The 576,716-nt window shown below is 43.5% G+C and overlaps 4 protein-coding genes and 2 long non-coding RNA genes across 7 annotated transcripts; 3 read left to right on the top strand and 3 right to left on the bottom strand.

Moving 5' to 3' along the window:
* The first annotated feature begins 30,345 nt into the window (after positions 1-30,345).
* On the top strand, positions 30,346-322,217 carry Adamtsl3 (ADAMTS like 3). Its single transcript, XM_036188825.1, has 30 exons — positions 30,346-30,567; positions 31,866-31,967; positions 73,037-73,156; positions 133,050-133,177; positions 147,574-147,619; positions 154,544-154,780; positions 170,029-170,155; positions 192,951-193,025; positions 198,190-198,347; positions 210,708-210,819; positions 216,166-216,304; positions 217,450-217,500; positions 218,498-218,702; positions 227,239-227,386; positions 229,537-229,621; positions 239,548-239,837; positions 245,516-245,645; positions 256,020-256,212; positions 256,320-256,499; positions 267,319-267,472; positions 273,680-274,754; positions 275,832-275,959; positions 279,010-279,138; positions 302,255-302,437; positions 303,019-303,135; positions 307,482-307,665; positions 308,894-309,098; positions 312,596-312,693; positions 319,456-319,667; positions 320,158-322,217. Exons 1-30 carry the CDS (start codon positions 30,565-30,567, stop codon positions 320,262-320,264), a joined length of 5,121 nt encoding a protein of 1,706 aa, XP_036044718.1. The 5' UTR covers positions 30,346-30,564; the 3' UTR covers positions 320,265-322,217.
* LOC118584538 lies at positions 159,615-180,103 on the bottom strand. The gene is made up of 3 exons (XR_004945043.1): positions 179,800-180,103; positions 168,585-168,760; positions 159,615-161,928 (listed from the first exon to the last, which is right to left on the bottom strand). It is a non-coding gene; the product is annotated as an uncharacterized LOC118584538 (long non-coding RNA).
* Positions 314,337-322,346, bottom strand: LOC118584545. The gene is made up of 3 exons (XR_004945044.1): positions 322,204-322,346; positions 321,657-321,818; positions 314,337-314,443 (listed from the first exon to the last, which is right to left on the bottom strand). It is a non-coding gene; the product is annotated as an uncharacterized LOC118584545 (long non-coding RNA).
* An 8,636-nt stretch (positions 322,347-330,982) lies between these two features.
* On the bottom strand, positions 330,983-348,824 carry Saxo2 (stabilizer of axonemal microtubules 2). Its single transcript, XM_036188840.1, has 4 exons — positions 348,694-348,824; positions 345,874-346,053; positions 343,808-344,010; positions 330,983-333,441 (listed from the first exon to the last, which is right to left on the bottom strand). The coding sequence occupies exons 1-4, from the start codon at positions 348,729-348,731 to the stop codon at positions 332,498-332,500; spliced, it is 1,365 nt and encodes a 454-aa protein (XP_036044733.1). The 5' UTR covers positions 348,732-348,824; the 3' UTR covers positions 330,983-332,497.
* A 78-nt stretch (positions 348,825-348,902) lies between these two features.
* Efl1 (elongation factor like GTPase 1) lies at positions 348,903-467,715 on the top strand. Of its 2 annotated transcripts, none has more exons than XM_036167572.1 (20): positions 348,903-348,965; positions 349,707-349,816; positions 352,169-352,236; positions 357,470-357,554; positions 365,646-365,779; positions 366,989-367,126; positions 368,594-368,808; positions 377,083-377,206; positions 378,444-378,520; positions 379,160-379,296; positions 379,760-379,882; positions 382,106-382,205; positions 387,725-387,882; positions 388,103-388,269; positions 390,912-391,050; positions 435,596-435,727; positions 440,402-440,549; positions 450,193-451,172; positions 462,192-462,376; positions 467,363-467,715. In XM_036167572.1, the coding sequence occupies exons 2-20, from the start codon at positions 349,726-349,728 to the stop codon at positions 467,549-467,551; spliced, it is 3,390 nt and encodes a 1,129-aa protein (XP_036023465.1). In that variant the 5' UTR covers positions 348,903-348,965; positions 349,707-349,725; the 3' UTR covers positions 467,552-467,715. The 2 variants fall into 2 exon arrangements, with proteins under 2 accessions (XP_036023465.1, XP_036023457.1); XM_036167564.1 differs by having other exon boundaries at positions 348,907-348,981.
* Positions 467,716-558,678: 90,963 nt separating this feature from the next.
* On the top strand, positions 558,679-563,006 carry Mex3b (mex-3 RNA binding family member B). Its single transcript, XM_036189492.1, has 2 exons — positions 558,679-559,307; positions 560,165-563,006. Exons 1-2 carry the CDS (start codon positions 559,031-559,033, stop codon positions 561,622-561,624), a joined length of 1,737 nt encoding a protein of 578 aa, XP_036045385.1. The 5' UTR covers positions 558,679-559,030; the 3' UTR covers positions 561,625-563,006.
* The last annotated feature ends 13,710 nt before the right edge of the window (positions 563,007-576,716 follow it).

The following is a 576,716-nucleotide window of genomic DNA, read 5'->3' on the forward strand; positions in this document are numbered from 1 at the left end:
CGGGTGCTTCTCAAAGCAGCGTCTGTGAAATCCTCAGACACCATCCTGTGAGGTCCATCTGATGCCCATTCTTCAGATACTAGGACTGTGCCACAGAAATGCCAAGTCACCTTTCCAGTCGCACAGTTAAGTGTCAGAGCTGAAATCTTAATTCACAGTTATCTCCCATGTCCACGGTCTTCACCCTTCTAGAATAGTTCTCATTACATCTTTTCACGATGTAAATTCACAAACAAGCCTGTTTTTATCCCCGGCTTTTACTCTTCATTTGCTACATTAGAAATGTACCAATGAGAAAACCAGGGACACTCTTGATGCTTAGTATTTGCTTTGATAACTTGTTAAGGGAAATAAGCAGTAACTGGAGTTAGTTGGGAGCTACAGATTAATTTCTAATAATAACTGAAAAATTCCAGCAATTTACATCAGATCACTTTAAAGCAATTGAAAATAGGACTCGGTTAACCGCCAGATAGCTGCCGAGGAGGGGGCGCGGGAGTCACGCCCGGGCAGTGACTGTGCTGTACACTCTGTGTCGTCATGAGCTTGTGGCCTCAGCTGTTTGGCAGGGTCCCATGGCTACATGATGCTTGTGGAGAAGGCTGGCAGATAACACCTGGCTCCTGGCACACACTTGACACCAACTTCTTCTCACCAGCTGTGTGTGTGTGGGGGGGGGGGGGACGGGGACATTTCATTGTGAGCTCCTGCCTCCAGGCACTCACAGCTTCATGGGCACTTATGGCCTTCTCGATTTGCTTTCTGCGGCTGCAGTGAACACTGAGCAAAAGCAACTCGGGGACAGGTTTGTCTTGCAGACTGTGGCCGTCCATCCTGGAGGGAAGTCAGGCAGGAACTAAGCAGAGGCCCGGGGGAGTGCTGCCTCCTGGCTCGTTCTGTCTTCTCTGTTGTATAAACGGGAGCATCAGCCCAGTGGTGGCATTGCGTACAGGATAACTTGATGGGCATTTTCTCAACTGAGGCTCCCTCTTTCCAGGTGACCCTAGCTTGCGTCAAGGTGACAAAATAACCACAGAGCACACCGCCCAGCTTGTGTCGTGTTTTCTAGCCTCATCGTGAAGAAAGTCATGTAAATTTCCTTTTCTTGGAAAAAGTGTCCATGACCTTTCAGATGCCAAAACAATTCTGAACATTCAAGTAGCTTTATTTTTCTAATTGTAAAAGGCAATGCAGATAAATTACAGGAAAATTCAGGCTGTCTGCAAAGTTATAAAGGAAAGTGGAAATCACCTTTTTAGTCCACAACCTCAGAAGAATTGCTGTTGGGACGACTTGCATTATGTCCTTCCCATATTGCACCTGCACACTTCTGGAGTCACATGTGTACATGACTGGGAGCGTGTATTGTGATTTCAACTTCACATGTAAGTCTTTGAACTAGCTATATAGTATTTTATTGTGTGGGTACATAAATAACAACTAGGTTTCTGCTCTTACACATTCCCAGTTTTCTGGTCAATTATAGTGTTATGCATCTTAAAGTTATTTTATATGGAAATGGGTCAAAAGGACAAGCAAACTGAACTTGGATTTATGTTATTTGTTGTATTAATTGACCTCCTTCTTAAAGTGCCTATATTTCCTAAAGGTTGTATATTTGTTGCTTTTCCATAATGTGTTCTATGATATCTATATTACCACCAACAATGTTGTGGTATCCCCCATTCTCCAGTCCTTCACCACTTGTTATCACTTGTCTCTGATGTGAGGTGACACAGTCATTTACCCTTTCTGCTGGGGATGTGCTAAATATCTTAAACCTAGAGTAGATGCTTGAAACTAAGTACTCAGTGATTTACACACACACACACACACACACACACACACACACAGAGAGAGAGAGAGAGAGAGAGAGAGAGAGAGAGAGAGAGAGAGACAGAAAGAAACAGAGACAGACAGACAGACACAGAGAAAGAGAGAGATACAGACACAAACAGGAGAGAGACAGAGATACATGCATGTATACACACACACACACACACACGAGAGAGAGAGAGAGAGAGAGAGAGAGAGAGAGAGAGAGAGAGAGAGAGAGAGAGAGAGGAGACAGACAGACACAGAGACAGAGAGACAGATACAGGCACATAAGATAGAGACAGAGGTACATGCATGTATACACACACATACACCACAGATTCTGCCCATGTGTATGTACACAGACTTAATGCCCTTCCATCTTAACTAAGCATGGGATGGTAAAATAACACAAGTTTTTTTTTTTTTTTTTTTTAACTTCATAATTTCATAGATTTTATCACAGATTTTTTTCAACTTTATCACATGATTATTTTACCTTTTAAGAAGTTCATAATTTTTGCTTAAATGAAAAACTCCTTACAGCCTTTCCCTGGCACATCCAAGATGCTACCATCTCCACCCTTGTACTGATGATGTACTAATAAGGTCATGCTCAATACAATAAGTATTGCTTAAACACAAGCACTGTTATACCACAGCAGTAGATGTGAAAGCAGAATCTTACTAAGTGACTGCTGAGCAGGTAGTGTATACTGTGTGGACACACTGGACATCTAGACAACCCATGTCCTGGGCGTGATGGAACAAGACAGTATCTAACATGATACTCAGAGTGGTCTGTAAGCTATAACAAGGAATTGCTCATTTCTGGAATTTTCCCATTTAATATTTCCAGATTGCAGTTACCCACTAGAAACTGTGGAGACCAAAACCAAAGATAAGCAAACCCACCACACCCCGCTGTGGTTTCGATTTGCTCTTTCCTGATTGGTGATACTGAGTACTTTTCTTTGTATCTGCTGAACATTATTTGGGCTCCTTGCTCATCTCAAAATTAGGTTATTTTATTTTACTTTTTGTCATTGACTTGTATAAATTCCATATATACTTTAGATGCTAACCCCTTGCCAAAAATATGATTTGCAGATCTATAATTGCAGGGTTGACTGTTTACTTTGTTAAGTAGAGTTTCCTTTTATGCTGTTCTGTGTGGAAGAGCCTGATCTATGATGGCTATACTTTGAGTTTTGATTGGGTGCATTAAATCTATAGCAAGTAGCAGATAGGTAGAAACATCAGGTAGCAAAATATCATCCAATCAGGAGTCTACGACCCCCAGCTGAGTTGACAGGAGTTGCCTGATTGAAAGAGCAAAGACCGATATCATGGTCAGGTCAGAGGCTTACAAACACCGGATGGATGTGGGCTGGAGAAGCTGACGTGGCTAGCTGGAGTTTCTGACTGAGCTTTCTCTCCATGGATGAGTTTCTAGGTTCTCATTCCCTCCCTTGGCGTGTCTACACCTGGAGATAAACAGTAGTGAGGACTGCTGGGAAATGGCTGACTTAGCTGTTCTCAAGGACACAGTGTTCCTGATGCTCTTAGGTTCTTGCTGGTATTTTTTCCTCCTCCCTGATACAGAGCAGGGGGACCAGCCTGATCTAGAGCAGGGGGGTTAGAAGAAACAGGGTCTCTTTACTCCCAGAGCCTACTTTCAATAAGCTTAAACAGCACGTGACAGTTTACGGATATTTACCTTATGGAGATAATCCTACTTACCCAGCTTCTGTAACACGTGCTTTTGTGTCCCATCAAGAATGCATTGTGTCTTCTTTTAAGAGTTTTATTATTCCTAGTGGGCGGTGATGGCGCACGCCTTTAATCCCAGCACTCGGGAGGTGTGTTGGTATTGTGTTCCCCAAAATATTGTGCACCCTAATAAACTTATCTGGGGCCAGAGAACAGAACGGCCACAATATTAAACATAGAGGATAGGCAGTAGTAGCACACACCTTTAATCCTAGCATTCCAGAGGCGGAGATTTACCTGGATCTCTGTGTGTTCAAGGATACAGCCAAGCATGGTGACACACGCCTTTAATCCCAGGGAGTGATGGCACAAAGCAGAAAGATATATAAGTCGTGGAGACCAGAAACTAGCAGCATTTGGCTGGTTAAGCTTTTAGGCTTAGAGCAGCACTGTTCAGCTGAGACCCATTGGAATGAGGACACAGAAGTTTCCAGTCTGAGGAAACAAGACCAACTGAGGAACTGTCGAGGTGAGGTAGCTGTGGCTTGTTCTGCTTCTCTGATCTTCCAGCATTCACCCTAATACCTGGCTCTCAGGTTTGTTTTTATTAGTAAGACCTGTTAAGATTCATGCTACAGGGAGGCAGAGGCAGGCAGATCTCTGTGAGTTCAAGGCCAGACTGGTCTACCAAGTGAGTTCCAGGAAAGGCGCAAAAGCTACACAGAGAAACCCTGTCTCGAAAAACCAAAAAAAAAAAAACAAATAAAACAAAACAAAACCAAAAAACAAAACAAAACAAAACTTTTATTTCTAATCTTATATTTTGATGTTTGTCTATGTAAAAGTAAGATGCTACTGTGGGTAGGCCTTGAATGTGCGCAGGCAGATGGGGTGTATCTAGAGATGTTTGTGTACAAAGCTGCAAAGCTAGAGTTGAAGCATGCTGTAGCCCACCCATCTGCAGGGATCAGCCTTGAGTGCAGGAGGAGGATGGGGGTGGTGGGTCTGCTATAGTCACATGTATAGAAGCCATGATTCCTGGGTCAAACATTGTAGAGGCAGCAGCTAGATAGTTCTTGGGGGCTGGGGGTAAATGGGAATGGTGGTTTAATTACCTAGAGAATGCCAAGGCTACTAGGATGTGACTGTGGGCTGGGAAGACTGGCAGGATCAGCTTAGTTCTAGGGAGGGAGCAGAGAAGGCCAATGACAACACACTCAGAGACTTTCAAGGCTGTTGTACTGTGTTGCAAGATTGACATAACTCTCTGCAACAGTCTGTGGCTCTCTGTATCAAGACCAGCTCTGGCCACTTCCTGTAGTCGGACTTTGGGCCACAAGCTCACAAAAAAATGACACAGAGACTTATTAATTATGAAAGCTTGGCCTGTAGCTTTCTCACTAGCTCTTATAACTTAAATTAATCCATTTTTATTTATCTGTGTACTGCCATGTGACTCATGGCCTCTACCCCACCTCCTGCATGTCCTGCTCCCTCTGCATCCAGCTTGGGACCCTGCCTTCTTCCCAGAGCTCTCTCTGTCCAGAAGTCCCTGCTGTATCTTCCTACCTAGCTACTGGGCATTTAGCTTTTTGTTAAACCAATCACAGTGACACATCTTCACACAGTATAAAAGAGTATTTCAGAATACTTCCCTTTTTTGTCTAAATAAAAAAGAAAGGTTTTAATTTTAACACTAAAACTACATACAATAAGAATTATCAGGTAAGAATTACATTTACAATGTCCAGTCCATTTTCATTTGTCAAATTTAGAGAAAATACTCTATTATCTATCCTGTCTTAGTCCAAAGTTTTATACCTAAACCATTTTTTTTTTGCATAACTTGTAACCTAAAACTATCTTTTTAGATCTTAAAACATTTTTTAGATAAACAACTTAAGCTTTTATGTTTCTCAACCTTGTAAACTTTACATCTTTTATATAAGCTTTTTTTTTTAAACTTGGTAACAAGGAAAACTGTAAAACTATATCTATCTAGTCTTTAATCCCCATCAGAGACCCAAGAAGGATAAAATATTACTTGAGTAAACAGGAAATGCAGAGAAAGTAACTTCCAAAATTATAGAAATGACAGAGACATCTGGCTGCCTGGACAGTCACTCCAAGGTTCCTCTGCAATGTTGGGGCATCCATCTTTGGCCTACAGGCCTAGAATATCTGACAGACATTCCTGTAATGCAAAAATTTTGAAGGACTGTCCTATCTTGGCAAATTGTGGCAGTTTGTGTGTGTGTGTGTGTGTGTGTGTGTGTGTGTGTGTGTGTGTATGTGTGTGTACTGACAGTATACCGTCAGTAGTTGAGGCAAGGCCAGCCCCTTGCCCAAGTGGCTAGCTTTTGCCACAAAGAAAGCAAACTTCATGGAGGTTCTTTGATGCTCATCATTCTTTTTAAAAGTAGATTGGTGCTGCTAATCGGTGCTGTCAAATTGAGCAGACCTGTCTCACTGTCATGAAAAGCCTTATATTACTATAACATTTTAAATGTCATATTTTGTAGGTCGTTGAAGTGTTTGAAGATCACTTATCTACTTAAAATATATCTCTGTATGACCTTGAAAACATACCTAACATGAGTATAAGTTTTTTGTTTTGTTTTTTTGGTTTGGTTTTTCAAGACAGGCTTTCCCTATGTAGCTTTGTGCCTTTCCTGGAACTCACTTGGTAGACCAGGCTGGCCTGGAACTCACAGAGATCCGCCTGACTCTGTCTCCCGAGTGCTGGGATTAAAGGCGTGCGTCACCACTACCCGGCAAGTATAAGTTTGATTGTTATAGATGACTAAATATTAACCTGTATTTTTTTATTATCCTAACTAGCTTTCAAAGGACTAAAACTTTGTTACATTTAAAAATGAGCTGCATAGGTATAATGCCTTAAAGAGAGTAAAAACATATATAGTAGATCTAAAATAACCTTAAATTTGTATCAGTATACAAAAATCCACACCAATGTAAAATATTTGAGATTAGTGGTTGTTCAAAAGTAGACTCAACAATCCACCCTTTTATCCCATTATTTCTATAATATATCTCCCTTTTTATTCTTCAGAAAGAGATCCCTGAATCTAATCTCCTTTGTTCAGGTATTTCTCCTGACCATAACTAATAAAAATTTGTAACCAACCCCCTTAAATGATGACAAACATCTATAACCCATCAAATGACCAAAACCCACCCATCACACCTCATGGGAATGTGGACATCCTGTTCTCTAGATTGCTTCCTATTGTCTAAGGCATCTTTGGAAGACCCTGAGAAAATTAGGATAATGGTCAAGTCCTGGGAGAGCTAGCCATAACATTTATTTCCAGTCTTTGTGCAATGAGAGAGCAAAGCTTATCTGGAATCCAACTGGAGTAGTCTATGTGACTTGATCATTTTAGCCAATTACCTTGAAGCTATTCTGGATGCAGAACTCTGAGGAAACTGCAACAGAGACACTCTGAGAGGCTGGATCACCTCAGCTACCTGTTTTCATTGGTGTCTGGTCCACTTGCTCTGAAAACACAAATTTTCAAAGGTAACATAAATATCTGCATTAACACAAGTATGGACTGTGTGTTGTATACAAGCCAGCCAAAGATGATTTTTTTTTTAATGTTTGAACAGGTAAAATATACATCTCCTGTCTTGTATTTTTTCTTGTAGTTTATTTCTTTATGTCTGTAGCCAGGATTTTCAGGGAGTTCTCTCCTATCAAACCTGATCTCTATCAACCTTGAAATAATCCACAGCCTTTCATTTTCTGTATAAACAATGGCATAATCTCTTCCCTAAAGCAATACATTTTCTGAGTTCCATTTTAAAGTAAAGGAATTACTAAAGTATCTAGGTTGGTTTAATTCAGCCATCCATTTTACAATCCCAGGTCTCTCAGCATCTGTCATTCCTCATCAGCAATTAAAAAGTTTAAAGTTAACAAGACACCATATAGCATCCAGACTCCCTGTATATTTCCCATCTTTATGTGACTTACCTTTTTTATATTATTTTATTTTCTCTTTAAAGACTTTATTTTATTATTTATGAACTTATTTTTTCTATGACTGTCTATATGCATTTTCTTTAGCATCTAAGCACATTTTTAAACATATCTGTTTGGGGTTTTCTTGGTCTGGACCACTTTACTAAGTATCTGCAGCCACGCAGTTGCAGCGTTCTCTGACACACATGAGCCAAACCTTAAACTGTTAAGTGGTAGCTAGGCCCTCTGCCACTAGCACATGGCCTGGCAACTGGCTCCGCCCTCTTTGGGTCTGAGAGTGGAGCCTCCTGGCTGCTGGCCCAGCCTGGAGCTGGTCTATCTGCCCCAGCTCTGGTAGGCACTTCTACCCAGTCTCCCGCCACTGAGTAATGTGCTTCCCACTGCTCATAAACCCCATTTAAGTGCTCAGTAGGAGGGCCTCATGAGAGCCATGCTTCTGTAAACTGAGCCTACCCAAGAGACTGCTTTCTCAGGCCCTATGTGGAAATATGTGCCCCACGTTGGGTGCTATTTGTAGTCAGACTTTCCTTCGGGCCACCAGCTCACAAAGAATGACACAGAGACTTATTAATTATGAAAGCTCGACCTATAGCTTAGGCTTGTCCCACTAGCTCTTATAACTTAAATTAATTCATTTCTATTCATCTTGCTCCCTCTATGTCCTGCTTGTGACCTCACCTTCTTCACAGAGCTCTCTCTGTCCAGAAGTCCTGCCCATACCTCCTGCCTAGCTATTGGCCATTTAGCTTTTTATTAACTCAATCATAGTGACACATCTTCACACAGTGTAAGAGAATATTCCACAACAACTTCCAGGAGAGGAGACAGGGAGGCAGGGTGGGTTGTGTTCTATTAAGGCTGATTGGCTGGATCTTTTGTTTAGAACAACAGCAGCAATGCATGATTTATCACATTTTTTTGCGTATACTGAACTGTCCTTACAGTCTAGTTATAAAATCCTTTCATTGCAGTGTATAGTCCTTTTCATGTGCTATTCAGTTCAGTTAGCCAGCATTTTATTGGTGATTTCTACATTAATGTACATTAAGAATACTGGCCCACACCTTTAATCCCAGCACTCAGGAGGCAGAGGCAGGTGGATCTCTGTGAGTTCGAGGTCAGCCTGGTCTACAAATCAAGTTCCAGGACAGCCAGGGCTGTTACACAGAGAAACCCTGTCCTGAGGGGGGGGGGGGGGGGAGAATACTGGTTGGTAATTTTCTTTTCATTTAGTGCCTTCATCTGGCTTTAGTATCAAGGTAATGCAAGCCTTGTTAAAGTGAATTTCTAAATATACCCTGGCCTTCAATTTTGGGGGAAGGAATTGAGGAATGTTGTCAGTAATTCTTTTAAATGTGTTATGACCATGAAGTGATTTGGCTCTAGGTTTTTCTTTTTCAGGTTTTTCTTTTTCCTGATTGAATTTAATTATTCATTACTAATCAGTTTAGATTATCTCTTCGTGGTTTCAGTCTTGGTTGGCATATACAGGAGTATTTCCAGAACTTGAATCCATTTTCTATGCAGTTAATTGTTCACAATAGTCTCATGACGTTCTGCATTTCCTTGGTACCAATTGTTTATGTCCCTGTTTACAACCATATTTATCTGTATCCTTTTCATTTTTGATCTAGCTAAAGTTTGTCAGTTTTTTAATATTAAAACAAAACATAAAACCCCAAATCTTAGTTTTTCTTACATTTACGTAAGAATATTATTGTAGCACATTAAAACTGATGATTTAGCCGGGCGGTGGTGGCGCACGCCTTTAATCCCAGCACTTGGGAGGCAGAGGCTGGAGGATCTCTATGAGTTCGAGGCCAGCCTGGGCTACCAAGTGACTTCCAGGACCTTGTCTCAAAAAACAAAAAACAAAAAAACAAACAAACAAAAAAAAAAACAAACAAAAAACCCCCAAAACAAAATAACCCTGATGATTTAATTTTGAGTACATGCAAAGTCTGCATTTCTTTCCTATTTTGTTATTAGGTTCACAATGTGCTTATTCTTAAATTGTATAGCCACCAATAAATAATGCTCTTAATAATTATTTTTTAATTCTTTTGTATTTAATTTTCGTACTAGAATTCAAGACGGTTTACACAGTGTTTTGAATTTGACTAAATAGTATCCATGTTGTAAGTAATACCTTTAGCATTTCTTGTAGGGCGCATCTATTAACAGCAAGCCCCCTCAGCTTTAGTTTGGGAAAGTGTCTGTAAGTCTGAAGAACTGCTTTTGCAGTCTGGGTAGTTTTATCTTTCATCACTTTGAAAATATCATCACATTCTCTCCCAGCTTGCCAGATATCTGCCAATAATCTTGGTATATGAGAGGCTTTTGAAATTCTTGTTTATGACTTTTGAATGATGATGGATTTTGTCACACCAACACACGGAACACCTCTGTATGAATCCTCTCAGGAGTTTTCCTGGCATTATTTCCCTAGCTTGAGCAAGTGTTTTGTCTCATTCTTGCTTTCTGTTTCTTCTGGGACTCTGACAGTGCATATATTGGTTTGTCTTACAGTGACCCACATGTCCCACCATAGTCTCCTTATTCTCTTCACTTCTGGTGGGATAATTGCAAACATGTTTCTGTTTGCTGACTTTCAATTGACTAGGTCACCTATAGAAGCTGTCTATTGAAATGCTCACTTTAAACATTTTATCCTTCAGTTGCAGAATTTTGTTCTGTTTTCCACTTTTTTATTGGACTTGGCATATTTTCCCATGCTGGTTTCCAGATTTTGTTTAGTTGTCTACCTGTGTACTCGTGTAACTTTCTGATTAAAGTCATTGTTTTAAATAATTTGTAAGGAAAATAATAGATCCACTTCTGTGGATTCTATCCACTGGTGTCATATTTTCTTTGAGTTCTTTTTAGCTTCTGTGGCTGCCTGGACATTTAAAGAAGAGACCAACTATTCTTTACTGACTAACTTTGAAAAGAGAAGAGCCTTTACCAGTGAGCCCATTTTGAAATTTTGAGATCTCTCAGGCCTTTTCTACATAGTTCTCAATTGTTCCTTCATATGTGATAAAGACTAGAATTACATTTTTTTCTCTTGATCCTTCAGTGCCAGACCTGGTACTGGTAGACTCCTGTTTGTTTTCCCTAGACAGTGGGCTGAAATTGCACACCTCCTTTCAGCAAGCACTTAACGTCTGTGGTTCTGTTGGGATCTCTGTGCGGTGTGGGAGTGCATTCCAGGCCATGCCTGGGGATGCATGTGGGGCTGTGCACAGGGAGACACACGGAGCTACAGCATGTGTTGGATGATTGGAAGTTCTTGCAAGTTTGTCCTGTATGTCCCTAGGAGAGACTTCTGGTGGAGTCTTTATGCTGTTTAACAAGAGCTGTGGCTTTTAGTGGACAATCCTATGTGTGGTTGTTCTTTCCATCCTGACTGTCATGTTGCTTGTGTGTGTCCTATACTGCCGTGACAAGTACATAAGAAAAGCAAAAGAAGGAAATGTTTATTTTGGGTCACACCTTAGAGGTTTCTTTCTGTGGTTGCTTGTCCCCTCTGCTGTGGGCCTGTGGTTGGGCAGAGTGTCTTAGAAGAGAAAGAATGTGTAGATAACATATTTGCTCCATGTCTTCTAGAAAACAGGGAGAGACAGTGGATCTGGGGACATGATAAGACCTCAAAGGAATGTCTCCATCAGACTATTTCCTCTAGTTTAGTCCCTAAAAGTCCCTAAACCTCCTAAAGTTTTCACTGTTACCCCAGATAGCACCATCATCTGGAGACCAAGCCTTCAGCACATGTGTGTGTGTGTGAATTATGCCCATTGTCCCCCCAAACTCATAACAAACTCATAACACAGTGTGCATCTAGTCCATCTCTAGGAACCATCAATTTTAGCAGTCCCAAGAAAGAATATAATTAAAGTATAATGTATGAAAATGTAAATTAAAAAAAAGTCCAAAGTCTCAAGGCCAAGACTTGGTTATGAGTCTCTTAAAAATTCATAGCTTGTCCACTTCCTATGAACAAAGGCAAACTACCTTGTTTCAGAAGGAAGTCATGGCTTGGGAAGAGCTCAGTGGCAAAGTGCTTGCCTAGTATGTTTGAAGCCCTAGGTTTAGTCCTCAGCACCAAAATTAGCTACTGATGGATTGTGGGAGAGGAACAGCCATTGTCTTCAGTAAGGTACCCACTGATGAGCCACCTGGCTCCAAAGGTTAGCTCCAAATCCACGATCACGTGGAAGGCTTTGGTTAAACTCAGAGTAAGAAAACAAAACAAAAAGACGTGAGTTGGAGAAAGGGATTTGTAGGGAGGAGGTGAGTAAAAGCAATTCGGGAGGGTTCGGGAAGGTGGGTTTGAGTGAGTTGGAGTGCCCTATATACATTTCTGAAATTAATAAAGAATGGACTTAATGAAGTTACTTTTTAAAAAGGAAGAATTGGGGCAGAAAAAGGAGGGATGGAACCGTAGCAAAACCAAATCCAGGAGAGGAAGCGTTAAGTTCCGTAGCTACATGCTCAGTAGCACCAAGGGCACGTGGTGCTGGTGTGAGCTACAGGGGGTTTGAGTGGCCCTGCTTTGATGGTTTTGCTGGCAGTCCATGTGTCATTTTCTTGGGGTGACTCTCTGCTTTCTATGGCCTTCCTCAGCAGACACCCCATGTCTCTGGCATCTTCTGCATCCTGGGGTCTTTATTGCATCTCTGCCTTTACTTTCTCAGTCTCACCCTCTCAGGGGTGGATCCCAGGGAGTCCAATCCTACTATACACTGCTTGGCTATAGGCTCTCCTTTAAAATCTGGGGCAAAGTTTCCATGACTCCATAATTCTTTCATTTTGCATGCCTGGAAAACAAAAATAACATGGATGATACCATGGTCAGTCAGTCACAAGTGTGAATGGTAGCAAGCCCTCTTAGACCACGGATGCAGTGGCCTCTGAACACCTGGGTGACTGCACATGGTGAAATTAATCATGGAGAAACAACTTTATCAGTGGCCTTGTGAGGGCAGGATTCCCCGGTGGCATGTTTTTCCACAAGGTAAAAATCTTTTAAATGAGCTTACTTTTATGTTCTTGGTCCTGCAATGGGCAGGGGCTCCGTGAATCCTGAGATCATCTCTTCTGTTGTTCCCATGTGAAGTGTGTGTGTGTGTGTGTGTGTGTGTGTGTGTGTGTGTGTCAACAAATCTGCTATCCTGCTGTATCACTGACATCACTCTAAGTCCTTTGAAGACCCCCATTTCGTTCCCCAGGACCTTACCAGAGTAACCGTTCACTGAATCTCTTGATCCCTCAAACTTGATAAACTGCTCCCAGTTGTCAAGGTGCTTTTGTCTTTTCTATCCCTCCAAATCATTTCTTCTCTATGTAGCTTCATACAATTTTTAGTTATGCATTTAATTTTGAAATTTTAGTAAGAAATTATTATTCAGTCTTTGCTCAAGAGATGAACCACAGTAGAGTGAGCATGCACCATCAGTTTGAGTGAACACTGTAGGGCATCTATGCTGACAGAGGCTGACAGAGCCCCCAGTGAGTCTTGCATCCTGGTAGTTATGCCGTGTGTGTGTGTGTGTGTGTGTGTGTGTGTGTGTGTGTGTGTGTGATAATATGGTGTCCACCTAGTTGCCCTGATGGACTTGCTTCTTGGATCCTCCCAGATGGTGGCAGTTCTCAGCTTTTTTGCACTTGGGCAAAGTCATGATGCTTATTCTGGCCAGTGATAGAAGGGTGAAAATGACATGTGTCACTTCCTGGTAGTGATGATGCTGATGATGATGTGTGTCACTTCCTGGTGGTGGTGGTGGTGATGATGATGATGATGTGTCACTTTCTGGTGGTGGTGATGATGACATGTGTTAATTCCTGGTAGTGGTGGTGATGATGATGTGTGTCACTTCCTGGTGGTGGTAGTGGTGATGATGATGTGTGTCACTTCCTGGTGGTGGTAGTGGTGGTGATGATGTGTGTCACTTCCTGGTGGTGGTGAAAGGCTCCTGAGGCCTCCCCGGTCCCCCTCCACACTTGCACAGTAATACGATGCTGGCTGTTGACTGGCGGATCCACCAAAGTCACTCTCGGAATCTCCATTGATGAAAGTTAGTTTCCCCTGGGGAATCTATGCCCGGTTCGCCATGAGCAAGAAAGAGCTTCAGCTGTTAGACATCCAAGTCTTCAGTGCTGCTGTGTCAAGCTTCTCTACTCTGACTTTAACTTTGTACCAGAGTGAAATGGAATCGGCCAGAGGTAAGTGCACAGACATAGGTGAGGAACTAAGACACACAAGTCATGTGATGGGGTTTCCAATTTTACCTTGAAAGCAACGAGTTGCTTGATGTCTGGCAGAGTAATGGCATGCTGAGATTGGCTCTCAGATGCAATTACTGTGGTTATATCTTCAGTAATACAAGCAAGAGCTCATGGTGGCCTAGCTGAGCACAGCTGGTAGTGGGGATAGAAGGAACTGGATGGGGATGGTGAGAGGTAGAGTTGATGTAGTGAGTGATTTAAAGGCAGCTTATTGAACCGTGGGTTAGAGAGCCCAATGGTGGTCAACTGGTAATGGAATGTAGAAAGTTTGGCACCAGTAAAAGTTTCCTGTAGCATGAATCTTAAAGAGAGAATCTTATTAATAAAAACAAACCTGGAGCCAGTTATTGGGGTGAGTGCTGGAAGATCAGAGAAGCAGAACAAGCCAAAGCTACCTCACCTTGCCAGTTCCTCAGCTGATCCTGTTTCCTCAGACTGGAAGCCTCTGAGTCTTCATCCAGAATCAATCTCAGCTGAACTGCTGCTCAAAGTCTAAAAGCTTAACCAGCTCTAGTTCCTCATCCTCACTCCTTAAATACCTTTCTGCTTCCTGACATCACTTCCTGGGATTAAAGGCATGAGTCACCATGCCTGGCTGTTTCCAGTATGGCCTTGAACTCACAGAGATCCAGGTGGGTCTCTGCCTCTGGAATGCTAAGATTAAAGGCGTGTGTGCTACCATTTTCTGGCCTCTGTATCTAGTGGCTGTTCTGTTCTATGACCCCAGATAAGTTTATTAGGGTGCACAATATTTTGGGAAACACAGTATCACCACAGTTTCCTGGATATGAAAGAGCTAAATGTTAATTCAAAGTCAACTGCATAATGAACCGAGGTGTTTCTCTTTGGTGCCTACCCATGTTGCATCACACAACTCCACTGCAGCCTTGGATCTTAACACATGGTATGCACACTTTCTACTGTAGATTGCATCCTTGTGCATGTGGGAACTCTGCCTGGAGCACCCTGGCTCAGACTGGAGATTGTTTTGCTGTGAAATTGAAGTGTTTCTACTGTATGTACAAAGATTCTTGCTTTCCTAGAAACAGTGGTTTAATTACAGAAAGCAAACACTTCTAATGTTTTCAACCGTCATTCCTCGGCATGTAAATACCAAACTAATATGTCTCCAGGTTGTATTATGTTACAATGCTTGATTCTTAAAATTGCTGTTTGAGTTCCTGAGTTTCTTGAGTTTCATTAAAATAAAGTTTCAATGGATTTTGGCTTGAGATTAGGACAAAATTTCCAATAATTTTTGAAATGTCCCTAAATACTTTTGCTATTTCATATTAAATATCTGTGCAAAATTTCTCAGCATTGATGATTATAAAATCAAAGTGTCAACCAACTCTGCAGGATGTTGAAGATGTTCCTTGTCTGGCCATATTAGACTTAACCATGTTAACATAATGAAACACATTCATCCCATTAGTGTGCAAATTTATTTTAACTTCTAGCAAATAGTATAGTTACAGCTATGCCAAATAACTGATAAGATATATTTATAGTTATTATCAATAAGCTTTTGATTTGTGTACCTATTTTATATGCCTATATACCCAAAGTTACCTAAACATTTCTCAGTCAAAAGGGGTCTCAGTAGAAAAAGTTTGAGAAGCCCTGGTTTAGTATGTGAGGGATAACTCTGTGACAAGGGTGTGGTGTGTCATTCATTGATGTAGGACGCAGAGGAGAAAAGGAGTATGCCGAGTGAGAAAGGCTGACAGAGACGAAAACTTTGTCTGGGGCTGCTTGCAAATGACACCATAGAATAAGGCGGACAGCCTACCTTGGAGATTTCTGTTGGTAACATCAATATATGGCAGGTAGCTAAAGTTGTGGAATTTGATGGAGTGGATATGGTCCAGTCACTATCTACCTATATCTGTTTATCAGGAAAAATATTCCTATATGTTCTACAATATACTTATTACTAGCTTCATGTAACACATATAATTAACCTCAAGACGTGCAAAGGTAAAAAAGCAAAGTTTTATTTTTTAAGATTGATTGTATTTTTAATTCTGTGTGCATGTGTATGTCTGTGTGAGAATATGTTCATGGGTGAATGCACGTGCTCTCACAAAATGGAAGAGGGACCTGGACCTTCAAGCTAGCAGGTGTGAACTCAGGTCCTCTGCAAGAGCAGGATTTTGCTATTTTAAAAAAAAATTATTTTTTATCTTAAACTCAACTGCTGAGACATCTATCCAGCACCAAAAATTTATTTCTTTTAAGAAATACAGTTGTTTCAGTCTATATAATATTACTTGCATGATATGTTTTCAGGGCTGACCACTTGGTATTAGATAACCAATTTAGGATTCTTCCCCAGGGAAGACTACTTCTCCCAATCTTCCACTCACAGCATTCCTTAGTTGCCTATGGTTCCTTGTCCAGGGTTGAGGGCCCACGAGGATCCCCTGTTCCATGTTAGCTCATCTATTGGTATTGTCCATGTTTGAGTATTGCTTAGGCAGCCATGTTGATGAGACTTCATGGGTATAGCTTCTCTGGCATTTCTAGGAAACAAAAACCTCACAGCAAACTTCCTATTTCCCTGGCTCTTAAAGACCTCTCCCTGCTTTCTTCTGCTGTGATCCTTGAGTTTAGGTGTAGGAGTTGTGCTGTGGAAGTGTTCATTGGGGCTGGGCTGCACGTGCTCACTTGTTCTCTTGGTTTCGATTGGTTGTGGTTTTCTGTCATGGTTTCCGTTTGTTACAAGGATGTGTTTCTTTAATGAAGATTGAGACCTAGCTGTGGATATAAGGGTAATTACTTACATACAGTTAGGAATTCTGCTGGTTTAGTAAAGTGGTGGTTGTAGACTCTCCTCCAAGATGCATGCCTTCCCTAGGACTGGAGAGTTGGCTAGGTTTCCAAGTATCAGGCACAATTTCCCTCTTGCTGAGCCGCCCTTAAGTCCAATTAGAGACTTAATTACTGCCAAGGTAACCAACTTGAGCTACAGTAGTGCCACTACTACACCCTTGGGAGTATTGTGCCATGTTGGTCACATTTCAGTTCATAGACATCATAGCCATAGCTGGGTAGGACTATTGGTAGCTACCCTCACTTGGATGCTTACATGGCACCTCCTGGGACCATGAAAGCTAGTTCTCAGGGAGGAGGCTTTTAGATGAGTGTGAATCCTGCAGGTCCTGTGTCTGAGGTACATGGTGTCTTCAGCAAGAGGAACTTACCTTCAACCTCTGGAAGGCAACTAACATCAATAGCTGATGTTTGGGAGTCTCTTGGACATCTCTGACCAACAATCCAGAAGAAGGGTTCTCATGCCCGATGTCGAAGTTTTTGTTAGTCCATGGCTGTTGTGGGGAGCATTGTCAGCCCAGATGGTACATTTTTATTTGAACTATGTATTGTGTATATGTTTTAGACAGACAGACAATACTGAGGACTTTCTAAGGGACCCTCACCGTTTTACCCTCCTCCCTTCTCTGTGTTAGTTTTTCTCCCCTCTAATCCAACCCTCCCCGATTTATCCATTTCCCCTTCAAGCCTCTTGTACCTGCCATCCCCCCTTCACTTGCTCCTTCTCCATGGTCCCTTTTTACTTCTGGTTTGTAGTTACTCCAGGATATGCACTCACACTTGAAGACTTGGAACTGGGAATCTCGGATGAAAAAGAACACATGACATTTGTCTGTCTGCGTCTATGTTACTTTACTCCCTTTGATCGTCTGGTTCCATCATTTACTTGGAAAGTTCATGGTTTCATTTTTCTTTACAGCTGAGTAGTATTTCATAGTGTATATGTACCACATTTCCTTACCTGTCCAGGTGTCGAAGGGCATTTAGGTTGTTTCCAGTTTCTAGCTATTGCAAATAGAGCAGCGGTGAATGTGGCTGAGCTCGTGGACACGTGTCAAGGAATGGTTTAGCTGAGTCATACGGTGGATCTGTTTTTAGCCTTTTGGGGTTCTCCATACTGATTTCCAGAGTGCTAGAGAGTTTGCGATCCCTACAGTTGAGAGTCCCCTTTTCCCACACCTTTCCAGTTGATGTGTTTGTTGGTTGTTGATCTTTGCCATTGTTTGGATTTGCATTTCCCTAACTGCTAGGGCAATGAACTTTTTTTTTTTTTTTTTTTTTTTTTTTGAGATATTTCTTAGCTAATTTTATTTCTTTTGAGAACTTTCTCTTCAGATTCCAGGACCATTTTTCTTTTTGTTTTTTTGCCCCTGAGCCAGAATTTCTCTGTGTTGTTTTTTGGTGTCTGTCCTAGATCTTGCTCTGTAGACCAGGCTGGCCTCAAACTCACAGAAATCCACCTGGCTCTGCCTCCTGAGTTCTGGGACTAAAGACATGCACCACCACCACCTGGCCCAGGCCCATTTTCCTAATGGATCCTTTGAGGTTGTTTGTTTGTTTGTTGACTGTTTTCTGAGTTTCTTTTATTTTTAATTTTTTTAAAGACATTATGTGTACAAAAGTTTTGCCTTCATGTTTATATGTGCACCATGTGCATACATGCCTGTTACCTTTGTAAGTCAAAAAAGGGCTTTGGATCCCCTGAAACTGGAGTTGCAGATGATTGTGACACCACGTGAGTGCTGGGAATCAAATGCAAGTGTCTTCTGAAAGAGCGACAAGTGACTTAACCGCTGAGCCAGCGCTACAGCTCCTAAACCCTCTTTGTTCTGGATCTCAACCCTCTGCTCAGCTGTAGAGCTGGAACTACTCTCCCACTCTGTGGGCTCCTCCTCACTTGGTGGCTTCATTAGCTGTGCCAAAGCTTCTTAGTTTAATGAGGTCCTACTTGTCAACTGTTGGCCTCCGTTCCTGGCCAATGGGTCCTGTTTAGAAAGTTTACACCTGTGTCATGCAGGGGTACTGCCTGTGTTTGCTTCTAGCAGTTTTAATAGTTCTGGTTTCACATTTAGGTCTTTGATCCATCTGGAGTTCGTTTTCGTGCAAGGTGATAGATGTGGGTCTAATTTTGTTTTTCTGCATGTGGACAGCTAGTTTTCTCTGCACTTTATGTTGATAAATTTTTAATTAAAATATAATTACATAATTTTCCTCCTTCCCTTTGCTCCCCTTTCTTATTGCTATTATTATTGTTGTTGTTTTACACACATGTACGTAAATATATAAATATAGCCTGCTGAGTCCAAGTCCATTTGGCATTGCTTGTATGTATGTGATTTCAAGGCTGACCTTGGTACTGTATAACCAGTTAGGAAGCTCGTCCCTTGGGAAGACTCCTGTTATGCTCTCAGCAGTCTTAGTTGCCAGTAGTTCCTTTGTCTAGGGCAGAGCTCTCCCACAGGAGCATGTCCATTGGTTTCACCCTGTTCCGGCAGCCCCGTGGTTGAGGTATAGTGCAGGAAGCTTCCCTGCCATTTCTGGGAGACACAGTGTCACAGCAGATTTCCTGGTCCTTTGGCAGTTCCAATCTCTCTGATGAGTCTTCCACCATGTTCCCCGAGCCTTTGGTACAGGAGTGATGTTGTAGCTGGACACCTGTTATCAGTTATTCTCTGCATTTTGGCCAACCAAGGTTTCCTTTGGTGTGCTCCATCTTTTGAAAACAAAGTTTAAGAAGCAATCATAGTGATCCACCTCAGACTTCTACCTAATTTTTCACTATTGGATCATGTGATCCAGTGGGCGTGCCTGGGAAGATGCTTTCTTAGCTCTGTTCTTTCATTTTTTCATCATGAACTCCAACTTAAAAGACACACTCAGAAGCCTTGGAGTCTTCCAAGGCAAGTTTCATATTTAATTGTAGCCTGGTCTCTGGTTAGTCATCAAAGTAATACTGAGACTCACCCTGCCATTCACACAAAAATCGCTAAGTGCCATTCTATTAAGCGTGTACCAGCATGGTGTATTACTGTTGTTGTTTTAATAACCAAGAGAGGGATAAAAAGACTGCATGAAATGAGCATCCTCTGAGTCACACATGGGCCAAGAAAATCGAGAGCGGAGTGTCCAGTGCTCTGTGACACGTAAAACAGAAAATGGAGAAGGTAACTGATGGCCACAGGAAATCCAGGTCTGGTTAAAACTTCTTCTGATCTCAGAAAATGGTTCAAGTTCAGGTGTTTTACTCATGCTGTCCATTCTCCCATGGAACTTATTAAATGGACACAGTAGGAAATTCTGTGTTAGCGCTGAAGAGTGGGAACAGGAGCAACACACAGCAGAGGTTCAGGGTCAAGGAGACACAGCAGCAGCCTCGGATTCGGTGTCTGATCTGGTCCTTACGATGAGGAAAGAGAGTTGTGGGCTAGGCACATCCTCCCACTCTGCTGGGGAGGTAAGTAGAGACTCTGGAGAGAGAGAGAGAGAGAGAGGGAGGGAGGGAGGGAGAGAGGGAGGGAGGGAGGGAGGGAGGGAGGGAGGGGGAGAGAGAGAGAGGGAGGGGGAGAGAGAGAGAGGGGGAGGGAGAGAGAGGGAGAGAGAGAGAGAGAGAGATGCAAGCTTGCAACATTGTTTCCTTCTTCGCTGCCAAAAATAAGATTTGTTCTAGAATACGTGAGGAAGTTCTTCCTTCCTGGATCTACCTCACAGCCATTTGGATTATTTATTTTGTAAATTGTATCCAAGAGATAGAATATAAGAGATGAAGTTTACTATATTGCTCACGCTCCCTTCGACCTTCTGATGCTCCATCCCCAGTTTTTAGTAGCCAGGGCCACAGTCCCTTGCTAACCTGTCCACCTTATACCCTCCTAAAACACACAATTGAGATTATAGGTTGTCTGTGCTGGAGAATACATGGAGAGTAAAACATTGAGTGATTTTTTTTTTTTTTTTTTGGTAGCAAGATCTGGTCCCCATGCTTACACTTTTAACTCAAATTATTACTCACCCTACAACAAAACAAAACATCCTTCTGATAGTTCCAAGACTGAATTAGTTACTACCTTATGTGTTCACAGTTTCCTGTTCTTTCATGGCTGGGTGTATTTATCTCATTTGCTTCTGCACAACACTAGTGGCCACCATGTTTCTAAGTCCTTGTGGGGGTCTGACAGGAGGTGGATTGTCAGGGAATGTGTACTGCATCACACAGACTGGATCCTCACTTCCAAAGCTGACCAGATGCAGAATCTGGGGTCTGAAGGGAGCTGGCTGGCTCTTTGCTCTTATCCACACAACATTTCTGCGTAAAAAAGGGAAATGCTTACTTGGCTGACAAAGTCCTCCCAAAGTTAATGTGCTTGGCAAAACTCAATACATAGAAATGTTTTTATTGAACTTATTTTGGAACAAAAAGGAGACCTTTCAACTCTTCCTTTGCAGTGTTTCCAATGCAAATATTGCCTCACTGAGCAAGTGAGGGGCACGTGAGGGTAAGCATATGGACTGGCGTTGTGGTGCACACCAGTCGAGGCGACACAGCATCAGGGAAGATGCCTTTGATTATGACACTTCATGATGTGTAAGGAAATAACCAGCAAGTATTCAGTAGTGTAGGGTGTTGGAGCAAGTTAATGTTTTACACTCTGCTCTTTTTCCTTCAAATTAATCATGCACAGAGTAAAACGGAAATGTTCCCAAGTTGTCAGGGATAGAATTCCAGACAGATTTTTTTTTTTTTTGAAAGTGAAGGATAAAGAATGAAACAATAAAATTAATAAGTAACTCCTTTTCTTAGGGAAAGCAATATTTTAAGTGAGAATGTTTAAGCAAAGTACATCATCTTACTGAAAAAAAAATGTTTTTGGACTCTGTATATTCTCCAGCATAAAGCAATGAGCATTTTAGAGCAGTATGAGCTAGGCGTGATGGTGCAAGCCTGTGTCCCCTGGAGACCTGAAGCAACATGGCAGACACTTATGTTGTGTCTCTTTCTGTATATGACTTGGGCTTTGTTGTCCTTTCCTTAAATTTAACCCTTTGTGAGCAAATACTTTTGTAAAATGTAGCATTTACTTCCACATCTTTGTAGATAGAACTGAACACTCAAATATGCTCCTGGGTAACCTGAATTCATGAACATGAACACAGACAGCATTATGCAACACTTTAGTGTTTCTTATTGAATCCAGTGAGGTGACCAAGTGTTTTCAATTTCTTTTCAGCCTTACCTTTATGTGGTCAATATACCTCTTCTTGGACATCTTGTCCCTTCTTAATTCATAGCCTCAAACTTATTCTGGAAAAATCTAGACTTAACCCCTAGATTAGAGGTTAGAAAAAAAATTCTGGAAAAATCTAGACTTAAGCTCTAGATTAGAGCTGCAGAAGTCTGTTTCATCACTATGAGGAACTCCTGAGGATGGTAGCTCTGTAAAGAAAGGTGATTTATTTAGACCATAGTTCTAGAGGCTCACGGGCTTGCCCCTGACATCAGCCCGGCTCAGCTCCAGGTCTCATGGTGAGTCCTGCCACTACAAAAGGGACTTGTATGGGAACAAGAAATCTCTACTGCCAGACAGGAAGCTAAAGAGAATGATTAGGCTTGCTCTTTTTTTTAATGAAACTTTTTTCATATATTTTGATCATGTTTCTCTTCTCTGACTCCTCCCGGATCCAGAGCCCTCCACCTCTCTACTTACCCAACTTTATGTTCTCTCTCTTCTTTTACTTTCTTTTTTTTGGCTTTTAGAGACAGGGTTTCTCTGTGTTAAGCCCTGGCTGTCCTGGGACTCCCTCAGTAGGTTAGGCTGGCCTTGAACTAAGAGATCCTCTTGCCTCTGCCTGCTGTGTGCTGGTCTGTTTTTTGTTTGTTTGGTTTGGTTTGGTTTGGTTTTGTTCTCTCTCTTTAAAAAGAGAACAACTCAAACAAATAAAAAATCAGTAAGGAAAAAAGTAAAAACAAAACAAAAGGTCCACACGTTTTTTTGTTCATTTGTTTGTATTTTTTGTTTGTTGTTTTTTTCCCCAACTATTTCTGGGCATGGGACCTGCCCTGGAGTGTTATTGATATACTCAGAGGAATTCCATTGGAGGAAACTCATTTTTCCCTTTGCTAGTGAATATCAATTATAAATAGCTTCTTGGTTAGGGGTGGGACCCCATGTCCACTTCACCCTCTCAGCGCTGAGACCCTGTCTGGCTTGAACTTGTGCAGGTCCTGTGCATGCTGCCACAGTCTCTGCGGGTTCATGTATGTATCAGTCCTGTTGTGTCTGGAGGACACTCTTTTCTTGGAGTCCTCCATCATCTCTGTCTCTTATGATCTTGGTGCCTCCTCCGCTGCATAGATTGCTGAGATTTAAGGGGAGGACTTTGATGAAGACATCCCATCTAGGGCTGAGTGCCCCAAAGTCTCTCACTCTCTACACTTTGTTCCATTGTGGATCTCTGTGTTCATTCCCGTCTCCTATAAGAAGAAGCAAGGATAAGTGAGGCACTGGATTCTGGGTATAGCTCATTCTGGCAAAGCAGCAGCCTACAGAATGGGAAAATATTTTTTACCAATTATATATTTCATAGAGGGTTAGTATCTAGAATATATAAAGAACTAAGAAAAAACAACACCAAGCAAACAAGTAACCCAATTAGAAATGGGGCACAGAACTAAACACAGTTCTCAAAAGATCAAACACAAATAGCCGAGAAACACTTGGAAGTGTTCAATGTTCTTAGCCATTGGGGAAATGCAAATTAAAACTACTTTGAGATTTTGTCTTACACCAGTCAGAATGGCCAAGATTAATAAAACGAATGACAGCTTATGCTGGTGAGGGTGTGGGGAAAGGGGAACAATCATTCATGGCTGGTAGGAGTGCAGATTGGTCAGCCACTATGGAAATTAGTGTGCCAGTTCCTCAGAAAGCTGGAACTAGATCTTCCTCTAAGGTCCAGCTGTACACTCTTGAGCATATACCCGAAAGACTGTAATCCTACCACAGAGATTCTTGTTCATCCCTGTTCACTGATGCTCTTTCATGATAGCCAGAAACTGGAAACAGCCTAGATATCTATCGACAAATAGATAATGAAAATGTAGTAACCTTGCACAACATTATTCAGCTGTTAAGCAAATCTAAACTGTGAAATTCGCTGGTAAATGGATGGAGCTAGAAAAAAAATTATCCTGAGTGAGGTAACTCATACCTAAAAAGAAAAAAAAAATTGTATGTGTGTGTGTGTGTGTGTGTTTTTAATATGTGGATGTTAGTTTAAAAGCTGTTGATGTGTGAGGTACAAACCAAATAACCACAGTGGTTAGGTACCTAGTAAGGGAAGGGAGGATACAGTGGTATGGATAGACTTGCTTGCATAACAAATTTCTTTTAAGAACTAAATCAGGTCCTATGAGAAATACCTTAGCCCCTTCTCAGGGTTGTGCTCATTGACATAAGAACCTTCCATTCACACTACCATACTGAGCACCAAGCTACCAACATCTGAACCCTTGAGCAACAACCCTCACCCGAATCATCCCACTGAGTATTGCTATAGTCCACAAGAAAAGCGAGAAAACAAGCCACAGTGTGCATAGGTAAGAACTACTGCAACTTTCTGGCTTATGGACTTGGAAGGTTCATCTGCAGATAGTGAAATGACTTGTCTTGAGTCCCCCAGTTTGTGGCCCGGGCTGGGCCAGCACTAGATCTCCTGACCAGTACTTCATGGGGGCGGAGAAGGGATAGGATCCTCAGGGCAGGGTGGGACTTCTAAGGTGCTGCAAGGCATCTGTGCTTGTCCACAGTCCACAGCGGAGTTTCTGAAGCCCTGTGTTGTATACATGCATAGGTGTGAGATGCAAACAACCCTGAGCCAGGCCAGCACTTTCCTAGCCCCAGAAGCCAGCAGTAGTCAGCCTTTGGGGGTGTGGCTTTCAGAACCTGCTGACCTTGGACGAGTTACCAAACAGAAGACACTGTGGGGCTCTAGCATTACTTGTCCTGCTTTGAAGACTTGGAACTCTCTCCATCATCTCCCTCGATTTCTTGACAAAGGTTCTGATGATCTAAGTCCAGAGTCCTAAACTTTTGAAATTGTGGAAATCGGTGCCTTTAAGACCTCTGGGGAATTCCACGGTGTTGGAGTGCAGGCAGAGGGTAAAACCAAGAGTAAGGGTGTGCTGAAGCCTGCAGACCCGCCCATCAAGTCAAACTCTGCTGCTGTGATGAACCATTACCAAAAGCAACTTACAGGAGAAAGGGTTTATTTCAGCCTACTGTTCCAGAGGGAGAGTCCATAATGGTGGGGAAGGCTTGGCCTGGCTGTAGGAACAGGAATCTGGATGATCACATTTTTGCATATACACAGGAAGTGTGTGTGCGCGCGCACACACACACACACACACACACACACACACACAGAGAGACACAGAGACAAAGAGAAAGACATGCATAGAGACAGACAGACACATATACACACAGACACAGACACACACACACACACACACACAGAGACACAGAGACAGAGACAGAGAAAGACATGCATAGAGACAGACAGACACACATACACACAGACACAGACACACACACACACACACACACACACACACACACACACACGCAGAGGTGGGGCGTTATAAATCATCACCAGTGATGTGCTTCATCTAGCAAGGATGTACCTCCTAAAAGTTCCATAATCTCTCCAAACAGTGCCACCAACTGGTGACCACATGTCCAAATATATGAGCCTCTGGGGGACATTTATCATCTAAACCACCACATCCAGCCCCTTGACTCCCATAGGCCCAGGACCATTTCATGATGCAAAATGAATTTAGTATAACACCAAAAGTCTTTAATAATCTCAACACAGTTCCAAAGTCCAAACTCTCTTAACTGTGATCCCCCCTGTGAAATTAAAGCCGTCACAGACTTCCAACACCAAGTGGCATAGAATCTAAATTTCTATTCTAAACAAGCCCCAAACCCAGCAGGTAAATAACCAAATCCTACAGCTTCATATCCAGTATCTGGGGCTTCAGTTTTAAATGACTTAGATGCTTCCACCCCTCCAGCTTTGCTGTTTGTAATCCACATCCCCTTCTATCCGGTTTCACTTCCTGTTTGTAGCTTGCCTTGGCAAATGTCTTAAGATTTTGGTGTGTTCAGAATCCTGGAATTTCCACATCACTCCAGGTTCCACAGTTGCTTGACCTAATGGCCTCCTCATAGGGACTCTATTAGTTAACTTTCTGTTACTGTGGTAAAACACCATGCCCCCAAATCAACTGTTTTACAGTTCCAGGGAAAGAGACCCTACAGTGTCTGGGAAGACATGGCATGGTGGCAGGAAAAGATGCTGCCTGCTCACCTTTTATCAAAAGACAGGAAGCAAAGCAAGATGGAGGAGGATGCTAATGCTGCAAACCCACCCAGCTCCAGTGACATACCTCATATCTGCAGCACCTAAAGATTTCATACCCTCCCCAAACAGGAGTAGGGATGTATGATGCTCCTGTAGGCAGAAACAGACCCTGGGAAACTCCTGTAGACAGAAACCTGGGACAGGTGCCAGAGACCAGGAAGGTAAGAGGGCGCATCTTAGCAGGAAACAGAACTTGATTTCCCAGATCTCTCGGGAAGTCAGCATGTGTCCCCTTGTCCCCAGGTAGCTTCTCAGGGGGAAGGTAAGCCCAGAGCTAGAGGAAGAAGCCTGACCTGGACTCCAGTGATGGATCGTGTGAGAAGCACACTCAATGGTCATCCAGAAGCTCTCTGGGTTCCCTAATCTCTGTCCATCCCACTCTCCAATCTACCTCATCCCATGCCTTTGACATGTCCTCCTCAAACACTTGGGTCAGGCATCGAGGGAGGATGTGAAGGCTGAGGGCAGAGTAGGGACTGAGGGCCAGCACCATCTGCACTTGCGCAGAGAAAGCAGGGACCAGTGAATGGCCAGGGCTGGGAATCAGACACACTAGTTCTTTCTATGGGCTGTGACCAGATAATAGCGATGAGTCTCAGAGGTGTCACTCTGTCATGGTGGGAAGAGCATGAAGAAACAGAGCAGTCCACACCACAGCAGCCAGGGGAAGCCAGAGCCTCCACAGACCGCCTCTCCAGTAGCCTATTTCCTCTAAGTAGGTTCACCCTCTACCTTTCAACACCTCTCAGTTAGGCATTTGTATTAGTAATCCGTCAAGGGACTAATGTATTCACTAGGTCAGACCCATCAGGATGGAGCTAAACATCTCGAAACATGACACCAGACATGTGCTTTATAATGTCCTCCGTGGTTCTGAATCCAGTCAGGTTGACCATTAAGGTTAACTGTCGCATTGGGACATCTCTGAGGTGCAGACAGGCCATGGGTGGAGTCTGTCTGTCCTCTATAACACTTTGTCATCCTAATCCTCAGCACCTCAGCCACCCCTATATTATGGCTCAGCGTGTCAGAGTTAGCAGGGTGGCAAACCTTCCATAAGAGTATGGGTGGCATTTCCTGTTCTGATTTTCTCCCTCAGCTCCCTCTTTGTAGGGACAGCCTGACTCTAGATGGAAGCTGAAGAATAAAGACTGTTCTGGCCCCAGTTTACAGTGTCAGGCATTCCTTGGAGGCTGGCTCAGGAATCAAAAGCGCCCAAGGGAAAATGAGACAGGAAGTTCTGGGGAGACATTGATACCTAAGAGCAGAGCCACTTAAACATTCCCAGCAATGTCCCCAACTCCAGAGGCATCCTCAAGGCCTTCCTCTGCTGCACACACAGGGGGTTGAGCTTGATGCAGCTGCCAAGGCATAAACACAATAGTTCTTTGAATTCTCCATTTCTTCTTGAATATTCATGCACGTTTTCCAGTTGATTCCATGGTACTTTCAGGCCAGTTTTAGAATGTGAATGATCTGAGAAACCGGTCCACTTGCTAAGAACATATGGTGGTTAAATCTTTCTACTCTGGTGTCTCATTTGTAAAACAGGAATAAAAACATTTACGTGTATGGCTTGAATGGTGAAATGCTCCCCACAGGCTCGTGTACCAGGTACTTGTGGCCCAGCCCATGGTGCTATTTTGGTAGGTGGTAGAAACTTGGGAAAGCGGAGTCTACCTGGAGGAGGTAGGTTACTGAGGCTGTAACTTTGAAGACCATTTAGCAGGTCTCAGGTTCCTTTCCTTTTCTTTGCTTTCTGGCCACAAAGATGTGAACTGCTCACTGTTCTACCGTGTCTGACACAATAAGCTGACACCTTTGAAATTGTGAGCCAAAAGAAATCTCTTAAGTGTTTTATGTCAATTCAAACCAATATGCCACCCCGTAAGCTGTCCTGGTGGCTGAATTAGTAATGCCTGTTGAATGCCTAGAACAGATCCTGGTGTGTCCCAGGTACTGTTTAACTGTGAAGAGACATCATGAACAAGGTAACTTTTAGAAAAGAAAGCATTTAATTGGGGCCTGGCTTACAGTTTTAGATGGTTAGTGTGTTACCATCATGGTGGGGAGTGTGGCAGTGGCAGGCAAGGGTGGTACTGGAGCAGTAGCTGAGAGCTTTACGTCCTCATCTGCAAGCGGCAGGACTGGGCATAGTGTGTCTTTTGAAACCTCAAAGCCCACTCCCAGTGACACACTTCCTCCAACATGGCCACACCTCCTCATCCTTCCCAAACCATTTCTCAACTGGGCATGAAGGGCTCAGATATATGATCCTGTGGTGGCCATTCTCATTCATGCTACCACATGGTGTGTCATGGATGTTGTGAAATGTTAACAGGGCGATTCCTCTATTGATCCACTGACACAGATGTGCATACCATGGAGCCTTCTCATCTGCAATGTCACCTGTCACCCTATAACCAACACACATAGTACTTTCAAAGTCTTCTGAAGACCAGTGAAAATTTTGAGTCCACTGGCCTGCATATTCACTGTGAAGGTCCTACAAGCCAATGCTCTCTCTTCTTGTGTCTTGTTTCAGCTCTATTGTGTAGACAGTCACCCTGAAAGTCCTCTTTGCACTTTGCAACATTTTGTTGTTTGTGGTTTCATTGTTTTAAGCTGCCCTTGAGCACAGTGCTGTTTATGTGTCCCCTGACAGGGCTGCTCTCTAGCTGTTCACACCCACATCATAGGGGAGTTACAGGTGCTGGTACCCTGAGGTCAACGTAAATGAATGAGCATGTCTTACACAAGGTGTCTTTACACGGAAATGTATACAAAATAAGGCAGCATTCCAACTGGCTGACAAAATGTGACCAGAGGCTCATGGGAACCTAGTCCTGTATTACCCACAAGAGTAATAGCCCAGTATTTAGAAATGGATTGTTTGCCTCACTTTCCACAGCTAAACTGGAGTGAACGGAGAGACTCCATTGTCTGTAGGTGAGTTAGTCATGGTTTAGCTCTGCCCTCCTTTCGTGGTTCCCCCTGAATCTCTTCCCACTCGCCACCTGCTCATCTTCCCTAGGACTCCAGCCATTTTCCTCCTCGGAGTGGAGGGAGAGTCCTGAGGCTCTTCTGGTCAGAGGAGGCCATCTGACTGGGGAAGGGAGGAAAAGGTGAGGAAGGCAGGTAATGCTCTAACAGTCTGGAAGAACCAGCAGTCCGGCAGGCAAGAGAGCACCTTTTGATGCAAATGTTTGACTCCTCCTGAAGGAAGTAGTTACCAGTTCTAGACCTGACCTCTCTGATCGCCGTGGGCAAGTTATTCCCTGAGGATTGGGATAACGCTAGGAACAACTGCTCTTGGGATGGCTGGCTACACACATCGCTTGGCAAAGTAGCATCACTCCAGGGAACTAAGGTGGCGGCACAGCGCTGCAGACCTTAAAAGGAACACCTGGCACTTGGCTCCCTTTGCTGGGATGAAGCCAAGACCCTTGTATCTTTCCCCTGACTTTTCTTCCCTTCAGAAGTGCCGAAGGCACCCTCACCCCTGCCTCTCTTCTCGACTGGGACACCCCCATCACAAGCCCTAGGCTCTGGTGCTGAATTTATCTTCTGACAGGTCTGGAGTTCGGGATTACCCAAACCGGTTTCATTCCCGGGGCTTCAGGTATCAGGTTTAGGTGCCTCTGCTGGGTCACCCAAGGTCCCCTGTAGCCCCAAATCCCCGCACAGGGGTGGTGGTACTGCTGATGGGTCTTGGTCAAGCTCCTAAGGCTCCCAGCACGAGCCAGCGACTCAGTGCAGCCTGTTCTCGGGGTGCGTCTTAGCAGTCGCGGCGCCCGGGCCAGTCGGTGGAGGTGGGAGGGGATGGCATCCTTGCACTGGCCGGGCTGGCCCGGCTGGCCCGGTTGGCCCGCGGCGCAGCCGCTGCTTCTCCCCAGCGTGCTGCCGCCGGCGGCGGCGGCGGCGGCAGCCGGGACTCCTGGCACCAGGCCTGGCTGCAGGCCCAGGGCGAGGAGTGGCTTCCAGGAAGCGGGCGGAGAAGCGTTCCAGCCGAGTCTCGCCGTGGCCGCCACGGCTCCGCGCGCTCCGAGTCGCCCGGCTGCGGCCCGCTTTCCTGCTTGCCCTCGCGTTCCCCCGGAGGCCCGGGGTGCCAGCAGAGGACGGACAGGCGGCACGGACGGACCGGCCCCGGGGAGCGGCGCGCACTTGCGGGACAGACGGCGCAGGTGGCGGCGCGCGCCCTCCGCTTCTGGGCCGGGGCCAGCCCTGCGCTCCGCGCGCCCGGAGGGGCGGGACAGGCGGGGCGGCCGCGTCCCAGCCCCATTTAACTTTGGCGGCGGCGCGGGCTGGAGGCCGGCGTCGGGGACCGTCGGGATTCCGCGCTCCGCACGAGGTGTCGCCGAGTTGGCGCGGCTGATCTCCGTCTCCGCAGAGCGCATCCCTGCGGCACCCACAGACGCTCCTGCGGCGCCGGGTTGGGAGCGGGGACACCCGCGGAGAGCCGGGGACAGGTCTCACCCAGGATGGTAAGGCTGGGCAAGTTGATGGGAACGCCACTGGCAAGTAGGGTTCTACGCTGGTCGCGGGGCTTCACAACCTGAGCACTACCCTATGGGACTTAAGAGAGCTCTGGGTAGGCGCGCGCCACCGGGTCCGGGGACACTGGGCAGAACCTTCCCGGGTCCTCTGCGAGGGAAGGGCGCCATCGATGATGGGGACACCCTACAGGGTGAGCGGACTGCCGGTTGATCGCAGCCCGGAGAGTCCGAAGGTCCGGAGGGTTGGCTACTGAGGCTCGCACGCCTGGAGCGTAGAGGATCCAGGCGAGACGCACGCCAGGGAAAGGAGGCGTGAGGGCAGCGGGCGTTGGAGTGTGGGAGCCAGCGGAGAGGGGCGCGTGGTCCCGGGCCCGGCCCTGGCCGCCTCCCTTCGTCCCAGAGTTGCCGCCTCAGGTCGGAAACAGCAGCACATTTGCGGATCGCATTAAGCCAGGCCTTAATGCTTTCTCCAGATGGAGAGAAGCCACCGACCCGCCCCCGGACACCGACTCCGCCAAGGCGCCCGCGAGGCGAAGCGGGAGTCGAGTGTGACCTCGGCTTTTCCAGTCTCCTCTCAAACTCAGTTCCCTGTAAATTGACAGGAGAACACACTGGGGGGAAAAAAAGTCCCGGTCGCCCTCTTGAGCGACATTCTTCCTCACCTTTAAGAGACTACACTCTGCAGGACTGTGTCCCCTAGAGCTCTCTTAGCCGCAGGTCTGGAAGCAGAGGGCACTCTGTGTGCCTAGTGAGAAATGCCTCCAACTATCAGCGTTCCAATCCTAGAGTTACTGTTTTGCTGTGTGACCTTAGGTGGATTCCTACCCTCTCTGGTCTAGTTTAGTTGGTTTTAGACTCATTTTTGCCTCGAGGAGACTAAGCTGGCAGGTGCCCTAACCCTTGGCTGTAGGCTGGTTGTCCCCAGACAATGCCAAAAGCCACACCCTGGTGCTGACAACCAGGCTGGGAGGTGACTGATGCAGGGGTGTCTCGACTTCTGGAGAGCTGGAAGTATGAGTTGCTGACGGGGGGGGGGGGGGGGGGAGGAGGGGGGAGAGTGGCTAGTCCCTGCCCCCTCCCCAGTCTTGGTGGACTCATCTTAAAGGGAGCCCCATGTCGCCTCCGTTCTGCAGCAGGCAATCCCATCCTGGGCCAACACAAACCTTTCTGAGACACTGCCTGGCTTCAGGGTCCCTGCCCTCCGATTGGTTTCTTAGTTCACAGACTCGGTCTCTGGAGCCAAGAGCTAGTTGGAAACTAGACCTTTTCTTTTTTCTTTTTTGTAGGCTGTGAGGGAGGCTCCTAGGATATTGGACCCTGTGGCTTCCTGGACAGGACCCTGGAGGCTCCTGACATGGATGGTCTTTATGTTCCCCGGTCTTCGGCAGGTAATAGAAAGGGGGACACTGAGAACTTGGGGCACGCCTGTCTTTGCATAGCAATATTATTCTAGACCATGTCAGATGCTAATAGGACCAGTGTTAATGCTAACACAGAGAATCTCCCTGCAGATGGTGTCATGGTTGGTTTCTCTGTAAGGATGATTCAAAGGTCAGGAACCTGATACCACCGTGGACCCGTACACCACTTGTGACTTGGGCTTGGGTGGACCCTGTCTTTTCTGACTGTAGTGGCTGTCTGCATGAGCCCAGGAGAGGCTGCGTGTTAGAGGTCAGGAGGAGCCTGATTTCTATACTAGCTCAGCCACTAAGTGGGTGTTCTGAATTTACACACCTCACTCTTGAGCAGGCCTCTCTAGACCACCGGTTCTCAACCTTCCTAATGCTGCGACCCTTTAATACAGTTCCTCATGTGGTGACCCATGCTACTTCATAACTGTAATTTTGCTGCTGTTATGAATCGTAATGTAAATATCTGTGTTTCCTGATGGTCTTAGCCGACCCCTGTGAAAAGGTCATTCGACCCCGAAGGGTCGAGACCCACAGGTTGAGAAACACTGGTCTAGACTCTTGTCTTTTTGACCCAACTGGAGAAGCTGAGCTCGTAGCCTTATCTGTCTACTGGGCAAACTCAAAGGCGAGCTACTGGCATTGCTGAAGAGACAGCAGGGAGTGGTGGAGATGGCCAGAGGTGGAACCTCATTTCCCCTCACTAAGAACAGTCCTCGCTTGACTCTGGTTTGTCATTGTTAAGTAGGAATGCAAGCCCGGGATTGCTGGGCCTTCTTACATTTCAAGATAGCTGGAACATCCAGATTTCCTCTACAACCCTTTGGATTATAACAAAGCGAAATCCAGACAAATATGTTTGCCGCTGCATTCAGCCAAGAAGTGTGTGGGCCCTGACCTAAAAATGTAGGGAACATTTCTGTTAATACCGTGGCCTGAGGGTGGCTGCTAATCCCCTGAAACGTCTTATGTGACTTAGAACAAGACAACACTTCCCCAAGGAGTTCACTTCTGGCTGTGGTCTGTGCGCCTTCATGGTCTTAGCAGGCAGCCTAGTACTTAAGGGCTTAAGTCTGTTAAACAAGCATGCAGACATGGATGGAAATCTATACTTGGGATAACTGAAGCGAAGGCCCCTGCCTCTTGCTCTGTTCTCTTGGATTTACTGTCTTTAAGCCCTTTTCAGTACCCGATCAATCCTGTGGCTCACACACAACTGATTAGTGAGGAACATCATTCCCTTTGTCCCGTTTTACAGTGCTCAACCATATTTTAAATGGATATATTTTGTTAGAACAAAGGCTAAGAGGATGGAGAGAAGTTTAGAGGTCAAGATTTCTGCTCTCCTTGCAGGGAATTGAGCTCAGTTCCCAGAATCTGGGGTAACTCAAAGCCCCTGAGGATATGATACCCTCTTCTGGTTTCTATGGGCAACTGCAGTCATGTGCACACACATAGACACACACAGACAGACACACACGCACACCACAGACATAGGAATACATATAATATAAAATAAAATAAATCTTAAAAAAACAAAAGTTATGGTTTTGAGGGGCATGGTTTAGGGTTCCTCTGGGCAGCATGGTGCAGTGTTGTTGGAAAAGCAAGATGGTTTATTCTTCCATCTCACCAAAGATCTAAAATGAAATACAAGGGCTTCGGAGATATTCCTTCCTGGTCAGGTGGGGCTGAGCCTCTAAGACAGAGTGTTTCCTTTTGCCTTTCCCCCTCTCTACCGTCTCTGTGTGTTTGGGTCTGTCTGCTGCCTTCTGTTCCAAGGGAGCATTTGCCCAGCTTGAATCGCGAGTAACCTCTGGATTTTCCCGTATCGGTGTGCCTATGGCAGTGCTGCGTCCGTGCATCAGTGTAGTGCGCATGGAATGGCATAACATCCAGTGCCTGGGCAGCGGTTTCGGTCATCTGTGCCACCCACTGCCGGAATCCCAGCACCACCCCTGGATGTATGGCTGGGTCCCTCATCTGTGCATCACCCCTGTCTCCTCACTTGAAGAGAGGGACACACGACAGTGCCCACCTCACAGAGTTGTTTTCAGGAGGCAGTGCACCGTGAAGTGGAAAATGTGGAACAAAGCAAGGATGTGGGTGGGCAATGAAGGTCAACTCTGTAATTAGCATTGTGCCTGCATATTCTGCTGTGGAGCTGTAGGGGGCGCTCAAGAGACACGAGCGGAGGAGCCCAGATGCAAACTATTCTAGGTACAGGCTGATCTTCTCAAGGGAGGTTCTTGTAGAAGTGGACGGAGCTGTCTCTGGTGTTTCCCCCAGGCTCACTGGAGCTTTGTAAGAAGTTGTCCATCTGTATTACGATTTTAATGTTGGGATGGGACTTAAGGTGTCCCTCAGTGTCGCTCCCCTTGCCTCATGAGTAGGCTACAAAGTGCTTGGTGGAAGACTAACAGATGCATGAGGCTGAGCTTAAGGATGTTTCCGCTATCTAGTGTATTTCAGCTAATTAATAAAAATGAGATTCTCCTTATTAAATCATGGAAAATGTGAACTGTTATAATTACTGGTTACAAGTTACTGTGATAGGCACAGGGCTTGACTGCATGAAGCTGAAGGCTCCTCCCTCTCAGCAGTAGAAAGGCCCCTGCTCCTGCCTATTAGGCCCTGGGAGCTTGCTGTGCTTTGGATCTTCCCTGAGGACCTGATTTGCCTACTGAAGACAACAGTTGCTCCCAAACCCTGCCAAGCTTCTACTGTTTTGATCACTATAATATTGAAGGAAACACTGGGTCAAAGGTATAAGTGTGGTAGGCTGAGTAATGTCTCCCAAATATGTCCATGGCCTAGTTCCTAGAACCCATCAATGTTCCGTGTATGACTAAAGAGACTTGGCCATGCAGGTAAAGACGTTGAGGTTGGGGAGGTTGTCCCAGCACTTGTCGTAAGTGGGACCCAGGATGAAGCAAAGCAGAGGAGGGGGAAGAGGCCACCAAGGAAGCTGAAGAGTGATGGAGCTAAGGGCTGCTGGAAACCTCTAGAAGGTGGGAGAGACAGCGAAGGCCTTCTCCCGTGGGGTTTTCAGAAGTGTAACTGGCCCTGGGGAAACCTGGATTTTAGTTCACAAAAACTTATTTCAGGTTATGATAGAACTATAAACACACAAATGTATATGTTTTGTTTTTGTTCTCTCTCTCAGTAAGTGCTGTGTGTGTGTGTGTGTGTGTGTGTGTGTGTGTGTGTATGCTCGCGTGCACACGTGTCCAGAGCTTGACATCAGGTGTCTTCTTCAATTACTCTACATCTTCTTTTCCAAGACAGGGCTTCCCACTGTATCTGGAGTTTTGCTGGTTGACTAGCCTGGCCAGGGATCCTCCTGTCCCCACACCTCCAGGATTGGGATTATAAACTGCTGTACTGCCACAGCCATCCTTTCTCATGGGTGCTGAGGCTCTGAAGGCAGGTCCTCATGCTGGCACAGAAAGTGGTTTATTCACCAAACCATCTATTCATAGTCATGCACTCTCTCTCTCTCTCCCTACCCCCCTCTCTCTCCCCACTCCCCTCTTTCTCCTTCGTTCATTGTCAGCCAGCCATTGACCCCAGGGATACTCCAAATGCCTTTTCCGTTGTCCTTGCTCTGTGCCCACTTGGTCATGAAATACCTCTCAAAATACCTCTCTGTCTCCTCCTCTGATGGACACCATGCATGTGAAGAGCAGAAACATGGCAGGAAAGGCCAAGAGGTAAAAATGAGCAGGGGCAGTTTGTGGCTGCTTGAAGAAGGCCCGAAGAGCACTCTAGGAACTAGGCAGCACATAATCTTTGGAATGTCGACCAGGTGTTGGGAGGCACCATCAGGACTCTGAGGGGTGCTGGGACTCACTGGAGCAGATGATGCTTGGGAGGTTCCTGGCACTATGGTAGTGATGTGTCCTAGCCTGGGTTGCAGGGGTGGGAAGCTAATCGTCAACAAGATGAGATGAAGGCAGGAACCTGTAAGAACCCACTGAGAAGGGGACAAACCATGGTAAAGGATTAAGTGGAACTGAGAAAAATAGAAAATTCCTTCAGGTTTTGAATGAGGCTTAGGGCAAAATCTTGAAAGTTTACCTTGACCCTGGGAAATGTCTGGTTCACTTCCAAGGACAAGGTTTGAGGGGCTGATGGGGATTGGAGAAGGCTGAGCTGCTGAAAACAGGGTATGTGTAGTCTTTGGCAGGAAATGGAATGACAAGAAAGTTTTCAGTATATCTGAACTCCACGCGGGATGCCTCTAAAAGAAAGCAAGACAGTAGAGATACAAGGGGATGAAGAAAACCACAATTCTCTGTAATTGTTTCACAACAGGAGCAAATTAAGCAGTCAGTATTGCTCCAGTGTCACTAATGGGCTGAAAGCGCACGCCTAGCAGCATGGAGGCTACAGTTCAGGGTTTACGATCGTGATCATTCTTGGTTTATTTTTACAAAGATGCTAATTTCCATAAATAGCATGGAAGCATAAAGCAATTTCCTCTCCAAGTATTTTATGCAATTACTTCCTGGAATTTGTCAGTGCCGAACAGCTCCAGCCAATGTATGCTATAAATTATTGTGGCCAAATTCACAGAAACCCATCTGTTCTCCAAGCATTCATTTAGACGCTTAATAGAATTTTCCTTTGAAAGTACTTTTAAAATCAGGAAGACTAGCTATTATATTAATAAAAGTAATTTACAATTTAGTAAAGTCCTCTCTTTTGAACTTACCTCTGTGTGTGTGAGTGTGTTTGTGTGAGTGTGTGTGTGTGTGGTGTGTAAGAGAGAGTGCGCATGTGTGTTTCTGAGTTAAAAGCAACAGCAGCACAACTCAGTATGGAATATTAGTGTGTATGTTTATTTAAAGAAGTGATAATGGACTGGAGAGATAGCTTAGTTGGCAAATGTTTTGCAATACACCAAGCATGAGGGACCTGAGCTTCACCCCCAGAACCCACATAAAAATGTCAGGTGTGATGGTGTATGTCTGCAATCCCAGCCCCACGGATGGGGAGACAGGCAGATCTCTGGGGCTTACTGGCCAGCTTAGACTATTTGGTCAGTCCTAGACCAGTGAGAGACCCTGTTTCAAAATAAAAAGTGGGGGTGTGAACAATGACTGAATAACAATACTCTAAGCTAACCTCTGGCTTCCCCATGCACGAACACATATGTGCACATACACACACTCTCAAACACAGGAAAAGAAGACATAATACGCGCTTTGATAATTAAAAAGTTTGAACAATGTGAGGAGTATTTTATTCTAATAACATTTCCTACATTTATAACATCACATCATTTGAATATGTCAGACTTCATTAACTATTCTTGGATGTTGAGCATTAGATGCCCCTCCAGGTTTTCCTTCCTGTATCAAAGTCTACTGCTGCCGTGCCTGTGGACCCATCTTGGTGCATGTCTGTGATGAGTTGATTGAAATAGAGTTATAGAAACAGTTTTTGGTTAGAGATTATTTTGGGGTCAAATTGATATGAAAATTTAAAGTTTTTGATTTCTATTATCAAATTATCTTCCTAAAAGTGTCCAGGCTGGCCTTGAATTTATTGTAGGGTGCAGACTCGAACATGTGCCCATCCTCTTCAGCTTCCCAAGAGCTGGGACTCCAGGCAGGAGTAATCATGTTTGGCTTAGTGAGATAGTCTTACAAATACATTTGGACCATTTGTATTATTGCTTTTCTGTATTTTATCCTTAATCCACTAGACATCTGGGGCCAGGGGATGGCTCAATGGACGGGTGCTAGCTGTGCAAACCTGAGAACTGAGTTCAGGCCGGGCAGTGGTGGCACATGCCTTTAATCCCAGCACTCAGGAGGCAGAGCCAGGTGGATCTCTGTGAGTTTGAGGCCAGCCTGGTCTACAGAGTGAGATCCAGGACAGGCACCAAAACTACACAGAGAAACCTTGTCTCAAAAAACAAAACAAACAAACAAACAAACAAACAAACAAACAAACAGAACTGAGTTCAGGCTTCTAGTTCCCACATAGAAAGATTAATACAGAGTTGTGCATTTGTAATCCCAGCACTGAGGAGGGTGAGTGGAGACACAGGATCCCTGAGTTCAGTCACTGGCTAGTCTTGTGGATTTGGTGGGTCCCACGTTTAGAGAGAGACCTTGTCTCAAAAATTAAGGTGAAGAATGATTGAGGAAGACATTGAGGTTGATCTCTGGCCTCCATCTATGTGTACACATGTGCACAAACACAGATTTATATATAGCACACACACAAAAGACATTTGAAATGGAAAAATAAAATTTAATCTCCATGTTCTCTTTTTATGTTATGAATTCTGTATCAATTTGTATATATTCTTCATAAACAAAGAAGATTAAATCTGTATCACTTACATATTACAAATAATTTCCCAATTTTGTCATTTGTGGTGGCCTGAAAGAAAATGGCCCCCAAAGGGAGTAGCACTATTAGGAGGTGTGGCTTTTGAGTGGGTGTGGCCTTGTTGGAGGAAGTATGTCACTGAGAGGTGGGTTTGGGGTCTCATATGTGCTCAAGCCACATCTAATGTCTCAGTCCACTTCCTGTTGCTTTCTGATCAAGATGTAGCCAGTACCTTGTCTGTCTGCATGCCACTATGATAATGGACTAAACCTCTGAAAATTTAAGCCATCCCAATTAAGTGTTTTTCCTTTATAAGAGTTGCCATGGTCATGGTGTCTCTTCACAGAAATAGCAACCCTAACTAAGGCATCATTGTATTATATTTTTACACATGGTTTTGATGTACCAACATTGAAACTTTTCAAGTTGTCTGCTCCAAGAATCTCCTTTAAACTCTCTGCCTTTGCATCATATTTAGAAATAATATCACATTGAGAGGAAACACGTGCACACCTAGGCTTTCTTCTGGCCTAATTTTCTTTTTAAATGTTGAAATGTTTCAGAATCTGTTCAAGTATTTGATCTCTCGCCTCCTCCCATGCTAATGCATTCCTGGAAAGTTGTGGCTGCTTTGTTGCATGCTTAGTCTCCTGTGGCGGGACCTCACCTCCTTCTTGGAGGTTTGATAAATCCAGGTTTGTTAATTGTTTGGTGTATTGGGAACCCAGAGTGGTTCTTAGAAGAAGTGGTTACTGCCTCCAGAGAGGCTCCAGATTGAAGCCAAAAATGACAAAGTTCATGGACTGGGATGGGAGACCTCGAAACAGTTTCTTTTGGCTAGGTGTATAATATGGCCTGACACTGAGAGACACTGCTAGAGGCTGGAATGGGTGAAAGGAACAGGGTGGGGAGGGAGCATTGTCTTTCCATAGTGTGTTAGATTAGGGATTCCTTTTATGTCTTTATTGCTGAGAATGAAGAAAAAAATGTGTATGTGGAGAAAAGAAAATCAACTTAAAGGAGGAGAGGCATGCACTGGCTCAGGGTTTCAGAGGCTTTTAGCTCAAGGTCAGATGCTCTATAGCACTGGACCTGAGGTGGAGCAGGATATCCATGGTGGTGGTGGGAACATGTGGCAGAAGAAGCTGCTCACCTCATGGTTAGTGACCAGGAAGCTGGGTTGGGTGGGATGAACAAGCTATATGCTTCCGGGACATGTCCCCAATGACCTACTTTCTTCAGTTTGGACCCACTTCCTAAAGATTCATTAACTCCCAGTAATGGCACCAAAGTACAAATCTATTGATATATTAACCCATGAATGTACTCAGAGGCCCCAGGATCCGATAACTTTCAGGAAGCTCCACCTCTGAAATGCTGTCTGGTGACCAACACATGAGCCTTAAGCGGATATTTCCTATCTAAATCATGACACTATTCTTTAGCCACAGTCTTTTTTTTTTTTTCTATTTTAAACATCTGTGCATATTGCTTTTGTCAGGGTTCTGTTCGATGGGCATTCTTTTTTTTTTAATGATTTATTTAAATTTATTTTACGAGTATTGGTGTGATCCCCTGGCACCGGGGTTACAGACAGTTGTGAGCTGCTCTGTGGGTGCTGAGAATTGAACCCGGGTCCTCTGGAAAAGTAGCCAGTGCTCTTAACCACTGAGCCATCTCTCCAGCCCTTCTTCTTCTTCTTCTTCTTCTTCTTCTTCTTCTTCTTCTTCTTCTTCTTCTTCTTCTTCTTCTTTTGGTTTTTCGAGACAGGGTTTCTCTGTGTAGCTTTGTGCCTTTCCTGGAACTCACTCTGTAGTCCAGGCTGGCCTCGAACTCACAGAGATCTACCTGGCTCTGCCTCCCAAGTGCTGGGATTCATGTATTGCTTCTCTTTGGATCGGGAGGCTAACTGGAGAATGTTCATTTCTTGATGGTGACAGAAATGCACACTGGTCTGTCAGGCTTCTTCTGCATGTGCCTTTTCTATGGATGTCACATAACTGGAGGGAAAGGGGGACCAGGGAGTGTCCTCACCGAATGTCCTGGTTTGCTGTCTGTTGCTGGGATGAAAGATTGACAAAAGGCAGCTTGGGTACGAAAGTGTTTATTTCATCTTACACTTCCAGGTAACAACTGAGGAGGATCAGGGCAGGAAGCTGGAGGCCAGACTGAAGCAGGGACCATAGAGAAACACTGTTGACTGACTGGCTTAGTTACCTTTCTTATACAGCCCAGGCCCACCTGACCAGGGATGGTACCTCCCAGCAATAGGTTGGGTCCTTCCACATCAATTAATAATCAAGAAACTGGCTCACAGACATGACCACAGACCAGTCGGATACAGACAATTCCTCAGTGGAGTTCCCTCTTCCCAGATGCATCAAGCTGCAATTGAATCCACACCTTCCTTGAGCTCAAAACTAGCTCAAGCTCAATTCAGTGTGCTCCTCTCTGAGAGACTGTGTGTAGGGGCAAAGGGAAGAAGTATATATTAGATTATTGCTGAAAATAGTCTAATACTGTTATTGTGGCAGAGCTGGGATTTTTCACTGAGCTCCAGGGACCATCATTTAATTACTACACTTCCAAGACTTTCAGAAATTAATACCACCAGGTTTGGAAAGAGTAGACAGTGGTTGTAGTTAAGGCTCCCTTTGGGATCTGCCTTACTTTACTTCACGAGATAGAGTTCCATACAAGATAGGTGGAAGCTTTGAGTCTTCTTCCTGCCTCACATGTGACCCTGATGTTGACCTTAAACAAATTCTGTAGCAGTAAAAACATGGAAAGCAATTTACCTACGTCCTCTGGGTCAAACGTGCTGCTTGCTTAGACTTTTCACTATCACCCCTGGGAGGCAATGCCTTTGACCTCATGACTAACTAAATACTTCTTCGTATTACTTAAAGGATTTCCGAAAACACTACCATTTGCATGAGTAATTTACCCTGATATTTTTCTCATCTTTTTTTTTTTTTTTTTTTTTGCCAGAGCTGAGGACCGAACCCAGGGCCTTGCGCTTGCTAGGCAAGCGCTCTACCACTGAGATAAATCCCCAACCCCTTTTTTTCTCATCTTTTCCATTCTAATTTACTCCAGTCCAAATGCTTCCATGAAAAAGCAGGTGATTAAGACGTAACCAGTTAATCTCAAGGCTTACCTGTAGGCTCTATTCATACTGTTCTTCTTTAATCGACACTGTTCTCTGTTTACATGTGTGTGTTGCAATCCACAGCTGGTTTTGAGATTCTAGGACCAGTCCTGATTTCGACAGGCCACTATTTAGTTGTAAGGGAACTACCTGCTGCCAATGGTGGATGTGAAAACCTGGAATTCCCAGCATGCTCGCTCATTGGAGTTCTTCAGTGCTGTTTAGATCATCACACCTTTTCTTTTAAACTCTACTGTAACATACATAATCATATTAATAGGTTTTCTAATATCGAATCTTTCTTGTGTTCCTGGCAATAGCTGTGGTTGGCCATGGGGTATTGTGGGTTTAGTGTTCAGCTGGATTTGGTTTGAAAATATTTTATTGAAAATTGCTGCATCTGAATCCATAAGAAATGTTAGTTCACCCTGCGTTTTCCAGGTTTTTATATCAAGGATTTACTAACCTCATAAAATGAACAGGGGCACACTTTTCATCACTTTCCCCTTTTTTCAGTCATCTTAAGAAGCAGAGAAACAACCAGTTCCTTGAAAGTCTGAAAGAACTTGCCAATGACAGAATGTTTTGGGGGAAATGTATTTCTTTGGCAATTACTTAATCTCTCTCTCTCTCTCTCTCTCTCTCTCTCTCTCTCTCTCTGTGTGTGTGTGTGTGTGTGTGTGTGCAGGTGCTCACAGAGGCCAGATGACAGTGTCAGATCCCCCGGAACTGGGGTTAGAGGAGGTTGTGAGACTCTCACTGTGGGTTCTGGGAACTGATTTCCTGAGAGGGCAGCAAGCGCTCTTAACCACTGAGCCATCCCTCTAGCCTCACAACCACTTTTTCTGTAGTTATTAATTTACACAAGTAATTTATTTCGTGTGCTTCACAGGTCACATTGGGCAATTTTTGTGTCCTACAGACTTTCATATAACCAGAAATCAAACAGCTGACGGGGTAGGTCAAAGGAGAATATTTTCTAATTTTTCAAACAATCAAGTTTTCTTATGGGTTTCTGATTTATTTCCTCTTTTGAGGATGTGATCTTGATGTTTTAATTTTTGGATTGTATGAAAAGGCTTAATGTCACTTGTATCCTGAAGGTATTGGCAATTTAACATTTTTATAAGTTATTGTATTTGACGTTTAGTTACATTCCTCTGAAATGGAGCAGGTGGTTCTCTCCCCATTTCTTCCTGGTGCTCTTCCTTACTCCCTCCCTCCCTCCCTCCCTTCTTTCCCTCCCTCCTTCTCTCCCTTCTCCCTCCCTTCCTTCCCTTCCTCATTCTCTCCCTCCCTCTTCCCTCCCCCCTCCTTCCCTCCTCCCTTCCACTGTGTAGTCTCATACTGGAGTAATCTGTCTCCTGCTTCCGTATGTCCTATGCTTAGGAGCTCCGCTCCCCCATTGCTGGCCTGGCTGTGTTTGTAAGCAAAGGCAATGCTCTGTTTAAGAGGAACAACAGGCCTAGACGTGAGGTAAGACTGAGTTCCTGATCCCTTGCCGTTCATCTTGTCTCTGGCTCACTCGGTAGTTGTTCCAGCATTCCTAGTAATGAGGCATCTTTGTTCCTGAGACCTTCCTCACTACCAGGCTGTTCACTAGTAGCCCTGGAGATTCCTGTTAGCATGCTCTTAAAGCTTTTAGTGTGGACATTTTCATCTCTGTCACCCTCAAATGCAAATAGAATCGGCTGCTGCTATCATCAGGGTGAGGAGGGTTTTGTTGTTGTTCTGTGTGTTTATGATGTTTATGTATGTATGTATGCTGTGTATGTGTGTGTGTGTGTGTGTGCACACGTGTGTGTGTGTGTGTGTGTGTGTGTGTGTGTGTGTGTGTGTTGTGCATGTATTTGTGGGGATCATGTGTTACAATGCCTGTGTGGATGTTAGAGGTCAACTCCGCATACAGTTTTCACTTTCTGCCTTGTTTGAGGCAGGGTCTCTTGGTTGTTTTCTTCAGGCTAGCTGGCCTGAGAGCTCCTGTTAAATTTCTTTTCTCCACCTCCTATCTTGCTGTAGGAGCTCTGGAATTAGACATGTGATGATGCACCTGGCTTTGCCTGAGTTCCAGGGATTCACACTTAGGCTGTCACCCTTGGGCGGCAATCCCCCTTAGCCACCTTCTCTGCTTCCAGTGTGTGGAGCTCTCAGGGCCAGTGTGAATCATGGAGGAGTAGATTTTAAACCGTGCTATAAAATGGATCTTCTGAATCTGTAATTTATGAAAGAGAGACCAGTACATGCTAGAGTTCAAAAATACTATACCAGTGAAGGGTGAGGTGGTATAGTTAAAAGCAAAACTCGCTGGTACTCGGGATGGGTTGGAAGATAGGACTCTGGGTGACTTGGAAAATAACATCATGAGGATTTTTTGCTGGTGTGAAGGCATGGCCTGCAAATTCCTTCTTTCCTCTTGCAAGTTTGTTTTTCTTTGTGAGGTCAACAGATGACCCACTCATTTGCTGGGCCTGAAAACTGAATGGTGGGTAACAAGAGCCAGCCTGAGTGGGATTGGCATGGGCTTTCCTGCAGGAAAGATTGCCTATTTGTTGGCCACTCTTTGCTCATATTGAGGGATATTGGGATGAATGGGGAGGGCAGAGCAAAGTAAATTCAAGACCCTGTGGACACTCAAACCAAATTCCTTCCAGAACAAACTCTTCACATGGAGAAAGAAGGCAGAACATCCACAAGGCCCTGGTTGAGGTCATATTTGCAAGTCACCCTCCCACCAGCCACTACTCCATCATGGAATCAGACCCTCCCAGACCCCATTGTGTATGTGGGGGTCTGCACAGTGGCCTCACTCTCAGGCTAGGTTCTGTGGCCTTTGCCTTTGAAGGTAGCCTGATGGCTTTGGCCTGACCCTGCAACCCTCCTTCCCACTCTTGGGAGGCCCAGCATGTGGCAGGCATCACCGTTCACAAGTCTGGAGGTGGAGCACTGTGCTGAATGTTCTATAAACACATTCTGGGATGCATTAACAGCTTCTAGCAGCAGAGCCAGGAAAGCATTTCCATGCCTTGAGCAGGGAAGGGAGGCATGGGATGACTGCTACGTTCTAGCAAGCTCTGTTCAGTCCTATTTGTGAAAGGCCTATTTTCCTCAGTGTTTTCCACTGTGCAACTGGCCTAAGATCGCTGATGTCTGATGGATTTTCATTAATATATGTAGAGGCTGGCACTTCAAAGATTACTGAACACTTTGACAAAGAGGACAAGCCAAGCTACAATGTGGGATGAATTCACCACTATTCATTACGTTGTTCTACTGATAAACATAATGAATAGACACTCAGGCATATCTGTGCACATGCTGAGGAATACTCATTATGTACTCAGCCAACCATGGGTTCTTCCTCAGTCCAGCACTGTGAGACCCTTGAATGGAACGGGACAGGGAGGTGGCCCTGTTGGCCTCATCATTGGGTTTTCTCTATGTTGTCAGATGATACTCTGTGATGTCCATCCCAGGACTCAGCAAGTGTATTGAGTAACCCTTGGCTCCTAAGAAACTTCCCTTGCCAGCGACCAGAGTGATGTCCTAGATAGCTTTAACAGGGTTTTTCCACTCTAGGAATAACCAAGGGAGGCTTGTCCTTCAAAAGACTAATAGCACACAGGGCGTAGGCTTTTTTTTTTTAGTGTCATATGGAAGTACTCACTATGCTCAGAACTCTGTTTTGCTGTATGTGACCAGGATTAGCACGTAATTTTGAAGTTCAATTAGCAAATGCATTGATTGACAATCTCTGATTTAAAACTTGTGCCTCTCAGAGGAGCTAAAGAGAAAATAATGTCCAAGCTGCAGACCATGAGCACATGCTTAGCACATTCTGTAAAGGGAATTCTAGCACACCAAGAATGCTGAAACTCCTTGCAATCCCACCTTGTGATCAAGGAGAACGCAGAGAAGAATCCATGACTTCTAAAGCTGAGTACACAGGAGGACTCCAAGGCGCTGCCCCTACCAGTTCCAGTCTCCAATTCATGTCCTTTAAAATTGCTTGCTTTCTTGACCACCTCAGACAGAGATCACCAGCCAGTTTCTGAGAGAGCCTAGGAACTCCCCCAGCATACATTACAGCATAAGTCCATACTTCCTTTCAATTGAAAAAAAAAAATTAGCTCTAGCTTCAAATGTTTTGAGTTCTGCTGTTTGGCCCATACACATCACGAATTCCTTCCTGTTCTTGGTGGAATTATTCTCCACAACCCTCATAATTTTTTTTGATCTGAAGTTCACTTTGTCTTATGTTAATGAAGTCATACCTTTAGAAACAGCTGTCAAATATACTATTAGCTTAGTAGATGTATTTTTTATCATGTTGCTTCCATTCTGTCATTATTATTATATACAAAGTGAGTTTCTTATAGATAATATATAGTTGGGTCATTAAAAATAAAACCTCCATCCTGCCAGATTCTTAGCAGCTTACAGGTGCATTTGTTGGATTTTGACTATTTATGTTAAGAGTGGTTATTGGCATCTTAGGGCTGTACATGATTTTCATTTCTGCTCTTTCTTATTCCATGTCTCTTCTTCCTTCCTGCGAGTCAACAGAATATTGTCCAGCCTTCCATGCTGATTTATCTATAGGTCTTTAATTTCTGTCCCTTTCTATCTGTGCCTTCCTGTCCTGATTGTTATTTTATCATCATCTACTGATGCCAGAATGTTACCCCTCATAGTGACACCTACAAACCATAACTCCATTTAGATTTTCTAACCCTCTTCCTTTCTTAAATATTCCAAACACCATATCATATGATGCAGTTTTCATTTCAACCATAGAACATTTATAAAGAACTTTATTTTAATTGTAGAACATTGATAAAGAACTTCATTAGCAGGCTGTTCTGGTACCCTCACCCCTGTCTGGCCACTGTGTTATTTTTCCTTCCCTTCTGGAGTTTGAAGCCATCTTCGGTTACAGTGTTCTGTTTCCCTCCCTCCCTCCTTCCCTCCCTCCCTCCCTCCTTCTCTCCCTCCTCTCCCCTCCCTTCCTTTTTAAATTATACTTCTTTTGTCTTTCCTTGATGGTAGGTTCTTTGGACAAATTTTTTGTCTTGCTTCACATAGAACGGCCTGATTTGGGAAGGGTGCTGTGCTGAAGAGAGAAGACTGTGTGCCGGGTTAGTGGCCCTTTTCTTCAAGCATTAGAAGCATCCTGTCCCATTTCCTTCTCTGGCCTCTGTGGCTTCAGACAAGAACTCTACTGGTCACTGTCTTCCAGGTTGTTTTCCAAGTAGGTGGAACATGATTTCTCTCTGGCTCATCTTTGGATCTTTCTTTGTCTTTAGATTTCATGTACCTGTCATGTGTTCCCAACTGGGAACATTCCAGAATTCTATCTTGCTGGGCTAGCTCCATGGGCTCTTCATCTCGAGAGAAAGCAGCCTTACCTATTCCTCCTCTCCTGTCCTCTGTTGTGTTTGGTGACGTTTCTGAGTGGCTGAATAGCACTCAGCTCAGAATACATGGAGCGCAAAAGCCTTTAATGCCAGACTTTGGGAGGCAGGGTAGGTGGATCTCTCTGAGTTCCAGGCCAACCAGAACTATGTAACGAGACCCTGTCTCACAAAACAACCCAACCCAACACAAAACAAGACCAGAAACAAAGAACAAAACCAAAAACAATGGTAAAAAGGGAAAACCCAGAGAACCCAACCAAAAACAATGGTAAAAAGGGAAAACCCAGAGAACCCACCGAAAGATTTTCCGTCAAGTCTTGAGGATTCTGTTCCCCCCTTCTCTCTACCTGTCAGGAAGCCTTCCTGTAACTGCTAGCTGTGCTCCACTGCACTGTGCTGGACTATGCCCAGAGGTACACTTAGCAGTAGTTCTCAACCTGTGGGTCGTGACCCCTTGGGGAGTTGCATGTCAGAATCCTGCATATCAGGTATTTACATTTGATTCATAACAGTAGCAAAATAATGATTATGAAGTAGCAATGAAATAATTGTATGGCTGGGGGGGTCACCATAACATGAGGAACTGTAATAAAGGGTTGCAGCATTAGGAAGGTTCAGAACCACTGACTTAAAGGGACACGATTGTTTGTTCACCCACCATGCCCAAAATCCAACATTCTTCTTCTCTCTGAGGTGTTCAGTACCTTCACTAGAGCATGACTAGACTCTGGTTTTGATCTTTGAACAGAAGTTACAGACTTTGCTCTGGACAACATGTGCTACGAGAGCCCATGTTTAGCAGCTGAGTTACTCTCCTTGCCTCTTCCTTCCACACATCTTCCTTTATTTTTGTCTTTCTCACTCACCATCCCATCCTGCTTTCTTCTCCCTTTTTGCTTTCCTTCACTGACAAATGTCAACCCTGTCAAAAGGAGCCTACCAATATCGGCACTAAATAATCGGCACAGAGTTCCCTTCCCCGCCCATGGAGAATGCATTTCAACATCTGGTGGATTCCTAAATCTGAAGGCAATGTCACACTCAATACACACTAAGTACCACCCTCCCCCACCACGTACGCATGACCATGATAAAAGTTCAGCACATAGAGTGCATGCACATTTGCAAAGTGATGATCAGCAATAAAGTAGACCAATTATAGCAAGATATGCATGTAAAAGTTATATGAATTTTGTCTCTTTATCTCTCAAAATATTGGTTCTTGGGATGACCTAGTTGATACAAAGCCTACACAAATGCAGTGAGGTTAATGCCGTAGGCATGGACCCAGCACTGGGCTCCTCCCAAAGGGTCACTTGAAACACAGCACTGTGATTCCACATCACCCATGTGATACCTGAGAGGGATGCTGAATGACTAGTGGGCAGGTGGTGCGCACAGCGTGTGTGCTCTGGGCAGAGGGGCAAGTGAGTGAGAGAGTGTTCAGGACTGTGTGAGCAGCTATCATACTTCTCAGAATAACACAGCATTTCAACTTCAATATTAATTTCTTCTGGCACTTGCTTTTAACGTTTTCAGACTGAATTTGACCCATTTGAAACTGAAGCCTCAGACGTGCAGTCGCTGATCCAGGGCACTGGCTCCTGAACTGACCCATACACTGGGATTGAAAAAGAACTTGGTGTGTTTTTATTGAGCAGCAGTGTTAAACGGGAGAAGGATTTGGTGTTTGTGTACTGTACAGGGGAGTATGGCAGTGTGGTAGTCTAAATAATACTAATTGGTGTTTCCCTTGGCTTGGCCCGGATCATGCTGTTTACCTCAAATTTTCCGTAAGTGAACAGATGTCATCTAATGACTTCTGTACAAATGCTGGCTTTCTTAGAAGTGAGCTATTTTTACTTCTTCCCTTACAAAAACATTGTTTCTAACTCATAAAGAGACATGAATTGCTTCTCATTCCCTTTCTCTCCAGGTCTCTACAGCAGCCGTTCTCAACCTGTGCATTGTGACCCCTTTGGGGCTTGAAAGACCCTTCCACAGCGGTCACATATCAGATATTTACATTACGATTCATAACAGCAGCAAAACTACAGTTATGAAGTAGCAACGAATTCTATGGTGGGGGGTCACCACAACGTGAGGAACTGTAGTAAAGGGTCAAGGTATTAGGAAGGCTGAGTGCCATTGCTCTACAATCTAGTGTCAGGTGGGCCAATTGTCTCATGGTGGAGGAAAAAATGCCTTCAAAACATACCTGATTTTTTCTGGAAGTTGATGTGGACCAGGATACTGACTTGGAAATATTTGGAATTTGACCACACATTCAGTTTCAGGCATTAGTGGGATGAGTGAGAGGATCCATTTTCTCAGACCTGCCTTTGTAACGGTCTGAAGGCATGTCCCCAAGTTCCTGTCTGCCCTTGAGCAGGAATTACTGTTTCCTGTGAACAGTGTGGTGGATGGAGAGCCTTCTGTCCCACTCTTTTGATCCTTGATATTTTTCAAAATTTAAGCCATCTACAATGTCTTTCCTGATCTTCCCACTACCAGAAATTTCCCCTTTTGTTCAGTTTAGTTCTTCCTGTTACTGTGACTGAACACCCAGATGGGGAAAGGGTTTATTCTGACTCCCAGTTCAAGGGTGCCATCTCCCATGGTGAAGAGGTTAAGAGGTAGGAGCTTCACACAGCTGGTTACTTTGCATCCACAGTCAAGATGGAGAAAGCAATGGACACTCAGCTCACCCCTCCCATCTTACAGTCCAGGATCCTTGCCCACAGTGAAGGCAAAGATGAAGGTCCTGTGGTAGTCTGAATGTAATTGGCCCCCATAAAAACTCATAGGTAGTAGTGCTGTTGGGAGGTGTGGCCTTGTTGAAGTAGGTGTGGCCTTGTTGAAGGAAGTGTGTCACTGTGGGGGCAGGCTTTGAGGTTTCCTTTGCTCCAGCTTCACTCAGTGTCACAGTCCATTTCCTGTTGCCTTCTGATCAAGAAGTCTGCCTGCACGCCACCAGGCTCCCCACCATGATGGTAATGGACTGAACCTCTGAACTCTAAGTGAGCTACCCCTATTGAATGTTTTCAATTATAAGAGTTGCTGTGGTCATGGTATCTCTTCAAAGAAAGCCTAACTAAGACAGTCCACATCAATTAACCTAGTCAAGACAATGCCTCACAGATGTGTCCAGGGACTAAATAACCCCTTGGAGGAATGCTTGGAGGTTTGTCTCCCAGGTGATTCCAGATCCTGTCAAGTTAACAGCACTAACATCACAGTAGTCTACCTTGCAGATGAGTTTTTTTCTGTGCACAGAAATTCCTTCTCTTCCTCATTGGACTTTAGCTGATGTTCCTTCTCCACTCCTTGGTCTTGGACCTCAGTTCAGCACAGGTCCTGAGACCCAGTAGGAGTCATTTGTGATTCACTGATTCCTGGAAGAAGTTCAGGTTGAGTTGATAGTTTGTTCTGTGCCTCTGTGCCCATCAGCACTTGCTCAGCCAACCACCTCTCGGCCCTTCCACATCCATGCCATGTGTTCAAAACCCAGACTTTCCCTGAACGGACATCTCCATGCAGCTATGGAACCAGGTCTGGGTTTTGCGGCAAGATAGTTTAAAGGCCTGGATTACCCTTTGGCTGCCAGAACAGTTTACTATGATTTCAGTGGGTTTCTTATTCTGCTTTTAGGAAAACTACATAAAATTCCTCTGTCATACAGTAGTATCTCAGGTAATATAAGTTCTGGGCTATAAACTTCATATTGGTGGTCTATCTCAGAACTTCATAGTACATTTGAAATCCAAAGCAATAATTGCAATCACTAAGTCACAAGTGATCAAGGATGGCATTACTTTATTTTTTGAGCATCCTTGCTTATGTCTTATAGCTGTTCTATGTTTCTAAAACATTGTCTTAGTCTACTAACTTAGCTTACTATGAAAATGATGTAAACTTTTTATTGTGAACATAATAATTATGTACTTCTTTTAAGAATTAGAGCAGGCACTGGAGAGATTTCTGAGCCATTCCCTGGATTCTTAATATTACATGATGAGTCACAACCATCCAGTTCCAGGATTCTGACACACTTGTCTGGCCTCTGTGGGCACTACACACATGTGATATATATATATATATATATATATATATATATATATATATATATAGAGAGAGAGAGAGAGAGAGGCAAAATGCTCATACATATAAAAATAATTAAAGCAGATCCAATAACAGTACACTACACCTCCATGCTCCATTTCTCAGCTTAAGAAATAAAACACTGTCCACACAAAGCTCTTCATCGACTCTTTTTCCTCTGCCCCAGGTCCCAGAGGGTATGATTATTTTAAATTTTGTGTTTTTAATTCTTTTCTAATTTTAAATATTTGCTATATGCTCAAACAAAACCTGTATAGTTGTTTTGTACTTTCCAAACCTTATATAAATAGAATACATGGAATTATATGACAGTATTCTGCAACTTGATTTTTTTTTTTTGCTCAGCAATAGTGAGGACCATCCATATTATTAAATTATTAAATATTGCTCTAAGTGATCTCTTTCTACTGTAACATAGTATTTTGCAGCACAAGGACATCTAAACTGATTTTTATTTTCCTTTTGGCCTACTCAGCTAAATTCTTTTTAATTTACTTTTGCAAACAATTCTGAACATCTTTGTGTGCGTAATCTCTCTAAGATCTAAACTAAGGAGTAGAATTGGCAGGCAAAATCATTAAACTTTACTAGTTATCACAAATATAAATGTGCAAAGTTGTGATACCAATTTGTGGTCTATCTACTAAATAAAGGGTCCCATTTGCCATGGCCACATGGTCTCTGATGTAGTACCATTGGGTCTTGTGTTCCTCTGTCATGGTTCTAAGGTGGCATCCTTCCTGTGTTATTATGTGTATGTCCCATGGCCATTGACTGTGTCATTCTGTATTGCTACTTTGTGGTTTTGACTTCTCTCTTCTAAGAATGCTCTTTGTGCCCCTTTATCAGTAGTCAGCATTAAAAAACTAACATTTTCCTGGTTTTATATATTTTCTCATATTACAGCCTATATTTCAACATTTTATGGTGTACAAAAACATCCATTTGAATTTTAGTGTAGTTTCTTTCTACAGGGTCATCAGGGATTTCAAATCCCTGTTGTTCACTGATTTATCCAAGTACCTAACATGTGGTATGTGGCAGATATTCAAAAATGTTTGCTGAATGAGTGCATGAGCGATTACCCATCTTGTCTTTCATGGTTTGCCTTTTTGTGTGTCAGTAAAAAATCCCTTCTTCACATGATGCCACACTGATTCCTCAGTATTTCATTCTAAATGTTTAGTCTTTCCTTTTCCCAGCAAACTCATCCTGCACCCTGTGTGGCTCTGTGGAAAGGAAATGAATGGGCTTCCCGGCGACCTCTGTTTCTCATTAGATAGCACTCAGGCATCTTTACCTCTGGGGCCTCGGGTTTTCTGCCTTCATTTAAAAAAGTGCTAGAGATGATTTTCAATACCTCTCCGAGCTGCTGGAGCTGTTCAGATAAGCTGAGGTGCTTGTCTGGTTATGAGCCAGGATGCGATGGACTCTGATGGTGTGCGCGCTGCCTCCCCCACTTTCCTCACAGTGAGCCCCAGGACGAGGACGCCTCTTTTCTCTGTGACTTCTCCGATACACACGGACACCCTACGGTGGGCTCCCTCCAGCCTCTTCCCCCACTTCCCTCCCAGTCTTGTCTTTTCCTCTCAGTCTGGGGTTCTGGCTAAGCCAGGCAGCGGATGCCTCTGTTTTACAACCTGTCACGGAACTCTGAGTGGATGCAGGCGAGCCTTTGAGCAGCGACACTGTTTCTCCTTATGAACAATTAGATACTTTCCTTTAGACCAGATCTGCCTTAAAGTAGGACCAGGGACTGGCTTTCTCCAAAGGAGGTCTGTGACTCACCCACACTGCCTTCTGTCTACAGCCAATAGTTCTGGTGGTTCTCAGTTGTGACCAGTGGCTTGCTAGGCACCGGGCAGGCTCGCCGTCACTGTCAGACATTCTCTAGGTATAAGATGTAACTGTAATCACACGGAATTACATGCCACCAGCAGCTTCCAAAAGGAAAGCTGTTGCCTGTTGTAGGCTGTATTCAGCATTTGGGTCCAACTGTGTGCGCTGCCTTCTGGAGTCCTGTTCGGAGAATGGGATAACACAGTTGTTCAGGTCCACTGTGGGCCTGGGATGCTATTTTGCGGTGACATGTCCTACAGCAGGTCTTTCACACTGGTGTGAGACTGGTTGTCTTTTTCAGTCTGACCTGATAGTGAGGTGTTGTAGTGGCATTGGCGCTTGGGCAGGGCGTCTCAGCCAGGAGTGCCTACTCATTTCTCCTGGAGCCTCTTTCCTACCACGTGTTCAGTCTCTGCATTGGCTACTGTTAAAGTGTTTTTATTGTTTGAAAATTTCATATATGCGTATAATGTGTTTTTGATCACTTCCTCTCCTCTGATTCTTCCCCTACCCCCTCACCATGATTCCTTCCCAGTTATTTTTAAATCCACTGAGTTTTCCCATTACTACAATTAAATACATGACATGAAACAGCTTGAGGGAGAAGAGGTTTATTTTGGCTTGTGGTTGGAGGAGAAAGTCCATCATGGTGGGGAGACACGGTGGCAGGAAGCTAATGCTGCCAGCTCACATCTGGGTGCAGCAAGAAGCCGAGAGAGGAGAGCCCGCCGTTTGGTCCCGGACCTCCATCTACAGCATGAAGCTTCTCACATTCAGGGCAGGTCTTCTCAGTGAATTCTCTTTGGAAACACCCTCACTAACTAACATACTCAAAGGTGCTCCACTAGCGTTCTAATGTTCCTTTGAATGTGTGTGTGTGTGTGTGTGTGTGTGTGTGTGTGTGTGTGTGTGTGTGATCATGCATGTTCCAATATGTGGAGGCCAGAGGTGTTTTCCTCATCCACTCGGAATTTCATTTTTATTTTTGAGACAACATCTCTCAGTGAACCTGGAGCTCACTAATTTTCCTGACTGGCTGGACCATAAGCCCCAGGGATCCTCCAGCTTCTGCCTCCTCAGGGCTAGAATTATAGGTGCATCTCACCATGCCCAGCTTTTACATGAGTACTGGGATCCAACTTGAGTCTCCATGTTTGTGTGGCAAGTACTTTATAGACAAAGCCGCCTTCCCACCCTCACACTAGAGTGTATAGATGTAATTCTAAATGGTTTTATTAAATAAGAAACAGAGAGCCAAATGCAGAGTTAAAAGCCCAGAGATCAGAGAGCAGTAGCCAAAAGCTGAGACCACCTTCTTACCACTCGCTGCCGTCCTTCCCCTCAGAAAGAGAGCTACTTCCTGTGTGTCTGTCTTTTTATTGACTTTCTGTTCTGCCTTCTCATTGGTTGTAAACCCAACCGCATGACCTCCTAGTCACTGCCTGTTTCTACAGACCTCCAGGTCTTCTATGGTTGGTACTTGGATTAAAGGTGTGCATCACCATGCTGGCTGTGCCCTTGAACACACAGATTCTGCCTGCCATGTGATTGGATTAAGGGCGTGTGCTACCACTGCCAGACTTCTGCTATGGCTTACTGTTAGCTCTGACCCCCAGGCAACTTTATTTATTAACATACAAATGAAATTACATTTCAGCACAAATAAAATATCACCATAAGAGTGTCTCAATTCAATAAAACTGACAATTCAGATTAATGATCAGTCTTGAACCCTAAACCTCAATTTGGTAAGTGGAGTGTTACAGACCCCCTCCGTCTTAGATTGGTGGGATTATTTTCTTCCATAACTTTTAGAGAAGTAGCAGCCACCCCTGGGCCCCATAGAACAGTGCTATTCAATACAAGATAGCCCACAGCCTACATGTATAATCAGAAATGTTCCAGGAGCTGCGTTAAACAAGTCCAGGGAGACAGACAGACAGACATCAATGTCAGTTTTGATTTTTATTGTCCCCTCTACATCCAAATGTTATTTTGACATCTAACCAACATGACAGCTCCAAATGATTTATATTTCTTTGCTCTTTTTTTCCTACATATTGTTTGAAAATCAAGTTTTCATTTTATGCCCTGAGTTCATCTTAATGAAGATTGGTTACATTCTGAATGCTTGATTGCCAAGTGTGACTAGTGGATGCTGTGTGGGCTGCTTGGCAAGAGAGGGTGTGTCCATTTCCTAACCTGTTCTCCCCCATCACTTAGACCACAACCAGCTGTTCCCCATGTCTCCTCTTAGTAGAAGATGATCTCTGTATAGCGTTTAATCTTTACCACAGTGCTTTGACTGTGCAGCAGTCCCTCACAGTCTCGTACATTTGAACACTTGTTTCTCAGTTGGAAATTCTGTTTGGGGCGGGGGCTGTAGAACTTCTCACAAGGACGAGTGAGTCTCAGTGGTTTGGTTTTGAGGTCCTGCTTCCTGTCATCTCTCTCTGATTCCGGTTTTGTTGGTCATTGAGAGATCTTAGCTGTGCCCTTTGCCCACCATGGGACTGCCCTACCATGCATTCTCATCCACTGTGATGGGCCTTGCCCTTTAAACTGTGAGCCACAGTGAGCACTGGCTTCCTTAGGTTGCTCCTGGTGAGGTGGGTAGTTACAGCAATAAGCAAAGAAGCCGGTGTGTTTATATCCCAGGGATCCTAGGCGCTAGGAAGTTGCACATCTGGGTCAGATGTTTCTTACAGGTATGGTACTGGCAGAGGAAACAGAACAACCAAAAATAAGCAGCACTTATGGAGATTCCACTACATCCCCCTTACCTCTGACACTAAAAATAAAGTGAGGTTTTGCAATGCAAATTCAGGGAGGAGGAAGTGGGAGGGAAAAGCTGAGGGGCCTAGAAGACAGAGTAGGAGCCCTAAGAAGGAGAAAGAGAAATGGAGGGAGATGAGGCAACTGACAGAAACAGAGGGGTCAGAAGAAAGTTGACTGGAGTGTGGAGAAAGACTCCAAAGGGCCACTAGGTTGCGGGCAGGAATGAGGAGATGTGGACTGAGACCTACATTTAGGCTGGAGGAAGAGGAAGAAGTTGTGAAGATGAAGAAGAGGTGTCTCACCCTATCACTTCAAATTCTGGGTTTAACAAAGCCTTATGGGACACAGGAGCAAACATCATGCCCGCACATATGAAAAGAAGCCACTCAACAGGACCTCTCATGAGGTTGTCTGGTGTTGGATGTGTCAGGTAAATACTTTAAATTGGTGATTAGAAATACGTTTAAAAATTCCAGAAAGAAAAATAACTTTCAGTAGAAAAACAATTCAGATTGATGGTGGGCTCTTCTTTCACAGTTCTTGTTTCTAGAAAATGGTGAAATTACTACATGTCTCTCTCTCTCTACATGGAATTGATTTTGGTGCACAGATACAGGAAAGATCTGTGTTCACCATTTCCTCATTATTTTTACCTATTGTGCGAAAGAATTTACTGACTAATCTGCCATTCCCCCAAAAGGGCTTTGTTTATCTAATATTAAATATGCATGCACATACATATAATTCTAGGCAAAACTGATTTTACTACACATATGTATATTCACAAAATAATTCATGTGCTATGATGTTTAAAGGAAGGCAGCAGTCATTGCTCCTCTGTTGCTATGGTAAATACACTAGCAAAAGTGGCCTAGGGGGAAAGGGTTGTTTTGGCTCACAGGTCCAGAGCAGATAAAACTCATGGTGAGGAGGCTTGGCAGCAGGATACTGAGGCCAGGCCAGCCTGTCACACTGCATCCACAGTCTGGAAAGTGAACAGTGAGCAGGAAAGGAGACCAGGTTCTCAAACCTCAAATCCCGCCTCCAGTGACATACTTCCTCCGGCAAGGCTCCACCTCTAAAGACTCCACAAATCCCCAAACAGCACCATCACCTGGGGACCAAGTGTTCAAACCCAGGAGCATATTCAAACCACAGCATGACCGTCATTTGTGGAGTGCCCGACTTGTACAGCCATACATACATGTGGCAGCCCGGGAGCCATGATCTAATGCTTGCTCATGTACCCACCATGGGTCATTAAGAGGGGTGTTGTCAGCCCTGGAGTCTGTGCCCTTCTCTTACTGCGTCCTTCTCTGTTTTGAAGTAACCATAGCGAAAGGTAAAGGCTGAGTCGTAATTCCCTTGCTTGTCGTTAGAGTTTAGCCACGTGTGTGTGTTTATAATAATGTGTTATTTGGTGTTATCCTGTTTTGGATTCTGTGCACATGAAATCATATCGTTTCAGCCCTGCTCAGTGTTGTGGTGTTAAGTTTTATCTCTAGTGACATGTGAAGCTGAGCTCATTCACTTCACTGTTCTGTTGTCCTCTGGGTTATGAATACACTGCAGCGCACTGATCCGTCCTGCCCTCGGTGGCTTCTTTCTAAAGTGTTTGATTGACTCTTGTATTCCGGAGTTCTTCCTCCTAAGAGGATGACTGATATGTGATTGCCATTCTTATGTCACTTGTGTCTGGTTTTTTAGCAAAATTGTGATAATGTCACAAAATGAATAACTGGGTGTTCCTTTTACTCAGCTCTGAAAGGATTTTTTTTTTTTTTTAATGGGAATTATTTCGGTTTTGAAGGCTTTGTGGTACTTACTCTAAAATCCATGTGACTCTGTTGTTTTCTTCATGGGAAGAATGTTAAATATGCCTTTCTTCCTTCCTTCCTGGTCAGTTTTTATTTACAGTTTTCTCCACATGTCGTATGGAGTCGGGTAATTTTTTTTCATACCCCATGTTCTGAGATATTATTTCATTATGGCTCATTTTCCTCTCTCAGTCCTGGTGCCATGAATTCACCTCTGAGTATTACTGGTCCCTGAGCTGATTTCCTTGCCTTCGTCACTCGTCCCTCCTTCCCTTCATAATCATTTCACTTCTTCATGCCTACCCCTTAGACTTCTGAAGGAGAATGTGGATTTCATGGCCTGCTGCCCACTCCACTTCAGGATCCTGATGGTTCAAGATGCCCTCTTCTTTCCACTCCTTTTATATCCTGTGCTCCAGCTATGCAGGACTGTGCTCCACCTATGCAGGGCTGTGCTCCAGCTATGCAGGGCTGTGCTCCAGCTATGCAGGACTGTGCTCCAGCTATGCAGGACTGTGCTCCACCTATGCAGGGCTGTGCTCCAGCTATGCAGGACTGTGCTCCAGCTATGCAGGACTGTGCTCCACCTATGCAGGACTGTGCTCCACCTATGCAGGGCTGTGCTCCACCTATGCAGGGCTGTGCTCCACCTATGCAGGATTGTGCTCCAGCTATGCAGGGCTGTGCTCCAGCTATGCAGGACTGTGCTCCAGCTATGCAGGGCTGTGCTCCAGCTATGCAGGACTGTGCTCCAGCTATGCAGGACTGTGCTCCAGCTATGCAGGACTGTGCTCCAGCTATGCAGGACTGTGCTCCACCTATGCAGGACTGTACTTTAGTTATGCAGGACTGTGCTCCAGCTATGCAGGACTGTGCTCCAGCTATGCAGGACTGTGCTCCAGCTATGCAGGACTGTGCTCCAGCTCTGCAGGACTGTGCTCCAGCTATGCAGGACTGTGCTCCAGCTCTGCAGGACTGTGCTCCAGCTCTGCAGGACTGTGCTCCAGCTATGCAGGACTGTGCTCCACCTATGCAGGGCTGTGCTCCACCTATGCAGGGCTGTGCTCAATTCATCCAGCTTACCCTTTCATCTCCAGCCTCCTACCTTTGCTCATGCTTTTGAGAAGGTTCTGTTTCTTTACTTTTCTGGGTGATTTCTACTTGTCTTTTCATCTCTCCTTGGTGGCCACTGCCTCTGTAACACCCTCACACGCTGCTGAATTGTCCTGCTCTTTCCTCTATGGTATGTCTTGCATTATGTGACTTCATAATCTACTGTTTGCTTGGCTCTCAGTCCACACTCAGACCCAGATGGCGAGCAGTCTGAGAGCATGGCGTGTGGTGTTTGCTCTCACGGATAGCACAGCATCTGCAATGGAAAGTACTTGGTGCATGCTTGCATTAACTCGCAAATTAAAAACTTACTTTTGGAACTCCAGGATCTCAATAAGCATAGCATTGATCATCTGCATGGCCCCACTTGGCTTAAGGAGCCCTCCCCTGGGAATTATAGAGCAACTGTGGGAAGTGAAATGGCTGTCAGTCCGTCTTACCAATGAGAAGCCGGAGATCTTAAGAGGACATATGATTTTTCAAAATGTGCAAGCTGCTGGGCGGTGGTGGCGCACGCCTGTAATCCCAGCACTCGGGAGGCAGAGCCAGGCGGATCTCTGTGAGTTCAAGGCCAGCCTGGTCTACCAAATGAGTTCCAGGAAAGGTGCAAAGCTACACAGAGAAACCCTGTCTCAAAAAACAAAAACAAAATGTGTAAGCTGCCTCCTTGGGAACACACAACCATCCTGGAGGCAGCAAGGGCAAGCTACCCAGGAGCTCTATAACCTCACCTCCTTATCTAGAAGTTAACTTTATACTTGTCACTGACCCTAGTGTGGCTGCATCTCAGAGACCTTTGACACAGGCAGGATCTTTATGTATTTCTCTCCTGGGCCTGAGTTTGGTTGAAGAAAATTCAGTGACTCATGTCAAAAGGTACCATTAGTTTTCTTTTTATTTTGCTTGGGTTTTCTTCAGTGGATTAAAAAAAATTGGCAACAATATTACTCTAATAATTAAAAAGCACAGTGAAGAAACATTACTCCACCTCCGTCTTCTTACCTGCCTGTCTGCCTGGGGTGCTGCTGAGTCAGCCTGGCTTTGTTTTCCTTGTTTGGTGATGCTGGAAAAAGTCCCAGGGACATGAACTGATAAGTGGCAACCCATAGGATCACTTTCTTGCAGAGGTGGCTTGGGCTTGCAGGCTACCCTGGCCCTTTGTGAACCTGAGTTTCCATCACTAATTGCAACAGATGTCTAGTATCTCCACCTGGGTCTAGTTTATGAATGTAGCTTTCCATGTATCTGGACCATAGACTTAAATGAATGCCATATTTATTTGGGCTTTAAAACGAAGTGACAATTTCACATCAAAACAAAGTAGACCTCGAAGTGACTTTCTGGCCATTGAGCTACAAAGGTGGATGTTTGTATCTTATTATGAAGGTATCACATTTTATTTTCAGGAAGTCTTTCAATTTTTTATGCTAAACTTCAAGATTTTGAGGTTCACGGGACTTAGAATGTTGCTGTTTATTCCTGGAGCACAGACACCCTGAGTCTAAAGTATTGTCTCCCTACTGTCTTGTTTGCTTAAGAATGCTCTGGAAGGCTTGAGCATCCAGTTTTGGCGGTTCCTCTGCATACTTCCTGTCTTGAAAACTTAGAAAAACAAACCAGCTTATAGTGAATATAAGCGATTTTTAGAGTAGGTACAAACAGCCGGTTTCTGTCTCTCCCTTTTGGGAGACTTGCTTCACTTTGAAAGCTTGCATGGCTTCAGCCACACAGACGTGTTGTTTCCTGAAAGCAATAAAGCTGTAGGACTGAGGAAGGCCCAGAATAAACATGAATATGTCCCCAGTGGGTTTCTGGATGTTGTCAGGTTGGGAGGTGTCTCATTGCCAAACAGAATAGCTATGATGCTTTTTTTTTTTTTTTTCTACCGAATTAACACAGATTCATGCATGAGGGTTATATGAGGGTTATGTGCAGTTTGCATGACACTCAGTAATGGTCACCCATGTTGGCAAGAAAGAGCACCATGTGTGCGTGATTACTCAGTTTTCAAGGAACTGGTTGGCATGCCTTACATGCATGTGCTGCCATGAAGGTGTGACCAGCACCAGGCTATGTTTCACCAGGCAGAGGTAGAGCAGGTGTGGCAGACTGTTGAGGGTCTGAGGAGCAGGAAGTTAAACCTGGTCAGGCTGTCTGATGCTGTGGAGCTATGTGGGCCATGGATCGAAGGGCCTCTGGTGCTGTAGATAGAGCCGACTGCAAAGCTTATTGCTTTGTGGGAACCTAACCAGGTTCCCACAGAGCCTAGGCACACTGGGATCTCCAAGGAAAAAGGCAAGATACACCTATCAGTTTAGAGACTCAGACAAGATGGTGATTTCCAGGCTGGAGAGATGGTTCAGAGGTTAAGAGTACCCACTGCTCTTCCAGAGGTCCTGAGTTCAGTTCCCAGCAACCACATGGTGGCTCACAACCATCTGTAATGAGATGTGGTGCCCTCTTCTGTATACATAATAAATAAATCTTAAAAAAAAAAATGGAGATTCCCTAGGGACTTCCAACCTACCTTGGCCTTGACCACCCTATGCACAGCTGCCATTGGGTGTCAATGTCTATCCCCTAACACTTCCTTTCCTATGTGACTTGATATGCATTTGGCCTCTGACTCTAGATTCCGAAGGACTGTGACTCTTGTCTGCTTTGTTCATTGTGTGAATGCCTAAACCTCAGCGTTAGAGACACCATTGGACACATGCAAGACACCCGATGAACGTTTATTTACTTATGTCTCCTTGAGAGGCAAAGTCTCATTCTGTAGCTCATGTTGGCCTCAGGCTCATGCTTATCCCCTGTCTCAGCGTCTCAAGTGCTGGAATCACAGGTGTGAGCCACCACAACTACTGACTGAGTGATGTAACAGGCCTTATAAACCCCAAGACTTCCTTGAATACTCCTTCCATTTGGGACCCGTCCTCTCGTTACTTTAATAAGATAAAATGGGCATTTGTACTTCACTTGAAAGGCAGACATGCCTTGCCTCTGCCAGAGAGATAGTAAGGAGCGTCTGTGGTAAAGGAGTTGTGGGAAAATACAAGTTTCACTTTAGGGTTAAAGTGCAGATTCCAGGACCAAGAGCGAGTGTTTTCCTTCAGCATGGAATTCATGTCGGGACATATATATGGTTTCTCCTCAGTTTGCCATTCTGTCTGTAGAATGGTTTCCCTTCACATATCATTCCTTCAGGGCCTGTAGCACGGTCTCTCTTCACACAGCATTCCTTCAGGGCCTGGAGAGTGGTCTCCTTCATACAGCATTCCTGCCAGGGCTGGAGAGTGGTCTCCTTCACACAGCTGCTCTTCAGGGCCTGGAGAGTGGTCTCCTTCACACAGCATTTCTTCAGGGCCTGGAGAGTGGTCTCCTTCACACAGCTGTCCTGCCAGGGCCTGGAGAGTGGTCTCCTTCACATAGTATTCCTTCAGGGCCTGGAGTGTGGTCTCCTTCATACAGCATTCCTGCCAGGGCTGGAGAGTGGTCTCCTTCATACAGCATTCCTGCCAGGGCTGGAGAGTGGTCTCCTTCACACAGCTGTTCTTCAAGGCCTGGAGAGTGGTCTCCTTCACACAGCATTCCTCCAGGGCCTGGAGTGTGGTCTCCTTCACAGGTGCAGAATTCCTGCCCAGACCCATACAGAGTTTCACCTCAGCACAGAACTCTTGTCTCTTGTCAGGGTATTGCAGTGATTCTAGGGCTGGGACGAAGGGAAACTCTGGTTCCCTCACTCCTGCACAGCACTCTCCCCAAGTAGTTCCTGCCCCGCCCCCCAGCCCACATTCCCTTCTCCACTGACTTCCTTGGCAGCTTGGCTTGTTGTCTCTCTCACTCGGGCAATGGGACCAGGAAGGGTGAGAATAGAGAAAGGAAGAATGGAACGAGGGTTTAGATCTCCACCTGACGTATTTCTTCAGTAAAGGAGCCCTGCTCACTGGATGCCATGTTCAGTTTCCTGAGGTATTTTAAGGGACACCCATTTCTTTGTGGCATTTTGCAAATGGCAGCTGTTTCCAAAGGGGTCAGCTTACTTCAAGGGCTTGAGAAATGGACTCTTCAGTAAGATTGTGGAGGGCAGACTCCAGGAAAAGAAGATCGAGTTGTGTGTTGGCAGGCAGGCTTTCCTTTTGGAATAACAGGTGAGTGTTAAAATAACCTTCACGCTGTGCCAGGAACCTCCTAGAGCAGAGGGAGCATGGAGACAGTGGCCGCAGGGCCTCTGTGCTGGGGTGGCAGCGGCTGGGGTTGGCTTCTGGGAAAGAACTACATTATTAGAGAAGCGTGTATGAAGCCTGGTGCTGAGCACTGGAGACCAAAGTGGTTGAGGAGTAAGGAGACCCTGTTTTCAACTCTTCTCCTTTCAGGAAACTGAAAGGCATGTGTTGACTGCTCAGAGCCCTGATCAGGGCTGATGAAGGATGTGTGTGTGTGTGTGTGTGTGTGTGTGTGTGTGTGTGTGTGTGAGAGAGAGAGAGAGAGAGAGAGAGAGAGAGAGAGAGAGAGAGAGAGAGGAGGGAGATGTGGGCATGGTGAATGGCATTTAGGTTTTGGCTGAGGTGGTACCTGGATGTTGTTTAAGACATTAGGCCTTATAGTGCAGCTTCCTCTCTATCAGGAGATAAGATTCCTTGATGGTAAATAGAGATGTGGAAAACTAAATTCCCAATTAATTTTTGTATTTGAGACAGGGTTTTGCTATGTGATCCAGGCTGGCCTCAAACTCAGACCCTCCTGCCTCCGCTTCTCAAGGGCTAGGGTACAGGCATGTGTCACCATGCCTGGTCTAGAGTTAATTTATGAAAAATCAGGGGAAAAATGTAAAAACTCCCCTTTGTCAGCCTCTACCTCCCAACTTTGCCAAAGCAAATGTGTTTTATATTTCATCAGGAAGTTTCAGACACCAAATACTTAAAAATGTCTCAGCATGATGAAATCCTGCTTAAAAACCAAAATTATCTGGAAGGTTTCTTTTTTAACCTTCATTTCAGGTTCAAGAAACAAGATGCACATTGTGGTTTCTGGAAGAAAGATGTGGTGATACTGAGTCTGAGTACTGTTAGTCACTTTAATTTTCCTTTCTGGGCCTCAAAAGGTACAAACCATAAAGTCCCATGTGTCATCCTGGCCAGGAGGCTCAATGGCCAAAGGTCCCCAGAGTTGTTCTTGCTGAGTTGGTGCTGGCTGTGAGCCTGGGATTCTCTCTGCTGTCCCTGCACATTTCTGAATTTGTGGCATGCCATCCTTTAGGGGGACTCCACCTGCAGGACTGTCCCCTCCATCCAGAAGAAGAGGTCTCCCTTGCAGAGGAAACTGGCCCATGGACGCGTACTGTTCCCGACAGTAACTTTGAAAGACCTCCTCAGATCCCTGGCATCACAGGCAGAGCTCCCTAGTCGTGACTTAGGCTCTGTCTTCTTGGTGTTCAGCCTTGCTCCAGTCAGACTCGGGAATGATGGAATCTCAGTTCTTCCACCTAGCATCATAACCCTCCCCTGCTCCATACGCGCGCACACACATACACCTTTATCTGCAGATGTGAGCACTGGATAATATATTTCTTGATTCACTGATGCCCATCATGGAGATGTCTGAAGTGAGGAGACTATACCAGGGTAGATCCTTTGTGGGCCGGGAGACGGGCAAAGGTCCAGGCTTCAGCCTGTGCCGTCTCAGGGCGTGTGTTGGTGACAAGGATACTGATGGAGAGCATGCCTCACATTTGGGTGGAAGTGAAACCAGGAGGAAGCGATGCATACACACAGATGGAGCTGGGATTCAAAACAGTCCTGACAGGCCGGGGTGATGAGCCAGATGGAAAGAGGATGTGAACAACAGGAAGTCGGACAGTCCAGTCTCAGCCCAGAGTGCAGGGACGTGGTTTAACATGGTTCAACAGCAGCCCATGGGAAAAAGACTTGGGGGCCTTCACCGACCATGGTTCTGTAAGTTTGTGATGTGGTGCTTGGCTGAGCTCACACTCTGGAGAGAGATGAGTATCCCACCTACAGGACCCAGGCCGAGCCAGCAATGTTCAACTTGGCTTGCTGAGTTTCAGTGGCAATCACACTGTGTTCTCATTAACTGCAGACTGCTTGATTTTGGAGGTACCCTAGGTCCTGTTTTCTGTGATAGGACTACCCTCTTCTCTTCCACAGCTCTCGTCTGAGGATATCATCCTGAAAGGCAGGAAACAAAAATCCACCCAAAGTGATTTTTCCTACTCTGCTCTTCAGTCAACACAATATTGCTGGCATAAAAGGCATGAGGGTATAAATCCTACACACCAGGTCTCCAGGAGGCACCAGCTGGCTGTCCTCCATTTAATTCTGGAATTGTCTTTCTGAAGGTATCATCAGACCCACTAGGTCAAAGTTTCAGTCCTACAAAACTGCTCTCCAACTTCAGATCTGATACTAGTGACAAGTGTCACATGTCCACGTGGGCAGTGAACCAGGCTCCCTCTAACAGAATTCTCTTTGGGTTTCCTAATTGGATAGCGTGGCTCATGGAACTTTGGGAAATACTTTCGTCGTGTTTGCCAATCTTTTTTTTAAATCAAGAATTCAATTCAGAGTCAAGCTTGGTGACACATGAATGTAATCCTAACACTGGGATCTAGGGGTACAGGCAGGAGGATTACCACAAGTTTGAGGCCAGCCTGATCTAAAAAGCAAGTTCTGGGCCAGCTGGAGCTACAACATGAGGTCCTGTCTCAAACAAACAAGTCAAGTAAGCAAATACACAAAAAAGAATACAATGAAGGATACAAGTGAACAGTTAGAGGAGGAGGAACAGGGGAGAACTCAGAGATGGTCCTAAGGGCAAGGATAAATGAACTCCAACCCAGAAGCCCCTCTGAGCCCTGTCCTGAGTTTTTACGGAGATTTCGTTATGTGGACATAGTTAATGGTGTCTCCGAAGTCAACTGTACCTTCAGTTTCTCCCGATTCCTCAGTGGCTGGAATGAGATGGAAGGTTCAAGCATCCTACCTCGTGGCTGGTCCCAACCAGCTGTCTTTGGGTTTTCATTGCTGTGATGAACACCATGACCAAAAGCAAGTTGGGGAGGAGAGGGTTTATTTGGCCTGTACTTCAGCATTGGTGTTCATCACTGAAGGAAGTCAGGCAGGAACTCCAACAGGACAGGATCTCAGAGGCAGGAGCTGATGCAAAGGCCATGGAGGGGTGCTGCTTACTGGCTTGCTTTCCATGGCTTGCTCAGTCCACCTCCTTATAGAACCCAGGACCAGCAGCCCAAGGATGGCACCACTCAACATGGGCTGGGCCCTCCACCATTGATCACTAAATGAGAAAATGCTTTACAGCTGGATCTCAGGGAGGAATTTCTTCAGCTGAGGCTCCTTTCTCTGATGACTCTAGCTTGTGTCAAGTTGACACTCAAAACCAGCCAGTAGAAGCTCCTACTTGAGGTTTTCCAAGAGTCTATCTAGAGTTGGGGCATCAGAAGATGTGTTTTCTATAACCACAGAATTCATAACAGTCTTAGGAGTCTTGTATAGAAACTGTAGTCAAAGACCAAATGTATATTCTTTCACAATTTTACAGTGTTCAAAACCTATCTTGGTCCTTTATAGGGTACAGGTGGAGGCTACAGCAGCATCTATTTCTTGTTGGGCTGTTTGTGTTTCTTCCTGTTAAGAGTTACAGCCTTCAGCTGGGGTGGGGGTGGGGACCCAGCTGTATCCCCAGGTCTCACATTCATAGTCCCCAGAGCTCATCTGGATTCCTCCTGCCTCTGTCCCTGGTGACTCAGCAGCTGTGGACAGTGGCTGGTGCGGATGATGCATTTTGGCAGCTTCTTTCTCTGGCCCTGGCTCTGGGCCCTGGGAAGCTCTCACACTTCCTCTCTGGCCTCTCTCCCTGGCCTTGCCTCCAACTCTTGCTACTTGGATGCCCTGACCTTTTTGGTCTCCTCATCCCACAAGAAGCCACATGCTTAGAGTTTCTCTGACACTTAAGTGGTCACCTCCCTTCTGGGTGGAAATGTCAGAGTGTGAGCCTTCTGAAGTCATGAGTGGATCAGAACATCTTTCCTGAAAGATGGCCCAGCTTTCCAGAGAACCCTGTCGTACACAGGCAGAGATGCAGCTCCACTGGTGCAGGATGCTGAGAAGCCACTCTTGGATCTTGGAGGCGGAAACAGAGGAGCTGTTCCTAAATGGACAAAAAGCATCTTTCTTGCTGTCATCAGGATGTGAATGACAGTATGTCCTTATCTCTTTTGGAACAACCCTAGAGAATGTGTTGCAATCTTTTCTTAGTTTAAAAAGCAAGATGTTGTCTCTATCTGATACTTCAGTAGCTCAGTCCTTGTTTATGAAATCAATCTAAGCTCAAGCAACAATGGCCAGGGAGGAAGCAAGATAGGATAGAGGTGGTGTTTCCTTGGGTACTGGGGTCTTTTGTCCTTTGTTAAATGACATTGCTTCCTATGAGACACAAGGCTAATGACACCCACTCACAGGGAAGCTGTGAGGACAAAACCAAGACTTTCTTTTTTTTTTTTGGAGCTGAGGATTGAACCCAGGGCCTTGTGCTTGCTAGGCGAGTGCTCTACTACTAAGCTAAATCTCCAACCCAACTTTCTTTTTTAAAGTTTGAGATGGTATCACTATGTAGTTCTGGCCAGCCTAGAACTTACTGTGTAGCCCAGGCTGGCATCGAACTCACAGATCTTCCTGCCTCTGCCTCCTGAGTGCTGGGATTAAAGGTATGTACCACCATGCCTAGTAAGGCTTAAAAACAACAACAACAACAAAAAACAAATCCTAGTTCATAGTAGATTATCAGAAAAATGAGTGTCCTTTCTGCCTTCTCTTCTTTAAAAAGACATATTTGTGTCTCCTCTTCTGATTAGCTCTTGAGCCCTGAGGGGAGGGGTTTGTAAGAACTAGGGAGGATGGATGACTCCAGGGAAACAGTGTTCTTCAGATACAACAGAACTGATGCACAAATGAACTCACAGAGACTGTGGCAGCAAGAACAGGCCTGCACAGGTCAAAGCCAGTGTCAATCCCACCAGTCAAGAATAAGACCACTACCACAGTTTAAAGCCAATTTTGAAGCAAGCTTTAATTAATTACTGGCCAGGTTCATAGATTCTTTGGCCAGGTCCATCTCTGACTTCTGAAGAAATGGCCATGAGTCATGTTTGCGAAGGCTTAAAGAGGCAAATCCCATAATTCATGGCATTTCTCATCAAGTCCAATCATGAGCAAACATACATCTTGATGTATTTCCTGCCCATGTACTTCCTGCCTTCATCCAATCAGGGGTAACTGTGCATCCTGACAGATTTCTACCCCCATACTTCCCTCCCACATGTGATCAAGCACATCTGGTGCAGATGGGTCAAACAAACAGGACAAACAGGAACTTATTTTTAACTGCAAACAAAACTCTTAACCTGCAAGGTAGATTTTTCCTGTTTTGGTCTCACACCAGAAGTGGTCCCAGCACTGAGAGAGGGTAGTGGACACCAGCTCCTATCCCTAATCAAAAAATCTACCCACAATTGGCACATGCCTGCAAAGGAAAAACTAGTTTTCTCCAACCAAGTCTCACTCTATGTGTTAACACACCCCAGGGCAGGCCCCATGCCCAGCAGTATGTGGCTAACACAAAACCAACTCAAAGGTATGTGTGTACTTTTGTCTCATGTTGTTTTGTTTGAGATAATTTTGTTTGTTATTGTGATTGCTATTTTGCTTGTATATTATGGTTTTTGATTTTGTGTTTTTGTGGGCTTGTGTATGTGTGTGTTTACTTTGTTTTTTAAAGAGAAAGAGTGAGAAAGACAGGGTGTAAAGTTGGGTAGGTGGAGAGGTGTGGAGAATCTGGGAAGAGTTGGAGAGGGAAAAAGCCTGTTGAGAATATATTGTATAAATTTTTACTTCAATTAAAAATAGTAAATAAATGAATACATGAACACTCAATGATAGGCATTCATCTTTATAATAAAGTAGTGATATTTGTATATAAGTTAAGTTTCTCAAATGAGAGGCAAATCACCTGCAAGACAACGGAATCATCCTGTGTTATCATTGACCATTTCAATCCTCTGTTCAACTTAGGGAGAAATAAGCAAGGAATTCAGTGTTACATTTAACATGGATGTACAACTGACTACTAACTACTATTAATTTGGCACAATAGAGATGATTTTCTGCCACAAACTAGAAAATAATGCATTCGAAAGGTTAAAAAGAATGTTCTCTGCAAAGGGTGCTGCTGAGTTGACTAGCATCGCTGATTGGAGACTTTACTAAAGCTCTGACAATTAGCCTGATATTTATGCAATGTAACTTGCTGCATATTAAAAGTTCATTCTTTGTAATTAAGAAAATGTGTGTATGCATGCATGCATGTATGCATTTATTTATGCACACATGCACATATGAATGTATGATGCACATGTTTTTAAGTATGTCTACATGTGTCATATATGTATGGAGAACAGCCTTGAGTGTCATCTTCATGAATTCAGTTCATCTCCTTTGAGACCTGGTCTGTCATTGACCTTTAGCTCACCAATTAGGCTAGACTGCTGGCTGTGTAGAGTGCAGACTCCATGGAGTTACTGTCCTCATACTTTAAAACAGGAGCTCTAGTGTACAGCATCAAGATGGGCCTTGGAAGGGAGAGGATGCTTCAGGAGTCCCCAGTTGGAGTTAAAGAAGAGACAAAAACAGTTTGTTAGAGCTTAGAAGGGTTTGTGGTGGGTTTCTGACACTATAGGGACACAATGGGCAGATAAATACTCTGGCTGCAGAGGGTTGTGCTAATAGAGACTGGAGGAGAGTTTATCCAGGTTGAGAACAGTCTTTCTTTCTCTCTCTCTTTCTCTCTCTTTCTTTCTTTCTTTCTTTCTTTCTTTCTTTCTTTCTTTCTTTCTTTCTTTCTTTCTTTCTTATCTATCTATCTATCTATCTATCTATCTATCTATCTATCTATTTATACAGGGTTTCTCTGTGTAGCTTTGTGCCTTTCCTGCAACTCACTCTATAGCCCAGGGTGGCCTCGAACTCACAGAGATCCGCCTGCCTCTCTCTGCCTCCTGAGTGCTGGGATTAAAGGTGTGCACCACCACTGCCCGGTGAAGACAGTCCTTTTCATCATATGGGCGGGCTGCCTAGGAGCCCAGGAGAGACATGTACTCAGTGGTAAAAAAGATGCACAGGAGGCGGGGAGTGATGGGGACAGATGAATGACTCTGGAGGCAGGCATCTCCTCATGCAGAAGCAGGTATCTGAGGAACTAGTGGAGGTCCAGAGTCGAAACTCTGACACTATTCAGATCCCATCCTGCTTCCTACTGTGAACTAAAGTTCCTAGACAAAAGCTAAAGATTCTGCAAGGCTGACTGACTGATGAGCATTTCCTGATTGTGGAGAGTTAGAATGTTGCAGATCTAGAGCCAAATTACCTTGTGATGTTGTTAGTCTCTTAACAGTCCTTTCGTTACCCACCTGTGTCAGACCTGACATATCTTTAACTATCAAGCAAACCTTCTACCAACCCCAAAGCTAAGACTGGATGGCATCAGATAGTAGAGCAGACATTTCTCCATTTTAGGGTATTCCATCTGCCTGGTATTATCACCAACAAATTTGGAACATGTCTTGATTTGTGTATTCTTGGGCTTTGGTTATTCAAACTTGGCCCACAATAATAAAATTATCTTGTTACTTTCTTTGGGTCAACACATGTCCTTTAAGTGTGTGTGTGTGTGTGTGTGTGTGTGTGTGTGTGTGTGTGTGTGTGTGTAAATTTAGGCAATGACTTCCAAATCTCTTTTCTGAGTTCCAGTCTTGCATCTGCCTTGGGCTTTCCACATGCGTGGGCATTCCAGACTTACCATGAGTCAAGCAGCATATTTAGGTGCCATTCTTTCCTGCAGATGTTCTTGTCTCAGCACCACCCACCACTGAGTTCCTTTACAGTAGCTGGACAAGCCAAACCCCAGAGCAGTGATGAGGGGGAGGGAGAGGGAAAGAGTGGAGATCCTGGGATGCTTATGCTCTGATCCCTTCTTCTTCAGCATGTGTGGTTGGCTCCTTCTCATTGAAAGGATGATTCCAGCCCCAGGAGACACAATTTCTTGCTTGGGTTTGTATCCACAGCTTCCAGCTAGTCTTGATGAGTCTATTTTGCCTCCTCTATCCCGTTATCCACAGACCAGCCAGTGTCCAAACGTTCACCTGTGCTTCTCCACCCTTTCGCTGGTGGACTGCAAGGCTTTGACAGCCTGCATCTCCCTTCCTCCAGAGCTTCATCACATGCCCCTTTCTTCCTGGTCCACACTACATCCTCTCTGTACCTCAAGTCCATTGACTTCTTTTCCAAGTGAGGACTTTGAGTATTGTTCTTTATCTGGTCAAATTATATAATCTTGCTTTCTTTCTTTGCATGCTACCTCTCTCTCTGCTTTGGGAAGTAGACAAATTTCTTTTCAGGCATGTTTTGCTGGCCTCCATCTTTAAAATCCAGCATCCTTTTATCTATTGCCATCTCACCCTGGGTATTCATTTTATAATACAACTTTAATTTTTTGTTTGCTTACTTATTTGTTAATGTATCTTCTCCACTAAAAAGCTAACTTCCATGATAATAGGGACCTTAACTACCATGTTTCTCATGGTTTTCACATCACTAAGAACTGTGCCAGACATTGAGAAGTCCTGAATATACTGACTGAATGGTCAGCTGAATGGATCTCTCCATACTTTGCTCAAGGCTGAAGGTGTTCCAGCTCTGGCTTAGGCCTGGCTTCATGATGATGTACATGCAAAGGCTTTTCTTATCCATTTGTAAAGTAAGAGTTTGGACCTAGATGACTTCTAAGGGCTCTTCTGACTTTCAGAATCCTGCCTTTGTGAATTCTGAAGCTAGTAGAAACAAATGAGAATATGGTGTTGGAGGGAGGGCTCAGTGGGCAACAATGCTTATTATCAAGGCTGACAACCTGAGTTATATCTCCAAGACCCAAGAGAGTACTGACTCCAAAATGCTGTCCTCTGACCTCCACATTCATGTTGTGGCATATGTATGCTCATTTGTATACACATACAACAATTAAAATTTAATAAAATATAGTTATTATGTTAGTTGACCTTTTGGTTCTTGTTTTCCAACTTGACACAAGCTAGAGTCATTTGGGACAGGAAGCCTCAGCTGAGGATTTGCCTCCATCAGATTGACTCCTGGGTGGGTCTGTGGGAAACTTTATTGATATATCATATAATATCATATCATATATATCAATCAATAAAATATATAAAAAAATATATATATATAATCAACCCAACAGCTGGACCTGAATCTACTGCTCTTTCAGCCAATAATTTCAGCTCCACAGGTAATGACCTGCTTCTCAGCTTTTATTTATCAATAAGACTTGGGAGTCAGAGGCTGGGGTGAAAACCTGCTAGCTTAGAGGTGTTGAGGAGCATTTGGCATACCTTCCTCTTCGCCAGTGTCTCAAACCTTAAACCTGTGAACAAACAAACCTGTGGAATGGGTTTATTTACGCATGGATCCTTATGCAAACATACAAAGTACTGTGAGAAATGAAAAAGAAGCCTCACAGGAAATATGGTAAAATAATTAAAAGTTGTTATTATGGGTTTCACGGACTGTGGGTGACTTTTCCTTGTCTTTTAGAGCAGCCTGTATTTTCTAAAGTTCCTGTAATGAACACACAGCTTGTTTTGCAGTGTGGGAAAAAACTTCCCCAATCTTTCACATAAAAAAGAAAAAGATGGAATAAAGAAAGAAGGAAGGAGCAAAAGAACGAGAGAAAATTAATGCGGGGGTTGGAGAGATGGAGTGGCAGTTATGAATGCTGTTCTCCTAGGGGCGGGGCCCAGTGTCCATCTTCATGTCAGTAACAGGGCGACAAGTGCCTGTTACTCCCTCCCCAGGGGATCTGATGCCCCTTTCTGGCCTCTGAGGCTCCTCCATACACATGACATAACTGATAGACAGGCTCTGGAGTATCTGCATGGGTGTAGCACACATTCACCACAGATAGGCATTGGGCACCTATGTACGAGTGGCATACATTCATACATACAGACAGGAGGCATGCACCTAAAAATGAGACAAATTTGTTTTCAAAGGAAAAGAAAATCCTAAGAGCAATGGATTTGCAATCATAAAACTTGAGCAAGTAATTGTTATGTGCCTCTAGTGCTGGAAGGCGGAGCACAGAGGGAGGTGGTGGGGGGGAGGGCGCGGGAGAGAAAGGGCCATGTGTGCCAGTTCGGAATATCCTGGTCTGAAGCATCCCAGCACCGACGTCTGATGTGCCTCCCCTTGCTCCTTGCTCAGAGGCCACTTCTCTCTTCTTGGTAGGAGAGTGTTTATAGTGGGCTCTTTTTGGACTCTTAGAGAATCCTCGGTGTCTCATTTGTGACCAAATGACCTTGCCTTTCAGGCCACAGCAGAGAAGTCTCCTGGAGCCTACTTCCTTCCCGAGTTTGCACTCTCTCCTCAGGGAAGCTTCCTTGAAGACACCACTGGGGAACAGTTCCTCACATATCGCTATGATGACCAGGTAAGGATACTGTAAAAAGACCCATCACAGGCTCTGCCTTTCCTGCCCCAGACATGCTGGCAAAGGGCTGGGGAGAGGCTCGGTGTGGAAGAGTGCTTGCTGGGCAAGCGTGACAACTTGAGTTCAGGTCAGCAGCGTCCACACAGAAAGCTGTGTGTAGCTATGGGTGCCCGGAAGCCCAGTGCAGGACAGTCGATCAATGAGGCTTGTTGGCTGTCAGCCGAGAAGGTACAACCTGAGCTCACGATTCAGTGGGAGACTGTCTCAAGGGAGTAAGATAGAAAGTGATGGCGGAGGAGGGTAGCCAGTCTCCCCTGGCCTTCACAGGGGCACAGGTGCACATACAGATGCACATTGCACACACAGTGTCTGCACAATACTACATTGTGTTCCTCTGGGCAGTGCAAATGTAACAGACCCTTGACACTCTGGTGGGGCCAGAGGCTGCTGGCTACAGTGACTTCCTGCCCTGTGTGCATGTCGGCTCTGCTCGGAACATTGGCTCAAGAATGACTTGTGTTTCTCTCAGAAAAGGTGTTACAGCTACATTAAATTTATTCTCCCAGAGAGAATTATCTGAGGATTCTGACATGCTCCTGGGTCCTCTTAGCTTTCACTTCGTTTCTCATGGGGGTCTCTGCCAGTGTTACAGCCAGCAGAGCAATGATCCACGTAAGGCAAGACTCAAACTTATGTTGGTTCAAGCTCCCGGAGTCAACACCAGACAGTTTGTTTTAGGCATATTTAAGCTAGTACAATTTGGAAAAAAGTTTCCTGGTGTAACACAATCCTCTGTGCACAAGTAGGCATAATTACATTGAAATGCTTCTCAAAGTACAAGTTACTTCTTCCATGAAGATGGGTTCTAGAAACAGATATAGGGTACATTTGTTATCTAAGGGCCTAGTGGAAGATCAGGTGTTATGTAGGTCACACAGATAGTATAGAGGTCATCTGGTCTATTAGCCACCTCCAGTCCTGGTTGTGGGAGTTTGGGGAGCTCCTGGCCATATGGATAACAAATGTCACCTAGACTATTAGCCACCTTTAGTCCTGCTTGTGGAAGCATGGCATGGCCTGGCCCTACGGATAGAGCAGATCACAAGGCTGTTAACCACCTCCATTCCCAGCCTTCTGGATGGAAAACAGGTATGCATCTCTCCTGTGAAGAGACAATCCTGTGTGTTTAACATTCCTGGTTTCCCTAGTGCTTCTCTGTGAGCTCGTGGACCTCTGTGCTCCCCACAACTTCTTTCAGGAGCACCAACACCTTAATTTTCTAAGCCTATTTCTTAGACTTTAAAAGATAATGTGTGTGTGCACATGTCTGTATGTGAAATCACTTCACAAAGGCTAACCAGAGAATTGAGCCATGCTTGGCTATGATGTGGAAACTGGATACTCAGAGCTTTGATTCTCTTTCAATCTCAATTGACAGTGTTAACAGTCCACATTAGACATGTCTTTGGGATCATCTCCAAATTGTGACCTAGAATGCCAACTCTACAAATGGCAGAGCTTTATAGATGACTACCAGAATTCTGGGAGCAGGGGCAGAAAACAGGGGTGGGGGGTGGAGATTTAAACCCACATGGCACCTGGTAGCTTCTGGCACCTCAAGACCCAAGTAGAGATGAAGAGCTGACCACAATTACCTTGTTTATCATGGCACACAATGGCATGGAGGGGAATGGCTAATGTTTTGGGACCAGTTGTCTTGTGTTTAGTGTGGTCAAAGGCCAGCACCCTGTGGTTGGTTTAGGTGGACCTAGGATGACATCCCTCAGGAGGAGAAACTCTTGAAAGACTTAATCTATTGACATACATGTGAGATGGGACTATAGGAAGCAGAATCAGCTCTAGGGATGGCTGGACCTGGACTGGGCTGTTGGTAGAATGGGGACTAGAGTCTCACCTAGTGTGACAGGCTGGTACAAACCAGAGCCTGGAGCAGAGGGGGCAGATAGGGAAGCCTATTGTTCAGGAGTCTATATCCCCAATCCTTGGGGCTGTTACTAAATTACCTACCCTTGGTGAACTTAGTTCTTCGTTTGGGGTGGGGAATGAGAGGCAAGACTGTGACACAGCAGACTGCCTGTTGATACAGAGATGCACAGTTCACTGGGGTGTGGTGAGACAAGACAGAAGTTTTTAACTCAAAAGTTCAACATTCAATCACTTCTCCAAGGTCCCCAAAACAATATGTTTGTGGGAGCCAGGCTGAGCCAGGTTAATTGTGGATTCATATTGCTAGTCTATTTGGGGCTGTTCCCAGTAAGACTCACTTAGCATTAACCTGTATTCTACCTTTCTGTGCTATGGGTCTTTAAAAGGTCTGTAGCTTCTAGCTCCCTCTAAGCCAGAAATCAATGCTCCAACCCTTTCCAAATGAGAGTGTCAGAGAAAGCAAGCGAGAAACACTAAGAATAAAGCAGGTGTCTGGAGTAAGTAGCTATGTATTTTATAATTAAGGAGTCTCTAATGCCTTCTCCAGATTCCACAGATACATTATACATAATAAAACAACAATATAAAAGCTAGAAAAGAGGAAGAAGTAAACTAGCCCCTGTTCATTTTTTCAAATGTTCTGAAGCAGATCCTAGAATTATACGCACTGTGGAGATTTTACTGCAGACACGTTGTTCCAGAGGGCCCAGTGAAAAGCATGTAAAAACCACTTTGTGTTACCTCCACATTATGCTTCTTTGAAGGGAAAAGGATGAGATCAAACACAACAAGCCAATGACACACCCACCCTCCTCCACTAAAGGCAAGGAAAGCAAGCTCTTCCTTAGCTGTATCTTCCGAATGGATGTCAAGGTTTAATCCTGGGCCCATCCCCAGCACTCCTCTCCCCAATTCCTGCTCAATATTCAGGTTACACTGTGATGCCCAAGACCTTCTCTGGGGCTGTGGGAAAGATGGTACCATCTACCATGGTCAACCTCCCAGTAAACAGACCCAAGCTTTTGTCTTGTGGCTGTAAGAACATTGAAACCAACCAAGAAGGAAAGCCCCAGGGATGGACTGGTTTAGGTTTGAGGTTGAACATCAGTTTGGCCATTTTACTTACGTGACTTTGGACATGTTACTTCTCTGCCTATTCGTTTGTCTTCATTGGAGTGGAAACATTGATGATAGCATTTTTCTGGAGATTTTCTAAGTACTTCAAGGTAATCAATGCACATGTGAGCATTCGGTTTTAACAATGGTTACTGCTGGCCATATTATTGACAAACATGCAATTCATAGACTCTCCGATAAGCTCATGCTAATGGAAAAGACAGAAGCATATGTTCTCTTATCGGATGATTCCTGTGTAACATTTTAAATTTAATCTTACTGGGCTGGAGTGATAGCTCATTGGTTAAGAGCATGCACTGCACTTGCAGAGGACCTGAGTTGGGTTTTCAGCATCCACAGAGAATGGTGCATGATCACCTGCTACATCAGCTCCAGGAGGTCCAGTGCTCTCTTCTGGCCTCCACAGGCACCTGCGCCTGCTTTTAATCCCAGCACTCAGGAGGCAGAGGCAGGTGGATCTCTCTGAGTTCGAGGCCAGCCTGGTCTACAGAGTGAGATCCAGGACAGGCTCCAAAGCTACACAGAGAAACTCTGTCTTGAAAAAAAAAAAAAAACAACAACAACAACAAAAAAAGAAGATAAATCTTAAATTAACTTTTTTTTAAAAGGCATAACCTCACATGGTAAAATGAAGACATATCTGAGTTCTAGAACTTGATGGAGTTTTCAGCATTTTTTTTTCCACCTGTAAAACAACTACCAAGATGAAGAAACAGAATGTTGAGCTCCATGAGGGGTCCCTGCCTTCTTTTCTAATCAGGATCCACCATCCAAGAACATCAAATGCTTTTGACTTCTGTCCCTGCTGTAGGTTGGCTTTGCTTGCGGTTCAGTTTGTTTTTACATGGGTAGAATGTATGGCACGTACTTGTTGGCGTCTAGCTCCTTCCATGCATCCTGTTTCTGAGAGCTCTGATCAAGTCTTTGGATCCAGTCTCACACAAGGTTTAGTGTCTGGCCGACAGTGGGAGCCCTCAGGGGAGACAGTCTGTAGCGCTCTGGGTGGCACACTATCATTGTTCCTTTGTAGGAATCCCCAGATTGTCCCGAAGTGTTTTGCAGGCGATGCAATGATCCCGTACCTGGGGGAGGGGTGGGGCAGCACTTGTTATGTAACAGTCCAAAGGAGGGGTGGGGTCAGTGGCTGTTACCGGGGTGGTTCCATACTGCCAGGTGCTTACCTGCCAAGTGTGAGTGTTTGTGCAGAGGTGGTTTGCCCTCACCTCCTGACAAAGTGCTTGTGCAAATGAGGCTGCAACATGGACTGTAAAGGGGTTGGGGCAGAGATGGGTTCACTAGGCTCTTCCTTGTGGTGGGTATTGTGTTCCCTGAAATATTGCGTGTTCCCCGAAATAAACATATCTGGGGTCAGAGAACAGACAGCCACTAGAACAGAGCCAGAAATGGTGGCTAGAAAATGGGAAGAGTAAGCCATAACAGAAGTTGGGCGGTGGTGGTGCACACCTTTAATCCCAGCACTTGGGAGGCAGAGCTAGCTGGATCTCTGAGTTCAAGGCCACTTTAGAAACAGCTAAGCATGGTGACCCAAGCCTTTAATCCCAGAAACATAACCTTTAACCCCAGGGAGTGGGGGCAGAAAGAGAAAGGTATATAAGGCGTGAGGGCCAGGAACTAAGGAAAAAAAAAGCATGTAGTGAGTAAAGCATTCGGCTGGGTAAGCATTCAGGCTTTCGAGCACAGTTCAGCTGAGAGCCATTGGGATGAGGATTCAGAAGCTTGCAGTCTGAGGAAACAAGACCAGCTGAGGAACTGGTGAGGTGAGAAAACTGTGGCTTGTTCTGCTTCTCTGATCTTCCAGCGTTCACCCCAATAATCTGCCTCAGGTTTGATTTCATTAATAAGAACTTTTAAGATTCCTACTACACTTCCTCATTACAAAATATGCATTTGATAAAATAGGAAGGAGGTGGTCGGTGTGTAGACATTGGCTCTCTTGAACAACTCCCACAGGACTCTTGAAAGTATTTTATCCTGGGCACATTTTCATGAAGACCTTCAGGTCACTTTCCAAATGTCTTCTGGATTAGGTGCCTGGAAAACTAATAACCCTTAGGCCCATAAAGCACAGCTGTGATGTAGGCTGTGTTTAATGAGACGCATGAAAGCCACATCGTGGTTTATTTGGGAGTGGAAGCAGGCTTCTAGGGGGAGAAGAGCCTGAAGCTAGCCGGCTGCCCCTGGGGCTGCAGGCAGGATTAGCCAGGCGGCCTTCATGTCGCTTCCATCTAAAGAGCTTGTAATTTAACAGTGATTTGACATCTGCGGACCTCAGATCCTTCAACTATTTTCCAGAGCAGAGTGAGTGGGGTTCGCTCTCCTCCCTCCTTCCACTGTAAGGAAGTCTAGTTTTGAAACCACAAATAGAGTATGCCAGCTGCCCTGTTAATTGGTTCATCCTGGTTACCAAGGCGGTCTAGCCAGCAAAGCCATGGACTGTTACTTTGAGAATTAGAGAGTTGTACAGCTGGTGGACACTTCAGTCCCAACACCTCATTCCACAAGTCAGGGAAGCAGAGACTCTGAGTGTGCAAATGACTTAGTCAAGGACATCCAGATGGCTATTTGAACACTGAAGAGTACTGCCCTCCAACTGCAGGCCCTGCCATCCCAGACTATCTCAGCTGCTTTGCTCAGATTGCCTGGAAAGCTTGCTTCTTTCTAAAGACCGTGATCCCACCGTGATGGTCAAGGAGAGCTTTGGGGGCCATAGGAAATCACAAGAATGCTTCGATATTCATGGATTGCTTTATGGATTCAGACTCAGCAACTTCAGGAATTTGGGATTAGCCAGGAGCATCTTATAAACTTTATCATCCCTCGCAGGTTTTAATAGGAACCACAACGTTTTCAGAGTCAAATGCAAACAACCTTGCCTCCCCATTGTGTGGGGAACTTTGGAGTGAAAACTCTTGGGTGCTTGGATGTGGTCCATTTACAAAGTACTTGTCTGGGACACTGGCTGTGATGTTGTGGCCAAAATAGACTTACCAGCCAGTCTCTAGGAGAATGCTTTTGCCATTCCTCATGGTGGTTTTGGAGTTTCATCCACCGAAGACCTGCTGGGCATCAACAGCTGCATTTGAGTTCTGTGCATTGCTCTTTGGTCCTTTGCCCAGTGGTGGCTGTTTATGGAATAGCTTCAGGTCTCCTGGAAAAAGAGGATGACAAGGTCTTGTTCCGTGTGTACTTCACCTTCATTCACTGAAGACTGGAATGCGGGGCATCATTGTGGACTCTGGTTTGCAAGTCTGTAACAGGCTTTGTGCTTCTCCATGAAAGACTATTTATTTATATGGTTATGAAGTATTTTTGTGCATATATAATTTCTGCTTTCTTTAGTCTTTTAGCACTTTTTAGGGGTGAAGAACTGAGGAAGGCATGTCCCCCAGGCCTGGTGGGTTCTTGAAGTGCACTTCCTTCTTGGTGGTAGCCATGGTTACTGATGAGGAAGCAAAGAACAGCCAAAGGTGACTTAGAAATTCTGTCTCTTCTATGGGGTGTAAATTGCCTCTATATGCTATGTTGGAGTCCATGTTGATGTAATTGCTAACCCTGCCAATTTTAGGCTTTAAATAAGCAAAGGGCAGAAAAGGGTTAATATCATAGTTTTTGAGCATGGAGATGCAGCTGAGCATCCAGTTAATGGTGAGGCAGATCTCACTAAAGTAAGCTTGAAATTACTCTTAATTACACTCTGTGCTACCCTTGCTTTCTGTGACCACTGGATTTCCAAGTTCATATGTCCCTCTTCTTCCCCTCCCCTTCCTTCCATCTCTCCTCTTCTCCCCTGCACTAGAGATTCAACCTGGAGCCTTGCACATGCTGAGCAAGTGTCCGATTGCTGAGTTGTGTTTTCTCAGCCCTCTTTTGTAATTTGAATGTTGAGAGAGAGAGAGAGAGAGAGAGAGAGAGAGAGAGAGAGAGAGAGAGAGAGAGACAGAGACAGAGAGACAGAGACAGAGAGACAGAGAGACCCTCACTGAGTGGCCCAGGTAGGCTTTGAAATTTCAATCCTACGATTACAGACCTGTGCCACTAGGCACATCATCTGCTTCTTTCTTCTACTCACGTGTAAACCTGAGATCCAACTTCTGGCATCTTCTCCAGTCTTCTTGTGCTCCACCTTGAACAGCTGTCTTTAACGTTTTAAGTTTCAATGGCTTCTCTGAAGTCACATCCCAGTTCAACTGCATGTAATTCTACATTTGAAAAAAAAATCTGTTTGTGACATCTGTGATGGCTAATCTTGGTTGGCAACCTGACATACCTAGGGAGAGGGATGCTCAATCGAGGAATTCATCAGACTGGCCTGTGGGCATATCTGGAGGACATTTCCTTGATTGATAATTGGTATAGAAGGGCCGAGTCATGGTAGGACATACAACACTCTACAGATGGTGAGCCTGGGCTCTAGAAAGGAGTTAGCTGAGCAAACCAGAGTGAGCGAGCCACTGTGGAATGTTCTCTGTGGTTTCTGCTTCAGGCTCCTGCCTTGTGTTCCTGCCTTGACTTCTTTAGATGGTGGACTATACAAGCAACATGTAAGATGAAATAAACTGCTGACTCTCCAAGTTGCTTTTGGTAATGATGTTTATCACAGTAACAGAAAACAAACCAGGACAGCACCCCCCTCCATAATGGCATCTTTGACTCTGCCCTAGATAATTCTTCTCTCTTTTCCTGAATGCCACTGCCTGCCTACTTATGTGATGTCTTCATTCAAGATGTGTGACCAGTTTGTAATTCTTACATTTCCATCCCTGGGGACCCAGAGGGCTGGATGTGTGGCTCTGACAGGCCCCTGGAAAATGCTTATCAGAGTTGAAAGAGAGCCCAGTGACCTGGCTCTTCAGGTGAGGAATCTGAAGTTCAGGAAGAAATGTCCTGTCCAGGATCCCACAGCCAGACATAGCAAAGCCAAGTGCCTGTTCTCTGCCCTTAAGCACAGTTGGGACTTTTTTTTCTTACATCTAATCTGTGGGCAGGAAAAGTATGAGAGAAATGTTTGAATGAATTTTTAAAACTAGTAATAGCAACAGAATATTAATAATGAAGTCTTTGTGTAGTCTTACCCCAAACTTCTCTTAAATGTCATCTTCTGATGCTATTATGACAGACCTAATTTTCCTTTTCCTTATATAACTATTGATTTATGCATTCTTTCTAAGGAGAAGTCTGTTTGCTACAAGTACATCTTTCTCAGAGTAACTCCTTCCCAACATTTCATGGACATCTTGGCCAGGAGCTGCATTGTGGTTAAGCTGCTGGCAGTCCCTGGAACTATCACTTGGGATTTTCAAGTTATTTCTGTAATAGTTTTTAGCTTGGAAAGCTTATAGCAACTTCTGAAATTTCTGGCAAAGGAAGATGAACCCAGCTCTTGGGTTTGTGGGATGCTGTCATCTTTTTCACTGACCAGAGTGAGCCACCTACATGTTCTCCACACAGGAGCCGTCCATGTCCTTCCTGGCCTCTGTGTGTTACGTTTTTAAGTGACAAGCCATTAGAGTTTGAATGGCTCATTCTTTTGTTAGTGAGTAATCTTAGTTGAATGTAGCCATGCTCCTTAAATATTCCAAAGATTTAGCCATTGAATGAGAAAGCAAGCTGATGTTCTGCTAGGGGATAAGGAGGATGTACTAATAGGAATGCTGTCTATTCTGTCCCAACTCAAGCACACTGCAAACACATGAACCTTGCATGCTGTTGTGATTAACTTGGCTTATGTGAAACTTCAAATTTCATTATCTCTGAGATTTTCACAAGTTAGTTATTTCCCAAGGATCGATGGGTTTGTTTGTTCCTTGAAGTTCAATATCCAACTCTTGAATGACACAGACATTCTTCTCTTTTTATACTCTTCTTCCTAGACTCATTTGGGGGCACTGTGCTGTTGTTGTTGTTTTTTGTTTGTTTGTAGAGAGCCGCGTGTAGCCGCACCCTAAAGATGGCTCTGGCTTCTACCCTCTGCCTTCCCGATGGCAAACACTCTTTATGGTAAACAGCTCCTTATTTGGCTGTGGCTGGATTCGTGTGTTGCTGGCATATGCGTGAACCTGTGGACAGTGCCCACGTGGCTGCTTGGGGTTGGCAGCCCAGCCCTACTTAGGTGCTGGGAGAGGCTTGCCCCAGGCGAGAGAGACACAATGCAATTGATCAAAGGTCTGAATAAACTGTGATGAGAAGGATCCTGGTGTCGCGTCTTCCTTGCTGGTCAAGGCAGGCGCGACAAGTGGTGGCCTCCTACGGGGACAATTACCACGGCTCTCTCCGGATCCAGAACTCATTACAGTCAGGCGGTATACCGGTAAGTCCTCAGAAAAAACTGGGGATCCGCGACAAAAGCGGGTAACGCTCACCTGTAGAAGGGAGAGCGGGATAGCAGAGCTGCGATAAAAGCAGACGGGTAATTCTAGAGCCGCGATAAAAGCGGACGGGTAATTAGACAAAACAAACAGGGAAACCGGAGGGCTGGAGCAATTCTGCAAAGGCTCTGAGAAACCTCTGAGAAACTTCTCAAATTGAGGAAAGAAAAAAAGTATACTAACATGGGCGCTTCCTCCTTGCACCCAATTTTTTTGGCTCTTAACGAGCTGCTTCTCTCTAAGAAATTGAAAATAAAAAAACACACCCTAGAGCGATTTTTGCAACAGTGTGATGTAATTGTTCCTTGGTTTGCAAATTCAGGAAGTCTCACAGTGCCTTCCTGGGAGAAATTGGGAAGAGACCTAGATTTGGATACTGGAGCAGATTGCAGGTGCAGATCGCAGTATCATAGCTAGCAAAGATTGGCCTTGAGGTTGGCCTATACAGGCTTCCTCACAAACATTGCAGGGACTGGGTTATGCCAGTGTTCCAAATGTTAGTGCAAATTTGTTAAATTGGCAAGATTCCGAAGGTCACTCTGGCGTTATGCAACCCTACGTCCTTGAGCTTCCAGTGTCCCTCTGGGGGAAGGATCTTATGAAATCCATGGGCTTTCAGTTAAGTAATGAATACTCCAAAGAATCTAAAAATATTATGAAAAACATGGGGTGTCATCCTGATTTTGGCCTGGGAAAATTTTTACAAGGCAAAAAGGAGCCAATACAAACAGTACCTAGGAAACCCAAACAAGGGTTGGGTTTTTCCTAGGGGCCGCTGAGGAGGGCATTCCCATATCCTGGGTAACGGAGGAGCCAGTTTGGGTTCCTCAGTGGCCACTCTCCTCTGAGAAATTACATGCTGCATATCAATTAGTGAAAGAGCAATTGGAGGAAGGGCACATTAAACCCTCTCTTTCTCCCTGGAATACACCCATATTTGTCATCAAGAAGAAATCAGGAAAATGGAGATTGTTACATGATCTTAGAGCTATAAATGAACAAATGAGAATTATGGGACCTGTACAGCATGGTCTTCCATTGCTGTCAGCCTTGCCTGAAAATTGGCCTATTATTGTGGTAGATATTAAGGACTGCTTCTTTTCCATTCCACTGAATAGCAAAGACAGTGAGAGATTCGCTTTCACTTTACCGTCCACTAATCATGAGGAACCTGATAAAAGATATCAGTGGGTTGTATTGCCACAAGGCATGGCCAACAGTCCTACAATGTGTCAATTATTTGTAACAACTGCTTTAAAACCTTTAAGAGCACGTTTTCCAGGCTTAAAATGCCTCCATTATATGGATGATATACTGTTAGCAACTAAAGAAGAGAACATTCTTCAAGAAGCATATAGCTCACTTGTAGAACTGCTAAAGCAAAAGGGACTCTGTATTGCCCCTGAGAAGGTGCAACAGAGCAAAGTTGTCAATTATCTTGGCTCTAAAATAACTAATCATTATATCATGCCACAAAAGGTAGAGTTAAGGAAGGATCATCTTTGCACACTGAATGATTTTCAAAAATTATTAGGAGATATAAATTGGATAAGAGGAAGTTTAGGAATGGCCAATTATGAGTTAAAACCATTGTATGATATTTTAATTGGAGATGCAGCCTTGGATTCACCGAGGCAATTAACCAATGCAGCCCGAGAAGCCTTAACAAAATTAGAAGATAGACTACAAAGAGCTTTTCTTCAAAGAGTGCAAAATAATGAGGATATTACCCTGTGCATTCTGCCTACCCAGTTACAACCTACGGGAATTTTATGGCAAAAAGGACCCTTGTTATGGATTTATACTAAAATCTCACCTGCAAAATCAATTGAGTATTATCCTATTGCTGTAGCATTACTTGCACAACAGGGTATTCAACAATGTTTACAATATTTTGGAACATCACCACAAACGCTAGTTGTTCCTTATGATTCTACTCAAGTCAAGGTATTATGTGCTGCCATAGATGATTGGGCAATTCTGCGTTGTACCTATCCAGGACACATAGATTGCCATTATCCTAAACATCCACTATTCACTTTCTTTAAAGAACATCCTGTAGTTTCCCTAAAGTAACTGCTTCAAAGCCCATTCCAGGAGCAAGTGTTGTATTTACAGATGGGTCTAAGACAGGCTGTGGTGCTTATATGGTGGATTCTAATGAACCTGTAAAGCATCAATTCTTGCCAGGTGCACCTCAACAGGTGGAGCTTTCAATAGTTCTTGAAGTTTTCAAGGCTTGTCCATTTGCATTTAATTTAGTGTCAGATTCTAGTTATGTTGTTAATGCTTTAAAAAGCCTTGAATGTGCAGGGCCCATCAAATCTTCTAGCCCGGTTAGCTCATTGTTTGGCCAATTACAGAAACTGATCTGGCAACATAAAAATCCCTTTTTTGTACAGCACATCCGTGCACATACTAGTCTGCCAGGTCCATTGGCTAAAGGCAATGATATAGTAGACCAGTGTACTAGACAGGAATGGATGTTTGTGGCTTCTGCCATACAACGAGCACATGCTTTCCACAAAGAATTTCATGTTAATGCAAGGACATTACAACAAAAATTTTCTATCTCACGTGCAGAGGCACGAAAGGTGGTACTAGACTGTCCCCAATGTGTCATTTTTCATCATCCTTCTAGATTAGGAGTTAACCCCCGTGGTTTGCTCCCCCTAAAAATATGGCAAATGGATGTTACACACATCTCTGAATTTGGACGTGTCAAATATGTACATGTATCTGTTGATACCTGTTCTGGAATCATTCATGCCACCCCAATGGCAGGAGAAAAAGCCTCTCATGTCATTGCTCATTGCTTAGAAGCTTGGGCAGCATGGGGTAAGCCTCAACAGTTAAAGACAGACAATGGTCCTGCATATACCGGACAGAAGTTTGCTTCCTTCTGTCAACAGATGAATGTGCAACTTGTACATGGCCTACCATATAATCCACAAGGTCAAGGCATAATGGAGCGTGCTCATGGCTCCTTGAAGGAGTTGCTTCAAAAACAAAAAGGGGGAATAGGCTATGGCCGTACCCCTAAGGACAGACTTTCTCTTGCATTATTTACTCTGAATTTTTTGAATTTGGATGCTTCCAATTATTCTGCTACAGATTTATCTAAAAAGTTGTCTAGTTATCTTTTAGGCAATTGGACCGGAGAGTTTGATAACCTGATGGACCAGCTGAGAATGGCTGTTGTCACGGTGAATTCGACTCGAGTGGATACCGGACTGGTGGAGGGATTGTCTTCCTGGATTGCTACAGCCATGGATCACATGAAGGAGTGGGCGGGAATAGGAGCCCTATAGGTTTACTGGTGCTCACCTCCCTAGTATGCTTGTGGTGCATTTGTCGCATTAGGATCTCACAGCATCGCCATGCAGCCATGATTGTCCAAGCCTTTATGGCCATTGATGCAGGACAGTCTCCCCAAGCCTAGTTGGCTACTTTAAAAGATATTTAGGCACAGGATGCGAGGCCTGCGCACTGCACTTGAGGTTATGATACGCTGACCTCAAGAAGAGCAAGTCTGATTGCATGTGGGTTGGTACCCTAACTCCCACCTCTGTGAAAAGGGTATCGGACGGGTCTAGTGTTCTCTGGGTGGACGACGCCTGGACAAACATTAGTACATGTTCCATTTTAGCAGAGACCAGACCTCTACTCTTGCCTGTTGCTTTGTAAAACAAAAAGGGGGAAACTGTAGAGATCCGCGTGTAGCCGCACCCTAAAGATGGCTCTGGCTTCTACCCTCTGCCTTCCCGATGGCAAACACTCTTTATGGTAAACAGCTCCTTATTTGGCTGTGGCTGGATTCGTGTGTTGCTGGCATATGCGTGAACCTGTGGACAGTGCCCACGTGGCTGCTTGGGGTTGGCAGCCCAGCCCTACTTAGGTGCTGGGAGAGGTTTGCCCCAGGCGAGAGAGACACAATGCAACTAATCAAAGGTCTGAATAAACTGTAATGAGAAGGATCCCGGTGTCGCGTCTTCCTTGCTGGTCGAGGCGGGCGCGACATTTGTTTGTTTGTTTTACACTTTTGCCATGCAGATTAAATGGTGGCTATAGGGTAGGGAGAATCACGGTAAATTCCAATGTAGCTTGCCATGCTTCCCCCATCAGCTGCAGATGCTGGGAAAAAGCAATGTTCCCCATCATCCCTCCTCTCTGAGATTGGGCCAGTCCTTCCTGGAAGATTCTCAGAATTTTCAAGCACTTTCAGACTAGGTCATTTGAGCCACTTAGCTCCATCTTCCATGGTCCTTGATGAAGACATCCCCTCTTCTCCACCCCCTCTCCTCAACCCTCTTCATGCCTTGCTGTCCTGTTTTGCCCTTGGACGCTCGCTGACCTTGCACACCAGCACCTCCCACTGTCCTCTCCTGACCAATCAATCCATGTCCCAACTTCCTACTTTCTTCTCCAGGTGCTGAGGCATCTCACCTCCTGTGACTTCTCATGCCTCAGTCCTCAGACATCATGAAGCTGAGGTGGGAGGTTGCCCTTCTCGAGTCCCTGCCACTGCTTCCTGGCCAGACTTCCCTCCTCTCAATGCTTTCCCCCCTTGGAGACCAATGTCATCCATCTAGATGACTGGCCTGAGTACTCACCAAAGTGTTTACAAAGCATCATTTCTCATCTCTTTCCTCTGAAGTCCTGTCATGTTGCTAAGACTGTTCAGGGGTTGTAGACACCCCAAGCTTCCCCTGAAACCCATCACTTCTGGTCTTCTCTAGCTCACCTTCTGCACTCACCTTCTGCTGTAGTCACCCTTGCCAAGTGTCCAGCCTGGACCTTGTCATGCTTCAGACAACACTGCCCACTCTCTATTCTCAGTTACCTGACTTTAATAGCCTCCAGTGGGCACTCATTACCCACCTACCTTCTTTTCTTTTTTTCTTTTTTTTAGTTATTTACATCAAGAGAGGTCCAATTTTCTTTGCCCTCAGTTTCTCCCAGATGATCATGGGTTTCCTGCTCATCAGTGCCATCCCTATCCTTATATGCATAGATTTCCGGGGGTGACAGCTGAGTGGGTCTTTATTGTACAGATCCACATGTTAGACATCTTCTTGTCTTGTATTCAGGTAGCCTTCTGAGCTCTGCTGTAGAAAGCCAGCAAACCATGAAGAAAGGCCAGCCTCTAGGAGGGGTGAATGCCTTACTGTGACCTCTGATTGTCTCTGGGTCTTTATATTGGCCACTTTTTTTTTTTTGCCAGAGCTGAGGACTGAACCCAGGGCTTTGCGCTTGCTAGGCAAGTGCGCTACCACTGAGCTAAATCCCCAACCCAATGTTGGCCACTTTTATCATCTAGTAAGCAACATTCCTGCTACTGAGTCTATTAGTATTTCAAATGAGTGCCAGACTTATAGACCGCCATGCTTTGTTTGGAGGCATAGCCAAGTGAGTGGATTTTAGAGATCAGCAGAGACACAAGACAAAGATAAGTTACTTTGCTGCCCAGGCCAGAGGGAGCCATGCCAGGCAAGAAAGGACATCTTTGATTCTTTCCAAGCTGAACTTGGAAGGACTATGTGTAGAAGCCATAATGGAATTTTCCCCATCGCAAGGGATTTGAGGAATTGTTTTGATTGGCTCATTTGGAGTTTAGAAACATTTCCTTTGCTGTGGCCAATTTTGGCCTGCATCACAAAAATACAAGCAGAGTTTGCAAAGAGGCTCCTGGTAGCTAAGGCTCTGGAGAGCGGAACATCCAGGGGGCGCTTCGCTCTCCTCATTCTTGGAGTTTTAACACTCTGGATTGTGTTTCCTCAGCTCTGAATTTTAGGGAGCTCAGGAATATCCTGAGGGCTCTTCTGGAGGTGGGGAAGCTGTCTCTGCCTTTAGGATGCTGAGGTCAGGTGAAGAAGTATACTGGCAGTCAATTGCTCTCTTCTCTGCTTTAGTTACTTTTTGGAATGCTCCTAATCTCAGCCCCATTTGAATTTCTAGACAGTAGCCGCATGCCCTGTTTTCCTAGACCAAGACAGTCTCAGTTTCTATGCCACTTTCTGGCCTGGACTTCATGGTCCATTCCTGAGCTGGGCTCCTCTAGTGAGATTCTGAGGTCTGGCCAGGGTGCTTGATAGACATCCCAAGGACACTCAAGGCACAGGCATTGACATTCTCTGCAATGTCAATCAGTACATTTCTAGGTCATGTTTTCTTCCTTCTAGGTCATGTGGCTCTTCCTTGACTGCAGTCCCAGCACAACTTGTTTCAGACACCTTTCTCTGGTCTTTTCCCCCTGCTGTTGTCCCTTGAGTTACAGGCTGATGCTTGCTGATCAATCTGCTCAGTTATTTCTTCTTCAGGAAACTCTTCCTTGATACCATCCTCAACTTCATTTCCTACCTCTGGCTGTGACTCCTACGTCCAGGTGAGAAGGGACTCACCTTCTCTTTTGTCTCCCTCCTTAGCCCCCTCCCCTCTCTTATCTTTCTTTCCTTAACTCCCTCTTTCCTTCTTCTATCTACCCACCTCATTCTGGGATTTCCTTTCCTTACAGCATATTCCACCTCCTAGCCTTGTAGCCTTTATGGAGAGTGGATGCAGGGAGTGGGAAGACAGAAGGCAGGGGCTTTTTCAGGTCTGGAGTGAGTCTGGATACTTCTTCTCCCAAGCCATACACTCTGTGGGGATCTACATTGTGAACTGTTCCTAGCAAACACAGCCAGGATTTGAGTTTAGATGGCTTTCTGTTGAGCTTCATACCCCAGGGTCAGCAGTGACAGCCCAGGACAGTGACTGATGTCTCTTCATACTCCCTGTTCCCAGAAACCACTTCCCTCATGTCCCTTATTCTGCATAGGCACACTTACATGCACAGCTGTTCTGTTCAGGTTTCCATTTCTAGTTAATAACAGGCAGCAGCTTGCATGATCACATTTGAGATGTGTGATAATGAGCATCCATAGTAGATGCCTCTCTCCCTAAGCTGCATTTAGTTGACCAGCATTTTCTCCATCAAGTTTTCCACTACCACTGTTGATCTCATGCCTTTCCTTCTCTGTTTCCAGCACACTGGCCATTCCCTTCTTCCTCCTCCATTAGGTTCCAAGCCTCTTAGTGACAGGGACTGCATTTTCCATGAATATTTGTTTATTGATGATTATACCCTTTGTCAAAGGGTAAAAAATATGATCCTTAGATGGGCCCCATTTCTTCCTCTCACAGACTGCATCCAGGCCTCACATGACTTAGCATTGGGTTGCCTTTCTTCATGTCTTCTTCTTTTTATTTTTTTAATATCCCCTGTCCAGTGTTGTGTCCAAACTGAACTTCACATCTTATGCCTTCCCACCTTGACCCATGCCAGGCCATTGGCTTCCAAGGCTCTTTTTTGAAAGTCTCTATCTCCTACAGTACTTGGCTGAGGTTCCCTCCTCTCCAAGAACTGTCAGGGATGGTGTCTGCTCTTTGGAAAACAGAACCCTGGTTTTGCATTTATTTATGGAGATCTTGTTGCTAGCTACTACTAGGGTAAGGACAAGTCTTGAGCTGGCCCATGTGACTACTCTGCTTGCTCCTCAGACTCAGAATAGCTAGTTATTAGACCAGAAAACCTACTAACTAAAATTATTTCTGAGTTCTCTTTAAGGAGTAAATAAAAATGTCAAGACTTTTATTCATGTTTTGTCATAATAAAGAAATTTTGGTTGAGGGGCAACTAGGTTGATTCCAGGTTCTGGCTATTATGAATAATGTTACTTTGAACATAATTGAGCAAGTGTCCTTGTGGTATGATTGAATATCAATTGGGTATATGCCCAAGAGTGGTATCCTTGGGTCTTGAGGTAGTTTAAATCCTAATTTTCTGAGAAGTCACCATACTGATTTCCAAAGTGGCTGTACAAGTTTGCACTCCCACCAATAGTGAAGGAGTGTTCCCCTTGCTCCACATCTTCTCCAACATAAGCTGTCATCAGTGTTTTTGATCTTAGCCATTTGACAGGTGTAAGATGGTATCTCAGAGTCATTTTGATTTGCATTTCCCTGATGACTAAATATGTTGAGCAATTCCTTAAATGTCTTTCAGGCATTTGAGATTCTTATGTTGAGAATTCTCTGTTTAGATCTGTAGCCCATTTTTTAAAATGGATTGTTTGGTATTTTGCTGTCGGTTTCTTGAGTTCTTTATATGTTTTGGAGATCAGCTTTCTGTCAGATGTGGGGTTGGTGAAGATCTTTTCCCATTCTGTAGGCTTTGAGTTTCTCAGCATTTAATTTGATGTTGGCTGTTGGCTTGCTGTAAATTGTCTTTATTGTGTTTAGGTGTGTCCCTTGTATTCCTGATCTCTCCAAGACCTTTATCATGAAGGGGTGTTAGATTTTGTCAAAGGCTTTTTCAGCATCTAATGAGACAATCATGTGTTTTTTTTTTCTTTCAGTTTGTTTGTATGATGAATTACATTGAGAGATTTTTGTGTGTTGAACCATTCCTGCATCTCTGGAATGAAGCCTATTTGATCATGGTGGATGATTTTTTAAATGTGTTTTTGGATTCAGTTTGCCAGTATTTATTAAGTATTTTTGCATCAATGTTCATGAAGGAGATTAGTCTATAATTTTTTTGTTGCATCTTTGTGTGGTTTTGGCATCAGGGTAACTGTAGCCTCATAGAAAGAGTTTGGCAATGTTCCTTCTGTTTCTATTGTGTGGAACAATTTGAGGAGTATTGGTATTAGCTCTTCTTTGAAATTCTGGTAGATTTCTGCACTGAAACCATCTTGCCTTGGGCTTTTTTTGGTTGGGAGAATTTAATGAGTGCTTCTATTTCCATAGGAGTTATAGGTCTGCTTAAATTGTTTATCTGGTCTTTATTTAATTTAGGTGTGTGGTACCTATCCAGAAAAATTTCCATTTCTATTAGATTTTCCAATTTTGTGGAGTACAGGTTTTGAAGTATGATCCGTGATTCTCTGGATTTCCTCATTGTCAGTTTTTATGTCTCTCTTTTCATTTCTGATTTTGTTTATTTAGATATTCTCTCTCTGCCTTTTAGTTAGTTTGGATAAGGGTTTGTCTAGCTTGTTGATTTTCTTAAAGAACCAACTCTTTGTTTCATTGATTCTTTGTACTGTTCTCTTTGTTCCTATTTTATTGATTTCAGCTCTCAGTTTGATTATTTCCTGTTGTCCATTCCTCCTAGGTGAATTTGCTTCTTTTTGTTCTAGAGTTTTCAGGTGTGCTGGTAAGTTGCTAGTGTGAGATTTCTCCAACTTCTTTATGTAGGCACTAAGAACTATGAACTTTCCTCTTAGTACTGCTTTCATGGTGTCCCGTAAACTTTTGGTATGTTGTACATCCATTTTCATTGAATTCTAGGAAGTCTTTATTTATTTTTTTTATTTCTTCCTTGACTCAGTGGTGAATCAGTTGAGCATTATTTAGTTTCCATGAGTTTGTAGGCTGTCTGTAATTTGTGTTGTTGAACTCTAACTTTAAGCCATGGTGGTCCAATAAAATACAAATTATTCCATTTTTTTTGGTATCTGTTGTGATTTACTTTGTGACCGAGCATGTGGTCAGTTTTAGAGAAGGTTCCATGGAGTGTTGAGAAGAAGGCATATTCTTTTGTGTTTGGGTGGAATGTTCTGTAGTTGTCTAAGTCCATTTGAGTTGTAATGTATGTTAGTTCCCTTATTTCTCTGTTAAGTTTCTGTCTGGCAGACATGTCCATTGGTGAGAGTAGGGTGTTGAAGTCTCCCAGTATTAGTGTGTGGGGTTTGATGTGTGATTTAAGCTTTACAAATGTGGATGCCCTTGTATTTGGGGGCATAAATGTTCCAAATTGAGACTTCATCTTGATGGATTTTTCCTGTGATGAATATGTAATGTTCTTCCTGATCTCTTTTGATTGATTTTAGTTTGAAGTCTATTTTGTTAGATATTAGGGTAGCTACACCAGCTTGCTTCTTAAGTCAATTTGATTGGAAAGACTTTTCCCAGCCCTTTACTCTGAGGTAGTGTCTGTCTTTGAAGTTGAGGTGCATTTCTTGTATGCAGCAGAAGGATGGATCCTGTTTTCATATCCATTCTGTTAGTCTTTTTCTTTTTGTGGGTGAATTGAGTCAATTGATATGAAGGGATATTAATGACCAGTGATTGTTAATTCCTCTTATCTTTGGGATTTGTTGGTGTGGGATTATATATTGCCTGTGTTTCCATGGGTGCATGTAACTTCCTTAGGTTGGATTTTTTCTTTTAGGGCTTTCTGTAGGGCTTGATTTGTAGATAGGTATTGTTTAAATCTGGTTTTATCATGGAATATCTTGTTTACTCTGACTATGGTGATTGAGAACTTTGCTGGGTATAATAGTCTAAGATGGCATCTGTGATCTCTTAGTGTCTGCAAAATGTCTGTCCAGGACCTTCTGGCTTTCAGAGTCTCCACTGAGAAGTTGGGTGTTATTCTGATGGGTCTGATTTTATATGTTACTTGACCTTTTTCCTTTGCATCTCTTAATAGTTTTTCTTTATTCTGTATGTTTAGTGGTTTGATTATTATGTGGTGAGGGGACTTTTTTTGTCCAGTCTATTTGGTGTTCTGTAAGCTTCTTGTATCTTCATAGGCATGTCCTTCTTTAGGTTGGGAAAGTGTTCTTATATAATTTTGATGAATATATTCTCTGTGCCTTTGAGCTGGTATTCTTCTCCTCCTTCTATCCCTATTATTCTTAGGTTTGGTTTTTCATGGTGTCCCAGATTTCTTGGATGTTTTGTATTATGACTTTGTTGGCTTTAATGTTTTCTTTGACTGATGAATCTGTTTCCTCTATTGTATCTTCAATGCCAGAGATTCTCTCTTCCATCTCTTGCATTCTATTGGTTATGCTTGTATCTGTATTTCCTGCTCATTTACTCAGATTTTCCATTTCCTGCATTCTCACAGTTTGTGTCTTCTTTATTGCCTCTATTTTAGTTTTCAAGTCTTGAACTGTTTTCTTTACCTATTTGATTGATTTTTCTTGGTTTTCTTGACTTTCTTAAGGTATTAATTGATTTCTTCCAATTTTTTTGTTTGTCTTCTTCTTGGTTTCTTTAAGAGAATTTTTCATTTCCTCTTTAAAGGCCTCTCTCATCTTCATAAAGTCATTTTTAAGGTCATTTTGTACTGCTTATTCTATGTTGGGATGTTCAGGTCTTGCTGTAGTAGAACCACTCGGTTCTGGTTATTGCTCTTTACATTGTTGAATGTATTCTTATACTGCCATTTACTCGTTTGGGTTTATGATAATTATAGCAGCACAAATACTAAAATTATCATTATGAACAGGTATTAGTATGGCCCTGGTATGAGGGTGGCATACAATGTGAAGTGAATGGAAGCCAACAGGAAAGGCTGATGTAAATGGAGCAAGAAAAGAAGGCGTTGTGGAAGCAAGTAATAGAAGCTGGGATTTTATGCATGTTTTCTTTCTTTCTTTTTTGTGTTATACATTTAATTTTGGGATCCTGAAAATTGTTACATATTTGTAAAACAAGGTTAGATTTGAAAACCAAAAGAACAGAAATGAGAGGTCTGTTTGTGTTTTAGTCTGGTGGTGTTAACTGCGCACCAGAGAAGCATGGGTCCAGCTGGCTTTAATGCATGTTCATTTGACTGAAGACGGTCATGTTGAAGGAAAAAGTGTCAAATAAAAGGCTAGACTTCCTACAGGAATCTCCTTAGTGGTGGTGGCACTGGCAGGCTGCTTTGAAACTTGTGTGTGCATAATATCTGATAAAACAAATGAACAGCACAGGAGATTTGCTACTTCTTTGAATTCCTGATGTTTCAGAGGGCCCATATTCTTGGTGATGCTTACATAAATCCATGGAATTTCAGTAAAATTTGATATTACTCAAGTTGAATTATAAATACCAGTGAACACCTTGCAATGTTCTGGCTTAAGTACACAATCGGATGTAGTGTGAATTCTAATTGGTCTTAATAATAAAAACCCAGATATCAGAGTGAAAGCTGAAAGATCAGAGAAGCAGAGCAGTCAGCCACTAGAAAGACTGCTTACCTCTAGGAATCCTCAGACTGAAAGGGGCTGAGCTGTCTCCTCCTGCCTTATCACTTCCTCTCTCTGACCATCCATATCACTTCTTGTTTCCTCCTCCCAAATGCTGGGATTAAAGGTGTGTGCCAACACTGCCTGGCTTCTAGTGACTACCTCTGAATTCTGATCTCGAGGCAAGCTTTATTTGTTAGAGCACAAATAAAATATCACCACAGCAGGACATATTTTCTTGTTCCTGGAAAGGCCTTAAAATGTGAGTTAAAAGGCATCTGAATTCTAGCAAGGACCCTCCTGCATAGATCCTGATCTCTGGCTACCATTTCCCTTGCCTGCTTTGGAAGCACCAGGATTCTGCAAAAATAGTTTAGTCCAGGTTTGAGGTGGAAGCATGCAAAGCTTGCCTGGAGCATCATGTAATTACCAAGTAACAAAGAAACTGATAAACGATTTGATAATCTTCAGTAGGGTTCAGGAGCCAAAGTGTTAAGAAGTTAAGAACATACGTTAGACAGTTTGAGCATCAATACAGTAAACAGCCTGCAAAGGGTTGAAGCATGTATAGTGTGTTAAAATCACTACATTAATAATGGTCCTAAAACAGTGTAATCAATGTTGGTGGCTGCTTAAGAATCAACTCATCATTTTGAAACCAAACAGAAAGCTCACAAATGTTTGTACATCATGGTGGCTAATCTTGCTTTTCAACTTGACATACTGGGACGAAGGAACATCAAGTCATGAACTGCCTCTATCAGATTAGCCTCTCCTCACATCTGTGGGTGCTTTTTCTTGTTTGCTAAATGAAGGCAGGTAGAGGGGATGTGTGAGAAAGGTAGCTGAATGTGAGCCAGGGAGCAAGCCAAGGAGCGTCACTTCCTTCAGTAATGGACCTTGACCTGGATGTGTGAGAAGTCAACCTTTCCTCCCCAAGTTGTTCTTGTAGTCATGGTGTTTATCACAACAACAGAAAAAGTATCTAGGGGACACCCCCCCCCCCCACACACACACTTATATCCACAGTCCAGTTAATAAAGAATGATAGGAGAGTGTCTTCATTTTGCAACTCCTATGGACTGATGGACCTAGTCTTTGAATCTCAGCATACGCTCATATCACGACCAAATGCTGAATCTCTTGATGGAAGAGAACAATGTTACCTTTCAGCATCTCTCTGTCTGTGTTTCTTGGCTCCTCCAAAAATCAACACACTAGATGCAACTTCTCATTTTCAAGAGAAGAAGATTAAGCCAAGCCACACATGGACATCAACAACATTCACAAAGGGCGGGACTTTACAGGCCAATCACAGCTTATTAAACTCAGGGCTGCAACTCCTTAAGGGATTCTGTAACTAAACATGAGGGTTGGAAAAAAAAATTGGCAACAGGTTTCTGAATGCATAGTGATCAAAAAATAATACAGAATCAGTCCCCTAATGACTGAGGTGTTTCCAGCAGGGCTCGCCATGTTGCATCACACGTCTACTGCCGCCTTGCATCTGAACACCCAGAGTGCACACTTGTCGTTGCACATGCCATTATCCCACCCAACACCAGCCATGTTGCCTCAGACACCTTGGTGCAGAAATGAGACTGTTGTATAATGAACTGCTGTGTTTACACACAAAGTTGTTTTCTCTTACAGAAACATTCTATTTTAGTTACAGAAAACAACCTTGAGTGTTTCTAACCATTATTTCTCAGCATGTATCAGATTCAAACAAGTATATCTTGGGATTCTATTGTGTCATAATCATTGATTTTAGAAACATCTATTGGAGTTGTTGACTTGTGTTTCATAAAAAACTATTTAATGAATTTTGGCTTGGGATTAGGATAATTTCCAACAATAGCTAAAAAGGCTTTAAACATACTTTTGTACTATGGCTGTGTGAAGTGACATTCTAAGCATTCATAACAGAAGAATGAAAATATCAATCAGCTCTGACAAATGTTGAAGATGATCCATGTTTTGCAGTACCACACATTCAGCCAAGATTTTATTCTTTATGTTGAATGAATAAGCATGACCAACACATTGGTATGCATTTCAGCATGCAAAGTTTGCTCTTATCTGTCTGTACTAAGTGGTAAAATTATGTGTTTATCAAGCAATTATTTTAAAATAAATTTCCTCACAATCAATAATAATAAATGTTTGATTTATATAGCTATTTTGTATGCATGAACTCCTGGATTGTGTAAATTTTCTTTGAGTGAGGATTCATGAGTGAAAAAGGTTTGAAAAGCTCTGGGCTAAATAAATGCAGTTTCCTTATCAAATACATTGGAAAAGAAAAGCAAAGATAACAAGGTGTAACTGCAAAATGATTTAACAAGATTTGAAGATGTATTAATCAATTGCCGTGTAGGCACCTTGTTTAAATATTGGTTTAAGCAAGCTGACAGACAGAAAATCAACTGCCAACACATTAGGACAAAGAAGACAGAAGAAATGTCTGTCAGTTGCCTTTAAGGTGTGAAGGAATGAATCGTGAAGGGTTTTCAGGAAATACCTCTTTATACACATACACATAAATATTTCCCGGTGAGATTGTCAGATATTTTTCATTCACTTCAAAATAGTGTGGGAAGGTGGGCATGGACAGTACAGGACTGACCCTTGATGGCTGGTGGTGGGACTGGGTCCTGAGACTAGAGGTTCAATAAGAAATTCTTATCTCATCTGAAGTAATAACTATGAAACAGCAACAACAGGAAAACAAAACAGAAACCAAACCAAGCATTCCTCTGAAGAGAGTCCTCTTCCAGAGGATTAATGGGGAAGCTGCTCTTGGGGGAGCTGGTGAGCTCTCCTAGGAGACAGAAGTAGCCAATGACTAGTGTTCTGTGAGGCTCTGCAGAGGCATCAGGGACATTTCCTGTGTTCTGACAGTAGAACACATTTGAGGAACATGGATTCAGAGGTTGGTCACAAACGGTCTTTGCGCTTTCAGCGACACAACATTAGAATATGTCCACGGACATTACAATATGAATCGCCATGCCAAACACCAAAATATTTTTATGACAGAAATATGCCCTAATGTTGGCAGTGGGAATGTTACCACTAGCATATTTGACAAGTTGAGTCTATTTTGTGCTCTAGCTTGAAGCAGTTTCATTTCCTGTCCTATTACAGGGCACGGGCTCCTAGAATCTAACACATGTGTCCCCGATTCAACTCACTTTAACTCAGGTTTATAATGTCATGAGTTTGGTACAAACCTTTTATAAACATACTTGAAATATCATTTAAATTTTTTTTAACACACAAACCATTCCACTGACAGTTTTGTTAAAAAAATATCACACACACACCAGATTTCCTCATAAAATATTAGAACAAGAAATTCCAAACAACGACTCTGGCTTCCTATGATGGTGTAGGAAGACTCTTTTGGTGCCTGTGCAGGTTTAGTTAGCCATTTTTATGGTTTTCTGTTTCCTTGTACTTTGTTTAGAAGCAGCAACTATGTTTCCTAAGTGAGCCGGGCTGCCTTTACCTGGGATCAGGACCCTTGGGCAGAGCTGTAGGAAGTGCCCCAAGTTTCCATGGAGTCTGCCAGGTGTGAGCCTGTCACGGCTGTGTTCCACAGCTCTCCATTACCTCCAGTCCTTACCACACAGCACAGGAAACCTTGCTGGAAACAGGCGCCAGTCATCAGCAGGATCCTTCAGCACCAGGACTGAGCCGTTAATGTCTCTGGAGCATGCCGTCCTGTTGTTTTCTCTCCACTGGGACAAATTCCGACAGTTCAGACTTAGAAAAGACTTAGGTGCAGGGGGTTATTTTCCCCAAGACTCCTGCTCAGCCCTTGCTCAATTATAATCCCATCCTAGGCATTTTAACCTTATGGAAATGCAATAATGGGATATCATGGAGCCTACAACATGTTATCTATTTTGAAAGAGGGACTTCTAACTCCCTACACACTCTTAGATGTTGCCCCCTCCCAACATAAAATTAAAACCAGCAACAAAAGACACATGGGGTATCAATTGATTGATGCTTTATGAGGACACTGGCTTAGACTCAGGGAAAATGCAGGGCGGGTGACCAGAGGCTAAATGAGATGACAGTGTAGCTCCCAAAGTAAATCAAGACACAGAAGGTGCTGGAGCATTCTAGATTCATCAGGGAATGGAATTAGGCAGAACAGACCCCAGATGGCTTGGTCGTAGAAGAAAATGAGATAGAAATAAAAAGGATGAGCAGATGACCGGAGCTGTCTATGCTGGGCAGGCCTCGGATCTGACCTGTGCAGGAGAGAGCAATGAGCAGATGGGAGAGGAGAGAAATTAAATGAACACTGTGCGATGCCTTCAGCTTGCTAAAGGCTTTTATGAAATAAACACCATCATTAAGAATACATATCAATTACAAGATTTCTTATAACCTCCTGATTTCAAAATAACTAGAAAGTAGAAGTGAGGAAAAAAACCAAGATGTATACAGATTAATACCAGCCACATTCTGCATCCAAATAACCCAAATAAGTACTAAGATATTTTAAGCAAAATCTTATAAACACTTGGGAAATTCAGAATATTTTGCTGAGGCAATTATTGATGAAAGAGGAAGTGAAGGCACAATTGCATCTGTGTAGAAAAGAAGAAAAATGAGAATATCTACATTTATGTAGCTAACTAAAAATTTTGCTGAGGCATGAAACTGTAATTCGGGGGCAGGAGTGATGTCTCAGCTATGGAGAACACTGGCTGCTTTTGATAGGACCTCTGCTGGGTTTCCAGCACGCATAGGGCAGCTCACATCTGTTTGTGGTTCTGATGCCCTCTTTTGGCCTCCTCAGGCACATCATGCACAAGGTGCACATATACAGGCAAAAAAAATCATACGTATTAAAAAGCAACCCTATAGCTTCAAATGCTTTCAAGAAATACCTAAAATGCATAATAAATTTTCGCTTATTATTATTATTCTAAGAAGTTATTGACTAGTTAGAGAAAGTTAATTTAAATCTCTATCAGGTTCCAGAATACATTCCAGATGACTTGGATTTAAATAAAAGAATAAAACTATTCTTTAAAAAGATTGTAAAAGTCAATATGTCTCAAATTTCTAATGGAGTTTCAGAAATGTGGGAAGTATCGATGGCTGTTTCTGCTTATGGCGCTTATGATGCGAATTCGTCAAAGAAGCATTAAAATGAAAGGTTGAAATAACATACAGTCCAATTCAAATCTGCACACAGCAAGAAGTACCCATACTTAAGAGAAGGCGAAAGGAAGCAGTGTACCGTTCCTGGAGGGACCCAACAGTTGAACATCCAATCAAACTGTCACATAGGACACTCAGCTTTGTTTACAATCAGTTAAGTCTAAACCCAAGCAACGATCAATTAGTACTCTCCATCATAGCATTACTCCACAAAAATGAAAGAAATTGCTCACCTAGTGCCAGTGATTGTGGTGGGAAAGACCAGGCTTATAGGGTACTGTTGGGTACTAGGTCTCACTGGGTAGCCTTGGCTGCCTTGGAACTGGCTATGTAGATCAGGTTGGCCTTAAACTCACAGAGACCTGCCTGCTTGCCTCTCTGAACTGGGACTAAAGGCGTGTACCACCATGCCCCTGACTAGCATGGTCCTTTGGATCAACTATCTTTATATTTGGCCTAGAAAACATTTTCTGAGACTTCATAAAAGTAATTGCTTTAAGTAAAAAATGCTTGTAATAGCTGAGATAATTATTTATATTACTCAAAACCCAGGAACAATCTTAAATATTAAATAAAGAACTATTTAAAAATGAGAAATGGCTAATTATGGGATTTCTGGGATGGGATATTACAAACTTTAATGATGTTTATATATTCAAAATTACAGAAAATACTAGTATTAAATCTTTAAGGTTAAGGATCAGTTTCAGTTCACAAAAATCATATAACAAATATCCAGTTCATTCATCTGAGGCTAGAAAAAAAGACCATAGTGTTAGCAATGGATAACTTCAAGTTGTGGAATTATGGGTGTTTAAAGATTTCAAAGACATTTTCATGTATTGCTTGAATTTTTCCTTTATTGATTATAAGTGAGATAGATTCTTTCTGTATAATTATTAACCAAGAACTTAGTTTTCATTTTAGAACAAACAACTATAAACTACCATAATAATTAAAGCTTGGTTAATATTCCTCTTAAATAGCAGTGAAGAGCATTCATGAGAAGTGATCAATAATACTGGGGTACTTCGAAAGTTAGAGGTCACTGTAACAAATAGAAAGAATTGGGGGCATGAATACCAAGCTGTACTTACCACTTATGTTTACCTCTGTTTTTAATTTTTCTTTTTGGTTTCTATGAAATAATTTCACTAAGAAGTGGAAGAGCTTGGGTTTCCATTTTTATTCTATAGAGACACTTTACATTCCTGTGGTATCTCTCCCTGCCTGCACTGAACTGCTCTGAACTGTACTTCAGAGCAGAAAAATCTCCAGGGTTCAGCCTTGGGAGAAGGCTGTGTGTTCGGTTTCACCTACAGAGACCCACATATACCCATTCCTTTTCTATCTTTGGTTGAAACTGCACTGTAAGATAAAGGTGAATATCTTTCTATAATAAAAGCTGGAAGCCATAATAATTGGTTTGAGATAACATCCACTTTCCTATTTAGGATTGCTGATATTAAATCATTTAATAGAATATTTTCACAATTAAAGATTGTGTAAAGTTTTTAAGTTGGATACAACTTAAATCAAATAACCTGGAAATGTTCCTTTGCCACGCTGCTCATGCATGAGAGCTTGTACCCCAGTTCCAGAATGATGGCACTGAAAACAAAATCCAGTCATGTACTGAGCCCTCGACACAAATTCAAAGAGAACAAGGGACATTGTAGTCTATAAGGGGCTGGTGATGGTTAATAGTGATTGCCAACCTAACTGGATTGGAGACACCCAGGAGATGAGAAACACACACCCGGTCTGTGCAGGCATTGCTAGAGACCATTGGGTCCTGAGGGCTCATACCTAATGGACAGATTAAACATTCAGATAGACTATTGGCAGGTGGTAGGACGTGGAAGACAGGTCCTAGACGAGGGAGTGCATCACTGGGGATGTGCCTGTGAAGGATATCTTAGCCCTGGCTACTGTCTGTGGCTCCTCTTTGTTTTCTGGTCACCACGAGGTGAGTGGCTCTCTTCTGCCACATTCTGCTGCCCTGATGTTTCTGCCGACCATAACCTAAAGGCAAAGGAGCCAGCTGTCCACAGATGGGCTCTCTTCAATAACAAAGTAAATACTTCTGCCTTTTAATTGTTTCTTTCAGGAACTTGTCATGGAAGTGAGAGGGTAGTAAGTTAGCTAGTAAGAAACGAGTGTCACCATTCAGATAAGTCACAGTAAACTCACAGTAAAAACTTAGCACTGGAAATTCCACTGGAAAGCTAGACATAGTGCTGCCTTTTTTAAATTTATTTTTTATTTTTTTGGTTTTTCAAGACAGGGTTTCTCTGTGTAGCTTTGCAGCTTTTCCTGGGACTCACTTGGTAGCCCAGGCTGGCCTCGAACTCACAGAAATCCGCCTGCCTCTGCCTCCGGAGTGCTAGGATTACAGGCGTGCGCCACCACCGCCTGGCTCATAGTGGTGCCTTTAATTCCAGCACTTGAGGGCAGAGATAGGCAGATCTCCGTGAGCTCAAGGTCAGCCTGGTTGGTCTATGTAGTGAGTTTCAGAACAGTTAGGGCTATCCTGTAGAAAAACCCTATTTGAGGCAAACAAAATAAAACCAACCAATCAAACAAACAAAAATCCACTGGGGAATAAATTCTGTGTGTTTATAGACCTCAACTTAAAAAGATTATCAGGGGTTGTGTTTTTCTGCCCTGAGAACAGAATGGTCCCTAAATAGACAGTTAAGTGAATTGGCATCTAACACGCAGGCCCTGAGATTTCCTTTCAGAGATGAGTAATGTCTACAAGTGATTTCATAAGTCAGATGCCTTTGAAAGTCCACAGAACAATATGAAGGATCAGCCGCCTGTATCGATTACCCAATGAAAGTACACGTGGATGAGGGTTTTTAGTATTTTTTTCAAAGATTTTTTTCTTTTTATTTATGTGTTTGTGTATGTCTGTATAAGTGTCTACATGTGCAGGTGCCCAGGGATAGAAGGCATCAGACCTCCTGATCTGGAGTCGTCTGCTGTTTATGAGCTGCCCACTATGGGTGCTGGGAAGAGAACTTGGGCCCTTTGGAAGGGCAGTAAGGGCATTAACTGTTCCATCTCTGTTGGTGAACAAGACTGGGGACACTGGCCACTAGGGTGGACTGAACCAGTGGATTCTGTAAGCAGGGGATAATAGAAAAATGGGTAAAGGAATGAATCTGAAACCAAGTCCAAGGCCTGGGATAATGAACCAAGAAAGGCTGAGTTTGGAGGACTCTCCTCAGAGTCTGTCCAGTCCCCTCTGTGTGCGAAGGGGGAGAGAACAGGGACAAGGGAGAGAGGTGGTGGGATGAGACCTAGGTCCAAGCAGACACAGCACATTTCACAGCAAGGGACAGCTGTCCCCAGGGACACAAAAGCGTAGCAGTTTGAGAGTATTTGTCACAGCAGACTGGTTTTCTGCTAGCAACCCGTGTCAGCTCCTTACTCATTTTGGCCATCCCTCCTTACCCTCTATGTGGCTTACAAATGCTCTCTTGCATCTATCTGCCTTTTCAGCCCATTGACTGGTTCTGTTCTGCGCAGAGGCTTTCAGGTTCGATGTAACCCACTTGCTTTACATGGTATTTGGAATCGTATTGGAAACATGTCCATCAGTGACTTCTTTCTTTCTTTCTTTCTTTCTTCTTTTTTTTTTTTTTTTTGGTTTTTTGAGACAGGGTTTCTTGGTAGCTTTGGAGCCTGTCCTGGACTAGCTCTGTAGACCAGGATGGCCTCGAACTCACAGAGATCCACCTGCCTCTGCCTCCCAAGTACTGGGACTACAGGCATGTGCCACCACTGCCCAGCTGACTTCTTTCTTACATTCTCTTCTGAGTGTTTTTGGTGGTCTAAGGTCCCATATTTAAGTCTTCGCAGTTTTTCAGTTGACTTTGGTGTATGGCCTAAGATTTCCATTTCATCTCTTTGTGTTTGGCTGTCCAGTTTCCCCAGCCACCCCTTTGTCATTACATATTCCTGGTGCCCTTGTCGAGAATTAGTTGACTTTATCTTTGGATTTATGTTTGGGCTGTCTGTTCTGTTCCATGGTTTTACGTATCTGTTTTCATGTCAGGGTCAATCCTGTTTTGATTAGTGTAGGTTTGCCAAAATAGTAGGAATTCAGAAAGCAGGACATTTTTAAGTAACCAGATTTTAAAAACTGGAGAAAAGGACATATATCAGAGGAAGACATGCAAATGGTGTGGAGGCCCACAAAGGTTCCTGGTAGGATCTGAGCTTACTTTACCCAGCAGGGCTGCATTAGAGAACTGCTTGACCATGTGTGTGGTTACCAGGTGATTGGAAGGGTCTGCACTTGGCTGTGCTAGGGGGAGGTCTTTTGCTCCACCCTTTGGCATTCCTATAAAAGGCCCTTTAGAAGAGACCAAAGGGGCTGGTGGATAATGATCCAGGTCCTCCCGAGGCTATCCTGTGTTTCTGTCTGTTTCTCTCCCCTCTATCCTTCTATCTACTAAATATTTCTCATTCCTCCCTCACGAGTACCCTGGGGAAAAAGTGGGAACAGGCCTCCCACAGAAAAATGGGTAGGACTCCCACAAAATGGTCAACAGATATATGAAAATAATGAAATTATCAGCCAATGGCAAAATATTAATAAAACCATGGCGAGCCTTGCCTTACCTGTTAGGGTATATATCATAGAGAGGTCATGAGCTAATAAGGACAAAGAGAAAAGAGCATCTCAGTACAATATTGATGGGAGTGTAAACTCATATGGTCACCATGGTAATGGTGTTGAGAATAATATAATCAGAGCCACCATATAATCCAGCAAATCTTCTGTGTCCCTTGTTCATTGAAGCACTGCTTGGAATAGCCAAGATATAAAGATAACCTGTGTCCACTGAGGGAGGAACAGACCAAGAAAGCAATATGATCACACACAGTATCATTCCATTCAGCCTTAAAAAAAGGAAGTTCAGTCATTTGTAAAAATATGGGTCTAACTTCAGGGCTCTGTCCCAACTGAAGTAAGCTGGAGGCAAAAGCAAAACCAGTGAATTCACAGCATGAATTCACTTACCTGTGGGATCTAAAGAGTGCATGGTGATATAGGAGAATGGCCACCAGGCCAAGATGCTGATCAAAGCATACACAGTTGCAGTGGCATAGGATGAAAAGGCCGGAGGTCCATTGATGAGCATACCTGTTAGTGTGTAATACTGGGGCGGGGGCGGTTGTTGCAAATTTTCTGCGAGAGTGGCTTTCAGCTGTCATTGCTGACCAGCAAGTGACCATGTGTGGAGATGGGAGTATTCATGAGCATGATTGTAGTCATCATTTCATGATGCACATGCATGTCAAAGCCTTATGTTGTACATCTTAAATATATGTAACTTTTGTGAGGAAAAAAAAAAAAAAGAACCACAAACTGACCGGTTGCTTTTATAGCAGTGATGTTCCCAGTCCTGAGCACTGAGGGCGTCTGGGATGCTTGTCAGGTTTTCTTCTCTAGAGGCTGATATACAGGGTTCCTATATTAAAGGAGTTAAACTAAAAATGCTGTTCTGAACAGCATCCTTCATCACCTGGAAAATATGTCCTTCCCTAATAATGTCAGATGGGTGAGTCATCTCTGCTTTCTGTCTAACAGAGCCTTTCCTCTGTCAGATCAACAGGCATTTGTAAAGCTGACAGTTGAAACAACAAATTGGGGTGGCTATTTATGACTCTTTAGGATTTTAATTTTCCTAGAAAAATTATGTTCTGTTTGAATAACGAGGGGCCATAATTTATGCCAGGACTTCACTGTCACATTTATTAATGAATTGGGATTATAAGAAGTCGTCTATAGCTACGCCAGAAGCTGCATGGATCATGTATGCCTGTATTAGCCATCCCACTCTATCCCACAAAACCATTAATTGTGTTTCTTTGACATTTCATGGAAATAATTGATGGAATTTCCCTCATTTTTGTTAGATTAGTCCTTTCCTTCTTAGATGGTATTGGTTTTCATCAGAACACCTCACGTGTATGTCTCTCTTTCTTTGCCTTAGAGGGAAGCTTCTTCAAACTGTCCACTTAGGAGAGTATCACACTGATTCCTGCCGAGGTCATGGGTATAGTCTTAATGACATATGGTTCACAGACTGGCAAAATGGAGTGGGTGAATTGTGGCCCCTGGAAAGAGCACAGTTCTGCACTGTATTGGGGAGACACACTTTTGAGGAATTCCTGAGACTCATTTATTACAATCTGCCACATCATTTCCATGTTCTGTGTTTCATTAAATTTACCGTCTGGGTGTAATCACAAGAATGAGATGGGAAATGTAATGTAAAATATCTTCTCCGGCTTCCTAAGCAAAATTAAACAGAATCATTCATTCAGTCAAGACAAGTCAAGAGCCTACCACATACCAACCCTCAGGGGTAAAGTGAGTAACCAGACAGTTTCAGTTTTCAAACTATTCACAGCTCAGCCAAGAGACAATGGACACAAGGAACCGCAATATGGTGCCATTTGCCGACATGGAGGCGCTGATGGAGTCGGCAGACAGAGAGAGCAAGGCTCTCTCCGTGGGGTGAGATTTAGTCATGGGTGTCTACAATTTAGGTACTGAGCCTGCCGAGGGGAGACGGTGAGTCATAGTCTTCAAGAGTGACTGGAATTCTGGGACTAATTGTTCTTGGGTATTTTTGTGGCTGTGCACATTACATGGATGGAATTTAACATCATTTAAATTCACCAGAGAAAGTTTGCGGGTCTCGAGGTTTGGAAAGCAGTTCCCTCTGTAATGCACTACACGGGAGGGCAGCGTTTTCAAGCGATTGCGCCAGGCTAGCTAAGCCTTGTCGGATGGAAGTGGTCTTGCTGTCTGCAGGAACCAGTGTTTGTTAAATTCACAGGGGAAATGACTTTATTTTAGAGCCCCTATAGTTTCTTAACAGCACTTGAACTTCATAAGACAAGGCACATGATCCTGAACTTCATACAAATAAAATTATTAATTTTGATGTCTGTTTTGAATGCTTGAGTCCATTTGCTTGGCTTAGTCCCCAGTAAAGCAGAAAGTAACATGGATGTCAACCACAAAAGTGGGCCTGGAGTCCCTTCCCTACTGGATAGACATCTGAAATGGTATGTGAGAAACAGACATCACTGGCGGACATTTAATTAAAGGTTGGTGCTCTTACTGGAGGCAAGGGTGGTGAGCCTCTGACATAGGGGATGAGAGAGGCTCTGCCCCAAGGCTGTCATTGGTGTATGCATGTTTTATGCTTGACAGCTTCAGATATTTTAACTGTAAAATATAGACTATGAACTCAGAACAGCCCTAAATCCAGACAGTCATTTCTATGACAATAGTTTAAGATGCACCTCTGTGGGTTCTTTCAAAAGAAAAAGACATCAGCACTAATTTTTTTTTCAAATTGCAAAAAAATTTAATAGTTGTCTCTCGAGTGAATATAGCAACTGTAAGGATTTTATTGATTTGCCTATTATACTAATTGAGATTTGTAGACATTATTCCATAGTTAATGACACTGGCAAGAATTTGTGACCTAAAATAATATTGGGATAATTAAAAAGAAATCATCCTTTTCTGTCCCAAAGTTGCTATTGGCAGAACCAGGGAGAGTCAGGCTCCCAGCCAGGGCTACATGTCTAGGTTTCTGGTGCCTGGAACTATGCATGCAGGAGTTCCCTCACCAAGTAGTGATCAGTCTTCTATACTACACCACACCTGCGCCTGGTGAGACCCTCTGCTCACTTACACCTGCCAGCTCAGGAGGGTGCAGCCACTTCTGAGAGGAGTGATCCTCTAGGCTTCTGCCTGGCAGATGTGGACAAGGAACTGTAGCCTCCAGCCTTTTAGATGTGGACAGGGAACTGTAGCCTCTGACCTGGTAGATGTGGACAGGGAACTCTAGCCTCCTGCCTGGTAGATGTGGACAGGGAACTGTAGCCTCCGGCCTGGTAGATGTGGTCAGGGAACTCTAGCCTCTGGCCTGGTAGATGTGGACAGGGAACTATGGCCTCCTGCCTGGTGGATGTGGACAGGGAACTGTAGCCTCCTGCCTGGTAGATGTGGACAGGGAACTGTAGCCTCCGGCCTGGTAGATGTGGTCAGGGAACTCTAGCCTCTGGCCTGGTAGATGTGGACAGGGAACTATGGCCTCCTGCCTGGTGGATGTGGACAGGGAACTGTAGCCTCCTGCCTGGTGGATGTGGACAGGGAACTGTAGCCTCTGGCCTGGTGGATGTGGACAGGGAACTGTAGCCTCTGGCCTGGTGGATGTGGACATGGTCAACATGGGCTTTAGAAGACACTCTGGTATCCAAGCAGAAGTCATCACTGGAACTGGAGTGAATAAGTCACCTTTTCAGATCCCAGAGGACCTTGTGTCCAGACTGACCCCAGGGGTCACTCTTAGCTTGGGAATGGTGGAGAATCTTTACTGTTTCCTCCTCTGCCTGTGGAAAGGGCAAGAGTTCCAGTGTCTGGCGTGGCATCTGGATCTCTCTTCTTTTGGCTCACCACCACAGGGAACTTCAGAATGTGTAATCTGGTTCCCTTTCAGAAAATAATGGCATCGGATTCAAGTTCCTAATTCCTACTTGGGTTTGCTTACCAGAACTAAACAATATCAAGAGTTTCTATGATCAAAGACAAAGATTACAAGTCACAGATTTAGAGGAAGACTGCTCTGTATGCTGAAGTAGACTGAAGGAAAGAAATAGAACCACTCCTCAGGCATTTCAAGGGACTGTCTTTGTCTTCCCAGGAAGGTTCTCATTACTTCTAGAGAAACCCTGGTGTCCTGGGAAAATTATCTGACTTCTTGATAGAGCTGGAGGTATACAAGGAGAATAAAATGTACTTTCAGAATCCATTTGAGCTTTTCCCATGCTCCCACTCCTGGCACATGTCAACAACTCTAGGCCTGATACCAGTTTGTTCAAGAGGGGCTCTTGAGAAAACACACTGCTATCCTTACATTTAAGAGTGAGAAATCCTTGGAACAGGTCCGGGGAGACACTCAAGGCAGGCAGTGATTGTACTGCTGAATGGTAGAACCTCTTCTGGAAGAGGCTCCATCTACTTTCCCAGTGAGAATGGTGTTGTATAAATCCATTATTTCAGAGTCCTGTTTGAGACCAGTAGTGTATAAAACTATTATTTCAGGGTCCTGTCTGAGTAAGAAGCCAACCCTTCTGTGTGGCAGCAGTCATTTTCATGAAAAATTTGACAACAAATTTATAACATTTTGAGGATAGCTCAGGTATAACATAATTAAGGCTGAGTGGAGCTCGACCTACTTTAGATTTCAAGAGACCGACTCTGAAGGCTGCACAAATTGAGGAGCTGGGCTGTGAACGCCAAGATTCATTGAGTTCAGTGATAGTGTTAAGCAGAGGTCAAGCCCCTGTTCCCCTCTTTCTACTGGCTCCACAAACACTACAAATACTTTTCTTGACCTCCAGAAAACAAAGCAACACTATTTTGTTCCTGAGATGATGGTCTGTATTTTATAACTTACCATGCTCTGCTACTATGTTTGGATATATTGAGCTTGACCTTCGAATGAATGCTCTATGAAAGGTTTCTGTTATCAATTGCATCTTGTAGAAATACAACAACTCTCCACAGCATGTTCAGGAAAATTGTGTGGTGGGAGCCATGATGAGGAAGGGAGGTCTATCTCTCAGGCTCTTTGGAAGAACAGAACCAAGGGAATGGACTTATATAATAAAGGAGACTCATGGTCTGGGAGGTTCAACAACAGTTATCTTCATGCTGGAGAGCCTCCGGACACAGTAGCTGCTCAGCCCACGAGGCTGGGTACCCCAGTAAATAGTTCCTCTCTGGTGCTGAAAGCCTGTAGGATCCCAGGAGGGTTGCTGTTCTTCAGGCCCCGGTAGAAGCCTAAAGGAGCTGGGTTCTAGCATGAGCGAAGGAACGGAGCAGCAAGGGCAGTGGTCGTGGCCGGTGGTGAATCTGCAGATAGGGCAGATGAACTCCACGGCAAAATGAAAAGCAACAGGCAAAAGCCAAGTGTCTCCCCTGGACCTCCTTTGATCTGGCAGCTGCCAAAGGTACCACCCACATTTAGGGCAGGCCTTCCCCGGGTCAAGTAACCTGATTGAGAGACTCCCTTACTGTGTGCACAGCAACTTACCTTTCAGCTGGTTCCAGATCCAGCGAAGTTAACAACTAAGATTAAGCAGTATGACCTTGGCGGGTTTGGCTGTGTACCTTCTCCTCCATAGCAACAGCAAGCAGGGGTGTGGCACTGGGACCAAAGAGTTGGGTTGGTGCTCCACATAGTTAAGCGCCTTTAGAAAGACAAACAACCTCCAACCCAGGAGATAAACCACCCACCTTCCATTTGACCACACACCCCACACCCCTTCTGGACAGCCACCAGAGGCAGGTGTTGCAAATATTAGTGGAGACCATTGGGGTGAAGGTAGCCCTGATAGTGAATAATCATCTTAGTGATCCCCTGAAATATGCTGGTGCCTACACAGTTTTAAGAAGTGGTTCTAATCTTGTGTGGTACTCCTTAGTCATCCAGCTTGCCATTCAACTATAAATTTCTCTAGTGGCTGTCTTATGTAAAACTTAATGTATGTAGTTCCTATGAAATGTTAAAGAAAATGCTTTGAAATACAGAACTAAGTTAAATATATAATGAGCTAAATGTATTTCTAAATATGTACATTTATATTTAAAAATAGTAATTACATGTTTTTTTAAATAAGAGAATACACAAAATCATATAGCAGGATTGAAAAGAAATGCTTAGTGTAACATTTCATCACTCAAGTATACATTTGAAGGGAAATTTCATAGCAATATATAAATGAGATTTGATAAAGAAATGTTAAAACAGAAACAAATACTCGCATTGATAATACTATTTAAACAATCACCACATATGCACTGAACTGTAGCTAGAGAATATACTGATACAAACAGAAATACAGGGGTTTCGAAGATGGCTGGGTGGTTACACATTTGCTTCTCTGGGGTCAAGATCTGAGTGAGAAGCCCCAGCACCTGTATAAAAAGCTGGCTTTGGTGGTGCCCATCTGCAGTCTCAGCTTTGAGAGGCAGAGATATGCCAATCCCCAGTGCTTAACAGTCAATCAGTCTGGCCAATCAGAGGGTTCTAGGTTCAGTGAGAGACTCTGTTACAAAAAACAAGGGGTAGAGTAATAGAGAAAGACACTTTAGAGTGACCTTTAGCCTCTACACATGCATGCACTTGCACATACATGTGCACACACATGGATACATCACACATATACGTGGAGAGAGAGAGAGAGAGAGAGAGAGAGAGAGAGAGAGAGAGAGAGAGAGAGAGAGAGAGAAAAGGAAAGATAGGTACATCTATACTCATAGTAAAACTGTGTAACCAATCTACCTTTTCCTGTAGATTAAATTGATAAAATACATGTGAAGGTATGGAAGGTTTGATTAATGTAACTGAAACCTTGATGCACACAGTTCTTGGTACCAGACAGATGTAGTTTTTGGTCATGTGAAAAATTCAGATGCCCATGGGACACTTACAAAATCTGATTAAGCATTAAGACATGAAAGAAATCATCAATGAGTAATTACAAATAATAAAATTACAATCAGTTCCACGTAGTCAAGGGCATGTTTTGTTGCCAGGTCTTTGGTCACAGCAATAAGAAAAGTGACTAATACATTATCAGTCTATCTGTTGGTCTGTCTGTCTGTTGGTCTGTCTGTCTGTTGGTCTGTCTTTACCTCACACAGACTGACCATAAACTTGATATCCTCCTGCTTTAGCTTCTTAAATGCAGGATGATAGTGTATGCCACTATGCCTAAATTCCTAAAAATGCTTTTGCTTAGATTTTCATGCCTGAGAGTCCATACTTCCCCCATTGTGGAGGCTCACAAAGGTCTCCTAGTGAAATCTGAACTTGCTTTACCCAGCAGGGCTGCATAAGGGGAGGATGGACTGACCATGTGCGTGGTTACCAGGTGTTTGGAAGGGTCTACACCTGGCTGTGCTGGGGGAAGATCTTTTGCTCCACACCTTGGCATTTTTATAAATAGCCCTTTAGAAGAGACAGAAGGGGCCCAGTGGATAAGGATCCAGGTCCTCCCAAGGCTGTCCTATGTTTCTGTCTTTCCTCTTATCATCTAGGTATCTCTTTCTATCTAAATATTTCTCACTTCTCCCTACTAAAGGGTTCCCTGGGCATAAATGTGGGAGCTGATCCCCCATTCCCCATTGTCACCAGATGGAATAGAATTCTTTCTACCTTCGTTAGTTTTTATGATTAAGAATTTCTGTATGTTCATCTCACAGACCTACAAGTGCTATTTCTGCACAGTAGTTTTCTTTTAAAAGTTAATCTTAATGACAATTATTGTCAGTTAAAATGTTTTTAGAATATGTATATGATATAGAAGGGTCAAATTGATTTTATTTGTATATGTATTACATTATTATTATTATTATTATTATTATTATTATTATTATTATTAAGAACCATTAACACTTCTCAGTGATTTTCAAAACACATTATGATGTTATTAACTGGAGGCACTATGTTGGGTACTAGCCTCTTGAATGTACTCCTAAGTGGAATCTGGCTCACCTTGACCTCCCTCTCATCTTTTCCCCCACCACACGGCAAGCTTTAATATTCAATCACTGGTTTGTTAGCAGGACGATGCTGTTGGGAATTCCCCCCCTTCTACTATAATGTCAAAGCAGCGTGTTTATGCTATGAGGCTATCTACATTAACAAAATGAAACCAATTGTGCTTAAAGCAATGCTCGGATTATGTAGTGCACTGGGAAAAATGATCTCATCAGTAAATACAATGGTCACTGTCAAGGAAAGAGTGGCAGGCTTACGAGCCAGACAAAGCTAAGATGTGTGAGGTACAACTGACTTCCATAAAGGATGTCCTTCAGTCTTCACAGCAATCCTACATTAGGTATGAGTGTTTCAGATGCAAGGGGACAGCACAGCAGTTGTTGCATTAGTAAGTCGGGCTGGTGGCACTATTCAACATCCTGACTCCTTTTTTTTTTTTTGGACCCTGTGTGTTGGCTGTTCCTCTTGTGGTTGCAAAATGGCTATTGCAGCTTCTAGCACCACAATGAGGTCCAAGGAGGGAGAGAAGAGGGATGTAATTACATACATTCGGTTCATCAAGAATTTGGTACTCAGGCCTGGGGACATAGTTCAGTTGGTAAAGTACTTAGCATGCAAGCACAAGGACCCGAGTTGAGCCCCTGGAACCCCTGTGAAAAGCTGGATGTCATGGTACATGTCTGTTACCTCAGCATTGGAGGTAGATGGGTTAGAGACAAGAGGAATCCTGGTTCTTGCTGGGCAGCCAATCTAGCTAACTTGGTGAACTCCAGGCCAGTGAGAGATCCTGCCTCAGAAAACAAGGTGGTTGGTTCCTGAGGGCCAGCACCCAAGATTGATCTGTGGCTTTTGTACATATGCTTGCATATGCCTGTGTGGACAAGCAAGCCCAAGTTGGGGTTGGGGGATGTACTGTATGCCCAGAAGCAGCCAGTGAAGATGCTCCATTCTGTGTCACTGAGCACCCCTAAATCATAGGCCACCTGGATTGCAAGGAAGGTTGAGAAAGCAGGAACCCCATTGCAAAGTGAATTTCAATTGACTTTCTAGAGGATTCTGTTATTAAAACAAGGATGGTCAGTCATTGTGTCTACCACAAATTCAGTGCTATGCTTGCCTTACTCAGGATGAATTTCAGATGGAGATGCATCAGCTAAAAGGCCCAAGTTATCTGCTCTCGTGGAGTCAGTAGAGGAGCCAAGACCTATTGCTCATGCTTCTGACTCCTAAGCTGCAAACCCTGGTCATTTTTATAAGGACTTTGGACCATGTGGATGATATTGATGATGACAGTGTCATGTGAAAATAGTACATTTCAGGTTTGAAGGAAGTTCTCATTATTTTTAAAGTACAGTAAAATACAAGGTTTCTCTCCTTGTGGACTAAGCTTTGATAATGTAAGACAAAGGTTTGCTGTAGATTGTTCTGGGAGGAAATCAATGGATTAACCATCTTCCGGTTTCCTTTATGTGAACACTGATCAAATGGTGATGGTAGCAGAAAGGAGAGTGGGTTAGGTGGAAGAGGGAGCTGCCCATAAGATGTGGTGTGGGTGCGTTGGTGGGAAGCTCTGTCAGGAAGCATCTGGCTGCCCTCCGGCTGCAACTCTCTGAAACCCCTCAGCTGAGAGCCACTTTGGGCCATTCCCGACTTTCCTTGCTTCCTGGGTCCTCTGAGCCCTCGCCTTTCCCATTTCCCCCGAGATGCTCATCTTGTGGTTCCTCCTTCCTTGCTCCACAGGAGTGCTGAGATAGCGTCTTGTTGTTTGGCACCACCAGGTAGCCATAGTGTCCCTGCTCTTCCTGGTGGAGAAACGGCTTCAGTAAGTTTTTCCATTTCCCATTCATTAGATTTCCTGCCAGGTACCCGGCTGGGTCCATGAATGCAGGAGGTGGCAGGATGCTGTACTTCAGAAATGACCCCGGCTGAGGGACATTCCCTAAGGTTAACTTTGAAGCTCATTCCCTGAGGCTGAGGAGAGTTCTCCTCCTCGTTCATAGCATGTTCACATGGTATGAAATTTAAAACTTGGTTCTCATGGCTCATGGTGTATTCTTGTTTACTGCTTATTGTAAAAGTTAATGTGACCCAGTTTTTTGTTTTAATTAAGGGAAACTGAGATGGCCCAAACATTGACTGCTCTCTGTGAGGAAGAAATGGAAGAGGTTGTGTTCTTGTTTATGTGAGGATGGTGAAGGGACTCTTATTTCAGAACACGGGTCATCCCAGATGGATGAAGGCAGCTCGGGTGGAGCCATCACCAGATCTGGCAGGTCTGGATTCCTTGGCACTGCTGTGGCTCTCAGCAAGTGTCTACTTGGCTCCTTCTGGAGTCTTTTTGGCATGGAAGAAAGACCTTGTACGACACTCCTCATATGTCATTCCCCTTAAACAAAACCTTTCTTCTGTTTCCCTTGCTCTCCTCATTTCCTCTTCTGTGTCTGAGAATACAAAAGCCAACATGTTCTCCTTCATTCTGACGGCGATAGCATATCAAAGGTGTACTGATCACAATCTAATGTCTGCTGTATGGAACCTTTGAGAGTAGAATGCTCTGTGCTTAGGGAACAACCACTTAGCTAGTTGGGGAAAGAGTGTGAGTTGATACAGATAATTGAGTCATGGTTTGTCCCACATTTATTAATTGCTGTCAATATTATCACAGGTATTAGACACATTAGGTGATGGTAGTTTCATGTAATTGATATGACAAGGTGGTTCATGCTAATAGAATGTAAAAACAGTGACCTATGTGTGATACAGTCCTTCTAAAGAAGAGTGGCCTGGAGAAAAGACTCTGGAAGAGGGTGAAAACAGTTCTCTTGGGTAGAGAGTATTGCATGTTGGGTTTCTCAAGAAGGATGCTAATGGAATTTGATGCAAATGCCAGTGCTCCCCTGAAATGGATGTTAGCAGAGAAATGGAGATCAGACAGAGTGGACAGAGTGAGAAGTTGAGCCTGTGAAGACAAACTTGTCCTGTCTACACGGATCTTTAAGCAAGTGGCCAGTAGCATTGTCCTTAGACTAATATAGGGGGGTCCCTATAGATCCACATTGAATTGTTACTGAATGCAACCTCAGTATAGGAGACGAGTCAGTCACTATGTATTTCACTGTTTCTTGGCAGTAGCTGAAATGGCTTTCTGGAGAGGTTTTCTATTAGGCAAGACTGTGACCCTAAGAGAAATGCCTCTAGCAGCTGACTTGATCCCAGCAAGTGGCAGACAGCTGAAGGCTATTTGATAATGCACGTTTGCAGCCAAGTCAACAAGCATGCTCTTGAAGGGGCTTCCGGGCTGTGCCGTAGGGAGAATGGGATGAGCAAATGCATGCACAGCCATCACGGTAGGGCATCAAGGGACAGGGTAGCTGAGATGCAGTGGCTCTGATGTCTACAGGTAAGCAAGGGTAATGGAGGCAGGGGTAGGAAGCAGAAGGTAGAGGGCCTTGACCGCCAAGTAAAGATCTTCGAACTTCGTGCTGTGGACATTAGAACATACTAAGTAGTTTGAGCATCTTGCAGGTGTGATGGGTTTGAATTGTGTTCTAAAGGGAAGCACCTGGCTAGACATGTAGGCGAACAGGAAGTGCAAGAAGTTTAAGGGAAGGAGACTCATACAGACGAATGAAAGTGAGTATTGAAGCCAGACCTGGCAAGCAGGCCTGTTAACTCAGCTGCTCAGGAGGTTGAAGCAGAGAGATCACAGGTCTAAGACCTGCTTTGGCTACAGGTGAGTTCAAGGCCAGCCTAGTCAACTCTGCTTGAAAATTAAAGGTGGACTAGAGGTGTAGTCCAGTGATGAAGTCTTGCCCTTGGTTCTGCCCCCAGTACTAGAGTAAAAAAGAAGGATGAGAGAGAGAAAGAGAGATAGATAGATAGATAGAGAGAGAGAGAGAGAGAGAGAGAGAGAGAGAGAGAGAGAGAGACTGGTTGATAGAAAGAACCCTTGACTGCAAGTTGAAATAAGCAAGGTCTCATCCAAGTTCTTCCTCTTGGACCTGGTTTACCATCTGTAAAAATGATTAACTGAAAGCCCCTCTCCAGTTCTAACAGTTTGTGATTTTAGGTTAAAGTCATCTTCTCATTTGCATTCCTCAAATTGCATCCTCAGAAAAGATGCTGAAGGCTGATTTAGTGTAAAACCAGACTTCTGGAAACTTTGGTTTGGATGTTTGCATGTTAATTGATTCCTCCACTCTCATGGCCTTCCAAATCCCCATATTTCCACATAAAGTTTGTAGCCAATGGATTATAGATTCAAGCTCAAGCAGAATCATGTATCAGCTATTACAAGCCTGAGAGTTTTGTTTCTTAATCAATTACAACATATCCGGTAACTCAACCCAACTACAAGGAAGACAGAATTAGCTTTCCTTATTGCTCAGAGATGGAATGTCTTCACCTAAGCTTCTGCTTCAATCCTCGTGAAAAGAGGATTAATGCTGGCAATGAAGAAATGAGCCTGTGGGAGGCCAGCTGCGTTAAAGACCGAAGCAGGGTGCACGTTTTCTCTTACATGAATTCTGTGCCATAGGATGGTGTCAAGCCCGCAACCAAAAGCCAACATGGGACCAAAACACAATGGGGAGGGAAATAAAGTGAGTAAACTGACTGCTCAGAATGCTGGTCATTTTCTGTTTGACCATGATTTGTATGTGATTTTAGGGCTGATGGCTCGGCATTGGACAACGAATAAAGGGGCCCATCCCAGAGAGAAGCTGAAACCCTCTCTCAGCAGTCATTAGTTGCCTGTAGTTCTTTGTCTAGGGTTGGCATCAGAAGAAAATTTCCTTCAACATTATGTCTATTAATATTGCCATTGGTCCACATGTAGCTGTTTCTAGGAGAGCCTGTTTTACGGCAGACTTCCTGTACCCTGATTCTTACCTTACAGTCTTTCTACCTCCTCTTCCTCGATGTTCCCCGAGTCTTAGATGCAAGAGCTGTGATGTAGATGTACTTGTTGGGATACACACTCAAAAAACAGAAACAGACTCAGCAAGTTGTATTTGTATATTTGTGCATACACGTGCCACATGCATTACATGTATGTGAGTAACAATGATAATCAAATAAAATGAGGCTATCAGCTTGAGAGAGGGGCCTGAGAGTCATTCCAGGGTGAATAGTTAGGAGCAGCTGTAGGGATGGAAGGGAGGAAGGAGAGGGATGTGATTCTATTTCAACTAAAGACATAGTAACAAAGTAAAAATGATTTGTAGAGAAAATTTTCTGTATCAGAGAAGTTTTAAATCCTTGTCTCATTGACCAGAAGATGACTTTCTGCACATCTGCTTATTATCGAAAGTACAAACTCTATACTTGTATTTGTTCATTAAACTTTACTTCATGTCTTCATTTTATAAGTATTTCCACCAGATGCTTCTTATGTCCAACACTACATTAATTGCTGGAAATATCTTAGCAATTAAAGCCAGACAAAAGGCCAAACTTCGTGAATCTTGCAGGGAGTCAGGGAGAAAGATGTGAGCTGGATGGTCACATGCTTTTCCCTCTAATTGAGACAAGCTTTCTCTGGAGAATTTCAGGACTGAGACTTAGTGTTAACTAGGTGACCTTGGATTGTTGCGTCAGTGAATGAATGACATTTCGAGGCTTCTAAAAATTTGGTAATTATTTTATGATGGATGAAAAGAAGCACAAAGATATTGACTTAACCATGTGTTGGAGTCCTATACAGATTAGAGACAAGGTTAAGCACATGGTGGTCTTGATGGACACACTTTTGTTTGGAGTATTGCTGGCCAATGTGAATTAGAAGAATCGGAAGCCCGTGGTCTAGATGAATCAGGAGCATGGGGGAAGGCATCCCACATACACTTGTGGGTGTTTATGCTTGCCTCTGTGGTAGTTTTCTGCCAGTGTACTTGGGTCTTTTCCAAGAAGGTGGGTAGCAGCGAGGGGAACTGACCATGCAGGTCATGGTGATGGCTGTCCACAGAATTCGGTTCAGAAACTTCATGCATTAGGACAGCATTGCTAGTCAAAACAAAGGAAAAATTGCAGAGGCAATCCTATCTTTGAAAGATGACTTTCCATTTTGATTCAATATGTATTCCTAGTTAATCACTAATCCCAGGTATAAAGAAATTGCTAAGGGTGCCAGGTGAAGAATAGGAATCCAGCCTTTCAGTAAGAATCTTCAACATCTGGGGGACAAATAAAAGCCTAGAATAGATTTCTCCTTCTTTAGGGAGTAAAATTCATTAATAATAACAATGGAAACATGAAGATATTCTGCATCCTTTTAGAAAAAAAAAAAACCATAGCCAAGGAGATGAAGTTTTGAAGGAGCTGGAAGCATGTACATTCTAATTAGCATTTGTTTTGGCTATCAGTGACACCAAAGAAATCACTGAGTGTCTGAAACAACAAGTGAGATGATATATTTCAGGATGACCAGAAGAGTGCAGAATTCCTAACCCAGAAAAATGATTGATTATTGGAGGGATGGCGATGTTTGTAGCCTTGATTTGTTTATTGTACCTTGTCCATAATACCATGCATGTATTACGCATGGATTACCATAATGGACCCCATAAAGATGGACAAATACTATGTCCCAGTAAATGAACAAAATAAAGGAGAAGATGTAAACAAATGATGCAATAAACAGGTTTAGACTAGACCAGAAGCAAGGCAGAGCAAAGTCACATTGTAGGAAATGGGGCCAACGGCACAGAACACAATCCTATAAACATTCTGGAAAGAGCCCACGTCCTGTTGCATTTATGTTTCTTCTGACTTCCTTAATTTCTGATCCTTTGTCTATTATGTTCATGTTTTTAATCTGGCCTCCTCCTTTTCTTTCTTCTTCATACTTTGCTATATAGAACACATTTTGAATTTGTTCTCTACTGGCTTTGAAATGTTTAATGTTCCTTTAAAGAAATCCATACTGGGGATTTTCAAAGTTTACTAAAAGTGTGACTGAAAATTATTAATTTACTCTACAGGTATAGTACACATCCCCATGTTTTGTGCTTATCTAGACACATGGACCTATGTGCAAACTCTCTTTTCTTGACTTGACTTGTAACTTTGTTATCATGTTGCAGCAATGACTTGTGCTGTGGCTCCATCAGAACTTCCTTTAATTGTAGACATTTCTAGATTTGCATTATCTAGTACAGCAGGCATTGCCCATAAAGCTTAACAAGTCCTTCACATGTGGCTACTGTAAGTTCAAGGCCAAATGATGAAGAGCGATAAAAATCGAACTACCCAGACACCACTGTCTAGTCACCACACTCTTTGATGACTATATCCAGTACGTGGATGCTGACACGAACAGTTTCTCTTTGTCCTCCCACACTGCACACTGCGTGGTCCTCTGCCCTCTGATTAGGTCTGCCGTAGTCTGATTCCTCTATCAAGACTCATGTATCTGCCACCCCTCCCGCCCAGTGCCCAGGCTAAGGACCCTTTCCTTCCCCCTTTTCTTTGGCACTCAGTTTCCCCTGCCTTCCAGTTACTTAACCAGATTTTTGAGGGCAGTGACTGAATGGGATCTGGGGAATGTTATTGAAGGGGAAATGGAACTTTAACTTTGGTTAACTCAAAAGACCCTGGCAGAAGGCTCGATGGTTCTGAACCCTCTCCACCTGGCGGTCTACACTGACTCTTGCTATCTAACCCAGGAGACTCAGGGAACGTTTTCGTTAAGGTGCTGGGGTCTTGTTGTTGGCTTTTCCTGTCTTTGTACTCTGGTCTCAGCTATGCAGAATTCCCTGTGCCAGCTTTCTCTCTTCACCTGGGCTAACACTCCACCCAGCAGTGGCCCAGCATGTGCAAAGAGAGGCCAGGGATGGAAACAGCATGCTGGCTTCTTTCATGACTCACTTTCCTAACTGTCAAATAGTATTTCTTGAGGGAATTTGTTTAAAGCCGATGCCCCTTGCATGTGGTCTGGGTAATATTCTTGATGAGTTGTTGGCATGAATCCTGTGTTTTTCTATGTGAAAATGGCTAACCATGAATGAAAATAAATCACGAAGAAAAGAAGCTTTTTCTAAAATCTTGGTATCATGAAACTTGAAAGACTATGCCTGTATTTCCCCTGCTCCTTAGAAAGAAAAGCCCACTGTGGACTGTCAAATATGAGTGGCTTAAATGTGGTTTGAGGTATGTTGGGATTCAGAGCTTCGCAAGGCTATTCTGTGGCTGTTAATGGGCAAGAGTGCACAAAGAGCATTCGGAGGAGTCTGCTTGAGGATGGCAGAAGGTGTCAGGTTTCTGCAGGGATCCTCTTTTCATCCATGGTGATGAGGAGAGTGAAGGCAAAATCATCTGAGTGCTGAAAATACTCGTGACGTGTTGTTGTTTTATCGGGTTCAAAAGTAACTGCTTTCACATTAATTGTTATAAATCACTATGAGAGTAAAGGGGATTAGTCCTATGACCAGCATCCTTCTAGAATGGCTTCCTGACCAGGCCACTCCTTAGCTGTCCAGGCTGCCCGGAAACTGGAACAGGTTAACATGTTAGTAGGGAACAGGTTAACATGTTAGTAGGGAACAGGTTAACATGTTAGTAGGGAACAGGTTAACATGTTGGTAGGGAACAGGTTAACATGTTGGTAGCTGTCTCCCTCGCCCCAGCTGCAAAACTCCAAAATGTCCCCAAACATTCCTAAGTGCTCCGCAGGGCCTGAAACATCCAGCTGAGAAGCAACATTCTAGAACCTCGTGGATTCGTGTGGGGCTGGAAGTTAACAATCTGCAACATCTGGCTGAAGACCTTGTACAACCAGGCTTGGGATGTCCTAAGGCAGTTTCCATAAATGCTGTTGAGGGCGCCAGCCACCAGGGCCAAATTCTTGACCAGGATTTGCCAGAGAGACCTTGCATTGCCCAGGGTTTTGGAAGGTACCATGGGGCAATTTCTGGGACCCAAACTGAAGTGATTTATATATTAGAATCATAAGTTTGAAAGTGTCACACTTGTTAGTTAATAAATCCAGCAGTTCAGAAGGGCTACAGTGAAAACCACAAGCCCATCCATCATCCAGTTCTAGAAATAACCAGAATTTATATGGCAACATTCTGAACATTCTCACACATGTTCATGGATAGCATTTTTGAACAGTATAAGTATACAGACATGGTGCCATAAAAATGCTGTCACACTATGAGTGCCATTTTAAGTGAAGAGTATTTAATTTTATGTGAATTATAAAATAATGATGTTCATATTGTGTGTGTCTGTGTGTGGATATGTGCAGCCGAGCACAGGTACCCTCAGAGGCTAAAAGAGGGCTCTGGATTTCCCCACATCTGGTCTAGAGTTATAGATGGTTTTGAGCCACCTGATGTAGATGCTGGGAACCAAACCTGGGTCATCTGGAAGAGCAGCAAGTGCTTTTAACCACTGAGCTATCTCGCCAGCCTGATTTTATGGGAATTTAATAAGGCAATGAAGAGAAAGTGAGGGGCCTACAGAATTGTACCCACAGCAGAAAAACTCCCTCAACAGTATCTCTACATATATTACAAAAGGTCATGCAGCACTAGGAGTCTGGAGTTAGTATGGTTTAAAAAAGTTTTGAATCATCTTCTGGTTGATTGGATTTTGTCACCCAACTTTTAAATGACAGTTTCCATTTCCTGAGGCTTTTTCTGTCTACATTTGAAAATGTTGGTCTGTCTGTAGCTGTCTGTCTTTCCATCTCCGTCCCAGTCTCTGACTCTGTGTGTGTTAACACCCACATGACAGCACCTAGCACTTAAAGCACTTTTAAATGTTCGGGTTAGCTGGGCAGTGGTGGCACACGCCTGTAATCCCAGCACTCAGGAGGCAGAGCCAGGCGGATCTCTGTGAGTTCAAGGCCAGCCTGGACTACAAAGTGAGTTCCAGGAAAGGCGCAAAGCTATACAGAGAAACCCTGTCTCGGAAAAAAAAAAAAAAAGTGTTCATTTTAGTAGTGTCAATTATACACTGTTGTGGAAGAACCATCCGCATCTAGAGCTGGCTTTCACATCACAGAGCTAAAACTGTGCTCATTAGACAGCGTCTCCCTGTTCTCTCCTCTCTTCAGCTCCTGGCAGTCTCCCCTCAACTGTGTGCCTGTGGGTGGGGTGACTTGGGGTGCTTCATATGTAGTCAGACACATTTCTTTTATACCTGACTTCTTTTGTATAATGACTTCAGTTTCATCTATGTTGTGGAATGTGTCAGAATTCCTTTCTCTATAGTGAATCATATATGTGCACATATACATGCACATCTTATTTATTCTCTAGTTGGTAGACATTTGGTTTTGGTTGTTCCTCCTTCTGACTACTGTAAATCATTTGCCAACAGAGATGAGCGTGTGGCTATCTGAGTCCGTGTGTAGAAGTTTGGGAGATATGTCCTCAAAAGGAGAATTGCTGAGTCATATGGTGAACACACTCTTGAGGAACTGCCATATTGTTCTCCACAATGACTGTACCACTCTACATTCCCACCAGCAATGACATGGGGTTCTAATCTCTCCACACTTTGCTGTTTCCACTCTTGGTTGTCTGTCCTTGTTAATTTCTTCCTCACAGTGTGTTGTTTCTCAGTAGTCATCCTGAGTGGGTGAAAAATAGTAGCCTGTGGCTGTTACTGCAAATTGGGTGGCTGGAGAGATTCTGCATTGCCCATTATAATTGAGTGGCCACAACTGTTTCATTCAGTGATATTGTCTTAGTTAGGGTTTCTATTGCTTCAGTGAAACACTGTGACTGAAGACCCAGTTGGGGAGGAAAGGGTTTATTTGGCCTGTACTTCAGCATTGGTGTTCATCACTGAAGGAAGTCAGAACAGGAACTCAAACAGGGCAGGAACCTGAAGGCAGGAGCTGATGCAGAGGCCATGGAGGGGAGCTGTTTACTGGCCTGCTTCCCATGGCTTGTTCAGTTTACTTTCTTATAGAATCCAGGACCAGCAGCCCAGGGATGGCACCACCCACAATGGGCTGGGCCCTCCACCATTGATCACTAAATGAGAAATGCCTTACAGCTGGATCTCAAGGCAGCATTTCTTCAGCTGAGGCTCCTTCCTCTGATGACTCTAGCTTGTGTCAAGTTGAGATACAGAACCACCCAATACAGATATCATTATCATGTGGTAATGTGAATGTTATTTTCATTTTTTCTTTCATTTTCATCAGAAGTCATAAATTTTGATTTTTATATGAATTGTTTATATGTTTAATTTTTGACCAAGTAATTCTTTTGTTAAAATTCTTTTGGGGCTGGGGAGATGGCTCACTCAGTACAGTGCTTGCTTTGCAAACAACTTAGTCTGTGGTGACTTTCAGGTCAGTGAGAGACTACATCTAAAGAACAGGGTAGACTGTACCTCAAAGAATGATATCTGAGGTTGGCCTATGACCTCCACAGACATTCATCCACACACGCACCTGCACACACATGAGTGCCATCCCAACACAAGTGCACACACACAATCATCTTTGGCAGATGCACCATTATAATTAACTCAGGTAGAGCTGCAGGGTGCTGCCCATTTGTGCTCTTCTCTCCGCCCATTATTGACATAGTCACCTTCATTTTATAGAGAAGGGCACTAGAATCCCACCGCAAGGGCGGGCTTGAGAATGGTTATGAAGCTTGAATGATATTGGCATATGCAACTTAACACAGACACTGGGGAGCTGGCCTGGCACCTCCTGTCCCTTGGATATGATCAGTTGCCATTGTTAACTCCAGTGACTTCAGGTGTCACATCTGTGCGCTCCTCTTTGAGATCTGATGTGATCATGTGGGCTCTGGACTTTCGCATGCAGTATTTCAATGGAGGTTCTACTTCTCGGATCTGTTCTCATGCTCCTGCCTGCCAGCAGAACTTCTCCAGAGCACAGTCTGCTGATGTCATGCTCTGAAAATTTCCAGGGAGCTGATTAATGAGCGTGCTAGCATGCTCGAAGCTTTCCTTTGCCCCATAGACCCACTCACTGCGCTCCCCACCTGTGGGATGTGATCTGTATGAACTGCATCAGTTCCCTTGCGCCAGTGGGGAACACTACAAGGCATTATATAGACCCTTCTCTCTGTCTGTGTCTCTCTGTGTCTCTGTGTCTGTCTGTCTCTGGCTTCATTTTCTCACCAAAGCCTTTGCTCCCCTCATAGCTCTTTACACAGAAAGATGGAGATGAAAATCCTGGATTTATAGAGTCTAGCTCACACCAGTCCACGTTGCTGCCCAAGTCTCATGGCTTCCCTGTACCCTGTCCATTCAAAGACATGTTTGAAAAAATGTTCCTCAGGGGCTATGGGTGTTATTCAGTGGCAAAGCGCTTGCCTTGCCTCTCATGCCCGAGAACCGTGAGCTTGATCTCTAGTACTGCAAAAGTGAATGCTAACACTTCAAAAATAAATTAATACATAAATGCGTAGAATAAAATACCCCTCAAGGGTCAAGGGGCTCAAAAGATGCCTCGGTAAATAAAGTGCTGCCACTCAAGCATGGAGACATCTGTTGGGTTCCTTAGGCGAGCACATACTCATGTGAACAAGTACACACATACCACACATTGTACACACACACACACACACACACACATCACACACCACATATCACACACACCACTCATATCACATACACTACACATACCACATGCATATCACACATACACACTATACACACATACCACACACACACCACACACACATGCACACCACACACACATGCACACTACACACACCATACACAACATACACACACCCTACACCACACATACCACATATACCACACACACCATACACAACATACACACACCACACACAGGATTTGGCCAGCATGATTCTATTGAGGAAAGGATGAGCACCATGTCTGGATTATAAGATGCAACTTGAACAGGAACCGTGAGATATGGAGCTGCAGAGAGAGAGATGTCTGACAAGCAGATGCTTATTAGTGTGAAATGTGTTCTAGTGAATTAGTGAGAGTTAAGTTCTCTTAGGTGGTAAAAATGACCAGGGACAAAGATTGGCTAGGAAAGGGCTGACCAGACTCCACAGGCAGTCAGCTCTCCAGCCGGTGAATTTTAGCAGAGTAGTAGGGACTGGAGGGGTGAGCGTCAGAGTCCTGGAAATTTATCACTGGTATCTATCACATGGCTTTAGATATATTATTAGTGTTTAAGACAACCTGGTTGAATTGAATTGTTGATCTGTGTGACAACTTGACATTTTTATGACATCCGCTCCATTCATAATTTTAAGGTTTTGTTGCTCAAGACCTTGAGGTGGTATTAACCTGAAAGAATGTATCTACTGTTAGCAAAATCTGAGCAGTTTGAGATCTCCTCAAATGACCTTTGTGGGAACATTGGAATGAACCTTTATTTGATGCCTGGGAAGTAATATCCCACTGGAACTCATTTCAGTTGGAGTTGTTTTTAATATGGAGCTGTTAATATGGCATTTCCAATAAGTGACCTTAGATGTGAAATCTGTGTTTAATGACTAATGTTTTAGCTAGACCAGCAGAACGGCACTACTCAGCATAAGTCACAGATTTAAGAACTTGTCAGGGAAATAGTTTATGATTTGATTTATGCCTGGGGATCTAAGAAGAGCAAGCAAACACAAGCCTTTATGGGACTGTGAACACGTTCCCTCCTACCAGAGTCTGGGCTTCTGCCAAGCCCGATTATATAACGAGTAAACAGTATCTTTGGGGATTTTTTTCATCCAGCATATTCCCGAGCTAGGATTTGACTTGGGAAAATATGATTTCCTAAGCAATCATTAGGCCGGATGGCTTAAAGCGAAGGACAGAAAGTGCATTGTTTCTTAAGATGAGTTTTCATAGGTTTTCCTTTGGTGCTTTTCTTTGTTCTTTAAAACAAAAGAACTTATGTTGAATGTTTTATTGCACACACACACACACACACACACACACACATTGTATGATACCAGAAAACAGTCACCAGCAAAAATCAGCAAATTGAAAAGTTGTTCCAGGAAATAGAGACAAGCAAAAACAAGGGCTCATGTGCAACACAAACTATCTTGTGGGCGATGATGACCGGGCATAGGGTTCCCACAGAACTGTCTCATTCTATGGAAAGAGCTGACCTTGCTCTACACTCTGCTAACAAAGGTTGTGGAAATAGCTTATGCATCTGCTTTTCTTGACAATTAAGGATTAATGCCTCCCAATTGAGTCCCCTGACCTCTCCTCCTTCCTGCTCCTTTAGAAAAGCTTAAGGGCCTCAATCCATATCCCTCCCAGGGCACCTGGTGCAGAACTTCCACGGTGGGTATCTCTTTGGATAAGGGAACCAGCAGATGCCTGGGAGCCCACAAATGCCAGCCAGGAATGTGCATTCCTCACAGAGTATCGGAGATAAAATGGCAGACTGTTGAAAACCGGAAGTGGGGCTCCACTTGCATTAAAGGTGGGTGGGGGTGGTGGGTAAGGTAAAAGGCTTCATTGAGGTATCAAGAGAATGTTGTGGTCAAGTGGCTCACGGCAGCAGAGGGAGATCCAACACAGGGAATGCTAACCGTGAGTGATGATAGCTCGGTGCCTGCATTGGACTGGATTCCCGGTCACAAAGGAAGCGGAGCATCAGTGGAGAAATCATTCAGGGGAAAACAGGACTAGCCTAGGGGGATGACAAAGGAGTTCTGCCATGGCCCTGTCATTCCTTGGGCACATACGGTTCTGAAAACGTGGCTCACCTGAAGAGGATGCAAGGGATAGTCACCTGGGAGGCTGTGGGGATTAGAGAGGACACAAGCCAAGCCAAGGTCTGGCCTGCAGCACTGTCTGCATCAACAGCAGCTGCCTTGGCTAGGACATGGTTCCCGGGTCTTTGTCTAGGTCTTACCTCAGGGGCACAGACTTGAGGCTGGATGAATCAAACTTTGACTGGGTTCATTTAACAGCTTGCCTTATAAAGCGCTGTTCACACAGAGTGGTGTTCAAACAACCACTTAAGACAGTTTAGAGAGATGTGTGAAAGGGGAATTGGAAAAAGCAGTACCCACTGGTAAACAAAAGTTGCCTGGTCTGGGTTTATCATGAAGCCAGCTCTGTCTCTGTGGCCACTGGGTTTTAGGGACTGGGCTGGTTAAAGTGAGGCTACCACAAACCTCTTCTCTCAGGAGGCTCGTGGCCATCACTGTGGGAACCCACAGAGGTTTCCTAGTGAGATCTGAGCCTGCTTTGCCCAGCAGGGCTTTCTAGGGGGATAGATTGACTATGTGCGTGGTTACCAGGTGTTTGGAAGGGTCTGCACTTGCTCCTTCTTTTGGCATTCCTATAAAAAACCCTTTAGAAGAGTCAAAAGGAGTGGTGGATAATGATCCAGGTCCTTCCGAGGCTGTCCTGTGTTTCTGTCTCTCTCTCTCCCTCTACATTTCTATCTAAATTTCTTATCCCTCACTCCTTAAGAGTACCCTGGGGAAAAAAGGTGGGGCCAGGCCCCCCCCAACACACAGCTCAGTGAGGCTCTGCCCAGTTCCCATGAATGGCTGTCCCTCCATCCTGCACAACCCTCTTCGGCATCCTGATATTTGACAATGGCAATTGGTTTTATTTCATATTTTTGTGGTAACATTAAGCTATATCTATAGGTCTTCTCTCTGATCGGTGGCCTACCCACTTGGTATCATGGTCTGCTCACTACTGTAAAAAAAAAAAAAAAACAAAAAAAACCAACCAAACAAAAAAAACTGATATAGGCATTAACGGAATTCTGTCCGATTGGGAAGCTATGTCTAGCATGCTTATCCGTGACTTGGGGGACACAGGGAAGCTGCAAAATCAAGGAGATGGCTTACAGATGGGTGCTGGGATCAGGGTCCAAACAGACCTCCACTGGCTGATCTCCCAACCAATAGCAACGAGAGGAGATTAATTGGAGATGAGTGTTAAGTCTTGCATAAGCATTGACTGGAGAGCTGACTCTGCCATCATTGTTTTGAAGGTGACATTTTTCACAACAATCACTGGCATTGTGACATATTCACTAGCTATATGGAGATGCTGTATGATTTACTTTCTATGTGTGTTTTAAGTAGTATGTGAATGAGCAATGGTGACCATCACTGTTTAACATGAGTTTTTTTTTTTAAGTTAAAGGCTTATCATAACAGCTTTAATCATTATGTACTCCTGCCTCCAAAGGAAGTTCTAATAAATGGTGTGCCTGAAATAAGAAGACAGAGAGGGAGGAGGGAAGGGAGGGGAAAAAGAGAGGGGAGGATGAAGGGGGAGGGAGGGAAAAAAGGAGGGAAACTTTATCAAAAGAAATTTGGCATGGGTTACAGAAATAGCTTAGTTCACTTCCCAGAAGCCATATAGAAAAATCAAGCATGATAGCATATGTTTATAATCCCAGCACTTGGGAGGCTGAGACAGACAGATCTCTTGGGCTGGTGAGCCAGCTCCATTGAAGAAGTGAGCTCCAAGCCTAAAGGAGACCCTGTTTCAGAATCAAAATCAAAATGGGCTGCTCCTGAGAAATGACACCCAAGGTTATTCTCTGGTTTCCACATCTATGTACACACACACACACACACACACACACACACACACACACACACACACGAGCATGGGTCATGGGGCAATACATGGCCTATGCTCTCTTTAGATGTAATGCCACAGTCTAGACACTACTTTTTGAGATTTAAAATTTGCATCCTTAATTGTGTGCAGAGATTGAACACAGTCACGAAAGAGCAGAGAGAGCAGAAAGCATTTGGGGTGTTAGCCAGGTACTGGAGGCTTTGGGAAAAGTCTAGAAGGATTCTTCCAGAGAAAAGGATTGGGGATCATTGTTGACTTCTTTAGAGGGGTGGAAATTCCAGGAGAGAAAGATCAAAAGAGAGCAGTGGGTAAAATCAGAGACATTGCTGCTACTTGGTACTAGGAAGAACGCACAACAGGATCGGCCGGCAGGAACTGCCGCTGGGGTCTAGGGAACCCAACCATCCTAATGGGGAAGGGAAACACTGTGGGACCCTGTGAGATGCCATTTGCTTTTTGTTTCCTTAAGAGGAAAAAAAATCTGACAGATCCAATCAGAGAAACCAGATGTTTTCATTTTATAATGTGCCCGTTTTAATTATTTTAGAATCAAGATGTTTTCTGTAAGTGAAGGTGGAGGAGTTATGGAAAGAAACCCGATTCTAACTATAAATGGAACAGATGGGGTGGTGGGAATAAAAACAAATTAAAACAGTATTGCAGGGAGCTCTCAATTTTCGTTTAAAAAATATATGATGATATTTTTCAACTTTTCACATTCGACCAATTCATATATCGAGTGACAGAATGCAAAACCAATTTCAGCTGTGTATAGTTTAAACATTTGCCTAAATGATCTGGACTTACCCCATCTAAAAGTCCAGATGAATGTATTAAACTGCTAATTGTATTTTTCTATCTATTAGAATTTTATATTTTATACTGTATTATAGGCAGGGTACAGTTATGTTTGATGACTTTCTGGGCAGAAACTTGAACTAAACAGTGGTCTTAATTAGAACAGTAAATAGTATGGGTTTAATTAGCTCCCATTCCTGATGACAGACTTGGTCAGCTGCCAAATATTTATTGTTTCTGTCTCTCCACTGAGGCTGAAGTACTGCTCTATAGGGCTGTTCACTGGGTTATTAACAGATGCTGTCAGACCTGATGACCTATGGGACTTGCGTGAAAAGTATTGGAAATTTTTTTTTCTTCCCAGCATTACTTTTTGGTTTCAGTTTTGAAGGTCTTTCCTACCAATTCCCCCTCTTAATTTAATTTTTAGGGGGAGGGGATGATGATGTAACTTGCCTGAAGGCTTAGGGAAACCTGAGCAATATCTAATTCAGGCACTTGTATTCCTTACTATGGTATGCTGTGGTTTCTTTATATATATATTCTTTATATATGCCTCTATACCTTTACATTCTCTGTCTTATGACTTACCTATTAAATTCTGTCCTGAACAGATATTTCTATAGTCCAAGAAGATAGGGTTTTGTTTGCTTGCTTGCTTGCTTGCTTAGTTTTAAGTAAGACATTGTGTGTTTTATCTTTTAAAATATGGTACAAGGGGCTGGGGAGATGCGTCAGTGGTTAAGGGCACTTCTGCTTTTTCAGAGGACTGGAGTTCAGTTCTCAGCACCCATTCTAGAGGACCACCACCTTAACTGGAGGTTTTCGTGTGTCCCACCCAGTCCCACAGCTACTCAGACTCAAATAAATACACAGAGGCTTATATTATGGCTCAAGCTTCTTTCTTATAACTAAACTCAGCCCATTTCTATTAATCTGTATGTCGCCATGTGTTCTGTGGCTTTATTTGTGTGCCATTACATGCTGGTCCTTGGATGGCGGGATGGTGTCTCCTGCCTCTCCTTTCTCCTTTCATTATCTCCCTTGGATGTTCCCACCTTGTTCCATCCTGCCCTGCCATAGGCCAATACAGATTTATTTATCAACCAATCAGAGCAACACATATTCACAGCATACAGAAAGACATCCCACAACAGCCACGCCCTGTGACATCCCCTCCAAGGAATCTGATGCCTTCTTCTGACCTCCAAAGTAGTGTGCACTCAATCATGTGCACATACTATGCCACCCCAGACACACAAATACACATAACTAAACATAAAATTAAACCCTTTAAAAATGTTACAAAATATGGGGACACAACATGAAAATGTTGCTAAAGACATTCAAAGCCCTCTCACTCTCTCACTGTAACTATTTATTTATTTGGGCATCTCTTTGTCGACTCACAGGCAGACTTACCCATGTTAAACATGATACAGCCTTGTATCTAGGTAAGGTGTTGTCATCTAATGATTGTATTTTGGCCAAAAATACTTTAAAAAAAAAAGAAATTTCAAAAACCACCAAAGTTCAGAGAGTAACAAAACCATTACCCATGAAAGCCCACCTGGCTTAATGTTGATTTTTGAAGTTTAGGCTTATTTGCTGTAGACATTTTTTTTTGGGTGATAAAGGAAATAAAGTAATGCCATTCCTCTGTGACTTTCCTCAGGTACAGTGAGCAGACCTGCCTCTTCTCTTCTTAGAGGCAGTTTGATGGGTGTTCTTCCAGCCCATGCTCCTCAACTTTCACGGCCATGTTTTTGTGTGTGTTCACTAAGTTGTCTTTATATGAAGATAGAGAAAAAGTGCCTGGGTTTTTATTTTAAAGAAATTAAACCATACCAGCCTTTTCTATTTTTTAATCTCTGTTAAAATAAATATAAGACAGTCTTTCCTATGTTAACCATATGACTGTCAACGTTTATATGGCATATGATTTTTCCTGGTGTTTTATGGTTTCAGAGCCTTAATATAAATTTTCAAGAGATCTGGAATTCATTTGGACATATTTTAAGAATTTATAGATTTTTTTAAAAAAGTTTTTATTAGATTTATTGATTTTATTTTATGTGTGGGTGTTTGACCTGCGTGTATGTTTGTGATCATATGTGTGCTTGGTGCCTGCTGAGGTCAGAAAGGGCATTGGATCCCCTGGGACTGGAGCTACCAACAGTTATAAATTCCTACGTGGGGGCTAGAGATCAAACTTGGGTTCTCTGTGAGAGCAACAAGTGCTCTTAACTGCTGAGCACTTTCTCCAGAGCAAGAATTTATCTATTTGTATATAAAAAACTTCAATACTAGTACTTACGAGACCAAGGCAACACTAGGTGGAGAGCATCCTGGGGTGTACAGAAAGTTCAGGGTCCGCAGGAGCTACATCGTATCTCAAACATTAAAATAGCTTATAGCTACTTTTAGTAGATATGATGAAAGTGCTTTTGATGTGTGTATGAAATGTCATAATGAAACACATTTTGTGCAATTAATACGCACTAATAAAGCATTATGAGAAAAATTAATCCCTACGATTACTATGAGAAAAATTAATCCCTACGATTACTAGTTATGTCAATGGTATAACTTTTTTTTTGAGACAGAGTATCTCTGTGTAGCCCTGGCTGTCCTGTAGACCAGGCTGGCTTCTAACTCAGAGATCCACCTGCCTCTGCCTCCCAGGTGCTGGGATTAAAGGTGTGAGCCACCTCTGCCCTGCTCTTATAACTCTCAATTGAGACAATTTTCCTCATTCCCTCAGTTTTACTTTTTAATAGATTTTTCATTAGATTTTATTTTTTAATTTACTTTTACTTTATGAATGTTTATTTTTATTTTGTGGTTGTTTTACCTGCATGTATGTCTATGCACCACATGTATTCCATACTGGATCTCCTGTTAGAGAGTTGTGAGCTGCCAGACAGGTGCTGGGATTTGAACCCAGGTCCTCTGGAAGAGCAACCACTACTCTTAACTGGTGAGCCATCTCTGCAGCTGCACTTGTACTCTTTGTCAGGGGAAGTCCAGAAGATGGTGTCTAACTTCCTGACCAGCTGAAGTCGCTGTAAGCTCAGTATTGTACTGCACAAGCCAGGAACTTTCTTGTTGTACATGGCTGGAACAGCCTCCGCCCCTGTATGCCCCAGGAGTCTACGGCAGCACTATTATCCCATTCACCAAACTGGACTGCTGTGGGTATCTCCTGTGAGTAGAATCAGGTGACTCTATAACTGGCTGCATTTTCCCCCACATCCAGACCTCGAGAAACACTCCTTCAGACGAAGACAAAGATGGCAACTGGGATGCTTGGGGAGACTGGAGCGACTGTTCCCGGACCTGTGGGGGAGGAGCTTCCTATTCTCTGCGAAGGTGTCTGACAGGAAGGTCAGTGGTGGCTTGGCTGCTCTGGGGTGGGGTTGAGGGTGGGGTTGTGTCAGTGACTCTGGGTGAGTGAGGAGGGGAGAAGGTGTGGTTCTGAAATGCTCTATTTGGTGACTCACTCTCCATGATGGACCTCAGCCAGTCTCAAGGTAACCTATTTAAATGGGAATGGCCCTGCTTCCTGGTTTTTCACTGTATCTATTTACATAAGGGTCACAGGGTTGGGGAAAACCAGTCACTTCAGCCCTATGAAAGTGAAGGCCTGTTAAGTTCAGATGCCGGCTCGATATTGTCAGGATTTGGAGGCAAAAGGTTATGTCATCCTGGTGACAGTCTTTGAGAGGCTGCCGCTGAAATTGCTTTCTCATTCACTTACTGTGAACCTACCAATGGGTCAAGAAGGTGATGCAGGAACTGGGGAGCTGACACGGGGGTAAAGTGCTTGTTGCACAAGCACAAGGACCCGAGTTCAGATCCCAAGAGCCCGGATAAGTGATGGTGCAAACTTGTAACCCAGTGTAGGGTGGGCAGACCTGTGGATCACAGGGACACGCTGGTCAGCAAGTCTAGCCAAAGTGGTGAACCTATGTTCAGTGAGAGATCCTGCCTCAAAGCATAAGATAGAGAATTATGGGGAAGATGCCGGACATTGACATCTAGTCTTCACATATGCACACGGAGGTGAGCATACCTGCGTGTTCAAATAAATACATCACACACACACACACACACACACACACACACACACACACAAAGATGATGATACATGCTCTGCTTTCACCTCTTAGGTACATTTATACTAAAATGTGAGATCAGTTTAATTTTAAAAGCCCACAAGTCTCTGGGAAGCTTGTGCTTGCTGTTCTTGAGGTCATGACTCATGGGAGAGTTTAAACCTGGTTCTTAGGTGAGACACAGCCTCAGGTCCATGGATTCTCATCTTCTGGTCCCAGACAAAAACCTCCTCGATTACGGCAGCCATCTTTACGTGTGGGATGCTGCTGGGTGAAGAGTGAACTGGCTGTTACTGCTTATCTCCAGCCACGGAGAAGAAACCCAAGGGAGCATGTTTTATTCTGCTCAGTTTATGTTCCATGCAGATCTTATGCAGGCATATTAGACAGGGACCAAGAATGTCCTTCAGTTTCCCTGAGATGGTGCAGGGCATGGTGGATGACGAGAACAGAGTCCCTTGAGAAGGAAGACACATTAGTCCACCCAGGGAAGCATGGCAAGGCTGTTGGAGCATGGCAGTAGTTTCATCTAGAGAAAAATTTGACAGAACATCCGCTTCTGTAAATGGCTGTAGAACTGAAGCCAGGCTTAGTCTAGTGAAGATAAGGGCTATGCCTGATCCCCTTTCCCTTTTCTTTCATTTTTCCTGGGAACTCAAGGCTTCACTACTCTAAATACATTGTGATATGCGGAAGAATGATGGTGTATCTCATAATATCATTACATATATATATATTTATATTTATATATCTCCCACCTGTTGTCAGAGGACCCCATACATGTGGACAAGGGGAGGGCAGTGACTTTTGTAGTGATGGGTAAGTTCTTCTCCAGTGCAGGTCAGTTACTGAGGGGCGAGTGGTCAACCTGAAAACTAAAGGAGCAGCTTGTCTGTCTGTGTGTAACCTCCAAATATGAGGAATCATTTGAAATCAATGGTAGCTAGAATAACAAAGAAATGGTCTTTGTTCCATTGTCTTTGAGTTTGCTCCGTGCCTGTGGGTTTGTGACCCCTTCATCCTAAGGGGGCTGTGTGGGTAACTAAAACACTGCTCATCTTCTGTCTTTCCTGCTGAAGGTTTGGACAGGAGAGGAAAGGGAGCACACTGTTGTGACAGAAAACTGTGTTCTGCGGCATGGGAGCTGTTTAGAGCTGGCTCCCTGGAAGATTTTGGTGGATTTTTCTGAGCCTAGTCCAATGACTTGTCTCTTCTTCTCTTGATATGTTCTATTCAGTACACCTTGTCTTATAATACGGCTTTCCCTCAATCCCTGGATCCATAGGCACATGCCTAGCTTTCAGTACTGCCCTGGTAGGCTCATGGGACCGCCTCATGCCGGCTCTTTCTTCATGTGTCCCACAGGAAACCCTCAGATGAGTACACATGAACCAACTCTCAAAGTTCACTCTGACAGGCTGCTGCAGCTGGCCTCAACACCCTTTGGTTTCTTGGGTGTGACTTGCACATTAACCAATGGGAAGGGACACATGATGGTCCCTTAAGGTGGTGTCCCAAAGTTCTTTCCCTTGGCTCTAACCCCCTTCCCTCCTTAGCAAGCCCCTGTCCTCCCTGCAACTCCCTTTCTCAGACTGAAAGCTTTTGTGTTTGTTCTGTGACCCATTCAGTTTAGGCAGGACCATCTGTGTGAGCAATGGATTGGAACTTTCATTGGAGCCTGGTGGGGTCACCAGTGAGCATCTAACTGAAGAGGATGACTCTAAGAAGATGACTACCTCAGGCCTGAATCTCTCAGTAACAAATACTTCAGCCATCAGGGTACAGCTGCTTAAAGTGTCTCCTCTGTGCCCACTCTTGTGCTGGCCCAGTGCCAGTATCCATCCCTCTCATTTTTATGGAGTATTTCCTCTGTCAAGAGAGTCCCAGGCATCTAAAACTGTCTTTATTTTATTTTGAACTGGAATGGTAAAATTTCCCCAGGTATATGATGGTATGGATGTAATTTCCCCCAAGAAATTATAAGTAATAACCACACCATTTCATGATGTCAAATGGCAGACTGAAAAATCTGAAGACTGAATTCCATCCCCCTCCTCTGTAAACACATAGAAATGCCGCTGTGCCTCGGTGAGACTTGTTCTAGAAAATGCAGTCCCTTCACGTCCCTTCTTTCATGGCTAATTCTTTGTTTTCATTTACTTATTGACTTATTATGGCCCCAAATCCTATTCACATGTGTTTTTCTCTTTTGTCCATACTTGCTCTGCTTCTTTGCTTCTTGGGAAATTTGCCCCCCCCACCTCTCCTTTTATTCCTTGAATTTTAAAAGAAAGGTGTTCTGTCTCAGATTCTGTTTTATCTCCGGGGTAAGGATAGATGTCTTCAGGGTGCTCCCTTCTTCCAAGGTCTCAATTCTTTCTCTGAATCGTTCCAATTTTAGTATATATGCTGCCAAAGCGTGCATTCTCAGTTCTTTCTCAAGTGTTGTTTTCTGGTGTGTTTGTTTGTTTGATTATCACATTTCACACTAGAGACCTTTCTAAGGGTTGTGGAGATCTAGGATGTTTTATTTTGGATTGCTCTGTCTTTTCAATGAAGGCTCATCTGATTCCATTATCTAGGAAACAAGTGGGGCAGAAAGCTAGAGTCATCAGGACTCTGTTTTCAGTAGAGTGTGGGTCTTCGTGTTTAGTTATCTCTCAGTCCAGACACTTTAGTTTAAACTCTGGAGATAAAAACATGGTCTTTTTTAAAAGATTTATTTTATTATTTATTTGTAGGACGTGTGTGTGTGTGTGTGTGTGTGTGTGTGTGTGTGTGTGTGTGTTTGTGCATAGTGATGCCCCCAGATGACAGAAGACAGACAGGGTCAGTTCCCCTGGAGCTGGAGCTATGAATGTTAGTGAGCTGGGTGCTAGAATTTGAACTCTGACCCTCTGAAAAAATAGCAGGTGCTCTTAACCACTGAACCAACTCTTCAGCCCCCAAAATCTTTTTTTCATTGTTTAAGAATTTCATGCATGAATATAGTGTGTTTTAATCACTTCCCCCTCCAAACCTTCCTATCAGTTACCACTTTTCCCTCCAAACCTAATGTGATCCTACTGGAAAGTTCCAGAAGGTAGCCAACATCAATGAGCATGATCTATATTGTTTTGGAGTTTAGGGGACTCCAGTGACCAACAACACATAGGGAGGGGACCTATATCTGGCATTAGGCTTTTTGTTTGATAGCCATGACACCCGGGAGAGGCATTGACCCCATAAGGGTAACTCCATTAAAACATGTATATTTATGAATGTAAACACATATAAACATTTATATTTTAGGAAGATTCTGCAATAGTAGATTCCCATATGGCTTTTTCAGAGGACTTAAGCGTTGGTCATCACCCCTCAAAGAACAGAGCTTTTTGCTGCACTGAGGGGTGGAAGCTAGAGGCAAACTACTCCAGGCTGTGATGTCCCTGCTCTTTGTTTTAATATTTATTTTTGCAGATATTAGTTATACATAATGATGGGCTTAATTATGACATTTTGTACAAGCATATGCGTGTCATCAGCGTTCTTACAGGAGTGTGGTACCTCACCAGTGGCTGCACCACTGAAGATGTCTTTCCCTCTCATCACCCATTGACTGGTTATAGATCCTCGGGGTGGATGGGGCCTTGTAAGCCCCTCCCCCAGCATGTTGATGGGCTCAATCTATTTTTTTTTTTTTTTTTTTTTTTTTGGTTTTTCGAGACAGAGTTTCTCCATGTAGTTTTGGTGCTTGTCCTGGATCTCCTTCTGTAGACCAGACTGGCCTTGAACTCACAGAGATCCACCTGCCTCTGCCTCTCGAGTGCTGGGATTAAAGGCAGGCGCCACCACCACCTGGCAATGGCCTCAATCTTGTGCAGGTCTTTGTTCAAACAATCACAGTGGTTGTGAGTTCTGGTGTAATGTCTATGCTGCTCCTGGAAGATAGCATTCCACAGCACTCTGCCCCTTGCTCTGGCTCTTGTATTCTTCCTGCTCTGCCTTCTATAATGTCCCCTTTATGAATGAGTTTTCAAATGTCATTTGTTCTTATCACGTGACCAGTTGTGCGTCTCCACACTCACTGCTGCCCACTGAAAACAGAAGCTCTCTGACTACAGACAGCCTTTTGTGAGTTCTGCCGAGAAAACTGAGTCATTTCTGGTGATTCCTCTGTGGTTACACCAGAACTTGACTCTCTGGTCTACAAAGCCAAAGATATTCTTAGTATAAAATAGACAATTGAAATACCTCCCTATTACAGAATTTGAATTTGTAATGTACATATTTTTCCCATCCAGGAGAAGTCTACAGGACATTGAGAGAAGAATTTACAACATTTTTGTAGAAAGTTTTCCAAAAGAAAAATTAAGAAAAGAGAATATATTAAAATTCTCTTTGTGACTCAAGTATAACACTAATACCAAAACCAGAGAAAGACTATACAAAAAGAAAACTATTGACCAGTTTAGGCCATAAACATGACTGTAAAAGTTATAAATTAAATATGATCATCAATTACTGTTCGCAAATCTATAAATGAATTGTGCATCAAGATAGGTTTAGTCCAGGGTTCTAAGGCTGGCTCAGTATTCAAAAGTCAGTCAATGTCATTTGAACAGGCTAAAGAAAACATACCCAGGGGCCTATCAGCTGATGCAGAGAAAGCATTTGACGAAAGCCAACACCCACGTATTACGGAGAACTCTTAGGAGAAAAAGGGTCTTCCTCAGTTTGATAAAGAACGTAAGCCACCTGCAGCTTGTGGAGAGTTAGCAGCAAAACCCTGTGCTTTCCAACCAGCATCAGGAGTGAGGGAGGCTGCTCTTCTCTCCATCTCTCTGCAGAAGGGTGCACTTCTTGTAGCCAACAAAGCCAGGAAAGGGAGAAGGACTTTTGCTTGCAGAGGACATTGCTGTCTACATAGGGAATCTCAAGGGATTTGTAATCACTCATGCAACTAAGAAGTGACTTCAGCAAGGCCTGGGGTGCAGAAGAAACATTCAAAAACCTGCGGTATTTCTCTTACTAGTAGTAAATGGACAGTCACCAAAATTTAAAATGCAATCTCATGTATAATCACCCCAGGCCTAAGCATAAATCTGTCTGAACATGTAGAGGACTTCAAAGCACGAGTGACAGGCATGAAAGACAGCGGTGAAGGGATGGCTCAGTGGTTAAGAGCACCTGCTGCTTTTGCAGAGGCCCCAAGCTCACCTCCTGGCCCCCATATCAAATGGCTCACAGTTGCCTGTGACTCGGACTCCAGGCCATCCAGTGACCTCTCTGGCTCCTGCAGACATCCCCCCTCCCACATACATGAGTAAATAAAATAAAACACACCATGAAAAATATTGAAAGATCTAAATACACGGAGAGATAATTTGTTCACAAGTTGTCAAACTCAATATGGCAAATATATCACTTTTTTCCTAAGTTGATATATAAGTTTAACTGTGTTTCTCCTAAAATATGAACAATATTTTTTGTAGATGCAGATGAGATTAGTCTAAAATGTCGATGAAAAAGCACAAGACCTGGAGTAGGTAAAATAAGTGGGGAATAAGAACAGAGTAAGGTGTATCGGCTTATGTCATATCAAGACATACGGCTGTGTAATCAAGAGCGTGGCTTTGGCAGAGGAACAAGTGAAATAATTGACAGGGGCGATTTGCCAGCCACCTGACAACAGGCTGTGAGCTTTAAAAACTGACAGAAAATCTAGTCAGAAAATGGGTGAGGGATGAGCAAGTAGGGTAAAGAAACAGCAAATAAATACCTGGGAAGGTGCTCAGTCTGTCTGACTATTGTAAACTAAACTATAATGAGATACCATCACATACTGACAGAACCTCCACAGAAGGAAAATGTTGACATACAGAGACCTGCCAAGGATGCAGGGGAACTGGATTGCTCTGAAACTGGTGGGGGAGGGGGGCGTGCACTGGTCTAGCCAATCTAAAAACCAAATACTTTCCTTTTTATTTTTGGTATTTTCAAGACAGGATTTCTCTGCATAGTCTGGCTGCCCTAGAACTCACTCTGTAGACAGACTAGCCTTGAACTCAGAGAGATTCCCCTGCCTCTGCCTCCCAAGTGCTGGGATTAAAGGCGATGAAGGATTAAAATGAATCACTGATACACAGAACAAGCTGAGTGAATCTCTGGCAATTCAGATGACCTTTCAAAAAACAAGTCCAAAGTACTGCTTCATCCTGCTCATGAGGTACTTTTGAAATGTTTAAACTTTTAGAAATGGAGGACAGATTGCCAAGGGTAGAATAAGAGGGGAGAGGAGACATAGTCACCAAAGGAAGCTGGTGGGATTCCTGGGGTGATAGACGTGTCCTATACTTTAATTGTCCAAATGGTAACTCCCTGGGTGTTTCCCTGTGCCAGACTTTCTTAAGATGTCACCCTTAAGAGAAATTGAGTGAACAGTAGACAAAACCTCTTAAATATTTCTTACAAAAGTATGTAATTCACAGCCATTTTCCTCAAAGTTTCATTTGGCCACTCCTCAGAAACTCCAGGTAAACTAGACATGCATGCTTTTAAAATCCAAACCATAGGAAACTAAGGGGGACCCCCAGGGAAAACTGAAGGCCAGAACAGTGAGCATGTGGCCAATCCTCTGCCTGTTCTGGTGGTGGAGGTGTGGACCTAGCTTACAGAGGGTTAATTCCACCATAAATCCAGGAGCCCATGCCTTGAGAGCGTGTGAGGCACAGCTTAGGACCTGCAACCCTAGCTTAAAGGAAGGACCTTTGTGGTTCATGTACTTCCCAAACAGGTTTTGTATACCAGCCTAAGGAATTTAAATATGTTGGTCTTAATTATGAATGGAAAAAGTATTTCCACTGTAGAACATGGGAACTACTGTGCTTCCAAGAGTTTCAGGTGTACATATATTGGCCCACTTACGTTGTGTACAGTAAGGAGGCTGAATACTAATAGCCCACAGACTGTGGGGGCTTGCAATGGAAAGCTAGCATAATAGTGGCCTTGTTACTCACCGGGGCTAAGCTATGGAATCTACTTGTTAATAGAAGAGTGGAGAATATGAAGTGTGTGTGTGTGTGTGTGTGTGTGTGTGTGTGTGTGTGTGTGTGTGTATGATGGAATTTTATTCAGCCATAAAGAACAAAATTAGGTCATTTTCAGGAAATGTGAATGCAACTGGAGTTTATCATATTAATCGAGTTAAGTCAGACTCAAAAGACAAATATCATATGTTTTCTCTCATGTGTGTATTCTAGATTTTACAGATACATAAATGATGTATGCATACATGGCATGAAAAAATCTGTCTAGGGAAATGAAGGAGACAAATGGGAGGGTGATGGGTGAGAAAGGGAGAATAGGAAGTACAGGGGATGGACATGTTCAAAGTACATTATGTAGTTGTATAAAAACGTCCTTTTGGAACCCAGTACCATGTACAATGAGTACATGCCAGTTGTAAAAAGTGACCCTGATGTGCCTGGCAGTAGTGAGGGATTTGGAGAGATTCTTACGAATAGAACACTTGTAGCTTAAGTCTGCAGTCCTGAAGTGCAGAACCCAGGAGGAAGCATTAACAACATCAAGATATCAATAGCAATTCCAAGTTGGAAAGGAGGAAAACCACACAGTGATTTATTTGATAAAAGACTGACCCCCTCCCCCAAATCCTAGCAACTTGGAAGTAGAGATTCACACCTAACGAACCCAGACTTGTGTCATCATGAGGTGAAGCCACATGGTTTTTTGCAACAGGTGTGAAAGTAAGACTTCTTGCTATCACTGTTTATGTTCAGTGTTGTGCTTGGGGTCCTAGTCAGTGTAGGCAAAGTAGTAAGACAAGAAAACACACACTTTTCGGACTAGAAATAAAGAAGTAACTCTCATGACTCACAGCTCGAATAGATGGTAAACCCAGGAGCATCTATACACAAATCATGGGACTAGTTGGAGAAGTCACTGGAGAATTCTAGAAAAGACTAATGCACAAATAACTGGGCTCTTACTCTGTAGAAGAAGCTAGAAACCAACATTCCAAAAGACAGCATTTGAACTGTTAAGAAATCACAAAATATTTTGCAATGACTTCTATGAAGGATAGGTAAGCTCTTCATAAAACATGATCATAAATAGGAAATCTCAGCATCATAAAAATGCCAGGGTGTCCTTAATTTGCAAACAGGAAATGAACAGGTACTAAACTTCACTTTAAAGTTCGTGTGTGTGTGTGTGTGTGTGTGTGTGTGTGTGTGTGTGTGTGTGTCAGTGTAACACTATACCACATGTGTGTGGTGCCCATGAAGGCCAGAAGATGACAGTAACATCCCCTGGACCTGAAGTTATAGTTGTATGCTACCTGATGTGGAGGCCGAGAACCAAATTCAGGTCCTCTGGGAAAACAGCATTGTAGTTCACTTCTCTGTTCCTGTGATAAAACCCTAGGATTTATTTCATCTTACATTTCTACATCATGGTATATCACCAAGGAAAATCAGGGCAGCACTTCAAACCAGAAAGCACACGTGAACTCTGCTCACTGGCTCGTTTCCAGGCCCACACTCAGCTTCCTGTCTTATGGCTCCCAGGACTGCCTGCCCATGGGTGGCCGTGTGCACGGTGGGCTGGGTCCTCCCGCATCAACGCGCAATGAAGAAAATGCCACGCAGGCATGCCCACAGGTCAGCTTGATGGAATCAGTTCCTCAGTTGGGATTATTTCCTCTCAGGTGTCTCTAGTTTGTGTCAAAGTGACAAAAACCAACCAGCAAGCACTCTGAACCTCTGAGCCTTCTCTCCTGCTACCAGAGCCTGAACTTTACCTTTTAGTAGGAGTGGAATGGGAACACAGGTCAGAGTGGTAAAAGGGCCTGAGGTATGCACACGTGGGGGCTTGGTATGTGCAGGCTGTGCTGTTGTGAACCAGAAGAGAAAGCACGGACATCCAATCACAGGACTCAACTAAGTTGTTAATACCCAGTGGAAATATATTAGAGCTGTTGGTCCACATAAAGAATAAATAAGTATCTACCTATCAAATATAAACCTTGACAAAATATAAATGAATACTGTCATGATCTCTGGGCATGTATAAATGTTGTGCCACCTTAGAGAGCATTCTGCAGTGCCTGTCACAAGATGTGTGTCCCACAGTGCATGCTGATGTGATGTGTGTCCCACAGTGCATGCTGATGATGTGTGTCCCTCAGGAGATGCTGATGTGATGTGCATCCCACAGTCCATGCTTATGTGTGTCCCAAGACACTGCAGGTTACCTTGTGGTGACAGGACATTTCTCCCTGCAGAATGACAGATGCCCTTTAAAATCCAAAATCACCTGAGATCATCAATGTTATGGAAAATCAATTTATTCATATCAATAAATCAAATGTAGTAAAACATTTTAAAATTGGAAGGATAATATTCAATGGGAAAGTATTAGAGTGTATCAATCCATGTGAAGAATAAATTTCAAGTGGTTTAAAGTCCATCTATGAATGTAAAATTAGAAATAATGTAGATGAATACCATTATGTTTTCTGGGTAGTGAAAATTTCTTTAGCAAAGTTATAAGAGCCCAAGTTATAAAGAAAACATTGACATTTATTAGTAGTTACAAGTTAGATTAGTATAGTGATGATGAGTTGCATTACATTTGTGAACATGAAGACTCTCTAAAATAATGCCCTGGGACTCTAAAATAGCTTAGTGGTTAAGTGCTTGCCAGGCAAGTTTGAGGACTGGAGTTCGAATCCCCAAAGCATCTGCAGATTCTGGGGGAGGTGGCATTGCACCTGTAATTCCAACTTCTTCAGGCAAAGACAGAGGATTCTCCAGAGCAAATTGGCTAGTGAGACTGGCCAGACCAGGGGGCTCTGCTTTGAGAAGCCCTGCCTCAGTGAATAAGGTGGAAGAGCAAAGGATGACCAGCTTCCATGTGCACCCATGTTTATGCACAGAGGCACACGTACATGTACATACACGCATGGACACTCATCCACATACAAACATTTTAAGACCATTTAGTATACCTGAGTCTATACATTAATTTCATCCTACTTCTGAAATGTGCTGTGAAGCCGATGAACCTCCAAATTCATTGTCTCCCTGAATTAATCTGATTTAAACAAGTATATGGGCCTACAAAATATCCTAAACTTTGTGTGCGTATATGTGTATAAAATATGCCTATATATGTACAGAATTATATATTTCATATATGCAGTGTCTATAAAGTCAGCTAAGATAACGGATTGCTTTCTGGTGTCTCCAGTAGGTAAATGGATGGCAGTTACACTCTAACTAGGCCCCAGTAATGAGGCCAAACCTGAGACACATTTGCCTGCTCCATGCCCCATAAAGGGACAGTCATGTTATTTTCTTGCACACAAACTGGATCGGATTCATATGAGAGATGGGTAGTGGATGTTTGAAGAACTCAAGCAATCTTGTTTCTCATCATTTGGTCCCTCACAGGCCTTATTCATTCTTGACTCAGCCCTGTGTTAAGATCTCCCACTGCAACTCTGGAGTACTCTGAGATTTTTAAGGAGGAAGCCCACTTCCCTTGGAAGGCTTATCAGCTTTCCTTGAAGAGCCACGGAGACGGATTAAGACTTCATAAATCTGGAGCACTTGTGGTCAGTTTTTCTTGTAAGAGGAGGATGGAGGCGATTATATATGATGCTGAACAGACAGCCATCCCCAAGTCTTTGGAGACCCTCCCAGTGCCTTTTCTGACCAGTGTGCTCCTTCAAATGAAGGCTTTGGGGAGAGAGGAGTGTAGCCATTTTACTTCTTTATTTCTCCATGGGTAGAGTTATTTTATAACTTAACTCCATTTAAATATTCCAGTCAGTCATTTTGAGCTACAAACCACTCACCAACCAGAACATCTTTTTTTTTTCTGCAGAAACCCGTGACTTGATCCTCTGGCGAAGTGCCAGCCACAGGGACCACAGGTTCAGCTTCACTACTATTTTAAAATTAATGTATTTTTATTCTTCAAAACATATGCTTCTGAGCCTTTATGACACTAGTGTTTGAGTCAATATATCACCAAGTGAATATTAAATTATAGTACTGTAAACTCCAGGGAAATTTTATTAATGTTTTTAATGTATTCTCATGTGACGTCAACATGTTTTTCAGATATTCATAAATTTGGACTTTAAAAATCTTCAGTTTTAGGGTGCTATGGATATTGTAATGTGTAAAATGTGTAGAGAATCCGTAATTGTGAAACAGTGCTCTTGAATTTTCATATACTCCTGATAACCATCAGCTCTTTCATATGCTAATTATAGTGGTATTAAAAACACACAAGTAATATTTTTTGCAGCTCAATTGCTTTGGGCCAAAGGAATTATTTCCAGAATAAGCTGGCAGGTTCCTGCTTGGGGAATTAGGACTCTCATGTCCTTAACTTTAAAATAACTTGCATTTCATTTTATGCTTGCTTCATAAAGTAGTCATTCATTTTCCGACTAGATTGCAACCAAGGCAGACCACATCAATAGAGGCCGGCCCGTGGGTTGAGTGTGTGTTAGGCTGGAGGACATGAAGTAGAATGCTAAAAATGGCGGCCTGGTGCTGATTTATAAAGCAAACTGAGCACTAATGCCCTGGTATCTTTATATCTACATCCTGGTCCACAGTGAGTTCACCACAGAATTTGTGGATGAAGGAGAAAGTTCAACATAGTGATTTATGTTTTGAGAATTCTTGGAATGAAATTCTTGTTTTCTGTTGTAACTTTGAAGCACTTGAAGCGGGATTTGTGGGAGGGGTGCACTTGGTTTTTAGGTTTAGAATTTTGGGCTGTGTTCACACAAGTGAGTGCTGGACATAATGGGTGACAGCTGGGTGTGGACCTTGGCTATGTAGCCTACAGAGCTGGCTTGAGACGCAGCCATGAGACAACTTGATGCTTTTCTCTTCTTTTAGTTTAAATTTCTATTTGAAAAATGTTTTTATTTCAATTGGTAAAATTAAATAATTATCAAAATTCATGTGGGAAATATTTCTGAATTTCCAAATCAGTTTTTTTTAAGTTTCTGTTCCTTGTGTGCTCCAAGAGTTTTTATTTCTTGGTACTTTTATTAATTCAGATTTTCTACTGAGCCATTTCCTTTTATTGTTCTTTCTCCTTAAAATTAGGAAAATTGATAGAGCAAAATAAAAACAAACTATAGGAAAAATGTTTTTGAAAACAAATAGCCAATGGGAAGTAGCAGAGGGTGTCTGTCCATGTAAAGAATAAATTCTAAGTGGATTAAAGCTTTTTAGGGTTGTCAATTGACATGACTCGGAAAGCATTTGGATGTTACTTCCTCAACTTAGCAGTCATCTCCCTAAAATTACCAGAGTAATTGAGATCATCGCCTTTTCACCCTGTTATTTGTTTTCCTGTCCTCCACATGAAAAGGACAGTGATGGAAGCTTGGCAAAGGAATGGCCTTCTACACCAAGCAGCTGTGGTTCCCCAGAAGAGTGCGGTCTTCCAGCCCAGCATAGCTTTTCTGCCAGCCTCCCAGCTCGGTGCTTCTTGAATCCTTAAAATGTGGTATCCTCTCATGAAGACTGTAGCAAACCTCAATGGTAGACTCATGACAAGTGAAACGATGAGGAGGTGTAGTCACAGAGTATGAAGATTTAGCCAACCCATGACCATAATGTGGGAAGTCAGTCTAAACCACAAGTTCAGAAGGAGCAACTAATGAGTACATGATCTGTCTTCAGATTCAAGCATTTAGAAGCATTAGGGGCCATGCTTTGGGAGGCAGCCATGACCCTGTACTTTTTACTCCAAAACTTGGTTTTCCCAAAGCCTTCTAAATCCAGCTAAAGATGGCACCTCCCAGGGAGGGGTACATGCTGTAAGGGAACAGAAAGTTTAAGGCTAGCTGGACATGGTGACATGCCTGCAATCCCAGCACTTGGGAGGCAGAGATAGGAGCATCATCACAGGTTAAAGGCCAACCAGGGACACATAGCCCTGTCTACAAACAAACAAATAAAGTGAAAGTGGTGCAGAGTATAAATGAAGACGTGTGAGTTTAGGATGGCAAAGAAAGAAAATCGAGGATCAGTGATAAAAGCAGCCCCATGAACTGGGCAAGACAGCACAAGCCTTCATTCTAATACTTGATGAGTTAGAGGATGGACTGGGCCACATAGCCAGTTCCAGGCCAGCCTGGGGCTAAATGGCAAGACCTTGTCTCAAAAGACACAGCAAGCAAACCAACACACACACACACACACACACACACACACACACACACACACGTGCACACACACACACGAAGTGTATCAGATCCAATAATAGACAGAATAATCATTACAGAAGAAACAATATAGAGAAACATTTGTAGATTTCTTTGGAACACACACACACACACACACACACACACACACACACCATAATTTCAGAGATTATGTAGACCCTAGGGTAAGATAAAAGCTAGTTGATCATTATGTCATTCACTAAAGAATTCACCGTCTGTTTTATGGACACCTCCTTGAGATGTTTCTGGTTCCCTGATCCTTGGAAATTTGTTTCTTCACAGTTTAAACTTGACTCTCTGCAGCAGTTCACACTACCAAAATTTTAGAGGAAACTAGTCTTTGCAGCACTTTAATGTGTGCCACCTCTATAAAAGCCATTGTTTCCTTCCTCCTCTAGAAACTGCGAAGGCCAGAACATCAGATACAAGACGTGCAGCAATCATGTAAGTCTGAAAATATGTAATCCAGTTAAACCCTGCCTTAGGGAGTTTAGCACTGTAAGACTGATAGTGTCTTGAGAACCCTTCTGATCATTTTAAATACTTGCTTGGCTTATGGCAGTCTTTGTGTATAAGTATCTTCTTCCATTCACAGTGTTCTTTTAGGGCCATTTCACATTTATGATGGAACCTGGTAAGTATGTAATTATGACTCCATTCGTACAAGTGGTATATGCAGTAACTTCAAGGTCCTTCAGGGCTCCAAGTGTTTTGTGTCAGTATCTCACCCAGCCTCTTCCACAATGTCTGCACATACAGACACATGGAGAGGGATGAGATTGAGGGATGGATACACAGATACATGGAGAGGGACTGAGGGATGGACACACAGACAGATGAAGAGGGACTGAAGCTGAGGGATGGACACATAGACAGATGAAGAGGGACTGAGGCTGAGGGATGGACACACAGACACATAGAGAGGGACTCAGGCTGAGGGGACAAAATTACTTTTGAGAGCTTCAAAAGAAGACTCCAGAGGGGAACTGGTTTGGTGGTGTTTCTAACACTGCAGACTGCCTGTTGTACCCACTGCGACAGGGCTAGGTGACTCAGGCCACACAGAAGGAAGGATTTTATACAAGCCTGCTGTTTGTTCCTTACATTAGTCAACACTGAAAAGAATCAGAATATTTTGCTTTACAATCATAAAAAGCAAAATTAGGAACTGACGTGGTAGTTCAGATGGTAAAGAGTTTGCCTTGTAAACACAAGGACCTGAGTTCAAGCCCCAGAACCCACGTGAAAATTCCAGGCTCTGGGGGTGGGCTTGTAATCCCAGCACTGCAGAGGCAGAAAGAGGAGGAGCCCGGGCTCACTGACCAGTCATCTTAGCCTAATTGGTGAACTCCAGGCTAATGAGGGACCCTGTCTCAAAGGAAGCCCGTGGAATTTTTGACAATAATAGTCAAGGCTGTCCTCTGGCTTCCATTCGCACACATGCATGTGCCTTGTTCTTTGCTGTGCACATGTGCATGCTACACATATCAGGGATGAAAAATTAATAAAAGCAATCACTTTTTTTCATTCCAACCATTTTCCCTCTTTAGCAAAATATCCTCAAATTGGAACAATAGGGCTCAAGATGAAGTGCAGGGGCTCTGGGGACTCTTCTGAGAGAGACGCACGTGCTCTCTTAGAAAGAAGTTTAGCAGTGTCTCCAGCTTTGTTAGGAGTTGACATGATGCTTGAGACAGCAGCAACAAAAAGCACAGTAGCTTGCAACACTATGAGCCCAAGAGTCTCGATAGGACAAGCCCTGGGTGAGTGGCACAGACCTGAATATTCAGTTAACCAAGCTCAGGCAAAAACAGGGAAGGAAGGATATGGATGAGAAGCATCTGAAGCCAAGTCAGAGACATGAAGTCCTTTGTGCCCATCTGTGTTCTGCTCCTTGTTCAGGTGGGTCCTCCATGTAAAGGGTGACCCTGCTTGAGGAGGACATCCCCGAAGCTGTGCTCCATAAATCTGCCCACCATGGAAAAGCTTACCAGACATCACTGGCTAAGGAAACACCAGATGGTCTTTTGTCCAGAAGCACAGGGCAATAGGAAATACATTCAGAACTCACAGATGAAGAATTCTGTCATGGGCAAGGGACCAACCATGGTTCAGATGGCAGGAGAGGCAGATTCCCAGAGTCGGACTTTCCTCTGGACTGCCATATCACAAATAATGACATGGAGACTAGACTTATTATTAATTGTGAAAGCTTGGCTTTAGCTTAGGCTTTTCCCCTAACTAGTTCTTATAAGTCAAATTAATCTACTTCTGTTAATCTACATTCTACTGTGTGACTTGATTACCTCTACTCTGTACCATATGTCCAACTTCTTCACTGTTTCCTGGTATCTCTGCCTCTTCCCAGAGTCCTCTCTCTTCCCATTGTCCTTTCTTCCCAGAAGTCCCATCTACCCTCTTCCTGCCTAGCTATTGACCATTAATTTCTTTATTAAAACAATCAGAAGGTGCCTTGGCAAAGACACATCTTCCCACTATAAACAAATATTCTGCAACAGACTCCATTAGGGTATGGGGTCACAGTGTCCTCTCCAAGAAATGAGGCTGTGATTTCAGAAGCTCCTGGCTTCCCTGGCAAAAAAAGTGGGGCCTTGGGCTGAAAAATTAGGGAGCATAACATGTCTGTGCACCATAGAGACTCTTGAGTGACTTCAGTCTTTAGACATAAGCTTTGATTGGCATTCAGAATAGATTCTCACAGCCTGGACTCCAGACCTTGGGAGATAATTATCAGGAGTCTATCAGAGCAAATGTGAGTTTTCAAAAGAAGCCACACCTGCCAGCCAGGAGTTCTAATACCTGAATCCATTGACTCCTTGTGTTTTCTTAGTCCAGGGTTTATGGGATTAGCGCGATGTTAGGAGAAGCAGAGGAGAACGTCTTCAAAACTGCAGAGCACATCACAACTTGGCAGAAACATTTTTTGCAACATGGGCAAACTTTTTAGGAGCAGTTAGCTCTGCACAGTGGGCTTTCTGATGGCTTCCAAGAAAGGTGACATTTGACATGGCTTTTGCAGGATCCTTTTTTCATGCCATAGAACCCACAAGTGGCTAATTTCTACCAGTGTTTCGTTAAGTGTTTCTCTTGGAAGTGTTCTTTTCTTCCTATTGCTGTTGCTTCTGCTCAGCCATGTCCTGGGGCTGGATGGTCCAGTGGGTGAGAATACTTGCTGCCCTTTCAGAGGACTGGAGTTTGGTTCTCAGAACATATATTGAAAAGCTTACAACTTTCTATAACTCTAGCTCCAGGGGCTGCAACAGCCCACTCTGACCTCTGTGAACACACATGCTATACACACTCCTAAATAAATATTAGTCTTTTAAGAAGGAACTGTGTTCTCTCATATCTGTCTTCAACTATGAGACTAAACTAGGCTATTTTAATATACAAAAATCCCTACAATGTCTTGAGCTGTGCCTAGCTAAGACAGGCCGGGCAGACTTAGTGTTGATGCTATATTAATGTAAAGTAAATGAAAGCAAGTAACTCCGTCCCCTCCATTTCTTAGAAAGTGGTATCCATGAAACTGTTCAGTCACCCTTAGAAAGCTTGAATGCCCAGAGTGCTTCTAAGTTCCTTTCTCTGAGATCTATTTCTTCTGGACAGTTAAGTTCAAGGTGACACACGTCTACTGAACGTACTTTATGGACTTCGTCCTAGGTCATATGCTTTCAGAGAACCCAAAGAAATACAATGCAACACTGCTGCTCAGTATAAATACATGATATTTAATGTTATTTAAGCAGAAGCTGATGTTGAGAGCCTGAACCCTGAAAGTAAGGAACACAGGCTGCTTTCTCCTTCTACTGAAATGTTTAGCTTGCCAGCTCTCCTTCTCCCTCCACAACTCATCCATTCTCCTCTGTAATGGGAGCTGTCTGGCCTTGCTTGAGCACACATGTCATACAAGAAAGGACCAGCCCAGCCCCAGATTCATGTGACTTCTCATCTCCGCCCCCTCTTTTCTTGTGTGTAATTTAAATTCCTGGGACAGTTTGACCTGGTGTAGACCAGATGTGCCTCTAGACAGTCAGTCAGTCCTGGCCAAGGATGACAAACTTGGCCACCCACTGGGCAAAGACCAAGCTTAGGCAGACATCCTAAACCTATGTTAACTAGCACTCACTACTTTTTTTTGAAACTTTATTGGCTTATAGCATTCAGCCAGGCAGACTCTTCAGCCAGGCAGACTCTTCAGCCCCTAAGGAGCATTTGCCACACCCATGAGCTCAATGCAAGGGGAGGTGTCTGTTCCCAGCTTTCATCCACACTTTCCTTTGGTTTCAAAGAACTTGAAAGAGAGTTCTGACCACGGCTGGTGGCAAAGCGGATGATGTCACTTTGTCATCGATCTTTCTTGCGGTCACACGGAAGACAGAGTCCGCACCTCTAATGAGAAAAGTTCTCATCTTCTGTCTACCTTGGTTTGAGTTGTTTCATTTGTCATGACCTGAGATAAGATTTCATCTAGTTAAGACAAAAGTGAATACAGTGTGGGAGTCTGGAATGGTTTACACCAATATAGCACAAGTGAGCCCCCAGGAAAGTTTGGTAAGCATGCTCTACTCATTCCCTACCTATTTCCAAAGGATGTGAGGGTGTTTACAAAGACCAAAAGCACATGCACAGTTATTGCATAGTAGTTTGTGGGGAAATGCAAAGTGAACAACCATCCCTAAACTGGGACACATTAACAGCCCAAAGAATAACTCGTTGAAGTTCAGATTTTTTTTTTTTTCAAGACAGGGTTTCACTGTGTAGCTTTTGGAGCCTGTCCTAGATCTCACTCTGTAGACCAGGCTGGCATTGAACTCACCGAGATCCGCCTGCTTCTGCCTCCTGAGTGCTGGGATTAAAGGCGTGCGCCACCACTGCCCAGCTCAAGTTCAGCTTTATGGGTTAAGTGCATTTATTAGGGGTTACTTATGGATCATTCTGGACAGTTCCATTTTCCTAGAAGTCTCCATGCACACGCACCCCATTTTATGTGGCTGTAAGTTTACAGCAGAATTGATGATACAGACCTGGCATCAGAGTAATACCTAGTGGGGCAGTGGATGTGACTGCAGACCCACAGAGCAAGCTAGACTCTGGGAAATTTAAGTTGATATATACTCTCATTAAAGATTGCAATGGTGTAGGCAAACACAACCCAAATCTAATAAGGATGGCTTATTTTTCTGCCATCTGGAATGCAGAACAGCTAAATGGTGGATTACTGTAAGACAGAGTCACTCTACTTAGGATTAGGAAGACTGGTCTCATTGTAACAGCAAAACACAGGTTTGAGATGGGAAAAAAGATGAGGCTTGAAATAAACTGTATTTTAGAAGCATGTTGAAATGTATTTATTATTTTGTTTGTGAGGAAATAGGGTGAGATTTTTACCTCCCGGTATTCATCTGAATAATTCCAGCTATAACCAAGAGTTAAACTGGTCATAGTTTCACATGGCTGAGGCAGAACAAGGCAGATCAGCTGTAAGTTCAAAATGTAAGGGGAGCCAGTCTGGGCCACGGAGACTTTCCCTCAAAAATAAAATGGAAAAAAAAAAACAAACAAAACCAGAACAACATGAAGCCCCAAACCCAAAACCCCGAAGAGTTAAATGCCATTGCCAACCTATAAAGGAGCTAGACAAATACATTTAATACTTACTTGTCCTCAGGGCAGGGTAAGGAAAGAATCTGTAGCCCATTAGAAAGAAAGGAATCTTGCAGGGTAAGAAATGTTAACAGAGCAGGCTGCCCAAACATCTAAGCCTTCTTGACTTCACAAGGCTCCCAGAGCAAAATTAAATAGTGAAAAGATTTCCAACACAAATGACCAAATTTGATGCCTTCACTATACAAAGTAGTAGCTTTAGCTGCTAAAAATAACACAAAGACAGAACAGAGCACATAAAACAAGAAATTTTCAAAGATTTGGTAAAAAAAGCAAACTTACAAGACTACCTAGGAAAGAAGAAAATGTAAGTTAAAGCAATGAAATTCCATTATGTATGTCTTATTTGAAAATTATAGTAACCAAATAGGGAAATGGACCCAGGCAGGTAACCTGCATAGGTCATGGCTAATGGTAATGTCTTTCTGAGGACTATTTCATGACATTAGAGCAGTCCATAAAAGATGCATACACTTGGACTCAGAAAATTTTATTTCCAGAAACAAACCCTTGGAAAAGAATCAAGATTTGTATAAATATTTAAGTGTAGGAATCTTTGTAACTTTGTAACTGATTTATTTTAATAGAAATTTTGCCCCAAAGTTCTTAGAATGAACATTAATTATCTTCCTAATGAGGAGAGTATAAAATAATAGGAGCAGCGTTCCAGTGAGTGTACATTTGTCTCATCCAGCATCAAGCAGGAGGAATGCATAATTTAATAAAAAGGCCTCCCCCACGTCATCAACACTTGTACTTTTTACTGTTAATAGGTGGGTGCCCCAGGGTGTTGGCTTGTATTTGCTTTGGTCCTAGACAGAGTTTTGCACTAGCTTGTTGAAGACAGATGTTGGGTACCAGGGAAGAGCATTGGGAGAGGAGAGAGAGGAAGGGGAGATGTACTAAACAGCAGTGGAGGCACAGGCAGCAATGCTCACCAGACACAGAAGTTTGGACAAGACTACACTCCTTCCTGGAGATTCGTAGGCAGTTAACAGTTGCTGGGGTTGGGCGTGGGGCTGTCTGGGGGAACACAAAATAAGACATGAAGGTAGAATGACAGCTAATTGGACAGGGGAAGGTGGTCAGTGGGAGAGGGGCAAGGGAGGGTAATGCAGGCAAATATAATCAAAATACATCATATACATGTATGAAAATATCTCAATAAAGCTCATTATTACATGTAATTAAAATACTTTAATAAAAAAAACACAGCAGTTTGGGGCTAAAATGGGGGCAAATGGTCCCACTGAAATGGCTCCTGAGGGGAAGGACTGTTCCTACGAAGACCTTGAATCACCTGGGAAATGTAAAGGCCTTTGGTTCCCCTTGATTCAAAAAGGAGACTGCAATCCACTTGGAAGTTTATACACGAGATAGCTAAACCATGGTAAAATTAGCACCTACACACCATACGTCTTCATTAGCTGGGAAACATACCTGGATGGGAGATTGATAAGATTAATAAAATGACCCCCTGAGTAGGTCAGCACTGCAGAGACCCCTGTGGAATGCCATGATGTAGAAATGCAGATTCAGGCTGTAATCTCAGGGTGTTGGGGTGGGCAATGAGGGAATCAGGTGAGTCTTAGTGGAGGCAGGTGGGGCCTGGTTCAGCCTTCACTGACACTGTGGCTGGTTAATGTGCACATGCACATGGTTCCCTCTTTTTACCTGCAGGACTGCCCAGCAGATTCGGAAGACTTCAGAGCCCAGCAGTGCTCAGCCTACAATGACGTGCAGTACCAGGGCCATTATTATGAATGGATTCCACTATACAATGACCCCGCTGCCCCATGTGCACTCAAGTGCCATGCTCAGGGACAGAGTTTGGTAGTGGAGCTGGCACCAAAAGTGTTGGATGGAACCCGTTGCAATGCTGACTCATTGGATATGTGCATAAGTGGCATCTGCCAGGTAAGCTGCACCCGCCACATGTCCTTGGTGTGGAGACATGCCGTGTCTGTTCTCAGTAATGAGGTTTTGACCATTTCAGTGTAAGTGTACTCCCCAGTAGAGAATGAGAGGGCTTTAGGGAAATGATGGAACTCTCCCCGTGTTCTTCCAATTGCTGAGAAAGGTTTCCAAACCCCTGGATATCCAGCATTCCAATCATGTTTTCCTTATTGAATGTAGTTTGGCTTTTGCCTGTGCAGAATCAAAATGTATGGCTCCTTATAATCCTCTGGGATCAGGAACTCTCCAACTAGGACATGCAAACAGACACCCCTGAGTGTTTGAGATAGTGTAACCTGCTACTCCCTCCCAGAATTTCAGGCTCTGTAGGTGGGAAAGAGGTCCAAATCTGCATTTCTCTTGAGTTCTCAGAGTTACTGGAACTTTGCTGTGGACTCCAGGCTCACACTCTGAGAACACTGCTTTGTGAGGGCAGTGCTGATCTCTGGGATCAAGGTCAGTCCAGCAGGTGGGTTAGGCGATTTTGGAGATGAAGGGCATCAACTCCAGTGGATGGCAATAAGTAAGAATTTAGATAGGTTCTAGAGACTGCATGAGGTCTACAAGGACATCATAGAATTCTTTCCCCTTCCTTTGATCTCTGAAAGATGGTGTGTGTGTGTGTGTGTGTGTGTGTGTGTGTGTGTGTGTGTGTGTGTGTGTTTGCATGCATACATGTATGTGAACACATGTGTGTGAACTAGTTCACATGAGAATTGGTAGTGGCTTAGAGGTTGACATCAGGCTTCTTCCTCAATTTTTCTTCACATTTTTTTGAGACAAAGTCTCTCATTGAACCTAGAGTTTGGCTGACACAGTGAGCCCTAGTGATCAGCCTATCTATACTTGTCCCCACCTCACCAGGTCTGGGATTATAGGCATCTACCACAGCATACTAGGGATATGAACTCATGTATATACAGTGAACACTTTACCAAGTGAGCCATCTCCCCAGCCCCTGAAGAATGCTTTTTAAAAAAGGAAAATAATAGAGTTAATACAAGAAAGTATGAGGAAGGTGTAGTGGATAGCTGGTTGAGCCATGCCCTGAAGCACCTCCCCTAGAGAGGCAGCTGTAGCTGTTATACCTGCCTGTGACCTTGAGGGGCAGGGCCACTGAAGACCCTTAAGACCAGGGATGCACATAAGCCCTCTCTTCTTGGCTACCTCATGGTTCTGGATGCTGAGGTCTTGGACCAAGCCATTCAGTGTGGAACATAGCTTAGCTTTCCTGGACCCTATGATAAATGTCCCGTGGTTGTGAGTTTACCCCCAAATAAATTCCTTTGATCATTAAATAGACTCCATGGATTAATCCCAATATCTGTTACCCAGGCTTGGAAAAGGGGGAGGGGTGGGAAGGGGCTGGATATGGTAATAGGGGATTGAAGATGATCAAAGTGTGTGTGTATGTGTATGTGTGTGTGTGTGTGTGTGTGTGTGTGTGTGTGTGTGTGTGTGTGTGAAATGTCATAATGAAACCCATTTAACAAATGCTAATACAAAAACAATGAATCTCTGGTATTCCATCTCTTCTAGAAGGCTCAGGGCAGTAATAGTTAACTGCAGCAATCAGCCTAGCTTCATGTGAGAGAAAACATATTTATCTTTCTTTCCCTCATTACCTTTCATATCTCTCTGTGGTGATACTGTGTCCCCCAATATATTGTGCACCCTAATAAACTTATCTGGGGTCAGAGAACAGAACAGCCACTAGACAGACATAGAGGCCAGAAAATGGTGGCACACACGCCTTTAATCCTAGCATTCCAGAGGCAGAGATCTCTGTGAGTTCAAAGCCACACTGGAAACAGTCAGGTATGGTGACATACAGCTTTTAATCCCAGAAAGTGATGATAGGAAGCAAAAAGGTATATATGGTGTGAAGACCAGGAACTAGAGCCTTTTTAAGGTTTTGGCTTTTAGCAGCAGTTCAGCTGAGATCTTTGTGGATGAGGACTCAGAGGCTTTCAGTCTGAGGAAACAGGATCATCTGGGGAACTGGCAAGGTGAGGTGGCTGTGGCTTGTTCTGTTTCTCTGATCTTTCCATGTTCACACCAATATCTGGCTCCAGGTTTGTTTTTATTAATAAGACCTTTTAACAATTCTTGCTACATCTCTCCTTCCACTTTCCTTTCAGCCTTCTTTTTTTAAGTACTCCCTTCTACTTTCAGGTCCCTTCCTTCCTTCCTTCCTTCCTTCCTTCCTCCCTTCCTTCCTTCCTCCCTTCCTCCCTCCCTCCCTCCTCCCTCCCTCCCTCCCTCCCTCCCTTCCTTCCTTCATTTCTTGCTTCCTTTCTCCCTCCTTCCCTCACTCCCTCCCTCCTGCCTTCCCTCCCTCTATCCCTCCTTTCTTCTATTCCTCTTTTTCCTCTTCCTCTCCTCATCCTCCTCCTTCCTTATAAATACCATCCTGTGCTCACTGCATCCCTCTGTGCTGTGTGATAGGCTGTCATAAAATCCAAGAGTACTGACAAGTTTTCCAGGACCTTTCTACACAATTTTCTGCTTCCTGACTCCTCAACTCCATTTAACATAATTTTTAAGAGAGTGCCTAGAAAAATTTAGTGTAAGACAGATATTTTCCATACCCCTTATTGCTCCCATATATGCCCATCCTCCCAATTCCCCAAATTTCCTATCCAAACTAAACAGATGTTGCAACTGATAAGCCTGCATTTAGACAACCTATCATTGCCCACATCAGAGTCACCATTCCCTCCCCTTGTTTTTATTTCCTCTTTAGGCAGAGTCTTGCTATATGCTCTATACTGTTTTCAAAATAACTATGTAGCCCAAGCTAGCACCAAGCCTATCTCAGCCTCTTGAGTCCTGGGAATCCAGGCCTATGATATACTCACCAGTGTTATCCCATGTCATTCTACCAACATAAAATTCTCCGTGCTTTGTCTTTTCATTTCTCTGTCCACCCAACCTCTGGTAACCACTGGAAAATTTCAAAATATTTAGAGACAACATATTTTTAAATAACACACAGGCAAAAACCTCACAATAAAGGAAACACTATTTTGAATTCAGTGAACATAAAAATGCAACTTGATACAATGGGAGGGATACAATGAAAGCCACACTGAAGAAGGCTCCAAGATAAAGCATCTATGCCTTAGGAAATACAGCACAATTCAATTGGAGTCAAGCAGAAAAAAATAACTAATAAAAGTGAGAGAAAAGTCCCAATAAAAAAGAATTGGAAATGAAGAGGCAATGGTGCCAAAGGTTAGATTTTTAGAGATATCAATGGCATTGGTATTTCATAGCTATAAGACAGACTAAGAAAATAATGAAACAGAAACAAAATGGTGCCAGGAATCAGAGTGAAGACTTTACTCAGATCAGACCCAGTGGACATTAAAGGACAGTGAATGAGTAACAGCAACCCTGTACTCAGAGATCTCACAGATGGAATGACCCACTCCTGGAAAGGCAAGATCTGCCACACTTCATAAAATTAAAAATAGACAATCAGAATATGCCTATAGAAGTTAAGTAACTCAAATCAGTGACCACAGACTTTCCAAAATAGTAAAACCTCTGCCTCAGGGATTCACTTTCTGTTCAAATATTTCAAGTAGAAATTATACTAATTCTTCTTCTTCTTCTTCTTCTTCTTCTTCTTCTTCTTCTTCTTCTTCTTCTTCTTCTTCTTCTCCTTCTCCTCCTCCTCCTCCTCCTCCTCCTCCTCCTCCTCCTCCTCCTCCTCCTCTTATTCTTCATTCATAGTTTTCTTTTTAATTTCTTTTATTTTTTGAGATTATAATGTAATTACATCATTTCCTTCTTCCCCTTCCTCTCTTTAAACCTCCCCATATACCACTCCTTGCTCTCTTTCAAATTCATGGCCTCTTTTGTCATTAATTGCTGTCACACACACACACACACACACACATATACACACACATACACATACATATACATTCCTAAATACATAAATATGACCTCAATCTGTATAATGTAACTCATGTGTATGTTTTCAGGGCTAACGGTCTGGTACTGGATAAGCAATTAGTATCTCTTCCCTGGGGAAGACTGTTTCTCCTGCTCTAGATAGAACTTCTTAGTTGCTTGTAGTTCTTTGTGTACAGGCGAGGCTTTGTGGGCTTTCCCCTGTCCATATTAGTATCTCTATTGTTACTGTCCTTGCTCATATTTAGGCATGTTGGTGAGACTTCATGGGTGTAGCTTACAACATTGCTAAGAGACACAATCTCACAGCAAATGCCCTGTTTTATACCAATTCTATGTGATTTCTTTCAGAAAATAGAAATAGAGGGAGATCTTCTAAACTCATTCTCCCATAAGCCCATATACAAAGATCTCAACAAATATTAGTAAATCAAACCCAACAATGTGTAGAAATAAACCAAGTGACATTTATTCTGGCTATGTAAAGTTCATTCAAAATTTAAAAAATCAATATAATCAACCATAACCACATGCTAAAGAAGAGCCATAATCCTAGGAACAGATGCAGAAAAAAATTAACAAAATCTAACACCCATTCATGTTAAACCATAGAAATTATTAAACTAATAACCTCCAGAAAACTTTGAGAAGCATTTCTACCATTTGATAATGTATATTATGAGTGTGCATGCATATGTGTGTGTGTGCATACATGTGTGTGTGTGTGTGTGTGTGTGTGTGTGTATGTGTGTGTGTTTGTGTGTGCATGTGTAGTGTATGTTTTTGAGACAAGGTCTCACTGTGTAGCCCTGATTGGTCCTGAATTCACTGTATAGACCAGGCTGGCCTTGAATTCAGAAATATCCACCTGCTTCTGCTCCTGAATACTGAGATTAAAGGTGTGTACCACCACAATTGTCTTAATGTCATTCTTAACAGTAAGAAATTAGACAGTTTCTTGCTGAGATCAGGAACAAGGCAAAGATGTCCTCCAGTCCCTGCTACTGCTTTTCAACATACTGGGAATAAAAGACAAGAGAAAGTATGCTGTTTGAGGAAAACCAAAATTATCTTTGTTTATCCATGATTTGATTATATATGTTGAATAAAAAATAAAGCCTCCTAGAACTAATACTTGATTACAAGTAATACAGTGTATAGAAAGATGTTTGCTATACAAAAGTAAGCAACTTTGATGATATACAGCTACAGAATGGACTTTGACATTGAAAATACAATCCCATTTACATTAGCAACCCCCCGAGGATGTACCATGATATTTCAGGAGCCAAGCAAAGTTGGAGGACTGACATTATACAGCCTCAAGACTCAGTAGAAAGTGACAGCAATCAAAGGAGTAAGACACTAGTGCAAGAGGAGACAAATGGGCCAGTGGACCTTAGTTGGAAACCTAGAGCTAAGTCCACAGCAGGCCACGTGATCTCTGAGAAAGGATCAATGGCGAGAAGACAGTCAGCGACTGTGCGAGGAGAACTGGACATTTATGTAGAATATAAACACAGACTGGCATCCTTCACAAAACATAACTCAAATATATCTCAAATGTAAACGTAAGATGAAGTCTTCTTAAGGTGGCACTGTAGTATCCAGCCTCCCATCCCTGCCTGCCAACCTCTTTGTCCATTGCCTGCCCTGCTCCACCTTATCTAAAGTGTTCTGTTGACAAGTCTTCCCATGGTCAAGGCTTACTGTTCCATTCTTCTGCACTATATGCTGTCCATAGTTTCCCTCTGCTGCAACCAGTCCAGCCTGGGGCCTGTCTACAACATAACCATACTTTGTGGGATTATACTTGTCTTCTCCCAACTTTTTGCCAATGCCAGGCATTACTTTTATACTCAAAATAAACTTGTTATTATTAAAGGTGACTTAGAGGGCTGTGGTTAAGCTCAGTGGTAAAGCACTTTTCTCGTATGCAAGGCCCTGGGTTTGAGTATCAACAAAGGAATGAGGGATTAGTCTGAGCTTCTTCGCTCTGAATAAAGTGATGTTAGAAACCGAGGTTTTGAAAAGTTGAGAACAAGTTAAACAAATAAAAGGAATGGGCTTTTGACATATGGAGCAAGGATACAGCATCATGTGTGTGTAAGTATATCTGATTTTCTATAGGACTGAGGTAAGGTATCCTTGTGCAATAGTGCTAGAATGGGCCTGTGAGTGTGAGTGGAAAGAAACAAGTTGTTAACTTTTCCCGAGAGTTGTTAGAAGAGCCACTGGGGACTTTTCCAAGAAATAACTCAGATGGGCTTGTCTGTGGAAAGGTCACTTCAGTGGTGGTGTGCCAGAATATTTGGAGGGGGCCGGATCTGGGAAAACAATGGAAGGTCAAATTTGGACTCATAAGGGGTGCAAAGCCAACCAGTGGGCAGGATGAATGAAGAATGGAAGGAAACTTTAGAAATGAATAAGCAGATCTTTTAGGACTAAATGTTTGAATGAATTTGGGGAGTGGAAGGGGGTCACTTGGTAGACTAGTGAGGTCACTGGGAAGACAGAAACATTAGGCGAGAATGAATGTGTGGGCAAAAGATAGATGAGCTTGGGATGCCTGTGAAGAGATAAGTTGGCACAAATTTTAGACCTTAGGGGGTGATTCTGAGGTCCTGACGTCTGACCTAATGTCCCTGGGTACTGAGTAAGAAGAGCAGAGTACTGACCTTGTCAATGAAGGGGAAAACATAGGAAAGTGACCCTGAAGCTGTGGATGGACTAGACTTCTGGGTTGCGTAAAGACAATGAACACGAGAAGAAAGTGTGGGCAAATATTGTTCACACTGCCAGTTATTTCTGTGGATTCATGAGGATCAGGAGATGGATTTGTGAAAGCTACTTGGTGACCTCAGTTTGAGGAAAGCCTGTGACCTGGTTAGAAAAGGCACTGGTGGATAGCAGACTTTATTATCTTCCCATGGGTACTATAACAAATTGCCACAGACTTGATAGCTTAAAGCAATAGAAATGCATTTTCTCACAGCCCAGAAGCCAGAAGTCCACAACCAAAGCTTCCACAGGGTTTGTTTCTTCTAGAGAGAAAATTCACCCCATGCCTCTCTCTTCTGGCTTCTTGTGGTTGATAGTCAACCTCCATGTTCCTTCCTGTGGATCCATCATGGCCGGCTTGGCCTCTGTCTTCACCTTATCTTTTCATCTATCTCCGTGTTTTCCTTTAAAATAAAAGCAAAACAAAGTCAGGACACCTACTATTATTCCCAGGATGACTTAATCCCAAAATTCTTAATTGTAGTTGCATGGACTTGTAGGTCACTTCCTGAGATGCAGGATGCCATCTGCACTGAGCTGGCTGATGACCGAGTGGCTTCTCCCTTTATGTCACTGAGCATTGACCTTTTCAGTGGGCAAAAGTGAGATACCACCTTCCTTGTCAGCCCTTTTCAAAACATTCAATTCCCAAACCATTCTAGATGCCCAACAGGATAGATGTCACCAAGGGAGCCTTCAGTCAACCCAACTTCATGTTCCCTAGCCTCTTCTGGTCCTCACTGTCCAAAGCTCTCCTCTTTACAATGTAACTCCCTTTCCTTGTTTGCTCCTGTAATTCCCAGTGTTTGTAGAGGTCTACAGGGTTATAGCAATCTCTGGTTCTGAATCAGCCCATTTTCAATGAGTGGCCCCTGGTGTGCTTTTGTGAATCCAAGTAATCCAGTCCTTTGCTGCAGTAAGGGGGAATGTCTGTTTTTATTTTTCAAGGTGAGTGCAGGCCATCAGAGTAAAAAGATGCAGACTTTTCCCGGTTGAATTCAGTATCTTTCCTTCCACAGGATAGCACTCTCCCTTTTTGTACAATGTGGCAGATATCAGCAGTTGTCAGGGAGAGAGAGTGAACTGTGTGACTCACTCTGCTGGCCTCAGGATCACTGAAGGGAGCCCTGATGAGTATTTGGCACAGACAATAAATTTTGCAAGTGTGTTTACAATTTTCTCATTAAAGGAACATGTCACAATGCTCCTGAGAACAACTTTCCATTAGCCTGAGAAAGCAGACAACGCGAGACAGTCACAGGTCTCACTGTGGGTCTCCCCAAGTGAAATTTGCTTCTGCTTCTGATGTTTGCCAGGCCAGCTCTGCAGATTGACTGCTTCTCCTTCTTCCTCCTTCTCCTCCTCTTCCTCCTTCTTCTCCTCCTCTCCTTCTTGTTTGTGTGTGTGTGTGTGTGTGTGTGTGTGTGTGTGTGTGTGTGTGTGTGAGAGAGAGAGAGAGAGAGAGAGAGAGAGAGAGAGAGACAGAGAGAGAGAGAGAGAGAGAGAGAGAGAGAGAGAGAGAGAGAGAGAGAGAGAGAGAGAGAGAGAGAGAGAGAGGGAGGGAGGGAGGGAGGGAGAGAGAGACCTGATAAGTGTGCTGGTAACCAAATTTGGGTCCTCTGCTAAAACAGTGCATGCTCTTAACTGTTAATGTACCTCTTCAACACCATATTTGATTTCTTATTTATGTTTATCAGATTTCCTGGCAGCTAATTCGATGAAATCACTTAGAATTTGTGATAATGTAATTTTTGAGGGGCGGGAGAGATGGCTCAGCAGTTAAAAACACTGGCTGCTCTTCCACTTGATCTGGGTTTGAGTCCCAGCTCCCACATGGTGGCTCATAACTGTCTGTAATTCCAGTTCCAGGGGATCTGACACCCTCTTCTGACCTCTTCAGGAACTGTACACATATGCTACACAGACATACATGCAAACAAAACATCCACTCAAAATAACTTTTTTAAATAAAAAATAATTTGTTATAAGAATTTACAATAAAATTTATGATAAAAATGACGAGTGACACTGGGTGTCTTCTGGGGATCCGGCATTATCTAAACACCCTACTCACTAGCTCAGCATCATCTGAAGAAGCAGGTACAGTAACCTTCCTACCTGCATGGAGACTACACACTGTGTTTATAAGGAAAATAGACATTCAGGGGAGGTCATTTCCCAAAGTGTCTCCCTCTGTGTGAGCTATAAGAAAATGCTCCAGAGTGGATTTAATAAACAACAGAAACGTGCTTCTCCAGTTCCAAAGGCTGGAAGTCCAGATCTAAGCACTGGAAACGATATTGTTTAATGGGAGCCTACTTCCTAGTTTTCAGACAGCTGTGACCTCACTTGTAAGAGAGAAGAAAGCTCTCCCATTCTGTTTTCCAAGGGCACTAGCTGCTCCATTCCAGTGGGTTCTACCCTTGTGATCCAACCACCTCCTGGGGTGCCACTGCAAATACTGTGGGGATCTCAAGACTTCAAAACGTTTTGAATGTTAAGGGTACACAAACACTCAGATGCGTGTACATAGCTAGGAAATGACAGGGTGTGCCCAGTTTAAGCTGTGCATGTTGAGCATGCTCAGTGTAAGGTTATATTTCGAGAAAGAAAGATGATAGACACATTTCTGGTCCTGCTAAGTTCATGGTCATAGCACATATGTCCAGAAAAGAAAAATGGCGGTCAAGAATGTTTGGAGGCATGCTCAGTCCAGTATTAGAGCAAGTCAAGTTCTCTCTATGTTGTGTAGAAGAATAAGTTGGAGTGCTTTGCTGATCTTGCCTCAGTCTCTGTATGGTTTTCTGTACTCTGAGATGAAACAAAAAGAAAAGACAGCTGAGGGGTGCTTAATGCAGACATTTTTCTCCCAAAGGTGCCCGCCTGCCTTGCTCAGCAGTTAATGGTATTTGGCTGGCTATTTGTAATGCTACAGTCTCATTGAAAATGGGATGTTCAGATGAGGCTGGTCAGTACAGCAGGTGTAAATAAATAGCTCAGGAGCATGGATCCAAACTCAAAGACATGCATGTACTCACACACACCACAGCCCTGCAGAGAGACTGCTCAGGCCTGGTCAGAGTGTGAACTGGAAAATACACACTCGGGGTGAAAGTTCACAGAAGTCATTTGATTCTGCTACTCCTGCAAAAATTTCATACTGTCTATAGTTTTCCCACCGTGAAGTCACTGACTTTTCCAATTTTCTCCAAATTATGCTTAGCTTTGTAGCTTCCATCATCTTTTTTAAAAAAAATTTCACTGAAAAGGCAATGGAAATACAAGCATTTTAGAAGTTTTGTTTGTTTGTTTTCCTTGGGAAGAAAATTTAGAGATCTGGATTTTAACATGAAACTTCCAGTTCTTAAAAATATCTCCCCAACTTTGTGAATGGCTGGATTGCACCCCAATGTGATATGGGCTAGTTTTTTTTTTTTTTCTGCAGAAACCAACAACCCTCTGAGGTCAGTGGCTTAAAGCAATCAAATACTGCTCCTTGCCAATACCACTGGTATTGTGTAAGTCATCAAGATTTCTGCTCTTGGCATGAGGGGACCCAGGCTGAGGGAGGCTTTATCTTAACATCACACTTTTAGTACAGCTACAGTAGCCAGAGAGACCATGAGATTCTCATATTGACACTTAAGCCTTGTTAGCAGAACTGACACAAGCCAGCTGGGTTCATATTTTACTGGTCAACCACAGTACCAACAGGTCACTTTTCATCAAACTGTGGAGCTATAGTCCTTGCATGGATAGAGAGGAGAATTGAAATACTCAAGAGTGTCTCCCATGACCACCACGACTTGCTTGTTTTGTTTTTCCTTCAATTTTTCATAATCTTAATTTTTTTCATACAGTTTATTTTGATAATATATTATCATCCATAACTCTTTTCAGATCCTTCCCACTCCCCACCACCCCAGCTTTAGGTCTGAGCAGCTTTATGCGTTTGCGCGCTCTCTCTCGCTTGCTCTCTCTCTCTCTCTCTCTCTCTCTGTCTCTCTCTCTCTCTCTCTCTCTCTCTCTCTCTCTCTCTCTCTGTCTCTCTCTTCCAAATGAAAACAAAACGAAGACAAGAAAAAAATTAGCTGCGGTAGAGAGAATGAAACAAAATGAAACAAAAGGCCCATGAAAAGCATAGAGTCCATTTTATGTTGGCCAACAGCTTCCGAGGATGAGGCCTGCCCTGGAGTGTGGTGGATATACCCGGTGATACTCCAGTGGAGAAAACTGATTTCCCTTTCCCAGCAGGCATCAATTGCACATAGCTTCTTGGACAGGGGTGGGACAGTGTCCACTTCCCCTTCTCCATGCTGGGACTTTTTCTGGTTTGACCCTAGATAGGACTTTCCTGTGCTGCTACAGTCTCTGTGAGCTCCTGTGTGCATCAGTCCTGTTTGAATCTCGGTGACACTATTTCCTTGGAGTCATCCAGCATCCCTGGTGTTTACAGTCTTTCTACCTCCTGTTCTGCATAGATCAATCCCAGAGCCCTGAGAAGAGGGGTTTGGTGAAGACATTCTTTGCACATTGTCCAGTTATGGATCTCTGTTAATTTCATGCAAGAGGAACTTCTCCGATGAAAGCTGAGTGAGACACTGATGTCTTTAGGAGTCATTTCATGTCCTTTAGCAGAATAATAGTCATAGGTTTTCTCCCAGGGCCCATGACCTATCCAGTCTTAGGTTCTTGGCCACTTTAGCACTTTCAGATATGGGTTCCAGCTCATGGAGCAGGCTTTAAATTCACTCTAAAAACCTGGTTGATGACTCCCATAACCTTTGTACTACAGTTGCACCAGTGTATCTGGCAGACAGGTTGCTATTGTGTGTCACAGGGGTTGTAGCTGTGTGCTATTGATGATTACTTCTTTTTTCCAGTAGTGTACAGAATACCTTCCAGGACCATGAACACTATCTGTAGTGTTCATAAAGCTTCTAGTTAGGCACCAGCTCAGTTTCGGATTTTCTCTCAAGTAAGATCCAGTTTTCAGAGGTATCAAGCAAGAAGTTCATTCAAAAAATTGTTTGGTTCTTGAAGGAATGAATTTGATTTATCTGGAAAAATTTATATTTTGCTTAATTTGGATTAATGGCTCTTATTTAAACTCCAATCGCCTGAACTTTGCAATAGTCTTTGCTGAAGTTCTGTTTATAAATGAATATGTCTTCCAAAAACCACTGCTCATACATTTAAATCTGTGTTTATGTTATCCTGTGTCTTGCAACTTTTAACTTGTCCCATTAACTGTGCTATAAGATAAGAATCTTGTCTTACTGATTTATACTTTTATACTTGGCATTAGAGAAAGGGGTGATTTAATTGATGTTAATATGCTTGATGGGCTTATCAGTTAGTAGCTTATGAATCACTGTAATTAGGGATCTTGACATTAGGAGATGTCACAGAAGTTGAAAACACTTCAGATAACGTTTTAGGAGTTGCTTATTGTTCTCTGTGGAGGATCTAGCAAGCCTGCGTTCAGTCTGCTTCAATTTCAAGGTCAGCTCTGGCTCGCACTGGATGAATCACAGGGCAATCAGACCTTTTCAAATATCATTTTTCTGTGATGTTTTCACATGCTTTGTTTGGCTGTAAGATTTGGATGAATTTTAACTTTAAAAAAAAATTTAGGAAGCAAACACAGTGCTGGGGAGGGATTTGATTGCCCAGGATTTTGCAAGGCCCCAAACACTCTTCAAAATAAGCCCATCCTCGCTTTTCAGCACACGCCCTTCCTGGTTGAGCAGAGAGAGGGTGACTCTCATCCTCATGAAATGCAAAGCGCTCAGGGACAGTGACATGTGAGGACAGAGCTTGGCCCAGGAAGATGGTGTCTATAATTTCATGGCGGAATTATTTCCCATGGGGAAAGTTTCAAGAACACTGTTACTCACTGGTCCAGTCCCAACCAAGCAAGTATGTTTCCAGAATCAATCACCCTTAAGCGGTTCCACGTGTGCTTGTAAATATTCGCATAAAGTCCTCTGTAACAGGGATCCTCGTTGTCTTTCTGCTGAGGGCATAGGTGCATGAAGGTGTGGCACACCGGTGGGAGTCGGCTTCGAGCAGTGGTTCTCAACTTGTGGGTCTCGACCCCTTGGGGAGGCTCGCATCTCAAATATCCTGCATATCAGATTTTTACATCACCATTTGTAACAGCAGCAAAATTACAGTTATGAAGTAGCAACGAAATAATTATATGGTTGGAGGTCACCACACCATGAGGAGCTGTATTAAAGGGCTGCAGCATTAGGAAGGTTGAGAACTGGCTTAGAGGGTCAGGGGTTTAGAACTATTACTGGTGCTGCGTGCTCTCTGTGCCATGGGGACAAGTCATTCAGCTCCAGCCATGTGCCCACAGGCTCCTGATTTGTAAGTCACAAGATTGTTGCAGAGACGACCTGAGAGAGCAGGGGCAGCACTTGTGGCTCAGTGCCATACATATGGTAGGCCTCCAGTCAGACTCAGCACCCTGTTACAGGGCTGTGGTGAAGGGCTTGCTGAGTAAGCACACCGGCCTGAGTGTGGATCCTTAGAACTTACATAAAGCTGGATGATACGGCAGCTTGGATCTATAACCTCAGCTCTGGGGAGGCAGGATTAGGAGGATTCCTGGGAGTTCATGGGCCAGCTAAGGAAGGCAAGAGCCAACAACCAATGTTGTCCTCTGGCTGTCACATCTGTCCCCTGGTATGTGTGCTCCTGGACTCATATAGTGACATACATGCACACACACAAATTAAAAAAAAGCAAAAACAAAAACAAACCAAAAAACTGGCTATCGCCAATTTTACCTTTAAAGTCATCTTATCAGGATGGAAAAGATACAAAGGTTATTGAATCCAGCTGCTCACCCAATAATTTAATACCCACTGCAGCTTTCCCACCAGGGAGTCCGGCATTGAGACTTTCTCCCACGGATATAAATAATGCCAAAGGCTGTAGCTTTCACCATTTGTGATTACACAGAGCCAGTGTAGACCCTTCCCTCCCAACATCCTGGGGTGAGACTGAAAACATCTCAAAGCCCGGCTAGTCCCTCATTGCCCCGGACCTTTTCCTGTCTTGCTCTGAAGCTTTCATTCCGTCTTTCTCCTTTCCCTTCAACACCAACGTTTGGGAAAGCCTCGCCTATAGATGTGGCTTGAATTCCCTCCAGTTCTGCTTTTCTCTTCAGCACCTGGAGTTCAGCGTGATTTGACAGCTCTGCCAACTGCGGCATACCGGCTCCTGGAGTCCAAGATGAACAACACAGAGAAACAGTCAGATTGACCCCTCCTCAGAACTCTCTAGAATCACCCCATCACTCCTAGCAAAACATTTATCATTTAACCCTTGCTAGACCATCTGTGAAACGCACATTGGCATCCTTATCTCTGCTTCACTGTTGAGGAAAATGAGACTCTGAGAGCCTAAATTGCCCAGCATCCTGTATTTGGAAAGATGTGGTGGGTGAGTCAGGGTTTGTCGTGGCTGTCTGTCTCCAAAGTCCCCGCACTTCGACACCGGGCTTATGTAGAAAGTTGAGTGACTGTGGGAAGTAGAGATAAACTACTAGACTGGTTAATATCACTGGTCACACTTCATGCAAAAGTCCTATTTGTAAAAATGAAAAGAAATGCGAAACATAGCCCTTCTCCTTTAAGGAGGATTTCAATCTAACACACCCCACAGGTGTAGTAATACAACAAACCGAAAGATAACAGTAAAGCAAGGTTCATATGGGACATAACTCCTAGCTTTTCTCTTTAAGATCATTTGTGGACATGTGGATATAGTTATATGGAGGTGGCAACATAGGTGTAAAGAGCAGCTAGTGAGAAAGAGATGTAGACACAACTGTACAGATGTAGGATTTTTCTGGATTTATTTCTCCGTGTTGAAGCAGATGTACAGAGATACTGTGGGCCTGAGGCATAGACATCAGGTGCAAGAAAGGAGAGTCTGGGAAAAGGTGGGTTGGAGAGAAAGAAGGGGTAGGAAGGGGCACTGGGGATGTAGCCCAGTTGATACAGTGCTTGCCCAGCATCAGAGCTTGGGCCTCAGCACTGCATGAACCAGATGTGCTGAAGCAGGCCTGCACTGTCAGTATTGCATGAACCAGATGTGCTGATGCAGGCCTGCCCTGTCAGTCCTTGGGTGGTGGAAGATGAAGGACCAGATACTCAGTGTCATCCTCAGCTACACAGCAAGCTCAAGGCCACTTGGGCTACAAGAGACCCTATCTCAAGGGAAGGCAAGGGGTCAGAGAGAAAAAGTGGAAAGAAATATCTCTTATAGGCATACAGGTATCTGAAATATAACTAAGGGAGAGTAAGGTTGCAGGGAGCAATCTGCAACCATGTGTGGGCCTTGCATAAGAGTCACATAAATGATCTTAGACTCTAAGATATCCCATCAGTGACCTTTACAAAACAGTGTCCTCATAAAGACACCCAGCCTAGAAGCTGAAGCAAGATAACACCCTAAGTGATGCCTTACCCCTCTTTCCCACACAGGTCGTGGGCTGTGACAGGCAGCTGGGAAGTAACGCCAAGGAAGACAACTGTGGAGTCTGTGCAGGGGACGGCTCCACCTGCAGGCTGGTGCGGGGCCAGGCCAAGGTGCACCTGGCTCCAGAGAAAAGTAAGTTTGGAAAGCCAGTTCTGTATTACCAGAGAACAGGCTGGGTTGTCTGTTCTTACCAGAACAGCACATTCCTACTGCTGAACTTGTCTGGATGGAATTAACTTTGGCCACTTTTCACAAAGTCAAATTTCTTTCTTTTTAAAAATTATTATTTTTTTTTCAGTTTTCTATTTTAAAAGGACACATAAAATCCATTTCTGCCAACTCTTTAAAGGTTCCTCAGTTTTTTGAGCTATTGTCATTACAGAAATCTTGATGTCTTTAAAATATTTGGTAGTCAATTACTAAATAGCCTAAAATATTATTTCAAGTCAACTGGGGTCAAAATTTCATTTCATTTGCCTTATTTTGGTTGTTAACAAGACAGAAAATGATATAAATATTTATTTTATTTTCCACTTTTGGTCATCTATTGAAGCCATCTATCTGCCTTACCATTCCTTCACTTTCAATGTCGTGAACTTTGTGTGTCAGGAATGCTAAGCTTTTGTGTGTCACACCTATTTCAAATGTTGTCGTCTGTCACGTGGCTTTTATTTTTGCATGTGCTGTGGAAGCAGTGCTTTTGAAGCTGTGTTTATTCAGATGCTCTGTCCTCTCATTTCAGTAGGAAATGAGAAATTTCTCTTTAATTTTGGGGGTCAAGTGTTTGTATTAATGGCCAGCCAGTCAATATTTGCAGCACGTAACATCTCTGTCCTGGCCACTCAAAACCATTGTCCTATGAAAGCACCCACAAACCAACCAATGTAGCTATGTGCCAATGGACCTTCATTTAAAGTAAATCGGCTGCAGGTTGACACTGGCCCTCAGGCAGGACTTGGGACAGTGAAGAAGAGAGGACATCCGTGCAAGTTTTCACTCACTGCTTCTGTGGTTTTGCTTTCTACCTTTCTATTTCTGAAATGCTTATCTTTTGTGCATATATGGGCCTGAATGTATGTACATGTAACACGTGTGCCAGAGCCATAGAAGTCAGAGGGAGCATGAGATCCTTTGGAAGTAGGGTTACAAACATTTGTGAGCTGCCACGTGGACACCAGGAGTGGAACACAGGTCTGCTGCAAGGGCAGTGAGTGATCCTAACCACTGAGCCCTTTCTCTAGCCCTGTTTGTATTGTTTAGTGTTGTCTATCTTTAAATCTTCTATTTACTTTTGGTCTGGCTTTGTATAAAGTTGGGATCTTACTTATTCCTTGGCTAAGGAGGCCATTATAGGAATGGAGGAGGGATGGAAGAGAAAGAGGAAGAGGGGGTACAAGAAGCAGAGGGGACAGGAAGTGGGGGGAGGAAGCAGGGAGGAAAGGAAGCAGAGGGGACAGGAAGTGGGGGGACGAAGCAGGGGGGAAAGGAAGCAGAGGGGACTGGAAGCAGAAGGGACAGGAAGTGGGAGGATGAGAAGCAAGGGGGACAGGAAGTGGGGGGAGGAAGCAGGGAGGAAAGGAAGCAGAGGGGACAGGAAGTGGGGGGATGGGAAGCAAGGGGGACAGGAAGCAGGGAGCATGGGGGAGGGGAAGCAGGGGGACAGGAAGTGGGGGGGAGGAAGCAGGGAGGAAAGGAAGCAGAGGGGACAGAAAGTGGGGGAGGAAGCAGGAGGGAAAGGAAGCAGGGGGACAGGAAGCAGGGAGGACAGGAATTAGGGAGGACAGGGGGACAAAATCTTCCAAGAGGAAATATGAATTCCATGTGTGATATAACACTGGAGAAAAACTTGCCATTTTATTTGTCGGTTTTTTCGTGTGTGTGTGTGTGTGTGTGTGTGTGTGTGTGTGTGTGTGTGTGTGTTGTTTTTGTTTTTGTTTGTTTGTTTGTTTTGTTTTTTTGAAACAGGGTCTGGCCATGCAGCTCAGGCTGACCCTTTGGAGAACTCCTGAGTGCTAGAATTCTAGGCATGCTCCATGACCCCAAACAAGCAGGGTTTCATTGTGGTTCTGCTCATCTGCTACTCCAGGCTGAGTGTCCATTGAGAAGTAGATTAGACAGAGTGGTGTTCATCAGCGTCATTTATATCCTGCATCAGATGGAGTCATCAAAACAATTTAGACAGAGGAGTGACTCAGGAGAACTCATAGATCACCTTCAAAGACAACCTGGAAGCAGGTAGTTCGAATAGGAAAGTCCTTTAAACACCCAAGAACCTTGGTCTGACGGAGTATGGCAGGAGATGGTGAGGATGTGATACTTGGAAAGATATTGAGGAGGAGGAGGAGTTCTGGGATCAGAGTTTGAAATTCTTTGAGTAAATACTACAGTAAGAGACACAGGACAACGCAACATTTTCATCTCAGGCAGCTTGTTATGTTCATCTGCTCTTCTTCTAAGATTAGGCATCCTTGGAAAGGAGGCATCTATTGAGGGGAAGAGCCCATCTCCCTGGATTTTCCTTCTCTCAAGAATCTTGGCTCTCTGGATATTCAACCCCTTTGCACTCTTCCAGTGTTTTCCAACAGCTGTTGAGCATATTTTGTTTGTGGCTGGAGGGTGGTTAGAAACACATCAGCCCATCATGGCTGATGGGAAGATGCCCTTACTAGTGGGACTCAGTCGTGAATGTAGATGGGTCCACCCAAAGAGAGCACACGGAACATGAAAAAGACATGGATTGTACCTGAGGAACTCTAACATTTAATCAGAGAAGAGGAACAGGTGGTGAACACAGAACTTAGCAAGAGTCAAGAAGCCAAAGGAATGGGTCATCTCATGGAAGTCAAATGCTTTTGTGAAGATGGCTGGAATCGAGGATTGCCACCTCTCCCTCCATTCTGGCAGTTTGAAGACGATCTGTAGTATTCGCAAGAGTGGCATCAGTGAACTTCAGATACACAAGCTAGTGAGCTGATGAGGGAAGAGAAGATGAGAATGGGTAGAGGGGTATTCCAAAGGGAAGGAAGGAATAAATTCAAGGCACAACTGAGAAAATGACATGTGTTCCATCCTCTTGGCTCTGATTGGCTCTTTACTAGGTGAAAGAGTTGGTTACTGAGAATAAGGACAGTGAGATGTGTTCACTAGGGGAAAGGAGATGGAACTCACTAATAATAGTAAAAATATAGAGGGGTCATGATGAGAGCCCAGTAAGGTTGGAAAGTGTGAATTGATGGAGGTTCCATTCTATGGACTTGATGAAGTAGGTGACTGACAGCCAGTGTGCCAATAGAAATGCACATATTCCAAACTTCACGAAACCCAGGTAGGAAACTGCAGAGTTATATGTGTCCTCTGAGAAGTCTGGACTGGTGGCCAAGGCTGGGGAAGCTGCTCTCTCCTGCTCTGTGATATCTTCTAGGGCTCCAGCTCTTCTCTCTCCACATCCTGTGATTGTGAATTTGTCTTCATGGCTACAGAATTGAACAGTTAGACATCACATCCACCTCTCAGATAAAGAGGGCTGGTAGTAGAGACTTTCTTTCAATTCTGTGTCCTTTATCCAGAAAGAGAAATCATCCCTTAGGACTTCTTTGCCACTGACCAGAACTGTAGCATGTGACACTCTTGCTTTTGAAAGGATAGAAACCAGGCACCAAGCATCCTGGCCATCGTTATCACTGGTACCAAGACAACATAATGCTTTAGGATTATCCAAGTTCTCTTCAGATGTATGATGTCATTTCACTAGGTCTCTTACATTCTAGCTTTGAGGTTTTCAAACCCATTAAAGACCAGGGATGTTAAGAAATGTCCCACAAAATGAATTCTAGAAAACAGGTGAAGGGAGCTTTATAAGAGAGCTGCTGACAGGTGTTTGATCACACAAGAATGGACTGGAGGAGAAAGCAGAAGGGGAGGAAGAACCCAGATCATGCAGTTTGAAGGGATGGGCTGTGCCGTGAAGGGCTGACACAGTGGCTCCTGGGTGAGGGCGCTAACACAAGCGGTTCAGCTCAGTGTGCTGGGCAGCACCCTTGAAGGTTTGGAAATCCACCAGAAGAGACTCCATTTCTAGCACAGTCCAAAAGAAATTAGACACCAAGGACATTTGAATGGAACCTGAAACCATTTGTCTTTTTTTTTTTTTAAGAAAGTGTGAACAAGAGGTACTGAAATGGGAAGGGACCTGGAGGGAGTGTTGTGTTAGCTGTAGATGCCTGCTACCTGTGCATCATTCTTTGTATGTGTGTGCAGTATGTGTACATATTCCTGTGAGTGTGTACCTCCAACTGTGTGAACATGTGTGTGGAAGCCAGAAGTTGTCATCACGTGTCTTCCTTGACTGCTTTTAGTGTTTGAGATGGGGTCTCTCACTGAACCTGGGTCTCACCAATTCATCTAGGCTGGCTGGCCAATGAACCCCAGGATGTGCCTATCTTCATCTCTGAAGTGCTGAAAATACTGGCGTGGGCCACTATGCCCGGTTTGGGTGCTGGGGATCTGAACTAGGGTTCTCATACTTGTGTGGCAAAAATTTCACTGACCGAGCCAGCTCCACAGTCCCCATTTTCTCACTGTTGATGAGGTCCTTCCTCTCCTCTCTCCTTCTCTCCCTCCAGGTCTAGATCTCCCTGCCTCTCCCTCCATCCTTTCTTTCCTCTCTCCCTCTTGTCCTCCTGCCCTCCTTGCTTTCTTCTTTCTCTCCCCTCACTTCTTACCCACTATCACTTTCAGGGTATATGTCCTTACAAGAATCTATTGAAATCATTTACAGATTAAGGAAAAACGAAGATACAAAGTTGGGTGGGTATGAGGAGATGGACCTGGGAGGAGTTGGCAGAGGGGTGAATATGATCAAAATATAATGTATGAAATTCCCAAAGAACTAAGGAAACATTCTCTTCAAGTTAAGTGTTTTCTCTCCAGGAAAATCTGTGTGGATGTATAAGCAAGCCCCAAATTTGTCGTTCTGGTTTTTCTTTTCTTCTCTTTTTCCTTTTGTTTGTGTATGTGATGTGCATGTACTTGTACATGTGTGTGCAGGTCCAAACACCCACCTGGGTCCGTGCATGCTTCAGCAGAGGTGGAATTTAGAAGCCCTGTTTTCATCCTTCTCTTCCTTGTTCCCTTGTGACAGGGTCTCTCACTGAGCCTGGAGCTTGCCGTTTTGCCATTACACTGGCTGGCCAGCAAGCCCTGGAGATCTTCCTGCCCACCAGGGATGCTGCTAGTTAAGAATTCCAAAAGGGTCAAATGTTTTTGTTCAATTTCTGTGCAAAAAGGAGAGCTGGAGTGCTCAGGCAGACCCTTTACACCAAGGAATGAGTGAGGTGGGGAATGCTGGCATTTCATGCACTTGGAAACCCATGTGCCGAAGCTAAGGCTAAAGGTAGCATGCTTATGTGAAAGCATGGTGCTTCCTGTTCTTGACTCTTTCCCTTGGTGGCCCCGTCCTGTCTGCTGTGGCTCTGAAACTGGCCAGCTGAAGCCAGTTTGGCTGGGAGTTTCCTAGGCCATATGGAAGCACTTCCCTTAATCACACTTTGTGTGAAAGAAATGAGGAAAATGAAGCCATGGCTCCCCTGAGCATGCATCACCAAGGCCTACAGGGTCCACGGGGCTTCTAAGCCCATGTCTTGCCAAGCAATCATTCCTGCCTTCTTCCCGGGGACTCTTCTTGAGTCAAGACATGGCCAGGAAGAGGCTGTTGGCACAGGCTCGCACTGGATAAAGTGCAGAAGGCTGCATACAGGATATCAGTTCCATCATGCAGCGAGGTAGACACAAGGTGTAAGAGCCTGGAGCCAAAGCCTTCGCTATGAGAAAAATCAAAAACGAATCCAGATACAACACACCAATTTCCTGTTCAGAGTCAGGCAGGGACTGAACTAACAACCGTCATAAATAGATTTACTTGTTGGAAAAGAAGCTGGAAGCCACTCAAGTTCCAAGGGAGAAAACTCTGGTGGTCTTTAGTATAAAACAATAATTAAGTAAAATGTTTTAAATGATGAGGTTGGAGAGATGGCTCAGTGGTTAAGAACACTTGCTGCTCTTGCAGAAGACCTGAGTTTGGTTCCCAGCACTCCCATCTGGAAGCTCACAACTGTTTGTACCTCCAGATCCAGGGGATCCAAAGCCCTTGTCTGGCCTCTGAGGTGGACACACACACACACACACACACACACACACACACACACACTAATATAAAATCAACCTTAAAAATCAAAATGAGTAATATTTTAATTGACTAACTTCTATATGTGTGGGGTACAATATAATTCTTGGCTTTTGCTTGTTTATTTTTAAATAATGGGTTATTTTTAAATTTTAAAAAAGTATTTTATGTATATGGGGTGTTTTGACTGCATGTATATCTAGGCACCACAGACATGCAGTTTACACAGAGGTCAGAAAAGTGTGTCAGATCCCCTGGAACTGAAGTTAGAGGCAGTTGTGAGCTGCCACGTGGGTGCTGGAAATGGGACCCAGATCCTCAGGAAAAGCAGATGACTCTTAACCACTGAGTCATCTCTCCAGTTCCTAGTTCAGCGTTTTGAGGTATGTATATATTGTGGAATAAGTGAGGGTAGTTCACATAAGAACAGCAACTGAGAGGCTAACACAGAGATCTGAGTCTTGACACACACTTGGGGACTTCTGTGTTTGTCCCCTATTTCAGTCTTGTCCCCATGAGGACACAATGCAGAAGGGAGGAGCCCACCTTGTCTGTTCCAGGCTCTTCATCCATTTTGACAAACGATATCTGAGTTTATTGATACTGTGGTACCCAAGGCCAGACGGGAATGCCAGTTCGTCATCCTGATGCTCACATTCCAGGCTGGGTGGGCCACTAGGCTGTCTCACAGTGTAATGCACCACACACTGCTCATTGCTACTTTGATGGGCACTTCTGAAGGTAACCTACAAATTCAACGTGATCCATGGGATGGAAGACTGACCCTGAGAAAAAGGATTTGCTAGCAGATAAACAGATTGGTTTTCATCCTTCCCATTCTTATCACCGTTCTGCCTCCTCATTCATCTTTCTGTGGCAAGATTCTGTCAATAATACTCTGACACTGGATGTTTGGCTTGTGAAGGAAGAGTCAAACAAAAGCTGTTACTACTTTTAAAAAATTATTTTATTTATTTGTGTGTGTGTGTGTGTGTGTGTGTGTGTGTGTGTGTGTGTGTGTATTGCCTGCTTGCGTGTATGTGTGCACCATGTGTGTGCCTAGTGCCTGGGGAGGTGGTGGTCTGAAGAGGGCATTGGATCTCCTGGAACTAGAATTATGGGTGGTTGTGAGCCAACATGTGGGTGCAGGGAACTGAATCCAAGCTCTGTGCAAGAGCAACAGTATTCTTTAGGATTGAACTGTCTCTCCAGCCCCCCGACCCTGTCCCGCTCCCCAACACTGCTATTTTTAATGGGATGGCTCCTTCCATTCATAGAGCCTACATGAGACAGGAAACTGCTTGGACCTAGCAATTCAAAGTCAGTTCTTGCCTGGCTCACTTGCGTGTTTCTGTGTATCCTCTGGCTTCCCATGGAAAGAAAGAAAAGTGGCATGTGGATCTTGTTGAGAAGGATTATCACAGGTTATGTTTCTACAGCAAAGCAGGTAGACCATGAACTTGCCACTTCTGGTAAAATGCACAGCCCTTTGCAAAGCCCATGTCATCTGACCTCCATAAGGTCCTGCGCTGCCATTTGCCTCTCATATATTAAGGTACCATCACACTGCTCTGGAAGATTCTAGAATGCCAAGGGCCATTTCTACCTTGGTGCATTCTCTCTTGCACCAACCCACTCATGTCCTGGACTAGGCTTCTTTAGTTTCATAGCATGGCTTTCTGGTTCTCACTCTTTGGGTTGAGCTGCATCCCAGACAGGCATTCAGACAATCTGCCTGCCTGAAGCCAGCCCTTCTCTTTTGTTTAATTCCTGCTTAGCCTTTGTTGCAGGAAGTGCTTACTTTCTTTTGTGTTTAACTTGCATCTCACACTAGTAAGACTGCAAGAGTCAGCATCACATGTGTGACGATATCCATTTTATTCCTAATGCTGGGCCAGTATCAAGCACCTCTTGGAGCTCAATTAACATGGAACTAATGAGTGTGCACACTGAGCCAGGCGTGGTTCTGCTTCCTGCTATGATTTCAGTGGTGCTGGATGGCATTGTGCAATAGGCTTTGCCTAGATGCCAAAGAGCGTTGTAATAACCTCAGCTTGGCTGCCAACAGGCAAGATGCTTCACTGGCTGGGGCTTGGTTCTTTTCATCTGTTAGCACAGGGGAGTTCTGAGAGCTCTTCTAGGGCTGGAATTCTTAAAAATATAACTGTAGGTTATTCCTTGTTTTTAAGAATGGACTTTGGGGTTGGAGAAATGAGACTTAAAATCTTATGTGAAATAGTTTTCCAAAATTTTAATGAAAAGATTTCATACAGATGGCTTAAGGAGCCTGGGGATGTTTCTATGCCCCACCAAAGTGAATTGGTGTGAAGTTGCTCCTTTATCCAGAAATCTCCTCGGCTCCTTTTGCACTCATACAGTCCACTGTCTATACCCGTGAGCTAGGCTTTTTATTCGTATACTAACTCCCTTCTTGGTGTGTGAGCTCCTTCAGTCCCCTTCACACTTAGTCCAACCCCTGACACCTGGTGTGTTCTCAGAGAGAGGATGCTGTCTTGACCTGAAGAGATGTGAAGAGCCCACTTGGACCAGCAATCCCGTAGCAACAATTCTCCAAGGCACCGAAGGAAATGAAAACCCCTCAGCTCCCAGTGTCATCCACGAGGCATGACATCTGCCATGTGCTGGGTCTACTTAGTACTAATAATTGTCAGGCGGCTACTGCTGCTGCTGCTGCTGTCTCCCTCCGCTGGTTGCATGTTTATTTTGTGCTGGGCACAATTTTTTTTTTCCCTGAATGTTCTGACTTACTGCTCTCGGTATAGACCATCATGCCTCTCCAGTTGACAAATGGAGCGGTTATCTCAAGGGAATGGAGTACCTTGTTTTAGGTCTCACAAATCCTGAGTAGCTAGAACGGTTTGGCTTCAGGTCTGTGTGCTCAGACACTCTCCCAAACTATCCTGAAAAGACAGCTGAGTGAGCACGAGGTAAAACATACCCGAGACTTAGAGCGATGGGGCTGGGACGGAAGTGGAAGCAGAGATGGGTATGGTCGCCTCAACCATCCCGCCCCTATTTCTCCTGGGGGGAGCCCAGCTTCATGGGTCCTTACCCAGCATGCAAATCAAGATCTCCTCTGGCCCAGTTTGTCCCATCTTAGACTCCTCAGCTCTGCCCTACAGTCTTACAGTTTCATGGGGGTGAGTCAGGGGATCAGGTGTACCAGACTTCCCAGGTGGTCGTTAAGCACCGCTGGCTAACACTTCTGCTTTTCAGCCCCGCCTTGTCTTCACCACTTAAGACAACTGACAAATTTATTCTCACCAGATTCATTTCTTTGATGCCACATTCGGGCAGAAAAGAAGAGGCACAGTAGGATTTTGTGGAACATCTGAGTTTTTTAGTAGACTTCACCTATCACAGCTCCCGCCACCGCTCCCCCACGCCCTGACCCCGCCCCCACCCCTGGCTTACTGCCTGCTGTTCAGGTTGCCATGGAGGGAAGCATCAACTCACATGTGACTAGCCAGACACACTGCTGGTTGCCTCACTCTTGTGAGGTAAAGGCATTTTAAGCCAGTAAATAAATTGTGTTCAGGTTCAGAGCCCACTGGCACAGAGGCTAGATACTCACGGGTGGCAGAGGGTGTGCAGCTCCAGGCAGGGTAGGGAGGAAGCCATTTCCGGTTTGCCGCTGGTTGCTCTCACGGAATCAAATCCTTGCTGTGTTCCTCTCCCCTTTGATGCTCTCTGCTTCTTACTATATTCCTTTTCCTGCGTTAGCTCCTTGGCTCACTTCCTCTCTCCTATCTCCATTCATGGAAAGGAGCCTGGAAATCGCCGGAAGGCAGCTTTAAAATACCGGCGCCCACATACTGACTCTCGGGTACAGCACAGGCAGCCACAGCACCACACAGAGTGAGGGCCAAACTCGACACAGATTTCATCACAGGAGTTCTGAAAAGCTGTCTGCCTCTGCTCTTCACGGTGTGACAGAGAGTGCTACCTTTAGTTTAAGCCATGCCAGATGGCGTGGTCACGTGGGGTCAGCACCAAGCACCATGTTCTTTCAGATGACAAACACTTTCATACCTGTTAGTGCCTTGTGAAGGCAAGCATATTGTTTTATGGGGTCTAACTATTATGAACACGAGTATCTATTCAGATATCATTCTTCCTGAAAAAAAAAAAAAAAACCCACAAAACTTGTGTATTCCTTTGAATGGTATGTATGCTGTGTTTGTGTGTGAGAGCCCTGTGCATGTATGTGTGCATGTGTGTATTTAGGTAATAGAAAGAAAATATAGATGAGGGGTGTCTCAGGGTTTCTATTGCTGTGATAAAGCACCATGACCAAAAGCAAGTTATGGAGGACAGAGTGTATTTCGTCTTATACTTACCAAGTCACACTCCATCACTGAGGGAAGTCAGGGCAGGGACTCAGGGCAGGAACCGGGAGCAGGAGCTGATACAGAGGCTGTGGAGGAATGCTCCTCACCTGCTTTCTGGATCTGCTTTCGAAAATGACTCAGGACCACCTGCTCTAGGATGGCACCTCCCCACACCAATCATTAATAAAGAAGATGCGCTAGAGACTTGCCTACAGGCAATCGTGCAGAGACATTTTCTCCACTGAGACTCCCTCTTGCCAGATGTCTAGGTCCATGTCAAGTTGACAAGACCAACCAGCACAAGGTTAAAGCGAAGTAACATGAAGATACTTGAATAAAAGAGCATTGTGCAAAAAACAAGTCCAACCAACAGAAAAGATCCCCCTCTCTCACACACTCAGATACAGTTACACACACACACACACACACACACACACACACACACACACACACACACACCAGGTATAGGAAAGTGGAGATGTTGCTAACATGAGGGTCCTTGGAATTCCTTTTCCTTGTGTTATCTTGGAATATTTATTAAAACATGAAATAGGGGTTGGGGATTTAGCTCAGTGGTAGAGTGCTTGCCTTTCAGTCCTCAGCTCCAGAAAATAAAAACTAAAAAAAAAAAAAAAAGCCTCAGAGCCCGGCGGTGGTGGCATACGCCTTTAATCCCAGCACTTGGGAGGCACAGCCAGGCAGATCTCTGTGAGTTCGAGGCCAGTCTGGGCTACCAAGTGAGTTCCAGGAAAGGCGCAAAGCTACACAGAGAAACCCTGTCTAAAAAACAAACAAACAAACAAACCCATGAAATAATAAAGATATATATATTGACATAGTTCTAGTGAGACTTACAAGTGAAAATAAGTGATTTGATATAGATTACAGTGGGGTGGGGCCGCAGTTGATGCTTATTGAATCATTAATATTATGAGGACAATATTTTTCCCATGTTTCTTTCTTTCTTTTTTTTTTTTTTTTTGCAACAAAGTCTCATGTATGTCAGAATGATTTACACTCCTGACCCTCTGCCTCCAAGCGCTGGGGTTATAAGTGTGCACCACCACACCCAGGTCTGTTTCCTGTGTCTCTTGTGACTTAGTAAAGCCATGATCCACAACAGGAAACTAGAGATTTAAAAAAAAAATAAGAGGAAGGAGTTGGGTTTGAGAATGGTGTGTGTGTGTGTGTGTGTGTGTGTGTGTGTGTGTGTGTGTGTGTGTGTGTGTGTGTGTAAACCAGTGGCTGCAAACTCAATCTTAAGTCTGTGTAGTGACTGTGAAATCAAAGAGTGATGCCATAAAGAACATGGGTAGTGAACCCACTGGTGCACATCATAAGCTGGGCTCTCAGAAGAAGAGTTAAGGGTGCAGTTCATGGTTCAAATCCTGGATCTCCAGTTTAGGAGCGCCATGATGTTGGGCAAAACATTGAAACATGTACAAATTCAGTGTTCTTCGTTGTGGAGTTAGATTTCCATTAATGCAAATGTGGCGGCTTGTCTGAGTTACTTAGTGTGGTCCCTGGGGGCACAATGCATGCTCAGCCTCCTCCTACCTTCCAGTGCCACCAGGTTCTTTGATGAACCTTTTGCAAATATTGCTTGTTGAGCACCGACAGCAACCTCTCAGAGCAAATATTCTTACCATTTCACAGGTGGACTTGAGGCAGTGAGGGTAAGCAACTTGCCCTGGGCCACATGCCAAGTTTAGGCCGAGCTGCTGCTGTTCCAGCCCATGTTGCTGGGCTCCAGAGTCTGGGTTTATAACCTCCCTACATTGCCTCTCTATAGTTTGCAGAGTAAAAAATGATGCAAATCCCACCTAAAGAATGAGAAGAAAAGCCCTGGAAGATGGAGCAGCCATTGGCAGGATCAAGGATATCACAGGACAAATTTCAATGAGAAGGTTTGGGAAGAATTCCAAAATAATCAGTGTCCTGCAGGAACCATTGGCCTCCATCACCACCTCCAAATCTGAGTGTTCCCAGATGTGGGCTTCTTGCCATCGATATGATGATTTGGAACACAGAAGAGGCCTCTGGTTGGTGGGACCCACTTCAGCCACTGGATGGTGCCACAATGGGATGGGTAGGATTTGATGGTGCCTCAGCCTTGGTTGGCATCTCCGTCTGTGCACCATGGTGGGAGATTTCCAGAGGCCTCTTGGAGACTGGTTTTGCTTTTCCAATACTAGCCCTTGCTTCATCCCAATCCCAAGCTCCAGGCTAGCACCAGACCCAGGGGCAGTTTGCCAGGAAGCCTAGAAGTTGCCCATCCTGACAGGCAGAACAGGTAAACCCTGGGAAACAATGCTTTTACCAGAATGAACAGCTTGTAGGTAAAAAGCAGCAAAAGCGAATGCTTTATATCCATGAATTATCTAACATTTGTGAATCAAGTGCCACCACATCCAACTAACAGTGTATAAACTTCAGTAGTATGGTTTGAATCTCAACTGCTCCCCACCCCCACCCCTTCCAGAGTACACCAGGCTTGGTCACCAGCCTCTTGCTATAGCTACTGTGAGATAGTGGCATCTTTAGGAGGTGGGGCCTAGTGGAGGTTAGGAATTATGTTAACAACTCTGCTTTTTTCTTTTTTTCCTCCTTTCTTGAGACAGAATCTCACTGTGTAGGTCTAGGCTGGCCTCATACTTGTGGCCATCATGCTGGTTCAGCTCTGCCATTGCTGAGCTTACAGGCACATACCACATGCCTCGTGCTGGGCCCTGCTATTGAAAAGGGGCCCTGGGATCATCTCGCTCCCTGCTTCCCAGCTGCCGGGAGTTGAACAGTTTCATTCCAATGTGTACTTAGCACCATGATGTACCTCACCACAGGTCCAAACAACAGGGCTGTGAGCTGGAACCTCCAAATCCAGTAGCCAAAATACAGCTCTTCTAACTACAGGTATTTCCTACAGAGACAGAAAGCTAACATGCGCAGGCCTATATGAAGAAATGTACTTTATGTATGGTCTATGTATAAAAACTCCTGATTGTGAAGCTAGATCTGATGGCATGGTCCAATAATCCCTGCTACTCGGGAGGCTGAGGCAGGAAGATTGCAAGTTCTAAGCTGGTCTTGGGTACAGTGTGAGTTCAAAGCCAGCCCTGGTAACTTAGGGAGAACTTGTCTCAGAATCAAAAGGGGAAGACTGGGGAATCTAGCTGAGTAGTAGACAAGAACGCTTTCCCCAAATGTGAAGACCCTCAGTTCAATTTCCAGTACTGAAAAAGATGTAAATAAATCAAAGAAATGAAAAGCAATCATATTCTAGGTTCCAAAGAGTATTGAACAACAAAAAAATCGCAATGAAATCCAGAAACCATCAGAAGAGGCCTCGCCCTGCAGCTGCTCCAGTTCCCCACCCCCTCCTGCTGTAGAGGCACTGGCTGCCTGCCTTTCCAAGGCTAATTAATCCCTCCATCTGGGCTCTGGACTCTAGCCCCTCCATTTCCTCAGAGACCTCACTCCACCCCTCGGGCCCTCTTTTATCTCCCCTCCCTTTCTCACCAGGGCTTCATGGGACCAGGTCTCTCCCATCAAGTGTAATTTTTAAGATGTGTGTATGCATATAGGTACACGTGTACATATCAAAATATATGAATGTATCATTTTATGTTTACATGAAATGTGTTTTCATCATTTATTTCTCTTATGACTCTATCAAGAAAATTCTTTTAAACACACCGGTCTCTATTCCTGCCCAGACCCTTTACCTACCTCTGCTGCCAAGTGTTTGAGAGATTGTTTACATAGGCTGTCTGTGCTTTTTCATCATTGTTCATTCCACAGATCAGAGCCTCTGAGACAGCCTCCTCCCCAGCATGGAAAGGCTTTTCTGAAACTCATCAACCATCCCCTTACAGCCCCACCTGAAGGCACTTTAGGTCTTCTGGGCAATACCTGAAGCCTTTGCCTTCCGACCCCCAAGGCTTCTGTCTCACAGGGTTCATTCATACTTGGTCACCCCTCAGAGCTAGACTGTGGCACTCGATACAAGTCACTGAAGACACAGTGCTCAGCATATGTGGTCACATCAAGCCTCCCCTTCTGCCCTATGTAACCTTGAGTTTGCTCTTGCTGTGGGTCCTATGGGGTGTTATGGTACAGTATCCTCAGCAGCACTTGGGGCTGCCCGACAAGCAGGCCCTCTGGTTCTAACCGGGGACCAGATCCCTGAAGGTGAACAGGAACCTGCAGCAGGTTTCCTAGTGATTCATATGTAGGATGAAATGGTGTGTGTGTGTGTGTGTGTGTGTGTGTGTGTGTGTGTGTGTGAGAGAGAGAGAGAGAGAGAGAGAGAGAGAGAGAGAGAGAGAGAGGAGAGAGAGAGAGAGAGAGAGAGAGAGAGAAGTAGAAAGGGAACAGAGAGGGGAGGGTAAGGTCTTAAGGGAGGAGAGGGGATGAAAAGGTACATGAGAGCATCCAGTTTTCCCAGAACCATTTCTTGAATGGTTTTTACCAATGTGTATTTTTGTCAAATAAACAACAAAACCAGGCAGCTGTGGCTGTGGGAGTTTAATTCTGGGTTTTCTTTTCTGTTCCCTTAATCCATGTGTCTGTGTGCTAACTTTTTTTCTCTTTTTTTTATTTTATAATTAATTTAATTTTACATATCAGCCACAGATTCCCCTGTCCTCCCTCCCCCGACCCCCAGCCTTTCCTCCCCCAACTCTCCCCCCATTCCCACCTCCTCCAAGGCAAGGTCTCCCCTGGGGATTCAGCTTGGCCTGGTAGAATCAGTTGAGGCAGGTCCAGTCTCCTCCTCCCTACCCCAGGGCTGAGCAAAAGGTCTCAGCATAGGCCCTAGGTTCCAGAAAGCCAGCTCATGCACTAAGGACAGGTCCCGGTCCCCACTGCCTGGGGGCCTCCTAAATAGTTCAAGCTAATCAACTGTCTCACTTGTCCAGAGGGCCTGGTCCAGTTCCATTGGGGCTCCTCAGCTATTGGTTCATAGTTCATGTGTTTCCACTAGTTTGGCTATTTGTCCCTGTGCTTTTTCCAATCATGGTCACAATATCTCTTGCTCATATAATCCCTCCTCTCTCTTGACAACTAGACTCCGGGAGCTCTGCCTGGGGCTTGGCTGTGGATCTCTGCATCTACTTCCACCAGTCACTGGATGAGTGAGCAACCTGGACGTGGTGGGGTTGGTAATGGAGGGCAAGGGTCAGGGGAAAGAGAGCTTTGGGGAGCAGGAGGTCCCAGCTGGATCAGGAACAGAATGGGAGAACAAGGAAAGAGATACCATGATAAATGAAAACCCCGTGGGAACAGGAAGAAGCAGAGTGCTAGAGAGGTACCCAGAAATCCACAAAGATACCTCCACAATAGACTACTGGCAATGGTCGAGAGAAAGCCCAAACTGACGTAGTCTGGTGATCTGATGGTGTGCTAACTTTTAATGTGCCCAGGACTGAGACAGACAGATTGGTCTCTAAAGCAAAGGATTCTGGTTTAGAAGAAGCACTTGAATTTCAGGGTGTAATTACTTTCCCCAGAATCTGAAGATATTAAGCTCTGCAGAAGGGTCCCCTTATAGGATGCCCGCCCCCCACATCCTCTTCCAAACCTCTCCTGCTGCCTTTGCAGTCCTCTGTGAGAGCACAGTGGGAGACCCAGGGGCCACCCCTCCTCCACCCCCTGCCCGGAGTAAACGGGCAGGGCCTCTGGCCTGCATGGCTTCACATGGAAGTGTGGCAGTGGGGTGACACACACTTCTCAAAGATACTACAGCCTGCATTTGTAGTGACACTATTCACTCTGACTGATCTGCTACAGTAGTGCTTTTTCTTTTTATTCAAAGGAAGTTTTTGTTTTGTGTGCTCAAAAATACGTTTTAAAACTGTTTTCATTATATATTATTTGCTACATGTTTGTTCATAAAGTCAAGACTGCCCTGGCCAAGAAAACAAAAATAGTCAACAGGCAATGTGATCAATCATAGTCTAAGAAACTACAGGGTGATCACATTGGTGGGTCCTTTTGGCAGGAGTTGGAAGGGGGGTTGACTCCTCCCACCAGCCCCCCTGGAGTCAGTACAGGGCACACCCAGACACCAGCTTCTCAGCACAAAAGAGAACTATTACCCCAGAGGGGCAAGGTGCTGGGGAGGCTGCAAAGGCAGACAGCAAGCAGGTGTTGGTTTTTAATAATTGATATGTTTATTTCATGTGCATTGGTGTTTTGCCTGCATGTATGTCTATATGAGGGTGTCAGGTTCTCTGGAACTGGAGTCACAGACAGTTGTGAGCCACCAAGTGAGTGAAGGGAATTGAACCCCAGGTTCTCTGGAAGAGCAGTCAGTGCTCTTGACCCCTGAGCCATCTCGCCAGTCCCCAACAGATGTTTCTGCAGGAGTGGGTTTTTAAGGAGAAAAAGGGGGACTCTGCACTCGGGTGAGTTGATAAATCCTGATTGAATGTGGTAGACAAAGAATTTTGATTGTTGGACCTTGGTGTTTTATCTCCAGAATGAGTCTGTAGCCAAATAAGGGGAAGAACTTTGGGGGACAGCTTAGAATGCAATCTAATTGTTTTTAGAAAAGGAGAGGGAAAGGTGAAGGACAAAGCCTATCAGACATGCCAGGTTTGCCGAGCTCGGGCCTGCTACAGCCCTTGAAAGGTGAAGTGTTTGAGTACATACAATACAGATTAACAATTTATATTATAAGCTGGCATGCTTTCATCCACCAATCCTAACCAAGTCTGCCCTTTATCAGTTGCCTGTATCACAGCTGTTTGCTGCGTGTGCGTGTCCAACACCTGTGTGTCCAACACCTGCATGGTGCATTGTGAGCCTTCCATACAAACAAGTGCTTTTGAGAGACATGTCCAATCAGGCCACTTAAAGTTTTTTTTTTTTTTTTTTTGAGGGGGGGGGGCTGGAGAGATGGTTCAGCACTTACGTGTTTGCCCAGCAAGCAAAAAGACCAGATTTTGGATCCCCAAACACCATGTAAGTGCCAGGTTGGTATGGTCACACACCTGTAATTTCATCATCACAAGGCCAGAAAGGGAATCTCCAGAGCAAGCTGGCTAGCAAGCTCTAGGCTTGATTGAGAGCCCCTGCCTCAAAGAATAAAGAGCCACCTAGGAAGACTCCAGATATCAACCTTGAGTTTCCATGTGTGCATGCACACATGGGTGTGTCGCCACACTTGCAGAGATGGTTATACACATTCACATCACACACATATACATATGGGTGGAAAAAAAAATGTTCCCACTTTCTTTTATTTACTGAGTTTTAATCTGTTGATTCTTTTAATTTTTCAATGTAAGTGGAACTTGCTAACTAATATACTAATAATATAGTAACTAGTATAGCAACTGTAGATCTTGTACCTGAGCTCAATATTGATGCTGCATTTGTACCTTGAGCCCCATTTATCCATCGCTCACCACTTTAGTTGTATGTATAGAACGTAAGCTGCAGACATCACATTTTGACTCATGGACCAGTCCTTTCTTTCAGTGTATTTAGTTTTTAAAATCTCTTTACTCTTTTTTTATGCCAAAAATATTTTCTATGGTATTGCCTTTTTAAAGTGTTTTTAGTTTTAGTTGTCCCACAGAATGTTCAATGTTCTAGGTGTGTCTGATTATTTTTCTCTAGTGTCAAATGCTTTGATACTCTCTCTCTCTCTCTCTCTCTCTCTCTCTCTCTCTCTCTCTCTGTGTGTGTGTGTGTGGGGGGCGCCCGTGCACATGCGTGTGTGTTGAGGTATGTTTCCAACAGGCAGCTTTGTTCTAACCTTCACTCTCTGCTTTAAGGTGAACAGATAAGAGCTCAGGATCTTTGTAGGCTTTTCTGGGTGAGCATGCATCCCTACATACATATGGCCACCCTATATACATATGACCACCCTATATACATATGACCACCCTACATACATATGGCCACCTTACATACATATGGCCACCCTATATACATATGGCTGCCCTGCATACATATAACACCCTACATACAATAGCCACCCTATATGCATATGGCCACCCACTCCCAGGAATATATTGGACATGGTTTTCCAGCTCTTCTACTGAGGGTTTTTGATAGTTGTCAGTGACCTCATATAGCCTTGATATTAAACAAATCTTCTGATTGTTTTGGTCAAACTCCCATGGGGAGGTGATTTGCACTGGGCAAGCTCACAGGTCAGGTTCAGGCGGCTGAGTGAGTGGGGTCTTCCAGGCAATGACCACACAAGCCAAGTAATGACCACTGGGAATTGGGCTTTTCAGGGGCTCCAAAGCCATTCCAAGTCTTGGAGGGTCTGGCAAGCTGCTGGCCCTCACTCAGGTTAAGGGCTTTTTAAAAAGGTTACTGTGAGGGTAGAAAACAGGGAAGATAGAAAGAAATAAGTTGATATCCCAGTCTTTGCTGCTCTTACCCTATGTTTTTCTTGAGACCTTTGCAAGCCCTTGGTTAATTTCCAGGGCTTGAAATGGCCACTTACTACAGTGTTTGCTCATTGTCTGCTTTGTAGAAGTCCTTACTCCATTGTTTGTTTTTTTGTTTGTTTGTTTTTGTTTTTGTTTTTGTTTGTTTGTTTTTGTTTTTTTTTATTTCTTCAAATTAGTTGTCAAATAAGGCCAGGAGTTTCCTTGGGTCTCTATGGAATCTTTTTTTTTTTTTCTTTTTGTTTTTTGAGACAGGGTCTCACTGTGTAGCCCTAGATGTCCTGGGACTCACTATGTAGACCAGGCTAACCTTGAATTCGGAGAAATCTGCCTGCCTCAGCCTCTGCCTCCCAAGTGAGTGCTGGGCTTAAAGGCCTGCACCGCTATGCCCGCCTTTGCTCTTTTCTTCTTTCCTCTTGACATTTACTTGAAAAAAAAAATGTCATTTATCATCTAGCCTCTGTTTTCTACGATGCATTTCAATACTGACTCAACACAGCCATTGATCCCTCTGTTTATGTCCTATTTGCATGAAATCAGGACCCCCTAAAGCCCTGTTCATGTCTGCTTGGGTGAGAGTTCTTTAGCGCTGGCTGGTGTCTGGAGTTCCTAATGAATCATGTCAGGAAGCTTGTTGTGTCTTCTGTCTGGAGGCTCTTTAGTTGCTGGAGATCTGTCATACAACACATTCTGCCTATTCTTCATTTACATGCTCACACACTCCCATAAGAGAGACATCCCTCCATCAACTGTTTGGTTCTCTGCAGTGTGGTTTTTATGGAAAGGCCCGACACATGCTTTTCTGTTTACCGATTTTGGAAACAAAACCTGGTTCCTAGCATGCTCTGCATGTAGCCTACAGTACTTTTCCAGTGTTATTTGAACTCACTGCTCTCACTGTATTTTGTGTGACTAGCTCTACTGTCATCGTTATTTTTATTAATGTTCAGATTGTCTCATTGTTGCCAACCTGAGGACCCTTGGAGTTAGCCCCAAGTTCTTTCCACTCAACTCCAATTGTCTTTAAGAGATTTCTTGAGTTCTCAAAGTTGCTGTGCCATGGTGATATAGTGTTTAGTTTTTGATCAAACTGTGATTGGCTCTCTAAAAAGCCTCATTCTTTGTAGAGGGAAGTGGAGTCTGTAGGCACAACATGATGAAAAGCATTTGCGTTAGCTTATGCTATGCATGTGTGTATGCCTACACCAATGCATAAATGTAGCACTTTCTCAGACCACTAGCCCTAACATGGAGACTTGTTATTAGTTATGAATGCTCAGCCTTAATTTAGGCTTGTTTCTGGCTAGCTTTAAAACAAACAAACAGACAAAAAAAAAAAACCCTAAAATTAACCTGTTTCTCTTCATCTACGTGTTGCCTGGGGCTTTTTGCCTTCCTTTCGTTCTGTATGTCTTACTTCATGTCTGGCTGGCTGGTGGTTGTCTGTCTGTCTGGTCCCAGGCATCTCCCTTTCTTTCTCCCTCATTATCTCTTCTCCCTCAAGCCTAGATTCCTCCTCCTATTTATCCCTTCTCTGCCTAGCTATTGGCCATTCAGCTTTTTATTAGACCACTCAGGTACCTTAGGCAGGCAAGGTGAAATAGCAGCACATCTTTACATAGTTAAACAAATGCAGCACAAACAAATGCAACACATCTTTACACAGTGAAAGTAATATTCTGCAACACATAATGCTGTGCAATAACGTAATATGCACTATATTTGCATAATATATCACATGGCATTAGATACATAAAAGATCTTTAAATATATAATTAGAAAGTGAAATTTTTGAAAGCCATCTGTGTAATATCAGAATATCTCTTGAACTTAATTTTTTCTTTTATAGCTACAGTGTTTTAAGATCTTTTTTCCCAGATTCCATTGACAAGAATCTACAGGAAAAATAATGGTGATGATGATGTTTGTTTTTCCCTCTGGAAATAATTTTAGCTATTCACCATTGAGTCTGCCATGGCCCTAATGTTCTTCACCAAACTGAGGATATTTCTTCTACTCCTGGTGTTAATAAGACTAGTATAAGCAATGTATGCAAAATTTTTGAAAATGCTTTTTATCTATAGAGATGATTTTAAGCCAGCCTATGTTCCTCTGGTTACCCAGTACATTGATAGCGTGTGTGTGTGTGTGTGTGTGTGTGTGTGTGTGTGTGTGTATACAGTTCTTTTGATAGAGTTCAGGAATTATTTGCTATGTATTATTCAATATTTTTATCTATAACTTTAATCAAATTGGCTCATATGCATCTGTTTCTGGGATGCCTTTTTTCTGTTTTGTTTTTTTTTGAGACAGGGTTTCTCTGTAGCTTTGGAGCCTGTCCTGGACTAGCTCTGTAGAATTCACAGAGATCCACCTGCCTCTGCCTCCCGAGTGCTGGGATTACAGGCGTGCACCACCACTGCACGGCTTTCTGGGCTGCCTTTTATTGTGGTGAGGGTTCCAGAGTTTCTGGGTTGCCTTTTATTTTGGTGAGGGTTTTAGAGTTGCTTTGACCCTGAACTAGTCACTGACACCTCTCTTTCTGTCATCTGAGATGGAACTTTTTGCTGAAAGTTTTTCTAAAACTCTCCCAGCCAAGCCCTAGGACTTTGTCTTTTTGCTGTTACCCATTGTTTCAGCTTTGACCTATCCAATTTAAATCTGAAACTTAGTTAAAAGTATATATCAGACTGTATAGTCTATAAAAAGCACATTTTACTACAGAAAATTCAGAAAGTATGAACTCATGTTCTCTACCCGCCCAGTTCTTAGTCTCTCTCAGAGGTGATCACCACCAGCAGCTGGGTGGGAGCTCCCCATCACATTTGGAGGACAGAGGAACTGAAATGCTTTGCTGTTACTCACTAATGAGCAACCACATAATCCTCTGCCTCACACTTATATGTGTATACTCTCATTTTTCCACTCACATACCATATAGTGTAACATGTGCATGTAATATAGTGTTGTATGTATTGCTGCAGCTTACACATACATGAGAATGCAATATGGAAACACATAATTCTAGTATGAGATTATATGGTATAGATTTATTAAATTATGATTATATATATTGAAAGTGACTGTTTTAGCCATTTTTTGTGTGTGTGTCAGGGGAATCATACACATGTGTGTGTGTCAGGGGAATCATGCACACATGGGTGTGTTAGGGGAATCATGCACATGTGCGTACTCATACGTGTGAAGATCAGAGATAACTTCAGGTACCATCCCTCTCTTTTGAGACAGTCTCTCATTGGCCTAGAGCTCACCAAGTAGGCTGTACTACCTAACCACTGAGCCCCAGGGATTCTCCTGTCTCTGCCTCCCTAGCTCTTGGATTATAAGCAAATGCCACCATGCCTGGTGCTTTATGTGTGTGTGTTGAGGATTGAACTTAGGTTCCTCATGTTTGCAAGGACCTAACTGAACCATCTCTCATGTCCACATGACCAGCATTTTAGTCGTTTTTAAGCATATGGTTCAGGGGAACCATCGTCATCACCTGTCTCTAGAATGTCCTTTATGTTTTAAAACAGAAGTTCTCTACCCACTTAGCAAAAACTCTCTATTTCCCTCTTCCCCTCCCCACACCTGAGTAACCTACTTTCTGCTTGTGTGAACTTGGCTGTGTGTCCTTTACCATTGTTCTGTTTCACTTAGCATAGTTTCTTCCTGGCTGAGCTATGTGGGAGCCTGTCTCAGAATTTACTTTACCTGCAGGTACAGCATAGGCGTCATTATGTGGATGGCCACTTGCCACCGCCTTTCAGCTGCTGTAGACAGTGCTGCTGTGAATGTGGATGTGCAAACACTTGTGGGAGTCCTTGTTCCCAGTTCTCACAGGCATCTACCCAGAGGCGGAACCACTGGTTACATGGTTGCTCAATGTTCTGAGGAACTGCCGGGCTTTTAACCCAATGGCTCACACTCATGGGTCTTCAGCACATGAGTTTTGATTATATTTGTCTTGTGCACTTTTCTAGGAGAAGAAAATGTGATTGCTGTTCCCTTGGGCAGTCGAAGTGTGAGAATTACCGTGAAAGGACCTGCCCGTCTCTGTAAGTAGAATTTCAATTTAGCATGTTACAAAGTTCCCTGAAAGCAACATCAGACACAAACAAATAAAACCCACTTCCTTGTTTACAATGGGGATTTCTACTCAAACAGTCTCTGTCTCTAGGAAATATTTTAAATTCATTTTTAATTGAAATAGAATTACATCACTTTGCCCCCTCCCTTTTCTCTACCCAGCCCTTCCCAGATGCTCTCCCTCAAGCCCTTCCTGTGTCCCCTCCCACTCTTTCTTCTTTGATTATTAATGGAGTGCGTGTGTGTGTGTGTGTGTGTGTGTGTGTGTGTGTGTGCATATGCTATGAATTGTTCTCATACTTTTAGGTGGAAAGGATGCAAATTTGAGCTTAATCTCCCCATGAGAGAGAAAATCAAATTGTATGGAAAAGTGTACAAGGATCTTCTAGAGGTGTTTGGGACTTAAAAAAAAAAAATCAATTAAATAACGACCTCATCGATGACCTTTGACCTGGAAGGACAAGCTTTGCTGCTGATTTATCATGACTTCCAGTCCAGGTGTTAGTGAAAGCTGGTGAAGGATTTGTGGGATATGGAGAGTAGCTAAAGAAGCACAAGAGAGGTCAGGTCAGATGGCATGGCTTACCTTAGGAGTGTTTGGTTTGTCAGTATGTACAGAAACTGGAAGTGTCATGGGTTTTCTTCCTGTCTGCAGTGGGGTCCTTATAGCCTCAGGCTTCCCTAGCTGTGTCCAGAAGACAGTAAGTCTCAGAGAGAGCTTGAAGAAGCGTATTGGGTTTAAAGGCCTACTTTTATTATTTTAAATTACGTGTATGTGTAGGGATATGAGTATATGAGTCCCCAAGGAGGCCAGTGGTACCCAAACCCCTGGAGCAGGAGTTGCGGAAAGTTGTGAGCCATGCCCAGCATGGCTGCTGGGAGGTCCTCAGCAAGAGCAGTCCATTCTCTGAACTACTGAGCCATCTCTCTACCCCAGCTGACTGAATTGGCTAGCTCTGCACGTACAGAATAAGAGACACTCCCATGAAGCCACACATTCAAGGTCACTGAGTCGAAATACTGTGTAGTTGCCTTTTTTCCTAGGCTAACACCATAGAATATTTTTTTAATCATAAGAATTTCTCAGGGCCAGAAGAGTCTCACAGTTTGGGTAGGATGTGTGCTTCCCCACCCAGAACTAGTATTTCACCCACAAATATCCTGAGAAACATTTTAAACAAAATGGTTATGTGCAAACATTTCAAGTCATTATCACACTAAAAATCTTTGCATTTGTGTACACAGGTGTGTGACTGTATGAGTGTGTGTGTGTGTGTGTGTGTGTGTGTGTGTGTGTGTGTGTGTGTGTGTGTGTGTGTGTGTGTGTGTGTGTGTGTGTATGATCACTTAGGGGTGGGAATGCATGTTGAAGCCAGAGTTGGATGTCAGAGGTCATCCTCAATCACTCCCCACCTCATTCTTTGAGACAAGATCTCTCACTGAACCTGGAGTTCACCATTTGGCTGACCTGGCTGGCAGCAAGCTCCACAGATCCACAGTGTGCCTTTCCATGCTAGATTTATAGGCACTTGCTACTGAACCTGTTTTCTTTGTTTTTTATTGTGGCTGCTGGGAATCCACCTCAGGTCACTATGCTTATAAAGTAGACAGTTTACTGACTGAGCCATCTCCCCACAAAAAGCTCTTAAGGAGAAACTCTAGCCCCTTTGATTGACATTAGTGAAGCAAGATTTCCTTGATGTGAAGCATCAGAATGTTTTAGAGACCTATTTTCTAATGGCTTGAAAGTCTTCAGCACTCTATGGGGTCAGTTCTTCCTTGTAAGTTAAAATATGACACTTAGAAACTAGCAAAAATCATCCCAATTGAATTCTGTGAATCATCTATCTCAATAATAAAATTGTGAGATATCATTTAGACTAAAAACTATAAAAAAGCACCTGGCATAGTGATGCATACCTGTAATCCCAGAGTTTAGGAGATGGAGTCAGGAAGATTGGGTGTTCAAGGCCAGCCTTGGCGATGTGAGAATCTATCTCAAAAAAAAAAAAAAAAATCCCCAATCCATACATATTTACATAAATAAATAATAAATAAGTTAAGTACTGAATATCCATAGCAACATTAGTCCTGCTAGTCTTCAAATGAGAACAATGCAGATATCCATCAATTGTTGAATTAATAAACTATTCAGGACACATGTGGGATATTATTTGGTGATTAAAAAATGACAATATTCTGATGAATGTTACAACGTAGGTAGATGATCCTTGAAAATATTGACTGAGAAAAAGAAGCCAATTTCAAAAAGCTTCATATCACCTGATTCCATAAGATGAAATACCTAGACAGAGAAAGCTACAGAGACAAAAATAGATGGTTGGTTTCCTGGCTACAGATGAGATTTTACTTGGGATTGGCAAAAACCATTGCAGTCTTATCCTGTGGTAAAAGGGCTGAGGATGATAAAATAACATGCTTTGTATTGGGGGCTGGAAATTAGCTGAATAATAGTGTGAGGCTTTGGGTTCAACACCCAGTACTGAGAAGACAGGCCAACAGACCACAAAGGAAGAAAGCAGCTGGGCAGGCTCTCAGATGGTAACAATTGTTTAAAATGCAGTTTTAGTGTGCTGCCCTAATGATACTGAAGGTGGGTCCCCAAGTTCAGTTGCGGAAGACTGTGGTGGTGTTTTGAGAAAAGGTCTCACTCTGTTGTCCAGGTGGTACTGGGACTACCCATGTAGCCCAGGCTGGCTTGTAGCCCAGGCTTGCTTTGGACTTGGTTGGCCAGTGTCAGCCACTATGCCCAGCTTTAAGAGATTTTCTTTTTTAGGGCATAAAAACAGAATATGCATTCAGTAAGCAGAACAAGTATGGACAAACACCCCGGGGGAGCCTCGCTTTCACGAGCCTGGGTGGGCAGATGAAGCCTGGCTTTGTAGTGGAGACTGGCACTCTTCTGGAGACCAGAGTTCAGAAACGCTCCCACTTCTCCAAGTGACAGATCTATTGCGTGGAGTTTTTCCCTTCTGAAGCCCCACAGGCAGCTCTGGAAGCCTTTCTGAAAGCCACCCATCTCTGCTGGCTGTCTTGCAAAGGACTTAGTTTACATGTCTGAACTTCACAGTACAGAAGGGTTTTTGTTTTCTTGTTTTATATAACCATTTTTTTAAAAGCTGTATTTCTGAAATCAAGCTTATTTTGCAGTAATAAATCATTCTTTTAAGGCCCAGAGTAACTACAACCTTCCAAATGGCTGCAGAATTGGACACTGAGAATGCTGGGTACTGTTAATTTCAAGTCCCTTTGTTGTGAAATGGAATTTAATTATAGAATGCCCATCTTACAATATGCCTAGAGCTGTTTAGATCCTGAATTTCTAGCATGTTCTAATCTTAGCCACATTATTGTAGGGAACCCATGGCCCCAGATTTTCCACTCATGTGTCCCTCCCCAGATGCAAGCAATAAGAAAGTCCATGCGAAAGCAACGTAATTAGAGCAAAACTTTGGCATTAAATATGTTGGACACAGCTGGGAAGATGACTCAGAAGCTTCTTGCTGCCAAACCTAACTACCTGAGCTCAATCCCCAGGACCTATTTGATAGGACGAGAGAGCCACCACACGAGTGCCACCCCAATAAATAAGTGAATGTAATTTTAAAAAAGTAAACGCCAGGAGAGATGTCTCATTGTTTAAGAGTGCTGACTTCTTTAAGTTTGATGCCTGGGACTCACATGGTACCTCCCATCTGCTCGAAGTCCAGCCCCAGGGCATACATCCAATGCTTTCTTCTGGCTACTGTGGGAACTGCACTCATGTAGTAGATAGTCACACAAACATACACACACACATTTAAAAAAAATTCTTTCAAAATTCAAAATAATAATAAATCAAATGTTCTACTAACAATAACCCGAAAGGCCAAGATGCCATAGGCTGAAACCTCCACCAACTGGAAAAAAATACAATTTTCCCCCAAGTCCTGTCTGCTGAGCATGAATAGAACCGTGGCACTATACCTAATGACCAAAGGAAAGCAATGCTGAGCCAGACAGGTGCACACTGCAGACATACATCTGCTGTAGGCACATGCTTGGTACTGTGGCTAATGATAAGCCCTCATGTGTAGCCACCTAAAAGCCACCTTAAGAATGTTTTACTGACCTCCATAGTCTAAACAAATCTCTTGGTCACTTGGTTCTGCCTCTTTCCAAAGGAGCCACAACTGATTGTTTCAGTGTCAGCCCTTCAGTTAGAAACAGCTGGGGACATTCATTATCTTTAAAGCCATTGTTTCTTTTCCTTCCTTCTGCCCTCCCTCCCCCTCCCTCCTTCCCTTCTTTATTTCCCCTCCCTCCCTCCTCCCTCCTTCCCTCCCTCCCTTCCTTCCTTCCTTCCTTCCTTCCTTCCTTCCTTCCTTCCTTTTTTCCTTCTTTTAGTACAGATTAAAATATTTAAAGTTGTCCTTATAGGGGTTGGAAAGGTGGATCGACATTAAATTTACTACTCTTGGAGAAGACCTGAGTTGGGTTCAGCACCCACACTGCGGCTCACACTCTCCTGTAATTCGGGTTCCAGGAGATCTGATGTCTCCTTCTAACCCTCACCAGTCACCTACATGCACTTGGTGCATATACTATCATGTGGGCTCACATACAGATGCATGCATATAAAATGAATATTATATTAAAGTGTATAATTATAAATGAGCTGCAAAGATCCGGGCACAGAAGAAGGCTCTAGCTCCTGATGGCACTTCCTACTGTGTGAGCCTGCTACTTGCTCACTCTCCATACCCCCACCCCACCCCACTGTGGAGACCTGACGGGGGAGATAAGCTGGCCCTTGGACAGTAGAATACAGAAGCCTATCCATTTCCTTAATAGTGGTGGGATGGTTATGGATTTCCTTCCACCTTGCCACCCATTGTAGATGCCACAGAGGGTTCTGTAGGAACTCAGAACTAAAGCATTCTCCTCTGTAGCTCTGCTAGCCCCTAAAACTTTCACATATCTATTCTGCCAATATGAATCAATGCCATCAACTGAGTAGATAGTTCTACATTTGTTGATCACACATACTGATGTTGCACTTAGTAAAACTGTCATCTGAAACCAAATGTCTTTAGGATGGTTCTCATATTTAAATTTTCTTTATAATTTCAGTTATTGAGTCAAAAACACTTCAAGGAAACAGAGGAGAACACAGCTTCAACAATCCTGGGGATTTTGTTGTAGAAAACACAACGATTGAGTTTCAGAAGGGTGCTGACAGACAAACCTTCAAGATTCCTGGGCCCCTGATGGCTGATTTCATCTTCAAGGTAGATGGACCATCTTCAGACCATCCTGCTTAAACCCAGTGAGGGAATTCATACAGATTGTGTATCTGTGTTTCCATCTGAACAGGAATGCCCAAGAACTGTTCTTCTCACTCAAGTAGAGACTCTCAGGGTTAAGAATCAATCTTCATTCTTACAAAGGGAGTATAATTTCATATTCATCACCCCCATGTACTCTGCCCAATTTAAATCTACATATAATTTGATGGAGATGGGTAATGGCTAAGCACACCACCATGGGGAAGAAAAGGAGAGAGCAGGGGTCATTCCTAGGCTTCTTCTGACAGGGCTGCCCCTGCCATCCTCAGCCCTGTGAGTGTGTTGTACTGCAGCAGCTGATTCAAGATCAGGGTCACATTTGATGAAGAGCCCTGCTCTAGCATCCTTTCAGACTATGTCTTCCCCAGAGCCCTGAGCCTGCTTCTCTCTAGATAGAGTTGAGCCATCTTCCCTTGTATAAAAGAATTAAGTGTAGAGGCCAATCTATTTCCAAAGCAACACAAGTTAAAACTAATCTGGTCTATAAGAAAATTTCCGAGGAATGAAAGAACAAACGATAATCTAGTGAATGAATTTGCCCGCCATTTCCAAAAAAATCATCCAAAATTTAGTAGAAGGGTAAAAATTGTCTTGATTGCCATCCCTAGGGTCTGCCTGCAGTGTGATCAGCCAAGGGTGAGCCTGCACAGCTTTGCTTTGTGTGGGAACATTCCTTGGCTGGGGACCTAGATTGTGTGCTTGTGTGTGTGTAGTGAAGGGAGCTGAGCAGAAGCATGCAGTCACCCCTTCCTGCTTCCTGCCTGTGAATGTGATGTGACCAGCTACTTCAAGCTACGTCCTCCTTGTCTTGCCCAGCATGACAGATGGCACTCTGGAACTGTGATCTAGGACAAACCCTTTCTCCCTGAAGTCCCCTTTGTCCATGTTTTATCACAGCAGCAGGAACGAAAAATGCTGGAAAATGAAGAGTTTTTGTTTTTCGAGACAGGGTTTCTCTGTAGTTTTGGGTGCCTTTCCTGGATCTCTCTCTGTAGCCCAGGCTGGCCTCGAACTCACAGAGATCCACCTAGCTCTGCCTCCCAAGTGCTGGGATTAAAGGCGTGTGCCACCACTGCCCAGCCGAGATTTTTTTTCAATATAAAAATATGAGTTGTTATTCTTTTCTGCTTTAAAAGTGGAAGCGATCTGATGAGTAGCTGGCTTGTTCTATGTCAAGGAGGTAGTGGCTTCACTTTCTTGTTTGCGGTAGCCCACACTCTCCCAGTTGTATCCTCCACATTGCATTAAAGGAACAGATCTCTGCTGCCATTCACCCTGCCCCAAGCATCTTTATCATCTGCCTGGCTTCCATGGGTATCTGTCAGTTATGTGCAAGACCCTGAAAGCACCAACCCCAGTTCTTCTCTGACAGCCACATTGCCCAGAGATCTGGAGGGGGCCATGATTATCGTCTCTTCTCTCTCTGAGCTCTTACTGTAGCATGGATTCTATGCTTTCCTTGTAGTGCTCCTGTTTGGCTCTCTCTCTCTCACACATGGACAGAATACCTTGTTCTTTTAATCACTCAGAGAACCGATATTTTCACTGAGTCAGCACAGAGGGCTCTGACCGAGCAAGAAACAATGATTGAGTCAGGGAGCTATCCACAGAGATTAGTATTTCAAGATAGTGGTTATGGTATCAGCACAGATAGAGCTTGAAGGGACCCTGTTGATTTTTTGTACACAATCACACATACTCATGAGCTATATATTGCTTGGTGTGTGGGTGCATGTGTGTGCTCATGCATACAGAAGCTGGAAGTCCAGCTGGTTGTTGCTCCTTAGGAGCTGTGTACCTTGTTTTACAACAGTCTCTCATTGCAATCCAGGTTCACTGATTAGGCTAGGCTGTCATTCCTGTGAACCCAGAGATTCTCCTGTCCTGCCTCTCCAATGCTGGGATTACAGGTGTGTTCCAGCTTTTGATTTAAATGCAGGCACTGGGTATCAGACTCATGGTCCTTGCATGGCGGGCATTCTACCAACTGAATTATCTCCCCAGCCAACAAACCATTTCTATGAGATGTGTATATACGCATGGACCATCGTGGTGTGTGTGTGTGTGTGTGTGTGTGTGTGTGTGTGTGTGTACCTTTGTAATACTGAGGGGCACATCAGAAAGTGAAACCACAGTAACCATTGCAGAGGGGACAAGTTTGGGGAAAGTGGCCTCAGGTACATTTAAAAATGATTTTAAAATCATTTTTAATACTATGTATCCACATATCACTTGCACAAATAAAGATTATTTCTGACGTTCTTAACCAAATACACACTTAGCTCCTAACAGAGTGTGACTTGACAGCATGCTCTCCACGCTCTGATTTAGCAGTCCCCTCTTCCTGTCTCCAAACCCTGGCTCTCTGAGACTGAATAAACAGCTCAGGATTTCAGCTTCAGTGTCTGGAAGGCTTTGGGGTCGTCGAGACCGAAAGGGTTGTTTAAAAACATAGTTATCAAAGCGGGTGTTACACACAACTAACTGTGTATAAACAGAATGCCATTTCCATGCCTACAGCCATTTTCTTCCATGGCTGTGGAGTGCTTGGTGGGAGAGGACCTGGCAAGGTTGGAGAGACTTAAAATGAAGTAAGAATGACTCTGATGTTGTTTTTCTCTGACTTGGGAACTTGTCCAAATACTGTGGGTTTCTAGGAAATATTCTTTTCCATCATTTACTTTTTTCCCCCTGTTCAGAGCCGTGTGGTGTAGGCCAGCTGTGCTGTGGCTGAGGTAAGAACTCTGCTTACATCCATCTCTTTCTGGACCATCACACAATCAAGCAACTCCTGGACTTTGCTTAGAGGGAGGGCTAAGAGTCCACCTGGAGTTCCAATGATGGTCCCCTGCATTTCACTGTACCCTTCCTATCTCACTCAGGAGCATCTGGTATAAAGATGGCTTCCACCTAAAACAGAACTCTGAGGCAGGGGGGCCCAGGCCACCTCCGCTATGCTACTGCCAGCACAGTTGAGGGTGTTCTGGGCTGCGTTTGTCTTTGTAGTTTATGTCATAGATTTTATAAATGCGGGGCTTTTACTAAATGAGCTGTTGAAAACTATTGTAATTTTACATGTAACATATGCTTCACCCGGAGAAAAGAAAAATTCCATTTTTTTATTCTTTAAGAAACGCTATTTTCAGAGGTAGATTGTCCCCGGGAACTGTGCTTTTTTCTTTCTGTGGGCTTCTCACTGTATAATCTTGTTTTCCTGAATAACACTTTCTCATGGTGGCTCCTGTCCCATCTCTGTGGCAATGGGGTGATTTGATTTACCCTGGAGCATGGAAAGTTTCTGCTCCTGCAATATGTGTACCTGGCCACCAGTGGGACAGTAGATACTCGTGACCGAGTCATTGCTGTTTGGGGCAACTGTTGACTGATGAGCACTGGTTACCCGGTGGGAAATTACCTAACATTGGCATCTGTGACTGAATGTTTGGGAATATCAAGTTGGAGTGCATTTCACTGAAATAAAAACAAATGACTCTGAGGAAGATACATGTTTCTGTGGTGGAAGCCTTTCTGGGAAATATATACCCATTGTCAGGGGAGAGGAAAAAAAAAAACCATCTGTCTTCTTTTTTTACCTGGAATTAACCCGCTGCAAGCTGTCATTTGGAGGGGAGTCATTTTTGTTCAGTTCAACATTTGTTCCTCTAGGTAAACACTTTCTGGTTGCTTTTCCACTCATTCTCAGCCATGCAGTCTGTCTCCAGTTTCCTCTGAGGCCACTCTGATATCTTATATGCTGTCTACTCACACTGTCTTCCTTGTCTAGAGAATTCTGATAGCATATCCAATTGCCTGTTTTCCTTTCTTTCATGGCTTCACAGTGTGGTGGCAGGGGCAAGTGAAATCCATTTATTTCTAGGTGCTTTAGAACGTGTGTGTGTGTGTGTGTGTGTGTGTGTGTGTGTGTGTAGCTGAAGTTTTCTCCAGTCCTGCCTGGCCCACAGTCAGGAAAAATCTCCCTCACCCGCCAGTCCCACAGACTCTCAGACCCATCCAAGTAAACACACAGAGACTTATATTGCTTATAAACTGTATGGCCGTGGCAGGCTTCTTGCTAACTATTCTTATATCTTAAATCAACCCATTTCTATTAATCTATAAATTGCCACATGGCTTATGGCTTACCTGTATCTTTACATTTCACTTGTCATGACTGAGGCTGGCAGTGTCTCTATGCCCCAGTCTTCCTGTTCCCAGAATTCTCCTCTCTCCTTGTCTCACCTATACTTCCTCCCTGGCTACTGGCCAATCAGTGTTTTATTTATTAACCAATCAGAGCAACACATTTAACATATAGAACATCCCACAGCAAGTGTGTGTGTGTGTGTGTGTGTGTGTGTGTGTGTTAGTACCTGCCTAGGGTTCCTGAGGGTGTAGTAACAGAATACCACAGATGGAGTATGTGCACAAGAGAGGAGACTATCTTATAGTTCTGAAGGTGTAATGTATAAAGCAAAGATGTGGGTGGGAATGGCTCTTTCTGAGGGGTGAGAGGGAGGACCACTTCATGTTCATCTCTCCTCCTTCATCATCACTCAGGAAGTCGTGTTATTCCCACATACACGTACCCACACACCCTCAGCCACCACCACAACCATGCACACCTGCCTCCATAGCCGGCCCTTTCCATAAGAACACAGGCACACTGGGCTCAGGCCCAGTCTGACAACCTCATATCAACAACATGGCATCTGCAGAGAGCCTGTTTCCAAGTCAGATCAGTTTGAGGTTCTGTGGGCTGAGACTTCAGTTTTGTTTCTTTGGGGGGAGAGGGGGAGACACAAGTCAACCAGAAACAGCGGCAAGAGGGAAGGAATTTCAATTATTTCATCATGCCCCTCAATCTAGAGCCCATCCCTGCTTATGTCTTTGCTGCTGATCACAGAGGTAGAGCCTCACCTGCTCCTCTGATGTGGCCTGCTGAGGTACATTTCTTCATGAAAGCGGTTCGGCCAGGGCACGCTAGTTCATGTCTGTAATCAGGTGGCTGAGGCAGGAGGATCACAAATTTGGGGCTAGCCTAGGCTACATAGTGAGATTTGTCTCAAATTAATAAATCTGGGGTCAGTAAGATATCTTTATCTGGACAGGTAAAGAGGCAAGCTTGCCACCAAGCCTGACAACCTGAATAGCTCCTTTGCTTGTCATACAAGTGCCGAGGCACAAGTGTGCTCATGCATATACACACAAGTGTGCTCACATGTATATGCACAAGTATGCTCACACATATATGCATGAGTGTGCCCGCATGTACATGCACCTATACACCAGTAAATAAATGTCAAGTAAACCTGTTGGAGAATTTTCTCCTCGTTATGAAAATTCACTGCTAAGTTATATCTGTGAATATTTACAAACTATGATTATTTTATACTAAAATCTATTTCCATAGATAGTTTTAGAAATTATTTCACTGGGTGGTGGTGGCGCAGGCCTTTAATCCCAGCACTCGGGAGGCAGAGGCAGGCGGAACTCTGTGAGTTCGAGGCCAGCCTGGTCTCCAAAGCGAGTTCTAGGAAAGGCACAAAGCTACACATAGAAACCCTGTCTCAAAAAAACAAAAACAAAAACAAAAAAAAAAGAAAGAAATTATTTCAAAGTGGCCAAGTCTGTAGCTGATGTGACTTCATCATTTTCCTGATCAAGCAGGGGAGTGACTACTGCTGTAAGGGACTCTGAACATGTCTCACTGGTCATTCTGTATGTGCTTGACATCAGTCACTGTTGTCAGGGGAGCTGTCTGCCCCTGGGGACTTAAAAGCAACATTCAGGTGGATGAGCTAGTGACCAGGCTACTGTCAACAGAAATTCAAAGAGAAAGCATTAATGTTAGAGTGTGATTCCTAAGGGTTATTCTTTTTTGCTAGTTTAGTTTGAAATTTTGATTTGAAAGTTAGGTTTCATGGAGAGAGATATTTCTAAATGAATTTAATTTCCATAGCATTTCAAGGACAGAGACGAGGACTAAATCATAGTTATTCTTCTGTGAAATCGTGTGAATGCACCTTCCCCAGGTTAGGCTCAGCTGTAAGCTGTGCAAAGCCTGTTCACCCCCTCTCTCCCCTTGCCTCTGTGGGTGTAGGAAGGGGTTTGCCAAAAGGCCAGGTAGGAGGGGATGGACAGACAGACTGTGATGGCAGGGTCATCTGGGAGGGGATGGACAGACAGACTGTGATGACAGGGTCTGCTGGGAGAGGGTAGATAGAGAGACAATAATAGCAGGCCTTTCCACAGAAGGGCAGCAGCACGCTGGTGGCAAGGAGAGTCAAATGTAGGAAAGGGGCTTTTATTAAATTCTTTATGGAGAACTTCAGAATGAAAATGCCCATTAGCGTGGCCGCCTCCGTCAGCAACAACCCAGGAACTCCACATCAGAATGAAACATCAAGTCATGAAGTGTTCAGTCTCAGGCAGGACCCAGGTAGAACCCCTGTGTCTCCCAGGTGCTTTGGACAATGTCTAGAAAATAATTTGTGTAAGGACCCTGCCACACCCAGGCACCCAGATCCCCTGATGGCTGAGTCTGTTCTGTGACATTTGCTTATTTTCTCTGCATCTCTTCTCAGGTACCTTAATCCCTCCCTGCAGCATGCACAACAAGCTCACACTTGGAGGAAAACAGATGGATTGAGTCACTTAAAAAAAAAAATCATGTAATTAAAACGAGTATACTTGATAGTTTTATCAAAACTTATTCCTACAAAGATCTTATTAAATGGAATGTCTGTCTACAAAGAAACATTGCTCATTTTTATTATTTCTCTTTGACATATTAAGTAGATTATAATAATCATGTTTTTATCAAGTTGGTATTTATCATGACTTAATGATAACAGATTCATGGGGTCATTTGAGCTTTTTGTTTGTTTGCTTTTTGTTGTTTTTTTATTTTTACTTTTTGAGACAGGCTTTCTCTGTGTACCCTTGGCTGTCCTAGAATTTGCTTTGTACACCAGGCTGGCTTCAAGCTCAGAGATCCACCTGCCTCTGCCTCCCGAGTGCTGGGATTAAAGGCGTGCGCCACCACCATGGGCTTGAGTTTCTTTTCTTTTTAATTTTAATTTTTTATTACATTTTAATTCCTCGTCTGTGGAGGGAGGCCACAGGTGGGTACATGTGGAGGGCAGAGGACAGTTTGCATGCGCTAGTTCTCTCCTTTCACTGTGTGGGTCCTGGGGATGAACCCAGGCTTCCAGTTTTCTCATCTGCTGGCTGACCCATTGCCACTACCCCCATGACAGCTTCTTCAGTGAGGAGCCAGTGCTCTCTAGGGGGCTTACTGTTCTTTCACCCTCTGTTTTCTGTTTTCTGTTTGCTTACTGTGTGGCTATAAATGGGCTTGAATTCCTTACCCATCCATAGTCACCTCTCAGCTGCTTCCTTTTGGGTCACAGCCCCAACACCTCCTCAACCTCACAGCCATCTAAGAGACTGGCTAACATTTGCTCCCTGCCGTGCTGATATTTTCATTTTGAAGTATGGTGGAGGTGTCCAGGGGATTGAGTGAGTATAGAAATCCTAAGGAACCATGGCCCCAAGGAGCATTTTTTTATTACCATATTTCTCTTAAGATATAAAATCCATTTTCTCTGCTTGTTACCACAACAGCCAAAACAAAACCAAGAAACTAACAACGTAACACCAGCTCATCTCAGGCATTCTTAATCTGCTTCTCTCAGTTCCACTCCAGTTGGGCAGATCTATCTGCTTAGGATGGGGGAGGGGTGGCTTAAATAGGAAGGTGGCAGCTTCAAGTGTATTCACATATATAGTGCTTGTTAGTTTGATCAGTGGGGACACATGGCAGTTGGCAGTACCTGATGTATTTCTCAGGGCCCTCTCTTCTTCCCTGGGTGGGAAGAGTTCCTGAAGGGAGGACCAGAGCAGTTAATGAGGAGCAGACTAAATGGAGGCAGATAGAGAGTTGTCACCTGTCCTTGAGTCCTATGTGCATTTTCTCGTGACATGGAATTCAGAGATATCAGATGGGAATGACCTTGAAGAAAGAGTTGTGAATCTGAAGACTGAGGAAGAAGCACACACTGTTTTCTTGAAGAATAGGAGAGTAACAGGCTATGGAAAAAATTGTGTGGTTCCTTGTAGCCCCTGGCCTCTACTGGAGTTTAGTAGGCATGGGATTTTTAGGTAAGCATGTACCTAAGCATCCCGGAACATGCTTGCAATATCATTAGATAAGAGGCAGAGGCAGGAGGATTGAGAGTTTGAGGCTAACTTGGACCATAGTGTAAGTTACAGAGCAGTCTGGGCTATAGAATAAGACCTGTCAAAAGAGAATAGAATAGAATAGAATAGAATAGAATAGAATAGAATAGAATAGAATAGAATAGAATAGAATAGAACAGAGTAGAGTAAAGTAGATTAGAGTAGAATAAAATTTATTAATTCCTTGTCTAATTTTTTGTTTTGCTCTAATCATCCAGAAAGATTTCTGATGTGTCTAGACACTAATTTTTAGTTGTGCTGATCAAATTTTTTTTCCTATTTTCACTTTTCTGTTTATATACATTTTTACCTTTGTTATTTTCTTCTACAGGTTTATTTTTATGTTGTGTCTTGAGTTTCTAGAGCTGATTTTTTTCCCCTGAGACAAGGATTCTCTCTGTAGCCATGGCTGTCCTGGAACTCACTCTATAGAACAGGTTGGGCTTGAACTCAGAGAGATCTGCCTGTGCCTTCCAAGTGCTGGAATTGAAGATGTAGAACTGAATTCTTAATTCACCTCATGTTCATCGTTTCCTCCACTGTTAGTTTTCCTATTTAGGTCTTAACTTGTTGGCAGTGTGGCACATCCATCTTTACTGCCTGTTTACAATGTGCCATGCCAATCTTTACCATCTGTTGGTGGTATGGCAAGCCCATCTTGCTACCTGTTTGTGGTGGGACAGACCCTTGGTGCTGTTTGTGTCCAAGATAAGAAATCTTTGCCTTGTCCCAGTCATGAGGACATTCTTCTGTGTTATTTCATGGAGCTTTAATGTTTTGCCTTTCCCCTGAACTTAGTGTTGTCTATTCTGCGAAGTTCAATTAGTATTTCTTTCAGTGTGACTATACCATTGACAAGGGGCTGTATGGGGAACAGCCCCTCTCTCCAAACCCTAAATCCAGAGGCCACTCTGCAGGTATCCTGAGGGATTTTGTTTCATGGGGACAGTTATTCCGATACCATTGTGATTTATCTACACTGTGTTCCAGGAAATCCTAATATCTGTGCTGAAGACTCCAGCTGTGTGTAGCTGAAGTTTTCTCCAGTCCTGCCCAGCCCCATGAACCCCACAACCACTTACAAAATAATCACTCAGAGGCTTATATTAATTCAACTGCTCGTTGATTAGCTCAGGCCTACCACTGACTAGCTCTTACACTTAAACTCAGCCCATTTCTATTAATCTATTTGTCGCCACGTGTTCCGTGGTTTTACTTGTTGCCTTTACATGCTGCTCCCTGGACGGCAGGCTGGCGTCCCTTCTCAGCCTTCCTGTTCCCACAACTGTCTTCTCTGCTTATCCTGCCTATACTTCCTGCCTGGCTACTGGCCAATCAGCATTTTATTTATACAGAGCAATATCCACAGCAGCTGTGTTTTTGAAGATGATCCTTGATATTCCTGATTCCACATTTCCCTGTCAATCTTGAAATCAGTTTGTCAGTTTGTATAAAACTCTCTGGAGGAGGTGGAGGTGGAGACTGAGGGGGTGGATATGACCTAAAATATATTGCATTCATGTGTGAAATTCTCAAAGAATGAATTTTAAGAATTGAATATAAATTAATAAACTCAGGTAATTTTTCCAAACAAACAGAATTCTTTGGATCTGTTAATCAGTGTAAATCAGCAGCTTCCAATGCTGGCCTTGCTAATCCATAAATATGATGTCTCCACACTTTTGTCTGGTTACTTAAAATTTCTCTCAGTATTTGTGATTTCCAGCATGTGTGTCTCACCTGTCTTGAATTACACTTATCTCCAGTGTTTGTTGTTTTGATGTTTTATAAATATCTCTTCCTCCTTATTTCTATACAGCTGTGTCTAGCGGGTGAAAATCAAACAGACTTTTATATCTCATTATGTTCTCACTGTAGTCACATATCCCTACTAGTCATTTGTTTGTTCTTTTGAAGTGTACCTATATAGACTGTGACATCTGTACAATGACAAATTTCCTTCCTGCCGTTTTGTGTTTTCTTCTTACCTTGTATTATTTGGGACGTGTGACACAATGTTGAGCAGAAATGAGGACAGCAGCCTTCCTTCAGATGTCTGCCATTTCAGAGCAGAGCTCTCTGTGCGCAGTTTATGTGACGCTTCTGTAGAATCTGAGATCTTACCTGATGGAAGGAATTTGTTTCATAAAACTACACTGTAGTCGGAAGATTTCCTGTGTCCCGGCCTTCCAGGAGTCGGAACACATCACTCAACACTTGTGTCCCCCAAGTAAACACACAGAAGCTTATATTAATTATAACTGCATGGCCATGGCTCAAGCCTTTTGCTAGCTAGCTCTTATATCTTAAATTATCCCATAACTATTAATCTGTGTATCACCACATGTTGCTCCTTGGGTGGCTAGCTTGCTGGCGTCTCTTTCTCCTTCACTACACAAGTGTAGAACTTATCAAAGCTTGCTGTGTCTTTTAAGACAATAATGAGATTGTCTCCTTTTTCCCTTTTGATCCAGTTCAAATTTTAAACCATCCATGCTTTCTATTTTAAGTACCCTTCAGGCATCATTATATTTTAGAATGTATTATTATTTTTATTATTCATAAAAATATGTAACCTTTTATATGTCACTGGATGTGGCTTTGTATTACTTTAGATTTTATGTTTGCTTCTAGGACAGACAGGTTTTAACTTTAATTTTATGTGTGTGAGTGTTTTGCCTGCATGGATGCCTCTGTATCAAATATGTACCTGGTGCCTGTGGAGAAGAGAAGAGGACATTGGATCCCCTGGAACTGGAATTATAATTCTCTTTGTGATCTGTCATGTGGATGCTGAGATTAGAACCCAGGTCCTCTAGAAGAGTAGCCAGTGCTCTAAACCTTTGAGCCATCTCTCTGTTTGCTTCCTTGGAATGCTCTTCCCAGGTCTTGGAATTCACTTTATAAAATACTCTACAAGAGAGACTGTCCGCCTGAGCCCTGAGATGTTTGGGGACCGCCTTCTTCACACAGTGTTTGTCACACACCAGCCCGGTCTGCGACTGTTTACATTTCAATCATTGTGACTGTCACCACTGTTCTGGTGGAAGCCCACACCTTATCCTTTTACCTCTGGAACATTTGCATACACAGTAGAACAGCTAGAGACACCATTTACCTCACTTCCTTGTCCCTTTACTGTGCTGAAAACACTTGGCGTCTCCTCTCAGCAATTTGGGGGTATAAAGTCTTGGTGATCATAGGCATATTCACATTTGGGGGGCTTCCTCTTTTGAGCTTAGCTTTTATTTTCCCTCCTTTTCTCTTTGTGCTGCTTCCTAAATTCATAGGTTTCTGTTGTTCAACCAGGGAAGAAACTAAAGAAAAATGTACGAAGAGAGCTTGTTGTTTGAGTAAAATCACCTGCAAATGAACATAGTCCTGTCTGTAACTGCTGCTTGCCCCCAGCAGACCTTCCCTTTTAATTAGCTACTAGAACGTTCACATAGGACTCCACTGTATCTGTGTTCACTGCAGGTGAGTTTCCCGAGTTGTGTCATTAGAAGAACTTCTAGAAGGGAATACTTGAATACTTGTGCTATTTAAAATGTGAGAATCAAAGTACATTATGTGTTTGTATGGAAATATCATAATGAATTGCTTTGTACAATTAATACATACTAATGGAAAATCAAATACCATTTGCATAATATCAAAGCAAAATATGAATCACTGGAGTCAAGAGTCCCAATTATATATGATGTTATAAGCAAACCCAACCCAAATTAAATCTCAGTTTCTGGTGTCATGGAAACTGGAACTAATATTTCAGGAAGGAAAAACATTAATAAGTAAGCAAACAAGTCCATGCACTGTTTTGTGAATCCATTCACAGGCACAAAGTTGTATGAGAAAAATGACCCCCGGGTGATGAGTTAAGGATTGTCTGACCCCATTTGGGGTAAGTCCGAGTGAGAGGCTATCCCATTTAAAGACCTCCTGGTCCTGTAGCTTGGCTTATTGTCATATTTGTGGGTGTTGCCTACAGTGGGCAAAGAAGGCAGGAAGAGCTGGGACTCACTGTGTGGAATGGGCCATGCCATCACTGTTCTCTCTGTCTAGACCAGGTACACTGTGGCCAAAGGCAGCGTGGTCCAGTTCTTCTTTTACCAGCCCATCAGCCATCAGTGGAGGCAGACTGACTTCTTTCCCTGCACCGTGACATGTGGAGGAGGTGAGGCACAGACTGCATTCTGGGATACCCAGAGTTGCGAGTCGGGAGGCACACAGGCCTGGCTGAGTTGACTGGGATAGAAGGAAGTGTCTCATGTGTGCTAAATTCAAGGTCCTAATAGATGTTGAAGAAGGTTTGGCGTCAAGTGCAATCCAAGTGCGCATATCCAAATTAAAAAGGGTTTCAGTAGACACTGGTCTGCTTGTGTGGAGATGTGATAATCTGGTGTAGATGGAGAGGCAGCCATAACTAGCACCGAAGTGATTCTTTTTCTGAGCTGAGCTTTTAATCAAGAGAGTAAGGGATTCTTAACTGGTGCCAGCCCAGGATCCCCAAGTTGCTAGGGTTCCTGGAGCATGCTGGGAGTTTCCCTGTGAGTACCAGACAGTGACCCTGAGCGCTTACAGCCCGACCAGCTGTATGCGAGGCTTCTTTGTCACATCCCTCACAGCCCGAGAAAGTTAGTTTGGTGTAAATGTTTTACCCATGGCTGAGGTAAAACTCAGCAAGCGTCCCAATTCATCAGATGGCCTGGTCAGGCTCTGATTATGTTGCTCTTTTGTGCCTCCTGAACTGTCTTCTACCCCTGTGTGAAGGATACATCTTGGGCAGGGTTCTGTTTGAAGAGTTAGACTATCTCTTAGCTCAGACCAGCCACAAATCATTTCTTCCCTTGATGATTACAGAATAACACCCATTAAGAAAGTCAGGAAGAGAACAGGGGTTCTGGCCTCTCTCATCCTGATGATAGGCATATTGAGGCGGACTCCTTGGGCAGTGCCAGGTTCCCATGAACATGCAGGTCTGGTCTTCCTGGACTTAGGCTTCCCCTGAAAGGAGATGCTGGTTTTCTTATGGGGAAGCACCAGGTAGCCCAGACCCCCGTGGGAGCCTGTGTCCTTAGGAATGTAAGAGTAATAGTCTAAGATAAGTCAAGGCCCTAGAATGAAAAAAGAAAGTGAATTTTCTGAGTAGCAGCCAGTTTGTTCAGACAAAGTGTGATGGACACTCAGTTATGATCTTTATAGGCATATCTGTCTTAGGATTTCTATACTGTGATGCAATACCATGACTGAATACAACTTGGGGAAGAAAGAGTTTATTCCACATTAGGGTCCACCATGGAAGCAGCCTGGGCAGGAACTCCAACAGGTCAGGATCCTGGAGGCAGCAGCTTATGCAAAGGCTATGGAGGGGTGCTGGTTGCTGGCTTGCTCCTCATGGTTAGCTAGCCTGTATTCTTATAGAACCCAGGACCACCAGCCCAGGATAGCACCCCCCACAATGTGGTGGGCCCTCCCTCATCAATCACTAATTAAGAAAATACCCTACAGGCTTGCCTACATCCTGGTCTCATGGAGGCATTTTTTTTTTTTTTTCAACTGAGGCTCTTTCCTTCCACTCCGATGACTCTAGCTAGTGTCAAATTGATATAAAACTAGCCAGGACAGCATCCTTCTAAAACTCCAGCATCAGCAGAACCAACATGTAAATTCTTGGACACCCCCACCCCAGCTCCTGAGCAGCACTCTGAGGATGGTTCAGTTGTATTTCACAGGCGCCCCAGGGGTTCATGGTGCACTCTGTGTTTTGACGATGACTCTGTAAAGTCCCTTTGGCCATCAGCTAGTGCTACAGTGGCATCACCATTTTTACCTTGTAGGTATTATCACCACACTATTAGTGATTGACTCAAGGAATTTTCTTTAAATGGGTGGTTTTAAAACTGAAGCATATTTAGAAAAATAACTTAATCACAACACTTGGCATAGGAAACGATTGTCTCTGGCCACACAGAACACAACCTCAAGGACAAATACATGTAAATTAGAACTGTAGTAGAAAATTACTAACTTCCTGCCAGCTTGAACCTTCTCTGGGCTTATTGTGAATTTCTGATTTTTGTCAGACATGAGTCACTGTTCTTGCCTGCTTGGTTTTTGTTGTTGTTGTTTTTTTGTTTTTGTTTTTTTTTTTTGACAAAGGTCTCCTGTAGGTCAGGCTCACCTCAAACTTGCTATGTAGCTAGGGACTTTGACCTTCTGGTCCTTCTACATCTACCTACCTAGCACTGGGTTATAGGCATGCTCATGATGATCAATTTTTGCAGGACCGGAGACTGAACCCAGGGCTTTGTGCATGCTAAATCAGCACGCTACCAACTAAGCTATATCAGCTGAGACAAACAATTTTATAGGGGACAAAAGCTCCTTTAGATCTTCCAGCCAGTGACTCTGGACCAGGCTCCAAGGAAACACAGAATCCCTGAGCTCTCCCCAAGCCCATGGAGGAGAAACACTGTGAGGAATAAAAACCCTGAGTTGGATAAACCTGGACCTTAGTGAGCCAATCCTGTTCTCTGACATTTGCATGCCAAGGTCACAGCAAGGGGCAGGCAGCTTTGGGGCTGGTGATGCAGCTCAGTGGTAGAATATTTGCCTGGTGTGTACAGTCTCTGGTCCTATCTTATCCACCACAAAAAGGGCAGCCTGGCCAAGTGCTCTAGGAGGAATGGTGGAGATCCAGGATCAGACTCACTCATCTGTCTCTCTTTGAGCCTCTGCCTCCTGGTTTGTTGATAGGACCCTCTTCTCCTGACGGCACTTTGTATAGCACAGTGCAATGATACATGCCGAGGGATGTGGTGTGGCACCTGGCACTTAGTTTGCCCTTCAAAGTCATCTGCTGTATCCAAAGCTGAAGTGGTCACAGAGGCCCCTTCCTTCCCCACAGTCTTAGGCACACTGGTTCTGACTGTGCATGACTCAAAGGACACTGAGGAGAGCTCCTGAGAGAGTGAGACAGTGTAGTATGTTGAATCCTACATCCTTCGGTAGGTAGGTCACAGGTCCAGGAAGACAACAGTACCTCTTGGGTCCCAAAATGATGGATCATAAAGAGATAGTGGGGGGGGGGGTTAATTCTTTTTCTGCAGAGAAACAGGCTTCCCTTTCTTACTTATTCCTGGCCTCCCACACATAGTTTTTCAGAGAGACACACACTTCTGTTTGGACTCATAAAACCAAGGAGAAGCCCTTCACTCCAGGGGAGACATTTTACAATAGGTTTTGGTGTGGTTCCATTGATCAGATTCTTGGGAGCGCTGTTTTCCATACTTTGATGCCCCTGGAAAGTCAGTCCATCCTTCTGGAAGCATGAGTGGACACAGGGGCACCTCCCAGTGAGATCAGCCCCAGTGGAGGGCGGCGGAAGAACAAGAGAGGACGCTGGGGCAGCCTGCCCTCTCCCACACACTGGCAGGATGTCAATACATTTGTTCACAATATTGAAAGACAATCTGCCTTATTTCTTTACTCTTGGTAATCTCTAAACTGCAATAAAATTAAAGAGGAAAACGAATTCTCTCCCTCAAATTATAAACACCTGTATGTCCCCTATCGAGTCGCTTTAGAAGAATGTTTCCACTTAGGACACAGACTTCTGTCTGATGCAAGGAACCGTAATCTTATTCCGTATTTGTTTGGGGCAAATAAAAGTACACACATCAAACCCATACAGAACTCACTGCCAAATTTTAATTATATTAGCAATCAAACCTATGTGATTGTATGAATGGCATGCCAGAGATTTTCTGATAATGAAGAAAATTAGTTGGTCAGTCTTGGAGGCCCCGACAGTCCTGGAAGGATTGCCTGTGCTCAGCTGTCATTATCCACATGATAGACTCAGGTTGTCTGGGAAGGCTCTGAGGCCGCCATGGCTGTCTGATAGTGTGGTCTTCCTGGCAGACACTGGCACCAGAGGAACATTTATTGACACCGTCGACATTTTCATTCTTGTGGTTTCAACCTTGCCTTTTGTGATGTGTGCCAGTCGGTCTTTGGGTCCTCTGAGGTCAGCTAACTTCCAAGCCATGTCTTGTAGAAAGCTGCCTGGCGGTTTATAAAGCCAGATTCCTCCAAGCAATCAGGACTTGAGATATATTTTTAGACCTTTAGACCAACTGGCAGACATTGAGAGATTAGCTTCAATGTTATTTTTTTTAATTTTATAAACTCATTCTAGCTTTGAAAAATTGCCTTAAAAAAAAACCCAGTTAACATGACATGTTTGTAACAACAGGAAAGCTGGAGTGAGAGTTCTTAGGAAAGCAAAGGGTCCTGTCTTGAGTTATTATTATTATTTTTTTTAGGTTTACTATGCTCAATACCTTGGAATGTTCACTTTCCTCAAAGGAAAAAAAAAATGGTCCGAATTGGATTTACTAAAATCAGGAGTACATCCTCACTCCTTCCCCTTTGAAGCCTGTGGTAGAGGAGGAAGGGAGATGGATTTGGCTCCCACCTCCACTGACAATGCTAATTCCTCAGGCAGCAAGGTTATTGGCATTGAAGGTGCCCTGGCTACCTCAGGAGAGCAGATGAGCAAACAGAACAGAGGCAAACAGTGGACTACTGTGAAAGACGTGCTCATATTCAGTTCCCAAAACATGCTGTAGACTTGACAGTGTAGAGAAAACTTAACAAGTAGAAAATAGGCCAAGATTCAAAAAGTTTAAAACATCATCAGTGCTGGGGGTCTGGGGCAAGGACACTAAGCTTATTTGGCTTGTCCAAGGCCCTTAGTATGATCTCATGGCACACAGATATATTTTCTAACTTTATCAAGTTTATATGTTTAATCATACTTACAATATATACCCATTTAATCATACTCATGTATGTTAAATACTATATATAAGTATATTGTAAATAATATTATGTAATATATTGTATGTATTATACACACACATATAGATATATAAACTGTCAACTGAATTCAAAGCATGCACCCAAACAATGTTATACAAGGCAGTTTCATACTTAAAGATATATAAATGATAAATCAGAACAGGTATCTGGGGAGAATAAGAAGATGGGGAGGGGCACTGCTCTAGGAGACTAAGGTGTAAAACAAGGAAACAGGCAGGAGGGAGGAGGCTGCCACAGTGACCAGGAATAGCCAGGCAGTAACCTGAAAATCTTAAAGAGCCACACTGTACCCAAGGGAAGTCTGGACAGTTCCTAAAAGGAGGCACCAATAGACCACAGTCAGTTCATGCGTGTGTGTTTGACAGCAGGTTTTAGCTGTTTCAGAGGAATCCGAGTCTCCTGGACAGAAAGGACCCCTATTCTGGGCTTCAGTTGCAGTGCCTCTGGCTTAATTACCACAAAGAGCCCTGGAACGGACCCATGTGTGGTCATTCTCGCCTGTGCTTCTGTTTGTCACAGAGCTGAATACCATAGAGACCAGTGAGCTAGGTTTCCTAGAGAGGAAGACCAGCATGTGGCCTGCACCCTTGCCAAGCTGATGCGTCTTTCATTCCTTCCTCTCATATACTTTTAGGTTATCAGCTCAACTCTGCTGAGTGCATGGATATCCGTTTGAAAAGGGTGGTGCCTGACCACTATTGCCATTACTACCCAGAAAATGTGAAGCCCAAACCAAAGCTGAAGGAATGCAGCATGGATCCTTGCCCATCAAGGTTAGTACAATTGCCCACACTTTTCAAAGAAACAATTCAACTTCAATTGGGACACAGTGGTTCCTTCACACTTCCTGTTCATGACCTTTGATTGTGTCCTGGTGACAGATCATATTTATAACCACAGGTCATGGGAACATCAGATTTGCTGATCTGGTTCCTCGGGCTAGCTCTTTCTTGTCATGGGATTATGTATCCCTAAGATCTTTATAATGAAGCCTTTTGGGCAATTCTTGAAATTCATACATACATCAAAGATCCATATGTATATGGCTATGCCAGAATTCCATGCGTAGTCCATCTGTCAGTCACAAATATCTCCCATTCACTATTTTAGGCTTTAAACTGGGTCACCCATTACATCTTGGCTTTTTAAGTGTTCACATTTAATTCCGTATAAATAATGCATTGTGCAAAGAAGCAAGCAGTTTTCATGCCAAAGCAGAAAAGCTATGCAGAAATTGTCCTACTGCATAATTTAGTACCTGCTGACTTGGATTGTCTGGGCAAGTTTCCTGGCTTTCCTACAGTATCTTAAAATATCAGCCCAATATCAATCCCCTGGATCCTCCAACTTCCGTCTAGCTAGCCAAGGCCATAGTGTGCAAGTGGGAAAAGCAGCCTTGCACATGGCTCACATTTCCTGTACTATAATGCCCATTTTCTGTAATCCTGCTTGGACATCACTATTAACAGAGACCTCTCAAAGGACAGAGTCTGGAAGCAGAGTGGTTCTCTGAAGACTTGGCCAATACAACAGTGTGTTTGTAGCATTAATACATTATATTAGTATAGTGATGTTTAAAATGAAATAGTAGACTTATCTAGATGAAGAGAATTTTTCCTTTGATTAATATACCATTAGTTCTTTTTATATTCAACTGGAGATGGCCTGCATGAGTATTTCTCTTAAAAACTGAAGAGTTGCTGTCTAAATTTTGGTTGAGTAGCCAATGTGCCACATGGCCTTTTCAGTTTTCAATCTGAAGTATTTCTTTCTTGTGGGATATCAAATACAGGTTAGTCAATTAACAAATGTTAATATTCATTGAATTGGAAACGATATTTTCTCAATGAACCTGTATTAGTAAATGACCACATGTGGTGAATTTAGAAAGTTGTTTCCACTCTGGTTTCCTTTGCAGTGATGGATTTAAAGAGATCATGCCCTATGACCACTTTCAACCTCTCCCTCGGTGAGTTAAACATTCCCTTCCTTTTACAATGGACTCTAAGTGTTTTGAAGGAATACTTATTGTCCCTATTAAAAGACAACAGGCTTAATGATAAGAAAGATGTATCTAAGAATTAGATGAAATGAACTGCCTTTGAAAAGTTGTATGTAGAGTGTTACTGCCCATTGTCAGGGACATCAAGCTTATCTTGAACAACAGATATAAAAAAAAAATTAGAGCAGTGGTTGTCAACCTTCAATTCTTTAATACAGTCCTCATATATTATTTTCGTTGCTACTTCACAACTGTAATTTAGCTGTTATGCATCATCATGTAAATATCTGATATGCAGAATATCTGATATATGACCCCTGTGAAAGGGTCATTTGACCACCTATAGGTTGAGAATCATTGTACATTGCTTAGACACTTAAATCCTCTTGAATAGCTGGATGACTAGTATCTCTTCCCTCCATTCTTTGCTTGTTTCCTTCCTTTCTTCCTTGCCGTTTTGTTGAAATAGGATCTCATGTTGTCCAGGCTGGCCTCAGATTCTCTATGTAGCTGAAGTTGCCTCAAATTCTTGATCTTCCTTCCTTTACCTCCCAAGTGTTAGAACTATAGACATGTGACACTATGACCAAATAGTGTGGTTCTTCTGATTTTGACGTTCTATCAGTCTCAGTAATATGGTCCATTAGTACTTTATAATTGAGAAACAATTTAAAGACACTTTCACACTCTATATTCTAATTAATTCAATCTTCATAATGGCCCTTTGAAGGCTAACTGAGGTGGGTATATTTTTTTCCCATCCTATAAAAAACTTGTGTTCAGAGAAGGTGAGTTCCTTGTACCTGTAGTTAAGATTAAAGTCCTAGGAGACTTAAGTCTTGTATTCTTTCAATAGAGCCATGACATGATACTATGAAGTCACTCTTTATAAAAGCCCTTGTATACTTGAGACAAACAAGCATACATCAAATAAATAATGTAATTTTCTTTGTTTGCTTTTGAGCTGGGAACATAATCCTTGGACTGCATGTTCAGTGTCCTGTGGAGGAGGGATTCAGAGACGGAGTTTTGTGTGTGTAGAGGAATCTATGCACGCAGAGATACTCCAAGTAGAAGAATGGAAGTGCATGTATGCACCCAAGCCCAAGGTGATGCAAACTTGCAACCTGTTTGATTGCCCCAAGTGGGTTGCCATGGAGTGGTCTCAGGTGAGATTTGACAACATGACACTTTTACTAAATGTGAAATTTTAATGACTATTTGCTATGTGTCTGAAACTTTACTGAATATCATGATATAGAAAAGTTATATATAAGGGGCTGAGGAAATGGTTCAGTGGATAAAATACTTGCCATGTGTCTTAGTTAGGGGTTTATTGTTATGAAGAGACATCATGAACATGGCAACTCTTATAAAGGAAAACATTTAAGTGGGGCTGGCTTACAGGTCAGAGGTTTAGTCCATTATCATCATGGTGGGAAGCATGGAGGCATGCAGGCAGACATGATGCTGGAGAGGTAGCTGAGAGTCCTACATCTGTATTTGTAGGCAGCAGGAAATGACAGTGACACTGGGTATGGCTTAAGTACCTGAGATCTCAAAGCCTGCCCCCAGTGACCACTTCCTCCAACAAGGCCACACCTCCTAATAGTGCCACTCCCTATGGGTCTATAGGGACCATTTTCTTTCAAACCACTACATTCCACTCCCTGGCCCCCATAGGCTTGTAACCATATCATAATGCAAAAATGTATTAAGTCCAACTTCAGAAGTCCCCATACTCTATCATAGTCTCAATGTTTAGAAGTCCAAAGTTCAAAGTCTCTTCTGAGACTCATGCAATCTCTCAACTGTAATTTCCTATAAAATAAAAATAAAAAGCAGATCACATACTTCCAACATATAATGCACAGGATATGCACAACTGTTCCAAAAGGGAGGAAAGGGTACATACATCGTGAGAAAATACTAGACCAAAGCAAGACCAAAAACCAGCTGGGCAAACTCCAAACTCTGCATCTCCATGACTGATGTCAAAACTCTCTTCAGATCTCCAACTCCTTTTGGCTTTGTTGACTGCAGCACACTTCTTTCTCTTGGGCTGGTTTCAGTCCATGTTAGCAGCTCTCTTTGGCAGGTATCCCACTGCTCTGGCACCTCTAACATTTTGGGGTCTCCAAGACAACCCAAGCTTCTCTTTCACAGCTACACACAATGGCCTCTCTGGGCCTCCATGCAGGGACACCCCTGGCACATGCCTGGCCTCAGCGGCTTTCCTTAGTCATGGAAGGAGGTTCCAGAACCCCTTTCTTTTACCTTTGACTCTAAAGCCAGAACCAAGGGGCTGGCCACCAAGTCCTGCTTCTTATTGGGGCTGGAATATGCCCCCTTCATACAATTACATCTTCACCAGCTTTCTGTTGTTGATGGTTTTCTTCACTGCCTAAACTTGGCTGCCTTGGAACTCATTCTACAGACCAAACTGACCTCAAACTCAAGAGATCCCCCAGCCTCTGCCTTTCGAGTGCTGGGATTAAAAGTGTACAGCACCACATCCTCTATAAGTTTTTCTTTAATTCCTTTTCACACATGGGAAGCTTAGTTTGGTGGGACTTGTCCCAAGTCACCACTTCTTTTATTGCATTTAACATCAGGCTTTTATTTAATCTGTTTACCTCCTTGAACATAGGACGTAGCTACTCCTGGTGCTCCTTTTCTCTTTGAATTGTACATTTTGTATTTTTCCTTTCTTGGCTTGCTCCTTTTCATTACAGATCTTCATAAGAGTGAACGCTAGTAGCCATACAACAGAGTCAATACTAGGCTGTTTTGAGATTTCCTCTGCCAATGCAACTAATGTAAAACTATTCAATTTAGCCTCGGGTGGACTTTACACACAAGGGTAAAAAATATTCACCAAAATATCAAAAGAACAATCTTCAGGCCACATATTAATATTCTTCTCCTCTGAAACCTCTTGAGCCAGGTCCCCACAATTCAAATCAGCTTTATCACCACTGTCTTCCAGGCTCCTAATAGTATGGCCCATTAAGCTCCACTTAAAGCATTCAACTGCTTTTCTAATCCAAAGTCTCAAAGTCCACATTCCTCCCAACAAAAGCATGGTTAGGCCTCTCATAGCAATGCCCAAATTCCTGGTACTAACTTCTTAGTGTTTCTATTACTGTAAAGAGACATCATGACCACAACAACACTTACAAATGAAAACATTTAGTTGGGGCTGGCTTTAATCCATTATCACCATGGTGGAAAGCATGGAGGCATGCAGACAGATATGGTGCTAGAGAGGTAGCTGAAGAGTTCTACATCTGGATCTGCAGGCAGCAGGAAGTGACAGTGACACTGGCCATAGCTTAAGCATCTGAGACTTTAGAACCTGCCCCCAGTGACCACTTTCTCCAATAGGTCACATCTCCTAATAGTGCCACTCCCTTTGAACCTACAGGGACCACTTTTTTTTTCAAACCACCACACCATGAAAGCACGAGGGCCAGAATTCAGATTCCCTGAAATTTATTTTAAAAAGTCAGGTAGTCTTGATGACCACCTACAACTTCAGCACTTGGGAAAGAGCAAAAGGGGGTCCTGAGGCAAGATAGGTAGCTAGATTATCCAGAATCAGTGAGCTCTAGGTTCGGTGAGAGAACCTGCCTAAGTAAATGAAATAGAATATGATCAAGGACAATATTTCATGTCAGCTTCCTGCTTCTAAATACACATGCATATGCGCACACATGAACCACCACACATGCACATGTGCATGCACACATACATATCACACACATAAAACAAACAAACAAGCAAATATGCAAATAAATAATGTATGTGAACACAATCCCTATATCCAGAGAGCTCTAGAAGATAGGACAATTGGAAAGTGGTCACAGGTATCAGTTCAGATAAGGATTATTACTGTTATGGACTGTAGTACATGTGGAAGCTGCAAACGCCAAAGCTATCAGGGAGGAAGTCATTGCTGCCATTGTAATGCTTAAGCCTCTTTGAAAATAGTAGATTCTGAGCAAGCAAGAGCTTAGAGAGAACACAGCTGGGGCTGATGGCCAAGAAGATACTGTCAAAAAAAGCAAGCATAAAATAGAGCACCTAGAAGTTGAAAAAGAGCATAGTTATGCTGGTAAACACTATTTTGTTGTCATCCACCACCTCTGACTCTTGAAGTCTTTCAGTCCCTTCTTCCACAATGATCCCTTAGCCTTGTGGGGAGGGGGTGTTCTATAGACATCTCTTTTAAAGCTGAACACTCTATAGCCACTTTTTCTCTGTGCCTTGACCAGTTGTGGATATCTGTGTTAATCATCATATACTACAAAAAGAAGCAGGCCTGGAGGTGGTGGTGGCACACGCCTTTAATCCAAGCACTCAGGAGGCAGAGCCAGGCAGATCTCTGTGAGTTCAGCCTGGTCTCCAAAGTGAGTTCCAGAAAAGGTGCAAAGCTACACAGAGAAACCATATCTTGAAAAACAAACAAACAAACAAACAAACAAACAAAAAGCTTCCCTGGTGATGATAGAGAGATCCATGGATCTATAGGTATAATAAGTCATTAAGACACAAGAGGGCTAGCTGGGCGGTGGTGGCATATGACTTTAATCCTAGCACTCAGGAGGCAGAGGTAAGCAGATCTGGATCTCTGAGTTAGAGGCTATCCTGGGCTACAGAGTGAGTTCCAGGATAGCCAGGCCTGCAAAGAGAAACTCTGTCTCAAATACAAATCAACCAACCAACCAACCAACCAACCAAACAAACAAACAAACAAACAAACAAAAAGATACAACAGGGCAGGTGTACATATGAACTCCCAGCAGTGTTGCAGCATGGACAAAGATCTTTGTAAGCTCAAACCAGACAAAATTCTAGCATGGAGTAGGGAGGTGGTCATGGAGAGTTAGTTTTTCTTTAAAGTTGTGGCTACTGGTTGGTCAAACATGCTCCAGAGTATGGTCACACACCCAAGAATATGGGCAACACTAATTGCACTTGATGGGTGTTTTAAAAATAATGACGACACAGAGTTGGGTGGGTATAGAATGGGGAGGGTGGATCTGCAGGAGTTGGTGGGAGAGAGTGACTATGCTCAAGCTATAATGTATGAGATTCTCCAATAACTGACAAAAACAGTATTTTTCAAAAAGACAAGATGGTTCTGATATTTGTAGATTAAGGAAAGAGCATGTTTCTAGGAACTGGAAGGTGAAGGTGGAAACCCTGACATTAGACATGTGTCCAGATCTAACACTTAAGAAACTGGGCACCTTTTTGAAAGAAATTGTGTTTGAAGTCAGTGAAGAATACAGCCAACCACCAGGAAAGGCCTTGAGAGGCAAGTGACCTCTTAGAAAACACAAAGAGAACAGGAAAAAGAAGAGAAGAGGGAAAATATCCCAGAGGTTTGACAGGACCTCATGTCAGATCAACTGTCTAGAGAGAGGGGATAATTGGCTTCTAGAACAAATAAAATGCTGTTAGATTAGTGTAGATGGAAGTTTCTGTCCTGTCCATTCCTGCAGCCATTCAGTCCCAAATAAACACACAGAGGCTTGTATTAATTATAAACTGTTTGGCCTATTGCTCAGGCTTGTAACTAACTAGCTTGTAGGCTTAAATTAATCCATAATTCTCATCTATGTTTAGCCACATGGCTTGGTACCTTTTCTCAGTCCAGCATTCTCATCTTAATTTCTCTGCATCTGGCTTGTGACTCTGTCTCTGCCTTTCCTTTTCCCAGAATACTCCTAGTCTTGTTGCCCTACCTATACTTCCTGCCTGGCTACTTGCCAATCAGCATTTTATTAAACTAATAGAGTGACACATCTTTACAGTGTACAAGAGAATTATCCCACAGCAGCTTAGTCAAAGTTAAGCAGTGCAATATGTTTAATCTTAGTCTCTTAATTTTCTAGAGAGGAGACCGTAATAGATTTAACTTTCTATAGCTCTTTTGCATGGAACTATATTATGCTCACATTAGTTAGATATTCATCTGTGTAGTGTGTCAATTGGCATGCTGGAAAGAGAGAATGCTAGCCTCTATCTCCCAAAGGCTTAGAATTTAGTTTCACCAGACATACATGCAGACAATTTTCATACAGTGGACTTCTGTGGTCATGAGTGGTGTGGCTTCTGCATGTGGTACTTTGGGGACACAAGGTGAAGAGATTCACCCCACTTGAAGGGTCCAGGAGTGCTCCAGGCATGAGGTTGCACTTGCAGTGGGGTTGGAAGATATATGTGTGGGGGCTAGGTGGAAAGCCGCTTGGTCAGCATCAGATAGCCATGCTGAGTATCAGCCTGGAGAGCTTCCTCTGTGCTTTTAGGACAGGGGTATCAACTCTGCTTGCATCTATATTCCCCCTAAAAGATGTTTGGAAAATGACTCATTCTTTCCCCTGTATTCAGGGTGACATATGCATTTTTATGGTAAGCTTAATAGCAAAGAATACTATTTCCCATGTGTGGTGAGTGATGACATTTTAAAATAAAACTGTTATGGCATTTAAAAAACTCTATCCAGGGGACTCTAAATGTCATGGTCATTCCTGTCCCTTCTGTCTTCTGTAAACAGCAGGAATGAGCTCCTTGACTATTTGATTTATGTCATGCTCCTCTTGAATTCACTTTCAAGCTACTTTCCTACAAAGCTCTATCCTAAAATAATGTATTTTTCTGTTTTAAAGCCTCTTATCAATCACACTATTCTACCATTCTCCAAGAAAATGCACCTAGTAAATAAAGTCATTTCTGTTTCCTTTGGCCAGAGGGTTCTAAATGTCAATGTTCTCTTGAATTCAGTTATTAAATTCCATTCCAGAGTCCAATCAAAACAATATAAATCTATTTTAAATTATGGTAATAATATTATACATAAAAATTAAGTTTTCATTTAAAATTAGCCTTTCTGGTAAGTAAAAAGGAACTCAAAAAGTTGTGCATGTAGTCAATGCTAGGATGAGATAAGTAGTCAGCCAGCATTTGTTACTAGTTTTATAGCATATGATATAAAGAGTTTTTCAATATCATATACATACATACATATATATTTCAAATTGATAAATTCCAGAGTGAGTGAGTTAGTTTTCCAGAAACAGGGTCTAAGGTCTAGTCACACACTTCACTATAGAATTTGTTGGGTGCTTTTAAGAATGACATGATGAACTAGGGATGTAGCTCAGTGGTAGACCACTTGGCTAGTATGCGTGGGGTCCTGTGTTTGATCCTTAACACAGAAAAAAAAAAGGTGACATAATGTGGTAAGGGCTGCCCCAAATATCCAGCCTTCATGGTGGTGTGCATGCTGAGAAAGTCCTCCAGAGAGATGCTCAGGACTCAGCGGGCTGAGTGGGAAAAGCACTGGGAAACTCAGAAGAGAACTCCTGCACTCTGGAACAGTGGCTGGGGAGTAGCAGCCAGGAGTGCTAGAAAGGAATTCTTGGTCTCTCAAGAACTGTGGGAACTTGAACAGGGTCTCAGGTAGCGGCTCTGATGAGCCCATCTGTTGAGTGGGAGAAGAACACCTCTTCTACAAGGAGGCAGGAGAGGCAGTGAGATGGATTATGTGTTCAAGACAGTGTCCACTTCTCAGCAGGTGTTCAGGAACTCTCCAGGATCATCTCAGGGGTTGGTTCAAGGTCCAAGGGATGCAAAGTGTGTACAGATTGGAGGTGACTACTTAAGGGGGGAAGCAGTAATACAGAGTATTAGAGTGAATGGGTGTTCATTTAGAGGAAGAAAAGAAAAGGCAGCTTTTAAAAAGCTGAGGGAAACTCAGGGGAAAAACTTTGGACTTGAATTGCAATGTATTAGGACTGTGCCCTCCTCCTCAGCAGAGGGTACTTGCAAGACCCCAGTGGGTGGCTGAATTGGACAGCACCAAATCCTGTGTATTTGGAATAGCATTTCACTGTGTTTTATCCTGTGCATGCCTACCCAATCATCATAAAGCTTTATTTAAAAGTTAAACACAGTAAGAGATAAACAATAATATCCGTAATAAAATGGAACAGTTTTAATAGTATACTTTAGTCAAAGTTATTTAAAACATGTGCATTGTGTATTTCTGGGAGATTCCTTTTAATGTTTTTGAGGTATGGTAAACTGCCAGTAACTGGAAGCACAGAAAATGAAACCACAGGTAAGAGGTCACTCAGTTACTGGCTGGTCAGTGGCAACAGCCAGACCGTACAGAAGCCAGGGATGTGTGGCAGTTTTCTCTGAAACCTCAAAATGTCTGTGAGATTCACATGACCCAAAGTATTAAATTTAAGTGAAGTATTATATTTTATGGAGTGTGGGATGGATGGAGGGAGGGAGGGAGAGAGACAGAGAGACACAGAGAGAGAGAAACAAAGAGAGAGAGAGACAGAGAGGCAGGAGAAGAAAGGTCTAATAGAAAGCAGAATTTTAACCCATCAGACAGAGAAGCTCTCTGCTCTCATGGGTATCCCGACCCTTGGCCTTTATACCCCAGGGAAGCAGGCTTAGTTAATAGTAAGCAGTTTTATGGGCTTGTTTGACTTAGACTGCTTGATAAAAATCCCAGTGGTGCTAGAGAAAAGAATGGGGCTGGTGTAACTGGTGAGCACAGTCAAGCTGCATTGGCTTCCGGATGGCAGGCTTGGGGGTTTGTTTTCATGCCTTTCTTAAAACCTTATCTACCAAGGACCTAAGGAGCTGGGGTCTCTAACCATAAGCAAGACTCGGAAGGACACATAAGACATTTTCTATAAGATGTGGAATGCAGATTGTGCACACACGTGCTTATGCGCGCATGCGCATACTTTGGGACACAGGTTCTCTCACTGAACCTGGAGTTCACTTCTTCAGCAAGGGTAGCCAGCAAGTCTCAGGATCCACCTGTGTTTGCCAGGGATTACAGGTGCACCCTGCCATGCCCAACAATTTACATGGGTGCTGGAGACTCAAACTCTGGTCCTCAACTTGCCCAAGGATTTTACTGACTGAGCTGTCCCCCCATCCCTATGGTAGTTTTCGCATACTGTGTGGCTGAATAATCCCTGATGGTCTCTTTATATGATAACTCTGCAAGATCACTGCAGACAGAACAGATAATTTGATCCTCTGGAGAGGTTGGTTGAAATTAGTTTTCTTCTGTTCATTGTTTAGAAGAATTTCTTTCAATTTCACAAATTGCTTTGGGTAATGTCTTAAGAAAAGTGTAAGCTTTGGAAAGCCTGCCTTAAGTTTCTTTCATATTTGATTTGGAGCACAGGAGATTCAGAACATTTGCCCTTCTTTCACTGTAAACTCTTCTTAAATATCTTTGAATTGAAAATTATATGAGCCTGGAGACATGGCTCAGTGGTTAAGAGCACCAGCTGTTCTTCCAGTGGACCAGGGTTCAATTCCCAGCATTTATGAGGCAGCTTAGAACCTTCCAGGGGATCTGACACCCTCATCCAGCCTTCACAGGCACCAGACACATGCAGAAAAGTATCCATACACATAAAATAAAATTAAAACAAAGAAAATTAGAAGTTGGCTGTATAAGGGAGGTCCCTGAAACACAAGCATCCCAGAAAATCAGCCTCCATCTCCTTCACTCAACATCTTATGTGGAGGTCTTTGTGTTTAACGGTCATGTAGATCTATAGTTCCCCTCTGTATGTTAAAAATGATGACATGACTTTGTACACCTTATCCAGCTAACAAAAGCTGCTCACTGGCTTCTCCTACCTTTTCTCAAAGTGCACAGTGACTTGTGGTCGAGGGTTGCGCTACCGAGTGGTTCTGTGTATCAACCATCGTGGGCAGCATGTCGGAGGCTGCAACCCACAGATGAAGTTGCACATCAAAGAGGAGTGTGTCATCCCCATCCCATGCTATAAGCCTAAGGGTAAGCATGAAGTGTGTTGTAACCAAAATCAAATAGGGTTTTCTATCTCTCGTTCACTACTGGGAAATTTCCATTCCCATTTATTTTCTTATGAGGATGGTTTTGTTGACAGTTTGCAAGGGATCTGGCTAAGGAAGTTGGACATATGTGATTTATGATCTGGAGGGAAAACTGCATTGCTGTTAATGTAGTTCACACAGGGTGGTTCTCATCTGTCTAGGTTTGGGCTCACATTTCATGGTGGACATAAAATATTTCCTTGTGCAGTTCCCACCACCAAGAGAAAGAAAGATGAGGAGGAGAAGGAAAAGGAGAGGGTGAAGAAGAAAAGGAGATCACTAAAGGAGGGAGGAGGAGTCAGCTTCTCTCATGCCCAGAATTGCTCTTTTCATATGTCTTTGCTCACAAAATATGTGGGTGCCTTTCTACTGCAGTGCCCCTTGACAGAGGCATGATGACACTTTCGTGTGTCACAGTGTATGAGATGAATGAAGACTTAGTTGCCACTCTGCGAGTGCCTTTAGGATTTCTCATTTGGTCCGTGTTGATAAGCAGACATTTATGACTAGCAAGTCTTGCACCTCTCAGATATTTGCTCCCCACCCCATGGTTATTTCCCGGTGCCCATCCTTATGACAGGTACCTTCTTGACATAGAAAAAGATAACCAGAGAACTGGCTCAACAGGTAAAGGTACCTGCCAACCCTCACAACCTGCTTTGATCCTTGGAACCCATGTGGTAGAACCAGTGAACCATGACTTCTAAAAAAATTGTCCTCTGCCCTATACATGAGTGCTAACACGCACGCGCATGCGCGCGCGCGCGCGCGCGCGCGCGCACACACACACACACACACACACACACTAATAGATAGATGGGTAGATAGACAGATGTGATATAAAAAGGAAATGGGAAAAGATTGTTCTCACCTCTTTGTAAAGATTTTTCCTTAGTACTTCAGACAGAATGGTGTAGTTAGAGTTTTCCTGCTTGGCCCACAGTCAGGACAAATCTTCCTCACCCGCCAGTCCTGCAGCTGCTCAGACCCAACCAAGTAAACACACAGAGACTTATATTGCTTACAAACTGTATGGCTGCAGCAGGCTTCTTGTTATCTACTTCTTATATCTTAAATTAACCCATTTCTATTAGTCTATAAGTTGCCACGTGGCTCGTGGCTTACCGGTACCTTACATCTCACTTGTCATGGCAGCAGCTGGCAGTGTCTCTTTGCCTCAGCCTTCCACTTTCCAGAATTCTCCTCTCTCCTTGTCCTGTACTTCCTGCCTGGCTACTGGCCAATCAGTGTTTTATTTATTAATCAATCATAGCAACACATTTAACATACAGAGCATCCCACAGCAGAATGGTAAAATTCTTCCTCAGGAATTCTCAGTTCCTTGTTTATACAGATAGTCCCACAGTTCATCAGTCTACATATGTCTGACTGAGACCATCATGTGGAAATAGCAGTAGCTGCCATGTAGGCACACAGTCATTATAGGTTCCCATCTCGAAGCTTTTGCTTATTACCTCGCTGTCATCAACGGGGCTTCCACAGACTTTTTCTCGGTGTCTCTAGTCTCCCTGGATTGTCTCCAAATTCTTCACTTCACAACTGGATGATCTCTCTCCGCCTGTCATGGGAGCCTCAAAGGGCAAAAGGGCATAGCAACTGTCCCTTCCATGCCCATATAGATGGTTTTCATCTCCCATGGTAACAATGGAATTTGAATAAGCCACACACAGAATCTCATCTTTCCACATCACTGGCCTCTTGATATTTGCTTTTCTCTATTAATTTATTAACTCAAGAGACAAGAAGAATTTGAAGACTCTGATATTGTTGGAATAAGAGCTTCAATATAAAAAGAGCAGAAAGGGGCGTTGAGTTATATAAGGCATTTGTGTGTTTAACTTTTGGATGTTCAACTACATTCATTATATCAGGAATCGTTTTTGTTGCATTTTGTAATGTGTTAATTAAAAAAATAGCAGGAATTTTATTCATTCCAGAAGCAAATGTACTGTGCATTTGTAAAGTATAACCCAGAGTTAATGGACTCTCCAGTCAATAACAAGCATGTATCAAAGTCTTTAAGGATTGATAGTAATGAAATTCATTGTTTACTTTCTTTTTTTCTCTCAGAAAAAAGTCCAGTGGAAGCTAAATTACCTTGGCTGAAACAAGCACAAGAACTAGAAGAGACCAGAATAGCCACAGAAGAACCAAAGTGAGTCCAGGGCCTTTTATGGACATAATCAGGGCACAGCCAGTTTACATGATATATGTCATTTTTGTACTCATTGGAGCTCAACAATACATTTAGTATCCAAACGACCTGGATTTACGGACTCCAGAGAGCCTGAGTTGGCTAGGAATTCTCTTTATTTCACAATTCAGCAGTCCTGCTTTGGCAGTATGTGTGAGAAGCACAGAAAAGATTGTGTTCTCTAACTCAAAGCAGACCCTTGTTCTCTTGCAGGGACGAGTGGGGATAGTTCTTGGATGTGCACACATGTAGTTTAACCAAAGACCATCATAGTATTGTACAAATAAACCAATCATCCCGAGCTTAAGTCATGGCCAATCTCTGTAAAACTAATGATGTTGAAACACACCAGGGTGGCCTGAAAAGAAGTGCCAGCGCTGGTGGGACATGGAGGAACAGAAAGAGTATGGTACTAGGTGGACTAGAGCTATGAACCACCGCTATGAACCATGTGACCTCACTGTTCATTTTTCTTTGTATAAAGGGGGCAGGTTGGGCCTGTCTCTCCAGGGTCCATTCTGATTCAGAAATCAGCAGCTACTGTCTGCATGCTATGTGATGGAGCCAGCTTATAATGGTGTCAACAGACTTGCAGTATCAAGAGCAAATCACAGGAACATTCTTGAGGCAGAGAGGGAGACCCAAAGAGAAGAAGGAGGCAAAGAGACTCTGAGATGTCTTACCAAGGAGCCCATCAGAACAGCAGCACCTGTGATGGACTGGAGTAATTGGACAGGACAGCTGAGATCCCACAGTGGGCAGTTGAGTCAGGAGTGCTGACAGGCTAGCGGCAAAGAGAGCAATTCACAGATGGGACAGGAAAGGGGATCTCAACAGCCATCTGGCTTGTTTCCCCGAGATGTCAACTCCAACCTGCTGCTTTTACAAACAAAGAGAATTGAGTAGAGAGGCAAAGCCTTGTACATGGCCCACGGTTCATAATGGTGGTTCTCAGCTCCAATTCTCATAGTACCAGAGCCTGTTCCCCATTCTATAGCACTCTGGGTCTCTTCTTTATAACCAATCAGCACTGTCAGCAGTGACTGGAGATCACTCCACAGAGACACAGCCCAGTGTAGTTGAGCAACACGGGTACTTTGTTGTAGCTCAAGTTGCTTCTAGCTCCATCGGCACTACCACACTCGAACAGGTAACGTTCTCCTCTCCGATCCAAACTATAGCTCCTCCTAACATCCATTTCCCAAAACACATGTCCCCATGCTCTATCCCTTGCTTTCCTAACTTGAGAGAAACCTGTCATGGGTCCTGAGAACTTGTCTTTTCTAAGCCCATCATTCTTGTGTCTCAGCACTTTTCACATGCTGTTGTCTTCAGCCCCTTACCAACCTGTTCCTCTTGTCTGAACACTGCCATTTGTCACTGTGCCTCAGGAGCATGATCCAGTCCAGCAGGGAGCCCCAGAGGAGTGTATATTACTTAGCTCCCTTTGGTAAGGCGGGCCAAGAGCACTGGCTTACTTCAGCTCAGTCTTGGCCTGATGAGTCCCCACAGGCAGGCCCGACTACCACCACAGATGGAACCGTGGATGCTTCAGGTGAATGGTCCCCTGGGTTACAGCATTAAAGAGAGCAGAGTGCTTGCATGGGATCCTCAGCCACACTGACCTACATTCAGCAGGCTGGCACTGCCCTCTACCCATATCTCAGTCTTCCCTTGCCGTCAGACCTACACTCCAGTTGAATCTTTTTTGAAAGTGTTTTTGTTACAGGGAATTTCAACCCTACACAGAAGGGTGTCACAGGGACCAAAGAAGTCCCATGCATCCACAGTGAGCTCCTCAAGGCCTCACTTGCTTTCTCTACACCATCAGTACTGCACCTGCTCCTCACACTGACAAACACAGTGCATCGTATCTGAGCACCTTTACACACTTCAGTGTGTCTCTCTCTAAAAGGGAAACACACTTTTAAAAAACTGATGAGTTTAAAATGTGGTCCTCAGATCACTTCCATCAAGCTCCTTTGGGCTATTTTTTAAGGTGTCATGAAGCGGGGCCTGGTGGCTCACATCTCTAATCGCAGCACTCAGGAAGCCGAAGCCGGAGGATTGCATTTGAGGCCAGCCTGAGCTACATAGTGAGTTCCAAGGCCATGTGAGCTACGAGACCCTTTTTCAAAAATCTAAAAAACAAACAAAAGTTGTAATAAACTCTGGGCCAGATTGGAAGTGGTGCATCACCATTTTTTTTTTTCCTTTTGCAACAGTAATGCATTTTCCTCTTCCTACGGTTTTATATTCAAACACAAGGCTTGGCACTTTAACCATCTGAAAGCATACAGAGTTCAGCATCACCAAGAACATTCACGCTGCTGCCTGACCTGCCCAGAGAGTGTTTTCATCATTCTTAGCAGGAACTCTGTGCCTGTTGAACAGTCCCTGTTACCTCCCCAGCCCCAGACTCTGGTCATTTCTAGTCTACATTTTGTCCATGAATTCAGTCAGGAGTGTCTTGTTGCTTTTGCTGGCCTTGAACTTAGGACCCTCTACTTTCCAAGTGCTGCCCTACTTGGCATCACTTGCGTTTTTAACAAGAACTCTAGGCTCCTCTGAGGGGTAAGTGCTGGTGAGGTTTTTGTCAACTGGACACAAGTTAGAGTCATCAATTGAGACAATGCCCCCATCAGATTGGTGTGTCGCAAAGCTTGTGTGACGTTTCCTTGATTAATAATCAATGTGGGAGGGCCCAGCCCACTGGAGGGGGGGGTGTGCTAATCCTTCAGGGCGGTCCTGGGTTGTATAAAAACATAAGCTGGGCAAGCTCTGAAAAGGAAGCCAGTAACAAACAGCATTCCTTCATGGTCTCTGCTTCAGTTCCTGTTTCCAGGTACCTGCCCTACTTGGGTTCCCACTTTGTCCCTCAGTGATAGATTGTGATGGGGACATGGGAATTTAAACCCTTTCCTCCCCAAGTTGCATTGGATCCCAGTGTGTTATCACAGCAATAGAAAACAAAGGGCAGGAGGAGCTAACGGGACAGGTAGATCCTTTAAAGTTCAGAAAACACTGTTCATTGGAATGAATTCGTAGACAGCAATAATGGATGCACCATAGCTATAGTGGGTTCCTCCCATGTCTGTACCAAGCCTGCATTTCTGCCAGCACCACCTGACTCAGATAAGGGTTCCCCTTCCCTCAACCACAAATCAAAGCTGCTGTGCTCTTTGCTCCTAAAGGGGCTCCATGTTCTCCTAGCTTTGTGGAATGCCGAGCTGCCTGCACCTGTTGCCTGGCCTCTGCCCCACCCACCCCTGCCTTCTCCTGCGCAGAGGTCTCTGTGCAGTAGTCCTGTATTTCCTCATTGCCTGGCGTTTGCTGGCCTGCTCTTGGCTGGCTGGGGTGAAGGTTTTAGTTCCCTGCCACTTCTGATTCTGTTCACTTGCCTTCATTTCCAAACAAAATGGCACCGTATTTCAGCTCCTAGCTCCCCCTTTTCAGACAACTGTCATTTGTGGTCTGGGCTGCTTGCTTGTTGACAATAAACGAGAGGATGGTCCCAGCTGCATTTCACATCCCTCGAGGAAAGCCTGCCAAACCAGCCGGGAAAAGATAAACACTCCCACCACTGTGGTTTACCAAGGCCGAGCTCTGAATTTACATAGAGAGTGGGTGTTCAAAAGACAAACTTTTTTTTAATTAGGAAAATTAAAAAAAAAAAAAAATTAGTTTCTAAAGTGAAGCCAGGGGAACTGCCATCCTGACCTTCCTGGCTGTCAGCTGTGGAATGTGTCCTCAGTCAATATGGCCTTTGCGGTTTTCATTTGTCCTCAAACTTTTTTAGCTCCTTCCCAGAGCCTCCCGCACTTCCATGGGATTCCCAACATTTCAGTGGTTTTGTTAGCCTGGCTCCAGTTTTTTCATATATGAAAACCAGGGAACTGGGACTGAGACATCTGTATGTTTTCTTCGCTGCTATTTTGACTTTGCTGTTAGTGGAAATTGTATTTGCTAAAACCGACTCAGGCTGTGTTTCAGGAATCTGTTTTTCTAACCACAGCTAACACAGAGGGCTTCTTTGGCAGAAGATTGTATTCTAAGTGTGCTTATAGGGATCACAGTCATTTCATTTGCAGTGTCCTAGGTGTTATAATTGTCTTTGTTTGGGGACCGTGTAAGCCAGGGTGCGGAAAGACTAAGGACTGGCCTGGTTCAGAGCTAGTCAGTGATGGACAGAGAGAGATTTAATGGACTGTCATAGCAGCCGGGCATCTCTAGTCCATGTGTACAAATTACATCATAACCCAAATGTATAAGCACCAACAGGTTACCCAATGGCCTATGATAGGCTTCAGGCAAAATTCAGATACACTTTATCTTCTGGTTTCATGCATAGAATACCTAGGAAACCAGTGAATTTGTGTTCAGACCTGCATGTATGCAGATATTCTGAAACTTAAAAATATTCAAAATCTGAGGAACTTTTGGTGCCAGGCATTTTGGGCAAGGAGGCCCAGCCTGTGCTAGAGAAGGGGCCTCAGTTTCCAGCCAGCTGACAGGGATTCAGGTTTCTTCCATCCAGAGTTATACTGTGGGATTCTGAGATCACACTGTATCATTGGTGTTTATCTTAGTTGGGGTTTCTATTGCTGTGAAGAGACACCATAACCATGGAAACTCTTAGAAAGAAAAACTTTTAATTGGGGTGGCTCCTTTACAGTTTCAGAGGTTCAGTCCATTATCATAATGGCAGGGAACATGGTAGCACACAGGCAGACATGGTGTTGGCTACATCTTGATAGGAAATAGTGTGAAGCCCTTGGCATGACTTGGGCAAATGTGAGACCTCAGAGCCAACCCTCACAGTGACACACTCTCTCCAACAAGGCCACACCTACTCCAACAAAGCCACACCTCCTAATAGTGCAACTCCCTACGAGCTTATGGGGGCCAATTACATCCAAATCACCACAGTGTCATAAGACAACATTAGGAATTGTCAGGTGTCAGGGATGGTTTCCTGGGAAGGATGATTTGGTGATCCTGATGTCCCAAAGGTGTCAGAAACACTGTATGGCAGATATGTGAGGCCATAGATGTGTGTTTGGTGGCTGGCCCATGTTTTCTGGATATTGGGACTCTCTGTGTATAAACAAAGGCCTGCAGGATGGAGGAGGTCAGTAATGACAGAGTGGAGCAGATGTTGGTGGTAGCACAGGCTCAGTAAAGAGCGTGGACTTCATCTGGAGTCAATAGCAGTTGAAGGGTTCTGACCAGGAAAATGGACTAATCCTTACTGTTCTACATTGTAAGGGTCTCTAGTTTGTGACTTGCTTCTAGTTTAACCTACTAGAATAGACCAAACTGCAGCAAATCTCAAGTAACAAGTTTCTAGTTCTATACTGAGGCTATCCCTGCTGGGGTGAGATTTCTGGGCGAAAAGACAGGCTCGCTGAAGGCCTTTCTGCCATCAAGTTGCCTTTCAGAAACTCCGTGTCCACCTCCCTCACCGCCAGCCACACTAAAGCTGCCATCTCTCTCTCTTGGTTAACACTGAAAAATTATCACTGAAGAAAATATCCTTCCCCATTTAATATTTTTTGTACTGATCTTTGGTTCATGGAGGGTTTTACATTGCCATGTAGTTTATAAAAATAAGCATAACTTAATTTCTTTCAAAAATTAATTGATTGTCTGAGCACAGTTGAATAATCCCAAGTGTCCCCACTTTGATGTTTAAAATCAAAAGTGAGTTAATATTAGTGAGTTAATATTTCATCGCTAGTACTGTATTATTTGAGTTATTCTCTCTCTCTCTCTCTCTCTCTCTCTCTCTCTCTCTCTCTCTCTCTCTCTCTCTCTCTCTCTCTGTGTGTGTGTGTGTGTGTGTGTTTTGTTTTTTGAGACTGGGTTCTCTGTGTAGTTTTGGTGCCTGTTCTGGATCTTGCTCTGTAGACCAGGCTGGCCTCAAACTCACAGAGATCCGCCTGCCTCTGCCTCCTCAGTGCTGGGATTAAAGGTGTGAGCTACTGCCACATGGCATTAAATTTATTTTTGTAGGGCAACAAATGCTTTTAACTATTTAATCATCTCTCCAGTTCCCAATTTTAACTTTTTAATTCTATTTTTTTCTATCAGGTTAAACAACTACTCTATAATTGCTTCTTCTCTTGAAGATGTTCATGGCTATTCTCAGCCTTCTATAAAACTTCAGGGTTATTTTGTGTCTTTTTAGCCCCCAACTCTAATAACCTTAGAGATTTAGGTCCAAATTAGTCCAGTTCTGGGGAAAGCAACAGTCTTTGCAGTTCTGAGTCTTGTGCTCCAGGGTGGAGGGTATCCTTTCAATTTGTTCAGATCATTGGGGTCAGAATCTACCCAACATTTCAAATTTAAAAAAAGTAAATTTTACTTATTTTTTAGTGTGTGTGCATGGACCTATATGTGCCATAGCACAAGTGTGTGGAGCTCAGAAGACAACTTCCATGAGTCGGTTCTCTCCTTCCACAATATGGGACCCAGGAATTGACTCAGGTAGAGTTAGGCTTGGCAGCAAGCATCTTTACCTGGTACGCCATCTTACTGGGCTTTTACCCAGTATTTCACAGCTTTACTTATATCAGATCAGCATATTTTGCATAAGATTTTCATTTATAAGATGATAGAATTACGGAAATGTTCTTGTATTTCTAAGGGTTGGCTTTTCTCACTTATAAAATTGAGGTAATATAACAATTATATTAAATAATACATGTAAGGTGTACATTGTGTTAGCTGAATTCTGGGGAAACTGGCCATTTTATGTTACATATATATGTTTCATATTTACACATGATATATTTGTTAATTATATATTGAATTTTTTCCCCAAAAGTTTTCAGTTAAATTTTATGTTTTGTAACTGCCAGATAAATTTGAAACCACAATACCTTGTCTATTAGGTTTATTCTTTGACTGTTTTGTTTGTTTGTTGAGACAAGGTGTCAACTGGCAGATTATGAAGCCCAGGCTAGATTCAAACTCATCATCTCTTGCCTCCACCTCCCAAATGCCGATATTATAGGTGTGCAACACCATTCCCAGCCTCCGTTCATTTTCCCCTGATATTTATACCTTCCTTATTTACCCTTTTATTTTACTTTTATATTAGACTGCCTTATCTCCCTTTATTGGCAGCGATTCTTCCAGTGTTTTAGATATTTGCTTATTTGGATATTTTCCATATAATTAAAATTAGAGTACTTCTCTAAAACAAATCCAGATACTCCTTGTGTTTCAATAATATTGATAAATGATAAAGGCTTAAGTTTTTTTTGTTTGTTTTTTGGGTTTTTTTTTTTCCTTCAAGACAGGGTTTCCCTGTGTAGCTTTGTACCTTTCCTGGAACTCACTTGGTAGCCCAGGCTGGCCTTGAACTCACAGAGATACGCCTGTCTCTGCACCCCCCCCCTCCCAGTGCTGGGACTAAAGGCGTGCACCACCACCACCTGGCTCCTCTGACTTCTGAGAAGCTCCTCTCTCTGAAGGCCCGTGTGGTGAGACTGTCCACTGTGATAATACTGGATCACCTCAATATTTATAACCTTAGGAACCTCACTTGCGTCCTTCTTGCTGCAGACCATGGTGTAGTCGCATATTCCGAGGGTTCCAGCATGGGGATATATGTGGCAGCCTCTGTGCTGCCTACAGCTTTAGGCTTTTTATCACATCTTCCTGGAACACAATTCACCTTTTCAAGATGTGTTTGTCCTTATTTTTGAAAACACTTTCCATTTCATGTTCCTGTCTCGATTGTCTTCAATATTGGCTTACCTAAGTTCCCTCTTCCTGTGACCCTAAAAGTGGCGGTTTTAATAATCCGTGTTAGGGGACAGAGTGTACACATGAGTCTTAGCTGTTTAAAGGGCACTGTCGATGAGTTTTGAGAGAAGAGACACTCATGTCTGCAGCAGTGGGGCTGGAGGCAGGGACAACAGTTCTCTTCAGAGACAGCTCCTCAAGTGAAGTCGAGTTTCCGTATTTCCCAGCAGAAAATAGTTTCAGCACTAGCTAGTCTAAAGTGTAGTTGGAAAGTACTAAAAAGAGACTTCAAGGTAAATGGAAGCTTGGGGATTATCAGACTGAGATGTTAGTCCTCGAAAGGACAGAGTAAACCACACTCCTGCACTGCTGTGGGCTCCCAGGGGAGTCACTCAAGTGTCTTAGTAGTCACTGCATACAGGACTTGGGAAGCTTTGGGAAGGACACTGTTCAGAGTCATAGTAACTTTGGAACATTAAGGGTGGGAACTGCATCTTGGCACCTCAGCAGCAGCTTCTCCTGGCTGTCTAGCAGATGGACACTGTTTGACACATCGGAGCTCTGAGTTCTGCTTCTACAGTGTTTCACTTTGCATTTATCTCACTGAGTATAGTGCGAAGTCAAAAGCATCGTCTTAGGGGAGATGATGGAATAAATACACCTGCTGAGTGACGTTACTCAAGGCAGAGTTTTCTAAATTTGATCTGTCTGACACTGAATTCTTTCATTTGTCACTTTATCTTCTTTTAAGTTTTTATTCATTTTTTTCATGTGTAGGTGTGTATGCATACATGTACATATGTGTGGGTGGTGGTGGTGGTGGTGGTGTGTGTGATAAGTACAAGCATGGATTTCACAGAGTGTGTACAGAGCTCAGAGGATAACTTGTAGCAGTCAAGAAGGAGTCGCCTTCTACCTTGTTTGTGGCAGAGACTCACTTGTTTCTGCCACTGTGCTGCATATTCCGGGTTAGCTGGCCTGTGAGCTTCTGGGCCATCCTCCTTCTCCACTTTGCTGGAGATAGGAGTGCTGGGATAGCCTACTACCACACCTGGCTTTGTATGTGGATTCTGAGGGTCAGAATCACACGGGTTGTAAGGATCATAGCCCACCCACCCTCACACCCGGCTTTGTACGTGGGCCCTGGGGATTGTAAGGCTCATATTGCAAGCGCTTTCACCCACTAAGTTGTCCCCACCCTCCTGTCAACTTGTTACTATCCTGTGATACAAAGGATTGCATCAGAGTGTCGTACATATACATGTCCCGACTGAGCCTCATTTTTAATGAATGTGTCCAAGGGTTAGACATATTTTCTGAAGAGGGCCAGAGAGTAAACATTTTAGGTTACAAAGAATAAATGATCTGTTGTAAACATTCATTTCTGCCCAGTAGCAGGAAAAACAGGCATAAATGAGAGGCTGACAAATGAGTGTGGCTGTGTCCCGGGTACGGTTTTCATTATCGACACTAAAATGTGGATTCTATTTAATTTTCGTGTGTCACAAAATACCACCCTCTTTCATCACCAACAGTGTCAAACTATAAAAGTCATTTGTAGCTGGTGGGCTGTTGCAGGAACAGCTAAAACAAGCTGGGTTTGGTTTGAGAGTCTGGCAATCCTCATGGATGAATGCTTCACTCTCTGGCCAGTTTGTACCCCCCACCACCTATGTTCAAGAACATCTAAAAGCCCAAGGATCTGTTAAACACAAAAGGAGGACATCACAGTCTCATCCTCTTTTCACACACATCTGCCTTACCCTGCAGCTGAGCTCTCAAATCTGGAGAAGGTTCAACACTATTTCCCCGTGATGAAGGGGAAGTTCACCAATGACTGGCTGAATAAAGGCTAGCAAGAATACCCCTCTTGAAATCAAATTATGTAATTATCTCTAAATGGTGGCTTATTTATTACATCTTAAGACACATTATAGTGCTTTACACTGGTCTTAGCAAGGAACTTTGATTTTTGTGTGGAGCCAAAAGCAGTGTGTCTTTAATGAAGAATTCTCTCTGTTGGTTGTAAGATTTCAAAACAGGTTCACTACATAATTGACACTCATCAGAACCATAGCATTCCTCTTGTGGACCGCATGTGACCCCCTCTCCTGGCTTCTGGTGTTCCTCAGGTTCATCCCAGAACCCTGGTCGACCTGCAGCACCACCTGTGGGCCTGGCATTCAGATGCGTGAGGTGAGGTGTCGGGTGCTCCTCACATTCACACAGACTGAGACTGAGCTCCCGGAGGAAGAGTGTGAAGGCCCCAAGCCGCCCACTGAGCGACCCTGCCTCCTTGACGCCTGTGACCGGAGTCCTATATCTCCAGAGCTGGCTGGCCCTTTCCAGGAGAAGGACAGTGAGATGACATATGACTGGGAGTATGCTGGTTTTACGCCCTGCACTGCGACATGTTTAGGAGGTATTCAACCCCTTCCTAAGAGATAGACCTGTGGTCTATTGTGAAGGGTATGATCATGTCACATAAGCCAGATATGCAAATTAGCAAAAGTCTGAAAGGGATGAATTCGTTCAATAGCAAAACTATGCTTTTTCCTTCTTTTATATTTGGAAGATATAGTGACTAAAACAGTACCTTTGGTCTAAGAATCTGGTTCACCAAGAGGGGAAGAGGTTCACTGGTTAATATGGAATAAGTTAGAAAATGCAGAAAGGATATATTAAAGCAATCTTACGTAAAAATCAGTGTCATAGAATGAGGCAGCCTGGGATTGCTTATAGCTACTGTGATGGTCAGTAAGACGCATCCTGAGAAAAATGTTTCTGTTCATGCCTACCCCTGGGCCAGGAACCAGTACAGAGCAAGTTCACTCCCATGATGGGTGGGTGGTTGTGTGTGGATAGCTGACATGCAGGGCCAGGGTCGGCATCCTGCAGGGCTAGGCTAGAGATCATGCAGGGCCAGGGTAGGCATAGGAGATAACTTGTGTGTATACGCAGGTTCTCCTTAGAAGGAGAAGTGGAACTTGGGATTGTTTAAGCATTAAGGATTTTTTTAAAGGAATAAATTAGCAAGGAGCCAGTGTCCAAGAGCTGTTTTCTTTCTAGCTTTTGCTTAAAGTGGGAGAATGAAGATAACCAGCAAGGGGCTAGGAGCATGGCTTAGTAAAGAGCTGACTGCACAGCCATGAAGTCCTGATGTCTTGGGGTTTCTATTGCTGTGAGGAGACACCATGACCACAGCAACTCTTATAAAGGGAACATTTAATTGGTGTGGCTCACTTACAGTTCAGAGGTTTAGTCCATTATCATCATGGCAGGGGTCATGGTTCAGAAGAAGTAGCTGAGAGTTCTCCATTTTGCAGGTAATAGGAAGTATCATGAGACACTGGGTGGGGCTTGAGCATCTATGAGACCTCAAAGCCTACCTCCACAGTGACACACTCCCTCCAATAAGGCCACACCCACTCCAACAAAGCCACACCTCCTAATAGTGCCACTCCCTTTGGGGGCCATTTTCTTTCAAACCACCACAGCTGAGTTTGATCTCAGTACTCAAGTAAAAAGCCAGGCATGGTAGTGTGGGTGGTGAAGACAAATGGATCCCAGGGACTCAATGGCCAACTAATCTAATCAGTGAGCCCCAGGCCAGTGAGAAACCATATTTCAGAAACAAGGTGAATGGCTTCTAAGGAACAACACCCAAGGTTGGTATCTGGCTTTCATAGTCATTTGTGCCTACATGTGCATGCACATACACACACACACACACACACACACACACACACACACACATACACACATACACACACACTTGATTTAAAAGAAAATTTAACAACCAAGAAAGCTAGAAATTTTACTAACAAGAAAGAGCCCTAGTTTCTGTGGTGAGCCAGGACCCCTGACACCCTGTCTGTTCTATAACTCTTGATTTAGCTGTCCATCCAGCCACTTGCTATGCAGTGGGCTCCCTCCCTGAGCACCTTCCGGTGTCACCCCACAAAGAAGGTCAGAAAGCAAAAGAAGCAGCTACCTCTGAGCTATTGGCTCATGAGTGTGCTCCACTCTTTCTAGGGGTCTTCAGCTGGTGGCTTGGAATGCCCTAGTAGGTGGTAGAGCCATTGTGACTCAGATCCTCACTCTGGAGACTGAATTCTCAATCCTTGCCCTCCAGTGTCCCTGATCTGTCTCTGAACACACCCATCCTTGAGCTCTGCTCTGTACCACTGCCACCTTGGTACTCAGCCCCCTAAAGTGGCATGTGCCTCACTCCAGGCTATAGCAAAGCTACTGGTTTGTGTGTGGAGCTGTCCTTGTGGAGTTTAGAGAAAGAACCCTTCACTGAGTCAAGTGCAGGGAGACACGGCTGTAGACCCAACACTTGAGAAGTAGAGGTGAGGAGATCAGGAGATCATCCTCTGCCAGAGTTTGAGGTCAGCCTGGGCTACAGGAGAGCCCCAGCTGCTTCCATTTATTTCCCCCTCTCACTCACTGCTCCCTCATTCCTAGAAGGCCATTCCATCTAGGAACTTAGCCTTTATGGTTCACTTGAACCTGAAACACAAACCATGACCCTTATCTCCAGAGCACAAGACCTCAGTGTCCCTGAAATCTGTCATGTGTTTGCCCCAAACTTAACTTCTCTCCAAGTTCAGGACCTCAGATGCCTCTTTTTATGCATCTTGGAAACCTTAACCCTGGCGTGCTCTTGGCATATAGAAAGTGGCCCTTTCTCTTGATGAGTCCTAGCGGCAGTGGAAGAGAATAAAAGTTGAATAAGTTCACTCTGGACTCATTTTAACATGCTCCCTGTGGAGATGTGTTCCTGACACGGTACATTAGCCATCACAGTTTTGCTCTCTCCAAATCCCTTCAAATCTTGACAGGCCATGAGCTGTAGTTTTTCCAGCTACTCTTGATATAATTGGTCACTTCCTGTCAGGTTCCAATGATGTTCATGATGCTCACCATAAAGCCAAACAGCCTTCAACAACCTTTAATCTTTACCAGCTGTGTCTTCACAGCCTCCTGAAAAGAAGCCACCTGTGTGGGACACTGGGCGATGTGCGTATTTGCTAAAGCATGGCATTGTTCACTGAACTTCTCTGGGTCCATGACATACTGTTTCCTCTCTTCTCATTACCTGGAGGGTTGTAGTAGTCTGCACTTAATCATACTAGCTACTTTTTTCAATATGAACTCAGGTGCACATGTGTGCACACACACATCACACACAAATATCACACACATGCAAATATCACATACACACATACCTCATAGGCACATATCACACATACACACACCACTTATATGTGAGGGTTTGGTATGAACTTGTAAATAACCTAGCTCAAACTGATCAAAACCAATACAAAGAAATTTATTTATTCTTTGGTTTGTTTGGTTTTGATATGGGGTATTACTATGTAGTCCTGGCTGTCCTGGAACTCACTTTGTAGACCAGGCTGGCCTCAAACTCATAAAGATCTGCTTGCCTCTGCCTCCTAAATGCTGGGATTAAATGAGTGTGCCACTATTCCTGACTGTATTTTTTTAAATTGGCTCTGCTTCCACTATTAGAATCTTTGTTTTTACATTCATCATTTATTTAATTCTTGAGGAAGACTTTGAGTGTATATTTTTATACACATGTACCTATATTTCACTTCTGTCTTGCTTGTGCAAGGACACTGTACGTTTGCACAATGAAAGATTACCCAATAACATGCCTTTGAATGTTTCCTTGTCATTGGCATATGACTCTGTGTGTGTGTGTGTGTGTGTGTGTGTGTGTGTGTGTGTGTAACTAAGAGATGACACTTTTATCACAACACTGCAGAAATCAAATATGAGTGATATATTCTCATGCAACAAAAGGAATTTATTATATAAACTTCACTGAACACATTCACAACACGTTCTAAGCATGGAAATGTAGTGACCTGAATTTTGTTAAGAATAAGATGAACTTATTTTGATAAATTTTAAATTTTACCCTTTTCTGTTTTAAAGATAACTATTTGATCAAACCTCCCCAAGAAGTAATGTTAAAATCACATTATTGGATCAAAATGTGGTCTAGGAAATATTCTGTGGCCACCTCTGGAAAATATATTTTATACCAATAAATATCCCAAATTATTTAGTACATTTTAAACTTTTTTATGTTGACAAAAAAGTATGTCATGGGTATTGTAAATTCTTTCCAAACGATTTCAAGTGGTGCTCTAAGACCTTCCCCAAGTCTGTCTCCATAGAATGTTCCAAAATATTCTGAATAGATTCTCTAAAGAATTCGTTACAAATTGAAATGTATTTCAAATATGACTGCAGTTTTCTTAGATTTAAAAAAAAAAAAACCCACAATCTACTAGGAAATGAGCATCCATTCCCCCATGAGGCTACTAAGGGATTTGATACTTTGATATAAAAGTCAGAGACCCTAGGCTGTAGCCATGTCTTCTTGCATTTTGGGATAATCAGAGCTTGTGTGAAATACTCAAAGAAGGTACCTGCCGACTGCATCCTGCCATCATGGTGAGCATAACAGTGCAGATGAAGACAGGGAGAAAACTCACCAGAGAGAATCGAGCAAGAAAAATATCCATCTTATAAGTATTTTGCCCTACACTACTTTCTGCAAAATGCTGTAAAATGGTTGAATTGAAACATGGCATTCAGAGAATGGGCCACACTTGTAACATAATGGAAAGTGCATCTGATGTAAAAGTGAATATGTTTGTGTTCTTCAAATAACAGGCAGTCACTGGAAATTTTTCATCAGATACAGTTTGAGTCCTATTTCACCCAATTCCAAATTTCTAATCATTTTTTCATTTTTCTCTCAAGAGAGAAAGACTACTGGTTGAAAATGTTGGCTTTAGGAGTCACGTGGGTTTGTCTCTCTGGCCTCCAGGGGAACACATGCCGTTAATGTTCACATTTATACAAGGGGCTATTGCTACATGAGAAGGCCATGTCACATTCTGGAGTCCCCAGTGTATAAAACAGAGACCACTGAATCCAGAGGAAAGGAATTCACTCTCCCAGGGGCTTTTTCCACCTAATTATCTATTTTTATCTTTCCATTCTCAGGTGTGTGTGTGTGTGTGTGTGTGTGTGTGTGTGTGTGTGTGTGTGTGTGTGTTTTGTGCATGTGTATATGTATATTTGCACATGCCTGGGCACACATGTGTGCATGTACCCTAAGAGGCCCTAAGTGATTTCAGGAATCATCTTAATCAGTCATCCACCTTATTCCCCGAAGCAGAGTCTCTCAATCAAACTCAGAGCTCATGGATATGGATTTGAATTTGTTGAATTTGGCTAGTCTCCCCAAGGCAGCTTGTTGTGGGGTCCCAGCTCTGCCTTCAGAGGCTGGAATTTAGAGGGATGGCCACCCCCATTGAGCATTTACCTGGGTTTGGGGATCTAAATTCCAGGTCTCCCCCTTGTGCAACAAGCATGTTAGCGGCTGAGCCATTCCCCCAGGCCAACTTTTCAGCTTTTATTTTACCGCTGCTTTAGTCTTAATAGCTCTCTAAGTTTCAAACACCTTACCGTTACATGAATAAAATGGAGATACGAATGTCATTTATTTGGCCTCATGAGTTATTGCAGACTTAGGTGAAAGTCCATCACAAGCTTGTGCAATGGGAGGCATTTCTGCCAATAAAAGCATCATTAACTGCTTTCAAATTGTATGATTCAAAGTACAATGAGATTCATTAATGTGTGGTGTGTAAAGAAAAAAAAATGATATTCTTTAGCAGAACATGTAAAGTTTTCCCTTAGCTAAACTATCATACATGATGGGAAGATACACCTTGCTTGCCTGCGGGGGTGGGGGGGTGAGGAGTTTGGGGGGGGTATACCTAGCTCTCTTTAGGAAGCAGCTGATTCTGAGTGTAGGCTGCTCCCACATGGTTCCAGGTAAGTAGATCTTGGCATACAGAGGAGAGGAACTGAGTCTAGAGGTGAATGAAGATGTATTAAGGGCTGGAGTCTTGGGGTTTGCTCACAGTTGGCTTCTGATGCAGTCGAAAGGGCAATGTCCTAGTGACCTGAAGTCCCCAGATCCTGTCTTCTTCATTGCCTGGTGAGTTGTTCTGTGTCCACATTGTTTCTCTTTCCACCTTCCAGGCCATCAAGAAGCCATCGCTGTGTGCTTACACATCCAGACCCAGCAGACCGTCAATGACAGCCTGTGTGACATGGTGCACCGTCCTCCAGCAATGAGTCAGGCCTGTAACACAGAGCCCTGCCCGCCCAGGTATGTGAAGGATAGACATGCTGTCAGAACCTTAACACCTGCTTTCAAAGAGAAACTCACTGTGCACAGAGACTCACGAACTCATCAAAGCAGATCAGCTGAGCCTGCTACGAGCTCTCATCTGCTCGTTATGCTGTGGCCCCAGCTTCTTTAGGGGTACATCCAAGGACAACTAAGCTAGGAAGAATTTTTCTTAAACCTAACTTTCATTTGCAACAAGCATCCGTGGACACAAACTGGCCTGCTGTTATAAAAATCAGCCAGTGTGTTTCCTTTTTCTTCCTTGTCTCCCCAAAGGAGCTTCCCCCTCTGGTGACACAGGATCGGAGGGAGAGGTCACATGCGCCCACAGCAGGCCTGCTGTCTGCATTTGTGGATCACTCAGTGATCTGCTTGTCACCTAAAACTCACACAGAAAGGCCACTCTCTTCCTGTGCTATCCGGCCTTGGGTCTCAGATGATGGAGTTTGAAATGCCGTGAGCCCCAGAACAGCTGAGGTTGATTGGTTATGGTCTCTTTGATTTGAAAGACTGGCCTTAAAAGTTAATTGGCTCCCTGTCTAGATCCTCTCTTCCTGGGGATTGCTGGTTACAGATGATGATGACTCAGCATCTTTGGTTTGTCGCACAGACCTTTTCCAGTCTGGCCCTGGCTGTTCTCTTCCTTTGTCTACCTTTATTATGTCCACCACTCTTCTGTATTAATAAAAATTAGATGCAAAAGAAATGAGAGCCTGTTCCATCACACACACACACACACACACACACACACACACGCACGCACACACACACACACAACACACACACACACACACACACACACACACACACACACACACACACACACACACACACACACACACACACGCCTCTGCTGGAGTCTTAGTGATTATGCTGTCTACCTGGTAAGCTGCCTTCACTTGTTAAGGTCAGGTTTTGCTATGTCTAGAACTCTAGGTGGTGGATGAAGGTTAGTGTGTCCCTGTCTGCCATTCCGAGCAAAACATAAGTATGTTTTATGAACATTCAGGAGACAAGTTATGCTCGAATTCTATTGATGCTTCTGTGAAAGGTATCGATTGTGATGTTGACCCTCGTGCCTTGAGGGCATTAGAATGAGGATCAAGGAGGTTGGGCCACTCTGGTCACCAGGTCCTTTGCAGAGATGGGCATCCTTCCTTCATGAGCCTTGTCCTCTAACCTGGAGTGTCTCAGGAGGGGGCCAGCTCAGATGTGCCTCATGCTTGGTAAAACCTTACCCGCAGTGAGATGACACAATGGTTTGTGTCCATTTCCACATTTCTGACTTTGATGGTATCTGTCAGAAATACTAGGAATGTCTTAGCTGCTCTCAGAGCAATTTTTCTGGACTCAGATAGGATAAAGCAGTAAAAGTCAAGGCCCAGACATAGCACAGGGAAGTCTCATCCCCTTGCCTCACATTTACATCTTGGTGACTGCATTTCGGGGGTAATCCACGCTTGAAAACTCACTACAGAATAGGCAATATCAATGAGAGGGAAAGTGTATTCTCACTGCCAAGAAGGTCGCCCGCTTTTTTAGCTGCATCCAGAGCTTTCCACGAGAATCAAGCCCAGTCAGCTCTTCTTGTTCAACAATTGTACATTCAAACCAATTGTGAACAAAAGTATTATTTTAATGGTCCAGGAGAATAACTCAGTATAGAGGGCTATATAAGGGCTTAACATATATAAGGCCTTATGGTTGGTCTCTAGTACTGTAAAAATTTGTTTTTTGGGTTTTTTTTTTTTTTTTTTCTGTCTCAAGCATATCCAACTGTGGAACTAACCTTGGTCATCAGCTAGACCCACTTGAGAAAGGGGAAACTCAGTTGAGGAGTTGCCTCCATCAGGTTGCCTGTAAGCACATCTGTGGAGCACTTTCTCAGTTGCTGATTGTTGTGGGAAGGTCCAGTCTACTGTGGGCAGCGCTAGGCAGTGAGCTTGGGCTTTATATGAAATTGGTAGCTGATCAAGGGCTTGGAAGCAAGCCAGGGAGTAAGCAGTATTCCTCCATAGTCTTTACTTCAGTTTATGGTTCCAGCCTCCCGTCTTGAGTTCCTGTCCTGGCTTCCCATTATGAGGGAAGTGTTTATGAGGGAACTACAGAAGTGTTAAGATGAAATAAACCCTTGCCTCCCCAAGATGCTTTTTGGCCACAGTGTTTATCATAGCAACCAAAAGCAAACAAAAACACCAGGCTTATTATTTCTTCTCACTATTCCCCAAGTAGTATAATGTAGCAACTCTTTACACAGTATTTACATTGTTAACCTAGAGTACATCAGAGGGTGTGTAGGTATACACAAAAGTAACCATTTTATGTAAGGTACATGGAAATCATGGATTTTAGTATCTTCTAGGGAATGGGGTTGTCTTGGAATACTTGCTGCAGGCACAAAGAATGACTTTATTTGGGGTAGTGTGGGGTGTGAATCCAATTGGGAGAATCCGCTCACAATAATACTTGGTACTAAGTAGAGAAACCTTAGTGAACCAATCAACTTATCCAGGTTTCTTAGTTTTCTTCTCATTCTAAGACTGAAATCTCAGACACTTTTAGAAAAGCTGGGGTTTTCTGTGAACCCACAGAGACACCATGCCTTTTACTGTGAATAGACCACAGTAACAGGTGTGCATAGTAGAATGATAAATGAGTCTGCTTCTGTGTCTGAAGCCCTAAAGATAATCCTGTCTCTGTAGTGTTTTCCAGAAATGTTCGGAGTGCAGTCCTTCCCACACTGTGCTCCACTGTGCACCAGCACTCAGGAGCGGAGTCTTGAGGGTCTTAGCACATCCAGAATCTTCTATCGACTTTAAATGCAGCAAGCAGAGGGATGAACTTGCAGCTACTGCCTGTGCTATCTCGTGCATTCCTCTGCTATTTTAGCCAGTAGCTTCACACCCATTTAGAAATGTGGTGATGAATATATAATACAATAGCCCTGGTTTCGTAATATGAGAACAGAATTATGGTTTTTAGATTGTTGGTAACTTGCCCAAGAACACACAGTAAATAAACCGCATGATATAAAGTCAAACACAAGAATGGAGATTTCTCATTAAATACTATCTAGTCCAAACTCTTCCTTTTCCAAACCACAAAAAGGAAGCTGCTCCTGGCGGAGCCGACTCTCGGTTTCCAGCCCTCGCCGCCTGCCATCCCCCTTCTCTACACCAGCCGACGCCCTCTCTCCCTGGAAAGATGGCTATAAAAGAAATGACCTAGAATTTGTGCAGAGTGGGGGTGGTGACCACAGAAGGAGGAGGAAGCGTGCAGTTCTCATAGCCATTGGCTGAGATGAGATGGAAGAAGAAAAGACAACCCACGAAACTGGGGTACCTTCTCTCTAGACTCAGGTGCCATTCCAGATTGGCAGGAAGCTAGTTTCTTTTCAGGGCTCTGTACTCTCCAGGACACTGACAGGAAGATGTCAGAAAGTAGACCAGGCACCAATAAAACTGGGTAAACCAGAATGTACTGCAGCCTGAAGACACATCCCATGAGAGCGATTTACATTATCACAGGGGAGATGGAGGCCCCAGATCATTGACAAAATTCTTCACTGTGTTTAAAAAGATTCATGTTTATATGTGTGTGTATGGAGATATGTACTCAGAGGTCAGAAGAGAGTGTCGGATCCCCTACAGCTGGAGTTACAGGTAGTTTGTAAGAGGGCCAATGTGGGTATTGGGAACTGAACTTGGGTCCTCAGCAAGAGCAGCAGGGGTGAAATTTGAGAGATTTCTCTTTCTAATGTGCAGGGTGACTACAGTGTGACTCTCTCATATGGAGCCTCTGGTTGGCTTTCTTTTCCTGGGCACTTAAATCCGTGTTCTTTATTTGGCATCGAGTTAGATTCCTGGGGCGGCCTTAACAAAGCACGGTAGATGAAGTGGCTGGGAGAATCGAAACTTATCATCTCATAGATCTGGAGATGCGAAGTCAAAACCACAGAGTCAGCAGCACTGGTTCCTTCTGAAGGCTGGGAAGGAGAATCGCTTCCGGTCCTCACTCCCTGCTCCTGGCTCCAGCATTCGGTGGCTCGTGAAGAGCATTCTTCCTGTGGTTTTTGTATTGCTTTTCCTCAGTGTGTCTGTCTCCAGATTTCTCCTTTCCAGAATACACCACTCAGGTTGTCTAGGATCCCCTCTAATGACCACCTCTTAACTTAACCAACTGCCCAAACTATTTGCAAATAAATTCTCAGTTACAGATGTAGAAATTATGTAATTTTGGCATTTTGGGGGATCATAATGCAACTCATAGTAACATAAAAACATCTTCGTGATCCTAATTCTAACCCTTGAATCACATTTTCTGTGATCATGGGATTCAGGAAGTGAGCTGCAGCTCAGAGTCCTCACTCAGCATCAAGAGTACCCGACTCACTGGCCCAAAGGAACATTCAAATTCAGAAATCACAGTATGAGCTGAATGAGTGTCACATTCTCCCTGTGGTCAAGTAGAAAAACTCATTCAATCAAGCCATTCAAAGCTGGGCACTCTCTGGGGTGACAAGGTCAGATTTGGACAACTGCTAGGGTTTAGTTCATAGTGCCCCCCTACTTTGACCACCGAACCCCAGCAAGACTTGACAAAATCTGGAAAATGTTTCTGAAGGCTGCCCAGTGAAGTTTGCTGGATTAGCAGCCCACAGGCACAGTGTCCCTTCCTTCCTCCCCACCATAGCCAGAGTGTTCTTCCTCTCTCCGTCCTCAGCAACACATGCCACGGGGCTTCCAAGCTGGAAAGAATGGAGCAGACAATATGCTTTGGCCGCTCTGCAAAATTAAGAGTCTGTTTTTATACAAAAGGAAATATTGTCCCTCGTTTCAAAGTTGCAACTTTAATAACCTTTTCAAAGATTGAGAGTTATGTTGGAGAAAACCCAGGGGAGGCAAAGGTTCCATGCCAAAATAAAGGTAAGTTTACAAAAATGTTTTAAGTTCTAGAAACCAGTGGTGTAGGAATAACAGGGACAGGGGGTTGCATAATATTTTCCATATAAATATTTACCGACTCCAAGGGCAATAGCAGTGAAATCTCACCCCAGGGTGAAGCTTACCACTGAGACTGGGGTGGACAGTCAGTAGACCTGTATTTACCCTAAGGCAAATGTGCTTGATGTATTGGCCTGGGGTCTCCAAGGGGGGTGTTGTGTGCTTATTTGCTCTCGTGAGTTGCTCCCCGTGGCCTATCCTGTAACTGTTGAATGGCTGCTATTTTGCAGAGTTTGCCTTTTCCAGGAGAGAGCCAGACATTCATAGAAACACGCAGGGTTACATAATGGTCCCACTAGTCTGAAGACATCCTTCTCTATCAGGAGTCTGGACCTCATGGGAGGGCGTATAGGAGCAACAGGCAAGAGGGATGTGTTTTTACACCAACTGTTTACTCAGTTCTTGAATTAATATATAAACATATACATATACATCATATACATGCACACACATAGGATAAGAAACTGTTGTCCCCTTCCAGGAAGAAATAGTTCCATTTCTTGTCCCTTGGGGTTATAACTGATTTTTCTAGTTACATACTTTTTAAAAAATAATTAGGTTTACAAGTTTAAGCTTAAATGTTTTAAGAGTGAAACCGATGCTTCCTAAATAATTAGATATATAGTCATATTGCCAACAAAATATTGTGTATGTGCATGTGTATAGTTTATAACTTTTCTCATGCCTAAGGCTACATAAACTTAGATATGACCAATGATAGTCTAATTGATAAATTTCCAGTTAAAATAACATTGGAGTCTCATGGTTTGCTCCAAATACAGACCACTGATAGATCTGGTATAAAGGGGGGGGGGGATTAAAATGTCTACTAGCAACAAACCTATGAAAACAGCTGTCCATGCTTGCAAAGGAGGAGAACAGGATGTGACAAGAAAGCTGGCCCACAGAGGCTCTTCGCAGATGAGAAGCTCTGAGGTAGATTCAGCAAATGAGAGTTCAGTTCCTACTTGACAGAAAAAGGAAAAAAGGAAGGGGGAGAAGGGTAGGAGAGAGGGAGAGAGAGAGAGAGAGAGAAATAGAGATTCTCTTCTTCCTTCAAATTGTACCTGAAAGTGCAAATTCCAAAGCACAAGAAGACATCCAATACTAATGAAAATAGTCAATAGGTTCATCATTTGGAAGAAGAACCTACTCTAGGTGAAATTAAAACACACACACAAAAGCTGAAAAACACTGAGGCTATTAGCATCTTTGGAGACAGAAATTAATTAATATAACCCATATAAATAGCCAGAAATTGTGAAACAGAAATAGGCAGAAATGGAGTAGAATAGTTGAGTGTTATAAAGAAATGATAAAAAAAAAAAAAAACTACAAAAAAAAAGTCAATGAAATAGGGATACAGTACAGGAAAAAATGTTAGCACTCACCACTTCCTGTCTATGGCAAAGACCTTGCTTACATTGGTCCATGCCCTGAGACATCACGGAGGCAGAATTTTATGGCGAAGGTCTGAGATGGCCATGAGGATTCACACTTGTAATTGCAGCTCTTAGGAGACTGAGTGGAGGGGATTGTGAGTTTGAGGCCAGCCTGGGCTACAAGAACAAAACAAAATACCTTTAAGTATGCAGAACAACTTGAAATATAGACTAGGCTTGTAAGGAGGAAAGGAAAGCCTGAGATAAGAAAAAAGGGGGAAAAAAGGTAACATGGAATCTAGAATACGAATCCAGTGTTAAAGTTAGAGCTTGTGTGGGTGCATGCAGTTGCCAAGCCCAGCAACGTAGACTTCTTGACTTACTAGATTTTTGCCTATCAAGTCTATAAACCCTAGGACAAAATGAAGATAAGGAATAAAGTGGAGAACCTATGCAAAGCCAGCATCTACTTTAGTGAAAAAGCAAATTATGGAAACTAACTATCCACCCCATGAACTGAGATGTATTGTTTTTGTGTCTGAAAGGATAGATTTTTTTGTTTGTTTGTTTGTTTTTTGTTTTTTTTTGTTATGAGAGGGAAGGCCTTTTTTGATGACCATAAAACAGACAATCATGCCAGGGTGGTGTGTGTCTGGGATCTCACCCAGCATTTGGAATACTGATGCAGGAGGTTGTAATTTTCAAATTTATTGACAATTTTTACTATAAACTTACATTCATTTTAACGACTTCACTTTTCAAGAGTGTCTTATAAATTCCTGACATCAGTGATTTGTGCTTTTGCTTTAGACTTTCTCAAAGACTTAATTTGATTAGACTTTTGAAGAAACAGATGTTTTTATCTTCCAGCTTATTCATTTCTACTATTTCTATGATTCTATCTGTCTGTCTATCTGTCTATCTATCTATCATCTATCTTCTATCATCTATCTTCTATCTATCATCTATCTGTCTGTCTATCATCTCTCTCTCCTTTCTTCTACTTTTTCACTTTAATTGCTTTTTTAAACCTCTTGAAGTAGGAACTAAGATTATTAAAGTCAGTCTTTATTCTTCAAGTATGTGTTTAAGGCTATTGAATTTCTTCTAATCAGTTTTAGGTGTATTCTACAAGTTTTGACTTTTTATTTTTTTATTAATATGTATTTTAAAACACTAACTACAATTCCTTCTATTAATATTTTTATATATAATTTTCCAGACATTTTTCTCTGTGTGAATTCATACATGCTCATGGGTAATTTATAAGATTACTACATACTTTCAAAATATTTAGGTTTTGTCTAATTTGCTTCTAGTTTGGTCAGAAAACTTACTGTATTAGTGATGTCAGGTTGTAAGAACAAAGTACCATTGTGAGGGTGACTTAAACACTAGAACTTTGTTTTCCCTTTGGCTAGAAAGTGAAAGGTGAAAGCCCATAGGGTCTGGCTTATGGAGAGCATTCTCTGCCTGGCCTTTGGAGCCCTGATTTCTCCCTATGTCTGCAGATGGTAGGGGGAAAGGTACCCTATGGCTATTCTCACCCTAATTACTTCAGAAAAGCCTCATCCTATTGGAAGGCAGTGCTTCAGTATGGAAATCGTCGTGGAGCACAGATATCTTCACTAAGATGTTTCTATGCAGTTGTGATTTCCACTTTTATGCAGGACTTAGAATATATATTCAAATGTCAAATTCTTTTCTTTCTATGTGAGTCTTTGTGCCCCAAGTTTTTTCAAACTTCATAATATCCATTCAAATATTTCAATTCTATTTTTTACTTTGGAGAACTAAACATCAAATGGGATTGACATATGCCTTGAAACTTTGTAGGAATGCCATGGATATCTAAGCTAATAGAGTCTTGTCCTTGAATGAACATTTTGCTGTTTTCTAGAAATCTATTTCAAAGATATTTTCAAGTAAATCATTAAATAGAAATAATCGTTTCCTATACCTAGCAGTTCATGTTACATGTGCATCATGTTAGTAAACTTTCCAACACTTTAATAAATACCAGAGGCAACTGACTTGATAAAGGGAGACCTTTATTTTGATTGACAGTCTGGAAGGTGTCAGTCCCCACCGATGGGCACTCTACTTCTAGGTGCCTGTAGTGGCACCGTGCATCATGCTGGGAGGATTTGGTTGAAGAAGCCCAGGCACCTCATGGCAAAAGAAAGAGAGGGCAAGGGACTGGAGTCCCACCCCTCCAAAGACGTGCCCCCAGTGACCTAAAGCTCCCCACTGACCTTAAAGGTCCCACAACCTGCGAGCAGTGCCAAGCTGGGGACTGAACCTTTAACACACGGACATTTCAACCTGCTTCTCGCTTTACTGTTATGCTGGGGTTGTTAGCCCTTCACTAGCAAACTTCCTTTCACTAATAAAATGTTTGTTCTTTGTATCGCATCCCAAGTACTACTGCTTTTTTCCCTTTTTCCTCTAGAAAAGTAAACATGTTTGTTACAGAAAAAGAGAAATGAAAAAATCAAATAATTACATTTAAATGTTTTTTTGAGTGAACTTGTTCTTCTCTGGTAATGAATGCCTATATGATGAATGAATGTAATAAAATGCAGAAAATACAAAAAACAGAAATGCTGTTACTCAGACCTCATTGGTTGTGTGCTTATCTGGTTGTATGAGAAGCTTTTGGTGTAATAGTACAATCTCTCTCTCTCTCTCTCTCTCTCTCTCTCTCTCTCTCTCTCTCTCTCTCTCATACACACACACACACACACACACACACACACACACACACACACACACTGTACTGTATAAAATTACTCTATGCCCACTTTAGCATTTGATGACTAGCTGCTGCATCATAGGTTTGTACCTCACTGCTAAATATGATTTTATTTCACTTTATGAAGTTCATTATTTTTCCTTTTTTTGCCTTACAAAACACCCTGGAGCCAGCATAATTTTTAACATACATCTTAAGCATTTTAAATGGTTCGTTCCTGATGTAGTAGCTCTATGGTAACTAGTTAAGAATTCATGTTCCCTAAAAATCAAATGTCTACAAGTAAAACAACCATAATATACAACATTTCACTAATCAGATGGACAAATACTTTTAAAAAATGGCATTCCCCAGCACTAAGGGAAGTGGGGCATATAAGCTCCGGGTGTGGGTGTACACTGCAAGAATCTTCACTGCAGTGACTTGGAAATATGAATTTAATGCAGCTGCTGTAGTTTTCAATTTTTCCAGCTGTTTCACAAGGAAACTTGATTTTTCCAAGATCTTATTAGAAAGGAATCACATTTTATATATATGCTGCAAATCCAGTCCTAACAGAAAGGAATTTTTCTCAAGGATATTACAAATAACGAATCCAGGTGCCCTGAAGATTTCCTGAAATGTGTTTGTAAGCATGTAAAACTGCTTTTGGTGCCTCTATAAATCATCTTTGCTCCAGGACTCAACCACGTCAAGGTTTTATTTTTGATGAATGGTGGTGGCAGGGAGGACGGAGGAAGCACTTTGCTCCGTGTCACTCAGGATCTTCCCAAACAAGTGAGCTCTTTAACCGCGTCCCTGGCATTTCTTCCCTTTAAATGTTGGGTTTCAATCACACATATTCATGGAGATGCCACAGTGTGGAGCTGTACAGAGTAATCCGATCTAGAGCAGTGGTTCTCAACCTTCCTAACGCTGTTACACTTCCTCACGTTGTGGTGACACCCTCCACCCCCACCCCGGCAAAACATCATTTTGTTGGTTCTTCATAACTGTAATTTTGCTACTGTTATGAACTGTATCGTAAATATCTGATATGCAGGATATTTGATAGGGGACTCCCAAAGGGGCCGCGACCCACAGGTTGAGAACTGCTTTTCTAGAGGTTCTTCCAGGAGCTTGAGATGGCCGGTGCTTGTTGTGTTTTGCCTCATTTGAAGCTTCACCTTTTCCCAGTCACCTTTGCCTTTTCCTCACCTGGCTTTTGGTACAGATGGCACATGGGCTCCTGGGGATCCTGCTCAGCTACTTGTGGCGTTGGAATCCAGACCCGAGATGTATACTGCCTACATCCTGAGGAATCCCCAGCCCCTCTGGAGGAATGCAGAGATGAAAAGCCTCATGCCCTACGAGCATGCAATCAGTTTGATTGCCCTCCTAGCTGGCATATTGAAGAGTGGCAGCAGGTACAGAAGCCTGGCAACCCATGTCCCATTCTGCTTATGACAATGGTGGGAGCCCTGCTTTGCATTAGCAGAAAATGAGGCCACTGCCTCACAGTCTCTTTTCTTAGTGTTCCAGGACATGTGGTGGGGGAACCCAGAACCGGAGAGTCACCTGTCGACAGCTGTTAACAGATGGAAGCTTTTTGAATTTGTCAGATGAGTTGTGCCAAGGACCCAAGGCATCTTCTCATAAGTCCTGTGCCAGAACAGACTGCCCTCCACAGCTGACTGCTGGAGACTGGTCAAAGGTAAGAGCCATTCTTAACCCCTTCCTCTCTGCTCCTCCTTTGTTTCAGCTGCTAAATATTTCCCAAAGAGGTTCAGACCAGCACTAGTGAAAAACTGGTGCAAGGCCAGGGCATGGTCACTCAGAAGCCAGTTGTGAACCTGGTAAGTACATGAAAGATGTTCTCCTGCTCACATTCTCATTCTTGCTCACTCACTTGCTCTGTCTCTCTATATGTGTGTTTGTGTCTCTCACATGCATGCAATCTTATGGAAGAAATCTTCAGCTTATACTTAAAATGGACTTGCCCTCAAGATGTTTCAATTTTTGGATTCTTTATTTCAAAACATTCTCAAATATTTAAAAAAATTTAAGTGTGTGTGTGCACTCGCACACTGTTGTCTAAAGAGCCAGATATGTCAGATATCCCTGGACTGGAGTTACAGACATCAGTGAGCCACTTAACATTGGTGCTGGGAATGGAACTTGGGTCCTCAGCAAGAGCAGTATGCTCTCTTAACCACTGGGCAGTCTCTCACCCTGCCCCCAACTTCTTGATTCTTTATTACGAAGTCCAAGAAACTTGGTTGGGCATTTCTTAGTCTTTACCTTTATAATTGGTATTTGATGGAACCAAGGGAATAGATGATTCTGGATTCAGATCATTCTATCAGTGTTATCCTATGGATAGACTGGCATTGACCCACATGTTATTAACTATTTATAATATGACAAGTATTAACTTATAATTGCTAATTCTAAATTCAATAGTCCTATTTCATAGCCTTACAGGCTTGGTCACTTAAACAACAGACATTTACTGAACATTGCTGTATTGATTGCTAGAGGCACCAGGAATCAGAGACAACTGAGAACACAGTTTTAAATGAATTCACACTTTAAGAAGGCAGGTAGATGAAATAAGACTCATATTCATGTAGTGGGAACCCAACATAGGTGCCATACATGCATAACTATGGGAAGTGTGAAAACCTCTATTCCTCCTTCAGTACTAGGAAAGGTTTTAGAGGATGTGGCTTTAATATTGAGTTTGAAGAAATGAGGGCAATCTCTTTGGTAATGAGATCAAAGGTTATTCCAGATAGTGTGTGACTTGAGTTTATGAGTCTTCTGGGACTTGAGAACAAGATTCATAAAGGAAATGGTGGGAGGTGAGATGGAAAGCCAAGGATGTAACCAGATGGGAGAAGATTTAGGTTATGTTTGTGTATCCCCAGCATCCTCAAAAGTATGGCAGAAACACTTGAATACTCAGAAGCTAAGACAAACTGGCAGCCTGGATCATGTGTTAGAGCAAGAAGACATAGGAGATGGAGAAGCCATAGAAGGTCGAGGTTGGATTCAGATGACTGGCAGATAATGAAGCTGTTGGTGTAGAAAATAGCAGACAGTGTTTTTCTCATTGCTAAGAACTGGTTCGCTTAGATAATTCCCTGTGCAGCTTGTACACACTTAAAACTAGCACAACTGGAAATGTCTACGTAAACACCACAAGTCAAGTGAAATACTAAATGACAGACTTACAAATTGTCCTCTGGAGCTCGGAGGCATTAATGGGAGGGTTAAGTGTGAATGTGATCACAATACATTGTATGAGATTGTCAACAAATTAATAAAAGCATGTTAAGTACAGTTTTGAAAGAGACTTGGGGAATGTAACAGACACATTTGACCATTAACTTGACAGTGAATGAGGGAAAAAGAGGGAAGTTTTGTAGCTCTGTCCTAGAAAGTTAATGGATAGTGTGGCACTGATGACAAAGTTAGATAGAGAAAGAAAAACATCTTCAGAAGGTGATGTAAGAGGAAAAGAATGGGTTTCCTTTTGAAACACGTACAGCTTGAGGGTCTGTGTAGGTCTTGGTAAAGAACTGCAGCCAGGGTGGGATTTGTGCCAAGGTTGTGAGTGGGACTCATCAATCTGTAAGTGGCAGCTGCAGTCAACGAGGACGGATACTGTGACCTCTGAATGTATTTTGTCAACAGTTCCTTTTAAATCATCAATGGGTTTTCAAAGAAGCCAAATTATGGCAGCAACACTATTGTTTAATATCCTCTAACCCCTCATTGAAAAAAAAAAAAAGACCATGAAATAAAAAATGAAACAATTAGGATTGCAAACGGAAAGAGACACAGGTAATTTTCATATAAGTGACACGAGGGGCAAAGGTCAAACAGACACAATAGCAGAAACCACAACTCCGCCCACTAGATGCTGAGCAGGAAGAGAAGAAGCAGGGCCAAGGGCCCTTGCACAGGGAAACCAAGAACACATCCCCAGACAGAGGAGTGACCCCACTCTGCTTAGAATGCTGAATAATGAGTTGGGGATTTAGCTCAGTGGTAGAGCACTTGCCTAGCAAGCGCAAGGCCCTGGGTTCGGTCCTCAGCTCTGGGGAAAAAAAAAAACTGAATAAAGTGAGTGGATGCCAATCAGTGACCCCACGAGAAGGGTGTGAGTGAAGAATGACCACGCAGGCCTCCCACAGCCCCTCAGAGAATGTGCTGGAAACTCACAGAAAGGAGGGTGACATGGAATGAGGGAGAGGAGAATGTTCATTTCCTTGATAGCATCCAGGGATACAAACGTCAAAACTGTGGCTAAACTGTAGAGTACACCAGGAAGCAGAAGAGGGAGTTCTCACCATGAAGGTGATAAATATTCTGAAATACTCCACTACCTCACACTCCTGTTCTCTAAAAGCAAAGAGAGCTAACCATTAATTTATATGGGAACATCAGCACACTGCAAAGATCATGACAAGGTAATAGTATTGGTAGCACAGCAGCATAATAAAAACTTTGACCTTGAAGCACATGAAAATATAATTTAATACTACAAAATGAGCTGAAAGAAACTAAGAAAACTACAGAAACAAATGAAAATATAAAATCTATAGAACACGATAAAAACAGTGTTGCAAAAAGTTAGTTAATGGAGTACAGGAAAGAATTGAAAAACTTTCTATTTTTTTAAGATTTATTATTTATTATGTATACAGTGTTCTGCCTGCATGCCAGAAGAGGGCATCAGATCTCCTTACAGATGGTTGTGAGCCACCATGTGGTTGCTGGGAATTGAACTCAGGACCTCATTAAATTAAATTTTTTTTTAAAGCCCCCAACTGGATCAGGCCCTCTGGATAAGTGAGACAGTTGATTAGCTTGAACTGTTTGGGAGGTACTCAGGAAGTGGGACCGGGACCTGTCCTTAGTGCATGAGCTGGCTCTTTGGAACCTGGGGTTTATGCAGGGACACTTTGCTCAGCCTGGGAGGAGGGGACTTGACCTGCCTGGACTGAATCTACCAGGTTGAGCTGAATCCCCGAGGGAGTCTTTGCCCTGGAGGACATGGGAATGGGGGGTGGGCTGGGGAGAAGTGGGGGGGGGAGGACAGGGGAAATCATGGCTGATATGTAAAATTAAATTAAATTATAAAAAAAAAGAATTGAAAAACTAAGGGTGAGTTTGTTTTGCTTTGTTTTGCAAAATTTATTCTAAACTAGAAAGGATTTAGAACTGACTAGACTTAGATAATGTAATTACAGAGGTGTACAAAAATCAAACAAAAATAAAAATGATTCAAGTGAAAATGATAGATATAAAAGGTAGAGAGAAAATAATCTAATAAATGCAAAGTCCCAAGAAAGAAAATCATCTAAGAATAGAATACAACAGAAGACTTAAATTCCCCATTGAAAGAGTACTCCCTACACCTGGGAAACCTGGTGCAATGACAACCGCTGAAAACGATCTTACTAAAATGACTGCATTTGAAAGATAAAGAAGTGGCTTTGCACCTGGACAAGAGGATCACTGCTTAATAGAGAAAGAAGGTCATACTAGCCTTAGATATTCCAACAATACTGCTTTGTACTGGAAAACAACAGAGTAACATAATTAAGATACTGAAGGAATAAAAATGTGAGTGACAGATTTTATACCTTGCCCAACTGACCGTCAGATGGAAAGGACTTAGACAAGTATTTGCCCAGATGCAAGAATTTAGGGCGCTTTGTTGCCACAAGGTCTTCCTTAGGAATCGGTCAGACATCTTCAGTGAAATCACAGAAGTCTCAGTACAAAGTTGAGGCCCTGTGTGTGACAACTGAGGGCACAGATTATGTCACCTCTTCCACAGTACTGAACATTCTCTAAGTCTTCTACCCAGAAAAGGGACTTACAAATGATCCTGCTATACAAAATGAAGAGAAGGTCAAACTTACCCCCATCATTAAAGATGTCTCAGAAAAAAAGATTGATAGTTGTTTGTTTGTTTGTGGTTTTTTTTTCTTTTTTGGTTTTTTTGAGACAGAGTTTCTCTGTGTAGTTTTGGTGCCTGTCCTGGGTCTCGCTCTGTAGACCAGGCTGGCCTCAAACTCACAGAGAACCACCTGGCTCTGACTCCCGAGTGCTGGGATTAAAGGCGTGTGCCACCACTGCCTGGCCTGATAGTTTTTTAATCACCGTTTGTATAAACAAAATTTAATAAGAAGTTGTTTATATTTATTATATGGAAATTTTAGTTGTTTATTTTTTGCTAACATGAAAATAATGGCATTTAAAATTTTCATTCCTCTCCTTTGGAATTCAACAACAACAAACCACAAAGAGAATATATAAAAGAGACACTCTGCAGTGAACATTGAAAGGCTGCAACCCCAACTCTAAGTTATGAAACACACTTGCCAGACAGCATAAAAATCTGCATCAGAGTGAGAAGGATAATTTAGTGATGACAAATATTACCTTGAGCACCAAGAGGGACACAGATTTGCTCGGACAACCTCAAAGGCCTGTTCAGAGTTCTTTGATTAGAGAGATGTTGAGTTGAGGACCAGGTGCAGTCCCAGAGACTGTCCTTGCAGAACTGTGGGTGAGCAGGAGCTGGAGGAGAAACCACATTTATTTGCCTCCCAGTGGAAGGAGGATGCCAAGGGTGAAGTGGAGTGAAAGGAGAAATGGAGGCAGCAATAACTGGATTATTACAGTGCATCACGTAGTTTCAAACCTCCTTCCCTGGTCCCAAGCAACCTTTCAAATGCTGTCAGTTCCAACAGAGGTGTGGGTAAAGGAAACAGCTGATTTGATGATAGGGTCTTGAAGACAAGCTTTGGGAAATGTGTTAGCTCATCCTTGCAGTTTGTTCTGTTCACCAGCAGAGGGATGCTTTCAGAGCACCAGTGTGGGATTTGTGCACACAACTACCATGAGAATGTGAAGTAGAAAGACTCGGGCGGCAGGGAAAGCTTCTAAAGCAGGTCACACAAGCAACTGATCAAGGTGCTCCCCAGAGAACATGGCAAGCAGGTTCTGTATTCCCAAAGAAGTGGGGAAAGGCTCAAAAGTGAGGACTGAGATTTTTATGGTGATCAGAAGAGAACAGAAAGAGGCAGAAAAACAACAGGAGCTGTTAAGATGAGACAAGGACAAAAATAAAGCCTATTTTGAATTTTTGTTGGCTTATTTTCTATTTAAAATTTTTATATAATTTATTTTGAACATATTCCCCCCCACTCTTCCCAGATCTTACTCACCTCCCTACCCACCTAACTTCTCTCTCTCAACTCCCCTCCCCTCAAATTCAAAACAAACTTTAAAAAAAAATTAAAAAGCAAAAAGTCCACAAAACCCCAAGGTGTTCATTTTGCGTATACTATCTGATACATATGTGAAATCAGTTCAAATGGAATCACCATATAATACTGACTACACATGTTATGTCACCACATAAAACCTTCAGTGGCAAAGGGTTCTCACAGACCTACTCCCCAAGCATCACAGGTTATTGCCAAGGCTATTGGTTATTCTCCATAACCTGATGATAAGCCCTATTGCTGAAGACACAACTGATTTATGTCATCGAACATGGAGAGATTGAGCTGGTACCCAGCTGGAATCTTCCCCCCTCCCGACCAGCATTTGTGGTGCTGGAAGTTGCCTTGCATGCTGCTGAAGAAGAAACATAAACATCAATATCACCCAGCCACAAACCCTGTACATTCCAACAGAGACATGCCAGCAAGTTATACTGGTGCAATAGCAGAACCTTACGAAAGTAACCAACCACTTTTCTTTGGATTTAAGGCCCACTCTATGAGATGAAGCTTATACTTGACACTGCTAAGGTGGCCAAGAACTTGGGACTAGGTAGGTCATGGGCTTTAGAGAGAAACCTACTACTATTATTCTTTTTTTATTTTCTTCCTTTTTTTCGAGACAGGCTTTCTCTGTTTAGACCTGGCTTTCCTGGAACTCACTTTGTAGACCAGGCTGGCCTCAAACTCATAGACATCCACTTGCCTCTGCCTCCCAAGTGCCGGGATTAAGGGTGTGCACCACCACTGCCTGGCTACAACTATTATTCAGCTATTATTATTATTCTGCTAAAGGAGCATAGCAACACAACAATATATTGTTATATCCATAGGTCATTGTCTCACTGAGCCCTCATCAGAGAAGCTTCTTCTTGCAGTAGATGGGAACTAACACAGAGACCCAAACCTGCACAATTTGTGCAGGGAATAAGAGACTTTAGAGGACTCAGCTCTAAAAGGGATGGCTATATTTTGAAATTTTATGCATATATGTATTAATCATTTTATATATACATTAATATTAAGCATATACAATAAAAATTGTACAAAACATAGTAAGTTCAAAAACTAAGTTAAAACCAAACAGAACCAAAGGTTGCTTCACAAGCAATAACAATAAAATAAGTTATTGTGATTAGAGAGGTGATGCACAGGCTGGAATAGATGGAGTGAAATGATTTGGAGAAGAGCCACAAGCAAGATGAATGTTGTTCTTCAGGAGCACTGATGGGTATGGGAGGCGGGCAAGCACAATGTCTCAGCAGTGTTTGTTAGGAAGAACAAAACTAAAGGAACAGGAACATATTGAGATAAAATGGAACCATTGACTTCCTTTAAAAAAAGTTTATGAGCAAATCATGCACGATCATGTGCTAACAAAATACAGTGTGGAGGACAGCTGCCCACGTGCTCACTTAGCTAAAGAGCCCATAGGTCTAAGAGCAGAAAAGGTTAGTAGAGCAATAACAAAAGCCCCTGTGGGGTCCCACATTTGGCCAGGAGCACTCAACACAAGAGGACGATGGAGCAGGTTTGAGGGACCAAAGTTTGACAGAGTAGTCTCTGCATAGTGGACAGGCAATAGCAAATAGGTCAGAGAACCATCTAATCTGCCTTTGTGATGAACCCAGAGTACCAAAAGATCGTTCATTCACCTTCATTGTTTAAAAGACTATTATACTAGTTATTTTCTTAAAACAACAACAACAACAAAAGATTTACTTATGTATATACCATGTTCTGCCTGCAGTGTATGCCTTCATACCAGAAGAGGGCACCAGATCTCATTAAAGATGGTTGTGAGCCATCATATGGGTACTGGGAATTGAACTCAGGACCTCTGGAAGAAGAGCTAGTGTTCTTAACCCCTGAGCCATCTCTCTAGCCCCACCTTCAGTTTTTTTAAAAAAACAAAGTAAGTGGTAAATTCTTTAAATATACAATTAAAACAAGTCAACTAGCCATTGATAGTGCAGAACAGAATGTAAAGACTGGAAGTCTTGATGTCATCTCGATGACGTAATGGGAGCTAACTGGGAATTGGAAAGGAGTGGCAGAGGAACAGAAGGGGCTTACTTTCTTGCCTTGCTTAGCAAAAGGCCCTAGATAGTCTCTCAAATCAAATACACCATTAAATAACTATCCAAGTTTCATATTTCTTTAATCTTCTGTAATAACTTCAGAGTATTTCTTCTGAAATTAATTATGTTTTTTTATAAAAAAAACCAAACCATCAACAGATCCTGTAATTTTATTCAATTTTTCCCTAATACACTTAATAAATTCTATTAAAGTTTTAAATTAAAACTACATTACCTTAGATGATTATTAATGTTATTTTGTATATAGCAGTTTGGGTCATTCTTTAATGGAGTTTTTCTGTATTAGTCAGCTTTGCATCAGTACAGCAATACACCAAGCAATTAATTCATAAAGAGGAAAGATTTCTGTAGCTCACAAATTGGGGAACTTCAAAGGCACTGTGGCTTGCATGGTTCATCCCTTGGGAATGTGATAGACAGAAAGAGTAAGAATAAGTGGCCACATCTCAATTCAGGAGCCAGGGAGGACAGATGGGAAGAGTCTGATAATCTCTTTTAAGGACATACTCCCTTAAAGGTACAGCTCTTCCCATTAGCACCTCTGTAAGAACCATGTCTGTCTGTACATATGGATCTTAGGAGACATTCAAATTACACTCAGCCATACATGTTTTCAATTTCATTTTGTTCATTGATACATATGAAGTGTGTGTGTGTGTGTGTGTGTGTGTGTGTGTGTGTGTGTGTGTGTGTCTGTCTGTCTGTCTGTCTGTCTTTCTGTGTGTGTGTGTGTGTGTGTGTCTGTCTGTCTGTGTGTGGGACTCTTCAAGGCAGGTAAGCATGCCTACCTCCTCAAATGTATATCACATCAGAGTTATATCATTTCTTTCTAGCAAAAAGAATCCTAGTTTTGTTAAATATACAGTCCATTAATGGTACTTATAATCAGCCTACTGGACCATAACACACCAGAACTTCCTGCTCCTACCTAACTGTAACTTAGCACCTATTTATCAACTCTTCCCCATTCCACCTGCCCCCCTGCCCTGACTCTCCAGGCTACAGCATTCTTATATTGGTATTTGTCATTCTGTGCTGCCTCATTTTGCTTAACGTAATGACCTCCAGTTTCACTCATGTTGTCACAGGTGACAGGATTTCATTTTTCGGGTCTGAATAAATATTCCATGACATAAATCACAGTCTCTTTATCCACTTATCGGTGATGGATTCTTATGCTTTCATCTTTCAGCTGCTGTGAACTACACAAGCATGTGAATCAGGTTCCTTTTCAGCATCCTGATTTCATGTCCTTGGGATAAATAACCAGTGGTGGGATGGCCAGAGCAGTGGCAGTTCTAGTTTAATTTTTTTGAGGAGCTTCCCTACTGTTTCCCATAATGGCTGTATTAATTTATGTTCTTATATACCAATGGTATGGCAGGGCCCCTTTTCTCCACATCCCATTTACACTTGTTATCATTCATCTTTTTTGAAAGCCTGTCCTATGGGACGGAGGTAACATCTCATTTTAGTTTTGCATTTCTCTGGTCATTAGTGATAGTGAACATTTTTTGTGTGTTCCTTGGTCATTTGAAGGTTTTCTCTTAAGAAATGTCTATTTGGGTGAATCATCCATTTGTTAGTTGTACTTCTTGGGTTTGCCCAGAGAGATGCATGGGTTACTTGTGTGTACTGAATGACACCCTCTTCTCAAATATATAGCCAGGAAACGTTTTCTCTCATTTTGTTGGTCATCTCTTCACTCTGAGAATTGTTTCCTTTGCTGTGCAGAAGCTGTTTGGTTTGATGAAGTCCCGTTTGCCTGTAAAGCTGTTTTGTGTACCTTTAGGGTCACATCCAAATAGTTCTCGTCCATTGCAATGACCAGACATGTGTGTTCCTCTATGTTTTCTTCTAGACCATGTTTTTGTCTAGCACATGCACTTGGCACCTTTGTTGAAAATCAATTGATTGTAGACACACAAGTTTACTTGTGTTCTACCCCATTACTCTAGATGTTTATTTGTATATTAGTACTGTCCTGTTTTGACTAATATAGCTTTGTAGTATATTTTAAAGCTGGGTCCTGCAAGGTCTCTTCCCTTTCATTTTCTCAAGATTGCTTTGGCTATTTTTTTTGTACAAACTTAAGTTTTTTTTTTTTTTTTAAATAGTTCTATGAAGAACCTCACTGGCATTTTGAAGGGGATGGCTTTAGGAATGCAGATTGCTTGGGGTGATATGTACATTTTACAACATCCATTCTCCTAATGTATGATCATGGGGTCTCTTTCCAGTTTTTGTGTATCCATCTCAATTATTTCCATCAATGTTTTGTAGTTTTCATTTCGCAGATCTTTTACCTTTTGGTTAAATGTATTGCTAACTACTTCATTTCTGTAGCTGTTATGGACAGGACTGTCACAATATTAATTTCACATAGCTGTTTTACATTCTCCACTTATCATTGTTTTATTGTAGAATCATACAGTATAACCACATTAGAGGGTTGAGGAGATGGCTCAGTTACTAAAGTGTGTGCCATGCAGGCATGAAGACCTGAGTCAGCTCTCCAGCACCCACATAAGAAGGAAGGTGTGGTGGTACACATTTGCAATCCTACATGGCGGGTCAGGGAGGTAGAGACAGTCGGATCTCCAGGCTTGCTGGCCAATTGGTCTAGTCAGTTGGTAAGTTTTGGGCTCAGTGAGAGACAGTGTCTCAAAAATAAGGTAGAGGAAAACACTTGTCCTCAGACCTCTACATGCACGTGCACACGCACCCACATTCATGTGTGCACATACACACATACACACACAGATACTACACACACACACACACACACACACACACACACACACACACACACACACAGGCAAAATCAGGCATCGCTTCTAATGTCAAAAAATGAAATCATAAATTCTACAACAATAAATGACTGCCAGTTATTTGCTAATCTCAGAAAGAAGGGACTAAAGGAAGGAAGAAAATAAGGAAAGGGGGGGATTAGCGAACAAGAGGAGAAAGAAAGGGAGGGAAAGGAGAGGAAAGACGAGTAAAGTTGAGATGAGAAGCTCTCTATGTACTGAAAATCAGCCTTGCAGACTGCTGCCCTACGCATGCTCCGTCGGTGTGTTGTCCTGCGCATGCTCACTGACTTGCACTACTCTCTTTGCAGTGCTCTGTCACCTGTGGCGTTGGATTCCAGAGAAGAAAGCAGGTGTGTCAAAGGCTGACTGCCAAAGGCCGGCGCGTCCCCCTGGGTGAGACACAGTGCAGGGGCCTTCCGGGACTCCCCCTCGTGAGACCTTGCCAGATGCCTGTGTGCAGCAGTAAGTGAGCAGCCGCCGCCATGCTTGGCATCTTCCTTTCCCATTTCAACCCAAGCGAAACTCCAATTTGTTTTCAGCGGTGAATGTTAGAACTGGGGAGACCTAGAAAGATTTTAGGGAATTTCTGCTCATGAGCGTGCCTTGTAGGGACTAAGCTGAAGTGCTTCTTGCCTTACTTTGGCAGAAGTGTATCTGTATTCACATTATTAAAAGAAGTGAATATGTGATAAAAAGTACTTTTATGTTCATTTTTATTCTGTAGGAGTCAAAATCAGTTAGCATAAAAACATGCTTTTAGTAAATGGCAGATTGGCTATCTTGCCAATTCATTATAAATCACGAAGCTTGCTGTGTTGTCAGTAGCATGCTTTCAATCTGTTCTAAGGCAATCTGCATGAAGCATACTCGTGTGTGTGAGAGGATGCATGTCTACACATTCATGTGTATGTATCACGTGAGAGGAGCACAGCCAGTGAGATCAGGACTGTGGCGGCCGCAGCTGCAAAGAGGCAGCAGAAAGCTGCCAGTAAGAATGAGCTGGGGTAGCCGGGCAGTGGTGGCACACGCCTTTAACCCCAGCACTCGGGAGGCAGAGCCAGGCGGATCTCCTTGAGTTCGAGGCCGGCCTGGGCTACCAAGTGGTTCCAGAAAAGGTGCAAAGCTACACAAAGAAACCCTGTCTTGAAAAACCAAAACCAAAAACAAAACAAAAAAACAAAAACAAACAAACAAACAAACAACAACAACCCTGCTTCAGGGGCCAGTCTCTGCTTTGCTTTTTATTGTCTTCATTAACATATAAAACAGCACACATTATGTCGTGTAGCCCCACTGAGCTTGCTTATAGTGAGAAAAAGCAGAGATGAACTATTGCCATTTTGCTGTTGCTGTGTATATGTGTGTCTTCAGTTTATTGACTTGATTTCCTGGAGAAAGTCACAAAACAGAGCAGTCCTAGCATCAAGTTCAATTGAAAAGTAGTGGCTTTGTTGATCACCTCCCGCCACGGAAAGCGCCTTGCATGTTTGTCTCATGTAATCTCCCCAGCGAAGCTGAGAGTCAGACAGTATCCTCATGTACAGACGAGGCAGGCAAGAGTGTGGAAAGACCGGGTTTTACCCTCGACTCCAGGACTGCCAAGTGGACCCTGCGGCCTCTTTGACCACAGGTCTGTCTGACTCTTGAGCCCACGCTCTTAGCTGCTGCTCTCTGCTGGTTCATGGACACTAACTTTTTTTTTGTTTTTCTGGGAATACTTTGAGAACATATTTTCAAAATCTTGACATTCTAAAAGCCTGAGATTCTAAGTTTTAAAGCTTCTTGGAAATCAAGAATGTCTGTGGTGAATGGCACAGCATAATGTTTGTTTTAGTCATTTTGCCTACCTGATTTTTATCAGTGTGACTAGGCTGTAAAGTGCCTTAGAGAAAAATGAAATTAATGTCATAACCAGCAGCCTCGTTGAAAATAGACAGGATACTGTGTGGGGCTACATTGTGATCATTAGGACACGTGGTATACAGGATGGGATTAGAAGTCATTCTGGCATTCAGGGGTGAGAAGAATTTTGCAAGCATTGGGGGGGAAAAACAGGGCATTTTTCTTTACCCTATTCCTTTACTGCATTCCCTAGCGTGCTGATCATGTAGGCCATAGAAGCGACAGGAAACAGAATACACCTAATAGCCAGTCACCTGAGCTGACCTCCAGTTCTGCCACTGTCTGGTCTCAGGTCATCACCCCTGATTGATGGTGCTTGCTTGGCCATGCTGTGATTAGCTCTCTCTGAACATTCATGGACCATTCTCTCCCCAGCACTACATCTGAGGGCCAGGTGATGAGCAGGACACTCTCCCATCCTCCAACATGTGTCTGTTGCTAGGCTCTCCCCTCATGTGTTTGCCATTTCAGCATTCTCCTTAGACATTACAAGGTTCACTATGGGGATCTTCAAGATACTCTCTATTTTACTATAAAATGCACCAGCAGGTCCTGCCTTCCTTTCCAATAGTTGCCAATACACAGGACAACCAAGTTCCCTATTGATGACCTTTCTGATACTTAATATCCCCATCCCCAACCTCAACAATTCTTCCATGCCATCACCATGGCTGGGTGACACCCAGGCTTTCGGCTGTTATGCCCTATTTGCTGAATGTCTCGCTGTGACCTCTGGAGCTTTCCACATACCCTGTTATTTCCCAACCTTCTGCTCTCGTACTAGAACTCAGGCTACCTTGCTGGCTTTTCTGGTCATCCACTTAACCAACCCTGTTGCCGGATGCATGCCTTTCTTTAAACCTACCGCCAGAGTCTCTGCTTATCTTCAACCATAGTGCGCTTTCATGTGACTTTCTTGTCTGCTTTTTGTCCCCTGGCTTGAGTTACTGGGATTTCTGAGAATAAATAATGTGACCCTGCTGGTGAGACAGGCATATTTATAACTGTCTATAATAAAGCTGGGCGATAGTGTGGGCTACTCCAGGTTTACTAAGAAATCACTACAAATTCTTCAGGGTAGCTTTTTTCCCATGACCATGTCGCCACATCATTGCGAATGATCTCATCGTTTCCTCATTGGTAACAGGCAGGTTGCATTAGCACGGCGTACTTTTGACTTTCCTCTCTCCTTCACCTCGAATCCACCCTGTTCCTTCCCTAAACTGGAACATATACAGTCTTACATAAGCCTAACCTCTCCATAATTGAAGTCTGTAGACAAAAGAAGCCAAGCCCATCTGTGCTGTGGCCCCTCATCAGACACCATTTTAGAATATCTGCACTGAACAGTGTCCCGGGTTTAGGTAAAATGCATGTTCTTGGAGAGGTTTGCTTTTTCATGTCCTTCGTTTTGGCTATTTGGGTGTGCACTGGAGTCGGGGTCAGGTAGGAAGGATGTCCTGTGCTACCATAAGGCCAGCAGTCCACCATAACGCACTCCAGCTGTTCACTGGCTAACATTCCCTGCAAGGCACCTCCTCAGACCTGGCCCTTGAAAAGTTCAGTTTTTCACTCTGTCATATCTGTCTACTGATGTTCTTTTCACTTTAGGACAAGCCACAGCCTTAACTAGTATTTCTGAGTTTGCAGTTTGTGGCTAGCCCTGTTTGTAAACTTTCAGGCAATCATTTGTGAACCTTGGGAGGCAGCTGCAGCCACCAGTCCTTTAAGGAGACGACTATCATAGCTTGCCTGTGTCACATGGTAAGACACTGGCAGGACCCAGCCTCTGAACTCAAGTGAGTTCCTCACACCCAGTGCCAGTCACCTTTCAGACAGAAACACAACTGAGCAGATCTTATTAGGGAAGGAAGTGTGTAGGTAAGAATTTGAAAGAGAAGGTGATGGATTTATCACTAGGGGTCATTGGTGGCCTCTTCCTAAGAACATTAGTGTGGTGATAGGAACAGAAGCCAGGCTGGAGTTGGTTAATAGTAAAACAGAAGCAAGTAAGTGGGAGCTATTCTTTCAGGCTGATTTGGACCATACCATGGTTATGGGGTCTCAAGGGTATCTTAACTCACTTAGCAAGCACCACCCACAGCATTCCTGTGGCCTCTGGTCAGTAGCCCTCAAAGAAGCCTAAAGAACATCCAGAAACTAACTCCTCAAATTCTTGACATAGATTCAGATGAGTTTGTCTTGCTGGATTGCCATGCCTAATGGAAGGAGAAGGAACCAGTACCAGCCAAATGGCCAGACAGAGGTCCAGAGTCTAAGAGGGTTCCAGCAGAGAAATAGAGAGGCTTTAAGGGCTGGGGCATGGCCAAAGCCCATTAAGGAGTGGCAAGAGGAACCAAGTGTCAATTGCAGCCAGGATGGCATGGGGCAGACTTGGGCATGCTTCCCAGGCTTAGAGCAATGGCAGGAATACAAATAGAGAAGAGAGGGCGGGTGTGTGAGGCACTGAAGCATGTGCTGTACATGTCAACTGGCACCTGGAATTGGCCTTTATGTCAGGCTGGCTCAAAGACCCAGAAGGAAGACATATAGAAGAAAGGGTTTCAAATTTTAGAAAAGCCAAAGATGTGGTACCTCTCATACCCTGCAATACTTGGAGAAGTAGAAGTCCAGAAGCCCCTCCAAAAAGATGCCATCCATCCCTGACCATGCTGTAGGGTAGATGATGATGCCCTGGTCTCATCGGGCTTGGCCAGTATTACAGTGTTGGAATAGTTCCAGATGTGAGAGAGACAGAAAGCCCAAACCAGTCTTTATTCCCCAAGAGCTGGCCCAATGATACCGCACTCTAAGGGTCTGCTCTCTGAAGGGACTTACAGGAGAACCAACGGGGAAATGGGCTAAAGAAATGGAGCCTAGCAGCCTTCTGAGTCTTGGGAGTGTCTGATTACAGGATAATCTCAACCTATCTGAACTGCTCTGTACCCTCAGTGTGAGTAACTGCCAAGACAGGGCTGGGAAGGGGATGAGTGGGACCCTAGGATTTGTCTCCTAGGAGTGGTTATGCAGCCAGAGGGGCATCCGGCTTTCATGTTCATTGGTCAAGTACCAGGTTCTCTACCCAAAGCTGAGCCCTGCCTGCCACCTGAAGGCTTCATGGCCTACCTTGGATGGCATCAGGAGCTATCAACTCTAAGCTTGGATGAGAGACATCTTGAAGGACATTGGTAGGCACGTGTCCATATTGGGTCATTGGACCCCAGGAATCAGACTGCTCTATGGACCTCACACCATTCTTGTATTGTCCCCAGCCTGCATCATTCAACTAGATAGTTCCCTGTATAGAGTTCTGTGCTATCCTAGTCAAAATGCACTCTTTGGTAGAGGACTCTACTGTCCTGAAAGAATCTTTCCCTGCACTTTACACCACTCCATGAATCCCAGTGTTGGACTTGGCATTGTTTTTAAAGACTCAGTTTCAAAGCCATCCATTGCCCACACATCCTGAGAGACCTGGTTACACACAGGTATGACTTAATAAGCAAAGTACCATGATACCCGATGCTAAGATCAGATCAAAGTGATCCTGCCACCATCTCAGGAAAGGACATGTATGTGGCAGAGACGTGGGCAGGATGCTCACAGACAACACAGCTGCTCTTGCTCATGTCCCTTCCCTCCTCACTAGTAGCAGCTCGTCGCTGTCACTCAGTAGAAGAAACTGGGCCAAGAGTGCCTCCCACGCCACCCTGGAATACACGAATTCTCAGTAAAAGCAAGAGCAAAAGCCTTAGGGGACAGAATTGTAGGTGTATAACCTTTCGTCCCACCTAGAGCCAATGGGGACAAATGATGCTCAGCCCCAACTCCGGTTCCCTCTCACTGTGCCCCATTGCTTCTGGGCTGCCTTTGTTATCCGGCAGCTGGTTGAAGGGATCACACATGACAGCCCAAGTGTGCCTGCTGCTGAAGGTACATGTGATCTAAGCCAATGGACTTAACTCCCACACTCGCTTGATGAATGAAATGTCTGACATCATCCTCATTTTGTAGGCAAGATAGAGACTCGGGGAAACCTATGGGTACATTCTACAGGCAAAGCTGGGATTCAAACTCAGAGTTGTCTGGCTTTAAAGTGCCTGTTCTGTTACACCTTTCTACTTGGAACATGCTCCTCTATGTCCTCAGACCCACCCCCCCTTGTGGTTTAGATGGCATATTTGGGCTAGATTCTGAACTTTGTCCACCCCACCCTCCTTCACAGACCTTCTGAATGTATTCACTCACCTCTCACTTCTTCCTTAGATTTAGTGTCGATGTGATCCAAGCCAAACTAACTCACCGAGGGCCACCCTGACAGTGGGTGGGTGGCCAGCATACTGCAGAAGCTTCCTGCTGGTGGAGACTTGTCCCCAGACACGGGGGACTAGTCAAGCCATCAGTCCATTGTGGCAAAGGACAAACATCTCTCAACTATAGATGAACCTTTCCCTCTGTTCCACTAAGTCATTTAACCTCATGCCTGCCAAACCAGGGCTTCCTAAAATAACTTATATATTTTATTTCCATGTTCAACATGTTCAAACTTGCATGCATCCTTGCTTAAACACTAGACAGCTGTGAAGTTTACTCCAAGTATGGATCTAAGATATTTTTCTTGTTTTAATTCATGGTTTCTAAAGATTTATTTTTTTAGAAGTTGTATTAGTAGACCTAGATCAATCAACCTCAGAAAATTGCTGTCAATAACCTTTATTTGTGAGTAGTGTCTCTCAGTTTCTTTCCTTTACTTTTTTTTCCCTGCAGAAGTGAAACTTGGGACAAAGACACGGCTTGGAGAGCGGGGCCCCCAGATTCTCGGTGTCCGGAGAGTCTATATTCAGACGAGGGAGGAGAAACGGATCAACCTGACCGTCGGCAGTAGAGCCTACTTGCTGCTCAATACATCTGTGATCATCAAATGCCCAGTAAGACGCTTCCAGAAATCTCTGATCCAGTGGGAGAAGGATGGCCATTGTCTGCAGAACTCCAAACAGCTTGGCATCACCAAGTCAGGCTCACTGAAAATCCACAGTCTTGCAGCCCCTGACATTGGTGTGTACAGGTGCATTGCAGGCTCTGCCCAGGAAACGGTTGTTCTCAAGCTCATTGGGACTGACAACAGACTCATAGCACACCCATCCCTCAGAGAGCACATGCGGGGCCACTCTGGGGTGGACCACAATGAAGCCAATAGTTTGGGAGCCACGTGGCATAAAATGCGTCAGATGTGGAATAACAAAAATGAGCTTTACCTGCACGATGGGACAATCAACAACCAGCCTTTCTTGAGAGCTCTGTTGGGGCCCTGCAGGACCTCTGCAGGAAACACAAACTCCTGGGAGTTCAAGAGCAAGCAGTTCGAGGCAGCCATGAAGCAGGGAGCCTACAGCATGGACACGGCCCAGTTTGATGAGCTTATAAGAAACATGAGCCAGCTTATGGAGACAGGAGAAGCCAGCGATGACCTCGCATCCCAGATGATATATCAGCTGGTAGCTGAGCTGGCCAAGGCTCAGCCGATGCCTGTTCAGTGGAGAAGCATCCACGAGGAGGTTGCTCCTGATGCTCAGCTCAGAGGGGAGACAGGAAGAGTTTCCCAAAGCCCCACTGCAAAAAACTCAGGCAAGCTGACCTTGAAGCCAAAAGGACCAGTTCTCATGAGGCAAACCCTACCCCCTGCCATTTCATTGAACAAAACAATAAATGCAAGGATTGGGAATACAGTGTTCATTACAAAATGCACGGAGCTCATCAATATACTTTGCAGTCTCGTTACTCCCAGCAGTGATGCCACGTACACATGGACCAAGGATGGAGCCTTGCTGCAGCCCTCTGGGAAGTGAGTCAACCAAGAACGCAGTGTATCCTTGATAGTTCCTACTGTGGCCTCTTCTAGTTTTCTTGGAAAGATTTTCAGATTTCTTCTCCTAAAAACTGTGCTTTCTCCCAATCTCCTTTGTCTGCCTAAACAGTTTTAGTTCTTTCGTGTGTGTGTGTGTGTGTGTGTGTGTGTGTGTGTGTGTGTGAGACTGACTTTATGTATCTATACATAATCTAGGAACAGCAAATGGGAAAGGATAAATCAGGAATATTTGCCTTTCTGAGACTAGCTTCATTAACTTAGCATTGTAAAGGAGTGATAAAGGCCCATTAAGGAAAAACTCCTGGTCAGAATCATTGGCCTCGGTGGAGACCTAAAATTCACCTGACCAAGGGACTATCCCTCACCTTAAGCCATGCTGAAGGGATCGGTGGACTAATTGACTGCTTAAGTGAGGTACTTTTCCTTCCCAGAGTTCCTGCCCTCTAGGACAGTGTCCACACACCATTGTGGTTGCAGTGAGGTTCTGGGTCTGACTCAGGAAGATGGGGCTTCTTTTTCTTTTCTTTCCTTACCCTGTCTCTTTCAGATACTAGCGAGAACCTAAACCTAAGCATATTTCTTTTGTTTTTCCCTTATAGTCTTGACTTCCTTGCTCTTTCTCTAAAGCCCCCAACTCTGCCACATGACTCCATTGTGCACCATTAATCTGACATCTGTGTCTGCTTAACTCAGGTGGCCTGGTGTTTTCCTTCTCTGTGCCATTCTCCTCTCCCAGGAAGTTGCTGAGATGTACAACTTGTCTGCCATTTTTTTTAACTCTAATAAAATTAAAATAGAAGCCAATATGTCCATGTCCCAGCCTGTTGTAAGTGCTCTCTGAGCTAATGCAAGAGGAAAGCCTTCCCCACTCTTCCATATATCCAGTTTCTTCCTTGAAGCAGGGGGCTGGACATGATTACCTTTTGGGCTTCGTGCCAGACCAAAGCCTATAAATTTGCAGTGTCCATTCTCCATAACCTGCGATGGCCCGACAGCAATTATATATGTTCCTTGAGTTATATTTTCATTTAACTCATATTAACTCTTTTACAGGATCATTTTGGAGGAACCTGGGAAGATACAGATAAAAAATCCTACAAAGAAAGAGCAAGGGATATATGAATGTTCCATAGCTGATCGTCTTGGTTCAGATGTGGAAAGTTCATTGGTGTTATATGCAGGTAATGCCCATAGGAGAAGCCTAGAGTGTCTGCGTCTTGTCGTGGCTTTGTGTATCACCTGAAACCCTAGCACTCTAAAGCCTAAGTATGTATCCCAATGGCACAGGGCTTGTTCAAGCACCGGTTGCTGGATGCTGCCTAGAGCATTGCCTTAGTGGGTTTGGAATGAGTTTGATGCTTGCTCTTTTGAACATGTTCCTAATTTACACCAACTCTCTGGAAACAATGGCTCAAAGGCTTACTTTCCACAAATCGGGAATTAATGAGATGGAGGTTCATTGGTAGTGTTGACACTAATGACTTTTTAAAGTTTCATCAGCTGAGAAGTGAGAACCACTAGTCTTCAAAGTTGGTACCTTTCTCTCAGTGACATTCCTCCCACTCCTTAGCCAGTATTCCCCCCCACCCCCAGGAATTATAATTTTACATCAGCATACATCTTCATAGGCACTGTACATGGTCATTTTGTAACAAAGTATTTTTTACAATAGATCATTGTTAACTGCTTACATTGTAGGCAGTAATTCCTTGGGGCAAGATTCTATTCTAGGACTAGACATAAATAAGAGAGCCATCCCCTAGCTCACTACTCTCTTTTCTTCTCTTTGTGACTCAAATGGACCAAGGGAGAGTAGAGATGACATCATGGGTTAGAGCCCACTTTGGTCACCTAGATGCTAAGCTTAATGGCAGATGCTTGTCATCCACAAGCTGAGAAAGTTGAACCTGTTGGTGTTAAAAGTTTCTTGGGTCTGGAAGATTTGAGGATGACTGCCTTTCCAAGGCAGAGCCTACAGGCCAGTGGTTCTCAAACTTTCTAATGCTGCAACCCTTTAATATAGTTCCTCATGCTGTGGTGAACCCCAACCATAAAATTATTTCATTGATACTTCCTAACTGTAGTTTTGCTACTGTTATGAATCATAATGTAAATAGCTATGTTGTCCAATGGTTTTAGGTGACCTAGGTAAAAGGGTTGTTTGACTCCCAAGGGGTTGTGACCTACAGGTTAAGAACTCCTGTTTCAGGCCTTTGTTTTCTCCTGGACTGTTGTGCCTGCCTGTAATCATTAGGTCCTTTCAAACAAGCACAAATCGAGGTAGTTCCTGTAGTGAAGAGGAGACACCTCCTCTGCCAGTACTCCTAAGTCTGCTCTAAGTCCATTCCCAGATACCCTAGGCTTTTGATAGAGCTGATGTGAAGTCCTTATAAGCCAGAAGATGAGCTGTGACAACCGCAGACCCCTTCTACCCACAGGCTTCCCATCATTTCCCACCCTCTCAGGATAGCTTTCTAAGCCCCAGGCATTCCAAGAAAGAATGGAACTTTCTGTAGCCTGGGCTTCTTGAGAACAACATTGCATGTGTTCTTATTCTATATTTTCATTGTCTACTTCACACAAATTATGCATGTAGGTGGACAAAGCAAGTGTCCTAAGTTAATGAATAAATCCATTAATTATCAAATTTCAAGGAGTGGAAGTCCTGGAATGAATTCCTGACTCTGTCGTTTTGTCTTTATTGTTTCTTCAATACAAGTTTTATGTGGCTATTTGTTTCACATTAATTAAAACGCCAAGTTATGACTTCTCCTCCAAACAGTGCTAATCCACTTGAGATAGCTTAATATGATTTTTATAAATGAAGAATTTCTGCAGAGTAGAGAGGTGTGAGAAGTGTCTTAAGGATGCACCCCAGCAGCTAATAGCCTTTCAAGAGTGATAGTTTTACTATTTTAAGGGACATGAATTTACTTAGATGGTGTAAGAGGGGGAGTCTTTGAGCCACACACTGTGGGGTGAATGACTATGAGATCACTCAGTACTTTTACCAGGATTCCTACTATAATCCAGCAGGAAAACACTTTGTACATGTTCATGGTTAGAAGTAAGTTAACAAGAGTTGTGAGCTCCTGCCTATCTGGTCTTTCCCAATACAGCTTTAATGAACCCTGAACCCTACATTTTTTCTGTGATTGTCAAGTCAGCCTGTCTCTGGACCTAAAAGAAAACTGTATATGGTTTTTTGTTTTTTGTTTTTTTTTTAGGAACTATATTGTTGTTTAAATGTCTGATTGCATCACCTTGTGCACAGGCAGGTTTTGTGATTATTGATTAAAGAGTAGCTCTGGTCTTGTTGCTGCTGAGCAGAGAGCACAGTGTGATGCTTTGTACATGTTAGCTGAGCCTTGGCTTACTCTTAGCTCAGTGGGAGAGGCCCTAGAGAGTCTTCTCCATCCAGGATAACACTTTCCAAGGACACCAGGATAGCTCAGGATCCACTGCCCTATCTCACACCCCTCTTTCCATAAAGATGGTCACAACCCCTGGTGTTTTGGGCCCACATCAACTCATCTGAGGCTGCATGTGAGAGATGCTATTCTGCCCTGCCATGCGGTTTTGCATCTTGAGTCTTTGTGAAATTATCAAGAAGGAGTTAACCTTAATTTTGGTTATGAGGATAAATATCTTCACTTTATACATTGTTACAATCCACCCATCCCCACCCACCCACACTTCCATCCACCAACCCATCCATGCATCCATCCATCCTCCCATATATCTCCCCATCCACCCATCCATCTATCTATCCATCCATCCACCCATCCATCCATCCATCCATCCATCCATCCATCCATCCATCCACCCACCCACCCACCCATCTATCCATCCATCCATCCATCCATCCATCCATCCATCCATCCATCCACCCACCCACCCACCCACCCATATCCATCCATCCATCCATCCATCCATCCATCCATCCATCCATCCACCCACCCATCCATCCATCCACCCACCCACCCATCCATATATCCATCCATCCATCCATCCATCCATCCATCCATCCATCCATCCATCCTCCTATCCACTCACACATCCATCCATCCATCATCTTTGCACTGAGTACCTCTAGCTGTGTGTGTGCTTGTCTGTGTGTACCACAGGGGTTAAAGAGACCAGCACTCTTCCCTGCTTTCAGCAAATCAACAATGCTTGTCAATGAACAAGAGCTTAAACCTAACATAGTTTCTGCTCCCTTTGAATTAAGAGGCACCTGTCATCTTGTCTATTGAAAGAAATGTCACCAAACCGGAACACAGCTATCTGTCTGTTGTGGTGGGAGGCACTGTGGAGGCAGCCCTTCAGGCAAATGTGACAATCCACTGTCCTGTAAAAGGTAAGTATGATCATTTCAAGTATGAAGGTATTTGGCCAACAATAGCTGGAGGTGACAGCCAGCATTTTAGTGTTTCATACATCATCCTGATGAACTCACATTCTGGGTTCTAGTACTCTCCCATCTATCTAATTCTCCAAGTGAGCTCATGCCATATGGTAAGACTGATGCCAGGACTGGGGACATGGCTCAGCCAGTAAAGTCTTGGCTCTGAAAACACAAGGACCTGAGTTCAGATCTAAAACATGCACATAAAAATAAAAAAGAAGGCCGGGCAGTGGTGGCACATGCCTTTAATCCCAGCACTTGGGAGGCAGAGCCAGGTGGATCTCTGTGAGTTCCAGGCCAACCTGAGCTGCACAAAAAGCTACACATAGAAACCCTGTCTCGAAAAACCAAAACAAACAAACAAACAAACAAATAAATAAATAAATAAATAAGAAAGCTGGGCATAGTAGCATGGGCCTGTAACCCCAGCTCTGATGGGTATGGTACAGATACAGGTAGATTCCTAGAGTTTGCTAGTCTTGCTAGTCAGTGAGAGACCTTGTCTCAAAAGATAAGGTGAAGAGTGAGTAAAGAGAGCACCAGTGTTGACCTCCAACTTGGTCTACATAAGAACCTGCATGCATATATACAAACACACTAACTCACTAGCAGATTCTTCTCTCTCTCTCTCTCTCTCTCTCTCTCTCTCTCTCTCTCTCTCACTCACACACACACACACACACACACACACACACACACACACACACGGTGCAAGAGAGAGGTTTAAGACAGATTGCCACTTTGTCTCCACTGTGGGCTGTGACTGACACTCACATTGGCATGTTTATCCTGGGAAAGCCAGCGCACTGTGTGTGGGCAGATCTATAATAAAGAGAAACTTTCAGTTAGGAGATTGTGTAGTGACTGTGGAGTCTGAGAAAAGGGATTTTTGGAAATTGTTAAATATGTCTTCCTGCTATGCAGTAGCCTTGGCAAAGCCAGGTCTAAGACTAGGAATGCCAATGTCTTCTATTCAGACCTAGTCTGTGAGTGGGCCTCAGCAGCCTTTGTGGCATTGGCTTTTCCTGCTGTGTTTGCTAATGCAGGCTCAACTCTGTTGTTCAAATCTTAGATGATCTTTTAATAAAAAAAACCCAGAGCTAGATATCAGGGTGAAAGCTGAAAGATCAGAGAAGCAGAGCATCCAGCCACTAGTTCTTACCTCTATGAAATCCTCAGCCTACAGAGAGTAAGTTCCTGTTTCCTCACGCCTTATATACTTTTCTCTGCCTAGACATCACTACCTGGGATTAAAGGCGTGTGTGCTTCCTAGTACTGGGATTAAAGGTGTGTGCCACCAGTACCTGGCTCTGTTTCCAGTGTGGCCTTGAACTCACAGAGATCCAGACGATCTCTGCCTCCTGAGTGATAGGATTAGGGATGTGTGCTACCACTGCCTGACCTCTGTGTCTAATCTAGTGGCTGGCTCTGTCCTCTGATCCTCAGGCACGTTTATTAGGGTACACAATATATCACCACACAACTCCTTTATAAAAGACTATTTATTTGCAGTGCTAGGGATGGGCCCTCAGGCCTTGCTCATGTAAGGCAAGTGTTCCCCTACCATGTTCTGCCCATACCCCTCCAGACCCATTTTTTCATTAATAGAAGTAAAACTTTCAGCCTGACTCTGCCTGAACTAGGGCTATTTTGCCACTTGAGGCCAGGCATTCTTAGGTCTTAACATGGACTCTAGAGTCCCCAGAATATAGACAGACAATATATTCTGCACATTTCTACACTTTACAGGTGTAAAGGGGTGGGCTGTTGTGAGACTAGCTGTATACCACTTCCTTAGAGAGACATATAAATACCAAAGTGAGTCTACTAATTCAAAAGGAATTTTCTATATGCCCTTATTTTACTGTGCCTTGACTTAGTTGCCTGAACACTATATCCCCCAATTTCCAAGGATTAATAAGCACCCCTGTATTTGTAGTCACGTTTGATGTTCTCTGATGGTGACCCATCTGATGATGTGTGACTTTGACTCTTTCACTGAGGAGTTGTCTTAGTTAGGGTTTCTATTGCTATAAAGAGACACCTTGACCATGGCAACTCTTTCGGTAATTTTTGTTGTTGTTGAAATATAACTTTTAAGCCATGGTGGTCCAATAAAATACAGGAAGTTATTCCAGGTTTTTGCTTTTTTGGTTTTTTTTTTTTTATCTGTTGAGATTTGCTTTGTGACTGAGTATGTGGTTGATTTTAGAGAAGGTTCCATGGGATGCTGAGAAAAAGGTCTATTGTGTTAGGGTGGAATGTTCTGTAGATAATTATTAAGTCCATTTGAGTCATAATATCTGTTAGATCCCTGGTTTCTTTGTTAGGTTTTTGACTGGCAGACCTGTCTATTGGTGAGAGTGGGGTCTTGAAGACTCCCACTACTAGTGTGTGGGGTTTGGTTGTGATTTAAGCTTTAGTAATGTTTCTTTTACCTATGTAGGTGCCCTTGTATTTGGAGCATAAATGTTCAGAATTGAGACTTCATCTTGTGGATTTTTCCTGTGATAAATATGTAATGATCTCTTTTGATTAATTTTAGTTTGAAGTCTATATTGTTAGATATTAGGATAGCTACACCAACTTTCTTCTTAAGTCCATTTTATTGGAAGGTCTTTTTCCAGCCTTTTCCTCTGAGGTAGTATCTGTCTTTGAAGTTTAGGTGTGTTTTTTGTATGCAGCAGAAGGATGGATCCTGTTTTCATATCCATTCTGTTAGCCTGTGTCTTTTTATAGGCAAATTGAGTCCATTGATATTACGGGATATTAATGACCAGTGATTGTTGATTTCTGTTATCTTTTGGTGGTAGTATGTGTGTATTTCCCTTCTTTGGGATTTACTGCTGTGGGGTTATCTATTATCTGTGTTTTTGTGGGTGCATCTAACTTCCTTAGGTTGGAGTTTTTCTTCTAATGCTTTCTGTATGGCTGGATTTGTGGATAGGTATAGTTTAAGTCTAGTTTTGTTTGGAATGCCTTGTTCACTTGTCTATGGTGATTGAAAGTTTTGCTGGGTATAGTAGTCTGGGCTGGTATCCATGGTCTCTTAGTGTCTGTGTCTGCATTATGTCTGTCCAGGACCTTTTGGCTTTCAGAGTCTCCATTGAGAAGTCAGGTGTTATTCTGATGAGTCTGCCTTTATAAGTCACTTTGCCTTTTTCCTTTGCTGTTCTTAATGGTCTTTCTTTATTCTTTATGTTTAGTGGTTTAATTATGTTGCAAGGGGACCTTTAGTCTATTTGGTGTTCTATAAGCTGCTTCTGCTTCTGCTTCTTCTTCTTCTTCTTCTTCTTCTTCTTCTTCTTCTTCTTCTTCTTCTTCTTCTTCTTTTTGGTTTTTCGAGATAGGGTTTCTCTGTGTAGCTTTGTGCCTTTCCTGGAACTCACTTGGTAGCCCAGGCTGGCCTCAAACTCACAGAGATCTGTCTGCCTCTGCTTCCCGAGTGCTAGGATTAAAGGTGTGCGCCACCACCACCCAGCTCATAAGCTTCTTGTATTTTCATAGGGAAAGTTTTCTTCTATGATTTTGTTGAATATATTGTCTGTGCCTTTGGTGTTCTTCTCCTTCTTCTATCCCAATTATTCGTAGGTTTGGTCTTTTCATGGTGTCCCAGATTTCCTGGACATTTTGTGTTATGACATTTTTGGCTTTGGTGTTTTCTTAAACTGATGAATCTATTTCCTCTATTGTGTTCTCCATGCCAGAGATTCTCTCTGCCATCTCTTGTATTCTGTTGGTTATGCTTGCATCTGTAGTTGCTGTTTGTTTACTCAGATTTTTTATGATCAGCATTCCCTTGGCTTGTGTCCTCTTCATTGCTTCTATTTCAATTTTCAGGTCTTGAACTGTTTCCCTCACATGTTTAGTTGCTTTAGTTGCTTTTTTTCTTGTTTTTTTTTTCTTCTGGCTTTCTTTAAGGATTTATTGATTTCTTTCAATTTTTTGTTTGTTTTTTCCTCAATTTCTTTAAGTGAATTTTTCATTTCCTCTTTAAAGGCCTCTATTGTCTTCCCAAAGTTTTTTAAGGTCATTTTCTTCTGCTTCTTCTACATTGTGATGTTCAGGTCTTGCTGTTGTAGACCCTCTAGGTTCTGGTGGTGCCTTATTCTTCTTTATGTTGTTGTATGTATTTTTGCACTGTCATCTACACATCTCTTCCTCCAATAGGTGCAAGAGGTGTCTGTGTCTAAGTGAGCTGCTCTTGGTCCAATCTGTGCTTGCTGTGTCAGTGTCTCTGGGGCCACTCATGGTCCAATTGTAGTAGCTCTTGGTCTAATTGGAGCTGGCAGATTCTGTGTCTCAAGGAGCTGCTGAGGTTGAAGGGGGATGGGTGGATTTGAGATAGAGTGAGGGTCTTGTAGATTGCATGGCTGATGGGGGGTGTTGGTGGGGAAGCCTGCCTGAAGGAGTCTTTCCTGCTGGTCCTCAACTGGTGCAGCAATGGGTGGGAGTTTCCAGGCATGGATTGTGCCTCAGGATCTAGGTCCTAGAGTGACCATGGCAACTCTTATAAAGAAAAACATTTAACTGGGGATGGCTTACAATTTCAGCAGTTTAGTCCATTATCATCATGATGGGATATGGTGGTGAGCAGGCAGACAAGGTGCTGGAGAAAGAGCTGAGAGTTCTACATCTTAGTCCGAAGGCAGCAGAAGGAGACTGAGTGCCACACTGGCCAGACTTGAGCTTATAAGACCTCAAAGCCCACCCCATAGTGACACACCTCCTCCAACAATGCCACACCCACTCCAACAAGGCCACACCTACTAATAGTGTCCATCCCTGTGGACCAAGCATTCAAACACGAGTCTATGGGGACCATAACAATCCAAACCACCACAGGAGTTGTAGGAAAGTATTTATTCATCCTATATAAGACACCAACCACAGACCAAAAATAAATAAATGAATGAATGAATGAATGAATGAATGAATAAATAAATAAATAAATAAATAAATAAATAAATAAATAAGGGATTCTATTCAAATGTAGTGTGAGTTTAAACCAATGAGTTTATTGGGGGTGAGTTACAGGAGCATGGGAGACTCAAGCACTTACATCACCAAAAAGTCCATCCCTGCATGGCCGACAAGTCACCAAAGCAACAGCCCTGACATGCTCGCACAATGTGTAGGCAGCTCTATCAAAGACTCTCCTGTACTCTAGCAGCTGCTTCCTGCTTATGTGTCCTTGAGGAGGGGACTTTGCTTCTTTTAATCTTCTGAACTTTCCAGAGTCTTTTAACAGGTAACTGCCTAGGGTGTTTGAGCCCCCACCCCCTTCTCTGACAGAGTTAATGAATTCAGGAGAAGCAGAACAGGATGCAGTGTGACAGCAGGGGCCTCTGAGGCTGCCCAGTAGCACCTAAAGATGGGTGTCATGAGAAGACTTGGGTCACACTCACCCAGATTCCTTCTCTTCCTTTCTCCTAATGTTCTCCTGCTCACCCTACTTCTAAAGGCACACCGTTGGCTCCGTGCATGCTGGAAATTTGCTACCCTCCAAGGTATTAGTTTTCAATCCCTGGCAGTCCTTGCAGTGTTTGGCCTGTGAAGACTTTTGACAGATTGCCCAGCCTCCCAACTGGCTCCACCCACAAATATGTGACTTTTCTGGCAAAATGGACCTGCCATTGCAGAACAGGCCAGCATTCTCTAGCCAGGGCAAGGAGAAAAGCAGAACAGAACTGTTCAGATGCCAAGCCACAGACTTCTCCAATTTCTGTAGCCCTCCACCTGCAGAGGATTCTGAAAAATAGATGTGACTTCTATTAAGAGAAACTCAACTTTTAATGTTTCATTTTAAAGCTTAGCTTCCTGATCATTCAAAATCAAACTGTGGGGTGGGGGCGGAGGAGGCATCCAAAGGCTTGTGGCCCATTACTTGCTGTCCTAAGTCAGGGACTGGAGGCAGTGGAATCTTGTTTTCACAAACAAAGTCTTCAGAGAAGACCATTAAACTCAGCTCAGGTCTGGTCTCTTATCCACTCAGGGAAAATATGAACTCTCTGATCCCTTCCCAACTCTGCAGGCCTTTCTGCCCTGTGCTATATTATACTGCTGGTAGGCAGGCCTTCCTCTTCCTCTTCCTCTTCCTTCTTTGCTTCCCCCCCCCTTCTTCTTCCTCTCAAGTGAAGCTCAGAGTTGGGAGTATTCACCTTTCCCTATGATTCATCTTTTCTAGAAATAGTCCCTTTGGTCTTTAGTGCCTAGCCACCCTCCACTATGATCTCAAACCCCAGAAACCCATCAGAGGTTCTTTCCCTTTCAAAGTGAATCTGCCACTGAAGCTGCCATCATGTTGAATTATGTGCCATTTTAAACAAACCTGCATTGAACTTAGTGTCTCCTCATGGGCAGATGCTATAGCCAGCCTAGCTTTCTACGGAGAGACATCTTTTTGAAGGCAGTTGGTAACACTGATAAAAAGTCAGAAATTGTGAGTTGACAAACAGTTCTATGACTAGCTAGAATACAAACATGGATGAGTCATATGTCTATCTTGCCCTCATCTCCAAAACAGAAAATAGACTCTAGTAGTAGAGGGGACTTGGTCATCATTTAATTTAGTCTTTCATTCTATAGATGAGTATATAGCATGATTCACAAAACCACATTCTTCCAGAACTTTGAAATTCAGTAGGACAAACATTAAAAACCACCACCACCACCAAAAACCAAAACCAATTGCTCTTGAACTGTTTTCTTCTAGTTGTTTTTCGGGATACTAAAGCACATACCTAGGACTTCTAGACAAATTTATGGCTCTTTGTCATGGGCAACATGTTTTATACTACTCATGTGGTATAGATATCAATAGAGCTTATCTCCAGCTACCCTTAGAGATTTTTCTTCTAATTCTATTAAATGACAGAACTAGAAAAAAAAAAAAAACCAGCACTTCTGAAGGTTGAACATTCTATTCTGAAAAGGTTGTTTGTCTTGCTTGTCATTAAGAAATACTTTCTTGTAAAATGTGGGGTGTTGGGGAGTGGGCTTCACCCTTCTGCCCCACACACACCTTCTGTTAAGGAGAGGAAGTAAAAAGCAGTAAATAGCATTGCTGTCTAATTATTTCTTTCACACAATCACATTCCATAAGCGCTGTTTACCATATAATTTTCTATTACATTTTTTGTGGGGAGAGGGGACGCTCCATGCCTTGGCACACATGTAGAGGTCAGAGAACAACCTCAGGAGTCAGCTCTCTCATTCCACCATGTGGGCCTCAGGCTTGGGGGCAAGCATCCTTGTCAACAGATACATCTCGCCAGCCCCCCCCCCCCCGTAATGTTCTGCTCTGTGTGCATTCTCTTGTTTGTGAATCATTCCTTATGCTCGCCAGACACAACTGATGCAAGCCCCTGGTGCAAGCCCCTGTGTGGAGGTGTTCCTGTGTGTCAGCTCCTCCTTTGTTTCTAAGTTCTCCAGATCCACAGACAGAAACGGGCTTGAGCTAGGAAAATGATGGTCCCAGAGTGGATGGACCTGTCAAAGCTCTATGGCCCAGCCAACAAAGGAAGATGGTCTCTTAAGCAGGAAATGCACTTGACACCTGTTCCTCAGAGCCAAGTGACACCTAAAGGGTTGGCTGTGCCTTGAAATTCAAAGTACACTGAAGAGTGCAAACAGCATAGAACACTAGTCAGGGCATCTGGCATGTACATCTGCTTCAGAAGAAGAATTCTGCATCAGGGAGGGACATCTGACCTCACCAGGAAGCTACCCAGGTAGGCTAGAGAGGACTCTAGCAAAATTCTTAAGGGCAAACATATAAAATTTTGCCTAAACTAAACCTAGCTCTGTGTGTGATTAAGGAGAATTTTCACCAAGAATGTAAAGATTTTTACAATGCTTGCAAATAGTTCATTTATTAGGGTTTGATTTGTTTAGTTTTGTTTAAGGCAACATCTCAGGTTGCCCGGGCAAGCTTTGAACTCACAATATAGTCCAAGATGACCTTGAACTCTTGATATTACTGCTTCTTCCTGTAGAGAACTGGGATTACTGGCATGTGCCACCATGCCTGGCTTGCAGAGGTTGATATTCAGGGCATCCACTGGTTGTCAGTGTATGTAAGAGGGAGATGAGCAAGAAGGGACTGGAGAGAAAGGGAGATGCATGCAATCCCATGAAGCTTTGTGGGCCCAGGAGAGTTGAAAGGTAGCGTTAACTCACCAAGTGGCTATGCTGGATCCCCCAGTGGCCAGGGCTTCATTCACTCGCCTCCCCGAGTTACAAAGACTCCATGTAAAGCCAGAGGACTAAGAGCAGTGTGGTGCTGATGGGGGAGGAATGTAGATTCCACAGCAGGTTCAAGCCCATAGGAGAACCCAGGAGCAGTAGAGACAGAAGGACAAGTCAAAGGGCAAACGGCTGAGTAAATGGTGATATGATAATTGGTTATAAATATAAAAAAACCTCTACCCAGAATGATTCTTAGTAAATGTCTCCAATATGAAGAAATTAATTTTTCAATTAAAATACAAGAGATAGGTTTGATCTGGGAATAATGAAAATACTAGAAGTGCAAATCAAAATAAAATGCCTATTGCATGACAGTAATTAGAGAGCTCTATGAATATACTTGAACTTTGGCATTATGTAGTTTTAAAGGTTGAATTTCATAATATATGAATAATATTTCAATCAATTTTGCTGTTAACATTTCAAGGTATTTTCAACCAATTTTTAAAAGCTACATTTCTGGAAGAAAGTATTTGTCACACAGCATCCATGGTATAGACATGTTTGCTACAAATCAGCTTAAGTACCAAATAACAGTAAGCCAGCTATAGGACCAACGGTTGTCGGAACTGAAGCCCTGAGCATCGAAGGGTTTGCAGTGTTTCCAGTCTCATTAGTAATGAGATTAAGATATTGATGATGACCTCTCGGACCTGTTACACTGGAAAACTTCAAGAGTTTCACACTGCTAAGGGTTGGCAAGAATATAGAAAAATAGAGTGGCAGAATATTATGTCATGAGCAACTAGATGATCAGAACAAGAAATTCTTTTCATGAGGTTTGCCGCCTTGAGGCCAAGGGACAGCTGTCAGGATGCACTCCACAGCGCATTTGTAATTGCAAGGAAAGGTGCAGAATGGTTCCTGCTCTGAGAGAAGGAGGAGGAGGACAGTTTGTGGTTAGAATGTTGACTCCAGCTACAATGCTTGCTTATTGCTTTAAAATGTCTTCAACAAACAAAAGCAGGCTTAAATATCCATCAGTCCTGGGGCATGGCATGTGAGTATCACTTGTGGTTCTTTGCCTGCCTTTGCCTGGCTGTGAGACCTTGAGCTCCTACCACTGTCTCCCTGGCCATTGGTTTTCTGTTATAGAATGAGTCACTGGGGTGGCATGTCCTGGAGGAAATTCTATCCTGGGCCTTAGGTCCCTGGCAGAAATGTGGACTGAAGTGATGATAAAGGAAGGAAAAGTGCTGAGGATACCTGGCCAGTTGGAACTTGAAACTGAGCATCCTTAAGTCTCTCCTGATACTGGAAATGTCTGGGTAAAGAACCCAGGAGTGTGGGGAAAACTCCGAATAGGTAGATAGAAAGTCCTTCACAAAAACAATTTTTTGCAGCTAAACTACTGGTCCATGAAAAACCCAATTACCTATGTTATGATTTGGAAAATCTGGTTGTAATAAAAAGAAAAGAAGCAAATAATGTAAGAGTCTGTAATTCAGTGAAGCCAGAATTTGATATATTTGAAAAGGATTCTTTCATTCATGTGAAAGCTGCTGTTTAAAACAAAATAATGTACTAGAGGGAAATAAGTCAGCATGACAGGGGAGATTTGAACAGCCTTTGGGAAAAGTGTGTCACAGCATGGTTATGTTTCATGGCCTCTGGATGCACAACTCTTTCTATGTGTCTAGATGTCCACAGTTAGTAGTACTGTGTTGAATAACTTGGATCTGGCCCCATCTTGTCTCAAAATTAGATGAAGTCAAAATATGGAAAGAAAGTTCTCTTGAGAAATAGTAAGATGTGGTTGAGATTGAAAAAATGCGAAATTAAATATGAAAGCGTCTTAGAGGCCTGTGAGTCCAGTCCTCTTTTATGAAGCAGTCTTGTACCTTTTATGAAACTTGGAACTCCAACATACAATGCATTTATTAAAAATAGTTATATCTTATTGATGAATTCTTCTCTTTATTAATATGTAGTGGCTTTCATATCTTCTAATTTGGCTTCGATTCTACCTTACTAGGTATCAGAATAGCTATTCCAGTCTCCTTGGACTTTCCATTCACTTGATAAGTTGACTTTTATCCATGAGATGTTTCTTTGAAGTAGCAGATAATTGGGGCCAGGGGTTATTTTTTTAAGAATTATTTTTCTTTTTCTTTATGAGAATGTGTATGTGCCCATGTAACTGTGTGCTATGTGTGTACATGTGCCCAGAAAGGCCAGAGAGGGTTCCAGTTCCCTGGAGCTAGAATTACAGGCACCTGTGGGATGTCTATGTGGGTACTGGAAACCAGTTTGGGTCCTCTGGAAGAACAGCTAGTGTGCTTAACTACAACATTCTCCCTCCAGCTCCAAGGGTCAGGTTTTGTTTTGTTTTGCTTTGCTTTTGTTTTTTAAACCCAATCAGCTAGTCTGATTCTCTTGACTGGTGAGAGTTGAAACCATTTACGAGTAACATTATTACTGAGAAATGTTTAGTGATTCTTACAACTTTTCTGGTTTGTTATTATTTGTTCTTTTCTTTCTCCTGGTTAGTATGAGGGGGTCACTGGTTTACTGCATTAGACATGGCAGGTCCCTCCTTGTTCTCCTTTGCTCAACTTTTCATGGAATGCATTCGTTCCTGTACTTTTATGATTGACACTGCCTTTCTGTCCCACTCAGTGTCCTGTCCTTTTAACTGTCTTCTGCAGTACTGGGTTATAATCTTGAGGCACCTGTCTTGAAATGCTCGCATTTCTCCATCAATCTTCAATATATCTTTGCTGGATGAAGCAACAATCTTGATTGGCAGTTGTTTACTTTTAGGACTTGAGCCGACCCTGCTGTCCTGGCTTTCATGGCTGCTGCTGAGAGGTCTCACGTTAGTCTGATATGTTGTCTTTTTTAAGTAAGTTGGTGTCCCCACCAGCCATGACAGACACACACAGACACACACAGACACAGACACAGACACAGACACACACACACACACACACACACACACACACACACACAGCTTTGCTTTGTGTTTTTGACGTCTTACAATGTGTTCTTGAGAAATGCTTCTCTGGACCTGTCTATTTAGGGTTCTAAGTGCTTCTGTGTTTAAATGTCCATTTCTTTCTCTAGATTTGAGGAAATTTGTGATATAATTTTATTGAGCAGATTTTTCTATGCCTTTAGTACTCCCCTACCCCTCAGTTTGTGCTTCTATCCTGTGGAGGTTTTAGTTTGGTGTCTGTCTTAGCTAGGGGTTCTGTTGCTGTGATAAAACACCATGACCATGCCGGGTTTAATCCCAGCACTGGGGAGGCAGAGGCAGGCGGATCTCTGTGAGTTCGAGGCCAGCCTGGTCTCCAAAGCCAGTTCCAGGAAAGGCGCAAAGCTACACAGAGAAACCCTGTCTCAAAAACAAAAACAAAAAACAAAAAACAAAAAACAAAAACACCATGACCAGAAGCAACTTGGAGAAGAAAAGCTTTATAATTCACATTGTTAACCGATCAGTGGAAATCAGGACAGTAACTCCAGTGGGTTTACTCTGCTTATACTTCACATCACTGTTCACCATCAATGAAATCAGGACAGGAACTCAAACAGGGCAGGAACTTAGAGGCAGGAATTGACGCAGAGACCGTGGAGGATTGCTGCTTACTGGCTTGCTCTTCATGGCTTGCTTAGTTTGCTTTCTTATAGCACTCAGGACCACCGGGGATGGCCCTGTCCACAATGGGCTGGGCCCTTCTGAATAATCACTAGTTAAGAAAATACCATACAAGCTCACCCACAGCTCCATCTCATGGAGGCAATTTCTTAATTGAGGTTCTCTCTTCTCAGATGACACTAGCTTGTGTCAAGTTGACATAAAAACTAGCTAGGACAGTCTCGTGATCCTATTCCAGAGCTCATGCACAGTGGTAGGTGCTACTCAGTTTTTAAAATTGATGTTTAACCTTGACCTTGTTCTTCATCCCTGATAATCTTCCTTAGGTTTTGCAAATGGTATTGAGGAGATTTCTGTGTCCAGTATTTCTACGTGACTTTTTAAAATATAAACCTCCTGCCTGAGTTTTCCTTCAGTGTTGCTGGTTTGCTTGATCATTTTGCTGACGTCCCCTCTACCTTGCTTCACCAGGTCCTAAATTGATTATCTGCTCTTCATATCCCTTCAAAGGTTACTGATCAGTTTTTATTAGTAAACTTTTGAAATCTTCACCCAGCATCTTTCCCATTTCGGTGTTTTGGGATTTAATAGTTGAGGAATTTGGAGGAATCATGTGGCTTTGATTTTTCATGATTCTGGTGCTTTTGTGTCATTGTTTTTGTATCTGCTGACCTGCTTATCTCTTCCAGTTTTAGTTGGAGATCTCATTGATCAGCCTTCTCTTGTGGGCTCTGTCTCCAGGACTACTGCTCCATTAACATCTATCTGGATATCTTGATGTATAAGTATAGATTAAGTAAACCACTTAATGTTGGACAGTATTGGAAGCTATTCTTATTTCTTTTCCATTGCATATAGCAATGAAAGAAACATCTTTGTGCATAGAACTTTTTACATTTCAATTTTTTTCTTAAAAAAAAAAAAGCCAAATAGGATTAGAACTCCTAGGTCAGGGGAAAGTCAGCGGTTTGTAGCTTTATAGAGTGTTGAAGTGTATGTAATGTTTAATGCCTCATTGCCAAAGTGCACTTCTAGAAAGTATAAGCTTATCAGTGCTGTAGGTTGAAACCCCACACTTCTGTTATTGCCTTTTGCTGTCCATTGATAAAAGGGGAGGGGAAAAGTAGGTAGGAGTTACAGACACAATGCTTAACGAGCCAGTGTGTATGCAAGCAATTGGTGGGAAATGTGGGCCTCATTTGAGCTGAATTCTCATGCTTGGTGTTCCAGGCAACGAGTGAAGACAGGGAAAACCCTTCATGGATGTAATCATAGTCAGTTTAGAAGATTGGTATTATAAAATTGAAAGATATTTTCTTCATTTCAGTCTTTTCCTTCTAGGTTAAAATATTTTGGAATATACCTCGGAATGTTGTTAACTTGCCAAATTATTAGCTTTCTCTACTGGGCTGAATAATGCCTCTTTCAGGAAAGGATCTTGAGAAAATATTTGTGGTGAAGCAGGCTTATATGGTTGGATTCCTAAAGATAGTCTCATCACCCCATCAGTTTGCTGACTACTGGTTTATATTATATGTTGTGGTTCTGAGATGTTTTTAAGTCATAGATGGCTTTGACAAAAGGAAAGGAAGAGGAAGTGAAGAGAAAGAGAGGGAAAAAAGAGAGAACCATCTTTACTAAAATACATTTGCCTACAAATATTTATATATAATTTACAAAAGACTTAAAAACAAAATTTGAGGATTACCTGTTTACTCCTATTTTATGAACTGAACATATTGGCTCTTTTGACCATATTCTAAGTTAAGAATGTTATTTTTCCTCGTTTATAAATTGGAAATATACACTATAAACTGCACTTTAGTTGTCAATTTAAAAACCATTTACAATCCTTGAAATATCTAAATGTATAGAGGCAAATAAAGTCTACTTAAAATGACTTCTCCTGCTCAAGACACCTTCCTGCTGTTTTTGTTAGTTTGTTTTGCATATGGTCCAGAATTCCCCTGTAGATCATGCCATATGCCCTCTGGATAAGCGTTCATTTTTAATGCAGCTTCTAAAAAGTGGATCATAGCACTTTGTCCACTTATAGCCCAGTGTTAGGTGAGTAAGTTACCCAAATTGCTGTCCAGAAGGCGGAGCCTAAGGAATGTCCACTGTTCTCACCATTTGAGCTTCTGTGTAGGATTCTTCTTCCATTCTCGACACTCAGTCAGTGACTTTTGCAATGTGTGTAGTTCCACATGCACAATGCTATGTGTATAATGCTACATGCACAGCAGCAACTCATATCATTGTGTCTGGTGTGCAAAAGTCCTTGCTTCTAACTCTTCAAGGGACTACTGGAGGGTTTTGGCCTTGAGACAATATTTGCAATAATTGCCATGGACACTTTGTGGCCTGTACAGGAGACCCTGGAGAACAGTATCCAGACCCTCGTAGACTATGACTGACAGTTAGGAAGAACTGCCCAGTCCTGAGTGAAGCAGAATCCCAGTGTCCTGAGAGGTCAAGAGTAACCACACCATGAAGAGAACTTGGTGATATCCTCATCCATGACATAAGAAAAAATTTAGGAGACTTTAGGGAAAGATCTTTAATGACGGAATTGGGGAGTAGATGGCATGATCCAAAAGATTTCTAAAGCCTCAGAACAAATTGCTGGGGGTACTGATTACACCAGTCTGTTGGCATCATTTCTAGAAAAGGAAATGTACATCAATAGCATTCAAATGCTCTGCAAATGGCAAGAGCCATAGTTTTGTATTTGGAGTTCTGAGTGGAGCCTCAGTGATAGCTAGGCCCTTCGTTGCCAGAAAGGACAAAAGAATATGCAATTAGCCCTAAAGAAGGGTATTCCTCAAACTTCTGCTGCCACCTAACTGTCCTGCAGTCGAGAACCTTGTTGTCTCTTTAATGTGTTATCTCTGATGCCAGTGCTGTGAGTTCCTGTTTATTGTTAGTTACTGGAGACAACCTCCTTTTGTTGTTGCCTACGTTATGTTCAGTAAACCTCTTACTTTATATATTGACAGCATCTTTTCTTCATGATTCCCTGCGGGGAGGCAGGAGTGGTTTAAGTCTTCATTTCTTTTAGAGGAGGGGGTGAAAAGACTCACAGAATATTGTCAAATAGCCGAAAGAGCCAACAGATAGCAAAAACATTCAGGGATGCTATGTACTTACGTAAAGAGCTGGCATCTTAGAATGGTCCACATAAGCCAAGGATTTTCTGGTGTGGAATATTTCATGGGCCTTTCAAGGATGGAGGAAATTTGTTTTTAAACGCTGACTACTTTAAAGAGACCCTTGAGGTGCAGACTCTTTGCAGTACGTGTTTCACAGCCTCTGCAGAGCTGGACTTTTTTCCACAACATCCACTTTCCAAAAGCGATTTCAGCGTTGTGGAAACAGACTGCCGGATATTTCAGAGCTGTGAATTCTTGTGGGAATGGCCTGGCTTGGAGGTTAGATAAATAAGTTGAAGCCATTTCTGACATGTTAGAGCTGTCTTCACAGAATAGACATTTGTAGTTTTTAAAGCCTGCAAAGGGCAGCAGGATGAAGGATCCTGTCCTCATCCTCTGTTCTCTTCAGTCCTTTGAAAGCATTTGCAGGCTTTCAAGCGTGTTTGTTTCTAAGCTATGGCAGTTCCAGAGTGTGAATGTTATAGAACCTTCTGTACCCACTTTCTGCCTGACCTGGGCCTCCTTGTTTTTGACTACTGTCTTAAACTGTCTAGACACATCTGCCCCTCACCCCACCAATCAGAAGAACAGGAATCCTGGACTGCTTTCCACTAACAATATTGAATACCACTAATGGTATTCATCATGAACAACAGTTTGAAAATGGAAGTTGAAGATCCAGGATGGGGCAAACATGTGTCCACCCCCTGCCTGTCCCTGTCCCTGTCCCTGTCTCTCCTCTTGTCTCCTCCAACCATGTGGATTGCAGTAGGAGTTCCAAATTCTCTCTCTCTGCTATAGAGCTCTTGCCTATAAAGGCGGTGCCCAAGCCTTCCAAGATGCTCTGAAGGTAAAATTTTTTATCCTCTTTAGAAAGCCAGTCTTATTAATATAGGGCCCAGAGAACTTGCCTGGCCTTCCACGTGCTCTCTTTAGGCTGTGCTAACAAGCCTCCTGTGGGTAAGCCACTCCTCCAGGACAACCTTGGAGAGTGAGTCTGGCTGGTTTTCCCAGGGCCTTTGAGCTCACTCAGAGGCTGTCTGCTGGAACACATCAGATTGCTGGAAGAAAAGGGGCTCTTTGGGGGAATCTCACCCTGACTTACCCTCTCGAAAGTCAGAGTTCAGCATCCCAGCAGCATTTCAATCCAGGACTAGAAACAACACTGTGACATGGATTCCTTGGAAAAGGTTCTTAACTACTGGAGGACTAGTAATCTACCTGCTAATCAGGAATTGTGGGCTAGGTTTAAGTGTATGAATTGGGGGGAGATGCAGATGTTCACTTGACAGCACTTACCACTGAAGGTATTACACAGCACTATTCTGTAAGCACTGGCAAGAAAGTGAAATCACCAATGTAAATATTGGGAGAGATACAATTATAACCTTTTGTAAATGATGTAATTGTTTACCTCAAAAATAGATTGCAGTCTTCCTAGCAGCTCTTTCTTTTTAAAGATTTATTTTTATTTATGTGAATGTGTCTGTGCATGTCTATGTATGTGTGACGGTGTCCTCAGAGGCCAGAAGAGGGCATCAGAACCCTGGAGCTGGAGTTATGGGCAGTCGTGGGAGGCTTGACATGGATGTGGGAACTGAACTCAGGTTCCCTGGAAGAACAACAAGCACTCTTACCACTGAGACATCTCTCTAGTGCCATAATTATTCCCTTTTAAAAAATTTATATCCTGATCGAAGTTTCTCCTCCTTCCTCTCCTCCCAGTCCCTCCCCTTCCCTTCCCTTTGCCTCCTCCCATCCACTCCTCCTCCATTTCTCTCCAGGAAAGGGCAGGCCTCCTGTGGATATTGACAAAACATGCAATATCAAGCTGTCATAAGACTAAGCACCTCCCCTTTTATTAAACCTAAGCAAGGTGACCCAGCATGCAGAATAGGGTCCCAAAAGCCAACAGAAGAGTCAGAGACAACCCCTGCTCCTACTGTTAGTCTTACAGGAAGACTTAGCTACACAACTGTCACGTATATGCAAGGGCCTAGGTCAGTCCCATGCAGGCTCTCTGGTTGTTGGTTCAGTCTCTGTGAGCCCCTATGAACCCAGGTTAGTTGATTCTGTGGGTTTTCTTGTGATTTCCTCGACCCCTCTGGCTCCTATAATCCTCCTCCCTCTCTTTAGCAGGATTACCCAAGTTCAGCCTAATATTTGGCTGTGAGTCTCTGCCTCTTGGTGAATGAAGTCTCTTTGATGACTGTTGGGCTAGGCACCAATCCCAGCACATCTCATAGGCCAGACAGACTGTAAGTCTAAGGTTATATGGCTGGGCTGGTGTCCAAATCCCTCCACTAGTCTTGCCTGGTCACAGGAGGAGGCCAGTTCAGGCTAGTGTCCTCTTTTCCTAGAGTCTTAGCTGGGGTCATCCTTGTAGATTTCTTGGAGACACCCTTTCCAACCAGCTCTATCAGTACTCTCCGCACCCCTTGGCCCCACCTGATCCCTCATGTTCCCATCCCCACCTGCCCCCAGTCCACTCATGAAATCCCATCTATTTTCCCTTCCCAGGGACATCCAAATGTGCCCCTTGAGCTTTCCTTGTTACCTAGCCTCTTTGAAGCTGTGGATTGTAGCATGATTCTCTAATCTCCACTTATGAGTGATACCATGTTTATCCACCTCACTCAGGATGATTTTTTTCTAGTTCCATCCAGTTGCCTTCTAATTTCATATGTCATTTTTTTAAACAGCTGAGCAATATTCCATTGTGTAATGTGCCACATTTTCTTTATCAGTTCTTCGGTTGAAGGACATCTAGGTTGTTTCCAGCTTCTGGTTATTATGAATAAAGCTGCTGTGAACATAATTGAGCAAGTGTCCTTGTGGTATAATTGAACATCCTTTGGGTATAAGCTCAAGAGTGGTATAGCTGGGTCTTGAGGTAGATTGATTTCCAATATTCTGAGAAACTGCCATATTGATTCCAAAGTGGCTGTATAAGTTTGCACTACCACAAGCAATGGAGAGGTGTTCCCCTTGCTCCACATGCTCTCCAGCATAAGATGTGATTGGTGTTTTTGATCATCCATCTCTTGAATTCTCTTGGTGATGCTTGCATCTGCAGTTCCTGTTTACTTATCCATATCATCCATTTCCTGAATTTCCTGTTTGCTTTTTTCTTTATTGCTTTTGTTTCTGTTTTCATGTCTTGAATCATTTCCTTTACCTGTTTGTTTTTTCGTGGCATTTGTTAAGGGATTTGTTGATTTCTTCCAGTTCTTTGGTTGTCTTTTCTTTCAGGGAGTTTTTCATCTCCTCTTTAAGTACCTCTATCCTCCTCATAAAGTTGGTTTTATGGTCATTTTCTTGTGTTTCCACTGTGTTGGAATACTCAGGGCTTGCTGTAGTGGGATGGGTGAGCTCTGATGGTGACATAATGCCTTACCTCTTATTGTGTTCTTACACTGATGTTTAGGCATCTGGTTTTGGAGTGATTATAGGTCTAGGTGACCATTTCTAGGTTTGTCTTTGTTAGATGGATTTTTTTTTCTTGGTTTCTGTTTCCTTTCTGGTCTTCTATGTCCCGTGGCCTATGGTTGAGTAGAGAGTCTCTGCCTGTGTTGGGGGCTGGATTTCTGATCACCTGGATGGCCTCTGGTTCAGCAGATGGTTGCTGAACAAGTTTGCTTCTGGCTATGTATGTGTGTGGCCTCTGCTCTGGCTGGGCCCTCTGGGTTTCAGATATTGCTGTCTTCTGGTGGGGTAGGAGGTTTCTGCCTGGTTTTTAGGGAGTTGGCCTGGTCTCTGGGGTTCAGGATTCTGGCCTGGCCTCTTATGAGGTAAAAGATGGGAGGTTTCCCCAAAGGTGTGGGCCAGGATCAGGTGGTAAGGAGGAGAGGGACGCTTGGGTTATGCTGGGTGGGGCAAGAGGGGATTGGTTAGGGTGATGGCTTACCTGGCTTTCAGGAAGCTGGCCTGGCCTCTGATGGGGTGGAAGGCTCCTGCCAGAAATGTGGGCCAGGATATGGTAAAGAGGAGAGGAGGGGCAGTTGGAGTTAGGCTGGGTGAGAGAGGGTGGGGTGAGGGCCAGTATTACCTGGGTTCAGGATGCTGGCCTGACCTCTGGGGGTGAGAAGCTTCTGCCAGAGGTGTGGGCCATGATCAGGAAGCAAAGAGAGGAGGGGCACTTGGGGTAATTTTCACTCTTTTTTAAAAAGATGTATTTATTTATTATGTATACAGAAGAGGGAGCCAGATCTCATTACAGATGGTTGTGAGCCACCATGTGGTTGCTGGGAATTGAACTCAGGACCTCTGGAAGAGCAATCGGTGCTTTTAACCTCTGAGCCATCTCTCCAGCCCCAATTTTTACCTTTTTTAAATAAAGAAGAAAATCATTGAAAACCTGCCAAAATTAAGTCATCTAATAGGGTGATGGGAATAAGATAAATAAGTTAATCACTTCCTTTAAGCGATAGCAATCAATACCCAATATACATATTATATATTGGTGTAAATGTATGTGCATATATCTTGTTTGATACCACAACTAAATCTTCCAACAACTATAAGCCACTTAGGAGAGACTTTATTAAGAAATGCAGGAAAGCTACCTGCATTCTGGTTAAAAGATGTTCTGAATATAATTATGTGGCTCTGAATCTCATTTTCTGTGTTTAATAGCTGTGACCTTAGGAAAGCTTGACTTTTCTACGTATATGTGTACAGAAGAAGCTTAAAATATATATATGCATGTGTCATTAGCATGCTCTGGCTGTTTAGGGTAAGCCTAGTTTTCTCAACACAATTTGATATCTATCAGTATATTCATTTTGGATTGCTGCTGTAACACATTACTACAAACTTACAGACTGAAGACAACACTAATTTATTATCGCACAGTTCTGTAGGTCAGTCAGTAGAGTGTGACTGAGCTGACTGCTCTATCCAGAGGATCAAAGGTCAGATGAAGGTGCTGTTGAGGGTGAATTTCTGTCTGGAGACTCTGGGGATACATCTCCTTCCTGTTGTTGGCAGAATTCAGCTCCTACTCATTGCAGGACTCAAGGACCCACTTGCTTGTTACTGTCGAGGATACCTGCCTTGCTTGGCTCATGGATCCCTTCATTTAAAGTCATCAGTGGAAGACCGTGTCCCTCAAACATGCTCTTTGTCTTGTCACTCCTACTTTGTCCTGTTCACATCTCTAACCACTTCTGCTCTGCCTTTCTGATCTTCAGGACTCACAGCACTCAGGTCATCTGACTTGTAAACTTAGTCAAACCTGCAAAACCCCAACACACCCGCACATATATTATAGTTATTTGATGGAGCGATCAGAAGATGAGAATCTTGGGGTAACACCCTTGGAAATCCCCCAGTCACACACAGATCATACAAAGCCACAGGATTAAAGATGAAATCCCTGAGAGCCACCAACTCAGACTCAGACGCAGATTTTGAAGCCCTCAGATATTACATCTAAACACGATAACATTCCTGTTCTTATTTCACATTCCTTTTTCACTTAAGGCTGCTGGAATCCACTGTGATGTCCAAAGTTAACAAAGTAATAGAAGAGAATGAGAGCAGCCCATCCCTTCCACCCAAGGCAGCAACTTTTTCCACTTCTTAGAGCATGAACAGCATCAATTTCCTCTCCTACCATGCCTCCCAGCTCCCCTACCCTACCTACCCTCATCCCTAAGATCTCCCCCCAACTCCAGTTTCCCGTTTCCCTTCAGGAAAGATCAGGCTTCCAAGACACAACAATCTAACATGACAAAACAAGATACAATCAGACAAGTCAAAAGCCCTCACTTTGAAGCTGGACAAGGCAACCCAATAGGAGGAAAAGAGTCCCAGGTGCTGGCAAAAGAGTCAGAGACACATCTGCTCCCACTGTTAGGAGTCCCCTCAAACCACTAAACTAACAGTTGTAACATATACCCAGAAGACCTGGTGCAGACCTTTGCAGGCCCTATGATACCACTTCAGTCTTTGTGGACTCATGTGTGCCCTGATTAGTTGAATCAGTGGGCCATATTCTCCCTCATCTCCTCTGATTCCTACAATCTTTCCAACCCTTATTCCACAGGAGTCCCCTGGCTCTGAGGGGAGGGACTCCATGGAAACTTCTAATTTAGATTTTCTCTTCACATAATATCTGGCTATGGGTCTCAGCATCTGCTGTCAGAGGAAGCCTCTCTGATGATGTCTGGACAAGGCATAGATCTATGGGTATCATTAAGAATCATGTCAGTGAATTTTTGTGGGGGGGCAGGACTATTTTGTTATACCCTAGGTCTCTGGGATATCCAGTTTCTGGTTCCTGGCCTTCCACACAGTGTAGGGCATGGACTCCCTCTTGTAATGTGGGCCTCAGGTTAAACCAGCCATTGGTTGGCCATTCCCAAAAGTTCTGTGCCACCATTGCCACAGCACATCTTGCAGGCAGGACAAATTATAGGTTGATGGTTTTGTGGCTGGGTTGGTGTTCAGGTTTCTCTTTCGGTAGCCTGCCAAGTACCTTCCCATGCCGAAGAGACTAGAATGTGTAGGGCTGAAGGCTGCATGAAGGCACCAGGTCAGCCTCTCTCTCTTCAGTGAGCTGTAATAGATGCTGTCCTTGGCAATGGAGCTCTAATGTCAGTTTTTGGAGAGCAACCCTCTGTCTTAGCATCAGCGGGCTAAGAGCATTATCGGGCTCTTTAAGGATTTCCATGGGACCCCCTTGGCCAACAACTCAACCAAATTCAACCCAGTCCCATCACTGGATACCTTGCCTAGCTACAAAAGATGGCCAGCTCAGACTCCATATCCTCCATTACTAGGAGTCCTCATTAGGATTGCCCTCTTAGATTCTAGGAAGTTTCCATTGTACTAGGTTTCTAAAACCCCCACACCTCTAATTCCAGCTGTCTCCCCTTGCACTCTCTCTCTTAAAAAAGCAAAACAAAACAAAACATAAACAAAAACACTTGGGTTTTATGCAGTATTTAAGCACAAGTATCAATCTCTTGTTTCTGCATGTGCATACAACATCTCTAAGTAAATCAGATTTTCCTAAAGACACACAACAAACGCCCTAAGAGACTTGAATGGCAAGCTTGGTCTAGTGGATGCAACAACTAATGCTGAATTCCCAAGGCTTAGCAGAGTCCTCAGCAGTAAGATGGAGCACACAATGACGCCTCCTAGGAAGGAGGATTGACTGTGAGAATTTGAAAGTGGCACCAGGCTCTTGGGCCATGCCTTCTACCCGCTGCACGGTACTTTGCACATGTCATTAGAATAGTGATGAGATGCTTTTTTTCCAGAAAGCCATCCCATGTTCTCTCCCCCCAAAGCACATTAGGAGGAGAGGACATCCCTCAAACCAGTTACCTAGTTCAGTCCCAGGCACCACCTGAGGCATCCGTCACTCTTAAGAATCAAGTGAAGTCATTCTGAGTTTCAATAGCCCAGCAAAATGATAATACTTATCAAGATGTGGATGAAGACATTTTTTTTTCAGCTCTTCTGTCCTCTTCTGTTCCCCAGGCTCCTGTGATAGTTCTTGAAGCCTCTGCCTCAACTGACCCAGACTCAAACTCAACACTTCCTTTTGTTCTCTAAAATTACACTTTTTATAGAGCTCATTAGTGAAGCAAATCTGTTTCTCCAAGGATCATATAATTTTCCCCATGGAGGACCATTTCCATTGCACGTACATAGCAACAAAGTTCATATATATATGTTTTCCAAAGTCTTCCTAGCAACAACTCACTAGTAGGAATTCTTCTGCCTCCACTTACCTCAGCCTCACCAACTCCTTCTTTTTTAACTATTTTTCCACTGACTTTCCCAACTTCAAAATCCCTTCCATTCCCAGAGAGAAGCTCCTATCCCCTAACATAATACATGAACTGATGAGCTGCCCCATGGACCAAAGCCTTTGCTGTCCCATGATTCCTCCATCATAGGCCTTAAAAACACAATCAGCCATTTCCTATTAGCTATGACTTACCCATTTCCTGACTTGTGCTCCAAACACTAAATGGTATTTGTCTCATAGTTCTGTGGCCCTGTTCTTAAAGGAATTGCCTTTGTCATATTTGTTTTTGTTCCAAAGGTGTCCCTCAGCCTAATGTAACTTGGTTGAAGAGAGGAGGATCTCTGAGTGACAATGTTTCCTTGCTTTTCAATGGATCCCTGTTGTTGCAGAATGCTTCCCTCGACAATGAAGGAACCTACATTTGCACAGCCACCAATGCTCTTGGGAAAGCAGTGTCAACCTCTGTGCTCCGCTTGCTGGGTGAGTGTTGGACTCTAATTGTTCCTGATGAGTCCTGTAGTGTGTAAAAAGCAGGGGCCAGACTTGTTGACACTGGAGTCAAAGTGTGAATGACACAGGTGTGTCACGGCCCTCCCCCCATCACTGCCTACTTAAAGTCACCTGTCATACCTGTTCTCCTCTCGGAAGGCTGTGACTGCAAAGCTGCTCTTCTACCCAGGCAACGTGCACTTTTCTGCCCAGCATTACAACTTCTCATGTTATGCCTCTATGTGTACTTTACTCTCAACCCTGATTGTATATGAGTGCAGTACTGAGGTCTGCTTTAATCAAGATAATTTCTGGTCCTGTGAAAGGCATGCATGCATGCATGCATGCATGCATGCGCGCGCGCACATACACTCATAAACGCACAGACTCAGACACACATGCACGCATGCACTCATCCACATACTTCTAGACCTGTGGAGCCAAAGCATCCATGGACTCACAGAATTCTATTAGAAAAAGTCCCTCTTCATAGTTGTCTTCCAAAACACTCAAACAGGAATGAGAATTTGATGGCTTTGATTGGTTAGATGTGTTGCACATTGTTTTCTCAGAACGAAGAAGCCTGGGTGATAAGACTGTATTTCCTAAGGCTCAGAAAAAGCATGTTCTCCAGGCATCCAGCAGCAGAGCAAACAGCTACAACTCTACAGGAGAGCCCCTGCCTCAAGGTCTGGAATTTTGACTGTTTACGGATTTCCTTTCTGGGCATGCATTTTTTGCTGGGCGACCTCTATGATTTTCTCTTTGCAATGTATTCCTTGGCATTTAGTCAGGGTTTTTTCCTGCCCCTCAGTCTTTGGTAGTTCACTCTATTCCTTTCACAGTGGGACAGTTTTTGAAATGAGGCAGCTCATGGGGCTCATATCCCTCATACATATCATTATTTGTGATGATGTAGATACTGATTTTCCAGTTTCAAAACTATCATTACCCAAATAGATACCAACAGAAGGAAGTTCTCCAAGGGTTGTGGGATCAGTTCTTTCATTTTCTATTCACACACAAATTTTCAACACATCCCAACTTGTTATGCACTGTTGCATGATCAAAAGAACTTATACCAGGTGTTCCAAACTTGTAACCCTCTTCAGAAGGCCAAAGGAAGTAAGGTAGAGATAAGAAAACCAGAAAGGACAGTCAGGAAAACTGGTGATGATCTCAGCTCCTTGTCACTCAAAAGTAGGTTGTGATGGCCAAAGGACAAACCAAAACTACTTTCAGGCCACATGTTTTACTGCTATGATATCATTTTGGGATTTGAAATTCTAAGGAGTTCCTCGAAGCTGTACAATGTATCATGTAGAGTATCATCCACTACATAGGGGGTCTAGAAGATAAAGTTTTTTTAAGACCCTTACTTCCTGAGATTCAAGGGAGAGGATAGGAGGGTAAATGGTGTTAAGCTGTCCATCAACACTGCACTACATGTTACTGATGACATCACTACCTAAGACGGTCATTTAGATGTAATGCTGCCATTATTACACGTATAAATTATGTATTCATTTGACAGTCAGTGATAAGTGCCGAGCACTTGCTTCTCCTAGGGCTGCAGCCCTGCAGTCTTAGTTTTTGAAACGCTTACAGTCTAAGAGGGAAACACACACGTGAACAGTTCTTCTGAGGCAGTATAGTAAATACCATGAGAAAAACATGTAACACACAAGGACATTGCTAAAGAAGAGGCCCAACCTCTTTCTGGAAATGTCAACTAGGTTTTGTTCTGGGAAGAGGAAGAAGGACCCTCCAACAAGAATAACTAGAATGTGAGAAGATATTTAGATGTTGCATGTGCCAAGGGCGCAAAGACCATAAGAACCCCTGCAACAAGTAAAATAGACGCTCATGAGGCCAATGCTGCTGTAAGGCCAAGCCTCTGTTGCAGACAGCACTTGGCCTGTTGGGACTATTTACATCATTTTAGCACCTGTGCCCAGACCCAGAATTCACCTACATAGAAATGTAGACAAATACTTAAACATGCATGCTGCAAAGTGTGCCAGCCTTCAGTGATGAATTAGCCTATCATTTTATAGAGAGTTATTTGTTAACCATTGTTATGTCAATGACTTATAGATGGTTGGTATACCCTGTGCTTATGTTGACTAGGACAGCATGTATGGATTTGACTTTCTGGTAGGAAAGATAAACAAGGACTAAGTAAACAAATAAGCATGTGTATATTCTTTGTAGTTAAGCACTAAGGATGAAATGTTCAGAGCAGTGGGGTACTTGTTTGGTAGTGACTGCTTTGGGGAAGATAGTCAGGATGGGCCGTCTGGGGAGGAGGCATGCTAGCCTACACCTAATGGATGAGATGGAGCCGTCTGTGCAGCAGGATGAGGAAGGGATATCTCAGAGGGGAGCTAGGGCAAACTACACATTGAAAGCAGCCTGATGTGCTTACGGAACAAAAAGAGCATTGCACAATGGGGGTACCGAGGGGAAGGGAGTTGCTAAGAACCAACCATCCAGGGCTTCAAGGGTCAAGTTAAAATGTCAGGAGTTACCAGGGAGTTTTATATTGGAGTGTCAGGCTATGATCTACTTTTCAAATGCAACTGGAAAAATATTGGCAGAGCCTGTTTCCTCATTCTAAAGATTTCCCAACTGAGCGATTTTGGCCTGTCTGTAGCAGAACGTATTTCTGATGAAGAACTGTATGAAAAAGCATAAGGAACTCCAAGTTAACAGTGACCACCACTCCCCCACTACAAAACATTATACAAAAGCCCTTGACAGACTCTTCATGAAAAGTGGCATACAAGTGGCTTGTGTGGCACTGTTCCTGGGGAGACCTGAACAGATGTCCACTCAGCACAGATAGGGAACTGACAGGAGACCAAAGTAAGGACACCAACCAAGTCCATCTTGGTGAACCCAAGAATATGGGTTACAGGCATATGGGTGAGGGCTACTTGCCGGGGTAGAATGACTCAAAGGGAGCAGCAACCCCAAAAGTCCCGCTCACCAATATGGCGACTGCTTGTGACAGCTGGATCCTTGGAGCTCACTCTGGGACTTTCAGGCAGCCTGATGATGTGAGTCTCCTCAACAGTCCTTATTGCTTACTTAGCCTTGGGAAGGAGGAGTCTTGTGCATCTGGTTGATTTCAGGGACGTAAGTCCCTTTAGAAGCTCCTGGGTCTCACTGAGTCTTGGAAGAAATCACTACCCAAAAGGAGACAATGGGCAAATGCAGATCAAACCCAGGAGATGCAAGTTCATGCCTACTACAATAGCAGAAGACAAAAACACCAACTAAATTCCAGCAAGCGATATTTCAATCAAAGCTTCCATATGACGGTCAGCAGAGACCACACTGGAAAACTGTTTGACACTTTGTAGTTAAACATATACCATCCTTGACCCAGAAATTCTACTCACAGGTTTTCATTCAAACAGAGTGAAAACAGGCTCAAAAAAAAAAAAAAAGTTTGTGAGCTGTCATGATAGTTGTTGACAGCAGAATGAAAGACTGTGATGGATTCAGAAAAGGTGCATTATTTAGCAATAAAAGAAGATAGACTGTGGATACTCCCAGTGATATGAGTGAATCTCCAAACATAGTATACTAAGCAAAGGAAGCTAAATACAGAAGCCCAGTAAGAAGGAAAGGCAATATATACTGATAGTTTAAAAAAAAAAAAAAAAAACCTGTGGTCGCCTGGGAGGGGAAGGGGCTGATTGAAAAATGGCAAAATGAAAGCTTTAGGGGTGTTAAAATAGTCTTTACCTTGCTGTGGATCATAGACAAAAGAGTTCAGACAATTGTGAAGCTCATAGAAATTGAGCTCTGAGCACTTGCATGTACATAAATTATACTTCAATAAATGCCCAATCTTTTTAAAGCAAGGCACATGTACCCTGCCCTGCACTGAGACCCAGAGTTAGACAAATGTGGGTTCCTGTCTCCCTGGCTCATAACAGACATTGGGCAACTTACTTTGTTTCATTTAATCTCTCCACCTCTATAAATAAAAATAAAATTAGCAGCTTCATAACAGAACATGGAAGAGTCAATAAAAAATTAATTTTTAAAGTGTCTAACCCACTACTTGTTCACCCTGGAGAGTCTCAGTAAATGGCCACCTTGAAAAAAAAATGTTTTGAAATAAACTATGATTCTGAAAGTCCAACTGGAGATATAATTTATGTTTCTGCTCTGCAAATGATGCCATGTGCAATTTAAGGTAAAAACTCAGAATGGAAAACAATAAGTTAAATCAACCATTCCATTCTATGAGAGATCATGTGGACACAGCTGGTAGCTATCAATTATTCATGATCATTGCAGGGAAATTTGGCATTTTCTGTGGTCATCCACAAACCTGTCAGCATCATGTCCTACCTCATCTTTTATCGAGTGTCGGCAAGGAAGGGTAACACGAAAGCTGTGATTACTGGGGGTGCTTGGCTTCTACTTGTCTAAAGGAAACCTCATTCTTACCTTTCCAGATGTCTCCAGAGCAAATTATTTATGCAGTTTTAGGGCCGATGTGATGTTTGGGTTAAGAATTAATGGAAAAGCAAGCTTGGAACTCAAATGCATCTCACCTTACTGCTTAATCCCGGGTCCCTGTTCCTCCTGCTAAATCATCTTCCTTGCTCTGCCTTGTCTGTTTTTGGAAAATGGATAGCATTAGGGCATCCCCTGGAGAGGCCTTCCTGCCTGTCCTGTTGGCTCTGCTTAGAGAATGCTGGGGAAGCACTGGCTGGACAATGCCTCCTCCCTTTCTCTTGGGTTTTTCCAGTAGACCTAGCTGACCTGCAGTGGCCATCTCCCAGGCTGAGCTCCAAGGAGCCCATTCTGGCCATCATTTCCAGTCAGCAAGTGTAATAGTCACTCAAGAAGAAGTAAGCTTCACGCTGCAATGGCCTTTAGTTTGTGTCACTTAGACTGCGGGTAGGTAGTTAGCCACAGAACGACTCATGGTGGTCTTTGCTCTGTTGCCTCCAGAGCATCATCCTTTCCTATTTGGGGTTGTTGGTGACATTTCTTTTCCTTTCTGCAGAGCCTTTTTGGGAACCTGGTAACTGGACACCTTGTTCTGCCACCTGTGGCCCCTTGGGAGTCCGCCTTCAGAGGCCCCAGTGTGTGATGGCCAGTGGGCAGAAAGTGAGGGAAGCCCTTTGTGGTCCTCACAGGAAGCCGCTGGCTGGGTTTCAGTCTTGTAACATCCAGGACTGCCCAGCAAGGTATGCATGTTTAGCCACTTTCTTAACAGTATAATAGTTTTTGCTGGTTTTGAAATATATAATAGGGGCTGGGGAGATAGCTAAGTGGTTAAGAGCACTGGCTGTTCTTCCAGAGGACCCAGGTTCGATTCCTAGAGCCCACATGGCAGCTCACAACCATCTGTAAGTAAAGGGAATCTAACACCCTCTTCTAGCCTCTGCAAGCACAAGCATGGTGAACAGACATACATTTAGGCAAAACACCCAGACACATAAAATAATACAAAAAGTTACTTTAAAGGCACAGTCATTTGGACTGGGCAATAGCTCAGTTGCTATACTCAGAGAAAGTGTTAATGTAAAATAAATGATCGAGTGTCGCATAGTCTAGCAGAAAGTTGATCAAATGATCCAAAATAAATAATAAAAAACAATTAACTGAAGAGGTGTTTTTGCATTTTTGAGTTCACATCTATGAGGCAGGTAGATTTTTCAGCCCTAATTTTCTGATTAAAAGATGGAGAGTCAGGTCCTGGAGAGATGGCTCAGTCATTAAGAGGCTTGTTGCTCTTGCAGAGAACCCCAGTGCCTAGCACCCATGTCTCTAGGCTCACAAATGTCTGGAACTCCAGCTCCAGTACATCCAATGCCCTCGTCTGCCTCGGTAGAAACCCATAGCAGGCGCAGGCGCGCGCGCGCACACACACACACACACACCATGTACACACTAATAAAAAATGGTACAGATTGTTGTCAATAGAATCTTACTGTTCTACAACTCCATTTCCTATACAAATGTCCACACTGCAGGTGGCCCACACCTCAGAAGACTGTGAGAAGCAGAGTCACTTCGTCAGACACAACAGCTGCTTTGAGGAATGTCCTTAGACGAACTGTCAGTGTTACAGGCATCCTACCTGCCATCATTTCTAAATGGAACATGTCATAGCAGGAGTCACCCATGAGAAAGCATAAGTCTCAAATTACGAATCCACAGGGAACCTACCCCTTTGGTGTACAGTGACTCTATTAAACCTTATAGGTGGCACACTCATCACTACATTGGTTCTCTCCACCTAGTGACACTGCTGTTCCCTGAGGGCTGGGGAGGAGGAAGACTGGGAGTCATCTATGTCTCAACCTTGCCCTGGGGAGACATGTGACTCCCTGACACCGCCATAGTGTTAAGATAAACAAATTAGCCTTTTCCTGACAGTGCTTGCTAAAGTCCCGTAGCTTTTGTTCCTAGGTGGTTTACGAGTGTGTGGGCCGAGTGCTCTGCGTCTTGTGGTGAAGGATTTCACAGTCGGCAAGTGACATGCAAACAGACAAAAGCCAATGGTACTGTACAGGTGGTGTCCCCAAGGGTATGTGCTTCTAAAGACAGGCCTATGGGGAGAAAATCGTGTTCGGTCCGTCCTTGTGTTCCACAGGCCATCGACCTAGGAAACCAGGTAAGCTTAGGTGTGGGCAATGTTATCTTCAATCCCCTTTTTGATAGCAATGAACTTTAAAGGTGTTTTAGAACATCTAACTTGAAGTATTTATTCAATACTGAAATGATATCATATGTTTATGACCATATGAAGTAATCCAGGCACAGAAAACAAAGACTATGATTCCACTTATGTATGTGTCTAATCAAGTTCATAATAGTGAATAGAACAGTAGCTTTAAAGAGCTAAGTGACAAAGTTGTGCAAGATGAATGTGTTCTAGTGAGCAACTATGCAAAACAGTATTTATAACTAATAATGCTATAGTGTACACTTAAAATTGTTAATGGGGCATGTATTTTCCTTTTATTAAAAATAGATTTTTTTCCCCTCATGTAATATATTATGACTAAGGTTTCCCCTCCCTCTAATCTTTCCAGTTTCATCCCACCCACCCACCCCCTTCCTATCTCTCATTAAAAAACAAACGGGCTTATAGAAGATAATAATATAGTAAATAAAATATAATAAGATAAAACAAAAACTAACACCTCAGAATAGGACAAAACAAAAGAAGGAAAAGAGCCCCTCCAAAAGCACAAGAAACAGATATAGATGCAACAATCCACTTGTTCACACATTTAGGAATCCCATAAAAACACAAATCTGGGATTGGGGATGTAGCTCAGTGGTAGAGTGCGCTTGCCTAGCAATCGCAAGGCCCTGGTTTGGTCCTCAGCTCAAAAAAAAGGAAAAAAACAAACAAAAAACACAAATCTGGAAGCCATAATATATATGCAAAGGACCTGTGGAGCAAAAAGAAAGTTAATTAATTAATTAGAGAAAATTGTAATAAATAAATAAATAAATAAATAAATAAATAAATAAATAAATAAATAAATAACATGACATTATGAGACATGGAACCTCCAAAGATGCCATTGAGTTCATTTTCTCTTGGCCATCTACTGCTGGTCATGCAGCCTACCCTTAAGAGTAGTTTGTTTCCCCAGTGAGACTCACTTAGAGAAAACTAAATTTTCATTTGCCAGTGGTTGTCAATTGGAGATAGCTTCTGGGTTAGGGATGGGGCATGCATCCACTTCTTTCACCTTTAATAACCTATCTGCTGCAGATCTTTGCAGGTCCTGTTCATGCTGCCTCAATCTCTGTTAGTTCGTAAGTGTGTCTGTCCTGTTGTGTTTAAAGGGCCTTGTTTCCTGGGTGTTAAAAGATCGCATATTATTAAAATGAATAAATTAAAAGTTGGACAAGGGTTGGGGATTTAGCTCAGTGGTAGAGTACTTGCCTAGCAAGCGCAAGGCCCTGGGTTCGATCCTCAGCTCAAAAAAAAAAAGTTGGACAAATAGAAGACCTATTATTTTGCTAAATGGATTATCAGGACTATAAAGACCCAGAAATGAGTTCACATATGGAATACAATTTTAATTAAATGACAGAACCTTTCTTTGGAACTTAATATAAATCTGAACTTTATTCTGAGAACAAATAAAGAGAAGGAACTTTGAGAAAGTCAAACTATGGGAAGTAGAGACAGCCCTTCCTCATCCTATGCCAACTAAGATACAAGTTTGTTCCGAGCAACATTGCACCGTTGGAGCAGGAATAGACGTGGAATCTGGAGTGTATTTACTGCACAGAACCAGATCAGTTGATCAGTGACTTCAAGTTCAAGGGCAGTAAATCGAGTAGGAAGATTGGTTTTGAAGAAACTAAATGTCATAAAACCACCAAATGTTTTTCAAATAAATTAAAAGTAATCTATAGAAATAGAAAGATTTCCTGTGATTGTGAGTGGCATGATATTGCTAATACCCACACTCTCCAAATTTACCTAAAGATTTGCAGCATTCTCTACCAGAAATCAGCAAGCTGAATCTAATCTAAAATCTGCATGCAACTAAAAATAATCCACAATATCCAAACAAGTCTTTTGAGATAGAATAAGTTGGAGGAGCCAAGCTTCTTATTTTAAAACTTTCTACAAGACAGTGCTATTCTAATGGGACAGACATACATCTCTGAAACAGAATGGAATCCAAAACCACACCGTTTGAATCTTGGTAAAATTGACAAAGTCACTCATTTGAAGAAAGGAATATTATTCTATGGTGGTTAATCTCAGTTGCCAACTTGCTTGGCTTAACAAAGGCCCCAGGAATTTGGGGCTGTATCTGTGATAAAGTTTGCAGAGATTAACTGAAGGGGTGAGGCTTCTCCTGAAGATACACAACTTCATCCTTTAGGCTGGGGCACCAGGTGGGATACAAAAAAAAAAGGGAAAAGGTCAGGCATCCTCTGAGCTTCCCAATCTTCTGAGAGATGACCCCATTCCTACTGTCACTGCCACTGCCAGTTACTCTTGACACCTGCCTTCCCAGACGGAAGAACTGAGTCCCCCGAACCATGAGCCAAAATAAGCCTTTCTGCCTTTGAATTGTTTCCTGTCTACAGTTGGTCTCAGCAATAACCGCAGGAAATGACATCCTTTTAACAAATGCTGCAGGGTAACTGTGCACCCACAGAAAAGCATGAAATCATGCTTCCTGCTTACAGGAAGTACAGACACCATGAAAAACATCAAAGACATTTAGGAGCCATTAAAAGGAATGTGGGACTGGCACATTCTACACCATGGCCAGACCTTGAGCGTTTCAGGACAAATGAAGGAAGACAGACACAGGACTCCACTGTTGTGTCTACAGTAGGTAAATCTGTCAGACAACAGGCAGCTTTGTGACTGAGTAGACCTGTGAGGGCTATTGGGTTTCTGCGAGGGCTGATGATAACGTTCCAAACTTGACTGTGGTGTGGCAAGTCTGAAGGCCATTACACTGTGTGTTTTAAATGGTTGGTAATTATATGGCAGGTGAATTAAAGCCCAATAAAATATAGCTATAACATAAAAAAGATTGTATGAGAGAAGTTGGTTAAGTAAGGTAAGAAAAATAAGCAAAATCAAAGACTGCACTTAGAACATACACCACAAAATTCTGACCTGACTGGAGAGCTCACTGTAACTAACAGTAATAAAAATGTAACAGACTTTTCCATGCATAATATGATTATGAGGGAATTGTAATGAGCCTTACAGCTGTGCAAAAATTCAAGAGCTGTAAATCAAGTTTGAGTTGTTTCTCCTGTACCTGAACTTGCTTTAGCACAGGTGCCTCCATCTTTGCTCAGAGCAACAGAAAACCTTGGGCTTCACTAATTGCTTTAAATAGAGCTGTTTCCATACATAAGCTTAATCAATCCAGAGTTTATCCCACCCTTTCCTTTCTTCCCGAGGTGGCCTGAGTTTCAGGGGATAAAGAATAGGGGGAGGGTAGGTCTGTCTGCAGAGCTATCATCAGACCCCTTCTAACTTGCCACAGGGACAGCTGACCCCTTCTAACCTGTCCTTGGGCGATCCACCGCAGTACGGATCTCAGTACATACAGTGTGCCCAAGTGTTCCGGGTGCTTGAAACACTGCATTGTGCTTCTGTTCTAGTGTCCTGGACGCTGCATGGGCCATGCCATGAGGATGCAGCAGCGCCACACACCTTGTGCCCACAACAGCTCCCACTCTGACTGTGAGGACAGAAGAAGGTACTGACCCCAGCCCAGTGCAGCATGCACCTCCCTTTTCACCTTCAGGGACCAGAACTGCCTGAAATGGAATTATTCCTAGTTTCTGCCACTTCTCATACTTGAAAATCCCCATTCAATTATGATTTATTTAATGCCATCCTTGATAGTATATATTATACTGAAATATGACCAATAAATAACATTCATAATCAGTTATCTGGATGTTAAGCAGAAAGAGAAAATACTCTAAATGGAAAAAGGTATCACCCCAAATAAATTTATAAACATATAAATCTGTATATATGTATATGTGTGTATGCATATATACACACTTATATATGGATATGTGTGTGTTACATACACGGCACATGTGTCATATATACATTTGCTCAAGCCTAATATTTCACTTGGTTTTCCAGCTTAAATTTTCCTGTTTTCAATGAATGATTTATTCCTGTTTTGAAGCTGTGCTGATTTTTATATTAACATAATGATTTAGCAGAGAATAAAAATAAACTGTTTAGTTTTCAAGGGGGCTGTTTGTCTTTCTCTTGCATGAAAGTCTGCATGGACAGGCAGTAGAGTGGAACTTGACTCTCTAGAGCACCTGGATGGCCAGCCACCACCTGCTGGCTCTACCACCCCAGCAGATAACCTCCCAGCCATCAGCAAGTGTGAGGGAACCTCCAGGCTACACAACACCAGAGAGTTTTCACTCCATCGCTCTTTTATTGTGTGACCTTGGACTTCCTAACTGTCTATATCTGCAAATGGAATAGAATCATGCATGTCGTCTTGAGGTTAAAATGTTATAATTAGTGAGCGTGGTGTCAGCACCTAAGCAGTCCTGGTCATAGAAAACACCCCACAGCTAATTCTTTCTTACTGCTCCACATCCTGAGTCCTGCTGAAGAAAGTGGAATGACCTTGACTATTGGCCTGGTTCCTCTTCTGAGTCTTCAGTACGGTTTGGCAATGTGGAGTCAGCAGTATTTCCTATTCCCACAAGGTGATTTTGAGCCAGAATCATTCTCCTCCAATGGAAAATGTTTGTAGCAGCTGCCCTCATTCTCAACAGACAACTTAGTTTCCTACTTGACTGAGAAGATAGAGACCACACACAGATGTGCAGCATCCCAGATGTTTCCCTTTGCAGTCATAAAGACACATTTACAACACAAAAGCAACTATGGATGGAGCCTTCTATTTTAACATACTTTACATATTTCTCTGAAATTTGATTTTATATTTAAGAATATATTATAAACATGAACTATCTCAGCACACACTGGCTTTATTTAAGTCTGATATTTCATATTCCATTATGCCCGTGGGTATATTGTTTCAGTTTTTTGCCCTTACAAACAGATGCTGCAATAAACATCTTAGAATGTATGTGTCTTTATGCTCAATTACATTTTTATGGGGTAGATATTTAGAAATCAAATTGAATTCATAATCATGCCCCCTTGGATATTTCCAAATCACCATCAAACTATCTAAACAATATGAGAGTTATCTCCATTTTCATTAACATTAGATAGGTTTTCAATCTTTCAATTTTTAATAAATATGAGAGTTCTTTTCTGTAGCATTTTTCGGTTCCTGTGCCCCTTTCCTTGAATCCACCTTTCTTGTTTTTCCTTTTGCCTATCATCACCCCTGACCAAAGCACCATCATCTCTTACCTAGTCCAGCCATCCTGTTGGTCTCCCTTTCTCCGTCCTTCTTTCTTCCAGAACAGTCTTCATGCTACAGATCAAGGCAGCTGTACAAATGCAAACATAACCAACTACTACAATTCAGCCTTTACTTGCTGCTAGGGAGAAAGCTAACCAAAATGTTTAGTGTGGGGCTACATGCTTATATCTACTTCCTCCTTCTTCCCTGAATTCTCTTCTCTGCTCTTCTCTCCATCTGTTTCTTGATATATGTGTGTGTGTGTGTGTGTGTGTGTGTGTGTGTGTGTGTATCTCACTCCCCTTCCTCTCTTTCTTTCACATATATGGAATATTCATGGTACTTATATGATCTTGCCATATCATCCTTATAGTCCTTGGAATGACCTTACAGGTTCACTCAAAAGCTGCAAAAACAAGAGGCGGAAAATGTAAGAGAAGGAAAAGGGGCCTATCAGGTGACTCTAATCTGATCAAATAGGCTCTTACACGAAGGATATGGAAGAGAAACAAAGGAGGAGCTTTGACTAGGTTAGTAAAAGAAAGTCTCCAGAGCTGTTCCTATGTGAAGGTGCCAGATGCCTTCTGTTTACTTTGTATGGCTTTTCTCTGCCTGACTGGCTGGCCTGTGCCATAACTTGGTGTTCTTCAGGGCTGTCACTTTTTTGTCTCGTATGTCTGGTAGTTTGTGGATGGAGACTAGGTTGATGCTTAGAGAGAGCTGCTGAGAGGATTTTCTCTAAAGTTTTATAACCTCGTTTGCCCCACAGATGTCTGCTGGATTGGTATGCTTGCTGTCTGTGGGTTTAGGGAAGGTGTGTATCAGAAGGTGCAGAAGGTGGCCTTAGCTGCTCCTTCAAAGAGCTTAGAGAGGAGCAGTGGGTTGGAGCAGAGACACCCCATAGAGGCCACAACAGGGGCTCAGTAAATGGGAGATGGTGTTTTACAGATATCCCATTGGGGGCTAGGGGAGAGAGTCAGTCGGTTGGTGGGCTGTCTTCTGGTGCCTTCTGTAACCCCAGGAAGGCTCATGATGTGCAGGTTCTGTTGAATGGCATCGTAGAAAGCCTGGGATATACTTCAACCATAGGAGTGGAAGTAGCCCAGACTTGTCTAGAGGAAACATGAAGACCTATGGGACCCGAGGAAATGCTGAGGACATAGACAGGTTCTCAGAGTGATGATTTCCAACCTTGTCCAGGAGTCATCACATCCTGAGGACTCCTTTTCAGAGATTTTCTGGCAGACTACATCTTTGTTAGGCTGTCCACTTATGTCTGTTCTTGACAATTAGCCAGGCTTGGGCCTCACTGACAGTCCTTAGAATCGATGGCTCCATCTGGCTGGTAGTGCGAGGATTATTTGTAGCAGGAATAGATTGATAAATTGAGGCAATCTAGTAGAACAGTCACTTCCTGCTTCCTGCCGCCATCATACATTGGTAAACACATGAGGCCAAACTGTGTTTATATTGTTGATGTCTACCCAGCCTCCATCTGACTTGGGTCTCCCCATTCCAACTCATTCTGTCCCTGCTCTGAAGGTAGATGCCCTCTGCTAAACCAACTTTGATCTTTGTTTTTCAGCCTCCGAGAGGTCCTGGGGTTTGGCCTCCATGTTGGTTAACAGCTACCCAGGTTTTTCCTCCTTTGCATTTGGGAAGGGTTTGCCTTCAATCAAGAGGAAACAGTTGAATTACTTAAGTCTCTTCAGGCCAGAAACAGAAGCCAACTTGGAAGTTTCTGCAAAGAGGGCAAAGCCTTATTAATAAGACAGGATTGCCTGACACTTGTGAACATCCATTACTAACTTCTTGAATCTATTCTTTTGTATTTGTAGGAAGCTGTCCTCTGGAGTGGGAGAAAGCCAGGGAGTGTTCAGTCTGCTCTGTCGGTCAGAGTGACGCAACTTTTGGGCTTTAGGATTTATACCCACTGGGGAAAACAGGCCCCTCTTCCCTAAATCTTATATAACCAATTAGGTGGGACAATATTGTTTCCTAGTTAAACCCTTTGATGGTGTCTCCGCCTACTGGCGAATCTAAGCATTGCTTCCCACTTTGTGTAACATTCTCCTTCACAAGTCAGGCTTTCACAAGTTTCTCCGTTTCCTTACACTTCCAGGAATATTTCCACATTCCTTAGAAGAGATGCTGTTTAAGCTGTAATTTAGTTACAGTAATGACATGAGAGTCCCCGGGGGGCTTCTGGAAGATCAGGAAGGACTGTGAGCGGAGAATGGGAAGTCATCGCTTTGCTTTTCTTCTCTCACTTCTTCAGCTTTGGTATTTGGTTTATTATTGGCTTTTTCTAAACAGCCTTCATCCTCTCTGGTCTATGTGGAAGACACTGTTATCCCAAGCTTCATGTCTTGTTCCACATCCTCTATATTTCAAAGAGAAAGACAACTACTGAACCGCCTTGTTAGGACCTTCTACCAGTCATCTCTGGGCTCAGAGTCTGTCTCCTACCTTGCAAATGTACCTTCCATAGTGATATGTCCGAGAGAACAAGGACAAATCCTTCAAAGTACGTCTGCTGAGAGGCTGTCCTCTGAGGTATCTTTCCAAACATCAGAAAACACCGAGTTTCTTTTCTATTTAGATCCCACTTTCCAAATAAAATGATCTTTGTAATTGCTGGTGACAAATCTCCATGTGGCCTAAATGTGAATGGGAGCACACACCCAGTGGCAGACAACCTTGCAAGCTGAGACATTGTTGTCATAGCTGAGTGTTTGGGGACTTACCAGCAGCCACAGAAGGCTTGTTAGCAAGTCTGACGTGGCTTCTCATGTCGTTGTAGTAACTCTCTTTCTTGCATAAACTGATTTGCTCCAGATTACAGTTCTCGGTATATACTGACTTGATGTTAGAAGTCCCTGGGAACATGCAGCTTGTTGGCCATGCCTTCCTTGTCAGATCATGTTTCAGGGGAGATGCTAAGCCTCAGGTATTGGGTAATGGTGTCACTCTGTGATGTATGGTATAGGAGCAGGGGACATATCTCTCTCTCTCTCTCTCTCTCTCTCTCTCTCTCTCTCTCTCTCTGTCTGTGTGTGTGTGTGTGTGTGTGTGTGTGTGTGTAGCAGTGTTGGGGATTGAATCTAGATCTTTCTGCCTACTAAGCAAGTGATCTACCACTAACTATTTGTAGCACAAATCTTAAAAGGTCTTATTAATAAAAACAAACCCGAAGCCAGGTATTGGGGTGAATGCTGGAAGATCAGAGAAGCAGAACAAGCCACAGCCACCTCACCTTGCCAACTCCTCAGCTGATCCTGTTTCCTCAGTCTAGAAGCCTATCAGTGGAACTACTGGTGAAATTATTAAGGCCACTCCACGTAGTTAAAAGGGAGGTTTATTTTGTGGGGTAACTTACAAATGAAGGGATAGTTAACAGGGTCTGGCAAAGGTATGGCGCAGTCTGGCGGTGTTCTCTGGAGAGCTCTGCTCGGTCTACCTCCAGCATCCAGGGTCCCAGAGCCAAGAGAGACCTCTCCTCTCCTGGGTCTTCAGCTTCCTCCCTCAGCCCCGCCTTGTGGGCGTGACCATTACCGAAGCCTCAGTGGGGGTTGGAACTTCCAGGCCAATGCTGGGATGGCTACCCATTACATCTCCCCCTTTTGTCTAAATAAGAAAGTTCTAACCTAATACAAGACTATATACAAAGAAATGGTCATCAAATATTTTCCAGGAGTAATGAGGGATAATGACCTAGATAAGTTGGAATTACAATAAATGCAAACAATATCAAGCAAAAAACACATACTAAAATCCAGGGAAGTCTAGAGCGTGGGTAGGTGGCATGTTACAAACATCATTCCAAAAGGTGTCCTATCCTAAAGAACCTGAGTCTAATACTTAATATATTCTATCTAAGATATTATATTTGTATATATACTAAGTTGTAACTACAACTGCTAGTCTTCAACCTCATCAAAGACCTGAGAAGGAATATAATAATACCTGAGAAATTCCTCAGCTGATCCTGTTTCCTCGGTCTGGAAGCCTCTCAGTGGAACTGTGCTGCTAAAAAGCCTAAATGCTTAACCAGCTATATTTCCTCCTCCTCATTCCTTAAATACTTTTCTGCCTCCTGCCGTTTACTTCCTGGGATGAAAGGCATGAGTCACTATGCTTGGCTGTTTCCAGTGTGGCCTTGAACTCACAGAGATCCGGAAGGATCTCTGCCTTCGGATTCAATCTGCTAGGATTCAAGGTGTGTGTGCCACCATTTTCTGGCCTCTGTATCTAGTGGCTGTTCCGTTCTCTGACCCCAGATAAGTTTATTAGGGTGTACAATATTTTGGGGAACACAATATCATCACCACATTTCCCCAGGCTATTAATTTTTCTTTTTTAATTTTGGGCTTTCTGTAGCTGAGGCAAAATTTGACCTTTGAGTCTTCTTACTTCAGACTCCCAAGGAGCTGGACTCACAGCCCTGTGCCCAGCTCAGGTCTTGGATTTAGATAGAACACTCTAAGGTGCAGAGACCTTGTGCTCGCCATCAGTGGAGCACCACCACCTTTCCTGGTGGTGAGGATTCCTTTGCAGTGATTTCACACCCTGTCCATTCCCCTTGCATACAGCTGAGTGTGAGCACTCACCACTGGCTTCTCACAGGACAGTGCTCTCTTCTTGCCTCATACCGTGTCATCTCAGCCACCTGTTGGCTCTCTTCAAACATGTTTCTACTTAATTTCAGTACTGAGGGAGCTTTTCACCCATTTCTACTTCTTCATTTCCATGTGCTTAATACATTAAGTCTTAAATCGATGCTATTACTTTTTCTAAAGTAAGTCTTCCTCTCTCCCTTTTATCAAATATTTTTGCCAATTTCCAGAGCCTTCCTAACATATCCAGTGATGGGGCCATTCCCAACATCTGGGGAACAGTCAGTATTCTCAAGTATCTACTTATCTTTATTATGGTCAGATTGTCCCAGTACTCTGCTTATCCAGCTATGGATAGTGCAAATCAGTTTTCTGAGGAAGCCTTTGACACATGGAATACTCATAGTAGGAAAAAGGGCTTGATTGATGCCAGCAAAAAGTGGTGTCTTTTCCCATTTTATATTTCTATTTTTTTCCATTTCAGACCTGCCTTTAGGAGGAACTGCACCTCGGGGCCCTGTGAGGCATGTTGGCGTGTGGGGCCCTGGAAGCCCTGTACAGCAGTCTGCGGCAGGGGCTTCCAGTCTCGCAAGGTCGACTGCATTCACACGAGGAGCTGCAAACCTGTGCCTGACAGACACTGTGTGCAGATGAAGCCAGCATCCTGGAGGCACTGTCTTGGGCCTTCCTGTGATAGTACGTACCCCTCTCAGGTATCACCAGCACCCCAGACGCTTGGTCAAAACCCAGACACTACTGTGCCCACCTCACAGGTGGCACAGGCAGCAGCTCTGAGTCATGAGGCAGTGGCAGGCACATTTTCCTCAGCAGTCTCCTCTGCTCAGCCTGAGCCAGTGGGCTTGGATAGGTGAGCAAATGTCCTAAAATTACACAGTGAATATAATTGCGTGTTACTTGTCTAGGGGGCAAGTATGAGGCTTTCATAAGTTTTCCAAGGGGCCTGTGGTCCCACATAAAGTAACCCCTACCCTTAACACTGAAAGAAGTGGCCTGCGTCAGAGGATCTATCTGTAAGGATCTCAGGGTACCACAAGACATCGAGTGGAGAAGTGAGCTCACCGTGTTTCTGACACAGTGCAAAGCAGTTGCCCAGACATACCTAGTTCTTACTCATTCTCTCATGAGCCACGTGCTATGGATTCTTTTCTTTTCTTTGTTTTGGCAGGAAACTGCACAGATACAACGCATTACTGTACATTCGTAAAGCACCTTAACTTGTGCTCTCTGGCCCTCTACAAACAAAGGTGCTGCCAGTCGTGCCTAGAAGGATGAAACGTTGGCAGGGTTGTGATGCTGCTGTGGTGAGAAAAGAAAGAGAGAGGTTCTTTCCCCCGTGTCTCTGGTTCAAAACCACACACGTCTTCAAGTTTCTAGATTCTATGGTCAAGCAGAGGTTGGTGCAGGAACGGAGCCTGCTACAAGTTTGTAAAGTTAGCTTGGCCAGTATTTGGTTTTTAATTCCAATTCCTACAAACGATGGATTCTAGGATTAGCAAAACTGCATCAGCAGCCATGCCCTTGCTTGTGTGACCTCATCATGAGCACATCATCACCTGCTGCGATCTGTAGACCAGTCAAAAGTGGTCCATACTGAAGACTCTGCAGCTGAGGGTTTCTCTCAAGTTGCAGAGTTTCAACACATTTTGTGTGTGTGTGTGGGGGGGGTGGTATTTACCATTTAAAGACTCTGGCCAGTAGCTGTTCAGATGTTGGCACTAATGGCATTTTTATAGATCCTTAAGTTTATTATGTGAAGAAGAGGCCATCTCCCTTAACAGCTTATGACACCAGCTGGGCCAAGGAACACTGCGAATGGCATCTCGTCTTCCCTCTTAGAGAATCCATGAAAGAAAACACAGTACACCTGGCTGCCATTTTCATAACTACAGAAATCGATCTGTGACCAAACGAGGCATCCTGGCAATCAGAGAGGAAAAGTTAACCTTTCTACTGATTTTGAAGTATATTCAAAGCTTTCTTTTCAGAGCTGTGAATGAAACTTTTTTCTAAGCACTATTCTCTTGCACATAGAGATCAAAGCCTTATTAGATGTAATTTATGCATACAATAATATTCCTGATGATTTTTATTTTGGAAAGTTTATTAGAAAGTAATCTAAATAAGAAATAAGATAGTTAAAGGAATTGTTTATAGTGAATGATTGTTTTAATTTGAGGTGATTTTGTTAGTAAATCCAACATCAATTAAGATTAGGCTGGAAAAAAACCAATTTGGGGGTTAGGAGCTAGAGCTGGGATTTGGGTTGTACTTTGGGAAGAAGAGTTGAATTCATCTTGGACTAGCACTAGGATTCAGTTAGGTGAGAAGGGAAGTTACATCAGGGCTAAGACGAGAGCTGACTTTAAGGTTAGAGCCAGTTCAGGAAGGAGTTGGGTCTCTCGGGCCCACGCTGGTGTTCATGACAGTGGAGTAAGTTTTGCTGCTAAAGAAGGTTCAGGCTAGCATTCAATTTTAACCCCTACAATTGATTTGGCTATGGGGACCTTTCCCTGATATTTTACCAGTTATGGCTTTAGATGCTACACAACCCCAAATAAATGGTCCTGCTTCTTCACTCAGTGTCCCGACTGCTTGCATACGTACTGCCCACAGCCTCCTGGCATGTAACGCAACCTTTCCTGAGGCAGGTTGTGTTAGACCTACCTCCTGATCAACATGTGAACAGCGCATTGTGGCTTTGGATTTGTCTGTAGAGGAGCTTGCTGAGCCTCTCTGTCATCTTTGGAGCATAGGTCTCTCTTCCGTTCCAACTTCAGCCTCACCGACACTGGGATAAACACTACTGTAGGTGGAGGGTTTGGTGGTCTGGAACGGACAGGGCAGAGGAAAGAGCACACCAGCCCTTGAGTTGTTAGTCATCAATCTCATCTGATAGTTGAGCTTATTAAGTTAAAAGAAAGATCATTTGTAAAATACCCTTTGTATATATTTATTATATGACTCAAAGGTGCAATATTTTATTTTGTATAGTATGTAATAAAGACATGGGACATATATTTTCATATTAACAAAATTACTTTTTAAACTGCTTTACCTTTGTATTTAAGTTTAAAATGAACCAACTTTGCTATTGTACTTTCATCTTGTTAACATTCAAATGGCATTCCTGTGTACTGTATTTTACTACTGTTTTTATAACATGAGAGATAATATTTCCCTTTGATGATCCTTAATTCAGAAATAAATTCACCTTGAGTATCCAATGGCATCCTTAGGTGGCTTCTCTGTGTTGTGCTTTTGCTAGACTTTGGAACTGTCTCCTTGCCTGTCCCCTTGTTAGTCCAGTAGCTCCCTTAGTGAGTTGACATCCCAGATTGTCCTTTGCATGAGTTTCAAAACTGAAAGATCATAGAAATTCACTATGACTTCACATTCCAATCCTTTATGTCTTGTGGATCATACTTTTAAAAATGGCAATAGCAAAGTAGGTAGAACCCCAGGATAGATGGTAGACAGGCACAGAAGTGCATGCTATATCCATAGACAGCAGGGCATACTAACGCCTCTTTATTTATATATTTGAAAGACTTGTTGTAGGCTCACAGTTTATTTGAGAAAGTACAGATTTCTAATACACGCCTTGTCTCAACACATAAAGAAATCTCCCCCACTAGCAATATCCCCTTCCCATTTCTGTGTTTGCTGTAACTCATGAATCTATATGTACATATCATAACTGAAAGTCTGTAGCTTTTATTAGGGTTTGTTCTTGGTGCTGTACATTTTGTGGGTCTTGACAAATGTAGGATAACATGTGTGCATCTTACCATCCTATAAAAATCCCTCTTTTTTTTTTTTAAACTCTTTATCCCTTTCCCACTTTAATTTTGTGAAAGATGCCTGTTTGGTGTGTGTCTAGTTTCATTTCTTGCGTGGATATGACCAGGCATTCGATCTGCAGTTGGTGAATGACTATCTGCTCCACTGTACTAGTTCTGACCATCTGTCAGAGACTACCTGCTGTAGTCATGTGAGTCTATGTCTCGGTCCTGTATTCTGTTCTATGGATCTGCTGTCTGTGCTTTCATCACTGCAGTATTGAATGTTGTCATTTTGCTAAGTCTTGAGGTTGGTTACCATCCACCAACTTTCTTGTTCTCCCTTAATTAATGTTGTTTTGACCGGTAAGGGCCTTTGGCCTCTCCTTAATACTGTTCAAATGATCTTTTCAGTATCCCTTTGGGGGGGGGGTGTCTACAAACTCTATGGCCAGCCGTGTTGATCTGGTCTGTGTAAGGCAAGAGGAAGGTCAGTTCGACATGACTTAGTAAACAGTGTTCGTTCAAACTTTGGGAGTCTGACACCGGGTAGTTTATTTCAGGTATATTTAAGAACAAAATAATTCAGAAAAAAAGTTTCTGATGATAATTAACTCAATCCCATATGTACAACAAAGCTTAAGACATGAGTATGTTGAAACTCATTGTAAAGTACATATGACCTCTTCCATAATTTGACTGCATGTGACTTCTTAGAGGTCTGGGGAGGAACTGGTAGGGTTTCAGTAATATAGATAGTGCAAAGGTCACCAGGCTATATAAACCACATCTGCTTCCATCTGTAAAGCACATGGGCTCTATAGATTGACTGAGAAAGCAGGCTCAGAGTAAACAATGATCAAGATAAGGGGCTGGGAAGGATGGCGCTAGAGATTGACTAAAATAAACTTAAGAGTTTTGGGGAGCCAGGTATGGCCTGGCTATTAACCACATCCTTTCCCAGCGACAACCCTAGTGTTTCACATTCCTGGTTTCCCTAGTGCTTGCTTGGGAGCACAAGGACTTCATTTCTCCTACAATCCATAAAGCAACTTCCTAAGATTTTGATAGGGATTACATTGAAACCACAGATCAAGTTGAGAATTGTCATCTTGATAATATTAGGTCTGCCTATTAATTAATGGAGAATATCTCTATTTAAATAGTCTTTTATCAGAGGTTTGTAGATTTTCTCACATAGAACTTGAACACATTTTGTTCAATTTACATCACTTAATTTTGAATGATTCTAATGTAAATAGAGTTGTTTTTAAATTTAAATTGTACCTGCTTCTTGTTGGCATGCAGGAAATAAACTTTTCCCCCAAGAAATACTGAGGATTGAACTCAAAGCCAGGCAAGTGCTCTGCCACAAAGCTACAATCATAGCCTAGTAATTAACTTTTGTATGCTAATTGTATGGGCAACATTGTAATTACTTATTCTTTCTAGAAACTGTTTTTTAGTCTGGGAGGATTGTTTTACATAAATTATTGTGTCATGAGTGAACACAGTTTGACTCCTTCCAGTGCTGTGTACTTCCAGCTGCTTTCTCGCCTTACTCCACCAGCCTGGACTTCTAGCCTGTAGAAATGGGTGTGGAGGGGAATTCTTGCCTTGTTCCTTATCTAATGGGAATGCTTCAAGTTTTCATCATTAGGCAGATATTAGCTAAAAGATTCTTGTGTATATTCTATGCAGTTGAAGGACGTTTCCTCTATTGCTCATTACTGAGAGTCTTATCATAATAAGTATTGAATTTTGATAAATGCTTTCTTAGAATATATTGGTCTGCTCATTTGATTATCTATGTGTAGATTTTTTTTTTTTGCCGGGGGGGGGGTAAACTTTGTTTTATTTAGTCATATTTTTATGTATTAAATAAAATTGACAAAATAGGGGACTATTATATTCTCACAGGATCATGTAACTAGAGAGTTATTCCTTACTTTAAAAATATTAATATGACAGTATAAGCAAACTAAATTCCAGAATGATGGTTTTTATTGTTTTTAGTTGTGTGTGTGTGTGTGTGTGTGTGTGTGTGTGTGTGTGTGTTCTTGTGAGTGCCCTTGGAGGCCAAAGTTGTCAAATCTCCCTCGAGCTGGAGTTATAGGCTATTGTAGGTCACCAAACATGGATCTTGGGAACCAAACTTGGGTCTTCTGGGGAAAAAAAGAATTGATCTTAACTATGGAGCCTTCTGTACAGTTCCCAAATTCTGGAATCTTATTTAGCAGCATAGTGGTTGCTTATGACATATTAAGCTCAAATTAATTCATCTATTTAATCTTAATAACAATGTAATTAAAATATTTGACATTAATAGCTTTTTATATATGAATAGCTGAAGTGACATCTTATCATTTTTAATTTATTTTGAGAATTTCATGCATGAATTCTGTTATAGCTTAACAGGATTTTAAATATTAAATCAGCCTCCCACATCTCCCAGGCGTGTGCCATCACTGCCTAACCTCTATGTCTAATCTAGAGGTTGGCTCTGTTGTTTGATCTTCAGGCAGGTTTATTAGGGTTCACAATATATCACCACAGTTTTCCTTTCTTTTTCTGGAAGTCTTTTATCTCTACAGGGCTATTTTAACTATATTTGAGAAGAGAATAATTCATAAAAGTATTTATTTATTTTTAATATACTTTATCAAAAAATATATTCTGATCATGGTTTCCCTTACCTTAACTCTTTCCAGATCCTCCCCATCTCCTGACCCATGCAACTCTGCACCCCTTCTCTCTCTCTTTAGAAAAGAAACAGGCAAAGAAAAAAAAGCAAACCAGAATAATGACACACACACACACATGCATGCCTACACACAAGAAACACAGAGAGAAAGACATACACATAGACATACACACAAAAAAAAAAACCTATAAAAAACACAAAATTGGAAAACACAACATACAAGCAAAAGTCCAATAATACAAAAATGCCAAAACAAAGCAATTTGTTACCAAAAGTCTGGAAAAATAGCATTTAATTCATTTTGTGATGACCATCTATTGCTGTGGATGGGATCTACCCTTAATTGTGATTAATATACACAGTAAGATTCCATTTGGAAAAACTATCTTTTCCTTTGCAAATAGATGGCAACTGGAGAAATCTTTTATTAGGGATTGGAGCTTCTGTCCCCTTCTTTCTCTCAGTGCTGGATCTCCATCTGCTTTAGACTTGTACAGGCTCGGAGCATGCTGCCACAGCCTCATGAGTCATACGTGCATCAGTCCTGCTGTGTCTGGAGGACACTGTTTCTTTGGAGTCATCCATCCCTTCTGCCTCTTACAATCTCTCCTCCTCCTCTTCAGCATAGCTCCCTGAGCCCTGAGGGGAGGGTTTGATGAAGACATCCATTTAGGAATGAGTGTTCCCAGATTTTTCACATTGTCCAATTAGGAGTCATTTTATCATTATTTCCTTTAGCAGAAAAATAGTATTTGGTTTTCCCCTAGGGCCATGACCTATCTGGTCTCAGGTTCTTAGCTACCCGAGCAGGCGTGGGTTTCATCTTGTGGAGTGGGCTGTAAATCCAATAAGGTTAATCCTACATTTGTGTCATTATGGCACCAGCATATCTCACAGGCAGGTTACTGTTGTAGAGTGTAGGATTTATAACTGGGTTGATGGTTTCCTTTCTCCTCTGGTAGCATGCAGCACACATTCTAGTACCATCAACACTAGTCAGTAGGGATAAAGGCTCTAGGTAGGGAACAACTTGATGCTTGATGTCTCTGTGTTCAATGAAATATTTAAGTGTTACCTACCGAAAAAAGGCTTTACAATCAGTTTGTGGGTAAGGAAATAGCCTCAGACACTTGGGCCCTTTTGGCCAATGACTCAATTAGATGAAACCCATTCCTGGCACTAAAGGTTTCACTTGGTAGCAAAAGATTTCTAGTTGGGGTTTTGTCTCCCACATTATTTAGTGATTCCATGTATATTTCCTTTATGTATGTATATATTTAAGGAACTTCTACAGTAGATTTACACGACTCCTCCAAATGGTCTTTAGTGTTAGTTGTCCCTCCTTGTATTCCTTCCCCCTCCCTCTTTAATCCTTCTGTTCCAGTCTCCCCTGTCTCTCTCTCTCCCTCTCTCTCCCTCTCTCTCCCTATCTATCTATCTATCTATCTATCTATCTATCTATCTATCTATCTATCTATATCTGTCTATCTCTATCTCTATCTCTATCTATCTATCTATATCTGTCTATCTCTATCTCTATCTATATATATATATATATATTATATTCCCCTTTCTTTGGGAGATACTGCTCTCGGCCTTAGTTTCTTACTCTGCACCTAACCTCTGTGGTTATATGGACTGGAGCAACACCTGTCAAAGTCTTTAAAGGCTAACATCCACATATAATAGAAAACATACAGTATTTGTCTTTTGGGGTATGGGTTTCCTCAGGATGATTTTTTCCAGCTCCATCCATTTACAAGTGCATTTTATAATTTCATTTTTCTTAACAACTGAATAATAGTCCATTGTGTAAATGTACCACATTTCATTATTCATTCATTAGTTGGTGGACATCTAGGCTATTTCCAATTTTTGGCCCGTATGAATAGATCAGCTATGAAGATGGATGAACAAGTCTTTCTATAGTATGATGTACAGTCCTTTGGGTATAAGCCCAATAGTATTATAGCTGGATCTTGAAGTAGATCTATTCCTAAGTTCCTGAGGAACCATTACATTGACTTTTATAGTGGCTGTACAAGTTTGCTCTCCCACCAGCAATAGATAATTATTCCTCTTTCCCCACATCCTCATCAGCATGAGATGCCATTTATTTTATTGATCTTGGAGATTCTGGCTGGTGTAAGATGAAATCTCAGAGTCATTTTGATTTATATTTCCCTGATAACTAAGGATGTTGAACATTCTTTAAGTGTTCCTCAGCCATTTGTGTTTCATCCTTTGAGAATTCTGTTTAAATCTGTACTCTATTTTTAATTGGGTTGTTTCCTTGATGTCCAGATTTTTAAGTTCTTTATATAGTTTATATATTTGTCCATCAGATATTTAATTGGTAAAGATCTTCTCTCATTCTGTATGCTGTTGCTTTGCCTGAATGACAGTTTACTTTACTGTGCAGAAGCTTCTCAGTTTCAGGAGGTCCCATTTATTAATTGTTGTTCTTAGTGCCTGTGCTATGGATATTCTGAAAGTCTTTTCTGTGCCAATGTGTTCAAGACTATTTCCCTTTTTCTATGCTTTCAGATTCAGGCTTCCTAGTCTTGTGTTGAGGTCATTGATCTATTTGGAACTGAGTTTCATGCAAGTTGATAAATATGGATTTATTTTCATTATTCTACATGTAGACACCCAGTTTGACCAGCAATATTTGTTGAAGATGCTGTCTTTTTTTAGTGAGTTTTTGGCTTCTTTGTTAAAAATCAGGTGTCCATAAGCACAGACAAACAATTTTTAAAAATCAGAAAGGCTAGAGGTGGAAACATCCTATTAAACTTTCATTCTGTATTTTCCTCCATACTGGATAATCCAAGTTTGCCTTAATGGAAACTCCTCCTTCTAGACTCAGGCAGACTGTTGAATATTACTAGTTTCCAATGCTTTTCTAAAATGTGTAAATGTATTTTCCTGAATAGGAATTTGAGGAGATCTAAGAAGTGAGTGAACTGGGAATTACTAACTTTCCATTTCTGTTACCCTGAAATGCTTCTTTAATAGAGACCTGTGTTTATGCTGGTTTGTGCTGGTTAGTTTTTTTTTTTTTTTATTCCAAGTTGGCAGCTAGAATCTTGGAGGAAGAGGGAACTTCAATTGAGAAAATGCCTCTATTAGATGGCCTGTAGGCACATCTGTCAGGCATTTTTTAAAAAAGACTTTGTTGTTGTTGTTGTTGTTATTATTATTGTTATTATTATTATTATTATTATTATTATTATTATTATTATTATTATGTGCTTTGTCTGCATGTGTGCCTGTGCACCAGAAGAGGACATTCTGATTGTGAGCTGCCACATGGTTTCTGGGAATTGAATTCAGGACCTCTAGAAGAGAAATCAGTACTCTTAACTGCTGAGCCATTTCTCCAATCTGGCACTTTTTGTTTGTTTGTTTGCTTGTTTTCAAGACAGGGTTTCTCTGTGTAGCTTTGGTGCCTTTCCTGGAACTCACTCTGTAGCCCAGGCTGGTCTCGAACTCACAGAGATCTGCCTGGCTCTGCCTACCGAGTGCTGGGATTAGAGGCATGCACTACCACTGCCTGGCCCAACCCGGTATTTTTGCTTTTTAAAAATTAATTTATGTTATGTGAATGTGTTTTTGCCTATGTGCATATATAGGGATCATATGCATGCCTTACCTACAAAGGCCAGACGAGGTTGTTGTTATTTCCTGGAAATGCAGTTAGGGTGGTTATGAACCACCATGTGGGTGCTAAGTCCATCATGTTGCAGGTTTGGAGTCCTTGAATAGAGGCCAGGAACCCATTGGTGAAGGTGAAACAGTGCAGGACACCCCAGCATATTGGAGATGTAAGAACCCAGGTATGATCAAGGACTGCAGCAGGTGTGGAGTGGCGCTGACCTGATCCAATGAGACAAGCAGGGTGTGGTGCAGATGACATACAAAGCCAGAGAGGTGGAGCTGTTTGTGCCCTTTGGAGCCCAGAAGATCATGAATGAGTTCACGACATTGAGGGCAGAGTTATTTATACTGATGGGTGTTGGTTTTGCTTTTATTTAATTGTGACTGTGTCTTGGGTCTTCTCTCTTGGAATAAAAAGTATGTAACTTTTATTTTACAGTTGAGAGACTGGATTTTTAAAGAGATGCTGAATATTTTAAAGAGACCATTTGAAGTTTTAAAAGACTGTGGGACTTTTAAAGGTGTACTATGTTTTATATTGTGATAGTAACATGAGATCTTGGGAATAAACAATAAGTGACAGGTTATGGTTTAATAGTGATGTATTTATGTGTCATATTGACAAAGGTTCACTTTTGCTGGTTAAAAATGTTTTTTCAAATGGTATATTTTGGTTATATTATTTCCTTGTCCCCATCTCCTCTCAGATCCTCCCCACCCTTAATGTGCAGATTCTCCATCCCACCTTCTCTCTCAAAATAAGGAGAAAAAAACAACAAAAAAGAGATAAAGAAAGGAAGGAAGGAAGGAAGAAAAAAGAAAGAGAAAGAGAGAAAACCAGTAAGACAAAAATTGCGTGGTTAGTTTTGGTGTGTGTGTGTGTGTGTGTGTGTGTGTGTGTGTGTGTGTGTGTTTTAATCAGCTTAATACAAACTAGAGTCATAGAGGAAGAGGCACTCTCAGTGGAGGAAATGCCTCCATCAGACTGCCTGTAGGCACATCTGTGAGCATTGTCTTGATTAATGATTGATGTGAGGGACTATTCTACTATGGGCAGTGCCACCTATGGTCCAGGGTTGCATAAAGCAGGCTGAACAAGCCACAGAGACCAAATAAGTGATGTCCTCCCCCCACCACGATGGCTTTTGCCTCAGTTTCTGCCTCCAAGTTCCTGCCTCAAGTTCCTTCTCTGAATTCCCTTCATGATGACTATAAGCAGTAAGATGAAATAACCCTGTTCCTCCCCAACTTGCGTTTGGTCATGGTCTTCATCACAGCAATAGAAAACTAACTAATTAATATGGTCCTTCCTATTTTCTTCGTTCTTATTTCTTCCTATCTTTCAAGGTTTGGCTCAGCCAGCATTTCTTAAGGGAGAAGTTCCTGAACTCCTAGCTGAATGCCTCAGGCTATGATCTCTTCCAATTTCTATTCCATACCTATTATATTAGGTTACAGTGTGACACAGTTTGTGATTGTGTCCTCAGCCTAAGGAAGACTGCTTCAGAAAATGCCAGTACATGTCTTCTTAAGGATGACCTTTGCTCAGAGGAGACCAACCCCATCAAATTATAGAGAGATTTGAATATTAAACACTGGAACATGGGCCAGGATGAAGAGAATGGTGTAGTATTGGCCAATTTTAAATTTCAATTATTAAAATAATATTTTCTGTTTTAAAATAGTGGATATCTACTTATGCATAGGTTTATCTAGATAGGAATTTATTTGGAAGTTCTATCTCAAAATAATACAGAGATGACTTTGTGAAAATCAATATTTTATTAATTACACATAAAAACAAATTTTCAGATATTATATATTTATAACAAATGCAAATATGGGGAATTCCTTTCAATTGATTAGAAATATTTAATGATTAGAAATATTTAATGATTAGAAATATTGAATAAAATACTATTAATTCATCCTCAGTATATAATCTTAAACAACAATGAAAACATTAAAATTCATTTTAAGGTCAATCTTGTTTTCTCATATATGATCATTTATTAAAACAATCACTTGATCTTAGTTCACTAGCAACTTTCAGCATTTGTAAGTGTATAGGCTATTTCCATGTTCCTTACTGATATTCCTTCCCCTTCCTTCTTAGCACTTATCTTACACTTTAAGTGGTGGCCAAGATCGTTATGGCTCTTACTAGTAAACAGTGGTTCTGGATGCGTAAGTGCCTAGGTTTATCCTGGAGATTTTGTCAAAGCTGGAAGTCCTCCCTAAAACTTCTCCAGCAAATATTTTTCCATTTGAAAATATAGCCATTAACACCAAAGTATTTAATCTAAGTTCTCTATACTCTGCCATAACTTATAGGGTGCTTGTGACTCTACAGTGGGCAGATGCCTCTCACAAATATGTATTACTCATAAACTCAAAGGTTATTTTACAATCCTTGCTGGGGATGAGGTAATGAGTATTAAGTCTATAACTATCCATATTTGAAAAGGAAAAAGTAAGAACAAAAAGTAGCTGAGGGTTAATCACCCCCTTACATTTATACTTTATGCATTCAAATGTATTGAGTGATTTGATGTTCCCAACCATCTTTTATGAGGTAGACAGAACCACTATTCTTTTACACATGAATTGCAGAGGTAAGTATGTGAGCAGCTTGCTTACAGTGGCACAAATAGAAACTGATGATATTAGTATTTGAACTCTGGTCCTCTGATTCCCAGCCCAGAGGACCCTTCTTCTTCAAATCACAATGCCTCTTGATATGTTGAACAGGGCAAGGAGCAGAGCAATAGTCTCTGACATCACCAACCAAAACTTGACTTGTTCTAGTTGCTGTAAATATGTTGAAGTTGAACGAACGAATGAACGAATGAATGAATAAATAAATCCTGGACTTTTTTGGAAGAGTAATCCATATCTCATCTTCAGTTTTGTTCTAGACAGTCCTAGTGTACTAGGTAAATGACAATGAGAGTAGCTGTATAATTGTGTAACTAAAAAGAAGTATAAATGGTAACAGACTGAGGACGAGCTATGCAACAGCATGTAGATGAGCATGCACATCATTTCACCTTCAGAAAGGTCTATTAAAGAACAATCTTGGGTCAGGACACTGGCACAGGTACAATGCATGTTCCAGGCTGGCCTGGAGAGACAAGGGAGGTCCCAGTTCAAAAAAACAAAACACAAGAGCAACAAAGAGCATTCTTGATTAAACTATTAGTACAAAATGGATTTGGGAATTCTGATCTGTATGTCCCAACTTGTTTTAAAAGCTAAAAATGGTATGTTATAGCTCTCATAGTATTTTTTCACTATAAAATTTGGGTTTTCTCTAAAAAAACTGGACTCTCATTAGCTTTCTTATAAAAATTACTTGATTATTAAAAAGCCTTCACTGCAGGAATGATCTTGCGAAAGAATTTATGTCCTTGGGAATTTGTATTTTCAAATATATAACCTGGAGGAGAAGGATAGCTAGCCGGGCAGATTTCCTGTTTCTTTGGTGTGTAGTGGATAGAATACATGGTAACATCATCAAGTGGAACCGAACTCTTAACAGCAGCATTTAAAGGTTTGCAGCTCTCCACTGGAATCAATTCATGTGGCACAAAGTGAGATCTGAAAGTGCTCAAACCATCAAATTTTCCAGATGGGTTGGGAATCTGTTGCTGCTGCTTAATAAGTCCTTGACGACAACTTTCCCACGCTGGAAAATCTTCCTTCATGGTGCTTTTTCCTTGGAAAGGAAAATTGCTTTTTCTTCTGTGAGAAACTGGCCTAATAGCAACAACGCGGCTGGCCTGATAGGGGACATAGTCAAGATGGCTGGTACTGTTTAACTGCATGCTTCCTTGAGGGGGCACATATTCTGCTACTTCCTTGACTTTGGGTGGTAGGATTTCCCATGGTTGGAAACTGTCACGGAATTCAGTGCTTCCTTTAAATTGAGCGTTTGGGGTTACTCTGGTGTGGGCAGGTCTGCAGATTTTTGCACTTTCTCCAGTAAAACCCTGAAAGTCATTCCGGTGAGTGGTAAGATCCTCAAAAGGCTGGTCAGTAGGCTTATAAACTTCTTTTGGCCTTGCAAACTTAACTTCTAGCTGATGAGGTACATAATCTCGACGATGACTTGTATCATCATTAAAGGGGCCTACAGAACTCTTGACCATAGAGCAGGGCTTAAAGCTTTGCCTAGGCTTTATCTCCCGGGGAATATAGTCATCCTGAAATGTAGTTGAGTTTCCAAATTTCACATCTGGGGGATGGTAAGCTTGCTCTGGTTTGCACAGTTCACATTTTTGAATATCCCAAGATCTATAATCATCTTAAAAATGAGAACAAATAAAACATTTTAAATACTAAGGAAAAGAACTTTCTTCAAAGAATCCTGACTAATCTCTCTCACTGCCAACCATCCTGATTTCTTTTAGATACACAAACACTAGCACCAGGTAAGAAGTTTTCCTCATAAATGTTCTTTTTGTTTCTTTTCCATCTTTTTCTGTGCATCTCCCTCTTGAGGATGGTTACTTTTCTATTCCAGATTTGTCTGATTACATACAAGGTACACATGAGCCTTACTGTGGATAGAAAGATATGTTGTGGGTAAAGACAGTATAAAATGTACTGGCTAGGATTTTCACTATAACTCACAAAATACTAAGGTCAGTCATAAAATTCAGGGTTTGAGAAGCCTCTAAGAGGAAGAATTCAATGTCTTGATTATGTATCTCATGAACTGGACAAGTCTGCAAGGCCAAAAACATTTACAAGTCAATGATTAAATTTTTAAGTACCTTAAAACTCACAGGAATGAACTTCAGGATCCTATTAGTGAAAATTAAAAGTCCTACAGACTATGTACACCAATTGCTCAATTTGAAGGAGGAGAAATTTCAAATTTCAATGTGATTCTGATCAAAGATATAAGATTGCATGGATTGGGCTATAAGGGATTCCCAAGAGATATGATACCATCTAGAGACCAGGAGCCCAAGCTGAGTGTGTTAAAAATGTTACATGCAATTTAGAAGTGAGCATCAGGGCTGAGATCTGAGAGTTAGAAGTTCAATACCTACAGCTCACTTAAACCATAGATAGAAAATTGAAGTGTTTGTATTTTGGCAAAGGCTTCTTTACATTATCTATTTCTAGACAGAAAAGTAGTAAGCTGAGAAATATGGTAAAATTCACTTTACCCCACAAAAGTATTTTAAAACAACAAAAATTAATTTGTAAATGACAAGTATTTTACATACTAGATAAGAAATATAAATACTAGCTGAGAAATATAAAATTTACTGCATTCCAAAATATTTTTAAATACCAAAAGTTAATTTATAAAAGGTAAGTATTTTATAATAAGGTAAGATCATAGAATATGAACCAAAGTCTAGGAAGTGACTACTGGAATAGTTAGGCTTTGAATGTTTACTATGTGGCTATCAACTGTGAAGAAAAAAAATCCTCATTCATAGATATTCCTGCTGAGTTTTAAACTAAATGATTAAGCTACTGATGTTTAGTGGGAGTGGAAATCCAGCCAAAGAGCAGATAATCTTTAATTTACCAGAATTCTGTGAAGCCAAGTGGCAAGAAAAGATGAACCAGACCAGTATTGTGACCCTAAAGTTGAAAATCAAGAACCAGATAAGAACATAAAAGAATGTCGTGGGGTAGTGTTGTAGATTGACGGCAGATGGAGCCATATTCTGAAAGACTTGTGTAGAAACAGAGAAATGAGGAACTGGAGAAGGCCAGGGGGTAGGTCAGCAACAAGAGAAGAGGTATGAAGGAAGCAAGGATGCTATGAGTGAAATCATGTACACATCAGCGGAGCACTTCCCCAGCTCCCTCTGTACCCAACAGCTTTCCATTGCCAGTTCACATGAAGCCTTACCATGGCTCTTTTTCTTGTGCTATCATGAAGGGATCTCTGTTCTTTAGAAACTACAGTGTAAAATTATAGCACTATTTGCTTAACTAAAGGAAATCAGAGATGTTAGTGAAGATCCATAGTTTCAGTTATGCTGGGAAAGTCTTTGCTGCCAAAGTGACGAAGAGAAAAACAATGCTCATTTCAGGTAAATATGCAAATGAACAGATGAAAGTATTTCCCCACACCAGAGCAACTTGGGCTTTTAAAAAGGAAGCAAGAATCTGGAGGGTGAGAGATAAGTCTTGACAGAATGAAGTACTACAAGCACTTCTTTTTAAGTTTCCAATCTCAGTAACAGGATTACCACAGAGCAGTGTTGGCACATGGTTTTCTGTAATAGCCAGATAGGAAATGTCTTAGGAAATGAAGCTTAAACCCAAGTCTTTAAAAATGTATAGTGCCTACCTCAAATGCAAAATTCTATCAATGTACCAAGAATGCAGCAATAGGTAGTATGGAAAATGGGTATGTCAATCAAACTGTATTTACAAAAAGAAAGTGGTGGGCTGTACTTGGCCTGCAGGCCAGTTTGTTTTCCCTTGCTTTACAATACAAATTTTTAACAAATCATAGTTCACTTTTGAGCAATATTGTTCTGGTTTATATATGCAGTTGTGCACCTTAATGATGTGGACATTATTAGTTATTTTGCTGTAGGAACATCAGCATTCCAAAGTGTCTGTGACCTCACTAGATGACATCATCTTAGTGGAATATGGTTGTAAACACAGTATTCTGTTGACTGAACTGTTACAAAGCACATGACTGCTGAGTAACAACTAAGGTACAGCACATTTCCAATTCTTACCTCTTTTACTTTGTACTTCGGTTAAAAAAAAAAAAAACAGCCAAAATTGATAGCATTTTTGCTCCAGAAAAACAATATATTGTTATTACTTCTATTTCTGGGGACTTTTTTCTCTTTATGAAGACCAAGTTTCTGTTGCTTCATATTTCATTTATCTTTAGAATTTCTCCTAGAATTGCATATAACATTTACTGATAATTCTTTTTACTTGTCTGAAAGACTTTATGAAATATATTTTCACTAAGGTTTGATAAGGTTGCTGGTGTCCCTCTGTGGCCTAGCCTTCAGCATTTTCAAGATGTAACTCCATTATCTTCTGGTTTCCATGGTCCTAGTTCTCACTCTTCTGTTTTTACTTTTTTGTTGTTTTTGTTATTTTTGAGACAAAGTTTCATGTAGCTCAGGCTGGCCTTCAACTCCCTGTATAGCCAAGGATGTCTTTATCCTTTTGCCTCTACTTGCCAAGTACCAGGATTTCAGGTGTGTGCCACCATACTTGGATTTATAAAGAGTCTCTCATATTAACCAGGCTATATGTTCCTGCATGATTTTTTAAGTTATAAATGTAACCTGCTTGGGGGTTTTAAAGCTTTCTGGGCTTAAATAATTACTCATTACTTTTGGAAAAATAATTTCTCTTAAATCGTCAGGTAATTCTTCCATTTTCTTTGCCGTCTTCTGATATTCTAAGTACATGTATGTTAGTCCCACTTCAAAGTGTGATACAGCGTTGGGCACTTCATGCTCTTTTCCCCTCCTTACATTTGGTTTATGTTGATTTATCTTAAGCCTAGGCTCTCCTGCCTCCCCGGTGTACCTACTCAAACACCTATGCAAGGCATTGTCAATTCTATTTTTTTTTTTTTTTTTTTTTTTTTTTTTTAGTTATTAGACCTTTTTGTAGTTTCCATCTCTTGGTTAATTTTCCCACTTGTTTCAGACCATCAGTCATAGTTTGATTCCCTGATAGACCTACTATCTGGCTCCTTCCTGGACTGAGTTTTCCTTTGGTCTCATGACGATGCCTTCCTTTTTCTCCCTCCTTCCCAGCCCCCTCTATATAATTTGAAAACCAGACATCATAAAGGAATCCATGTTCATTTGCCAGAGCTTTATTAGCGCAGTTTGGTCCAGTCCGTAATTAAGTTTGGGGCTCTCTGTTGCAATGCTTAACTTTAGCGGAGCAGCAGAATGTCTTCGGTTTTATTCCTGTGTCAGGTTGGAGGCTGGTTTGTGGGGAGGCTTTTCATCCATCTGTTCCACCTTTAGCTTTTTATATTTCAGGAAATGTGTCTTTCCATATCCTGTCCTTTCCCAGCAGTGGGCTGATGTTGTTCATTTTCAAGTGAGGTGGGTTGCTGTGTGTATGGAGGGTATCTATTGCTTTTCTCCAGCTTGGGCTACCCTGCATCTCAGAGGCAGAGCTTGACGTCCCAGGGCCCTTTAGAGTCATCTAGAGTGCTTAGTCCAGGGACGCCTCCTTTCATGTTAAGTTTTAGGTGGGCAGTGGTGGCGCACTCCTTTAATCCCAGTACTCAGGAGACAGAGGCAGGTGGATCTTTGTGAGTTCAAGGCCAGCCTGGGCTACAGAGTAAATTCCCTGAAAAAAAAGGAAGTTTCTTTTCTTTTCTTTTTTGGTTGATATCCCTGAGGTCTGCCCTTTTCTGAAAGGAAACAGAGGAGTGGATCTGGTGTAGAGGGGGAGAAGAGGGAATGGGAGAAGAGGAGGGCGGGGAAACTGTGGTTGGGATGTAATAAATGAGAGAAGACTTAAAAAAAACCCAAACTTGTTTGGCTTGTTTCCTTTCTCTTGTCTGCAAACTGCAGCATCCACTTCGACAGTGCCTCATGAGCTGTTGTTCTAGAGGATTTGGAGCTCAGCTGCCTAAGGGCTGGCTGCATGAGCATTGATGACTCTATGCATTGCCCACCAAGCTCTTCCGTGTTTGGTTGAAAACATTCTTCAGTTTTCTGCATCTTACTCAGAAGTTGGAAATCCCAGACCATTCTTTGTCACTTTAAAATTATACCTGCAACTCTACAAATTCAGTTTCTGTAACATATCTACTTGAACTATATTTCTTAAGTTAATTTGGTGAATTACCTTGTTCAAAGGTAAATTTTCACAATTTATATAAATAAAAATTCTTGACATCAGATTTTGAATCTCTTATATTAAGAGCCACCCTAAGTTATTTATATGTAATACAATGAATTATGTAATACAATGATATAGTCAGCTAGGCTTGACTATACCACTACTTGCTTTCCCTCATATGCTTTTTTTATGTTCCCATCCCATAGAACTTTTTCCTACATTCTTTTAAATTAGTACAGGATTTTATTATCCCATCTTTATTAGAATTTTGCTGAAGACTTTCTGCATTTTTATGAAAAAATACTTAATTTCACTCATTATGGTGTCTGTCTGACTCACGTATGCTGCTGTTTTGAACATTTCCACAACAATAGTTTTCTTTAATGCTACTGTTCTGACATGTTTCAATCTCAATTTGTTTGAAAACAACACTACTTTATGAAATCAATATTAATTTTTTCTACATATTTTCTTTTTGTGCATTTTATCTTATTCATCCCTGAATTCTATATTTCTATTGGAATCATTTCCCTCCAACTACAAGACTTTCCTTAATATTCTGTAGTATTATTGCTCTGCTGCTAGTAGAATCTTTCAGTTCTTGTTTTAAAGAATCTTTGTCGTATTTTTGAAGACTATCTCACTAGTTATAAAAGTCGGGGATTCAGTATATTTAAATATTTTCTTGTGGCATTTTAAAAATTATTTTAAAAGTTTATTTTCATACAATGTTTGATTATATTTACCCTCCCCCAAGTCTTCCTAAATCCTCTGAATATCCTTACTCACCCAACTTCATGCTCTATCAAAAACAAAATACAAAAACTACCAAACTGTAACACATCTACATGCATATGCATGCAAGGAAAACATCGATCAACTACTCCTGAGCATGAGTCCTGCCTGGGAGTGTGATTGATAGACTCTGTCACTCACTCAATTGGAGAAAACTGATTTTTCCTCTGTAAGCAAGTATCAGTTGCAAATAACTCCCTGGTGAGGGGTGGGACTTTTGGCCCACTTCCTCCTTTCCATGCTGGGATTTGGGGGTTGGGAGAGGGGGTCTTGAATTTGTGCAGGTCTTGTGCATGCTATCACAGTCTCTGCACACAGATATGTGCACCAGCCCTGTTGTGTCCAGAAGACTTGTTTCCTTTGAGACATCCACTTCTTCTGGCTCTTAAAATCTTTCTGCCTCCTCTGCTGTATAAATCCCTGAAACATGAGGAGGGGTTTGCATAGACATCCTATTTAGGGCTGCATGCTCCAAGGTCTCTAGTCATTGGGTTCCAACAGTCTGGTTTAACTCTCTTTCCTGAATTTTTTTCCTTTTTCATAGTTTTCCATCACCCTTAAGAATTCTTTACCTCTTTAAAATGACATTTGCCTGGGGCAGTTTCCTTTGAGTTTATCTATGTGGGACTTAAATAAGTACAATGATTCTATCACAAATTATGGTAGTTTATTGTACATTTATCTCCTGATTTTTCTATAGGGTTCATAATGTTTTACTAGTCACTAGATGTGTATAAAGGAATCCTGGAAACTAAATTCATTTTTTTTTTTTTTTTTTTTTTTTTTTTGTAGAAGAAATTTTGTTCTTTCAGGAATTTGGCATTTAGGATGTGGGCATAGTCCCTCAATCCAGTTAGGGATTGAGCTAAATTGATACAGTCATGCTCTATGTTTAAATGTCTCTAGAACATGATTTGGGTGTGTTTGTGGTAAACTCTTCATTCTAGGAGCTTTATCTACTAAGCATCTATTCCCAAATAAAGTTCTTAGGTGTTTCTTGGAATTTTTTGGCTCAGTCTCCGAGCTCATTATGTCCATCAAAGAATGCAAATTTCACAAAGAAATAAGCAATGCATATGGGATTTTTGTAGGCTGCATCATGGGTCAGCTTACATATCAAGTGACTCATTGTTTTATTTTTCCCATAGTAAATTGATTTTGTCTATGCCAAGTTTAATCCTCAGCCTAGACTTGAACTTGGCAAATATTTTCACAGAATTAATAGTCATCTATAAGGTGGACAGCATTCTGTGGAATTTTAGGTTTTTTTTTTTTTTTCCTGCACAGGCTGTCTGCTATTAAAAGGACTTAAAATTTTTATATTATTTTCTTAGTTGTTATAATAAAAGTAATGATTTTCTTTCTTTTTTTGGGGGGGTGGGTGGGTTTTGAGACAGGGTTTCTCTGTGTAGCTTTGGAGCCTTTCCTGGAACTCACTCTGTAGCCCAGGTTGGCCTAGAACTCTCTGCCTTCCAAGTGCTGGGATTAAAGGTGTGCGCCGCCACCACCCGGCTTTTTTTTTTTTTTTTTTCCTACACCATACTTTTCACCTTCAGAAGACCTTATAAAAATATGTAATGTAGTCAAGCATGGTGACACACAACTGTACTGTAAGGACTGGGAAGATGGAGCCAGGTGGATTGGGAGCTCAAGGACACCCTCTGTTATACACAAGTTCAACACCAGTTTGAGCTACATAAAACATTGTTTAAAAAAATAATGATTATGAAATGTCTAGCCTATCAATCAAGGCTCTTTGCAATCTAATCTTAACCTGCATTTATAGAGTTTATCCCAGCTTCTGAGTCTCGACTCTGATCTTTAGCAGCTTCACTGAAGAAATCTGCCTCCCACCCCCTCACCATTTTATGAGTTCTTGCTTATTTTATTCAGGTTTTGGTACACCCTTTCTCTTTCTATATATGAATAATCACTAATCTCTGGAATATTTCTAGGGTAGCCTGAAGTAATATATTATCAAATATACTGTGTTTTGATATAAGGCATACCTGTGTTAAGCCAGGCTAGTCTTGAACTATAGAGGACAGGCTGACTTTGAACTTGAGGTCCTCTACAGCCTTCTAAGTACTGGAATTACAGACATATGTATGCCACAACAACCTACTACCAAATACAAATTTTTCAATGCTCCACTAACTTTTGACTTTTTTTTTTACCTAGTCATCCATTAATAAGATATCATGGCTGTGAATAATGCTAGAATGGATCTAAGAATGCATATTATAATCTTGAGGTTATAATTTCCTTCAGTTATAAATCCTGAGTAGATATTGCTGGATCATATGGAAGTTCCATTTTTAATTTTTTGAGAAATTTCTAAATCTTTTAATAGCTGTACCAATTTCTATTCCTATGCAGAGGAGTACAAAGTTCTTTTTTGCTTGCCAACAAGGGTTTTCTTTTATCTTTGAATAATATCCAACGAAATAAATGTGAAGTGTATCTTTGTTTTTCATTTGCATTTCCCTATCTTAGTAACTCTGCGAATCTTTTCGTGTACTCATTGGCCATTTGTGTCTTCTTTGGAAGAATGCTTATTCAGATCATGGGCCATTCTTAAATAAGGTTTGTTTGTTTTTTTGGGGGGGGTACTAAATTGTTTGATTTCCTTATATATTTGGTTAACTTATCTAATATATGGTTTGCAAATAATTTTCCAAATACATAGGTTGCCATTTCAGTTCTTGCTGCATAGTTTTTTAGTTTTATGTGATCCCACTTATGTGTTTTTGTTCTGTTGTTTGTGCTTTTAGCATCCTATCTAAAACAAATCCCAAAGTCAGTATTTACTCTTGGAATTTTACAATTTCAGGTCTTATATTTAAATCTTTCCTTTGCTTTAACTTTTGTGTATGGTATAAAGATCCAATTTTATTATTTTTGTATGAGGCTATTCCAGCTTTCCCAATACAAATTACTGGCGAAATTGTACTGTTTTCTACATTGTGTATCTATAGCTCCCTCACTGAAGATGAATTTGCTGTATGTGCTTATATATACTCTTGAGCCTTGATTCTGTTTCACGGGTCTGTGTGTCCATTCTCTAGTTATTAAAATACTAATTATGGTAGCTTTGTAATATAATTAGAAATCAGGAAGTATTGTATCTCAGACTTTGTTTTCTCCAGACTGCTTTGGCTATTGGTCTTCTGTGGTGTCATATGGATTTTAAAATTGTTGTTCTTATTTCTGAGACAATGACACTGGAATTTGGACAGGTATTGCATTCAATCTGTAGACTGCTTTGGTATCACATTTTAATACTATTTATCCCAATCCATGGGTACAAGATAGTTTTCCCCTTCTTTCATCTGTATTCTATAGTTTTTAGTGTACAGATTTTTTACTTCCTTATATTGGCTATCAAATTTCCGAATGTAAGCAATGACTCTCCAGTCTAGATCTCTGTATTCTCTCTAACAGCAAGCACAGGACAGAATAAGCCCCAAGACCCTGAGGAAACCACAGCAATGTAGTTTTAGCATCCACATTTTAATATGAATGAATTTCTAAGCTGAGGACAGACAAATTTCTGTTTCCTAAAATCTCATGTTCAGTAATCTACTTACTGCACTGCAGGGTATTTTCTTCTCTACAATATTCCTTCTGTCTTCCCTCTGTCCTCTGCTCTCAGACTGTAATAGATGCCTGTTCTTATGGAGGCATTCAGAATTACACATACAGAATTACAACCACACAACATTCAGTACAGTTGAGGTTGTTGTTTCATGCCTGAAAACCTGGAACACTATGCATCTGTGTATGTTCCACATATGCACACAGCATCAAGGGATGTCAGTATTACTGTTTTTAATATATATTACACTAAAGAAAATTACTATGCTTTCATAAATGCCAAAGGAAAGTCATTTTCACTGATTATCTTTTATGCATATTAGTATGTCAGTAACGTGCTTGTGCTGTATTTGATTATACTCACCATTTGAAGTCTTTACAACTTGTCCTTTCTATAGCAGTATATGTACTCAGTTTTTCAAAATCAGAAAACATTATCCCTAACTTCCCCAACAAATCACAGTATATTGATACCTTGCATTTTACTTACCCATTTAATGCTCAGAGTTTTTAAAGTATTCATTAATTATTACCTAATTAACTATATATGCCAACACTCTTACAAAAGTTTTTATACTGGAACATACCCATTCAGCTATTTCATATAACCAACTGAAAGGATGTAGCCTGTATGTACAACTGTGTTACTAATAAAAAAATAGCTCATATCAAGATGGTCTGTTTTTTAATGAAGACTTCCAAGAGTAAAAGAATATTTTTAAAATCATGTAGGTTTTGTTGGGGGAGGAGGGTCATACAGTTGCCAGTGCTTACTCTTGTGAGCTGCTAACAATGGGAAAGTATATTTACACTTCTTTCTTGCTGTGAGCAAAGCTTAGAGGAGTAGGTAGGCCCTATCTGTTGTCACCTAGCACTGACTGTCAGGGGGCAGACATGTTTGTCTTATTCTGAAATCCAGTACTAAGAATCATCTGCTCATAGATCAAAACTTAATCCTCCAATCCAGTCTTTAGAGTATAAAAGTAATATTCTGCTTGTCAATCTCCTAATTTGTTAGTTTTACAGGTTGTCTGGAATTTGAATCAAGAGGACAGCTGCTATTTTATTTTTTCAACAACTCTAACTTTCTCTGCTGAATTTCAACTCATGATAGGACAGGAAAGGGTGAAAAAGACAATGTTAACTAATGTGACGAAGTGAGAAATGTAGCATACATCCTTGTTCAATGACACCCTTTGCTTTTAATGCTCTGAGATACAGACAGCTTAGGGGATAGATTTGGAGAAGACTCTAGGACTCCTAACTCCCCATGAGGCAGTTTGTTTGTTTGTAATTGGGTTTTGCTAACAATACTATTTTGGTCAAAGAGAAGAACGCGCTTTCCTAACCATGGTGATAAGTATGATAATACAAGAAAATTCTGAGCTGACTGTAAAGGTCAAAGCCGGCATTTTTAGGTTTGGGGCACCTTTGTTTTTACAATGACAAGTTACCTTTATAAGTTGGGATGGTGTCCAACTTCCCTTTTTGAACTCGTTGTCTTTCCACAGGCCGGACTTTTACCACAGGCTGCACTTCATAAGGATTAAAGTCTTGCTTGTAGGTTGTACCAAGATCAATTTTCCCCTGTTTGGGTTTATATTCTTCTGGAATGTGGCGAGGCTGCTTGACTACTTCATAAGGACGATAATCTGACCTGAAATATATATGTGTGTGTGTGTGTGTGTGTGTGTGTGTGTGTGTGTGCATGTGAAAATCAGCCTCACTGGTTCTGCTGTTTTGATTATCACAGTACTAAAATCTTCAATTCTGTCTTACTTGAACAATCTAAGGAGATATTAATGGTAATAGTTGATTATTTGAAAGGAGCAATTGAATTGTTTTTAAGGTTCTATCCAATGAAAAGAAAAGATATAAAAAAATCCTAGTTTTTAAAAATTGAAACATCTCAATTTGATCTTGTAAGTAAAATTCTCAAGTAACTAAATTTTATTTTTTATCTAATGTAGAAGTAAATCTCAAAAGAAAGATTTGATGAGATGATAAATTTGTCAAGATTAGTTCTGTATCCACTTTGTCAAAAGCCACATTCACCTACATAGACTATACCCAGGCATAGTGTCTTCCTATGAAGTCACAATAGCTTCCTGTGCATTGTTAAAAAGATCACTAACTCTGGCTCATAATATGGATGTGAGCCTTACTAAGACTTTGGATTTTTCAGAAGTCCTGGCCATCGGTAGGACTGAAATGGCAATCTAACTATCCTGTGCATTATATAACATCACTGTGACAGAGATGGTATTGCAGGGGCTAAGACAGTCCACTGGAATGGAGAAAACCAGAGAGATTCAAGACCAACTGGACTGTCTGAATCCAAATCCTGGCTCTGTCACTCAACAGCTGTATGACCTTGGATAACTTAGTTAACCTGTTCATGCTCTTGTTTGCTTATAAGTAAAGTTGGACAATATTATGATGTACATCACAGTTATTTTAAAGATATACACTGTCAATTCTGATGGTCACCTAACTGAGCTACAATTAATTATGCTGTCAAAATCAAAAATCTTACGTAAGTTCACAAGTCTCTTCCTGTGTTATAGAAACATATAGTGTAGAATGATACTTATTCTTTATATAGATAAATCACCCTTCAATTTCCTAGTCAGTATGATCAACATAAGCAAATCATGCCAGAGTTCTAAGCCCCTGTTTTTAGGAATGTTGGGTACCTACTTTAGGTAATGGGTATGGTACTAGGTTCCTGAGGAAGGAACACTGAGAAAACAACAGATGTACATCCTGCTGGCATGGAACACTGAAATGAATGTGAGAGGGATATTTGCTTAGCCTCAAAAGCTAAATAAATAAAAGGTAGCGTGGCAGAGATGACATTTACAAAGGAAAATTGTGTTGATATTTACAGATCAGATGAGTATTAGCTAGGGAAAGAGGGAGGGAGAATTCCAAACAGGGGAAAAAAAAACTAGAGAAGCAATCAGGGTTTGATAATCCATGGAGTAGTTATGGAAGGGATTGAGTCTATGCTAAACAACAGGAATGCTTTAAAGTATTTCAAGCATGATTATGAATAGGATTAAATCTTCATGCTTAAAAGACTGCCTTGGCAGGCTAATGTATTGGATACCAATCAGAGATGTAAAAACTAGAACACACACATATACATACCCACACATACATGTTTGCATGCACATGCACGAGTGAACACACACACACACACACACACACACACACACACACACACACACACAAATTAGGAAGAGGCATTCCTCTAGATGGTGGTTACAGTGCCAAGTACATAAATATGAGATATTTTAATCAATAAAAAAAACAACAAAACCTTTTGTTTTTCCTTTTCTTCTCTTTGCCAAAGTAACTTAATTTCTACCTTTCTGTTTTTCTCAAGTCATAATCAGTTTCTGCTTCTCAAATTAGTTCAACTTAATTCAACTAGGTAGTTAAATTTAAGTAGTAAGAAAACTTAAGGTCAGAAGAGTTGGGCAAAAAAATAAGGAAACTATTTCACAATATTTACTTAAATGTAGTTATTCCTTCCATTTTACCACGGTATGCTTGAAATTCTTGCTTGGGTTTAAGACTCTGAGGTGGAAGAACATTGCCATATTTTGGATATTTTTCCAAATACTCCGTTGTGGGGCAAGATATGCCAGAATGTTCATAAACCCTTGTGGTTCCATGTGGACAACGATGCCGTCTGTACAAACAAATAAACTGAAACATTATTTTGCCTTAAAAGCATCTGGTGTGGTTATTGCATGTGAACAGGGGCCCCAAAGAACTTACCACTTTGCACTTCAGCACAGCTTACCCCCTGCATTGAAGCTTATGAAAATATAAGTAAATTACAATGTAGACTTATGTAGCAGAAACTGGTTTTGCTCATAGCAGTTTAGTGACTTCTTATGCTACTGAAGTAGAAAAGCTAGCAAGTGAATTTCCTAGATGTCTGGTAGACAAGCTTTCCATTTGGGTTTCACCTACAACAGATCCTTACAGGTAACTGATGGAGAACATAGCTACAAAAGGAAGGAGGAAGAGCACAGCATCTGTTCTGGGTAGCTGAGTTGGGGCATGGGATATAGCAGAGGCCAAGAGGGCTGGAGCTGGGAGATGTTAGGCAGCATCCTGATTCCACATCTCCTTTATTCTTCCATGTGTTTAAGAAGCTTCCAAGTCACACGAATCAGGAGACTGAGTAATGTTCACTGAAAATGAAGCTGCTGTAAAGCGCTGGAGTGATTTTGTCCCATGCAGGGTCCCAGACCCTTGGGATATAAATCCAGGAGCAGAGTACACAGGCCATATATACATAAAAGTTCTCATGGAGTTGCACTGATTAACAGAACACAAGTCAAAGCTTTGGAATTTGTCATTGTTTTTATTGTCCACCAGAGCACTGCATTCACAGTGTAATATACCAAAGACTGTGGACAAATATAAGACATAAAAGTGCAAATAAATTATTATAAAATAGCCTAACATTTATAATCCTTAAAAGGAAAATTTCTTCCTTCTGATTTATGGTTTTGCTGGTAGTTATAGCTGTTTACACTTAGTAAGTCTTTCTGTCTTTTTGAAGAAGCAGCTCACAGAAATGATGAAATTGGCCAGGCATGGTGGTGCACACCTATAATCTCAGCACTCAGGAGGCAGAGGCAAGCAGGTCTCTGTGAGTTGCAGGCCAGCCTGGTCCTGAGTTGCAGGCTTGCTACAGCTGTTACACAGAGAAACCCTGCATGGAAAGACAAACAAAACAAAACAAAACAAAACAAAACAAAACAAGTGAAGTTAGATGTCCCTAATGGGAGATCAAAAGAATTGGATTTGAGGTTCCTAAGAGAGAACATATAACATGATGGTTTGAATCTGAAATGCTCACATGTTTTGAATCCTTGCTTCCCAGCTGATGGAACCATTCTGGAAGGATTTTGGAAGCTGTCACCTACCTGGTAGAAGTAGGTGGCTAATGGCAACCCTTGATAGATGACAGCCTGAGCCCTGATTCCTAAGGCTTTCTACTTCTTGGTCTGCCAGCATGTGAGAAGCCTGCTTCACGTTCCAGGAACAAGAACTTCCTCAGGCCTGACTGCATGGACCACACACTCTGGGACCGTATGCCCAAACAGACCTTCTTTCTTGTCCCTGTCTGGTATTGCTACCACGGTGATGTACATGAACTTAAGAGATGGTCGTCAACAACAAAAAGAATAGGGAAAGATCGTCCCTCTTCCCTTCTACCAGGACAGGAGGCAAAAGATGGGGTGGGGAGGGATGACAGTGAAGACTCTTTGCCCTATTCTGAGAGTGTGCCACCAAGGCAGCCACATTTTAAAACCACTGGCAGAGTGCACGACGCATGTCATAGGAACTCTTCAAGATTTCTGTGCCTCGTTTACAAAAAGGAAAGCAGCAGAGTCACTGCTCTCAAAGGAACTAAGCTTCTTCAAGGGACATTTCAGTAGAGACGTCACTAGCCATGCTTCAAAACCTAAAGGGGCTGCTTCTTACACGGGCAGTGCCCCGCCTCTTTGGATAGTGATATTATTTGAAGAATGAGGAGTCCCCAGTATAATGCATTTCTTGATGGCTGGATGGGAAAACAACTTACAGTGTAAATAGATTAAGATTTTTTTCTTACACACCAGATTTTGCAGATTTACACCTTAAAAGTTATGTTTCCACCCCCCCCCCACACACACACTTATTATGAGAGAGGCAGAAAAAAACTGCTTTCAATCAACATAGGGGGTCAGAAATACAAAGAGCTTGGCATTATTCACAGTTACTTAGCAAAGGTGATCTAATCCCTGGGTCAACAGTAAGGCTGAGGGAAGAGAAGAATGTGTTTGCTGGTGGTGGAAGGTTGTTAGGCAGACCAAATCTGCGGTCTAGGGTGGGGATTCCTGCCAGTTTCGCTCGTCAGGCAGACCCCAAGAGAACACTGCCTGCGCAGGAGTAAGAATAAGGTTTAGAGGATGCAAAGCCCTGGGTTGCAAACCAAAGACCTTGGCTATTGGTCTTTTACATTAACCAACAGAATTGGTGGGCGGGGGCAAGAACTCCCCCTGGACCAGATTCCATCACTTACCAGCCATCACAATCACTTATTTGCTCATACTACTTCTCAGGCCTGAACTGTATTTCAGTTTAAAGCTCTGGATAGGAAGCCTCGGGGATTGCAGAGAAGAAAAGTTTTGCCCCAGGAGCCAATCAAGTAGAGAAAAAGGTCACACTCGGCCCTCAGGCAAGGGAGTAATGGTGGGGGGCGGCGTGCAGCGAGAAGTTAGCAGTGCTCACGGCCCCGCCGACGCCGCAGCGGCCGGCTGTTTCTTACCCGCAGGTGCAAATCTGACACAGACACCAGTTCCTCATGCCCTTGGCTCCAGCGTCCTTCTCCGCAGGGCTGCTGCAGCTGGCACGTCAGAGCAGACACAGCGTCCGCGGTCGTCAAGGCGACCGCGGGACTCCACGAGGAAGGGAGTGATGCAGCTTCCGGTGGCGTTCAAGACGCGCGCAGGTCAGAGGTCGCAGGCCAGGAGGCCCCGCCTCCCGGCTCCGGAGACTTCCGGCTTGAGTTACTCCTGGAGCCTGAGAAGCGTGAGTCAGGTGCGGCGTGAAGCCGGTGAGTGGGGGGGTTTGCTTGCTAGGGACGCCGGCGACCGGACGGTGGTGGGGACCCCGGGAGTCGTGTCGGTAGGGCTAGGCGAGCAGGGCACCGAGCAGCTGCACCTCGTAGGAACCTGGGACCCTTGGCGACAACGACTCCGGAGTCCGAGGAAGGGCTTGCAGACCTCGCTTTGCCTTTTTTAATGGGAGAGGGATGGGCGTTGTGTCATGCACCGGCTGAGTTCCTAAGCTCCTGTTCCAAAACTTTTAAGGACACTCGGTGCAGTCACAGGGCCGAGATCCTTAAGTCTGGTGAAAGCCAGCAAGCTTGGCAAGAGCGGCAGACTTTCGGAGGGGCTACAGTGGGAAGGGGGAGATGTCCTCGGACTTTTCCTGTGGTCCTGGTGGGCCAGAGTACCTGAGTGCGTGGTGTCACTTAGACGGGCGTCTCTGCACCCCGCAGCGTGATTCACCGCGCCGCAGATCCGGAAACTCCCAGCGCACTCCATGAGTACCATAAGGGTGTGTGGACTTTACAGTGGAACTTGGGCCTGTACTGCCATATCCTGTCAGGGGTTAGAAGGAACTAGATAAGGCTAAACATTCCTTGGGTTCTCAGTTGAGAAATCTGAGGTGGCTTGTAAACCCCAGCATCTGTCTCTCAGCTTGTACATTTGTTGTTGTTGTTGTTCCCCCGACCTTTAAATTTTATACCACCTGTAATTTGCATGTAATTTTTAGTCACAGGAAATAATTAACCATGGTGCTCAATGGCGTTGATAAGATGATTCAGCTTCAGAAAAACACTGCCAACATCAGGAATATCTGTGTTTTGGCTCACGTTGACCATGGTAAGACTCTTTTAAAATGACTTTTTAATTAACAAAGAAAACATGTCTCTATATGTTTCACTGGAGTGATGAAAGTGATGCTTGCTTGCTAAGAAGTTGTGTGTGTGTGTGTGTGTGTGTGTGTGTGTGTGTGTGTGTCATGTCAGAGAAGCATGCTGTAAAACATTTGTAATAAACGGGTTAACTGGTGATTAGCATTCTTCTGCATAGGATTTCACACAATGCTTTTAAGTTTGAACTTGGATTTTGGTTAAAATATGGAAAAGTTTTTGAAATATTAAAACATCGTTGGTCTTGGTAGAGCGTATCTCCTAGGGCTCTGTCTTATTTAATTCATCACATGCTGAGTGAGCATCTCTTAAGTTTGTGCTGTTTTGTTAGATTTATCAGGAGCTAGACATCTCTGAGGAGGCCACCTGCCCAGCTGTAGATGTTTTAGGGACCAATCCGTGATGAGATGGGGGTGGGGGGGAATATATAAGAGTTCTGAGAACTGGAGGATTAGGTAGCCAGATTGGGTTAAGAACAGTTGTCAGGCATGCCCTTTGAGGAAGGGACTCTAGCTGATAGGTGGGGACAAGCATTACAGGGGTAGACAGAAACAGATGTGACTTAAAGTGCAGGTACAGTAAAGGTCGGGTTGGCTAACAACCTTGTAGGATTCAGATCAACATTCCTTGACACTGTCAGACTGAGTCTGCTCGCCAGTTGAAACTCTTCTAGTAGCCAGAACTCAATTTAGCACGTGAAATCAAAACTACTCAGCATTTTAAAGGGGAGGGAGTGGATGGGGAAGAGGCAGGCTGGGTCCTGTCTCTTCGAGCTTGTCATGGCTTCAAGGCTCTAAGAGGAGTTAGACATCCTAAACACTGGCCTCTTTCAAATGACTTTGCCTCTCTGTTCTTCAGTATATAGCCTATGTAAGAGGTTGATAAAGAGAATCTTGTCAGCAGTGAAATACTTAGCCGAGAAAATGGTCATTAACATGTTTCCTTAGCATGTAAGGAGCCATTATTAGGGGAAAAAAAGCAAGGTCAGAGTAGGAAAATTGTAGATTAGATTAGACTGGTAAAGGTGCTTGGGTGGGTTGAAAGGCAGAAAAGAGGCGTGGTGGTGACTCTTGTCATTAACATGAGAGCTCTGAAGGGAAGATAGGTAGCACAAAAACTAAGAGAATGGTCCAGGTTGTAGAAACGGAGATTGAGTTTTGTATGCACATGGGTGACTAACCCACCCCTTGGGTTTTATGGTCATATGCACATGTGTGGAGGCTCTGAGGACTAGCCAAAGGTTTTACTTTGTTTCTTTTTTCCTTTCCCTTTCTGTCTTGTTTTTCAGATTCACTAGTGTGTGTATCAAACATTGTTGTCCAAGGGACCCAGCCTTGCTTACTAATGGGAAGTCCCCTCTTTTGTGGTACATTCTAAGGGGTGTGTGTTTGCCATACTTAGAATGTATTCTACTCTGTTGCACAGCAGGAAAGTGATGGTCTAGGATTATATACTAAAACACATTATTTAAGCTCTTCAGAGGAACTCTTGATTGGCCCCTGGTCTATGCTATTACATAGATCCCACAGATTCTGTATTCACAGACTACAGAAAGCTGGATTGAAGGAAACATCCAACCATTTGTTAGCCCCATTCAACTGTGGGAATTGAGTCTGCCCATGTCATTCTTTAAATACAGGTAATTGTTTATGTCCCTTGAAGTTTTGTAAACTTTGGCAATAGTCTCATAAAGGTAACTGTAAATATATATTTGATTATGCAAAGAATTTCTTTTATGGCAAAGTAGATTCCAGGGTTAGTTTTGAAACAAGATTGTATTGGCTGCTGCAGTGTAGCGCTCCACAAGCTACTGTAAGCAAAAGGAAAACAAGTTTTCCGATGAAATAAGTGTAACAGTTTAGCTACCAAATGTTGGTGAGTGTCAACACAAAAGTAATTATGACAGAAGTCTGTGTGTTGTCATTTCTTGGTGATGATTTACCCAGCGTACCTTTCTGAGGTAGATGCTATTGCTGACCTTGTGACTTTCTGAGCCTTTAGAGCCTATGATCTGTTGTGCGGGATGGTTGGTAAATTACTCATTGATTTCTTGAAGGCTAGATTATAGTAACTAATATAAACATTGTAAGAGATGATCTGTCTTTTGATTCTCCTGGTGGTTTGCCTCACCAGAGACAGATGTTTTACACTGTAGAGTCTGCCCCAATTTAAGAAAATTTCTGTGCTTAACATTAATCTGACAACTCAAGTGAAATTGGTGAGGTCCACAGGTAGAAAATACAGCACTATAGAATGCTAATCCCTATAGATGAATGTGTTGTAATTAATGTTATTTTAACAGGGAAAACTACCCTTGCTGATTGTCTTATATCGAGTAATGGAATCATCTCCAGCCGCCTGGCAGGCAAGGTATGTTGTAAGATTTGGTAAATACTTGTTGCATTTTAATGAGTATCAGCTATCTGTAATGTCATGATCCATTTGCATTGTTCTTTAGTGATATAAACATGCAGAAGGAAATGAAAACCCATTAAGATAAAATTGGTGTTGAGAAAAGTTCACTTCCACATTGCTTTTTGTTGCATTGTATGGATCTTATATTGTGTAAGTGCAGAAGTGACTGACTTGTGAAATCTTGAGATTTCACAGGTGGATGTGTTGGCTGGTTTAAGAGAAAGGCAGAAAAGCCATGATGGGTGGGAAAATAGCAAGACTAAAGACCAGTTTCTGTGTGCTGTACGTGATTTGAGTGGAACTTATGCCTAGAGACCAGCAGTTTGTGTCACATTACCTAAGACCTTGAAGATTAGCCCAAGTAATCCAAGAACCAAAGGAAGGCTTGAGGATCATGCTGAAGATACTGCTTTAGGGGCTGATGAGATGGCCGAGTAGGTAAAAGTGCTTGCCGTGGGGCCTGATGTCCTGCATTAGATTCCTGGGATCCACGTGGTAGGAGGGGAGAACACATTTCCTGCAAATTCTCCTCTGACCTTTATGCAAGGTGTGGCGCGCGCGCACGCGCACACACACACACACACACACACACACACACACACACACAATAAAGAAATATTTCTCTCTGTAATGGACCAAGTACCTAGTATGTAATCAGGATTGACGAGGAATAATGAGATAAGAAAACAGAGAAACAAAATTGAATCAACAAAATAGACCCAGAAGACTTAGAAGATTATTAGAAAGTTGAGGCCGTTTGTGTGGCAGCTGGCAGGGTGGGTTTAATAATGAAGCACTCTGTTCTCCCAGCTTGAGAAGGTAGAACGGCAGTACCCAAAGAAAGATGAAAGACAATAAAGTGAGTGAGGTGAAAACAGATGCTTCGTAGAAAGCCAGAGTCGACAGCTAACAAATGTAAAAATGATAGCCACACCTAACATATATACACCTTAATATAAACTGACTTCAGTAACCCATCACTGTTGTTCTTCAGTTGGGAGAATGCGGCATACCACACAGTAGTGAAGATGTAAATTATAGGAGAAGCCATTAGGAGGATGCTTGTGAGAACTGCTGTACTTATGACATTTTTCTGTAGACATAAATTGTTTTAAACTATGAAGTTTACTCATTAAAATTACAACAGTGTAAACAATTTGTGATCACTGTGACTAAAACCTTATTTTCCTTTTTATGTTTAATATTCATTGTTGAAGCATATTTGGTACTTTGACGAGTTGATGCCACTTTCTGTGGTTCACTGTACTTAGGAAATACATGAAGTATAGCACATAAAAGAGAGGTTTTTTTAAATGAATGACTTAAAGATTAATATAACTGACAATATCAGCAAGATTGATCAAGAATGAGAAATAGATGATACTAGGAAAGAGAATTGCTATAGAAATTTAAGTAATAGATTATAACAAATAGCTTCATATCAATAAACCTAACTAATACTGTGATCATTTAAGAAATTACTTTGGTTGGGAAAAATCTTTCACTGAAAAGCCCAGATGGCTTAAGTACTTTACTAAACATGCCTATCTAGTTTAGCTGTCTACATGGTAGTAAAAGAAGAAATAACTTTTAAAAATATGGATTTTTTTTATTATTTTATGTTCATTGGTGTTTTGCCTGCATGTATGTCTGTATGATGGTGTCAGGAGCTCTGGAACAGGAGTTGCTTTGGGTGTGAGCTGCCACGTGGATCCTGGGAATTAAACCTGGACCCTCTGGAATAGCAGCCAGTGCTCTTAATTGCTGAGCCATCTCTCCAGCCCCCAGAACAAATAATTTTAGTTTTACCTGAAATTGTAAAAGCAATAGAGGAGAAAAACCAACAATGGGTATACTCCCCAATCTCAGGACTTACTCCCCAATCTCAGGACTTACTCACCAATCTCAGGACATACTCCCCAATCTCAGGACTTACTCCCCAATCTCAGGACATACTCACCAATCTCAGGACATACTCCCCAATCTCAGGACATATTCACCAATTTCAAGACTTACTTGTCAAGTCCTAGTAGTACATGATAGTCCAAAAGTCTTTCAAAGGTAACCCAGAGCAGGAATATTTCATATCAACCTTCTGATTGGGATACAAAAGTTATGGTTATGGAGCTGGAGAGATGGCTTAGTGGTTAAGAGCACTTGATGCTCTTGTGGAAAAACCTGGGTTCTGGTTCTCATTCCAGCATCCACGTGGTGGCTTACAACCTTCTGTAATTTCAGTTCCAGAGATTCCCACGCCCTCTTCTGGTCTGTAGACACTACACAGGTGGTGCGCAAGCCATGCATGTAGGCAAAATACTCATACACATAAAATCTTTTCAAAATTATCATTACTAGCAACTTGAATCTAGTGTCGTTTAAAATGATAGTTCTTTTTAACATTATTTTAATATGACTATTAATGGATTAAAGGAAAATTATTTCAATAGATGTAAAAGATATTCAATAAAATTCAACATCTGTTGTGATAAATTCCTCTCACAAAGTACGTTTAGAAGTTAACCTAGTTTTTTTTTTTTTACAAAACTACAATAAAGATTGAATTTAGTTATGAAATATTAAAACTTTTCTATTCATGAATAGATAAGATTGGTTATTGTATCCTGCTGTTTGTGTTTTAACTTCTAATTTACATTGTTTTGGAGAGTATAGCTGCAACAACACAGCAAAATAATGTGAGTTCTGGAAAGAAAATAACTGTTAACTAATAAATACTATGACTTTGTAGAAAAGAAAAAAAATAGGGGCTAGAGAGATGGCTCAGTGGTTAAAAGTGCGTGTTGCTCCTGCAAAGGGCCTGGGTTCAAGTCCCAGCACCCACATGGTGGTTCATAAACATCTGTAACTCCAGTTCCAGGGGGTGCAAAAAGTAAAAAATTATAAATAAACTGCTAGAATATAAGTAAAGAATTTAGTGTATTTCGGGATATACACATCATTGAAAAGAAATACACATCAGCAATAAGTAGACAACAAAAGATTTTAAAATCTGCCATATAATTAGAATAAAATTACATTAGGGTAAACTTAAACAAGAAAGGTATGCCATGTTTGTGTTTTGTCAGTCATTATTTAAAAACTTACGGTTGTTTCATGTTGATCTACATATTTAGCAATTAGGAAAAATTCCTATAGTTTTTTTTGGAAAAAATAAATTGGATATACCATTTTAAAATCCTGGAAGAATGGGATGTGGTACTTGCTGTTTTATAAGATGGTAAAGCTTGTGAATGGCCTGTAACTTAGTGGTTTGGAATTGGCTGGGCTATCACATTGGCTAATGGTCTAGAAACAGATACATATGTGAGAACTTGACTTACTATAGATCTGGCATTTCAGATCTGTGGAGAAAAGATAATGTCAGTAAAGGATCTTGGGGAAGTTATTTAGCTATGTGGAAATAATACTGGACCAACCTGTCTTTAATATCAAACAAAAACATCTGCATGTAGTTAAAATGCACAAAAGGCTCAGTTTAAGCTTTTAGAAAATAGTAATGGATGTTACTTCTGTGACCATAAGGGAAGATACCTTGAGAAGGTAAAAACTACTGTATAAAGGTTGATTAATTCAGCTACATTTAAATGAATAACGTTTTTAACAGTATGCCACAAAATGAAAAAAATAACAAAAATGCATTAGAATTAGGGAAAATATAATAAATATTTAACTGACAAAGAACTAATAATCAGAGACCATTTATAACACCTATCCAAAACAAACCTGTAATGTAACCGGTAGGAGGATGGGCTGTACATGGGATTCTTAAGAGGAGTGGGAGATAGCTAAACCAGGATAGTAAACTGTAAAGATGCTCAGTGCATCAGAAGTTGGGAAAGTGTGAATTTAAAAGATGAAGTACTGCTTATTACTCACTGTTGAGTGTGGATTGGTCCAACTACTCTGGGAAACAATTTGGAAATATCTGATAGCACTGAAGATGTAAAATTTAGTGATTCAGAAATCTCATTTATAGATTGTGTGTAAGAAACATGATCCCAAACTCCTTTCTTAAAAGATTTATTTATTTTAACTTTGTGTATATGGATGTTTTTGCCTGCATGCGTGTCTTTATACTGTGTATATGCAGTACTGGTGGAGGCCGGAGGACAGCACACACATCTCCCAACACTGGAGTTACAGACAGTTGTGAGCCACCCAGGTGCTGGGAACTGAATCAGGGTCCTTTGGAAGAGCCAGGCAGTGCTTTTAACCACTAAGCCATCTCTCTAGTCCCAATGCAAACTTCTTATCAGCTCAGTTACATTACTGAAAAGCAGTGAATTTACATATGTCCATCACTAGTAGACTGGATGAGTAAATGTGGTAGGTTTATGAAGGAGACTCTTAGAGTGACCCATAGCTACATCCATCAAAATGGTTGAGTTGGGCAACATTTGACAACAATAATATTGAGCAATGAATATGTGGAAAAAATATATGTATATTCTTTGATTTACATAAGACTTAAAGCCATCAATTTAAAATGATATTTTACCAGAGCTGTGGGGGTGGAAGTATTTTGGAAAACTAAGGAATTCATGTAGGATGAGAAAGTGTGGCAATCCCATGTTTGCACATTATTCTCAAGGATTTTGATTGAAAGAGATGAATCTACATAAAGTTAAGACTTTATAATGGATATACTACTAAGTAAGACTTTACATGTAAGCAGTAAAACTTTGGGAAAGCCATTAGCTAAGTTTGATACTGTAAATATTTTCTACTATGTCATTCTTATAAAAAGGAGAGAACCCACACATATTTAAAATCTGTTACTTTGGAAAAGAGTTAAATCTCTTTGTTCCTCTAAAGACCTTCTGTTTCTTTTGGACCTCATCAAGTGCCTCTGGATAGGAAAAGAAGGCTGCATTGTGATGAACAGAAAGAACTCCAGATCCCTTTGGGGATTCTTTTGAACTATTTAAGCCTCCCTAGCTGAGATGTAGATGAGCAGCACTCTGGGGAAGCAGAGTGTGAATTCATTTGTGGGAATACCTTTCAGTTTGTCTATGCATTCTCTTGACCAACCTCGCTTCTCCAGCACCATACCACTTAAAAAAAACCACAGAGCTGTATATAGCTTTATGTTTGAAATGAAAGCTAACTCCATTTTAATGTTGGATTTTAGTCACTGGAAACTAAAGATATATATGTTGTGCTTTTCTAGTTAAGGTACATGGACAGCAGAGAAGATGAACAGGTGAGAGGGATCACCATGAAATCCAGCGCTATTTCACTACACTATGCAGAAGGTAAACCCATCTGTGTTTTAATTAACTCGATTTTCATCTTTCCTGACCCATTCCTTCTCTTTCTGAATTAATCAAATGCCTCGGTTTCTTTGCTTTGTGTTCCATGCATTTCATTCTGGCATCTCCAAATGATCTGTTGTCAGAGTCAGGCTGTCCAGGCTTGGATGCAGATGGGGACCTCTGACTGGCTTGAGGGCAGAAGAACTGGCAGTTCACAGCTGCCTCCCTCTACCAGGTGACTGGATTTCTTCACAAGGAAAGTCAGGAGCCTGGACTTGGCTGGCTCATCCTTAGCCTTCCATTTCCTGGCTGGATCCCTCTCTTGTGCTCCATGGCCGGCAGGCATATGAGACCTGGAGTCTTAGTTATATAACTGTGGGTTGCTCTGACCACTGCTCCCTGTTGTTCTGATCAGTACCATCTTGCTATCCCCAAATACAGATGTCATTCTGATAGTAGCACAGGAGTTCTCTGACAGAAATGTCAGACAGATGCCAGAAGCTGTATGTTCACAAAAGGTTTGTATTGGTGAAAACTTAAATGTTAAGAAGAGATTGGCTACAAGAGACAGAAAAGCCAATTACAGAGTATTTCTATGGGGTATGAATGTGCATGTGTACATGCTTCTGGAAGGATACATTTTAAACCATCATAGAGATAATTCCAGAAACTGGATTATGATAAAATTTGTATTTTTCAAATACATATTTTTGTACTGTTAGAAAACTTTATACAATATGTATATTTTGATATTTTGAAGAAAGTAATAAAGATTTATTTCCCTAATGGAGTGACCTGTGGTTCATCCTTCACAGCATAGTATCTCTGGTACCCAGGGAGGCACTGTGTGGAGTGTGGCTATTTTCATTGACATTGTCTTTAAACCATGTTCATATCAAACTAGTTTGGGGACTTTAAAGCACACTAATCTCCAGTGTTTAATATTTCAAGTAATACTCCTTTTTTTAAAAAATGCTACTTTTGTATTTGAAGAGATCTATTCCCATTCTGTGACCCAGAGAATGGGGTCCCAGATCTTAATGTACTATTGTATAGACTTGAAGAGATTGTAACCTTCCATCTTTCTTTCATGCTGATATTGCCTTTTTAACATCAAGATTCCTCTAGTGTCGGGTTTTTTTTTCCCCCTGAGACAGGGTTTCTCTGTGTAGCGTTGCACCTTTCTTGGAACTCGCTTTGGAGACGAGGCTGGCCTCGAACTCACAGAGATCTGCCTGCCTCTGCCTCCCGAGTGCTGGGATTACAGGCGTGCGCCGCTGCCACCACCACCGCCCGGCTACTAGTGTCGGTTTTTGTTGCTATGCCCCAAGTTTGTCTCCGCTCACTCTCACTGCCCTTAGCTACTTTATTCAGGTTTTACCTGTATGCCATGAAATCCAGCTATTCCACATCCTCGTTGTCTTTCTGATAGAGATGTGGAAAATGGCCAATAGAACCCTGGGAATTGAGTGACCTAACATGTTTTGTTAAACTCTAGCTTTGGGAAGCTTGATCTTAGAATGTTCTAGATACATGCTTCTTTTCAGGTTGCACAGAAACAGAGAGGCAAGCTGCGTGAGTAGGGTGAGAATGACTTGGTGAATGTATGTTAAAAATGACTAGAGATACTACTTTTCATGACAATTTGAAAAAAATGAGAATCTCATTGGAGTGACATTTTGTTTGTTAGATTGGGGCCTCATAACCCATGCAGGTCAGAAATTCAGTATGTAGTTGGCTGTCATTGAATCCCTTATCCTTCTTCTTGTCTCTACCTCCCTAACGCAGGGATTACAGCCATGCAGCACCATAGTTGCCTATGTGTATAAAGCAGACTGACCACATCAGGTCAGTTGTATGATTGATGTTTCACTCTTGTCTTCAGGTTTGGTTGTCTCTTTTCTAACTATGCTTTGATGCTGTGTGTTTTTATAGGTTTGCGCTGCTCTCCTAGTCTCCTTATACTTAGCTGTCTCTGACCTCTCGTCCCTTCTCTTATCTGTCCCTTTACCTCTTTTCTGTTGCTTACTGCTTTGTTTTCTTATGTTTCTGAACACATAGCCTTAAGATGTGCCTCAACGTATGAATTGACTTTTCTTCAGGTGTCTGGTCATCTAGCCATATCAATAAGAACTGGAGTCAGTTTTATCAAACATGTTTCTCTGTGGGCATTGACCGATAGTCAGAAGGGACTTTAATCAAGGGCTCACTATACTTGACAACACAGAACTTAGCTTTCCTAATCTACCACAAAAGGATGAGTTAGGAACACTGTCGGACATTTTCTCGGAACTGAATACATTTCCTCTCTGTAGTTGAGTACTGATTCTCCAGAATGGTGTTTTGTGCTCTGAAGGAGGGACAGCCTAAAGGGGAACCTAGGAAGGAAGAGAGAGGAGATGCTGATGGTTGGAGAAAGTCTACAGGTTGCCTCTACCACCCCCTTCCCAGCCCATTTGATTGCCTTGGGGAATCTTTACTAAATGTTAACTCCTTTCCCTGAGTCTGAAGCTTAATGAAATGGATTTTTGGTTTGTTTAGTTATACTTTTCATTCTTTCTTTGGGTTGAAATAGAAGGCCTTATGCATTTACAAGAGTTTTGGTAATTTTACAAAAAGTCAACTTTAAAAATCATAAAATCCTATGCAGAATAAATTATAGTAGACTATAGTTCGTAACAGAATTTCTTTGTAAATATAGGCGTATAGCTACCTTGTTATTTGATTAAGTGGGGCAGTTGGGGATCACTGGCCATCTGTGCCAGGATTTACTTTGATTGAGGAGATGGGAGACACAGCAAACTTCTTCAACAAGGCCCAGGTTCAGGGTCTTCTCCCTGGGGAAATGTGGTGAACAGGTTTAGAATTCACACTCATGGTAGCTTCTGCCCTGTGGCTCCGTCTTAACTCTTAAGAGATTGAGCCGCAGGGAACTGATTCCCTCAACTCCCCCATTAAGTTACACAAGGCCAGAGGGTACCAGAAAGTGTTTGGTATCATAGGCTTCCCTTTCCTTCTGCCTGTGTGTTAGTCTAAGAGGGGAGGATTCCCTTGTTCCTCATTTGACTGAAAGATCAGATATTTCCCCTCTCATGACAATGGCTTTCTTCATTTTGTGAAGCATGTAGCTGTTGCCAAGCTTAAGGTAAAACTTGGTGATGGTTGAATTCTGAGCTAGATGTCTCATGCATGGTATTGGTTAATCCTCACATCAACCTTCTGAGATGGCTATCCTTACTTTACTTATGTGCAAACTGGACTTCAGAGATTAAGAGAATTTATAAAGGACAGTAGTTTCTAGAATACAGTAGCAGGCTTAGGAACCAAGTAATTACATTTCCAGTCTACTCGCTTGGCTCTGGAGTCTGTTGGGAGCTAGGTTAGGCCCTGACTAATTCTTCCTGAAGCTTCACTTCTTTCCACCACAGAATTTCTGGGATTACTTTTGGACATCTTGTGGCCAGCATTACCCACATCCCTGTTGTCTTTGGTCACTGCCCAAGATGTAAGCCACATGGCCCAGCCTCTCTTATGGTCTCGTTTCCATATTTCTTTGTGATTCTAACACTTCCCCCAACCTCCTACTATTCCTTTCCTACCAAAACTTCCTCTGCAGACTTCCCAAGACAAACACCAGCACACCCTCAGAGTCTCTGATGGTGTTCCCTCTTCCCTGTTTTCACCACACTGCTCTCCTTATGTTGCTTTCCTGTTCCTTGTCTTGGAATTAGGACATAGGGTTGTCATTCTTGCCCAGATTCTCATCCAGTGCTAGTTCTCTGCTGTATTAAAGCTCTGCAGGACACATACCATTCAGTTGTGTTCTTTTTCTTAGTATTATGAACTCCTGATGCAGCTCCCCGTGTACTGATGATTTGACACCTGCCATGACTTCTCCAAAGTAGCTTTCACCATCCCCTAAAATGACTTCTCTCACGGGCTGGCCTTTCAGTAACAATGCAGCTTAGTTTTCTGCTTCCTTGCCTGCTGCTGCGGCTCTTTCTGGATTCCAGCATCCCCTGGAGCTGACTATCTTTGACAGTTCAAATTTAAATACTTGTGGTTGAGCCCAGGAGGGCACATTTCTCCCCACTACTCAGAAAGCTGTGTATGGGATTACCTGAGCCTGTGAGTTTGAGAGCAGCCTGGACAACATAGATCTAATCTCAACAGCAACAGAAGCTCAACATGTGACCTACTGAGAAGTTAAAAACGTACTCAGTCAGTAACAACTATCAGATTCCATTACTCCCTTCCTCCCTAGCCTTGCCCTTCCCTGCTCTTTTGCCCACCAGTTTTTATTTCATAAGACTGAGTTTGTCAATTCCCGGGCACCGTCTTTACTTGCCCTCTGCCTTCTGCAGCACAGGGGTGTCATTGACCAACAGTCTTCCCATCCTCCTCCTCCATCATCCATTAGCTTCCTTAACCCTCTGTAGCACTCTCCCCAACAAAACTCCATCTTGAGAAACCATATTTTCTCCTCCTCCTCCTCCTCCTCCTCCTCCTCCTCCTCCTCCTCCTCTTCTTCTTCTTCAGACTTGCAGGCCGACTTCACACCTCTTTAGAGGCCTCCCTGTTCTCCCCGACGGCTGTTTGAGACCTCCCTGGCAGTCTTCAAACATCCCCTCCAACTGCTTTCCACAGACTCAGCTGACATGGTCATCGTCTGTATCACAGAAAAGAATTCTCAACTCTGCCACCTTTCCTTAAGATGTAATGGCATCCATCTTGGCCTTTCTCCTGTCTCTGGAGACCTACCTGTGCTCTGGATTCACGCCTCACTCAGGGTCCTTTCATCTGTACCTTTGTAGTTCTGGCCTTGAAGGCTGCCTTGCCGTGCAGGCATGTATGTACATGACTGTTTTTCCACCTCAGGTCTCCGCATTTTTCTCCCGGGTCCAAGTTTAGTACTATTATTCTCTCAATTGCTCTGATAGGCCCGGCATCTTATAGTCATGACAAACACTAGCAATGTGAGATATACAAGAGGATTGGGCCTCAATCTGTGACTCCCCTTTCAGGGTGATGTAGCAGAGTGAGGTTCCAGTAAGTAAAGGACTATGGTCATGTGGAGGTGCAGCTGCTTGATTAATATCAGAACAAGAGACATTGGAAGAGAGGACTCTGTGATGTGCATGTTGAGGATGTAGCCACGGTCCTGATAGCTGGTGTTGGACTGGGATTATACTGAAGAACACCCAAGTGAATGAAGTAAGCCATAAGCTGCATTTCAGGGTCCAGTGTGTTTTCCATTGGAGGATGATCCACAGAGTGCTTTTGGAGGGTTCGTACAGCAAAAGCAAAGCTCTTTTGTTCATGACTCCTAAGTCATCAATCTCTCCTTCCCAAACCTCACTCTTGACACTCCATCTGAGTCTACCCCATATCTCCTGAGGTGTCTTCAGTGTCATCTTACTTCAGAATGCCTGAGAAACAAGGCTCTGGATGCATCAGCAGGGCTGAGTTCCAGAAATTTATATTATATATAAATACATATGCTGTAATAAGTCTACACATAGAAGATAGGGTGTGTCTTATGTTTTATAATTCTATCAAATAAACTGTTAGATTTCTGTTGTAGTTACTACCTGAAATAAACAACTTAAAGAAGCAAGGTTTATTTTGGCTCAGGAATTTGGAGGTTTTGGTCCATGCTGGTTTGGCTGTGGTTGAAATAGCATATCGGACGGGCCAAAAGTGGAAGAAGTGTCTCACTAGGAAGTGAGAGAGGAAAAGGAGGCTGGAGTCCCACCAGCCCCTTGGAGGGCACTCGCTGGGTGACTTAAGACTTACTCTGGGCCCCACCTGTTAAGGGTTCCGCTTCCTCCGGATAGAGCCAAGCTGAGGACTAAGCCTTTGGGAGATATGCCAGATCCGAACTACAGAGTGCCTATCAGTGGATTTGTCACAAAGCTTTCTACATTGATTTAGAGTCTCCAGGGAGGGTGGTAACGTGGAGATAGTGTAGCTTGTGGAGGGAGACCTGCAGTCATCCTGCGGCTGCCATGTAGTTTATGTATATAGTTGAGACTGAGACGTCTTCAGGAGGGTGCCTTGGGAGGCACAGAAAGAACAGTGTAGACTTAGAACAATGGCAGGCACAGAAAGAACAGTGTAGACTTAGAACAATGGCAGGCACAGAAAGACAGTATAGACTTAGAACGATGGCAGGCACAGAAAGAACAGTATGGACTTAGAACAATGGCAGGCACAGAAAGAACAGTATGGACTTAGAACAATGGCAGGCACAGAAAGAACAGTATAGACTTAGAACAATGGCAGGCACAGAAAGAACAGTATAGACTTAGAACAAGGCAGGCACAGAAAGAACAGTATGGACTTAGAACAATGGCAGGCACAGAAAGAACAGTGTAGACTTAGAACAAGGCAGGCACAGAAAGAACAGTATAGACTTAGAACAATGGCAGGCACAGAAAGAACAGTATAGACTTAGAACAAGGCAGGCACAGAAAGAACAGTGTAGACTTAGAACAATGGCAGGCACAGAAAGAACAGTATAGACTTAGAACAAGGCAGGCACAGAAAGAACAGTGTAGACTTAGAACAATGGCAGGCACAGAAAGAACAGTGTAGACTTAGAACAATGGCAGGCACAGAAAGAACAGTATGGACTTAGAACAATGGCAGGCACAGAAAGAACAGTATAGACTTAGAACAAGGCAGGCACAGAAAGAACAGTATAGACTTAGAACAATGGCAGGCACAGAAAGAACAGTATAGACTTAGAACAATGGCAGGCACAGAAAGAACAGTATAGACTTAGAACAATGGCAGGCACAGAAAGAACAGTATAGACTTACAACAATGGCAGGCACAGAAAGAACAGTATAGACTTAGAACAATGGCAGGCACAGAAAGAACAGTGTAGACTTAGAACAATGGCAGGCACAGAAAGAACAGTGTAGACTTAGAACAATGGCAGGCACAGAAAGAACAGTGTAGACTTAGAACAAGGCAGGCACAGAAAGAACAGTGTAGACTTAGAACAATGGCAGGCACAGAAAGAACAGTATGGACTTAGAACAATGGCAGGCACAGAACAGTGTAGACTTAGAACAATGGCAGGCACAGAAAGACAGTATAGACTTAGAACAAGGCAGGCACAATAGGTGAGCCACAGATGTTAGCTCCGGCTATGTATTTTCTGGGCTACTTTATCTTTGTCATTTTCACATTAAGTTGTTGGAATTATATTCCAGAAAAAGTCTTTATATGGTCCATAGATGGTACCATTTAGCCTTGTGGTAATTACTTTAATAAATACAAAGTGAAGGGGAGGAACACAAGTAAACTATTTATGTCTGAGCATTCAAGGAATTGACTTTAACATTATATCAGATTTGGCAGTGATGAGGGTGAAGTGCAATATTTTATAGTATGATTATTATTCACATGGTTTACTAAATTGTGTCACTGTTGATGACCAATTGTCCTGGTGTGTCTGGGGCTCTGATGGGGTGTGTGGATTTTAGTGCTGAAACCGGACAAAGTCCCCACACTGTGAGTTTCCGTTTGTTGGGATGTTAAAGGAGGTGGTGTGAGCATGTCCTGCACTACTTGGCACGCCATGTCTGCCCCTCACAGTGTTGTGCAGCTTGGATTTGAGTCTCACTGTTGGTTTTACAAAGTCACACACTGCTCCTTGAGAAAGTGTAGGAGGAATTTGGATTTGGTAACTGCTTAATGTTTTAAATAGACATTTGAGGCCCCTTTGAAGAGCTTTACTCCCGGGCCCTTAGGCATGAGTTTCAGCTAACTAGTGATTGAAGTGAGAATAGAGGCATTATCTCACAGGGCTAGTTTGATAATCCAATACGTTTTTGGTGCATTAAGTCTCCAGCACAGTACCCGGTACACACTAAGCTCTTGATGAAATTCTTTAATGTTCACCGAGGAGGCTGTTTGGAGCCCATGTGTGCAGTGGTCAAGTTGGAATGATAGCTGCCGACTGAAGCTCTGGCTCCTGTAGCTTTGTTCAGCCTTGTCTTAGAAGCATCTTCCCAAGTCCCCAGGGAAGAGGATTGCGTGTCTGCATAGCTGAAAATGTGTCTTCAATTTTTATTTCAGGTAATGAAGAGTACCTGATTAATCTGATAGACTCTCCTGGACATGTGGATTTCTCCTCAGAAGTATCAACAGCAGTTCGCATTTGTGATGGATGCATCATTGTGGTGGATGCTGTGGAGGGAGTCTGTCCACAGGTGAGGTCTATGGTCCAAAATGGTCTTAAATTTGACTGGCTGTGGGGGGAGGTATAGAAGAGGAGACACTTGATTGCTGTGTGCTCTCGACAGACAGTGAGTGGGTTTTATATTTCACATCTGGCAGTGTTGCAGTCTGTGATGAAGTTTGTCCCAGAGTCTTAACAAGATGGTCGGAGATAGCGGCCATGTGTGGATAGCCATGTCTGTGGTATCTTTTTAGAAGAAAGACTGGCAAGGGCAGTTTGAGAATGCAGAGTTTGAGAGGGGTCTGGAGGCTCTACTCCACTGGGAAAGGTTTCCAAGTCATAGCAGGCTGTTGATAGCATGATATGGAGCTAGCTTTTCCCTAGACAGGACAGTTCTCTTCTACTGGAGTCTCAGGACACATGTGCACACATACATGCGTGCGTGCATGCATCCTTCCTACTTAAGGAATTTTTCTACTACTCTTCTACATCCTTAATCCAGTGTTTCTATTCTCAGCAGAGTTGCAAGAATTTACCATTAAGGCCAGAATCAATGTGCAGCTCTTGTGGCAGTAAAACTCAGGAAGGCTAGTTTATTTCTCATAACATTTTTTTTTTTTTAACTTTCATCTCATCTTAAAAAAACAAACAAGCAAACAAAAACCCAAAATCCAAAGTCAGTTTTGAATTCTCCTTAGTATCTATGTTTTCTTTTAATGCTTAAAAAGGAAGAAGAATAAAAAGTTTAATTCTTCAAATGGAGGAAGTTTAATATTCCAGGAAGATGTGCTCTGATTATCATATGCCCCTGTGTATGTTCCCCCCAAAGCCACAGGGCTCTCAACTTGAGAAGTACAGCCTTACTTATCCTGTGTGGTGTCTGTGGTGTCTGACAGGATGGGTGAAGTGGAGATACCTGGCTAGGATAGCAGACTAATGGTCATGTGGAAGACCTTAGGATCAAGGGGGTGAGTCCCTTCTGGGACTGTTGTACTTCTGACCTGTATGCTAGAGTGGTAGGCATTTGTTTTATAATTCTTTAAATGTGTGTGTGTGTGTGTGTGTGTGTGTGTGTGTGTGTGTGTGTGCACACAGAGAGCTGGTAATCATGTATGTACATGTAGTTTAGTCTCAGTTGTTGTAATATAGCTTCAGAATGTGTTGGTTATTAATTGGGATTTTCTTATGCACCTTAGTCTTTGCAGATCATTTGGATTTTTTTCCGCTTTATTTTTATCAGACACAGGCAGTTCTGCGACAAGCCTGGCTAGAAAACATCCGTCCTGTTTTAGTGATTAATAAGATAGATCGCCTGATAGTGGAGCTAAAATTCAGCCCACAAGAGGCCTACTCTCACCTCAAGAATATCTTAGAACAGGTATAGTATTCTTCAGTACTTAATGATGGGCTGGAATGGAAGGCTGTAAGAAAGGGTGGAATATGAGGTGCTATTAGGGGAAATACATTTGTTTGAAAGTTTATCACTTAAGATTCCTGTCTATTGGAGTCACTAACCATGCAGAGAGGACAGAACTAGTGTGCTCTTGGGAATTGCCTCTGTTTCCCAGAACCCATCAGTGTCAGTCTTGGACTGTAGGCTCTCATGTTTAAAGTTCTGTAGTTTGGTTCTGAAGAGAAGTGATGTTAAGAGGCTGTATGTTACTTTTGTTTTTAGATGAAGATTTGTTTAGACCTTGATTTGTTTATTTAGCAAACATTTGTGTAGATGTATGTAGTACCAAATGCCCGTCGTATGTGAGGGATGATAAGTATAGGATGAACACACCAGAGTCCCTGTTTTCAGAGAGCTCCCAGTGTTGTTAGTGAAACGGACAGGTGAGACGTTTGAGAGCAGCCAGGTAACCCCTTGTGATTTCAGAGCACAGAAGAGAGCTACTCAACCCAGTCTGAGCCAGAAAGGAGAAGACAGTCTCACAGTGAGACCGTGAGATGGAGGAACCATAAGTGTTTGTCAAGTTGAAAGTTAGAGGAAGAACATTTACAGCAGTCAAAACAAATGTGCAAAGTCATGGAGCCAGATAAAGTCTGGGTAGTGTTTCCATCAAGGAAATTGTTTGGTATAGCTGAAGAATTGAGAGGTCATGATATGAAGTAATAAGAAATAACCTAGAAGCAAAACAAAACAAAACAATGTAAGCCTTGCATTTTAGCGAGGCTTATGTCATCCAGAGGAATTTAAGCTTCCTGAAGATCAGTATGGATACATTTCTTTGCTAAAGAGAGGGAAGACAAAATGTAGGACATTGAGAGGGGTGGCCAGTCTAGCTCCCAGCCCAATAGGAAGAGCTGAAGACATTTCCTGCCTTGCAGAAACACTGAGGGAATGTGCTCGCCAGGATGAGAGGCATAAGAAGAGCCAGCAGCATGTGAAGATGTGAGCAGAGCGGACGTTAGGATACAGGAGGGTACTTGTAGGAATTCTGAAAGCAGGCTTCCGTTATCAGGAGGAAATTAGATTACTCATTGAGATGAGATCCTGGGAAGAAGGTTGAAGAGTACTGGGAGCTTTAAACAGCTGATACGGGAAATAGGAGAAGCATTGATTCAAGCTGGGGATTTGGATAGGATGAGTTTTTAGTGAAACTCCCCAGGATTAAAATAATCCACACAGATGGCCCTTCAGAAGCCTTATTGGAAGCCTTAGGTTTGTTGGAATTTAAAAGAATAGGTTAAAATGTGTAAGCTATTTGTTGATTATATTGTCACCCTCTTGAACTCAAGCTCTGACAGTGGTTGTAGCCTTAGTGAAGGTTGGACAGTGTGTTCCTCCCATGTGTGTCCTAAGCGTATGAATGACACTTTACCATTTCACCATCTCTCCTAGATTAACGCACTTACAGGAACTCTTTTTACTTCTAAAGTCCTAGAAGAAAGAGCAGAGAGAGAGACAGAGTCCCAGGTGAAGACCCATTCCGAACAAGGAGATCAAGTGTATGACTGGAGCGCTGGCTTGGAGGACGCCGATGACTCTCAGCTGTACTTCTCTCCAGAGCAGGGCAATGTGGTGTTTACCAGTGCGGTAGATGGCTGGGGCTTTGGGTAAGTCACTTTGCACCTCTGGCTCTTGGAAATTATAGGCCATTGGTGTTTTAACTCTGTTTTGGTGTGACTGTAATTTTATATCATTATGAGAAGTTTTCCTGTGTGCCGGCAGCCAGGACAAATAAGTAAACACACTGAGACTTATATTACTTATAAACTGTACGGTCGTGGCAGACTTCTTGCTATCTGTTCCTATATCTTAAATTAACCCATTTCTATAAATCTATACCTTGCCATGTGGCTCATGGCTTACCAGTATCTTACATCATGCTTCTCCTCGTGGCAGGGCAGTGTCTTTCTGCCTCAGCCTTCCACCTCCCAGAATTCTCCTCCCTACTTGTCCCACCTACACTATGCTTCCTGCCTGGCTACTGGCCAATCAGCGTTTTATTTATCAGTCAATCAGAGTAACACCTTCACAGCATCCCTAGCAATACAGAGTTACGCTGTACCCTCTGCTCAGTGTCCTGCCATGGCTCATGCTTACATCATGAAAAATGGTACTACGGTGTCACTTTCAGAACAGTAACATGGATACGGTCAAGCCAGAGAATATTGTGTCATCATGAAACTTGCACGTAAAACCTGCGTAGCTACATCTGCTTTGCTTCAAGCCCTGTATAAGCAAAACTGAAAACATTAATGTCTTTCATTCCTGTAATTTGCTATTTTAAGAGTGTTAGAGAAATTAAATCTAAATAGTATGCTATAGAAATGGAGCCAAATAACTTGTAGCCTTTTTAAATTTCTTTTTTACTCAGCATGATTTTCTAGATACTAATTCAAATTGCTGCACCTATTAAACTTTGAGTCATCCTTCTCTGAAATGCTTAGAACCAGAAGTGTTTCATAGTTAGGATTTTTAAAATATTGATGTGTACACAAAGAATCTTGGGGATGGGACTGAAGCTGTACTCCAGTGTTTCTTAGACACACGGCCTGAAGGTAACTTTACCCAGCATCCTAAGTGCACCCGTGTTTTGACTAAGGCTGAACATAAAAGGTCTTGGGGAATTTTCTACTAATGGTGCTGTGTTAGTACTTAACAATTTTAGATTTTAGATTTTTGGATTAAGTGTGCTCAGTCCATAATAGTTGTTCTTTCTTTTCCCCAATAGTATCTTATTGTATACATTTACCACAGTTTATCCTTTTACTCACAAAAGAAGATTTGGTTTTTTCCAGTTGGGGCCATTATAAGTATATATGTGTGCCAGGCAAGCACTCTACCAACTAAGCTACATCCCCAGCCAGTAAATTTAATTTGTAAAGGAATTACCAAACAGCTTTCCAAAAGGCTTCTCCACTGTACATTCCCACAGCAGTGCCTGTGTGGCCTGTTTCATGATATGGTGCCATCACTGCTGCCATTGTTTTTATACGTCTCTTTCTGTCCATTTGGTCTGGTGTATTTCTGCAGCTGAGTTTTGAAAGCTATTTGTAAATTGTAGGTAGGGGCCTTTGTCTTCCGTGTGCTTTGGAAATATTTCTCCTCCTCTGTGGTCAGAATTTGCATGCTCCTGGCTGTGTCTTTTACAGAATAAAGATTTTAATTTAGGTGAATCAGTCTTAGTTCGGGTTTTTATTGCTGTGAAAAGACACATGACCACAGCAACTCTTTTTTTTTTTTGGTTTTTCGAGACAGGGTTTCTCTGTAGCTTTTGGAGCCTGTCCTGGACCAGCTCTGTAGACCAGGCTGGCCTCGAACTCACAGAGATCCACCTGCCTCTGCCTCCCCAGTGCTGGGATTATAGGCGTGCGCCACCACCGCCCGGCTAGCAAATGTTTCTCTTTTTAAAAAAAACATTTAATTGGGATGACTCGCTTACAGTTTCAGAGGTTTAGTCCATTATCATCATGACAGGGAGCATGGCGGCATGCAGGCAGATGTGAGGCTGGCTACATCTTAACCAGAAGGCAGCAGGAAGTCGACTGACTCTTTGGGCAGTATCCTGAGTATAGGAAACTCAAAGCCCGCCCTCACAGTGACACACTTCCTCCAACAAGGCCATACTCACTCCAATAAAGCCACACCTCCTAATAGTGCCAGTCCCTGAGATTATGGGGGCCAATCACATTCAAATTATTACAATCAGCTTGCCACTTTTTCTGAGTTTTACATTTTGAATCAAGTTTAATAACTGTTTGCCTACCTGAAGACCCTGAAGATTCCTTCCTTTTTAAATGTTTTTCTTCCCATACATTAATTATGTACAGTGGGTTTCATTATGATACTTTCATACATGTACATATGTGTTTTTATTGTATTCACCCTCTCTTGTCCCTTTCCCCCATTATTCCCCTTTCTCTCCAGCCTCTCTTCCGCTTTCATGTCTCTTGTGGCTTTCTTGTTTACATCTTGAGTTAATAACTTCGTGTAAAGCATGCGGCTTGGGTTGAAGTTGACTACCCTTTTATTCTAGTGCCATTGTTGAAAAGCTTGTCCCTCCATTGAGTTTCTGGTGTACCTTTGCCAGAGCCCCTTGGAGTCTTCTCCCACCCTGACCTTAGCTTAGTTTCTTATTTTTTATTCCAATGCTAAGAGAGGTTAATATGAAAAAAAGTTGTGTCAAGTATATACATATGCTAGGCATTGAGTTATTCACTTCATTTGAGTTATTTGATTAAATTCTCACAACAGTCTTTGGAATCCATCCTATTATGTCAGGGTCAGAAGCACTGAGGATTTGTTCTTCGGCTTTGCTCAGCTGCTAAGGCAGGACTGATGTTGGCATTGCAGTCAACCTTCATCCTTCCAACCTTACGGGGTCAAGCTGTGGTCCTTCTCTTAGGTTGTCTTGTGGGTTAGGGACGACCTAACCCTGACTGTCTGCATGCTGGGGCTATTTTTAACAAATTAAAGATTATAGGTCCCTTAGTCCTTGTGCCTAAAAGGCTATGGCAAACCTACATAAATGTAGGCGTGAGTGTACAGAGAAAATGGGGAGTGTGGACCTTTCCTCACCTGTGCAGTAGCTTGGTGTTGTCACACTCTGAAAAATAAGAAGATTGGGCTAAAATGATTTCTAGTAAGTTTTTCTAGTAAGAACTGTAGCTAGGCATAGTGGTGCATACCTGGAATGTGGCACTTCAGCAAGGTGAGCCAGAAGGGTCACAAGTTTGGGGGAGGATAAGCTAGCTGCATAGTGAGTTCTAGGTCAACATAAACTGTAGCCAAACTCTATCTCCAAAAGAGAAGAGAAAGTAAAATGATTCATTCAGTTATATTACAAGCTGAGCTGTTAATATACTAGTTTGTGAGCATTCTGCTAGTGAACCACAAGGTGGAGGGCTTGTCCATAATAATGATTTTCACAATTTCATGTTTTATCCTAATTTGAGTCTCAAGTCTTACAAATTGGAGGACGTTCACTGTGGGTGGAGGAGGATCTTGAATGACTAGACTAAGGGTAACTTCTCTATCCCTTTCAGATTCCTCCACTCTTAGGTGTTACCAGTGGCATTCTCTGGGCTAGACAATGTCGGCTATATTGACGATGGGTTCATGCTGTTTTCATCCAGGTTAAGGTAGTGGAGGAGAAAATGCCTGCCGGTGGAAGTGAAATAATGCAGATCCCATCCTTCCGGTTATCTTCTGGAGTCAGTGGGTAGGGAGAGTTGACAGCTGCAAGTATCCCCAAGGTAGAAATGGGCACCCTGAAAAGGTTAGGAGGTGGTCCGTGTTGTACAGTAGAGTACTAGGAAATGTGGCTGGGGCTGTCCCTGGGTCTGTTTCCTAAGTGTCACTTTTAATCAGTCTTAGTCCAGGAAACCCTGCTCTGGGTGAGAGTACTTGGGAATCTTGAGTTCCTGTTTTAGGTTTACAGAATGGAAGCCACCACGTATAGAATAGAAACAGAAGAAGAAAAGTGAAACCCTTCCTAATAGTATTGTTTCTGTGCGCCAAATCCAAGATTCCAGCAATGCATGTTACTCTGCTGGGGTCTTGGAGGGAAAGGGTGTGTGGCTCAGTCACTCCCACAGTGGAGTTGTCAGTCAGTGAGGCACAAGGTTATAGAGTTTTGGAATATATTTAGAAGGTATTCGTGGGAGCTAGTTTGAAATTCTTCTGTAGAGGAAATTAATTAGAATTCAAGAATGGAGAAATTGTGTTAGAAACTATCACTATTTTAAGAGTATAACTATTATCTTCATTGTGTCAAAGATGGAATAAAAACACTGAGTAATAATAGGTAATGAGTCAATGTGAAGAAGCAAATTTTGTGTTTGCTATGAAATAAAACTGAATGAAGAGGGACCAAAGGAAGATCTGAAGACTTGGCATTACCTGCTTGTGTCAGATGGTGGCCTGAGCAGCAGGGCACATATCTTACAATCTGTAGTTCTGATAGTCTTTACCACTTTTAGAATTTAAGATGGGACATTTATCTGAAAGTATTATAAAGTATAAAAGAAAATATGACTGGATTTAGTAACACAAATTTAACATATTTTAAAATTCTGGAGACATGAAATAAAAACCACACTGTCCCTCTTCTACGAGCACATAATGTGACCTGTGAAGATGGTTTGCTACTCTCTTGACCCAGAAAACCCTCCAAAATCATGCAAATCAAGAGATTCAAATCTTCATGTTCACTTTAAGAACACACGTGAAACTGCCCAGGCTGTTAAGGGTATGCATCTCAAAAAAGCCACCAAGTGCCCAAACAATGTCACTTTAAACAGCCACCTGTGCTGTTCCAGTGGTATAATGGTGGAGTTTGGTAGGTGCACCCAGGCCAAGCAGCGGGGCCGGACACAGGACCTGTGGCCAAAAAGAGGGCTGAATTTTTACAGAACATGATTAAAAATGCAGCGAGTGATGCTGAACTTGGGTTTAGATGCAGCTTCTCTCGTCATTGAAGACAGCCAGTGAACACAGCACCTGAGGTGCGCCCACGAGGACGAACTTACAGACCTCGTGGCCGGATCCACGGGTACAGGAGCTCCCCTGCCACAAGGAAATGGGCCTCCCTGGAAAGGAACAAGTTGTTCCAAAGCCAGAAGAGAAGGCTGCACAAAACAAAAAGATACCTCAATCCCAGAAACTGAAGAAACAAAAACATGGTACAGGAATAAACTCAGCATAAAAATAGTGCAGATAAGAGTCAAACAAACAAACAGACAAACTGAAATCCGCCTCATCTAAACAGTTGTGGCAAACACATAAAATTCTTCACTGAAAGGAAGAAAAACCACCTAGAAGCTTGCCCCATGAAAGACAGCGATGTGAAATACAATGAACGGAGTCCATATACTGCAGGTTTGACTGGCAAGTGTCAATCAAATGTGCACAGAGAATGGAGGTGCCCAGGAGCTCACCTGTCTCTTTCAGCAGGCAGGGCTGACCCCCACTGGGAGACTGCTTCTGCCTTCCTGTTCACTGCACTGTGGTAAAGGAGCCAGGTCTGCTGTTTTCCTAGTCACAGGACAAGGCTTTAGACACCCTTGGAGACCCTGTCTCTGTCTCTTTCTAGTTATAGATACCAGCTGCTAGGCGGGCTGCAGTCCTCCATGGAGACTTAGAGACCCAACCCAGGACTGAGGGGCAGCTCCAGAGTTCCACCCTTGCAAGCCCGCAGCCGCAGGGGCCTGACTCCCTGAGCAGTCTGCAGCCTGGGTCTTCCCGGGAATACCATTCCTAGTGGGAAGAGAGCAGCTCTCTGTCCACAGCTAATGGGAGCTGCAGCCCTTTCCAGGTCATTGGAGTGAAATAAGAACCGATAGGGAGAAGAAGAGTTTTCTGTTTCAGAAAGGAAAGCAGAGTAACTAGTAATACAGATTTTGTAGAAACTGAAGTTCGGGGAAGTTATGAGGAGTACTTCTAAATAAGTAACTGGTCAGATTGAAAATGAAGTTCATACTGTAGCAAATCCAGAGGAAGTGAGTCTTGAGACAGCTTCAGAAGGTCAGCAGCTATAGCTGTGATGCGGATTTTGATCTCTGGGTATTTTTCTCTCCCTTTGTCCTCAGTGAGAAGGGTCAGTTGTTACTTATTTTCAACAGCCTGTACTGTTTGGACTTTCTCTGAGCCACTGAAGACCTTGGCGTTTCTCCTTCCAACTGTGATTGTTGACTGCAACTCCTGCGGCTGCTTAATAACATCACTTAGCTCATTTAACATTAACCTCTGGGTTTCAGGAAAAGCACCCTAGGTGATGTGGAAAGAATTGTCTGAAGGCAGGTGTGTGTGTGTGTGTGTGTGTGTGTGTGTGTGTGTGTGTGTGTGTGTGTGTGTGTGTTTCAGGACAGCCAGGGCTCCACAGAGAAACCCTGTCTTGAAAACCAGAAACAAAAAGAACTGTCTGCGGTGTGCCAACTTTAGGTTCCTTCCTCAGTGAGGAGAAGGGCCGGCTTCAGAGTCCTCCTCTCTTTCTTTTTTAAAATGAATTTAAAATTTAAACAAACAAACAAACAAAGCCCTGCAGCTGTGAGAGGAAAGTACAAATTTCACAAACACTCTCGTCCATACTTAGATTTATTGTGACCATTTTCCTTCACTGATGTAGTTCATTTTGTGATTGGTAAACACCCTGACACTTCTTTGGCACCCAAAGATGCTGCGGAGCTCACTTTCGGTGCTGTACCCTGCATTATCATACCATATAGAATAGTTTGACTTCTCCAGAAATTGACAGTAAATAATCATACAGATCTTTGAAGAAACTAACCTTTTTGAAAATTAAAAAAACACAAAAGAATACCGCTGCTAAATAACTGTTGGATCAAATAGAAAATGAAGTTCACGTAGTAGCTCGGCCTGTCCCTTCCTACCTCTCTCCAACCACTGGCAAGCACTGGTATTTGAACCCTCACATAGTTTAGACTTTTCTAAATGCCGCATAGTAAAGTCAGCTGTGTGTGGCTCTTGCCGGTCGACCTCCTCGTTCAGTTAGTGAACACTTACATTGCCTCCATGTATTTCTGCTTAGTGCTGAGTCATCTTCCCGCCTCTGGTTGTACCACAGTTTGTCTGTTGATTTGCTTAAAGGACACTTTGCTCGCTTTCCTCAAATTTTGGAAATTGTGAATTGAGCTGCTATAAACATCCATGTGCATATATTTTCATGGACATATGCTTTCAGTTTATGTGAACGCTTAAATACCGTTGCTGCATCACATATGAGCATGTCTAGACGTTTGAGAAACCACCATACTGTCTCCCGAAGAGGCCGTATATTGCTTTCTCACCAGTAATGAACGGAGTGACTGTTGTTCTACACCCATGTCAGCATTTCATGGTGTCAGTGTTCTGGAGCTGGGCCGTATGGATAGACACACAGTGCTCCATTTTCCCGATAGCAGGGTGTGGAGTAGGTTGATAGACTCCCTTGCCACCCGCCTGTCTTCTTTGCTGAGACCACTGGCGTGTTGGGAAGCACTGGCTGCTCGTGCCAGCTTTGCACGCAATCTTGCTTTCATTGGCATGAGCTCCACTCCAGTCTTGTCAGTTCTTTTGAAGTTTTCCGCATGGATGACCATCTCACCCTCAGCCAAGGATAGTTCACCTTTCTTTCTCATCACTGTGGTTGTAGCTCTGGTGTTGTGCTGAAGAGCTGTGTAGAGGAGGCCTTTTTGTCTTGTTTCTGAGCAGCATCTTCTAAGATGCTAGTACTTTGAGAGCGCTAGATAAGCTTTTACTGATGAGTACTGTCTCCTCCAGGAAGGTGGTCCTGAGTGCTTTAACCGAAGGACACCATACACCTCGGTGCTGGTTGACTCCTCTCCAGTGGATGGAAACGGGTGCTAGCTGGTTTCTCTGTGGGTTGATGAGAACTGTGTATCTGTCACTGATATTCCAGGATGCTACCTACATCTCTAGTTTTGGCAGATTGGGGCTCTAGAGTTCATTTTCCTTGTGAATAACAGCACTTATAGAGCAATGAAAACCAAAAATAATTTCTGTAATCATTAGAGTTATGATGGCCAGCTGGCACCTTTGCTTCCTTGGCATCCCTACCTTTTGTCAAATTTCACATGGGAGCTGCAGCCTACATTCCAATTCATGCCAATGTGTAGCATGTTGGACAGTAACACTGGCCTAAATGTCACCGTGCTTGTGTTCGAATCCCAATCTCACCCACTACCTGTGTGATATCTTTGTATCATTATCCTTTTCTATAAAATGAGCAAAGTTTTAGGATAGTTGAAAATATTAGGTTTAGTAGTATGTAGAAAGCATTTGGAATAGTATATGGCAAAGAAACAGTGAAGTGTTAGCTGTGTTCATTGTTATTGCTGTAACATGCACTATTGGTTTTCTTTCAGAATTGAGCACTTTGCCAGAATCTATAGTCAAAAAATTGGCATCAAGAAGGAAGTTCTTTTGAAGACCCTGTGGGGAGATTATTATATAAATATGAAGGCTAAGAAGATTATGAAAGTTGATCAGGTAGTGTGTGTGGTCTGTGTTGCTTTGGTTGTTGGCTATAGAAAACTTCTACCATACAGCTTTACTAGAAGCAACTCAGCCTCAGTTATGCAGATGAGTTCACAGACGACTTTATATGGCACAGAATTGGAAAAAGTACATGTTCAAGCATTATTTATGTGGAGTTCCAGTTTTAAATATGGTGAGCAAGCTGAGTACAGTCATATATGTGTAATGCCCCACCTACATGGGCGGGTCAGTTCCTAGGCATTTAAGGCCAGCCTGAGAAATAGTGATAATGTCTCTAAATTAAGTAAATTACATTAAGTGAATAGAAAACTGTCTTTGGTTTCTGAGTACTCTAAATCTTAGATCCTGGGCACTTTGAAGACTCACATTTTTGCTTTTGTATTCTTCTAAGATTAGACATTGTAATTTTTTTTTCATATGTTTTCATAATGTAAGTAAAGCCGTGAAAAGTCACATTTGTGTATAAATTTCTTTTGATGACTTTCTTTAAACTGGACATTGAAGGCAATGGCTCTTAGTTGGCATCAATTAATAATAATAATGATATTGCCAATGGCTCTTCAGGAAGGAGGCATTTGATGTTCCATCTCATGTTTATGCAATGGCATTCATACAACCCAAAGTTCTCACTGCTCAAAATATTAATTTTTTATGTAGTTTGATTTTTAAAAGACAGACTTTTGTTTAAAAATTTGCCTTGAAGGAGTTGATTTTCTCCTTTCACCATGCAAATTCCCAGACTTGAACTGCTTGTCAAGCTTGCTGGCAAATGCTTTTAATTGTCCACGTCTGAGGTGCTGTAAATACTATGTGTATCTATCTCCATGGAACAAAGTCTGCAATTAAAAGAATGTCCTATTCTTATGAACGGTTTCTCATGTTTAAGAACACAAGAAACATGAACACAGGAAAGGCAAGCCTGTGAAGACAACCCCCACGCACTGAGTGAAGTCAGCTTGCAGCTTAGATGTTGTGTTTTTGTTGATGGTAGATGTGGGGCAGCCCCTGAGGTGTGTCCTCCAAATGCTCACATTATTCCATCACCCTCTGGTTCCTAGAGGAAGAGAATTGGTGGCTTACTGATTATGAGCTATTGGCTCTTTGGAGCATGACTTTCGTCTTTACCATTGAATAAGTACTCTACGCTAAGTCAGCCACACTGACAGTGCGGGATGAGGGTGGCTGTAATAAATGTTCAGAACTGAAGCCGACATGTTCTTCTGTGCAGGCCAAAGGAAAGAAGCCCTTATTTGTTCAGTTGATCCTGGAGAACATTTGGAGTCTGTATGACGCGGTCTTGAAAAAGTAAGGCTGTTGTAAAATTGTTTATCTTGGTGGGGTCATTTGCCCACTTCCCTGTCTGGTGGTCTCTTAGCTGAGCTTGACCGGGACAGTGAACAGAGCTTCACAGATAAGTAGTTAAAGGCTTGGAAACAATTGAAAGGAGCACATGTAGCTCAAGGAAGAGGGATGAAGGGCTGCAACAGCAGTGTGTTGTGGCCTGCTGGGGTCATGAGTGCTGAGGCTTTAAAGCGCTGGGCCTTGCTTTCTGTAAGCACGGTTTAAAGAAGCAGTAATTGTGGTGGGGAACTTGGGGAAAACTCTCCTGGTACTAGTGCAAAAGAAAGCTGTCCTTTTAAACTGATAACCTGTGGGCAGAATGAGGGTGTTAGGATTTGTTTGTAAAGCTGCTATGGTAGATAGATATCGCTTGTTCCAGTAAGTTGTAGACCGGTCTCTGTGCACGGTTCTGGAGGAGTCTGAAAGTGTTATTAGCACAGAGCTTGGAGAGTCACCAGCTTGTCAGGGTCCCTTTGCTTATTTTACCCTCTTCTGAAAAGGAAACGTGCAAAGGAAAAAACAGGTGCCAAATGAAATTAAACTGATTTTCCTTGCTGCTTATGCATATCTGTTTATGCCTTCTCTCTCTCCCTTTTCCCACAGGGACAAAGAAAAAATTGATAAAATTGTGACTTCTTTAGGATTAAAAATTGGAGCCCGGGAGGCCCGGCATTCAGACCCTAAAGTCCAGATCAATGCCATTTGCAGCCAGTGGCTGCCCATATCCCATGCTGTTCTCGGTATCCTTTATTTTGATTAGCTGGATTTTATAAAATAAGATAAAAACAGTATTTCATTGGCAATCAGATAGCCAGCCCTCTGGAAATAACCCATTCTGATCCAATGTAAATCTTTTCTGTTTACTTTGTGTTCTATCTTGAAGCAGTATTAAATACTAGAAAAATTAATATGCGGCTGTTGGTTAATCTATGAAGTGTTCTTTTTAAAACTATCTGTTTTCTAAAGTAAAAATGCAATAACAAGAAAATAGTTGATAAAGTATATGATTAGATAAAACTTTTCATCACTAGGATTATGAAAGCAGATATTCAGAGTCAGTGGACATCCTGGAAGCATGTGCAGATTTGGAGTCGTGAGTCAGAAAGCAGTGTGCCTTACAGCCCGGGCCTTTCTGTATAAACATGCCTGATTGTTTCAACGCAGTCTCTCTGAAAGTGCAGAATCCTTAACGGCAGGCCTCAGCTATGGTGTGTCAGAAACTGCCCAGTCCTCTTGACATGACATCTGAGCGAGTGGAGAAACTGCTGTGCACAGGATCACAGACCTTTGAGTCTCTTCCTCTGGAAACCCAAGCCCTGAAAGCAGGTAAGGACCAGTGCGCAGTGGGCATGGTGCAGTGAACCATACCATTGACTGTCCTCAGTCCAGGCTGCCCCCCCCCCCCCCCGTTTGCTGAACATTAGTTTACAGAAAGGCCAGTTTGTCACATGTTCATTTCCACAAATAACCACTTCTAGAAGTGAGCATGTCCCCTCCCCAAAGCTTTCCTTTTATTATCGCATACTGCTAAGCCCTCTGGGTAGCAGCCGCTGACCCAGACTCCTTCCTGCTTGCTGTGCGGATCTCATTCTCATTTCATGCTCCCACTTTGCTCTGTCTTCCTAAATAGCCAAGCATGTGTTCCCTGAGCATGACTTAGGGACTGAAGGAGTGGTTCCTGGGACTGTACTGATGCTTAAGAACTGCTGGTACACAGTCCTCCTATGAGGCCACTAGCATTGCAGGCTGTGGGCACCGTGGAGCTCCTCTGTGTTCATTGTCTCCAGCTCTTCTCATTTGACTGAAACTTGTAATCCTGAAGCCCCAATCCACAGACTGCTGACTCGCTTTGTTACTCAGAGGGCCAGTTGCCCATCCTCATCTGACCTCACCTGTCACTAGTGTTTGACATAGTTGACAGCTTCCTCCTCTGAACCTGGTCTTCCCTGACCTCCACATGCTGCTACTTCCTATGTCGCTTCATCCCTGGCATTTTGACTTTGGTGTCACACACAGGATCCCTTCCTTACACCTCATTTTGTCTGCAGTCTTGGTGAGCTCACCTTTCCTCCTGACTTGACATGACAGCTCTGTGCTCATAGTTTCCCTGTCTGTGTCTGCATGCACAGGTGCTCTGAACTCCAGCCTCACTAGACTTGCATAGATTGCTTACCTCCCCGTCCCCTGCCTCCACTCTGCTCTGCTTCAGAAGCATTGCAAACTGACATATCCCAGGCTCCCAAACCTGCTTCTTCTAATTACTCCGGGTGTAATTAGAGCTGTGTCTACCCTTTCGTCTGCTGAGTCCAAAGACCCTGGAGTCATTTATGGTCTTATGTTGACCTCATACCCCTGGGCCCACTCTACTGGAAAATACTGCGGGTATTCATTTAAAATATATCCGAATCCAACTACTGCCCATTGTTTCCACCTGCTTCTCTGGGCCAAGCAGTCATTGTCTGTCACCTGCTCTCAATTCTGTGTTCTCCAGCTGCAGTCAGAGTGATGCTATTAACATGCTCAAAACTGTTCAGTTCTTGCTTCCTGTAGTTTTCTTGTTATATCTTATTACTTTATTTTTTAGATTTATTGTCTGTCTATCTGTCTGTCTGTCTGTCTATCTATCTATATCTATCTATCTATCTATCTATCTATCTACCTACCTACCTACCTACCTACCTATCATTTATCCATCTATTTTGGTTTTCTGAGGCAGGGTTTCCCTAGCTGTCCTGGAACTCACTCTGTAGCCCAGGCTGGCCTCAAACTCATAGAGGATCTCCCTGCCTCTGCCTCCCTAGTGCTGGGACCACCACCACCTGGTTTGTTTAATTTTTTTAAATGTTTTATTCTTTGTAGAAATTATTTTGATGAGGTAATGAGTTTTCTAAAACCTGATAATCAGTGGTTTTATACCTGTGTTTAGGTTCTGAAAAAGATCAGTATCTCTGAGGTTCTGACATATATTGATATGGAATTGTGTTAAACTTTGCATACTTAAAGAGAGTTGACTTCTTTATGGCACTGAATCTTTATTTCTGACTTCTGTTACTATCTTGATACATTATTTTTTTTAATTTAAGTATTATTATCATGATTTGCATGTGAGTGTTTTGTCTGCATGCATATCTGTACCACATGCTTGCTTGATGGCCATGGAAAAAGAAGTGGGAGCTAGAGTTACACAGATGGTTGTGAGCTGCATGTGGTTGCTGGGAATTGAACCTGGGTCCTCTAGGAAAGCAGTCCGCGCTCTTCACTGATGAACCATCTCTCTAGCCCTGATAACACATACTTTAACTTGCCATTGTAAGGGATTAGAAAGTCCATTATTGGCTTCTGATCTGGTAGCAGTCCTTTGTTCTATACCTTCTCCCGTGGATACAGAGAAACGTTGATTAGGTGTAGGTGGCCATCCTTGTCACCAGCTGTGCCTCTGGGAAGAGCCTCCAGCTCCCACCCTTCATCTAAATGTAATTGCTGTTCACAACAGTTTTTAGGTTTTTAATCTTGGGGAAAGCAGTGACATTTTGCTTCCTGTTTATTTAGCTTTTATGAAATGTGGAAGTGAAGATACTGCTCCAGTTATTATCTTTGTTTCCAAAATGTTTGCAGTTGATGCAAAAGCCTTGCCTCAGAATAAGCCAAGGTAAGAAAAAGGGGGAAGTTGGGCTGGGATAGGGAAAAGGCTTATGATTGACTGGTAGACATGTAGCTGGGGTGTGGGTAAAGGGCACGGATGTTGCCGCTCTTCCTCACCTCTGCCTTGGAATTGTGCACGTCCCTGGGGTGACTCAATCTGTTTAAACATCTGTCCTTTTGTCACATCTGTAGAAGAAAGCTGTTGAAATCAACTCGGGAATATTGACTTGAACGGCTACAAACTCAAAGGCTAGCAATAGTGACAGTTAACCTTTCATTGAATGTGTCAGGCCTGATGCAGTCAGCCTGCCCTGTCTCTGGGTATGTCTGCCTCAGTGGGGACTCAATGTCTGATCTCAGTTCTCTGTAGATTGTGTCTGCAGAGGTGACAGGTAGTGCAGAGGATTTTTCAAGTTCAGAGTCTTGGGAAACCCAACCATTCTCCATTGTCTGCTCCCCATGTGTTCTTCTCCTCTCCATGGCTCCCACCTCCCTAACTAGTCAAATCCTGTTATAATTTGGATGGGGCTGGTGATCCAAGAGGACATTAAGAAGAATTACTGGTGAATGAAGAGTTTTTATTAGAAGAGTTATTAATTTCATAGCAGGGCTCTGAGGAGCATTCAGGCCCCACCCAGGACCAGGGACAGAACGTGTGGCATGGTGTAGGCTCTTCATGCTGCAGGAGCTCAAGGCCAGGCTGTCTGTTCCTAGGCAGGGAGAGGAGGCAGCACTTGTTAATGCATATCCACCTCCCAATGGCACGCATTAGCATCAGCAAGTACGTAGGCTCACCCAGCTCAGATAGCCCAGTCTGGTGTCCAGGAGAGGCTTGGTGGAGGCTGGGTCCCAGCTTCTTCTCTTAGAGACCCTGGTCATCTCTGGAAACAACTGAAGCGGCTTCTGAGCTGGCTGCCCTGCCTGAGGCTCTCAGTGTATTTCCCACCCTGTTTCAAACCCTTTTTTCAAAAGGCTTTTTTAATTTTTTTAATTTCATGTTTATTTATTTACTTGCTTACTTATTTTGTTGGGGTCAGAGGACAATGTAGTGGGAGTCAGTTGTCAGTTCCTTCCTACACCATGGGAGCCCTGGTGATCAAACTCAGTCAGGTCTTTAGGCTTGGTAGCAAGCCCCTTTACCCACTGAACCATCTTGCCACCTCTTCAGAATAATCTTTGCGGAGACTTCCCCCTGAAGATTAGGTCTCCTGCTTAAAACTTGTTATTGATTCTCAACACCTAGTTTTCCCTGAAACAGGAAGTGTACTGTTGGAGTGCAGTGACACTTTTCATTATCATACTTATTTCAATGTGTATTTATGTTTATTGCTTTTTTATGTCATGGTAGAGTTTTTCTTTGTATATGATGAGATTTTAAGTCTTCAGAAAGATATTTATCCATTTAAATCAAGATTCCACAAATCATATGGAGGTATAGTGGAGATTATAAAGTGTCTGAATTTGGGGAATCGTGATGGAGTGAGTCTGTGAACCGCCCCCCAGCAGGGTGTTTCGGTAGAGGGTTGTCTCTCCCTCGGCTGTGTGCTGTTTCATCAACAGAGTCCTCTCTTCATGCTGTTCCTCACCTTAGAGTCCCTTCTCTTCAGATAAAACAGCTTCTTCTTTAAGAGAAAGGCTGTATAAGAGATTTTTTTATTATTTGTTTAGCTTTTTCATAGTGGTTTGAACATAAGAATCTCCCAGAATTTTTGCTTTGAAGACAAATGAAAGAATTAATGAGTGAATGAATGTGTAAGCCAGTGAGTGGGTAAAGGACGGAGTTGGTAACCCAGTAAGTGAATAAGTGAAAAGTTGAAAATGAATATTTAACTGTGTATTTAGACTGAACAGCTTTCAATGTTCCATCTCGTGACAGTTTTCAAACATCCTGGAGAATGCTGAAGAATTAAAGAACATACATGTCTGTTTTTACCACTTAAAATTCCTCAGTGACTCATTCTATATCTTTTTTCTAGAAAATAATGGTATCTGTTCCTCTACTACTTCATTATTTTTCCTATGAGGAGTATTTTTCTTTAACAGTCTTTCATATCTTAGTGTGTTTTGGTGGAGCAATCAATTCTGTTCCATGTTTCACCTATGTTACTTAGTTTTAATACTTACTTTATACCATACGGTGTTTTCAAATATATCTGTAAAGTCATCATCCCCAGCTTGTTCCTTTCTGTCTTCTGGCTAATGTTTTGCATGTAAGTTACACTGCCTTTGAGTTGATGACGTTGGCCATTGGGGTGAACTGATTCCATTCTTATCTCTGCTGCAGTAAATGCAATAAGCCAGGGCAGAATATTCTTTTCCTGTAGTGTAGATTAGCATTCACTGAGTCATGATATATAATGAGGAGAAGGTGGAAAAAACCGCTGGGCACATGCAGAATGCAATCAGGCTTTACCCTCATGGTCAGCTACCCCACCTAAGTTGTACATGAAACCTCTGCACTCTCTCTGTGTATGGAATTGTGGTGGTCTTTCTCTTCTGTTCTAATGGTCTCTTTGTTTGTCTCTGAGGCACAAATCTGGTGCCATGTTGCAGGTCAAACTTTAACTCTGCATCTTGTGGAACTAACAATTGGTTTCAGTTCATTAAGCTGGGATGATATTCCTGCATCACCACTGACTGTGCCACTTGGGACTAACAACAGCTCTTGTTTCAGTTTGACTTGTGAAGGAATTAAAGAGCCTTAGAAACAATGTGTTCCAGGTCACATAGTCAGAGGAATTGCCCAAGAGTTGAATGCAGCCTGCCTGGTATAGAAGCCTGTATCTTCCACAGTGCTCTGTAAGACCTGCTCTAAAGCGTCCTGTGGTGTGTCAGCACTCAGCACCCACCCTAACGCTAAGCAGGCAGCTCCAGCCTTTTGGCTCTCCATACAGTCTGTGCTTTACTTTTGCTGTTCTGAACTGTAGTTCATAAGAAACTGGAGTTTTTCAGGCAGACCTGCCCTGTTGTTCCTGTGTTTTGTGGCTCTGCTTCCTCCTTGAGAACCAGCTTTTAGTAGCTAGATGCTACATTAAACAGATGCCTCTTCTTTTGGGTCACCTGCTCTGTTATCTATGCTATCTTATAGCATGGTTTCCACCTATACTGACTGCAGCAAGCTGCTCTGTCAACCCCATGTCAAAGGCCAGAGTTTGGTCATTGTGCATGACAGCCTGAAGCCGGATGGACTTCTGTTCCTGTTTTGTCCTTTTCCCACCAAATCTATGTGCCGGCGTAACATTCAGCCTCCTCCAGTTGAATTATGGCTCATGTAGTATACAATTAACTTCTTAAGCTTTCTAAGTCTCTGTTTTCTGAATGTGAAGTAGGTGTATAATGTATGTGCTGTCTCCAGTTGCTGTGGCTGTGGTGGATATGTGCTGTAACATGTGTGAAGTGGTAAGCGTGTGTATAGACCAGTGATGAGAGCCCATTAGGGAGAGCAGTTCTCTTCAGACACGTGTTGTTGTTATTCCTATTCCTGCAGTCTGAACTAATGGTAATAAACCATAACAATGAGTACTATGTTCTACATTTGCATTTTAATTCATCCTTTCAGATATTTGTGTATGTGTGCGCATGCGTGCACACGCAGGAGCTCTCACTGACCTCGAGCTTGTCTCCTAGGCTAGGCTGGGTCCTCTGTCTCCTCTTCCCCAGCTTTGGGATTACACATGTGTACCACCAATCACGTGTGTTACTCTTGGGCATTTTTTTAGCAAAAGACTAAATGAAACAAACGTATAGCAGAAGTATGTAGCTTGGGGCAGAAGAGCAGGAACAGAAGATGTAGCTGCTGATGATGCCAAAGAAAGAGACAAGAAGTAGACAAATCAGACACTGCTGCAGAAGACAGAGAGCAGGCATGGCTTGCAGTTGTAAGGAAGCAGGGTGCGTCCTGTAGTTGTAAGCGTTTAGAGGTTCCATGAAGAGGAGCCCATCTTCTGCAGCGATGGCCAGTTTCTCCCTCCAGTGCTAGCAGGTCTCTCGCTCTGATTACCTACAGTGAGCTGGCTCTGAGTATGAGGGCCAGCTCCTAGGTCTGGATGCTCCCTTTGGAAGCCAGGTAGCACTAGTTTCCATCTAGCTGGCAAGATACCAGAAGAGCACAGCAGTGAACAATATGAGTTAAAAACCCCAAAAGTGCCATTAGCTCCAAGGAGCAAGATGCCTGGGCCCTGTACCTATCTGTGAGCACAGTGCCTGTCTGTGCAGCCTCTGGTGCTCAGAGACAGAAGAGGAAGGAGGCAGGGCAGGATGGGAGAAGAGGCTGAGGCTAGCTTCAAGGTATTGCTTACAGAGTAAGACAGAAATGTTGATGTCAGGCAGGGGGGCAGCATGGGAGGGAGGCAGAGAAGTGCAGCTTCTGCAGCTCTTGTTCAAGCCTATGCTCAAGGGTTGTCCCAGTAGTCTGGATGCTCAGCCCCAGTACATGGTAAATACGCCAGATTCTACCAACCTGGTGCCAGGAATTGCCCTGCTCTCTGTTGGGCTTGAACATGCAGGGGGGTTCCTGTGAATGCCTGCTTGAAAGAGAGATCAGTCCTGGGGACCCTTCACTTGCCTGGTTTCTTCCTTCCAAGCCCAAATTCCTAAGCTTAATGCCCATCCTCAACCTTACCTTTTATAGGGCTTTCTGTAGTATTAAAGCTCCAAGTAGGAGTGGATGGTAAGAGGGGACATGGGGGAGGAAACAGGAAGAGAGGAGGGAGGGGAAACTGGTTGGTATGTAAAATAAATGAAAAAATTAATTAAGAAAGCTACAAGTACCTTCTCCATCCTGATAGAAATAGGAGTGAGTCACTTTTCCTGAAATAAAAATTACCATTATTCCATTATTACTAATGGCCCCTCCCTCTACTGGGACTGACCTCTGGCAAATGCTCATCCCACTTATTTACACATTGCCTTTTCTTCTGAGTGTCTCCTGTGTTGTCTAGTAGTGGCTGATAGATTTAATTGGACCTTTTAGTGCTGCTGAGTTAGGAGTTCTCAGCCTGACATGGCAGCCTTCCTTACGAACGTTCATTCTCCCTGAAGACATGCTTTTGAACTAAAAAAGAAAACCACAATTCTCTTTTTTTCCCCTCAGTTTGCCAAGCTGTGACTGTTCATTAACTGACCAGATTACAGAAAACCACAATTATTCTAGTGGCCTTTTGCATACTTCTTCTCAGGGTGTTCCAGGTGCTGCTGCCTGTCATCTATTCTCTTCTTTCTCCTCATTGGCCTCTCCCAGAAGAACCATTGAGTACCTGTGGAAGGTTTTGTGTGACTGCACTTGGTGCTGCTTGGGGCCATGGGCACTTGTACACGGGTTCATAAGCTCAGAGCTGCTGGAGCTTCAGCAGGCCAGAGAGCCTGCTCCACTTACTGCTCGTGCTGGAGGGAACTTGGAAAAGCTCTGCTTGGGGGGACTTGAGGACCGATCATCACCCCTGTGGCCATATGAGCCCTTGTTCTTCTTGAAGGAGCTGAGAGGTGCTTGGTGCTGCCAGCTCATAACATGCTTGTGACATCCTGTAGGCCTCTCACTCAAGAAGAAATGGCCCAAAGACGTGAACGTGCACGACAGAGGCACGCAGAGAAGCTTGCAGGAACACAGGGCCAGGCACCCCAGGGTCCCACCCAGGATGGAATGATGAAACAAGATGAGAGAAGTCCCCAGGGAGATGAGCCAAAAGGTACAGCATTCCTACGCAGGCTGTGGTGCAAAGTACCTGACGCTGTTGCAGCTTAACTCACTACGTTGTCCCTTGTCTTTTGACTTTCATCATAGTTTTTATCAATGTTGTTTTTATTTGTAGACCAAATACTCATAGTCACTATTTCTTCTGTGTGTTCAAACAGTTCCTGGGTTGAAGTGAGCATTCATGGCACTGAATATCTTTTTGTACCTGGCAGGTGATGAGCCAGATGTGGCAAGTGTTAGCTCTCAGCCTGTGCCCCAAGAAGAAAGCAGCCAAGAGGCCTTCATTGCATTCGCTCGTGTGTTCAGTGGCAGAGCTCGAAGAGGACAGAAAATTTTTGTCTTGGGACCCAAGTACAGCCCTGTTGAGTTTTTACAACGGGTAAGAGTTAGGAGTACAATTCAAGGGCGTCCTTTCAGGTGTCTGGTGACTTCCAGACTGGCTGGGTGTGGTGAAGAATAGGTAAATGAGCAAAGGCACCCCAATTCCTGTGTCGGCTGTTGTGTTGCCTTGGTAATGTTTTGTGTACATAGTAGCATTTGGGAACCATAAAAGCCAGTGGACAGCTTCTCAGGCCTTTTTGCACATCAAGCACGGTTAAGAGTCGCTTTGGGATGGAAAGATGAAATAGATGCAGATGATGATCTGGAGCCAAGGCAATGGTCCATCTTCAAGAATCCCAATGATTGAGGAAAAAGGTATAGGAAGTAAGCAGGTGGGACGTGCCGCCTGCATAGTCTGGACTCTGTTCAGGCCTGTCTGAGAGCAGATAGACAGCCAGCATGGAGAAATGCCTGAGTTGGGGCCGGAAGAGTCCAGAGGCCAGAATTATCAGGCTACACAAGACACAGGCATTAGGATTAAACATAGATGAGAGACACCAGAGCGCCAGGCAGGGCCAGCCAGAAGCAACTCAGCATGAGTAACATGATCCGTCAGGCACATAAACCCCTGGCCTCGTGGAAGCAGCTAATCTGTAGGTAACCAGGAGAGTGCAGTTAGATGCAGCTAATTGTAGGTGACCAGGAGAGTACAGTTAGATGCAGGTAGGAGGCCGAGGAAGCAGCTGGAGGAAATTTGCCCTCACCTCTTCTGTTCACAGTTCATTCTCTGTAGTGCTACATGGTGGTTAGGCAGGCCTTGCTAGGCTGTGGAACAGAACACAGTACTTGGTGTGCACACACTTGTGCTTTGTGGGAAGCTAAAAGTGTTACAGCCTACACATCTGCTGTGAGCTTAGTAGTTCTTAGCTTGAGAGACACGCACTCTCTAAACTGTCCCAGTGGTAAGGATTGTCCTCTGAAGGACCCACTTAATGGCCGTCAGAAATCTAATGAGTACTTCTAATCATCATCTATGTATCATCCATTGCTGAGACGACAGGTTGGAACTGGTTACTTACGTGTCTACAGCTAAGCCACACAAAAGACATTTGACTCCATGGAGTCACAGCCACAGGAATCCTACTCTAATGTACTTTTTAAAAAGGATATGTGAAATCAGACCTAGTATGGAAGTTACCCTACTCAGATCCTATCTGTGTTCTTTGTGTTATTTTCTGTTGCTGAAGTGTTACAGATTATAGCATATCTGGTAGTTTAGAAGAGTGGAGGTGATCAGCTCATACTTTCTAAGACTTTGGGGCTGGCTCTGACTTAGCTGGGTGTCCTTGGGAGTTTACACTGCTGTCATCAGGGTATTGATGGGCTGTTCTCCTTTGCAGGATCACCTAGGAAAGAATGTGCTTCCCAGAAAGGTGGTGGGAGAGAGCAAGCATGTTTGCACAGCTCATGGAAATGTGCTGTGTGTGCATGTACTGCTAGAGATTGAACCCAGGGCCTTGTGTGTGGCAGGTACTTTTTATTTTGAGACAGGGTCTCACAGAATTGCCTAGGATAGCCTTGAGCTCATTCTGGAACCTAGGCAGGCCTTGAACTCTGATCCTTCTGCCTCAGCCTCCCAAGTCCCTGGATTATTAGCCTGTGGCATCAGACATGGTGTGCTCCTTACATCTAGATTTCCTGCCATGTTGTCTTCAGAGCTGCTCTTGAGAGTTGGAGTTGTACAGAACAGGGGCATTAGATGTGTCGTGTCGAAAAGCCATCTCTTTCCTCAGGCTCCCAGTCTCCCTTGCTTTTGAGCTTCCATGGGTGTTCTTGCTCTGTTCCATTTCTGGCAGTCAGTCTGTGCTTGTGAAGTCAGTTGTCTTGATATTGTATGTTAGAGCTAAGACGTTTTATTCAGTCTTAGTACTAGCTCTGCCCTGCGGGCACCAAAGATGATTGGTAGACTGAAATCCTTCCTGGGTACTTGGATATGGAGAATATATTTCTGAACACTCACAAAACTCACACCTTGAATCATTCATGACAGTGTCTCCTTAAGAATAAATAATGAAGTAGGGAGCTCATAAATCCGTTCTCATGTGTGGTTTTATGCATGTGTGTTCTGGCTTTTCTTCAGCGTTCCTAGTATTTCAGCATATGCTCCCTTTCAGATTAACCACTGTGGCATACAGACCTAGCAGGTGCTCAGCTTTTTCATGGCATTTTTATTGGTTAGTTTCATGTGTCTGACTAACACAGTTCTTGTTGAACGATTTTCAGAACATTCTCAGGAAGACCCCGGCAATTTTAAATTATAATGGTAATAATGAGTGTTGAAACAAACATGGTATAGTCATGAGAACTGTTGCATGGAATGATGCTCATACATATTAACCAGGGGCTCTGGACCAGCAGAGAGCTCCTAGGTCACAGAAGAAGTTTTTAACCTCAAAGCTGTTAGGTGGGATTTAGACACATTTTAAATATGTGAAAAGTTTTAGTGTTTCAGAACTTACTCATCAGATGTGACTTGTTTTTTATCATAACCCACGGAGAATAGAAAATAACATTTCAGCATTGCATGTTTTGTGTGGACAAAAGGTGACCTCACAGTGTCTTGCAGCCAACTAAAAACTTGCGGGCTCTGTGACATCTCCCTCATCTCCTCACTTGCTTTCCATCATTTTTCTCTGGCAGGTTCCACTGGGCTTCTCAGCCCCACTAGAGGACCTGCCTCCTGTTCCCCACATGGCATGCTGCACTCTGGAGAACCTGTATCTTCTGATGGGAAGGGAGCTGGAAGATCTGGAGGAAGTGCCCCCAGGAAATGTGCTGGGTAGGGTGCTGCTGGGTACTCCACTCACTCCAGCCTTGAGGGCTATCCAATAGGTCATTAGATGTTTAGTGACATTTTCAAAGAGAATAAATAACCTGTCTTTTTCCATCGTTCCTAATTTTCTTCTGGAGGCTTTAACTTAGTATAATTGAGTCACCAGCATGAGTCAGTCATTTGGATATCTAGTTCAAACATATGTGCTCCTTAAGTAAATGATGATGTTCTATTTTACGTGGGGTGCCATTTGTTTGGAAGCTAAAAAGAGAATTCTTACTCATATAAAGTCAGTGTAGATGACTGGACATTTCTGGGTCTACAGGTTTGATTCTAAATTTTTGGAAGCTGTTTTGTTGTGATGATCTCTTTGAACTTGTTCCTTTTTTCTTTACTGCCCCACCCAAGTGCTTCTTACCCCTGAGAATTGCCTCTCGAAAAGTAGCCGATTGGTATTCATGTTTCTGTATATGTTGTTCCTTGTCCCTTGCTTGATTCCTGCACTTCTTGCAGAGCCTGTGGAGGCTCTTGAGGCTGTTCTTGAGGCACATCTTCATCAGCACCAGGACATGGGATGCTGTGTGCCATTGTGCCCTTGGATTCTGAGTCATATGGTCCTCGTCAGCTGTGGAGCTGTTCATTCAGTGCCTGCTTAGATGGGAAGCCCTGGTTAATTCAAGGACACTGCTCTAGAACAGCTACTGGATCTTGTAGGCTGTGATCGAAGAAATTTGCCAAAACGTGTTGTCCTGCTCCTGCTGAGTTGTATTCTTTTCTTTAAAAAAAACAAAACAAACAAACAAACAAACAAAAAAAAAAACAACAAAAAAAGCTATTAATTTTTTTTTTTTTAATTTGACATGGAATTGGTAGAATTCCTGGCCTGGCCTCTCCCTAGTCCCTCTTCTGTTTCTACTTTGGAAAATACCACTGAAGTTTTGATCCAGCTGATTAATGATTGCTCTAGCTTTGTGAGTAACCGAAGCCAACTTCTTCAGAACTTTGGGAGAATGGGAACCCCACCTCTGCTCCTCAGCCCTCATTGGGATTACTGTGGCTTAGACCCCCTTTGTTTCTTAAATGGCTCCATAACCTAGAGGAGCTCAGCCCGATGTCTGGGGAAAGGAAGACACTCTGTGGTGTGGACAGCATGGGAGGGCCTTCATGATGGTGCCTCTGTCTGCCTAAGGCTCAGTGTGTTGTCTTCTCCAGCAGAAGAGCATGTCAGGCCATGTGTATGTATATATATATATATATATATATATATCTCTGTGTGTGTGTGTGTGTGTGTGTGTGTGTGTGTCTGTCTGTCTGTCTGTCTGTCTGTCCCTCTTATTTTCTAAAAATCGGGAAGTGGTGGTAGGAAGTAGGTAAAAGTAACTGAACATTATTTGTCATTTACCTATTGAAGAATATCCTAAAGGACACAGAACTTTGAGGTGGAGTAGATTGAGTGGGAAAGGCCAGGTGCATTTCCTGTATGCCTTAGGACTGCATTTAGCTGCTTAGATCTCACTCGGTCCGTAGTCCTTGATTTGACTCTGGACCCCGGTGAGACAGAGCGGCATGGTGGCAGGAGCATGTGGTGTGAAGCTGTGGTAGCCGGGAAGTCGAGCAGAACACCTCACACCCTGGTGGATGGGAACGAGAGTGAAGCCATGACAGGAAGGATCAGATCTAACGCTGTGGGCAGGCACTGCCCTCGTGGCCCATCTCCAGCAGGCCCCTCCTTCCAGAATTGTCTTCCCAGATGTCAATATTCCATAGGTCAGAACCCTCATGATCTGACTGTCTCTGGAAACACAGCCTGGGGTTTGCTTTACTAAACCTCCTAGGCATTTCTCATCCAGTTAAGTAGATAAATCATCACAGCCACCTAACAGGATTCATGCTTTTATTTGGGGGTAAAGGGGCTTTCCTGGTGACCTCAGTGTAGAGTTTTGTTTCTCTGGTTTTGTCATATGCCCCGCTAACTGCAAGGGAGGCCCAGGATTGAGTATAGGGATACTGAGGCTATGAAAACAGAGGTCTGGTTTACACTGCCAGCCAAGCCACCCTCACCCCTCATCTCTTGTTGCCTAGCGATTTCCTGAGTCCCTTTGTTAAAGTGTGTTTCTTCACATCGACAAGCAAGATTGTCCCCCAAAAGGATTAGGAATTAGAGCCAGGCTAACCTCTTTTGTTTGCCCTCCAAATTGAGACAGACAGTAATTGTTTCCAAATCTTACTGAGCTCTCTGCATAACTGGCAAGAACAAGGACTCCTAGATTCGGCCCATAGTTCCCACCAAGCAGTTACATTGGCTTCTAGCTGGTCCTGCAGCCTTGCTTGGACCTAAAGATTTACAAATGATTTGGACTAACAGCCTTAGCTACTAATGTTACTGACAGTTCTCTTTCCTCTGGTAGAAACAGAACAGCTACACTTAATTGTTTTCTAAGATTGTTATCTATGGATTCCTGTGGATTCATTTATTATATTTATCATTTAGCTAAACATGAAAGGCAGAATATTAAATAGCAATATATGGAGTATATTTCATTCTAACTATGAAATACTAACAAAACTATAAAATACCTACAACATTGAATTTGACATTCCTATTGTATTATAGCAAGCTAATATCCTAAGTCAAAATACAGTCAGTTTAAAATTCTTCATATTTATATCATGAAAGTTTTTTTGGTTTTATTTATTTATTTATTTATTTTTGGCCTTTCAAGACAAGTATTCACTGTATAACCCTGACTGTCCTGCAATACACTCTGTAGACCAGGCTGGCCTTCAACTCACAGAGATCCGCCTGCTTCTGCCTTTTTTTACCTGGATTGTCAATATCTCCATGGTTGGAAAAGAACAATACTATATCCAGGTCCCTTCTAAGCCTCTAACTTCTCAGGCCCATGGTTCTTAAAGATAAACCTTATTTCAGTAATTAGGCCATTTTCTCTCCCAGTATTCATTAGAAGGAGCAGTAACTGTTTGGACATGGTCACTTGGGCCTGATGACCCATTCAAATGACTCCATCAGAACACTATGAACTGATTTGCAGCTTCAGAGCCTAGAACAACCTCTCCAGGCAAATTCCATTTGTTCATTGATTTAAAACCATACAGCATATGTTAGCAGTCATAAGTTCATAAGCCAGGTGTTTAATAAAAGCAGCTGTTTAGAGCTAGCAAGAGTCAGGGAGGAGGAAGCCGAGAGCTTTCATCTTTAAGGTGGGTAGTAGAGAAGGCTCGCTGGTAGCTAAGGACAGTGAAGCGTTGCTAGGGTACATTGACTAAAACCAGGTGTATCCCCATGGTTTTTCATTGTTTACAGTTTGAAATGAAAATTTAGGCTAACTGAATTGGCTAGAATAATCCACATGTTCCAATTTCCCATTGTTGCATTATAAACCTTAAAGCCTAATAGCTTAAAATAAACGTGGCTTTTTTTCAACACAGCTGCATTGGTGCGTTTGCTTGGTGTGTGGTGTGTGTGTGTGTGTGTTCCATGGGTGTCTGCTGAGGGAGCTCAAAGTCTAGGGGCTAGAGTTGTAGGAAGAGCCTTTCACTCCAAGTGCTGGAGGCTGATACTACCTCTGGGCTGTGGCCTTGGTTGTGGGTAACTAGGCTTTACGGGTGAGTGGTTTGTTGGTAACTAGGCTTTACAGGTGAGTGGTTTGTTGGTAACTAGGCTTTACAGGTGAGTGGTTTGTTCCCGTTGAATATGAATTACCCCCACAGGCTCATTCCTTAAGTGTTTTTCTCCTGTGATAGTGCTCCTGTTGGTGGTAGCACTCCTGTTGGTGGTTGTGCTCCTGTTAGTGCTCCTCCTGTTGGTGGTTGTGCTCCTCCTGTTGGTGGTGGTGCTCCTCCTGTTGGTGGTGGTGCTCCTCCTGTTGGTGGTGGTGCTCCTCCTGTTGGTGGTGGTGCTCCTCCTGTTGGTGGTGGTGCTCCTCCTGTTGGTGGTGGTGCTCCTCCTGTTGGTGGTGGTGCTCCTCCTGTTGCTGGTATGTGCTCCTGTGAGTGCTCCTCCTGTTGCTGGTAGTGCTCCTCTTGGTAGTGCTATTGGGGAATTTGTAGACACTCTCAGAGGTGGGTCATGCTGGAGACTGGGTCACCAGGATGTGTCTTTAAAGAGTCTTATCTTGACTGCCACCCTCCCTTCCTCCAGACATGAGGTAAGCAGCTCCCCCTTTGTGCTCCTACTGTCATGTCCTGCTTTCAGCATGGGCCTAGAATCAGTGGAGTCAATGATTGTGGAATGCGTTCTCTAGAACTGTGCTAAAGCATATCCTTCCTTTCCTTCAATTGTTTTGTGATTGTGTCCCAGCATCCAGCTTGGAGGCTCTGTCACCTTTGTAGCATGCCTTCCACAGCCTTCAGCTTCGTCCCACCACATCCTGTTTGTTAGAAGTGAGCCACGACCCACATTCTAAGAAACAGAACTATCTATCTGTTTTTAGTGGGGTTTTTACCCTCACTTTTAATGAGGGGCCTGGACAGTGCTTTAAAACCACCAGACTACTGTGCACAGATCATTTCCTGTTTGCTTTTGCATTGTATAGTCCTATCTATACACATCACAAATGAAAGTAGAGATGTTCATGGTGATTGGGGAAGGCCTATGAGCTCTTTGTGACTTTGTTCACTTACAGAAAATGTCAGATCTATTTAATAAGAAAATGGTGGCAAATGATGTGGCTGATGGCCATCTGCTTTTCATTAGAAACCATGTAGCAGTGAGTTCATTTGGTGCAGATGAAAATTGTTTTGTTGGAAGAGGAAATGAAAACATTATATGGCATTCTTGGACAATCAGTATTAGGTAGTTGGACTCCATGGGGAAGTTCTTTTATGGGAACACTTGAAAATGCAGATTTCATATTTGAACTCAGCTGTAACTCACTTCAGAACTTATATGTGCTGATAAGTATGGAATAGATTTTGTAGTCTGGAAATAGTTGATTTTAAGTTTAAAGTAATTTAATTCTAACCTGATGTTTGTATAGTTGGTATAGATGGAACCAAAGAGACCTAACTGTGTCAAGCACACAATAGTCTTTTGTTAAATTCCCCACTGAAAAATCTCTAAAAATAAATGTTTGCTACAGGCTTGTACTAAAATATTGAGGGGAAATTGAATTAGAATTCCAAAGCCTTGGCCTTTTCATAGACTCTTGTAGATCTCTTCCATATGGTTGAGCCTTTAAAAGTTCAGGGACATATTCTGAGAGGAAACATGATATTCCTCTTTACACAACATAAGGAAAATGATAAATATTAATTAGCCTTTTTCTGAACAGATTTAGTTCTGCCATGGTTGGTTGCTGGGCCAATAGGAAATCAGTATCAGTGATCAGTATGGGTTGAATGGAGTGTGTGTGTGTGTGTGTGTGTGTGTGTGTGAGAGAGAGAGAGAGAGGGAGAGAGAGAATGAATATATTTTATTTATGTGAAGTAAAGAAACGTTGGAAGGATTTTATCTGCGAGTTTGACTTGATTTATTTCAAAGGAAATCTCAACACTATGTGGCCTTAGTCTTAAGTCTTGGGGATACTGTTATAATACTTTAAATTGACTTCTTGAGTTTTTTTACAATGTATATTATTATCAGCATTTTTGTTTGGAAAGAGTTATTTTAATCAAAAAAATTAACAGCTTAGTAGTCTCTTACATTTCATAGCTTAACCTGATTTTCATAATTCCTTATTTACAGATGATAATGATTTACAAGTTTCCTGTTATGTAATGGTTATATCTTATTTTTTCATACTTTCATGTTGGTGATAAAGGGTGGCAAATAACAGTGAGTGTGTGTGCTGCTCCTGGCTTTAGTGGTGATGTCCCTGGTGTTTTGGCCTCACTTATGATTCAGCAACTCTCATCAGGCTAGGAATGGCTGAATGTCCCCATGAGTCCTCACACTGTGACAGCAGAGTATTGGAGGCTTTCCTGTTGTCGCTAAGGTCATGGATTATAATTTTCTGTGTATTAAGTTGCCTTTACAATCCTAGATAGAAGTCCCAGCCATTGATCACTGAACATTCTTTTAACAGACGTTAGTGTCTTATCCAGATTTTTATCCTAAGTACCATGAAAACATCAAATAGGAAACTTCTGGAACTGGACTGTCTGGTTGGTGGCCACTAACTACAGCCAGGCATTTACTTTTAAATCATTTGAAAACAAACGACAATAAAATTCACAGCATTAATTGTGCTAGCTGTGCTCCAGGACTCTGTAGCCATGCTGTAGAGGTAAGGCTGTGATCAGTGTGCATGCAATGTGGGAATTGTCTTCCTGCGGGTTTGAAGTCTCTCTCTTACTGGTAAAGCTAGCTCTTCCTGGTGCATACCGTGTCTGCCTTTGTGAGTCTGGGATGCTGCACCTTCCGCAGTCCTGATTCTGCTTGTGTCTTCTTATCTGAGTTCTTGATTATAAAACTTTCCCTTCAATTTTAGTGTAATGCCTCTTATATATGCTTAATATTAAAAAAATAAATAAAAATAACGCTCCTAACTGCAGGTATAGCTCAGTAATAGACTGCTTGCTTACTATGTGCAAGGCCTTGGGGCTAAAGAAAGCCCAATGCCCTAATATGTTAAACATAATTTAAAGTATAGCACAATCTATACATGGGTAAATTTGAAAATTCAGGTAAGCTAAATAAAAGTCATCTCCTGCTGTCTGTGGATTAGAAGTGTGAAACACATCAAACTTACAGACAGGGCTTTCCCTTCAGGTTCTGGGAAACAGTTCAAATGTCAGAAGGCTTTTCTGTTTCTTAAAATTCATGATACTGATTTCCATGCAACCACCTGTCCCTGGCTGGTTATCAAGTTTGTGATGAAGTGATGCTGGCCGATTGTGGACCGCCTGGCTTATTTTTCCTGGTCATTCTGTCAGTGCTCATGCTGGTATAGATGATAAGACTGACTTTGGGGTCATAGAGACCTCTGTCAGCATTGGCTGTGATGATGACATTAATAAGTAATGTCTGTCCGGGCTTACTGTATGCTAGAAGCTGTACTAAATACTTCTCTTGCTAGTGAAACAGGACTGTTTACATATAGGGGATTGTAGCTTGGAACACTAAGTAACCAACACCCTGATCTATAGTACAGTGGTGAGCATTGTGAAAGCTCCTGTGTTTGGCTGCTCGTGTGGCTGCTTAACCTTTTTGTTTCTGTATCATTTAGGTTTTCTTCCTCTGCTCCAAATAGTCTTACTGATTGAACACTTTTGACATTGCATTTCCTATCTACCTTTAAAGAATGGGTCTTCACTGGGCATGGTGATACATGCCTTTAATCTCAGCATTCTGAGTTCCAGGTCAGTCAGGGTTACAAAGTGAGACTCTTATATGTCAGCTTTTTAAATTAATTTGCTCATTTTTGTTAAATCCTTTATTTTTTTGTAGGAATTGTTTTATTTATTGTATTTGAAACTAAAGCATGTATGTCCTAAATTTTAATATGACTTTGGCTGGATGCCTTTAATTTTACATGTGGCTTGCTTTATTTTTCTTTTGAGACAGGGTTTTACTTTGTAGCTATGCAGACCAGGCTGGCCTTCAACTCAGAGATCTGCCTGCCTCTGCCTCCCAAATGCTGGTGTTAAAGATTAACATTAATGCAGTAGCCACCTAGTCTTATCAGTGCATTGTTCTGTGTCCCCCAGTTCAGCTCCTCCCAGCCATGGACTACAGCTGCAGGTGGCCCTGGGGCATTCTCAGCCCTTTCAGCCCTCGAAACCTCTACATGTCCTTCTCTGTCACTCAGCTTTGATTGTTGCTCTGTGTTTTGTAAGTGCTTATCATGTAGGCCAAGTTGTGCTTCTGGCTTCTCATACTCAGTGACTGAAGTACATGGCTGTGAACATGGACCTTTTGAAATCAAGTTGGATGAACACTGCTTCCTAATCTAAGAATTGCCCCCAGACCATAGTCGAGAACTTAGGTAGGAGCCCTGCTCCATCTCCAAAGAGTAGATATATTCCTTTTTTATTCTTTTTTGTTTTTTGAGAATATCACTGTGTATAGTCCAGGCTGACCTAAAACTTATGATCTCCCCACCTCAGGCTCTCATTGCTGGGATTACAGGTGTGCACTACCACACCCAGCTTCCTCTGTTATTCTTTCTTAAATGAAGCCGAAAGAGCAGAGGAGCCTATCGCTGGGAAAGATGAGCAAATAGAAGTTAGAGTTGTTGGTTAAAGGAACAAAGCAGTCTAACGTGTCAAAATGGTTGAGTTAGTGGAAGGGGGACAGGCAAGGGGGAGGATTATAAAGGGGAAAGATGCAAGATAGAGTGAGAAATATAAGTGATTGAGGAAGGGAGGGAGGGAGGGAGCACCATGGTAATGGAAGGAGACCTGCAGTGAGCCCTCATCAGCAGGTCATTACACTGTATTTAGACTAAGATGGAGCAACACTAGACTCCCAGAAGAAGTGGAGATGTGAAACCCAGCAAGCATCACATAGACATGGAATATAAGGTTGGCCTGAGCATAGTGCCGGGTGCAGGAGGGACCACAGGCTATTCCTACACAACTAGAAGCTTTCCTGGGGTGAACTTGGAAGAAATGCTACTGACACCTTCAAGGGTTGAGACAGGCTTCCACATCACTGAGCAACTCCTGCAAACCTAACTGGCAGGCTTCTTGATCTTTCTTGATCTGCAGTTATAATTTTGGTTCAAGTGTGTTTTGGATGTAGTAGTTAAAGAAGTAAGTAACTGTACTTAGAACATAAGCACAATGATTAGACTTCAAATCTGTGCATTTCAAAGATTTGTTAGAAGCATACTTGTGAGGTTGATAATTAATAGTTGACATAATTGCTGTGCCAACACTGACTAGGCCAGGGAGGCCAGAGCCTGGCATTTAGCTAAATTAACAAGACACCAACAGGTCAAGTTTCAGATCTAAGGAAACAGGAGCAAAGAACAGTAAGGGACCAAGTAAAATCAAGTTCAGGAGACAGGTGGTTAGGTGGTTAGTCTCGGTTCTTAGTGTTTATAGCTCATTTCAAAGTGAGGAAATAATTTGACATTTGTAAATGGCTTGTAAATATTGACAAGATACCATTGATGGTTCATACCATTGATGGTTTATACCAGATAGTCTTTTGGTAAAAACAGATTTTTCTTTGAGCAATTTCATATGCATAAATTGATGCATTCATTTGGAATCAGTTTGACATTGTCTTAAGGATTTTAATGATATATTTTATGGTAAGATATAAATGTGTTAAGTAATTTTTTTTTTTAATGTTTCTTGAAGGAGAGGTATTTTTTTTTTTAAGACTCTGAGGCTAGCTTGTGGAAAGGAAACTTTTGTGTGAGCACAGTAAGGAGTTTTGAGTAGTGGCAGTTTTTATGAAAACTCCACAGCTCTAGTCTTTCAGAAAAGAGGAACTTGATGTTGGATGAAAAAGCATGTTCCAATTATGACTTAAAATGTGAATATATGTGGCAGACAGATAGGAAGTAACTCAGAAATGCATTTTAAAATCATAATAGAGTGTTCGTTCATCATCATTAGAAGGGCAGAAATATTAAGATGTGGCAATACCTTGTGTTGCATTTGTAGAACTGTTGAATGTTTTGAAGAATGTGTGATACCCAGATACTGAAAGGAACACACACAAGGATGTTAATAGTGCTGGTATTCATGAGAGAAGAGCACATTAAATGACCATAGATGCAAATGATATTGTTGTTATGAAATGGAATGTTATGCATGAGTGAAATGAATGATATTATCAGTTTTGGGCAGTCTCACAAATAAAGTGAATTGAAAAAAAACAGATTACAGAATTTCCATATAAAAAAGCACGTAAATACTGTAGATTTCTTAGAAACAAATGTGTCTATGAAAAATTGACAGCAAGGTCAAGGTAATTAATTCACTTGAGAGATGGGCTGACAGGGGTAAACAGATGCTGCTAATGTCCTGTGTCTTTGGGCAGTGGGCTTACGTTATTTCTTACATTTTCCTTTTTACCTTTTATTTAGATACCGTTTATTTCCTATTTGAGAGCATGTATACGCATACACACACACACACACACACACACACACACACACACACACGCATTCATGGGTAATAGTGTTAATGTGTTTTCTTCAGTTTGCTCATTCTGTCTTGTAAAATTTAATCCATAGAACTGAGTTGGGAAAAGCACAGTGTACGGTTTGGAAATGGGATATTCTGGGTGAAAATTCCAGTTTAGCTGCTCTGGCTCGGGTAGCTTAGTAGCAAGTTTAGTAAACCTGGCGGGCACTTAAACTCCCTTCACTTCGTCAGCTGTGGGACAAGGATCAAGGAAGGCTGCTCTAAGGTTCAGTGTACAGCGTGTACAGCTTCATTTTGTTTCAAAAACAGCAAAAGGCAAAATGCTAATGAAGTCTCATGGCCATTGCCATTTATTTTTATAGGAAACATTATTATTGGTAAATAGGCCTCCAAAAGTGACACCTACGAAACAAAAATCATAAGTGAAATACTTCATACTTAAGTATGAAGATTAAAAGGCTTTTACAATTTAGAAAAGGTGTCATTTAATTTGTGTTTAATAACTTCAAGTGGGCCATTGGCTAACATTCTCAGGACTAGTACTCTGTTCGGTGAAGTCGGTTAGAAAGACGTTCTCCAGCAGTGCTGAGGAAAGAAATCAGGTGTGTTGTCTTTCATTCCCAGTGATTCACAGTTACAAAGACTGTGAACTGTGGGAGCCTTTTCGAGAGAGCTTGAGATCACACCGAGAGCTCCCTTACTTGAGAAACAGCAGCATGGGAACCTTGTGCCTCCTGGAAGGAGCATTGGTGTCAACCCATCCCAGGTTTGGGTTGGAGCTTAACTGTGGAAGCAGACCTTTCGGGGATGTCAGGTCTTGGAGACAGTGCTGTGGCTCGGCGGGTTGGAGGAGGCGGGAAACCATGTGTACAAGCTTACACGTAAGGTGAAGGAGGAAGTAGACAGTAGTAATCCTGTGTCCTAGAGCAGTGGTTCTCAACCTTCCTAATGCTGAGACCCGTTTACAGTGCCTCATGTTGTGGTGACCCCAACAATACAATTGTTTTCGTTGTTACTTCATAACTGTAACTTTGCTATTGTTAAGAATCATATGTAAAATCTGAGTTTTCTGATGGTCTTAGGTGACCCCTGTGAAAGGGTCGTTCAGCCCCCAAAAGGGTCACAACCCACAGGTTGAGAACTACTCTACTGTTGTCTACTGTGAACAGCTACATACCTGGTCAGCAAACAGTTGTCTAAGTGGGAACAGGTTTAGAATGAAGTTTTGAATTCTTTTTGTAACATCGTCAAGTATATGTACTTCTAAAATGACATTCTGAAGAGAAATATTCTTCATAAGTACAAAGACCACATAATCTTAGTATGATTTCTTCAAAGGCAGTGTATTGATTAATGTTTGTAAGCTGACAGTAGCACAGGAAGTCATCATCTGTACCTCCAGGGTTATATTAAGAGCAGTAGGCGGTGAAAGCATGCAGTTCTTCCTTAGAACAAAACACACTGTGTTCTTTTAAAAGTAAGTCCCCCTGTCCTGGTTTTGTGTAGAGGGACAGAAGATCCGTCAGTTCATCCGTGACTAGGAAAGGCAAGCACCAGGGTTACTGCTTGTAGCACGTCACCTGTGCTGATTTAGCAGGAGAGCTAACTGTAGGCTCCTTAGGGACTGGGCCTTGTAAGTCTCAATGCCTAATTACTCTTGTGTGTCCCGTGGATGTTACTGTGTGGATGAGTTAATTGATACGGTCACTGAGCTTAGGCAGGAGGAAACATGAGCAGCCAAAAGCTTCCTAGTGCCCATCATCTGCTTTTCAAAGTTTACAGTGTAATTAGGCACATAAAGAACATAGAAAGGATGAAGGGTTAGCTCCTCATTATAAAGATACTAGAATTGGGCTGAGAAAAGGCTTGTTGCACCAGTTTGAGGACCAGAGTCAGATCCCCAGAAGCCACATAAAAGCCAGGTAGACATGGCAGTTCCCCTCTAGCCAGCATTTGGAAGGCAGAGATGGGATCCCCAAAGCAAGCTGGCTAGCTACCTAGATTGCTTCAGTAAATAAAGTAGAGAGTACATTATATGGTGTTCTTGGACAACCATTCCAAGAACACATACATATATGTGCACCTGAACCCATAGGAACACATACATGCACACCACACTCACACATGAAAACTAGAAGATGATGGGTAAGCGCAAAGTTGTTTCTTAATCTGAACATTTCTTGTTGAAGAGGATTTAGGTAGTTATGTAGCTTTGTTTTACTTTTTGTAATTTTTCCCCTCTTACTCAGTTAGCATATTAGGGAGCCAAAGCTGACTTCAGACTTGCTACATAGCTGAGGGTAGCTTTGAACTCATTTTCCTGCCTCCACCGTTCAAGTGCTGAGATCGCTGACAGCCGCCATCATGCCTGGGCAGTTGCGTTTTAATAAGATTATCTAATCCCCAGGGCCATGGTGAGATTATTGGGAATTCTCCAGTTAGACACCGAAACTGATGCTCTTTCCTCTCTTGGTGTCTGGGCTGAAAGAGGCAAGGCTGTTGAGTGGGGACATTCTGAATCTCTTAACAGGAGAGTGTGGTCTCGGGCTTTGTAAGCCTGCAGTTGTCCTGGAAACCCTTTGGCGCTCCCTTTGAGTTTCCTCAGCAGCGTGCTCCTGGGTTAACAGAGCTCAGGTGTCAGTCTGGAGTGCTAGTTGGCCCCTGGTGGTTATTTTATTCTCTAGCCCCAGAGGGCAGTTAGGTTCCCTGTGTTTTTCTTTACGTTCCCCAGCTCTCTACCATGCATCTGGGAGTTGTGCTCTTTCTTGTATTGCTCTTCTGACATGTTGTGCTGTGTGACTCACCTGCTTGTCTCCACTTTTCCAGAATGTAGACAAGGTAACCTGTAAACTCACTCAGAGTGACAGTTTTCCAGGTGCACAGTACTTCTGAGCCATCTCACTGCTCCTTCCTGACGGTCACCACCACTGGTTATTAGTACATGTTCAAAATTGCTTATGCTGACCCTGCACTCATTATCCAGCACTGCAGCAGGAAAAAATGGGGCGGGGTGGGGAGATTCCATTGTACTGGTGCTGCTGTGAGGCTATATTTTCTATTGTGTCTTTCTGTACTTTCTATTTTGCCAGTCTCTTCATTTGATTTTGATGATTTTTGTTGTCTCAGTTAGGTTTCTGCTGCTCTGAAAAAGACACCATGACCAAATCCAACTTAGGGCGGAAAGGGCTTACATACCCTGATCAGTCCATCAATGAGGGAAGCCAAGGCACAGACTCAAGCAGGGCAGGAACCTGGAGGCAGGGGCTGATGCAGAGGCCATGGAGGGGTGCTGCTTACTGGCTTGTTCTCCATGGCTTGCTTGGCCTGCTTTCTTATAGAATTCAGGACCACCAGTCCAGGGACGGCATTGCCCACAGTGAACTGAGCCCTCCCACTTCCATCACTGATCAAGGAAATGCCCCCCCCCCCACATGCCTAAAGCATGTTTGATGAAAGCGCTTTCTCAGTTGAGGTTCCTTTTCCTGGATAACTCCAGCTTCTGTCAGGTTGACCAAAAACTAGCCAGGACATCATTAATTCATTTTTCCTTAAGATTTACTTTATATTTTTATGTGTATATATGTGTGTGCTATTGGTGTGTGTGTGCCCTCAAAAGCCAGAAAAGGGTGTTGGGTCCCCTGGAGCTAGAAGTACAGGTAGTTTTGAGCTGCCGGGATGGGTGCTGGGAGCCAAGCTCTGGAAGAGCAAAAAGCGCTGTGACCATCTAGACATCTCTGTATCACCCATAAGTTGACTTTGGAGTCTGGTTTAATCCCATCTGGTTGTCAGTTGGGAGCTACTCTCTTGCATTTATTCTTGTACATGTGCTTGAAATCCTTTTTGTTTGTCTAGTTCACTAATGTCTATGTTAAGGCATTTTATTCTGTTTGCAGAACACAGTCATGATCATGTTCTTCTCTGTAGCTCAGTATGTAAGACTCTATGGAGGTCAGTTCTCTCGAAGTGATTTCTGCATGTGTTAACAGCAGTACAATGCCTAGACTTTTATATATAAGCACATTCATGTGTGGATGTGCATGGATAGTAGATCCTAATCTTATGGGTGAAATTGTAATTTGACATGGAGCTGAACAGAGATGTGCAGCTTAAGCCCTGCCTGTGTCATCCGGTGTTTTCTTTTTTGAGATGAGACCCCATGGTGCTGGCCTGAACAGAGCAGACTGGCCCCAGAATTGCGGCAGTCCTCCCTCCTGGGCGCCACTACACCTGGACACGTTTGTATCTATCTGCTAGCTCCAGACGAGTATTTTAGAGCAGGGACATGCCCCGTGCTAGTCTCTCTCCTCTTTTCATATGCGCTCCCTCTCCCTTCTTTTTGTCACTTCTAGACCAGCTGTCTCAATTTGAGCCACCAGGCAGAGCCTGTGGTTTCTGCCCTGGCCTGTCTCACTCGGATTCTTTGTGGAGCCCGGGACCTCTTCTTTTCAACTTCTGGAGAGGGCAGCTGCTGTCTTAGTGGCATAAATTAACTCTCAAGCACCTGGACGGCCTTCACTGTAGTTCCATTTTTCAGAGTCTGGCATTTGTATGAGACCTTTCCCTGTGTTGACACAGCCTTCCCCTAATCTGTACCTTTCTGTACACTTAGGAAGATGGAAAGGATATAAACCGTCTTCTGTGGGGAGTGGGTGATAGATGCACATGTGCGGGTCTGTGTGCCAGTACACAAATGCGGAGGCCAGAGGACATGTGTCCTGCTCTCTCATCCTCTGCCTTCAAGTCTGTGACACTGAGTCACTGAACTAGAGTTGGACTGGTGGCCAGCAAGCCCCAGCAGTCCACCTGTCTAGCCCCCACGGTGCTGGGTCACAGGTACATGGGCCACCACGAACAGCTTTTCTGGGGATTCTGGGGATTCGAACTCAGATCCATATGTTTGTACATACCTGCTGAGCCATCTCCTCAGTCTTAAATCATTCTTGGCATTTAGTCACATAAAAAAAGAAAATTTAAAAAAAAAAGACAACTTCTTTCCCATATTAAATTCTGTGTATTCTGAAAAGACAAGCTTTTGTGCTTAGTTCCCTAACCTAATCATTTGCTTATATACATTGATTTTATGCTTACTGTACTGTCAGGCAGATTTTTCACTCTGTGTCTTAGTCTTCCAAATCATTTGTAGGCCATTCCTGCTTGAGATCCCACCCCAGCAGCCGGGGGTACCTAGCTGCTGACCGCAGAGACAGCACGCTTATTCCAGCTGTGGCCCTTTGGCAAGCTCGCCTTGACGGGGCTGTCTAGATTCAGGACATCCACACACAGGAGGCTTGAGCGGGGGATGTTTTAGAGCTGGCCATCTCTCTCAGTTTGGGAGCCTGCAGGGACCTCCCCTTTGCCTGGGTCTCGGGCCATCCTCTCGATGTTCGGCGCTCTGCTGTTTCCAGTGCCTTCTTTGCCCTCTGCTCTAAGTGTGGACTGTCTCGGGTCACTTCCACACATTAGCCGACAGAACTGCCCCATCTGGAGTTTTAAGAAGGTAGTCCTTATCCTGATTAGGTATATAAAGTGGCTCTGCCTCCAGAGAGCTCCAAAACAGCTGTCCCAGACGTGGGCAAATCAGAATTCTTGATGCTTCTCTGAAAGGCCCAGCAAAAGTCTCATTACAGTGGCCCTAAGACTAAGTGGCCCTTGGACTCAGGTCTGTGCTCCCGGACCTCTGGATGATACGGGCACTAGTTAGTGGTGGCCACTAAAGTGCAGCTGCACCAAGATGAACACAAGGGGGCAGCCTTCTCCAGATTTTCATCAAAGCAGAAAAAGGAACAAAGAACTTGGTTGGCAGGAGCCTGTGCTGTGCAGGTACCCACCAGGAAGACGAGTGGTCCTTCTTCCAAGTGTGCCGAGCTGTTGTGAAGGGCAAGAAGTACTGATGAGATGCCAGGCTGCGGTTCTGTGAGCAACTCCAGAATTCCTCTGTCATGTCTGTGAACATTCTCTTCATGTAACCCACACAGTATATGGACGGCAGACATTTTATTACTGGAGGCATAGATGACAGGTGAAAAAATTAATAAGATTAAATTTTAAAAAGAGAAAGGCAATGACTGTGTCCTTGTAGAAAAGCTGAGATTAATGTAGCTTGTTGTCTGAATCTGAAGGATTTCAAGCAGCCACTTCAATCTGTTTTGGCCATCCCTCCACCCCTTCTTGAAGGGGTGGTTTCAGTGGTCTCTTTTCTTCCCCTTTGGTTTCCTCTTCATCTTGGAAAATGAGTTTGGATTCCTTCAGTTGTTTCTGGTTGGAAAAAGCTTTATAAAAATGCATGCTGCTTAGTGGGCAGAATATAAAATATTGCCACTGCCCGGTCTCCTGTGCAATGAGAAGCACATTGTCACTGGCTTTCTTTTTTCTTCCATATGACTGTTTGTTACTGTGCAGTAGTCCAGTATGTAATTACACTGATGACCACATTGCAGAGGTTTGAGTCTGTTGGTTCAAGTCCCGTTGTTCTCCTCCAGTGCTGTATCTGAATCCTCCTTGTTATTGGACTCTGGAATGGCTGGAAGAAATCAGATGTGCTTTGAAAAGCAAAGGTGAATCACCATCCCCCAGGGCTAGGCTGGAGGGGAAGCAGGAACAGTTTTTCTTAGGTCGCCACAGAAGCAGCAATTAGTAGGTCTGTTGCATGATGGCTGTTTTTCTTCAAAGCCACAAGCTTTCACTGTTCCAAAACAACTACTAACTTCTCACTTTCTAGTGACTTATATAATTGGTCTCTTATTTATATATCTTTTGTTAACTGATAATTGAAATTGTACTTCAAAGCTGTCTTAAACCATACCTGACCGTCACTTGTTTAGTAATTAATTTATGCTGGATATTCAGTGCACCACATTTGTTTTCTTAAGTTTCACAGTAAACTTTAGTGATTCATTTGATGTCATTCGTGGAAGAAAAAGATGAGGCAAGAAGTTTTGTTTTCCCAGCAGATTGTACTCTTTTGTCCACCCTTTGTGAGCTCCCTGCAAGAATATAGTGCTGAACTTCATATGGGCAGCTAAGCTCGATGTGTGCTTGCATATGTACTCGCAGGTGTGTTTTGTGTACACACACACACACACACATACATAACACACATACACACACACACACACACACACACACACACACACAATCTGACTAGACACAAGGTACTCCACCACTGTTCTCAGCCTGAAACTTTACAGGTAATATAACTTGGACTTCCTCAGATCTTTCAAAAGTACTCTTTAGAGAAATTGTGTTTCCTAGTTGAGGTTGGTATTTTAAAGTCATATATTTGTATAATTTTTGATATATCTCCAGGTTTGTTTTTGGATGTCAGACTGGAAATGCAGCCCTTACACTAAATAGGACTGTAATTGGCATGAAGCATGTTAACATCATTCCATGATATGTAAGTGTCCTTTAGTGCAGTGGCACACAGGCAGGAGGACTGCCATGAATTTGTGGCCAGTCTGATCTGTTTAATGAGCTGCAGGCCAGCCAGGGCAGCACCATGGGATCTTACCTCAAAAAAGAAAAACAAAACAAAACAAAACAAAAACTCAACAGGTAGTTGTTTGTAGCAAACTCAGAAATAATGTAAAGCTCCAGGTGTGGAATTGTAAATTATGTAAAAATTGTTCTAAGACCCACAGAATCATTACCAAATTAAAAATTTGACATGTTATCAGCTCCAAATAGCTCTTATCTTTACGTGTATGTAGACATTCTGTGTATCTTAGTTTCCATATTCTCCACTGTACCCTGCTGGTTTTTAGATTCTAAAATCAGGGTATGGACCTGTGCAAAGGAAGCTGAGCATTTAGACCCATTCACTCCTTGCTTTTTTTTACATAGCCAAAGGCCTCATGATGATGTCTTGCTTAGAGTACCTGGTTCATATCTGTTGTTCTGGAGAAGTTATTAATAGTGTCCTTTCACTCTTAAAAATTCTCCTTTGGCTGATGAATTCTGTGTGATCACACTTGTTAGGACTGATATATTTTGGATTTAGTGTTAAAACAAAAAACCTTTAAAAAAAATTTGCTTATTGTGTGTTCCACAGTGCATCTGTAGAGATCAGAGAATAACTTACTGGAGTCAGATCTGTCTTTCCATTATGGGGGTGCCCAGGGACAGGTCATCAGGCTTAGCAGCACATACTCTTTGATGCCTCAAGCACATTTTGGCTGTACTAATTGTCTTAACTCTTAGAAGGCATTTCCTATTTTTATTTATATTCATCCTGCCTTTTACATATTTCAAATCATCCTTTAGACATAAGTTAATATTAAAATGTTATCCATTGCCAGGCAGTGGTGGTGCACACCTTTAATCCCAGCACTCAGGAGGCAGAGTCAGGCAGATCTCTGTGAGTTCAAGGGCAGCCTGATCTACAGAGTGAGTTCCAGGACAGACACCAAAACTACACAGAGAAACTCTAACACTCTCTCTCTCTCTCTCTCTCTCTCTCTCTCTCTCTCTCTCTCTCTCACTCACACACACACACACACACACACACACACACACACAAAGTTATCCATCATATTTCAACTTGAGATATAGATTACACAAATTCTTAAAGAGTGACACTTAATTCTTTTTTGTCTCTAAGCAAAAAGTTACTGATGAAGAACTTGTGGGATGGGTTTCAGAAGTATTCTGGCTTTCTAGTGTTGGAGTTTGGTCTCCTCCATGAACAGTTTAGGAACCTCCCAGGAAAGGCACCCGGATTGAGCTTGGGCTGAGGCTATCCTGTTTGTCCATTACTGTCGACTGGGCCTCTGTTTGGAAAAGAATCCGTTCAGCATGTCTGCTTGTCTAGTGACACCACTTGGACTTGTAGGACCCTCGGCTGAAGTTCCCCTCTGAGGCCATACAGCTGCTAAGTGCCAAGGCAGAGGTAGCCTGGGGGCACCCTGGTGTGGCTGCTGTGGCCACCAGCAGTACTGGTGCCAGCAGTGTCCCAGAGCTAGAAGGAGACGACCTGGAATTGTGTGGGACAGAACAATTAGACAATAATTTGAGAGTTAGACAAAGACTTCTTGCAGTTGAAGACTTTATGAGCATGTTTAGCTGGCGGAGTGGTGTTTCTCCAGAAGTTTGTTCTCTTTCTTTGCAGTAGTATAATTATAGACAGCCGGGTGTATCCCGTAACCATAGTCAGGTACGAGCCCAAGGACAGAAGAATGACCTGTTGTAGAATTTGAGTTACAGAATCTGGTCTGTACTCTGATAGGCCATTTGCAGTCCCTGATAAAATGAATCTTTTCACTTGGCCAGATTTAACACCAGCCAAGTGCCTCCAGGTTAGGGGAAGTAAGGACAAGCTAACTGTTGCTAAATGTAATAAAGCTTCAGGTCCTTAGTGGTAAACACCTTTGATAATGAGAAAATGCCATTTTGTTCCCTTCAAAGTATGAGATTGCAGTTGAGGGGTATAAGGCATACTTTAGGCAAACTAGATCCAAATATTCTATACATTTTAAACCACTAGGGCACTGGTCACTGCCTGTCATCTGGTGACTTTCCATAAGTGTGAGTTTTTTAGGATACAGTAATTTGGGGTCAAACTGTGATCCAGCTACAGCACAATCCCCAGGTGTCTTCTCTTGTTTCCTACCAAAATATGTAATTTGAGGGTTTTGTTTTTAAATTAATATGAAATCTTCATTGACAAGTTTAGCTAATACACTTTTGTTTTTATTTCACTGGTGAATTTCAAAAATAGTACATGCCTGCCACAGAAATCGCAACAGTGGAAATACTAAAATAGGACTGGGGTGTGTCTCCCAGGGTCCAGTGCTCGCCATGGAAGCTTGAGGTCTTGAGTTCAGACTAAGAACCCATGTCAGCCTGGATGCAACGTGTGCATCTGTAGTGCCCCAGCAAGCTGCCTGTGGGATGAGAGCTGGAGGCAGGGGGATGTCTGGAAGCTTGCAGGCTGCCTAGCCTAGCACACATACACACTGGCCAGCATGAGACCCTCTCAAACAAGATGGAAAGTGAGGATAGAATCTAGAGTTTGTTCTCTGAAAACAAACACACACACACACACACACACACACACACACACACACACACACACACTATGACATGCATGTGCCCACACTCCCAACACACAGATTTTTTTAATCAGAACCATTAAGTAAAAGAAGTATCGCCATCTCTGCGGCTCCTCCTCTGGCATGATGTGAGCAACAGGGCAGCACATGCACCCCTTTTCCTTTGTTTTATGAAAGTGGCATTGGATGCATTGTCCGTTTGGTTCAGTGCGGTAGATATGAATTGAGCTCTTGCTCACACAGTGTGAAGAGGCACGAAACACTTAGTGTATAATTTCTACCCCTGGGCAGTGTATCCCATTCTGTTCTGACACATATTCAAATTCATTACTGTAGTTAATCCCCTTATCAGTATGCCAGGGCTCTCTAGTTCATGATGTTGCAAAGCCCAAATAAGGTACTGTTTGTTCAAGCACTTAGTAAGCACAGGGCGCTGAGATGGTATCACAGTGGTTACTACCAGCTGATATCTGTGAACCTAATTTTTGTAGAAAGAAAGGTTTGCCTAGGTTTGAATTATTTCAGTGAGTTTCATAGATCTTTAAAACACCTGGCTTCTCTTACTGTATGTGTTTCTTTTAGATGTAACATAACCTGAAAGTCTTTGCCTGAGCAGCCTCAGTTTTTAAAGGTTTTGATGGATTGGAGATGTAGCTCGGGAAGAGAACACCAGTGCTCATTAGTTGATTTTTTTTTTTTTTAAGCAGTACTTCTCTTCCATATTCTTGCCTGTATCTGATCAATGAGAATAAACTATAAATTGCATTCAGTTAACACATGAACATTTCTTTTGCTTTATGTGCCCTTTGGCTGCTGCGACTGTTTTATCAGTTGATTAGTTACAGGCAAGAGATTTTAAGTCAGCCACAAATAGAAAGCTCCTCTTTGTTAGAAAGACCACACACAACTCTCCGAAAGCTGTACTCAAATTTGATCACATAATTTCCAACTGGCCTCTAAGAAAGTGGGTGCAGTGGCCTTGCGTGAACAACAGTGGCATGTGACCAAAGCTCGGTTTGTTTCCATGTGGCCGGAGAGTGACTTGATTAAAGTCGGCTGGCCTCAAATGATCCCTGTCCCATGCTGAACTGGATCTGGATTAAAGTCTGCCTGCTTTCCTTCTTCCAAATGTTAGGGAACTGTTGAAATGAGTGAGCTTGGGAGATTTCATGTCCAAATCCATTTTTAACACCCCCACCTCATGTTTTCATAGGGCTGTATGCTTTTCAAAATGCTTTTATCTATAGTATTTGATCTGTCCAGTCTGTTTTTAGCGTCTGTATTTCAAAGGCCAGTAATGGTTAGGTTGGAAGTGATACCTATTAGGATAGTGACTTTGAAATCATTTCCAGGTGTTTTCAACAGACTGCATCTGAACCTGAGACTTCCAACTTTGTTTCCTATAAAGAAAAGCTGCCGCTTGAATCATCTAGACATGAGCAGCCCTTGAGAGCTTGGGGTTTATTATTGTTCACCCTCTTCTATTTTTAGTGAATGGCTTTAACTTACTGCAGTATGGCCAATGTGTAGTATGTGTAGGAAAACCTGAGTACATAGCTGAGGAAGAAGAAGGAGCAAAGAAAACCTCCTTGAGTGGCTGAGGAGACATAGTCTGCTCCCCACTTTGGAGTACAAACTATGATGGAAAAGCAAGGGAATCAGAGCATAGAATCATACTCAAGTTGTACGCATTCGGAAACTGATACTGAGATTTTACAGTGACCACTTGGACTTTAGGTGTAGCTTAGGTTTTGTTGCTAAGGATTAAACTCAGAGCTTTATACATGGTAAATGCAAACTCTTCCACTGAGCTACATGCAGGCCTTTTCCAGTGCTAAATATTTCATGGACATAGGAAATATAATAAATACATCTCTGTACATGCATAAAATATACTGTACATGTAGTATGTATGTATATGTATAGTGATTCATGCATACATAGAAGATATGCCTCTTGTTGCTTACGTTACTGAAGACATGAGGAAACACTATTTGGACAAGAATAAAACTCTGTTCTGATCCTGCTTGCCAAGCCTTTCTCGTTTACATGATGACCACAAGATCATCTAATAAATGGCCAAGAATCTATAGGAAATCTATAGCCTTCTCTCCTTTTTGGTAGAAAATAAAAACTTGAACAGTCACATAGTACTGAACACAAACTCCTCACAATCCAGATCAGGCACTGATACTTGAAAAAGAGAACCAACTTCACCTCCCAGGCAAAGAGGCCCATGTGAGCCAGACCTGTGGGAAATGAAAGAAAGTTTGGAAAGAGATTAGTCAGTCAGTGTGGGAGGGCATTGCATCGGTTAAAGTCAGAGTGCATAGTCAGGGAAGGGGTCCATCAAGAAGAGAGCCGGGGGCTAGGCTGTAACTACTGCTCAAGCTCACCCTGCTCTGCTAGCAGCCTTTGCAGCATGGTTGCAGTAAGACATTTGCACCATCGCCCTGAGAACAGCAACAGTTGCTGCCTACACTTCAAGGAACACGATTGTTCCTATTAGAGTTCAAGGATTTTAAACAGTAGACAGCAAGAAATGAACCTTCAGGCTGAGATTTTAGAGAAGGGAGACTCAATCCAGTTTCTGAGCTGCTGGCTTGCTGAGATTACAAGCAGAGGCTGCCTTGAGGCATTTCTCTCATGAAAGATGTGATCCCATGGGATTACAATGCAGCTGCACATTTCTCAGCCTATGGAGATGGTAGCCATCCCAAACCAGTTATAACACAACTCTCACATGTCTGTGCTGATGCTGGTATGTAGCCCAGCATGCTCCAAATGCATAAAGACGAAGCACACTCAGTTCTGTGTATTACATAGTACTTGGAGATAAGTCACTATGCCACGGCTTACCTGATCAGGTACTATACTTTGAATTGTCATTTTAGCATGTACACTACTTAGTTAGAAGTTAACTGGGGAATGGTGTGGTGTTGTGACAGTGGGGACTTGCTGTGTCTTCAGGCTTGCCTCCTCTCAATCCTATCAAGAGGTTGGGGCTCTATATCTGTGTAAGTTCCCTCTGTGTGGCATAGACAGTGACAGAAGCCCCATGACGTACACTTCTCAGAACGTACACATTACTAAGGAAAGACAATGGTCTCACGGCATTGTGAGGCGTTCAGGGGACCACTACAGTTTGTAACAAAGCCTGCCTCAGTCCTGCAAGAGGAGGCGAGGATTCTAGCGGTTGTAGATCCGAAGTGGACACGGAAATAGCAGAACCAAGCCACAGACTGCAGCCTCTAAACAGCTGGAGACACAAGCTGCACTCTGGAAAAATCTGATTGGCCCTGCAGGGTAAGAAAGTGGGGGCTGTCAGTTCTCAGGAGCCAGTTGTTAACTTTCACGAAATTTGCCAACCCGTTGTTAAACTTGGCTATTTTTAAAGACTAAATTATGCACATTTATTTAATTTTTTTTTTTTTTTCCTGAAACACAGTCTGTCTCAGGCCCAGGCTGGTCTAAACTTACAGCAGTCGATCTAACTTCCTCGGCTTCTGAGTGCTGCGGTCACTGCAAAGTTATATTAAACTCATTAAATCCTATTAGAAACAAAGGCAATAAATGGGTCAGGCATAGGTGGCTGCTTCCGACCATAGCAAAACTCCACGGCACCAGAGCACCCAGAGTCTGGGAACAATCTGCTTGGCGAGAGGGATTTCAGCCCTGGCAGCATCTCTTCTGCCCGCTGCCAGCAGTGGAGGCACATGCCTGTGCCTGCACATGAGTGGACTGCGGAGGTGGGCTTTCCTGGAGAGATGCTGTGTTGTTTCAGTGACCTTTCTCCCTGTTGCCCTCTGACCTCTGTTTTTTTTAAGGTATTAGTTAAAAGTGGGAAGGAGACTGCCTAGAGGAATTTAAAAATGGGTAGAAGTAAGAATTGCACATATCAGAGCTTCCTAATACAGATGTGCTGGAGAACCATGGAGCCTGTACCCTGCTATGGAGGAAGACAGAGCTGTCAGCTGTCTGTTTCCCTAGGAAATGCATACAGCTACTTCCTAAAAAGTAAAAGTAGCAAAGGCCAAAGCTGCAGCTACTGTAGACACTGCAGCTGACACTGCAGGCCTGCAGAGGGTGATTGCCTTTCTTTAAGACAGCATCTCACCATGGAGCCCAGATGTCCTGGAACTCACGACATAGACCAAGCTACCCTCCACCTCAGAGATCTGCCTGCCTCTCCCTCCCAAGTGCTGAGTTAAAGGCGTTCGGCATCATACCCAGCATGGCCTGTATTCTTTAGTGTTCTCGTTTATATGGTGAAGCTATCCAGCTTTTGTTAAGTACTTTAAATTATTTGTTTCAGTTTTTCTACTCATCTTTTTGTATTTCGTAGCTTTTGCCAGAGAGGTGGAGAAAATGAATGGATAGGGCTGGAGACTGAACCGTGTGACAGAGCCTTGTCTGGAATGCAGAGTTCCTGGATGTGGTCCACAGCTTGGGAAAGGAGCGAGCGAGAGGAGGCGGCGTGGGAGGGAGAGAGGGAGGGAGGGAGGGAGGGAGGAGGTTATGAGTAAAGTTGACAACTTTCCTTTCATTCTTTTGAAGATGTTCTTTCTCTTTTTCTTCCTCTCTCTCTCTCTCTCTTTTGCTGTGTTTCTCTTAAGATAACTGTAGCTGTCGTGATGAACCACCGCACATGTAACATTACTGCTCAACCTGCCTGCGTGTTTATCTTCACTTATGGAGTCCAGGTCCATATTTTAGTTTTTGAAAATGGGCTCTAACCACTGAATCGAGTAGTGGGGTACACCCTGTGGTGTGTATTGCTGTGAACTCTGTCTTCTGGGGGTTAAGTACCCGCTGCAAGATCAAGTGCAGCGAGTTCGTCTCGGCAGAAAAGGCCCACCATAGTGGACATTACAGGCAGATTTCCTTTGCTTTGTTAACACAGTGGGGGAAAAGAAAGTCTCCTCACTTACTAGGTAAGCAATAAACTTCCCATTTACCCCACTCTCTAAGCTCTTTTCTCTGAGCATTGAGATAAGAAACTGGCTGATTCTTCCATTTACTGTGTTTTTGCTGTAGATGGATAATAGCTTCATGCCACTCAGCCTGTAGCCCACTTGGCTGCAGCAGAGGAGTTCCTCCTCTTTCTAACTGTCTAGTTAGCTAACACTGGGGTTCTGAATGTGAGATGTAATTCCCTGGATGGCCTGAGGTGGGCGTGCTAGAGAAGCAGTTGAATCTGCTAGACTTCTGGGGATCTCTCTCTACTGGCTGGACCAATCTGCTTGTCCATTGGGAATGTGGGTTTAGTCTGCTCCTGTGGTTTGTCCCTTCAAGAAGGTAGAGCTGGACCCTGATTGACAGTGAAATGCGACTTAAGGGAAGAAGGAAGAGCTGAGCCCTCTGGACAAGACTGATGATAAGGACTAACCCTCAGCTTTCCCAGGAAACCGAGTTTAGGGCTCATCCCTCCTGCCCGGCCTTTGCTTTCCCATGGACTGTGATGCTTCTGAAGCTGGTTAGTTAGCACTTTTAAGTCCCTCAGGGTGAGCATGTGCCGCCTTCTAGTTTGGTTGACCTACACTGTGCTTCTGTGGCTCCTTGTGGGTGCCCTAGTACTGTTGGCTGATCCTCTGTGTCTTAACTCCAAATTAGTCTGAGATAAGACACCTAGAACTTTGATGATCTTCAAAGGTGATGACGTACTTCAGTGGAAAAGAATTCTGAGCCACTGATTACAATTTAGTGTAGTCAGAGTGGGTCACTTTCTTCCACACTATTTTAGTATGCTGTCCATCTTTTCCCGTCTCTGAAGTTGAAATGCCAAAGATGTAAATGGCTGTCATGGGGACAGATATGACTAACCCTGTCAGTGAGCCCCCCACTAATCTGTGCTGCTCGGGTGTTCTGCTCTAGGGCCTGCTGGATAACCTGGCAGGATCCTACTGGGCAGACTTCCTAGCACTTTGTACTTTTTAGCGAATCCTATGCTTGGTTTTGTTTCAATGTTGGCAGCAATAACTCCCCAAGAAATGTAACAGCTGCCATCTGACCCTCTTCACAAACAGAGAACACAGGACCTATTGTAAACCCAGAAATGATTCTCCGAAGACATTCAGCTCTGCAAAGCCACGGGACACATTCTCTGCACATCCCAGAGCCTTTGTTATGATTACCTTTCTTCAAGCTCTGTCCATCAGATTCAGGGAGGGTGTCATCAAACCTCTTCTCAGCTGGCCTCTGCTCCTGTCTGTAGAGCAGGGACAAAGGAGCTGGCGACTTAGTAATGAAAGCTACCCAAAGTGGTGTCATGACACCGCCTGCTAAGAAGACAAGTATTTCCCCTAAAATAAGACTAACTCCAAAAAAGCAAGTGAAAGCTGCCTGCTTACAAAAAAAAAAAAAAAGGTACCAGATTACTGCCAAGTCTATTTCTATCCTGTGTACGTGAGTAGCAGCCTTTCCCCCTCCCGCAGTTGGGAGTCCTGCTTTCTGCTTTTGACTGTGTGTCTGAGGCCCTGTCATTGATGCTGTGGCCAGGCCGTGGCTGGTTCTGCTGTTTCCCTTCCCCGCCTGGGAAGAAGTGGCTGTGGCTCCCAGGGCCTTTCACCACAGCCCTCCTGTTTTCTTCCTACCGGGTACCTGCTAACCGTGCAGGCTGCAAGCTCTGACTTTGGCATCAGGCTGCCTGCGGTTTTTCCCAGCAGTTGTCCGCCTGCTGTTGCTTTCGCTGGCCAGCTGTTCCAGTGATTAATCCTGACTTCATAGCACATCTGACTCTGTGTCCATCATACCTATAAAATACCATTTCCAAACAGCTTGCCACCACCTTCTGCCAAACTTGTCCTTTCTAATGGGGTAATACTTCAGGTTCAGGGGACCACTGTGGGAACCTCACTTTGCTTCAAGAAAGAAAACCTAAAACTGACTAACAGCTGCCTCAGACTGGAGCTCACAGCGAACCTGCTGCCAAGCACAAACTGAAGTCCCATTTCTGACAACTAGCTCCCCAGAGATGTACCTCTGGGGCAGCTGATCTGCTTTTTAACCTGAACATATTTTGTTCAATTTCTACATGAGGCAGGGAGGGAGTTGGATTTGGGATGGGGTATAAAAACCGAATTGTTGGGAAAATAGCTTTTGATTGTTTAAAAGCTAGCTAAAACTAGAGGTGGTGGTGTCATGAGGAGTGTGACTGGAGGATGCGGATGGAGCGGGAAGAGCCACCTTTCAGTGGAGAGAAGGCGGGAGTTCCAATGGCTCTGGAAAGGAGAAGCAATATTATGACTGCCTTGTCCCTCGGAAACAGCCCTCACACCAGAAGACACTGAGGAAAGAGCAGAGGGCCCAGCCCTGGCCTGGCGGTGAGGAAGTCTCCAGAGCCATCCGGGACTGTGCAGTGAGGGCAGCCCACGCCCACCCTCCCTCAGACCCTTTCTCTGTAAGATGACTTACTCCGAGCATCTGTGCGTTTATAATATGTGGTTATGTATTTCACTTGGGGACAATGCTGTTTTGTAGGCCAGCTAGAAAAGTTGTTTTTGGAGCTTTAAAGAGATGCTTTAAGTAAGACAAAGAGTGAGAGGAGATTTGGTTTCCCTGCTGTCATATTGGATGTGGAACCCTGGCTGCTTCCATGGCTCCCTGGAGGCTTTTCCCGCTTTCTGAGGATACTCAGTAGTATTGCCGCAGCCTCCTCTTCTGCTTCCTGAGCAAATCCCATAGGCCATTTTCTTAATGTGTGCTAGTAATGTGAGGAGTGAGGTCCCCAGGGTGATTTCAGCATGGGTTGCATTATCTTCTGGAGTTTAGAGGAGTAGCAGGTACAGAGAATTGGTAGAAGGACCTGGGAAGGTAATTGAGGTGTCAAGGAAGAAGAGAGCAAACATGGCAGGACAGTCCTGCAACTGAGCATTAGTTTCAAGAGGTCTGTTCTTTATTTGCCTTTTGGCACAGTCCTATTGATCCCATGGCTGAACTCTTTGGGAGATAGGAAAAGCACCTGTAAGAGCTGTCCTCTGGAAGACATTTGGTCACAGTAATGTCCCCTCTACCCACAGAGAGTATCCAAGAATCTTTGACACCTGTGAGCTCAGCCCTGGGGATTCCAGGTTAGCTGATGAACATATTCCAGATAAGAATCTGTATAAACTGGTGGGCTTCAGTGATTGTTAATCTAGTGGTAGTGCCACAGACAGGCTTGGCAGCCTTGAGAACTAGTTTGCACTAGTCTGTCTGATGAGGATTTCTTTGTAGATACTACACCAGCATTTCTGATTCATGCTACTGTTGATTCCTTAGTTTGCAACAGGTTGCAGTAAGGACAATTTACTAATAAATCAGAAGTTTTCTTGTTTGAGCAAACACATCCCAGTGTTCCTGATGGAGTAATGTCCTCTTAGGAGGACATTCCCTTCTTAGGAATCCCGAGATTTTGATCAATTAGATCAGTTAGATCAATTAGAGATGACCACCATCCCACCCCACAGGATGTTGGGGTCTTTGCCTTGAAAATCACATACATAAGGCTGTCTTACATCTGTGGAAATTTGCCATTTGAAATGACTTCACATTGTCCTGCTGATCTGTGTCCTCCAGGTGTGTCCCCTGTGATGCAGGCTGAGGTTTTAATCTCGCCGTGGCTGGATCTTAGCAGTAGTGATAGTAATACAGATGTAAGCACATAGCAGTTCTCTGGTGATGTGTTGGGTGTTTTGTTTTTTCCAAAAATAAAGACAAAACCATAGTGTAGACTTCTGCATTTTTTATTTTTGGACATCTTCCAATGGGTGGACAAACTGGACATAGCATGTCAAGAACCAGAAAGTGGAGAGAAAAGAGGAGGCAAGGGGAGGCAGACTGCGTGTAGTGGAATAAGTGAGGTATTTTCCTGGGGCCGCTGTCCTCAGTAGTCTCTCAGCAGTGAGACACATGTTGTGTCGGCACTGGAGAATGCGGAGCGGAGGAAGGATGGGAGGGCAGACCAGTCAGGGACAGCCTCTGTTTCCTGCCAGACTATGACAGTGTACTGGACTTACTTCATTCAGTATTCTGTTATGAGATCCGCCCATACACATAATTCTCATTTGTTTGCTCTCATCGCTCTGTGTGCCCACTATAGTTTATCCACGATTCTCTGCGAGATAGCTAAGGAATTTTTCCAGTATTTGCCTGTTGAGAATATTGTTGCTTTGAATGTTCTGATGAATGTCTTGGTGATTATATCTGCATACTTCTATTGGGAGAGAAGTTGCTGGATCATAGAATAGGCATATGCTTATGTCTAGTGAATAAGAATTTCGGTTTCTGACAAGCGTCTGAGAGTCCTGGCTACTCCCTGTCACTACTAACAGTTGTTCCTGCTTTCGTGTTTTCAATTGAACCATTTCTTTCTTTACGAGGTTGTATCCTATGTTAGCTTCCCCAATGACTAGTGAAAATAAGTGCCTTTTTATTTGTTGAACATCAATCTCTGTTTGTGAAAAGCCTGTTAAATATCTGCTTTTCCTTCCTGCCCTCCCTCTTTTTATATTGAGCTGTGGGTATCCTTCCTGTCTTCTTGGTTCGTAGATATCCCTGGCTGAGCGTGTAGACTGCAGATACCTCTTCCCACCTTTGCCTCTCCAGTGATGTCTTCGTGATTCTTCTGTGGTTAGTGTTTTGTATACCTATTTTATGAAGTCTTTGCTTACTCTCAAGTCAGATTACTTTTTTTTATTTATTTGAAATTTTTTTCATATGATGTATTTTGATCATATTTTCCCCTCCCCTAACTTCTCCCAGACCCTCCTCACCTCCATAAACCCCAACTTTATGTTCTTTTTCTCTCCTAAAGAATAGTCAAAACAAATGAAATACCAATAAGATAAAAAAAAAAAAAAAAAAAAAAAAGCCAAAACAAAGGAGGCACCCACCCATCCCCCACAACTATCAAGTTAATTTGTGTTGGTCAACTACTCCTGGGCACGGGGCCTGCCTGGGTGTGCTTGATATATCCAGTGACACTCCACTGGAGAAAACTAGTTTTTCCTTTGCAAGTAGGTATCAGTTGCAAATAGTTTCTTTGTTAGGGGTGGGAGCCCATGTCCATCTCCCTGTCTCATTGCTGGGACTCTGTCTGGCTCGTTATGCTGCCGCAAGCCATAGTGTCTTTGGGTTCATATGTGCATCAGCCTTGCTATGCTTGGAAGACTGTTTTCTTAGAGTCGTCCATCACCTCTGGCTCTTAGGATCTTTCTGTTGCCTCTTCTACATAGATGCTGAGCTTTGATGGGAAGGGTTTGATGAAGACATCCTTTAGGACTGAGTGCTCCATTCTCAGTAGTTTATAATGGCTTGATTCCAACCACGCTCTACAAACACTGCAGAAGTTCTCCTAGCTTGTGAACAAGTTTTCAGTGTAAAGTTGGCAACAATTTTCATTTTTTAGAGATCACATGGTGCTAACACTACTTCAGTTTGTCTTATTATAATTGTTGTCCTTCTATTTTAAGTATATAATCCTATTTACATAAAATTGTATATTCTACTTTATCTAAGTGATCGCCAGAGTCAGTTTATTTAATGCTTCTGTAGTATTCGGACAGGTACATACATATTTGCCCAGTCTCTAGACATTGAAGCTGGTCTTATCTAGTTAGGAAATACTGCTGTCTTGCAGGAAGGTAACAACTAGAATGGCCATATCGATTCTGAGCCCCATCGTTAGTTATTTCACTTGTTTTTAATTGAGTCAATATTAATCCATCCCTTACAGTACCAATCTTTTGGTTTTAGTTTGATTGCTTTTCACACCATTATCAGCCACTGTGTTTTTAAAATACATAATTAAAACCCGTAACCACTACGGTATAAATTTTTTCTGAAATTTAAGATGATATTAATTGAAAAAGTGTACTTGAAGTGTTTTTTACAATTAAAAATTTTTTAATTTATTTTTTTACTCTGCAGGTGGGCACATGTCTGGCACCCTTCCTGTGTGGAAGTTGGGGACAGCTTGTAGGAGTCAATTCTCCCTTTCTATCCTATGGATGGCATGGGACTGAACCCATGCCATCTCACCTCCCCTGGGCTTGAAGTTCTGTTTTTTGTTTGTTGGTTTTGGTTTTTCGAGACAGGGTTTCTCTGTGTAGCTTTGCGCCTTTCCTGGAACTCACTTGGTAGCCCAGGCTGCCCTCGGACTCACAGAGATCCGCCTGCCTCTGCCTCCCGAGTGCTGGGATTAAAGGCGTGCGCCACCACCGCCCAGCGAAGTTCTGATAAGGGAGAAAATGTGATGGTTTCCTTTTATTTTGGCGCTAGTAACAGAGCTGTCTTGCAGGCTGCTGCTTCTTACTGTGGAAGTAATGCACACTCTGGAAATGGGTATTTGCCTGAATTGAACTGATGCATCTTGAGTAAAATTGAGTCAGTAGTCTGGGAACATAGCTCAGGGGCACCCAAGCCACATTGAGGTGCAGACACATGGGAGAGCCTCAGCTACAAACTCCGTTAGGGGTTCAATAAGCCAGCAGTAATGGACTAAGTTCCAGCACTACTCCGCCAGTCACCAGCAGGGACTAAGCTACTGTTCCTGGTGTGGCCCTGCAAGGGAGGGTGACACAGCTGGTGATGTGACCTCACAGGGACTTTGGAAGTTTTCACTGAAGGCTGAACACAGACGCTATGCTGGGTAACACTTTCTGAAATTGTCAACTTAAGTTTATCTAACCATTTTGATTGGCAAATGTTTTGCTGTCCCCAAATGTAAACAGTGTAAGTGTAACTAAATCAGACCCTTTGCAGCAGGTGAATTGATCATGGTGGAAACTTCCATTGAGAGCTTTGCTGTCTGTTTAAAAATACCAGCAAATCAAACAAACAAACAAGGGTAGAAGAGAAGTTATAAGTGTTTAGGGAGGTAGAGATGCTTAATCTTACTTAAATACCACACAATGTAAACATGTCAAAACATTGCAGGGTACTCCGTTAACATAAAACTTTTATGATTTTTACATACAAGTTAGAAAATGAATTTTAAAAATGCTATAGGAACAGCCAGACTAACAAAACACAAGAAATGATCTTGTCTTCATCTGCCTCCCATGGCCCTCAACACAGCCGGAAGCCTGAGCCATTAGTACAGTACTCAGTGAGATAAATTTCTAAAAGTACAGAAATTGTATGAAATGCTCCTTCAGCAACAGGGTTGGGTTCAACCTCCAATCACTGTGTTAACCAACGAGATTCCAAAGGCTACTCCAAATTCCAGGCCTCCTGACTGGCCTTTGATAAAATAGAGACCACTAGAGAAGTGTTCCCTACTAGTGGTGGTTAAGGGTCCAGGAGAGTCCCCGAGGGGTGCAGGCCCACACTCACGTGACGCCCAGCACTCACGTGACGGCCTGCTAAGGCCGAATCGGAGGTGAGGGCCCATGTGTGGGGCTGAGAGTGAGCACAGCCTTCAGTCTCAGGCTGTTCAGCACTTAACTCTTGGGACAGACCTTGATTCACCTAAGGAACAGCCCGTTCCCCATCTGATAGGAACCCAAACCTCCCCCTGGACACCAGGCACACGGGCACAGGGAGATCCGACAGTCCAGAGAGCAGTTTCAATGTCTGGACTCAAGTTGATTAATACTAATGCAGTCTATTCAAGGCATAATCCCAGGATTTATTACTCTGTGAGCACTCAAGCAGTGGGAGTATTCATTCAAGCCCCAGGAGCAACAAAAGGCTGTTTTGTTTCCGTTATTGTTGTTGTTTTTATTTTTAGCTCCTGTTTTTAGATAAATGTTATCCTAATAAAAGTAGGAATTTTGCTGAGATCATTTGTTTAAATGTGTGAGAACAAAAGGGATAATACTCTTGACACTGAGTACAGATTTTCCTATGCATATGTTTATATGTCACTGTGCACTTAAGGTTACAATTTTAAATTATGTGCATTTTTAAAAATGAAAGCTACACTTCAGGTGTGTTTCTGTGCATGTGTGTGGGGAAACACATGTCTACGTACACTATGTCTATGTACACTGTAGAGGGTGGAAGAGAGCCTGGAGTGACATTCCCAGAATTGCTGCCTACCTCCTTTGAGACAGACTCTTTCATTGGCCCAGATGCCATTAATTAGGCTACCCCCGACGGCCAGTGAGCCCAGGAATCCTCCTGTCTCCTCTTCGCCAGCACTGGGGTTACAGAACACGCTTCCACATCTGGCATTTTCACATGCTTTCTGGGGATTGTACCTAAGTCCTCATGCTTGGAAGGCAGTGCTTTAAATACTGAGATATCTCCTCAGCTCCCAAGAGATACACACCTTAGTTAACTCAAAACAAACAAAAAACAAAACAAAACAAAACAAAAAAACACCAAAATTTTACAAGCTACCGAAATATGGAAAATAGAAAAAGGTAGTTAAGATCGTTACCAACATTTTAAACTTTGCAGTCCTTTAAGTGGTGAATAGTAAGTGAACACCACACACTCATCCGGGTTAACTGACTTGGAAGTTTCCTGCAATTGTGTCCCTTCTTCTTCTACTGTTGAGTAGTCACCTAAGGAGCCTTTGTTGTGTCTGTCCCATGGCTCCACCAGAGCTCCAGCTGCCCCAGCGGTGTCCCTTTGTAGAGGCCACTATGTAGTTCCCACTCCCCTGCTTTAAAAGGTGTCTGTAGGAGAACGCCTAGATAGAGTGCACTTTTAAACTTTGAAAAATAACATGATACTGTTTGTGACTTGTGCAACATTTTTCTATGCTGTTTCATGTTGTCTTAGCTTGGTGGATGTGAGGGAAGTTAATTTGGTTTTCTGAGAAAGGGTCTCACTCTGTAGCTTAAGCTGTTCTATATCTAGTTCATGGTCCTCTGTCTGGCTCTGGCTCTGCAGTATTAGGACTATAAGCATGAACCACCATGCCCACCTTCAGGGATTTTTTTCCCACCCATGTTGATTCCATTGTCTGAATTTATAACGTAATTTTTCTGTTCTTCCATTAACAATTATTGAAAGTGGCTTTCAGGTTTGTGGGCGCTGTTTTTCCCCAGCACTAGGAATGCAGGGTAAGACCTGCATGTGTTAGGCAAATGTTCCACCCAAGCTAGATCTCTAATCTTCTTAAGTATTTAGTCACAGGGTGTCTTAGTCAGTGTTCTGTTGCTATGAAGAGGCATCATGATCAAGGCAACTTTTACAGAAGAAAGCATTTAACTGCAGGCTTGCTTACAGTTTCAGAGGTTCAGTCTATTATCATCATGGCAGAGAACATGGCAGCAGGTAGTAGGCATGATACTGGAAAAGTAGCTGAGAGCTACATCCTGATCCACAAGCAAGAGAGACAGAGAAAGAGAGCGAGCCTGCCCTTGCTGTGAGCTTTTGAAACCTCAAAGCCCACCCCCAGTTACACACTTCCTCTAACAAGGCCATACTTCCTAGTCCTTCTCAAATAGTGCCACTTTCTGGTAACTAAGCATTTAAATAATATGAGCCTCTAGGGTCTGTTCTTATTCAAACTACTACATTCCATTCCCTAGCCTCAAAGGCTTATATAGTCTGTTCATGATGCAAATTGAATTCAGTCCAACTTCAAAAGTCCTAGTCATTCACCATCTCAACACTATTTAAAAGTCCAAAGTCTCTTCTGAGACTCATGGCATTCTCTTAACTGTAAGGCCTATAAAATCAAAAGCAAAAAGCAAGTCACATACTTCCAAAAGACAATGCCACAGAATATGCATTACCTTTCCAAAAGGGAGGAAAGGGAACATAGTAAGGAAATACTGGACCAAAGCAAGACTTAAACTCAGCAGGGCACACTCATAAATTCTGCTTCTCTGTGTCTGATATCAAAGTATTCTTCATATCTCTGGCTCCTTTCAGCTTTGTTAACTGCAACATACTTCTCTCTCTTGGGCTGGTTCCACATCCTGTTAGCAGCTGTCTTATGTGTATAGTATGTGTCCTATGACTCTGACATCTTCAACATCTTGGGGTTTCTCCTTCATAGCTTCAGGCCTAGGCCTCTCTGAGTCTCCATGCAAAAACACCCAGCACAAGCCCCAGCCTCACCCACTGTCTTTCCTTATTTCCTTAGCTGTGGAGGGAAATTCTAGAACCTCTTTCTTGCATTCTTGACTTTAAGGCCAGAACCATGTGGCCAAAGCTGCCAAGTTCTGCTCTGTGAGCTCAACCCCCTCCTTCAGTTATATTTGCATCAACTTTGTGCTGTAGATGGTTTTCTTGAATTCCTCTTCACAGGTTGGAAGCTGAGCTGGGTGGGGTCTTGCTCTGAGGTCACCACTGCCTTTGTTCCGTTTAGCATCGGGCTTTTCTTTAAATCTTGTGACTCCTTGAGCACAGGACTTAGCTCCAGCACACTTCCCAGTGCTCCCTTTCCCTCAAACTGTACATTTTGTATTCGCTTTGTCTAACGTTCTTCTTTTCATTACAGATCTGTGCAAGAGGATTACTAATAACATGACAGCGTCAATACTAGGCTGTCTTGAAATCTCCTCTGCCAGTGTCATTAATCTAAAACTCTTCAGTTTAGCCTCAGGCAGATTTTTTAGGACAAAGGCAAAAAGCAGTCAATTCTTTGCCAAAATATCACAAGAATGATCTCTAAGCCACTTAGTAATATTCCTCCCCTCTGAAACTTCTTGAGCTGAGTCCCCACAGTTCAAATTACCTTCAGTGCTGTCTTCTAATACTCCTCCTCACATAACCAATTAAGCCCTGCTTAAAGTGTGCAACCACTTTTCTAGTCCAGAGTCCCAAAGTCTTCCATATCCCTTGAACAAGCAGCCTGGTCAGGCCTGTCACAGCAGTACCCTGGTCCCTGGTACCAACTTCTGTCTTTGTCAGTGTTCTATTGCTATGAGGAGACACCATGACCATGGCAACTCTTATTAAAAAAAAAAAAAAAAGCATTTAATTGGATTATAAAAAAGAAAGCATTTAATTGGAGGCTTGCTTACAGTTTCAGAGGCTAAATCCATTATCATCATGGCAGAGAGCATGGCAACAGGCAAGTACTATGCTGGAGAAGGAGCTGAGAGCTACATCCCTGATCCGTAGGCAGAGATAGAAAGAGCATGGCCTAGGGTGAGCTTTTGAATCCTTAAAGCCCACCCCTAGTGACACACTTCTTCCAACAAGGCCATACCTCCTAATCCTTCTAATCCTTTTAAATAGTGCCACTTCCTGGTGACTAAGTATTCAAATCTATGGGTCTATGGGGCCATTCTCACTCACACCACATAGGTATCACTGATTTGCCCAGGCCAGCCTTGAACTCCTTGGAAATGTTGCTAAGGTATCAGGCCTCTACCATCTAGCCATCTTGCCTTCAGATTTTTGCTGTTAGAAAAGTGAAGACCTTTGAACACGTGGATGCTTTACTAGGGCAATGGGTTTTTAACCCCACCAATCCAAGCCTTATTTTTCATAGCTAATCTAACATCACCTTTCTTCCTAGAAACAAAATTCAAAGATAAAATAATCTGCCTGCCTACCTGATTTTCACAACAGTGTAATAATTTAGTTATAAGGACAAACAGGAATTAATCTTCAATAAAGTGCAATGCCCTTTGGAATGTAAAGATTATTTGTGACTGTGTCAGAGGTATGATTAATTCATATGATTAATTCACACGGTGCTTACGTCACAGTAACAAATGCAGTTGGATAGAATGTATGGAATTGATGCCTGCCCTGAGTGCCTGTTGGTAACATGTTGAATATCTTGTTTTCACAACTGGTTCATTCTTCCTCTGGTTTAAGTAATTCCATTCTTAAAATTTTAGTGTATATTTAACTGTAAAAAGAAAAGAGAGCAACCACCTGTAGACAAATTTCTAAATGATTTTATTAAATAAAAAACACACAGCCAAATATAGGGGTGAAAGCCTTAGAGATCAGGGAAATAGTGAGAGCCACCAGTTAGCCTTAACTCACCACAGTGCAGCCGTAGCTTCCCAAGAGAGCTACTTCCTGTCTACCCAGGCTTTTACTGCCTTGCTGTTCTGTCCTCTCATTGGCTCTTAGCCCAGCTACCTCACTTCCTTGTCACTGCCTGTCTGTACAGACCTCCAGGACTCTGTGGTTTTTATTGTGATTAAAGGCATGTGTCATCATGTTTAGGCTGTTCCGTAGTGTATCCTTGAACACACAGAGACCCTGCCTGGCAAGTGATCGGATTAAGAGCCCATGCTACCACTACCAGACTTCTATGTTTACTTAAAAATGGCTGGCCTTTTTCCCCTTGATCTCCAGGCATGTTTTATTTATTAAAATACAAATAAAATATCACCACAACTGCCTTTGCTATTACAATGGCATTAGATTTAAACTCAGATTACTGTTGACTAGTTATCCAGCATAGAACCCACAAATCATGCATATAAAGGGGCAGACTCCTTTGTATAGGATATTTGTACACATAATGAGGTCCTGGCCCAGTCTACTAAATGCTAATAACAGTTGTAACAACCTTTAGGCCCATCTATAGTACATAAAACCCTCTTTTTAATACACATAGCTACCAAAACTTGGTTCTTCTGTACCACTTATATAGGTGTAAAATGGTGTCTTGTTTTAATGTATATTTTATGTTGTTTAATGAGATTAAGACTTGGGGTGTTTTTGGTTTTTAACAGCCAGGGCTCCTCCTCTTTTAGAATATTTTTGTAGGTATGTTTGTGTTCCTCACCTCTATTCTGGTTGCTCTTCAGGAATCCTTGATTTACACCAGCACTAATGCCTGCATTCTCCAACTCTGATACCACAGTCATTTTTGTCGCTTTGGTCTTGTGTCTTTTGTTACAAAGTGTGTTTCTTACGAGTTACTGAGGTTTATGAGTCTAGCGTTTGGGATTTAAATGTTCTACTTCTTATTGTTTCACATTTCATCTTTAAGCCATAGGAAATTTACTTTTTCAGCGTGTGTGACATTTTTTTCTGCGTGTGGTATCTTTTTCTGTTTCATCAGCTTGCCGACCAGGCCCTCCTGTCTGCCACCTGGTCTGTGTCGGCCTCTCGTTCTTCTCATCTGACGACCACCGTTACTGTGCTGTCTGTGCATCTGCGCCCCCTCTCCACAGCCCCCCCCCCCCCGTGCTGTCTGTGCATCTGCCCCCAGAGTTGCACTACTTTCTCATGAACAGAGTCATGAGCGGCCCCTTCAGCCGTCTTGAGTCTGGTCCACGGTGAACAGAAATAGCTCACAGCTGGACATGCCCTTCTCTGGTTTCACCTGTTCATTCAGCTTTTCCTGGCTTTTTATTTCTTTGACTATTTTGGTCAGGATCATTTTGTACCTGAGCTGGAGTCGCCATTTCGTCCAGAAGGAACTCATTTCCTCTTGCCGTTCGGAAATATTTGAGTTTTAAAGGCAGAAGGAGTTGGGTTATGTTTTTCTGACTTAAACCCCCCTATGTCTTTTCTCCTTCCTCTTCCCTCCTCTCTCTCCCTCCTTTCTCTTTTCCTTCCCTCCTCAGACAAATGTGCAGCCTTATTTTTAATCTACTCTAAGCAGTTTACACTTCTTGCATGCACCTTCGTGTGCTCCTCCGTGTATTTAGACTATTCCATTTCAAACTCATCCTGAAGACCAGTATCTAAACCAGTATGTTCCATGCAAAATGTAAGTTTAGGGCAGTGGGACAGACAGACAGAGCACAGAGTCCATGGGACGGGTGGGATTATGAATGCAAGTCTGTTATTCGCTGTAGTTAACTCTTTGGTGTACACATGTGATTGATTAATACAGGTCAATTCAGACCCCAAGTGTAGATTCAGAAGCTGATCAGCTTGACTGTTAGCACAACAGCTGCTACTGTGACCTTTATAATTATTACTGCCGCCTCTTCATTTATTGCCCAAGGTTAGAACTGTAATTAGATTCAAATCCCCTGATTCCACATCAAAAATAACAAGCACACATGTGGACTAGAGAAGAGAACCGATAGCATTTGCAGGGTCCCAGAGAAGTGGGACCCCTGGGGTGAAGCGGCTCTTTAGTCCTGCGTTAAGCTCCACACTGTGTCTGTCAATAAGGACCTTGTATTCTCCCTTGGGCCTACAGTGGTGACATTTCAGCTCTTCAGAACACCCTCCCACGCACTCTGCACGGCTGTCTCCTTATCCCTTTACTTCGGTTTCTCAAGGAAGCCTAGAACCTTGTGATTTCTCTTTTCTGTAAACAGAATGCACTTGCCTTCTTGTAACAGTGGTCATACTGTACTGTAATTCTTTCCCTGCCTTTGTCCTGTCAGTTCTGAAGCTCTGTGAGGACAGGAAGTGCTCACATTCATTCCGTCTTTGGAGAAGCATTATGTAGTGCCTGCTTTGGATCCCTGCCCTTAGAACTCATGTTGTTGGAAGACTGGGGAATTCGAATGCTTACTAAGCAGTTATTTGAACAGAACTTTCTAAGCTTTAAAGCTTGGACACCAAATAGGAAAACCTCAAACACAAAATACAGAAAAAAAAAATATTTAGAGAAGGGGGAGATAGAGCTAAAATGTTCATTACACAATGAATAATGTAAATAGTAATAAGAACTCACACACCTAAAAGAAGGCTTTGACTGTAACACTTCCCTTTCCCGCCCATGGCAGAAGCTGCATTTTGTCCTTGTTTCCTCCCTTTTGTCTCTCCAGCCTCTCACAAATCACCACAAAGGACATCCCTGCCTCGTTCCCTAATCCAGGGACAGTCCTGACTCAGTCCCTAATCCAGGGACAGCCTCACTTCATTCCCTAATCCAGGGACAGCCTCACTTCATTCCATAATCCAGGGACAGCCTCACTTCATTCCATAATCCAGGGACAGTCCCGCCTCGGTCCCAAGGCCCCTAATCCAGCTGTAGCCTACCATATCCACAGCCTTCACACCAAAGACTAGCATCCATGCTGTGAAGTTCAGCCCCTTGGTCACCTGTCTCTACTACCTCCAGCCTTGTGCCCTCTGCTGTCCCCTGCCCTGAGTGTTGGGGACTGTTAGGACCAGGGTTTCTCTCTGTTCTGGCTGGACCTGGAATCTCCTTCCTCACCTCACACAAACCGTTTACCAGCCATTCACAGCTGTTTCACTATGGTGGAAAACATTGTTTGAAATGTCTTACTGAAGGGCATGCTGCCTTGTTTGTCTGGGCTAGCCTGTGCAGCTCTCCTCTGACCTGGTGTAGCAGGGGAAGACAGAAGGGAGGCTTCTTTGAGGCGCTCTCCCATCTTCGTTGGACACATTACCAGGCGGCACTCGGTGCTGACCACTTCAGGCCCTTCCCCTGTTGGAGCCCTCATCTCCCGCGCCTGCTTGTGTTAGCCAAACTCCAATGGGTCAGTGTGTCCACAGGAGTGGAGTGAGCTGGCTCCCTGTGACCACATCCTGGGCATAAACTGAGACCCTGTGGGGTATGGTTATAACTCTTTTACCTCCATGGGCAGTTTGCTCCCTGTTCTTAAATACACCACAGTTAATTAAATACACCAAAATTTATTAATTACAAATTCATAATTCTTTATGGTGTTAGTTTTCCCGTTATTCTCTTCTGAGAAAAGGGCCTCCAGTTATGAGTGTAACCTACTTAAGAATTATTTTTAGCTTATTTGTTCCTACGAGAAGAAAAAAAGAAAATGACATGATGATGTCATTGTTGCAAGACTTTTCTCTAGGGCCATGAAGAGGTTGACAGGCTGTTGATTTCAGGGCCTGCTTAGCACACCTAACAGGCCAAGTAGTCTTCTGAACACCTTAGGTAGACCCATTGACCTTGGCAGTGCTGGCAAAGCAGGCTTTAAAAAGTCATGTTAATGTTTCTGGTCTTCCCCACCTTCACAATGAAGGTTGTAGAGTGTAGGTTCACTAACACTCTTTAAACTGCTGGGTCTGCGTAACAAGGAAGTAGAACTAGAGTGTAAGCTGGAGACAGATGCATTGGGTCCTTGGGTACCTAATGACATCGGGTATAGGGCAGAATGTAGCCTTGCACAACCAAGGATACAGCATCCTACATCTTAAGGCACCTATCTATACTGAAAAATAGACAATTCCCGATGTCCTGTCCAAAGTGGCTCCAAGCGCTTGAACAGACCTGAGGCTATGTGCAAGTCTGCTTTTCCACAGTTCACAGAATCCATTGATTCCTGCCCAACCAGTGTGGGAAGGGCAGGCTGGGGAGGTTAACTGTGATAATGTGAAAAGTTAGGGAGCATCTACTAGCTAAAATGTTATGTATTTTCCAAGATATTGTAATCCCTGTAACACATTTTTTTTTTAAATCCAGGGAGTAGCGCTTTGTTACGTCTTTCCATTTCCCGTAAGATGGTAATGCTGTTTTCTGTCCAGACACCTGACTGGCTGGCCCCTGGAAAGCAGTATTAGTATTTAGTGGTAGCTTTGCCATCTTCCTGCCTGCAGGGCAGCCTGGTGCTGGAGTGGCTTAGCCCATGGAGCAGAAAGCCAACCCTCTTCTGAGTCTGCAAAATATCGCTAACAGGTCTTTCTCTGTGTGCTTTATGTATTGTCTATGCCTGAGCTACTTCTTAAAGGGGAGTGTTAGGGACAGCCTGGAAAAGAATGGCCTGCTAACATTACAGAATATTAATATTTGACTTAACAGAATCAAATGAGTGATATAGAGCCTAGCCAGGGCCTCTGTGCCCTGCTGAAGAACTCAGCATTTACTTGGTTCTGGTAACTGTCATCCTGTCTGTGAGGCACGCTAGCATGCACACTCATTTACCTTCAGTTAGTTACAAACAACAAAACAAAAACAAACAAAGCTGAGATTCTTTTTCCCCATAGACTGCTTTTATCAACGTATTCCTTAATCTGGCTTTTCTGGGTTTTTTTTGTTTTGTTTTGTTTTTTTAATAAATATAGGGACTAAAAACTGATGGCCACCATCATTTGGGATTTTTCACTTGGAACCAATCTCTTCCTAATTCAGAAACTTTGAAATGATTTCTTGGGAGTATGCCCTCCCCTCCAAGTCATAGTTGAAGGGAGCAGCAAGGTTTGAGTTTTGTTTTAAGAAAAGGTCTGTACAGCACAAATTGACTCCAATTCATCATATCCTGCTTGAGCCTCCTGAGTGTGGGGATTCCATGTCTGGCTAATTATTATAGTATTGACTGAGATGATTGAGGTGAAAAAGTCGTGATAGAGTGAAGGTGTGTGCCCAAGAGGAGAGCACCGGGCGGGGAGGCGAGCACGGAAATAGCAGCAGTGTGCTGGTGTGAGGGTATTAGGAAATGTGTTTGCAGTTTTTTGTCTTTTCAGAACTGAATTTGATGGCATTATTTTTAAGGCAAAAATTTTGTTTCAAATTGTGTGTAGTATAAAAGCAAGCTGCACAGTCAATGTTGCCTTGTATCCTGTGAAGAAGTTCTCAAAGAGATTTTAAGTCATTCTACTGTGATTTGCCCAGATAACCTGGATGGTCCTTTTCCTGTACCTTTAAATTATATTCTAGAATAAATACAGTAGGTGACCTGTAATACAGCTAGCAAAGGTCTTAGGCCCTTCAGGTCATTTCCTATGCTTTGGGTTTTACGGCCTTGACTCTTCTGTTTGGGGGAGTTCTTGTCATGCCAGCAGGTCTGAGCAGATCTAAATAGCAAGAGTAGATTCGGTTACTGGAAGAGCAACATGTAAACCAGAAGTCAGAGAGCTAGGTTCAGATTCACTGACCATCTGCAGCTCATAGCCCTTCTGGTGTAGAGGGAAGAGCAGCATTTGGCCTCCAGTGAAACCCGGGTGCTGTGTGTGCAGGAAGGAAGTGCCGCTGTCAGGTCAGACCGAAGATGAATGAAGTCTGAAAGAGAATATTTACTATGGGGTTTTCCTGAAGCCCGGCCTCACTGGAGATGAGGCTATTTCTAGTAGCCCTGCTGGAGTTGGCCAGCTCCAGGATCAGTTAGATCCTGATATCAGGGAGACAAACAGGAAGCTGCAGCCAGGCCGACTTCTGGGTGCTGGGCCAATGGGTGCAGTGTTAAGGAATGCAGACTTTACCAAACAGGTATGCTTGGAGCAGCAGACTTGATCATAGTAGAATGAACAGAAAGCATTCACTTGCATTTGGAAGAAGGCTTCATGAGATGGTGAATCTGAATGCTCTCTAGTTGGCAAGTTTCCTCTGGTGTGGTCAGACAGGGAGAGTCCTGTAAGCTGCCATTCCAGTGTGTGTACAGAGTCCTTGCCTCGGGTCACCTCTCCCAGCCGGGCTACTGTACTAAACTGGACGATCTCCTTCCAACTTTCCCACTTAGCCTTCTCAGTCTTTTTTATTTCAACACAATGGCACAATGATCCTTGTGCATGTTCTTGATGTCTTCTCAATATCGCCCACTCTGATTCTGGATGTGAGGTCAGAGTGTCCTTGCATCTCTATAATATACTCCCTTTACTCCCATCTACCCAGAGAACATATGTACCCTTCAGAGTCTTGTGCAACCATCATTCCGAAGCCTAGAGAGGGAATTCTCTTTAAACCTGAAGTAGAAGTCAGAATACCTAGGGGGTTAAATACTCAGTAGCCATGCCACACTATAGACTTCTGAATTCCCTTCATCCATGTGTAAATACGTTGAGCAAAATGGTTATTTTAGCAGAGATTCATATTTATAAAATTAATATATATTTTAAAGAGAGACTACAAACTATAACTTGAAATACTCGTTTTCAGACAAAATATCTAAAAATGGGGTCTGGAGAGGTGGCTCAGTCTGGAAAGTGTCTGCTGTACAAGCTGAGTTTGGGTCCCCAACATCCACATAAGAGCCCCAGTGTGACCCCAGCACTGGAGAAAAGGAGACAGACACATCCCTGGGCTTGTGGCCAACTAGTCTAGCCAGTTGGTGAACTTTGAATTCAACAAGAGACCCTGTCTTGGAAAACAAAGCAGAAAGCAATTGAAGAAGATACTTGAAGTCTGCCTCTGGCCTCCATGAATGTACACACTCGTGTGCATGCACCCCCCAGGCAATATACACATGGTCACGTGAACATGTACATACAAAATACACTGGCACAAAACCTGCAAGTGATCATTTCTATTATCAAAGTAGATACACTTCCACTAAACCTGATGTAACTTGACATGTTTATCTGAAAAAGAAAAACCAGCAAATCTCTGTGGGTTTTTTGTTTGTTTGTTTGATTGATTTTTGGAACACAGTCTTGCTATATTAGCCCTGGCAAGTCTGGAACTTACTATGTAGACCAGGCTGGCCTGGAACTCACAGAGATCTGGCTGCCTCTGCCTCCTCAGTGCTGGGATTAAAGGCGTGCGCCACCACACCATCCAGAACTTCTGTATTTTTGACAAGAGAATATTACCTGGGTTAGGAACGAGCTAACAGTGGATGCCTGACTCATTCCTTGTCGCTTCGGTAGTGTACTAGGTACGGCCTAGGTCTGTGCTGTCATTTTTCTACTGTAAGTTCAGTCTTCATCATCCTGTATTGATCCCATGGCTCTTTCTCTCTCTGCAGGCATTGGAGGCCTCCAGGACTTCGTTCTAAAATCTGCCACTTTGTGCAGTCTGCCCTCCTGCCCTCCATTCATTCCACTCAACTTTGAAGCCACCCCGATCGTGAGAGTCGCTGTGGAACCGAAGCACCCAAGTAAGACGGCCCTGCTTTAGAAGCATATGCTACTGGCATGGGTTTGTTGTTGTTGTTTTGTTTGCTGTTTCGCTTTTGAGATGGGGTCTCTCTACATAGCTCTGGCTGGCGTGGAACTCGCTATGGCCTGGAGTTTACTATGGAACCAGGCTGGCCTCAAACTCAGAGGTCCGCCTGCCTTTGTCTCCTGAGTGCTGGGATTAAAAGCATGTGCCACCACACCTAGCCTGCCTCCCCTTTTAATGTGCATATTTATTTGTCCCTCTGTGATATAGCTCTTCCTGGTACCTAGTAATGGGCAACGAAGATGCTACAGACCTTCCCTTAAGGGAGCCTAGAGCAAGTGAGTGAAAGGCAGTTCTCTGCTAAAGGACTTGATGGCCTCCTTCCTTTCCCTAGATCTGAGACCTGAGAACTTCTTCTCCCTCCAAGTTTTAAGGCGTAGAATTAGCTGCTCGTGTCCCTGGGTCCCAGAAGCTGCTTCTGCTGCCCTTTGATTTAGCCCCGATAGTGTAGCACAGAGTGATACCCAAAACAGCCTGTTAGAAATTGGCTATTAATATATTAGAGCATCTTAAATTATCAGATATTTACTAATTCCCCCTTTTTTAGATTGATTTATTTGTGTGTAAGTGTGTCTATTTCTGTACATGCACGTGTGTGGGGATACCTGAAGAGGCCAGAAGACAGCATCATCCCTGGAATGAGCTGCCCCATATGCTTCCAGACGTGAAGGGTCCTACCCAAAACCTGGCTTCTTTCCTGTCCGTGGTGTGCTCTGAATGACATTAATTTCCTTTACTCTGTCTAAAAAACGGTAGTTAAAGAGAATTATTTAGTTATCCACTTGGAGGACAAAGTGCATTTCCCTAAACTTCTCTGAGCTTCTAAAACCTAAATTGAAACCTTTGAAAGGGGCACGCAATTTTCATTATAATTTTAAAGAAATGTTTGCTGTTTTCCCATAAGATAGGCTGTTCCTGCTGAGACAGCTTGTTCTTTGACTGTATCAGTACAGTGCCCGTTGGTATATTTCAGTTTCTGACTGTGATACTCTTTGTCTATCCAGCTTCTCGTTTCATCCTCAGAGTGTCTAGGAACCTCTCCTTCACACTGTCCCCATGCCATGAGTCCTCACGTGCTCTGTTTGCTCTTGGCTCCGCTGTCTTATGCTCATCCTTCCTTGGGCCATAACCCCTTTGTCCATGGGCCCACAGTCTCACAAGACTCCCAGTAACACTGCCAGGGACGCCCTGGGAGGACCCACTCCTATTCCTGTACACTTTGAGACCTCTCATCTTTTTTGTGATAAACTGGATTCATCCAGAGCTGAGCCATTTGCTCTGTCAAAGAGAACCACACCCATTTGTTCTCTCACTTTTCTTCTTGGATTTCTCAAGCTGGAGTTATGAGGCCTGCTGGCCAGCCTCTGCTCCCTACACGCAAAGTTACTCAGAACTCAACAGACACCCCCAAATGTCCCCAGGCCATCACTGTTTCCATTATTCTCATTAATCACGTGTGTTTCCCGACAGTCTAGTGCCGATTAGACGTTGAGTTGTCATCTAACCCCGTCAGCAGCCATCAGTACTGTTTTTATCTCATCTTCATGTGAGGGTAACTAAGGCATAAAGGAGTTAAGGAGGTCCAAAGCCTAATTTGTCTGATCCCAAACACTAGAAAAGTTTTAAAACTAAAAATAGAAAGCAACTGATACTGTAGAGATGGCTCATCAATTAAGATTATATTCTGCTCTTGCTGAGGACACATGTTAATTTTCCAGCACCCATGGCAAGTTGCTCACGACAATTCTACTTCAGGGAATTCAGAGTCCTCTTCTGGACGCTGAAGGCACTTGACTCATGTGCACAAATACACACATGTACACATAATTTAAAATAAAATAGAAGTTCTGCATTCAGGATTCACACCTCTGCTTCAGAGACAGAGGAGAAATTTAAGAAAGCCTCCTTAGCTAAAATAGGGCTTCCAGATTTTTCTGTTAATGTTTTGTATATATCATGAAACACCAAAAATAGAAATTATTTTTAAATTAAGAAATAAAGTAACTACACTTTTGTGGGGGGTTTTTGTACATATACATACTATTTGTAATTGTGGTTTGTAGTTATATTAATTATCTAATAGTACATAGCAAGAAAACCCAAAATTTAATAGTCTGAAACACTAATCATGTATCTGTCCTTTTGGTCAGGAATTTGGAGGTAGTTGAGCTTAGAGTCACCAACCAGTGGCTTTCCTACAGATTTGGGTTACAGCCACCTACAGGCTGATGATGCTTCCAAGGCTCATTTACATGGGCTCAAATGTTGGCTATAGTTCAGCCCTCAGGCCTCCACAGGGCCCTTCCACTTGGTTCTCAAGTGTCCTGCAGCAGAGCACAGTGACTGACTGTGTCCAGAGCTAGCTTGGGCAGTCACCATCACCACCTCCGCAGTGTTCTGTTGTCCAGTGTTACTCTCACTGTCAGAGAGCACCAAAGTGGAGCTGAACATCAGGAGACCAAGATGTCACCTGCAAGGCTGGCTGCTGAACAGTGCTTCATTAATTTTGAACTTTTGACTTGGCACATTGTGCGTAACTGTTCAGAGGTCTCTCCTAGGCTCCATTGTTGCAACCCTTGGTTTTAATGATGGTTGTGAAGAAGTGCCTCCCTGACAGCCTGCACTGAAGCATGGTGCTTATTTTAGGACATTGACCACTTACACCGAGTTCTTGACGAAATGCAGGAAATAAATATCTACGTTTCCTGGTGTCACTTTCTCTTACACTCCTTAATGTCTATTTCTGTGTCATGAGTGAACTGTCCATTCATAAGATTTTTAAAATAAGGGAAGAAAATCACCCTACAGACTTTAAAAGGTTAATGTATGAAGTGTTTGTGTTGATTTTGGCCACAGAATGGCTACCAGAAGCATTTCCAAATCCCTGATTCAATGTTGTCTCCAAGTCTCAAATTTGATTCTAAAACTGTCTTCTTCTCTTATTCCTAAACTGTTGCCTTTGGCTTAGAGACAGATCTAAGTGTGCTGGAACAGAGACAAGTGTGTGTCGGTTGGACGTTGTCATTCAGCTGATGGAAAGCTAAAGACAGGCTTTGTCTTCCTGGTATTGCTGGTTTCCTGTGCTGTGAGTGTTACCAGTGTCTGTGTAGCAATCCTTGGAGTAGATTTCAAATTCTCCGACAGTCAAGCCAGCACTATCAAATCTACCTAGAGAAGCAAAGGGAAGCCACGAAATAGTGAAAGGAGCATGAGATGAGAGGGTGCCCACTGGGATTCCCTGCACTCGGGGTGGCTTGCAGTCTGCTGCTCTGTGAGGCTGTGATGTCTATGGACAGCGCCTAGGCTCTAAGGCTGGCCAAGCAGCTTCAGAACCAGCTTCTGTCATCTAGTTGCTCTTTGCTCTAGACACAGGTTCCTTCACGTTCTCCAGCTGTTTCCTCCTGTGCACAATGAGAGTATTAATCTGTCCACTCCTCCTGAGGCCTGATTCTGAAATGCTTGCCTGGCATCTTAACGCTATAAATAGTGGTGGTTATTTTTAGAACTTCAGTTCAAAAGTAAAGCAGCATTGGAGTTCTGTAGTCTCTCCCTATCCTTTAATTAGCAGGCTTCCGTCAGGCCTCTCTGCCTTGCAGAAGGCTCCTGTGCTTTTGTGTGTTGGAAGTTGGACACTGAAGAACTGTAAAGTACAATGTTGAATCAAAGCGGTACTGTGTAAGAATGCCCTCAAAATGTTCACACAGCATCAAGAGACTTGCCTGGTCTGCCTTGGAGGCAGAGTGGCCGCTGAGTATGTAGGAATGAAAAAGCAAATCCCCAGTGCAGATCTCAGTCCCCATCAGTGCCCTCAACTCCATGCGCCATTGGGTAGGAGCAGTTATGTACCAGGCACCCACACAGGGTGGAATGTGGGAGGGTACAGTAGCTGGTTACTGCAGATCTGAACCCCACGGTTCTGTCAGGCGCTTTCACAAATAGGTTTGTCTTGCTTTGTTTGGTTTCTTTTAGAGCTAGGAGTCAACCTCGGGGGCCTTGTGCACAGTAAACAGGCAAGCTGCCCCCGAAAATGCACCTCTAAGCAACCCTGTTACTGGTTTTATCTTGAGACAGTCTCACTAAAGGTTGTCCTTGAATTTATTCTGTAGCACAGCAAACCTTGAAATGGAGATTCTCCTGCCTCAGCCCCTGAGGATCTGGGGTTGTAGGTCTGTGTCACCAAGCCCGACTTACAAGTTATTTAGTATGAAGTTGTAGAAGTTCTCAAATGTCATCACAAATGCTTTGTGTGTCTGTCTTAATTTAATATGTACTATTTGGGGAAGTATTGCTCTATTTCTAGATATGTAATACAAGTGTTATTAATGAGGCAGAGGTGCATTCGCAGGCATGGTGATGGTAGTTTGTATCTGCTAAGAATTTGATGAAGAGATCTAAGCCATGTAAGTCACCTTGGCATGCTAATGATAAGCCTGTGTGAGTCTTGTCCTAGCCGTCTGTCTGTCCAAGTCAATTACAAGAAGGTAATCTCTTCACATCACTGTGACCTAGGCACTTATTTCAGGGAACGCTCCTGCCGTGGCCACAGCTGTTGTTTCTAGATCATGTTGGTTGGTATGCCATTGATAATTTGTTTCATTTTGTCATCTAGGTGAAATGCCTCAGCTTGTGAAAGGAATGAAGCTATTAAACCAAGCTGATCCCTGTGTCCAGATTTTAATTCAGGAAACAGGAGAGCATGTTTTGGTCACAGCCGGGGAGGTCCACCTTCAGCGATGTTTGGATGACTTAAGAGAAAGGTCAGATTAAAATGCTAGAGATGGAGAAGTGATAATTCTAAAACCAATGAGATGTTTTAATGTTTCCCAAACAGGTCAAACTAAGACTGTGCTTTACTTTAGGAGAAAAATGTGGTGCCCTCAATCCAGACATAAAACTGCTATTGAATCATAAATTTAAATTTTAATAGCTGGAAACTGACATGAATTTCATATACTTGAAAAATTTTGCATTTAGCTTAAGTAATAAAACATTTTCATATATATTATATTTTAAGCACATATCAAAGCAACAACAATCGTATAAATACAGGCTGTAATTAGGATAGACTTCTTGTGGACTCTACAATGTAAATCTGATGGAAATTTCTCTATGAAGGTTATATGTAAGTCATTATATTAGCATACCAAGTCATTTTTTATAAAAAAAAAATGATTTTCTTCTTTGTTTTGTTGATAATGTATGTTTATTAGAGAAATAAGGAAAGCATAGAAGAATACCGATTTCCGGGTGATATGCAGAAATAACTGTTATGAGCATGCAGGTTTATAAGCCCACGCGGTCTGTAGGAATTTACGTATCTACAGCTATCTGTGCTGAGCTCTGCTTGTCTGCCCAAGACAGGCTTGTGCAGCGGTCACTGCTAACTCAGAAGCACAGGCTGTAACCACCCTAGTGTTTGAAAGAGCCAGTTGGCCCACACTTTTGTCACCCTTTCATGTGACTGTGTTTTAAGAACACCACAACCTGGAAGACGAACGTTAGTTGCTGTAATATATACTCTGTGTTTGCTAATGAAAACAATGAGAATTTTCCTTTAAAGGCCCTTTTTCCTTTTATTTTTAAATTTTCTGTCATGAAAGCTGGGTGGTAGTGGCACAGGCCTTTAATCCCAGCACTCGGGCAGTAGAGGCAGGTGGATCTCTGTGAGTTCAAGGCCAGCCTGGTCTACAGAGCAAGTTCTAAGACAGTCAGGTCTGTTACACAGAGAAACCCTGTCTCAAAAAAAAAAAAAAAAAAAAAAAAAAAAAAAATTAAAGATTTCTGTCATGATAATATTGATAACCTGGATAGCTGTAAGTGGTTGTTCTGATCATGTCTAAATAGAATGTGTGGTCCCTGTGTGTGTCACTCGCCCGCACATTGACCCCACAGACTGGTAATACAGGAGCCCACTGCAGCGCACCAAATAACCATGGACTATGGTGGCAGTGTGCAGTGGTGTCCTGGGGTGAGGCGGGATCTCCTTCCAGATGGCGAAGGCTCTCATGTCTTCTTCACTGGAGAATGCCACTGTTCCGTTTCTCTTTTCTGTGTTTATACAGCCATGGTCCACACAAAACTGGGAGGTAGATTTCCATCTCTTGTCACCACTCTCTTAGAGTCACTGGAGTCCCATTTGAGTAAATCATGAGGTACACTGTCCTCCAGATAACCATGGTTCCCAGAGGGTTCCTCCCGTCCCAGCACTAGCAGGCCCGACCCTCCTTAGCTTCTGAGATCCCGAGATCAGAGCTGCTCAGGGTGGTGTGGCCTAGACTCAGTTCCTTACAAATGTAGCTTTCGAATGTGGTCTCCCTGTTTGTGAATTAGGTTATCAACCCCTCTCCCTTCACTCTCCATCTGCCAAGGTAGATCCATGCTGAATCATCTCACAGTCTCAGGCTACTCACTCTTTCTTAAAAATCATTCTTTGATGCTTTCACTTATTTTGAAAACCACTTTCTCCTTAAGCCTAAAACTTGTTTTAGTAGTTCTATGTTTATACCTCAGGGTTTTCACTGTAGATTCTTTTTCACTTCTGGGGGTAAAAAATCCAAATATGTTTTATAAAAGAAATTAGCGTTCTAGAAACGTACCATTAACATAGTATTGAGTAATTCCAATAAATACAAATATATAAACATTCTTAGAAAATATTAATATCCAAAAACTAAAGATAATTTCTTATATTGATTGAGAACAATGAAAACTATAACAAATCTTTTGAAAAAGTATATACTGCTTTATTAAAATACCACAAAGTCCTCTCTCTCTCTCCTTTATTTATTCATTCATTCTTTCTTTCTTCCTTCCTTTCTTTCTTTCTTTCTTTCTTTCTTTTTTTTTTTTTTAAAGTAGAGTTTCCCTGTATAGAATGCAGGCTAACCTTGAAGTCACAATCCTCCTGCCTCAGCCTCCCTGGTAATAGCATTACAGATATATGTTGTAGTGCCTGTCAATCCCAGAGAAATTCTGAAATGGTCTTTAACTGTTAGACTAAAGGACCATTGACCACACACTCCCTCAAGACAAACAAAATATTTCCTGTCATGTCAGGAGGTTTCCTGTGACATGTATAACCTCAAGTCCAGTGTTTCCCTGTCAGAACTCAGAGGTCACCTGGATCCCTAGAAGAAAGGAATCTCTCTACTCCTTATATAGTCAGTAGAGAAGTCAGCTAGGCTGGGTGCAAGTCCCGTAGGGGATGGTGGGTGGGTACATCGGCTCAGTCAGGCAGTGCTTTATGACTTGCAGGTTCTGCTTTTGAACTCCAAGGAACATAACAAGTGGTGTTGGCAAAGGGCCAAGGTAATCTGCAGTATCCCAGTGCCCTGTGACAAGTCAGTCATAAGAAGGAATTCTACTGAATGGTCTGTTGGGTAGGGGCTGATTGAGGAATATGTCACCTGGCACATGACTTTGAAGGATGTATATTGTCCATTTACTCCCCACCCCCATGTGTGTTGTGCCCAAACTCTGATCCCCAAAGGATCACCAAAAGACCAAGTCCAATGCAAAAACAAAGAATCTTTAATGCAAGTTAACTTGGGCCTCTCTGTCCAACTGACACAGCAGCAGAGCAGGAGAAACCCTGAACAACACTGGGTGAGGGTTTTTATAGTGGCTAGACAATGGGGAGGCTTGGGGGAATTCCAAGACTGCCTAGTTAATAGACCTGGGATTGGCTCAAGCCCTGGTTAGGAGTACCTGGACTGAGCTGATTGGCTCTCTTGGATCTAGCTAATTGCAACATTTTAGTTTCATCAGAAGGACACCTGGAGTTGTTTGTCCACTTTGGCCCTTCCCTATGAGTGAGGTGTCCATGGCTTCTGATTGGCCCTTCCTTGTGGGGTGAAGAGTCTCAGTCTCTCTCTCCTTCTCTCGCCCTCTCTCTCCCTCTCCCTCTCTCCCTCCTTCTCCCCTCTCCTCTCTCCTCTCTCCTCTCTCCTCTCTCCTCTCTTCTCTCTTCTCTCCTCTTTCCTCTCTGTCTCTCTCTAGGTAGGTAGCTAGGGCCAAAGATCAGGGGCAGTCGAGTGGGGGGCAATCCTGCTCAAGTCTTTTTGCTATGGCTGCAGTTCTGCTGAGGCCTGGGTTTCTCATGTGTGTAAGACTTCTCAAGCTGATTTGAAAATATGTGTGCAAATGCAAAGGGTTAATAATAACCAAAGAAGAATACCAGGTGGGTGTTCTCGCTGTGCTAGAAAACTGGAAATCAGTCGTTCTTTAAAGCAACAGGAAGTAAGACTGTGATGGTGACCACAGAGATGATGGACTATTGAGTAGAGACCCCAAAACCAGGATGAGGAAATGACAGGTTTTCCAGTAAGTAGTGCTGCCTAGTGTGTGTATATATATATATACACACACACACACACACACACACACACACACACATATATATATATATATATATATATATATATAGAGAGGGAGAGGGAGAGGGAGAGGGAAGTGCGCACTCTCATTTCCCATCCCAGCAGGTTGCAGGTAAAGGTGTAAAGACTGGAAACTTCCTACTGTCTAGGAGATACTAAATATGTATAGGATCTGGGCAAGAATGTGCTTCTAAATGGGATGTTAGAGGCACAAGTGACAGTGAAGAGTTAATCCTCAATGAAGTCTATGGAGAAGAGCGAGCACCAGTGTGTTCTAACCTTTGTAATACCCACAGCATGTGAGCCGTATGTCCTAAGGAACAACTAAACCTGAGAGAAGCCACAACCCAAAAGAGTTACTAACACTCACAAGCACATCACAACAGGAAGATGTATAGAGCCAGTCAGCACTTGGTAAAATGCAAATCAAAACTGAGTGAGGGTCTTGGATCATCGTGGGGCAAGGGCTTGCCTTGCAAGCATGAGGACCTGAATGGTGACCCTTGACCCATTGCTGACACTCACTTGTAATCCGGTTGGTAGGGAAGGGGCAACAGGCCGAACTCTGGGGCTTAATCTACCTGGTGAATACCAGACAAATGAGAGACCCTGTCTCAAAACAGGAAGATGGCCTCTGACGCACAAGAGCCAAGTTGTGTTCCAGCCAGCACATGTATGCACACATACCTGTATACACAGGCACACGAAGTGAGATACTTCTATGTACACACTAGTGTGCAAAGTTTTTGAAGACATTCTCAAGGGATGGAGGAAATGAAGCATGACACACTTGCCACACAACTCGTGGGAGTAGGAATTGGAACACTATTGGAGTCTGGTTTGGGTTGTCTCTTAGGAGAACAGGCCCTTCCTTCCCTCAGCTCGGCAAAGCTCCCACTTGTAAATCTCTCTGTGCAACAAAGCTGGGCAAATGTTTATCGCGAATGGATGCTCGTGATGACATCTTTGTTCTAGGAGGGCCTCACTGCATGGCCTGGGATGGCCTGAGACTCCCGGGCTCCAGCAATCTTCCCCCTCAGCCTCCTCATCATCTGGAACTACAGGCGTGTGCCACCAACCTAGGCTGTCACTAGTTTAAGTGGAAATTGATTGAGGGAGTCACCCATTGTTGGTCTTTGGTGTCCATGTGCACACATGTATGTTTGTATGCACATAATTAAACTGTAGTGTTTACATTTAAATAGTAAAGGCAGAGGGGCGGGGCAGATTAAAGTAAAAGGTTATGGTTGCCAGTGAGGGATTCGGAAGAGATGGGGAGGTGTCTTCTTATGGCTTCAGAAACTGTTGTTTAGCTTGGGCTATTGTTTATAGGGGTGTTCACGTTGAGCCAAACGATTACAAATCAGTAGATTCTTTGTGTACTGGTCTTTGTGTCTACTACATTTCACAATTTCATTAAGAACATTTATGGCCTTCTAGGATGGTTTTTAGTTTTCATAGGGCAGGCCTCTTGTTTCAACTTTTTTTTACCTATCTGTAGTTTGTACACAGAGGAGAGGTGGAGTGTCAGTTGTTGACTCTTAAGCCAGAGGAACTGTCAGTTCTTAGCATCCAGATATTAGGTACAAAGCAGATAGAGTAGGAACCTACTGGAAGCACTGTGCACAGATATGATAGAAGCCTACCGTTCCTTTTTATCTGGATGGATAGATAGATAGATAGATAGATAGATAGATAGATAGATAGATATCTCTACAGCAGGCTCTGCATTGCCAGATTTTACAGAGCCTCTGCTCCTGGTGCCTTGTGGGTTTGGCAACCACACCCTTCCCTCCACAGCATGGAGTGGCTTTAATCATATGAGCAATTTCTATAGCAGACTTCTTGGAACCTCAGAAATCCAAAGTAGTTTTCGCCTTTGTGTTACTTTATAATAAAAGGTAACAATATAATATTATTGATGTAGCCCCTGTTTTGATAGCTTTGAAATTGGCTTTCTTGAAGTACTTAAACATATATTCTCTTATAGTTCTAAAACTATCTTTCCATTCCTACGATTTTTCTATGTATTTATTTTAGTATTTGTGCTTCCATTGTATTATTTTGTATGTATGTTTGGATTGGGAGGTGCATGTGAGTGTGTAGAGGCCTTGGATATCAATCATTCCTCAGATACTGAGCATCCCAACTAAACTTAACTAACTGTCTAGCAAGCCCCAGGAATCCAGCTGCTTTCCTCCTCAGCACGAAGATTATAAGCACAAACCACTACACTGGCTTTTCTTTTCCGTGTGGGTCTAGGAATCCAACTCAGGTCCTATGCTTGCACTGCAAGGGCTTTATTTACCAGCTGAGCTGTTTCCAGACCCATTTGGTTGTTTTAAGAACTCAGCTGTAAACTGGACAGGTGGCTCAACAGTTAGGAGCACCCACTGCTCTTGCAGAGGACCCAGATTCCAGTTCTAGCATCCACCTTCAGGCAGCTCACAGCTCCAGGAATCTGATGCTCTCTGGCCTTCTTGGTCACCTGCACACACACGATGCACATAAACTCACATGGGTACACACATATAAACATAAGTAAATAGTAAACCTTTTTTTTAAACCTGCAAATTAAAAAAAATCTAAAAACCACCTTTAAAACAGTGTAATGAGCAGTCTAGTCATCACAACTCCAGGGAGGCTACCTAGAAAATGGGACCCTAGGAAAGACACAGGGATCACCCAATGACAGAGAAATGGATGAGATCTACATGAACAACCTGGACGACAGTGGGAGTAATGAAGGGCAAGATTTGAGGGAAAGAAAGCTTAGGGGAGCAGGAGATCCCAGCTGGATCAAGAACAGAAAGGGAGAACGAGGAATAACAGACCATGATAAATGAAGACCACACGAGAACAGGAATAGGCAGAGTGCTCAAGAGGTCCCCAGAAATCCACAATGATATATCCTCTGTAGACTGCTGGCAATGGTCGAGAGAAAGCCTGATCTGACCTAATCTAGTGATCAGATGACTAAACACCCTAACTGTCGTGCTGGAACTCTCGTCCAATAACTGATGGAAGTGGATGCAGAGATCCTCAGCCAGGCCCCAGGTGGAGCTCCAGGTGTCCAATTGTCGAGAAAGAGGAGGGACTGTAAGAGTGTGAATTGTTGAATCCAAGATTGCTAAAAGCACAGGGACAAATAGCCAATCAAAAGAAAGCATATGAATTATGAACCAACAGCTGTGGAGCCCCCAGCTGGATCAGGCCCTCTGGATAAGTGAAACAATTGAATAGCTTGATCTGTTTGGGAGGCACCCAGGCTGTGGGAGCCGGACCTGTCCTTAGTGCATGAGCTGGCTGTTTGGAACCTAGGGCTTACACAGGGACACATGCTCAGCCTGGAAGGAGGTGACAGGACCTGCCTGTACTGAATCCACCAGGTTTAAATGAATCCCCAGGGGTGTCTTGGTCATGGAGGACATGGGAATGGTGGGGAGGGGCTTGGGGGAAGGTGAGGATGGGGCGGGAAGGGGGGAGGACAGGGGAACCCATGGCTGATGTATAAAATTAAAACACATAATAAAAAAAAATTTTAAAGAAGTGTAATGATTTATGTCGACCACAGGCTTGGAGACTTACCTGAAATAAGGCTGGAACTCACAGGGTTTTTTCTTAAGAAAAGAAACACTAATTTCACTATCTTTCTACCCACCCGCCCTCCAACAGTTAACTGCCATGTTTATTAAACCTCAGTGAAAATAAGTCACTTTATAAGCCTGTAATAATTCTTAAAACAAGGAATTTTATCATGATTCTGATTGGGATTTTTGTTTGTTGTTTTGTTTTGGCCAAAGTGCCAGGGAATTGTTACCTAGCCACATGAAATTATAAATTCCAGTAAATGCTTTTCATAAATTGTCAAGGAGCTCTAACAACACGAAACAAAGAATGGGTTTGGGTTTTCAATAGTGCTATCTCAGTAGCTCCTAAACCTAAGCAAAGGAGTGAATTTGTGCCTGGCAAGGGCCAACACTGATAGCGTGGCCTGCTCAGGTCCACGTGTCCACTGGTCCACCCGAGCTCCTCACAACAAGAAGGACTCGCTAGAATTGATGCCGTAGCAAACTAGACCCTCAGAGTGTGGGAATCACATGGTTAAGAAAAGACTGGATTAGCTATTTGGAGCTAGTCAATGGCCGTTTACTATTTCTAAGATTTATTTTTAAGATTCATTTATTATTTCTAAGATTTCTAAATACTTTTTTTTTAAACAAAGAATGAGTATTGAAAACTCATCATTTTAAATAGTGATTGTATAGATTACTTTGACTTTTTAGCATGTATTATATTATAATTTTAATTATATTGATGGACCTCATACAAATTAATTTTACATGACCTATAGTCAAAATAACTTGGTGTTGTGAATTTTTGCTTTAACATGCTGTTGAAACTCAACTTTTACTGCACTGTAATGGTAGAGAGTATGAACTCTAAAGTCAGACCAAGATTCAGCTCCTAGATTCTCCACTCTCCAGCTGCTTGGATAATATATATACTTCCCTGGTTTTTCTTGTATTGTTTAGTTTCTATTAAGGAATAACACCTTCTTAAAGCACTTGGCATAATGGCTTAGTGTAGTAAGTAACCATTACAAAACAAAATGTACATGACTTCTTAATACTTTTCATTGTTGTTTTCTCTCTCTTTTCCATCTGAGTGAGGATGAGGTTGAACTATAGTTTCATTTGCATATACTCTCAAGTTTTAGTAGCAGAGTAGTTTTTAATTTATAGAATGTGTGGTAGGCATCGGTCTTGAGTACCCTGGAGTTGGAAGAGCAAACCCTTGCTTGTATAGCTTTAGCTCTTAGTGAAAGTAACCTTTTATTGTGCCTTTTCTCCCCTTCTATACATTAGAGTCTTTTGGGTTCTATATTCTAAAATCTACTTGAATATCATTTTCATTTAAAGAATCCATTTATTGAGTTTTTGAATTTATCAAAAGACATAAAATAAAATACTTGGACCATATCTATAAAATGTTAGAAACAGAAAGAAACCTAGGATGAATTTGTCAGAATTCAGCTTCCTTCTGAAACAAATTTCCCAGGGAAGGCATCATTCTGAGATTTCAGAAAACCAATATAATGTGTTTGTCTATGCATGTACACACCCACATACAGAAGAAGAGTACCCCAAAGCTGGAATGTGAATTGACAGTGGCAAGATTGCCCGGCGGAGCCAGTCCATGCCAGCTTATAGCCAACAAGAAAGAAAGGAACCCAGTGCCATGTGGAATGGCGCTTTCTGTGCCAGGTTATGGCTCGAGCCCTGTGCTGTGCAGTACTGCAGACACTACTGAGTGTGTGAAGCTGTCTAAATAATATTGGCTAAAATCCAGTGACATTGAACATTCAGTTCCTCAGCAGTAGTAGTCACCTCTCCGATGCTCAGCCATAGTGTGGCTATTCACATTTTTAAATAAAATTGAACATCTGTTTCTTCTGTGGCATTAGCCACGTCTCCAGTGCCCAGCCATCACAGAGAAGGTAGAGAGCTTCCTGTCACTGCAGAAAGTTCATGGTGACATGCTAGTCTAGACAAATTCCTGGGCCGTTCTGGCTTGGTGTGAGCCTCCTTGTCAATTGGGAATGTCTTGTACAGCTCGGCTCTGACTATTGCAGGTCTCTGACTGTCTCTTCAGAGTTAGAATCTCAGGGCTCTTCGTCTCCAGACTCAGGTCTGGCAAATTTGATTCTAAACAAGTCATGTGTCAGATCCTATTGCAGTATTTATTTTCCACTCAGAATGGTCTTACCTAAATAGATGGTTTGTTTGTCTTCAGAAGAAGAAAGCAGTGACGGTCTAGCACAAGCAAAGAGCTCCCCAGAGGTACGTTCTCCTCAGAGCTTGTCTCTCAATCTGAAATGAGAGCACTTTGTGAACTGAAATAGAATGTAAATTACAGGCCTCTCATAGAAAAGGATTTTTAATGTTTCTGAGTTTTTCCATTATATTTATGTGTGATACAAGGCTATGATCCTAACCATCTGTTATTTCTCTCGATTTCATAGGTTTGCAAAGATTCACATCAGTGTGTCTGAACCCATTATTCCATTCAGAGAAACAATCACAAAACCTCCCAAAGTTGACATGGTCAATGAAGAAATAGGCAGACAGCAAAAAGTTGCTGTCATACACCAAACAAAAGAAGAACAAAGCAAAATTCCAGAGGGCATCCATGTTGACTCTGATGGACTCATCACCATAACGACACCCAATAAACTAGCCACACTCAGTGTTCGGGCCATACCTCTTCCAGAAGAGGTCACTCAGATTCTGGAAGAAAACAGTGACTTGATTCGTTCCATGGAACTTTTGACATCCTCCTTGAATGAGGGCAGAAATACCCAGGCGATTCATCAGAAGACCCAAGAGAAAATTGGGGAATTTAAAGGGAAACTAGAGCAACACCTAATAGGGAGAAAATGGAGGAACACTGTTGACCAGATCTGGTCATTTGGCCCAAGAAAATGTGGGCCCAACATCCTTGTCAGTAGAAGTGAAGATTTCCAGAACTCAGTATGGTCCGGCCCAGCTGGCAGAGAATCAAAAGAAGCCAGTAGATTCCGAGACTTTGGCAATAGCATTGTGAGTGGCTTCCAGCTAGCAACCCTCTCTGGCCCCATGTGTGAGGAGCCCCTCATGGGTGTCTGTTTTGTTCTAGAAAAGTGGGAACTAAATAAATGTGCAGAACAAGGAGCAAATGATAGACATAACCAAGAACAGTGTGATCTGGCAGGAGAGGGACAGGAGGAAGGTAAAGCCCGTCACAGTGGAGATGAAAACCAAGAGCAACAAGATGGCTGCCCCAAGCCCTTTGAAGACACTTCCACAAAAGGAGACTCTCCAGTCACTGACTGCTATGGACCCTTCTCAGGGCAGCTGATTGCCACCATGAAAGAAGCATGTCGCTATGCTCTTCAGGTGAAGCCTCAACGCCTGATGGCAGCTATGTACACATGTGACATCATGGCCACCAGTGATGTCCTCGGTAAGAAGGGAAGGTGAAGACAGAGAGAGGTGCTCTGAGTAACACAAAGTCTGTGTCTTAAAACCACTTAGGTTTGTTTTTTTAATTTAATTAATTAATTAATTAATTTTATGTCCTGACCACAGTTTCCCCTCCCTCCTCTCCTCCCATGCCTTCCCCCACTTCCCCCTCTGTCTTCCCCCATCCACTCCTGTTTCTGTTTGGAAAGGTGCAGGCCTCCTATGGGTATCATCAAAGCATGGCATATCAAGTTGTGGTAAGACTAAGCTCCTCCCTTGTATTAAGTCTGGGCAAGGCAATCCAGTATGAGAAAATGGTTTCCACGAGCTAGCCAAAGCACTAGGGACAGCCTCTGCTCCCATTGTCAGGAGTCCCACAACTGCCACGTATATAGAGAGGGAGTGGGTTGGTCCCTTGCAGGCTCCCTGGTTGTTGGTTCAGACTCTGAGTTCCTATGAGCCAGGTTAATTGTTTCTGTGGGTTTTCTTATGATGTCCTTGACCCCTGGCTCCTACCATCCTTCCTCCCTCTCTTGAACAGATTTCCCCAAGTTTGGCCTAATGTTTAGCTGTGGGTCTCTGCATCTGTTTCTATAAGTTACTGGATGAAGGCTCTCTGATGACAATTGGGGTAGTCACCAATCTAATCACAGATGACCAGTTCAGATTACATATCCATTATTGCTAGGAGTCTTAGCTGGGGTCATCCTGGGAGTTCCCTTGCATCAGGTTTCTACCCAACACCAAAATGCCCCCCTTTCCAGTCATCTCTTTAGTACCCTCCCTCTCCATCTACCCCAACCTGATCCCTTAAGTTCCCATCTCCACCTGCCCCCAGTCCACCCAGGGAGATCTAGTTCCCCTTCCCAGGGAAATCCATGTGTCCTTCTTGTTGTTACCTAGTCTCTGTGAATCTGTGGATGTAGCATGGCTATCCTTTACTTTATAGCTAATATCCACTTATGAATGTGTACATGCCATGTTCATCTTTCTGGGTCTGGGTTACCTCACTTAGGATGATTTTTTTTTTTCTGGTCTCATCCATTTGCCTGCAAATTTCTTGATATTGTTTTTAACAGCTGAGTAATATTCCATTGTGTAAATGTACCACATTTTCTTTCTCCATTCTTTGGTTGAAGGGTATCTAGGTTGTTTCTAGATTCTGGTAATTGTATTTATTTACAAATAAAGCTGCTCTGAACATAGTTGAGCAAGTGTCCTTGTGGTATTATGATTGAGCATCCTTTAGGTAGATGGCCAGGAGTCATATAGCTGGATCTTGAGGTAGATTGATTTTGTGAGAAACCGCCATATTGATTTCTGAGGTAGCTGTACAAGTTTGCACTCCCATCAGCAATGGAGAAGAGTTCCCCTTTCTCCACATCCTCTCCAGCGTAAGCTGTCATTTGTGTTTTTGATTTTAGCCATTCTGACAGGTGTAAGAAGGAATCTCAGAGCCGTTTTGATTTGTATTTCCCTGATGGCTAAAGATGTTGAACATTTCTTTAGGTGTTTCTCTACCATTTGAGATTCTTCTGTTGAGAGTTCTCTGTGTAGGTCTATACCCCATTTTTTAAATTGGATTATTTGGCTTTATGAAGTCTAGTTTCTTGGATTCTTTATATATTTTGGAGATCAGCCCTCTGTCAGATGTGGGATTGGTGAAGATCTTCCCACTTAGTCACTTAGGTTTTGTTTTTTTGTTTTGTTTTGTTTTTGTTTTTCTTAGTTTTTCGAGACAGGGTTTCTCTGTGTAGCTTTGCACCTTTTTCCTGGAACTCACTAGGTAGTCCAGGCTGGCCTCGAACTCACAGAGGTCCACCTGCCTCTGGCTCCCAAGTGCTGGAATTAAAGGCGTGCGCCACCACTGCCCGGCTGCCACTTAGTATTTTGTTGAAGCTATATCATCTAATTTACTAAAGAATTGAGTTTTTTAAAAACCAGAGACTTTATATATTAAAATCTTGAGAGGGGAAATACACAATTACTAAAGGTCTTTTCTTTTGCAGCATATGTATGGTTTTTTTATGTATATACTTTAAAATCTTTGATTAAGTTTGAATTGATTTGTGTGTGTGCAGGGCAGGAGATGTAGATCTAATGCCATTCTTCTGCAGTTGGATATCTAGTTTTGCCAGCACCATTTATTGAGTAAGCTGTCTTTTTTTTTTTTTTTAACCAGTTCATGGTTTTAATACCTTCATCAAAAATTGGATGTCCTTAGCTGTGTTGAGTCTATCTCTGAGACTTACATTCCATTGGTCTACATGTATGCTTTTTTGTCTGGTGCCATGCTGTTCTGTCACCGTGGCTCTGTAGTATAGTTGGAGATGGTGTAATGTGATGCCCTGCTTATGTTCACAGATAGGTTGTTTTGGCAGTGTGTGGTCTTTTGTATTACCATACACATTTCAGGATTGTTTTGTCTAGCTCTAGAAAGAATGCAATGGGAATCTTGATGGGCATTGCATTGAATCTGTAGACTACTTTGGTCACACCCCCATCTTCACAGTATTTCTTTTACCAGTCTGGGAGCAAGGAAGGGCTTTCCACCATCCGTTGTCTTCTTCGGTTTCTTGTGTCAGCGTCTTAAAATTGTTCTTAAAATTGTAGAGGCCTTTTACTTCCTTGGTTAAATTTGTTCCTAGACTTTTTAAAAGCTGTTATGGATGAAGTATTTTTGTACTTTCTTTCTTAGCAAGTTTTATGGTGAAAGGTCTGCCCAGTAAGGATATAACCCCAATTTGGCAGCTCCATCCACACCCATCACAGCACCTTTGTCTCTGGTGAATGAGCATTTCAGCTTGGTAACCAGGCCGTCCTTACATGGTAAGAATAAGCCACCATTCTTGTCCACATAGCACAAAGGGGATGTTGTGAGTTCTTGGCCCTGAAGAAGAACCCCTTGGGCATTCTAAAGCCTTTTAGCTACAGCTGCTGTATCAGCTCTCCTGGTTTCCCTCTTGTTAGAAGCAACAGCGTTGAGGATCTCAGCAGATGTGGAAGTGGGGTTCATTGTGGCTGCTCTGGTGTTGTTCAATGCCATTTCCCTGGGGCTGGTTTTCTTTGATAAAAGGGAGAAAACAGGGAAAGTAAGTGTTGGTAGGTTGTGAAAATTGACGTGAGAACATGAACACCATTCCTCCAAGTGCCTGGGACATAGTAGCTGTCTTCTTCTCTAGGAATCTTGGGACTGTGAGTGGTGGAAAGAGTATACAGGATGAAAGTTAACCAGGGAATTTATTGTCTTTCCTCTGGATGTAAGGTCCTTGAGTCAATACATGGTTAATTACATTCTTAGTAAATTTGCTCTGCTGATTAGTTCCCAAAAGAAGAATCTGAGGTAGGTTTGTTTGTTTGTTTGTTTTCAAAAGAAATTTAGGCTTGTATCACAATAAAGTTCTTTTGAGACAAGCTGGATGTCTGTAATGGCATTTCAAAACAGCGTGACTAAACAAGTTAGGTAGATTTAGTCACAGAGACTACTGGGCCGCAGTACGTCCTGTGATGGAGGTCTCTAAGTGGGCTGCACACAGGGTTCCTCCACTTTTTCTAAATGTAGCATACCCACCAGCCCCTCATACAGCCTGTCACCTAACTAGTCTGTCCCCAGATGTCAGTCTGCATTTCCCTTGAGGGCCTTCTTAAAGAGACAGAGATGGAGCTGCAATCAAGAGACAGTGATTTCTTCAAACCCTTGAGCACTCAACTGCATTCTTTTGCTTTGGCAATTCTGTACGCCACATCTATTTCTCAACTTCTGGCAGTGGGCAACTCAGCCCTTCCCATGATTAGACAGTGTCTCTTTCATTGATCATAAAGTCAGTCTCCTGCTCCGTTCAGCCATGTGTGGACCACTTCTCTGTAGCAGTGATTTTGTATTTGAGAACATTAGTTCCCTACTCAGGAGGAAGCTACCTGATCCTTCTGCTGTTCTGTGGTTTTGTGCCCTGTCATCACTTGGTCAGCATCCTTCCTAAATAACATAGCCATGTCTGAACCCATCACCCAAGAGGCCTGCCAGGAGACAAATGCTGCCACCCGTCATGTGGGTAAGCTTCTTCTCATGAAGTTTAGGGTTGAGTCTTATTGGCTCCATTTTTGTTCTCAAAGACATGTTTCCCCCAAATTGGGATCCACACTGTGGTGATTGCTTAGACTGTACAAAAATTGGGTAGTCTCATTTATTTATGTGTCAATAATCTGAGTCTATATAATTAATTTTCTTGTTAGATATTATGTAATAAGCAATGGAACTGTACAAAAGAGGAAAATGGCCAAAAACTGTAAACTCAACACATGGCTTCCTTTTCCTTTTCTTCATGTGTCAGTCAACAGTCAGTGGATCAGGTGTTTGCACAAGGCCGAGTCCTTGATGTCAGCACTGCTCTGGTTGTCGGAGAAAGAGAGAGGTCTTCTCAGAATGGGGTCGTGCAGGTGTGGAGAAGGGGGGCTTTCTTGCTGACCCCATGAGTCTCACGCCCGCCCTGTCCATGTGGACACATTCCTTGTTGAGGAGCAGTGAGAAGGCCCCTCTGTGATGTGCTGGAGCTTTTCTTTTGATAGGTTCCACTATTGTAGGCATGCTGGACACTTAATCAGTATCCTCCACTCCCTGTGCGTGTGCTCCTGGGTCACAGTTAGCTGTGGGCTCTCGCCACTTCCTTCCAGAAGGATCATTCATTGTTGATTTGTTCTTCTTCCTCACTGTCGTTCTTTCCTTGGCGTCTGTTGTCTTGTGCCTTGTTGATTTTGGTGCTTGTTTTTTCTTTCTCTTTCTATGTTTGAAATGGTCACAGTCTGTAGTCCTCCACTGGGCCTCCACCACTCAGATAAGAGAAGCACGTTTCCTCCCCAGATCCCCATCTGTTCTCCTGGCCGTTTGTCTTCTGCACAAAGCTGTACCGCTACACTGCATTCTGGCTTTTGTCCTTGCTTTTCTGAAGAGACAAGTTTCCAGCACAACATGGAAGCCAGAGGCAGCTGTCCTGTTACCAGGTTGAAACTCCCGCAAACTGTCTGGTCACTGGAAACCACACCGGCCCTGTGTGCGACTCCTCCTCCCTAGCTTGGTACTCCAAGGCTCCACCTGTGACCCTGTTCTTTAATCTGTCAGTGGCACACCTTCCCTGGCTGCCATCCACAGTTGTGTGACTTCCCAGAGCCAGATGCCCGTCTGGACCCGTTTATTTGCACCCTTCTTTTTTTGGAGTGAAGTGTGGCTCCTCTTTGCCCAAGTGGCACTCAAGCCCCACCGTGCCAGGTCTTCCATGTGCAGCTCTGGGTGTGGTTTGGTTAGAATAGACATCGATCTCCACGACCATCATGCCACCACCCCACCACCAGGAATGCTTCTGGAGTCTTTCACCCTTTCCTCTCCTGAAAGCATCTCCCCTGAGGCCTATTCTCCCCTGGCATTTGGGGATCTCTTTGGTATGGACAGATAGGAGTTCAGGGTCTCTCAACACAGCTGTTGACATGTTGTTTCTTTTGTTTTCTTCCAAACTCCACAACTTCAATGGAAAAAGAAATGGAGAAACTTACCGTTTCTAAAGCCTTTTTCCTTCTTGCCAGGATCTCTGGGGATCTTCCAAGATGACTTCAGACTTTGTTGACTGTTCTTTTCAGTTCTCTAAGAATCAACACAAAGGGATTTTAGGTCCTTTTTATTTAGTAGGATGAGTTTCCTTGGTTTTTTACTTTTTTTTTTTTTTTTACCATTTTTTCTTTTATAGTTTATTTTTATTTTATATACATTGCCACATGTGTTTTGTTTTTGTGTTTTATGTGTTTTGCCTGCATGTATGTGTATGTGAGGGTGTCAGATCTTATAGTTACAGACAGTTGTGAGCTGCCATGTGGGTGCTGGGAATTGAACCCGGGTCCTCTGGAAGAGCAATCAGTGCTCTTAACCACTGAGCCATCTCTCCAGTCCTGGTTTTTTACTTCTTAATTCTTCCTGTACAGATTATTAAAACCTGTCCTTTACATGGATAGAATTACAAATGATCAAAATAGGAAACTTGTAGGAAAATACTCATTTTCAGATTATTTTATCTTGGAAGAAGATCCCCAAAAAATACTCTATTTTACTTAAAAAAAAAAAAAAAAAAAAAAAACCCACTTTGTTAAAGGTATCTATGGCTCTCTTGTTATTGTTGTTTATGCATGAAAATTCCCTCTAATGGGATTGTTTGGCCATCATAAATACTGTTTACTTTGCCATGTGACCAATCAGTTGTCTATCTTTGTCTTTCTTCAGACCTGTTACTTTTGTCTGACATTTCTAGAATTTTAATCACAGCTCTGATTATTGCCCTGATCTGACACGTAGGAGTCAGTGTTGGCGTTGTTAGAGCATATGCACTTGGACAAGCTGGAAACATGTTGACTACCATTGTGCTTATAAAGCCCCTTTTTCCCCTTTCGTTTGAAGTCCTTTGTGTGTTTGACCAGCAGCTCATCATTTTCAACAAGGTCTTGTTGAGCTGCATGTGTTAATCCTTAAGTCAAGCATGATTCTTGCCTTGGCAGAGGAATTAAGGAGACGAAGGTTAATAATACTAAGTGAATAGAGTAAAATCCAGTTGTTGGTGCATGAGTTCTTCCAGTGACATGTTATGAGAAATTAGGATTAGTGGAATGGGAAAGAGAGTGGGTCTTTCCAAAGTGATAGGATGTTGAAATGGGTCTGGCTGGACTGAGTCACTCCAGGCTCAGCCAGCATCTGCTGCTGTGGCACACAGGCGAGTCCAGCTGAGCTGACACTTGTTCCTGATTGGCTTTAGGAACCGTCCAGTCTCCCCCTCTCAGCCCAGATACTGTGCCGGTTAAACCCCTTAAGACTGACACCAAGTTAACTGTCCATTGAATTGGCGTCCTTAGCTAGTCCTCTCAGAGGAAGTTCCTCTGCCAGTTGGTTCCATATCCCCTCCTGATTTGACTGTGCCTTCTGTGTCTGTAGGTAGTTGACAGTGACAGTACAGACAGGAAGCTGTTACCTGGAGAGTCACGGAAGACCTTCAGGGGCCAGGTCAGCCTGCTGTGCCAACTTCCTTGAACCCTGTAGCTGAAGTCATTTGTAGTAGCAAGCAGCCCACAAGCCCAGCGTGTCTGCAGCTTGCTCCAGCTCAACTTGGTCTCATCCACCCTGTTAGCTGCATTTGCTTGATGTCCCATTCTGGGAGTGCAGTGACAGAGCAAAGCTTTCGTGTGACCTTATTTATAAGACTTAAGAAATACCCACAGTGTCTGTATGTCTGTGTTTGTGTTCGAAAGTTGTCCACATGTGTTACCAACAGTTACAGAAGTTGTGAGAGTAAAGAAAAAATCTTGGAAATCAGCCTTCTATTTTCCATTTTACTTATATTATTTTATTTATTTATTGTCACCCCTTTTCTTGGAATGTTGTGCATAGATATGACTTTATGGTATAACTAATTTAATATTTTTACTTTACTGTGTTCTTTTTAAAGCATGCCTCTCTTTGGCCACTTATTCGTAATTTTCATTTTAACCTCTGCATGATTCCTATGAACTTGATGTGCTATAACTTACTGACCTATCATCCCCCATTTGGAAATTCATCATTTTGTCTTTGTTTGTTATAAGAGAAAATATGCTGTGATCAGCTACTTTCTTTTCTGTATTCAGAAAGACAACAAACCTTTCTTTGCCTCCCATCTTTAGAGATTGTGGATTAATCTTAGTTGTTACATTAGATGAAAGTGCATGTTAATCTGTAAGTCGTGAAGACAGTGCTCTATGGAGGTGCATGGAAAGAGTTTAACTTTCAGTATCAGACAGTACGAGTTGTTGTTGGTGTCCTTGACTCTGAAAAGCATGTTTATAGGGTTGGACTGACATATTCTAGGTGAAGGAGCTGTGGCTTAGTGGAAATCTTCTGACATACCTGAGCTGTGAGCAGTTCATTTGGGCTGGGAAAGCACACAGCTTGTGCTGTATGCACAGGAGCTGAAGTCCTGGTAACCACCAGGCCAGGTACAGGCTGGAGCTTGGCTATGCAGTGTAGTCATGATCAAATGACTTCCAGCTGATTGGTTGTTGGTGTTTGCTTTGGAACATGGGGTCTGACTGCACGTGAACAAAGGAAGGACCGCCTGGTCTGGTGCCCCTGTGCCAGTGAAGGGATGGCAGAGCATTTACGGTTAGCAGCCTGGGCCAGAAACCCTGTTGATTTCCTGTGACAGCGGTAGCAGCATTAGAAGGTGTCTCAAGGCTTCTAAGCTTTGGGCACACCCATCACAGGAGCCCAGAGACTATGAAAATTTTGATCGTGATGTTTTCCTTTCTTTGGTGATCCACTACTATGCCTCAGTTTTGGGATATAGTTCTAGTAGAATTAAAATTGAGTGGCTCAAAAGTACATGATTAATTACATTCAGTTTCAGTTACAAGTATTGATCCCAACTGTTGGTCTGGCCCCTGGAGGAGAAGACTTGCCAGCCTGAGCAGCAGCAGTCAACAGTTTATCCGCATTAACCCTTGTCACGGCTCATTTGCCCCAGTTTCCCTGTTCTTTCCGACACCTGAGGTTTACTTCTCACTTTGATAGACTACCTTCATTGTTTTCTGAACATGTAGGGCTAGGAAGATAGCCCTACAAGCCCAAGAACCTAAATTCCAATCTCTTGAGCAAATGCAGAAGCCAGATGTGCAAGCATCTGTGATCCCAGCACTTCTATGGAGAGAGTGGAGGTGGAGACACTAGAAGCCCCAGAAGCTCATGGGCCAGCTAGCCTGGTGTACACAGCGGAAAAACAACAGATACCCTACTCCTGAAAGTTGTCCTGACCACCATTCCAATACTGTGACACACACACACACACACACACACACACACACACACACACCGAATAAGATAAAAATGACTAGTTCATGTATACTGGGTATTTTCATGAGGGCTGTGTGTGTGTGTAAGGGAGGGGGAACTTTGCAAGCAGAGCAGGATGGAAATTATTTAATAAATAATAGTTCTAGTTTTTCCACCATTTACAGACTGGTCTTGAAATACTGCATCATGAGAGGCAGGTGAAAAAGCCTCATCGGTCAGGTAGGGAGATGGCTGGGCTACAATAGGAAACTCACAACCTGTCATGGAGCACTAGACCAGAAAGCTATCTTCAGGTGGCTCAAAGGCTGGCTTACAGAAGAGGGATCACACATGGCCCACATGATAAATCTAGGACAGTAGGCAAGAACTTCAGATCTTCAGCTTTTAGGCTCAAGACTTGTCTAGCTGTCAAAGATAGAAGGGGCTGCCTCGGAGCAAGCAGGGTTTAGGAAATACATGCCAGATTTACCTGACTCATCAGGTCAAGTTTGCTGACCCTCAAGAGTTCCCTCCAACTCACTGTCCCATGATTCTGTAGTGGATATTTCCAGTGATAACAACAGAGCAGGGGCTATCCCTAGTACTTGGTTTGCCTCTTGCACTTGAACTTGAGTTTTGAAGGAAGTCAGCTCCACGGTGATGTGCAGTGGTCATTGTCAAGTTGGGGTGAGGGCAGGTGAGAAGCTTAACATAGGTAGAGTCTTAGGAATCTCCCTAAGATTAGCTTACCACAGAAACAATATGTGAATTGGTTCTCTAAGCGAACGAGGCTTCATAGAATACTCACAGCAGAGTTATACCTTCAGGAATTACAGAAGTAAACAATGGTAGCCCAGGAGCCAGGTGCGAAAGGAGGACCTGGCAGAGGCATACCCATCAGAGGTCTCCAGTGCCACAGGGAGGTCATGAGAGCGAGGTTGAGAAGTACACTGGCTAGGAGCATAAACATTAGCATCCGACTCCAAGAAGCAGTTTAGTAGCACCCAGAGCTGCTCAAAGAGCCTGGGTGTCGAAGAGCGTTTGATGAAGAAGTTCGAAGCTCCTGCTTTGGAAGTGTGGAGGAGGAGAAATGGGCGCAGGCGGTGTCGTCAGACAAGGGGAGAGAGTGTGCCTTCTGCAGCTAATAGAAGGGCCACTGTCTTCATCCTCACTTCTGCCCTTGTCCCCATCACCCCTTCCTAATCACCGGCCGCAGAGGGAATCTGCAGGGAAGGTGTGAGGCCGTGCTGCTCTGTGCCCTCGGTTCCTGGGTTAAGAAACAAAGATGGGTGAATAGAGGAGGCCGCACCAGACTCATCCCCTTGTACTGAGAGGAGGTCAGACCTCAGTTTAGGTAGGCTTTACCTCTGCCAGCTGCATCTGCACACTTCCACATGCGCAGATCACTCTCCAGGTGAAAGGTGGGGCTCTAGTGAGCATGCTTGCCAGCTTAATTGATCTGTTTCTCTCAATCCGTTCTGCTTACTAGTTGAAAGGATCCCCTGAGCACCCACAGACATCTGTGCAAGATGCCACTCCCAGAGGCAGATGTGTCCTTCCTGAGCATAAGGCTAAATCTCACCTCCAAGCAAACTGTAACTGTCAAGCAAGAGCAGTTGCTAAGACTTGTTATGACACTAGAGATTGTTACCAGATAGTAAAGATTGCAGGCATGATGCATCTCCAGGAGAATAAAATGCCCACGTTCAACACCACTTAAATATTATTGAGCAAATATTTACATGAATGTGGATTTTGATTGGTGTAAAAATGCCATTGCTAGTCACTTGGTTACTGAACTCAAATGGTCTCTGTCACCATTTTGGTCATCATGTGAAGATTACACATAATTGCTAATGCATTTTAATATTGTAAGATTCCAGTAACGTTCTTCTCATTGAATTTCATACCCATTGGTAACTCAGCTTGTAATTCCAGAGGTTGAGTTTCTTTGACTTCATTGTGGGAATTGTCACTAGGGGACAGTTGGGACTCTTGTTATCTTTTATATGTAATTTAGTTTCTGATTTTGCCCTTATAATTAGTGGTTAAATATTCATGGTTTTGTAAATCAGGATTGTTGAGCGCATGCTGAGCCACGGCTGTATCCTCACTGGATGTGTAAATCACTGTGGCTTTGGGACAAGTGGTGATCAGTCGATGAACTTGGGTGTTTTGGTTTTGCAGGCCGAGTCTATGCTGTGTTGTCAAAGCGAGAGGGCCGAGTGCTTCAGGAGGAAATGAAGGAAGGGACGGACATGTTCATCATCAAGGCCGTGCTGCCTGTGGCGGAAAGCTTCGGCTTTGCAGATGAAATCAGGAAGAGGACCAGTGGCCTGGCTAGCCCACAGCTGGTGTTCAGCCACTGGGAGGTGAGATGCAGCCCCGCCCTCCCTTGGGCTGGCCACGGGCTGCGTGAAGCTGCTGGCCTTCCCTGGAGTGGTGGCCCAGGCAAGGGGCAGGTGAAAGCTGGCTGATAGCACCAATTTGCCTTCTCTTTATAATGTGAAATTGGAGAGACAGAACATTTAATCCATTTTCCTCCTGCTGCAGATGTGTATTAGGTTAAAGAAAAATGACAGCTGGTTTGAAAGTGAACCTTGAAGGACTCTTCCCTAGAGGGTAGGAGGATGGGGAGAGATTCTTCCAGCATTTGGAGGGGAGAACTCTTGAAGGGGGGGGGGGTCTACAGATTGTCTCTGTGGTCTCCTGTCATTCTAGGGTCTGGGGTTCTGTGGCTTCCCCAAGAGGAAGTTGCCATCCACATGTGTGGAGTCAAGTGAGCAGCAAATCCTGTAATCACAAAGGGACACTTAACGAGGCATTGTGGGAAAGAGCAGTGGGTTGTGAATACAGAGTGTGTGGGAGGGGTCAGGGAAGCCTTCCTGAAGAGGTCCTTACAGGAAAATTAGCAATTAACCAGCAGAGAGAACGCTTGATCAGAAGGAGTGTAGGCCAGCCAAGGAAAACTAAAAGAAAAAACTAAAGTCACAAACAGAAGTCTTTTAAATGAAAGCTGAAGAAAGGGTGTTTCCAAAAAGCGGTGTAGGAAACCTAAATAACCCCAGTTCACTTCTTTGTAACTTGGGAGAAGGCAATGCTGTTGTCAGCTAGGCCTACTTTTAGATATTAATTCTGCTGCTTATTTGGACAAAGTGCAAAGACTTCATTTCTGAGATAATTTATGTTGGAACCTCACCTCAAGCTCCACGGTGCAGGCCTTGCTGCTCGTAAGAGGATTTCCTTTTTACCATCCTCGTCTCTCACTTTCTCTAGCCTGATGACGTTCTTTCTCTAGGACCTTTTAAACAGAGAGCTTAAATTTAGATGATTAATGAAGAATAAAAATAATCGAGTGAAACCATTCTTTCTAAGCTGAGATTTATGATCAAGTAAGCCAGCCAAGTAAAGAATGGTGACATGGGAGAAGCTGGCTTTGGACGGGGCACATGGGGTTTTGATTCAGTGGTCCCTTTCACCTGATTAGTGTGAATGCACCTTCCAGTCCAAAGTCCTGGGCTGTCTGCTTTCCCCTAGAAAACATAAGGTCTGTAATGCTCAATAGAAACAAGCTGAGTGCCTGACTTAGCTGCATTATTTAGTTAGTATAGACTGCATTTTAACAGTGATTTTTCTATGACGTTTCTCTTGGATTTTTGTATTTTTGAATACTAACTGATGTTTTGATGGTTTCCTTCATTGCCTTCCTCTCTGTATCTCATTGTATAGAAAACAACCCTAAAAGATTTACATCACCATTAACTCTGAGCTTGTAGGTAATCATTTCCCAGTTATCCAGAATTCTGGCTTTTCAGCTTGGGTTTTGGTTTTGATACTCAGATTTTACATAAAACACAAAGCAGTAAGAGCTAGAAGTAGACTTAAAGTGGCCGTGCCTGAAGATTGGGAACTGTCTGCAGCATTCCTGGGGTCCCACTGGCCAGGCGTGTGATGACAGGGCAGTGCAGCTGAGTGTTGTTGGTAAGGGAGTGAGATGGTTCCACTTGTGAGTGGTGATCTTGAGAGGTGCAGCACTGGCCTCATCGGTGCTGCCCTTGCTGAACAGCTTTCAGAACTCAAGCTTCTGCTATCACAGGCGACAGTCATCCATCCAAACCACAAGGGTGGCCTTGGTCAACACCGCCACAGAAAACTGGGTTATAGTGTCTCTGATCTGAACACGGCGTGTTAGGTACATAATGCCTGGGACTGTCTATAAACAGAGCATTCAGAGCTGTTATACCGACCTCACCATTGGATGAGTGATACATCATACAGTCTATTTTTGTTTTAAAAGCCTGTGAAAGGAGGGAGACATGAAGTTTCTTAGGATGGCCATGAACTTGCTATGATATGCAGCACAGCTAGTCTTGAATCCCTCATCCTCCTGCCTCTGTGCCTCCGTTAACAAGGTTACATATTTACACCACCAGTCCTGCCCCCTCCAAAAAATTTATACTGAGTCTTTCTTTGAAAATGATTTTGCTGAGCCTCTTTAAATTTTTATGAGTGGGTCTGGGAGGAAGGCTCAGGGGGTAAAAAAAAGCTTGCTGTGCAAATGTGAGAACTTGAACTCAAATCCCCAGCTCCAGTGTGAAAAAGCATGTGTGGCTACAGATGTCTAATCCCAGCCCTGGGAGAAGAAGACAGGCAAATTCTGGCTTATTGGCCACTAGCCTAGCAAAGACACCAGGCATCTTCCTCTGGCTTCCATGTACCCATTCATAGCCATGCCCTCACACATCTGTGTGCATGCAGCACACACACGCACACACACACACACACACACACACACACACACACACACAAAGTTTTCCTTCATTTTCTAATTGGCAAATATGTTACAGGGAAAAGAGAAAAGACTGCTCTAACAGAGGCATCCCAGAATACAGCGGCCATGCAGGCAAAGGGTATTTCTCCTTCCAATCTGAGAAGGCAGTGCAGAGCTGGCATATGGCTCCGAGTGACAGCCCAGGCCCATCCTGTCTTCCTTGATGGCTGCAGCTGCATCCCAGCCAACGGGCTGGGGCTGAGGAAGAGGGCCCACTCCTCCCCCACAAGACACAATAGATTCTGCTCAGATTACTTCATCCATATCCCATCACCCAGAACCAACCGTATGACCACATCAAACAAGTCCTATCTAAGGAAGCGGGGAAATGTAGTCTTTAACTAGGTCAGGAGTCCACAAACTGCTGCCCGTTGTCTGTTGGAGTAAATACAATTTCATTAAGAATATAGCCTTATCAGCTCACCCAGGTATTTTCTGTAGCTGCTTTCCAAATTATTAAATAGTTAAAATAGATTATTTTTGAGGTGTGTCTAGCTCTTACAGAAGTATCCTTGTACCCCCAAAATCCACGTGGCCATGTGCCCGTCTGTCACTACAGAAACAGAAATGAACACTGTGTAAGAACAAGGTTTACTAGTGAGTGAGTCCTTACACAAGGGCCATGGTGAGTTTTACTGTCTTTGTGTCTCAGAATTTTTTCCTTTTTTGAGTCTGGTAATGTTTAAAAACACCAGTGTCTGGCTCAGCTACAGACAGTTATTTTTAAAAAGGCTTTTAATTAATTTTAGAGAACAATTTTGTGAAGAAAACGTCTGTCCTGATAATACCTTCCTTCTGCTCTTCTCCTGCCACCTGCCATGGTCCTCGTTCCAAAGGTTCAAATCTTTGGAAGTCTTTAAAACGACATCATAATTGAATGCCACTGATCTAGTACCCCCCCAACACACACACACACACACACACACACACACACACACACACTTACGTAGGTTTAGAAATAGCATGGTTGTTGAGATCTGCCTTCTCACTCCAAGGATTTTTTCCATTTGTGTTCTGGCATACCATATAATTTACAATCAAGAGCTTTTGAGAGAAAGTGCTTCAGAAAATAGAGAAAATAAAATTACAGGCATTTTCCACGAGGAAACCTTTGAAGTCAGCATTCTCATAATTTCTTTCTAAGTTTTAGCCTTCCATGAAAGGAGGAAGAAAAGGAGCTAATAACAGACACAAGAGAAAGTGTTTTCAGCAGGTGCTGCACATGCCTGCCAGCCTAACCCCAGACCCACCTCTTGATCCTCAGGTGACCCCGTGGGAGGCTGGTGAGGAAGGAGGGACCAAAAGAGCTCCCGAGAGGTTATGTTGTGTGTGGTGATTCCCACCTGCCGGACCCAAATGAAATGGAGCTCCTAAAGCTTTCCTCACTAGGGGTGTGTGTGAATGTGTCCATGTTTGTATGCATGTGTGTACACACACATACCTGCATGAGTGTGTGTGTGTGTGTTCCCATGCATATTGTCTGCACACTTATGTGTCTGTATCTGTGTGTTGACTGGGCCACAGCTCTCACTTGGGTGCCTTCCTGTTAGTTAGAAGGTGGTATACACTTCTAACTCTTGAGTTGGAAAAATTGATGTGGGGATTGAGCTCTGGGAAGTCAGGTTCTCTGTGAGCCAGTGAGGAAGAAGCACCCTTCCCTCCATTCTGATGGCAAGCCCTGCTCTGTGGTCTAGAGACCTTTCTATAGTTCCAAACTGGACAGCCATAGTGGACTGGGCTTCTCTTACTCCAGCTCTCCCGTGTTGGAGTGTTTTTGACATGTTGATGCTGGTAGCTTCAGGATGTCCACACAGGTGTGAGAGAGGTGAAGGTAAAGGGCAGGGGCCCTGAGCAGGTCAGACTCAGCACGCAGCAGAGGATCATACAGCCAAGACCCTAAAGGAGTAGTCCCCAAGGGAAGAAGCCGGTACATACAGACAGCAGCCCTGGGAGGCTCTGGGAAAATCAGCCAGCCTCTGGTGACTTGAGTGGGGCTTCCAGCCAAACGGGACCCATTACACAGAAAGTCCCGGGCTCAGTCTTCAACCCCGTATAAACCAGACGTGATGAGACACATCTGTAATGACAGTGCTTAGGAAGTAGAGGCAGGAGCATCAGAAGCCATCTTCAACTACTTAGTGATTGCTGATCCATGATAGGCTACATGATTGGCTACAAAAACAAAATCAGGACCATGTTCACGTTGATCATTATTAGAGACAAAGGCACAATTAATGAAGACATATTTAAATACATCCTGGTCAGGATAACTTTTGCATTTTCATTAAAGATGAAGCCATTTTTTCTTGTTTGTCTTATGAAATGACTCCATGAGAAGCCAGAAGGACAGGTGTTACAGGTTTGTTGAATCTGCCTCCATTTTGTCACAGCTCCCGTGATTCTTCAGATTTGAATGTTACTATTTTAGGAAGATTAAATGTCCATTGCTGAACTTGCTTCATTAGCCAGAGACTGATGAAGTTTGCCATCTGCTCACCCAGCCTATCTTGTCACCTTCCCTTACAAGGTCATTCCCAGTGACCCCTTCTGGGTGCCAACCACTGAGGAGGAGTACCTGCACTTTGGGGAGAAGGCAGATTCCGAGAACCAGGCCCGGAAGTACATGAATGCCGTGCGGAAGCGGAAGGGCCTCTATGTGGAAGAAAAGATTGTGGAGCATGCAGAAAAGCAGAGAACACTCAGCAAAAACAAGTAGCTAAAAAGAAGTAGCTACAGCTGGTGGTGGGGCCTTTTTAATGAATTAACAAGTGCTATCAAGGGTATAATTTGGGAAAAATCTCATTTTGATAAATGATCTATGTGGGTTCACTTTCAATAATAAACCTAGTCTATATATTTTAAAGGCATCAGAGAACATACTTTCAATGTGTTTCTTTAATTGATTCTGGTTCAAGGTTAAACATTGTAGAGAGTTATTACCACCACCCTCAGCTGTGAGGTGTGTGCTGAGGTCAGAGTGGCCCCTGGTGCTAGCACTGTTGGGCAGACCCCGTGGGCAAGGCTGCATCCCTCAGCCCTGAGCAGCTACTCTGTTCGCATTGGCCAAGCATCTGTCATGTGCTGTGTGCCAGGGATGTCCTCCAGCAAACTTCACCTGGGTTTCTGACTTCATCTCAGTTCCATCAGTGGAGGACCACTTACTCAGAGAGCAGCTGCTTTTTCAAAAGTGCCGGTCAGCTGCAGTGTTCCCTGGCAAGAGCAGCCCGCTCCAGGCGTGCTCTGTGCTTCTTAGCAGAGGGCTCCACTCCTTCCTAAATTAGTGTCAGTGAGCATTGTGCCCTGACCTTTCTGTTAAAAAGGGAAAGAATTTCTGTGATTGCCGTTCCTTCTTAAACATGCCGAAGGGCTATAAGCTGATGTGCGTGGAGTCACTGCCATTATTTTAAATCTTTTTTTTTTTCTGTAGTCTCACCTTTATTTAGGGTGATCCCCACTTAAGGAACAAATGCAATTTAGTCAAAAATCAATTCTGTAATTTCTGATAGTACATAATAATTTTATAGCAACATGAAGGATTCCTTATCATAAAACTACCACATCTAACTTCGTTATTGAAATATCCTTAATGGTGTTCTTAATAATAACCTGTGTCTCTCTTAATAATGGTTGTGAACGTTTTATCTTTAATCTCCAGAGCCTTGGCATAGAGCTGGTCATGTCTAATTGACCCAGACTTTAGAAAAAATGTTCGTAGATAGCTCGCCGTCTGTTTAATTTTAACAGATAATGGTATCTGAATTAACGTAGGAGAATAGTATCACGTGCTGGTTTATTTAAACACTCTGATGATAAGAAAAGCTAGCTCATTGACTGATAGCATCGGTAGATAACATCGTTCAGCAGTGCTGTGGCATGTTCCCTTACCCTCTGCACTGGATCTGTATCTAAGAGAGGGCTAACCCAGAGTGATTTGAGGCTCTCCCTGCGGTTCTATTGAGAACAGAACTGGGGCTGGTGTCAGGATGATGAAAGGCCAATTTTCCTTCCCCATACCTAGGGGACACACTAATTGGCAACACAGAACCACAGAGAGACCGGATCAAGGGTAGGGCTGAGCTGCCACCTAACCTCCCCAGCTCTAGTAACTTGCATGGGACCTCTAGTCTTGAAACACTCTCCCCCATCTGTAACTGCAGAACAAGACTGTATTACTGTGTCCCATGCTATTCCCAGATTCTAGCCTTGACCTGTTAAGTTCACTGGCAGCCAAGCAGGAAGCGTGCGTGGATGTGGGAGTAGTTCTGTTGGCATTGCCTTCTCAGACTCGTGTCTGGAGAGGTTTCAGAGGCAGCAAGGAAGGCTGGCTGGAGAAGTCACAAAACCAGGTCTGCTCTCAGCCTGCCTGCCATGGCTACTGCAGAACCTGTCTCCCCTCTCAAATAGCAAGAGGACCTTAGAGACAGTTCCAGAGAGAAGGCATGGGTCAAGGCAGTTGTGCTTCTGTTCAGGGCAGACATAGGGCCAGGCTCACTGCATTTTCCCAGCCAGTCCTGATCAGAAAGAGCAGGGCAGGAAGGTTAGGAGGGACCAGGATCTGGGACTCAACTAAGGAAGGAGTTAGTAGCAAACAGCCCCAGCTCTCTTCTTCTTGGGAGACTAGAAGGGGCCTGCTCCTTGGAGATAGCCTTTGCGGAGCAGAGGGGAGTGCTCTTCTTCTGGGACCCTAGGAGGGTGCCTGGCACTGAAGGAGGAAAGGACTAGGAAGATGGCTTCCATGATCTTTTTGTATGTTGGCACATACAATCAATTGGCCCTTGTAGCCAAAATAGGAATAGACAGGATTGGGGCCTGATGAGGAGCCAAGGATGCGTCAGCCAACCCCTCCATGGCAGCTATGGGTACTCTGCCACCATGGTCTGCCTCCCTTTTGCAAGGCAAGAAAACCTGGGAGAAGGCAGTCCACACAAAGGTGGTGGCTTGGCAGGGTTAGGTGCAACAGGAATCTAGCTGGTCAGTGATTACACACAAGTACCCACAAGGACAGGGAGAGACTGGACCCTCCTAGGAACGTGGCATGATGGTGGCCCTTAAGGCACAGCAGCTGGGCTGATGTTCCCTGGCCTCTTTTGGACACTTGGAGATGACAGGTAATCCCAGATGGCTGTTGAGGGCTAGTCAGGAATGGCTAACCTTTGACTGTCCTCTCTGCATCTCACAGGCCGGGGCAAACTCTCCTTAAAAGATTTGTGCTACCATAAAGAAAACATGGGGGGACAGTGTGAATCCATCAGCAAAGGCCTCAATGAGGGGGAGCTTCTGCACCCCACATTTAAGCTGTACCTGTGGTAGCTTTAGTTTCTCCTGTACAGTATCCAAAAGCGAAGAGCATCTAGAAAACAGCCCACACTTTCCTTCCAGAATGCACTACAGTGAGGAGCGTGGGTTTGTTCTTTCTACACTTGGACAGTCAGAGCGCACAGTTCCGCGAGCCGCGCTAAGATAGAAATGTGACCTGAATACTCCAGTGAGTGTTAACCTTGGGGCTTTTGAGAAAGAGGAGTATTTATTTCATTGCTGTATCTATAGAAATGAAGCTAGGGCTACAGGTGGCCATCCTTTTCACATGGCCAGGCCACCCCAGAGCATCAGTCACACCAAGGGACCAGGAGAGACCAGTTTCTAATAGTGTCGTGTGAGCATCTAGATTCCAGGCCCTGGACTTTGCACTTGCTAAGGAAATTAACACCCCCTCCCCACTCACACCTGTCTAAATCCCAGTCCGGTTTTAGTCAAACAGGGAAGCGCCCTGACCAGTCCCAACACCTGAGGTCATTCACCATCTTACACAATAAATGCCCAGTGATTCCCCACAATCTCCACACCCTTTGTCCCTTCCCAGCATCTGTAGCCTGTGTCTAGGAGCTGAGAGATGGCTAGATGGATAAGAGCACAGGTTCTGCAAGACTGAGGACATGAGTCTGATTCTCCAATACCCACATCAGAAAAATAAAATAAAATCTGGGTGTACCTAGACAGGCCTATAACCCCAGTATGGAGAAAAGACTGAGATAAATAGATCCAAAGGGCTCACTGGCCGGCTAGCCTAGCCAAATAAATAGCATCCAGTTTAGTGAGAGACCCCCGCCTCAGAACATTGAGGCAGAGACCAAACGATGAAGATACACAGCAGATTGCAAGGCAGTGGTACTCAGAGCAGTTGCCCTGGACTAACAGCTTCAGTGTCACCGGAAAGCTGGTCAAGAAAGGCAGATCTCCAGCCCTTCCTGGAATTCCCAAATGAAATAGAGCCAGCCCAGCCAACTGTGTAAGAAGTGGTCCCGGGATGCTCACACCCAGGTTTGAGAGACACTATACCATGAAGATTTCAATTCACATGTTTAAAACTATATGTGTTATGTGTTTATTGGGTAAATTGGTATTTGCTTTGTGATTTACAGAGGAAAATGTACGCTCCTCATCCTACAGTGACCATAAAAGTGATCATTCCTTAATAATAAGCACAATCTGGCCAGACATGATTTGAATGTTCTTCCCTTTTACACCAGATCCAGAAATCCTTAAGCCTTCCAGATGTGTGTTCTGTTGTTGCAGGATTGGGATTCCCAAATGAAAGGTGAAAGGACAGAATTAACAACAACAAAAAATGAATTTGGAAAGGAGCACCCATCGAAATTTCTGGATGCAGCCTGGGCAGATGGAAGAAAAGTTCACCTGTCTTTCAAGCCCAGTAGAAGCAAAGGGAGGAACGGAGTGTCCATGGCTCACAGATCTAGGGCACTTATAAATGTAGTTTTTTTAAAGCAAAGACAAGATCAAACTGGAAAGGTTGTTTGAACATCAGATTTAGATGCTTCCTTTTTTTATCTGTCCTAATTCAAAAAAGAAATGACCTTCTGAAGTGTCTAGTTGTTTCCTCTCCAATCTCTCTCCCTTCCCCCAACTCTTCTTCCCTCCCCATACCCCATCTTCTCTTCTCCTAGAAAGCATTCAGACTTTCTGTTTTGTGTATCTCATGAGGACATTGGAAATGCATGCATTTTATAAACTGTCCTTATCCAAGTTGGCGGTTCTGAAAGCGACTTCGCTGTAGAGAACACAGGTTCCAGGTGAATTCATTACAGTGCTTGCAGAGGCTGTGGGGTTTTACCTTCTCCACTGCCAGGCCTTCGAAGTAAGTACAATTTGGTATTGGAGATGGAGTTAAATGCAGAAAAAATGTGCTCCCTGATCAAGTATTTCTTTGAAAATGGCAAAAGTACTAAGACTGCAGACGGTACCCCAGCTTCTGTTTCCAGGCTAATCCCCTTCTTCAGAAAAGATGGATAAGCAGCAGTCAGTACGGGGTACCTTCTTCCCCAAGCTAAGCGAATTCACCCGTCCCATAGCTTTCTGCTGCTTCCTCTTGCAGCCAGGGGTTCTCAGGGAATCCTGAAGAGACTCAGGACCAATCCCACTGTATCACTCTTCTGTGGGACACTGCAGCATACCCCCAACCTGTTTTTTTTCACCCTCATCTGCACCCCAACCCTTCACCAGCTAGCACTGTTCATTTGAGCCACACTGTTGCCAAGACCTGAGATTATGCCACCATCTTTAAAAGTCACCAAGACCCAGATCTGGATCCTAGATCCCCTACATTCTTCAGTCCCCTGGAATGTCTGACTTAAGAAGCTTGGGGTGTGGCTTGGACTTCAAGAGAGTGGAAGGTCCATGGGTGATTGCTGTGCAGTCCAGGTGGACAGCCACTGCCCTGTGCACATGTGCCCTTATGACAGCCACCCTGTCAGCTCCTGTTTATGACTGGACCCCTCGGTGGAGAAAGCTAAAGCTTCCGAATTCCATGTATTCCCTCCACCCCCGGCTCTGCAGCCTGTAAGTGGTGGAGTAGACGCTTTGTACTGCATGTAGCAAAAGCCAGGTCAGAAGCTTTGAGAAGCCTGGCTTGGTGGTGGTGCATGCCTGTAATCTCAGCACTTAGGGGGCTGAGGCAGAAGGATCCCACAAGTCGGAGGCCAGACCCAGCCACAAGAACCAGAAGCACCAACAGAACAAAAGAGAAAGCCCACTGGGGGATCCTGTCCCCAGGTGATACAGTGACTGCGGCCAGCAAAGGCCTGCATTCCCTCTCTGGTTCAGCAATATGTACCGAAGTGTAAAATGTCCATACCCTTTGGCCTAGCAATCTGCCCAGCAGTCCCTCCTTCAGAAATGTTCACAAGAGGGTCAAAGACTCAAAGATGCCCTAACAAGACCACACATAGCTGCCCCAAAGGAAAGAATCCTAATGTCTGCTGGTGGAGCAGTCAGTCGATGTATGAACCTTAAGAACCTGGAGAGGTGTTCACTTACTAATACAGAGTTCCAGGATGTGTGCGCATATGAAAACCAAGCCACACAGCTGTGTTGTGTTGACTTTGTCTTGGCTATGTACTTACATATACATTGTATGCGATGCTAAGAACATCACAAATCGGTCGAAGTTACCAGCTCTGGGCTTAAGGGGTCAGTTCCACTTGTTATAATGTTCTGCTGTGAAGTTGTCCTTTTTGCACACCACAGGTATATTACTTTGAGAATTGACAGAAATCATCATATAAGATTAAAATAGTGAAACAGTCCTGAGCCACTGTTTCTGGACAGTGCTGGCTGCTTAGTAAGGACTATTCACTGACACCTGTACAATACATGATGACAGACGGGGACACTGTTGAAGTGGTATGGAGAGAAAAGAAGTGTGGCTCAGAGTGTCTGACCAGCCCTGTGTCTCACATGGGCCAACAATGCCAGCCAGGCTTTGGACACATCTGTCACAGTGTCAAATTGATAACTCTCATGGGCAAGGAATCCTAGCTGTCTGTGCCAACCCCAGCTTTTCAAAGGAACCCACCGTCCCTCTACAATCTGCAGCTTAGAGCTACAGTCTACTGGCTCTGGGACACTCTTGTTGAGTCGTGTGACCATGTCCCAGGCCAAACAGCCTGGCAGGGTTTTTTTAGGAATTAGAGTGGAGAGCTCCGGGAATAACCAGAGAGAAAATGAGATCACACACACACACACACATACACACACACACACACACACACACACACACACACACTGGCCTGAAGCATGGGCTCGGCGTCTACTGCAAGGCTTCCAGAGAGAAAATGAGATCACACACACACACACACACACACACACACACACACACACACACACACACACACTGGCCTGAAGCATGGGCTCGGCATCTACTGCAAGGCTTCCAGCCTCATCTGCCTAAGTTCAACCTCCCAGTATCCTGGAGCTCCTTTTTTCCCAGGATTCCCAGAAGGTTTGGCCACTGGCCTCAGAACCTGTCCTCCTCATTTCTGGTCTAAATGTAGACCACCTCCATCCTGCACCATATGGAAACTTAAAGGATAGCTTCTTGTGCTAAAATTGGAAAACATAGTTGACTTCATCCTGAAAGTCACAGGCAAACTTTCAGGCACCTTGTGTTCTTATTATAAGATGACGTGGAAGACAAAGTTGCTGAGGCCAAGGGGAGCGTAAGGAACTTCAAATCCCACCCCAGGGTAGGCAGGAGCCCCTGGCAGAGACTGGGTAACCCCTGAGGGCCTGGAACACATCTGAAATCTGACATCCTGATGAGAAGGTCCCTGAGGCTGCTTTGACTCTGCCACCCCTTGCTGACTTCCCAGGGGTGCATACCTGCAAACTCTGTCCCCTCCTGTCACCAGCCAGAGATCAGGTGCATCCAGTTCAGCAGGCTGCCGATGGATCTCATGCCCAACTCTACCTATGACGACATAGTACCATCAAGTGCCTTCCATGCAGCTGCCCCAGACCCCGAGTCCACCCTAGAAAGGGAGGACATGAACCGCACTGACTCCACAGGGAAGCTCAAGACCTGCTCACCAGCATCATCTGAGAGTCAAGGGACTCATTCTTGGTCTGGCCTCAGACCTACTGGATCAGAACCGGGATGTGGAGGTTGTCGTTCTTGTAATGTGGTTGAGAGCCATGTACAATAATGAAGGAAAGCATTAGGAATGTGCCAGAACAGACTCGCTCCCCTGCATGAAAAGGAAGAGGAAAACAAAGAAGAGCCCCCCTGGGGTCTTCTTTCAGAAGTCTCCCAGGCCAGCCTGATTGGCAGTTGAGCAAGCACCTCTGCAGCTTGGCAGGTGATGCAGGGCGGGCCTTCCCTGGGTACAGAGAGTAGCAGGAAGAGCAAAGGCACTCTGTACAGAACAGTTGCTTTGGAGTACAGCACCACTGGGTGAGCTTCCCCTGCTAACAAGCTCGGGGAACTTCCTGGAAAGCGCCTGGTGACCTTTGGGAAAGGCGGAAAGTCATGTGATGGCAGAGGCACAGAGTCGTGGGACCTGTGTCACTTGCTGGTGGGGGTGTGTCCTGTGGAGCGCCTCTCACACATGAAAGGTGCACTTCCCAAATCCTACAGCCCTTGTACCCTTCTGATTAGCTCAGCAATCAGAGTGTTGACCACTTTCCCGATGGGTCTTGGGAATCCCAGATCATGGAGGAGAGTGGTCCTCTCACAGTGTATTGAAGACAGATGATGAGCGCTCAGTGATGCTGGTGAGCATCCTGGATGCTGCCCCTTCAGAGGCAGGAACATACTCATGCCAAGCTCATTTACTCCTCCAGATTATGATGCAGCCCTTTTATGATAATGCTAGTCATGTCGATAACAAATACTGAGTTCCTACCAGGTCCTAGACATCATTCTAGGCACTCAACGGGACCTCTGTCTGTTAAATGTCACCACACTTCCCAGACAAACTCTGCTGATAGATAAAAGTCCCAAGACACTGACTGTTTAAAGACTGTGTTCAGCATATCTTCACCTCTTTCTGTCCTAGGGAGGAAGAACCCTGTGAGCATCTATCTCACTTGTATAGCAGGCTTTCTCAGACCACCAGCCCCCAAATCATGACACGGAGACTTCTTATTAGTTATGAATGCTCGGCCTTATCTTGCTTGTCCCACTAGCTCTTAGAACTTAATTTAACCTATTGCTCTTCATCTGCGTTTTGCCTTGGAGCTTTTTATATGTCATTCTGTACGCCCTGCTTTCCTACTTCCTCCATGGCCCTTGACTGGCTGACTAGACCCTGGCTGCTCCCGGCTGGCTGGCTGGCTCTATTCCATCTGCCCACCAGCCCCGCCTATCCCTCCTCTGCCCAACTATTGGCTGTTCAGCTTTTTATTAGACCTATCAGGTACCTTAGGTAGGCATCATGAAAAGGCAACACATTGTTACATAGTTAAACAAGCACAGTATAAGCAAATATAACACACCTTTACATAATTAAATGAATGCAGCATAAATAAATAAATGTAACACATCTTCACACAGCTAAACAATTATTCGGCAACAGTCTTTACGTAGTTAAACAGATATTCTATTCCACACAGTTGCCTGTCCTAACTTGTGAAGTGGAGTCTGTAGTCATAACATTCCTAATGGGTAGACAGGAGATGCAGGTGCATGCTGCTAAGAGCAACCAAGCACAGCCTCCCCACACACTTTGCCTGGTGACTGGGCCAAATTCAGATTCATACCTGGCCACCTTCAGTTCCTAAAGCAGGCTCTAGCCACACCCTCTATGGTGAAGCCCTTCTGGGAACTGAGGGAAGAGCTATAAAGGCGGAAGTATGGTGGGACCGGTCTACCTTTGTGCAGGGCAGCTGGCTAGCACCAGCCAGCCAGCATTGCCAGAATTCTGGAATGTGGTGTGCCAGAGAGAAAGAAGGGAAGGGCATGTGTGCAGGCAGACAATGAGCCTCGTAGAAGTGATGCATGAGCCAGCACGTCCAGGAGGAAATTACCTGCACTGTCCGTGACAGCCATGTTTCCCACAAGCCAAGTTCTGGTCCCCATCCCCCAGCAGCCTCTGCTTCTCTGAGCCAAACAGAAGGAAGCAGAGGGCCTCCAGAGGCCACCAACAAGGCTTGGCTTGCTGGTCTCCCACTATCGTTGGACTCACCCCCATCCCCCTGTTCTTTGTTCCTACACACTTTCTATCTGACCACAGTTACTGTGCCCTCTGTGGGATGCCTTCCTGGCAGGGTCGACTTCTCCCTCACTGTGACAGGTCTCTGGTTCTCCTGATCCCCTCCATACTTAGGAAGTTCTAACTCAGGCCTTCTCTCTGTTCCAACAACTTGGTCTCTATGTGTGCTCTGGGTGGTTCCTCCACAGAACGACAAAAGGCTTCGCACCAGGCAGCCGTGACCCAGAGTCTAACTCCCTAAACATGGTGGGGGTGGGGGGCAAGGGAGGGGTGGGCAGCCCAACTACTTTGCAGCATTTCCTCCACTCCTCTGCACACCCACCCCATCACATCCTGGGACTTAGTCTGAAACACCAGGATGGGTATTTCTGATCCATTCTTCTCTGTCTCTTCCTTTCTGTTGAGAGGAGATAGCAAGAGTCACACTTCCTCTTCCTGTTTGGAAGAACAGCCCATAAAATTCCCCCAACTAGGCTGTTGTCCTCACAACTGCTAGTGGAGTCTTTCCTACAACCCAGAGAAACTTCATAACTGGAGATTCCTGAATTTGGCACAAGGCACTACCTGGGATAGGATAAATCTACATGGGCTCCACCAAATAACATCCTTACTGGAGCAAAAAATGCTGTCAGTACTGGCCATTACTAACTGTCACCCCGGTGTTAGAAGGCTCCTTTAAGTCTACACAGGCTTCAGAGTTGAGTGACAATAGCCCACAGCCCTCATCTTCAGCCTCTAATGAGTTCCCCGCTTCTCTGTGCCTCCCTGCCTCTACTTTTGAGCTCACCTGCTCAGGCCCAATTCTGCTGTACCTATGGTTCCTAATGCTCAACTCCTCTCTGCCCTGCTGCCCCTCTGCCCCTCCATCCTGCTGCCCTGCTTGGATGAATTCATTTCCGGAACAGAGACAATGGCCAGTGAGAGCAATTTGACTCCATTCCAGAGGCCCAAGTTCCAATAAGGTATGCCTCATCATAGATCCCGGCTTCTTCCATTGTGAACTGAGCCTCCATATGGACCATATAACTAAATGTGGGGTTTACAACAAAGTGGACAACAGCCAAGGCTTCCAACTGTGTAGCCATCAAACAAAACCTAGGTGTTCCTAGCAGAACTTACCCATGCTGTGTCTCCCAGTTTCACCGCAGCCCTGGTTCTGAACACACAGCTGGAAACTTTGTACCATCACACCATGTGACACCAAGAATGACGCCTCGAGGACCTTGGTTCAGATAGAAACTGTCACATATAAGAAGTATTTTGTTTTAGCTGCACGTAGTTTGTTCATGTGGAGTTTCTGACCTTAAACATAATGGTTTAATTAAAAAGAACAAAAACTTCAATGTTTTCCAACTGTCATCTCTCAGCATGTGTCAAGCCAGTAGATCTTGGAGTTGTACTGTGGTAGAATATTTGATTTTTTAAAATTGCTATTTGAGTTGTTGACTTGAGTTTCACTTAAAAAATTATTAAATAGGTTGTCTCGGTATTAGAACAATTTGCAACGGCTTCTGAGAGAATTCCAAGTATCTTTTTGTACTCCATATTTTATACTAAGGAGTATTCTCAACACTGTTAATTATACAAAATATCAATCAGTACTGAATATTCAGCCAGGACTTATTTTTATGTGGAAATAAACAATTGTATCCATCTCATTAGTGTGCAAATTATCCTTCATCATTAATAAGTGATAAAATTATATGCATACCAAAGAACTGTTTTAAAATAAAGGTCTTTATGGTTGAGTACGTGTCTGATTTGTGTGTCTCTTCTATGTGTCTCCAGGGTCATCTATAAATGTCTCAGGTGAAAAGGGGTATGAGTGGTCAGCTCTTTTTTTTTTTTTTGTCTGAGACAGGGTTTCTCTGTGTAGCTTTGCACCTTTCCTGGAACTCGCTTTGGACACCAGCCTGACCTTGAACTCACAGAGATCTGCCTGCCTCTGCTTCCTGGGTGCTGGCATTAAAGGCGTGCACCACCACTGCCTGGCGAGTGGTCAGCTCTTAAGAAGCCTTTGTACATGAGTACACCCAGGGGGATTTCTCTCTGATTTGCTGGAGAGATACAAGTAAGGAAAAGAGAGAGAAAAGGAACCCTTCTCATGACCTCACTACATGTCGGGGTCATTTATTTTCCTGACTGCCTAGGCCTTGGAAGATATTACTTCATAAATACGAGACCTCATGTGTGCTATGTTGAGATGAAAGTCAAGGTACAGCCTGGTATTTACAGATGAGGGACATAAGCATTTCTGTGACTTGCTTGAGATTGAACAGTGTGGAAGAACCAGGTGTGGGATTTAAATACAAGAGCAGAGAACCTCATGTCCACTAGGATGAGGTGGCCTCAAGCAGGGACCACAGACAGGAAGTAAATGTACTAGAGTCCTGTACTGTTTCCAGAAGTCAGTGTGGAGTCTATCAGGAAGCCTCTACAATGCTCAGAATTCCTGTGGTAGACCAAGTAGACCTACAGCTAATGAGGTGGCTTCTCCATGCTGGCCATGTCATTCTGCCTGCTCAATGCTCCAGAGTTAGCATTTATCATCTGCAGACTCAACTGTGGCCAGGGCACTGCTCTGGCTTGGCATATCTCTGCAAATCAAATAGCTCTGGGAAAAGCTGTGCCTGTCCATCCAGCTCCTTGCCCATGAGCCATAGTCTCAAGTCTTCAGGAAGACAGTATCCTACATCTAATTCCAACCAGTCAGCTGACCAATACCACCATCCCCTACACACACACACACACACACACACACACACACACACACACACACACACATCCCTGAGTCCTTTGGAGGTAGTCATTCCTAGACGGGTCCAGGTCATATCTATGAAAGCATAGTCTAGTTCATATTTGAAGAAAATGTCTCCCTTTCCACTCAAGAAGCACAGCAAAGGCCCTGAGGTTGGCACAGTGAATCAGACTCCTGATCATAGAAGACAGGCATGGATGGCACAGTGCCCATTCCTGACTACAGTCTTAACTGTTACTTTCCAGAAGACTGATTCCCCAATCTTGGCCCTGTGATGAGAGTTCACCCTTCTGTTAGTGCCTCCCTAGCCGTGCCAGTGACTGATAACCTAGTAAGTGCATTACTGCTTGAGTTGACATCAAATGGAACTCATGCAATCACCGCATTTGAATCCTTATGACGCACAGTGATTTTTAGATCATCTAATATGTACTTCCTAGTGAGATTATTGACCAAGCAAATATTGATTGTAATTCCAGTCAGGAGAATGTGGACACTTTGGATAACTTCCCAGGACTTCAGGGTCAACGTCTGTAAAACTGGAAATGATAATGACTTGCCAACATCTAGTTCAAATGCACGAGGGGGAGGATTGATTGATAAAACACATACAAAGCCCTCAACACTGGAGAGATAGCTCAACAGGTAAGAGCACGTAATTCTTCTCCAGAGGACCTGAGTTCAATTCCCGGCACCCATATCAGGTGGCTCACAACCACCTGGAACTCCAGCTCCAGGGAATCCAGCACCTCTTGCCTCTGGGACACCTGCACTCTCATACATATGCTCACACAGAGATACACACACACACACACACACACACACACACACACTTACTAAAAATAAATTTTAGAAAGAACTGCATGGCTTTGGGGGCTGGTGAGATGACCCAGCAGATTAAGGCTCCTTCCACCAATCCAGGCGACCTGAGTATGATCTCCCAAAAGAAGAGCATCAACTCTCACACATTTCATTAACACGTGCCCTCCACAGGAGTGCCACGGTGTTCATACCCCACTCCAACCCCAACAAATAAATAAAAGGGGAGAAAAGCACTGGAGCGGAACTCAGTGCCTGAGAGCATGTTGCTCTTCCAGAGAACCCAGGCTGTGTTCTCAGCATCCACATGATACTCACAGCCATCAGTTCCAGAGTATCTGATGCCCTGACACCTTCTTCTGACCTCAGCAGGCACCAGGCATGCATGTGGCACACATACATATATGCAGGCAAGATGTTCAAATACAAAGAGTAGAATGAACACAAACAAATGTTTTTTAATGACTTGTGTGAATTTATAGCTTTTATCACTTCTAGTGCAAATATATTTTGCTTTCAACTTCTCCCTTTCATTTCAGTTTGGTTATATGACACTTAGAGTTGGTCTCTTGATTGATTCCTTCCTTTTGTGTTTTCTCGACTGCTTGAAACCTGAAAAAATGGACTCCCCTCCACAGAGCTGATGAATTCCTACTTGGTGTTCTTTGTTCTGAGGGACAAAGCCACATGTGCATGAGAAACTGGTGGACAGAGTTGGGAAATGGGATTGGACGGCCTGGCTCCTGGCTGTGTTCTTTTTATGGTTTTGTGAACAATCTTAATATTCTGCATGGATAACTTCCATAACATGTGTAAGAATTAATCATCAGACATTTGTGCCAGCTAATGATGAAATCACTTTCAAAATATTTACTAATGGCCTACCATGTCACATGTGTCCTGGGCCTGCTGTGGATCAGGGGCAAATTTAAATAGATAGATAGATAGATAGATAGATAGATAGATAGATAGATAGAGATAGATATAGATATAGATAGATAGATATAGATATAGATAGATATAGATATAGATATAGATAGATATAGATATAGATAGATAGATACAGATAGATATATAGATATAGATATATAGATATAGATATAGATACAGATATAGATAGGTGTTTTGCCTGCTTGTGTGTCTGTACCTGGTGCCCATGAAGGCCAGAAGAGGGCATCGCATTCCCTGGAACTGGGGTTTCAGTGCATTGTGAGCTGTCCATGAAGGTGCTGGGTTCTCTCAGCCCCTGAGCCCCTCCAGATCCTCCTGGGCAATTTTGATGTGGCTTCAGTCCAGTAGGGTTTCATAGTAGGAAGAGAGGCCTAAGCTAGATCCCTTTGTGTGTCCTGTTGGATCTTTCTGTGTCCTCCCCTGCTCAGAGCCCCGAGGGTCTGTCTGCTCCAGATAGCTGTGACCAGCTCCTCCTTGTCTGTTTCCTGAGCTCAGCCTGCAGGAGACTAGGGGCAGCTCCCACCAGCTAACCCTCCTCTGACCCTGGCTATCAAGTCCTTACCTGGGCCCTAGCCCTCAGGGTGTCTGGGGCTTCTCCACCCATGTTAGTGTCCCTTAATCCTGCCCACACTTTTGTAGAAATGCTAGTTACTAAGCGCTCTTTGGTGGCTCTTTTTGAGGGCTTCTGACTAATAAGGCCTGGTTTGGGATAATTGTTTCTGAAAGAAGAAAAAACATGACCCCGAAAGGTATGCAGTACTAAGAGTGGGCAGTGGCGGGGGTTCCCCCTGGGGCATCGTAGTGAGGGAGGTGGTGTGGCTGTGAAAGGAGAAGTCAGGTGTGAGCAAAGATCAAGGGCACAGCCCTCCTGGGGACCAGATCACAGAGAAGCTAGGTGTGGGCTGATGCTTGTCAGTCTAGTACCTAGAGCAATGGCCTCCATATCACCTAGAGAAGCAAGTTCTGTCCCTCAGCCCAGGCCCCCCAGAGTGATCCTGATGCACTTGCCCTCTGGGGAGTGGATGGGGTGCCAAGAGCAGTTTTGGGAGAAGAGCGGGGCTAAGCCCCAAAGCTGGAAAGGCATCCCTGGCGGGGTGCAGAGCTGGGGAATTCCAACCGTGTCATCTCAGGTGACAGATGTGAACCGGTGTATGGGTATGAACACCGCCTGGGTGTGGCTTGGGCAGGCATCCTGTTAAGAGGAAGGCCGGAAGGAGAAGGATCATATGTGAGTTGAGTTTGATTGTCAAGGAGCTGAGGCCTGGTGACAGGGGTTTTCTGTGTCAGCACTGTGGACATCTGGGCTGAGCAATTCTGTTATGGGACTGTGATAAATTATAAAATATTTATCAGGCTCCCTGGTCTCTACCCACCAGATGTGGTAACGACACTGTTTCCAGACCTTGTCATATACCCTATAGACAACAGCTAAGCAAAGACTTCTGTTTTGGTAACAACCATGAGATTGAGCACCTGTAAGCATGCCTATAAAATCAGCCATGCTTGGTGACTGACTGGATCAAAGGCCTGTGGCAGTCACAGGTGAAGGCTCATACCACAGCCAAATCCAGGATTTAGCTGAAAATTGCTTTTTAGGAATTAAATATTGGTCTTCCCGGGAAAGCTGTTTTGGAGCACTCCCCTTGGTGGTTATTCCTCCAGTGACACTGTTACCGATGACTGACACATTGCAGATGGTGAACGAGCCTGGATGAGGTGGGACTCGCTCTGCTTTCTGTCGTCTTGCTCTCTGGTGTCTCGCGTCTTATCAGGGTTGTCCCAACATTCTTTACTGTCATTGAAATGACACTTTTGGACAGTAAGGCCCTGTGCCATCTCCCTCCCTTCTCTGGACACTCCCCTCAGGTGCCCAGAGCTGAGGACCATCGTTGCTTGCTGTACTAGTTACTCTTCTGTTGGCTGCGATAAAATGTCATTACCAAAAGCTACTCAGAGAAGAACAGGCTCTTTTTGATTTATGGTTCCAGAAAGACAGACTCCTACATGTTGGGGTAGGCATGACAACAGATTAGACTAGATGGTGGCCAGAACAGAAAGCTGGCTGGGTACATTTTCACCTGCACACAGGTAATACACAGAGAGAACAGGAAGCCAGGCAAGTCTATAAGCCCTCAAAATCCATTCCCAGCGATGGACTTCTTCAGCAAGGCTCCACCTCCTAAAGATTCCAGAGTCTCCCTATCATTGCTAACTTTAGCAGCCAATTTGACACAAACCAAGAGTCACCTGGGAAGAAAAAACCTGAACTGAAGACTTGCCTGGTTCAGTTTGGTCTGTGGCCATGTTTGTGAGACATGTTTTTTTTTTTTTTTTTTTTAATTTCTAATTAATGTAGGCGGGCCAGTCCACTGTGAGCAGTGTCAACCCTAGGCAGGCTGTCCTGGGCTGTATAAGAAAACTAGCTGAACAAGGCAGGGGAGCAAGCCAGTAAGCAGCATTTCTACAGGGTTTTTGTTTGGTTGTTGTTGTTGTTGTTTAAAGCTCCTGTCTTGAGTTACTGCTTGGCTTCCCTGGACAATGGATTGTGACCTGGCATGTAAGCGAAATAACCCTTTGTCCCCAAGTTGCTTTTGCCATGTGAGAGTGTAACAACAGAAAGCAAACTAAGACATTCCCCAAGCAGAGCCAGCGACTGGAGACCAAGCGCCACAATACATGAGTCTGTGAACAACATTTCTCACTCACACCAGCCACTTGATGTGTCTTCTAGAGCCATCTGGACCCAGTTAGGCTTCCGTAAGAAGATACTACGAGCTGATAGTCTGGATTAAGGATTTATCAGAGTTGAGACCAGAGAAGAGCCAAGTTAACAGAACATCAAGTTTCAGTAAAGCTAGGAGGTAAGCCAAGAATGAGGATCCTTCCTTTCTTCTTCTTGAATTTCTACTCTCTTTAACAGAGCCCCGCTGCCTCTACTACTCTCCTGCTGTCCACCCTGGATGTCACGCAATGGGGTAAGATAGCCCAGGCCAGCTCAGACAGGTACAGGTGTTTGCTTTCACACACAGTGAAGAGCTGCCATGGTCTCTTTTAGCCTGTGAAACAGGAAGTCCTGGAGATGTGTCCTCTCTGGGCAGTGGAAAAGGCATTTCATCTTAAGCCCCTTAGCTTTATGGGTTATAAAGGAAAGCTGAAACTCAGCCGAACATTTCCAAAGCAGAAATAACATTCCCAAGAAACTATTATCCAGAGTGCTTAAGATAACATAATTATCCTAAGTATCTTCAGAAGGAAGGGGGAGCCCCACAGCCTGGTCATACTAGATATCTATAATAATCTCAGGACTGCAGATGACACTTGGAAGCCATAGAGTGAGTCTGAGCTTCAAGAAGCAGAGTGGCCAGGCGGCGGCGGCGGCGGCGGCGGCGGCGGCAGCGGACGCCTTTAATCCCAGCACCTGGGAGGCAGGGCTAGGTGGATCTCTGTGAGTTCAAGGCCAGCCTGGTCTACAGAGCAAGAACAGGCACCAAAACTACACAGGGAAGCCCTGTCTCAAAAACCAAAAACCAAAAACCAAACAAAACAAAAAAAGAAGCACAGAGTGAAAGAGGGATGTGAGATCTTGTAAGAATGCCTCATGCGAACATACATGAGCTCTGCTTTGGGCTATAACTGAGTAGACATCCAGTGTCTGTTTTCTCCTCCCTGTAACAGATTTGCACTGAACAAAGATGGCAGAGGCATTTTACAGAAGGGCTTGCCCAATACCAAAGTCCCTGCAAATGGGCAAATGATTAAAAGTAGCTTCTGTGGTTCTTCAGGGTCACAGAGGAGCATTCACAGGGGCAGAGGGACCATGGGCCAGCAGTGGTGTTACCGAAGCTCCTAGAACATTGCCTGACACTTCCTCTTTTCATCAAGATATAAAATGGTGGCAGGATCATCAGGAGGTTTGCTGTGGCTATTAAACAGTGCCGAATGGTTTTTATTCTCAATGTTGGTGGTCCTGAGTCCTTTCCCAAGTTATACCTGGTTACATATTTTTCCTTGAGGTAACCTCTTTGTGGTGGTGAATATACCCTTTGTCCTGAAGGTCTCATGTGATTTTCTATGAATGTACGTCACAAGGTTGGAAAGGACTCAGTGTTTCTTACCACAGTAGGCATAGATGGAAGCCAGTGAGTGGCAGAGCCTGGAAAGACTCTGGATTCTAGGCACTTGGTCACATTGGTGTTTCTACAGGACAGTGTCCCAGGGAGGAAGGCTTTGGAGGTTCAGGGTGAAGGCCTCCTTTGAAGGTCCTCCAGCAGCCATGCTTTGGGCTGTGGATACCACCTTTCTCCAGATTGATTCCTCTATTTTTCCAAATATCTCAAATATGAGTGTACAAGGATGACCAATTTTGCAAAATTTTACAGAATAAAATCCTGAAATAGAGAGACATTTGTTCAGTGTGTCCCCCAACCATGTTTTCTCCCTAGTTTGTGTCTGTGTGCACACATGCAAGCTCTTATGTGCGAACGCAGTTGCATGCATCCCAGGGTCTGTTTCTGTTTGGTACTGGGTATACCAGGCTAGCTTGCCCAGGGACTTCTGGGAATTCTCCTGTGTCTGCCTTCTATCTCCATGGGAGCACTGGAATTACAATGCACTATGTGGGTACCAGGGATTCAAACTCATGTCCTCACACTGGTGCAGCAACTGTTTTACCACTAGGCTATCTCCCCACTCAAATACTGTTTTATAGAAGAGAAAGTGAAATCCAGAGGGTATGTAGCCCAGCCAGCATCAACAGAGCAGGAGGTACTGAGTACTGCCTAGAGTTGGGTTTGGTCGTCTGTTGTGTCAGTAAGCAGGGAAGGGGAGACAGGGAGGAGATAGGAGGCAGACAAGAAAGAGCCTTGCCCTGAATGGGTTCCTGTTATGTGCCAAGCACAGGCCAAGTGTTTTCAAGGCTATTCCTAACTTTGACGCTCTTAAGTCCTTGTTGATTTTGTTTAAAACCCCAAGCACACCGACAACAAATACACACACAGGGATCTCAGGAATCTGTGCAGTATCACCATTGGGCAGATGTCTATGAGCTCATCAAAATGACAACCGCCTCTGCACTCAGCCTAACCTTTAGCCTGCAAGACTGCAGGAGCACAGACTTAGGCAGGCCACTGGGAGGCACTGCCTAGCCAGCCCCCCTTCCCTTTCTCAACAAAGCTCTGGTCTCTTCCCCCACAGCTCACTTTCAGGAGCTATGTCTGTTCTTCCTGTCCTCTTTTGCACACATCCTGCTGATTCAGAGTCCCACTGAATATGCTACTCAGAAGCCCAAATTAAAGCAGCAAGACACCCGTGAGGAACCGCATGGGCCAAGCAGGCACTGTATTGCTGCCTAGCAGGCATTGAACATGGTGTCTCATTTCATCCTCCCCACAGGCTGCTTCCACCTCCTATTATATATTTGAGAAAAGTGAAACACAGTGAGATTGACCCTCCCAAAGTCACCCAGCATGGGTAGGAGTCACATCTGTCCAACTGCAGAGCGTAGACTTCTAACCATGAACCATCCTGCTTTGGAGTCCTGCCCGAGAACCAGAAGATACACATGAAAAAGTAATTCGATCAAAGAAGGGAAATGCTATTTGGAAATTCAAGTCGAAGAAGAAAAAAACTCTTCCCTCAAGGAAGAACCTAGCACCAGTGTGCAAGCCGAGCAGGAAGAACCTAGCACCAGTGTGCAAGCCGAGCAGGAAGAACCTAGCACCAGTGTGCAAGCCAAGCAGGAAGAACCTAGTACCAGTGTGCAAGCCGAGCAGGAAGAACCTAGCACCAGTGTGTAAGCTGAGCAAGAAGAACTGAGCACCAGTGTGCAGGCTGAGCAAGAAGAACTGAGCATCAATGTGCAAGCTTCTCGTAGGGTAGCAGCAGCCAGAACTGTGTATTAGAACCAAAGATTGGAATGCAACAGGAAAAACAAGCAAAGGACAGGAAGAGGGAAGTCTGGAAGTTGCACAAATGACCAAACTATGTGGAAAAAGTCTAATTTTCTAACTAAAACACAAACAAAAGTAATGAAAGATTTTTAGGAACTGACAAAATCAGTTCATTGCAGTTGGGGTGGGGCCATGGGTAGACGAGAGGTGGATGAGTACCAGCATGCACTGCAGTGAGGCAGGCGAAGCCCAAGAAGGATTTGGAAAATAGAACCTTCAACTTCACGTTTGCCCTAAAATCGTGCCCATTGTCTATTAATTCAGCTCTGGAGTTTACCTAGGAAAAGACCTAAAGACAAACTTGTCTGTGGGGGATGCTGGGAAGATGGCTCAGTCAGGGAAGTGATTCCTAGGCACACATGAGGACTTGGGTTGCAGTCCCCAGCTCCCACATGAAGAGTCCACACTGAGGAAGAGGAGACATGAGGATTTGGGGGGGCTGCTGATTCAGTCAGACTAACTGAAAAGATGAGCTCTGGAGTCCCTGAGAAATCCTGTCTCAAAAACAGGGTGAAGAGCAGTTGAGGAAGACACCTGACACCAGCTACACACACACACACACACACACACACACACACACACACACACACGCACACGCACACACGCACACATGCACACGCGCACACACACACGCACACGCACACACACACGCACACACACACGCACACACGCACACACACACGCACACACACATGCACACGCACACACACATGCACACGCACACACACACATATGCGTGCACTAATATTTAAGACATAGCAGACTTTCATAATTGGAACAGTCATATCCAGTGCCATCTAAATTGACTTCAAGAATGTCTGACCTTAACTGTGTGATGAGCAACAGTGTCGCCAATATTGGAACAACAGGTCTACTTCATACATGTGCTGATATTAGCACATCACTTTTGGGGGATTTGTACCCCCAAACTGTATAATCTGGATCTAATGACCAAGAAGCGACAGAGAGCCCTACTGGGGCAGGGAGGTCCTATAAAGTAAATGTCTCTAGTCTTTAAAATGCTGAGGGCATAGAACAAAAACTGAAAAATTGTTAGGTAAAGGGAGGTGAAAGAGACCTGGAAGGAAGTGAGAAGTGTTTGGATTGGATGACAGTGACCCAGGAGAAACCCTCATTAGGACAGCTGGTGTCATTTAGGTCTGGACTGTGGATTGTGTAAAATGAATGCTAAATATCCTGATTTTGATGTTGCTTCTGCAGTCCTAGATGAGAACTATCTGACTTTTAGAAAATTTACGTGATTTTTAAAATTTCTTCTTTTTCTTTTTTTCTTCTCCTTCTTCTTCTTTGTTATTATTGTTGTTGTTGTTGTGTTTGTATATGATGGGAGTGCATGTGTGCCATCATGTGTGTCTGGAGGTCAGAGGAAACCTTCATGGAGTCAATTTTCTTCTTCTATCTCTATGTGGGTTCTGAGGGTTGAACTTAGGTTGTTGGTCTTGGCACATTTACCCACTCAGCCATCCTGGCAGCTTGGCTTCTAACTCCATCAAACAGTTCAGGAAGTATCTGTCTGTATTAGTCAATGTATACATGTATAGTAGCATAATGTAATGTAACTATAATTATCTTCGTATGTTTGTGTTTTATATCTGAAGGGGGCTGCTCATAGCATCCCTTAGCCACACACTGGTCCTAGAACCCTCCTTTGGCATGGGGGCTTTGTGGGTCACAGCTGTCCCATGGGTGCTATATGTGCCTTCCCACCACCTTGTCGCTGCCTGCACACTGACCAGCATGATCATGGTCCAGCCATTGCTGTCTTCTTTATGAGACTCTGTCTCCATTCTCCAGATCAGTCTTCCTAAGTGAGAAAGAGAATACAGCATTTCCTGCTTAAGGTGCCTGACATCTGTGGGGAATAGAGTCATAACTCCTGAAGATGCTGAGAAAGTCCCTTGAAAATATTCCTCTGTCCCACCATCTATGGACTGTGTCCTCCCCAAATGAAGAGGTTGAAATCCTAACTTCTAGTGTGAGGATATTGAGAGATGAGGTCCCAGGAGGTTAATGATGTGTTGAGCCCTCATCATTGATTGGATAAGTGCCATGAATGGGATGGTAAGGCTTGTGGGACTTTGATGGACACAGATGTGAGCACATAGGAAATAATGCACTCTTGGAACCAGAGAGCAAGCTTCGCTAGACAGTGGATCTTATGGTACCTTTGCCTCAAGTTTCCTGTCTCCAATTTTTTTAAGCAACTGTGTTTCTCATTCCCTCTGAATATGGCATTGTTGTTACCGTAGCCTTGATATGGCACAGGCATCCAACCTCAGTCTCAGTTTCTTTTAAACCAGATTCATTCTAGAGTACACATGCATGCTAATCTGCAATTTCAGGCCTGCTCTGTCCTTCCCCAGCCCTCCAGAACATATGAGTTGCTCATGAGAAGCCCCTTTCAAAGTTCATCATCATCAATATCCCCACCCCCAGCTTAGCAACTTCTAAATCCTCTCAGAGAGAGGACCTCTCTGTGTTGGGCAAGCTGAGGCCAATTTGGCCACTCCCCTTTCTAAGATTCAGCTTTTTCTAAATGGTGATTGGTCAGCAGAGGTGGATGGATTTTTGTGTATGTGGAGGTGGTTGCTCACACTATTGAGGGCTTCTCTTAAAGAAAAACAGTTCACAAGTAAACATCTAACCTAAGTTTGGGAGAGGCCTGGGCAAGCCCAGCCCTGGGGCTTGGTCCATTGACTCCTGGCCATAGGCTGCTCTGGGGGCATCTATGTGGCTCACTTTTATGGTGACTTCAGTGTTGCTGCTGCAGGAGGCCATAGTTTGGCAGGATGTCGTCTGGATCTGGCCTTGTCTCTTCCAGTTACACCACCTCTAGAAGGTGATTCCAACTCATTAAAGCTTGAGTTCCTCTCCTGAAGTAAGTGAGAATCTCTCCCTTCATTGTAAAGTTTCCCTGTCTGAAACAGCCTTAGAAATGAGTTTCCCTGAGTTTGGTCTCTAGCTCTAGGAAGAGGACTGGGGAGGAGGTGGGCAGGGAGGGAGGGAGGAAGAGGGGGAGAGAGGTAGCTTTGGGGTTTAAGGATACACTTCATAAAGTGTCATTTGAATTGTCTCCCCACACTTGGGGGAAATGTACTTGGCGGGTGCAGTGCTGTTGGGTGAGGAAGAGGGCCTGAGCCTACAGGGTTCTGGTGGGAAGAAGCTGAAGGGTCAGAAAGACTTGAGAGGGGAGGAGACAGACGAGAATTCAGTTACCAGGTTCTTTTCCCTTCTGCTCTCCTGTGGCCTCAAAAAGTGAAATTCTGATGTCACCCCTTTGTGACTCTGCATGCCTCTTTCTCTTGGGGGTCCCTTCATTTGCCCCAAAGGCTTAGTGCGTGTCCTACCTCCTAGGTCTTCCCCTCTGTAGAGTCATCTTGACCTTCCTCCAACCACACAGCTTACCCAACCCATCTGTGTCTTTCTGTTTTCCATTACTGTGACAAAATACCTCAGACAAGCAACTTACAAGGAAGAAAGATTTATTTGCCATCAGCTTCAGTCTGTGGTTGGTTGGCTGTGTTGCCTGTGGGCCCAGGGCAGTACAGAACATCCTCCTGGGAACCATGGCTGAGGAGACTGCTCACCTCTAGACATCCAGGAGGCAGAGAGAAAGAAAAGACGGTGTCGAGGCCCTGGTATTCCATCGAGGGCATGCTCTTAATGACCTAACTTCTTTACCATCTCTCCAATAGCACCCCAGACTAGTAACCAAGCCTTTAACACCCAAGCGTTGAGGGGAAGGAGACATTCAGGATCCAAACTACAGCACGGCCCCAGCTGGTCCCTAAGCACATATCATTGCTATTCATGATTCGATGGAAAGAGAACTGATGAATTAGGGAGTTTGTTCTCTGGCACCTTAACCCTTGGGGAAATACACTTAAATTAACCTTTGCTATCCATCACGTTAACACTTTTTTATTTTTATTTTATGTGTATAGATTTTTGCCTGTATATGTGACCAGTTACTTGTGCATGCCTGGTTCCTAGAAGGCATCAGATCCCCTGGCACTGGAGTTGCAGATAGTTGTGATCCCACACCCCAGGTCTTTTCCTCTCTGCAGGAAATGTGGGTGCTGGCAATCAAACCCAGATCCTCTGGTTAAGAAAGTATTCTTAACCAGTGAGCCATTTCTCCAGCCCTCATGCTAATTCTTAACTGGTGGAACATGAGAGTTCAAAAACAACCCCAAATCTGGCTTTTGTGGATGAAGAGATCAAAACAGGAGCCTAAACCTTGCTGTAGGTAGAGATCATCTGCTCTCCCTACAGGTCCGGCTCTTGTTCCCTACACTGGCAAGTCTAGCCCAGGAGGGCAACAGGCATGATGTCAGGCTACTTGGCTGCGTGTCTGGCAGTGTGGTTGGTATGATGAGTGAGGCATCAGAACTGTGGGGCCCAGAGAGCCCGAGGCTGTTCAACAGGTGTGGTTTGTTTACTTATCGGGTGGATGCTGGACTGTTTGGAGCTGGCCCCAGGGACGAGGATGGAAAAGAACCCAGGGAAAGATAATGCAGATAAAGGACCCACATGGCTGCTTCTTTATCTCAACTGAGGAAAGCTGCCAAATAAACCCATGTCCCTACCCACCCAAACAGTTGGGAGCATCCTGGGCCACAGCTGCGGCAGAACATGAGTGATGGCGGCTGGACTCCAGGGAAGGTCCCATGGTGTTGCAAACCAGCTAAGCACACATCACTAGTGCTCCTGTAGTAAAAGTCTTTCCAGAAACCAACCAGTGGAGTCCTCAGTCTTCTTGTTTTCTGTTCTCTTTCCACTTCACCCTGACATCGCCTTTTAACATGAGTGCTAGGCACATGTGCGTCTACGATAGGAATGGCCTAGGACAGGATACACTTTTGCTGAACCACTGCTGAGAGCAAAGGCTTATTTTCTTTCTGTTCTGGCTTGAGTGTACTGGACCCCAATGCCCACCTTCTATTTGAGCCTGTGGGATCAGATGGCTAGCGTGGGCTCCTTTCCCTGGCTCCCTCACAGATTTTCCCATCTCCCCACAACCTTGGGCGTGTATCACTTACCCTGAATTTTTCGCTCACCTGGACCTTTCTCATGAATGTATTGATCTGCTCTCCATCAGATCAATTCTTTGAGGCACATCCATCTTCCCCTCCACCTATTTTTAATAGATTTTATTTCATATTTTACTTTTTGAGAATAGTCTTAGATTTAAGGAAAAAATTGTGTGGCCAGCACAGAGCTGACTAATGCCTTCCTCTTCACCCCCACAAACCTTCCTCTCATGAAGGCCTCCACATCAGTGCCTCCCCTTGGTGAGGACAGCACAGTACTGGTGCATTATTGCTAACTGCATGGGCAGTTTGTTCATATTCCTCTGGTTTACTTTGTACCCGGTGTTTCCCTTTTCTGGACAAGGACCTGGTGTAGAACACTGCTGTTTATCTCTTCACCCTTCTCAGGCTTCCCTTGGCTGTGGCAGTTTCTCAGACTTCCTTTGTTTGTGAGTCTGAGGAGCACTGCCCAGGTGCTTGTGGGGTGCCACTCTACTTGGGTTCTTCTGATGCTGTATTCATAATCGGTGGAGTTTTAGGCTTTTGTCAGTGATTACAGGGGTGAGGTGGTACCTTCATCACATCACGTTGATGGAATTAGTGTGACCGATGACTGGACGTGGGCCTTATGGCCTGGCTGAAGAGGAAGTTGGCTTGTGGAGGAACTCATCCTTTGGCCCTGTTCTCCACACTGTGCTCTCCAGGGAAGTGACTCCATCAGCCCCACGCTCTCCTTTCTCCAGATGCAGCAACCCCCTGCGTTATCTGGCATGGGACATTTGTCTCTTTACTGTTTATTTATTTATCATTCCTTTTTATCTGTATAGACTTGTGGATATTGACTTCATGCTTTGTGTTAAAATTCAAAGCAATGCCACTTATTGCTCAAATTGTCCTCACTTTGTCCATGGGGACTTTTTAAATTTGTCCCATTACCCTTTACCACAACCCATGTATGTGTATGTTTGTGTGTGTACATATGTGTGTGTGTATGTGTGTAAGATGCTTGTGTTCTATATCCCTAGTGTACGTGCATATGATGTGTATGTGTGATGTGTGACATGTGTGTTTGACGTATATGTATGTGATGTGTTTGTATGATGTGTGCATGTGATGTCTGCATGGGATATGTGTGTGTTTAGCACATGTAACATGTATACATGTGATCTATATATATGCCACACACATGTGATATGTGATGGTGAGTGGTGTGTGTGTATGCTCTGGGTGCATGTGATGTATGCATGATCTGTACACGTGTGAAATGTGATGGTGTGTGATTTGATACGAATGCATGTGATATGTATGTGCTGTGTCCATGTGATATGTGATGTGTATGATATGTGTGCATGTGATCTGTGTGTATGTACATGATATGTTCGTAAGTCCCCCATCACTTTCTTCCTTGGTGGCAGCAGGAGATGCTGTCTTCACTACATGGCTGCCCCCAGCTTTTCTTGGACCTGTTCTGAAATCTCTTTTCACAGAGGGAAAACAAATTCCCCAACTACGGAGGGCCCAGTGCCCAGTCTTCTCTGGGGGTCACCCAGCGAGAGTCAATATTCTCACCTGTACAAGCATGTTTTCATGTGGCCACTTTAGCCTGCCTCTCAAAGGCCATCAAGAGTCTCATTTCAGAGATTCATAGCATTAAGAGCCAGGTGGGAGCCATGGAGGAAGTAGATGCAGGACAAGAACTCAGTCTTTGCTCTGGGGGCGTGGGGACACCTGACAGTGTGGCTTTGGAGGAAATTCTCCATGCCTCCCTTAAGGACATGCGTCTATGTCTGCCCCTTATCTCACTTGTTTGAAAATCTCCCCAGGGCCCTGGATGGAGGATGGATAACTGGATACTTTTGCAGCACTGACTATGCGCAGCTCTGCTATCCTGTAACAGTGTAAAGAAAACACCTGTCCATCAACAGGAGTGGTGTGAACAGTGTGAGTTCACTCCGCTGGCCTTGGAGAGCTTTGGGTGGATTTTAATGGCATTCAAGGAGTAAAGGGGAAGCAAAATGACCACAAGCCCAAGCTGTTCTATTTTCAGGAGGGAAGAAGCTCGTTGATACATCAGTCTCATGTTTAAATGTTTCAACGGGATGTCTTTTTTCTTAAGGAATTACCTTTTTCCTCTTTATGTGAATTGAGATTTTTTTTTTCTTATAAGAACACAGCTGCATCTAGACCTCAGAACTGAGGACTGTCTGGCTCAGCAACCGTGAGCACAAGGTTTTAAAATGCCTATGAGGCACCAGAAATGGCACCCAAGGTGATAAAGAGAAGGAGCAGAGTTCATGTATGTGCACTGTTGCTCCCCGACCGCTGATCCAGACTGCAGACATGTGACAAGCGACATTCTGCCAGCCTTGGCCATAGCTCTACAGAAGGCAGAGCTGGGAATCCCCTCCTCTCTCCCTTGCCATGGTGGGGACCCCTCTGGCCTGCCGAGGCACACACCCTGCCTGCCTGAGTCAGGGCTCTGATCTTCTGCCAGAGTCTGCCCAGTCTTGGGCTTGACTCCAAGGAGTCTGACCCCTGAAGGCATACTTTGTGCCAAGGGGAAGAGCTAGGCTGAGAAGCGTGAGCCAAGGCTCTAAGAACCAGGAGGACAGCTTGTATCTGCCCTAACAACCTCTGGCAGCCACAGGAGGAGGGGTTCCACATTTTCCCTTGTCCCAAGGGTTGGTCAGGCTCTGGCATACATTCAGCTCCTGGGGGAGGAAGGCCTCAGCTTTTCTGATGCTTGGAGCAATGACAACAGCCCCTCTGTCATTCCCTTCCACAGATCGTCTAACCTCAGGCCATGACTTACTTCTCAACAGCGCATGTCCCAGCCCACCCCCCAAATCTGTTAAATGACTGCTGCAGCAAGAAGTGGTCCTGCAACATGGGCACTATGAAGCCCACCACAGGCCAGTGTTATCTCACCAGAGCCCCACAAGCATCCTGATTTACACATGCCAAAACTAGAGCTCCAAGAGGCTTGTCAGCTGTAGAGCAGTGGACTCAACCTGTGGGTTTCGACCTCTTTGGAGGGGTTGCATATCAGATATTTACATTACAATTCATAACAGTGGCAAAATTGCAGTTATGGAGTAGCAAGGAAATAATTTTATGGTTGGGGGTCACCACACCATGAGGCGCTGTTAAAGGGTCGCAGTATTAGGAAGGCTGAGAACCACTGGTGTAGAGCCCGCATGCTAGCCTTGATTCACCTGACTCCCGAGTCTTCATACTAACTTTTGGGCTCAGCTCTGTTGGATCCAGCTCAAGGATCAGAAAACCTGGAACCTGGCCCATCCTTCTCATTAACTGGCTGGCTGATCATGAGTAAATCTCTTTTTCTTTCTGGTCCTGATTCATTTTGAGTCAAACCAAGGTAACGTTAATACTTATCAGGATATGATGAAAATATGCATATGAAAATGATCAGCTAAGCTGAGTGTAGCTACACAGACCTGTTCTACTACCATTTGGGAGGGCCGAGGTAGGGGGATTGCAAATTGAAAATCAACACAGGCTATATTACATAGGGAAGCCTTGTTTCAAAACAAAACATTGCAAGTTGTTGCCCTGATTCGAGGGTGAAGAACTACTTCTGGAGTCAATGCCACCACCCACCTTTTAGGGACTGTCATTCTTAGGGTACTTCATGCTCATGAGGGGAGACTTAAACACATGCATCAGGGATTTCAACCGCATTGATCTTCAAGGCCCAGCAGGAGAACTGGAATTAGGGCCTTCTACCTTTCCAGAACCTCAAGCTCTTGTCCTCAAAGCTGGAGAGAGGCAGGGTCCACTAGCTGCCCTGTAAGACTGCCTACCCCACGACTGAGCTTGAACGAGACGAAGGTGGCATCAACTCTCTGCCCCATGACAAGGAGTCCTCCCCACTTGCCGTTTACTCCCCTGTTGCATGCCTGCTCTCTCCAAAATGAAACATGCTGAGAGAGGCTCACCGGACTCTGGCAGGAAGCTAAAGCTTAGGAAGCTCATAGCGGTCCTAAGAATTGGGCTCAGAAAGTGGTGAGATTGGAAATGACCTGCCCCAAGGTTCTGCAAATAAAAAGTCACTGGGGAGAGAAGACTTCATCCTTCCTTGGATCTGCCTGCTCCTTGGGCAGGTGTGGGTGGTGGTGGTGGTGGTGGTGTGGTAGTGGTGATGTGGTGGTAGTAGTGGTGAGGTGGTGGTGGTGGTGGTGATGTGGTGGTGGTGGTGGTGATGTGGTGGTGGTGGTGGTGGTGGTGGTGATGTGGTGGTGGTGGTGGTGGTGGTGGTGGTGGTGGTGATGTGGTGGTGGTGGTGGTGGTGGTGGTGTGGTGGTGGTGGTGGTGGTGATGTGGTGGTGATGTGGTGGTGGTGGTGGTGGTGATGTGGTGGGTGATGGTGGTGGAGGTGGTGGTGGTGGTGATGGTGGTGGTGGTGGTAGTGGTGATGTGGTGGTGATGTGGTGGTGGTGGTGGTGGTGGTGGTGGTGGTGGTGGTGGTGGTGTGGTGGTGATGTGGTGGTGGTGGTGGTGGTGGTGATGTGGTGGTGATGTGGTGGTGGTGGTGGTGGTGGTGGTGGTGGTGGTGGTGGTGATGTGGTGGTGGTGATGTGGTGGTGGTGATGTGGTGGTGGTGGTGGTGTGGTAGTGGTGATGGTGGTGGTGGTGGTAGTGGTGATGTGGTGGTGGTGTGGTGGTGTGGTGGTGATGTGGTGGTGGTGGTGGTGGTAGTGGTGATGTGGTGGTGGTGTGGTAGTGTGGTGGTGATGTGGTGGTGGTGGTGGTGGTAGTGGTGATGTGGTGGTGGTGTGGTGGTGTGGTGCTGGTGTGGTGGTGGTGGTGTCTAGAGATACAGATTTGTGAGTTATCATCACTGGTGCTAAGGTGGGCTGCCTCTGAGTTGCCCTTGCTCTGGTGTTCTGTCTGCTCTGCCGTCAGTGCGCTATCTGGGGTGAATACGTTTGTTTATCTCTCCGTAGGAAGAGTGGCACCTCCCTGCAGACCACCACTCTGCAGCCAGGGGTGCAGTCTCTCTCTCCTCTGATGCCATGACAAGACTGGGTTGGTTTGGGCTCTCCTTCCTTCACACCCATGCCAGCGACTCTTCATCTGCTGCCCCTCGGCCTCTTCCTTTGCTTGTGGCTTCCCAGCCTCAAGAGTCCCCCACAGTAGAGTTTGGCCTGATGACTTCGAACCCATGGTCGTTCCCAGCCTGACTTTGAACTCATGGTCGTTCCCAGCCTGCCGGTCTTGCCACACCTGTGCCACACCTCTCCAAATAAGCTAAAGTTCACATCGAAGAGCCACGTGACCTTTGCTTCCATCTCTGCTTCCTGACCTGAACTTCAGAACCCAGTTCCCAAGATCTCCTTCAGGAGGGTCACTGGACTAAACAGTCAGAGGGAGGAGTCACCTTGAACTTTTACTTCTACGAAGTACTACCACACCACCACACCACTACCACCACCCTACCACCACACCACCACATCACCATACAACCACCCATCATACCATCACCACCACCACCAACAACAACAACAACATCCCCCACCACCTCCACCCACACCTGCCCAAGGAGCAGGCAGATCCAAGGAAGAATGAGGCCTATGGAGGCCTCCTGCCTCATCCCTGGGCCACAGGGAATCGTTCAAGAAAGAGCCAAGTAACCGAAGACCCATCAGCCTGCCTGCAATGATGGGAGACCAGTCCTCAGAACAAGCTGGAGGTCTGGTGGGATCCTGTCCATTATTCCTGGGTGCCCCAGGCTCTGCTTCTCTTTAGGTCCCCAGGGCAGTCTGTGCACTGTACCTCCCTGCCACCACTCCCGTCCCAAAGTGCAGGCGCACCTGAGCAGTCGGGAAGAAGATGCAGAAGTCAGTGGCCATGTTAGGAAGGGAGGCAGGGGTGCATGCACAGGGATTTCCGATCAGGGAGAAGTCAAAACTGGTTGCTTCTATTTCTTAAGGAGGGAAGGAGGGGATTCCCACTGGTTAAGACAGAAATAAATCAGCTTGAAATCTCTTCCTCACCCAGAGACAGAGAGCACTGGAGTGCCTTAGACTCACATTGGGCAAGTAAACATCAGCTGTAATCTAAATGACAGAGGAAATGCATCTTTCACACATCTGGAGTCACAGTCACAGTCACAGGCTGCCAGGTCAGAGGGTTTACAGCATCCCAGGGGACTCTTCTCTTATCATAATGAAACTGTGTCAAAGAATGCAGCCAGTATTGTCCACAACCTAAACATGGCTGGGGTAAGTAGGGGGAGGGAGGAGCAGACAGGAGCACAGCAGCCTCCAGCTGGGAAATACTGGGGGTATTTGCTAGTAGTAAAACTTTCTCTTATATCTCACCCTGGAGTTATGAGGAGCAGGAGTGGGTGATGAAAGGGAGCAGGGCCTGGGCGGGTTGCAAAGACAGAAATGTGATTCTTATGGAATTAAAACAAACAAAACCAACTCAACAAAAATCTCAGCAGCCAAGAGCCTCCTGGGAAAGTCCTGCCCCCAATGACTGAGTCACTTCGTTGTGATGAAAGTTCTGTCTCAAGACACAGCTATGATTTTAGCCACTGTGGAAGGGAAGAGTTCTCGCTGGGGCGAGCCTGGGCGGGCAGAGCTGCAGCGTCCTGGGATCCCGCTGTACTGACTGCCAACGTTGTTCCTCCTCCCTTAACACAGAGAACCTCTGCATTGTTGGGGTTGGCAGTAACCCTACATTTCCTGTTCTTTGTGCACCTAGAGGACCCAGGAAATGGAAGCAACATCAGTGAATTGTGTCATTTCGGAAGTCAGAGGGGTGATTCAGATGAAAACTATGTCTTTGAGTCTTTCCCTTTTTCTTTTTGCTGACCAGAATCTAGAGCCGATGTCTCGTGTCTGACTTGGAAGACAGAAGCCTGTTATGGTTTGAATCTTAAATTTCCTCCACGGGTTTGTGTATAAAACATGTGGTCCGCGGCTGGTGCCATTGTTTTGGGAAATTGTGGAAACATGAGGTATATGTCCTAGAGTCCCCGGTGGTGGGTCTTGACAGTGACTCCCATTTCTAGTTCCAATCCTTAAGCTTTCTGCTTCCTGGGACTGTCAGGCCCCAAGAAACCCTTGACAGGACTCACTCAGTACCTGCTCCTCCCGGCGCTTCTCACCTGCCCCATACCCTAGAAGTCTCCAACCTAGGAGCTTCAATTCCCTTCCCCCAGCTTCCGATTCCTATACAAACCTGCCATTTCAGTCATGTGCTCTCTATCTGCTGTGGTGGATTGTACAGGACACAGCTGAGTCCAAACAAACATCTCCTCCCTCAAGTTGCTTCTGCCTGGTATTTTGCCACAGAGACAAGGAGAGTCGCTAGTGCAGAAAATCAGTACCATTGTTCACGATGGATCCAACCCTGTGGCTCGCTGACCTTCGGAACTGGTTTGCAAGAGGAGTGTGGAATGTGGCAGAGTTCCGAGTTAAACCCTGGATGCTGTAAGCAGAGCATAATGGACCATCCTGGTGGAAGCTGATAAGACCAGAATGCCATTAGAAATGTGGACAGGACTGTGCTCATGAGGTTTCAAAGACGGACAGAGACGATCAGTAATGGGCAAGAAGCCAGTCCTATCACATTCTGCCAAATGGCCAGGCTATGTTCTGCCTGTGTCCTGAACATTTGAATGAGGTTGAATGCAAAAGTAATGGGCTAATTAATTCAGTAGAGAACACTTTATGACAGTGTAACATTCAGGCTACAGTGTGGTTGCTATTAGCTGCTTTTAGCTGGGTTTGTGGTGGGAATATAAAGCAAGAAATGGAGCAGAAGGTTATGTATGAAAAGCATGATTAATGCTGCAGATGTGATTGATAAAGAGGTCAGTACCATTGACCGGAAATGTCTCAGTTTGCACTAAGGTGGCAGGACAATTGCCTCGAGGGAAAAAATCCTCATCTATGAAAGGCAGGACATTTTTTAAGGTCTGTCCCACCTTGTCTCGGCAAAATTCAGCAGTCACCTTCTTTTGTGTTCTGCTTGTCCAACTTGGACAGCATACTGTAAGCAGTCAAGGCAAGGTTGGTTTCTTGCTCAGTGGCTAACTTGACCACAATGAAAGCAAAGTTCATATAGAGGTTTTTCTATATTCATCATCCTCTTTTGAAGTAAAGTGGTGCTTCCAAGAGCAGATGCTTCTCACTGAAATGAAAAGCCTTCTGTTATTAAAATATTTTAAATGTCATATTCTGTATGTCTCTGAAGTGTTTGAAGACCATCTATCTACTTAAACTAGATCTGTTTGACCTTGAAAACATATTTAACATGACTATAAGTTCGATTGTTATAGATGGCTAACTACTAACCTATATTTCTTTATTATCCTAAATGCCCTTCAAGGACTAGAACTTTACAGTACATTTTCAAATGAACTGCATAGGAGCAATACCGTAAATAAGAATAGAAACATATATAGAGTATAATGAAAATAACCTTAAATTTGTATCAATATACAAAAATCCATACCAATGTAAAATATTTGAGACTAGTTGTTGCTTTTCTAGTTTTAAAGTAGATTCAAGAATCTATCTTTTAATCCTATCATTCATATATCCCCCTTTTTTCTTTTCAGAATGAGATTCTTGAATCTAATCTCCTTTGCTTATTTTCCTCCCTGACCATGACCAAAAACAATTTGTAACCAGCCCTCCTAAATGATGACAAACATCCACCAAATAATCAAAAATCACTCACTCCTACCTCTTGGGCATGTGAGCATCATATTCTTAAAATTATTCCCTGTTGTCTAGGGGTGACAACAACTTTAAGAGACCCCGAGAGAACTGGGATAATGGTCAAGTCCTGGGAGAGCTAGCTATATTATTGTTTGTTTAGTCTCTGTGTGATAGGAAAGTGAAATGCCTACTTGAAGCCCTGACTGAAATCATTTATGAGGCTGGAGCATCTTGGCTAATTGCCTTGAAATTGTCCTGAGCAGTCTGTAGTCCAAAGCTGATCTTTGGATGGTGTTTGTCAGCTTAGTTTTATTACTACAATCCAGATGGAATCATCATTGTAGGGCCCCATCATCCTTTTGGAGACTTCAAAGGTAACTGTTAGGAATGGTCATAGTTCACTGCAGAAAACTTAAACATTTCAAATGTCACATGCAGAAGACTTCAGAGAGTTTAAAGGACCACAATCTATTAAATACATTCAAGGTACACAAACTTGGTTCCTAGTTACCTGCTTCAGATTCAAGCCTGTAATTATATACAAGAAGCTAGATGAAGCCTTCTTCTAAAATTAGTTAGTATATGACCATTAATATCACAACAGAAAATATATATATATATATATATATATATATATATATATATGTGTGTGTGTGTGTGTGTGTGTGTGTGTGTGTGTGTATCATATAGATTGAGATAACACTTATATTGTAAGAAAAGTTTTAAAGAGTTAAAATAAAACCAAAGGATTGTAGGTGGACTTGTCTGTCTTGTCAGCCCAAATAACCACACAGAGACTTATTATTAATTATAAATGCTTGGCTGATAGCTCAGGCTTGTTAGTAGCTAACTCTTACATTTTAAATTAACCCAAATTCCTTAGCTACACTCTACCATGTGGCAGTACCTTTTTCAACACAGCAAGTTCATCTTGCTTCTCTTTACATCTCCTTGTGCTCCTCAGACTCCTCCTCCTTCTTCTTCCCAACATTCTCAGAGTCTGAGTCTCCTGCCTAACCTAATCCTGCCTAGGATATTTATTTATCAAGCCAATCACAGTGACATATATTCACACAGTGTAAAGGAATATTCCATATTTTCCCCTAAATAAAAAGGAAAAAAAATAACTTTAACATAGTAAAATTATATACAACAAAAACAGTTTTCAAGTAAGAATTACAGTTATAATATCCAGTTGATTTATATTTGGCAAATTTAGAGAAAATTCTATCTATCTCATCTTTGTGAGTCTAAAGTTTTATACCTAATTTCCCTTTTTAGCATAAATCCAGTTGGCAGCCTGGGCAGTCACCCAAAGTTCTTCTGTAATGTTGGAACATTCAACTTTGGCCTACAGGCCTAGTATATCTGACAGATACTTTTGAGAAGCAGGGAATCTGGAAGAACTGTCCTACCTTGTCTTGGCAACATTTAGCAGTTGCTTTCTTTTGCATCCTGCTGGACAGTATACTGTCAGCCACTGAGGCAAAGGCAATTTCTTTGCCCAAATGGCTAGCTTTTGCCATAAAGAAAGCAAAATCCTCATGGAGTTTCTTCAATGCCCATCATCCTCTTTTGAAGCAAATTGGTGCTGTCAGGAGCAGACATGCCTCACTGTCATGAAAAGCCTTAGGTTATTAAACATATTAAACGCCATATTCTGTAGGTCTTTGAAGTATTTGAAGAGTATCTGTCTATCTAAATATATCTGTGTATGACCTTAAAAACATACCTAACATGACTGTAATTTTGACTATTATAAAAAGTTTGACTATTAAAAATGACTATTAATCTGTATTTCTTAATTATACCTTACATTTTTAAATGAGCTGCATAAACACAATATCCCAAACAAGAGTAGAAACATACATACAGTATAACATAATTAACTTTCAATTTCTATCAATAAACCAAAATCCATACCAATGTAAAATATTTTGAGAGTAGTAATTGTTTTTTGGATTGAAGTATATTCAGTAATCCTACCTTTTATTACTATACCATGTCCTCCCTTTTTTCCTTTAGAAAGAGATTATTAAATTAAATTCTTTTGTTAAGCTTTTTTTTTCTGTGACCCATAACAACTTGTAACCAACCTTCCTAAACAATGATAAATATTCATAATCCATTGAATAACCAAAAACTCACCCATACCCCATCCCTTGGGAATGTGGGATCATTTTTTTATATTACTTCCTGTTGTCTGTGGGCACTGGTATATTTGGGGAAACTTTGAGAAAAACAGGATAATTATGAGGTCTTGGCTGGAGTATTCTGTGTGGCTGGATCATCTTAGCCAGCAGCTTTTTTGGATGCTGGATTACCTGGGCCATCAGTTTTTGTAAGTGTCTGGTCCCCTTGCTCTGAAAATACATAAACTTTAAAGGTAACATACATATCTGTATGAATACAAGTATATTTGTACCCAACTCAGCCAAAGATTTTTTTGTTTTGTTTTATGTTTGAGCAGGTAAAATATACATCACGTGTCTTGTACTTTGTCTGGGTTTATTTCCTTATGTCTGTAGCCAGGATTTTCAGAAGGCCTTCCCTGATCAAATCTGATCTATATGAACCTGGAATGAATCCACAGCCTCTCATTTCCTGTGGAAATAAAAGCATAACCTCTTCCCCAAAGTAACATATCTTTTTTGTTGTTTTGTTTTGTTTTGTTTTGGAGACAGGGTTTCTCTGTGTAGTTTTGGTGCCTGTCCTGGACCTTGCTCTGTAAACCAGGCTGGCCTTGAACTCACAGAGATGCTTCTGGCTCTGCCTCCTGAGTGCTGGGATTAAAGGTGTGTGCCACTGCCACCTGATGATAACATATCTTTTGACTTCCATTTTGAAGTAAAAAATTTAAAAATATATAGGTTGGTTTAATCAGCAATTTTCATAATCCAATATGTCTTAGCAGCTGTTGGTCCTTCATTAGCAATCAGAAAAATCTAAAGACAACACAGTAACATACAGGATCCAGACTCTCTGTGTATTTCCCATCTTTACTTTACTTTTTTTTTTTACTTTACTCTTTCTTAAGAATTTTACTTTATTATTTTCAAACTATTTTTAAACTATGACTGTAGTTACCTTTTCTCTTCTCTCTCCCAAGCCTATGAGTATTTTTAAATACACTGTAACTTGTTTGGAGTTTTTTTCTGTCTGGATCTGTCTTTACTGAGCATCTATATTGTTTTTTGATTACATGAGATAAATCCTAAACTGGTATGTCATCTGCCAGCATTGCTTAGCTTTGTGAATGGTGCTAGCACATGACAGTTGGTGGCTGGCTCCATCCCACAAGCAGGTGCCAGAAGATACCTCTCTGTATTGCAGCCAGCATGAAAGACACAAGACTAAGAAGCCGTGTTTGATTCTATTTTTGTATGTTTAGAACCTTTTTTTAAAGCTTTCTCAGGTCTTATGTGATCTACATTGCTCCATATTGAGTGCCATATGTAAGTAGACTTTTTTTCACCAGCAAATTCCCAAATAGCCACAGAGAGATTTATTACTAATTATAAATGCTCAGCTGATAGATCAGGCTTGTTACTAGCTAACTCTTACATATTAAATTAACCTATATTTCTTATCTATACTCTGCCATGTAGTGGTACCTTTTTGTCAACATGGAAAGTTCATCTTGCTTCTCTCCACATCTCCTTGTGACCCCCATACTCCTCCTCCTTTTCCCCAGCATTCTCTTAGTCTGGTTCTCCCACCTAACCTTATCCTGCCTAGCTATAGGCCAGTCAGCTTCTTTATTAAACCAATCACAATGACAGATATTCACACAGTGTAAAGAAATATCCCACAAAGGATTATAAGATTAGTAGCAATAGAACAGTCCATTCATTTTGTATTTTTTTTTTTGTATGTGTGTGTCTCACGCCAAGTGGCTCTTCTGACATGAGACAGAGATTTAGATTTTGCTTTAACAAGCATGCTTGAATTTAGAGAAGGAGAGAGCCACACTCCAACTCCAAAGCCAGCTTTAATTTTTAATTGAATTGGGACTACAAACAGACCATTTGCCTTATATGTCTGAATAGAACCACAGAAACAAACATCTAGGAAGATTTGTGAGATTTTATCCCATTGGGGTGTGCTATATCATTAGGCCAATTTGCTCCTTTTCTTGGGACATTTTCTCTGGATTATTTTCCCTTCTTCATATGTCTCATTTGTCCAGTGCTCCTCAGATTCTTTAGTTGGTTGCTTTTATTCTCCTGTAAAGACAAAAGCAAAACCCAGCCTCAACCCTAACTTTGGGAAGTTTCCCTTTTTGGCAAGTTATGTCTGATAAAATGAAAAGCGTTTGTTAGGTTTATAAGTTAGTTTAGATTGAATGGCTACACTGTTAGATGAACTATTGCCTTTCCTAATCAAGAGGACTTTCCTGTTTGAAATTAAACTCTATCAATTTTTATGGCATCCATAGCTTTTCTTCCCCTGTGGAAACAAAAGCAAAACCTCTTCCCCAATAGATCACATATCTTGGTTTTCATTCTGAGGTCAACATATCTTTAAAGTACACAGGCTGATGTAATTCAGCAGTTCTTTCTACTATCCAATGTTTCTCTGAAGCTGTCATTCCTTCCTCATTAGCATTAAAAAATTTAAAGTTAATAAAAAATTATGTAATCTATCTCTTTGGGTCTTTATTATCCCTTTCTGTTTATTAAGCATATCTTTTAAGGTGTGATTAGATATTTTTATAGCTGCTTTTTCTGTAGGATTTTGTGGTATACCTATAATATGATTTATGTTGTAATATGCAAAAACTGTTTTATTTTACTAGAGACATATGCTAGAGCCCTGTCAGTCTTAATTTGTATAGGTATTCCCATAATGGCCATAACCATTAATAAATGTGTAATTACAGAATCAGTATTTTTTAGAACTCAAAGCAGTTGCCCATTGCAATCTTGCAAAATTCAATATATCCATTTGCCAAATTTCATTTCAAATTTTATTTGAGCACCTTTTGGGTTACTTCCTATAGATAAAGGAGTTTGCTTATACAAAGAACAAATAGGCTGGTTCCTTATAATTTCCTGGGCTTGTCAAGTGATAGAAAAAAATCTTTCTTCTACAAACCTTGGTTATTAACATGATGTTTCTTTTGAAATTTTGAGGCTTTTATCACATTTCTTACCAATAGATGATCTATTTTATTGTTACTTTGTGATAAAAGGTCTGTTAGACCCATGTGGGATCTGATATGTATTATATACAAGGGATGATTTCTATTTCTGATTTTTTTTTGACTGAATAAATAACAAAGTTAATTCTGAAACATCTGGAATAAGTTCAACACTTTTAATATGTAAAACAACTCCTTATGTATATTGAGAGTCAGTACCTATATTAAGGTTTTACAAACCAAAAGTCTCTTACTTTTGAGATATTTGTTGCTAATCTTTTCCAAAAAATTACTGTAAGCTCTTTGTCAATGTTCATTTTCTGTCCATAATGTGGCAATTTCAGCATTAGTAAAAGACACCACAATTTTTGTTGGGTTCATTCCTGCTAATTGATGAAGTCCTAATTTTCCTTTCATAATCAATTTAGAAACTTTTTCTACATAAGTCTTTAATCTTTTATTCTGTTTATATGGTAAAAATATTCATTCTAAAATATTATCTTTCCCCTGCATAAGAATTCCTATGGGAGACTGCAAAGAAAGTAAATAACTATAATACAATCAAGCTCTGGGTCTAAAAAAAATCCACATGTGCATCATGTAATTTCTTTCATACCAAAGCCAATTCTCTCAACCTCAGCTGATAATTTTCTTGGACTATTTAAGTCCTTATCACCGTGTAAGGTTTGAAATAAATTACTTAGTTCTTGAGTTGTCAATCTAATTGTGGACTGTAGCCAGTTAATATTTCTCAGCACTTTAAAAAAAAATCATTTAGAGTTCATAATTGATCTCTCCTGATTTGTACTTTTTGTGATTGAGTTTTCTATAAACCTATCTATATCCTAGGTAATTAATAGAATCTCTTCTGTATTTTTTCATGGGCAATTTATAATCCCCAATAAGACAATTTTTTTCTTTACCTCTTAAAACATTTTTCTAAGGTATCTGAGTCTGAATCAGCTAGTAAGACGTCATCCATATAAAAGTAAATTATAGATTGAAGAAACTGTTTATGAATTATTACCAATGGCTGTTGTACAACATATTGACAGAAGGTGGGGCTGTTTAACATCCCTTGTGGAAAAGTTTTCTACTGATAAGAAAGCACTGTGAAGGCAAATTTTTCTCTATTCTATTCTTGTAAAGGTATAGCAAAAAATTAATCACTATAATAGACTATCCTTTAGGTAATAAAGAAAGCAAGGGAATTCCAGGCTGTAAAGAGCCCATTGGCTGGATCACTTTATTAGTAGCTCTTAGATCTGTTGACATTCTCCATTTTCTAGATTTCTTTCTAATGACAAATATAGGAGAATTCCAAGGACTGGTTGATTCTTCAATATGTTGAGTATCTAGCTGCTTCTGTACCAGCTGTTCCAGTGCCTGTAATTTTTCTGACAAGTTTGTCAGTTAACCATTTTAATGGTAGGGATGTTGGTATCTTTGAAAGATCAGCAGCTGTTATGCCCTACTTATGTACAACCTGAATGGTTGGTAACTGTTCTTTTTTTTTTTTTTTTAAGATTTATTTATTTATTATGTATACAGTGTCCTGCCTGCACATATGTCTGCAGGCCAGAAGAGGGCACCAGACTTCATTACAGATGGTTGTGAGCCACCATGTGGTTGCTGGGAATTGAACTCAGGACCTCTGGAAGAACAGTCAATGCTCTTAACCACTAAGCCATCTCTCCAGCTCAGTAACTGTTGATAATAGTTTTTAACATTTTTTTTTTCAGAAAGCATACTTTAGTTTATGGTTTGATTTTGAGATTGGATGACTGTTAATCTGGGTTTTCCATTGCTATAACAATTTATGTCCCCATAAATTCATTGTTATGTTAGCCACATATGGCTTCAATTTCCCTAACTGTCCTTCTGTCCCTATATTCAACCCACCTTGTTCTTTGTTTTACCTGAGATAAAGTTCCAATCCCTGGAAGCTGAATATTTAACCTCCTGAAGAGGCCAATCTGGATGCCAAAATTTTGGTGAAATTATTGTTACATCCATGCCTGTATCTAGTAAACCTTCAATCACAATGTCATTTACTTATTATTTTTAGTTTTGGTCTTTGATCATTTATATAAGTTTGTCAAAATACTTGGGGTTTTGTTGTTTTTTTTTTTTTTTGTGGAGCTGAGGGTCGAACCCAGGGCCTTATGCTTCCTAGGCAAGCACTCTACCACTGAGCTAAATCCCCAACCGAAAAATACTTGTTTTATGATCTCTCCTGAAAATGTTTTATCTAATGAAGTTATGTCATCCAAAGTAGTATGGCTTTTAACAATAGGCATTAAATCTTTTAACTGATCTGTGGAGGTGTTTCCTCAATGTGACAGGGAATGATTGAACCAAATTTCACACTGGGGCCTGCTAGGTGTTTCCTGATGGCAAAGTGTTACCTTGTCTGTCTGTTATTGATCTGCATTCATTAGTGCAATGCTGGCCTTTGCCACACCTTCTTATTATATAAGGCTGGGGCCTTCTGTTTGGATTATTTCTAGAAAAAAAGGTTGTTTCTAGGAACACCTTGCTAACAATCCTTTTTCAGATGACCTTGTTTACCACAATTAAAACATCTGACCTTTTGATTTTTTAGAAATCACTTTTCCTATCCAAGTATCATCATAAGTGTGAGATTCAATATCAGTTGTATTTCAGATCCATTCTTCTGTGGGTGCTGATCTTTCCTTTAAAGGCCTAATCACCCTTTTGTATTCTGAATTAGCATTTTCAAAAGCTAAAGATTCAATCAATATTTGTCTAACTTCTGGATCTGATATCTTTCTATTCACATCTGAAATCGATCTTGATTTTAAAAAAGCCTCCAGTAAAGGCTTCTTTTGGGAATTGTATAATTTTTGTCAATAACTTAGTCCTCTTTCCTGATTCTTCAACCCTGTCCCAAGCATTCAAGGCTGCTGTATGGCATGGGGCCAACGTGTGATCATCAACTCTAAAAACTGTTTTTGCAAACCAACATACTGGCCTTCATTGAGAAGCTGGTCTTGGGAAATTACATTACCCCTAGTCCTACTTTGTTATTCTATGACACTAGCTTCCTCTCTCCACCATGTTTTCCACTGCAACTGAGGACCAGCTTCCAATATTGCTGATCTAAGTCTTTCCAGTCTTGTGGAATTACTTTGTTCCAAATTGCCCATGAATTTAATATCTGTTTCACAAAGGATTAATGAGTAGCATATGAAATGACTGCTTCCTTAAGTCTCTTTAAATTTAACATTTCTGCAGAATCTAAGTTAAACTTCTGCATAGCCTTGGGGGAGTCTATCATTGGTAGTCATTCTTGTATGGTAACTGGATAAATGAAGGTTGGTTTTCTAAAAACCTTGGGCTGCTCCTCTTCAGTTTCATAATGCAATAGTGAAGGAGGTTCTACTCTAAATTCCTCTGTCTCTGTGTGAATATTTTTCTTAGTTTCACTAGTAGGCCTTTCTAAGGATTGTATCTTATTAGTTAATTTTTCATATTTGGCACTGATATCAAACCACTTTTTTAAGGATAAAACATGAATTACTAAACTGATGATGATTATAGTCAACATTATGTCAATTCCAGATGAGTTGATTATCCCTTCATTTAATTTTTCCTTTCTTAAATCATCCATTTTAGAACCATACAGAGATCTAACTCCATGTATTGTAATATTCATCATTCTTAACATGGGAAAGGCAGTAGGACTCCAGTCAGCCCAGGCACTTGCACCAGGCCTCAGAGGAATGGCCTGAGAGGGTAGCAATAGACATTCCAGGAAGCCAGCTCAGGCATTTGTGCCAGGCTGTGCCCAGAAGGAGATGGAGAGCCCTGAGAAGCAGGTGCAAGGGGAAAACAGGCAGGAGAAGCCCATGTGATGGAGAAATGGCAGCTTTAAAAGCAGCCCCATGATCTCATCAGGTGTTGGATGCCAGACAAAGCATTTACCCTAATTATTCCCAACAAGAACTTTGGAGTCAAAAATTGAGATTAAAAACCTGATAAATCCAAAGAATAATGAAGAAATGATCAGTTGACCCCACTCTCCATGTTTTCCACATTGAAAATCCAGTGAATCTTTTTTAAGCCCCTCCTTCCACTTCCCTGTGTGTCTCTCTCTCCTTTAGTCCACCAAGAACTCTATAGTTTGTTCTGGCCAGCTGAATGTGGACTCACCCTTGGAATTAAGGTTTAATTTTATTGGCAGTTTCAGAGTGGCAGTGTGAACAATTCTTCTGCGACAGCAAAGTTAGTAATGAGCTACACTTTTTTTGCTTTTCTTTTTGCTTCCATGTGCATCTTGGGCTCAGGCTCCCAGAACCTGAGGATGTATGGATTTTATGGAGAAGGAATGGAGCAGACACTTTATTTATTTTTAAAACTTATTTTTGAGATTGCAATTTGATTTGAACATAGCTCCCTTCCCTTTCTGCCCCATAAGCCTTCTCATGCTCTAACCTCTCTTTACTCTCTTTCAAACTTATGGCTTATTTTTAAAAATCAATTGTTAATGCATGCATATATGTTTTTGGCTATGTATAGATATTGCTAAGTACAACCTGTTGAGTGCATATAATGTCACTTGTATGTATGTTTTCAGGGCTGACCATTTGACCCTGGACCACTAATTGGTTTACTTTTCCTTGGGGAGGACCACACTTCTCATTCCCAGCTTTACTCAGTTGCCTAAAGTTCTTTGTGGAGGGTTGAGGTTTGTGAGATTTTTCCAGTCCAGTTTTGATTTTATTTTGAGACAGATAAGGGGACTCACATTTCTTTGGAACACTGGACATAGATATTAAGGGTTGTTTAACTCACTATTAGTGTCAATGAAACACTCTAAAGTTCTTATCATGGGGCTGGAGAGATGGCAGAGTGGTTAAGACTGCTTGCTGCTCTTCCGGGGATCTGAGTCAGGGTCCCAGCATCTACTTTGGGACCTCCTGTAAATCCTGCTCCCAGGGACTTGAGGGCCCCTGCTGGCATCCAAGGGCAGTCACACACATATGTACATACATAAAATAAAAGTTCCCATCCCTGCTGATGTCCATTTTCCTTTGAATAAACAAAGACTTTTTTTTAGGAGAAAGGTAATTTAACTCCCTAATTTGTAGGTGATGGACTCTCCTTTATTCCCCTGGCTGCTTTGAGTAGGGTATAGTGATATTTTATTTGTATTGAAATGTGATTTTATTTGTATGTCAATAAAGTTGCCTTGAGGTCAGAGCAAGCCAGAGCAGAAGCTGAGCAATAGTGGGGCATGCCTTTAATCCCAGCACTTGGGAGGCAGAGCTAGGCGGATCTCTGTGTGTTCAAGGACACAGCCAGCATGGCAGACACATGCCTTTAATCTCAATACCAACCATAGAAGACCTGGAGGTCTGTACAAACAGGCAGTGACGAGGAGGTCATGTGGCTGGGTTTACAACCAATGAGAGAGGAGAACAGAAAGTTTTTAAATAGACAGGACGCAGAGAAGTAGGTCTCTTGCGGAGAGGAAGAACCGCAGAAGCAATGAAGGGTAAGGTTTTCCGCTCTTGCTCTGACCTCGTGGTTTTTAACTCTGCAATCGGTTCTGTGTTTCTTATTTAACAAGCCGGATACATCTACAGTAGGGGGTCAAACAGCAGGCTGGAACACACTTTTTAAACATTCCATGGTGTCTCAGCTAGTTTTCCACTGCTGTGATAAAACACCCATGACCAAGGCAACTTATAGAATGAAGGGCTTATATGGTTCCAGAGGGTCTATAAGAGCAGGGAAGGCATGACAGCTGGCAGCTGGAGCAGGAAACTTGGAAAGCACATCTTCAATGACAAATGTGAAGCACTGGTGGAGTGAAGCTATAAATTCCACCAATTCACCCCTACATCTTCTCAAACAGTGCCACCAACTGGGGACCAAATGTTCAAATGCCCAAGCTATTGGAAATAGTTTTCATTCAAACCACCGTATATGATCCCTGCACTGGCTGGTTTTGTGTGTCAACTTGACACAAGCTAGAGGAAGGAGCCTCAGTAGAGGAAATGCCTCCATGAGACCCAGCTGTAAGGCATTTTCTTAACTAGTGATAATTGAGGATGGGCCCAGCTCATGGTGGGTAGTAGCATCCCTGCGCTGGTGGTCTTGGGTTCTAAAGAATCAGGCTGAGCAAGCCACAATGAACAAGCCAGCAAGCAACTCCCCTCCATGACCTCTGCAACAGCTTCCTGCCTCCAGGTTCCAGTCCCTGTTCTGACTTCCTTCAGTGATGGACTACAATGTGGAAGTGTAAGCCAAATAAACCCTTTCCTCCCTAACTTGCTTTTTTGGGTATGGTGTTTCATCACAGCTATAGAAACCCTAACTAAAGTACTCCCCCCTCGAAAACTACACAACAATTGCAGCTGGCTGTTTTGGCTCCTGAAGGTGCAGCCTTGACCGGGGCTGTTTCAAGAGGTTTGTACCTGGGTTTTTTGCTATCACGAGCCTTGGTGAACAGTACCTGACCCTGCTACTATTTCCACCTGGGCTTAACGGTGAGCACTTCCCCCAGTGTGTTGCATTTATCCAATTATTCTTTATCAATAAAAAATCAGGAGTCAGATATTGGCGTAAGAACCTGAATGATCAGAGAAGAGGAGGAAACGCAACCAGTGACCTCCTATCTCTTCTATTCCTCAATTCGTAAAGGCTGAGGTCCTCTCTAAGCCCAGCCCTACTACTTTCTGTCTTTCTGTCTTCAGTCCTCCAAAACCTCTATAGTTAATTGTGGTCAGCTAGTAGCTAGCTCTGCCCTCTGACTCAAAGCAAATTTTATTGTCAGAATGTGATCAAAATATCACCTACCACCAGTGGCTTACAGAAAGACTGCTGTTACTGGTGCAAAGACAAATCTGAATCTGTAGGCTGGATGTGCTGTGATTGGTGCAAATGTAAACCTTCATTTACATGTGAGGTGCATTGTGATTTTTGAACACCCTTTCTCTGGGTATATGGGCTTGCTTTTTGGACTTCATTGTTCCTTTAGCTGGGAGACACACTCCTGGATCACTTTTCCTGGTGTTACTTAGACACAATAGGTTTCTCTCCAGTGGTCATTTCTTGCTTGGATTTAGTAATGTGAGTTGAGTGATAACATAAAAAAAAGAAGAAGCAGGGCCAGTGATGCAGCCATGGCTGTGACAGCTGAGCAGCCACAGGGTAAGTTACACAAGTAGTCAGGCAGCCAGCTCCTAGAGGCTGAGAGAGGAGGAGCTGCTGAAGAGGAGGCAGCTGGACAGAAGGGCGGCCAGGACAGATAGAGGAGTGATGACAGAAGCCGAGAGATGACAGAGCTGAGGCTGGAGAAGGAGGGAATGTTGCAAAGAGCCAGAGAAGAGAAACTGCAGCCCTGATCACTGGCAGCGTTCCAGAGAGCTCCAAAGCTCCCTGAAGCCTGGGAGCTATAACACTGGTTACTACCAAGGGCTGGGAATTTCAGTACAGAAGCCAGCCAGAAGCCGAGCTGCAGTGTCTGCTACTGCCGGGGTGAGGAATCCTGACCCAGGCCTGCTAAGGAGCTTCAGTGCATCAGGGATGCCGGATGCTGGAGAGCATTAACAGTAGACAGCTCTGCCTGCTGCTCCTGCCTGCTGCTGTCAAACACTGAGGGTCAGAGGCCAGAGCTGCCCAAAGCAGCACTTGAGAGCATCTTATGTCCCAAGATTTCTATACAGGTAGAGTCCAGGAATCTCAGCCAGCTGGTTGGGGACAGTTCTGCTTGATTTAATTTCAGATCAGTAGCTCCCTTTTATTAGCTTTAAAGTTATTATTATTATTATTACTAAAGTTTGTTGTGGGGGTAGAGAGATGGCTCAGTGGCTAAGAGTGCTTGCTGCTTTTCCAGAGGATCTAGGCTTGGTTCCCAGCACCCATAATGGATAGATGACAATTTCCTATAGCTCCAATCATATAACTTCTAACCTCTGAGACACACACACACACACACACACACACACACACACACACACACACAAGAATTATTTAAAAATTTATTGCCTGGCTAATGAAGCAGAAGAGCGTGTGACAAGCAGAAACCTCTATCCAACGCTCAATTTTCTCCAGACACAGAGTCTTTCATTTTTGACAAGCTCTTTTGGAGATATGGTTCTGGGTAGACCCACACATAGCCAGCATGAGGCTTGCTCCATAGAGTATCAATCTACAACCTGAAAAAAAGAACATAAAATGTGGCGGTCTGTCCACCCAGTGTGTACATACTTAGCTCAGCCCCTTTCTGTCCCTCTACCACAGACCACTGTATGTATTTGAAAATTTGACAATTTTCACAGAAAAGATTCACACTGTCTCCAGTGTTCTTGATTACGGGAAACGATGCTGAATGGATGTGACCAGTCTCAGAAGTGATTACTCACTTACAACTGTTCAACAGTGAACGTCAACCTCCATCCCAAAGTCTCAATGAGTGCATCATAATAAACATGCATGGTAAATAACAAACGTGAGTGTCTTAGTTACTTTTCTATTGTTGTGATAAGACACCATGATCAATGCAACTTATAATAGGAAGCATTGAATTTGGGGCTCATGGTTCGAGTCCATGGTGGGGAGCATGGCAGTTGCAGTGGATAGGTAGACATAGCAAGTAGTAGTAGTTGAGCATTTACATGTTGACCCACAAGCAGAAGGTGGAGAATGCTAACTGAAAGTGACATGAGTTTTGAAACCTCAAAGTCCACCCACAGTGACACCTCCTCCAATGAGGCCACACCTCCCAATCCTTCCCAAACTGTTCCACCAGCTGTGGACCAAACATTCTCATTCAAACCACTATGAGTGACAGGATCATGGGCTAAATGCTCACCATCTCTTCCTCAGGTATTAGCTGACAGTTTGATCCTTGTGTTTTGTTTGTTTGAGATGAGGTCTGGCAATGTTGGCTATTCTGCCCTTGAACTCCTAAGGCTCAAGAGATCTTCCCATCTCAGCCTCCTATTTTAATCTTCATGACTGACTCCAAGTATCACCCCATGGGTGTTGGTGTCTCTGACATGTGTAGAAGGCAGCAGTCCAAAGGACCCTGCTTACAATGAGAACTGCTTGGATGCCTTCTAAGATTGCCTTCCCTCTGAGTCCTATAGAACACAGTTTTTGACATCTGCACAGATCCTGGCTCCTCATCTCTAGAGTTCCCATTGCAAGATACCTAGAATTATTTGCTGACATGACTGTTTGTTCACCCCCAGTAGGCAGTACATTCCTGAAAGGACTGAATCACTTTCATAACCCAGTCACCATTTCTTGACACTTTTTATTTATTTTTCATGTTAGTGTTTTTACTTCTTCTCTTTCTCCTCCCATCTTCACACTTCTCTCTCTCTCTCTCTCTCTCTCTCTCTCTCTCTCTCTCTCTCTCTCCCTCCCCTGTCTCTCTTTTCATAATCAGGATCTCACTATTTAGTACAGGCTATGTAGTGGATAGCCATCCCAGCATTGGCCTGGAAGTTCCAACCCTCATTGAGGCTTCGGTAATGATCACGCCCACAAGGCGGGGCAGAGGAGGGAGCAGAAGACCGAGGATCAAGAGGAGGGCTCTCTCTTGGTTCCCGGACTCTGGACGCTGGAGGTAGACCGAGCAGAGTTCTCCAGAGAACACCGCCGGACTGCGCCATACCTTTGCCAGACCCTGCAACGTAACCCTTCATTTGTAAGTTACCCCACAAAATAAACCTCCCTTTTAACTACGTGGAGTGGCCTTAATAATTTCACCAATAAGGCTAGCCTTGAACTTAGGACTTTGCTTCTTCAAACTCTCAAGAGCTGGGTTTACAGTCCTCTGCCACCAGACCTGGTCAAACATTTTTAGTGTTATGATTGTTCTCTTGCCTTCTGACAGTCGTGTAGGCATCTGAAATCCTTAGGCATTTGGTTTTACTGACACCATTTCTGGAGTGCAAGAGCTGCAATTCACCTGTTAGTTTCCATTTCTTTGGACTTGCCTCACATCTTGCACTCTGCCTGGAGCAAGCTCAGTTGAGACGCTGAAATGACCGGAAGATGATGGCTCTTGATGATGTCTTCAAATTCCCTCTGACAAGTTCTCCTTCCAAACCCCACTGCTCCCATCTTTCCACTACTGAGCCCTTCTCCTTTCTAGTATGAGTGTTTTCTTGTATTTGTTTGGCCTAGGACTGTGACTATTCTGGGTTCATGAGTACAATTCAGAGATCTTTCTCCAGTAAAAATCTTCCATTCATAGAAGCCACTGACTGAAAGATCATGGGCCAACTTGATTTTTTATTAAGAACCAGTTCTTGCCTGGGGGCATTCTGATCCTACACACTCCACAGAGTAACCATTGCTTATTGTTTCCAAAAGAGGCTGGCAGGGTTTGTCAGGGACTGAGTGGGGTTACAACTGGCTAAAAAGGCTGTCATCTCTGCGGTCATGTGTCTCCTCTGAAAAAGTGGAACTCTGGAGAGTGATAGATGAGTACAGCTTAAGATCAAGCCTTGGGGACAAAAAACACAACACATTGGAAACTGTCTGGCAAACACTGTCCCACAAAGAATGTTCTGGAATGGGCAGGTCCGCATATGCTCTGCAAGGGCCCTCCTGGCAGCCATCTGTGGTTAACAAACATGCTCCTCACTGACCGTCTGCTTTTGGCTCCTTTTCAGCCTTAAATAAATAAAGATGATTTATCATGTGAGACCAGGGAGTCTGCCTTTGTAAAATGTAAGTTTAGCACACTGGAAATCCAATGAGGGAGGATGTGTCTGGAAAGTGAAGCAAGTCCTGCCTGCCAGCATTGCCAGAGAGTCTCCTCTAGTACTTTGTCCTCCAACAGGTCTCTGGAAACAAAGGCCTCCCTTCAACTTCCTCTGAAATGCTGCTGAGAGCAGGGTTGTTCTGCATACATGGTGATGGTTAAGCCCAAGCTGTTGGAATGCAGTGATTCTTCTTGCAATGACCCGTCTTGTGTGTGTATGTGTGTGCGTGCGTGCGTGTGTGCGTGCGTGCGTGTGTGTGTGTGTGTGTGCCTGTGTGATGAAGACTCCTGTCTTGTGTATGTGTGTGTATTGTGTATTGTGTGTAGTGTATGTGTGTGTGCCTGTGTGATGAAGATAAGCGTTTCCCCTGAGCCAGCCCTATCCAAAAGCACCTGCCACCACTTAATTTCAATGAAAGAAGCAGTCTATAATATGTCCTGTCCAATACTGTAGCCACCACCACCATGCTATTGGGCCCTTGATATGTGGCTCATGTGGTAGAGGGAGTGACTTTTAAACTACATTGAAATTCCATGAGTTGTAACAGAAGTAGCCACACGTGGCAGTGGCTACTGTGTGGACAATGCCACTCTAGACCATTCTGCTGTTTGTGGTTCTCTGCCTTCACTGCCCACCCATGCTCTCTTCTGTATTCAACCAAAGTTTCCTAGGCAGCCTCAAGGTATGCCTAAAAGCTTACAATTACCATAATTACAGAGTCACATTGCCCAGAGCTTAATAGTCTTGTAGAGCAAACGAGGGTTCTGGTGCAGTGTGGAAGTTCAGTAACGAGCTCATGCAAAGGAATATTCTAGAAAGTGGGTCAAGTCCTATGTCCCAAGGGCATCTGTAATGGCTTTCCAAAGAGGTGAAATTTAGTGATGTGTTCTGAAATTCTGGCCCTTTATCTATTTTTCAGAAGATGACTAGACTTGGGCCTCAAGCTTGAGTGGGCCAAAGCTTTCCTCACTGATGTGGCTTTTCATCAGCTTGGCAACAACCTAAGAAAGATCTGTCTCTGCTTCGGTATCATTAAACATCCATTAATCAACAATTCACCAGGCAATCAATCAGTTAATCAAATCAAGCCAACAGAAAATATGTTTACAAGGATATATCAACATCCTCACAAACCTATGACAGTCATCTAGTCTAATGACTTTTTAAGAAAATAAGACCCAGAGAAAAGCAGTGCAGGTAGGTTTGCAACCCAGGTCCCCCTCCAGGAGGGTCTGAGCAAGAAGAGTTGAAGATTGGAAATATAGGCTGCCTAAGGACAGTTTTAGCTTTTTAATTAGATTTATCCATGTTTTATTGTATGTGTTAGTGTTTGCCTACATGTATGTATGTGCCCCACCTGCACGCCTGTCACCCTCAGATGGCAGAAAAGGGGACCAGACACCCTAGAACTGGAACTACAGAAGGTTGTGAGCCACCAAATGGGTGCTGGCATTTAACCCAAGTCCTTTGGATGAGCAGTTGGTGCTCTTAACTACTGAGGCATCTCTCCAGCCGCAAGACAAATTGTGTTTCTCCTTCTTGATTTGAACTATATTTAAAAAGCACAGCTTAAAAAAAGAGACATCTGGGCTGCTAAGGTTAGAGAGTGTTTGGTACAGATATTAAATGTGGAATTATATTTGTGTATTGCCAGGGTTTCATATCTTCTAGGGAAGACTAACATTGTTGCCTAAACTGGTATGGACTTAACAGTTAAGGCTATCAGTTGAAGCAGAAGAGAGGGTTCCTGTCACCCCTCAACCTTCATCCATGAACACCTCCTTTCTGCACCATCATCTGTCAAGGATCCATGGCATCTCAGCTCCCTCTTTGCCTTCGACTAATTTTAGAGCATATGCTCATCAGAACCTCTACTTTCGCTTGCCTTATCTTAGATAACTCTAGTGATTCATGCAATGGACAATAAATACTGGAATAAACAATGGAATAAACAAAATGGAATAAAATATGCAAAAAGGAATAGAAGGCCATCCTTCTTAGAGGACACAATAGCAGACCGTAACAGATGCCAGATAAACACATGTAAAGAAAGTCACGAAATCGTGTAAGGAAAAACTGGGAGGAAATTTGAAAAAAAAAAAAAAAAAAAGTACCATATCTTTTTGGGCTTTTTTGTGAAATATTTTAAATACACACTTGACTATATATAATATATTAAGAAGATACAAAACAAAATAATGGGGAAACTCAGCTTAAGAAATACAGAATCGGCTTGGGAGGCAGAGGCCGATGGATCTCAGAGTTTGAGGGCAGCCTCGTTTATAGAGGGAGTTCCAGAATAGCTAGGACTACACAGTAAAACCCTGAACCCCCACCCTAAAAGAGAAAGAGAAGAGAAGCGAAATACAGAATCTTTAGAAAAAAAATATAAATAAACATTTATATTTTAATTTGGTTTCTGTTGCTGTGATAAACACCATGACCAAAAGCGAGGAGGAGGAAAAGGTTCATCACAGCAGGAAACAAAGCAGAAACTGAAGCAGAGACCAGGAATGCAATGCTACTCACCGGCTTCTTCCTTCCGGCTTGTTCAGATGCCTTGGTTACATAGCTTAGGCCCACTTGCCCATGGATGGAGCCCTCTTACATCAATTAACAGTTAAGAAAATGTCCCATGGGCATGCCCACAGGACCAACCTGGTAGAGGCAATTCCTCAGTTGAGATTCCTTCTTCCTAGATAGGTATGTCTAGCTCTGGGTCAAGTTGACACATATAAACATTTCATGCCTTACATTTGAAAGCTAAAAGTTATTGTAAGACAACTATTCTCTGTGAAGCATTGTATAGAGTCACCATGGTCACACTAAAAATTGAGTTATCTTTTTTGAAATATTAAATATAATTCAACATTTTATTTTAAAAACAAAAAAGAAGCACTTACAATAAAGCTTTTAAAAATTTAATACCTATAATATATTTAGGAATGTTCAAAAAAAGTATAGATTTTTAAAATAGAAAGAAAAGCCCATAAATAGACTCAGTTAAATATAGAGTGCAATATTTCACAGGATACCAAGAAAACAATATTAGTGGTAAGTGTTGCCGGGATACCTAGAGGAGAAGTGGACAAGCCCATTCATGCAATGCTCTGCCTGCTCCTGATACCACGACCACAGGGCTTTGATGTATGTGTATCTCTTCCATGGCTCACCATTGTGGATAGGAGAGACAGGCGCAAGGACGACACCCACAGTGTGGAATGATAGGTGCTGTAGTGGGAGCTCTAAGGACACTTCGGAGAGGACTTATCCCAGGCTGGGGTGGTCGGGAGGAGAAAGGACTTCTCAGATAAGGAGAACCCTGGGCTGGCACCAGGCTTGTCCTCTCTCTGCACATTCATAGCAAAGTACTTCCTATTTTCTAAATTTTTGATGAATGTTGAGATTTTCTTCATACTTGATTGTATCATTTTTAATTTTTTAACATTTATTTATTTTGTGTTTGAGTGTTGTGGGATATTTGTACGCTGTGTGAAGATGTATTACTCTGATTGTTGTAATAAAAAGCTGAGTGATAAACAGCTAGGCAGGAGGGAAAGGCAGCACTTCTGGGCAGAGAGAGGGAGTAGGAGGAGATAAAGTGTGCAGGAGATGCCAGGATACACAGAAAAGAAACAGGAGGTACAAAAGGAAAGAGAAGTAATGCCACATGATAGAACATGGATGAATATAAATGGGTTAATTTAAGTTATAAGAGCTAGTTGCAACAAGCCTAAGCTAAATGCTGAGCTTTAATAATTAATAGGAAGTCATTATTTAGGAGCTGGCTAGTGGGACATATGGCATCCAATGTGGAGGCTTGAATATCCAGACATAGGGCCTGAGAAAGCTAAGAAAGTTTTGGACGGGAGCCCAATGTGGCTTCCCAGTCTTGCAGTCTCTCGGGTGGGCTGGTGCTCAGCATACAGAGTAGAGTCTGCCTGTGGACTTGAGTCAGCTGACAGTGCCAGACACTTAGCTGAGGTGTGTGGCAGCTGACACAGAAGTTTAAAATTTGTTTGACATAGTCAAAGAATGTGTGCTTAGTGGAGCCAGGTCCTGACACAGAAAACCTCTTAAAAAGGATAATATTTTTAAAATATGCGGTGGTGTTGTACACCTTTAATCCCAGCATTTGGGAAGCAGAGGCAGGCGGATCTCTGTGAGTTCAAGGCCAGCCTGGTCTACAATGTGAGTTACCGGACAACCAGGACTGTTACACAGAGAAACCCTGTCTTGAAAAACCAAAAAAAAAAAAAAAAAAAAAGAAAGTGCCTAGATGTTGAAGAAAGAAAAGAAAATGGGTATAGATAGTCATAGGAAAAAATAGTTTAAAAATAATAAAGTGAAATCTTTAAAGAGAGAATAAAGCAATATATACATATATACACACATATATAATGCCACATAATAATGGGAAATATACAGCATGTCTGGGTCCTGTATGGTACTTTGTGGACTTTGAATTTTTTAAGTACTAATGTACAAATAAACTGCTACTGAGAGATAGTGGATTATGAAAACTGCTAAATTAATCCAAACTACATTGTTTAGGAATGTCTTAACTTCAAAATGGAAGTCAGAAAATGTGTTGTGTTAGGGGAGAGGTTATTCCCTTGTTTCCACAGGAAACAAAAAGTATGGTTCTCTTCAAAATTAATAAAGATCAGATTTGATTGGGGGAGACTTCCTAAAAATCTTGTCTACAGACATAAAAGGAATCATGAAAGACTACAGGACAGGTGATGTATATGCTGATCCCTCTACAATGGGAGCAGCTCTGAGACTGGATGGGACATGATGAATCTTTTTGGCTACAGAGTCCTCATGACTTATTATTACCTGTCATCCTTTCATATGGCATAGACAGAGGTTTGGTTATACAGTCCTAATAGACTATAAAGTTGACAAATGCCTTTTACCTTCTCAAACATAAAACAAACAAAAACAATCATCTTTAGCTGACTTGTACACACTTCACATTCCACACTTGTGTTAATACAGATATATATGTTACCTTTAAAAGTTTGTGTGTTTTTAGAAAAAAGGACCAGACATCAGTGAAGACAAATAGCCTGGGTGATCTAGCTTCTCAGAAGGCCTCTGTTGAATTTTCCTTAAAATTCTGCATCCAAAACAACTTCAAGGCTTCTAGCTGAGATGGTCCAGCCTCACAGACTATCCAGTCAAGACTTCAGATAATGTCTACACTTTCCCATTACACAGAGACTAAAGAAAAAATAATACAGTTAGCTCTCCCAGAACTTGATCATATCTAAATTTTCTCAGTGTCCCTTAAAGATGCTGTCAGGTCCAGATAGCAAGGGGTATTTTAAGAATTTGATATCCACATTCCTAAGAGGTAGAGTGTGTGTTTTTTGGTCATTTGGTGGGTTGTGTATGCTCGTCATTGTTTAGCAGTGTTGGTTAGAAGTTGTTATTGGTCATGGTCAGGAAAAAAGCTGAACAAAAAAATTAGATTTAGGGATCTAGTTGTAAAAAGAACTAGTTGTAAATAGAAATGATAGGATAAAAGGGTAGCTTATTGAATCTACTTTCAAACTAAAAAAACTACTAGTCTCAAATATTTTACATTGGTGTGGATTTTTGTATATTGATACAAATTTAAGGTTATTTTTGTTAGAATATACTCTATATATGTTTCTATTCTTGTTTAACATATTTTGTATATTGATACAAATTTAAGGTTATTTTTGTTTATATATATATTTCTATTCTTGTTTAAGATATTGTACCTATGCAGCTCATTTAAAAATGTAATATAAAGTTTTAGTCCTTGAAAGCTATTTAGGATAATTAAGAAATATAGGTTAGTAGTTAGTTATCTATAATAATCAATCTTGTAGTCATGTTAGATATGTTTTCAAGGCCAAATAGGGATCTATTTTAAATAGATAGGTGGTCTTCAAACACTTCAAAGACCTAGAGAATATGGCATTTAAAATGTTTTAATAATATAAGGCTTTGCATGATAGTGAGACGTGTCTACTCATGGCAGCACCAATTTGCTTCAAAAAGACTGATGGGCATCAAAGAACCTCCATATGGAGTTTGCTTTCATTATGGCAAAGTTAGTCAACTGGGCAAGAAACTACCCTTGCCTCAACTGCTGACAGTATGCTGTCCAAATTGGACAAGCAGGACACAAAAGAAGGTATAGCATGAATCTTAAAAGATCTTATTAATAAAAACAAACCTGGAGCTGTGTATTGGGGTGAATGCTGTAAAATCAGAGAAGCAAAACAAGCCATAGCTTCCTCACCTCGCTAATTCCTCAGGTGATCATGTTTTCTCAGACTGGAAGCCTCTGAGTCCTCATCCAGAATGAATCTCAGCTGAACTGCTGCTAAAAGTCTAAAAGCTTAACCAGCTCTAGTTCCTGGTTTTCAAGCCTTATATTCCATTCCTTTCTGCTTTTTGCCATCACTTCCTGGGATTAAAGGCATAAGTTACCATGCCTGGCTCTCACAGAGATCCAGATGGATCTCTACTTTCAGAATGCTAGGATTAAAGGTGTGTGTGCCACCATTTTCTGGTCTCCGTATCTAGTGGCTGTTCTGTTCTCTGACCCCAGATAAGTTTATTAGGGTGCACAATATTTTGGGGAACACAGTATCACCACAAGAAGATGACTGCTGAACTTTGCTAAGACAAGGTAGGACAGTCCTTTAAAATTTTTCACTTCACAAAAGTCTGTCAGATATTCTAGGCCTGTAGGACAAAGATTGATGCCCCAATGTTGCAGAGGAAAGTTGGGGTAACTGTCCAGGCAGCCAGATATCTCCGTCATTTTTATAGTTTTGGAAGTTGTTTGCTCTGCACTTCCTGTTTACTCAGGTAATATTTTATCCTTCTTAGGTCTTTGATTGGGTTGAAGACTAAATAGTTATAGTTACAGCTTTCCTCATTATCCAAAAAAAACAAACAAACAAACAAACAAACAAACAAAAATCTCACAAAAGAGGTATAAAGTGTATAAACCTGGGAAACATAAAAATTTAAATTGTTTATCTAAGAAATGTTTTGAGCTCTAAAAAGATAGTTTTAGGATGGTAATACAATTTATGATAGAAAATGGTTTAGGTACAAGATAAGTATTTTCTCTGAATATTCCAAATACAAATGGATGGACATTGTGAATATAATTCTTACCTAATAATTGTTTTTTATTGTATATAGTTTTACTATATTAGAGTTAAAATCTTTCCTTTTTATTTTGACAAAAGGAGGAAATGTTGTGGAATATTTGTACCCTATGTGAAGATGTATTGCTGTGATCATTTTTTAAAAAAGACTGAATGACCAATAGCTAGGCAGGATGTATAGGTGTGACTACACTCTCAATCCCAGAATATTATGTTCTTAATGGTAAAGGACAAAGACAGTAAAAAATCGCTTTACCAAAATCTAAGTAAAGTCTACTAGAGAATATTATAAAAGTATTGGCAAGTGGGCAGATAAGGTGTTTCGGTGGTAAAGGCATCTAAGACCCAAATGGTGGAAAAAGAGAGGAAACTCCTAAAAGTTGTTTTCTGACATACACATGTTTGCACACCTACACACACACACACACAGAGAGAGAGAGACAGAGACAGAGACAGAGAGAGACAGAGACAGAGAGACGAGACAGAGACAGAGACAGAGACAGAGAGAGACAGAGAGAAAGAGAGACAGAGAGACACACACATACACACATAGACATATACAGGCATGCACACACACAGATATACACATGCACACATATACAGATACAGACACATAGAGATACACACACATACACTTAGACACAGAGAGATACACACACATAGACACACACACAGATACACACACATGCACACACACACATTCATTCACACACACACACTATAATTTTAAAACTTTTTGCAAACATTGAATGGTTTTGTTGATAGCCTTTTTCAGGATGTTAACAATTGGCATCATTCGGCAAAAGGATATTGGAATCCTGTACATCTTGAGCTTTGCTATGAATTTAAAATAATTACAAAAGTAAAATTTAACTTTAAAGTGAAAGTTTAAAATATTAAGTTAAAAGTCAGCCATCAAACAGGAGATGCATTTAGGAAGTGTATTCATGTATTTATAACGATTACAAATCTCAGTTTGAACAAACCTGGCTTCCAGCCCTTCGAGTGCCTATCACTGATGGCCATGCTTGAAAATAATTTTTCCTTCTTTTCCCAGGGCCTCATGGGTTTCAGGAAGTTCCTGGGAGAAGCAAAAAGTAGAGACAAAATGCCTCATCACAGTGCTTGGCACATAGTAAAGGCTCAAGGAAGGAAACGTCTGTCATTCTTGCAGTCAATCAAGAAACCGAGATGGTGGCGATGGCACTTCACACCTACTAAGTCAGCCACAACCATGACCCTCGGTGTCCCAGAGTCTGGGAACAGCAGTACAAGACCAGCCTCAGTGTCAGGAAAAATATCAAAGAGCCGTAGATGCAGCAGGAGACTATAGAAGCATCGCCCCCTTTAACCCGGATCTCTCTTTAACATCCAGGGGTCCAGGCGCAGGCTTAAGTGGAGTATCATTACCATATGGTGTCTAAATAGTTGAAAGTGACATGTTAGGTTACAGCCTGTTCAATAAGAATATGCTCAACCCTCCTGTCTTGACCAGTGTACCCTCAGATCCATCTGGAAGGTTGAGTTCATATTTACCATTCCTATGTTGGAGCTGCTAACTCCAAGACCATTCTCTTCACAGGCCCTAGGTCATTCTTGCCCTGGGAACACTTGTCCACATGTCCAAACACTGAAGGTCAAGGAACAGCTGTTCCAATTCTCAGGTCAAGCTCTGTGCCCATTCCTAGTGCAATTGGATTTCAGGAGAGGAGACCCTGAGAGCAAAGCTGTGCAAGCTTGGAGACTAGCATTCGGTCACTGGGCAAGGACTCCTAAGGGTCTGAGGTATCTGGAGAGTCATCTAAAGAGGTGTTATGAGTGTGCATGTTCCTCTGGCCGGGGGGGCTTCTCTTCAGGAGGGTGTTATCCAGGCTGAGGATGACCACATGAGCTCCTCCCGGCTGGCCCAAGCATACTGCTGTTCCGAGTCTTAGAAACTGTCCAAAGGAAATTAATGGAAGTCAGTCAGCAGAATAAAGGAGCTAGAGTGGGACTCAGCTCTGGTGATTGGTACATTGCACATTTCCTTATCCGTTTATTTCCTGGTGGACACCTGGACTAATCCTATGTTTTACCTATTGTGAACAGTGTAGCAATAAGCATGGGCATGTGGGTATCTCTGTGTCATGGTGACTTAGAGTCCTCCAGATACATTCCCAGGAGGGACATAGTTGGGTCACATAGTGCTCCTAGTTTTAATCTTTTGAGGAACCTCCACACTGATTTCCATAGTGACTAGACTAATTTACATATCTACCAGCTCAGTGGAGGGTTATTGAGCCAGAAAGATGAATCAAATCTTGTCATTTTCATGATAATAGACAGAATTGGAGATCATGTTAAACAAAAGAAGCCAGACTCAGAGGACGCACACTGTGTACATTTCCTCCCGTAGGAAAATCAAGAAAGAAAAAACAAAACACAAGAAGAAGAAAAGAAGGGACATTAGAATGGGCTATTTGAGAAGAGAAGGGGCCAACAAGTCGGGGGAAGGGAGAAGAGAAAATAATACAGATGGTGATTCTGATCAAAATACTTTATATACATATATAAATGTCATAATTAACCTACTTAAAATTTTAATTTAGATTTAATTGTTTATTTAAGGGGGTCACACTGCCATGGCAAGACCATGAGGCAGTCAGAGGACAACTTGGTGTAGCTGGTTCTCTTCCTCCATCACGGAGGCTCTGGGACCTGAGCTCAGGCCATTGCTTGGTGGCATGCGTCTTTACCTGCTGAACCATCTCTAAGACCCAAACCCATTATCTTGTATAATTACTAAGCATCCATGAAAACTAGAAAAATTAACCCCTACACGTTAGAAAAAGACAGCTGTACTTTGGAATGGAGTAAAGATGATATGCAGAATAAGTTACTGCAGAGCATCACAAACCCCAGGCTATGTGTTTCACAGTTCCAGCTCTTCATAGCTGTATAGTCCAGCAAGAAAAGCAGATAACAGTCAATGAATAGCACGCAGATGATTTTAAGAATAAAGGAAGCTGCTCATGTATTCCGTTACTCAACAGCGGCTGCCTAGCTTTGGAAGAGGCATTGGAGATAGTTATCGTGGCGTTCTATCTGGCACCGGAAAGACAAACCTAGTGTTGGACAATATGGTCAAGCTACTCAGAAAAACAGTGTAGGCCCTCGGGTTGATGAGTCTAACCGGCACAAAGCAGCATGGGGCACGTGTATGTGCACTTAACTTTAAATGAGCATTGACAGCCTCGTGAGCCTGCTACAGGTGAGACTTGCATGGCACACTGCCAAAGAGAGAGTGAATGGATGCAGCAAGAGAGTGAGGCTAGCCAAGACTGTCTTCCCAAACTGCCTCCTTCTGGGGACTGGGGAGAGAGGCAGGGACTGAGCGGCCAGCGGTACGGAGTTAGACTAGGGCTGTTGCATTTGCTTTGGGTGCTCTGGACATCTCTGCTGCATTTATTGAATATCTATGATATACAGGGCATGGTATGGACCTAAATACAACGTTTTAATGAGCCCTCATGACTGCCTGGATAGGGAGATAGCAGCTTGCCTGAGGAGACCTCAGGAACCTGGTCACTATTGAGGAGCAAAGAAAGAGACCTAGGCACACTCACCAACAACCAAAGGCCAATACATCTCTCTTTTCCCCTCGGCTGTTTCCAGTGCCCAGACCTTCAGGAGACCCCATTTAAAACAATATTTCCATACATGTGAGAGAATGGTGGCGTCAATAAATTAATAATAATATGTCTGGGCCCAAGATGGACTCTGAGGTTCTAATAATGGAGACACAACACACTGATGCTTAATTTCCATTTAACTAGAGTGGAAAGACACTGGATAGAGGTCCTGAGTGTGGCAGAGCCACTTACAGCGTAGAAAGGGAGGTGGCAGGCCACAGCCTGGGAGCCAAAGCAACCGGCTGCTCGTTTTCATGCGGCCCACAGTCTAAGACGCCTGACAGTTTTAAATGGCCGGGGAGAAATGTGAGAACGAGCTGAGATTCCAACTGTCAGGCCTCTGATTCAACCCACTTGGCCCACACTATTGTCACTCAAGTGTGAATTGTCTCTGGCCACTTGTATACCATAACAGCAAAGGCAGGTGGCTGCAACAGATGCCACACGGCCGGCAAGGCAGGAAATGCACACGCTCTAGGTTTTTAACGGAAGATTCTATTGATCCTTGACACGGGAGAAGACCACATGTCTGGCTATTTACTGTTAATGGAACCCAGCACTCATTCTGTGAACATCTCGGCCTTCACTCCTGTTGCTAAGCCTTGCTTACATAGATTACTTCAAAGCCTACAAAACACACGTTATTGATTCCCTAAGAAAACTGGGGTATTAGATGAAGGCTTAAGCTCAAATTCTTTATAAAAAATTTTATTTCGTCTTTCACAACTTCATATAATCTATTCTGACCATAATACCCCCATTATTCTGTCTTATCCCCTCCCCTCCCACTGAACCCTTTCTTCTTCCAAGTAAGGCCCCCTCCTTCTTCCATGCCCTTTTTTTGCACCCCACTGAATTTAATTACGGTGATTGACATGAGCTCAAATGCTTTTTTTTTTAATTAAAAAATGGGGAGATGGTATTGGAGAGATGGCTCAGTGGTTACGAACACTTGCTGCTTTTTGAGAGGATGGTGGAAGTTTGGGTCCCAGCACCCACGTGTTTGGGAGTCTGATGTCCAGGCATGTGTATGGTGCACACACATACATGCAGGAAAAAAAAAAAAGAATATGCATATAAATAAATTTCTAAAGAATGTTGGTTGTGGGACAGGATCTCACTACATAGCCAGGGCTTTTCTTTAACTTACTATGTAACCCAGGGTGGCCTCCTACCAATCCTACCTCATCCTCTTGAGTACTAGGATTACAGGTATGAATCATCACACCTGCTAAATTCAAACTTTTCTATTTCCTAACATGATAGGAAGGCAGGTAAGCCCCTTCAGAAATGTGAGCTCTAACCGAGGAAGAATAGATTTAGGGGAGAAGTATGATATTCTGTCTTCAACCCCCCACTACCTAATTTACAATTCAAACAGCACCAGCACCCCCAAAAGTGGAGTAAAAGCAAGCTCAGCACACTTCTGATCTCTCCTTGAGGAAAGTATGGTGCTTTCCTGAACAGTGTGCTGCGCTAGTGGCTAAGGACCTTTCGAGTGTCCCTGCTCTAGCCACTGACTCTGTTTCCTGTGTGGTTAACTCAAAATGCTGTCTGGAATCTGTTGCCCTTGCCAAGTGTGGCATGCAGGTGGACCAGGCAGCCCACATTGTCACAGTCACCTGGACTGCCAAGAAGGCTCAGGGCTCTCTTCTGTTTACCAGGAACAAGAGGTCCTTTCCTACTCATGAAAGATCAGCATATTTTCGCGAAAAACCAAAACCCTCTCGACTTCCCAGCCTCTGTGTCTCTCAAGGCCAGGTCATGCTCAGAGATGTTCCTTAGAGTAAGGGGGGAAAGAAGCCCACACACCCAATCTTGTTCTAGATTCCAGGCCATCTTGTACACTAGGGAGCAGCAGAATTGGATTGGTGTCCCTTCTCAATTCTGCTTTTTTTTTTTTTAACCATGCCACTTTGAGCAGTTCATGGGGTGGCCCTCAGACTCAGTTTCCACATCTATGAATGTATGTAGAATCATGAATGACATCAGCCTGCTCGAGCCTCACAGTGTTTGGAAATGCTGCCTTGTCCTCTTTCCTTGTGGTTCCCCCTCCTTCTGGAAGGTTGTTCGATATACACTCTGCTTCTCTCCGTTTCCGTGTTATGTAAAGCATCCAAATGAACTCCACGTTTCTAATCAGAAGAGGAGTACAGGAGACAGAGGCAGCTGCCTTGCTCAGGAAGCCATATCCTGTGTCAGGCAAACAATTCGGAGCCTCATTGGCTCCTTGCTCTGCTTGTCTGCAGAGCTGGAGAGGTAGAAAGGGCTAGGCTAGGAGACTGAGCTGAAAGGGTGCCATCACCTGGAGATCAGGCAATGTCAGGCTCACCTGGCCATCCCCAGGGATGAAAGCACGAAAGGGAAGGTAAAACAAAGGTGGAGGCTGGTCCACCCCTCCACAGTGACTCCCTGGGAGTTCCTGGCCTCCTCACATCTGCCTCTCCTGACTTCACCCCAGACTGGCTTCACTCTGGTTGCTGCTCTGGCCCTCCCTTCTCCTTGGCCAGCTCCTTCCCGCCCCAGGCTCTGTAAGTGGGGATCCTCTGGTTCTTGGCCGCTTACGCTTTCTCTTTCACTGTCTCATTCTTATGAGATCATCCATGCTCTTGCTTTTCATGCCACTCCCAGATTCTCACTCCAGCTGGGACATTTTCCCTATATGACACACACATCCACAGAGGAACTCTGGAGCAAATGTAGGGAGAAAGGGAAAGAGAGAAAGGGTGTGTGTGTGTGTGTGTGTGTGTGTGTATGTATGTGTGTGTGTGTGTGTGCACATGTGTCACATGTGTCACTTTCAAATATTAAAATAAAAACAAAACAAAACAAAAAAGGACAATGTCTTGGAGGGGGAAATCTGCTGTAAATAAGAAAGACCAAGAGGAGACATTTTATATATATACAGCCCTCATAAAAGTAGTCCTGGAGAGCACTAAGGCACTGAGAATTAATTAAGAGGCAAGAAATGATCAGAAAACTCACCATAGAGAAAACACAATTAGAATACCAGCACAGCCAAATGTTCAGCTCAGTGGGAACTAATGGCTTTTAGAGCTGGGGGAGGCAAGTTCAACCAGAGGTAATGTAAGGTTTCTGTTAAGGAGAAAGCTGCTGTGTGGAGGAGCTGGGGGCCTTTCCTGGTGTCCCAGCATGGCCAGAGCCTGTAAGATCAGATTCCTGATGTAACAGCTGTGCCCTTTATCTGTCTAAGCTGCCTGCTCTCAGCCTTGGACTGGGCCCTTCCTGCTGCCCATTTTGAAAGGGATGTGAATTGATATGAGATAGATGATCAAGGCCTTCATGCCTGCTAGCTCTGCTTTCTGGGAAGCTGACTGGATGACCATAGCCCTGGGGACCACTTATATGCCATGAAGAAGATGCACTCAGAGGCCTCTAAATGGCCTTTGCAGCCCAGCATTTATCAGACTTGGAGAAACCATTTGTCCAATGGTAAAAGCTGTATCTTCAAATGCAGATGTCTGAGAGCTTCCAAGTCTCGTTTATGTGATTCCACAGGTCCTTCAGACAATGTCCATCTTTCCCCCAAAAGATGTCATTCCTTCCAGTAACAACCCTAAGACACAAGTCCATGCTAGAAAGCTGTGAGTGCCAGCACTGACCCTACAGAGCCCGAGCGAGAGACTCACGAACACAATTTCCCCATTCCAAGTACTTGGAGAATCAGGAAGTAAATGAGTTGCAGGACTGGGTGACCGTGGTATCCAGGGCCAAATCAAGGTCACTCTTATTAAAGTGGCCTTCTAATGCAAGTGTGTCCCCTCAGCTGATGGGTCCACAGGGAACCTCATCTCTCAGTAAGAGACACAACTGTGCTGCAACACTTTTCCCACGGTCCAGTAACCCTTTGTTCAATCAGGCAGTAAGCCACATCTGAAATGGTCTGTGTAAGCACAGAACATGGGCATTCAGGTCAATGAAAGCTATCCATAACAGGCTAGAAGCCAGTTCATGTCTTGGGGCTGCAAATCAAACTCCTGTCTCCTGTGTATGGCATTAGCCTAGAACTTGCCTTTACTGGTTAGTTTTTGTCAACTGGATACAAACCAAGACAAATGGAGGAAGGGGGAAACTCACCTGAGGAATGCCTCCAGCATATTGGCCCATGAGCATGTCTGGGTGACATTTTCTTGATTGGTAACTGGTGTTGGAGGGCCAAGACACTGCGGGTTGTACCGCCCATGGGAAGGTGGACCTGGGCTGTGTAAGAAAGGTAGCTGAGCAAGCCAAGGGAATAAGCCAGTAAGCTATGGTCCTCCATGGTCTCTGCTTTAGTTTCTGCCTGCAGGTTCCTGTCTTTGGTTCTTGCCGTGGCTTCCTTTGATGAAGCCAGATAAACTCTTTCCTCCCCAGGTTGCTTTTGGTCAGGTTTCCTCAGAGCAACACAGAAGTGAAGTAGACTAGAACCCTTCCCAGGCTTCTCCTTTCTGAGTGTGGTTATATATATGTGGGTGCATGTTTCACTTTTGTATGGGGGTGATGCACCTGTAGTTGTGTGTGCACATATAATTATGACTGTGAAGGCCAGAGGTCAACCTTAAATGTTGTTTCTCATGTACCATTGCTCCCCCTCCAATTTTTGAGACAGGGTCTCTCACTTGGCCTGAAACTTCCCAAGTAAGCTAGGCTGTCAGACAGCAAGTCCCGGATATCTGCCTGCCTCTGTCTCTCCATGTTGGGATTACAAGTGTGTGCCACCATGCTGTTCTTTAAAAATGGCTTCTGGGGATTGAACTGAGGGCTTAGTGTTGGCAAAGCAAGTACTTTCTCAGCTGAGCTATCTCCCCAGCCCTCCAGGCTTCTTCTGTAAGAAGGTGTTCTGGCTGTGCTGTGGCCCTGGCTCTCCTCTCTGGGGAAGTTAACTGTAAGGCCGAAGAGGGCATTGCTCAAGGCCTGTGCCTTCTCATTTTGGATTACCCCTATTTTAGGTCCCTGGGATGTTAGAATTCTCTGACCAGATGCTCCAGGCCTGTTCCTGGGACCTCCCCAGGCTTCTTTGCAGTGATGGACTTCCAGAAGACAGACTAACCTGAAGGCTGAGGGGTGAAGCTAGTGCAGTTTTGTATGTGGGGAAAGAGCTAGCTGAGCCCAGTGGCTGAGTGGCTCAGATGTGTACCTTTGTACCTGTGTGAATTCTGGAAGAAAATGGAGATGGTAAGGTGTTGTGGGATATTAGTTGAAGATGTATTATATTCTTTTATGCTGTGGAATATATGTTTAATGATGGAAAGATGCATTCTTTTATGTTGCATTTGTTTAACTCTGTGGAGGTGTGTTACTTTGCCTTTCTAAAACACCTGATGGTCTAATAAAGAGCTGAATGGCCAATAGTGAGGCAGGGGAGAGAAATAGTTGCAGCTGGCATGCAGGAGAGGAGGAGGGAGGAGTGAAAAAAGGAGAGGAGGACACCAGGGGCCAGCCACACAGCCACACAGCCACACAGCCACACAGCCACACAGCCACACAGCCACACAGCCACAGAGCCAACCACCAAGCCACACAGCCAGCCACCCAGCCAGCCACACAGCCACACAGCCACAGAGCCACACAGTCACACAGTCACAGAGCCAACCACCAAGCCACACAGCCACACAGCCACACAGCCAGCCACACAGCCACACAGCCACACAGCCACACAGCCACACAGCCAACCACCAAGCCACACAGCCAGCCACCCAGCCAGCCACACAGCCACACAGCCACACAGTCACAGAGCCACACAGTCACACAGTCACAGAGCCAACCACTAAGCCACACAGCCACACAGCCACACAGCCAGCCACACAGCCACACAGCCAGCCACAGAGTAAGAAGGAAAGAAAGGTATATAGAAGAGAGAAAAGTAAAAGCCAGAGGCAAAATGTAGACAGGATAATTTAAGAAAAGCTAGTTAGAAATAAGCCAAACTAAGGCCAGGCATTCAAAAGTAAAAATAAGTGTCTGTGTATTTATTTGGGAGCTGGGTTGTGGGCCCCCAAAGAGAAAAAAAAATACAGTAAGGTGAGGAGGGAAAAGAGATTGGACATTGTCTTTTCTCATTGCTGTAAGCTACAGTATAGAATTCTAAGAGGCCTAAGGAATCTAGATTTGGATCTTGCCGTCTAAGAAACACATGTGTAACTATCAAGGGATGAGACATTTGGTTTGTAAAACATTGTTAGTATCACTAGCAAAGCTTAAATACTTTGATGTGTAGTATCGCACTCCACTGGAATCTTTTTATTTTGTGGTTTTTGTTTTGTTTTGTTTTGAAACAGGGTCTTACTCTATTTACATACTCATTGTGGGGCCCAAACTGGCCTCACAGTTGCAGCAATCCTCCTACCTCTGCCTCTGAGATTACAGGGTAGACTTCCACTCTAGCATTCACTTCAGTAATTGCCCAAAGCAGATCTCAGCCTTTAGATCCGAATCTCCTCCAGTTCTGAAGCCTGGACTCCCTGATCACTGTGGCCTTGGGGAGCTCTTTCTTTCTCTGTGTGGTAACTGGGAGGTTGAAATGGTAGGAGTGTAACTTCTGAGCTGGAGAGATGGCTCTGCACCCAAGAGTGTGCTGTTCTATCAGAGGACCTGAGTTCAGGTCTCAGCATCTACATCAGATGGCTCACAAGCACCCGTATCTCCAACAGCAAAGGATCCAACACCTCTGGTCTTGGGGGACACCTGCATTCACATACTCACACAGAGGCACATATGTATATACATAATTAAAAGAAAAGAAAAATGTATAATTTCTTCCCACAGGAATTTTCAGTGGGATTCTTTTGGGTACAAGGACAAAAACCAACTCACATTGCCTTAAGAGAAAATTTAAAAATATAAAATTTTGAATACAGTACAGGAACTGTTGTTAGCTAGATATCTGACAAAGGATTAATATCCCAAATATACAAAATGTAAGAGATTATTTAGTATTGGTTCAGGACTCCCAAGACCAAGTTCTCAGCACAAAGACGATTTATTTGCTCCAGCAGGACAGAGGGCAGGAGATAAGAAACAAACACCGGAGATAGAGGACCAGGGAGAAAGGGGAGGAAAAGAGAGCAGGGATATTTGTCCTCGAGGGGCAAAGGACCACCTCTGGATAGAGAGGGGACAGACATGGCCCATAGGCATGGCAGTTTATAACGATAAAGGGGGAAACCCTGTGTTAGGATGAGGTGTTTAATTTTAATTACTGGGGAAAGTAGATCACAGGAGGCAGGCCTCAAGGAGTCACAGACCAACCCCAATGCCTGTCCACTCTCTACATTCTTATTATCACTGACACAATGTGCCCAGCCGCCTCACACTTCGGCCGCCACGCCTTCCCTATGCTGGGGGCCAAAATAAGCTCTTCCTCCCTTAAGTTGCTTCCTGGTCCCAGTAAGGAGAAGAGTGACTAACACAGATGCTCTGAAGGGAAGCAGGAGTAAGATGGTGCATGCAGAGACACACCAGTCCCCAGCCACATTGAGCAGAGATGGGGGCCGCTCTACCCATCCCTTGGCTATCACTAATGGGACCCAATATTGTTATAACAATAAATGTAGTCACTGTGACTCTGGGATTCTAGAAATCTCCAGCAGGTATTTGGACTGGTGAACTACACAGACATAAACAAAGAACAGTGATTTGTGAAAGAATGAGGCAGAAACACAAAAGACACTGGGGACTAGACAGCCCCAGAATGGCAGACTGAGCCACCACCCTCCTTCCAGCCAGTGCGCCCAGATCTGCAGGAGGCTCATATGTATTTCTTGTACTTGTGTGTGACTCCTGGGCCTCCTTAACATATTTCTCTGTCTCTGTTTCTCTCTGTCCCTGTCTCTGTCTCTGTCTCTGTCTCTGTCTCTGTCTCTGTCTCTCTCTCTCTCTCTCTCTGTGTGTGTGTGTGTGTGTGTGTGTGTGTTAAAGCTAGATTTGTATCTGATGAATCACAAATAGAACAACACTTGAACACAAAGGCAGGGCTGGGGAGATGGATCAGTGGAACAGATGCTTGTGGTATAAGAATGTGGTATAAGTTTGAGCCCCAGCCCCCATGACAGCCAGGCAGTGGCTCATTCTTGGAATCCCAGCACCAGGGAGGCAAAGACATGTCCTTGGGCCTCCTTGGCCATCCCAGACTAGTACTGGCAAGTGTCAGATCCCACTGAGAAACCCTGTCTGAAAACCAACATGGATATCTCCTGAGGAACGCTGCTCAGTTGTTTTCTTGTGTCCACACACTTGTGCACCCCCCCACACCTGCACTTACACACACACTTGCACTTATTTACACACACATGCACCTTCATACATGTGTATGCACATACACACACACATACCAAAAAAAGCAAAAAAAAAAAAAAAAAAAAAAAAGAGAGTTTTTCTTAAGGAGTCAGCGAATTACTTTTCAAACAGGTCTTGTTTTTACCTTCATTTTCTATAAGCATCCAGAAAAAGGGCAAGGAGTGTGTGTGTGTGTGTGTGTGTGTGTGTGTGTGTGTGTGTGTGTGTGAAACAGCAAGGCCCCGATGAGATTGAGGTGGGACTGGGAGCATGTGTGGCTTGTTAGTGTGTCCCCCATCCCAGCTTCGATGTTGGAAAAAGGTGGACTGAACCGTCTTAGTTCCAGTGTGGAGAAGTTTGGACATGGGCTTTGCTTCCAGCAGCAGCATCTCCTGGTGTGTAAACTGTACTTAAGACTTTGATGTGAACCAATGGCTCTAACCAGAGCCTGATCATCAGTTATTTGGGTGAATGTAACCTTCTTGGAAGGAGAGAAGATGTGTTAAAGAGAGACCCCTGCGCCTCTCCCTTTGGTTATCTGACTGTGGAAGCAGTGGTCCACAAAGAATTAAAACCTCACCAGGAATCCCATGCTGGAAGGGGAGAGGCTTCAGCCAGGAAGGGATTTCACACAGTTCTGAGAATTTATCTGACCACCTTGCAGAAGAGACTAGTGCCAGACAGTGATGGTTGAATGATGGACAGGACCACACTCTGACCAGAACTACTTGGCTGTTACCTCTAGCTCTCTATGCAAATACAAATCTTATGTACCCTGAATATGGACTTGGGGTTATTGGACCCCTTTATTTGTCCTCTTTCTGATGTGGTCATATTGAATAAATCTCCTTTCTCTGCTTCCACCATGTCTCATCTCTTTTTAAAATTTTATTTCTTTATTGCAATGTGCATATGCATGGGCACGACACAGGTGTGAGAGCCAGGGGACAACTTCTGGGTCCTGGGGATCGAACTCAGGTCACTGAGTTTGGGGGCAAGCACCTTTACTGTTGAGCCATCTCTACAGCCCTCTCTGAGTCTTTAATACATGTATTGGTGATACGTGGCCAAGGCTAGTGTTTTGAGACAATCCGAACCTAACCTTAGTTAAATGTCTGGTAACAGAAATGTCACTCTTCTATACCTCTTAAAACCTATTGGCAAAGTGATGCAAGACCCCTTACTTAACACTGGCATACAGCAATATTTTAAAAATCAGAAAAAGACACCCTCCCCGAAAAAGATGCAGAGTCTTTCCTGTGTGAGTAAACCAAAGGAGCCACACTTCTGCTCTGTAAAATCTTCCTGAATGGCCACCACAGCCAAATCGAAGCCCAATTGTGGAGTTTTGCTTCAGCTCCCTCAACCAATCTGTCACTGGAAGAGAAGGAGCCAGTGCTTACGTCTGAGAGTAAGGCATTTCCAAAGCGCCAGGGGACTCTATTCAAAGAACAATGGGGTGAGTAGAGCACTAATGAGGAGATTCCAGCTCTGGGGCTTCTGGCAGAACTGTTTCCTCTGGGGCCCCTTCTGCTGGATGTCAAGCAAGCAAATACAGCCTGTGATGGACAGGGTCTTCTTCACGGCTCATCAGTCTCACCTGGGGAACTGGAACCCATGCACTGGGCCCAGTCCTGACGTGACTGATGAGCAAAACGGTGGACCTGTGAGCTAGGAAGTCCCCCAAGTGATGCTGTAGTGAGGTTCGTGACAGGAACCAAACCTGAAGGGTCTTATTTAAAAGGAGACTTTGTGTGCTCTCTCTCTCTTTCTCTCTCTCCAGTCAAGTGTGGATTCCTGTGTGTGTCACTGTAGGTGCTAGAGCACCATGGCACACAAGAGGTCAGTGGACTTTGGGTATCTGTCCTTGCTATCCATATTCCTTGAGATAGGGTCTTGAGCTTGCCACTATGTATACCAGACTAGCTGACCCCCAAATTTCTCCCATCTGCATGACATCCAATTTTAGGAGCACTGAGATTACAGATACACACTAACCCACCTGACAGGACATGCGTTCTGAGGATTCAAACCCGTGTCCTCAGGGTTGTGCAACAAGTACTTCCCCCACTGAACCATCTCCCCAGCCCCAAAGTCTCTGGTTTTTAACCATCAACAAGATGCAACGCTTTAACACTGGGTCACCTTTAGGGAACCAGCATGGTTCTTCTTCCTGGAAAGAAAAGGCAGCCAGGATCAGGCCTGAGACAGGTGCAGGGACCATTTGCAGGGTGCTGATTGTTCCTCAATCATGGGATGCAGAGTCCAAGGGGAAGGCTGCAGGAAGTTAAATGACTTAATGTTCTGCTAACCAGCCCTTCAATTAACTTGACATGTGAGATAATGAGACTATTAAGAAGTGAGCACTTCTTAATTGAGAGTGGGAAAATTTGTTTTATGTTTTCAAAATCATCTGTAATGAGCATTATTAATTTTACAATCAGGGAAAAAAATCTTGCAAAAGCGTTTGGCTATTTTGAGCCATCGCGAGAGTTGGATCCGCCCACCAGCTCTTTCTCACTTACCTGCAAACTCAGAGTGCAACCGTGCACACCTGACAAAGATAGGAGGTCTTGCTTGCACTGTTGGGGTCCTGCTAGTTTTCCTGCTTCATCTGCTACTGCCCTATACTTCAGCTCAGAGCATAGTTACAAGCAACTCATTTGCAGGCTCTCGGTCATTCCTGCTTCCTTATGCAATCCCATGCAGCTTTCTTTGCATAGACTACGGAATACCCTCCTCTTTCCTGTCCTTCAGCTTCTGGACTCTGCCCAGTGAGCTTAATCACCTTTCAAATCTCCCTTCAAATACCTCCTCTGAAGACACCTCAGACTCCACTTGAGAGACTCTTGGGCTCCATCTCCTGGGGTCTGCTGGCCAGGCTCTCTGCACTGCCATCAGAGCAGTATGAAGACCGACCCGCATTGTGAGTGTGTGCCCCTCTCCTGCCACGATGAGTCAGGTGATGGTTCCAATCCTGCCTCCATCACGTTCTCACCTGGTCCTCAAAGTAGCTTCTCCATTGCAGGTAGCCCGTGATTTACGATGCTTGCACTTCTTAACCTTGATTTCACGATGAGGTGAAAGTGACTTGCACTCATTAGAAGCCCTCCTTTCAAAATCTTGGTCTTTCTCCAGCTCTTTCAACGCTGGGTAGCAGCGAGCAGTGGCCAGGAGATCACAAGGGAAAGCAACCAGCATTCCAGAATGTTCTGTGTGGCTAAGTTACCTGGTTTTAGAGGTTAGTGTGTAACAGGTCAAGCGTCTCTAATCAGAAATCTGAAACTGAAATGCTCTGAACTTGGAAAGTGTCTTGAGTGCTGAAATGACACTCCAAGTGGAAAATCCCATTCGTAGCCTCATGTGACACGGCTGCATTCAAAATGCAGGGGCACTAAAATAGTGCATAAAATTACCTTTAGGCTGTGTGTGTAAAGTGTATGTGAAACACAAGCACATGTTATGTTTAAGATGTGCAACTCCTCCCCCCAGGATATCTCATTACACATATGCAAATGCTTCCGAGTTAGAGAAATCTGAAGCAGGTCTCCCACCGGCCATTTCACAGAAGGGATACACAACCTGCATATGCATTTTAAACTTGGAATATTTTCAACTTAGGGGACTTGGGGTGATGTAACCCCATCCTAAGTCAAGGACCATCTGCAGGTGAGGATCAGACTTAGGCCTAGTAGCTTGGCCAAGTCTCCCAGCAGTGTGTGGGGGGGGGGGCAGGGGGGGCGAGGAGAGCTGTCAGGGTTTCAGCTGTGTGGTACAATCTGGGTTGGGCTGACTGCCAGATCTGGGTTCTCAATTGTCACATTGGCAAGTTTGGATCAGAGACTTGCCTTTTGCGCTTGTCTTTGGTGTCCAGCCTAGTGAGGGCTTCCTGGATAACTGTTGAAGGTGTAGATTAGCCTGCTCGGCGCTTGGCAGATTCCACTCCAGTAAACCATGCCTGAGGCAGGCCTTATTTGGTGAGCTCCCTTGCTTCAACACTTGGGACTCAAGCAGCCAGTTACATGACAGACCCTAGACTGTCATGCCACTTTTGATAACAGGAATAGAATAAGGAAAGGAAAGGACACATCCATGCTTTAATTTAGTGATAAAGCTAGGGCTTTTAGAATCTCTAGGATTATGTAATATAGTAGTTAAGCTTTTTTTTTTTTTTTTTTTTTGAGACATAGCCTCAGTACACAGCCCAGGCTGGTCTTGAACTCTCCATGTTCCTGCCTCAGCCTCCCAAGTGCTGAGATTACAGGTGTGAGCTACCAGTAGGCCCAATTCAAAGTAGTTGAGATTGTCATATACATTCTTTTAATTTTGAAAGGGAATTTACAAAGCTCTGACCTTATGGACAGTTTGGAAGTGGGCAGATTTTATAAAATTCTGTCAGGGTTGAGTTTTCCAAAGTGGATCCCTGGAACATGGTTTTGTAACAGAGTATCTCATTTTTAGAAAAGGGGTCCTGAAGAATTCCAGGTTCAAGAGTATGGGCCTGGTGCTCAGATGTTTCAGGAAGTAAGAGTATGTGTGTGGGGGGGGGGTGGGGGCGGAGGGAAAGAAGGAGGAGGAAAGACACCAGTGAAAAAGTCAACGAGAGAAATATCTGATGCTAACAACTCCAGCAGCAACATGCGAATCTGAATAGACGAGTGTTTTTTGTATTAGTTTACAGTTTTACAAATTTTCTATAAGTTTGAATTATGTCTCAGTAAAGAGTTAAAACAAACAAACAAACAAACAAACACTAAAGCTTCAGTGTGAACAAAGTCATCATTCCAAGAGGAGGTGAAACAGGTGGTTTGCTTTGTGGCACCTGCCGAACCCGAGCCTGGAGGCTGTGGAGCCCGGAGGCTGCGTGAGTCTGCGGTTGGACCAGCACGGCCACTGTTCTGGACCTATTCACGGATCCTGAATGTGCTCACAGTTCAGCTGGCCCAGTTCTCCCAGAGGCAAAGGGTTTCCCTGCAGATGTGATGCCAGGAGCACAGTCACGCCTGTGCTTCCAGGAGCCCCCATCCTATTCCGTGCCAGAGACACAGATGGTGGCTGGATTTCAGCCACAGATGCAGCTCCCTCAGGAACAGTGAAGCCTCCAAGTGGAGTATGCCCCCTCTGGGTCACAGGCCTGAGGGGACAGTAGCATCTGTGTGACCCAAGACTTACCCTCTGTGAGTGGAACAGTTAAGGCTATCTGTGGCCTCACATCTGCTGGTCCCATTCACTACAACAAGGCTGTGCACATTCAGCCTCAGACCTTCTCACCCAGCGCCTGAACTCAGCATGGAAATGTCAGCTGCTCAGCCCTGGACTGTCTTTCTGCATTAGAATCACTCTACAAGCATCTTCAGAACATCTTCTCTGTGAGATTACTTCCTCTAGGTCTTGTAGCTATGTCCTCTGGTGGCAACACTCCTTCCTGGAGATGCTAAACTCACAAAGAAGTTATGAGAGTTCTACAATTACAAGACTCATAAGGCCCCAGCCCCCATAAGGTCCCTCCTTGAGGTTACATAAGCTTAAACAATTACTGGGGAGAGAAGAATCTCTCCCGTGGAGTTGCTTGCAAGTTATTCAGGGAGTTTCAGGGATGTGCCTTTCATGAGACTATCCCTGCTGGGGTCGGGGCAGTTCAGCAATGCAGCTGCCGGAGTCACCTGTGTTCCTGTAAGTGACCCCAATAAATGCATTTAACTTGGTGAAATGGTTTCCTTAGCCTATTGTTTGTTGGAGAATATTATTTTAAGATGTGTTTATGTTACATTTGTTTTAATTCTGTGAATCTGTGTTACTTTGCCTGTCTCAAACACCTGACTAGTCTAATAAAGAACTGAATGGCCAATAACAAGGCAGGAAAGAGAAATAGGCGGGGCTGGCAGGCAGAGAGAATATGTAATATGTAGTAGGAGAAGTCTGGGAGGAGAAGGGAGAAAAGATGGAGGGGTGAAAGGAAGTAGTAGCCAGGGACATCAGGGGCCAGCCACCCAGCTACACGGCAAGCCATGGAGTAAGAGTAAGATTCACAGAAGTAAGAGAATGGGAAAAGTCAGAGGCAAAAGGTAGACAGCTGGCAAAAAATAAGCTAAGGCCGAGCACTGATAGTTAAGAATATTCTTAAAGCCTCCGTGTGTGATTTATTTGGGAGCTGGGTGGCAGGCCCTCCAAAAGAGAAAAATAACAACAATTGTTGGTGCCCTATCTGGGATCCATGGACATGTGTTCACATCTCCAGCACGACCATGCTGAGAATTTACATGTAAATTATTCTTTTGCTCTCGAGCTAACTCCATTGAATATGGTATAATGAATGTCCTCACACTTCCCCAAACTGGAAACTGAGACACAAAGGTTAAAGAGCTCCTGAAGTAGCCCAGAGAAAGAGGAGAGACTTCCCATTTGTCAGGGGAAGTGGGAAGATCTGCAGTGAGTCCATATCAGGATAGGGAAAAGAGGTGTTGGTCGAGATCCCAGCTCCTGGTGAGAGATCAGTGTGTGTGTGTGTGTGTGTGTGTGTGTAGACAGATATCAGGGCAAGTATCATTTACTTGAGTACTAACCCAGTAAAAACTATGAGGTGAAAATAATTTAAAACAAGGACACTCAGGATGGAGTCCCACATGTGGGCAGTGTGGTGTCACTCAGGACGGAGTCCCACATGTGGGCAGTGTGGTGTCACTCAGGATGGAGTCCCACATGTGGGCAGTGTGATGTCACTCGGGATGGAGTCCCATGCGTGGGCAGTGTGATGTCACTCAGGATGGAGTCCCACATGTGGGCAGTGTGATGGCACTCAGGATGGACTCCCACATGTGGGCAGTGTGATGTCACTCGGGATGGAGTCCCACATGTGGGCAGTGTGATGTCACTCAGGATGGACTCCCACATGTGGGCAGTGTGGTGTCACTCAGGATGGAATCCCATGAGTGGGCAGTGTGATGTCACTCAGGATGGAATCCTATGCGTGGGCAGTGTGATGTCGCTCAGGACGGAGTCCCACATGTGGGCAGTGTGATGTCACTCAGGATGGACTCCCACATGTGGGCAGTGTGGTGTCACTCAGGATGGAATCCTATGCGTGGGCAGTGTGATGTCACTCAGGATGGAATCCTATGCGTGGGCAGTGTGATGTCACTCAGGATGGAATCCTATGCGTGGGCAGTGTGATGTCACTCAGGACGGAGTCCCACGCGTGGGCAGTGTGATGTCACTCAGGACGGAGTCCCACGCGTGGGCAGTGTGATGTCACTCAGGACGGAGTCCCACGCGTGGGCAGTGTGATGTCACTCAGGACGGAGTCCCACGCGTGGGCAGTGTGGTGTCACTCAGGACGGAGTCCCACGCGTGGGCAGTGTGGTGTCACTCAGGACGGAGTCCCACGCGTGGGCAGTGTGGTGTCACTCAGGACGGAGTCCCACGCGTGGGCAGTGTGGTGTCACTCAGGACGGAGTCCCACGCGTGGGCAGTGTGGTGTCACTCAGGACGGAATCCCATGCGTGGGCAGTGCAATGTGCTGGTGCAAAAACAAAAATGCAGGTTGAGGTCCTCATAACTGGCGGTGGCCGAGTCCTTTCTGGGAGCTTAGTGCCTTGCAACATGTTGGAAGAAGGAAGTAATTTGAAACAAGCGCTTTCAGAAGTGAGCGATGACCCTCCTGATTCCACAAATGAGTAAATGGAGGTACCCCTGGAGGACCCGTGCAGCTGCTATAACAGAGTCCAGAAAGCTTCAAATGCTTCATGATAGCTAGTAAATGAAGAGGAAGAAGAAAAGGAGGAGGGGAGATGGAAGGGAGAAGAGGAGGAGAGGAACATTTCAGGGCAGTTTGATTTCTATCCCACTCAGCCTTAGCCTTGACCAAGATGACTACGTCATCAGTACTCACGGCTTGCCAGGAGACACTTGAGAGGTGTATTTTTTTTTTAATTACACATTTTTAAGATAAAAGATGCTGTGGAGATAGCCTTCCTGGTCACTTCCCCAGCCTTTTCTCAGCGCTAATTCTGATATGTGGTGTTTCCCCAAATCGTGCAAAGAAAGATGGAAGCCTTATTCAGTGTGCAGTATATAGGCAGATAGAGGAAAGGCACTCCAGGTAGCTGAGCAGACGGGATGGAAGTGAAGGTGGGGTAGGACTGTGGAGTAGACACCACGTTCATGAGTGAGGCCAGCTCTTCTCACTGCCTGTGGCAAAGCCTCAGCTCAGCAACCAGCCTGCAGCAAGGCACTCTGGGAGGGCACTCAGTCCAGGGCAGGCCGGTTCCTACATTGCCTCCTAGCCCAGAATTTGTGCAAGGAAGGTGTAGGAAGGCATATGTGAGTGTGTGTGTGTGTGTGTGTGTGTGTGTGTGTGTGTGTGTGTGAGAGAGAGAGAGAGAGAGAGAGAGAGAGAGAGAGAGAGAGAGAGAGAAACCAGCAGAACTTTAAAATTAAGAGTTTCTTCTGCTAGAACATTTAGAGCCAGGAGAGACACTCTCCAGGGAATGTTTACCTAATTGTACAGATGTAATCGTTCTTTTCTCAGGGCACATTTCCTGGGAATTTAATCCTTACTAGAAGCAATGAAAGCTATTAGTGAAAATACATGGTCAATTGGCAATCAAAAATCCAGGTTGCCAATGTTAACAGCATATGTAGATTTTCTTTTTAGGGTTCTGCCCCTCAACACAAAGCTATTTTAACATAAAATGCTGTCTATTTCCTCTGTGTAGATCCACATGGATTTAATGTTAGCAGCTGTACGACATTTCATGCAACCAGTTATGGCTGCAAGGAGCTGGCACCAACCCAACCCATCCTGGCTTTTTGTTTTGTTTTGTTTGTTTTCAGACTAAGGTACCCTGCAACATTCTTGTCTTGTTCTAAAGTGAGTTAAAACAGCAATTCACTAGGAATGGTCCGGTGTAGTGCAACCTGGAAACAAAAGCAGTGACATGGAAAGTGTCACCCACCACACCTGTCTACACTGCCTCTCCTACTTTGTGGAGCAGGGCTGTCAGGAGGGACAAGGAGCAGCTTCCCTCTGCCATGAAGCACATTCTCCACTTTCTCCATTCCCATAGAACCCAGCATCATGGTCTTCAAGACAATTGGTTTTGTAACACTGCAGGAATTTGGGTCACGTAGTTTTGGGTTAGCTTTTACTGCAGTAATAAAGTAGTAGTAATAGTACCATCGATTTAATCACAGCAGCTCCTGTGCTTGTGGGAAGCACTCGCCAGTTCTGGCTAGCTGTCAGAAATGCATCCACAGGGAGGAGTGTGTGAAAATATGTAAGGACCTTGGCTTCAAGAGGAAGGCAGATTTACACTCCTCCCCTTCACTGCAGGAAGCCTGAAGTCAAAGGCAACTAACAGATCAACACATGCTTATCTGTCCCTGCCTTTATCCGGGATGTAATTGGTGTAATTGTGCATTTCTTTGTGTGTCATCAAGGCTGGTCTGCTCTCTAGTCCCTAAATTCTTCCCAGCTTTCTGTCTTGATTGCTCTGGACTCTGGTGCACGAGAAGCATCTTCTAAATATCTATGTATGAGAGGGAAGAAGATGCAAGGGAAAGGGAGGATAAAAAGGGAGGGGTAGGGAGGGAGGGAGGGAGGGAGGGAGGGAGGGAGGGAGGAATCAGTGGGAGACTACATGTGGAAAGATTCTCAACATCTGTGGCGTCCAAAGCTTCCCAAGTCAACTTGCACTTTTTTTTTTCAGATGGAGAGACTGTGAGCACATATCTCAGGAGTTACTGTCTAGCTATTTGGTGGGTTAGATTGTGCTAGTTAGGAGAGACTCCTGCCCTGGATAGGCTTTTTGCTTTTAGAGGGTCCCAGCAAGAGCTTTTTAGAGCTCTCTACTCAGGTGAAGAAGGGATGCCTAATTTTGTTGCAGGGGAGAATTTGAAGTTGAGCAAGTTTGAAGCATAGTTGGAGCTGTTTAAGAAAATTGTCATATGTGTTAGCACAGGGGTGAAGAGAAAGAATAAGGCACACTCAAGTGTGGGTGTAGGCATCTCAGGGGAGAACCAGGCTCAACTGTTTTAGCAGGAGCTGTACATACAATTTTGGTGTCTCTCAGGGTACAGCCCAAAGGGTGGCTAAGCCCCTGACCCTCTGTCATTACAAATGAGATGATGGGACAGTCCTGGAGCTGCTTTGAATAAGACTGGAATAGAATAATATAAATCCTTGGGTTCCAGTGGTTACATAAGGATGCTAAGACCTGCCTTTGCCTTTGATGGGGCTCCTCTTGAGAGTTCTGGAAAAATCACATATTCCCATTTGAGAAAGGAGAAAGGTCTCATCAGCTCAGGACCTCCTGTGTGTCATTGCTGTTTAAACAGTTTTACTTAAAGCATCTATCTACAAACACAGTGTTGTGTCGTTGTGGGCAATACTTCACAGGATATGTTAACTGTGTTGGCATTCTTGACCCTCAGCTGCTGAGAAACTTCAACAGAGTGAGTGACTGCTGTCCTCCCTGTGTCCCCATAACTTTCTGTCCTGCTACTTAAGCTGTCTAGAAGGCCCTGATGTGTGTCTGTGTGGCCCTCTCTGACAGTTCATCCAGAGCCTTCGCTGTAAGTGTGTATACCTGCGGCTCAGAGGTGTCCAAGGGTTGACTGCTTTGGAGGAAGCTTCAGGGTGTGCATGCAGCTGTGTGTGATGTGAACTTGGAACCCTTTAGTAGTATGGGTGGGTCTTGGGGTGAAGGGAAGCAAAAGAAGAGAGGTGAGAGTTGTGGTGAGTTCCCTGAGTGACCAGAGTCCAAAGCAGGAGATGAAGAGTTCTGTAGCTGGAGTTTTCTCCAGTCCTGCCTGGCCCACAGTCAAGACAAATCTCTCTTACCTGCCAGTCCCACAGCCACTCAGACCCAACCGAGTAAACACACAGAGACTTATATTGCTTACAAACTGTATGGCTGTGGCAGGCTTCTTGTTATCTAGTTCTTCTATCTTAAATTAGCTCATTTCTACTAATCTATACCTTGCCATGTGGCTTGTGGCTTACCCATATCTTTACATTCTGTTCCTCATGGTGGCAGCTGGAAGCATCTCATGGACTCTGCCTTCCTGTTCCCCCAGTTCTCCTCTCTGTTGGTCCTGCCTATACTTTTTGCCTGGCTACTGGCCAATCAGTGTTTTATCTATCAATCAATCAGTCATAACAATGCATTCACAGCATAGAGAATATCCCACAGCAGAGTTCTAAATTCCAATCCAGAGTTTCAGTTCCTTGAGTCAACCACCTACAAGAATCCTCTTTGGCAGTTATTAACTCCATCCATAACTTTTGAATATTTAAATATATAATGTGTGGATTATTTGTGGGAATAGGTATATGTATGTATGTACCTATGTGTATGTGTGTGTGTTCATGCATGAATGCTGTCCATCTTCTATTCTGTAGGCAGAACCCAGGTCTCCCTTTGGATCACTTCTTATTCTAAGTTGCCAGTCCAGCACCCCCAGGATAGACCCTCTAAACATTTGTGGAAAGGATGAGCAGGTCCTCAGGCAAGCCTTGCCTGATCCTTCTGCTCTATGGCATTGCTACCACTTCTCATTTGCTCTGTGGCATAGGATAGGTTTTGAGAGGATTACATGAAATTCCAAGTATAAATGATTTTTTTAAAGAATTAGCCTGATTAGAATGCCATCTTGCCCCCAGCTTCTGTGCTAAATCACTAGCTATTTGTATATTCTATCTATCTATCTATCTATCTATCTATCTATCTATCTATCTATCTATCTATCTATCATTTATCTGTCCATCCATTCATCTACTTATCTATCCATCCATTCATCTATCTACCTAAGCTGAGAGCCAGCTGTAACATTATTTGCCTAATGTTTTAGTTCAAGTTCATATATTAAAAAAAAGAAAACTACATTACTACTTCTTATCTCTTCCCACCAGTACACCTGTACCGGTTATGTAGGTTACACGTGGGGAATCCTGCTATATGGTACTATACAGTTTTTAAGTTTGCTTTTGTAGGAATTCACCTAAATTGTTTCCACCATTAGAATCATGCCAAAAAAGCCCTTCCCTTTCTACAAAATTATGGAAATAGCAGTGTTCATTTCTGTTAGTTCTTTTTAAAATTGAATGATTTTAAACTGAACTCCCAAGCCACCTGGAATTTATTTGAGTATATTCTGTGAGGGCAGTGGTGGAGGGGCTAGCTGACACCTGAGCACTTAAATTCAGTTCCCACCACTGAAACACACATGCACGCACACACTAGAAACAACCCATAACTACTGTGTTCTTAAAAGCCAATTTCTCTCTTTGTTATACAGTAAATTCATTTCAGTGCACATTTGTTTCCAAAGCTTTACTTCTGCTTTAAAGGCAAACTCCCCTTTGATATCAGAATGTTCTGTTTTAATTTTTTGCAGCTATATAACATAGTTAAATACATCTTCTTTTACAGAATTCTTATTAATGATACATGCCACCACACTAATCAACAAGTGTCATTTCTGCTGTCAGCAAAGCCTGATGCTCTAAACCCCTGATTCACCAGTGAGAAAGCTGAGTGCAAAAAGAGAAGACCGAGGGTCAAGGCCACAACTTCTAGGTCTTCGAGGAACTGTCAGATCTGTCCATCTCCTGAGACCCTGACCTTAACTTTACAAAATGCATCAGATCCAACCTGACTAGTGTCTTCTTCAAGGGTGAGCGCATTTCCCTTCTGGCCAGAGTTATTGACTTGTTGCTATTCTATGTCCTTGTTTGCCTTTTTTTTTTTTTTTTTTTGAGACAGGGTCTTGTGGTGATTATGTCCCCCAATATATTATGTACCCTAATAAAACTTATCTGGGGTCAGAGGACAGAACAGCCACTAGATTAGACATAGGGGCTATACAGTGGTGGCACACATGCCTTTAATCCTAGCATTCTGGAGGCAGAAATCCATCCGGATCTCTGTGAGTTCAAGGCCACACTAGGAACAAGGCCAGGTGTGGTGGCACACATCTTTAATCCCAACTTGAGATCTCATGTCTTGCTTGGGAAAGACACACGCCTTTAATCCCAGGAAGTGCTTGCTGATAGGAAGCAGAAAGATATATAAGGCGTGAGGATCAGGAATTAAAGGCTTTTAAACTTTTAGGCTTTTTAGCAGCAGTTCAGCTGAGATCCATTCAGGTGAGGACTCAGAGGCTTCCAGTCTGAGGAAACAGGATCAGCTGAGGAGTTGGCGAGGTGAAGTTGGCTATGGCTTGTACTGTCTCTCTGATCTTCTAGAATTTACCCCAATACCTGGCACCGGGTTTTTATTAATAAGTCTTTTAAGATTCATGTTACAGGGTCTCTTTACATAGTTCTGGCTATTCTGGAACTATGTAGACTAGGCTGGCCTCCAACTCAGAGATCCACCTGCCTCTGCCTCCCGAGACCTGGGGTTAAAGGTTTGTGCCACCACTGTTTGATGACTTAGATGATGGTATTGTGTAGAATGGATCTCAGCTGAACTGTGTTGCTCCAGAGCCAAATCTTAACCAGCCCAAATGCTTCTAGTTTCTGGTCTTCATGCCTTATATATCTTTCTACTTTCTGCCATCACTCCCTGGGATTAAAGGCTGGATTTCTGGGATTAAAGGCTTGTGTCACCACGCCTGGCTGTTTCCAATGTTGCCTTGAACACACAGTGATCCGCCTAGCTCTGCCTCCCAAGTGCTGGGATTAAAGGTGTGCACCACCAACGCCCAACTTCTGCTATGGCTTGCTCTGACCCATTTTCTAGCCACCATTTTTGGCTTTGTTCTAGTGGCTGTCTGTTCTCTGACCCCAGATAAATTTATTAGGGTGCACAATATTATGGGGAACACAATACCACCACAGTATTGAAATTGGTTGTTTGATGACTTTTATTTTGCTTTGCTTTATACTGTTTATTTATAAATCTCATTAAAATTTTCTGGCTAGAGACTATTTCCATTCCAAGGAATTGAACCTGGTAGTTTATATTTTAATGGTTTGGTTGGGTATAGTAGCAATTGTGCTAACTTGAAAGCATTGTTTTTTGTTTGCTCTTTTTTTGGAGACAGGCTCTCATGTAGTCCAGGTTAACTCTGAACTAGCTCTGTAGCTGGTGATAATCTTGAACTCCTGATCTCCTACCCACCAAGTGCTAGGATTCAACTTGTATGTCACTACATCCAGCTGAAGCTAAAATTTTAATAGCACTATTGGCATAATTTTTATTGTTTTAATTGATGTGATGAGAAAGAAATAATTTTACCTCAGGATTATTTGTGTCAATATCATGGCTGTATTCCATTAATTAACATCTTGACTTTGGATCAACATACATTTAATATAGACACAAAAACTCTCTAGATTGTAAGAGTATTTATTTAAAAAAAAAAAAGTTAAGAGAACAAAGCTGGATGTGGTGATGCATCCTCTAATGCCAGTGCTATGGGCATTAGAGAGACCCAATGCCAGCCAGCCAGCCAGCCAGCCAGCCAGCCAACCAGCCAACCAGCCAGCCAGCCAGCCAACCAGCCAACCAGCCAGCCAGCCAGCCAGCCAGCCAGAACTGTATGTTGCAAGAACAAAGAACCTATCATCATGTAGCTAAAGCTGTAAAATGGAGATGAAAGAGTTTGCACATTCCTGTCAATGGGTTGCAGAAAGCCCTCATCCCAGCAGACTGTATCCACATCCTGCTGACAGAAAGGCCTCAGTGAGCACCAGGACTCCTACTTCACAGATGAGAAATCCAAAGCCCAGGAACTGAACGAGCAGCTGAAAGTCAACAAGTGAAAGAAAAACACTCTCAAAAGCGATGAAATTCACCTGTGGACACATTCCACATCCAGACCTTTCCTAGGTGTATGAGCCCATGGGCATGCCTGTGCATCAGCCGTGAAGCAGGCCACCCACCTGCACATGACTCTTGGCTTGAGGAAATTTTCTTATCCCAGTGTTACCTTCCAAGAATATCTACCCTTGTTCTGTCATGTAGAGTTTCTAGACATTCTTTTCGAATAGTTCTTTTTCCTTTAATGAAAGAGTTTGATTCAAATAGTTCTTTAGACATGTCAAAGTGCTCAGTGTCTCCCATTGTTTACTGTCCTTTTACAGTCTCCTTGTTTGAAGGCTGTTTACTGAGTACCTGTGGTCACAAGACACTCTCCTTATTCTGTTCATTTATTTTTATTACCACTTGACATCTCACTGACATCCATATCGCTGAGAAATCTCCTCAGCTGCCTGTCTGAGGAGTGAGTGCTATTTCATTATTTCCACTGGTACGGTTTTGAGTCTTCACAATTTTCATTGTATTTTCCTGGACATAGCTTATTTCAGAAGGCAGCTGGAGTCTAGATGCTGGAATTCTAGCCTTAACTATTCCTAGGAATGTGGACTTGGGAAAGTTTGTTTATAGAGTAATAATAATAATAATAATAATAATAATAATAATAATAATATCTTATGGATACCATGACAGTCAATAATGAAGTGTTTCCTTGGAATCAAATGCTATATAAATTGCTTATTTTATTTCTTTTGACCTTCATGGCAAGAACAGCTGGTACCATCAAGATGATGTTTGTTCCACCACAGAGCCTGCAAGTAGGGTATGTATTCCCTGGGGACATTTTCTTCATCCAGAGGCAATCAGGAGCCACAGAGGGAAGGCAGAATGGAAGGCAGCCCCAGATACTCCTTTTACATGTCCTACAAGACCCTTCCTTTCTTATTTTCCACTCCCTAGATTCAGGAGCAATTCCTTCAGCAACCACCTGGTTAGATTCCAGAAACATTGACCATGAAGCTATCTTGGTGCCATGTAAGGGACAGGGGAGATGTTCACTAGACCATATTTCCTTAAACAATAAAGCAAGAGAACCTCACTGAGAGCCTTGGATTCTGGCTTTGTGCTCTGGCCCCACAATTAACAAGCCTTTGGCTTAAGACTGACAGTGTCCTACACTGGCTTTCAGTGTGCTTGCCGACAAAAGAGGACTCTGGACATCCCAAGTCTGACCTCCCATGTGCTTCATCAGGTTTACAGGTAGGGCTCCAACAGGAGACTTTGGGGAAGGCAGCATTTAACTGTTGCAAATGCTGGAATTCTGTAGTCCTGTCTGTCTTACCTCTGTTTAGGAATAAGAAAGCCATACCTCTTTGCTGAGGACTGTGAGCTTCCATTCCTGGAATCCTGGTGTCTGATAGATCTTTCCTCTCTTCTTCCTTTCTGGCAACGGAAGAATGCTGATCGCTGACTATTAACTGATATTAAATTTTAGAAGTCAAGCTGTGTTATTACAGGCTGATTTAATAAATGTTCTGAAAATTTTGCCCTGTCTACTCTCATAATTCCAACAGCTTTAGGAAGTGGGCTTCAGATAGTTCCTTTAAAAAAAATGAAAATAGAGTCTTCCCTCATACAATACATCCTAACCAACTCCCCCAACTCCCCCAGATCCACTCTCCCTCCACCTCCCTTCAGAAAAGTGCAGGCCTCCAAGAGACAACACTCAAACACAGCAAAACAAAATACAGTCAGACAAGGCAAAACCCTCACTTTGAAGCTAGACAAGGCAACCCAGTAGGAGGAAGAGTCTCAATAGGAAAAGAAGAGTATCAGAGACACACCTGCTCCCACTGTTAGGAGTCCCATAAAAACAACCAAGCTAACAGCTACAACATACACATAGAGGACATGGTGTGGCCTCACCCATGATTGCTGCTTCAGTCTCTGTGAGCCTATGTGTGTGCTGAATAGTTGATTCAGTGGACCATGTTCTGGTGTCTTCCATTCCCTCTGTCTCTCACAATCTTTCTGCTCCCTCTTCCTTGGGATTTCCCCAAGCTCCAGATGTGTGGAAGGGTTGCTGATGGAGACCTCCAATTTAGACTCTCTCTCTACATAATGCCTGGCTGTTGGCCTCTACACCCACTCCCATCGACTGCTGGTGGAAGCGTCTCTGATGATGACTGGACACGACACAGAACTATGAGTATAGCAGAATATCAGTAAGAATCATTTCATTGATTTTATTTTATTTTTTCAGTCGTGTTTGGTTGTACCCTTGGTCTCTGGGCTATCCAGTCTCTGGTTCCTGGCCATCCAGTGCCGGGCATGGGCTCCTTCTCATGGAGTGGGCCTCAAGATAAATCAGACATTGCATGGCCACTCTCACGAGTTCTGAGCCATCACTGCCCCGTACATCTAGTGGGGAGGACAGATTGTAGGTCAAAGGATTTGTGGAGGGGTTGGGGTCTGGGTTTCTCTCTTGGTAGCCTGCAGTGTACCTTCCCACACCAAGAGACTAGAATTTAGGGGTGAAGGCTCCACGCAGGCACCAGCTTGATCTCTCAATGTTCAATGAGCTGTATGGATGTTGTTCTTTGAAATGGAGCCCCACTGTGAGTTTGGGGAGAACAACTGTGTAGGGCCCCCAAAACCATTCCCTCTGGCAAGGACAGGGAATTATTTTTTTGGTTGCTTCTTAGTACTATTTAAAAGTTAAAACTAAGTGCATTTTACACCCCAAGTGTGTGTATATGTGTGTGGTAAGCACTTGTCTGTGCCCGTGGAAGCCAGAGGTCAGCATTGGGTGTCCTTTGTCAATTACACTCCACTTTATTTTTACTTTTTGAGAGAGGGTCTCTCACTGAACCTGGAGCTTGCCACTCATTCTGGTCTGATGCGCGGCTGGTCCCTTGGGTCTTCCTGTCTCTGCCCTCGAAGTGCTTTTAACAATGTACTACCAAGCCATGTTTGTTATGTGGGTGCTATGGATCTGAACTCCTCCAGTCTTCATGGTCAAATCAACAGTATGTTATTCAGCGAGCTTCTCTACAGATCCTAGATATTACATGGAAAAGTTAATTGACTAAAGATGTATGTTCAGGTCTTAAGACACACAGAAAGTGAAAGAAAAACTGTTTCGGTGAAAAAGTTAAGATTTTGATGCCTTTGTATTGTTTATTCTGTTCACTACTTACTACTCACACAGAGTTGAGCACATGCACACAGACACACATTCCTGGTTGTTCATGCTCAGTCAGCATACGGAGAGGATTTCCTACATTATTAAAACATTCCAGTAAATAGATGCGGATTGCAGGAACTTCGTGTCACTGACATGTTAACAATCCAGAGACAATGGAAAACCAGGAGAACAACAAAGAACTTTCAAATCCCTTCCCACGTGTGCTCTTTACAACCCTGTGTAGGATGTAGGGTGTAAATATTTCCAACTGAGGACCCAGGGCTCAGAGACAGGAAGGAACTTAGAAGCTTGGTCAAGATCACAGGATCCGATGCCACTTACCAGCCATGTGGCCTTGGGGACAATAGTTTTTCTAAGATTTGTTGATACTGAATCTTACTTCATCTTAGGAATTCTCCTTAAGAAATTGAACAAAAAACATTGTTGACAATGTTACTAAAACACATGATCCTGTAAAGAAGTTGCTAGGACTTCTCTCTGTAGCTTGGGAGGTACTCTGTTAGGTGAAAGTCCCACAGTAAAGCTTCATGGACTTGAAGGAAATCTGGCTCTGTTGGGAGAAGGTACTCAGCTAATTTTCATCTGTAAAATGGGTACATGGACAGTCTTTGACTCAGGGAAATTTTAAGAATTAAATCTCACACTATATTGGAAAGCATTTATAAACTGCCTGGCACATCATACACGTGTAATAAATATTATCTGTGATTACTAAACATTGCCCAAAGTCATGTTATTGTGGCTGGAGTCATTTGGACTGTTTCCTAGAGACTGAATTATTCATGTATGTACTTAAGGAAATTATGCCTTCAAGGCTATTCTGCCTGGCTCACCCATTCATCTAATAAGCAGGCATTGGGTTCCTAAGTAGATGCTACACACCGCAGAGCTCTGGTCTCTATAAATTCTTGCATCTCCTTCACTGAAGTACAACACACTTATCCCCTCCTCCGTGAAGTCCTCCCAGGACCCAAGGTGGGAGTCACTACTTCGCTCATTTGGACCTTCTCTGTGCCTGGTTTGCACATGAACAATGGCTCAGGGAAGAGTCCTTGCCCCAGGATCTTGCTCAGTTTTGTACCAATGCTTTTCTCACGCCCAGTCACAATGACTGAAGTGAGCTTGTATCCCTTCACATGGAGATTTAAACTCCTCTGGCCATCTCCTCAGTTTGCAAGATGTGTGTAAAGCAGCTTTGGAGACCTCTTGAAACAGATGCAGGCTGTCTTGTTACTGCCCTTGTTTGCTTTCAGGAGATGGCTGGAACCTTTCATTATTTTATGGCAGCTGAAATGCTCAATGCCAGCCCATACCTGCAACACTTTTCTCTTGTGATAATAAAAACATATATGGCCACACGAAGACGTCCTTGGGGAATGTGTCCTGGATCAGGAAAAGTAGTTAAGCTCTGGGGTCCAACAGGAACCTGGAACAATCTAACAGAAACTATGGGATTAGGGTATGTATTTAAAACCAGAAGTAGGCCCTGTATGTTGTACTGATGTCTCGACTTATAAGACATTAATTGAAAATGAAATTTTCTGAGTTATTTCTATAAAAATATTCAAGGGTCTGAAAACACTCCAGCACCCAGTACATTGTATTGCATGCAAGCAGAGAGGGCTGGAGGAAAGGCCCCCGCTAGTATCTTGTCATCCACAATGAGTTCCCTGACTCCTGTTCTCTGGTTAAGACCAGAAGCTGGATACTGGTCTTTTCATAGTCCACACGAAAGTCCAGCTGGGGATGGAGACTGGACTTTTCAGAGGTTATCATTGCTATTACATCAGTCACCCTGTAATGCTCTCAGGAACCTCTTCAATGCCGCTGTGTCTCCACCAAACACCCCCCCCCCCCCAGTCTGGACTACCTGGACCTGTCAAGATTGGTCATGAATTCCTAAGGTCAGAGTTTCCACTTTGCTTTCATGTGGGGCAAAAAAATGTGTGATTTCATCCACCTTTCACAGTTATAAGCAAGTGCGGTTCCTGCTTTCATCCAGCAGGGAAGAGTGACATTAAACATGTCACCTTGGTGAAGCATTGCATTCACCTTCCTGCTAATGAGCCAGAGTCCCTGGGGACTTCTGTGAAGAGCCAAATCCTCCAAATTTTCAGAAGTAACTCATCTGAAATCTTATTATGAGCAGGTTCCAGGGGAATAGAGTCATGGCAGACTAGCAAAAATCTATGGGCAAGCTCCCTACTGCAAGTATCCTGAGGGACCTTCCACCCCGCTCACAGGCACACCATCATAATCTGTTTTCTTATTTTTTAAAAGGAACCTCAGTAGGCCCCAAACAGAAGCTAACGTGTTGTGCTGGCAAGGCAAAAATGGTCTTTCCCTAACGGCCCCTTTTTGTTGACTTTCACAAATCAGGGTCTCACACTGTACCCCAGACTGGCCCAGAACCCACTAATAATAGCCCAGGCTGGCCAGGAACTGGTCGGAATTCTCCTGCTTCAGCCTCATTAGTGCTGGGATGACAGGCTCTTTGGCTTCTTGCCTTCACACACGCCTCTCCCGTCACTCTCTCTAGGCAGGGCGATTTTGCTCCAGTACTCAGTCTAGGCAAGAGACCTCAAGGGCACTCCTTCCTTATTCCCAAACCAATTTGACTCTGAGTTCATAAGCAAGAATTCCCTCCTGGGAGCCCCAGGTCCACGGATTCTACACCACCATCTTCTTACACGCCCCCCACTGCGCGCTCCCCCCCCCACCAAGAACGGCTTCTTTGAAGAAAAACACAGCCTGCTTGGGGGAAGCTGACATAAACATCCTGAGGAAATAGCCACAGTAAAGCGGCTCTTCAGCCTCGTTTCCCTAAGGAAACAATCAGCACCTCAGCCCCGAGACAGCTCCAGGTGAGCCAGTAAGCTCAGGTCACCTTCGCGCGCTTGAAAGTACAAACAGGCACTTGCAGAACTGACTACTCCCAAGTGCGCTGCCATCTATTGTCACGTTTAATGTTCAAAACCACCCAGGCATTGGGCAGGGGAGGTATTGTGGATAAAAGCCGGAGTCCGGGGGGCCCGCTTCCCTTTTCTGGGTCCCTCAGATCCGCCCTGGGTCCCCGGGGTCGCTCTCAACGGGGGAGGGGAGGCTCTCCAGTAAGCGGGTCTGTGGCGTAGACAAGTGGCCTTGGGGTTCTCGAAGGTGTCCCTCTCCAGGCGAACCTTGGCAGGATTAGGGAAACCCCGGAGTACTGGCCAAACTGCTAGAGACAGGGCTCAGGGGCGCCGATAAACAGGCGGGCTCCCGGAACAAAGAAGGGAGAAGCGGACGCGCGCTGAGCTCGAAGGGGCGTCCTCCCACCCCCCCCCCCCCCCCCCCCCCCGGAGGAAGGAGATGCGCCCAAGCCCGAACCCCGCCCCGGCCCGCCCCTCAAAACCGCCTTTTTTCTTTCTTGCGCTTGGAGGCTGTCGGTGGAGGAGCCGGGAGGGGGCGCAGTTCGCCGCGGCCTCCCGCTAGTCCCGTTTTCCCCTTCCTCCGCCGCCACCCCCAACCCGAGAAGCGCACAAAGAGCGCCGGGATCGAGCACACACCTCCCGGCGGGGCCGGGCAGGGTGGAGGGCGGGGCCCACGCGCTCTAGGCTCCTCGCGGGTACTGCGCATGCCCGGTCGAGGGGAGGGGCGGGACCGGGAGCGGCGGGCGCGCACGCCCGCACCAGCCGCTGGCTTTGGAAGGTTGGCGTCCAGGCAGTGGCCGCGCCGCGCTCGTGCGCGTGTAGGAGCCCGCGGGGGTCTCAGTTCGCGCGCCAGGCGTGTGCGGAACCCCGGGGGTGGGGGACAGAGCCTTCTAGAGGTCACCGGTGGCGTGCTGCAGCCGGCTTCTGGTTTGGGCATCCACTCCTTCAGGGCCACTTGGGGGAAAAGTGCTACCCAAGGCGGGGACAGAAATGTGGGCGCGCGCGCGAGTGGCAGTGTGGGCGGGCGTGTCTTTTGTGTCGCGTGCGTTCCCGCGCAGGTGGGCAGCTCGCGCCCAGCAGTCACTATACCACGGGGCCCAGGTCCTCGAGCTCTGGTTTCTGTGTCCCGGGGTTGGGCCGCCCTCTTGCACAGAGAGCAAGCATACCGTCCACCTAGTGGTAGTAGCATCGGCTCCAGGGATGCTTTATTTGGGGGCAGTAACGGGACTTTCGAAGGACCGCTCTTCGGAGCCTGGCCGCTGGCAGCACAGTTGGGCGCCTTTTCTTCTCGACCAGGAGAGGGAAAAGACTTAGGGACAGTGGTTGTCCTCGTCTGATAGGTACATAGAAATGTCCCAAGCAGGCCAGTCCCGCATTAGACAACAAAGAGAGGCGTTCGCGGCGGCGGCGGGGGAGGGGCGCGGCCGGGAGGAGGCCGGGGCGGGCTGCGGCGAGCTCGGTGGGGGTGGCGCTGGCTCTCCGCTCGCTCAGTCCCGGCCTCCGCCCGCCCCCAGCCTGGCGCGCGCCAATCGCCTCCCCCAGCGATAGTGTCAGTAGCATTGTAGTGTCAGCTCCCGCCGGTGACGTTGCGCCTCCCTCGTCCCCCTCCGGAGCCGTCTGGCTGCAGAGGCTCAGTCAAGAGGCGGGTAGGAGAGGAGGAAAAAGCGCTGAGTGAGGGCGGGCGGGCGGGAGGGAGGGAGGGAGTGGAGGAGCCGGGGAGGGGCTCCTTAAAGAAACGCTGCTGTCGCTCGCCTGCTCGCTTTGCGCTCGGCATTGTGGCCAGCCAGCCGGGCACTCGGGGGGCACGCGCGGCCGCCGCTCGAGCTCTGCCCCCACCCCAACCGCCAGCAGATCTGGGGTGGGGACCCAGGCGGGGGCTCTTGCAGCCACTGCCCGGTGCGGACTGCACGCAGAGACCTACTCCTCCCGGAGCCGAGAAAGGAGCCACGGAGCCCTCCGCAGCCGACCGGCCTCCCCGCCCCTGACCACCGTCTTCCCGGCTGCCTTTGTGGCTGCAGCTTCTGGCTGCGGAGCGGAGAGCCGGCTGGGGCGCGGCGTGCACGGCGGAGCAATGCCCAGCTCGCTGTTTGCAGACCTGGAGCGCAACGGCAGCGGCGGCGGCGGGGGAGGCGGCGGCGGGGGAGGCAGCGGTGGCAGCGGCGGGGGAGAGACTCTGGATGACCAAAGAGCCCTGCAGCTTGCGCTCGATCAGCTCTCTCTTTTGGGGCTGGACAGTGACGAGGGTGCCTCTCTGTACGACAGCGAGCCCCGCAAGAAGAGCGTGAACATGACCGAGTGCGTGCCGGTACCCAGTTCCGAACACGTCGCGGAGATCGTAGGGCGGCAAGGTGGGTCCGGCAGGGATGGGAACCGGAGGGGTGTGTGGGATCTCCGGCCGCCGCCTCACTGTGAGGGCGGGTGCGAGATCGCGAGCTGTGGCGCGGGGGAGCCTTGAGGAGGGAGGAAGAGCCGCGCGATGGGGCCAGCGCACCAGACAAAGAAAGTGCAGGCAGGCTGTCCTCCACCGCGGCGCCAGTGCCGCGGCGGGATGCACTTTCTCCTGCTAAAATCACTGCCTTCTCCTCTAACGCTCCAGACTTAGTCCATCCTAGGAAAGATCATTTAAATATAAGATACTGGGGGAGGGGGTCTCTGGTGGTCCTTTGGGAAGGGGGAGGAGGGGGAAGCGTCCGATGGGAGGAGGATGCAGGATTTCTGCAAAGGGCAATGGAATGGAGTCCAGGGAAGGAACAATGGGTCCCAGGACTACCATCCCCTCAACCCCACCCCAAGCGCTCCAGCGCCTAGGAATTGCGGCTTCCAAGGAACCCCTTGGTGTTTTTAAGGCAGTCAGCGTGCCCATTTGGATCCCGGAGGCATCTCCCCAGATGACTTTTCTGGGGTTTTGGGGCTTAGCTTGGGACGACTGCAGTCACCGGGGGAGGGCCAGGCATCCAATGGGCTGTTCCTCGAGTGTTGCGCGGGTAGAACCTGCGGTCCAGCTCCTGGCGCGGTTCGGGGTCAGTGAGGGAGACGCCCCCTTTCTCCTGTCGCATGTTCTGCTGTCCAGCTGCCTTGGGCGCGGGCTGTCCCGGGTCTCCGCGGTTACCCCGGGATAATGGGCGTGTCTCTCTGTCTCTCTCTCTCTCTCTCTCTCTCTCTCTCTCTCTCTCTCTCTCTCTCTCCTTTGCACCCTGGCTCCCAGGTTGTAAAATCAAAGCTTTGAGGGCGAAGACCAACACTTACATCAAGACCCCAGTTCGCGGGGAGGAGCCTGTCTTTGTTGTGACGGGCAGGAAGGAGGATGTGGCCATGGCTCGGAGGGAGATCATCTCCGCCGCGGAGCACTTCTCCATGATCCGAGCCTCTCGTAACAAGAACACAGCCCTCAACGGCGCTGTTCCTGGGCCGCCCAACCTGCCGGGACAGACCACTATCCAAGTGAGGGTACCATATCGCGTGGTGGGGCTCGTGGTGGGGCCGAAGGGCGCCACGATCAAGCGCATTCAACAGCAGACACACACATATATTGTGACACCCAGCCGGGACAAGGAGCCAGTGTTCGAGGTGACCGGGATGCCAGAAAACGTGGATCGCGCTCGAGAGGAGATCGAGGCTCACATTGCGCTCCGTACCGGTGGCATCATCGAGCTGACAGACGAGAACGACTTCCATGCCAATGGCACAGACGTGGGCTTTGATCTGCATCACGGGTCCGGCGGGTCCGGGCCCGGCAGCCTCTGGAGCAAACCCACCCCAAGCATCACTCCTACCCCTGGCCGCAAGCCCTTCTCCAGCTATCGCAATGACAGCTCCAGCTCGCTTGGCAGCGCATCGACAGACTCTTACTTCGGTGGTGGGACCAGCGGCAGCGCAGCTGCCACTTCACGCCTGGCGGACTACAGCCCTCCCAGCCCTGCGCTCAGCTTTGCCCACAATGGAAACAACAATAATAACGGCAATGGTTACACCTACACAGCGGGGGAAGCCTCCGTGCCTTCCCCGGATGGTGGTCCTGAGCTGCAGCCTACTTTCGACCCAGCTCCCGCCCCACCACCTGGGACACCCCTTCTCTGGGCCCAGTTCGAGCGATCGCCCGGAGGTGGAGGTGGATCTGCAGCCCCAGTATCCTCTTCCTGCTCTTCCTCGGCATCCTCATCTGCCTCGTCGTCCTCGGTGGTCTTTCCCGGCGGTGGCGCCAACAGCACACCCTCCAATGCCAACCTGGGGCTGCTAGTGCACCGCCGGCTGCACCCAGGCACCAGCTGCCCGCGTCTGTCTCCACCCTTACACATGGCCCCAGGGGCAGGAGAGCACCACCTAGCTAGGCGTGTGCGAAGCGACCCAGGCGGTGGAGGTCTGGCCTATGCCGCCTATGCTAATGGGCTAGGGGCGCAGCTCCCGGGTCTGCCTTCGTCGGACACTTCGGGCTCCTCCTCGTCCTCCAGCTCCTCCTCCAGCTCTTCCTCCTCTTCCTCTGGGCTGCGGCGCAAGGGCAGCCGCGACTGCTCTGTGTGCTTCGAGAGTGAAGTGATCGCCGCGCTGGTGCCCTGTGGCCACAACCTCTTCTGCATGGAGTGTGCCAACCGCATCTGTGAGAAGAGTGAGCCCGAGTGTCCCGTCTGCCACACCGCGGTCACTCAGGCCATCCGCATCTTTTCCTGAAGGCAGTGCGCGCGTGCGTGCACTGTGCAGGGAAGGAGGGTCCCCTCCCTAGACCCTCATTCCCCAGGGCCTACCTGCCCAGACGCCTCTGGTGCCCTCCTCTTTCCACCTCTCCCTCCTCACTCTCAGAGATCCCAGAGGAGCTTGGAAAGCTGTAGTATCCGCTCATTTTTAAAATGTCATTTTTAAACAAAGGAACTTGCCAGGATCTCTGCATCAAGGAGTACTGTAGCCTGGGAAGCCTCTGACCACCTGAATTGCATGCTCTATAAATAGTAGGCACGGCGACATTCTAGAAACGATAGTTTTTACACTGTACTTAATAGGAAGCTTCCAAAAGAAGAAAACCCCACAAGTTTTCCATTTTCTTGAAGTAGGAGAAAAATGAACAGTAATTATGAAGATGATTAATAATTGTGCTATGGGATGTGTGGACTGTTTCGTGTGTTTCCCTTTGTGGGTGGGTTCCTACAGCGCTCGTTCTAGACACAAGTGGATCCTTTTTGAATGTTCATGGAAGGGCCAGGAGTTCTGTACAACCAGGACCCTGCAGCTTTATTAAAGTTAAAACTGTAACATATCTCTTATATATTAAAAAAAAAAACCTTTAAAAGTTTTAAAGAGAAATTGCATTAATACAGATTGAAGTATTTTATTCTTTTTTTGACTTGAAAAATTATATTTCATATTGCAAAGATGTTTACAAGTATTTTAATTTAAGTTCAGTGAACTTTTTTGTAGCTGGGTTAAATCTTTTTATTTTTAGTATGGCCTTATGGCAAAGAACACTGTATTATTTTAATAATCACACAATTGTGACGGATTACAAACCATAAAATGTATAACGTTTTGAGCAGTATTCTGTTGGGATGGAGATTTTATAGGTTCAGACAAAATCTTCTAGATCTGCTTCACCCAGCATATTTTCTATTCAGTGATATAAAGCATATTTTATTCTATATTATTACAAAAACGGAAATGTATAAACATGTCAAAAGGAACCGTTGACGCTTTCTAACATTTGTATAAATAGAATTCAGTGCAAATTACAGAAATTCTGTTGCACCGCTATAGTTTTAGTGTTTCTATTTTAATACATTTGTTTACCACTTGTTTATGTATATGTAGGTGATGTTACTTGAGCTTAAATGTACTTTACTGAGCAAAGTTTAAAAAACAAAGTATATTTTATTTTATGATAAAGGGCCTTTAACCTCATGGTCAAATACTAATATTATATTTGCTGAGACAAGATTTGAAATTGTATCAAGAGTTTTATTTTTCTGACATTTAAAGTTCTACATAATAAAGGTAAACTTAAGTAATGGTGCTACTTCATTTTTTAAGTATTTCTATATAAATAAAACATTGAAGAAAAATCAGTGTTGTATGGTGACTTGATTTTTTTATTTTAAGCCTCTTGGGGTGTAACGTTGGGAAGAAGCATTTTTAAGTGATAGGTTGGAATGCAGAGCTTCCAAATAATCATGTAGTTTGTCAATAGAGCTGACTCCGAGAGGGGAAGGATTTGGTTGATGGATGGTCACAGGGAACACGTTTTTTGTTGTTGTTTTGCTTTTTAATTGGAAACAATTTACTAAACCAAGACCAATTTCTCCATTAGACTTAGCTGACAATGCTTAGGAATGATGATATGTTGGGGGTCCCCAGAGCATGGTTACTTTTTGTTGTTTTTTAATTAGGAGACAAAAAGAAAAAGACATTCAAAAGAAACATTTGTACTTTCAGCCCACACAAATCTGTTACATTTACCCAAGAGTACTAAGAAAAAACTTAAAACGTGAAACTGGCAATCAATTTGAATGTTGATATTATAGATAAAAGGCCCTGGGCTTAGGGAAGTAAATAGCACTGCTCAACTTGATGCCCTCCTGGGGCTGGTGGTGGTGGTGGTGGTGGTGGTGGTGGTGGTGGTGGTGGTGGTGGTGGTGGTGGTGGTGGTGGGTGGTTCAGGGACCCTTACCTGCTGGCTTGCCTGGAGAAGTCAGTCCCACTGAGGGCCGTCTCTTTGAGAAGGAAGGGCTAGAAAGAAGCTCTGCTTGCTAAGGACCTTGCTGGATTTGAGCTTGGGTCTTATCAGGCTTCCTTGGGGTCAGGCTAATTGGTGTTGACAAGCAGCAAGTGTTAACTATTTGTTGTTGCCTGAGGGAAGTTCCTGTGTGCTGCTGGCAGCAGCTCTGCCTCTCCCCTAGCCACGAGGCTCTGTCAGGGGAGGGGCAGCTACTTTTACTGGACCTGAACTTTCTTTAGTAAAGAATACTGAGGAATGACCGGACCTTGCCATGGAATTTCCAGCCAACTTCCTGACTGGGCTGCCAGACCTCAGGAAAACAGACTGGGGCAGGAGTGTGGTGGGCACGAATCAGAGCCGGTGGCTCTGAAGAGAAAGCTGTGACATAGATTGTTCCTCTTGGTTCCTTGGCGTTCCAATTTTGTTGTTAGGAAATGGAGCCCCTGCTTCCATAGTTCCTGGTCTATTAGTTCTAAAGGATGAGATGGACATGCCTTCCCGGGAAAGGAGAGAAAGGAGTGGCCCTGCTTAGAGAATTGTTGGCATTATCTTCAGCTCTGGGCAGTTCCAGGCTCTGTTTACCTCCTTTGCTTCTCCCTCAGGACAGGACTTAACCTAGACCTGGCAGGGAGAGATATTGTTAGGTCTAAGCCTCCCTTCACATTTAGCTTTCTGGAAATGCCTAGAACAGAACCAAAATTCTTTGTGCATTTATATTCTTCAGTATCGTAACTTTGGGTTTCTGCCTTAGCACAATGAGTTCAGATGATACAAGGGAGAAAAAGCAGAAGTCTTGAGTGCCACCCACCCCCAGCTGATGGACTGTTTATTTACTTAGGTTTCTTTTATTGACATTATAAACTTTATTGTAAAAGACAGAAATAAACAAAAATATCATGCGCCCAAACTAGCTGGACCTTAAGTCTATACAAGTCAAGGGACTTCTGTATAGTTGGAATAGGCATTAGGGGCAGAAATAAAACAACGAGCTAAATCTGAGGCTATCTACTTGGGTGGCATGTGTGTCTTCCTTCTTTGTGTTTCTGGCATGTGCGTATATGTGTGTACACGTGTGCGTATGGGTATATGTGTGTACATATACATGCAGAGCCTAGGTGTCTTTCTTAAACCCTCTACACCACCTTTTTTTTTTTTTTTTTTTTTCTGGTTCAAGGTTTCATTGAATCTGGGGGCCAGGGAAAGATCCACTATGTGGGCTGCCCCCTAAGCCCCAGAGATTTCAAGGTCTTTGCCTCTCCAGCACTGGGGTTATGTTACTGCCATGCCTGGCATTTTATGTGGATGCCAAGATCCGAACTAAGGCCCTCTCTTGTACAGCAAGCACTTTGCTGACTGAGCCCTCTTCCTGGCCCCGGCCTACACGTCTCTGCAGTGAGAGAAGGGCCACTTTGTTGATGAGAATTTGGGAGATATATTTTAGCACAGTGTGGCTTCTCAAGGCTCTCTAACATGGATTTCCCCTGTCACCAGCAGGGAACACAGACACATTCTAGTGATCTTGCCGGACACTGGCTTGTGGTACACATTAAACCTTTTACTCCATCCTCCAGGTGACTATTGTGGACCACTAACTACAGGGATGACAGTCTTCCAACTGGAGACAGGGTGCCACATTTACATTCTCTAAGCCTCACCAGTGGGAAATTCCCTTTCTACTTCCACACTCTGAAATCTGTAATTCCACAGCAACAAAACACCACGTCCCATGTCGCAAACACCTCTCCCTCTAATGACTAGTCCTTGCTTTATCTATGTAGAACACTGGCTCTCAACAGGGCTGGTTTTTACACACACACACACACACACACACACACACACACACACACACCAATTTGGCATTCACTCAGCACATTTTTGGTTATGATATAAAATTGCAATTGTGTCTTAGTAAATAGAAGCTAGAAATACTGCTATCACCCACAGTGTTCAGGATAGCCCCACGACAAAGAAGACCTCAGCGGTGGATCTTTCCTAATGCCCCTTCCCTGCTTTGTGGCTTGGACCCAAGACATAGGGGCTTCCAGGCTGAATTGTGGGTATTTTGGAATCACCTACTACCCCATGCAGCTGGAGTTATATCTGGATCCCCTGGTAGAGCAGATCAAAGCAGATAGCCTATCACAGTCAAGGGATTCTTTTTACTCATCAAAGGAAGAGTAGATGGAATCCAGTTAGTAGCAATGTTTCAAATTGGTGGCTCAAAACTCTTAAAAAAAAATGTATTTCTGTTTCATTTAAATATTTTGTGTTTTTGAGAATCTCATATGTGAGTACTATGTTTACAATATTTTCCCCCTCCCCTCCCCCTCAAACTCTTCTGTACCTCTCCACAAATTTATAACCTCTCATTATTGTACATATGTACACACACACATACACACACACACACACACACACACACACACACACACCCTACTGGGTCTCTTTGCTCATATGCACGTGTTTAGGGATGACCACTTGGGATTAGATAGTCTATCAGGGGGTGTGTGTGCCACTTATGAGTGCCGGAGGAGGCCAGAAGAGGGCATCAGATCCCCTGGAGCTGGCATTACAGTTGGGAACTGCTCAGTGTGGGGGTGCTAGGAATTGATCTTAGATTTTCTAGAAGCGAATCAAGCTCTCTAAATCACTGTGGCATCTTTTCAGCCGATAAAACACTAAGTTTTTAAATAAATTTATTCTTGATCTGGGTGTGGTGGCACATGCCTTTAATCCTAGACCTTGGGAGGCAGAGACAGGTGCATCTCTATGAGTTTGAGACCAGCCTGCGCTAGAGTAACATAGTAGAGGGACCCTGTCTCAAAACAACAACAAAAAAAAATGTGTGTGTGTGTGTGTGTGTGTGTGTGTGTGTGTATGTTGTATATGTGTGGGCTCACTGGCCATGGTCTGTGTGGTAGTTAGATGGCAGCTTTGTGAGGCTGTAAGAACCAGACTCAGGTCACTAGGCTGCTGTGGCAAGTACCTTTCCCACTGAGCCATTTTCCTGGCCCCCTGTAACACACTTTCACTCACCTCTCTCCTGTGATCACCCAGGGTGGGTGGTGTTGGGACTTCAGTGTGCCCTTTCTCAGTGAGATACAAGTAGTCCACACACAGTGTCCCAAGCAGACTCAACCTGAGTTTTCAGCTGTAGGGGAAGCTCTCCTTGTCACGTTCCCTGTGGTCAGTGACAAAATACATAGAAAAATGTCAAACTCCTTCTGGGTGTACCCTGAAAACTTTTCCTTTTCTATATTTTGTGAGTTCCCCTTATTTCACCAAAATTTGTCCTTGGGGAAACTGCCAATATCTGTAGTGAACTTTAGTCATCAATTGATGTAGAAATTTTATCACAGAGTCTCATCTTTTCAAAAAAATAGGGACAAATTTACCCTTCCTAAGGAGTATCAAGTCTGCTAGCCAGGTAGGCTAGAGTAGTCACCTTGAAAACTCCATGGGTTTAAGGTAATTTGGGAAAAGATGGAAAGTATGCTGGTTACAGTCACCTACCCATTCCGCCCCCACCCAGAGAGAGCCAGACTCTCACTGCATAGCTCAGGCTGGTCTCCAACTCACTGTACTGTCTTAGTCTCCCAAGTTCTGGGAATACAAGCCTAGGTTGGCATGCCTGGTATACACTCCTTCTCCTTAAGAGGTGAAGTGATGACGGGCATGAGGACTTCAATTCATTCCCCAGAACTCACTTCAAAGTGCTGGGTGGACATGGTGGGACACTTGGAATTCCATGACTGGAGACAGATAGATCCTTGGGGTTCACTGACCAGCCAGCCTGGCCTACTCTATAAGTTCCTGGTCACTGAGAGACTTTTCTCAGAGGAGGTAATAGTACTACTAAGGATGACACTTGAGATTGTCATCTAGCCTTACATATGTGGGCATACACGTTTTTGTGGACATGTATATGCACAGACACATTAAACAAAAGAGGGTCCATGTGTTAGGGAATACAGGCCCTTTTAATGTTAATTCTGTCCCATTTCATCATCCTTTTTTTTTTTTTTTTTGACCTTGCCTACTAGTTTTTAAAATGTTGGGTACTTGTACTCCCCGGGGAAGGCCAAACTTGCTTTTTAAAAATTGGATACTCTAGGAAGACTAAGCATCCCTTCATTGGCCCAGTGGATGTTGATGGCTTCTGCCATTTATTAAGCTCCTCCCTCGGATGCACACTCTGTAGGTGGGTGAGGAGGCTGATGTAGAGATGCAGATGTTTGGCTTATCTAAGGCTACATGGACAACATCAGAACTAGGACACCAACCATGGATCCCTCTAAACCCAAAGCTCCCATCTTTAGCAGCTTAAAAAAACAGCTTTAGTAGTGGCGTTCTCAGAAGAAGGGAGTGCTCCTTTGTAACAGAACAGTCAAGTGGTGCTCCCATCTGACTGATGATGCCAACTGAAGCAGCAGGGACCCAGCTGCTATAATGCCTCCAGGTCATAAGAACTCTAAGAGCATCCTGCTTCCAGGGGGCTTTCTGAGTCCTGACGTTTCTATCCACCTTTTGGTGATCAACTGAAAAATTAGTGTTAAGCTCATTCTGTGATATATTCTTTAAGGATTAAAAAAAGTCACTGGAAAAAAACAAAATGAATAGAGAATTCACTTTGAAAAAAAAAATGCTCATGGACTAATTTAGACAGAAAATAAAAGATGCCAAGCTAGTGGCTGAAAAGAGAAACGTGGTTAGTTGTTTAGACTGTAGACTAGCGAACTCTTGGCTGGATTGTTCCCCTCTCCCAAGGAGTCCATTGTTTTGTGCATTTATAGAATTGTAGGATGTAGGCCTGTTCTAAAAATGGCAAATTGTGGCTCAGTGTGTTCGTCTGTGGAAACAGAGGTGGGGTCTCTGCTAGTTCCTTTTTCTCCTCACTGTAACTGAGTGACCAGTCTGTGACAGAAGAGAGTTAAGGAAGGGGTTGAGATGGTACTACCCACCCTGGCCAGGAGGGCCTGGAGGCTGGCGCTCACACCTGGGATGTCAGGAAGTAGAGAAAGCACTGGAGACTCTGAGGAGCTCTAAACTTTAAGGCCCATCCCCCACCATGACCCACTTCCTCTGGCTAGGCTCCACCACCAAAAGGTTCAGCTACCTCCTCAAACAGGGCTACCAGCTGAGACCAAGGTTTCAAACACAGGAAACTTTGGGGACATTTCCTATGCAAGCCACCACAGTACCCTGAGTTCTGGATTGTAGCACATTTGCCCAGGCCCTCTTTGGGGCTTACAGGGTACCTCGTGCCCCATTGCCAAGGCCTGTTACAGTTGCGAATTTGCTGGCCTTTTCTCCCCACCAGGCTGAGAATGAGAGCAGAGGTCCTACCCTTCCATCTCCACTGTAGACTCCAGACAGCCTGGCTACAGTGATGCTTGGCATTTAGTAAAAAGCATGTAAGCCTATATGCCCATCAACAGGGGATGGACTCATGAAGCTGTGTAATTTCTGCACAATACAACTTTCTTAGCTAGTACAATAAATGAGATGTCACTCCAGTGTCACTGAAGGCAAAATGCAAAGGAAATCATTTTTGTTGTTGTTTAAAAACACTTTGAGATATGCATAGAAAAATTCTAGAAGGTGAAGACAGTAGTCTTTATGATGGCTCTCAGTGATCTCATCCCCTCTGGGAAGCCACTCCCTTTGAAAGTAGGTAGTACTTAGTGACTTGATTTTAATGAGCAGAATATGCCCTCCGTGATTAGATGCCACTTTTGAAATGAAGTTATTAAAGCATTGTGACTTTTGGATTTGATATCTCTCTCCTCCCCTCCCCTCTCCTCTCCCCTCCTCACCCCTCCTCTCCCCTCCCCACCTCTCCTCTCCTCTCCCCTCCTCTCCTCCCCTCCCCTCTCCTCTCCCCTCCCCACCTTTCCTCTCCTTTCCCCTCCTCTCCTCTCCCCTCCTCTCCCCACCTTTCCTCTCCTTTCCCCTCCTCATCTTTCCTCTCCCCTCCTCTCCCCTCCCCTCCTCACCTCTCCTCTCCTCTCCCCTCCTCTCCTCTCCCCTCCTCACCTCTCCTCTCCTACCCTACCCTCCTGCCCTCCCCTCACCTCTCCCCTCCCCTCCCCTCCTCACCCCTCCTCTCCTCTCCCCTCCTCACCTCTCCTCTCCTACCCTCCCCTCCTGCCCTCCCCTCACCTCTCCCCTCCCCTCCCCTCCTCTCCCCTCCTCACCTCTCCTCTCCTCCCCTCTCCTCTCCTCTCCTCACCTCTCCCCTCCCCTCCTCACCTCTCCCCTCCCCTCCTCTCCTCTCCCCACCCCTCCTCTCCCCTCCTCACCTTTCCTCTCCTCTCCCCTCCTCTCCCCTCCCCTCCCCTCCTCTCCTCTCCTCTCCCCTCTCTTCCTCTCCTCTCTTCCCCCCTCCCCTTCTCCTGTCTTGTCTTCTCCCCTCCTCTCCTCCCTTCCCTCCCCTGTCCTCCCCTCCCCTCTCTCCTCTCCTCTCCTCCTCTCCTCCTCTTCTCTCCTTTTATCTCCTCCCTCAACCTCCTAACCTCTCCCCTCCCCTCCTCTCTTCTCCCCTCCCCTCCTGTCTCTTCTTCTTTTCCCTCTTTCTCTTGCCTTCGATAAGGCAACCTAGAAGTCCGTGTGGTGAGAGCGGGGGTGCCTTTAGCTCAGGCCGCCAGGATTTGAGGTTCTCAGCCCAGTATTCTAGGAAGAATGGAAACTAACCAACAACTATGCCAGTGACCTTGTAGCAGATCATCCCCATGTTGTACCTCCAGATAAAGCTGCACTCCGGATCACCGTCTTGGCTGCACCCAGTCAGAGACTTGAAGTTAAGCTACACTCTGATTCTGAGAGCTAACACAAGCTTATTGTTCAAGCCTCTAAAATTTGGGTAATTTTTAAAGGCAGAAATAGAAAACTCGTGTGCAATTAACTGCCAAGCAAAGTCATCTTTGGATACTATGATCATACTGCTATTTGGGGACAATGCTAGAATACTGGAGCTATCATTTAGTGTGTACCGTGAGAGGTAGTAAGGATTAAGTCACTGCTTCCGGTTTCTCTGCTATGAAATGGGAGAGTGCTGGTGAGGTTCCGTTTAAAGGGTGGTTCTGAAGAACATTTAGAATGATTCAAGGCATATGGTAAATGTTATGTATCTCTATAAATCCATGCGTATACTATGATTTTACCACTTTATGTCTCTAAGACCTTTTGGGCTTTTTTTATGGTGTGATTATAGGTCAAAAAGAATTTTGGAATTTGAAAAGGAAGATGTATGAACAGTATTGGCCAATCTGACCTGAGCCAAATCTTTAACATCAAAGCATTTTGATGGGCAACATGTGTTTTGTATGTGTGCTTAAGATGAAACTCGAGGGGTCCATGCCTCAAGGCAACAAAAGTCCAGAAGTGAATAGGATCAATTATACTTCCCAGGATGCCTTTATATAAACAATCACACACAAATCATCCTGGAAGATGGTAAGCCCCAGAGAGTCCTCTTCCTCAGCTGGATGCCATGACACCCCGCTTTCATGTCATATCCTGCACAGAGTCACCCTTAAAGGTATCTGGAGCCGAGACCTCTCCAGACGGTGCCCTGTGCACACAAGAACACTCCAGGCTCTTCAAAACAGCAAGAAGTGACTCCACTGAGTTCCAAGAATATTTTGATACGCTGCTTTCTGAAAACATCCAAACTTACCACCCATGGATTTAGAGCCTAGTAAAACACACTGCTCATTAAAACAGTATTGGTGTCCTCTTTTGTCCCTCTGATGACTCAGAAAGCACTTGAGTTCCTCTGGGCCAGCACCACAGACAGTGCTGAAAAGAAAATGCTCGCTTGAATTCTCCGGGTAAATTGAGTTATGATCTTTAGGGTTACTTATCACAGTTGCGTCTTTTATGGCACATACCATAGCTGAGGAAATTCAAGCATAACTCCTGTTTAGGGACCCCATATTGCCCTCTTTGCTCTGCCCCTGAGTTCTTTGCTGTGAGACTTAGAAAAAAAAAATTGCTTTGTAGATTTCAGCCCCAGATTTTTCAGCTGGAAAATTAAAAGGATGAACTGTTTTATTGCTTTGTAAAGGAGTCCATGACAGGTAACCCAGAGAAAATGGAAGAATATGTTCCTGGGTCTACCCCCACCCTCACCTTGAAATTCTCACTGAGTGATTTCTAACAATGGGGCCTGGAAATCTGCAATTGAAAAAAAAAAGCTCCATGGCAGCTGGGGTTGATTAAAGATACCATTTCAGGCTCTTCAGGCTGCTGTTAAAAACAGATGAAGCAGGGCTGGAGAGATGGCTCAGCAGTTAAGAGTACTGGGTGCTCTGGCAGAGGTCCTGGGTCTGATTCCCAGCATCCACAGGGCATCTCACCACGGTCTTGTAACCACAGTTCCAGCCTACCTAATGCCCTCTTTTGTCTGCCTCAGGACCAGTCGTATGTGTGGTGCACAGACACACATGTAGGTAAAACACCCATACACATAAAACAGAATCAAAGGGCTTAATTTACACTGGCAGTAACTTACATAGATACTGAATGATCTTCGATGTCTACTATTTGGAGGAAAAGCAAAGTTCACTGTGGGGTGTATGCTGCACTACGTTTGCGTTAAAATTGTGTACGGAGGGAATGCAAGGACGTGTGTCGGCTTTCTATGACAGTGACCAAAGTACCCGAGATAAACACCTCAGGGAGGGCAGTAGGCATCTGTTCACGGTTCTAGAGAGAGAGCAGTCTACTCTGGTAGGGAGGACCCGACAGAGCAGTGCAGCTCACATCTCGATGGCCTGAAGCACAGAGAAAGGAGATACAAAAAGAAGCCAAGGGCTGGAGACCAACTCTGTGCCCTTCCAGAGAACCTGGATCCTGTTCCCAGCACCGGCATGGAGGCATGTAATTGTTAACTCCTGTTCTAGGGCTCCGACACCCTCTTCTGGCCTCTACAGGGCATTGAACACTCATGGTACACATACATACAGGCAAAATATTCATATTTATGAAGTAAAACCAAAGGAAAAACTTTTTTTTTTACTTATTTTTATTTTTATGTACACTGGTGTTTTGTCCACATGTATATCTGTGTGAGGGTGTTGGATCCCTTGGAACTGGAGTTACAATTGTGAGCTGCCATGTGGGTGCTGGGAATTGAACTCAAGTCCTCTGGAAGAGCAGCCAGTGCTCTTAACTGTTGAGCCATCTCTCCAGACCCATTTTCAGTGTGTGTGTGTGTGTGTGTGTGTGTGTGTGTGTGTGTGTGTGTGTGTGTATTCCCTGCGTGTATATCTGTGTACCAGTACATGCAATGCCCATGAAGACCAAAAGAGGGCGATAGATCCCCTTGAGCTGGAATTAGCAGAGGGTTGTGAGATGCGATGTGGATCCTGGGAACTGAACCTGGGTCCTCTAAAAGAGCTACTTACTGCTCTTAATCACTGAGCCATCTCTCCAACCCCAGAATTCTTTAAAAAAATAATCCAAGACAAAATACAGTTACAGCTTCCAGTCACTTACTTCCCCCAAGCCGGCCCCATACCGTTTACCTTCCAATAATGCCACTGTTTTATATGAATCTATCAAAGGACAAATACAACAATTAGGCTAGAGCTATCACGCTCACTATTTCTGGAAACACCACCATAGATATTCCCAGAGTGGGGTGCTTCACTGATCTCCTAGGCACGTCTCCCTCCAATCAAATTGACAAGATTATTCACTACAGTACCTTGAAACGTATTGGTTTCAACTGTGAAATTGCTTTCCTGTCCATTTTGAGCTTTAGTGACCTCACAGAGTTAGCATTGTGAGGTAGCACAGGAAAACTCTTGGATAGAGAAATCTGGTCATTCAGAACACTGCTGGTTTGGGAAACAGCACTGAGGACATCTGAGGTGGTCTGACATGGGACATCAGGAATTTTAGACCTAGATGGAAGTCACAGAGGACGTGCTTCTGATTTCTTAAATGCATTCAGTGCCTTTCACTGAAACTATCCCTCTCTGCCGAGGAAATGTGTTGATTTAAAAAAAAAAAATAGTGATAATAAAGACTCAAGTGGTGACCTGGTGAGTGGAGATATCTACACAAAGCAGAGTTTGTGAGCTTATCAGGGTGGGTGGGGTGCTGGGTGCTTGTTGAGGATTTGAGAGGCAGAGGGAAGCCTTTGATAAGGCTGCAAATGGGTGCGTGAACAGAGGAGTCTTGAGAAAGGTGCCATTGTCGGAAAACAAAACTGTCTTTGTTGTTTTGCAGGACCCCTTTCTTGCAAAAGGGGCCAGTGTCCTAAGGTTGAAGAGCTGAGGCCCTTAGACCAGAAGAGGGAGCAGCTGGACTGGGAGGAAGTGGGAAGAAATGAGATGCTTCATGGCTTCTCAGATTCTCAGGCCAGCAGTTCAAAGAGCCCTTCAGCTAATGCTAACATAGCTTCCTTAATGGATCACCTTCCTAGTGACTGTTGGGGATGTGCAAGCCATGGTTCTTATGCCTTCTGACAGATCTATGAGAGGGGTTTGCCTGAGTTCCTTGCCAGAGTCAGAGCTGAAACTTTATCCAGTCCCTTGACTCCGTTCATCAAGTCAAATTTCCTTTTACTCTGATAGCCCTTTAGATCTAAGTTTAGAGACTGGAAGACACCAACAAGAAGACTCTGAGTCTTCTTGCTTCCCTTTCACCCAGACTGAGGATTTTTAACTTCTGTAAATAATGTACTTGGTGGCCAATTGCCTTTCTGAATGTGTTCGCTTCTGTGGGTTCCAGTGGCCCACAGCTTCCCTGTTCTCAATTTCCTTCTCCTTCTTTTTCTGTGACCCTCTTGATATTTTTTGGTGATGTCCAGTACAAAATTTAGAGCATGCCCAATTTGCTTTCTATTACTGTGATAAAGACCACAATCAAAAGCAACTTGGAGAGGAAAGGGGTTTTTAGCATACACACCTCAATCACTGTTGATTATTAAGGGAAATTGGGCCAGAAACTCAAGGCAGGAACCTGGAGACAGGAACTGAAGCAGAGGCCATGGAAGAATAGCTGCTCACTGGCTTGTTCTCCACAGCTTGCTTGCTTATAACACACAGAATAACCTGCCCAGAGGTGGCACTGCCTATAGTGGGCTTGGACCTCACACATCAATAATTAATTAAGAAAATGCCCCACAGACTTGCCTACAGGCAATCTGATGGGAGCAATCCCACAATTAAGGTACTTTTTTCCAGATGGCTCCAGATTGTGTCAAGTTGACAAAAGAAAACAAATCAACCAGCCAAACAAGAAATTGTCACAGCTGCATCCTGAGAAAGGGACTAAATGTCTCTAATGGTCATGTGCCATCTTAGTCAGGGAGCCTGTGTTCAACATATTGTAGAAGAATTATAGAGTCCAAGTTCTCTTTGAATCTACAGATCATTTCCCCGGTGTGGACAGCTTCTCATTGGATAACATCTAGATGTTAATTTAGCCAACATGACCCCCTGTTTTTCAGGGTTTCACTTCCCAAAGAAAATAGTGATAAAATAGTAGAAGAAGGTTCTCAAGAGAGACAACCAGTAGTATACTTAGAGGCATATATAGGATGTGTAGAGAGATCTAGAAAAGGGGGAGAGAGAGAATTTTCTCTGTTATGAGAATTGGCTGATGTGCTTATGGAAGATAAGACCTCCTGTGGTGTGCCACCCATGGACTGGCAACTTGGGAAAGCAATTCAATCTGAAGCAGAAGATCTAATAGCAAAGAGAGTCAATGGTGTAACTCTTAATTCAAGGATAAAGGCCTGTGAATCAGGCAAGTTTATGGTTTAGGTCTCAGTTCAAGGTTGAAGGCCAAGAAGCTAGAGTTCTCATGTTCAAGGGCAGGAGAGGATGGGTTTCATAGACCCAGAAGAAGAAGGGATTACTCTTCTTTTGCCCTTTGCTTCTGTGGGGGCCTCCAGTGGGTTGGTGGCCCACTTTGGCAAGGGTGAATCTTCTTCGTTCAGTCTACAGTTGAGGAAACACCTTCACAAAGACATACAGGGATGTTTTACTTGTTATCAGGGTTTCCTTTAGCCTATTCAAATTGACACCTGAAATAAGCCATCACAAACAGAGGTAGCACAAAATTGACCATTTGAACCATTTGGGGGGGCACAGTCCAAAGGCATTAGTTACATTTCAATGGTTCCATAGCTGTTCCCACTATCTACCTCCAAACTTTCCCTTCATTTCAGACTGAAACTTTGCCTCAGCAGGATATCCTAGAGGAGTTTCGGTGAGGGTCCAGTGATGACGGTGTGCCAGAGGCCTTGAAACAGACCATCGATTCATTGCAATGAACATTTTGCAGGCATGGCTCATTGGACAAAAGGGCATCCTGTGTGACACACCGCAGCTCCGGATGCCACTAGGATGGATGAAGAGGCGTTGGGAAGATGGAGGAGTGAGGTGTGTTTGTTTGTTTGTTTTTAATTAATTTTGGGGGAGGCATCCTGCAGGGGTGAGGAGCTGATATGGAAGGGCTGGAAGGTGAGTGGGACTGTGGTGAAATGAAATTCCCAAAGGGTCAGTAAAGAATATGTTTAAAGAAGAATTTAGTTCTTTGAGGTCACATTCCTGCTGAACCTTCTTGTTTCTCTCCCAGCTGAAAGGTGGGAAAAGCTGGTGGGCTATATTCTGTGCACACACCTAGTCTAGAGTCTGTAGCTCAACTGTCCCCGAAGCCCCTGGGTATTAAGGGTTTGGTTCTTGGGTTGGTGTTGCTGGAAGGTGATATGACCTTTAAGAGGTCAGGTCTAGCCTGAGGTTGAAGGGGACTGGAGGATTCACTCCTTTCCTCTTTGCCTCCTGGCTGTTGTGCTGTGATTTCCCACCTCACCACAGGTCCTAAAGCAGCAGGGCCAAGTGTCTCCAGACTGAAACCCCTGCAACCGTGGACACAAACACCCCTTACAATCTCATCATGTAGGGCATTTGCTACAGGACAGGACATTAGCACACCTACTACTGTTGTAAGCATGCTAAGAGATCAACCCGTGCTTCCCACTCCCCGAAGCACTCACCTGAGAGTGTTGTGGAGAACCTCTCTCCTCCAACATGCCTCAAGT

This window comes from Onychomys torridus, chromosome 1 (genome assembly GCF_903995425.1).
Source record: "Onychomys torridus chromosome 1, mOncTor1.1, whole genome shotgun sequence".
Classification (NCBI taxonomy): Eukaryota; Metazoa; Chordata; class Mammalia; order Rodentia; family Cricetidae; genus Onychomys; species Onychomys torridus.

Coding starts and splice junctions, on each gene's coding strand:
- Efl1 (XM_036167572.1), top strand. CDS start 349,726: ATGGTGCTCAATGGCGTTGATAAGATGATTCAGCTTCAGAAAAACACT. Junction 368,809..377,082: donor GTAGATGGCTGGGGCTTTGG/GTAAGTCACTTT, acceptor GTTTTCTTTCAG/AATTGAGCACTTTGCCAGAA. Junction 388,270..390,911: donor CTGTTGAGTTTTTACAACGG/GTAAGAGTTAGG, acceptor TTTCTCTGGCAG/GTTCCACTGGGCTTCTCAGC.
- Saxo2 (XM_036188840.1), bottom strand. CDS start 348,731: ATGAGGAACTGGTGTCTGTGTCAGATTTGCACCTGCGG. Junction 344,011..345,873: donor GAAGGAATAACTACATTTAA/GTAAATATTGTG, acceptor TATATATTTCAG/GTCAGATTATCGTCCTTATG. Junction 333,442..343,807: donor CACCATCCCAACTTATAAAG/GTAACTTGTCAT, acceptor CTCATTTTTAAG/ATGATTATAGATCTTGGGAT.
- Adamtsl3 (XM_036188825.1), top strand. Junction 73,157..133,049: donor CATATCGCTATGATGACCAG/GTAAGGATACTG, acceptor CCCCACATCCAG/ACCTCGAGAAACACTCCTTC. Junction 274,755..275,831: donor TTGCTGCAGCCCTCTGGGAA/GTGAGTCAACCA, acceptor ACTCTTTTACAG/GATCATTTTGGAGGAACCTG.
- Mex3b (XM_036189492.1), top strand. CDS start 559,031: ATGCCCAGCTCGCTGTTTGCAGACCTGGAGCGCAACGGCAGCGGCGGC. Junction 559,308..560,164: donor GGAGATCGTAGGGCGGCAAG/GTGGGTCCGGCA, acceptor CCTGGCTCCCAG/GTTGTAAAATCAAAGCTTTG.